At 44.9% G+C, this 537,639-nt stretch overlaps 12 protein-coding genes, 3 long non-coding RNA genes and 1 pseudogene across 33 annotated transcripts; 9 read left to right on the top strand and 7 right to left on the bottom strand.

The window, feature by feature from the left end:
• Positions 1–11,021: 11,021 nt before the first annotated feature.
• CCR10 (C-C motif chemokine receptor 10) lies at positions 11,022–17,123 on the top strand. Its single transcript, XM_080976952.1, has 2 exons — positions 11,022–11,088; positions 15,941–17,123. Exons 1-2 carry the CDS (start codon positions 11,059–11,061, stop codon positions 17,006–17,008), a joined length of 1,098 nt encoding a protein of 365 aa, XP_080833078.1. The 5' UTR covers positions 11,022–11,058; the 3' UTR covers positions 17,009–17,123.
• A 4,619-nt stretch (positions 17,124–21,742) lies between these two features.
• On the top strand, positions 21,743–23,380 carry LOC308460621. 2 transcript variants are annotated; one of them, XR_013978648.1, is made up of 3 exons: positions 21,743–22,083; positions 22,717–23,188; positions 23,292–23,380. It is a non-coding gene; the product is annotated as an uncharacterized lncRNA (long non-coding RNA). The 2 variants fall into 2 exon arrangements; XR_013978649.1 differs by lacking the exon at positions 21,743–22,083 and having other exon boundaries at positions 22,510–23,012; positions 23,112–23,188.
• Positions 23,381–27,980: 4,600 nt separating this feature from the next.
• On the top strand, positions 27,981–62,420 carry CCDC122 (coiled-coil domain containing 122; the record flags this gene model as incomplete). 9 transcript variants are annotated; one of them, XM_080977051.1, is made up of 5 exons in its annotated part: positions 27,981–27,999; positions 55,954–56,069; positions 58,311–58,691; positions 60,263–60,379; positions 61,966–62,420. In XM_080977051.1, the coding sequence occupies 5 exons, from the start codon at positions 27,981–27,983 to the stop codon at positions 62,113–62,115; spliced, it is 783 nt and encodes a 260-aa protein (XP_080833177.1). In that variant the 3' UTR covers positions 62,116–62,420. The 9 variants fall into 9 exon arrangements, with proteins under 9 accessions (XP_080833177.1, XP_080833180.1, XP_080833181.1 ...); XM_080977054.1 differs by lacking the exon at positions 27,981–27,999 and adding an exon at positions 49,683–50,350; XM_080977055.1 differs by lacking the exon at positions 27,981–27,999 and adding an exon at positions 53,552–53,827.
• Positions 39,687–50,545, bottom strand: LACC1 (laccase domain containing 1). 2 transcript variants are annotated; one of them, XM_080976903.1, is made up of 6 exons: positions 50,292–50,545; positions 47,709–48,309; positions 45,695–45,876; positions 42,688–42,853; positions 41,395–41,620; positions 39,687–40,186 (listed from the first exon to the last, which is right to left on the bottom strand). In XM_080976903.1, exons 2-6 carry the CDS (start codon positions 48,259–48,261, stop codon positions 40,012–40,014), a joined length of 1,302 nt encoding a protein of 433 aa, XP_080833029.1. In that variant the 5' UTR covers positions 48,262–48,309; positions 50,292–50,545; the 3' UTR covers positions 39,687–40,011. The 2 variants fall into 2 exon arrangements, with proteins under 2 accessions (XP_080833029.1, XP_080833030.1); XM_080976904.1 differs by lacking the exon at positions 50,292–50,545 and adding an exon at positions 48,856–48,963.
• LOC308460636 lies at positions 41,572–42,857 on the top strand. The gene is made up of 3 exons (XR_013978668.1): positions 41,572–41,707; positions 41,838–41,920; positions 42,721–42,857. It is a non-coding gene; the product is annotated as an uncharacterized lncRNA (long non-coding RNA).
• Positions 62,421–74,942: 12,522 nt separating the features above from the next.
• Positions 74,943–184,842, top strand: ANKRD17 (ankyrin repeat domain 17). 5 transcript variants are annotated; one of them, XM_080976433.1, is made up of 34 exons: positions 74,943–75,427; positions 114,643–114,796; positions 116,109–116,265; positions 118,862–119,009; positions 123,871–124,018; positions 128,259–128,492; positions 130,166–130,260; positions 133,148–133,385; positions 134,992–135,183; positions 135,436–135,545; positions 139,729–139,816; positions 140,449–140,576; positions 141,452–141,595; positions 146,181–146,283; positions 148,124–148,882; positions 151,611–151,759; positions 152,800–152,911; positions 153,811–153,956; positions 155,738–155,880; positions 157,757–157,970; positions 160,251–160,426; positions 161,080–161,242; positions 161,741–161,836; positions 163,093–163,209; positions 164,807–164,978; positions 166,946–167,042; positions 168,721–168,876; positions 169,961–170,110; positions 171,657–173,308; positions 175,203–175,400; positions 176,656–176,907; positions 177,991–178,169; positions 179,381–179,545; positions 182,036–184,842. In XM_080976433.1, exons 1-34 carry the CDS (start codon positions 75,011–75,013, stop codon positions 182,093–182,095), a joined length of 7,512 nt encoding a protein of 2,503 aa, XP_080832559.1. In that variant the 5' UTR covers positions 74,943–75,010; the 3' UTR covers positions 182,096–184,842. The 5 variants fall into 5 exon arrangements, with proteins under 5 accessions (XP_080832559.1, XP_080832558.1, XP_080832557.1 ...); XM_080976432.1 differs by having other exon boundaries at positions 74,944–75,427; positions 151,614–151,759; positions 166,595–167,042; XM_080976431.1 differs by having other exon boundaries at positions 74,944–75,427; positions 166,595–167,042.
• Positions 184,843–190,821: 5,979 nt separating this feature from the next.
• COX18 (cytochrome c oxidase assembly factor COX18) lies at positions 190,822–201,677 on the top strand. Its single transcript, XM_080976989.1, has 6 exons — positions 190,822–191,191; positions 193,447–193,547; positions 194,580–194,743; positions 197,088–197,209; positions 198,135–198,242; positions 201,361–201,677. Exons 1-6 carry the CDS (start codon positions 190,829–190,831, stop codon positions 201,529–201,531), a joined length of 1,029 nt encoding a protein of 342 aa, XP_080833115.1. The 5' UTR covers positions 190,822–190,828; the 3' UTR covers positions 201,532–201,677.
• LOC308460672 lies at positions 199,810–378,558 on the bottom strand. Its single transcript, XR_013978709.1, has 3 exons — positions 378,484–378,558; positions 325,196–325,321; positions 199,810–200,212 (listed from the first exon to the last, which is right to left on the bottom strand). It is a non-coding gene; the product is annotated as an uncharacterized lncRNA (long non-coding RNA).
• On the bottom strand, positions 243,631–265,122 carry RPIA (ribose 5-phosphate isomerase A). The gene is made up of 9 exons (XM_080977064.1): positions 264,887–265,122; positions 261,884–261,944; positions 258,052–258,107; positions 256,020–256,079; positions 252,070–252,134; positions 250,935–251,003; positions 249,141–249,282; positions 247,441–247,540; positions 243,631–244,760 (listed from the first exon to the last, which is right to left on the bottom strand). Exons 1-9 carry the CDS (start codon positions 265,064–265,066, stop codon positions 244,663–244,665), a joined length of 831 nt encoding a protein of 276 aa, XP_080833190.1. The 5' UTR covers positions 265,067–265,122; the 3' UTR covers positions 243,631–244,662.
• On the bottom strand, positions 260,966–261,477 carry LOC308460583 (small ribosomal subunit protein eS12 pseudogene; annotated as a pseudogene). Its single transcript has one exon. The product of its transcript is annotated as a small ribosomal subunit protein eS12 pseudogene (transcript).
• On the top strand, positions 269,915–309,646 carry EIF2AK3 (eukaryotic translation initiation factor 2 alpha kinase 3). Of its 2 annotated transcripts, none has more exons than XM_080976558.1 (17): positions 269,915–270,085; positions 277,538–277,667; positions 284,048–284,242; positions 286,247–286,377; positions 287,397–287,631; positions 287,848–288,010; positions 289,435–289,572; positions 290,855–290,977; positions 292,438–292,658; positions 293,529–293,638; positions 294,980–295,102; positions 295,751–295,900; positions 299,301–300,075; positions 303,050–303,217; positions 304,687–304,788; positions 306,789–306,851; positions 308,595–309,646. In XM_080976558.1, exons 3-17 carry the CDS (start codon positions 284,063–284,065, stop codon positions 308,757–308,759), a joined length of 2,847 nt encoding a protein of 948 aa, XP_080832684.1. In that variant the 5' UTR covers positions 269,915–270,085; positions 277,538–277,667; positions 284,048–284,062; the 3' UTR covers positions 308,760–309,646. The 2 variants fall into 2 exon arrangements, with proteins under 2 accessions (XP_080832684.1, XP_080832683.1); XM_080976557.1 differs by having other exon boundaries at positions 269,918–270,085; positions 293,526–293,638.
• LOC308460605 (histamine H2 receptor-like) lies at positions 310,105–319,278 on the bottom strand. The gene is made up of 5 exons (XM_080977191.1): positions 319,065–319,278; positions 316,932–317,254; positions 314,753–314,929; positions 310,861–311,836; positions 310,105–310,491 (listed from the first exon to the last, which is right to left on the bottom strand). Exons 2-4 carry the CDS (start codon positions 317,201–317,203, stop codon positions 311,173–311,175), a joined length of 1,113 nt encoding a protein of 370 aa, XP_080833317.1. The 5' UTR covers positions 317,204–317,254; positions 319,065–319,278; the 3' UTR covers positions 310,105–310,491; positions 310,861–311,172.
• On the bottom strand, positions 327,200–336,760 carry LOC308460517 (uncharacterized protein). Its single transcript, XM_080977036.1, has 8 exons — positions 336,650–336,760; positions 335,756–335,805; positions 333,686–333,784; positions 332,800–333,076; positions 331,483–331,629; positions 331,194–331,323; positions 329,824–330,016; positions 327,200–327,496 (listed from the first exon to the last, which is right to left on the bottom strand). The coding sequence occupies exons 1-7, from the start codon at positions 336,684–336,686 to the stop codon at positions 329,848–329,850; spliced, it is 909 nt and encodes a 302-aa protein (XP_080833162.1). The 5' UTR covers positions 336,687–336,760; the 3' UTR covers positions 327,200–327,496; positions 329,824–329,847.
• On the top strand, positions 363,787–383,324 carry FOXI3 (forkhead box I3; the record flags this gene model as incomplete). The annotated part of the gene is made up of 2 exons (XM_080976902.1): positions 363,787–364,525; positions 380,353–383,324. 2 exons carry the CDS (start codon positions 363,787–363,789, stop codon positions 380,922–380,924), a joined length of 1,311 nt encoding a protein of 436 aa, XP_080833028.1. The 3' UTR covers positions 380,925–383,324.
• A 107,783-nt stretch (positions 383,325–491,107) lies between these two features.
• Positions 491,108–510,294, bottom strand: THNSL2 (threonine synthase like 2). 3 transcript variants are annotated; one of them, XM_080976874.1, is made up of 9 exons: positions 510,185–510,294; positions 506,165–506,404; positions 502,420–502,614; positions 500,805–500,957; positions 498,158–498,388; positions 496,873–497,021; positions 494,644–494,769; positions 492,503–492,654; positions 491,108–491,430 (listed from the first exon to the last, which is right to left on the bottom strand). In XM_080976874.1, the coding sequence occupies exons 2-9, from the start codon at positions 506,385–506,387 to the stop codon at positions 491,220–491,222; spliced, it is 1,440 nt and encodes a 479-aa protein (XP_080833000.1). In that variant the 5' UTR covers positions 506,388–506,404; positions 510,185–510,294; the 3' UTR covers positions 491,108–491,219. The 3 variants fall into 3 exon arrangements, with proteins under 3 accessions (XP_080833000.1, XP_080833002.1, XP_080833001.1); XM_080976876.1 differs by having other exon boundaries at positions 510,156–510,273; XM_080976875.1 differs by having other exon boundaries at positions 510,063–510,201.
• Positions 510,295–530,927: 20,633 nt separating this feature from the next.
• FABP1 (fatty acid binding protein 1) lies at positions 530,928–537,371 on the top strand. The gene is made up of 4 exons (XM_080977168.1): positions 530,928–531,073; positions 532,091–532,263; positions 534,155–534,247; positions 537,256–537,371. The coding sequence occupies exons 1-4, from the start codon at positions 531,007–531,009 to the stop codon at positions 537,304–537,306; spliced, it is 384 nt and encodes a 127-aa protein (XP_080833294.1). The 5' UTR covers positions 530,928–531,006; the 3' UTR covers positions 537,307–537,371.
• The last annotated feature ends 268 nt before the right edge of the window (positions 537,372–537,639 follow it).

The following is a 537,639-nucleotide window of genomic DNA, read 5'->3' as shown; positions in this document are numbered from 1 at the left end:
TTTTTTTAACCACCCAGGGAATGGCCTAAATCCTATTTTTAGAGGTTTAGAGTCCCAAATGCATACTTCCAGAAGCAAACCTATAGAGAAAATGTTAGATTTCAACTTGTGTATCTTGACACGAGAGACGTCACCTTGCCAACTAAGGTCCTTATGGTTAAAGCTATGGTTTTCCCAGTAGTGATGTATGGAAGTGAGAGCTGGACCATAAAGAAGGCTGATTGCTGAAGAATTGATGCTTTTGAATTATGGTGCTGGAGGAGACTCTTGAGAGTCCCATGGACTGCAAGAAGATCAAACCGATCCATTCTGAAGGAAATCAGCCCTGAGTGCTCACTGGAAGGACAGATCCTGAAGCTGAGGCTCCAATATTTTGGCCACCTCATGAGAAGAGAAGACTCCCTGGAAAAGACCCTGATGTTGGGAAAGATGGAGGGCACAAGGAGAAGGGGACGACAGAGGATGAGATGGTTGGACAGTGTTCTTGAAGCTATGAACATGAGTTTGACCAAACTGCGGGAGGCAGTGGAAGACAGGAGTGCCTGGCGTGCTCTGGTCCAGGGGATCACGAAGAGATGGACACGACTAAACAACTAAACAACAACAACATCTTGACATGGTTTCTGTTACAGTAAAGGTAAAGGGACCCCTGACCGTTAGGTCCAGTCGTGGACGACTCTGGGGTTACGGCGTTCATCTCACTTTACTGGCCGAGGGAGCCAGCGTACAGCTTCCGGGTCATGTGGCCAGCATGACTAAGCCATTTCTGGCGAACCAGAGCAGCGCACGGAAACACCGTTTACCTTCCCGCTAGAGTGGTACCTATTTATCTACTTGCACTTAATGCTTTTGAACTGCTAGGTTGGCAGGAGCAGGGACCGAGCAATGGGAGCTCACCCCGTTGCGGGGATTCGAACCGCTGACCTTCTGATCGGCAAGCCCAAGAGGCTCTGTAGTTTAACCCACGGTACCACCCGCGTTCCATCTGTTACAGTATTCTGTTTTAATATCCAGTTGGAAAGAACATTCCTCACTGTTATTTTATGGAGGGTGGAGCTGAACTTTACAACCCACTACAACTAGAGGCCTGATGGAAAGTCTCCACCCCCATCATTCAGCCCGGACAATGAGGTACAGCGCCAAGGGTTTTCTGGCAAGTCCCTTCATTGCGAGAAGTGAGGTTACAGGGAATCAGGCAGAGGGCCTACTCGGGAGTGGCACCCTCCCTGTGGAACGCCCTCCCATCAGGAGATAATCATATGACTTTTTGCAGACATCTAAAGGCAGCTGTTTCAGAAAGCTTCTAATGTTGGATATTTGGGTGTGTTCCTTTTTATTATTATTTCATATTCTTTCTTGAAAAATAAAAAGTACTGGGGTAACCCAGTCAGATGGGCAGGGTACAAGAAATAAATTATTTTTATAACTCAGCTATTTGTTCTCTACAGTTTCCTAGAGTTTAATTCAGGGAGGGGAGGCGTATTTCTGAACCTCTAATAACCTATCTGTGGTATATCAGTGACCTGTGGATATATTAAGCCCTCTGTGCGAAACTCCCTGAAATGGTTAGTTGTATCCATTTATTTAATTTTGCAAAAAAATTATACGCTGCTTGATTGCAAAAACACCCACCCACACAACCACATAGTGACATATGAAAAGATAAAACAAGAAAATCAAGCAAAATTTGCAGCCGTACTTTAAAACATGCGAAAGTTACAATTCTAAAACAGATTAAAATTACTTCAGCTTTCTAAGTATCTGGGCAGACTTGTCAAAACAATAATGTTTTTAGCAGGTGCTGGAAAGAATACAGTGAAGACGCCTGCTTGATCTCAAGCGGCAGGGAGTTCCAACATTTCGGTGCTGCTACACTCAGCGACCGAGTTCTTACAAATGAGGAATGGGTATCTATATGGCAACTGTAGTTGTGCCAATTCCACCGACTGAAGCAGCCGAGTGGGCAAATAAGACAAAATCATAAGTACAGTGGTGCCTTGCAAGACGAAATTAATCCGTTCCGCGAGGATCTTCGTCTAGCGGTTTTTTCGTCTTGCAAAGCAACCCTGTTAGCGGCTTAGTGGATTAGTGCTATTAGCGGTTTAGCGGCTATTAAAGGCTTAGCGGCTTAGCGGCTTAGCTGCTAAAAGGCTATTAAAGGCTTAGCAGCTTAGAAAAAGGGGGGGGAGCGGAAAAAAATCTCAAGACTCGCAAGACATTTTCGTCTTGCGAAGCAAGCCCATAGGGAAATTCGTCCTGCGAAGCGCATTGAAAAACGGAAAACCCTTTCGTCTAGCGGGTTTTCCGTCTTGCGAGGCATTCGTCTTGCGGGGCACCACTGTAAACTGGTCCCATGTTGTTAAGGACTGTATATTCTAATATAAGAGGAGAAGCTATGGTGTTTGATAACTATCCCTGCTGCGGTTGGAAATTATATTGATTTACTGTTCACTCAAGTTTAATGGTATCTGTTATCCATTTGTGTCCTGGACGCCTGTTCCTCTTTACACAACTCTGCTCAGCCTTCAAGTCTGTGATGCTGTGGATATATAGATGGTTTTCAACCCCAAAGAAGCTAGCTCCAGTGTACAAAAATGAACCAAACAAGTGCTGAATGGGGTAACTGTGCCCCTGAAGGACCAGGTGCGCAGCCTGGGAGTCATTCTGGACTCACAGCTGTCTATGGAGGCACAGGTCAATTCTGTGTCCAGAGCAGCTGTCTACCAGCTCCATCTGGTACGCAGGCTGAGACCCTACCTGTCCGCAGACTGTCTGGCCAGAGTGGTGCATGCTCTAGTTATCTCCCATTTGGACTACTGCAGTGCGCTCTACGTGGGGCTACCTTTGAAGGTGAGCCGGAAACTACAACTAATCCAGAATGCGGCAGCTAGACTGGTGACTGGGGGCGGCCGCCGAGACCATATAACACCGGTCTTGAAAGACCTACACTGGCTCCCAGTACATTTCCGAGCACAATTCAAAGTGTTGGTTCTGACCTTTAAAGCCCTAAAGGGCCTCAGTCCAGTATACCTGAAGGAGTGCCTCCGTCTCCATCGTTCTGCCCGGAAACTGAGGTCCAGCGCTGAGGGCCTTCTGGTGGTTCCCTCGTTACGAGAAGGCAAGTTACAGGTAACCAGGCAGAGGGCCTTCTCGGTAGTGGCACCCACCCTGTGGAACGCCCTCCCACCAGATGTCAAAGAGAAAAATAACTACCAAACTTTTAGAAGACATCTGAAGGCATCCCTGTTTAGGGAAGCTTTTAATGTTTAATAGGTTATTGTATTTTAGTGTTCTGTTGGAAGCCGCCCAGATTGACTGGGGAAACCCAGCCAGATGGGCAGGGTATAAATAATATATTATTATTATTATTATTATTATTATTATTATTATTAGCAGGTGTGGAGGAAGTCAAAGGCCTTTGCAGAAGCAGAACTAGCCGGCGAGTGTCCCGGGGGGGCGGGGGCGATGTCACCCCCCCTCAGGGATGACACCTGGGGCAGACTGCACCCACCACACTCCCTTCCTCTACCAGTGGGCCTTTGGGAACATGATATATAATGAAATTAAGAACATTTTTAAACTGACTTTTCTCAAGAGGGCAGAATCTTCCCTGCTGGCGATATTAAACAGTGGAACCCCAAAGAAATCCTCAACGGTTTAGCTTTAGGACTACCATACATCTGCATTTTCCCAGACTTTACTGGGATTTCAAAGGCAGAAATGATGCTTTGTCAATCGAAATTTTTTTATAAAAAAAGCTCAAGAACCTTGGTTAAGGTCTTCCTTAAAATGTTCAATAATTTGGGGGGTTACCTAAAAGAGGTTCAACCATTCTGGGGTCTTCCTTAAAAAAACCAAACTCAATAACTTTTCGAAATATTTATGTAATTTATGCATGTGACTACAGGCAAGGAATCTCTGCACACAGAAATGGAAGTAGGAGAGAACACCCTCAAAGGAAGATGGGTTAATGAAAATCCTGGAATACGCAGAGATGGCTAAACTGATGGTGCTGACAAGAGACGCAAATTTAGAATCCTTTGAAGACGACTAGAAACCCTTTACTGTCTATTTAAAAAATGTATTTCCCATATGCGAAGACCACAGCGGGATTTGAAGTGTAAGAAAACAGCAGATTTTATTAAGAAACATGTTAAAGCTGGGAATGTGTGTTGCTTTGCTGCTTCAAAATGTGCCAAGCCAGCTGTTATGTACTGAGTTGAATAGGATCCAAAATGCAGCAGTCTGATTGGTCCTAGAACAATAGGATTCAGAATGCAGCAGTCTGATTGGTCCTAGAACAAAAGGATTCAGAATGCAGCAGTCTGATTGGTCCTAGAACAATAGGATTCAGAATGCAGCAGTCTGATTGGTCCTAGAACAAAAGGATTCAGAATGCAGCAGTCTGATTGGTCCTAGAACAATAGGATTCAGAATGCAGCAGTCTGATTGGTCCTAGAACAATAGGACTCAGAATGCAGCAGTCAGGAGCCACCCAATCCAGCTCCAGGTGGAAGTGAATCCGCAACCTGATTGGCCTACAGGAGAACCCCGGAATTAGCCAGTCACGTGGGGCCCATCGCGTAAATAATGTATATAAAGTGGACATTCTGGGGGAACTTCCATTTCCTCCTCACCACTATGAGCTGAATAAAGAGCACGAACTCCACTTTTCGACTCCGAGTATATTTCACCAGCCTTGTTGCGTTTGGGTGCCATCCTGCCCGTGATGCTGCAAAGGGTGGTTGTGGAGGTCTGTTCCAGAGTCCCACCTCCTCAAGCTGATACGTGCTAGACGTCAATAGTCGCTTCTTTTCTACCCGCCATTTCCACTGATGTTTCCTGTGCATTGATGGGGATGATGGGCCTTGAGGCTGAAAGCGAGAACAAAGAGTCCCAGGTGCTTGTGGTGTGTGATGGGGTGGAAGAACCAGCCGCTGTTCATGAAATAACAGCTGGTCCACAGTGACGGGCAGAAATACACTACAGCTCACCACTTAGTGAATTGCAGCCAGCCTTTTAAAACAACAACAACAACAACAACAACAACAACAATTTTACTTATACCCCACCCATCTGGCCAGGCCTTCCCAGCCACTCTGGGTGGCTTCCAACAGGATACAGTGGTACCTCGGGTTAAGTACTTAATTCGTTCCAGAGGTCCGTTCTTAACCTGAAACTTAACCTGAAGCACCACTTTAGCTAATGGGGCCTCCCGCTGCTGCCGCGCCGCCGGAGCACGATTTCTGTTCTCATCCTGAAGGTACTATTTCTGGGTTAGCGGAGTCTATAACCTGAAGCGTATGTAACCTGAAGCGTATGTAACCCGAGGTACCACTGTATTGCAAACACAATAAAAGATCAAACATTAAAAACTTCCCTAAACAGGTCTGCCTTCAGGTGTCTTCTAAAAGTAAGATAGTTGCTTATTTCCTTGACATCCAATGGGAGGGCACCACTACTGAGAAGGCCCTCTGCCTGGTTCCTGATAACCTTACAGTGAGGGAACCACCAGAAGGCCCTCAGTGCTGGACCTCAGTGTCCGGGCTGAACAATGGCGGTGGAGACGCTCCTTCAGGTATACTGGACCGAGACCATTTAGGGCTTTAAAGGTCAGCACCAACACTTTGAATTGTGCTCGGAAACGTACTGGGAGCCAATGTAGGTCTTTCAGGACCGGTGTTATATTGTCCCAGCGGCTGCTCCCAGTCACCAGTCTAGCTGCCTCATTCTGGATTAGTTGTAGTTTCCGGGTCACCTTCAAAGGTAGCCCCACATAGAGCGCACTGCAGTAGTCCAAGCAGGAGATAACCGGAGCATGCACCACTCTGGCGAGACAGTCTGCAGGCAGCTAGGGTCTCAGCCTGCGTACCAGATGCAGCTGGTACTGTCTTATTAAATAAGACAGTATTGTAGATGATAAAAATGTAAAAAAAAAATAAAAATTCTTACCTGCACTGATGATAGTCATTGTTTGGATGGGGGGGGGGGTATCCATTTCTGCAGTCACACAATCAATCAATCAATCATAAAACGAACAAGTCACAGACACAAAAATGAAAAAGCTACACTGTTATGTACTGAGTTGAATAGGATCCAAACTGCAGCAGTCCTAGAACAATAGGATCCAAATTGCAGCAGTCTGATTGGTCCTAGAACAATAGGATTCAGAATGCAGCAGTCTGATTGGTCCAAGAACAATGCAGCAGTATGATTGGTTGGCAGGAACCACCCAATCATGCTCCAGATATAAGTGAATCCACAACCTGATTGGCTTACAGTAGAATTCCAGAATTAACCAATCATGTGCAGCCCATTGTGTAAATAATGTATATAAAGCAGATACTTTGAGGGGACTTTCATTCATTCCTCCTCACCACTATGAGCTGAATAAAGAGCATGAAATCACTTTGCGACTCTGAGTATATTTCATACACCAACAAAAATGCAAAAAACAGCAAAAACAAAAGCACCAAATATCACCTCAGAACACTGCAAGCAGAAACGGAAGGCTTTAATTATGATGGGGGGTCTTAAATTTGCTGCTTAAGGGTAAAAACGGGGGGGAAGGAAACCTTATTACTATGCGAGGGGACTTAAATTTGCTGCACAACAGAAAAAACGGAAGCTCAGGAGCATGTTCGGCTTCCGATGCAAAGTTGGAAAACCGGAACACCTACTTCCGGGTTTGCAGTGTTTGAGTTCCGAGTTGTTCAGGAACTAAGCTGTTCGAAAACTGAGGTACCACTGTATATTTTCAGTTGTGAGCTTTACAACTTTTTTTGCAGATAGTTTTCAGAGCGTTTTTTATAGCTGCGTAGATCTAGCCCCAGAGTGGATGGGGCAACCCAGTCAGATGGTTGGGGCATAATAATAATAATAATAATAATAATAATAATAATAATAATAATGGAATAGGTAAAGGTAAAGGGACCCCTGACCGTTAGGTCCAGTTGCAGACGACTCTGGGGTTGCGGTGCTCATCTTGCTTTTTTAGCTGAGGTAGCCAGCGTACAGCTTCCGGGTCATGTGGCCAGCATGACTAACCCGCTTCTAGCGAACCAGAGCAGCGCACGGAAACGGCATTTACCTTCCCGCCGCAGCGGTACCTATTTCTCTACTTGCACTTTGACGTGCTTTCAAACTGCTAGGTGGGCAGGAGCAGGGACCGAGCAACGGGAACTCACCCCGTCGCGGGGATTCGAATTGCCGACCTTCTGATCAGCAAGTCCTAGGCAATAGGACGTCCCTATTCTCACTGAAGATATGTTGGGTGGTATGTAAAGCTCTCAAGCAGAGGAGGCATGCCAGAAATGTTGTTGCTTAGTCGTTTCGTCGTGTCCGACTCTTCGTGACCCCATGGACCAGAGCACGCCAGGCACTCCTGTCTTCCACTGCCACCCGCAGTTTGGTCAAACTCATGCTGGTAGCTTCGAGAACACTGTCCCACCATCTCGTCCTCTGCCGTCCCCTTCTCCTTGTGCCCTCCATCTTTCCCAACATCAGGGTCTTTTCCAGGGAGTCTTCTCTTCTCATGAGGTGGCCAAAGTATTGGAGCTTCAGCTTCAGGATCTGTCCTTCCAGTGAGCGTTCAGGGCTGATTTCCTTCAGAATGGTGAGGTTTGATCTTCTTGCAGTCCATGGGACTCTCAAGAGTCTCCTCCAGCACCATAATTCAAAAGCATCAATTCTTCGGCCATCAGCCTTCTTTATGGTCCAGCTCTCACTTCCATACATCACTACTGGGAAAATGCCAGAAATAAAAGGTGGCAAACCTGTTTTGTTGCTACTGGCAATCCGCACTCAGACAATTGTTGGTATTGTTTTCTCTTTCGGCAACAATGGGGGCCCCATATGTTGCTCTGTTGCCAAAGCAGGGAGCTAGCTGGTTCCTCCCCCTTCGTGAAGCTGTTCTTTTAAGAAGGGAGGGCAAGGGTGGCGAGAGTGGGGTGGGGTTCATGCCTCTTTGGGGGACAGATGTGGGGGGTCTAAGCCCTCCGCTTGTTAAAAAGATGGGGGAAGAAACGCCTCCTTTATTTATGAAGGCCAAGCAGGGATGAGCTCTTCGGGGCCTGGAGAATGGGGGAAAGCCCGGCAGGATTATAACTTCCCAAATCCAAAAGCCTATTAAAATTAAAACCAAATTGATTTTTCAGCTGACATCGAGAGAAAAGGAGGGCTCCTCCCCACTGCTGTTTAATCTGCTTGTTAACGACAATGGATTTTTGATGTCTGTGTGACTGTTTGCTGGGAAAACGTAATGATGCCCTCCCCCCCCCAAGCAAAACACAACCAATCTATAGTGAAATCTGAAATATAGGATTTACATCTGCCCCACATAGGGAAAATATGGGACACTTCCTCACCTCTGTGATCCTCTTTCTTTGTTTTGCTGTGGTGTCAGGGTTTAGCGGAGGAATAAGCACCCAGAATTAGGAGGTCAACATTAGACAAATGGGAACCAGAAGAAACAAATATTGCAGTCCCTGAATAAAAATACTGTGGTTCACAGCTCCAGACAGCTTGAAACGAAAGGTTTACAGTGCTGTTTGAAGCTCACTGAGAACATTGTTTGTTTGTTTGTTGGGAAAGGATATACAATGAACTGGGGGGAAAAGTTTGTTTGTTTATTTATTTATTTTTTAAAGAGTTTTATTGAACATAACGACAACAAATATTTTAACAATAAAAATATCTTCCAAAAAAAAAAATTCCCTAATTTTTTCCCTCCCCCCTTCCCCAAAAAGAACCCCCCCCTCCCCTCCCCTCCCGGACTTCCCTCAGCTCCTCTCTCTGGTTTTTCCGTACTTATAATTCTCTGCATATTGTAAAATTGTAAAGATCCTTAACTTATCTGTCTATGTATTATTCATAATAAATTTGTGGGTGTTTATTCAAAACCTGCCAAGGAGTCCAATTCATTTTGTTGTTTCCTTAAGTACTTCATGAAAGGTTCCCATTCTTCTTTAAAGTCACAGTTGTCCTTGTCACGCAGTTTGTGTGTCAATTCCGCCAATTCCGCATAGTCCATCAGTTTCTCTTGCCACAGTTCTTTAGTCGGGGTTTCTTCATTCTTCTATCCTTGTGCTATTAAGACTCTTGCCACAGTTGTCGCATACATAAAGATATTCTTAAATTTCCTTGGCAGGTCTTTCCCAACAATTCCTAACAAAAATGCTTCCAGTTTTTTTAACAAATGTTAATTGGAACATTTTCTTCAACTCATTATATATCATTTCCCAAAATTTTCTGATCTTACTGCAATCCCACCACATATTATAAAAAGTCCCTTCTTTTTCCTTACATCTCCAACACACGTTTGAGCCTGTTTTGTACATTCTTTGAAAAAAAATGTTTAAAATAACTTTTGTAAAAAAACAACACCAGAAGCCTTCTTATTAGGAATTGTAGGTACCGACATCCCAAAGGAACAGAAAAGGCTCTTCATGTATGCGACAACAGCAGCACGGATGCTATTAGCCCAGAGATGGAAAGAAGAAATAGTCCCTACCAGAGAGGAATGGCAAACTAAGCTGTTAGACTACGCCCAAATGGCAAAATTTACCGGAAAGCTCAGGGACCAAGACGACAAAAACTTCAAAAAAGAATGGGGAAAATTTATAATTTATTTAGGAGAACCACTGTAAGAGGATGAAAACATTAGCAGGATTTTAATCTCACCTGTAATGTAACAAATACTATGGACAACGTGGAGAGATATAAAATGTAGATTATGAAATGATATGCAGTTGGAAAAGTGGACAATAGGACCTATGGAGGGGATTGGGGGGGAGTCTGGAGATATAGAGGAATCTCTTTACAGTGGTACCTCTGGTTACAAACTTAATTCGTTCTGGAGGTCCGTTCTTAACCTGAAACTGTTCTTAACCTGAGGTACCACTTTAGCTAATGGGGCCTCCCACTGCTGCCACACAATTTCTGTTCTGATCCTGAAGCAAAGTTCTTAACCTGAGGTACTATTTCTGGGTTAGCGGAGTCTGTAACTTGAAGCGTCTGTAACCCGAGGTACCACTGTTTATGCATATGTATTTGGTTTTGTTATAAATTTATATTTGTAAAATCAAATAAAAATGACTTTTTAAAAAAGAGAACGTTTTTTGTTGGTGGTAGTTTTGTCTTTGTCACTGTTCTACATACAGTGGTACCTCTGGTTATGTACTTAATTTGTTCCGGAGGTCCGTTCTTTACCTGAAACTGTTCTTAACCTGAAGCACCACGTTAGCTAATGGGGCCTCCTGCTGCTGTCGCGCCGCCAGAGCACAATTTCTGTTCTCCTCCTGAAGCAAAGTTCTTAACCCGAGGTACCACCTCTGGGTTAGCGGAGTCTGTAACCTGAAGCGTATGTAACCCGAGGTACCGCTGTAGTTCTAAAGGGATCTGTTTCAGGGCTGGCTTGATTGCTCTATGGTGGATGAGAACAGAGAACATAAATGTTCAATCTGCACACATTCCTCTTACCTCTCATAGTGAGAAGCAGCAACTGTCAGAATGACAGGTGCTGAAAACTGCAGGAGAGGACAGTGCCCTTGCGCTCGGATCCTGCCTTTGGGCTTCTCACAGGTCAGCCACTGCGACAACAGAATGCCAGACTAAATGGACCATTGGCGTCATTTTTCACTGGAAAGAGACACGATGTGATGGGTTTGAAGTTGTGTCTTCTATACAACAACATTAATCGGCCCTGAGGAGAGGGAAATTCCGCCCCATCATTCTGCACCCACAAGCACTCAAAACAGATTTCATAACTTTGCTTACAAGCATGCCCCGAAGAGGTGGAAACCCCCCCCCAACTTTTAAACTATGTGGGATGCACAACACTTTTGCAAATTATCTCCATCGCACGCACCATGTTGTATCTGCAAAGTAAGCCCAGGCTTGCTAGGTTTAGATGCGGTTAATGCAACGCTTATTCTTAGCGTGTTTATCTCAGTATCAAGGAGGGGGCGAGCCCTTTCAGAATCAGCCACAAAATCGCTCAGCAGAGCAGCCGGCATATAAAAACAACGAGCCAGCCTTCAAGGATGTGACTGCAACACGATGGAGGCCAAAGAGAACGTTGAAGTTGAGGTAAGTGGGAGAGGACTTGCTCTCAAGAGCGACTGGGGTATACGCCTTTCGAGAAAAGACGAGCAGGAGGAGAAGTTCGTGAAATTACGAGATAGTGGGTAGAGAAATCTTTTCCTCCCTCTCTCGCAGCCCTGGAACCTGTGGATATCCAATGAAGCTGAACGCCGGAAGATTTAGGACGGATAAAAATAACTTATTTACACAGTCAAACTATGGGACTGGCTTGACCAGGACTGTCCCCGACTTCGATGGCTTTAAAAGAGGATTAGACAAACTGTCAATGGCTCCTAGCCGTGATGGTTATGCTCTGTCTCCATCGCTGGAGACATCAATGCTTTCGAATACCAGTTACCGGAAGCCACGGGAAGGGAGGGTGCTCTTGTGTTCAAATCCTGCTTGCTAGTTTCCCACAGGCATCTGGTTTTGCCACTGTGAGAACAGGATGCTAGACGAGATGGACCATTGCCTTGAACCAGCAGGCTATTATTATGTATTATTATGCAGCGGGTGGTGCTGTGGTCTAAGCCACTGAGCCTCTTGGGATTGCCGATCAGAAGGTCGGCGGATCGAATCCCAGCGACGGGGTGAGCTCCCGTTGCTCTGTTCCAGCTCCTGCCAACCTAGCAGTTCGAAAGCACGCCAGTGCAAGTAGATAAATAGGGACTGCTATGGCAGAAAGGTAAATGGCGTTTCCGTGCGCTCTGGTTTCCGCCATGGTGTCCCGTTGTGCCAGAAGCGGGTTGGTCATGCTGGCCACATGACCCGGAAAGCTGTCTGTGGACAAACGGCGGCTCCCTTGGCCTGAAAGCGAGAAGAGCAGAGGGCCTTCTTGGTAGTGGCGCCCTACCTGTGGAATGCCCCCCCACCAGATGTCAAAGAGAACAACAACTACCAGACTTTTAGAAGACATCTGAAGGCAGTCCTGTTTAGGGAAGCTTTTAGTGTTTGATGTATTACAGTACAGTGGTACCTCGGGTTCAGTCCTTAATTCGTTCCGGAGGTCCGTTCTTAACCTGAAACTGTTCTTAACCTGAAGCACCACTTTAGCTAATGGGGCCTCCTGCTACCAGTGTGCCGCCGGAGCACAATTTCTGTTCTCCTCCTGAAGCAAAGTTCTTAACCTGAAGCACTATTTATGGGTTAGCGGAGTCTGTAACCTGAAGCGTATGTAACCTGAAGGGTATGTAACCTGAGGTACCACTGTATTTTAATATTTTTTTGGAAGCTGCCCAGAGTGGCTGGGGAAGCCCAGCCACATGGGCGGGGTATAAATAATAAATTATTATTATTATTAACCCCATAGTCGCCTGACTGCACTTAACCGTCCAGGGCTCCTTTACCTTTACCTATTATGTTCCTATGGAATCCCAAGCGACAAGCACAGGGCTATTCTAGATTAACCCCACCAGTTTATTCCTTGAGATCCTTCCCACCATCATAATACTTGTGTGTGTAACTGTTTTGTTTGTAACTATAGTGTGCATTTTTGGGTTTTTATATTGTGAACTGCTGTGTGATCCTTGGATGAAAGGTGACGTATAAATTTATTAAATAGTGAAATAATAATCATCAGCACAAACATAGCGGAATTACTTTGAAAGAGGTTGTTATTGGTAGGCAGTGGGGAGCAGAGGGATAGCAGCTCCACCACCCAGTGACTTGCAAAAAGGGAAAAAGAAATCTACTAGCAGTTGAGATTAAGCATCCTGTTAGTCTGTACTTGTTATTACTTGCTGGTGCCTGTAAAGCAATGTACATGAAGAGGTATCTAAAATGATGCATACTGTGGAGAAAGTGAATGGAGAGGTGGTTTCGCTCTCTCTCTCTCTCATAATACTAGAAACTGGAATCATCCAGTGAAGTCGAATTGTAGAAATTCAGAACAGATTCATACATCACAGAGTTACACTATGCAATTTGCTACCCCAAGACAAGGTGGAGACCAGCAGCTTAGATAGCTTTAAAGGGGGGTGACACCAGGGATGGAGAACGTCCACTCCCAGGGTTAATCCTGGCCCACCAGGGCATCCAAAGTTAACCCTTTTATTGCAGGGAGGGGGATGGAGACAGAGCATTTTCTGGAAGCATTTGTTCGGTGTGCACATCTTCATCCGTTTTGCAAACATAAAGGTGCGCCCACGTCTAAGCCACGCTTCGCATGCATGTCACATGTCACTGCCCACTTTCGCCATGTCACCCACCCCATAAAGCAGAGTGCAGAACTGAGTGGCCAGGGCGCTCACTGGAGAAGGACGGTTTGTGCATATTACGCTGACCCTGCTCTGACTGTATTGGCTACCAATTAGTTTCCGGACCCAATTCAAAGTGCTGGTTTTGACCTCTAAAGCGTTAAATGGCTCTGGACCACAATACAGCGGTACCTCAGGTTACAGACTGTTAAGTTGTGGGTGAACATATCAGACGACACAGCGATTCTTCAAACAGCTCTTGTTTATTCACAGGCCAGAACAGAACTCAACTGAAGGGTTCAGCCAGCCTTATATAGAGCTCCACCACAACGCAACAGTAACCATTTTCTGTAACTATCCAATCACTGAACGTCACTTTCAATCCCTTATTTGCATATGTGGACCTGAGTGAAAACTATCTATAGTATCCCCCTGCTGACCCAGGGTGAGAACTTCAGTACATAACACAGATGCTTCAGGTTACAGACTCCACTAACCCAGAAATAGTACCTCGGGTTAAGAACTTTGTTTCAGGATGAGAACAGAAATTGTGCGGCAGCAGCAGGAGGCCCCATTAGCTAAAGTGGTACCTCAGGTTAAGAACAGTTTCAGGTTAAGTACGGACCTCCAGAATGAATTAAGTTCTTAACCTGAGGTACCACTGTACCTCAAGGATTGCCTATATTCATATGAATCTACCTGGACCCTGAGATCATCTTCTGAGGCCCTTCTTCATGTGCCTCCCCCTCGAGAGGTCCGGAGGGTGGCAACACGAGAACGGGGCCTTCTCTGCAGTGGCTTCCTGTCTGTGGAATGCTCTCCCATGGGAAGTTTGCCTGGCGCCTTCATTATATACCTTTAGGCGCCAGGCAAAAACGTTCCTTTTTAACCAGGCCCTTAAAAGGTAAAGGTCCAGTTAGGTCCAGTTGTAGACGACTCTGGAGTTGCCATGCTCATCTCGCTTTATTGGCCGAGGGAGCCGGCGTACAGCTTCCGGGTCATGTGGCCAGCATGACTAAGCCGCTTCTGGCGAATCAGAGCGGCACACAGAAATGCCATTTACCCTCCCGCCGGAGCAGTACCTATTTATCTACTTGTACTTTGTGCTTTTGAACTGCTAGGTTGGCAGGAGCAGGGACCAAGCAACGGGAGCTCACCCCATTGCGGGGATTCGAACTGCCAACATTCTGATCAGCAAGCCCTAGGTTCTGTGGTTTAGACCACAGTGCCACCCCACGTCCCAACCAGGCCCTTGGCTGACCTAATCAACATCCTATACCCTTTAAAATATGTTTTTTTGTGGGGAGTGGGCTGTTGGGTTGTTTTTGTTGTTATTATGTATTTTGTGGTTTTATATCTTGATATTATTTTGTGAACCGTCCTGAGATTCACAGGTATAAGGTGGAATAAAAATTCTATTATTATTATTATTATTATTGTTATTATTGTTATTATTGTTATTATTGTTATTATTGTTATTATTGTTATTATTGTTATTATTGTTATTACCATATTGGCCCAAATATAAGCTGCACCCGAAAATAAACCACACCTTTAAAATTAGAGGGGGGAAAGAAAAAAATACCCGAATACAGCCATACCTCAGGTTACAGACGCTTCAGGTTGCGCGTTTTCGGGTTACGTATGCGCCGAAACCCAGAAGTACCGGAAAGGGTTACTTCTGGGTTTCTGTGCTTGTGCATGTGCAGAAACGCTAAATCGTGCTTTGTGCATGCGCAGAAGTGCTGAATTGAGACCCGCGCATGCGCAGACGTGGCACTGCGGGTTGTGAATGCTGCGGGTTGTGAACGTGCCTCCCGCACGGATCACGTTCGCAACCCGAGCGTCCCCTGTGTAAGCTGCTCCGTTCCTGGCTGCATACTGGGGGCGGGGCTGCGTTGACAGCGGCCTTTTCCCTTCCTTGCCTCCCAGTCTTGGTGGAGAGGACGGGGGTGCCACATGTGGGGCGGCCACCGCTTTGCTGCGCTCCTGGCGCTATTTGCCGCATGCTCCTGGCTGCATACCGTAGGGTTGAGAATATAAGCCACACTTTTAACTTTTCATGGTCGGAATTTGGGAGAAAAGCAAAGCTCAGATTCAGGCCAATACAGTAATACAGTGGAACCTTGGGTTAAGTACAGTATTTTTCGCTCTATAAGACGCACCAGACCACAAGACGCACCTAGTTTTTGGAGGAGGAAAACAAGAAAAAAAATATTCTGAATCTCAGAAGCCAGAACAGCAAGAGGGATCACTGCGCAGCGAAAGCAGCAATCCCTCTTGCTGTTCTGGCTTCTGGGATAGCTGTGCAGCCTGCATTCGCTCCATAAGACACACACACATTTCCCCTTACTTTTTAGGAGGGAAAAAGTGAGTCTTATAGAGCAAAAAATACGGTACTTAATTCGTTCCAGAGGTCCGTTCTTAACCTGAAACTGTTCTTAACCTGAAGCACCACTTTACCTAATGGGGCCTCCTGCTGCTGCCGCACCGCCGGAGCACGATTTCTGTTCTCATCCTGAAGCAAAGTTCTTAACCTGAAGCACTATTTCTGGGTTAGCAGAGTGTGTAACCTGAAGCGTATGTAACCTGAAGCGTATGTAACCCGAGGTACCACTGTAATAATAAAGCATGATAATAAGCACTTCCCCTCTGCTTTGCAGGAGCCGATTGGTTGGATGAATGAGCCAGCAGTCACCACCGAGTGGTACCCGTGGGATTACAACGCATCGCCGCCAGACCTGCCTGAGTTGTGCGAAAAGGCAGCCCTCCGTGCTGTGGCTCACATCTACCTCCCCGTCATGGCTGTCCTCTTTTGTGTGCTGGGCGTCCTGGGCAACGGGATCCTGTTGCTGGTGCGCACCCGCTATCACACGGCCCAGTCCCTCGGGGACGTCCTGCTCTTGCACCTGGCCGTCTCTGACTTGCTGCTGCTCCTGACGCTGCCCGTGGGCGTGGCTGGGATGGTGGGCAGCTGGAGCCCGGGCACCGGCACGTGCCAGGCCTTGCAGGGCCTCCACGCCCTCAACTTCTACAGCGGCTTCCTGTCCCTCATGGGCCTCACCGTGGACCGCTACGTGGCCATCGTGGGGGCACCCGTCGCCCATCGCCTGCACTCCTCCGCCACCTGCTGGGGTCTGCTTTGCTCAGGGCTGGTGTGGCTGCTCTCCGCGGCTCTGGCGCTGCCCTACTTCTGGTATGCCCGTGTTGAGGACTACGGGGATGTGAGCCTCTGCAGGGTGGCAGACGTCACAGCGGCCATCAGCCTGGTGCAAGTGGCCTTGGGTTTTGTGCTCCCGTTCGCAGTCATGGCGGCCTGCTACACAGCGATCGCCCGCGCTCTCTTGGCCTCCCCGTGCGCCCAGTCTCTCAAAGCCCTGCGCTTGATTTTGGCCCTGGTCTTGGTCTTCCTGGCTTTGCAGCTGCCCTACGCGCTGCTCACCGCACTGGACACGGCCGATTTGATGGGACACCAGGCGTCGAGCTGCAAAGTCATCCTCCGCCGGGACTTGGCCCTCCTCATCACCAGTGCCTTGGCCTTTGCCCGCTGCTGTCTGAACCCTGTGCTCCACACCTTCCTGGGCATGCGGTTCCGTAAGGACCTGCAACGGCTGAGCCGGGATATGGGCTGCCTGAGGCAATGGGCATGCTGCGGTGAAAAGCCTGGCGGTTTCAGGCAGCAAGCGTCATTCACCACCCATCTGGAAGGAATCTCAGGAGTGGCACCGTGAAAGAGCAGCACCCAAGTGCCACCCACCCGGGAAGAGTCTTGGCATCTTGCAAAACCCACATGCAAACCCACACCCATTTCCTGCATTTTTTGGCAATAAAGCCTTTATTTTAGGATGATGCTTTGTCGTTCTTCATTTCACTGTAAGCTGTGAGAACCACACGGGCCCTGTATTGTGTGCAATGTGTTGGGTACGCACGTGATCTAGGAAAAACCTGGTCCTTTTCCCTTATGGGCCCATATAGAGTCCTTAAGTAGGTTCCCTATTGGTAGGAGAAAATGACAGAGGCCAACCAGAGAATATTGAGAAGCAAAGCAGCTAGTAAGCCTGATCTTTATTCAACAGGATCCCCACTCACCACATGCAGGAGGGAGGAGGAACCCAGAACAATGGTGCGCAAGCCCTTATATAGACTTTTGAAACTGCCCGCCCTGTACCTCAAGACACCCCCCCAAAAAAAAACATCATACATACATCCATCCATCACAGAAGGAGGCGGGTCTACAGCAGAAATACATCACAGGAGGCGGTCTACAGCAGAAATCCTGTTGGCCAGGATATCTGTTAATGGTCACTGATTGCTTTCCCAGGGCAGCCTGGCCATTCTCTTGTGATGCTAAATACTTTAATTCCTGAATCCAGGTCACAGGTTCACCCTATTCATACACAAATATGCCCTTAAGATAGGGTTTATAAGCAGAAAGACAAAGAGAAGGCTTTCCCATGTCTTCCCTCCGTACAGAGAAATATATTGAGGTCAATTTGGGAGAGTCAAAATGACTTCAGGATTGCTCTCCTGTACTATTTCAGACACGTGGTTTATATACTTATATAGGTGTTTGCCTTGTACATTTATGAACGTTCATTTTATATTTGGGACCTTAAAAGTCTTATAACACCATGCAAAGTCCTGCTTTCCAGAAGACAGTTCTCTGCTTGGAGGTCTGTCCAGTCCAAGTCTACCTTAAAGATAAAGAACTGGCAGAAAGCGGGGCAGGAGGGACCTTGAAGAAGAGAGAGAAAGAGCCTTGAAGTGTCCTGTCATCAGCCCTGGACAGCACACCCACCTGCCGCACAAATAAGGATGGGCAAATCTGCCAGGTTCATCAATTTCCCATTTTGCCAATATGAAGTTCAGTTCACCACAGTTCTGCATCAGTCTGCAATTATTTTTTAGTCCTCGTGAACACTTGTCAGCATTTTAGAGCAGATTTCTCCCGACATACCCATTTTTTGTATGGAATTTTGCCTAGCATACACATTGTTACAAGCAATCGGTGCTAGCACAATGCATTTGTGTGTGTGTGTGTGATCTTCACTAACATATGCATGTTTATGCGCACTTTATCTAGCATTTGGTAATATTTTTTATTTTATTATTTTTTAATTTCTATACTGCTTTATATTTTTACTCAAAATCTCAAAGCGGTTTACAGCATATTAAATCAATAAAACAATAGCCGGGCGATGTTCCTCCGGCCTCAGGGGGAGCCTCTTTCGTAGGGCTGGGTGGGTCTGGGCCTCACCCCCCCCAGGCCAGGTAGAAAGGGCCTTGCAGGGAGCGGCCCTCATGCCTCACAGCTGGGCGATGCTGGGTTTTAGTTTATAGCTTTAGAATTGACTTTCCTTTTCAAAATTATTATTATTATTATTATTATTATTATTATTATTATTATTATTATTATTGCTGCCTGTCGCTTCCTGAGTCCCTAGGACCATTACAGCAGAGCAAATCTCTCTCCTATTTATGTGTGTGTTTGTGTGTGGAATGCTCTACAGTGGTACCTTGGTTCTCAAACTTAATCCGTTCCAAAAGTCTGTTCCAAAACCAAAGCATTCCAAAACCAAGGCGTGCTTTCCTATACAAAGTAATGCAAAATGGATTAATCTGTTCCAGACTTTTAAAAACAACCCCTAAGACAGCAATTTAACAATTTTTACAACCTAACGAGACTATGGATCCATAAAATGAAAGCAATAATCAATGTGCTGTACTATAAAATAAATAAGACAGTATTGTAGATGATAAAAATTGATTTTTTTTTTCTTACCTTCACTGATAATAGTCATTATTTGGATGGTGGGCTTTTATCCATTTCTGCAGTCACACGATCAATCAATCAATCAATCAATCAGTAGCTGAACTGGGTTCCACACAGTCACAAAAAGAAATTAACTGAAAAAGCCTCAAAGACAAAAAGGCAAAATAAATAGCAAAAACAAAAACGCCAAACTTAATCCGTTCCGGAAGTCCGTTTGACTTCCAAAATGTTCAAAAACCAAGGCGCAGCTTCTGATTGGTGCAGGGGCCCTGGAAAAAAAAAGCCAACAGACACATCGGATGTTCGGCTTCCGAAAAACGTTTGAAAACCGAAACACTTATTTCTGGGTTTTTGGCATTTGAGAACCAAGGTACCACTGTATAAGCATTGCGGTTTTCCATAGTGCCCTGCAGGGGTCAGCAAAGGCAAGTATTTCACTTGCTATTTGTCCTTTTCTTCACATCTGAAACCAATGGTCCCACAGTGCTGGGTTTATTAAGGTCTTCTCAGTCCATCTGTATAAATTATTTTAATGTTTCCACAGGGGGAGAGCTCTACTTAATTCTTTTCCCCCCTCTGTTGATGTTACTTCAGGGCTATGTACTTGGCCCTCAATTTCCTTTCTACACACTGTCCTGGGGTGACTTTGTAATACAGTGGTACCTCAGGTTAAGTACTTAATTCGTTCCGGAGGTCTGTACTTAACCTGAAACTATTCTTAACCTGAAGCACCACTTTAGCTAATGGGGCCTCCCGCTGCTGCCACACGATTTCTGTTCTCATCCTGAAGCAAAGTTCTTAACCTGAGGTACTATTTCTGGGTTAGCGGAGTCTGTAACCTGAAGCGTATGTAACGCAAGGTACCACTGTATGCATGGATTTCTGCATCACCTGTATGTTTATGACATTCAACTCCACTTCTCTACCCCAAACCTTTCCCCACTCCAAGTCTTCATCTCCAACTGCTTCTCTGATATTTATCTTTGTTGTTGTTTAGTCGTTTAGTCATGTCCGACTCTTCGTGACCCCATGGACCAGAGCACGCCAGGCACTCCTGTCTTCCACTGCCTCCCGCAGTTTGGTCAAACTCATGCTGGTAGCTTCAAGAACACTGTCCAACCATCTCGTCCTCTGTCGTCCCCTTCTCCTTGTGCCCTCAATCTTTCCCAACATCAGGGTCTATTCCAGGGAGTCTTCTCTTCTCATGAGGTGGCCAAAGTCTTGGAGCCTCAGCTTCAGGATCTGTCCTTCCAGTGAGCACTCAGGGCTGACCCTTGACCAAAAGGTTCCTGCCCTGAGGGGGCTTACAATCTTTAATTGGACAGAGGGACGGAACAGAGAAAGGTTGAGGTCCAGGCTGGATCCTGAGTCCTCCTGCGAGACATAAGCCAAGGTCTCTGAGTTTAGACTTTGAGATTCCCAGACATTTCCCACCTGTAACCTCTTCCTCTGTTTGTGTTTTCCTTTCTATCTCCCAGGTCTAAGAGGCTCCTGCGCAGTCGGGCGCAGATGTCTAAACATGGCAACCTTGAAGTTGTGGTATGTTTATTCCATGGGGGAACTGATGGGTCCAAGAAGGCATGATGGAAGGAACAGCATTTGTTCTTTAAGTGTGTCTGCCACATTTATATGTGAGGAAGCCAGAATCTAGCAGCAATCCAACAGAATAAGAAAGCTAGCCACTACTGTCTGCATTGCTGACACACATCTAAAGAAGCAGGTAAGTGTTGGCACTTTTAAGTCACTGGTTTTTATTCACACAATGTTCCCAGTTGCGCCTCAGCTGTGTCAGATCTACGGGAAACTGCCAAGAATAGACCCACATCCTATGTCATTCTAGCCTCCTTCAGGAGAAAGAGTGCAATTTAATTCAACAAATAAAATAATTAAAAGTGAGTGTCCGGCTTGGGAACGTTCTTTGGAAACCGAACGTCCGACACAGCTTCCTTCTGAGTGCAGGAAGCTCCTGCAGCCAATCGGAAGCCGCCCCTTGCCCCCCCCCCTTCTAGAACCCGCCACTCTCAACCAACTCTCAACCGCCTCCCCCCCAACATTCAGACTTGCTTTCAGAACCTGACCCTGCTCTGCTGCTCCACTATGGCTGAGTTTCGGCAAAGGTGAGAGCCTGGAAGCTACAATGCCTAGGATCATTTTGGGGACATCATGTGCTTTAAATGCTCTTTAGATGCACTTTAAATCATAGGATTATAGAATTGTAGAGAAAAATGAATGCTGTGGAAGAAGATTGGAAGAAATTTAAAGACTACTTACAGAAATATTGTAAAATTAATGAATGATAGAATGATGTTGGATAGTAATTAAGCGGTTTCTAGCTGTAATGCTTTAAGAGAATATGAAAAAAAGGGTTATAAATGGGTTAAAATCTAATGGTAAGGATTTGCTGAACCAATAAATTGAAGTGGAATACAAAAAAGGGAGGTACGAGGAGGTCCGGGAAACAAGCTAAAGGAAAATAAGTAACTGAAAATATGTGTGTTTTTAACTGTTTTTATTTTGTATTTTTCTTTTTTCCTTTTCATTTTTACTGTAATATTTCAAAAAACCTTAATAAATATCTTATATATAAAAAAAAGAAAAATGAATGCTGGTGGTAGATGGCCCAGAGGAGATGAGTGGCATTATTATTATTATTGGCATCACCCATCACTGATGCATGTGGCTTGGCTCCCTGGCTTGGCTTGTCCACAGATGTTGATAGCATGGCAGGTCCTCAGCTGTGGACCCCAGATGATATTTTCTGCTGTGAATAACTGGTTGGTAACTTCCTCTGTTTTTATTTCCCTTTCTGTCTCACAGCTTCTCAAAAAGGAAGGTCACAGCCGCTGCTCTGGTGCCGTGGGGAAGCACTGCAAGTCGTGGTATGTTAATTCCATGGGGAATCCATTCCCCACATGTGCCATATAGTCTCTCCCAGGGCCATGGTTTGGGAGGAAAGCCGAAGGCTCCGGCCTGCCACCACCACCACCAGCACCAGCAGCCCAGCGGTGCAAGGGGGAAACTCCGAATGTGCAGGTATGCTGTGACACGTCTTTGATTCTACCAACCAGCAATATTAAGAATCCAATTTTATTATGCAAAACCAAGAATATCTATGGTGATCCGTTGTTGCAGGGGCCGAGGGCCGGTGCCTGCTCTGCCCATTGGGCAATCTGCCTCTGCTTGGAGATGCATCCCAGAATTCTCCCCACCCCATACGTCCTTCCTTCCTTCAGACAGAAGCGGACATGGTGTGTGGAACTGGACCAGGGGAAGAAGTGGCTCTCCCATTGCTGGGGGTGGGGATTGCCATTTCCTCATGCCAACAATGGGACAGCCAGCTGGAGGAGGAAGGCCTGATTTAGATAGTCCTGTAGTTTTGCGGGAAGAGTTTCTTTGTGGTCCACTTCTCTTCCGCCCGGCTATTGCCTTGGGCTATTGCTATTGCTATTGCTATTGGGCTATTGCCCCCCATCCCCCGGAACTGACTCCATGACTATGGCTTCAGAACTGCATGAATCTATACCTACTAGTCCATACCTAAATATTTTGGGAAATAGATAGTTCTCCATGTTTGGGCTTCAGTTTAGGCATACAGTTGGCAGAAATACATTGCATTTCAGGTTCTTTCTTTGCCTTCTTAGCCCATATTTCTCCTAATTTCTCCAGGGATGAGGCTTCAGATCCAGCTCCTGGGACGAAGAGCAAGATACCATCCCGGCGGTTCCCGGCTGAGGATCCTCGCGCCGGTTCCCCACTGCCCTGTCTCCGTGCGGGCATGGCTCCTCCCCGGCCCTGCCTGCCACAGAAGCAGCAGACAAGGTTTCCTCCAATTTGAAGAACATCTCGAGTTATTTTAGAGAGGGATTAAACCTTGGCTGCTGCTTCTGAGCAAGGCCGGCCGGGGCGGAGCCAAGATGCCCGTACGGAGGCAGAGGCCAGGTTTGGGGAACTCGTAAGATCAGGTAGGAGGAAATGCCCCTCTTCCCAGGTTCCCACCCTCCTGCCCCAGACTGGGGCTAGCGTGGCTGGGAGCGCCGGCTGATGTCTCCTTTGCTTTGCAGTGAGGGAACAACTCAGCCTGGGAGCTGCCGCATCCCGGGAGGGACTGGAGCCCAGGTGGAGGATACCTGCCTCGGAGGTAATGGGACAGCGGGAAGGAGGGGGAAGGAGATAATGGGACAGGGGGAAGCAGCCCTTAGCGTGAGTTCTCCCCTGCTTTAAAGATCCCTTCTTTCTTGCAGGATCTCCCCCCTGCACCGCTGTGGCTGCTGCCCAAGCCTCCTCCCAGAAGACCGTAGGATGTTCCAGCGGAACCATAATAAATTGATGCATTTAGCTGAAGTTGCTAATGTCTCTCATTTTTGTCTGCGTGAAACATATGATATGCACACTACCTTAGGAAATTGTCTGATCCCAGTTTGTACACAGCCTTTCCATATGGCACATGCCACACACATGGGAAAGTGGTTTTCTAAATGGATTCCTGAAGGTATCATTGGTTATACCAATCTCCATGATTGGGGACAGGTGAAACAAGGCCCTCTGTCTGGTTCCCTGTAACCTCACTCCTCGCAATGAAGGAACCGTCAGAAGGCCCTCGGCGCTGGACCTCAGTGCCCGGGCTGAACGATGAAGACCATTGTAGGAAAGAGGTACCTCTGGAACGCCCTCTAGTGACCTACCAGCAGCTCCCCAACCCACAGTGAGAGGGACCTGTTCCTTAGATTACCTGGGGCAGGGATGCCCTACTGTTCTTACTTCCTCAGGTCCTTTTTGGATTCCAGGTCACTGTACCCATCCCTATAGGCCAAGACATGCGCTGGCACCAAGGCCTGCAGAATCCCCTTCCAGACCATGACCCTGACTCCGCCTCTACAGGCTCATCAGGCTCGCCCTCTCCTCCATTAAGTCCTAATCCTCTTTTAAAGAGGGACACAGTACAAGTTCAGCGTCAACGGGGAATGGGAGAAGAACCTTCCTGCATGAGAGCAGAAAGGAGATGCTCTCGTCCGGAAGTGGGTGGGCCAAGCTTTCTTTGGGAGCAATGTCAGGGCAGGGGCATTGGGCATCCGTTCTCTACGTCTGCCAGGAGGATCCCAAGTCCTCCTTCCTCCACAGGGCCACGCTTCAAGAGATTGTTGTCCGTTGTTACTTTCCAAGCTGAAGGACAAGAGCGAAACTTCGTCATCCATGGCGTTCCAGTCCGGCCTTTCTCCTTCCAAGTCGCTAGAGGAATCCATGCTGCTCGGTGACTTGCATGTCTCCAGGGATGCCACGCATGATGTCTGAATGTGCCAGTCCCTGACGAGGAGAATGGCATCACTGGCATTCTTTCAATAAATAAATTGGAGGAAATTGTTGCTTTCGATATGCCGAGGATCAAATAATATTTATTAATAAATGTTGTTAAAATGAAAAAATAATGAGCAGTTTTTTTTCCTTCTCTGCCTTCTGCTGGGAGCTCTGCTTAAGAAGGCTGAAGCCAGCTGATTCTCAAAAGCTCCTTTGTGTCCTTGAAGCTGCAGGTGAAGTCTCTCCACCATCTCCCCCTTCAGGCTGCTGTTCAGCAGGTGAAGCTGATTCCTGACCCATGACACTATTCGCTGCCCCAAGGAGCCCCTACTCCTGCCAGTTGGGTGCCAACTTTCGGGGAGCAAGATGGTGGAAGTGTTGGACCAACCGGGGGGAGGGGAGGCATGGACATGCGAGGCATCTTCCCATGAGGATTTTCTATGAAGTCCATGTCCATGAAATTGGCCGTAGCCCACAATTTCTTTCTGTTATAGCCCAGGTCTGTAAGGCTGGTTTCTCTGGAAGTTTTACAGTGGGTGGTGGACACAACCAGGTCCTTGGAGAAGTTTGTGTGAGGCATCTGGAAATTAGCAATGCTAGCCAAGCCCTGGCTCCGTTGCCCACCAAAATCGAGGAAATTCTGTTTCTGGGCAGATTGCCAAAGGCCCAACATTCACTCTCCCTTTCCAAGTTTCTTGGGAAGACGGGAATCAGGCATAGCCTAGGTCTGTAAGCTGCTTCCCAGGCGCTTGGAAGGGGTGGTGCGAGGCATCTGGGCCTTAGCAGTACAAGCCAAGCCCTGGCTTTGTGGCTCACCTAGACTGAGGGAATTCTGTTTCTGGGTAGCTGGCAGAGCCCCTCTTCGCTTGGCTGGGGACTGCCACATGCCCCGGCCTCCACAGGAGACTCACAGTCCCTCTCTGCGTCTCTGTTCCTTTTGGGCCACCTTCAAATGAGGGCAATGGCGGCTGGACTTGTGATCCTAAGGTACATTTTTTCACCTTTGGTGGACGTGCCCAAAGATTAAGGCTTTCTGGGAGATGATATATAATGAACTAAAAAAGGTATTTAAATATACCTTCTTGAAGAAACCAGAGGCCTTTCTCCTGGGCATAGTCGGCCAATCGGTGTTAAAAAAGGACAGAACTTTCTTTATGTATGCTACAACAGCAGCAAGAATACTCACTGCAAAGCATTGGAAGACACAAGATTTACCCACACTGGAGGAATGGCAGATGAAAATGATGGAATACATGGAATTGGCGGAAATGACTGGCAGAATCCGTGACCAGGGAGAAGAGTCGGTGGAAGAAGGTTGGAAGAAATTCAAAGACTATTTACAGAAATATTGCAAAATCAATGAATGTTAGAATGATGTTGGATTGAAGTTAAGGGGTTTCTAGCTGTACAGGCTAGAAGAATATGGAAAAATTGGTTTTAATATGTAAAATCTAAAATTTAAAGCTATATTATATCAAGATTAAAGATTAGGATTAAAAAGGAGGGAAAGGAACTGTTGGACTAACATATTTAATTAGAATACAAAAGAGGGAGGTAAGAGGAGGTCCGAGAAACAAGTAAATGTAAAAGAAGTGAGGAAAAGATGAAATTGTTTTTAATTGTTTTTTCCTATTTTACTTTGTATTTTTTCTTTTTATTGTTAATTTTTTTTTCTTCATTGATGTGGCTTTTTTTTTCCTTGTGAAATTTTAATAAATATTATTAAAAAAAAAAACACAAATGAGGGCAATGGCGGCTGGACTTGTGATCCTAATCTGAAGAGCTGCCCAGCCCAGCTTCAGGTCCTTCACCAAGTGCCCCCTTCTAGAACCCACCGCTCTCAACCGACTCTCAACTGCCTCCCCCCTAACATTCATTCTCCCTTTCCAAGCCTCCTCCAATCTTCTCTCTCCACTAGAATTCCTCTCTCTCTCTTCCCCCTCCCTCCCTGCTTGACATTCCCTTGGCAATTCTAATAGCATCACCTTAATAGCATCACCTTAATTGCACACAGTATTGTTATAGATTATGGGGGGATCCCACCAAAAACTAGAAATTAATAGATGGTAGGATTTGGGATTATTTGGGCTATGAAGGGAGAAATACAAGCTACAGCGGAATTCCTGGGCTAGCCTATGCAAAAGGACCTGGCCAAGCAAAGGCCTTTAAGAAACAATTCAAGGCCTTGGAAAGCCTAACTGGAAATGCCAGAGAACTCTGTCTTGGTGTGAGGTGGCAGGAAAAGAGAGGTTTTGAGCAAGGGGTACTGGAAAGAAGAAGAACGAGGAGGAGGAGGAAGAAGAGAGTCTGGAATCTGACTTGGGAAGACTAGCTGCCCTGCTGTGGGGGTCAAATCCCTCTTGCAATGACTCTGCTGTAAGATCTGGATTCCCTCCATGCAGACTGAAGATGTAAACAGGTGAATAAACCGTATTTCTTAAAGCAAGGACAGTCTCCGCCATGTCTCAGTTCTCTAAAGGAGAGAGCCTGGAACCCCATGGGCTCTTGCCACCGCTTGGCAGAGAGAGGGGAGACACCTAACATTTGGAACAATATTTTATACACCCTGCTCCCTGAAACCACCCTGTTTGAAGTACTTGAGCTTTCCGTTCTTGGTTCCTAGGAAACCAGGGAAAGAAAGCTGCAGGTTCCTCATCCCTGTTCTAAAAAGCAGGTGTCTTCCCCCAAACGATCCTGGGAATTGTAGTTCGTCAGGGGTTCTGGGGATTGTAGGTCCGTGAGAGGGAAGCTGCAATGCCCCAGATCGTTTGTGGAACATCATGTGCTTTAAAGGCTCATTGGATGCCCTTTTCAACATGGAATTGTCCAGCTGGGAGGGACCCTGAGGGTCATCTAGACCAACCCCCTGTCTCAGCTAAATCATCCATGGCAGATGGCCACCCCACCTCTGCTGAAAAACCTCCAAGGAAGGAGAGTCTACCGCCTTCCGAGGGATTTCTTCCCACGGTCAAACAGCTCTTGCTGTCAGAAAGTTCTTCCTGAAGTTGAGTCGGAATCTCCTTTCTTGTAGCCTGAAACCACGGCTTCAGGTCCTGGGAGCTTCTGGAGCAGGAGAAAACAAGCTTTCTCCCTCCTCCCTGTGACGGCCCTTGAGATATTGTCAGGGCTGCATGGTGTGGCTCTCATATCCATGTCCTGAGGGACAGAGAGCAAAACATTTCTCTCTCCCCTTTCTCCAGCCCAGGCAGAATTGCAAGGGGTCAGTGCATCTGGCTGGTAAGAAGATGGTCGGAGATTGGAGACCAGCCAGGGCTGCTGTGGGCAGGATCCTGGCATTGCCGGGGGTTGGACTAGATGACCCTTGGCATCCCTTCCACCATGCTATGATTCTATTGAGCAGCTAAAGGAAGGGGCGGAGGAGCAAGATGCCCAACAAGGGGAGACACAACCACACACCCCAACAGCACCCTCTGGCCTGATCCATGGTGGAGGCCAAGCACATTGACCCCCCTGATTTTATTTTTCTTAATTCAGCTGCCTAACAACCCAGCAGCCTGGATTGCCAGCTGATGTCACAAAGTGCTGCTTTGCAAGCAAGCCTTATATTGCCCTGCAAGAGGGATGCCTGTCAGATGATGGTGAGACACATGGCAAACCAAATGTTCCCATCAGCAATTATGAGAGGGAACTCTGAAGGTAAGAGGAGCTCTGAGGCCCAGAGGAGAGGAGTGGCATAGAAATAACATCATCATTATTATTATTATTATTATTATTATTATTATTAGCATCACCTGTCCCTGGCTTGCCTTGTCCACAGTTGTTGATAGCATGGCAGGTCCTCAGCTGCGGTCCACAGATGATATTTTCTGTTGTGAATAACTGGTTGGTAACTTCCTCTGTGTTTCCAGTGGTACCTCAGGTTAAGTACTTAATTGGTTCCGGAAATCCCTTCTTAACCTGAAACGTTCTTAACCTGAAGCGGACTTTCCCATTGAAAGTAATGGAAAGTGGATTGATCCGTTCCAGACAATGAAAAGCACCCCCTAAAACAGCAATTTAACACGAATTTTACTGTCTAACAAGACCATTGATCCATAAAATGAAGGCAATAATCAATGTTACTGTACTATAAAATAAATAAGACAGTATTTTAGATGAAAAAAAATTAACTTTTTTTTCTTCTTACATGCACTGATGGGGGGGGGGGGCTTTTATCCATTTCTGCAGTCCCACAATCAACCAGTAGCTGAACTGGGTTCCACAGAGTCACAAAAACAAGTCACAAAAATGGTCACAAGCCACAGTCACAAAAGCCAAGTCACAAGTCAGTTCCATAAAATGAAGAACTAGTCACAGTCAAAAAACCAAAAAAGCCACACAAACCAAAAAGCAAAAAAATAGCAAAAACAAAACGCCACCCGCGTCCCCAATAAAACAGTAAAAAATGAAAATGTGTTTTTTTCCTTACCTGCGCTGATGTTTGGATGGGGGCTCAGGGTCCTCTTCCACAATCACAATCGGCTTGGCTCCCGGCATTCGCGGAGGCCTCAGAGAGCTCCGTAGGCCCTGCGGATTTTGGGGCTTGGCTCCAGGCCTCTGCAGGCCCCAGGGATGTTGGGGCTTGGCTCCAGGCCTCTGCAGGCCCCAGGGATGTTGGGGCTTGGCTCCAGGCCTCTGCAGGCCCCAGGGATGTTGGAGCTTGGCTCCAGGCCTCTGCAGGCCCCAGGGATGTTGGGGCTTGGCTCCAGGCCTCTGCAGGCCCCAGGGATGTCGGGGCTTGGCTCCAGGCCTCTGCAGGCCCCAGGGATGTTGGAGCTTGGCTCCAGGCCTCTGCAGGCCCCAGGGATGTCGGGGCTTGGCTCCAGGCCTCTGCAGGCCCCAGGGATGTTGGGGCTTGGCTCCAGGCCTCTGCAGGCCCCAGGGATGTTGGGGCTTGGCTCCAGGCCTCTGCAGGCCCCAGGGATGTTGGGGCTTGGCTCCAGGCCTCTGCAGGCCCCAGGGATGTCGGGGCTTGGCTCCAGGCCTCTGCAGGCCCCGCGGATGTTGGAGCTTGGCTCCAGGCCTCTGCGGGCCCCAGGGATGTTGGGGCTTGGCTCCAGGCCTTTGCGGGCCCCAGGGATGTTGGGGCTTGGCTCCAGGCCTCTGCAGGCCCCAGGGATGTTGTGGCTTGGCTCCAGGCCTCTGCAGGCCCCAGGGATGTTGGGGCTTGGCTCCAGGCCTCTGCAGGCCCCAGGGATGTTGTGGCTTGGCTCCAGGCCTCTGCAGGCCCCAGGGATGTTGGAGCTTGGCTCCAGGCCTCTGCAGGCCCCAGGGATGTTGGGGCTTGGCTCCAGGCCTCTGCAGGCCCCAGGGATGTTGTAGCTTGGCTCCAGGCCTCTGCAGGCCCCAGGGATGTTGTAGCTTGGCTCCAGGCCTCTGCAGGCCCCAGGGATGTTGGAGCTTGGCTCCAGGCCTCTGCAGGCCCCAGGGATGTTGGAGCTTGGCTCCAGGCCTCTGCAGGCCCCGCGGATGTGGGGGCTTGGCTCCAGGCAGCGGCGAGGCCTCCAAGAGCTCGGAAAACTTACTTCCTGGTTACAATCGTTCGTAACCCATAAAAACTTAACTTGAAGCGTTTGTAACCCAAGGTACCACTGTACTTATCTGTGTGTTTGCATTGTACATTTATGAACGTTTATTTTCTATTTGGGACCTTAGAATTCTTATAACACCACGCAAAGTGTGCCTTAAAGATGAAGAAGTGTCAGAAGGGGGTGCAGGAGGGACCGATAAGAGAGAAAGAGCCTTGAAGTGTCCCGTCAACAGCCCTGGACAGCACACCAATCTGACACACAAATAAGGATGGGCAAATCTGCCAGGTTCAGTTTCTCATTTTGCCAATATGAAGTTCAGTTCACCACAGTTCTGCATCAGTCTGCAATAATTTTTTAGTCCTCGTGAACATTTGTCAGCATTTTAGAGCAGATTTCTACCAACACACCCATTTTTTGTATGGAATTTTGCCTAGCATACAAATTGTTACAAGCAATTGGTGCTAGTACAATGCATTTGTGCGTTATCTTCACTAATATATGCATGTTTATACGCACTTTACCTAGTAGTTGGTAATATGTTAGGTAAGTGTTTTAGTATAGCTTTAGAATGGATTGTCCTTTTTAATTTTATTTTTTTATTGCTGCCTGTCACTCCCTGAGTCCCTAGGAGCATTACAGCAGAGCGAACTCTCTCATATTTGTGTGTGTGCTTGTGTATGGAATGCTTTACAGATCCATGATTTCATGATGCCAGGCAAATGTGATCAGAGAGCCAGTGACCTGGAGGATAGTTGTGTGAGGGTTTATTTTTGAAAAGATAGTTGGGATTTTAATGCTCTCTACATAAGAAGCCTGATATTGGGAAAGATGGAGGGCACAAGGAGAAGGGGACGACAGAGGACGAGATGGATGGACAGCAGCGTGGGTTGTCAGCACCCGGGGCAAGGCAAGTAATTTGCGCCCCCTAACCCGGGGCAAGGCAAGTAATTTGCGCCCCCTAACCCCTAACCTGCCGCCGCTGCCAGCTTCTTCTTGCTGCTGCCTGGGCTGGGCTGGTGTGGTTCTCTCCCGCGCTCAGCGCTGCGCTGGGTGGCCGCTGCACTGTCCCTCCCCCAGATAGTCCCTCGCTCTCTCTCCGCACCGCACGCCTGTCATCCACCCCCTCCACAGTGGGCAGCGACCCAGCGGCTCGGATCGGATTCGCACAGCCAGCACTGCAGTGAGAGAGAGTGAGTGAGCCAGGTAGGGGCAGAGAGCTGCGAATGTGAGTGCGCCCCCCCCCCCAGATGTTGCGCCCGGTGCGGCCGGCACCCCCTGCACCCCCCACGCTACGCCACTGATGGACAGTTTTCTCAAAATTACCAGCATGAGTTTGACCAAACTGCAGGAGGCAGTGGAAGACAGGAGTGCCTGGCGTGCTCTGGTCCATGGGGTCACGGAGAGTCGGACATGACTAAATGACTAAACAACAACAACATGAGAAGCAATATAGAAAGGAGAAATCTACTGGTGTGATTCTGATTGAGAGAGGCAAGCCAAGTTGAGAAAAGGATTCCACAGGTCCTGAAAGCATTTGGATAAGTGATGAGGAATGGGGACTGGAACCTCCCTATTACAAATATGACAGCCCCAAAGGGGCCTGCGGTTAAAACAAAAGTAAAGAGGGGCTGAAATGGCCAAACCTTCCCTGATCAGATTGGAAAACCAGAACCGTGGCTATAAAAAGCCAAGAAACAAACCTTGCCAGCAGGTAAGTCCCCACTGACGGGGGTGGGGGTGGGAAGGAGATTCAGCCTTGCACCATGACTTTGCATTTGCTGACATGTGTCTAATGGAGTTTCTGGAGAGACCTGTGAACTAAGTTGTAAGCTCAGAGATTTTTCATTTATTTTTTTTAAAGATATTTATTAAAGTTTCAGATAAAAAGAAACACATCAATAAAAACAAGAATTTAAAAGTAAAAAGAAAAATACCCAATACAAAATACAGAAAGAAAAGAAAAAAGAAACAACAGTTAAAAACAATTCTATCTTTTCATCACTACTTTTGAATTTACTTATTTTCTGGACCTCCTCATACCTCCCTCTTTTGTATTCCAATTCAGTTTGTTTGTCCAGCAATTCCTTTCCCTCCTTTTTAATCCCAATCCTTAATCTCAATATAATATAACATTAAATTTTTACCTATTAATAGCCAATTTTCCATTCTTTTAACCTTTTTAATCCTGATCCTTAATCTTGATCTGTATATAACTTTAAAGCCTGTACAGCTGGAAACCACTTAATTTCAATCCATCATCACTCTAACTTTCTTTAATTTTGCAATATTTCTGTAGTTAATCTTTAAATTTCTTCCAATCTTCTTCCACCGACTCTTCTCCCTGGTCACGGATTCTGCCAGTCATTTCTGCCAATTCCATATAGTCCATCAGTTTCATCTGCCATTCCTCCAGTGTGGGTAGCTCTTGTGTCTTCCAATACTTTGCAATGAGTATTCTTGCTGCTGTTGTTGCATACATAAAGAAAGTTCTATCCTTTTTTAACACCGATTGGCCGACTGTGCCCAGGAGAAAGGCCTCTGGTTTCTTCAAGAAGGTATATTTAAATACCTTTTTTAATTCATTGTATATCATTTCCCAGAAAGCCTTAATCTTTGGGCACGTCCACCAAAGGTGAAAAAATGTACCTTCAATTTCCTTACATTTCCAACTTTTATTATCAGGCAAATGGTAAATTTTTGCAAGCTTGACTGGGGTTATGTACCACCTGTATATCATTTTCATAATATTCTCTCTTAGGGCATTACATGCCGTAAATTTCATACCTGTGGTCCATAACTGTTCCCAGTCAGCGAACATAATGTTGTGTCCAACGTCTTGAGCCCATTTACTCATAGCCGATTTCACCGTTTCATCCTGAGTGTTCCATTTCAGCAGCAAGTTATACATTCTTGACAAATTCTTAGTTTTGGGTTCTAACAGTTCAGTTTCTAACTTTGATTTTTCCACCTGGAAGCCAATTTTCTTGTCCAATTTGAATGCCTCCATTATCTGAAAATAACGAAGCCAGTCTCGCACTTTGTTTTTTAATTTTTCAAAACTCTGCAATTTCAGTCTATCTCCATCTTGTTCCAAAATTTCCCAATATTTCGGCCATTTGACCTCCATATTGAGCTTTTTCAAGGCTTTCGCTTCCATTGGTGACAGCCACCTTGGAGTTTTGTTTTCCAATAAATCCTTGTATCTTATCCAAACATTAAACAGTGCTTTCCTGACAATGTGATTTTTAAATGCTTTATGTGCTTTTTCAAAGATGGAGATGGTAGTTTAAGTCCCCAGCAGCAAGGTTCCAAATTTTCCATTGGTCTTCTTGATATATGAACAATAACATATTTGCACTGTCCCAAAACCTGAGATTGAAAGTGTGGATCCTATTGTTTGGAAAGAATCAGGGGATGGCTTGAACTGTTACAGTCACCCCTATCAGAATTCAGTTGGATCTGGAGTGTTGGTAAGACTGCAGGAGCCCTGCATTCTGAAGCGCTGAGTTAAGAACAGAACCGGAACCTTTTAAATTGACAGTTATAGCCTGTGGATGGCTTCAAGAAAGATCCTTGTCCTTTAATTCTCCCAACTTAGAGATGTTGAAAGCAAGTAGAAAAAGAGAAGCTATAAAGTCTCGAGGGAGAAGGCTCCACTTTACCAGAAGCAAGAGGCATTTTAGGGCATATGTTGGAGGGTATTGTGTGGTTAGGCTATATAAGGGCCGTCCCTTATATTGGTGGGGGGTAGGAATTGGGGGGACTAAAAATTACTTTACCCGGTGCAGAAATGGCTTCCAAGCAATCCATTTGAATGATCAAATAGAAGCGATCTGTAAGTGCAAACATTCCCAAAAGAATATTGAAAGGAAATGATCCCCACTTGCTGAATTTCTGCCTGCCAGAAGGATGGTAAATTTAGAAACCAGTCCAAAATAGAAGGAAGGAAGGAAGGAAGGAAGGAAGGAAGGAAGGAAGGAAGGAAGGAAGAAGAGATAAGAAGAAATTCTGCTTCCTCGTGGAGCTTTGCCTCCAACATCCTAACGGGGTTTGCATAACCCCTCATCCCCCTGAGAGTTCCAATATGGGATGTTTATGGTGCTTTAATGCCCAGGGAATGGCAGGTGGAGGTGATGATTGATTAAATTTGTATGCCACCCTTCATGCCGGCCATTTCAGCAACAGAACCCTCCAGGTCCGAAGGCCTCCTTTGCACCCTCCATTCTAGAGGTGGAAAGGAGCCCAGAGACCCCTTAGACCCCCAGCAAGAGGCCGAGGGAGACAGAGCTTTGCAAGCGGAGGCTGCTGCTCCAGTAAAGGTCTGGCTGCTTCTGTGGGAGCCATTGGCAGCAGCTCCGCCCACCCCAGAAGATGATGAGCTCTATTGGCTAGCCTGGAGTGTCAATCAGCCAGCTAGGGAGGGAGGGCTCAACTTGCAAGATGCCTAGCCAGGTAGGCTGCACAAGACAAGTAGGTGAGGGTGAGGGGGAAAAGCTTTTACATTTTATTTTTTTTGCCTTCAAGAATGTGACCAAAGGCACCCCAAAGGGAGCGGGGGACTCTGTGCCCCCGAAAGGGAACCAATCCATCTTTGGAAGGTGTTATGTACAGTGGTACCTCGGGTTAAGTACTTAATTCGTTCCAGAGGTCCGTTCTTAACCTGAAACTGTTCTTAACCTGAAGCACCACTTTATCTAATGGGGCCACCCGCTGCCGCTGCGCCGCTGGAGCACGTCTTCCGTTCTCATCCTGAAACAAAGTTCTTAACCCAAGGTACTATTTCTGGGTTAGAGGAGTCTGTAACCTGAAGCGTATGTAACCTGAAGCATATGTAAGCCAAGGTACCACTGTACTGAGTTGAATAGGATCCAAAATGCAGCAGTCTGATTGGTCCTAGAACAATAGGATCCAGAATGCAGCAGTCTGATTGGTCCACGAGAGCCACCCAATCCAGCTCCAGGTGGAAGGGAATCTGCAACCTGATTCACCTACCGGAGAATTCCGGAATTAGCCAATCACGTGGGGCCCATTGTGTAAATTATGTATATAAAGCAGACATTCTGGGGGAACTTCCATTCCTCCTCACCACTATGAGCTGAATAAAGAGCATGAAATCCACTCTCGACTCCGAGTATATTTCATAGGCGACGAAGGTGGGATAACGCTGAGCTGACCGCCACACACAGCACCGCAACACCGCCACCTGCCGCACTGCTGCCTCGCACCGTGTATCCAGGCTTCAGCTTCGGGACCCAAGGAACTCAGAATGGTAACCGACAGCAGCTTCTCGCCGTTCAACCCAGCATCCGGAGACTGGGAAGCGTATGCCTCCCGTTTCACCTTCCTCCTAGAAGCCAAAGGGGTCACCAACAAAGACGCCAAGAAGAGGGCGATATTCTTCAGCGTCTGCGGAGAGGAGACGTTTGAAATCGCCCGGGCTCTCCTTGCGCCTGAAGACGTCGCTACTGTTCCTTACAATACAATAATGGAACGGCTGAAGGGGCACACCTTAGCAGCTCCCGATTCTCCAGGAGGACCTCTGGGCTCCCTGGCCCTTCTAGCCTTCTTCCAGGAGAGGCTGGTTCTCCATCCTCGGCCGCCTGGGCCTTGGGACCTCAGCTGGAGCCCCCCAGGAAGTGGCAGAGCCTCCCTCCGTCTCTGCACAGCTTCTTCCTGGGGCATAGACTCGCCAAGTGCCCCTCTTTTCCAGGGACTGTCCTGGATTTACAGAAACCGTCTCAGTTCCTGGTTTGACCCCAGAACACCCCACTTTTCCTTAAAGGTAAAGGTATAGGGACCCCTGACCATTAGGTCTAGTCACAGACGACTTTGGGGTTGCGGCGCTCATCTCGCTTTATTGGCCGAGGGAGCCGGCGTACAGCTTCCGGGTCATGTGGCCAGCATGACTAAGCTGCTGGTGGCGAAGCAGAGCAGCGCACGGAAACGCCGTTTACCTTCCCGCCAGAGCGGTACCTATTTATCTACTTGCACTTTTTGGTGTGCTTTTGAACTGCTAGGTTGGCAGGAGCAGGGACTGAGCAACGGGAGCTCACTCCGTCGCGGGGATTTGAACCACCGACCTTCTGATCAGCAAGTCCTAGGCTCTGTGGTTTAACCCACAGCACCACCCGTGTCCCTTCACTTTTCCTTAGGATGTCCCTATTTTCATCAGAAAAATGTTGGAGGGTATGGAGTTATGTGACCCCTGAACCACGGAGCAAAGTACAGGTAAATATACAGCCTTTACAAGATGTCTGAAGGCAGCCCTGTATAGGGAAGTTGTTTAATGTTTTATTATGTTTCTATATATGTTGAAAACATCCCACAAACCACTGCCCACCCAACAAGCATCATACATACATCACAGAAAGAGGCAGTCTTGTCTCCTGGCTTGTCTCTTGTCATGATACCTGACAATGCTTGCTGGTTGCCCTTTCCTGGCCAGTCTGAGCCGTTCCCTTGAAGTGGTAAATACCTCAGTTCTTGAATCGATTGTCATAGATCTACCCCTAGAGGAGAGGTTTATAGCTTTGGAAGGAGCTGTAAGTGAAAAGAACTATTGGGAAAGGTTTTTCCTTCAACTGCAGAGTATATATCTGGGGTCATTAAGAGGGTCAAGGTGGCTTCGGGTTTGCTCTGTGAACTCAAAGAAAGTGTCTCTTTTTTCAGGGAATATTTTATCCTTTTTGAATGGTGAAGGATTGGTTTTTCTCTAGGGTGCGTGTCTGCTATGTGTAACACCCATGTAACACCCACCTATTTGTGTAACACCCATGCCAACTTCTGTTGCCCAGTGCCTGCAAGTCCCCTACTGTGACATCATAGGATGCTTGCAGTGTTGTTGTTTTTCAAAACCCACCAGCGTCTGCTCAGCAGGAGCAGAACTGAGCAGCTTCTGTGAGTGACGTGAAGGGCTGTTTCTCAGAAGGGGAAACCCTGGGAGAGACTAGGGTTCAAGTACCTCCTTATTCAGCTGTGAAACTCACTGGGTGACCTGGGGCCAGGTTGTGGGGGTTAAACGAGAAGGTGAGAACTATGTATGTCATCTTGAGCTCCTTGGAGAAAAAGATGGGATATCAGTTCAGACGCCCTCAGAAGGTGGTGGACTCATCTTCTTTGGAGGTTTCTTATATACAGAGGTTTCTGCTGTAGACTGCCTCCTGTGATGTATGTATGATGATTTTGGGGTGGTCTTTGGCTAAGGGGCTGGGCAATGTCAAAAGTCTTTAAAGGTTCCTGCACACTTTGGTTCAGGATCTCTTGGTTCTTGGAAGAAGGGGAGGCTTTGCTTTCTGCCTTGGTTTCCACTGGATCCTGCTTCCATCCATTCTTCTCTGACTGATCATGGACTTAAGGGAATCAGAGTCCCATGGGAGGTTGGGGAGCAAAAGCCAAACCCTAATTTTTACATCATACTGAAGTGAGAAGGCTGACTAATATGCCCACAAGGTTTCGGTGGCAACAATAGTAGTTTGTTGTTGTTTTTGCAATAAGAAAAGAATAAAATTGTGTACCACACAACTACCGTATTTTTCGCTCTATAAGATGCACCCAACCATAAGACACATCTAGTTTTTATTTTTATTTTTTTAAATCATATTTATTAAAGTTTCCAAGATACAAAAGATAAAAATACCAAAAAAATAAATAAAAATAAAATACATTTGAAACCTTACTTTCATTACCAACTTTCTGGGACTCCCCCATCCCCCTCCCTACCGCATTCCCCTTTCATTAATTTGGTTCTACAAGCTCTCACGCCCAATTTAAAACTTAATTTGTTTAACCCACTATTCAAATTTAAATTATACAATCATTCCACCATCCCTCATCATTAACAGAAAGAAAAAAAGATTTTTTCCCCGAGGTCCGCCCCAGTTTCCTTCCACGAATTCCCTTTTTTTAATAAACACGTCCAGTCAAAATAAGATGATATACAAAAAGCTATATAAAGATAGAAAAAATAAAAAATATAAAAGGATTCAAAAAGTAGTTACACAGCCTTTGGATTCTAAATCTCCCCCCCCCCCCTTCCCCGGTTTGAATTCCCCATGTCCATCAGTCTGTCTGTTGTCAGCCTGGAAATCTTAGATCCATAATCAGATTTTCCCCAGTTCCACCTTGCCAGTTTTTTAATTTATTTATTTTTATGATATTTAACTTCAAGCATCCAATCTAAAAACGGCCCCAAAGGGCCTTTAGCTTCCTTGGTCTTTAAGGCTCCCCCCATTGTTCTTTCCATGTCGTAGTCAGTCCTTTGTTCTTTTTTTCTCACTTTCTCAGGTTTCTTGTCCTGTTCCGCTGCTAAAACGTTCTAATTCAGAAATTTGGTACCTCTACAGGGGTTATTGTTGTTCAGGAACAAAAACTTACGTCCAGTCCCTTCCTTTCTTCAATAGAAAATTCTATTGTCTCCTTTAATATAAACACCCCTGTAGACAAAATACTGTTTCAGTTTTGCAGCTTTCCCAGGAGATAACAAGTCCTGTACGATTCCAAGAGTATTTTTCCACTTACGACCGTTCTTGTAATGTCCCGAAACCCCTCTAGGGGGATTGTGATAATTTTGTTTCCTCTGATCCAAAAGTCCGATTGTTGTTCCTTATTTTCGACAGTTTATATCCAAATTGTAGCAAATTGTAACAAAATTAACTAGCAAAGTCCTCATGGCAAAGTCCTCTTTAAATTCTCCAACTTTGACAGCTACTTTGACAGCTGTCAAAGTCTCCGTCTCTCTTCACCAGGCTCTCTCGCAAATCGCCCCGGTTCCCAGGGGGGGTTACATTTTCCTTCTCACCCTCCACTCTTCTCCTCCAGCACAGTTCTTGTAATTTCCCATCGTGGAATTATTAATTTTTGTCAGAAATACGCTTCTCTCTCGACCTTGGTTACCCAGTCCTTGTTTTAGAATGTTTACGATGGGGGGGGGCTGACTTCCTTTTTGGATCCCCCCCGCTCGTGCCAAATCCGAAAAAAAAATTCTTTTTTTTCTCCTTTTAAACCCGGTTTCCGAATTACTCACGGGTTGTTGTTGATAGTCCAAATTTTCAATAGAAGAAGTCAGCGCTCTCCGTCGAATGGCATGCGGCTTCGCTCGGCAGGGAAAGCAGAGGACTCACAGCACCACGCTACTCCCCGGCACCCGATCCGTAGCCTTTAAAAAGGCTCCTTCACGAGTCGGGAGGGCGCTAACGGTGCCAGCCGAGTCACCCATGTCCACGGGCTCCGTGCCCGTGGTTTTTAAGGGTCCCCGCGTCGCCGGCGCGGTAGGACCCAGCCCCTGCCGAGCGATGGCGCCAACCCGGAAGTCCAGACGCACCTAGTTTTTAGAGGTGCTATGATGTTCATATACTGCTTGTGGGCTTTCCACAGGCATCAAGCTGGCCACTGTGTGGCCACAGTGCTGGCCACTGTCTCTGCGCAGCACCTCCTGTGAAGCGCCATTCGCTCCATAAGACGCACTCACATATCTCACATATTTACTTTTTAGGAGGAAAAAGCTGCGTCTTATGGAGTGAAAAATACGGTAGGTTGTTGTATTGCTTGCTGGCTGGTGGCTGCTTAAGCAGTTGGAAACGATAAATAATAATGATGTCAGAAAAAACATAACTGTGGACCTGACAGCCTATGATAATACAGTACTGGACTGTGTGCAGTGTATTCACAACACACACAAACACAACACAGTGCTAACACAGACAGACAAGGAATACTGAACACAGCTGTAAAAAACAACTTACAAACTTTACCTAAACACTAAAAGCCAAAGGAGTTTTCTGTATCATTTAGGCCACATATTTATTTATTTAAATATATTTAAAAGCATTTATAAACTTTTTTTTAAAAATCTCCAAGTAGTGTGCAACATAGAAACAAGTTCATTAAAGCAAAAATACAACACTATAAACACTTACGTATCCCTGATATTTGCAGTTTTTTGTACTAGTAGTGTAAGATTAAGCACACTTAGGTGGAATTAAGTCCGATCAAAATAAATAGGACTCCTTTTCTAAGTAACTATGTTATATAGACAGCTTGGAACTATAGCTGACCACAGGAAGAGCTCAGTATCAGTAAATATAATCCATTTGCCCCAACAGTTTCTACCAGATTATTGCATAAATATGATGATAAACCCTCAGTCTCTAATTGATATGAAGCCAATCTGTGTTCCAAAGTTCTCACCATCACGGACATGAGAATAGAATTTATCAGGGCAACATGATGTACAGACAGTTACATTTTGGTTCTGGTCTGTTACAGAGTCATCCTGGATGTTCTGAGGCAGAACCCCTCCAGTCTCCAGAAGAATACTAATAAAGAAGAAAAAGGGATGATGGATTATTAAATTGAGTTATTAAAGGGTAGTTATTATATATACACAAGATATTACTTCCAATATCTTAGGGTTAAAATCTTTTCATATGGCACTAAGCCCAAGACCTTCTTCCACCTACAGTGGTGCCTCGCAAGACGAAATTAATCCGTTCCGCGAGTCTCTTCGTCTTGCGGTTTTTTCGTCTTGCGAAGCACGGCTATTAACGGCTTAGCGGCTTAGCGGCTTTAAGAAAAAGGAAACAAACTCGCAAGAACTCGCAAGACGTTTCGTCTTGCGAAGCAAGCCCATAGGGAAATTCGTCTTGCAGAACGACTCAAAAAACGGAAAACTCTTTCGTCTAGCGAGTTTTTCGTCTTGCGAGGCATTCGTCTTGCGGGGCACCACTGTATAGTGTGTTTAAAATTGGGAAGTTCTGATTTATAACTGGGGATCATAAGATAACATGTAACCTTAAACATGTAATATGGGAGAGTATATAGTGGGGGCCTACAGCTTCTTCCAAAAACACCCCCAAATGTGGCAAAGGGGTGCAATGCTCCTCACTGCCAGAGAGGCCGAGATTAAATGCTGACCACCAATCATGGCTCAGCCAGGAGAGCCTGACTCTTAACTTCAGGGTCATGGGTTGAAGCCCCACTTTGGCTGACGTTTTCCTGCATTGCAGGGGCCTGGAGTGCCCTCCGAGCTCTACAATCCTGTGATGCTAAGGAAGAGTTAAGAGCCTAAGCTCTGCCACAAGCTCCATAGCGGCAGCAGCCCCCCTTCTGCTCTGCTTTCGTTGGGACTCCTAAGTGGTGGACATACTATCAAAGGCTCATTGGCATGGATAGCCAAGGCCATCGCTACCAACAACGCTCTTTGGAAAACAGGACAGTGGATGGGAAAGGCCTCCTTAGAGGACAGTGCAGTAAACTGGGTGCAGATAGTACAGATAGTCAGAATTGGCCCTTGGGTGTACAACTGATTAAAACTGTGGTGCCTGAGGAAAGCAGAAGGCTGCTTCTGCGGAGAGAGGGATTGGGAGGGAGACGAAGAGCCCCACCCTCTTCTTCTTCTTCTGTAATGGGATCCATTAACCAAAAGGGAGCAAAACACACAGAGTGAATTTTTCACAGCCCCACATTTGTGATGTGCCAAACACCAAGAACTCTCCCAATTAAGAATAAGCATAACCAAGCTCACCGTGTTGCTCTTCTGAGGTCAACGTACGGGGTTGACGATTCATAAAGTCTTACGCACTTGGGATCAATCCTAAGAAAACTTTTTGCCGATTCCCGAGGCAGTTTAAAGCAACAGGGCCCAACCGACGGCCCCAGGACCACAAGGATATCCTTCACGTCGCAACCGTATTCAGTTACCATCGCGTTAATGACAGCCATCGATACTCCTAACAACGTGCCTTGCCAACCTTAGAAGCAAGGAAAGAAAAGGAAATCTTGCAGCTTTCAAAATTGAAAAGCAAAAGAAAACCCAACATACAAAAGTTGCATTCAATGTAAGTGAACTTTTAAATAGGTGTAAGCATGCAAAATAGGACATGGAAGTGTGGGTTGATGGGTCCAATTAGGCATGATGGAAGCAACAGTATTTGTTCTTTAAGTGTGTCTGCCACATTTACATGTGAGGAAGCCAGAAACTAGCAGCAATCAATAGAATAAGAAAGCTAGCCACTATGGTCTGCATTGCTGACAAACATCTAAAGAAGCAGGTAAGTTTTGGCACTTTTAAGTCAGTGTTTTTTATTCACACAACTTTCCCAGTTGCGCCTCAGCTGTGTCATATCTACGGGAAACTGCCAAGAGTAGAGCCACATCCCATGTCATTCTGGCCTCCTTCGGGAGAAAGAGTGGAATATAAATTCAACAAATAAAATAACTGTATTTTGATTCTTCAGTTGAAAAGATATGACACAATCCAGCGGTAAACATTTTTTAAACCCCAGAAAAGTCAAAGGGTCTTATCTTTGGCTGCATCAGCCCATTAGAAAATACCATTACATTGGACGCTCGGGTTGCAAACGTGATCCGTGTGGGAAGCATGTCCGCAACCCGCAGCGCCGCGTCTGTGCACACATGGGTTGCAATTCGGCACTTCTGCGCATAGCGCGATTTAGCGCTTCTGCGCATGCACCAAAACCTGGAAGTAACCCATTCCAGTTCTTCCAGGTTCGGCGCAGTGTGCAATCCGAAATCGCACAACCCAAAGCATCTGTAACCCGAGGTATGACTGTATAAACGTTATGCTATAAATAGAGATTCAGGATTAAACAGTGAACTGAAAACAAAAAAGTACCGACTCAAGGATAGCCATACCTGTATTTATATGGAATGAAGGATGGGCATTGACGGGAAAATTCAGAGCAAGAAAGCACACCCAGGGCAGGGCCAGAGTAGAAACAGAGAAATGCATAAAAGGAATGACGGTTGTCCAGTGGGTTTCTTGACCTTTGCAAAGCAAAAAAAGGAGTCGTGTTACCTGAATGAGCAGCACCACATGCTTTCTTGACAGGATCAGCGAAAAGCACAGGGATGCAGTCTGCTCCAGGGGCAGCGAGTGTAACACCTTTCTGGTTAGTTACTATCCCATCGTAGTTATCCGGCTCGGCCTTTCCCATGACCCAAACATCACTGGCGTGGTTGACCTGTTAACACCAAGAGAAGGCAAGGCAATCTGAAAAACTGAAGTTAGGAGTGCTCTTTTGCTCCAGTATTTCCCGAGGCAACACTTCTGCTTAGCAATATTGAGCAAGTCAAAGTGACACAATTGAATTCCGCAGCCTCGAATGGTCTGCAGCCAGGATATTTCAAGGACTGCTTACTGCCTATTCTTCAGAAGTCCTTCTGTGTTGAACCAACACCATCTCAGGTATGGTGGGGTGCACAAGGGTGGGGGGAAGTGGTGTCAATACTTTGAAATTCCTTTCCTGACGTCTACTCATTAAATTTTCACAGGTCTGTCACATCCTTTTTCTTTATGTTTTTCTTTATGGAAGCGATGAAATACGGTAGACGTCTAAATAAGACTCTTGGACAAACGGAAAAACCCACACAGGACTACAAATTTGTTTCAACCCGCTTGTGGAAACTATCAGAGGTCACAAAGACAAAGAGAAAGGAAAAATATATGAAAACAATAAGAAGAGATGGAAAACAACAAGAAAGGATTGGATAGAATTGTGAACATTATTTGGACAGATTTGTGGACATTAAAGCAGCAGCAACAAGAGGATTGGATCCCCTTCGGAACTTGAAATATGGGTACTCCCAACAAAAATTTAAAATTCGGCTTTGTAATTTGCAATTTCTGTGATTTGATTGGTCTGTTAATAAAAATTATTTTAAAAAAAATTCCTTTCCTGAGAAAGCTTCTCCACTTTCGATTTTAATCAATAAATGAACCCTTTATGTGGCAGCCAGCCATTTATTTTCTAAACCCATTTAGTTCTGCTCAGTGGCATCCTAGGCAGAAGGACGTTTCAACTCAAGGACTGCTGTCACCGAGACAGGATGATGAGTTCTCAGATCTTTTAAAGGCTTTGTCGAAGAGGAGGCAGAAGGATATATCCTTACCAGGCAAGAAGCAGTCTGGGGCATTATCGTTTTTTTCCCGTTTCATGAGAAGTCTAAAGAACCATTCTGCTTTATCAATGTTATTACCATGAATACATTTGGGTTATTTTGGGTTAATTGCGTCAAATACCTGGGACAGCTCAGCTGGTAGAGCATGAGACGCTTAATCTCAGGGTTGTGGGTTCAAGCCCAAGGTTATACAAAGGATTCCTGCAATGCAGGGGGTTGGACTAGATGACCCTCCAGTGTCCCTTCCAACTCTGCAGTTCTTTGATTCTCATACAAATGCTGTGAATGGCCTGCATCTGAGGGGCTGCGATGACCCACTAAGTTGCATCTTGCAGGGATAAATGCCTCACCCTGAAGAGAGACTGCTTCCCATCACTCATTTAGAACTCGAAGGGTTTGACCACCAGGAGCAGGAAGAAAGTAAAGACAAATCTGTCCCAGGATCTGTTTCCTTCTTAGTGCTCTGCATGGGCACCAGGGCACTAGCAATCAGCAACAGGAGGGCATCTTCTGCACATATTTTTCCCAAATGCATTCTGACTTGGGGGTTTTTCCTCAAAGATGACCCCTGAATTTTTGAATTTTATTGATATTGATGCTGCATTTTATGTTGTATTCTATGCTGTTTTTAAGTCGCATTTTAATCAATGCTTTATATTTGCTGTTAGCCACCCTGAGCCCAGGTTTTAAACCGGGAAGGATGGGGTATAAATAAATTATTATTATTAATAATAATAATAATAATAATAATAATAGGTGGTTAGTTCTGCCCCACTGAAGCCAGGTTGTACCTTTTCCTATTATTGTGACTCACAATTGCTACCTTCACATACTAAAAGCATTTCTATTACCAAATGGGCAATCCTATAGCAAGATCCACTGGGATGAGCAGGTTAGGGTCCATTGGATTGCTAGCTGAGCCAGGAGGTTCCTGGAGCAGCCAGACTACACAGGCTGAACTCCCTTATCCTCGGCTCAGTGGGAGACAATCTGGAGCAGGCATAGGCAAACTCGGCCCTCCAGATGTTTTGGGACTACAACTCCCATCATCCCTAGCTAACAGGAACAGTGGTCAGGGATGATGGGAGTTGTAGTCTCAAAACATCTGGAGGGCCAAGTTTGCCTATGCCTGGAGTATCTTCCTCAGCCTGGCTTAGCCAGAACAGAGACAGCTGCGCTGAGCCTGACTGGTCTTAAACTGGCATAAGCCCTGAAACAGGGTGGCATTTCGGCTGAATCCTAGGACTATTCACATGACTCAACAACTCAGTGAAACTCAAACACAATAATATAATTTCTTGGCTGCTTTTCATTCGCATGAATCACAAAGCGGCTTACAAACAATAAGTAACAGTGACATACTAGAACATCACAAATGCAACATGAAGCAGACAACATAAATCTTGTGCACAGGATTAGTCTCCATGTGGATGAGCCTCAGTGCTGGGAGAACGGCGCAGTTTTGTTTCACTTCCAAAGCATCTCTGCTTCTCACTACATTCCAAGCAGAGATCTTTGTTCAAAAACAAGCTCTTAGTTGGTTTTGGAATAAATTGGCTTATAACCGCGACTCATGAAGCTGGTTCCTCCGCTGAGAATATATGAGAATATAAAGGTGGGGATAAAAGACAAGGTAGGACCGCAATCAGCAACTGGAATACCTGAAGATGCTGTTTTCAACAAGAAAAAAAAAAGGAGTAGAAGTGAAAACCAGACCTGAAGTCATATCCTCTGATCTGAAAACCCAGGTCCTTGGTTCCAGATGGTGGGAGTAGGTGGGCTCTTAAAAAGCCGTGTCATGGGTTGTTGTGACCCTGAATGGACTCCTGTGCCTTTAAGAAAAGCATAAACAGAAGAAGTCGCACTGAGAATTTCCCCCTTAGTTTCAGTTTTCTTTGCCTTACCTTTACCCTATGATATGCATCAGGGTTGAATCCAGCAGCAGCAGCTAGCCTGCAAAGGTTTTCCTTAACCACAATGGGTGGGTCACGTCTTTTGGAACTACTGAAGAGATTGAAAGAGCTCAACGTCGGTATATAGGAGATGCCGCCCATTCTTGTAGTGAATCCATGGAGGAAGATAGGATCTAGTGAAAAGAACAATAATAATAATAATAATAATAATAATAATAATAATAATAATATCTTTATTGTCATTGCCCCCTTCGGGGACAACGAAATTACTTGACTGCTCCATAAAAACACTAATTAATCCATACAGTATAATACAGCAAGGGAGATTAGATGACTTTCAAAGTCCGGGCTTCCCATTCAGGGCCGAGATCGCTCTGGAGAAGAAGCTGTTCTTAAGACGGCTCGTTCTTGTCTTCATCGTCCTGTATCTCCGTCCCGACGGCAAGAGCTCGAAGAGACAGTGACCAGGATGCGATGGATCTTTTACTATGTCCAGTGCCTTCCTATGGCACCTTGTGGCATAAATCTGCTCTAAGGTGGAGAGTGGGCAGCCAACAATGCTCTCTGCTGCCTTAACAACCGTGCCCAACCCCATCCTGTCCTGGGTAGTACAGCTTCCGTACCACACACATAAGCCATAAGTAAGCACGCTCTCAATGGCACAGTGATAGAAGGCAAGCAGCAGTTTCTGCGGAAGATGGTTTTTCCTTAGTATTCTCAAAAAGTACAGTCTCTGCTGCGCCTTCTTCACAAGCCCCCTTGTGTTGACACTCCAGGACAGATCCTCTTGTAATTCAATGCCCCTAAATCTGAACGTTGTTACCCTCTCCACACAGACCCCATCAATCAAAAGTGGCTGGACGTTGCTCTTCTGTCTCCTGAAGTCCACCACAAGCTCCTTTGTCTTCCTTGTATTTATGAGCAAGTTGTTAGCTCTGCACCACTCTGTCAGCCGCTCCACCTCATCTCTATACTCCGTTTCACCCTCCCTTTCAGAGATGAGCCCAATCACGGTTGTGTCATGGGGGGGGATCATGGTTATGCAGGCCTAATATCACCCAAAATATGCTTCAGGGGAGCAAGAATTTGGCATAAAGCTGGGATGGGGGAGATAGGCTGGCATAACTCTGGATGTGCTAAGGAGGAGGGAATTAAACAAGCATAGTCTGGCTGCACTGGGAACCTTCTGAGATTCACTGAACCCAAACTTGCAGCAGATCGTAAGTCTCCAAATCTATTCCCATCTCTCTAATACACAATCTGGTTTAAAACCAGTTACAGATACAGTGGTACCTCGGGTTAAGTACTTAATTCGTTCCGGAGGTCCATACTTAACCTGAAACTGTTCTTAACCTGAAGCACCACTTTAGCTAATGGGGCCTCCTGCTGCTGCCGTGCCGCCGGAGCACAATTTCTGTTCTCATCCTGAAGCAAAGTTCTTAACCTGAAGCAATATTTCTGGGTTAGCGGAGTCTGTAACCTGAAGTGTATGTAACCCGAGGTACCACTGTAACTTCAACCTGCCAGTAAAAATTCCAGCAAAAAATCCCTCCAGCTCAAAATTCACACATTACTCTCCGTTATTTTGTCTAGAAATATTTTACTCTATTGAAGTCTAAAGAAAAGGCAAGATTTTGAATCAGGCTTCTTCTCATGACCTTTGCCACCCGCTTTTTATACTCAGAACTTAGTGCCTCATGTTGCATTTTATCTCTATCCATAGCAGTTTTTGCCCAAACACAGAAAATTATGCAAAAATCCTAACTATTGCTAAGAATAGTAGGCAAAATGTACGATTACTGGGGCAATCTGACTTTTCTTGCTGAAGAAAATCCTGGTGGTTGAGCATAGATTGAAGTGCATGTACAGACATTCAGAACTCTGTTTCCCCCCCCTCAAGCACAACCAGGATCACACTAGGTATCGAGCAATAAAAAAGGACATTTGAAAAAAGAAAAGGACTGCAGTACTACCAATATGATTTTTACACATTTTTTTTTGTTACCTGGGATCAATGAAGATTTGAGAATGGTAAGTTCGCCTTTCAGACTAGGAAGGCTCTTCAAAAATATTGTTATCTCAGTTTGGATCTTTTCTCTGTCTTGGTCTGTAAGTGGCATTAATTCACCTTGCAGTTCTGCAGATTTTCTGAGGTTGTTTTCTTCACAGTTCATCTGAAAATCTTTAAACTCAAACTGGTAAACACTAGTAAAAAGTTGATTCACATACTCTCTCATTAACGGTTTTCTTTGCGCCGGTGCGATTACTTTAACAGTGTCGATGTCTTTTTCATCGAGTTTTTGTTTAATGGTGTATAAGACAGCAACTGTAGTTTTGGCACACACAACCTCAAGTTTCCCTGGACCATGAAAGCCTTGTATTGCTGTATGAAATACATCTCCACAATTCCCTTCACTTCCAAAGGTTTGGCAACACATAAGGTAAACAGGGTAGTTCTCCCCCAGAGTTTCTAATGTTCTGATCACCGATGCCTGGGTCCAGTTATTCCATGACCTGGGTCCGAAGATGCACAAATCAATCAAGACTGCCTTCGCCATATTCTATGGACAACACCTGATGATGGCAAACGTGGGGTGATCGGCTGGCTGGTGGAGGGAAAAGAGTAAGAGAATGCATTATCAAAGAGCATTATCCTTTATTCTGCAGATCAAGCAGATAAAATGAACAATCCAGAAAGGGATTCACAATCCGATGACACAGAAAACAGCAGCAGCCTATCACTGAGTGCAGAGCAAAGTTTTATCATATTTTGAGACCCACCAAGGACTTTACAAGGGAAAAGTCTGAATCAAAGTTTCAGCTCCTTGAACTACACTGAAGGACTCTCTTACGAAGCTTAATAAAAGGAACAAACATTGTTAATGCAGAGGTTTGTGATGAAATCTTTTTGTTTAGGCAACTTTATCCAGACATGCGGATGTTGAAGCATTTCATTCTATTTTTAGTTTATGGCAGATTTTGTCTTTAAAATGTTTTTAATTAATAGGTTTTAACTGGTTTTATTGGTAATTTTAAAATTTCCTGTAAACCTCTGAGAGGTTTTGTTACAGTCAACCAGTACATTATTTATTTTTTGTAAATAAAGAATAAATTGAAAAACTCACAGGCTAAATAGTATGCCTGCTGCTTACCTGGGAGTAAATCCCATTAATTTCAGCGGGGCTTACTTGCAGGGATACATGATATGATCAAGCTGTGTTGCATATTTGCTAGGATAAGACCCTTTTCTACTGCGGAAAGGAATAGAAAAATTCAAAAAGCTAAAGCAGACCTAACTTGAATGGAATCTAATTTTTAAGAAATTATGTTTAGGATCCGAACGTGAAGTCTACTAGGGCTGCCATCGTATGTGCATTATAATATCCTGCTCCCACCGGAAACAACCGTGGGGGGGGGGGGAGCATAGATAGGATGCATAGTTGCAGACTAGACCTGCCAAAAAAACCACCAAAGAATCTTGCTGGCTAAAAATTGGAAAACACACAAAGTGCCAACAGTGGAGGAATGGCAGATGAAGATGATGGACTTTTGGGAGCTAGCCGACCTGACCGGAAGAGTCCGTGACCATAAGGAGGAGGAGTATCAGGAGGAATGGAAGAAATGTAAAGACTATTTAGCTAAATATGCTAAGATAATCTAAATAGAAATACTTGCAAGTACCAGATAGGCCTAGGATTTAAATATGTGATGCTATATATGTCTAAAGTAAAAATGAAAAGAAAGATATTAATTGACTAAGTAAATTATATGTGAAAATAGTTTTGGAAAACTGTTACAATGATATACATTGAAGCTCTGCTTGGGGGAGTTGAGGTCATCCAACAATGTAAAGAATGTAAAGAAAAGTGGAATTACTACACTTAAGATTTATGTTTGTTTGTTTGTTTATAAATATGGAATAATAATAAATATGAAAAATCAATAAAAAAATTGGGGGGGAAAGAATCTACTGTATTTATGTACGCTACAACATCGGCAAGAGTCTTCTTAGCGCAAGGATGGAAGAATGAGGAAATCCCAACGAAAGAACAGTGGCAAGAAAAATTGATGAGCTATGCGTAATTGGCTAAGTTGACATAGAAACTGCGTAATAAGGACAACCGTGACTTCAAGGAAGGATGGGACCTTTTTACAAATGATCTAAAAAGACAACAACACGATCTGGACTCCTTGGCAGGTTTTGAAGAAACATCCACAAAGTTATCAGTTGAATATATGATAGATAAGGCAATGATACGTACAATTTTATAATATGCAGAGGATAATATGTGCAAAGAAATCAGGGAGGGGAGTTGAGGGAGGTCCTGGGGGGGAGAGGGAGGGAGGGAAAAAAAGGGGGGAATGTAAATGGTTATGTTGATTGATAACCTGTTTGTTAAAATCGTTCAATAAAAATATATTTTAAAAAATAGGATGCATGGCTGCAATCTTAAACACAACTAGGATCTCAGTATCACTGACACGTTCAAGGGAACTTAGAACTGAAATGAGTATATAAATAAAGCCATTAAACGCCCCCCCCCCCGCGAGATACAGCCCCCGATAGGAAACTGATGCATTCACTTACTGATCGGGAGAAAACAGTTTGCACCTCCCCGAAGCTGCGTCCTCTTCGCTTCGTATAACGTGAGAATGCAAAAGCCACTTCCTGAAAATGCCAGATTGCAAAGGCCCGGGGGAATTCCAAAGTTTGCGCAGGGAGGCGCTAAGCCGATTAATTTCCGCCAAGCGGCGGGACCAGAAGAGCAGGACTCCGCTTCCCAAAAGGGCGGCGAGCAGAGCGGGCCAGGATCCCCGCTTCTCCCCGGAGAGGAAGGCAGAGCTGCAAAAAGGAGGGCGCCTCGGGGATCTTCTGCAATTCGGGCAAAACACACACAGGAAAAAAAATACCCCAAACCCCTTTTCGTTTTTGAAGCCTGGAACAACTGCTCTGCAAATACTGGCGCCCCCGGGCGCTCAGTTGGAGAAGGAGGGCCGGCCCCTCTCCTTCCCAGCTGGGCGTCCCGGTCGGAGGGCGCCCCCAGCGGCTCCTCGAGGAGATGCGCCAATAATAATAATAATAATAATAATAATAATAATAATAATAATAATAATAATACCCCGCCCATCTGGCTGGGCTTCCCCAGCAAACGCGGAATTATTATTTTTTTAATGATATTTATTAAAATTTCAAAGAAAAGAAAGAAATTACATTAATAAGAAAACTAACAATAAAAAAGAAAAATTAACAATAAAAAGGAAAAATACAAAAAAAGAAAAAACAGTTAAAAACAATTCCATCTTTCATCACTTCTCTTACATTTACTTATTTCCCGGACCTCCTCATACCACCCTCTTTTGTATTCCAATTCAGTTTGTTAGTCCAGCAATTCCTTTCCCTCCTTTTTCATCCTGATCTTTAATCTTGATATATTATAACATTCAATTTTTACGTATTAAAAACCAATTTTTCCATATTCTTTTATACCATTACAGCTAGAAACCACTTAACTTCAATCCGACATCATGCTAACATTCATTAATTTTACAATATTTCTGTAAGTAGTTGCAAACGCGGAAATTAATTCAATAGGGCTTGTTGGTTTGTTGCTCCAGTGCCGGGTTTTACGTACAAGCTAAACAAGCTGTAGCTTAGGGCCCCACTCTTTTGGGGGCGCCCCAAAAAAATTAAAGGGGAAAAAACAACTGGATGTACAATGGCAGATGAAGCTGATGGACTACATGGAACTGGCGGAAATGACTGGCAGAATCCGAGACCAGGGAGGAGAGTCGGTGGAAGAAGATTGGAAGAAATTTAAAGTATATTTACAGAAATATTGCAAAATTAATGAATGTTGGAAGGATGCTGGAATGAAGCGATATGGCTCTTGCAGAAATGTTATAAAGAATTAAGTAAAAATAGATTGTTAATGGACCAAAGTGGAAAATTTAAGGTTAGAGGGTCTTAAGTTAAATTTTAGAACGAAAATTGAGAAAGATGGAAAGGACTTGCTGAAATAGCTAATTGCAGAAATGTTATAAAGAATTAAGTAAAAATAGATTGTTAATGGACCAAAGTGGAAAATTTAAGGTTAGAGTGTCTTAAGTTAAATTTCAGAACGAAAATTGAGAAAGATGGAAAGGACTTGCTGAAATAGCTAATTGAACTAGAAGACAAAAAAGGGAGGTGTGAGGAGGTCGATGAAACAAGTATATGAAAGGTAAAGACATGGAAAAGTTGGAAGGGTTTTTAAATGTTTTTGTTCTGTTTTTTCGTTATTTTATTGTATTGTTTTTTGTTTTTGTTTTTTTTTAATGTATTGTAAGGTATTGTTTTGTTTTGTTTAATTCTCTATTGTTCTCTTTCTTTTTCTGTAACTTGTAAACTCCTAATAAATATCTTTTTTAAAAAACAAACAAAAACAACTGGATAATAATAATAATAATAATAATAATAATAATTTATTATTTATACCCCGCCCATCTGGCTGGGCTTCCCCGGCCACTCTGGGTGGCTTCCAAAAGAATATTAAAATACTATAATACATCAAACATTAAAAGCTTCCCGAAACAGGGCTGCCTTCAGATGTCTTCTAAAAGCCTGGTAGTTGTTGTTCTCTTTTATATCTGGTGGGAGGGCGTTCCACAGGGCGGGTGCCACTACCAAGAAGGCCCTCTGCCTGGTTCCCTGTAACTTGGCTTCTCGCAGTGAGGGAACCGCCAGAAGGCCCTCGGCGCTGGACCTCAGTGTCCGGGCAGAACGATGGGGCTGGAGATGCTCCTTCAGATATACTGGAACGAGGCTGTTTAGGGCTTTAAAGGTCAGCACCAACACTTTGAATTGTGCTCGGAAACGTACTGGGAGCCAATGTAGGTCTTTCAAGACCGGTGTTATGTGGTCTCTGCGGCCGCTCCCAGTCACCAGTCTAGCTGCCACGTTCTGGATTAGTTGTAGTTTCTGTGTCACCTTCAAAGGTAGCCCCACGTAGAGCGCATTGCAGTAATCCAAGCGGGAGATAACTAGAGCATGCACCACTCTGGCGAGACAGTCCGCGGGCAGATAGGGTCTCAGCCTGCGTACCAGGTGGAGTTGGTAGACAGCTGCCCTGGATACAGAATTGACCTGCGCCTCCATGGACAGCTGTGAGTCCAAAATGACTCCCAGGCTGCGCACCTGGTCCTTCAGGGCCACAGTTACCCCATTCAGGACCAGGGAATCCTCCACACCTGCCCGCCTCCTGTCCCCCAAAAACAGTGCTTCTGTCTTGTCAGGGTTCAACCTCAATCCATTAGCCATCCATCCTCCAACCGCCTCCAGGCACTCACACAGGGCCTTCACTGCCTTCACTGGTTCTGATTTGAAAGAGAGGTAGAGCTGGGTATCATCCGCATACTGATGAACACCCTGCCCAAACCTCCTGATGATCTCTCCCAGCGGCTTCATATAGATGTTGAAAAGCATGGGGGAGAGGACAGAACCCTGAGGCACCCCACAAGTGAGGGCCCAGGGGTCTGAACACTCATCCCCCACCACCACTTTCTGGACATGGCCCAGGAGGAAGGAGCGAAACCACTGTATAACAGTGCCCCCAGCTCCCAGCCCCTCTAGACGGTCCAGAAGGATGTTATGGTCGATGGTATCAAACGCCGCTGAGAGATCCAGCAGAACTAGGAAACAGCTCTCACCTTTGTCCCTAGCCCGCCGGAGATCATCAACCAGTGCGACCAAGGCAGTTTCAGTCCCATGATGAGGCCTGAATCCCGATTGGAAGGGATCCAAATGGTCCGCTTCTTCCAGGCGTGTCTGGAGTTGTTCAGCAACATTTCCAAAATATAAGATAAAAAACGAAATAAAACCTACCTACAGCAACGGTGTTTTGTGTTGTGTAGGCTCCTGTGATCTAAGTCATGGACCCTGCCTGCTAGCCTGCTCCCTAAAACATTCTTGCGGGGAGTGGGGGGTTATTGGGTTGTTTTTTATTTTGATTACATATTTTGTGGTTTTATACTCTGATTTTGTTCTGTTGAAGCGCCCTGAGACCTCCTGGTACAGGGTGGTATATAAATACAGTAAAATAAATAAATAAATAAATAAATAAGCAAGCCACTAAGTCAAAGCCTGAGGTAAAATCACCATTTTAACTGATCACTGAAAAGGTTTTAATTTTATTTTTTTAAATTAATTTTAATTAATGTAATTTAATTAAATCAATTTAATTAATTTAATTTAATTAATTTAATTTATTTAATTAATTAATTAAATTTAATTAATTAATTTAATTTAATTTAATTTAATTAATTAATTAATTTAATTTAATTTTAATTAATTTTAATCTGTTGAAACGGACCCACCTGGGCCCATTTGAAGCGGCATCTTTTGAACAGCTGCGGATGACATATTACTGATTTTTTTGCTGAATTTGGGGTGGAAGAGGAACATGTTAAGATATTAACTGAGCCAAAATTTTGAAAAAAAGAAAAGATATTAACTGAGCCTATAGGCCCAAGAGAAAGGGGAGGAAAAGAGGCCACATTGGGAAAAATACGAGGTTTTGTGATTAAATTTAAACTGCCACAGGCCTCAATTGGCTGCTCTTTACATTTATCGACGGCTTCATTTTACGAGGATAAGAGTAAACATGTAGAACGTGGTCACCAAAAGACAGATAAAATTGTCAGGTTTTTTGACACCGCATTGGCTTTTGCCTCTGAAATAAATGGCATGCGATTTTATTTCTAAACCCATGTCATTAACTGAGTCAACTCTTTTCTGTGGTTTTGCCACCATTTTTTCCGTTTTTTCCTGTCCGGTCTCCTCAAGACCTGACTTGAGGAAGTCTTTGTTGAATAAATTCTTTTTTCCTCACCTCAGTCCGTCAGTTTTCGATGATAAGCTATTTTTCAGTTTACATAGAAGGTCTTGCCAACTACTATTCTGTTGTGAGGGAATCATATTCCCACACAGAAACTGAAGAAAACTCACTCACATAATACTATCTCAGCTAAGGTCTGGTTCAAATAGTCTCGGAAAGGCATTGAAAATCTATTTAATGTTGATAAGTAATTTCTATTTGCATTCATTATATTGAATCTCTCAGTGCCCTCATCATTGCATGTCCTTCTATCATTATATTTGCTATTATAGCTAGCTTGATAATATAAAATTATGAAATTAACATTTAAAAGACAAAACAATGGCAAAATAATAATGCAATTTATTTGATAGAGATGATCCTGGACAGTTTCAGAACAAAATGGAGGACGCGATAAGCAATCAAAGGAGCCTCTAAAAATGTGCACTTTATAGAAATGTGCACTTTGGGATCCAAGCCAATATTTTCAAGAAAAATAATGTGTTCCTAAGGTTTCTTCAAGGAAAAGGCAACTTGCCAAACCCATATTTGTGTGTATATGCTTTAAAGCTTGTTTGAAGCTCATTTCTCTGCCTCAAAGAATTCTGGGTACTGTAGTTAAACCCTCAAAGAGGTACAATTACCAGCAAACCTTAACAAACTACAGTGCCCAGAATTCTCTGAAGGGAAAATGTGCGCTGAATGTGCACAATGTCTAGTGTGTATACAGACCTGCTTTAGCATCTTCCCTCTGCAAAGGGATTTCTTCTGGAGAGGGTTTTCAGAGTGTAGGGCTACAGGTAGGCGGACAGGAAGAGAAAGATGGGCAAGTTGCTTTTTGGATACAGTAGAACATACTTTCCATATCATACTAAAATATGTGAATATTTAACATTTATTCACAGGACCCTACTTGTATGAACTCAACTTTCAAAGCAGCTCTTCAAATAGCAGGACTTATGTTACATGTAGGGACGCGGGTGGCGCTGTGGTGTAAACCACTGAGCCTAGGGCTTGCTGGTCGGAAGGTCAGCGGTTCGAATCCCTGCGACAGGGTGAGCTCCCAGTGCTCAGCACCAGCTCCTGCCAACCTAGCAGTTCGAAAGCACACCAGTGCAAGTAGAAAAATAAGTACTGCTCCGGCGGGAAGGTAAACAGTGTTTCCGTGCACTGCTCTGGTTTCGCTGGCTTAGTCATGCTGGCCACATGAGCCGGAAAAACTGTCTGCGGACAAACATCGGCTCCCTCGGCCAGTAAAGCGAGATGAGCGTCGCAACCCCAGAGTTGTTTGCGACTAGACTTAACTGTCAGGGGTCCTTTACCTTTACCTTTTTATGTTAGATGTAGTTTTCAAAGCTGCTTCTCTCCAACTCTTTCTGTCTTTTCTTCTTCTTTTAGGCATGGCTAATCCAAGTTCATCGTTGTTAGATGAAGCTGTGCAGCAAATAGCAGAACAACAACATGCCCAAGCCTCTGAAATAGAAAGCAACAAGGCTGTCCTTATTAGGTTGCAGGTAATATGACTTTTGGGACGTGGGTGGCACTGTGGGTTAAACCACAGAGCCTAGGACTTGCCGATCAGAAAGTCGGTGGTTCGAATCCCCGTGACGGGGTGAGCTCCCGTTGCTCGGTCCCTGCTCCTGCCAACCTAGCAGTTCGAAAGCCCGCCAGTGCAAGTAGATAAATAGGTACCGATCCGGAGGGAAGGTAAACGGCATTTCCGTGCGCTGCTCTGGTTCGCCAGAAGCGGCTTAGTCATGCTGGCCACATGACCCGGAAGCTGTACGCTGGCTCCCTTGGCCAATAAAGCAAGATGAGCGCCGCAACCCCAGAGTCGGTCATGACTGGACCTAATGGTCATGGGCCCCTTTACCTAATGCTGTATGACTTTTAGAAAATAACACTTGCACAAAAGGAAATGCCATCCTGAATCTCTGCTCAGTTTCAGTTCAAATATATGGCTTAGTCAAGAATTGTCCAAGAGGGCAGTTTTTAGGACTCATCCAATTGAAATTACAGAAATAGTACCTCGGGTTAAGAACTTTGCTTCAGGATGAGAACAGAAATCGTGCTCTGGCGGCGCGGCAGCAGCGGGAGGCCCCATTAGCTAAAGTGGTGCTTCAGGTTAAGAACGGACATCCGGAACGAATTAAGTACGTAACCAGAGGTACCACTGTAGTTCTGTATGACCAAACGCACTTTGATCTGGTTGAGTCAAACCCAACCATAAATATGGAATGAATGTAAGCTCGTAAGAAGAGCCTCTTGGATCAGGTCAGCATCCTGTTCTCAAAGTGGCCAAGCAGATGCCCTTAGGAAGCATGCATGCAAGGCCCAAGGCTCAGGGCCGTCTTTAGCAGATGCAACGCCGGAGTGCAGATATCCGCCCAGTACCCCCAAATTACCACGGATAGTGTTGGGGTGGCTGTGGCTGCACACTGCCAGCCATCGGGGGGGGGACTCTCCCCCATGCCGCTGTAGGAGAGCGATCCCCGCAGAGGCTTGGGAGTGAAGTTGCGCCCCTCCCAAGCCTCCACGGAAGGAGAGCGCAGCTTCCCTCCGAAGCCTCCCCAGGAGGAGAGCGATCCCCGCAGAGGCTTGGGAGGAAAGCTGCATGTCTGCCAGCCTTATGGTTGGTGGGGCGCAGCTGGCAGGCATGCAAGGAAAGGGGAGGCCACTGGCAAAGCCGCGTAGCTCCCCCACTTGCTGGGGCACCCCTGAGAGACCTGCGCCCTGGCGCGACGCACCACTAAGCCCTATGGGAAAGACGGCTCTGCCAAGGCTATATAGCACTACAGCATTTACCTCTTTTCAGTTGTCTGTACCGTATGGAGGAGGATTTTAGGGACAAGTTACATATTTTTTTCTTAGAAGAGCAGCAATTTCACATTCGAGTTCTTCAAGAATTACTGGGTGGATTGTTACTTGGACCCACCAACCTGTCAGTTTTATCTTGCCATTAAGGCCTGGAACCTCATCTCTTGTCAACACTATTTGCCCCAGTTCCTTGGACTCTCTCTCTTCCTGCGTACATTAGTTCAGGCACAAGCATATGTCCTATGTCTTCTGCCCTAAAGACAAGTGGGAAAAGTCGTATGATTTCCTGCAGTCTCCTTGCCCCAGCACTCTAGAAGAAGACTTGAAATACAGCAAATTGATGGAAAGTTTTTATTTATTAAAATAATAACAATTAGATGATCTGCAGTATAAAAGTCAATTCGAACAAGTGTGGGCAGGTGAAGATAGTTTTTTCTCCTATCGGCATGTGTGCACACACATTTTGTGGCTTCTGAGCCAAGGGCTGGAATAAATTACCTTCCTTGCTGTTCTAGAGTCATTTAGGCTACCTAGAAAAGAAGTCCGTCATGTGGTAGGGGAGGGGAGGCAGATGCTGTTTGAGGAAGACAATTCCAAGCTTCGCATGAATGTACAGAACTATTCATGTTGATCGGGTATTGTGACATCACAGATCATTTTAATCAGGAAAAGCCAACAGCAAAACAATAAAATTATTGTCTTCAATTTAATAAATTGGAAAGCCAAATTTCTAGATAAATCAGAGTCATATGTACTTTGTACAGTGCTATAAATTTTTATACTACTAATTATAATGCTTTCACAATTTTGTTTTCTTCTAAATAAATAAAAATAACTAGTTAACTAAACCTCAAGCAATTACACCATTGTATAAATAATTTAATGCTATCCACCAAAAGTGTTAACTTTTCACTGTATATTACTATATTTTCCCATAGACTCAGCTGCAGGATCTTGAGGCACAAATGAAACTTGTTATGGCAGACAGAAAGGCAACAGAAAGGCAAATGTATCATCAAGATGAAGCCATAATAAGTACAAAAGATCACTGTGAAAATCTGGAGGTTCAGATCACAGCCTTGTATGTTGAGAATCTAAAGCTTGCATTTGATACGGAAACACTGCAAGAAGAGTATAAACTGATGCTTCAAAGAAACAGTGCCTACTATGCAAAAATGGCTGCTCATAGAGACCACTTTGTGGAGGCAGAAAACAAATTGCCACTCATGACTGAGCTCACTAAGAAAAAAGCTGCGGTCAAAGAGATGATTACAAACAAGGAGGAATTAATGTCTGTTCTACAGAATCCAGAAGTACCGGTAAATACTACTAACCAGTCTCAGGTCCAATTAATTGGCAATTCTGCTTGACATCTGGGGGGAGGGCATTCCACAGGGTGGGCACCACCACTGAGAAGGCCCTCTGCCTCGTCCCCTGTAACTTTACACAGTGAGGGAGCCACCAGAAAGCCCTGGGAGCTGGACCTCAGGGTCCGGGATGGAGGTGGAGACATTCCTTCAGGCATACTGGGCCGAGGCCATTTAGGGTCTTAAAGGTCAGCACCAACACTTTGAATTGTGCTCAGAAACGTACTGGGAGCCAGCGTAGGTCTTTCAGGACTGGAATTATATGGTCCTGGCAACCACTGCCAGTCACCAGTCCAGCTGCCGCATTCTGGATTCGTTGTAGTTTCTGACTCACCTTCAAAGGTAGCCCCACGTAGAGCGCATTGCAGTAGTCCAAGAGTGTACCACTCTGGCGAGACAGTGCACAGGCAGGTAGGGTCTCAGCCGGCATAGCAGGTGGAGCTAGTAGACAGCTGCCCTGGACACTTCTCTGTGTATGTCAGTGTATGTGTTTGGGTGTTGTAGAAGTAGCCCAAAACCACAGCAAAAGTAAATAGCCAACTGGTGGCTGGCAACCTTTTGACTTAGCAATGTAGAATACACAGTAGGAACAAAGTATGAACTATACAGAGCATATCTAAAGCAAAAATTAAAACTGCTTAACTAATTTCAATATACATGTCCTACATGGGTATCACAGACATGTCCAAGTCCATGAAGAAATCAGGAATAGCAACAGTACCCAAGGCTTCAGCTGTGAGATGTAGTAATTGTACTTACCGTATTTTTCGCTCTATAAGACGCACCAGACCTTAAGATGCACCTAGTTTTTGGAGGAGGAAAACAGGGGAAAAAATATTCTGAATCTCAGAAGCCAGAACAACAAGAGGGATCGCTGCGCAGCCTGCATTCGCTCCATAAAACGCACACACATTTCCCCTTACTTTTTAGGAGGGAAAAAGTGAGTCTTATAGAGCAAAAAATACGGTACTTATAATGTCCTGTTGCTGCAATCTGACCTCAAGTGATGACACTTTCTGTAGTAGCAGCTTTGGGTGTCATTTCAATCAGGAAATGAATTAGGATTAAATGCCCCTCAGAGCTGCTTAGCTTATGAGATCAGGAGCATCCCATAACTGCTTTAAAACAAAGAGAAAATATTGGGCGGTCCAATTTGGGTCTAAGAATCAACATGCTTGGACATGGAAAACCACATTAGTTGCTAAGCACAGTATTGCATGCTTGAAAAGCCAAAGTTCTGTTTCTGATGAAATTTGGGTATTCAACAAATTTAGATATTACTTTTAAGAGTGAGCTGATCTTGGGAGATCATGTGAGTATCATGTATCCTACCCATTCTATGTTTATTTTGTTTTTCATTTCTCCTTTTGTTGTTGTTCATTTGCCAATTACTATTTAGATTCAATTTTGGCATTTACTTAAAACTTCTAGCACTGAATCTTGAAACAATCCCAATTGTCATTTAAATTCCAAAAAGATCTGTGAACATAAAAATATTTTCATATTCTTTTATCTATCTGTAGGATGAAATCGTATATTTGGAAGCTGAAATTAATGCGTTGAAAGAAGCGATCAATGGAAAGGAAAATGCACTTAGAGATGAAAGAAATGTGCATGCAAGGCTTCAAAAAGAAATTCAGGTGATTTTCAGTCAATAGATCATCATCAATCTTTATTACGGTCCAGAGACCCAACAAATCATTACAAAGCAATACACAATTCATACAGCCTACCTCCAGGTTAAACAAGCATTTTGTTCAGAATATAGGGATCATTTGTTCTTGCAACCACCGATAAAAACTTTGCCACTGCTAATGTTCTAGCATTTGTCCGGTCTTCCAATAGGAACCTGACATAGTGAGCCTCTGATTTTCCTGGGAAAGGTACCAGCAAGGGTAGTATCAGTTCAGCCCTGGCTTGCTCATATTTTGCACAATGCAACAAAATATGTTTTATGGAATCGATGTCTTGAGCACACGAGCAAAGTCAATAGAATAGAATATGTCACCAGCTGTGTTGTGGTTCATGTCTTCTAGAAAAAGAACTCTTAATTCTAAAACTTATACATTTTTGAAAAATCCCAGTAGTCTAGGAATATGAATAAAAACAAATCAGTATTGCTGGGGTTCTCTCCCACCTCCATTCCACAAACACAGAACAACAAAAGCTGGTATTTTACTTTATTGCAATGTGGAATAGTTATGATATTCTGTTTATTGTTATTTATTATTTATCACATGAACCACTTGCTTGACAATTTGTATCAGTAGCGCATGATGAGCTGGAAAAATATTGCTATGTTACAGAATCAAATGTTGGGTACCAGTATTGTGAATATTTGGGTCTTATTGACTCTCAACATAGACCCTGGTGGTTGTGTCGTCTGTTTCACTGTGTACTATAAACCAGCACATAGAGGAGCTAATTGATCTTTGCGCAAATGACTACAACATATTGATTCCTAAAATGGTACATTGGTGAGTCAAACAAACATTGTGTGTGGGTCCTCTCCACACTGGTTATACAGTGGTACCTCGGGTTACATACACTTCAGGTTACATATGCTTCAGGTTACAGACTCTGCTAACCCAGAAATAGTACCTCGGGTTAAGAACTTTGCTTCAGGATGAGAACAGAAATCGTGCTCCGGTGGCGCGGTGGCAGGAGGCCCCATTAGCTAAAGTGGTGCTTCAAGTTAAGAACAGTTTCGGGTTAAGAACGGACCTCCAGAACAAATTAAGTTCTTAACCTGAGGTACCACTGTATTGCTGTAACCTGCTCTGAGACCTTCTGGGGAAGGGCAGGAAATAATAATAATAGATAACATGAGCAATGCAAATGAGGGTTTAATAACTGCATGCAAAGAAATTTTAATGAAGCTCCAAAAAGTTGTGGTAGGTATCTCAAGATATCTCTGTGAAGTCCAACAGGAGTCTGCCTTGCCCACTTTGGTGTGAAGTTTTGGAGTAGTCTGCTAGCAATATGCTGACAATACCCACTCTCTCTCTCTTCTGGCCTCATGGTCTTTCTCTCTGCACAGTCAGAATGACCAATGGTCAGGGATGATGGAAGGGGCAGTATTTAATCCCATACATGTCAACTCAGAAATAAAACCCACTGTGGGAGAGAACTGCATCCTAAAAAACCTTTGTGACCTTATATCTGTTTGCTGTATGTCTGTTGTGCTCAAGCATTTCTCAGCCGGGTTTATTCTTATTGTTAACAGGTGCAGAATAAAAGATATGAAGCTATACTAAAGCGTTTGCATTGTCAAGTGAACAAATTTCAGTCCAGCAAAAGACAGCGGCGCTGTAACCTTCAGCAAATGGAAGAAAAAGTAGCAGAACTAAGGAATCTCCTTGAAGCAACTGATTGATAGACTATATGGTCATTTTAAGGATATGGTCCGCTCTCTTTATGTAACAAAGCGTTAAGTTTGTCTTATACTTACCGTTCATGGAGCTTTCCTATCTCCTCAACATTTTCTTTCTGATACTGTCTTTTCCCCAGTTACAAATGCACTTGTTACCTACACAGGAGTCACTGTGATGCAGAAAAGCATTGAAGTAGGGGGAAAACAGAAGTTCACGCCACCTGCTTACTCTCTGATTTGCTGTTCTTATAAAACTTGGTTGTGCTATTTGAATTTAAGCCCCACAAATATAAAGAAGCCACCAGATAGATCTGATTCTGGGGTAATTCTGTGACATGCAAAGCTATACCTAGTCTGAATCTGGGAAATCCATAAAGCAAAATATTTAATTCATCCGGATGGACAAAAAAGGTGAAGCGCATGGCTGCAATCCTAAGGATGTTTACCTTAAATCTCAGCAAAATCACTGAAATTGGTGGCCTAAATACAGGTTATACACAAATGCATGTAACTGAACCGTGAGGGTTATTATATGTTTAGAACACTATGGGACAAACTGGTGCATGGTAGTACTACCATATGGTACTCAAACTTGCCCCTTCTCTGAAGAAAAAGAGGACACAGGTGTTGTTACAGGCATTAGATAGGAGGATCTGCACTTAAATATTTGGGGTTCCAGTATCTCTGAACAATCTGTTACTTTCTGTTTCCCTTCTAAGGGACTGAATTGTTACTACAGTGGTGCCCCGCAAGACGAATGCCTCGCAAGACGGAAAACCCGCTAGACGAAAGGGTTTTCCGTTTTTGAGTTGCTTCGCAGGACGAATTTCCCTATGGGCTTGCTTCGCAAGACGAAAATGTCTTGCGAGTCTTGAGATTTTTTTTCCGCTTCCCCCCCCTTTTTCTAAGCCGCTAAGCTGCTAATAGCCTTTAATAGCCGCTAAACCGCTAATAGCGCTAATCCGCTAAGCCGCTAATAGGGTTGCTTCGCAAGACAAAAAAACCGCTAGACGAAGACACTCGCGGAACGGATTAATTTCGTCTTGCAAGGCACCACTGTACCTGTTTCTTTGCTATTCCAGTATTAAAAGAAGACTTAAGCAGAATGGAATATGAGGGGGTTCCCTGTTCCATTGCTGTGGCTGGGACACTCATGTGCCCTGTCTGTCTGTAAAATATTTTTCATGTGGTTCAGTCTAGCAAACATATTTTTCAGCTACGTAAGTTTTAGGCCCTGTATAGCAGAGGCTGTTTGAGAGATGCTGCCTGGACAGCGAAGTTTTGCACTACTCTCTATGTAAAAGGTAAAGGTACCCCTGCCCGTACGGGCCAGTCATGTCCGACTCTAGGGTTGTGCGCCCATCTCACTTAAGAGGCCGGGGGCCAGCGCTGTCCGGAGACACTTCCGGGTCACGTGGCCAGCGTGACGAAGCTGCTCTGGCGAGCCAGCACCAGCGCAGCACACGGAAACGCCGTTTACCTTCCCGCTATAAAGCGGTACCTATTTATCTACTTGCACTTAGGGGTGCTTTCGAACTGCTAGGTGGGCAGGAGCTGGGACCAAAAGATGGGAGCTCACCCCGCCGCGGGGATTCGAACCGCCGACCATGCGATCGGCAAGCCCTAGGCACTGAGGTTTTACCCACAGCGCCACCCGCGTCCCCCACTCTATGTAAGGGCTAACTAAATGCCAAAGAACCTTTAAAAAGTGGAATAAAATTTTTGAAAGGGTTTTTCTTCCAAACTTCGCAGCTTATCCTTTTATTTGGTGCAAGGCAGGACTGGCCCAAGACATTCTGCCACCTGAGGTGAACCAAAAAATGGTGCCCCCATCTGGTATTCAGAAGTAGAGTGCCCCTGAAGTTGGGGACTCTATTTCAGTTAGGGCCATCTAACAGCTCTTGCTAGGACCGCCCACCTCACCGCAACCCACCACCATGTAAAGTATTGCACTTGGGCAAAAAAAATGAGAGGCACAAATACAAGATGGGTGACACCTGGCTTGAGAGCAGTACATGTGAAAAGGATCTAGGAGTCTTCATTGACCACAAACTTGACATGAGCCAACAGTGTGACGCGGCAGCTAAAAAAGCCAATGCAATTCTGGGCCTCATCAATAGGAGTATAGCATCTAGATCAAGGGAAGTAATAGTGCCACTGTATTCTGCTCTGGTCAGACCTCACCTGGAGTACTGTGTCCAGTTCTGGGCACCACAGTTCAAGAAGGACACTGACAAACTGGAACGTGTCCAGAGGAGGGCAATCAAAATGGTCAAAGGCCTGGAAACGATGCCTTATGAGGAACGGCTAAGGGAGCTGGGCATGTTTAGCCTGGAGAAGAGGAGGTTAAGGGGTGATATGATAGCCATGTTCAAATATATAAAAGGATGTCACATAGAGGAGGGAGAAAGGTTGTTTTCTGCTGCTCCAGAGAAGCGGACACGGAGCAATGGATCCAAACTATAAGAAAGAAGATTCCACCTAAACATTAGGAAGAACTTCCTGACAGTAAGAGCTGTTCGACAGTGGAATTTGCTGCCAAGGAGTGTGGCGGAGTCTCCTTCTTTGGAGGTCTTTAAGCAGAGGCTTGACAACCATATGTCAGGAGTGCTCTGATGGTGTTTCCTGCTTGGCAGGGGGTTGGACTCGATGGCCCTTGTGGTCTCTTCCAACTCTATGATTCTATGATTCTATGTCTGCATGCCTCTTGCCTCTTTTTAAAGCCATCTGACCTAGCAGCAACTTCACTGCATCTTTAGACTATCAATCCTACTAGTTCAAAGCAGAAAGGATCTCCAAAGATTTCATGCCAAGGATCTCCACTGCATGCAATCTCTCCCGCATGGAAGAGGCAGGCAGTGAACCTGAGATATACTCGGAGTCGAGAGTGGACTTCATGCTCTTTACTCAGCTCATAGTGACGAGGAGGAATGGAGTTCCCCCAGAATGTCTGTCTTATATACATTATTTACACCATGGGCCCCACGTGATTGGCTAATTCCGGGATTCTCCTGTAGGCCAATCAGGTTGTGGATTCCCTTCCACCTGGAGCTGGATTGGGTGGCTCCTGCGGACCAATCACACTGCTGCATTCTGAATACTATTGTTCTAGGACCAATCAGACTGCTGCCTTTTAGATCCCATTCAACTCAGTACATAACACCACCGCTCTGACCATGACAAGGGACCGATGTCAATATTCCCCCACTTTCAGGTCACCCTCTTCCCATGCCCCAGTTCTCAGGATTTTATCGATTTATTCCCTGTTCTTCAAATGCATTGTCACGTTGGCTTCCAATAGAGTATTATAAAATGCCATAAAGATTACTAATGCATTAAAAGGCACTAAAAGCAGCAACTATATAAAAGTGGCATCCATTTTAACATAACTTCTAAACAAAAGTTTAAAGCCTATAGTTCCAGGCCAGGTGCGTGGGTGGGACAACCAAAAGATATAGAAATTATATTGTGAGGTTACTCTGCCTGCACGTCAATTGAGAATGCTTATGGGTTCTGGATTACTGCACTGATGCAATTGAAACCAGCTGGAAGCTCCAAGTGCTTATTTAGGGCAGCCTCCCACAAACTGGTGCCCTCTAGATGTTTTGGTCTTCATCAGCCCCAGGATCAGGGATGAGGAGAGTTATAATCTGCCAGGTAGGAAGAGCTGACCTAGAAGTGGTTCCTCTTGCAGTGAGGACTGAACCTTAGTAATAAGTCAGTCTGTGACTCCACCTTGTGGAAAAGAGTTATGCCTGCACAGAAGCGTTTTTGGACAACGCTGATTTTTTTTCTTGTGGGAGTTCTTGTTGAGAGAGTGGTGCACATCTGCACAGGATATGTGACTCACCAAGCTGAAAGCATTCTACCAGCCACATGTGGTGGCCTAACAGTGGTTTCACAACTCACCAATTTTGCTGCTAAGGGTTTTGAGCCAGCATGATCCTGACAAGCCACAATGCCTGAGTGAATCAAGCTTGGCTTGTTATAATTAGTGCAGTTCTAAGAACAACGACTTAGACTATCCAGTTAGTTCACAGCTGGAATGTGATTTGAAACTGGGCACTGCCTGGGCTCCAGATGTCAACATCAAATGGGTCGAGTGAAAGGGCCCTGGGACCTTATGGTGAAGGGTGGGTAAGAAATTGAGGAGAACAACAACAACAACAACAGCAACATGCATTGAATCCAACAGTACACCTCATAATCTCAAATACAGATCTATACCTCTTTCAGTGAAACAAAGTGGCACTTGATAGGCTGGATAAATTAAGGACAATGAACCTGTAACATTTGCAGAATGAGCAGCCCCAATGGTACCTGTACTGAGAGAATTCTCCTCAATTTGATTCAGTGTTGGACTCAGCAAACCACACAGCTTTTAAAAGTGGACTATCAATTTCACATTTCCAGCTTTGGAATCTGTTGCACTCCTGATGACATAATGAGGATTGCGACAGCATGTGAATGCCTAACCCAACCCCCCCCCCAAGCCCACCAACACGTGCATGTTTTCTTCACATTTACCTGGCAGCAGCTGGAGTAGTGGAATGTCAGGAATGGTAGTGCCCAAGGCCCAAGCATCCTTGGAAGTTTAATTTTCCCAGGGCATCTGAGTATTTAGTAAGCTTGGGGGAGGAGAGGGAGGTGCGCTGGTTCAAATCATTATGAAATCCAAAGTAGAACTCGCAGGACATACCGTGCTTGCTTTGTAATGTTCCTGAGAGCATTATGTGCTAGCCAAACTCATGTTCAAAGGCCTGCATCTATGAACTTCAGCAATATCGCTAATGGAAGCAAGATGGCTCTGTGTACAACAATGTTGTAATTTATGAAGTGCAGTGTTTGCTGTTCTTTCAAATCCTGTATTTGGGGAGAAGATCTAAGAAGGGGCAAACTCTCTTGTTTCACTTTTAGGGTGGAGGGCCCCCTTGCAGATTTTAGAGGGGCACTGACCAGAGTTCTGCAAGTTTTCTTGTTATGACAGTCACCATTTTAGATTTTGAAGAAAGCCCCATTCTGAAGGGATTTTGGTGGTGATGGGGAACAGTGCTCCTTTTATTACAGCAGTCAGTCCCCTCCCATGCGCTTCCAAACAGCTTCTGTTGCTGTTCTGTTGCCACTGTCAACAGAACAGAGCATTAAGCACTCTGGTGTGGGTTAAACCACAGAGCCTAGGACTTGCCGATCAGAAGGTCGGTGGTTCGCATCCCCGCAATGGGGTGAGCTCCCGTTGCGTGGTCCCTGCTCCTGCCAACCTAGCAGTTCGAAAGCACGTCAAAGTGCAAGTAGATAAATAGGTACCACTCCGGCGGGAAGGTAAATGGCGTTTCTGTGCACTGCTCTGGTTTGCCAGAAGCGGCTTAGTCATGCTGGCCACATGACCCAGAAGCTGTATGCCGGCTCCCTCGGCCAGTAAAGCGAGATGAGCGCCGCAACCCCAGAGTCGGCCACGAGTGGACCTAATGGTCAGGGGTCCCTTTACCTTTAAGGAGGCTGGGACTTTCAGTCTCAGCAACTGATCCATGGGGCAAGACCTACTGGGCATGAGCTGCTGAGCTCGTTAGGCCTGACATTCCGCCAATTCTGTACAAATCGTACTCTTGCTAATAAAGAGTTAACTCCAGCTTGCACAGTGTGATTTACTGCCAGTTCTTTCCTCAAAGGAGGTAATGCTACCAGTGACCAGGAAGCTGTATGCCGGCTCCCTCGGCCAATAAAGTGAGATGAGCGCCGCAACCCCAGAGTCGTCCGCGACTGGACCTAACAGTCAGGGGTCCCTTTACCTTTACCTTTAAATTTCAGCAGCCCCCTGAAATTTGCCCCCAGCTCCCCATTTACCCTTTCCATGTTTTATGAATAGGACTACGAACAGAGGGGAGGGCATTCTTGCTTGCCAGCAAATTTGGGGTGAAGAAAGTGTTGCAATTATCTATCCCAACATGTTTGGATTTTGATTCATCATTAGCTAGAGGCCAGCTACGCACATGAGTCACGCTTCTCAAAGCCTCATACTTGATTCCATGCAGTATCGTCCGCACACCAAGGGCTGTTTAATTTAAGTTAATTAACTGTAATTTTATCCTCCTTTCCAGACAAATAGTGTCTCCTACAGCGGCTCACATCAATGCAAAAAATGAGAGACAGGCCCTGCCTTCGGGTTAACAAGTGGAAAAAAAGGACAAGTTATATCCAGGTATTATCATGCAGCTGGGGCACGGCTGATCTTTGCTGGGATAAAGGTGCTGCAACTGACCCAGTGTTCAAAACACTGGTAGCATTACCTCCTTTCAGGAAAGAACTGGCAGTAAATCACACTGTGCAAGCCGGAGTTAACTCTTTATTAGCAAGAGTATGATTTGTACAGAATTGGTGGAATGTCAGGGCTAAGGAGCTCAGCAGCTCATGTCCAGTAGGTCTTGCCCCATGGATCGGTTGCTGAGACTGAAAGTCCCAGCCTCCTTAAAGGTAAAGGGGCCCCTGACCATTAGGTCCAGTTGTGGCCGACTCTGGGGTTGCGGCGCTCATCTCGCTTTACTGGCCGAGGGAGCCGGCATACAGCTTCCGGGTCATGTGGCCAGCATGACTAAGCCGCTTCTGGCGAACCAGAGCAGCGCACGGAAACGCCGTTTACCTTCCCGCCGGAGTGGTACCTATTTATCTACTTGTACTTGGACGTGCTTTCGAACTGCTAGGTTGGCAGGAGCAGCGACCGAGCAACGGGAGCTCACCCCCTTGCGGGGATTCGAACCGCCGACCTTCTGATTGGCAAGTCCTAGGCTCTGTGGTTTAACCCACAGTGCCACCTGCGTCCCTCCCAGCCTCCTTACAGCCGTCTTAAGTACCCTGCTCTCCAGGTTCCCCCCAAGCAATCAGAGACTATACCTGCGTGAAGCTAACTTCTTTGTCCTGTTCGCTCTGCAGTGTATTGTTTTGTTTGCGATTCCCCTTGTGTACTTGCAAGAATATGTCATTAATGTGCCTCAGTATTTCTTTGGGCCATGCTGTCCCTAGCACCCAAAATATTTTTATTCTTCTAATAAAAATATTTAGCAACAACCATTATAAAAACGGCTTAGACAACTCGCTGAGCCAGAATACCAACCATGCCCAAACATGCACTGGCAGCTTCAAAGCTCCTTAGCTTGTACGTCTATCCATGCAGCCTCTATAAAGATCCAGCATAGTAAGGGTGGGGCTTGCCACAGCACGCTCGTTTTGCCCAGTGGTAGCATCGTACATGTTCTACGGGAAGCCAGCACAACTAAAGATCTCGTGGGCTAGAAGCGAATGTACACTTGGGAGTGAGCATCCAAAGCACTTCAGTAAACACGGCTTCTTTCTCAATAATACAAAGAGACCCAGCTGAATGGAGTGTTCATGTGTAACCTTTAAAGCTCATTCAAAGCCCATTCTGGGCACTGTAGTTTACCCTCTCACAGAGTTACAGTTCCCAGCAAGCCTTAAGCCACTGTGCCCAGACCTCTCTGAGGGTGTACAAAGCCCAAGTTTTCTAAGAAAAGAAGAATTAACGAACAATTCCACTGCCAAATACTACTTCCAGTGAGCTAAGTCCTTTGTGCATGAGGTGTATAAAGGTTTTTTGTTAGATTGTCTCATATATACCATCCAACGTTTCTCAGATGAAAACAGGGATGTCCTATTCCCTTCTTCTTCTTCTTCTTCTTCTTCTTCTTCTTCTCCTTCACTCTTCTGACTGGGTTGCTCCAGCCACTCTGGGTGGCTTCCAACCTATGTAAAAACATAATAAAACATTAAACATTAACAAACTTCCCTATACAGGGCTGCCTTCAGATGTCCCAAACACATCATTGAGACTGGAGGCAAGTCTCCCTTCAGTAGAAGTACGGACTTGGCAAAGAACTCTTAACTTCTGGTGCCACCTAAACTCAAATCCCCCTGGTTTACTATCCCCATTACTTCAAGACTCCCATAACAGTGCCTGGCTTAAAACCGTCTATCAAAAACTTCACTCTTGTGGCCTATCCCTCTTGTGGCCTATCCCCACAACACCTACTCACTATGGTCCCTACTAAAGCAAATAGTCTAATTGGTCAACGTCTAAAAGATATTGAGCATCAGAACAACCTGGCCACTATAAGGAAATTCTGCCCTTGGTATGTTCATTTTCCACCTCTCTATTTTGATTCTCTGGCCCCATATCTGCACAAACTTATTATCCCAAAATACAGACGTGCTTTTACACTTGCAAGACTGGATGTTTTGCCATCTGCGGCACTTGAGGGTCGATTCCAAAAGATCCCACCTGAGAAATGTCTTTGCCCCTGTGGAGATGGTAGCACCGAAACACGTCCTCCTGTCATGTACTCTCTACAAAGACCTGAGGAACGAGATAGTCACCCCACTCGTACTAACCATCCCAGGGCGCTCAACCACTGCCACAATGTCCTTTCTTCTATCAGATCAAAATGAGCAGATAACAAGCAAAGGTTGCTAGGTTCATAGCAGGGGCAATCAGAATAAGGGCCACTAACTGACGGCTGATTCAGGACTTAAAATTGTGCTCTTATATCAAATTTCCTTTTTTGCATATACTGTAATGTTTTACTGCTGCTATGGCAATTGGCTAATGCGAATAAAGTTTTATCTTATTTTGTTGTTTAGTCGTTTAGTCGTGTCCGACTCTTCGTGACCCCATGGACCAGAGCACGCCAGGTACTCCTGTCTTCCACTACCTCGTGAGAGATTTTACTTTCTTGGGCTCCATGATCACTGCAGATGGTGACAGTAGCCGCGAAATTAAAAGATGCCTGCTTTTTGGGAGAAAAGCAATGCCAAACCTAGACAGCATCTTAAAAAGCAGAGACATCACCTTGCCAACAAAAGTCCGTATAGTTAAAGCTATGGTTTTCCCAGTAGTGATGTATGGAAGTGAGAGCTGGACCATAAAGAAGGCTGATCGCCGAAGAATTGATGCTTTTGAATTGTGGTGCTGGAGGAGACTCTTGAGAGTCCCATGGACTGCAAGAAGATCAAACCTATCCATTCTGGAGGAAATCAGCCCTGGGTGCTCACTGGAAGGACAGATCGTGAAGCTGAGGCTCCAATACTTTGGCCACCTCATGAGAAGAGAAGACTCCCCGGAAAAGACCCTGATGTTGGGAAAGATTGAGGGCGCAAGGAGAAGGGGATGACAGAGGACGAGATGGTTGGATCTTATTTTATCAGATGTCTAAAGATTGCCTAGTTACTTATGTCCTTGGCTCGGGGGTCGCATAACTGTACCCTCCAATAGGGATGTCCTACCATGCTCTCCAACATACCGTATTTTTCGCTCTATAACACGCACCCGACCATAACACGCACGTAGTTTTTAGAGGAGGAAAATCCGTAGGCATGCCACCCGTAGGCATTCCCTCCATAACACGCACAGACATTTCCCCTTACTTTTTAGGAGAAAAAAAAAATGAGTGTTATGGTGCAAAAAATACGGTACCTTCTGGGCTGAAATCAGGGCTGGTGCTGGTGCTACTTCCCCACTGCTGGCAGCCTCACCTAGGTGCTGCCTATCACAAAGCCACAGCCGTTCCCCTCTTGCCCCATTGGATGGGTGGTACTGCATGTTGCTACTACACTCGCCGCTGCTCCTGCCCATCCCAGAAAAGGAGGTGGGTCAAACATTGTACCCACCCATATCCACAAAATAGGAGAGTGGCATAGTACCCCATTCCAGATTAAGGCAGAAGACTGGGGCTGCATACACACCACAAATGTAAAGCACATTTAAAGTACATTCCCTAATGGGAACTGTAGTTTGTTATATCAATCAATCCTTTATTAGGCATAGCAAAGCACACATTATAAAACAAACACCGTATACAAATTGTGGAAAATATGAATTCAGCATAACAATTTGCATAAATAATACAGTATAACACTACGACATCACCGACCAATCAAGAACCACTAAATCTCTCTATAATGGCTCAGTCTTTCCACATGGACAGCACTCAAAAATTTAGCCACTATTAAAGTAATTTGTTAAGGGTGTTGGGAATTTTATTTATAGATTTTTAAAATTTAACTTAGATACCAGATCACGGGGCAGTTTACAGCATAAAAATACAAAATGGGAACACAAAATACATAACAACCCCCCCCCAAAAAAGTAACTCCCCTGTATAGCTCTGTGAGGGGTAAACTACCGTTCTCAAGATTCTTGTGTTTGCATGTGTGTACTCACACTTTAAATGAGACCAGAAACCACTATAGGCCTATTTGATATTGACATGTAAAATAACTTTGCAAGTCCGCAATAGTTACAAAGCTGTGTAAATGTTCAATAGTCCACCCGACCCTACACATATTCATGTTGTAGAACAGCAACAGCGGGCAGGGCGGGGTGGAGAAGGCAAAGCACTGCCCTAAACAATTTCTTCCCTCCTCCTCCTCCTCCTTCACGTGTTTCTCCCTCCTTTTCCTAGACTCCCAAGTGGAGCCAGCCTGGAGTAACAGGAGTGTTAGCCCCCCACACTGAGTTAAATGACAGTTCAGAAGGGTGGTGAGGAGAAAACCAATTTGTCCTCTTTACAAAGCATTCCCGGCTTTTGAGCATCTGGATCATAACACTGATCTCCAGCTGCTGTGTGCTTTCAAAGCAAAAACACACACAAACATATATAAGTAACAACCCAAAGTACCCAGCTAGGCATATTATTTATGCTCTTGTGCTCATGTTCTGCTTACTAGTTTCCCACAGGCATCTGGTTGGCCACTGTAGATGGGCCCTTGGCCCGATCCAGCAGGGCTCTTTGTACGTTCCTATATTCTTGTGTGTGTGTTAAGACTGGGATGTAGTCCTCAACATTCATTTTTTGAGCCACTACATGGATGTGCCGCAACAGGAATTTTATTCGCTTTGAAGATTGCAAACACTGGGTGGCTCATCTGCTGTTTTGCTGAGAACTTCCCCTTCTTTTAAAGAGGCTGTCTTCCTCCAAAACTCATAAGGACAGGTAATTAACTAGCTCAGCTGGAAGAAACCACCTTTGACCCTCAACTTTCTACTTGTCAATATATATCCTTTAAAGAATATATATGACCCTTTATAGAATCATATGGCAACGTACCTTGAAGATTACAAAGGTTCCAGGAGCTTACCCAGGGCTCGTGTTTCCTTTTGGAAATGAGGTGCTTTAGGATATATGGTTTATTTACACACATATAACCTGAGCCTATGATGGAGGGGTTCACAGTATTAACCCCCCAAGAGTCTTCTTTCCCCCATAGCCACAGCATTGGATTCAAGAACACATCAAACACCATACTCAGACTCTTTGCTTCTAGTTTACATCATACACACTCTTTCTATTCTGGCTTTTTCTGTTGAGGGCCCCCCACCCATTTGCCATCTTACACCAAGCTCCTTAATCCCCCCTAATGGCTTATCACCCAGGCTATCACCTCACAGGAAGCTAGATTGTAGCACATGCTGGATCCAGGGATTGAATAATAATCATAATAATCATAATAATTTTATTTATACCCCACCCATCTGGCTGGGTTTCCTCAGCCACCCTGGGCAGCTTACAGCACATAAAAAATAGTAAAACATTAGACATTAAAAATTTCCCGATACAGAGTTGCCTTCAGATGTCTTCTAAAAGTCAGATAGTTCTTTATTTCCTTAACATCTGATGTTCCAAAGGGTGGGCACCACTACCAAGAAGGCCCTCTGCCTGGTTCCCTGTAAGCTCACTTCTCGCAGTCAGGGAACTGTCAGAAGGCCCTCTGCACTGGACCTCAATGTCCAGGCTGAACAATGGGGGTGGAGACGCTCCTTCAGTTATACTGGACCGAGGTTGTTTAGGGCTTTAAAGGTCAGCACCAACACTTTGAATTGTGCTCGGAAACATACTGGGAGCCAATGTAGGTCTTTCAAGACCGGTGTTATGTGGCCTCGGTGGCCGTTCCCAGTCACCAGTCTGGCTGCCGCGTTCTGGATTAGTTGTAGTTTCCGGGTCACCTTCAAAGGTAGCCCCACACAGAGCGCATTCCAGTAGTCCAAGCGGGAGATAACTAGAGAATACACCACTCTGGCGAGACAGTCTGCGGACAGGTAGGGTCTCAGTCTGCGTACCAGATGGAGCTGGTAAACAGCTGCCCTGGACACGGCATATATATATATATATATATAGAGAGAGAGAGAGAGAGAGACTATATATATTATATATATATATAGACTATATATATAAATGGTCTCTAAGACGCTACTGGAAAAATATATACATATATACATATATATATACATACACACATATATACATACATATATACATATATAGGCAGAAAGGGAGAGAGAGAGAAGACATGAAACACAGGACAAAACTGTATCAATACAGGAAGAAATATTTTACATGGAAAAACAGGACCACCCTGTATTATACAGGACAGGCGGCAACCCTAGACTGACAACTCAGAGATTCCCCAGCGCAGCGCTTCTCGTGCGCAGACACCAACTCGCGCGGAAAGGGCGCACGGCGATGACGCACGAGCCGCTACCCGGAAACCCAAACCCCGGCGCAAGCGCAGAGGGTGAGCTAAAGCACAACAACCCGCCCCCCCCCGTCCCTGTGGTGTTCAGAGCTCGTTCCGGCCGCGGCCGAGGGCGTCTGCGCTTGCGCGGAAGCGGCGTCGGCGTCGGGGGCGGGTCCAGCCCTGACGGCAAGCCTGAGGGCGGGCGGCGCAGGAGCGAGCCGGGTCGGGCCGTGGCGCTGGCCTGCGGGTCTCGCGAGAGCTGCTCCTCCGCCTCCCTCCGCGCTCCCACCTCCGCCACTTCCACCGCGACGGCTCCAGAAGGTGACCGGCTGCGAGACGGCGCGGGCGGGCCGGCGGCAGAGCGGTGGCGCGGGCGACCATGGAGCCTCCGCCGCCTCCTCTGGCGGCTACCGCTGCCCAGGCGGAGGTGAAGGGCGGCGGGTGCGAGGGGGACCCCGAAGGGCTGGCCAGGGTGTGCGACCTGCTTCTCCTCAGCGGCGAGGCGCCACCGCCGCCGCCGCCTCCTCACGGGCAGCAGCCGCCTCAGCCGCCGCCGGCCAAGCGGAGCTGGACCCGGCGTCGTCGGAGGCAGCAGCAGCCGCCGCCGCCTCAGCAGCAGCCGCAACCGCCGGGCGGGGAAAGCGGCGTCGGCGGCCGCAGCAGCAGCAGCAGCGAGAGCAGCGAGGAAGAGGAGGACGACGACGACGAGGAGGAGGAGGAGGAAGATGAGGAGGAGGAAGAGGAAGACGACGAGGACGACGACGAGGAAGAGGAGGAGGAGGAGGAAGTGTCTGAGGTGGGTCGGGTGGGGGGGGATAGCCGGGGGGGGGGTCACCTCTGCCTCTTGCCCCCCCTCCTCCCTGAATGGGTCTCCGGGGCGGGGAGAGGGGAGCCTCTCCAAACCAACCAACCGCCCCCCCCCCCGCGCCTCTGATCTGGTTTCATAACCTTGTTGTTTTTTTTTTTGCCCGGGTGGAAAGAGAGCGCAGCCAGGCGGAGGCATCTGCCCCGTTGGGCTTCTTCAGCCCTGCTGGCTGCCTGCCTGCCTCCCTCCCTGAGGAGGATCGTGGAATTGTGAAGTTGGAAGGGGCTCCCCCAGGGTCATCTAGCCCAACCCCCTGCAATGCAGGAGTCTTTTTGCTCAGTGTAGGGACCGAAGCCACCAGTCTACTTGACAGTCAGGAAGTTCATGTTGCCTGTGGGGGGGGGGGGGAAGAGTGAGAGAGCATGAGTGGGGGTCCATCCGGACTTGGGGGGGGTGGGAAATGGGGCCCGGGCGGCCTGAATCCGCTCTGCACCCCAAAGCTGGCAGCAGGGCTTGGAGCTGACGCCGCCACTCTCCCCAAAACAAATGTCCCAGCTGTGCTGCTCTGTGGCAAGCTTCAAACCACAGCTGTCATCACCCCCGGTGGGAGTCTTTCAGGCTGCAATGATCTTGGAAGTGCTTCTTCAGGACAAGGCCCTGCTGGGATCTGTTGGGTTTTTGCTCCATGGGAATGGTCGCAGCCACTTGCACATGTCTCTTGCTTTCTCCTGGAGTGGGTCAGTAAATTGAGTGGCCTCTGCTATGGGCTGGGGGAAAGGAAAAGGGATCTTTGAGCTAGAAACATGTATAAGGCTCTTGGAGGCAATGTGAGAGAGGCCTGCTTGCTTGGTGTGTTAGATGTTTTCTCTATCAGTTTTTATTTCGAAAGCTAGTTTCTTATCTGCTGCCTCCTAAATTAAGGCAGTTTCTGCATGTGCTGTAGAGGGAAGCAAGGGGCAGATGGGGCTCTTCAACTCATCTAGGAGAAGGAAAATTCTGATCCTAAAGCTCTGCTGCCTGGAGGAATATCTCAGGAGAAGAAAAGGCTAAGGAGTAAACCCTACACAAATCCAGAGTGGAGACCCTAAGACACATGGATGGTGCCTTGTACGCTCCCTACCAGCAACTCCAGCAACCAAGCTGGTGCCAAACGTATTGCTCCGCTTTCCTTTGGACCACATCAATGAGGACGAGAGGGTGGGTCATCTGGCTAGCCCAGGACCTCTGCTCAGGCATGCACCCTGGGGGAGCTGCTAATGCAACATTTAACATCACCCCTGGTGGTGCACTCCATTGTCTCTTGAGACTGATGGGTGCCAACAAAGACATAGGCATCTCAGACTATTCTCAAGCGCTGTCTTTTGTATTTGTGTGGCATGCGCTTCCGTGTCAACTACAACTCCCATCATCCCTGACTGCTGTCTGTGATGCCTGGGGCTGATGTGAGTTGTAGCTCAACAACATCTGAAGAGTCACCGGTTCCTATCCCTGCCTTAGGTGCTGGTTGTTCAGCCCCTGTTGCCTTCTGTCTTAAGCTTGGCTGTTTGCTTTTTTATGAGATTAATTTCCTAGTATGAATCCATATAGTTCCAGCCTTACAGCATGATTCTAACCTGATTCTAATCATAAGTCCAGTTGGTTCAGATTGCAGATAATTCCAGGTAAGTGTGGTTGCAATGGCTCCATATTTTAAAACTCAAATGGAGGTAATTCTTATCTGTAGGCATTTCCTCTGTTTTGACCAATTGATGCATGCTTGATTGGTGTGCTACAAAACCCATAACTACTTAATATACTTAAAAGTTTGATGTCTCTGAAGTTGTGAGTCTCCCACCAATTTGATTTTTATATGTGCAATTGACTCTTGAGCCATATAAAGAAGTGCATAAAAACATACATATAATTTAAATATATGAAAGCAGCATGCTGGTGGGAATATATTGTGTTGAGCATCATTAGCTTTTTTAAAACCAAGGTGTGGCTATTTATATAATAGAAACAGGCCATGTATAATTTAGCATAGATTTGTTCATATGATTCATGCACAGTTAATACAATGAAGTTCTTCCCTCACTGCCTAGCTCATTCCGTGAAGAAGAAAGCCTTTAAAGCATATCCCACTTAAATCAGTGAGTGTGAAGAATATGCCATATTCTATATGTGGATGATACTTGGCTCCTTACCATAGAATAGCAAGGAAACCAGAGTTCCTGTGTATATTAATGGATGTGGGCTAAGAAGCTGAGGCTTAATTCAGACAAGACAGGTACAGCTGACTCGCATCTTGCACACATATAACTTGCGTGATCACAGCTTTACACGCTTGGCGGCCAGCTGGTTGTGACTGCACAAATTAAACGTCAAGAGCTTAAAAGCACTTTCCTGGCACTGAAAGCACCTTTAAGCTCTCTGCCTTTCTTACCAAGCTCTGGAAAGGTTCTGTGTGGACCCTGTGAGATTCCCAGAGCCCAGCGTGGGAACTCCAAAATGGTAGGGATGGTTGTGCAGGGGCACTTCTAGGATTGTTCTGGCTAAATGTAATTTTGACTTTACACACAATCCCTGGAACCTCACCCCCAACGCTGGTTATGAGATAAATATTGAGATTAGACTTAAAAAGGCAGGAAAGGGAACATAGGTTAAGATTTAAGATTGATTACAGGGGCAGTATTGTCAGCTTCCAAGGAAATCAATTTCCTAACCTACCAGAATCTTGCTGACATGGATTTGACAGAATTGTAGATTTTGGTGGATAGGACAGAGGTATGTGGGCCACCGTTTATTTTTTGTGTGAAGAGTGCAGTCAAGAAAGCTAATTCCCAATGGGAATTGTGGGAAGAAGACAGTATCTATGATAGGGAAAGCCCATGCTCCTTAGGGATATACTGTATAGTTCAGTACTAACCCGTTTCTGTCTGACATAAACAATAGTTGGCCAATCACTCACATCTGCGGAAGCATTCGTGGCCTAAAAGAAAAACAGACCAGCCTTAGCAGAGTTTCCCTGCTTGGTCACCTGGAAGCAATTCTTATTGTCCCCAATGGCTAGGTGAGAGGCTGCTACAAGGTTGGTAGTGATATTTTGTGCAACAATCCACCATGAAGTGGCTCTACAGTACATCATAGGAGGTAGGCTGCTTTGTTTTACATCATATGCAGTTTTAAAGAAGTTTTTGGGCAGCCACATTAATTCTTTTCATACATGTCCATCTCAGTTTTCCTCCAAGTAACTTGGAGCAGCATTTCAGCCTCTTGACAGGTTGTGAAGTAGGTTCGACTGAGAGAGTGCTCATGGTCAACTCAATGCCATTGGCAGAGAAGCTATAATGTATTCCCAAGTCAGTATACCTGTGTGATGAATGAGACGGCATGATGTCAACTGCATGTTTTTGTCCTCGACCCCATTGAAATTTGCACTTGGTGAATACTTCAGTATTCAGCTGCTGGGAGGGCCACAATATATCTGTGCTGTATTGCTTTGTTAGAATTTTAAGGTAGGAAGCATTTGGCATTAATGCATGGTTTTCTTAAATCTGTGCAACTGTAGCATTTGTATTGAAAAAAACATTTTGTATGTCCTTAAAACAGCTCTGTTTGTTTTAGCTAGGTCTCTTTTGCTCTTGATTACTTTTTAGAAACTTGAGAGGAGAAATATCCTACCCTGTAGGTGTTTGTTTTAAGCACAGGACACCTACTGCGGAATACAGAAAGGGTACTATTCATCTATTTTGTGAATAGGTTCTACAGGATAGATATGAGTTCTGTGGACTAAACTTAAAACCAGGTGCTATTAAATGTTCTGAAGCATTATTAAAACTGGTGGTAATTTATCTCTAGCATCTTCCAAAACCAAAGAGAAACAGTTTACATTTCTATCAAGCTATTGCTAGCAGTAGTTCCAAATGAAAACACAGTTAAAACTGTTTTGTTACACTGTGAGTATCAGTCTATACAGAGTGATCTAAATCTTCTGTCGTATTCATTTCACATGGATGGTATATTTATCATCTCCCAGTCAGGCTCCTGATTTTCATCTATGAGAATCTTAAGTGTGCAGGCGCTTCCTTCCTAGTGTGATGTCTTATATTAGATGCACAGCACTACTGATGTGGCCTTGGACGACTGCATCAACAAACCTATGATTTCTCTAGTGTTCATATACAATGGTGTCTCACAGAAGTCATTCAGGTTCCTCCTCCAACTTTTCTGCATTCATCCTGCATTCTTTTACAAGGTGCATCCAAATGCAAAGGAAAAATTGATGTTTATGGAATCACCATTATAATGCCTGTGGTCATGACGGCCCATATTTTGGTCACTGGTTGCAGTTGAGGTGTTGCTCCATGAGGCCACCATTGCTGCAATTCTGGAATTTTTTTGAGGGTGGCAATTGAAATGCCAAGAAATCTTCACTGCAGGTTGAGGGAAGAACCACTAAGATGTTTTGATTATTGTCTTTTTAGTTTCTTTTCTTTGCTTAGACTCTCTTACGTTTTCCACTGCCTGAACTGTACTTATAGCCAAACGTGGCAGTTTGGAACATGCATATATTATTCTTACAAAATTGCTTTAGACACTCTTCATCTTGGGATCTACTATCATTTTTTTTCTGTGGAGCCTAGAGACCAGAGGCCTAACTTGTTTACTCACATTTTCTATGGTCTGTAAACCTTACCAGCAGCACTGACTCTTATTGTTCCTGTGATCTAATTGTTCCTGATTCTTATGCTGCCTGTTTCTCCCTCCTGTTGCCAGTTAGCTGTCATACTCTGTTGGCTCCTGCCTGTGCACAGGAAATGCCATCAGGATGCAAGGGTCTTGGGACTTGTCGTTCTTGAGAGAGCATGTGACATAGGGTAGCATACTACTCTCTTTCTCACTTTCACAAATAACACGTTCTGAAGTGACAAGTTTTTGTCGCAATATCTGCTCTAGACCTATGTCAAAATATAGATTGATCATTCCGTTGTGTGAGGACTAGACTACCTAATTCCTTTTGACATTTTTTTTGGAGGAAGGTCAACCACAGTGTAGAAGTGACAGCTGCCTGGTGGAAACAATGGGAAAATCCAGCATATTTGTTTAACTGTAATTTTATTGCTTACCTAAAATTTCTTAGCTACTCTTCATTGGAAAGATTTCAGGGTGGCATATAAAAGTGTTAAAACAATACAGTGGTACCTCGGGTTACAGACGCTTCAGGTTACAGACTCCGCTAACCCAGAAATAGTACCTCGGGTTAAGAACTTTGCTTCAGGATGAGAACAGAAATCGTGCTGCGGCAGCGTGGCAGCAGCAGGAGGCCCCATTAGCTAAAGTGGTGCTTCAAGTTAAGAACAGTTTCAGGTTAAGAACGGACCTCCGGAACAAATTAAGTACTTAACCCGAGGTCCCACTGTATGTACAACAGAAATGCAGGATTGTGGAAAAACCAAATCAAAAGGCAACCTAGCAATCACTAGTACAAGTAAGAAAGTATTAATTTGGTGTCAGAAAGGTCAACACGCGATGTGTCTCCTTAGGGAGGGCAGTTTGGAGATGGGCACCACAGAGCAAGCTATTTCCTTTGTGACTATATAATGCACTTCTGTTAACAAAGATGCTAGGAGAATGGGGTGGGTGGGGAGGGCTTAGAGACATGCAGGGCAGATATATGTAGTGACTTTGATTACTAAAGCAGCTACTCCAGCTGTGTTGCTCCTCCCTCCAAGTGTATTTTCATGGAAAAATTATTTTCTGCTTCTTGGTAGTTTAAATATTCTAGGGGGCAAACCACCCATCCAGAACAGAGCTCAGATTGCAGCAAAGATGGGCCTTGTTTAACAGCCCTCTTTATCCCCCATCCCAAAATGAATCTGCTGTTCAGCTGCATGCGTCAGCTTTGCGCACCATGGTTTTGCAAGCACCCTTAGGAAGTGGTGCATCCAAGTCAACCAGGAAGCTGGACAGAGTACTGGACTTGCATCTTTTATAAATCTGTAGTTATACACTGCCATTTCTTTGGTTTAATAACTGCTTCTTGTTAGATTTTCTGGCACCAATCATATCTAGACATCTCTTTATAGATAAAGGAAAATACATTTGCGTGAACTTCCCTCAAGCCAATGTGGCTATTATTAACCACATTTTCCCTCCCTATGAAAATTATTCTATTATGTACTATCGAAATAATAATACAGTTGTACCTCTGCTTATGTATCCCTCTGGATATGTAAACTTCGGGATGCGAACTTGGCAAACCTGGAAGTATTTTTCCGGGTTTCACCGCATGCGCAGAAGTGCTCTACGTGCCATGCACAGAAGTGGTCCTTCAGTTGCAAATTCCTCGGGATGCGGCCAGACCTTTGGAACGGAACCCATTCACAACCGGAGGTACCACCGTACATCATGTCCAAGGCATCTTACAGCAATAAATATATAAATCAATAAATACTATACTTTATATACAGATAGTATCAGAAACAAAGCAGATAAAAGAAGCAATTGAACAACAAAGCAGCTAAAAAACCCTGAAAGATATAATCTATCACTCAGCATTGGAAGGCACATTAACTTAGGTGAACAGCTTATTTGAACAAAGAAGGCTTTACATGCTGACAGAATTACCTCAAAGAAGGGGTCAGATGGGCCTCTAAAGGAAGGAAGCAGTATTAGAAACTCAGATATATGAGCTAGATGCCAAATGGCACCTTAAACCTAGGTTATAGCCACCACAATGGAATATCTGTTCACCATGGGGTTGGACTAGATGAACCTCAGGGTCCCTTCCAACGCTACATTTCTACAATCCTATGATTCTATTACCTCAACTACATTGCTTGACTGTAGATTGCTTTTACAACAGTTCACTTGTCCCATTATGCAAGAAGGAGAAACACACACAGTGGAAATGGAAATGGTATTAACTGTTGACTAAGGCAGAGGTTTTTAAACTGTGGTCTGTGAATTCCATTTGGGTGGCTTGTGGAAAGGCTGCTGCACGGTCAAATGTATCTGTAGTCAGCCCTGCACTTACTTTCCTTGATATGATGTTGGAGGACTGAATTATCAAAAGGTTAACAAGGCCCTAGACCCCACGATTTTTATAATGCAGTGCTGGTTATGATGATGATGGGGAAAACATGTTTTATTTTTCAAATATTTGTACAAGATGGGATTTTCATCACTTGCTGCCCTCAAAAGCAAAACTGTGATGACTGCTGGACCCAATCCAAGGCTAAAGAGACAGCTTTTGCTGTGCCCAAGTCAGCTGACTCATCGGAGATGTCAGTCGCATTTGGACCTTCGGCAGTAGCAACACGCGCCGGTAGAATTTCAAACACTGGAAGGAAGTGTGTTATAGAGCTTGGGTGTATGTAGCTATCAATAAAGTCCCCCCTCCCCCCTATATCCCTGTGAGATATGTCCTACTAACTGGTTTGGATTAGCAGTTGATCAGTAGTGTTATGGACCAGCTGAAGTTTCCAAATGATTTTCAAGAGCAGTTCCATGTACAGTGGTGCCTCGCAAGACGAAATTAATTCGTTCCGCGAGTTTTTTCGTCTAGCGAATTTTTCGTCTTGCGAAGCACGAAATCCCATAGGAATGCATTGAAATTCAATTAATGTGTTCCTATGGTCAAAAAAAGTCCAAACAAAGCCAAATGTGGTACAACAAGAGTTTATTAAGTGCTCTTTAAAGTCACACATACTGTAAAGAGCATTTCAAAAATTGAAGGAACAATAAATTAAGTTTCTAAACATGACAGAAAAACATTTAAAAATCAACAAAGTGTACAGTACATTTTCTAAGACTCTGGGGGACAACTCGAAGAAGGTTCCTCTTCCACTCTTTGCTTCTTGCTGAAGAACCCCCTCCTCAACTGTTCCCCCAGCCACCCACCACACAGAAATTCAAATCCAGAAATTTTTTTAAAAAACAGCAGAGTAGCCCAATGGTCACAGAAAATCAGAAAAATGCAGAAAAAAACCACACAAGCTTCCAGATTCTTGCAAACCCCTCCTCAACTGTTCCCCCAGCCACCCAGCACACAGAAATTCAAATCCAGAATTTTTTTAAAAAACAGCAGAGTGGCCCAGTGGTCACAGAAAATCATAAAAATGCAGAAAAAAACACACAAGCTTCCAGATTCTTGCAAACCCCTCCCCAACACCAAGTCCTTGAGTTCCAAACACCCCAACCCACAATACAATGGGAATTTTACGCTATCTAGCACAGGTTGAATCCTACCCCCTGCTCTAAATTTTACTGCCCTGGAGTACCTCCGTCTTGTGGAACACAGAACTTTACTACTTCCTGCCATTATATTGCAGGAACAGCTGGATCTGACCTTTGAACCGCAAGTTGCAACTTGTCAATGATATACCTTCAGGTTTCAGACTAACTCTGTCCACCCATGTTGGCCATTGGATTATTGCTGGGCATCAAAGAGTATAAGAGGACTTCCTTTTTCAGTTGAGTCTTGCCAGAGCAGCAAGGTCTTCCTGAGTTTTAGTGTTTTCCTAGTTATTGGTCAGTCCTGATTTTATCCTTCTAGCCTTTTTTCTCGTTCTAACTTATAGGTCCTGATTGCTGTCTGATCCCGTGACCCCTGGTTATCGGCTCCTGGTCCCTGCAGATTGTTGCCTTTGGTTTAGCCTTGCTACAAAGATAGAATCATAGAATTATAGAGTTAGAGGGGACCCTGACGGGTCATCTAGTCCAACCCCCTGCAATGCAGGAATCTCAACTAAAGCATCCATGACAGATGGCTATCCAACCTCTGTTTAAAAATCTCCAAGGAAGGAGAGTTCATCACCTTCCAAGGGAGTCTGTTCTGCTATCAGAATGTTTTTCCTTCATCTCCTTATAACCTGAAACCATTGGTTTGGGTCCTAACCTCCAGAGCAGGAGAAAACAAGCCTGCGCCATCTTCCATGTGATAGCCCTTGAAGATGGTTATCATATCTCCTCTCAGTCTCCTCTTTTTCAGGCTAAACATGCCCAACTCCCTCAATCATTTGTCATCAGGCTTGGTTTCCAGATCCTTGATCATCTTGGTTGCCATCCTCTGCACATGTTCCAGCTTGTCAATATCCTTCTTAAATTGTGGTGTGTAGAACTGGACACAGGACTCCAGATTTGATTCCCTCCTCTCTTTCTTTTTTCTTTTCCTTCTCCTCCTGCGATGAGGCTACATTTAAATATTTTAATGTTTCAATATTTTAATGTTGTATTTTTAATTTTGTTTTTAAGTTGTAATCATTGAACTTGTTTTTATTATTGCTTGTAAGCCGCTCTGAGCCCGGCCTTGGCTGGGGAGGGCGGGGTATAAATAAAAATTATTATTATTATTACCTTACCGTGTGTAAGATGATGCTTTTTTATTTTAATAAAAATTGTGGGTTCTCTTATACATGGATATTGCAGAGGGTGGATGGGCGATTGGTTGCACCTGCGAGTAGGAGATTGTCAGGAGTGATTTGATGGGTGATTGGTGACTGCTGGCGATTGGCTGCTGTGGCAGTTGGGTGGGCGATTGGTTGCTGCGATAAGGCGGGTGAGCGGCAACCCCCCCCCCAAAGCTCGGTAATCTCTCTCCCATTTTTCCATGTTATACACGGAAAAATATGGTATATATTTTTTTAAAAACACTGCCTAATAGCATTAACTTTTGTGTTCTTTGTCACACAATTATTGATAATAATAGTAATAATAATAATAATAATAATAATTTTTATTTATACCCCACCCTCCCCAGCCAAGGCCGGGCTCAGAGCGGCTTACAAGCAATAATAAAAACAAGTTGAATGATTACAACTTAAAAACAAAATTAAAATACAACATTAAAATATTGAAACATTAAAATATTTAAATGTAGCCTCATCGCAGGAGGAGAAGGAAAGGAAAAAAGAGAGGGAGGGAATCAAATTGGCTCCAAGCCAAAGGCCAGGCGGAACAACTCTGTCTTACAGGCCCTGCGGAAAGAAATCAGATCCTGCAGGGCCCTGGTCTCATGAGGCAGAGTGTTCCACCAGGCCGGAGCCAGTGTTGAGAAGGCCCTGGCTCTGGTTGAGGCTAATCTGACTTCCTTAGGGCCCGGGACCTCTAGGGTGTTTCTATTTATGGACCTTAAGGTCCTCCGTGGGGCATACCAGGAGAGGCGGTCCCGTAGGTATGAGGGTCCTAGGCCGTGAAGGGCTTTAAAGGTCAAAAGCAGCACCTTAAATCTGACCCTGTACTCTACCGGGAACCAGTGCAGTTTGAAAAGCACTGGGTGAATATGCTCCCATGGCAGAGACCCCGTGAGGAGCCTCGCTGCAGCATTCTGCACCCGCTGGAGTTTCTGGGACAGCTTCAAGGGCAGCCCCGCGTAGAGCGAATTACAGTAGTCAAGCCTGGAGATGACCGTTGCCTGGATCACTGTGGCCAGGTCAGGGCGGGAAAGGTAAGGGACCAACTGCTTGATGCGGCGAAGGTGGAAAAATGTCGCCTTGGCTGTTGCTGTAACTTGCGCCTCCATGGAAAGGGAGGAGTCAAGGATTACATGGTAATCCTTAACGGTAGGCAATGGCACTAATTGGGTCCCCGCAAGAGAAGGGAGTTGGTCCCTCATCCCCATGCCATCCTGAGCTTTCAAGGGTACAGGCAACTGCCCTGGAGGAAGTAGGTTACTAATCCCATAAAGAAACAGCCAGGAGAATCCTGGTCCTTGCTGTTGATCTTGGGGTGGGTCAGTTCAAACAACACCCCATTGTTCAGTTGCAGCAAACAAGGTGGGGGAAACAAGACAGTCCCAGCAGTTAAATTTTGCAATGTGTCTTTTCCTCTTCCCTTGCTTACCTGTGTTGAGTGCCTTCTCCTGGTACTCTTAGTTGTGGGAATGGAGTTTGGTGTTGAGTGTGTGCCTGGGGTCCTGAGGCGGGTATCCAGTGGGGTTCTCAGCTCAGGAACATTAGCCATGTGGGCTCTGCAAACCTTCTGTTTTGTGCACAATGCCCTTTCCTCATAGTTTTACATCGCCAAAGTTCCCACTTGTAAACTCGAAGTGTGAACTACATGAGGCCAGGGAATTAAAACCCATTCCATAAACTCTTATCATCTGAGTTGTGGTCTTCATCTTTGAGGTTTATATAATGATGGTGATGTGTTTTGATTGGATGCTGAATTGCACTATATCCTATGCTCTGTTGTGGCAACTATTGATGCGAGCGGCTGTTTTAATTCTCCCCTTTCATTTACCGTATTTTGCGCCCCATGGGACGCACCGGCCCATAGGATGCACCTAGTTTTTTTGGGGGGAAATAAAGAAAAAAAAATTCCCCCCCAGGTGCGGGGCTGGAAGAACCAGGTCGGGGAACAGCGGGAAGGCGCACTCCGCCTCCCCGCTGTCCCCCAAGCTTGTGGGGCTGGCGATGGGGAGAAGTGCGCTGAGCCCGGGACTGCAGGCACCTCTGCACAGCCATCGGGAGCCGGGCGGGGCTTCGCGCCCGGCTCCCGATTTCCGCGCAGAGCTGCGCTGAGCCTGGAACTGCAGGCAGCTCTGCGCAGCCATTGGGAGCCGGGCGGGGCTTCGCGCCCGGCTACCGATGGCCGCGCAGAGGTGCGCTGAGTCCGGGACTGCAGGCAGCTCTGCGCAACCCTCGGAGCCGGTCTCCCGAGGGTTGCGCAGAGCTTCCTGAAGCCTGCATTCGCCCCATAGGACGCACACACATTTCCCCTTCATTTTTGGAGGGGAAAAAGTGCGTCCTATAGGGCGAAAAATGCGGTAAGTTGATGGGAGCAACTTATTGGTGCCAGGTTCTGGTGTAAAGTTGCACTGTTTACAGGAACATGGTGTGATTGAAGGGGCATAGGGAATGATGTAACTGTGTTTCTCCTCTGTGTTGCCCATAGGTGCCCTGTTTAAACTCTTCCGCTGGCATATCTTTGCTGAGGAATTGTTTTGCAGATGTAAGATGCTATATTTTTTGTGGCAGTGGCTTTTCTGGCTCTCTGAGTGTAAAGGAGGCGTTCAGCAAATCCTGATGCTTCTCAGCTGACATATATTCAGCATAAGATTGCACCTTTTTCTTCCATGTAATATTTCAGATAAGTTCCAAATAAAGACTTGCTGGTGGTCTTCTGGCAAAGCTACTTATTGACAAATGCTGTATATGAAGAAAAAGCAATATATGTCAATCATAATATCTTTGCTAACCAAATCAAACTCTAGATAAAGCAGCCAAATAAAATACCGAAGTGTTATCTTTTTTCTTAAATATGTTCTTGTAGAGGTCAGATTCTTATACTACTTGGGTTTTGTTGTTGTGATCTTAAAGCACTAAAAGTTCATTTTTATTTACTTAAAGACTGCTTATTCTTCACTTACTGTATGATGTCTAGAGTTGTGAAATTTCCAGAAATTTTGAAACCATGGGAACACCCATCCTCCCTTTTCTATGGGGAAAAATGGATTTTGGGGAAAATATTTTTTAAATGCTCGTATGTTTTTTAAAAAGGTATTTAAAATATCAAAAGCCACTTTTTTTACTTTAGGAGCATAAGATGTATTATGTTTACCATAGGTATAATGTCTGGCATATTAAAAGTACAGGTTATTCAGACAACAATTACAGGTTGCTGAACTTTAAGGAATCTAGCAACTATTTGCTTGTGGCTGTTAATAAGGAGCAGGCCAAAAAAATAAAATAAAACAGAAACCACTAATATTGTAAAACCATTTTTTTTTTATTCTGAAAATTATTATGTCTTCTCTAATCCCCCACAGTGTCAAGCAGACATAAAAGGAGATGAGAAAAAGAGGGGAAATAAGTTTCAGTGAACACAACATGAAATTTAATCAGTCTCTTTTTCTACACTATCATTATCTGTTTCTGTTTCTTTGTATTTGCCATCATGTTTATCATGGCCTTCTAAAGTCTGAAGGTTTGCCCAAACTGAAACAAGCTTCTACCACTTCATATGTCAGGTCCCCCCCCCCCCCCAAATTGGGTGTCTTTCCAAACATTGGCCATTTCTTTCACATGATGCAGAAGACCGGGGAATCTGAGTCAGAGGTGGAATCTGCACACACATAAAAAATGCTGTGAAAAATACATTGAATTTTGCATAGCTCGCTGTCGCCATCTAGTGTCATGTTTGTATTGTGCACTTTACAACATATTTAAAGCGTTTATTTGCAGCTGTGCCACTGAGTACAGAGGCTATGTTGTGCAGAGGTTTTGCCATCATTTTGCAGGAGGGATATTCTTGGCAGAATTCCAGACTGCATTCCTTGGCTGAATACCTGAAGATGTTCTTCTGTTCTCTGCAACGTATGAAAATACCTTCCGAACTCCAAACCCTAACTGTGCTTCTTGGTTTGTAATCCATTCAAATGCAGAAGCAGTGCTATGATCACTTACGTTTCTGCATTTGAAACTTGGATCCACCACCTTTGCAGCAGACAGATTGGATGGCAACAAAATTATATTGCTCTGTCCTTTTACCCCTCTTTCTATCAAAAGGACAGAAAGCTCTATCTGTAACTATTGAGGTTCAGCTTATTGGGCTGGATTCCAGTTCATAATCAGTCATGAAGCTCTTTTAGTTGCTCAATGCCATCTGCTGTCTTTAAGCCTTTCATACCTTTCACTGGACACGGGTGGCGTTGTGGTCTAAACCACTGTGCCTAGGGCTTGCCAATCGGAAGGTTGGCGGTTCGAATCCCCGTGACGGGGTGAGCTCCCGTTGCTCGTTCCCTGCTCCTGCCAACCTAGCAGTTCGAAAGCACGTCAAAGTTCAAGTAGATAAATAGGTACCGATCCGGCGGGAAGGTAAACAGCGTTTCCGTGCGCTGCTCTGGTTTCGCCAGAAGCGGCTCAGTCATGCTGGCCACATGACCCGGAAAAACTGTCTGCGGACAAACGTCGGCTCCCTCGGCCAGTAAAGCGAGATGAGCGCTGCAACCCCAGAGTCGTTCGCGACTGGACTCAACTGTCAGGGGTCCTTTACATTTATCTTTTTACCTTTCACTGGTATGGGAGGATAAAAGCAGGGAAGGGGGGTTTGTTGGGGAGAGCCTATGAATATCACTCAGAGCGTCTTGGAGGTAGGATGTTGTAAATAATGTTGTAAATAAATAGTTCCGTTTATCCGTCCGGCTTGTCAGCATTCTGTGCCCATTGAACATGAACATTTACTCTTTAAACACCCCCCGTACATTTGTCCTTGGCAGACCTCAGTTCCCACTGCTCCTCCCAAAGTATGCTGATATATTCCTCCAGTTACACAACCTTTCTCAGTCTTGGGTCCCCAGATGTTGTTGGACTACAATACCCATCATTTCCAACCATTGACCATGCTGGCTGGGGCTGATGGGAGTTGTAGTCCAACATAATCTGTGGACCCAAGATTTGGAAAGCTTGCTGTAGTACCATGGTGCTGGCATTTTGGCCATATAAGTAAAGGCATCTGAAGATGTGATATCATTTTTAGTATACATGCTGATGATGACATCATTGTATAGAGAAAATATTTAGGAAGTTCCCCCCCCAGCTTTTCTCCCTGACCCCACCCCTGTACTTTCTTTAAAGAGTCAATAAGAGAGAGCCAAGACTGCTTTGATTGGAGTAATAAATAGCATCTATTTATTTAGTGAATGAAGTCAATATATTCCATTGCTTTGGAGCTAGAGAAATAAAAATAGCAAATGTGATTCTTAGTTTGGTTCCATGCTGACCTTGTACCACAGGCATAGGCAAACTCGGCCCTCCAGATGTTTTGAGACCACAACTCCCATCATTCCTGACCACTGGTTTGTTAGCTAGGGATGATGGGAATTGTAGTCCCCAAACATCTGGAGGGGCGAGTTTGCCTATGCCTGTTGTACTAATAATTTCAGCACTAATAATTTCACAAGTGCTGTTGAACCCCAAATGATGCTCAAGCTTGACAAAATACAGTGGTACCTTGGGTTACGTTAGCTTCGGGTAACGTAATTTCGGGTTGCGAACACGGCAAACCCAGAAGTGTATACTTCCGGGTTTCGCCCCACGTGCATGTGCAGAAGTGCTCTTCGTGCATGCGCAGAAGCGTTCTATTGCGTGTGCGCAGAAGCGGCACCTCTGGATATGGACTTTTCGGGCTAAGTACGGACCCCCGGGTTGAATTAAGTTCATATCCGGAGGCTCCACTGTAAAGTAAAAGGAAAAAATGACACTTAAGTCTTGAGGGAAAAATAATGGTTCACCCGGCTTTGTTGGTCTTTTACAGAAGCACTGAAACCATGGATAAAATTGCTTTCTCTTCCGGAATGGTTACAACTTCAGGTTTTATTCTCAAAACAACATGTAAATAAAGCATTTAACTAAAATAGTGGAGGGAAGCTGACATCAGAAGTGACATGTTTCTGCCAATCCTTTGCCATGCTGTTCTCCCATTTTATTTTATTTTTAATTTAAAATTACACATTAAGATTTGGGGTGAATGCCTTAGTCCATTCAGTTCAACTCCCTGTCCTAAGATGGAAGCCTTTCCTTGTCCTACAGTGAAGGTTTCCTTGCCATTCTAGGCAGTTAGTACCTCTTGAATTCCTCCTGTAGTTAATAAATCAATGTGTTCTTCCTTTTAGTGGAGATTTATACGGAAAGGGAAAGAGGAAAGAGCACCCTGATCCTTAAAATATCTGAGTAGATAATGTATAGCGACCATAGTGCTGCCAAGGGGTGGGGCCAACGGCACAGCTGCGTGACTAGGGTAGTGTAATAGTAGCTGTAGTGAGAAGAATGCGGTGAGAACCAACTTTCATTGCCAAGCAATTTGTAATACTAAGATAGCTGACATCTTGGATGTGTAGCAAATAGTTGCTGGAAACTGCCGGAGGGGAGAAGGCCCTGGTGCTCATGTCCTGCTTGCAAGTTTCCCATCAGGATGGCCATTGTGAGAACAGAACGCTGGACTGGGCCATTTGCCTGATCCAGAATTCTTAAGGGATGAAGTCCCATGATGCATTTTGCTTTAAACATAATTGATGCGGGGTTGGGTATGGGGAGAGAGGGAGAGAGAGATGTGTGTAGTTGCTGGTTTTGGCATCCACACTGGCTTTAATGTAGTTGCCATTTTCTGGCTTTAATGTAGTTGCGACGGAAGGAACATAGTAAAAAAGCTTACAACTCATTCTTAATCATAATCATTGTATTTATTTTATTTAAAGTATTGTTATCCCACAATTCAGCCAAAACAAAGAGAAGTTTTCAAAGGTCATCTATAACAGCCGCTGCTCTCAGGTTTGCAGTCTAAAAAAAATGAATGGAATGGAATATTTTCAAGGAGAGGCAGAGGTGCCAACTTGCGCTCAAGACTGGGGGGCGGTGGCACATGTCACGCGTGTGTAACATTATGTATTCTGCATCATGTGCGTGCATAATGTCATGTGTGTGTAGCACACAGCATCATATAATCAGGAGGAGACTGAGTGCAGAGCCCAGCATACTGCAGCTTCAGTGGCCAGTGGCTCCTCTTTCGCGTTTATGTGGAGCCAGTCACTGAAGCTGTATCGCTCTACTAGGGATAACAGACGCAGGTATAGCAAGAGAAGATCAGAAAATATTCCTCTACGCTACAGGAGCGGCAAGGATCCTAATTGCTAAAAACTGGAAAAAAGAAATTGTTTCAACAAAAATGGAATGGCAAGACAAACTGTTAGAGTATATTGAACTGGCTAGATTAACAGAGGCAATTAGAGATCATACGAGACAAGAATTTCAAAATGCATGGGGAAAATGCAGAGAATACTTCACAAAACAGTGCCCTAAAATTCATACCTGGACTTGTTTCGATTAATGTCTGCAGGAGACTTTGTGGATATTTAAGTTATAATTAGAAAAATCTTAATAATTATTCATAAAGGAAACAGCTTATAAGAAGTAACTAAGGATGCCAGAAACAGGATAAAGGAAGTCTTTTATTTGGTTGTTTGTATTGTTGTAAATTATGCTTGTTGTTTGTTATGTTTGTGTCTGATGGGGGTGGATTTCTGTGTTGGGGGGTGGGGGGTTTGTGTTATGTTGTAAATAAAATTTCCAATTAAAAAATATTTTTTAAAAAAGAATTTTTCGTTCTGAGATGGAAAAGCCAGGCAGTCCATTCTGCTTTTTTCTTCTTCTCTTGCTTTGTTCTGGTGCTATGTGAGCTTCTTCTAGCACGAGAGCTTTGCACTCTTAGATGTACAGTGAGAATGTAGCAAGGGAAGGTAGGGCTCATTACTTAACGACTCCCTGTGTCTTTATGTCCATGCAGCCTCGTAACAGCTGGCTTGTTTGGTCTTGCAAGGTGGTGCCTGAGGCCCACTGGTTACATCACCCTATCTTGTTCTGCCTATTCCAGTCTGGTATGGTGTCTGTTGCATCCTTTTTGCATAAATTTATATAAGATTTGCTGGGTTTATATGTGCTACTTGGTCTCATCTTCTTAGGGCCATTTTGTACAATATGTAGCAGTAAACCCAGGTTTCTTTGCAGAATGTACACCTAAAATAGCAAAACCATGGTTTCAGGGCTGTGCCTCAGGTCTGCACTCTTCAGATGCTCTCCTTTCCTTTCCAGGTTGGGTAATTACAGTTCGCCATTTACATTTGTTTTCACAAACCACAGTTGGCCTGCAATGCAGAACTGGAAGCCATAGCTTTATGGTTTCTAGTTCAGTGTTAGAGGCCAACTATGGTTTGTTCAAACCAAGAGGGTGAGGGAGGGAATAAAGAATATGTAAGCCTGAGCCATGCTCCTGGTGACTAAACCATGGTTTTGCTGTTATTTGTGAAGTCAGAAAATTCTTTCTTGACTATTTCACACCATGTGAACTTGTTTAATATATCAGTCTTGGACTTAATGAGGAACATAGGAATCTCCCTAGTGCTGAGTCATACCATTCAGCCATTTGTTGTATATAGCAGCTTTCCAGAGTTTCAGATTAGGGTCTCTCCTAGCCATACCTGGAGATGTTTGTGATTGAACCTGTAATATTCAACGTGCAAATCAGTTGTCTACTGCTGAGCTATTTCTCTAGGCTCTCCTGTCCATTGCTGGTACTTCCCACAATCCTTGGGAAGTGACAAGGCGGATAGATTCCTGTGCTTATTGTCCATATATTTATATATATATAGAGAGAGAGTAGGAGACTGAACACAGGGGAAGATCTCTCTGCCCGTCAGCTGCCTTAAAAGGGCTAGTCAACATTAAAGCAGAAGGACACTGAGGTGTATGCACAAGCACGATTGCAGTGGGAAGTTGAAATACTCACGGCTCCACAAATTTAGTTTTCCAGCCAAAACTTGTGGATGCCAAAACCTTCCCTTCCCCTTCCCTTTGGCTTCACATTGCACCCGTGAACAGTGTCAAGGACACTGCCTCCCCATACTACCAAGTATGAAGCTGGAGAAGTAAGAAATGTGGATTGTTTCCATGTTTGTTCAACTGTGTGGATGATCCCTTTACTTCAGGTCCGAGCCTGAGTAAGTTGTTGCGGTGTGGAGTCAGGGGGAGTTGGAACACTGGCTGTCTACCATCCAGTCAGCTACCCCCAGATTCTTTCCATAGAGCCAAAGAGAGAGGTTAGAGTTTATTTTTGTGTTAAGCAGGTAGGCTATCTGAGCTCTCCAGTGCTTTGTGCTTGATGCCAAAGTGGGCAGTCCCAAGCTGGACCCTATATTGGCACTGGATGGGCGGGCATTCTGAGTGCCCCCACCACCAAAGCTGTCATTCTCAAGGGCAAGGATTTTCTTTGTAACTGACCTGTGCTCCTAGATTCAGTCCTGCAGGGGTGTTGCACTTCCCCTCCCTAGCCCTGAGCGAAAGTAGAAGGCTGGGACTCCTCATCACACTTACTTCAATGGATCGCTTGCCATGGTGAAAGTGACTGGGGGGGGCGCTTTTCTTGAACTTTTTTCCTGTCTCAAATTGCATACGCAGCAGCCTTAGTGCTGCCCTTTATTAAATACAAGGTGGTATATAGATCACCATCCAGTTATTCACTGTTCCTGGTTTATTTCTTTTCAAGGCAAGAGGAGAAGAGCTGTGTTGTTTGCCACTTGGTGTTCGCCTGATGCAATTGCTGCTTGCCCCAGGGGTGCAGGCAAGTTTCATATGGCAAGGCTGCATTAGGCTACTGATAAGTTGGCATGTAAAAACAAGTTGCAAGCAACTCACAAATAGAGCATGTGCCATGAGCATCTAAGGTCCAGGTTTTTTTTTTGGTAATCCTTAAAATTTCTGCTTTGGGAAGTGTGACGGAGAAGGCTTTTTACCTGAGACTCAGGTTGTCCTGCCAGCTAGGGGTTGACCATAAGGCAAAACATGGATAATCGTTCAGACCTGGTATAAATTAGGACCCTATCTCTGGAACTTTGAGACATCACTTGTTAGCGACCATGGACAGAATCTGGGGAGGGAAGGGTTCATGCTTTGGCTTGACATGAGGTACCTATCTCACTGTGTTGTTCCTCAATGCAATATCTCATATTCTCCTCCCTACTTTGGGGAATGAGTGGTCAAAATGTCCTATAAATAGAAATGATGGATTATATTCAACTTTTACTCAGAGCAGGCCCATTAGAAGTAATAGAGCCAAGTAAATCGTTAATTTCAATAGGTCTACTCTGAGAGGGACTAACATTGGCTACAAACCAATAATTCTCTGTGGAATCCAGTGAAATGTTTATTAGAACTGCATCTCTTTCACAGCAGCAAATATTTTCCCCTTCTTTTCCCGCAGAAATTGATCACGTCCTCCAATACATGTAAATATTGGACAGAAGAGTGTTTAAAATGATGTTGCAACTATCATGTCAATCCTAATTAGCAAGTGTTGGCAGCAAACCACGCTTTAAACTCTCATTGATGCAATTATTATTCTTGACAAATATGTGCCCTTTAAATCGCTTCCAGAAGATAAGGGTTGCAGAAGTTAATTAAATGTGTTTTTAGGCATGCAATCCTACTTCAAATCCAGAAAATGGCCATTCAGACAGTATGGAAATCATTATGAATTTGGTTATTCTGTTTCCTAATTCTGTTTTTCATAATCGTAGAATGCTGTTAATGGAGCCTTGTATATAAGGCTACGGATTACAGTTGCTCATCTCATCTCTTCTTCTCTCTGCCCCCTCCCCCCCCCCCCCCCCCCGGTAGTCTATCCTTTTCCAAGTTTCTTTTCTGCTCTTTCCTTCTGAATGGGTACACCTGAGACTGGAAATGCCCAGTTTCTGTCTGCTTCAGATTTTAAGCCTGGGATAACCCAAATAAACATGCATTGGATTTCAATCTAGGTCTAGAAGGAAGAGTTGCCTCACAGCTTTCAGAATGTAGCCTTGCCTTAGACAGGGCTGTGTTTCATAGTCAATGTGTTGTAACTGTTGCAATGCTAGAGGCTGTAGATCTAAGGTTAGGTAGCAGGAAGGAACTTTTCATACAGCCTTCAGAACGTAGCCTTGTTTGACACTTGTTTTGGCATTCTGGAGGTGAGCCTTGGGACTGTTTCGTTCCTCTTTTCAGGGACAGCCTCTTGACCTTTAAGTGCTTTTAGCTGTTAGGACAGCATGGAGAAGGCTCACTTTGGGATATTCTTGCATGGTACTGGCAATGAAGGGACGCAGGTGGCGCTGTGGGTTAAACCACAGAGCCTAGGACTTGTCGATCAGAAGGTCGGCGGTTCGAATCCCTGCTACGGGGTGAGCTCCCGTTGTTCGATCCCTGCTCCTGCCAACCTAGCAGTTCGAAAGCACCTCAAAGTGCAAGTAGATAAGGTAGGTAAGGGAAGGTAAACGGCGTTTCTGTGCGCTGCTCTGGTTCGCCAGAAGCGGCTTAGTCATGCTGGTCACATGACCCAGAAGCTGTGCTCCCTCGGCCAGTAAAGCGATATGAGTGCCACAACCCCAGAGTCGGCCACGACTGGACCTAATGGTCAGGGGTCCCTTTACCTTTACCTTACTGGCAATGAAATGTGTATTTATGCTAAGTCTGAGTTGGAAATCAAGGGTCCTTCAACACTACCGAGACTGACTTTGTCTAAATAATCACTCTTATCTCGTGTCTTCCCCCCTCTTTTCAGAACTTCTAAAAATGGATTTTTCCTGATTCAGAAATTATGTCGTACTTTATGGCATCAATCAGAAATACCTCAATACTGTACAAACTTTCCCAATAAAACAATAGTGAAATATTATAAAGAAAAGAAGAAGCTAGTTTTCACCTGTATGCCATATATAGATTACCTGTGGTACTAATATCTCATGTGCATTCTGGAATGGCAGTAGATTGACCAGATGCCTCTTAAATAGATCTCTCAGGAAATATATTTGCTTTTTTAGTCCCTTAGCGAAGTGCATATACTTTGTCTTCATAAACCCTTATTACTAGATGATGCAACTGAGTTTTGCTTTTTTGTGCTGTAGAATAATGCATTGCCTGGGCACAGAATTTTAAACTTTTCCACTGCAGAGTACATAAAGCTCTGAGATTAGTTAGGTTTGTTGGAGAGAGGCGGTGTTTGTATTATTCTGTAGGTCAGCTTGTGTTAGGTATGAAATAATCTTAGGAAGGGAGCTATCCCACGTAAACACGTGAATGTTCATGTTTTAGAAGACTCAGGCATTTTCTATCGTTTGCTGTAATGGATGAGCAGAGTATTGGAAATTTGTCACAGATATTTATTAAGCACAGATTCATTCAGTGTCTGGTATTCTGTGGTGTATCTGACAGAGCTAAGCAAAACAGCATGCAGGATTCCTGGGTGCAGGTGAATTGCAATTAAGTTTTAAAAAATGGTAATCCAGTTGGTTTGGTTTTTTAAAAAGAAGAAGAAGAGTTGGCTTTCTATTTCCAATTCAAACGCACGTCCAGAAAAGGATATTGCAAAATAAGAAAAATCTACTTGTGTTTGCTTTGTGTGCTTCCAGAAAAGAGCAGCTGTGTCTTTAAAAAAAGATATCCAGTGAGTCACCCCTGCTCTGTTGGTAGATCCCTGGTTTGCCAGCAGTAAAGCTGCTTGAAGGGTATAATAGAACATTCCATTTCCTGTTCCCTTGCTGACACAGAGGAGTGTTCCTACTGGCAGTGATCTAATCATAGTGCAGTAAGAATCATGGCAGTTTGATAAAACATGGTGGAGACAGCGGCTGAAATGGAAGCGTATGTTTTAGAAGACATTCTTGAGGTAGGGCTTGCTTTTTTGCATATTGCAGAGTGCATTTGAAAGCCGATAATTTTAAAAAGTCCCTTTCAGGCGACGCTGTGCTTTAAGGCAAGTCACAGAGTCCTTGTTACGTGTGTGATGTGCTAAGATTAACTTGCAGTGCAGCTAGATCAGTCGAGAATGGAACATTCAGTGTTTATAAATTGTGGATGTGGAATATGCAGTGGGGGGGGAGAGGGGGAGGGAGGGAGAAAGAGGAGTCCGGGATTTCACATTACGCCTGCCTGCTTGTGACCTTTAGATTAACTCGTTAGAAGGTGGGGCTGCACATCGGCAGATAATCATGTTAGATTCTGAGTCCGACATACTTAATTATTTGGAAGAAAACATATGTTTTATATTTCAGTTTTGAGGGAGCAGAATTGTTTTGAACGTTAGTGTTGACATCGATTCAACTGCAACAGAAAATTAATTACCAAGTAAAATACACGGCCACATCTTGACTGCCGTTTTAAAGGTGAAGTGCTGTTTAGCAGTGTCTTTCCTTAGTAGGTGATGGCCTATGCACTATGCAGTGACTGCAGACTTGCAAGTTATTACTTAAATATGACAGCTTGGCCGGGTGATCAGGCAGGGTTTTTTTTTAATATGTCTATAGCATGCCGACTAATAGACTTCTCAGTTACAATAATGCTGAGCTGGGAGGAGAAGAGGCAGTGCAGGAAATAAAGGCCTACTGCGCATTATAAAGTGCTGCATGATCAATGAACATTTTCTGGAGTCTGTGTGTGTGTGTGAGAGAGAGAGAGATGGGAATTGAGCGAGTGTGTGTTTTGTGGTTGGGGATGACACTGCAGCAGCAGTTTTATGCCTCTGTGATCTGGAGAATGAAAGCTGCTTCTGTAATACTTTTTTTTAACTAATCTGAATTTTTTACTCAATCTGAATCTGTAAAATAGTCCACCCCATACCACAGTCGTCAGACACCAATGGCTGAATGCCTCTCTGACTCAAGCAAGACTTTTTAGAAGTTCACTTCTAAAGGTGCTACGGAATCTTCAGCGTGCTACGGAATACTTTTTAGCAATGCATGTACTTGATGAAATCATGGAAAATGAAAGTAGGAAAGCATTTTTGTATGCAGTTTCCCCTTTACAATTAAATGCCCTGTGCATATCTAGCATTTCTCTTGTAGTTGTACATGCCGTCTACAGTTTCCAAAACAGCAGTTGATTTTTCCATGTTTTTAAAATGTTTGTAAGCATCATAGCTGTGCATCTACTGTTGTGGTAGATTGAAGCAACTACGTTATGAAACTGCTTCCCAGTTTACAATTCATTTAAAGATTTAGGTACCAAATACATTACCTCTTCAAAGTACTTGCTCTTGGATTATCACTACATCTTGGGTTGGCATTATAATTTTTATTTTCTGAAAATATTCCACAAGACTCTTGAAGCAGATTATGGTATTTAACCCACAGCAATGCAATGCAATGCAATGCAATGCAATAACTGTGTGAGAAGAAGAATCAGGCAGTAAAGTAAAACAATCAGAAAAATCCATGACCAGATAATCAGTAAAGGCAGTCTGAATCTCCCTCCATGGGGAGGGAGAAGTGTATACAGGTGAAAAACATCAGTGACTGTCAGATGCCTTGTGGGAAAAGCATGGGTGACAGAGCAATTATAGCAAGAATCCATCCCCTGTAGTTCTCTCCTAGCTTAGTAACTGTTGGTTGACTTGCATTTATGAAGATTTATATTTATATTTTTAGTCAGCTTGCGTTTTTAAGCTTGTCTTTTTTTGTAACGTTCCATGGGTTTAATTGTGTGTAACGAGTAGGAGGTACTTCCATTAATTGTGTTGCTCTGTTAATGTAAGTTAGATGAATGTAATTTTGGTCCTTCCTGGTTTAGGGTGCACACCAGAAGCAGGAAATCAGCCAGGGAGGAGGTTAAGAGTATTAGACAAAGAGGTGTAAGATGTGTTAAAAGAGAATAGGGTGATTGCAGAAATGCTGAATGAATTATTTGTGAATCTCTTCACTGAGGAATATGTAAGGCTGAAGAACTGAGTCAAACACAGTGGATGAGATGAAGTTTTGGGGCTTATCAACAAATTAAAAGTCAACAGCTCACTAGATGAAATTCAGCAGAGGGTTCAGAAAGAACTAGAGTTTAAAATTGATGGTCTTCTAACAAAAAGTGGATTCCCTGTCAGAGAATTTTTAAAATAGTCATCATTTTTAAAGGATCCAGGAAATTGCAGGTCAGGTTAACATTGAATATGGTTAAATTGGTGGAAAGCATTATTATTGTAAACTCCCCTGGAAGTTTTGAATTGAAAGGTAGAAAGGGGTCATCTTTTAAACCTAGTAACTGGTTAAGTAACAGGAAGTGGAAAATAGTGATAGATTGTGAGTTTTCACAATAGATGGGAGTAAGTATTAGGATCCTCCATGTATCTGTGCGGGGAGCTATGCTTTTGACTTGTTTGTAAATGATCTGGCATGATGGGCAAGCAGTGAGCCAGGATGACACCAAATCATGTCACAAGCACTCTGCAGAGAGCTCCAAAATGATCTCCCCAAATCGGATGAAGACTGGCAAAGGAGGATCAGTGTCAGTAAGTGTGAAGAAACGCACATTGGGGCAAAAAAATGCCAAACTTCACATATACAGTGGTGGGGTATGAATTGGCAGCGTTGAGCCAGGAAGGGCATGTTGGGGTCATGAGCTTATTGAAAACCATAACCCAGCATGCAGCAGCCATGGAAAAAGGCAAATTTCATGCTGCGGATTATCGTGAAAGAAGTTGAAAATAAAACTGCTTGTATTGTAATGCCCATATAGAAATCTGCAGTGCAGCCACACTTAGAATACTGTGTACAGTTCTGGTTGCTCACCACAAAAAAAGATACTGTCAGTGCTGAGAAGGACAACTGAAATGAGTTGCAACATCTTTACTATGAGTTAAGGTTAAAGCATTTGGGACTTAGTTTAGTGGGGGGAAAGGTAAGTTGGGCATGACAGAGGTTTCAGCACATGCTAGAAACGTGGGCAGTATCCTGCTGGCTATTTTAGATATAGGAAAAAGACTGCATTTTATATTGATTTTAGGTTATTTTATTTTCCATTGTTATCTTTTGTACATCAGCAATTTTTAAAATGTTGAGTGGTTTATACTTTTCTTAGAATAAATCGGATAATAAAACTACTATAAATGGTGTGGAGAAGGTTGACAGAGAAGGCTTTTTGTCTTAGTGGCATGGAGTGCCTTTCATCAGCTTTGACTGGTGGCCCAGCTGTGCCTCTGTCTGGACAGGGGTAGCCTATTTTCTGTTGCTTATGCTCTGGTAACCTCTAGGTTAGATGACTGCAATGTGTTATATGTGGGGCTCAGTGCTGGATTTACATATAAGCTAAACAAGCTATAGCTTAGGGCCCCACTCTCTTGTGGTCCCCCAAAATATTTAAAGGGAAAAAACCTGGATACTTCTTAATTGTCTTTCAGTTCAACAATTACTTTGATAAAATACATATTTTGTTATGTGCAAATGGCTTTAGATACCTATTAGGTCCATAAATTACCATATAGCATATATTCAACACAAAAAAGCGACCATTTGTTGTTGACAAAGGACAGCTGGACATATAAAGGGCCCCATTACCTTCAGTAGCTTAGGGCCTCATCAAACCTAAATCCGGCCCTGGTGGGGCTGCCTCTGAAGATTGTTTGGAAACTTCAGCTGGTGCAGAATTCAGCAACAAGGATGCTCACTGGGGTAAGACGGTTTGAGCATATTACATTGATCCTGGCCCAACTGCACTGGCTGCCAATTAGTTTCCAGGCCCAATTCAAAGGGCTGGTTTTGACCTCTATAAAGCCTTAAATAGCTCAGGATCGCAATACCTCATGGACCACCACTCCCCATATGAACCAACTTGGCTGAGGCCCTTCTTCATATGCCTCCTCCACGAGAGGTCCAGAGGGTGGCAACACGAGAATGGGCCTTTTCTGCAGTGGCTCCTCGATTGGGGAAAGCTCTCCTAGGGAGGCTCGCCTGGGGCCTTCAGTTTACATCTTTAGGTGCCAGACAAGATTGTTTCTTCAAATAGGCCTTTGGCTGATTGACATCCAATGCCCATTTAAATGTGTTTGTAGGAGGGAGAGTGTTACGTGTTTGTTCTGTTCTTGTTTTTATTAGGTATTTTGTGTTTCTATTTTGTATTTTTATGGGGTGAACTGCCCTGAGATCTTTGGATGAAAGGCGGTGTACAAGTTTTACTACTACTACTGCTACTACAACTACTACTTGAGTAATCCACTCAGTGCTTTGCCTAAGGTTGAAGACAGACCTGCTGCATGCCATCCTAAGACTGTGACTAGATGCAGATTCCGTGACTTCAAAGTTGGCCAAAAGCAGTTAATGATAGCCGCTGGATAGGATGACTGTAAAAGGGGAATGGTTTATTGATGTAAGGCAGGGGTCAGCAAACTTTTTCAGCAGGGGGCTGGTCCACTGCCCCTCAGACCTTGTGGGGGGGGCGGACTATATTTTTTTTGGGGGGGGAGAACGAATTCCTGTGCCCCACAAGTAACCTAGAGATGCATTTTAAATAAAAGCACACATTCTACTCATGTGAAAACACCAGGCAGGCCCCACAAATAGACCAGAGATGCATTTTAAATAAAAGGACACATTCTACTCATGTAAAAACACACTGGTTCCTGGACCATCCGCAGGCTGGATTTAGAAGGCGATTGGGCCGGATCCAGCCCCCGGGACTTAGTTTGTCTACCCCTGATGTAAGGTAAAGTTGATCAATAGCTAGTAGCTATGGCTGCTGTGGGACGCGGGTGGCGCTGTGGGTTAAACCACAGAGCTTAGGACTTGCCGATCAGAAGGTTGGCGGTTCGAATCCCCGCAATGGGGTGAGCTCCCGTTACTCGGTCCCTGCTCCTGCCAACCTAGCAGTTCGAAAGCACGTCAAAGTGCAAGTAGATAAATAGGTACCGCTCCTGCAGGAAGGTAAACGGTGTTTCCGCGTGCTGCTCTGGTTTGCCAGAAGCGGCTTAGTCATGCTGGCCGCATGACCCGGAAGCTGTACGCCGGCTCCCTCGGCCAATAAAGCGATATGAGTGCCGCAACCCCAGAGTTGTGGTCAGGGGTCCCTTTACCTTTATGGCTGCTGTAGGCAACCTACAGTTTCAGAAGAAGTATGTCTCTGGAGTGACAGTCGCTGGAGAGCAGCAGTGGGAGGAGGCTACTTGTGGACTTAGCAGAGGCATGTGGTTGGCCAAAGTATATGAAACAGGATACTGTTCTAGATGGACTTCTGGTCCGATCTGGCATGTTGCAGTGGTATTTTCTACCACCAGCTACATCTCCTTGTTTTGCAGTGGAGGTTGCTCCTGAGGGGTCTGTTTTGATTAAGACAAAACCTTTCTTGCTGCTTTGCCTTGCTGGAATGTGAAAGTTCTTTCTAGAGGGGAAGCACATAACTGAACACACTAAACCTTGTAGTCAAAACAAGCCGTTCTGCCCTAATGTTAGAAATGCAAGAAGGAAGTATGAGGGAGTTGGTCATTTTATTTGGGGATTATTTATGCCCACAGAAATTTGTCCTGATACACAAACAAAGCAGACAGTTGTACAGAGGGCCTTTCTGTAAGGCAAGTTGCATTTATAACACTTAATAAAAAATTATTATCTTGGGAGCATCCCCTTTGATAGGGAGTTTGGTAGAGGGTTTCTTTACGGATACTGGATTTTACAGCTGGCTTCTGAAGTACAGTCAAGTAAACAAGCATGTGAATGCTTAATTTTTCATTCATATTAATTGTATTTGAATTCTCATGAAATGTAATAACAAAAGCACCAATCTAGCCTTGCAAGTGTCTACAACATTTCGTAGGCCTACATCACCTTTTTACTAGACAAATTGCCTCATAATTTTATTTTATTTTATTTTATTTTTGATACACTATGTCTTTTAAGACAAACAACCAATTATTGCTTGCTATAAGTGAGTATTATAAGTTGGGTGTTTTTTTCTTAATGTACAGGCCATTGTGTTAGAGAGAACAATGCTCTTAGTGGGTTGACTTCTAGAGCTAAAATGTTAAGTATACAGTTCTTCATTGTCACATCTTTATATATTATAGAAGTGGTTTTGAGATAAGGGTTGTATCCAGAGCCAGTCCTCCTCAGGGTCGACCCATTGCAGTTGATGGCATGCTTAACTCAGTTTCATGAATTTCAGTGAATTAATTCAGTCTGATTGGATACAACCATAATATGTTATGAAAAATCGCTTCCTTGGGTGGGTGCATCAGCAGAAAAAGACATGTTTTAATGTTAGTTGTATGAGTCAGGTACACTCTTCAAATTAGTTAAAACAGTTTTTCTTGTACGAAACGAAAAACATTTTAGAGTTAGTCTACCTAATATTAAGTATACACATTTTGTACTACTGGACTAGGATACAATCAGTGTGGGCTAATATAAAATTATTCTAACCTTTGTCTATATGAATCTAAATGATATTTGAAATAAAACGACTGTACTTTATTCTGATGGTGCATTCTTGGACACTGAGCCCCTAGTGGGCATTGCCCTAGGCTCTTTTTGTGATGCTAAATCCACGCTGTGCAATCCATGCTGTGAATCTTATGCATATTTGTTCAGATGTAAAATCCAACACTGTTCAGTGGGACTTTCTGCCAGGTAAATGTGCATACTGCAGATAACTCAGTCTGATGAATTTTGTAAACTCAGACTTTATCTAAGTTGATAAATGTGATAAACACATGAAAAAGCTTATACACCGTATTTTTCGCTCTATAGGGTGCACCGGACCATAGGGCACACCTAGTTTTTTTGGGGGGGGGAATGAAGGGGGGGGGAATTATCCCCCCCCCAGCCCCAAAGAGCAAAGAAGCCAAGACAGCCAGCGGGATCCATCTCGCACCGACCCCTCTCGCTCTCCAGGCTTCAGCGAAAGCCTGCATTCGCTCCATAGGATGTACACACATTTCCCCTTCATTTTTGGAGGGGAAAAGGTGCGTCCTATAGAGCGAAAAATACGGTACTTTTATTCTTTGATTCATTTCACAGCTTTTGAGAGGTTTCTCCCACCCCCCATAATAAAGTATTTATTTTATATAAGCATGCATATTTAACACATAAATTGTTTTCAGGTTCAAAATCCAAACTGCTGTGCATGTGTGGGTTTTGATATTTAGATGCCTGTTTTAATTTCCTGACCACGAAATGTTATTTCTAAAATGACATAGTTGTCAGTTTCTCAGTGCAGAGTCCCTGAATGACTAACATTTTTTGTTGGACGAGATTTCGTAGACGAGAGTCTATTTATCATATGCAGTCTTTCCAAGATGGATTGTTGAAACTCTCTGACCATGTGGTTTGGAAAAGCTGTACTCTGGATTTTATAATGAAACTATTTTTAGCGTACGGGATTATTCATTTAGCGTGCTGATAATGGTGAAGATAGTTCATGATTGGATTTCTCCTTTGCCGGCTTGCATGACACATGATATGTATGGTACAGTCATGCTTTCACAAGCAGATTCCACTTTACTCTAAATGCCTGCTGAGAAAATCCATAATTTGGTAAGCTGTTGAGCAAGTTTTAGATGAATTATTGGCTGATAATATTGGCCTAAAAAAAGTTATTTTAAAGCAGTGAGTTGAAAGGATTTTAACTGTTTAAAAAGTGTTTAAAAGGATTTGTGGCAGGTATCCTGATTCATAGAACCCTTCTTAAATTCCAGCTGTTCCTGAGTAAAAGTTTGGACTTTTCACCATGTCATTCTAAAACTGCAATTCATATTTTATTCAGAAGTAAGCACTGTTAAGCTCACTAGTGCTTACTACCGAGTAAACATGGATAGGATCTGTAATATATGTTGAACATTTGGTTAACAATATCTTTTCTTTAGCCAGCTGAAATACAGTCTATACATTTATGTTTGAAAGCTAAACAATCTTGCAAATAAGTTATATTACTTCGAATGAATTTTCTTCAAAAATCTTAAATCACTAACCCAATCTAGGAGTCTCATCAAGGCAGAGGGAGAAGTATAGAGGCTGTATTTTATTTTTTATTTGATGGTATTTAGTACCTCACAGATCATACCAGGAATCTGAAGTGTTGGAATTGAAGATGTTTTTCTTAGTGATTTGCAGACCAAAAGAGAGAACTGTATTCTACTCCATCCCCCAGCACTAATATTTAAGCTGGAATCCCTGTTTCTTCCAGTTGATTAGTACAGATAAAATAAGTGAACAAATGTTCTCATGCACCTTGTGAATGTGAGCTAATCAGCACAAACAATAGTAAACTTTAAAGCCTGTCTGTACCTTATCCTTATCTCCTCATTTCACTCAAGTCAGAGAAGAAGGGAGGATCACTCTCATGAGCAGGGAGGAATGGTCACTGTTGTGATTGCGACCATGGCATTTGTGGAATCCTTACTGGAATGTAACTTTGGCTTAAATGGTATTGCTCAAGTAATGGCTGGTCCACTTGGTATTGCCTCGTATTGTTAATGCCAATTCTATTCTTAAAAACCACATTTATCTGACCATTAATCTAACTATAACAATACCTCTATAATGCACCCCCCCCTAATTTATAAAACAGTATTTTGGAAGTCTATGCCAAGTACCATATTTTTCGCTCTATAAGACGCACCAGACCACAAGACGCACCTAGTTTTTGGAGGAGGAAAACAAGAAAAAAAATATTCTGAATCTCAGAAGCCAGAACAGCAAGAAGGATTGCTGCGCAGTGAAAGCAGCAATCCCTCTTGCTGTTCTGGCTTCTGGGATACCTGCGCAGCCTGCATTCGCTCCATAAGACGCACACACATTTCCCCTTACTTTTTAGGAGGGGAAAAGTGAGTCTTATAGAGTAAAAAATACTGTAACTCACTCAATAAGAATGGTAAGGAAATCCTTGTGATCTAAGCCAATCATCTAAAGTTGTCTTAGGGCTGGGACCTTCCTCCAACCCCAGTCTTTTAAATGGGTTTCACTCTTCTTCTTCTTCTTCTTCTTCTTCTTCTTCTTCTTCTTCTTCTTCTTCTTCTCCTTTTCCTTTTAGGATGTAACTTTCTGATGACTGTGCCCTGGTGTGACTCACCTTACAAGGCCAGTGGTTTAGACCTATGGAAACAAATTACCTTTAGGCCCCAGAAGGATGCTGGGTACATGATACAAAATTAGAACATATTTGTCTGCACACCTTTTTAATTGTAAAATTTGCATTAGGTGTTACCAGGGAGTTGGGACAGTTAGGAAGACCCTTGCTAATCAGAAGGGGTCCTCCCTAAGTCCCTGCTGTCATCTTCTAGTGAGGAAATGTGGTGCCATCTAAATTGGACAAAACACTTCCCTCTATTATACAGTTCAGGGCTTACTGTTGTGTTAGTGAGAGCTATTATTCCAGCCACATTTATTTATACAATATATAAAGAACTCTTTGTTTTCTCAACTGTCATTTTGGATTTTGTCATGAGAATCAAATTTGTGTAGCATAATTTGGGGGAGTTATGGGGGTTTGTAAGTTGCATGCTGCATTCAACCACCCTACACTGGCTTTTTATAGCAGCCTATGGGTTTTAGTGCAAGGGATGTGGGTGGCGCTGTGGGTTAAACCACAGAGCCTAGGACTTGCCGATCAGAAGGTTGGTGGTTCGAATCCCCGCGACGGGGTGAGCTCTTGTTGCTTGGTCCCTGCTCCTGCCAACCTAGCAGTTCAAAAGCACGTCAAAGTGCAAGTAGATAAATAGGTACTGCTCCAGCGGGAAGATAAACGGCGTTTCTGTGCGCTGTTCTGGTTCGCCAGAAGTGGCTTAGTCATGCTGGCCACATGACCCGGAAGCTGTACGCCGGCTCCCTCGGCCAATAAAGCGAGATGAGCGCCGCAACCCCAGAGTCGGCCACGACTGGACCTAATGGTCAGGGGTTCCTTTACCTTTACCTATGGGTTTTAATTAACAATCCCAGTAAAACTGCTGCCCTCACAGTTGCAGAAATTTGAGTGCTGAGGCACAAATTTCTATGTAGATTTTAGTGCTAAAGCAGTTGTTAACAGTGCACACTTCTTCGTATTAAGATTTACTTGAATAATCTGTTTATGTGTAATCTGTCAGAATCTGACAACAATCAAAGGTTCCTGAGAATTCCAGCTAGCTATTATATTTTCAGCTTTAAATACATGTAAGAATGTTGGTGGCTTTTGAAAAAAGAATGGGAGCTTTTCTGCTTAGGGATAGTTTGTATGGCTAGGTGCTCCCGTCCCTAGTCACATTTTTTCACTTACAGTCATTTCATTGATCATTGCCAAAAGAAAAGTGAGGTGCATATTTTACAAAAGCAGCAGTAGTGAACAAAGCATGACATTTGTATGCATTCCGAGAAATAAATTGTTTTGTGTTAGTTAGTAACTGTTTAAAAATGTAGTATCAACTTGCAAAATCTTAAGACATATATATATATATATATATATATATATATATAACATGATAATTGCAGAATGTTGCTTAATGAACATATATTTGGGTTCAAAATGTGGTGTGTTTGGTGCAGAATTTGATTTGTGTTTACTTGGGTCACAAAATATCCTGTATTAAATGAAATAAACTTGTATGGATTAGGGATGATTTCACTATACTTTGCTCATTAAAATTGTTTCTTACCCATACTTCATCATAAGGTCCCGGTTACATCCGTATAATCCAGTAACAATGAAGTTCAACAAAACAATTTAAAACAAGTCAAAGAATGCACAAATAGAGGTAGTCCTACAGAAATCACATACATTTTACCTGTCAAAGGCCCAGAAAAATAAATTGTGCCCAAGAAGGACTTAATTTCACATGCAAAACTATTTATCTGAAACCACACTCAATTGTCTCACACCTCATGTCCTGTGTGGGGCACATTAAAAGGTAAAGCCTGCCTGCCAAGGAATGGTGTTCATTTGCATGCAACTTGAAATCACACCACCCCAGCAAAGAAAATGGGCTTTGCAATAGTAGGCAGCTGCTTCCTTTGCCTGCAAGGTTTGAAATCAAACTGGGGGCAAAGGAACATTTTGTTTGCAATTCAGGCTGGTCTGTAAAAGAAAACACTTGAACTGATGCCATGGTGATGTCAGGTCATGGAGATCTGCCACTCTCTCAGTGTGACTCATGGAAGTTTGGCGAGGTCAGGATCTGGTCCACTGGCTGCATCCAGTTCCCTACTCCTGTCCTAAACAGTTGATGCTGCACTATGTATTAGGAGGCAGGCTTTGTTCAGCAGGGATCACTCTGAGGGCTGAATACAAGGCTCTTCCATGTGACTGCCATTTTTTAAAAGCAACAAGGTCAGAAGCAATCCCATGCAATATGTTCAGAGTGCTCACTTAGAAGCACAGAAAGGGTGGATAAAACAGTCTTGGTCATCCCACGTAGCAACCAGGGCTACCTCCTAGAATCTGTACAAGAGGCTATTTCCTTTCTAGTCTTAATTGGGCGTTGCCCTAAAGGGTGGTGGTGGTAAGGGAAAGCTTTTAGGAAATGACACATGGAGCTGCAGACAAGATAGCTGCTATATATTGCTTTGCCGCATGTCCCACCGTTCTTAATTTAAAGCTGTATTTGTTTGCACAGCGGTCGCAGCATAAGACTAAGCGCCAACTTTTAGCCTTGGGGAGAGGGATAGCTGCCTCCAGGGGCATGAAAGAATGAAGAACAAGCCTCCTTGCAGCTTTTGAAGCACTAGCCGATCCCATGTTAAGAGGGCAGCACCGTTTACCTTCCCGCTGCTCGGTCCCTGCTTCTGCCAACCTAGCAGTTCAAAAGCACGTCAAAGTGCAAGTAGATAAATAGATACCGCTCTGGCGGGAAGGTAAATGGCGTTTCCGTGTGCTGCTCTGGTTTGCCAGAAGCGGCTTAGTCATGCTGGCCACATGACCTGGAAGCTGTACGCCGGCTCCCTCGGCCAATAAAGCAAGATGAGCGCCGCAACCCCAGAGTCGTTCGCAACTGAACCTAACGGTCAAGGGTCCCTTTACTGAGAGAGAAGGTACACATTCTTCCTTCTCCTAAGAGATAGCAGCCAGGCTACAAGAGAGGTTATAGCCCTGTCCAGTTTAAAACAGGTATGGTTATAAAGGCTTCACGTGAGACCTCATTGTTGCTGCTATTCCCGACTTTGGGTTAAGCGCACTACTGCTGTATGGGGATTGCCAAAGGAGAGTCCACAGAGCACAAGCTGGGCTGCTGCTCCATTCACAGTTGCTTGCAGCCTGATCTACCTTGTATTTCAACTTTTTTTATTTGCACTGTTAAGAGGAAGCTACCGTTAAGCACTTTATATCTCCTGTTGTGCAGTATGAAGTGATTTGGCCTGTTATGTGATTTCTCCACAGAGTGAGGAAACGGGTCCAACTAAGCTAGCACATACAGTGCCGTTGAAACGTGGTTTTTATTTATGTCCTTGTTTTGTAGCTGCACAGAGAAAAAACACTTGAGGCACCCCTGCCATCTCTTCTTTCTGGTCCTTCTTCTATGAAGATGAAAGCAGGGATCCTTTTTATTTTATTTTAAACAGCTTACCAAGAAAATGACCTTGATCTTTGAGGCTGTCATCCTTCCTGCAGAGGAAGCCTTTATTTGGCAATGAGATTCTGTTCTAAAGCACAAAGGCAACGAGAGTGACAGTACTTGCTGTGGTAACTGAGCATTCAGCTTGGAACAGACCTTGAAATCACCCAGGTGATGTTTTCTAAGCCTAGGTAACTAGGTCTCTAACAGGATCTGGACGTTAGACCTTATCTCACCATTACTTGCCACATCTGAAATACATTCCACTTGTACATGGAATAGGGAAGTTAAATCTGATAGTCTGGTTAATAGTGTCTGCTGTATCTATTTGTTTCGGGAACTTTTGGGTGGATTATGAGGCAAGCCTGCCAGGATTCTTCCCTCACCTCATGTCCCAAAACTGCAAAACACTACCTGCTATTCCAGTGCACCTTCAATGCTAGCGAATGTATTATGACATAAGCTTTTGTGTACAGGAGTATTTGTTGTTGTTTAGTCGTTTAGTCATGACCGACTCCTCGTGACCCCATGGACCAGAGCACGCCAGGCACTCCTGTCTTCCACTGCCTCCCGCAGTTTGGTCAAACTCATGCTGGTAGCTTCGAGAACACTATCCAACCATCTCATCACTGTTGTCCCCTTCTCCTTGTGCCCTCCATCTTTCCCAACATCAGGGTCTTTTCCAGGGAGTCTTCTTTTCTCATGAGGTGGCCAAAGTCTTGGAGCCTCAGCTTCAGGATTTGTCCTTGCCAGTGAGCACTCAGGGCTGATTTCCTTCAGAATGGATAGGTTTGGGACTCTCAAGAGTCTCCTCCAGCACCATAATTCAAAAGCATCAATTTACCTGCACCAAATACTACTTTCTATCGGCAGTAAGGGTGATGTGGAAGGAGCACTTAAACCCAAGACTTAGGACCCCTCTCTCTTTTTCCTGCAGTGGAGGAGGGGTTCCATGAATGAGTTGTTTCCTCCCAATTGCTGCCCTAGGAGGGAAGATGCAAATGAGCAGGGCTCACCTGAGGGGGACAGACAACCTCTCCCCAGTTCACTTTCTGCCCATCTCCACCCTAGGATGTGTTTGGTTTGACTGGCTGCCAGCTTCGGCCCTGTATACCTGAAGGAGCGCAGGGTCCTAAGCAGCGTAGGGTTTCAGGTGAGCAGCAGCACTTCAAAGCATGCTTGGAAATGGTCTAGAAACCTTTCAAAATTGGCTAGGTATGTTCCTGCCAACCAGACTCAGTATTTTGAACAAACTGCAGCTTATGAAGTCTTCAAAGGCTGCCCCCCACAGCACACATTGCAGCAGTAAATCCTAGATGTTGCCAGTGCCTACAGCCGTGGCCATTGTATCTTTGAAGGAGAGGCTACAGCTATCACACTTGCCATAAACTGCTGAAAGGCACTCCTTGCCAAGGTGACTACTTGGTCCTCTGGTGATGCAACTTGATCTCGGAGTACTGCCAGGCAGTGTTCTGGATTCTTTTATAAGGAGTGCAGTTTCATCTGGGTCAGGTTGATCACCATCTCCCTGGATGGGCAGATCAGCTACCCACAGAATCTCCATCTTCTCAACTTGTGAGTTTCAGTTTATTGGCCCTCATTCAGCCCATTACTGAGTCCAGGTAGTTACTCAGCATTTTGACTGCCTCACCTGACTCCTGAAAGAAAAGCTGAGTGTTTGGGGAAGCTTTTAATGTTTGATGGATTACTGTATTTTAGTGTTTTGTTGGAAGCTGCCCAGACTGGCTGGGGAAGCCCAGCCAGATGGGCAGGGTATAATTATTATTATTATTATTATTATTATTATTATTTGCACTTCACTCCAAATCCTTGAATAATCTCTCCCAGCAGTTTCATGGAGATGTTGATGTTGCATACTAGGGGTAATATCTGATGCCTTCCTTCATTTAGGATAATGATTTATGCTTCCACAACAGAACTTTGCCCCTCCTCTCCCCGTATGTACCCTATAGCCTCCCAAAATCTGCTCCGGAAAACCCCTAGGACAGATTTAGTGGGCGTGCAGGGGGAGTTCTGCCGCACAAGGGAAAATCCTAGCACTGGTGGAATGAGATGGAACTGGCGCTGATGGAACTTAGCTCTGTTTCTGAAAGAAGCATAATCGATGTTTATTAACCTATAAAATAAGTGATTTCTACTTGAATGGTAATACATCCATTTTATACAGAAGTGAATATTTTAAGTAGAGTATTCCCAGGCTGAGATTATTTTACTGATTTTATTCATTTCGGAACCACATCCCGTAAATAACTTTTGGATGTTTTAACAATGAAAAGCATAAATAAGAACAATTCAGGTCTAGTGCAGATTCAGACTACGATAAATGTCTCCACTTAAAAGGCTTTTTGGTAAGGGAAAGTCTGCAAAAGGCACCGAAAGGGTAGGAAAGATGGCTCCTGTATTGGAAGGGAGTACTGTAGGTGCCGCCATACTAAAGGCCTAGTTCCTACATCGTGCGGAAGGGACCTCCTGATGAAATGATTTACATGGCGATTCCCGCCTCCCCCCAGTTGGAATAAATAAAGACACCGGACACCATTGATTAAGGTTAATGGGCAAAAATTGGCCACAACTTTATTGGTTACAAGTAAGAGCGGTATTGGCTTTAGGCATTGGTCCTATCAGACTATCCGGCTTCAGCCTGTTAGCATGAAAACCGGAAAGGGTTAACACCAGCAGGGGGAGCCCTGGGATGCACATCACTAGGAACTCCCCCAGGGGTCACCGCTCGGGGGCGTGCTTTAGGCCCTGGCCTCCATAGGTTTTGGACGAGGCAACGCCCCCCGGAATCCTTTACCGGATTACCCTTAAATATTTGGGGGAGGTGATGGCGCTCCCCCCCCCAACACATCTACATAATAATACCCCCTACCAATGCCTAACCAGCATACTAAAGGCCTGGTCCCTACATTGTGCAGAAGGGATCTTCTGATGAAACGATATCTGTAAAATGAGCTTGAATTGTATCATATGAGAGAAGGGGAAAAACACGTTTCTATCTGCTTCCTCCACTCCACATATAATGTACAAGCTTCCATCATAGTTTGCATTGGTTGTCTTTCAAAAAGCCAGAAATGCTTTATCTTATTGTAAAGATGTTCCCAACTCATTTCAGATGCCCTTTCCAGCTCTACAGCATCTTCTTTGTGATGGGGCAGCCAGAACTCCACACAGTTGTGGTTATGCCAGAAATTTGTACAAGAGCTTTACAATATTAGCAGTTGGGTGTTCATTCCCAATCCCTGGCATGAAATTTGCCCTTTCCCATGGCTGCTGTACATGGGACAGTATGTACTGTACATGGGCTGCTGTACATGGGCTATCCACCATGACCATCATATCTTTTTCCTGCTTAGTAACTGCCAGTTCAGACCCCTTCAATGCATATGTGAAGTTAGGGTTTGTTAGCGTGTGTTGACTTCTGTATGTGTCCCTACTCTACATGGTAAACCCATTTGGACTTCATTGTGCCTTATTGTGTAAATAAGCTAGTAAACAATGCAGAAGATGAGATGAGCCCCGCAGTTATTCAGTTAGTCTTAATCTAAGACACTTTGATGAGATCATGGCTCACAATGACTAAGGTAAAGGTAAAGATAAAGGGACCCCTGACCATTAGGTCCAGTCGTGGCCGACTCTGGGGTTGCGGCGCTCATCTCGCTTTATTGACTGAGGGAGCCGGCATACAGCTTCCAGGTCATGTGGCCAGCATGACTAAGCCGCTTCTGGCGAACCAGAGCAGCACACGGAAACACCATCTACCTTCCCGCTGGAGCGGTACCTATTTATCTACTTGCAGTTTGAGGTGCTTTTGAACTGCTAGGTTGGCAGGAGCAGGGACCAAGCAACGGGAGCTCACCCCGTTGCGGGGATTCGAACCGCTGACCTTCTGATCGGCCACTCCTAGGCTCTGTGGTTTAACCCACAGTGCCACCCACGTCCCTCACAATGACTAAAGTCCCTTACTAATGGGAAGCTTTTGTTAGGCTAGAGATGGAGTGGCGTGTCAGCCGGGTGTTCAGAAGCAGCTGTGCATGGTGTTTCTAGGTAGGAGTGCAAAAGAAACCAATAAATTTAGAGACAAATAATAAGTATTGCGGTTAACTTTGTCGTTTTCATAAATATTGCTCAGTTGGTTGGAGCGTGGTTCTGATAACGCCATGCTTGTATGGTTGATCCCTGTAAGGGACAACTGCATATTCCTGCATTGCAGAGGGCTGGACCAGATGGTCCTGAGGGTCTCTATGAAATAAGGCCAGTGTTTTGGAAACAAGTCTGTATGAATGCCTTGTATTGCCATTTATTCTCACACTATAATATAGCCAATTGGATATTGAAGGACATCATCAGCGTCTTTTGATTTTGTCACAGCATTGCAAATGGAGTGTGCGTTAAAACGTTTTCCTTCCTTTTAGGTGGAGTCCTTTATTTTGGATCAGGATGACCTGGAAAATCCAATGCTGGAGACAGCTTCAAAATTGCTGCTGTCGAGTACTGCTGATGGTGCTGATCTAAGAACAGTAGATCCAGAAACCCAAGCTAGGTTAGAAGCTTTACTGGAAGCTGCCGGTAAATATTATTATTATTATTATTATTATTATTATTATTATAACTTTTATTCGAGTTCGGGATTTTTACTTACATTATATTATCTCCTTCCAGTTTTAAATTTCCCGTACAATTTTTTCCTTTCCCTCCCTCCCCCCCCCCCCATTGGAAGGGTTCAAACTATTATCCTCAGACACGGGCATAGCGTCTTTAGTTTCCACTGAATGTCTTTTGTTCCAGTAGTTTTTATCCATTGAAGATAGGGGTTCCATCTGTTCCTTATCGTGGTGGACTTGACCTTCCACGTTGTTTCCTCTGACATGACTGCGACAATGTCCGACTGAATAAGTTCAAACAAATAACTATTCCATCGTTTATTATTATTATTATTTATTATTATTATTGTACCACTCTTTATTGGTAGATCCCAGGGTGATTCGCAATGGAAAAAATACAAAATGAGAACGCAAAATACATAATAAAACAAACCAATAACCCCCTCCCACAAAGACACCTAAAAAGCCATAGAATGTTAATCAGCTGAATGCCTGGTTGAAGAGAAACGTTTTTTGTCTGGCGCCTAAAGATGTAATGAAGGCTGCAGGCAAGCCTCCCTGGGGAGAGAATTCCACAAATGGGGAACCACTAACAGAAAAGGCCTGCCAAAAACTATTGATCTTAATTTAGATACTTACTTACATTTGCCAGTGCCTTTTTGATTTTTTAGGTTTTTAGCAAAGCACAAACTTGTTTTTTACCCGCTTAGCATTTGCACAAACTGTTTTATGTTGTTTTATGAGCAGGTTCTATTCATTTTATTGCTAATGCTGGTTTTATTGTCTGCCTGTACCTTGGTTGACAGACTTTTTTGTTATATTTTAAATATTAAGTTTATTGATTTGATATTTGCTTTGGAAATGTGTTTTAAATTTAAAAACAGTGTACTATAAACTGAGAGATTGTACTAACACTATAAACACAACCTGTCAGTTTCTTTCTCATTAGGTCTATACATATTTGGTTGTGTGGAGATTCTGGTTTCTGATTCAAAAGTCAGAATCGAGGACTGGTAGCGATCAGTAGTAACCTGAAGTAAGAAACTATAAACTCATTGAAGCCAGGAAGAATGTACTAGTAACTTTTAATATCCTCAAAAGATTGATCTGCAGTGCATTTTCACACTACATTTCCACCGCTGAAAGTTTGTTGGCCTTTCCCGATATGATAAAACTAGTGTTTTGCTAGTATTTTGTATGGGCTCAAATGGGCTTTTTTCTTCTCTTTCCCGTGCAAAAACTGCTTATCCACTGGCTTGTTGATCCTGGAACAAAAGGAATAGGTAAATTATCCACAGCCGATGGAAAAGCCTTTGCAGATCCCGAGGTGCTTCGCAGATTGACGTCTTCGGTCAGCTGTGCGTTAGATGAGGCTGCTGCTGCACTCACCCGAATGAGAGCTGAAAGTACAGCAAATTCAGGGCAGATGGACAAGTGAGTGTTTGCTTCGCCAGAGCCTGTTCTAACAGTCTTGACAGCTGTTCCTTGTGTTTCTGCGATGGTTGAAACGAAAGTGTCTGCTAAATTACCCATATTATTAATACAAATATTATTTCCTACTTGATCCATTTGGCACTAGGGATCTCAAGGAAGAGAAAGCAGTGCACTTTGGAACAACCTTGGAACCCCCAGAGGAAGGGGTGCACAAATTTTGACATGTCTCCATAGTCAGACATTGTTTGGGGTCACCATCAAGGCCCACTCTTAAGTCCTCTGGCAAATATCTTTCATGGCTTCTGCATTCTGCGAAACCCAGCATGAAGAGAGAGAACAATCCTTTCTCTTCCCCAAGTTCTCTGCATGTGCCACAGGACTCGGCAGCAAAGGCAGAATTAATATTTCATACCAGGCATATGAAATACCTCTCTCTCTCTCTCTCTCTCTCTCTCTAAGTACTCTGCAAATTGCTGAGAATTGCGGGAGGAAGATGTTTGTACATTTGGGGCAGAGGTACCGTATATACTCGAGTATAAGTCGAAGCACCTAATTTTAGCACAAAAAATTGGCAAAACTTAGTGACTCGAGTATAAGCCGGTTCGCCACACCACAAACCTGGTGGTGGCGGCAGTGGAGGAGGAGGAAGGAGCAGCCCAAAAGGGCTCCTTTCAGGCCACTCATCCCTCTGCCGCCTCTGCCACTCGCAAGAGCAGGTATAGGAGCCACGGTTGGGAGAGGCGCAGCGCAGCGCCTCTCCCAACCGCGGCTCCTGTGCCTGCCCTTGCGAGAGGCGGGCGGCGGTGGCAGGACCAGTGGTGAGAAAGGGCTCCTTTCGGGCCGCTCATACCTCCACCGCCGCCGACGCCCGCCTCACTCAAGTATAAGACGAGGGGGGCTTTTTCAGCATAAAAAATGTGCTGAAAAAGTCGGCTTATACTCGAGTATATACGGTATGTGAAGATTGCTACTGCCAGCCCTATCCACATGCCTAAAACTGTTAACATGATAGTATTGCTCTCTCTCTCTGTGTGTGTGTGTACGTGTATATACATATATATCACTGCACATGCAGGATCTATTTTTGCTATTTAAAAATTTCTTTTGTTGACGATTCCAAGACTGTAGCCAATAGTATTGGTCTAGTTATTGTGAATATTTTTCAAGACGTTCATTCAAGCTTTTCCTTTGTCTTCCTGTGTACTAGACCTTTTTCTCCGAAAAGATAATGTAAGACTTTGTTTTGCTAAAGTGTGTTGTCTTGTCTTGAAAGATCCAGTGGATGAGTGCTGCATAAAAAACCCGACTTGGACTTCATTTTCCTGTCTTGTGTACAGTTTATGATTTGCCTCTTCAGTGCCTGCAAAATCTGCTTTGGACAAAAATATTTAAAGTTCAGATTGTGTTTTGAAACAATTCCTGCAGGAAGCCTTTAAGGAAAGGGTCTGAGCTAAGCTAGGTTTAAACAGTTAACAGTTGGAAGGGCCCTAGCTCCATGGTGGAGCAAGGTACCAGGTTTGGTTCAATCTCAGGCATCTTCAGGTAGAACCTGGAATGTCCTCTGCCTGAAGCCTTGGAGACAATACTGAGCTAGATGGAGCAAGGGTCTGTCTCAGTGTAAGAGAGCTTCCTGTGTTCCTTCCTAATGTGGCATATATTTGAATACGTATTACCTAAATTAGAAGAGGTAGGCCAACATACTTGCATAATAGTGTTTTTAGTAAGTAGCTTTTATATTCTAAGCCTCATGTATCCACCCCCCCCTTCACCATTAATAAGTTTGTGTGGATTGCTTAGTTCATCAGATTTAAGTAAAGGTAAAGGGACCCCTGACCTTTAGGTCCAATTGGGGTTGCGGCGCTCATCTCGCTTTACTGGCTGAGGGAGCCGGCGTACAGCTTCCAGGTCATGTGACCAGCATGACAAAGCCACTTCTGGCGAACCAGAGCAGCGCACGGAAACGCCGTTTACCTTCCCGCCGGAGCGGTACCTATTTAACTACTTGCACTTTGACGTGCTTTTGAACTGCTAGGTTGGCAGCAGCAGGGACCGAGCAACAGGAGCTCACCCCGTCACAGGAATTCGAACCGCCGACCTTCTGATCGGCAAGTCCTAGGCTCTGTGGTTTAACCCACAGCGCCACCCGCGTCCCTCATCAGATTTACCTTGGTGTAAATGACTATGTTGGATTATGAGAGGCAGTAAGAGATGATTGGAGTTCTAACTGTAAGCTACTGGAGGGCAGCAGATTGAGTAAAGTTGACCTACGACAATAGCCAGACAGTGTATTTTTTTAGCTCCATATTTTTCCCCACGAGGCCTAATTCATGACATGCAGCCATTCCTGATGTCCAGTTCCTTGAGCCCAAGGACAGTTCCTAGCACTCTAGTTATATTGCTAATTTTGGAGGAACCAGGGGCAAGTATTGTGATGACTACTATACATCCCATAGTAATCCTCACCTTCGCTTTTTAAGGCTTGCCTGTTGTATTTCAGTGTATCCAGGCGGCTTGCCAGGTCTGTATTTGATGGGGACCCAGTGCTGCCACTTCAAAGCACTGGTGTATAACCATAATTTCCTCTTTCTCTTTATAGCCGCAGCTTGGCAGAAGCTTGTTCAGAAGGTGATGTAAATGCTGTGCGAAAATTGCTAATTGAAGGGCGAAGTGTGAATGAGCACACTGAAGAAGGGGAAAGTCTTCTTTGTTTGGCTTGCTCAGCTGGATATTATGAACTTGCTCAGGTTTGTACCTTATGCTGTATTTTGGCAGAAAATACAGAGCACTGGCATTTGACTTTTCTGGATTCATAACCCATCTTGAATGGGGAGGGGGGCATTTTTAGTTTTTACACTTAAGATGCTTAAGCTCACTGGTGTTTAGAGCAGGGATAGCCAACTTCTGAATTGTTCTATTTGTTGCTATATTTGTTGTTGTTTAGTCGTTTAGTCGTGTCCGACTCTTCATGACCCCATGGACCAGAGCACACCAGGCACTTCTGTCTTCCACTGCCTCCCGCAGTTTGGTCAAACTCATGCCGGTAGCTTCGAGAACACTGTCCAACCATCTCACCTTCTGTCATTCCCTTCTCCTTGTGCCCTCAATCTTTCCCAACATCAGGGTCTTTTCCAGGGAGTCTTCTCTTCTCATGAGGTGGCCAAGGTACTGGAGCCTCAGCTTCAGGATCTGTCCTTCCAGTGAGCACTCAGAGCTGATTTCCTTCAGAATGGAGAGGTTTGATCTTCTTGCAGTCCATGGGACTCTCCAGAGTCTCCTGCAGCACCATAATTCAAAAGCATCAATTCTTTGGCGATCAGCCTTCTTTATGGTCCAGCTCTCACTTCCATACATCACTACTGAGAAAACCATAGCTTTAACTATACGGACCTTTGTTGGCAAGGTGATGTCTCTTGTTGCTATATACCCCCCTCCAATTATTGTTTTGAAGGCTGGAGCATTCCAATTTCTCTGCATATACTTATGAATAGGGATCTGCTAACAGGTCATCTGGACTTCGTGGGTATAGATTTTGTGCACTCAGATGCTGGGATGTCATCGATTGGGGGACAGGACAGGAAAACTCGTGTGCATTGTGGAATCTTTATATTGGCAGCGATTCTTTGCTGTTCCCAAATGCGTACAAGATGGCAATAAAATAACTTCTGGCAAATACATGCAGAATTTCATTTCTGATTTTCCTTTCAAATCAAACAGCAAAACTCTTTCCTCACACCCTAAATTAGATGTCGGAGAGCCTCCATAAAATAATAAAAGTTGCTTTGAGCACCAAATCCAGTCTACAGTTTACCAGTTGACCACCCTGTGTTCTTCAGCTGCCTGTTACAGAATACATAATCCAAAAGGGTCACCTACATTTAGAATAGGTTAGACCTGGAATTATATTGGATTTGTGGGCTGGATGTTTGTTATATTACGATTTCTGGCTTTTTTTGATTAACTGTGTTCGTTTTGCTTTCATTTTGTTAACTGATTTGAGCTGATTTTAAGATTAAAGGGGGCTAAAATTTAAGTGAGATGAGAATTAAGTGAGATGCCCTCAGTTAATTTGAACATGAGGAAAGTGTAGATTTCCCTGCACCCCAGAATTCAAACTCTTCCACCTTAATAATTAGTCTTTGCTAGATGTTTCAGACTTCAATAACATTTCACCCACCTGCCCTGCAACCTTGCAATCGGTCCTTGAGCTCCAGGGACAAACTGGAGGCCACTGCGATTGCTTACCACGAATCTGCAGCGTGGGAGGGAAGAGACCTTGTTTGTATCCTAGGGATGCTTAGTGCCGGTATTGGCAAAGACATAACAACGTGCTCAAGGTTACTTGTGTGATAGCACACTACGTGGCAGATTGAAGGAATCATTTTCTCACAATTATCTGTATTTTTCAAAATTCTTTCCTGTATTTATTTAAAGTCCTATTTAAAAAAAAATTACCCTCTGCCTCCATTTAGTTCCTTCTTCCATCCTAAGGAGGTAGACTTCATTTTTAACATTATCATTTCATTTTAATGTTGTTTTCTATTTTCTTTACAGTTACATTTTCAAATGGTTGTCATTCCTTTTTCAGTCCTTTTTGTAAAATTATTCTTCTTCTGATTAGTTCTGCCAGTTTCCAGTTAAGTTTCCTCCCCCTGCCCCAAAAATTCTCCAAAGAAAAGTTTTGTTGCTTAGCAGTTATAGCCCACACTCTTCACTACTTCATGCTGTCTGCTGTGAGCTGTCTGGCACCGGATGCCTTCATAAGGACTCAACAGTGATGGTTAATCTTCAGGTGAACGCTGACCTATTTATACTGATTGCAGCTCTATCTGCCACTTTGATGCCTTTGGCAGGAATTGGCAATCCTAGTTGATCTTCGGCTGCCGGTGGCATTATGGGCAGCTTCCTGTTTAGCACTATTAATAGCGGCAAAACACACTTACAAAGGACACGTTTTGGAGGTTTTTTTGAAACTGTGGTTCGGGAAAATAAAAATTGAGGGAGCCCAATGACGGTTGGTAGACAGTGAAATGTTTTAAGGGTGCGTGTAATTGTATGTGTGCGGAATTTTGCCACCAAATTGTCAAGGCTGCTACAAAATATATGTGAACTCTGGGCTTGCCATCGCTGCAGCAAGGCATGTGGAAAGTATTTTACAGTGTGCACAGTGCTGAAGAGACCTACAGTGGTACCTTGGTTTACAACCGTAATCCGTTCTGGAGGTCCAGTTGTAAACCAAAACAGGTTGTAACCCAAGGTGTGCTTTTGCCAATGGGGCCTCCAAAAGAAAATTGGTTATAATCCAAAAAAAGGGACATGCACTTCTGGGTTTGACATGGTTGTAATCCAAAACGGCTGTAATCCAAAACAGTTGCAAACCAAGGTACCACTGTATATTGTCCTTAAATACGTATCTGCTTCCTAGTCAAATGCAAAGTCTGTATGAAAATGCTTTGTTTTGATGATGACCTGTATCAGAAATGGAGATTTCATGACCTTGATCAACCTTGATCAACTTCAGAGGCCTACCTTCACATCCCCAGTTTGCAGAGTAGACTGCAGATTCCTTTGGTTTAACAACTGCAGTCTCTTCATCCTAGAGTCTTCTCTAAGATTCTGATGGCTCCAATTGCTGTAGGTTGGTTCCTAATCTACTCTTTTTCTGTGAAGAAACTTCTAAAGGACATTGCTTTGACCATCTTTGCTTGAGTAGAGTCACTGTTTCCTATCTCTGTCTCTTCTTCACCTCTACCAGAACGATGATCTTGTGTCAAGACTTTCCATTTCACGTGAAATGGAGTTTTGCACACACAGGCAAACATTACCCCTACGACTCCTAGGATTCCAGGTTCAGTCACAGTCCATTGAACTCAATCACTTGAAGGATCAATATGACACTTGAACCCAGGAATTCCAGTAGAGAAACCCTCAAATGAGGTGATCACAACAGATGTCAACCAAGTGAATGGAGTGCTCACTGCAAAAGCATTTGGGCTGTTAGATTCCCCCCCGCCCCATAAAAGAGAAGAATATTAACATTCTGGAGCGTTCATAATGTTACCTTTCCCTTTAGCCAGTTCATCTTCTGTAACCCAAGGGAAGTTCATTAGTTTTTGCTGATACTGTCCAAGGTTGCTTCAGTCTTTCCTACGTTTTTCACTAATTTGGTCTGCTCCTTAACCTTTTTTTTCTTTCTTTGAAACAGTGGGGTGCTTTGCCAACTATGACTGGGGTTTGAGGTGAGAGGCCCCATTTCCTCTGGATACAGAAAATGGGGGGCTGTTTTTATTGCCCTGATCGACAAGCTTATCCGAGGACTTGGTGCCATTTGCCTTGATAAGAACAGAATTTCACAGAAAAGTCCCAATAATTTCTGGGTTTTGTGAGCCTTTTTTGCAGTTGAAAAATCCACTTCAGTGTTGGGGTCATAGCTGCAAAACGCAATAGAAGTATTTTGCCTTGTCAGAAAGCATTATCCTGAATAGGATTAGTTTTCATATTAGATATATAGCACAGAATATAGGTATAGTCGCTGCTTCTTTGCCCTTGCAACGCCCAGTCATATGTATGCATATAAGGGCAAGGTTTGCAAAGCTTATAGGGGATCAAATTTGAATTTTTGTGTGGCAAAAATAAAAAAGGAACAAATTCAGTCATCGCTGAATTAGCCATAGAATGGGATGGGAAAGAAGTTGGAAATTGGAGAGGAAACCATGGATTGCTTGTCTAGATCTTCCTGGGGGTAGGGGCAACCACCACTGTACTTTAATAATGTTGTCATTCCTGCGATGCAAACACTGCAGCAGCTGCTCCTTCTGCCCTGGGAAACAGTTTGTGTAACGTAATGTAGCCAAAACACTGCATAATTGAAGCACAAACATGCTGATATACCTTCTTGTTTAGTCGTTTAGTCGTGTCCGACTCTTTGTGACCCCATGGACCAGAGCACTCCAGGCACTCCTGTCTTCCACTGCCTCCCGCAGTTTGGTCAAACTCATGCTGGTAGCTTCGAGAACACTGTCCAACCATCTCGTCCTCTGTCGTCCCCTTCTCCTTGTGCCCGCCATCTTTCCCAACATCAGGGTCTTTTCCAGGGAGTCTTCTCTTCTCATGAAGTGGCCAAAGTATTGGAGCCTCAGCTTCACGATCTGTCCTTCCAGTGAGCACTCAGGGCTGATTTCCTTCAGAATGGAGAGGTTTGATCTTCTTGCAGTCCATGGGACTCTCAAGAGTCTCCTCCAGCACCATAATTCAAAAGCAGCAATTCTTCAGCGATCAGCCATCTTTATGGTCCAGCTCTCACTTCCATACATCACTACTGGGAAAACCATAGCTTTTACTATACGGACCTTTGTCAGCAAGGTCTCTGCTTTTTAAGATGCTGTCTAGGTTTGTCATCGCTTTTCTCCCAAGAAGCAGGAGTCTTTTAATTTCATGACTGCTATCACCATCTGTAGTCATCATGGAACCCATATCTACCTACTGTACATTTTATGTTTGAAGGTTCCTGCACAGATTATTTTACAAGACACAGTAAGCACCCAAGAATGGCACCTAACTGAACCAGTCCCTTCTACCTCACCAGTTTTTTGTTCTCTCCGTCAACAGGTTCTCCTGGCAATGCATGCAAATGTTGAAGACAGAGGCATCAAAGGAGATGTAACACCTTTAATGGCTGCTGCTAATGGAGGACATGTCAAAATGGTCAAATTGCTGCTAGCTCATGGCGCTGACGTGAATGCACAGTCTTCAACAGGTAATGAACGTGTTACAATTAAATGTAAACGGAACGTGTCGCAACCTGGAAGCTGTACTGCATTTCTTAAATGAAGGAGTGCAGTATTTTGCTGGCTGTTCAATATTATACCAGTTGGGGGAATTTCCTCAGTGCTAAGTTATCTCCAATCTGAAGAATTTTGGCAGCGATTGGTTGGCACTAGAGTGCAGGCAACAGAGACGTTGCCACACTGGAGCAAGGAGGTGTTTCAAAAAGAAGTGAGTGCAGAGAAAGGGGAAGGGAATTTAATGCACTGTTCTCCCTCATCTGGGTCAAGAAGACATTATTTTTAAGTTTGGCAGAAAACAATGCAAAACAACTAGGTGAAGTTGGGATGTAAAGAATGTACAGGGATGCTATGCTAGCAGTTTCTCTGGAGAGCTGGCAACTTTGGTTCCAATGCTGGCAACTTTTCAATTTCAATACATTGCCCTCCCCTTTTTTGTTGTTGCAAAAACTGCACACACACAAAACAGACATTGTATGATCACATCAGGGTACACACTGGCCCCGTTTGCACTAGCTTAATCTGTGGCTCAATGTGAATGAGCAACAAGCTACGGTAAGGTTACCAGATTTTTTTCAAAGAATCCGGGGACACTTTTTTTTTTTTGGAAAAGAGGAAAAAAATTGTATTTTTAAAAAGGGGTTTTAAAAAATAAATAAATTAAGAAGTAATATCTTCTCTTCTGTGGTCTTCCCTGTCACGCGGCCTTCCTCTCTTGGAGCACTAGCTGCCATGGAGTAGTCTCAGGTCAGGCCTGGGCTCGGCCATGTGTCCTTGCCTTCCCGGTGCTCTCCTAACCTTCCTCCTCAGCTGCACAGCAAGGTCGGGGCTCCCTCTTTTTTCCTCCTTCCTCTTTCTCTCTCTCCCTTCTCCTCCTCCTCGCCTCTTCCTCTATGCCTTGGCTCTGGGGTTTTCCTGGCCTGGGAGCGCTGCTGGGCAGTCAGCCGGGTGGCTGGGTGCTCTTGCTCCTGGCTCAATTTGGGTCGCGGGGTGTGTGTGTGTGTGTGTGTGTGTGTGTGTGTGTCAGTGGTTCCCCTAGTTGATGCGCTAGATGTCCCCGGTTCCCCCTTGGCAGTGGCAGCGGAAGCTCTGGCTGGCTCTGGCTGGCTTCAGGAGCTGCTCGCTGCCGTGGCGCCCACCATTTTGCCTCTCCAGAAGTCCCCATATGATGTGTCTTGTGCCATTGAAGTAATCACGCAACATTCATTCCCTTCTAATAAATCTACAACACGTAAAATATAAATCTGGGGACATTAAATGAAATCCGGGGACATTCCAGGGATGGTTTTTGTCTGGGGACAGATTTGTAAATCTGGGGACTGTCCCCAGGAAACGGGGATGTCTGTTTTGAATAAACATCCACAAAGTTAATAGTTGAATATATGATAGATAAGGCAACAATATGTACAATTTTATAATATGCAGAGGATAATCTGTGCAAAGAAATCAGGGAGCGGAGCTGAGGGAAGTCCTTGTGGGGGGAGAGGGAGGGAGGAAAAAGGGGGGAAATAGTGTAATTGATTACCGTATTTTTCGCTCTATAAGACGCACCAGACCATAAGATGCACCTAGTTTTTGGAGGAGGAAAACAGGGGAAAAAATATTCTGACTCTCAGAAGCCAGAACAACAAGAGGGATCGCTGCGCAGCGAAAGCAGCGATCCCGCTTGCTGTTCTGGCTTCTGGAATAGCTGCGCAGCCTGCATTCGCTCCATAAGACGCACACACATTTCCCCTTACTTTTTAGGAGGGAAAAAGTGAGTCTTATAGAGCAAAACATACGGTATTTGGATTGATAATTTGTTCTGTTGAAATTGTTTGATAAAAAAATATTTTTTTAAAAAAGGAAACGGGGACGTCTGGTAACCATAAGCTAGGGGCTACTGCTCAAAAGTTCCTGAGTTGCTCATTGCCCATTCCTGCTGCCATGCCAGGGAGGAAACAAACCAATCTGTGGGAAATGAGCAGCCAAGCCTTTCAGATGCATATTCTTGCTAGTTAGCATGAGGAGGGGCTGTATTTCTGATAGGCAGATACTCAGGCCACGGAAACACAATTGTTAGGGAGGGCTCGGTGTCGTGTCATTTCCCCTCCTCTCCTGGAGAAGGAGGAGCAGAGAGTACTTTCTGTTCTTCTTTCTTCATCTGACCAGTGATGGATGCAGACATGCCTCTGCTTGCTCCAGCTCCAGGCACATGCCTGAAGCTGATTATACTGTAGACATAAATATGTTGCCTGCATAGCTTTCACTGCTACTGCTGCTGTGAACCGCTGCATGAATACAAAGTAAGTAAATCTTATTTTAAAATTTACTTTACCTGTCGTAGTCTGATTCTTTGTTAAGCGGGGAAGAAGGGGGAAGCCAGCTTTCTTCGTTAGGTGAACTTGCTGGAAAGGAGGCTTTGCAGCCCAATTCCTGTGCTTCTAATTTTTCTGCCAAGGATGGGATTTCGAAACGCTGTTTAACCCACACATGTGGGGGCATGGAGGAATAAATTGCAATGAATTTCCTCTCCTACCCATTAAAACTCATCCCACACAGTCATGGCTTTACGTCATTTGCAGACTAACCTTGAAAAGAAGCCAAAACCAAACTTTGAGCAAACCAGCTCAAACGGCTTCATATAGTTTACATACAGTGAGTTAACAGTGACCTCCAGATTCACATTCTTTATCTGAAAATTTACAGTGCTTCACATTATTTTTCTTAATAAGTGATGTGTGCATTCACTTCATTTCACACCAATTAGTTTCCTTCCTGCTGTCTTTCTGTCATATGAGAAATAGTGAAATGTCTCTAGTTATCTTTTTTTTCTAGCTTAACTTACAATTGAAACCACTTATTGGACTATTTGTTGTTACCCTTTGTTTCAACCAGTTGCGTTTCATGTTACGGTTCCCTTTAGTCTGTTTTTCTCAAGCTTTCTTGAGAGGGTGTCTTGTGGGACTAGGTTAAAGGCCTTCAACTTGCTTTCTTGCTTTCTTTTTCAAAGAAGAAAACTTGGTTGCATTGGTACAACTTACTCCATATTTTCCCAAAGATAGAAGCCATATTTTCCTTCTGTGTAGCCTTCTCCAGTTATCTGGAAGGTACTCTCTAATTCTTCTTAGTCCTCTATGAGTTTTCATTTCTGATAACTAGTTCTTTTTCCAGCAAACACTTCCGAAAATTTTGGGTTGAATAAAAAAACTGGGACTGAGGCAAGATGTGCTTGGCAAGATTTGGGACACTTTACCACCAGGCACGCCCAAACTCGGCCCTCCAGATGTTTTGGGACTACAACTCCCATCATCCATAGCTATCAGGCCCAGTGGTCAGGGATGATGGGAACTGTAGTCCCAAAACATCTGGAGGGCCGAGTTTGGGGATGCCTGCTACCACTTTACTCTTAAGAGAAATGACCGTGAAAACAAGCGTCGGTTTATTATCATTACTGGGACACATTTACTGCTCACTTCTCTGAGAGCTCAGGGTGGCTTAAAACAGAATTATCAATAATAAAATCCTTATAATACAGTAACAATAAAACTTCATCTCATTTATACATCAGTCAGACCTTCACAATAATATACAGTGTCCAACGCCTGCTTGAAAACAACAATTTTGCAGTATCTTACAAAAGGCTGTGCCACTATCAAGAAGATTTTGGGCTGCCAGCGTGGAATCTGAACCTGAACCTGTTGAGAATGACAGAAATTCAGGATTTTCCCTGTGGCAAGGGCTTCATTGCTTATAATTAGTACCCTGAAACTTACAGGAGAGCCAGTGCTGCCACCGATGAATTAGTGATCTATTGTTGCTTTTTTCAATCCGGAATTCTTGGGTCACGTAAAAGTTACCTCCGGATAACACACTTGTTGTATGGCGGTGTTTTTTGCAAAAAGGCCAATCAAACACTCAGCTTTTATATTGCAGTTTAAAGGGTTCAAAGTGCTTCACGTACCTCCCCTCTCTTGGCGGCAGTCTAATTATTATTTCCTTATCTCAGATGAGGTCTGAGGGAGAGTGGACTTTCTCTGGACCGCTAATGAGCGGAAAGATTGGAATTTAGGATTTCCAATCTCATAGCTCAGCTTCTTGGCTGCAAGACCACCTGTTTTCTCACGAAAGCTCCATGGAGTATAGGTGCAGGTGGCTAGCTCTAATACGAATTTGGGGGATAAGAGAGGATTATCCAAACTGACTTCAGTGTATTTTGTTTTCTGAAATTAGGGAACACAGCACTCACGTATGCCTGTGCTGGAGGCTATGTAGATGTGGTCAAGGCCCTGTTGGAGTCGGGTGCTAGTATTGAGGACCATAACGAAAATGGCCATACTCCTCTCATGGAAGCCGGGAGCGCTGGGCATGTGGAAGTTGCCAGAGTTCTGCTGGAAAACGGAGCTGGGATCAATACGCATTCCAATGAATTTAAGGAAAGTGCACTAACACTGGCTTGCTATAAAGGTACAGTATCTCAACTAAAGCCTTTCATTGATAAAAACTGACATCACTCTTCTGCGGGGCTTGCAAAGCCCCTCAGTCAACTTACGTTATTAGGATTGAATTTGGAGATCTTAATTCTCATTTGCTTCTGCACTTTTGGTTCAAACTAATAAAGAGAGAGAGAATGTAAATGGTTTTAATTTCTGACCTAAACCATCGGAATCCAGCCCTACCTTTGTTCAATGTTCAGCAGTTTTCATTACTCCCCAGCCCCCCTCCAAAAAAACCACACCTACTTAAATTACACATGTTCAGTACCGGAACATGCTGCAAAATAACAGGGGCTGTTGTATTGAACATTGTGTAGTGTTCAGTAGTCATGCTATACTTTTGTTCTTTTCTGCTAAGGAGAGAGGTGCAGGTCTTTCCAGAGCTGAAAACAGGTTGAAGCAGTGGAGGACTTCGAAATCAGATTATTAACATTAAAATTATTAATATTTCAATTTTAAGCTGTGAAATATAGTGCCCCATGGAAAGAAAACCGCTAAAGATTTGAGGCTATAAAAAAACCCCATTTTCTGCAAGATTCACAAAGGAAGAAACTTTGAAGCTTTGTGTTCCTTTGTCATTTTCTTAATTTTTTTCAATGAAGTCATCCTGTTAGTGCAAGGACTTACACCTGCGCAATGGAGTGCCCTCTCATCTCCCTGCGCACAGCCTAATCCAGGCATAGGCAAACTCCGGCCCTCCAGATGTTTGGGACTACAATTCCCATCATCCCTGACCACTGGTCCTGTTAGCTAGGGATGATGGGGATTGTAGTCCCAAACATCTGGAGGGCCGGAGTTTGCCTATGCCTGGCCTAATCTGTTCTGGTGGATCGCCCAACCCTTCAGGGCAGATTTTCTTTAGGAGAGGAAGAAGAAGTCCTGTTGCAGAAGCCCTAGCACTGATAGGACGACATTGTTGGATACAATCTTTTTCACTTTTCCAGGTTTTGTTCCTGGTTTCACTTTTGAGATTTGAAAGCTATTTTTATTGCAGCATTTCAGTGAGTGTCAATATGGACAAAGCCACTGTTTTGGGTATTGTTCATCCACTTTCCCTTGATTTTAGTAGTTTCAAGAGCAAATAGAAATTAACATTTTAGAAAGAGAGATTTTATTTGGATTTGTATTCTGCTGTTTCTCCACGGTTTATAGCAGGGGTGGCCAACTCCCAAGAGACTTGAGATCTACTTTCAGAATTAAAATCTGGCAGTTATCTGCCCCCGTTTTTTTAGGGGTCTGTTTTGGGGGCGGGAGGAAGGCAATGGAGTTTGGGGTTAAGTCACTCACAAAAACATCACTATGGATTAAAACAGCCACACAGAGGGGTCTCCGTCTTCCCTTCCTGAGTTCTAATAACAATGGAGGGCAGGACAAGAGTCAGATTTAACAGTGCAGAGGAAAGGGAGCCAGAGATCGACCGTGATCTACCAAAACATCGCAGGGTTCTACTAACACATCGCGATCGACCTGTTGGACACCCCTGGCTTATAGCAATATGAACACTTTCTCTCCCCCGCCCCCACGAAAAAAGAAAAGTGTTGCACCGTTAAAGAGAAAATAATATCTTTCTGAAATCATCAGTGGATACCAATAAATCTTTGCTGTGTTTTGTTTTATTAAAATGTGTGTTTGTCTGTGTTTCAGGTCATTTAGAAATGGTGAGATTTCTGCTGGAAGCAGGTGCAGACCAGGAGCATAAAACAGATGAAATGCACACTGCATTAATGGAGGCATGCATGGTAAGAAGTACAGTAGAAATCAGCCTGCTTTTGTGCCTCGATTTTTGATATAAAGCTGCTTCTCCCGAAATTGATAGGAGGGGAAGACTTGACCTCACGCTGTTCACCAGACAGACAAACGTGTATTTTATCTGATGACATACAACCTATGTTGATCTTGTCTGAAGGCAGAAATTTTGCTAGTGAGGCATTCCTCTTCCACAGCACGAGTCATTTGTGGGACTCAAACTCTTACTGGCTGGGTAGAGATGTGCTGCCTAGGTTCTGTTCCCAAGTAATTTTTGCACTTGTTAGACGAGGCAATATTACAATACGTGTACATCTGATCATGACTCGGGATGCGTAACACATAACACGTGAAAAAACAATCCCCAGAAAGAACTATGAATATGAAATATAACTACAACCACAGTGGGGGGGTCTAATCTTAAAATTCATGAGCTAAATTCTCACTGTGCATGAAAGTCAAAACTTAGCATGAGACCAGTCAGTTTTGCTTTAAAGTAATAAGAAATAAATGTTGATATGTATACCACGGGCTGCCACCCCTGCTGATTCCACTTACCAGCCCCACCAAACCCTCCACCCTTTTGCCACTTCCTTCCCCTCAACCTGACCAACTCCCTTCCCTTTATACTTTCCCCCCATCTCCCCTATCCCTTCACAGCTCAGAGAAACCTCCAACCCCTTTAAAAGGAGGGTGGGAAGCGTTTCAGAGAACGGTTTGGCAAACCACTCTCTGAAGCTCCTCCCACAGTCTCTGAAACACTGGTCCAGCAAAGTTTAACGGGGTGGGGGTCATTTTAGAAAGCAATTACGCAAACTGCTCTCTGAAGCTCCCCCCTCCTTTCTGCTTTTAAAATTGCTTGCTTTTTTGTTTAACTGCTTTTGTGATTCGCCTCCCCCTTTAAGAAGAGCTGCAGGAATTGAAAGACGCATTGGCTGGCTTCACAGTTTTTCCAGTATTGTGATTTTTGCATAGTGTGCATGCAGACACCCCCCCCCCCCAATGATTCGCAATATACTACCAGGTTAAAAATTATGAAACCGATATCACAATATGGGCTTCTAACTGGTTTTCAATTATATACCGTATTTTTTGCTCTATAAGACTCACTTTTTCCCTCCTAAAAAGTAAGGGGAAATGTGTGTGCGTCTTATGGAGCGAATGCAGGCTGCGCAGCTATCCCAGAAGCCAGAACAGCAAGAGGGATTTCTGCTTTCACTGCGCAGCGATCCCTCTTGCTGTTCTGGCTTCTGAGATTCAGAATATTTTTTTTCTTGTTTTCCTCCTCCAAAAACTAGGTGCGTCTTGTGGTCTGGTGCGTCTTATAGAGCAAAAAATACGGTAATGATGATGATGATGATGATGATAATAATAATAATAATAATAATAATAATAATAATAATATAATAATAATAATAATAATAATAATAATAATTTATTTATATCCCGCCCTCCCCAGCCAAAGCTGGGCTCAGAGCGGCTAACAACAGTAAAATAATACAGCATTCTAAAATCAATTCATTATAAAATCTGTTCAAATCAAATTAATGGCAACTATTGGGCTAGAGTTCTGTGAGGATTACCAAAGGAGGGGGTCAGACTGTGCCTTGGCCAAAGGCCTGGTGGAACAGCTCTGTCTTCCGGGCCCTGCAGAAAGATGTCAAGTCCTGCAGGGCCCTAGTCTCTTGTGACAGTGTTCCATCAGATCGGGGCCACGGCCGAAAAGGCCCTGGCTCTGGTTGAGGCCAGCCTAACCTCCCTGTGGCCCAGGACCTCCAAGATGTTTTTGTTTGAAGACCGTAAGGTCCTCCGTGGGACATACAAGGAGAGGCGGTCCCGTAGGTACAAGTGTCTTAGGCCGCATAGGGCTTTAAAGGTCAAAACCAGCACCTTAAATCTGATCCTGTACTCCACTGGGAGCCAGTGCAGCTGGTATAGCACCGGGTGAATGTGATCCCACGGTGAGGACCCTGTAAGGAATCTCGCCGCTGTATTCTGTACCTGCTGGAGTTTCTGGGTCAGTCTCGAGGGCTCTACTGCCCAGGCTTGCACCCCAGAGAGGTCACTTTCCTGCAGCTAACACGGCCATTTGACTTCACTCCTGGAGGTGCACTCTTTTGTGTCTTGAGACAGACGGATGCCAGCAACAGTTTTCGAAAACCTGAACCTAGAATCATAGAATCATAGAGTTGGAGGAGACCACAAGGGCCATCGAGTCCAACCCCCTGCCAAGCAGGAAACACCATCAGAGCACTCCTGACATATGGTTGTCAAGCCTCTGCTTAAAGACCTCCAAAGAAGGAGACTCCACCACACTCCTTGGCAGCAAATTCCACTGTCAAACAGCTCTTACTGTCAGGAAGTTCTTCCTAATGTTTAGGTGGAATCTTCTTTCTTGTACTTTGGATCCATTGCTCCGTGTCCGCTTCGCTGGAGCAGCAGAAAACAACCTTTCTCCCTCCTCTATGTGACATCCTTTTATATATTTGAACATGGCTATCATATCACCCCTTAACCTCCTCTTCTCCAGGCTAAACATGCCCAGCTCCCTTAGCCGTTCCTCATAAGGCATCGTTTCCAGGCCTTTGACCATTTTGGTTGCTCTCCTCTGGACACGTTCCAGTTTGTCAGTGTCCTCCTTGAACTGTGGTGCCCAGAACTGGACACAGTACTCCAGGTGAGGTCTGACCAGAGCAGAATACAGTGGCACTATTACTTCCCTTGATCTAGAACCTGCTGCTGTCTGCCAACTGTGCTTTGCAAAGCTTTGTATAACTGCCTCCCTTAGTGGTGTGAAATAAGTTAGTGGGAGTGAAGAAGTTCTTCATCCAGAGCTCGCGTAGTTAACCTTTTATTTATTTGTCTGTTTTTGCTTTCTAGGATGGGCATGTGGAAGTTGCAAGGCTGCTCCTTGATAGTGGTGCCCAAGTGAACATGCCTGCTGATTCCTTCGAGTCTCCATTAACTCTGGCAGCCTGTGGTGGACACGTAGAGCTGGCTGCTTTATTAATAGAGCGAGGGGCTAACCTGGAAGAGGTGAACGATGAAGGCTACACGCCATTGATGGAAGCAGCCCGAGAGGGTCACGAGGAGATGGTGGCATTACTCCTAGGTCAAGGTAACTGTAACAATATACAGTGGTACCTCTGGTTGCGAACAGGATCCGTTCCGGAGGCCCATTCGCAATCTGAAAAGAACGCAACCTGCGCATGCGCGGGTTGCGATTCACTGCTTATGCGTGTGACATCATTTTGTGCGTCTGCACATGCACGAGCTGTGAAACCTGGAAGTAACCATTTCCGGTACTTCCGGGTCGCCGCGGGACGCAACCTGAAAAAATGTACAGTGGTATCTCAGGTTACATACGCTTCAGGTTACATACGTTTCAGGTTACACACTCTGCTAACCCAGAAATAGTGTTTCAGGTTAAGAACTTTGCTTCGGGATAAGAACAAAAATCGGGCTCCGGCGGCGTGGCAGCAGCAGGAGGCCCCATTAGCTAAAGTGGTGCTTCAGGTTAAGAACAGTTTCAGGTTAAGAACAGACCTCCGGAATGAATTAAATACTTAACCTGAGGTACCACTGTATGGGGACCACTGTATGGGGACGCGGGTAGCGCTGTGGGTAAAACCTCAGCGCCTAGGACTTGCCGATCGTATGGTCAGCGGTTTGAATCCCCGCGGCGGGGTGAGCTCCCGTTGTTCGGTCCCAGCTCCTGCCCACCTAGCAATTCTAAAGCACCCTTAAGTGCAAGTAGATAAATAGGTACCGCTTTATAGCGGGAAGGTAAACGGCGTTTCCGTGCGCTGCGCTGGTGCAGGCTTGCCAGAGCAGCTTCGTCACGCTGGCCACGTGACCCGGAAGTGTCTTCGGACAGCGCTGGCCCCCGGCCTCTTAAGCGAGATGGGCGCGCAACCCCAGAGTCGGTCACAACTGGCCCGTACGGGCAGGGGTACCTTTACCTTTACCTTTACCACTGTATCATGAAGCAAATGTAACATGAGGTATGACTGTAACAAGTACGCTAATAGCCGCACTGAAAACTTCTGAATATCCTGAACTGTATATTTTAGGAAGCGACTTTTCAAGACTGAATTGTTTTGCCCATTTTTCCTATTTAACTTGTACTGCACATTATTATAAAAGCTCACTTTTCAAAATGTAACATGTTGACTCCAGGGAATGCCAACCTTCCTATGAGTTCTGTTAATACCTTACACGTCAATCACAGCAGAAAATACATTCCTTAGAAGGTCACCTTAGAAAGTCCATATTCTCTTAATAGGTGCACTTGGCACACTCATATACTGGAGTACAGTGGTACCTTGGGTTACAAACACCTCAGGTTACAAACACTTCGGATTACAGACTCTGCTCACCTGGAAGTAGTACCTCAGGTTAAGAACTTTACCTCAGAATGAGAACAGAAATCGCGCAGTGGGAGGCCCCATTAACTAAAGCGGTACCTCAGGTTAAGAACGGTTTCAGGTTAAGAACTTACCTCCAGAACGAATTAAGTACATAGCCAGAGGTACCACTGTAATTGTAAAGAAGGGGCCATCATGAGATCTTGAAAAACTACCAGCCAATAACCTGAGGAAGATTTATCTTAATTGATTTAGTAATTCATCTTGAAAAAGACTTGATATCCATGTACAAATATTGTCTTTCTTTCTGTGCTGTTTTCTAAGCTTAATTTCCATTGGTATGTTTCTTTCTGGAAGGAGCCAACATCAATGCCCAGACAGAAGAGACCCAAGAAACTGCCTTAACTTTAGCGTGCTGTGGAGGCTTTCTGGAAGTGGCTGATTTTCTTATCAAAGCGGGAGCTGATATAGAGCTTGGCTGCTCAACGCCTTTGATGGAAGCTGCTCAGGAGGGTCATTTGGAGCTAGTTAAATACTTATTAGCTGCAGGTATGGAATTGTTCCCTTTGCACACATTTCTTCATGTTTATAATTGAAAACCCATTCTTAAAGCAGTACTGTCACGGGGCTGTATTTCCCTGCTGCGTGTGTTTTAGTAGTCCATGCAAATATATGTAAAGTGGTTGCTTTGGAACATAGTAACCAAGCATCCTAATACTTGGCTATTTTGAAATGTGATGAAATGTCTTGCTGGAGGATGAGGCACTTGCATATTTTCTAAGCTTGTTGTACTTGTTTCAGGAGCCAATGTGCATGCAACAACAGCAACAGGAGACACAGCGCTGACCTACGCCTGTGAGAATGGCCATACCGATGTAGCAGATGTGTTGCTTCAAGCAGATGCTGATCTGGTAAGCTGCCAGTAGAAGCTTTGAGCTTTTTTTACATTGTGTAAGGACCCTATTGGACTTGGTTATATTGATCCATCCCAACTCTCACTTCTCACAAGCATTGGCAAATAACCAAGTATAATTACCATATTTTTCGCTCTATAGGACACACCGGATGATAAGACGCACCTAGTTTGGGGGGGGGGGAGGAAACAAGAAGAAAAAAATTCTGAACCCCAGAAGCCAGAACAGCAAGAGGGATCTGGCTTCTGGGATAGCGTCTTTCTGTTCTGGCTTTGGGGACAGCCTTTGAAGCCTCCGCAGAGCAGCGGGGTGAAGGCGGAGGGTTTGCGCAGCCATCCCCAAGCTAGAACAGCGAGACGGAGCGCTGCACAGCCTGCATTCGCTCCATAAGACGCACACACATTTTCCCTTACTTTTTAGAAGGGAAAAAGTGCGTCTTATAGAGCGAAAAATACGGTAAACGGATTAGAGGAAAGTTGCATATTCGATCAGACGAAATGAACAGCTGATCACCACTAACAAAATCTTTAAAAAATACAATGCTGGGGGCTACAGCTTCTAATGGGACATAAAAGGAAGGCTCAACAACAACAACAACAACAACAACAACAACAACAACAACAGGCAAGCATGCTTAATAAGATTTTTAAAGATTTAATCAAGCAGACATGCTTCCCTGGAGAAGAGAGTTCAAGCGTTGATGATATATCAGGTGTGGGGCAGGTAGGGACATGGCTAAGCTGAAAGTTGGTTTTTCGGCAACTGCCACTCAGCTGATTGGTGGCAACTGCAAAGCCCTGTGTACCTGACTTAACGGAGTCTGACAATCAGCTGGCCTATGGGGCTTTTGGAGGCCTGGGCACATTGCTCCAAAAGACTCCGACTGGTGGACTTGCAGAGCGCTATGAAAGGGGCTTGCAAAGCCCTGTGCGTGGGCTGTGCTTTTGCCTGTGTGGCTTTTATTTCTAGCCTTGCAAGCAAAGATGGATCCCCTGGTGCTGTTGTAACATCACAGCCCCGCTTGGTCTGCGGAAGGGGATAAACAACTCGGCCTTTCCCCACTTCTTCTCTAGACTTTCTTCCAGCCTCCCCCAGCAGATCTTAAGGCACTTTAAATTGAGCCTAGAAAAAGCTGATAACTCGTATGACCTCTAAAGGACAAGTGTCATAGGATCTGCTGCATTCTGAACCAGTTGTAGTTTTGGACCACACTTCAGAACCAGCTCTGCAGAGAATACGTGGTTATTAAAGTGTGATTTTATCACGCTATGTATAATAGTAGCCCTGGCAGTGTCATTCTTGCCCAGAAAGCAAAGACATTACTGGCATGCTTGGTGTCAACTGCCCCTTCAGTTACCGTATTTTTCGCTCCATAGGACACACCGGACCATAGGAGGGGGAGAACAGGGAAAATTTTTTTTTTCTTGTTCTCCCCCTCTAAAACAAGGTGCGTTCAAGGTACATTCACCAGAGCTTGTGGGGCTGACGGTGGGGGGAAGCGCTGCTTTCCCCCACCGCCAGCCTCAAAGATCCCTGAAGCCTTTGGAGCGCAGCGCCCCGCTGCCCTGCAGAGGTTTGCGCGCAGCCGTCCCCAAGCTAGAACAGCGAGACGGAGCCCTCCGTCTCGCTGTTCTGGCTTGGGAACAGCCTTGCTAGCTTCTGCAGGACAGCGGGGTGAAGGCACCCCGCTGCCCTGGAGAGGCTGTACGTGCAGCTGTCCCCAAGCTAGAACAGTGAGACGGAACCCTCCGTCTCGCTGTTCTGGCTTGGGAACAGCCTTGCTAGCCTCTGCAGGACAGCAGGGTGAAGGCACCCCGCTGCCCTGGAGAGGCTGTGCGCGCAGCCATCCCCAAGCTAGAACAGCGAGACGGAGCGCTCCGCAGTGCTCCGTCTTCCTGTTCTGGCTTTGGGCTTAGCGGCGCAGCCTGCATTCGCTCTATAGGACGCACACACATTTCCCCTTAATTTTTGGAGGGGAAAATGTGTGTCCTATAGAATGAAAAATACGGTATATTCCATCCGAGTCTGAACAGAAATCACAGCTCAGATATGTTTGTGGGAAAGCTCCCAAGGCTCCAGGGAATTGTGCAGTGTCTGAGTGAATATCACAGGACACAGATCAGGGAACCACCTCCTGGATTTTTGGAGCAAAATACCTAGGCAATCCTGAAACTTGTTAGATCAATCCTGTAGAGAGAACATATAAGAAGCTCCTGCTCACATACCAACAAAGGAAGAGTGGATTTGTAAATTAAGTGAGTATATAGAACTGGCAAAATTAACTTCAATTATAAGATATCAATCAAATCAAAAGTTAAGAATGGAGTGGAAATATTTCGAAGATTATATGTCAAAATACTGTTCTAAAAATGACATGTTAATAAGCTTAGAATAAAAAATGTAAGCAATAACAAAACAAATAAAGAAAGAAAAATCAGAATCTAACAAAAATAATTTATTATAGAATGCAAGGGGGGAAAGGTAGAAAGAAATATACAGAAGTTGAATTGCTGTGGAGGGAAGTAGAGGGTGGGTGATGGGTTTTATAATTAAGTGTATAATTATGCTACTGTTGTAATTTAGATATTATACTTTTATGTGAGGGAATCATTGGAAATTTTGGTTATTATGTATATATGTTAAGTTTCAATAAAGATCTTTGAAAATTAAAAAAGAAGAAGAAGAAGCTCCTGCCAAAGCGTATTTCATCGCATCTTTATATAAAATCACTACTATAGTATACCAAAGTCCTGGGCATGACTCTGGGGTGAAGTCTAGGGTTGCCTCCCTTCTAGTCGGTTTCATCACCAACTGTTCTAAAGCTGCAGTGATTTACAGGAGTCCATTCCTTTTGACTAGCTTTGGCAGACAATAAAAGAAGTCTTCTTCCTGCTGGTGTGGTGGCTGCATGGACGAGACACTGTGGGTACTTAGGCCAAGCAGCAGCTAAATAAGCTCTTAAGTCTGGTAATTCCATCTAGAAATTATGTTTCTGTTGCAATCTGCATTTCCCCCAATTGATGGCTTTGTAGTTGGCCACCTACTTATTTGTTGGGCTGCCTTCCTGAATCTTTTCAAGTTCAGCTCCAGCAGGTATATTGGAAGTACTGAGTTGCTCTTAGAACCTAATATCCTTCCATAGTGTGTTATTCCAATTATTCTTTGCATTTATTGAACTATATGCATTCTTTCAGACATTTTTCTTATGGAGTAAGTGTGATGAATCTAGAGTTGCCCTCAAAAGAGTTGTGCTCGTATTGATTGAAGTGTATGTTTATGTGTGACTGTCACTGATTCCTCCTTTCCAATTAGAGCCTCTTGTTCCCCTAGGAAAAGCTGCTCTGGAAGGGTGGGAGGAGGAATGAATGAAGATTGCCATCTACCGTATTTTTTGCTCCATAGGGTGCACCGGCCCATAGGGCGCACCTAGGTGGTTTTTTGGGGGGGGAATTAAGAAAAAAAATTATTTCCCCCTCCCAGGCGTGGGGCTGGGGCGGGGGAAGCCCGAGCTTCCCCCGACCCCAGCCCCCAAAACAGGCTGCTATCCGCAAGCCTTTGGAGCCCAGCGGGAACTCCCGCCACGCTCAGAAGGCTTGCGGATAGTTGCCCAAAGCCCGGAGAGCCCAACTCTGTGCTATCCGGGCTTCGGGAAGCAGGCTGCTATCCGCAAGCCTTCGGAGTGCAGCGGGCACTCCCGCTCTGAAGGCTTGCGGATAGCTTCCTGAAGCCCGGAGAGCGAGAGGGGTCGGTGCACACCGACCCCTCTCGCTGTCCAAGCTTCAGTGAAAGGCTGCATTCGCTCCATAGGATGCACACACATTTCCCCTTCATTTTTAGAGGGAGAAAAGTGTGTCCTGTAGAGTGAAAAATACGGTATTTCCTTCTATTTCCTTCCTTCGGTGGGGAGCCTCCACTGGTTCCCAGTTGCTTCCATGAATAGAAGGAGCCCTTCCATTTGTGAAGGGGCAAATCTTGATCTAACCCAGCAAATTTAGTTTTGAAAGCGTAGAAAGTTTCCGTTGCAGTTAACGGATTATTAAACACTGCACTTTGAAATTTGGGCATAACTATTAGGTAAAACAACTTTGAAAAATAGAGGTTGCATGAAAAACATTTTAAAAAAAACAACAACTAGGAATTTCTGATTTCCAAGTTGGATTCTATTTCTCTTTTCCCCCAGGAACATGAATCTGAAGGGGGAAGAACTCCTTTAATGAAAGCTGCAAGAGCCGGTCATGTCTGTACTGTTCAGTTCTTAATTAGCAAGGGTAAGTTTGAATAATGTTTCACCTTTTTAAGGATTTTCAGGTGTTTGTTTAATAGCCCAGCAGTTCACAGAATCACAATTGAGCAAAGTATAATTTCATAGATTTGAGTCTTCCAAAAATTAAGGGTGAAATTAATTTCTTTCACTTGCCTGTGATTCAGTTGAGGAAGAAAAATTGTCGTATATGCTCATGCTTTTTCTTCTATGTCAGACTTGCGTCTCCTTCAGTTACTTACATGGCCCAGTGTGGCCTTGAATAATGGAAAAGAGTTCAGATTCCACTTAGCCTTGAAGCTTAGTGGGTAGATAGATCACTATTCATAGGGTGGTTGTGAGAATAAAATGGGATAAGCTTCTTGGTTATGTGATTTGGGTGCAAGTGTGAAGTGTGGTGAATATATTGCAACACCGCGTGCAGTTCCAAAGAAATGTACAACTTTTAAGCAACCTCGGTAGTAAATAGTCATGGTATAGGAGCCGCCACAGACAGATATGGGTTTTTTCAGGGATAGGGATGAGATTGGAATCCAGCCCCTTATAGGAGGAGATCAATGGGAAGGTTCTAACCTTAGAAGTAAAGGTGTGGTTTAGAATACAAAGTACTCTTCATCTTCTTTCTATTCTTTATGTCAGGAGCAAATGTGAATAGGACCACAGCTAACAATGATCATACAGTATTGTCGCTTGCCTGCGCTGGAGGCCACCTATCGGTTGTGGAGTTGCTGTTAGCTCATGGAGCTGATCCTACGCACAGACTGAAGGTATGCAGTGTTTTACTTTCCATATTTTGAATTGTGTGTTTGTGTTTTAGGGCAATAAACCAGTGTAACAGTGTGTGGTGCTGTGGTCTAAACCCCAGAGCCTAGGACTTGCTGATCAGAACATTGGCGGTTCGAATCCCTGCGACAGGGTGAGCTCCCGTTGCTCGGTCCCTGCTCCTGCCAACCTAGCAGTTCAAAAGCATGTCAAAGTGCAAGTAGATAAATAGGTACCGCTCCTGCGGGGAGGTAAACGGTGTTTCCTTGCACTGCTCTGGTTCGCCAGAAGTGGCTTAGTCCTGCTGGCCACATGACCAGGAAGCTGTACGCCGGCTCCCTCGGCCAATAAAGTGAGATGAGCGCCGCAACCCCAGAGTCGGCCACGACTGGACCTAATGGTCAGGGGTCCCTTTACCTTTAACAGTGGGGAATATAGCAAAATGACTTGATTATACAGTTTGGGGATTTTTCATCCACAAATGGGTTTTGCATCAAGTTTCCCTCTAACTTTTTTATATTGGGGGGGGGGGCGGATCTGTAAGAAACATAGGAAAAAAATTGGTTGTTATGCTATTTTTATATTCATCTCTGAATATAACTTCCTAGTAAACTTTCTGTCCACTGCACCATTTACAGGCAGCCAGGGAATCTTGCTTAAGGAAGCCAAAAACTAAAGTGTGGGCGGGAGCCAAAATAAATTCATTAAATACTAGTTAAATTTACTCTTTTAAACATTGGGAGTAATTAAAAACAATTTAAATGTTTTGTAAAATGTTAGATATCATGTAACATACCGTTTTTTGGTTTTTTTTAAGAATTCAAAACCAAAATACATCTTTCAGTATGGCTCCTTATTTTAACCCATGATTTCTTTCCAGGATGGTTCAACCATGCTAATAGAAGCCGCTAAGGGTGGTCATACCAGTGTGGTTTGTTACCTGTTGGACTACCCTAACAATCTGCTTTCTGCTCCTCCGCCCGAGTCCACCCAGCTGACTCCTCCATCTCACGATTTAAATAGGGTAAGATTTAAAGTGGCAGCATGCTCGCCCCCTTTTAAAATGTTTTAGAGTCAATTTCTTAATGATGAATTTATTGCCTCTCTTCTGAAAAGTAGGTGTTGTAGTCATCAGATACTGTAGAAGTCCCGGTAATCTTCAGTGAGAAACTGCTAAAATTCAAAGGAAATACTGCCGTCTTTTGTTAGATGTAGTTTAATCCTTGCCTTCCAGATCTGCAAGAAAACTATTACAGAGGACTCTTTGCTTGGAAAGAATATTTTGCTTATCACTTGGTTGGGCTTACTTGTGCCTCTAGTGGACCAAGGCAGGAGCGTCTTTTACAGGAAATAGGCTGGCCCCTCTTCAGCTTTTGCTCCTTCAACAAAACAGTCACATTCTCCTTTGGCTCCTTTTAATCCTTCACCTTGGCTTGGCAATTTACTTCTTCTGTGATTCACTCTTTTTACGGTTCTTTTTCTGTATTTTCTAAAAATAAAAAAGATTAGAATCCTGCCTTTCCCTCCTCTCCATGGACTGGCTTCTGGGACAAGCAGCCCGTCTACAATTTTTTCCATGTTTGGGCGAAGCAGTGAATGATCTCCCCATCCCAAGGAGGATTGGATCGTCCTCCATAGGGTGGTGGCAGTATACTGAGACCTACTGCCCCATAGGCTTTAATTTTCAGCTGTTACGGAGGCAGCTTCAGCTGGGGTGGATTCCTGGAGACATGTCCAGGCAGCACTAGTCAAGATATGGGCCATTCCCTGCCCAGACTCCCAAGCCACAAAAGCATCCCACCAACGCCTCCCAAGCAGGCCAGATTACCGTATTTTTCGCCCTATAGGACGCACCGTCCCATAAGGCGCACCTAGTTTTTTGGGAGGGAAATAAAGGGAAAAAATTTATTTCCGCCCCCCCCCCAGGCGCGGGGCTGGGGCGGGGGAAGCCCGAGCTTCCCCCGACCCCAGCCCCCAAACAGGCAGCTCTCTGCAAGCCGTGGGAGCCCAGCGCTGGCTCCCGCTGCTTGCTGAGAGGTCCGCGAAGCCTGGACGCGCTGAGCTCAGCGCGGGCAGGCTTCAGCATGCAGGCAACTCTCCACAAGCAGCGGGAGCGCTCCCGCTGCTTGCGGAGAGGTCCGCGAAGCCTGGACGCGCTGAGCTCAGCGCGGGCAAGCTTCAGCATTCAGGCAACTCTCCGCAAGCGGCGGGAGCGCTCCCGCCGCTTGCGGAGAGGTCCGCGAAGCCTGGACGCGCTGAGCTCAGCGCGCGCAGGCTTCAGCATGCAGGCAACTCTCCGCAAGCGGCGGGAGCCCAGCGCTGGGCTCCCGCTGCTTGCGGATAGCTTCCTGGAGCCTGGAGAGCGAGAGGTGTCGGTGCGCACTGACCCCTCTCGCTCTCCAGGCTTCAGCGAAAGCCTGCATTCGCCCCATAGGACGCACACACATTTCCCCTTCATTTTTGGAGAGGAAAAAGTGCGTCCTATAGGGCGAAAAATACGGTAGGCCTTTTGGGGCACATGGCTTCCCCATAGCAGTTGCGTGTAGCATTCCTTTCACTACTGGAGCTCATATCCTCCCTTATATGGAGAGATGGCAGCCTTGGCCCAACAGAAAGCCCCAATGGATGATAATGGAGCCTAGCAGCTCAGTAAGGCCTCATGCAAAACATGCACTTTAAAGGACCTACTACTACCACAGTGGACAGTCAGGAAAAGAGGACAAGCAGGCTACAGACAGCAAGGCAGAATGAAGGAATACAGGCCAAAACAACAACAACCCTGGAACAAAACATGTTTTTCTCTGAAGGGACAGGTTCAGCACCTCCAGCCTTCACCAAGAACCCTCAAAACCACCAAAGATGCCATCAGCGATAAAGTTCGTGTGTGTGTGTGTGTGTGTGTCGCTTTCAAGTATTCATACATAGTTGGCACCACTCAACAACGGCTCAGTGGGTTCTGAATATCATCTACAGTTGCTGCAAAGAATTCATCAGATATCTCATCACTCACCCTGCCTCACCCTCCAAATGCCAGATTGGGGTGTGTTGTGTGTGTGCGTGTACTGCATCTCATCAACATGGCAGCAATAGAGCCAGTACCCCCAGAGGAACACTCATCAGGTGTCGCCTCAGTCTTCTTTGTAGTTCCCAAAAAAGACCACAAAGCCTGGAAGGCAGTACTTGATCAGAAGGATCTCAACTGTTGGGTGATCAGAATTTTCTGGATGAAATCCCTGGCCTCCATCAAGCAGTCCCTTCATCTCAGCAACTTCATGACATCCATAGACTTACAGGATGCATACCTGCATATCCTATTAATCCCAAGTACCACAAGTATCTCCAGTTCTTCATTGACCTGCACCATTACCAATTCATAGCCCTTCTGTTTGGATTGGCCTCATTTTCAAAAGTCTTCATGAAGATAATGGTTGCCCTGGTAGCTCACCTCCACCAACAGGGCAACCCCAACTACCAGTACTTCCTCCTCATCCATTCTCCTCCTCATCCATTCTCCAACCATGAGCCAGGTGGCCCGCCATCTTCAGGGCATTTTGAGGACCTTCCAAACTCACAGATTCATCATCAGCCAGGAAGAGCCATTTCCTCATACGTCTTCGTGCACTGATAAATGCCACCTGCCTCCTGAAAGGATCATCAAGATCAAGGCAGCAGCCACGTTCCTTATTTCTTCCAAAAGGATGGGCATCATGTTATTGGCACAGCTGATCCTGGTGGCTCCCTATTGGGATCTTAACCCTGGCAGTGAACAACCCCCCCCCCCCAACGGACACTTCTAACCAGACCAGACTTCATTTCACAGGGACCAGTCCTGCATCTGGACTCAGCCTTGCAATACCTAACTGCCTGGCATTTGAATGGCAGTGTCTGAAGAACTAGGAACTCTCACTGATTTCCACAATTGTGCACTCCCAACACCCCTTCACAACCCACATCTACCAGATGATGTGGAGGGCCTTTCTCCATCCCTGACTTATTGGTGTTCCTACAGGAAGGCCTTCAACAAGGGCTCAAAACTTATACTCCTAAACAACAAGTGGTGGCCAATTCTTCTATAATATTAATAATAATAATACCTGACTAAGTTGCCCCAGCCACCCTGGGCTGCTCCCAACAAAATATTAAAAGCATTCTATTCTGGCATGGCCATATATGCCTGCTCTGACCACTCACTAGTAAAACACTTGCTCCATGGAGCCGTTCTCCAAAGCCCTCCAGTTATTCACCGTTTTCCTTCCTGGAATCTTCACAAGGTGCTCTCAGCTCTCCAATGACCAGCTTTTGAGCCACTGAAACAAGTACCATTGAAGATCCTCTCTTTTCATGTCCTGTTCCTGGTTCCATCACCTCAGCCCACAGAGTCTTCAAGATCAATGCCCTTTTGGTAGCAAGGCGTCTTGGTGTCTTCCATAGTGACAGAGTGATTCTCCAGTTGGATACCACCTTCCTTCCCATGGGGCTGTTTCATTTTCCGTAAGAAGTAATCTTGCCCACCTTCTTCCCAAATCCATCACACAACTTGGAGAAGGCTTGGCGTTCCCTCTATGTCTGCCCAACACTGAAGGTATATATTGTCCATACAAAGGACATACAACAAACTTCTTCCCTCTTTGTCTCATTTCACCGCTTCTTCCTGGAGCACAGGGTGACACCAACTATGCTTCCCAGATGGATAAAAGCATCCATTTCACTGTCCTACAAAGCACAGAAACTGCCTGTTCCCAAACAACCGACCGCCCATTCCATGAGAGCAGTGGCAACTTCTGCTGCTTTTTCTACAAATGCCTCCTTGTTAGAAATAGGCAGAGCAGTGACGTGAGCATCCCCAAGCACGTTCACTAGGCACTTTTAAGTTGGATGCCTTTGCTTCCTCTGAAGTGGCATTTGTTGAGGGCCTTATAACAGGCTCTCCCATCGTAATAACTTGTTGCAATTGAAACCCACCCTAGCTGGGTGATCTTTTGTACGTCCCAACCCAGTGATGCTACGCTAGCAACCGAAATAGTACTATTGTACCTACCTGAAGGGTAGATCTGCTAGTCTAGTGTAACATCTCTGGGGCCATGCTTTTGCATAGCCCGCAACACCTCTTCCCACCTCTATTTGTGCAGTTAGCTTTCAGTTAATGGTTTGGTGTGAGAAATAGATTAATGATATTCCGAATTTCAGTTCTGGACTGTTGATGCTTGTTGAGTACGCAAAACTGAAGAGGGGCCAGTCTATTTTTTTGTAAAAGCTACTCCTGCCTTCGTCCGCTAGAGGCACAATAAGACCCAACCCAGTGATACTACATTGGACAAGCAGATCTACCTTTCAGGTAGGCACAGTGGTACTTTTTACCCAGTTAACTCTCTTGAGATGAGTATGTGGACAATTTTGTGACTTCGCACTTGTCTTAAAGCAATTTTCATTATGCTAGGATAGCTACTTCTGTTAGTACAAATCAACGCATAAGCCATCTGAAGCTGTAACTGTTGGTGCTGAGTCTATTGTATGAATTGTGAGATGTTTACACATGCCACTTCGTTGGAACAGTTTGTTTTGGTCATGTAGGACAACAAAGGATGTAACCTTAGTGTCCCCTGTTCTAGGCTCCTCGTGTACCAGTGCAGGCACTTCCCATGGTCGTCCCTCCCCAAGAGCCTGACAAACCCCCTGCCAACGTCGCCACAACCCTTCCCATCAGAAATAAAGGTCAGTTGTAGTTCTACAGATTATCAGTAAAATACGTTTTGTAGGTGTAATGTTAGGATTGCTTTCAATTCTTCAGCATCTCTCTAGTTTCTCTAGTGGGTATTTGTGGAAAACAAAATTATTAAGGGATGTTTTCCAGGAAATCCGTCTTTATGTATAAGTTAGCTACAGTAAATTGCTGGATTGGGTTTTCACATTAATAAGGAGACATTTTTCATGGTGGTTCAACTGAGAGATAATTGTGGTGTTACAATTGTTCTGGCAGAATTTCTGGCTAGCACTACACCGATAAATTTTGAAATGCGTGCAGTTTGAATGTTGTCATTAAAATATTGTCGTTAGGTATAATTTTTAACACATTTATCCTTTTTAAGATACACTTCTCTGTAAAGGATTGTTAATAACTCTCCTATATTTGGGAGAAAGGAGTCAACAATTTATTTAGAAACTGGGGTGCTTGCATTCAGATGAGGGGATGTTGCCTTCTATCTTACTGTGTTTTTGTTTGTGTATTAAAATAAAAGTGTAACTCTGTCCCTAGTGATGCACCTGCAGCTAAATCACTGTAATGTTGCTCAAAGTGGTTAAAAAACAACAACAACCCATGAAAAGACTTGTAATCTAGCAGTTGTTATTCTGCAGTGATGGGATTATTTGCTTTTCAGTTCAGGAAACTCAGATTGGTGGCATGTGCAAAGCCACTTCTTACATAGAACATGGAAGTGTACTCACTGCAGGCTTTTTAAATGATTTCCATTTTTGAAGATTGGGCACTGTGCACAAGCCCTCAAATGTTAAAAGGTAAAGGGACCCCTGACCATTAGGTCCAGTCGTGACCGACTCTGGGGTTGCCGCGCTCATCTCGCTTTATTGGCCGAGGGAGCCGGCATACAGCTTCCAGGTCATGTGGCCAGCATGACTAAGCCGCTTCTGGCAAACCAGAGCAATTCACGGAAACGCCGTTTACCTTCCCGCTGGAGTGGTACCTATTTATCTACTTGCACTTTTTGGTGTGCTTTTGAACTGCTAGGTTGGCAGGAGCAGGGACCGAGCAACGGGAGCTCACCCCATCGCAGGGATTTAAACCGCTGACCTTCTGATCGGCAAGCCCTAGGCTCTGTGGTTTAACCCACAGCGCCACCCGTGCTAACAAGCTAACATTTTTAGTAAGGTACCAATATAGTGTTTAAACTTCATAGAGGCATTCAAAGAATGTGTTTTTGCATTAAACGATGCACACACCAGCCACACTTCCAGCATCCCTTCCCGCTTGACCTCTGTCCTTCCCACATTGAGTATGGTGATCTGAATGGGAATTCTTCACACATTTGGTTTGAACATGCTTAGTATCTCACTGCTGCCGAGAACCTCGGTCCTGCAGGTTTCCAGATCGCGAGGAAGATTCTAAGCACTTTCAGTCAAATGTCCATAGCCTCTTCCTTCATCCCTCCCCAATCAATGCGGGAAGGTTGGGGGTGTAGTGTGGACATGGGAATGGGGTCATATGGACTGCACCCTAGGATTTAAGCGCATGTGTGTTCTTTGACTGGCAAATAGGTTGCAAAGCACCTGACTGCAGTTTTGTACCCTTTTTATATGAAGTGCACAGCTATTGTACAATATCTGTACCCTGAAGCAACCAAGCTCTTTTGGTTTACAATCTTAATTCCTCAATAAAATGCTCAGAAGAAAAATAGGTATGTCTCTTTTCCCCATAGAGACAGTTCACCTTTTGTGGATTCCACAATGTGTTTGTGCTTTCTTGATCAGTAAGTCTGTAATGAGAATGCTGTTCACATGCACTTCCATTTGGTTCTGAGGGGGTTTCTCTTTCACACAGCCACTTCCAAACAAAAGTCCAGCAACCATTTGCAGCCAGACAGCCCAGATGTACAAGGTTACATCGCCAATCAGTCTCCAGAGAGTATTGTTGAGGAGGCTCAGGGCAAGCTGACAGAGTTGGAGCAAAGGATAAAGGAGGCCATAGAGAAGAACGCCCAGCTGCAGTCTTTGGAATTGGCACATGCCGACCAGCTGACCAAGGAGAAGATTGAGGAGCTGAACAAAACGAGAGAGGAGCAGATTCAGAAGAAGCAAAAGATCTTGGAGGAGCTGCAGAAAGTAGAGCGGGAACTGCAGCTGAAAACCCAGCAGCAACTGAAAAAGCAATACCTGGAGGTGAAAGCGCAGAGAATTCAACTTCAGCAGCAGCAGCAGCAGCAGCAGCCGTGTCAGCACTTAGGACTTCTGACTCCCGTTGGCGTAGGAGAGCAGCTGACCGAGGGAGACTATGCACGGTTGCAACAGGTGGACCCGTACTTGCTCAAAGACGATCCCCAGCAAACGGCGGCCCAGATGGGCTTCGCTCCAATCCAGCCTCTTGCAATGCCTCAAGCTTTGCCTCTTTCTGCGGGTTCCTTACCTCCAGGGTCTATTGCAAATCTTACAGAACTGCAAGGTGTCATAGTTGGACAGCCAGTACTGGGCCAAGCACAACTTACAGGGCTGGGGCAAGGAATTCTGACAGACGCACAGCAGGGGTTAATGGTAGCCAGCCCTGCCCAGACCCTCAATGACACGCTGGATGACATCATGGCAGGTGTGTATAACTTGTTACGTACAAGTGCAATGTCGTATGCTTAAAAAAAAAAAAAAAAAGCAGTTGAGGCATGCCAACATTTTTATTTTCTTTCAGCTTTACAAAGCCTAGGTTGTTTTGGCCCCTTATTTTAGAATTACCTGAAGTAGAAGTGAAACCAACATTCACATTTAAGTTTGCTTTTGGCGAGTTACGTTGTCCCTTTTAGTCCCAAGCTCCGGAAGTCAGAGGTTTTTGCCTTGATAAAGGATGCTGTGTTCCTTGCCTGCTGCCATGAATTAATTTCTCTTTTGAATTACAGCCCATTCATGTTTCTGAAATACATGAAAAATACTTTGAATTGACTTGAATTAACACTTTGAATTATAGAAGAACATTACTTTGGGAAGGAGGACTTGGATAAGAAATTTAATTTTCTACTTTTTTTACTTCCACAGTAATGTTCTGAAGAGATCATAGCCAAGATCGATCTAGCCATATTAATGCGCTCCTTCCAGAGCTCTGTGGCTGCAACAGAGTTCTTCATTCCCTTCCATCCCCATTGCATAAACAGAGCTAAACAAGGAAGGCCTTTTCTGCATGGACCTCCATTTGTGCAAATTGACTCTGGGTTTAAACTGGCATTCCTTTGTTCACCTGAGTTCATGGTTGTTTTGGTTTAGCAGAATAGGTGTTGCCAGTTCAGATTCATCTGGCCATTCACAGCTAGACATCTTTTGGTCAACGCTTTGAACACACGAGAAGCAGAAAGATAGCAGTAGTGAAAATAGGGTTGTCACCATAACCTGGCTTTTTAAAGATGCTCTGTGCTGCCATCTGTAAATTTTACTAGTTTACAAGTATTGAAGCTTCGCTCTTCAGGCCAAAGAGTTTACTGTGCAAGTCAAGCTGCCCTTTCTCCTTGCATCTGCCACAGGCCCTTCATTTCTTTTCAGCAGCCTTAGCCGGCTTTATTACATGTCTCTAGAAGACCTTCATTTGGGTCATTTGGCAAATCCACCCAAAGAATTCTGACACACACCTGGCTCTTGGGTTATTTGCCCTTAAATATTCCAACTGGTCCGTGACTTGGCCAGAAATCTATTTTTTGGTTTTTTTTTTTTTAAAGTATAGGGGCAAGTTGGAATTTCATTTACACAAAGTTGTTTAGCACCCTTTCAGAAGCTTTGTGGTGATACTAATAGAATATTGGTAATTTTCATCTTCTGGTGTGTAGACAGCTTGTTTCTTAATACCAGTCATATTGAATCTGAGTTTGAGCAGTTAGTGGTGTTATTGCCCTGTGCTCTCATAGTTATAGCCATGTACTGATACATAAAGATGTTAACCTTAATTATAGGATAAAAGGTATGAGAGACCACAACATGGTAATTTACTTGCTCAAAAAATTCATAATCTGCTGGCAGTTAAGATTTGTTTCAGTGTGTATCAATGTTTTCTAAGACAATTAAAATAAAGATAATGTGAGCTCTGACTCTGAATTTGCTATTTCTTGTTCGACATCAAATTCTTAAGGTTTTGATTTCCCCCTGGATATTTTTTTTGGTGAGAGAAGCTTCTTAAAGATATTTAATACAATTGACTTAATTCAAGGACTGGTTCACATGTCATCCTAAACCTTGGCTTCTCTGGGAGCAGGGCTCGGGCAGGTTCTCCCCCCTGCTTTCCCTGAATCCCTTTACGTCGTTTGTACCCAGGAATCATGGTTTGTAACAAATTATCGCATTTACTTGAATGTAATGTGCACCTTTTTTGGCGAAATTTCATCGCGAAAATTAGGATGTGCATAAGATACGATGGCGCTTTAGATTCAATTGCAACCTTGAAAAACACCGCTGACATAGCAAATACTTTTTTGGTTTCAAGGTTGTGAAAATTGAGGTGTGCATTAGATTCGATGGCGCATTAGATTCGCATAAGTACAGTATAGTTAGCTTAAACTAGCTTCAGAAAGCATGATTTGAAGTCAGATTGTTCTGAAACTGATATGAGTTTAAACAAGAGGCTCTGGTCTGGATGCCACAACAATCAAAGTGTTAAGAAAGGTGAAAGTAAAGCAGTTATAGTCCTCCTGGCCATGCAGAAAGTGCAGGAGCCCAAGACTCACAAGAATTCCTACATATGGTTGTCTCACCAAAGCATGACTTTGTACGACATGCAAACTGGGCCAGAGCCTTCTATCCTAGGTCAAATATTTTGAGCATAGTTCCCTGAGTTAAGGAATCCCTATACAGTAGTTCTTCTCACTAAATACTCTGATCCATACATAATTGTAACTTTGTGGTTTTCGTTTTTCAGACTGTTGGGTAGAAGCAGATATATTTTAAGAGGGATTGGGTGGCTGTTGGGTTCTAGCAATCCAGTCCCAGATAGCCATTTTTTAAATGTCAAACCTCTGTTCTATCAAACCTTCCATTTCTCAGCAACTCTTATGTACATAGCAGTACATTCCAAACAAGAATTAATTTGGTACAGACTAAATTTTGGATTGCTCTCATTAGGGCCAAATGCTGTCATCTGCCCCCATACAGCTGACTCTTCTGGGCTACGTTTTTACCCCAATGAAAGAAAGGCAAGAGCGTGGCATGTTTTGAAGATTGATTCAGCCTAAGGAACACCACTTTTCACATCTTGCTTAACATGCAGCTTTTAATTAGACCATTTTGAGAAACTTTCAGAAGTTCTAGCTAATCATACTTCTAATAAGCACAATTGTTCTCTCCAATAGCAGTGAGCGGAAGAGCATCTGCGGTGTCAAACACCCCTACCCACAGCATCGCGACGTCTGTCTCCCAACCTCAGACACCAGCTCCAAGCCCTATCATTTCTCCCTCAGCCATGCTACCGGTCTACCCTGCCATAGATATCGATGCGCAGGTAAGCCAGAAATAAGCCATAGACTCGCATACTCACTCCTCTAGTTCTAAGAAGTTTAAAGCTGCTTCTGGTGGTTTTGAACAACGCACACTTCCCTGTTACATCTGAATATCATGAGCTATGATTTGAACCTAACCATGGCTAGAGAAAATAATCCTGGTTTGTTAGATAAACCTCTTAATACACATGAAGACGGGAGAACACGAGCCCAGTGTTTACCACAGGGTGTTCTTGTTGCATCAAATCCCAGCTTGTGATCCAGGAACTGGACTGCGCATGTACATTTACTCAGTTCTGAATTGTGCTTTTGTGTTTTGTTTTTGACATGGAGACAGCAGGAACATTTTTGGGAAGTATGACTCCCGGTTTTAATAATAATAATAATAATAATAATAATAATAATAATAATAATAATAAAAAATTTGTTGATTTATTATTTTTTGTATTTGTATTTATTATTTGTATCCTACCCATCTGGCTGGGTTTCCCCAGTCACTCTGGGTGGCTTCCAACAAAGACCAAAAATACCGTATTTTTTTCTCTATAAGACTCACTTTTTCCCTTCTGAAAAGTAAGGGGAAATGTGTGTGCGTCTTATGAAGCGAATGCAGGCTGCGCAGCTATCACAGAAGCCAGAACAGCAAGAGGGATTGCTGCTTTCGCTGCGCAGCGATCCCTCTTGCTGTTCTGGTTTCTGAGATTCAGAATATTTTTTTTTCTTGTTTTCCTCCTCCAAAAACTAGGTGTGTCTTGTGGTCTGGTGCATCTTATAGTGCGAAAAATACGGTACACTAAAATGTCACACATTAAAAACTTCCCTGAATTGGTGATTCTTTATCAGAGACTGAATTAGATGGATTTCCTAAATCTGCGTTTATTACAAAGCAGCTTTAGAAGCAGAGCGTCTCGTCCAAAGACTCTACAGGCAATAATATTTCACACTTAATGATGCTTGTTGTAGTAGTAGTTAAATGATGTACATTTCCTTCACAAAGTATAAGGAAAGCCATTAACGTTTTGAAATGGCCTTTGTCTTCCAGACTGAAAGCAACCACGACACTGCGTTGACCCTTGCATGTGCTGGTGGACATGAGGAGCTGGTGCAAACGCTCCTAGAGCGGGGAGCTAATATTGAACACAGGGACAAAAAAGGTACATGCCTGCTGATAAAGTAATGGTATAAACAGAGTTTTCTGTAGATGACAGATTTACATATGCTGGTTTTGACCTTTGAAGCCCTATGCGGCCTAGGACCCTTGTACTTACAGGACCGCCTCTCCTGGTATGTCGCGCAGAGGACCCTAAGGTCCATCAATAATAATAGCTTAAAGGTCCCGGGCCGTAAGGAAGCCAGACTATCCTCCACCAGGGCCAGGGCTTTTTCAGTGACGGCTCCGACCTGGTGGAATGCTCTGTCCCACGAGACTAGGGCCCTGCAGGACTTGATCTCCTTCCGCAGGGCCTGTAAGACAGAGCTATTCCACCTGGCCTTCAATTTGAATTAGCTGATCCTCTTTTCCCTTTCCTCTTCTATGAAGAAATCCTTTCTGGGACCCCACATTTAAATTCTTGTTCACACACCTCCTTGCTGGCCCTAGTAGGACCAACTTGGCCACTTAGCCCTGGTGATCATTCAATGTCTACTGACTGGGGTTTCTCCCCCAAAAAAATAACCCCTGAATTTTTGAATTTTATTGATATTGATGCTGCATTTTTGGTGTATTCTGTGCTGTTTTATGCTGTTTTTAAGTCTCATTTTAATCAATGTTTTGTATTTGCTGTTAGCTGCCCTGAGCCTGGTTTTTAAACTGGGAAGGGCGGGGTACAAATAAAAATTCATGATTATTTATTATTATATTCCCGTGGAAGGAGATCCTCCTCCAGCTAATGTGTGTTTCTGCTGTAGATAACATTTTCCACCTGCAAAATTAATTTTATTCCAGGTGTCCTGTATTAGGGTTGTTGTTTTGGTTTCCTGTTAAAATTTGTTGTTATTTTAGAAATGGGTGCAAGTCAAAAATCCTTAAGCGGTGCCTATTTTCCCCTTCCAGGCTTTACCCCCCTTATTTTGGCTGCTACAGCTGGTCATGTCGGTGTTGTTGAGATCTTGTTGGATAATGGTGCAGATATTGAAGCTCAGTCTGAGAGAACCAAGGACACACCATTATCTTTAGCTTGTTCTGGAGGAAGACAGGAGGTGAAGTAAACAGTACCTATTGTTGCGTACTAACTGAAAGCCTTTCACTGTGATTAATGCTTGTCATATAACTCTAATCCTTGATTCTGAACACACTCCACAAAAGCTTGTTCAGCTGTTTCCAGTTAGAATTTACAGAATTCTAATCAATTTAAAAATAGGTGTTTCTGATCATCTCATCACTGCTGTACCAGAGGGGAGCGGAGAGCACATGAACTCCAGGCTCGTGAAGGCTAATGTTAAACATGTGTCTCCCAAACTGTTACTTCCAAACTGAGGTGCAGTATTAAAATGCCAGCTCAGCCCTGGACACGTAATATTTAACAGTAGTAATTTTTTGCTAACCATATTTTATAACCAGTGTAACCTACTGTTTTATGTTGTTTATTTGATTGTGCAAATTACAATGGTTCTTGTTTTCAGCAACTTGGTATGTTGTTGTAAGTCACCTAAAGACCACCCTCTAGTAGATGTCTTCTTTTTCAATATTATTATTACTGCTATTAGCATCTTTTTAATACTGTAACTGTGATTTAAGATATCTAAGGTAGAACCGGGTTAGGAGTTTGTCAAGTCTTCTCTGTTTACTCAGATTTTCCTTGGTACCCCGAAGGGCCAGAAAACAAGGGTGTTTACTAGGTAAAGTGATGGTAGTTATCCAAAGAACTTTATGACTAGCTCCATGTACCGTATTTTTTGCTCTATAAGACTCACTTTTTCCCTCCTAAAAAGTAAGGGGAAATGTGTGTGCGTCTTATGGAGCGAATGCAGGCTGCGCATCTATCCCAGAAGCCAGAACAGCAAGAGGGATTGCTGCTTTCACTGCGCAGTGATCCCTTTTGCTGTTCTGGCTTCTGAGATTCAGAATATTTTTTTTCTTGTTTTCCTCCTCCAAAAACTAGGTGCGTCTTGTGGTCTGGTGCGTCTTACAGAGCGAAAAATACGGTATATAGAATCATAGAACTTCAGAGTTGGATGGGACCACGAGGGTCATCTAATCCAACAAGTGACACTACTTATTTCAAATAAGGGTTCTCTGCCCCCATTTACCTTATGGAACATGTATTTGGGAAGCTTCCCCTGTGTTTCTATGTTAAGTAGCAAAGCTGCTGTGACATGAATAAACGATATCTAAGTTAGGCACCAGTTGTATATGAAGTGCCATTACAGCCCCAAGTCAATGTATAATCATCTTGCATGGTTAAAGTTGATCTTATAAGTGTTTATACCATGGGTCGGCAACCCGCGGCTCCGGAGCCGCATGTGGCTCTTTTACACCTTTGCCGCGGCTCCGGGGTGGATACTAGCGAGGGGAGGAGGCGCATTGTGCGCCCCGACACTCCCCACTGTGGCAGGCGCTATACTGGCTGTGACGTCGCATGGGGGCGGTGCGTGCGTTAGTCACGCACCGTCCCAACGTCACCTTCCCGCCCGCTGTCAGATCGGAGGGCAGCGGCACACATGCTTTAAATGTCGCAATGGTTTTGCGGCTCCCAGTTGTTTTTTTCTTCGGAAACGGGTCCAAGTGGCTCCTTTTGTCTAAAGGTTGCAGACCCCTGGTTTATACCATGGCTTAGCATCACTAGTGTGGTACATAACCATACATTCTCTCTGAGCCACGTGAGCAGAATTGTGTGTTCTACCTGGGGTAACACAGAGGTGGCAATAAGCCTCCATTTCCACGCTGTTGCCTGAGGGGCCTCTGATTGCAGTTCTGTGTTCAGGAAGGGAGTGATAATCATTTCTCGAAGGTAACTATTTGTATTTTTACAACAATTCAGGTGGTGGAGCTTCTGTTAGCTAGAGGGGCAAATAAAGAGCACAGAAATGTTTCTGACTACACCCCTTTAAGCTTAGCTGCTTCTGGTGGTTATGTGAACATCATCAAAATACTGTTGAATGCCGGTGCAGAGATCAATTCAAGGCAAGTTCCCTTTTTAAGCTCCTGTTTATTTCATGCTGCTCTTGTTTCTTGTTATGTTCTTCCATTCTACCCTAGGTTCACAACAGGGTTCCAGGAGGACCCTTCTCATTCTGAGAGAAGCTTTAGACTGGGTTCTTGATCCAAAGAAAGAGAAACAGAGCAAATTACGGATGGCATCTATGCCCAGACCAGGTGCCTTGGTGGCCCTGTTGCTGCAATATAATTTAGTGGACTTCTAGTGTCTTTTGAATCCTATTGAAATAGATTTCTCTTTTTCTCTCCAGCAGCTATGTGTCCTGTAACAGAATCGATTCCTTGTTATGCTCCCTCCACCATATCTAGTCATGTCAAAGCATCTTCTATGAGTCTTACCTTGATTTCATATGACAGCCCACTATTTACCATTTTACAGCTCAATGATGAACTGTGAAAGGATCCTACTTGGAGATTGAATCCTCTCCTTCTACAGTGAAGAGAAATAGTTGATAGTCTGAAGCAATGGATAGGAGAGGTTTTTGTGCATAGCAATCCTATCCAGTTTCCTGAGCCTTTGCTTTGGGAAACTCTAAAAGCAGTCATCTGGGGAGAATTCATCAGTGGAAACTGTTACTTAAAGAAAGAAAGGAACAAAACATGCACCTTACTGATCAAAGACATAGCTGAACTGGAAACTTAAAATATAAATGTACAGAGAGCAATCTGCTGTATAACAAATCCAAAGAGGAACTGAATTAAAAGCTCTTGAAATGATTATGATACTGGCTTGTAAATCTGATTATTGGCTTGTAAATTTACAAAACGTGTTTAAACTAATAGGTGCTAACCATAACTAATTACACTTACAGGTACAGTGGACCCTCCGGATATTAACTTAATTCATTCTGGGGGTCCGTACATACCCCAAAAAGTCCTCATCTAGAGGCGCCGCTCCTGCGCACTCACGCGGCGCAGTAGAGTGCTTCTCTGCATGTGTGCGCGGCGAAACCTGGTTTGCCGCGTTTACAACCCAAAAGTTACGTTACCCGAAGATAACGTAACCCGAGTGTCCACTGTATATGGCCTCTGTAGCTCGCATTTAGAGGTCTACAGGAACCTATAGGTTCATATGTACGTGGACTTTTATATTACAGAAATAGGTAAATAATAATAATAATAATAATAATATCTTTATTGTCATTGCCCCCTTCGGGGACAACAAAATTACTTGACTGCTCCATAAAAACACTAATTAATCAATACAGTATAATACAGCAAGGGAGATTAGATGACTTTCAAAGTCCGGGCTTCCCATTCAGGGCCGAGATCGCTCTGGAGAAGAAGCTGTTCTTAAGACGGCTCGTTCTTGTCTTCATCGTCCTGTATCTCCGTCCCGACGGCAAGAGCTCGAAGAGACAGTGACCAGGATGCGATGGATCTTTTACTATGTCCAGTGCCTTCCTATGGCACCTTGTGGCATAAATCTGCTCTAAGGTGGAGAGTGGGCAGCCAACAATGCTCTCTGCTGCCTTAAGAACCGTGCCCAACCCCATCCTGTCCTGGGTAGTACAGCTTCCGTACCACACACATAAGCCATAAGTGAGCACGCTCTCAATGGCACAGTGATAGAAGGCAAGCAGCAGTTTCTGCGGAAGATGGTTTTTCCTTAGTATTCTCAAAAAGTACAGTCTCTGCTGCGCCTTCTTCACAAGCCCCCTTGTGTTGACACTCCAGGACAGATCCTCTTGTAATTCAATGCCCAAAAATCTGAACGTTGTTACCCTCTCCACACAGACCCCATCAATCAAAAGTGGCTGGACGTTGCTCTTTTAAATTTGTGAATTTAAAAGTCACCATGCTATATAAAGTTAAAATGTAACCTGTGTTCATTTGTTTCCAGAACTGGTAGCAAGCTGGGCATCTCTCCATTAATGTTGGCAGCCATGAATGGTCATACTGCTGCTGTGAAGCTGCTGCTGGACATGGGATCTGATATTAATGCACAGATAGAGACCAATAGGAATACTGCCCTGACACTGGCCTGTTTCCAAGGAAGAACCGAAGTGGTTAGTCTTCTCCTCGATAGAAAAGCTAATGTTGAGCACAGAGCCAAGGTAGGAAGATCTTGGTTTAAATGTCTTAAATTTGTTAGTACTTCTATTACTTTTCACACTTCAGATGTTTGTCTGCTCAGTCTTGAATGTACACAGCCGTTTTATGTCCACCATCTGGGTAAACAAATTTTATTTGCTTCATTGGAGTGTTGACTTTATATCGTTCCTCACTGCCTTGCAAGTAACTTTGCAAAAGGTGGGATATATGCTTATTAAATACAGCAAAAAAAAAATCATCATGCTTTTTTATTTATTACATTTATATACTGCCCTTCTGGCAAGGCACCCAAAGAGGTTTACAGTGGTACCTCGGGTTAAGTACTTAATTTGTTCCGGAGGTCCGTTCTTAACCGGAAACTGTTCTTAACCTGAGGTACCACTTTAGCTAATGGGGCCTCCCACTGCCACCGCACGATTTCTGTTCCCATCCTGAGGTAAAGTTCTTAACCCAAGGTACTATTTCTGGGTTAGCGGAGTCTGCAACCTGAAGCGTATGTAATCTGAAGTGTATGTAACCCGAGGTACCACTGTACTAGGCAAAATCCTAACATGGTTGTGCAGCCCCAAAAGTGCAGTAGAGCAGAAAGCACTGGACAATGCAAACATCACCAAGGTTTTGAAATCTACCCTTTAGAACCCTTCCAGTCCCTCTGGCCGTGGGAAGAAGTGGGCTGCGGATTATCTGTTTCTCTTAAAGGAAAGTGCCTGGAAAGCATTTAGGAAGGAAAGAGGTTGCTAACATCTCCAGTATACCGCTACAATCCAAAGTAGGAGAGAGACAGGTCTTGGCTCTTATACAGTGGTGCCTCGCAAGACGAAATTAATTCGTTCCGCGAGTTTTGTCGTCTTGCGATTTTTTTCGTCTTGCGAAGCACGGTGTCGGGAAAGTTTTGGAACAGCTTCAGAAATCACCAAAGTCTTTAAAAACCTCAAAAAAGGCTACCACACCGCGTTCTATGAGTTGCTCCTCGAAGTCAAGTCGCAACTGTATTAACGGTGTTAAGAAAAAGGAAACAAACTTGCGAGACGTTTCCGTCTTGCGAAGCAAGCCCATAGGGAAAATCGTCTTGCGAAGCAGCTCAAAAAACGAAAAACCCTTTCGTCTAGCGAGTTTTTCGTCTTGCGAGGCACCACTGTAACTCTACCTCCTCCACTCACAGTCATCCTGGCTCTTCAGAGTTCCCCTGCTAGCCGCAGTGCTCCAGGCACACCATAAATGAGGCCTGAGGCCTGCCCTGGATGCATCACACCAATAATAGCACCGCTGTTCAATGCCATTTCTGAAAGAGGGAGACTGTGAAGCCTATGTTGAAACTGGGGATAGGACAGAAGACCACAGAGAAAGCGACACTGTCACCTGCCATATGGGACAGAATATCTTCAGGCAAATTTCGGGAGTTGATGCTGGCTCTAGCTCCCTGGTCTGTGTTTCTTCTCTTAAGCCTTTCCTCAAGGCCCACAGACCTGCCTTAAGCAGCCCAAGGGAAGACGGGGTTGCCCCAATAGTTATCTCATACTGTTGATGGCCCTTTCTGGGGTTGGTATCCATCCATCCATCCATCCGAGGAGCACATGTGGTTTGTAGTCCTTTGCTTCTCTTTTAAATCATCACTATGGAGATGAAACAGGTTTGATGCGGATGAGGGGGTGAGTTTTAAAAACTAAGTAAAAGGAGGGAGTTCTTTATTCCCAACACATTCTATTTGGTGAGAAGTGGAATGGGTATAAAGTGATGAATCTGTTGGATCTCTCTTCATTCAGCTGTTAATAGTTGAATATTCCATACAGTAGAGTGCCTGATAATAAACATACCTGAAGGAGAAGTATATCTGAAGGAGCGTCTCCACCCCCATCGTTCTGCCCGGACACTGAGGTCCAGTGCCGAGAGCCTTCTGGCGGTTCCCTCGCTGCAAGAAGCCAAGTTACAGGGAACCAGGCAGAGGGCCTTCTCGGTAGTGGCACCTGCCCTGTGGAACACCCTCCCACCAGATGTCAAAAAGAAAAACAACTACCAGACTTTTAGAAGACATCGGAAGGCAGCCCTGTTTAGGGAAGCTTTTAATGTTTAATAGGTTATTGTATTTTAATATTTTGTTGGAAGCCTCCCAGAGTGGCTGGGGAAACTCAGCCGCATGGGTGGGGTATAAATAATAAATTATTATAATAATATTATTATTATTGTGAGTTAACAGTGGTCACTGATACTCTATAAGCCAGAAATGATTGTTGCCTTCTTGTAGCTATAGATTTTCACACATTTCTAATGTATTCTTAACCTAGACCGGCCTGACACCCTTAATGGAAGCTGCCTCTGGTGGATATGCGGAAGTAGGCAGAGTTCTTCTAGACAAAGGTGCAGATGTAAACGCTCCGCCAGTCCCTTCTTCAAGAGACACAGCTCTGACAATTGCAGCAGACAAAGGGCATTACAAGTTCTGTGAGCTGCTTATTAGCAGGTACCATATTTGATACGATTTGAAGGGGAGGATCAAGAGGCCTAGGTTACAAAGAATGTCACTGGCTCTAGGATCCTGATACGCTATCTATGGGTGTTTACTAATGAGTTTCGTTGAGCCCACACAGAAGTTGCACTTATAAGAGTAGAAGAGTTGGTCTGATGAGAAAGTTTTGATTGGTGAATTTTCAGGAAACAACTGTGTGTGCTTTAGATTGTGGGTCTTCATTGAAGTTCTGGCATAAATGTTCCATTCCTGAGCAGCAATTCCATAATTGCAATTCCAGAGGCACTACTATAGAGCAAAGCAGGAAATTCTAGTTCTGATGTGGCACTACAAGTCCTCCTATGTTAGCTGCACGATGACAGCATTACATTTTTATTATATAGGAAGAAAATAGCATCTGTTAAGATAGAAGGTGTGCAGATGCCAGGAGTTCATGTTTCAGAAATGAACTATTTCAGAGTTGTTTGGAAATGGTTTTATGAACATGGTGATGTTCTCTAGAAGTGCTGTCCCTCCAACTTCCACCACCTTTCTAAAGCCAGTAGCAATAACCAGTCCTTCAGTTCAATTTTTTTTTGTGTGTGTGTGTTTTAATTGGTAAAATATGCATTCAGTATTTTCATCAGGCTTTTTTATTTTTTTTGTAGGGGAGCTCACATCGATGTCCGGAACAAAAAAGGAAATACTCCATTATGGCTTGCTGCAAACGGTGGTCATTTAGATGTTGTCCAGTTGCTAGTGCAAGCTGGAGCAGATGTAGATGCTGCTGATAACAGAAAGATAACTCCGCTGATGGCAGCCTTTCGAAAGGTAGAGTGAAAGCTTTTGCCTTGCTTCTTTTTAACCCTCTTGATAAAAAAGAACTAATTTGTTGCAGTATGAATTCGGAAATATAACTGCATCACCCACACAGTGCATGGCAGAAATTTAATAAATGGACTTGTTATGCTTCCCATAGCGTGCGGTTTTCAGGGGGGAGACTTATATAACCATTGCAAAAAAACAACATATTGGCAGTGTGTGCAATATTGCAATTGAATAAGCTGCCCTCTCTGCTTTTCTGTATCTCAGAGTATTTTCAAATGCCTTGCTTTATTAAAGAGAACGGGAGTTTTTCCTTCCCTAGCTTCACAGATTGGCAATTTTTGTATGCTTCTGAAGCTCCTGCTGCTTTGGGGAATTGAGGTTGCTGCAGTTACTCTTTTCACTGAATTATCTTTTATAGTTTAGTTATTTCACTTAAATGCATTTAAATGTGCAGCCTGCCTTCATGTGAAAGGGACTAATGCTGGAAACCTTCATTCTTAGGGTCATGTGAAAGTTGTACGCTACCTGGTAAAAGAAGTCAACCAGTTCCCATCAGATTCAGAATGTATGAGATACATAGCAACAGTTACTGACAAGGTAAGAATAATGTGCTGCTTAAGTTACTCAGTAAAACTTTGGTAAAACCAGTGTTTCCCAGTAAGCTGATGAATACATCATAAGTGCTAATTAAAACCTTGCATATCTCGACCCTGAACAGCATTGGACAGACTACCGCATTTTTTGCTTTATAAGACTCACTTATTCCCTCCTAAAAGGTAAGGGGAAATGTGTGTGCGTCTTATGGAGTGAATGCAGGCTGCGCAGGTATCCCAGAAGCCAGAACAGCAAGAGGGATTGCTGCTTTCACTGCGCAGTGATCCCTCTTGCTGTTCTGGCTTCTGAGATTCAGAATATTTTTTTTCTTGTTTTTCTCCTCCAAAAACTAGGTGCGTCTTGTAGTCTATTGCGTCTTATAGAGCGAAAAATACGGTATTTTTCTCTGACTTTACACTCCCAATTCAGTTGTATGGCTTCATTCAAGAGCACACTATTTTTTGTTTTAGTGTGTTTAAATATTTAACCTGCCTAATCCCAAAGTATGTTACAGAATAAAATACCACAGGAGGGGGGGAAATAAAATGCAGACCAAAGTTACCATTATTAAATTTCTGTGCCACCCTTCATCCAAGGATTCTAGGCAAGTTTACAATATAAAAACACAAAAATACAAAACAATGACACCCCACACAGTTTAAAAGGTCATCAATAATCAAATTAGCCAAAGGTTGCAAAGCTCCTCTCCCTTCCCACTTTTTCTTAATATATTCATATCTGGTCTCTGCATAAGAAGTCCTTTCCTTGGTTCATCTTTTCCCCCAACCAAACTTTTTTTTCAAAACTAGAGCACTTCTGAATCCTGTTTTGCCATCTGGAATCTCTTGACTCCCACTCTGGAGAATTCTGTCCCTGCGGCATTTGCCATTCCACACAACCTTCCCAAAGCAATTACAACCCGTTAGCTTTTACTGGCAGAATAAAATCCCTCTCACAATGTGCTCTCTTGTTTGTCTCCTCTCCAGCCATCCTTCCATTCTTATACGAGGAGACACAGCATATCCACAGTCATTAGCAGTTCAGCCCCTTTGATGCCACAGGAGCCTTCCAATCCATTCCTTTCATTTCTGCACTCTTGCCTGTTTGTTAAGCAGCTTCCCTTCCTTTGCAGGCCACAATGAGCCCCTCATGCTCCCTGTCAGTTCCCTTCTTGCAGTGTTTAAGGCTGGTACATCCATTATTTGTTCAACTGCTTGTGCCAATTCAGAAATGATAATCTTTTTGCATTGTCATCGCAGGAAATGCTGAAGAAGTGCCACCTCTGTATAGAATCAATTGTTCAAGCCAAAGACAGGCAGGCTGCTGAAGCAAACAAGAATGCAAGCATTCTTTTAGAGGAGTTGGATTTGGAGAAGGTAAGTAACGCTGCAAGTTCAGATTTCCACTTTCGAACACTTTATAGGCTGGCTTTCTGTAGTTGCTCAAGGCAGGGCATGCAAGAATAGAAAAAAAATCAGCCATCAAAAAACACTCCTTGTGGTGGAGTTGAGGAATCCCCCTACTGTAGGGTTACCAGACGTCCCCGTTTCCTGGGGACAGTCCCCAGATTTGCAAATAAGTCCCCAGACAAATTCCATCCCTGGAATGTCCCCGGATTTCATCTAATGTCCCCAGGAAACGCAGCCGCGGCAGTTGGCTCTAGCTGGCTTCAGGAGCTGCTTGGAAGTCCCCATATGATGGTGGTGCAGGGGCTCTAAGATGCAGCTTCCGGGCTGCCTCCACCTTCCCTGACCCCAGCAGTTAAGCTGTGAAGGGAGGTTTCATGCTGCCTATCGGAGCAGCCACCTAACTCCTACTTGCGTGCAAGCAGGAGCGGGGCAGGGGTATCTCAGCTGTGAAGGGAAGCTTCACGCTGCCTATCAGAGCTTGTGTGCAAGCAGGAGGTGGCAGGGATCTCTCAATTAGGCAAGGGGAAGCCTCCCTTCCCAGCTGAGGGATCCCTGCCCCCTCCTGCTTGCACGCAAGTAGGAATGGGAATGGGGCTGCTCCGATGGGAAGGGAGGCATTGCGCTGCCCCAGCCTAGCCGCTGCCTGGGCTCTCTGCCCTCCTCCCCCGTCTTTCATGCCTGATCCACCGCACACCGCTTCCCCACCACCACCACCGAAGAACCAACAACTCGGGCTCATGGAGAAAGGAGATAGAAGCCTCGGAGGAAGGCGAAACCTGGCGGTTGAGGTCAAGGTGGCGGCCGTCCCTCTGCCACCACCATCACTTCAGCATCAACGTCCCGAACGTGTAGTATTTACTTATTTAATTAATAAAAGGGCCCCGGATTCATTGAAAACAATCTGATAACCTTACCCTGCTGTCTCCTTGAAAACGAAAAATTGCTAAAATGTTTAGTTCCTAGCTGAAATAATCGCCCTGAATACACTGTGGGGCCAGAGGTTAACCTCCTCCATGAGTGGAAAGCCTTTATGTTTTAACTTGAGAGTCTCTTCCAATAGAATCACTGGTAGAGTTGGAAGGGACCATGGGGGTCATCTAGTCCAACCCCCTGCAATGCAGGAATCTTTTTCCCAATGTGAGAGCCCACAACCTTCAGATTAAAAGTCTCACACTTTGCCATTCAAGCAATCCCAGCTTCTGTGGCTCAAAGTGGGCTCATTGATAGACAGCTTGCCCAAAAAGCTTGATTCAAGGCCATATAATTTTCCCTCTGCTGGCTTCCGCTTGGTCTGGATGCAGGATGATCAAATTAGCCACTTCACCTTGGGCCTTTGACAGTGGGCTTGGGCAAGTTTCTCTTCCCACTAGCTCAGCCTTCCAGTGTGGGGAACTAGTTTAGAACTCTTGGAAGGCAGGGGGGTATTCTTATAAGTAATCAGCTGAGACTGGTGAACAGCACCCAGTCTCTTCCTAATGCTAAGCTGTACAGCCTGATCTGCCCAAGGTTTCAGTTTCCTTTTGGCAGTTTCCTTTCATCGCTGTTGAATGAATTTGACTTGCAGCTACGGGAAGAAAGCAGAAGGCTGGCATTAGCTGCTAAAAGAGAGAAGAGAAAGGAGAAGAGAAGGAAGAAAAAGGAAGAGCAAAGGAGGAAGCTGGAAGAAATAGAGGCAAAAAACAAAGAGAATTTTGAACTGCAGGCTGCTCAAGAAAAGGAAAAACTAAAAGCTGAAGGTAGGTATTTGATTTGTACCCCATGGGCTCAGAGCAGGTGTCAGCAGTTGTCTAAAAAACACAAAAGATGGCTGTTCTTCCATTTTCAGCATCTCTCCTCTGAAACACAACTAAATGTTAAATCATTAAATCCTGTCAACTTGAATATATTCAATTGGAAATGATTACAAATTATTGAAGGAAAGAGGACATTGTCATAGATCAGTGCTAAAATCATGGGATAAAGATAAATGGCAGTCAATTACATAGTTTCTCTGCAACTGGTTTTTCCTTTCAACCGTCATAATAAGCATTTCACTAGGGGAGGGTTTTTTGTTTGTTGGTTTTGCAAAGGACTACCACTCTTGACACGTGCAGTGGGGGAAACATTGCCTTTCATGAGCTTTTGGATAAACCACCTGGGTTGGGATCCAATTAGCTGCTTAGGTTCACACAAAGATATTGAATTCCCATTGGGGCATTTGGCTACCTTGTGAGCAGCTGATCCTCCAAATCATCTGTCTAATTCTGATCGAACCTCTCTCTAAACAGCAGTTTGACGCAAGGCGCTCAAAGTTGTAGATTGAAGTAGAATAAGTGTGGAGACTCCACGGACTTGTGGAAGTTGTTACACGATTCTTTGGATCCTGGTATTGAAGAGGTTGCATACCAAGGCCAATAGGCAGAACATAACAGGCATTTCTTCACTGTTCAGTCCTAATTATAGTTGGTTCTCAACTTGCATATGAGTAAATAAGCATTCATTATAAAAACAAGAGACTTGTGGCATAATAAATACACATCTATTGTGTCACAGATTCATCAGAGGGACAAAATAATATCCTGAGTTGCCATAATAAATTTGTGCCATGAGACTCTTTGAGTTGGTGTTGTTTGCTGAAAGCAACTAACATGGCTACGCCTCTGGAAGGTATCCCTTAGGGCAGGCATAGGCAAACTCGGCCCTCCAGATGTTTTGGGACTACAACTCCCATCATCCCTGACCCCTGGTCCTGTTAGGTAAGGATGATGGGAGTTGTAGTCCAAAAACAGCTGGAGGGCCAAGTTTGGCCACCACTGCCTTAGAGCATATCAAAGTAGGAATCAGCCTTTCTCAATTGCAAATACTTAACTAAAATTGCTTATGTGACTACATTGTGGTTTATTCCAATATGTCATTATCCACCTATGCAAATAATCATTTGTGCCCATGTAAGCATGTTTCTAATCGAGAGTATTTGGAATCCCCTTATCCCAGGCCATTCAGATATGACTGTCCGCTTGTAAACCTTTTCCATAGGTTGTTCTGAGAGCTTAATCTTTCCAAACCCTCTTCATGTGGAAAGGCAATAAAGTTATCTTATCAATCAATCCCTAAACCCAGGTGTTCCAGTTCCTTGGATATTTGTAAATTACAATTGTAAATTAATTTAAACTGCTTTTAGAAATTTCGTGTGTGTGTGTGTGTGTGTGTGTTAGGCCATATGCACTAGGTAAATAGGTTTGAAATACGAAGGATGTTTGTGCTGTGTAAGTGATTTGCATTGATCTTCATGGGCCAGTAGCATAGTAAAAACCTGTTCAGGCAAGATGATTACTGTGGACTTTAGTCAATTCTTCTTCTCGTTCTCAATTAGATGAGCCAGGGATCCTAACAGAACCACCCAGTGCTACCACAACGACCACCATAGGTATATCTGCAACATGGACAACTTTGGCAGGTTCCCATGGCAAAAGAAACAATACTGTCACTACGAGCAGCTCTAAGAGGAAAAGCAGGAGAAACAAAATTGGCCAAGATACTGTTCAGATCATCTTTGATGATCAGCTCCCCATCTCCTATTCTCAACCAGAGAAAATAAATGGCGAATCCAAAAGCAGCAGTACCAGTGAAAGTGGTGATAGTGACAACATGAGGATTTCCAGCTGTAGTGATGAAAGCAGCAATAGTAACAGCAGCCACAAGAGTGACAGTCTTTCTTCCACAGCAGTCACTAATGCTCAGAGCAACAAGAAGCAGCCATCGGTGCTGGTCACTTTCCCAAAAGAAGAGCGAAAAGCAGTTTCTGGGAAATCTTCAGTCAAGTAAGCTACTTTAGCTTTTGCACACAAACAAGTTGTAATCTCATCTCTTGGGATGTACTCAATGCTTCCATCTTCTTCCCCCAGTGTTTCTTCATGGACCAGAACTGTGAAATTATTATTTACCGTATTTTTCGCTCTATAAGACGCACTTTTTCCCTCCTAAAAAGTAAGGGGAAATGTGTGTGCGTCTTATGGAGCGAATGCAGGCTACGCTGCTATCCCAGAAGCCAGAACAGCAAGAGGGATTGCTGCACAGCGATCCCTCTCACTGTTCTAGCTTCTGGCTTAGCCCCTCAGTCTCTTCCCCCACCTCCTGGAAAAGCCCCCAAGAGCCGTGCTCCCTTTAAAGAGCCGCGTGGAGCATGTGTGCAGCCCTTGGCGGCTTTTCCCCAAGGAGGGAGAAGGGCAGCCTGTCACGTGGCTCGTGAAAGGGAGCGCTGAGCAGAGCCTGGGATGCATACAGCCTCTGCTCAGCACTCCCTTTAAATAATATTTTTTTCTTGCATTCCCCCTCTAAAAACTAGGTGCGTCTTATGGCCAGGTGTGTCTTAATGGAGTGAAAAATATGGTACTTTTTATTTTGTTGAAAAGTCTCTGCTGCCTTTCTACCACTTTGGTACTCAAAGTGGTTTACCAGAATTATTAAGAACAAACCAGAATACCGTATTTTTCGCCCCATGGGACGCACCGGCCCATAGGACGCACCTAGTTTTTTGGGGGGGAAATAAAGGGGAAAAAATTTATTCCCCCCCCCCCCCCGGCGCGGGGCTGGGGCGGGGGATGCCCGAGCTTCCCCCGACCCCAGCCCCCAGAACAGGCTGCTATCCGCAAGCCAAGGGAGCCCGGCGGGAAGTTGCCCCGGTCTCCCCAGGCTTGCGGATATCTGTCCCCCGAGCTTGTGGGGCTGGCGGTAGGGAGAAAAAAAGAAAAAAAAAGAAAAAAAGGAAAACTTTTTTTTCTTATGTCTTGCTAGTGTAGATTGCTTTGGCACTGTTCTTCGTCTGCCTCATCCCCCCCCCCCCGGTGAATCTTGGGATACCAAGATTCATCCTCATTTGTCGTATTTTTCGCTCTATAAGACACACTTTTCCCCTCCTAAAAAGTAAGGGGAAATGTGTGTGCATCTTATGGAGCAAATGCAGGCTGCGCAGCTTTCGCTGAAGCCAGAAGAGCAAGAGGGATCGGTGCCCACTGATCCCTCTTGCTCTCCTGGCTTCACTTTGCTTCACTGGAGACCCGCTGCGCAGCTTTCCCTCTCTGCGCAGCGCCCCTTCAGAGAAGCAGGAGGAGAAACGGAGCCCCTTCCATTTCTCCTCCCGCTTTGCTGGAGAGGCACTGAGCAGAGAGGGAGAGAACATTTTTTTTCTTGTTCTCCTCCTCTAAAACTAGGTGCGTCTTATGGTCGGGTGCGTCTTATAGAGCAAAAAATACGGTATATCCAAATGTCTTTTATTCTAAACAGGCTTACAAACAAAACCAAGCAAACAAAAGCCAAGTGTACTTTGTCTATGATTGATCAGTTTACTTTTTGGCATAGTGTTAAATTTAATATTCTAATACTAAAGATGTTATTAAAGGGCTAAACAAGAGTCTCTGCATTTGTCTTTTACGTTTTTCTCATGAGAGTTACGTTAACAAGCACTCTTTTTCCTCCTCCCCTCCCCCTTTCCTCTGAAAGGTTGTCAGAAGTTATTAGCGAAGTAACAGGCAATTCCTTATCTACTTGCACAAAACCTTCTCCATCGCCACTGTCTTCTCCTAATGGAAAATTGACCTTAGCTAGCCCTAAACGTGGTCAGAAGCGAGAGGAAGGATGGAAGGAGGTTGTAAGAAGGTAAGTCCAATTCCGTGATGGTGGTAATTGCCAGTGATTCTCTACCTCATCCATCCACCCACCCCTAGTCCCTGCTTTGAATATTTTACTTTAAACCATGCTTTGCATTGCTGGCAAAATTAGTCATGGTATGGCCGTTTCATTCCTTGGTCGTCAAAGTCTGTAACTTCCAAGAGATAACATTAGAGCCTGTTTTCGGTGCCAGCACCTGAGAAGCAGGATATGAATACATTCCCCATGTTAGTGTCTTCCTGTTTTCTTTTTCTTTTTCTCTTTCTCCTTTCTCCTTTCTCTTCAGCTTTTTGTGTAGACTCGGGACACTTTCACAGCTACAACTATTAGCAGAGTGCTTCAGTGCTTTGTTTCAGTGCTTTGAAAGCCAAAGCTTTCTAACCGCAGTCTCCAAAGGCCACGTACAGTGGACCCTCCAGATACAAATTAAATTTGTTCCTGGGTTCCGTACTTAACCTGAAAAGTCCGTAGCTGGAGGCGCTGCTTCTGCGCACGCGCACAGTGTGATCGAGTGCTTCTGTGCGCACACGCACAGCGAAACCCAGAAGTATACACTTCCGGGTTTGCAACCCGAAAGTTACGTATCCAGAGCGGTATGTAACCCGAGGGTCCACTGTATTAGATTTTCTGTTTTTACATTTGAAAGATCGATGGACAGGAGAATGTCTCGTAAGAATGCCTTTTTTCTCCACTAAAAATCTATAGGGTGAATTGATGTCCATTGATGTCTTGCTTGCGCAATGGGACTTCCAGTTTCTCTCTTTTGCCCTCCAGCCCCCAGAGCAGATTTGGTGGGGTGCAGGGGACTAAAGGGGAGAGGAGAGAAAGAAGAAGCCCAGTTGCGGAAGCAGACACCTGCCTGTGCTACGTTGGATCGCATCCATAGCCAGCCTTTGGGCCTCTTTGATTTCAGGCATGGCATACATGTTACAAAGCTTACAAGCCGCTGGCGCATCTCATTGCAGCATACATACTTGCTTCCGACCATGCGCTACCAAACTTTTAAGTATGATGCAAGTATACTATACTAAATCTCTTCTACCCGATTCCCGTAATTTTCTCTGTCTCTTAGATCAAAGAAGGTTTCTGTTCCATCAACTGTCATTTCCAGAGTAATTGGAAGAGGTGGTTGCAACATCAACGCTATCCGAGAGTTTACTGGCGCGCATATAGACATTGATAAGCAGAAAGACAAAACGGGGGACAGAATCATAACAATAAGGTAAATTCCTGTCCAGGCACTGTTTACCTTAAGTTACTGAATTGTTTTGGAGGACACCGTATTTAATTTGCCATTCAGTTTCTATAGGAAACAGATTTCAAACTAATTTCTGTTAGATGGACATTTATTTATTTATTTTATACAATTTATGCACTGCTTCAATTTATATACTGCTTGATTACTTTAAAAAAAACAACAACAACCCAACAACTTCAAAGCGGTAAACATTCATGAGACTTGTATGAATCAGAATGTCTCAGTGATTCCTTACCCTCCAGCAGGGTTGGTCCTGTTCAGAACTATAATAATAATAATAATAATAATAATAATAATAATAATAATAAATTTTATTTATACCCCGCCCTTGCCAGCCAAGGCCGGGCTCAGGGCAGCTAACAACCAATAATAAAAACAAGTTGAATGAATACAACTTAAAAACAAGATTAAAATACAACATTAAAACAATTAAAATGCAGCCAGCCATTCATTTCCAAGATACTATAAGTCTGTCAGTTACCCAAGCAGGCTCATTTACTCTCCCCACCCACTTTGTCTGCCTTTTCCTATTCCACCTGTTTTGTAGCTTCTGGAGGCCACTGAGCATGCTCAGTCCTCCTCAAGCTTTTCAAATTTATTTATTTTTTTTACTCAGATATATGCTGACATCCCACTTTTGTTTCTCAGAGGCCCCGTTGCAGCTGAAACATTAACATTTTAAAAATGGAATCAGTCCTACCTGGACCAAACCACCTAACCTTGCTGTCTGAGGGAACGGTTGTGTATTCAAGCATTGCATCATAAAACCACTAAATTTCATTCATGCGAAGGTTTTTACACTTACATGCATTTTTCTAAAAATAATAATAATAATAATAAATATTTATTTATACCCCGCCCTCCTCAGCCAAGACCGGGCTCAGGGCGGCTAACAACCAATAATAAAAACAAGTTGATTAAAATACAATTTAAAAGATTAAGATACAACATTAAAACATTAGGATTCAGCCTCTTCACAGGAGGAGAAAGGAAGAAGAAAGAAGGGGAGAGAATCAAACTGATTCTAAGCCAAAGGCCAGGTGGAACAACTCTGTCTTACAGGCCCTGCGGAAAGAAATCAGATCCCGCAGGGCCCTGGTCTCATGAGGCAGAGCGTTCCACCAGGCCGGAGCCAGTGTTGAGAAGGCCCTGTCCCTGGTTGAGGCTAATCTAACTTCCTTAGGGCCCGGGACCTCTAGGGTGTTACTATATATGGACCTTAAGGTCCTCTGTGGGGCATACCAGGAGAGGCGGTCCCGTAGGTACGAGGGTCCTAGGCCGGAAAAGGGGAAATATTTCTTATTAAGCTTATCCACGAATGAAGAAATGGTCTTCATGCATTTATTCCCGAAGGATGCGTTTAGACCTGAAGGATAGCTCAAGTCAGTAGAGCATGACTCTTAATCCCAGGGTTTGACCCCCCTGTTGGCCAAGAGATTGCAGGGGTTGGGGTGGACTAGATGCCCCTTGGGGTCCCTTCCAACTCTTCAATTCTATGATTCTCTTACAGGGGAGGCACGGAATCAACAAGACAAGCAACACAGCTCATCAACGCTCTGATCAAGGATCCCGACAAAGAAATCGACGAACTCATTCCAAAGAACCGTTTGAGAAGCTCTGCGGCCTATCCCAAAACAGGGGCTCACGCCAGCCCCACAACTACCCACAATTCCGTCGCTGGGAGCAAGGTGACCACTGTCGCAATCTCCTCCTCGTCTCAGATGGCCACAGCGCTTTCCGTGCCTGTCCTCCCTTCAGCACCGACGCATAAAGCAGTCAAGAACCCGGTGAATAACGTGCGGCCTGGGTTTCCAGTTTCTCTGCCGCTGGCCTACCCTCCTCCCCAGTTTGCACACGCCTTGCTGGCTGCTCAGACTTTCCAGCAGATCCGTCCGCCGAGGTTACCCATGACCCACTTTGGAGGGACTTTCCCGCCGGCTCAGTCCACCTGGGGTCCTTTCCCCGTTCGGCCTCTCAGCCCCGCAAAAGCTACTAACTCACCTAAGCCTCACACGGTGCCTCGCCATAACAATCAGAACAGCAGCGGTTCTCAGGTGAATTCGGCGGGTTCGTCGGCTCCCAGCCCAACAGCCACCACAAGTCCTGCCGTGTCTGCTGTGCCTGTTCCTCCTGCAAATGGCAGCCCCAGCTCCCCTTCTGTCCGAAGGCAGCTCTTTGTCACCGTGGTCAAGACATCCAGCACCACCACCACCACCATTGCAACCACGGCCAGCAACAACAGCACAACGCCCACCAACGCCACCTACCCTTTTCCTACTGCCAAAGAGCACCACCCTGTGTCGTCCACTTCCTCCCCTTCACCGCCAGCCCAGCCAGCCCGGGTTTCCAGAAGCAGTCCTTCAGAATGTGTCGCGAGTTCTCCCAGCAAAGGGGTGCCCTCCTCGGACCAGGAAATCAGTAGCCCCCCAGCAGCGGAAGCAGCAAATCTGACCAGCAACAGGCAGGCGAATAGCAGCTCTGCTGGGATTCCATCGGAGCATCTTGCTCAGCCGCAGACACTCGGGTCTGTTTCCCAGGAAGCAAGGCCACCTCTGCAGCAGCCTCAGGTTCCGTCACAAGATCCGCGAATGGCCGTGCCTCCAAACTTAGCAACTGCGAGTTCCACTGCCCCGGTAGTTGCGCCTGCTAGTACGCCAGCGAACTATCTCTTGCCTCAGGCATCGGCGGGATCTGCTCAGCCGTCTCCGCCAGCTAAAATGGAAAGCCCCGCGATCAGGCTGCCATCCCATGGGGCAAACCCCGTGCACAAGAATTCCGCTCCCGTTCAGAGTTCTTCGGTTGCCGTCCTCAATATCAGCCACATCAAAAGACCCCACAGTGTTCCTTCTTCAGTGCAACTTCCTTCTACCTTAAGTACGCAAAGTGTCTCTCAAAATTCTGTCCACCCGGCAAACAAGCCCATGGCTCCAAATTTCAGCGCTGCTTTGCCGTTTGGGCCCTTCAGCACACTGTTTGAGAATGGCCCGGCCTCTGCTCACGCCTTCTGGGGTGGATCTGTCTTGTCGTCTCAGGCAGCGCCGGAATCCATTCTGTCTGGGAAGTCTTCATTTCTGCCAAACTCGGATCCATTGCACCAGTTAGATACTTCCAAAGCCCCAGGTTTTAGGCCCCCACTTCAGAGACCAGCTCCAAGTCCCTCAGGTGAATATTTCTTTATATTCTGCAAGGATAAAGTGATCTTCGGGTCTGATTGCTCCATCTGTGTGTGTGCAGTTGGGCGGGGTGGGGGGTGGGGGTTGCCCCAGCATGCAAATCTTTACACTTAACCCTTGAGCCTCGCCTGCTGTTTTGCTGTCCGTTCATTGTCTTGGTTTCATTGGTAAATTTGGTCGCATCGCTGCTGACTCTAGTCCAGTTATGAACAAGTTAAATAGCACCAGTCCCAATACTGATCCTTGGAAGATTTCCATGCTTCCTTTTTCTCTTTCCATTACCAGTTACTAATCCATAGGGAAACCACAATGTTCCAAATTTATTTAGGGGCCCTTGGTAAGGGATTTTGTCAAAAGCTTTTTGAAAATCCAGATATATAATGTTGACTGGATCACATCTATTCATATACTTGCTAACATTCTCAAAGTAAAAGATTGGCATGGTAGAACTTCCCTTTATACAAGGCATGCTGTGATTCTTCCCCAGAAAGGCTTGTTGTTCTGTAAGCTTCGTGATTCTATGATTTTTAAAATAATGATTTATTTCCCCAAATTTAACCAAAACAGTGGCTAGGTTAACCGACATAGAATTTTGGATGCCAACTGGAGCAGGTGACTTGTTTGCAATTTGTTAGTTTCCCCTAGAACTTGCCTAGTCACTTCTTTTTGATTCAGTTCTTCAGATGCTAGATTTTGATCCGGACATAGATAATCCCACTGAGGATCATCTGCAGTGAAAATAGATGGAGGAGTGAATTGGGAGATTGTACAAGCATTCTTTGCATCTTACAAGAATAGATTCAGGTTGTGCAGCCTCCTATCTATACTCCTCCATGGCCAGAATGCAGTTGCCACATTCCAGCATAGTCCCTTCTCTTGGTTGAAAGACGGGGTGAGCTCTGTAGACCAGAGTAGCCCAGTTTGGTGCGGAGGGAGAAGCCCTGGTCACCTGGAGACCCTTGAGGTTCCCATCTTCTTCTGACCTTTGATTTCCCCTGCACCCCCACTTTCCCCCAACCCTTTAAAATCATCCCTTCCCTCTCTACACACTTCCGAAGTCAAAGATGCATTTTTATTTTTGTAGGGAATATGGGATGGAATTCTCAGAGTCAGCTGCTCTGCACGTAGCTGGCAGGCTTGGCATAGAAAATTTATCTCCACTTCTTCTGACTAAGAGTGGACAGCAAGGGCACATCAGTCCAATGACTTGGCTGCTGAGTGGTTCTCTCTCCTGTAGCCCAGCTGGAAACAGGAGCACCCCTTGCTCTACTGCCCTTTCCCCCTAAGTTTGCCATGCAAACATTATGACAGATGCCTTGATTTTGGCTTGCATAACATATTTTCCCTAAAACACAGGCAGTTTTTATACTTTATAGAGCAACTCAATACTGGCAAAAGAGGCTTCAGTGCAGAATGAATGGGGAAAACAAACGGAAATGGATGTGAATTAAAAATGAGAACAAAATTATAACCCATTGGTGCTATGCTTCATGAGAGGATAAGGCAGATGTTTTATTTGTTTGAAAGTATGCTGGAGGTGTAATTTCCAAAGAGATGATTTTAAATGTGGGTTACTGAGCATCTTGTTTAATTTCAAATAGAATCACTGATCCATTGAGATATATTTGAATGGTCAAACTGTAAGAATACAGTATTATAAGGAAGCACATAGTCTCAGGAATCAGTGCCATAAAAACATCCTTTACAGAAAAGCAGTCTGGAACAAATTAGTTTTCCAGGCTCCATAGAAGAGAAGCCCTATTTTAGTCCGAACTGGAAGCAAACTGTACAAGATGCAAAAGTTAAGTTCCTTCCCTACACCTCCTGCTTTGAATGCTGCTATTTTCCCAGAAAGTACTGACGTTTTGCACATCATTCTATAGGTATTGTCAGTATGGATTCACCATATGGTTCTGTAACACCACCTTCTGCGCACTTGGGTACCTTTGCCTCGAACCTTTCAAGCAGTCAAGTATATGCACCAGGAACAGCCCTTGGGGGAGCACCGGCAGCTGCTAATTTTAACAGACAGCATTTTTCTCCACTGAACCTATTGCCTCCATGTTCCTCTGCATCAAATGGTAAGCTGTTAAAAAAAACAACAACCACAATATTTTGTTGCTGTAATATAACTCTGGGTGTTCCAACTTCTGAATTGGATGACGCAGGGAAGAGTGAGACGGTTGCCTTTTCGGGGAGATCTGCTCTGCTTTGTTCCAAGTACTTCTTTCTAATCCATTGGTATGAAGCGCTAATGATGTGTGCCTAATTATAGACCAAAGTCTGGTGCTCTGTAGCTCAGCTGGTGCTGCAGCAGAAAACCATTATTAATATTATTATTATTATTATTATTATTATTATTATTATTATTAAATTTTGTGTGTATCACACTTCATCCAAAAATCACAGGGCTGTTCACAACATAAAAATACAAAATGAGAACACAAAATGCATAATAAGCAAAAAGACACTAATAACCACCCCCCCAAACACATTTAAAAGGCCATAGAATTTTAATCAGCCAAAGTCCTGATTGTACAAAAATGTTTTTGCCTGGTGTCTAAATATATGTAATGAAGGTGCCAGACAAGCCTCCTTGGGGAAAGCATTCCACAAACGGGGAGCCACCACAGAAAAGGCCTGTTCTCATGTTGTCACCCTCCTGACCTCTTGTGAAGAAGGGCCTGAGATGTTCATTGCAGGGTCTGGGTCAGTTGTTAATAATGATAATAATAATAAAAACATTCCAGATCTGATGTGCAAACCCTGGCTCATGAATTTCTCTCCAAATAAACCTTGAGCATTAAGTTCTCGGCTTACTACTCCTGATTTGTTTGCAGGAAACAAACTAGAAACATCACAACCAGCCAGACTCTGCCTTGTTCTCAAGCAGCAGGAGTAGAGCAGAGAGAACGTTTCGTCAAGTATGTACAGCACACTGAGCATTCACATTAAGCCACAGTTCATTTTTAACTGTGGCTTAATATGACTTGCAAAAAGCACCATTATATCCTAAGTAATCACTTTTTACTATATTGAGTTCTGATAACTCTGGCAGTGATTTTTTGCAGCTGACAAAGATTCATTCCATTGCACGTTGATTATAGAAAGCCAGTTATAAAAGGTTTAAACTACTGGCTCAGTGTGGCATAATGTGGCAAACCTCTAGTAGGCTTTTTGTAGCTAATGCTGTTTTAACAAGTCATGAAATTTCCTGGGCTTGCATTGCTACTTCTGCTGAGACTGGTGTAGAGAGAGTATTTTTGAATGCCGTCATATTGCCTTTAAATACTAGGACGGATGTCTGTAACTCGTTTAATATTTGTTTTCCTCCAGAACCACCTGCTCAGCCAGTGTCTGCTGGAGTTAGAGCACCATCTCCTACCCCTTCGTCTGTTTCCCTGGGGTCAGAAAAACCCAGCAATGTCTCTCAGGACAGAAAGGTCCCTGTCCCAATTGGAACAGAGCGTTCTGCGCGTATCAGACAAACTGGAACGTCTACACCCTCTGTTATAGGGAGCAACTTGGCCACTCCAGTGGGGCACAGTGGTATATGGTCTTTTGAAGGGATAGGAGGAAACCAAGCTGGTATGTATTGCCCCTGAACAGCCATACATGTTTATCATCTTCTGATTTTCTATTAGAGGAGAACTAAGACAATTGATTGGGTAAAAGTAAAGGTACCCCCTGACCGTTAGGTCCAGTCGCGGACAACTCTGGGGTTGCGCGCTCATCTCGCTCTATATAGGCCGAGGGAGCTGGTGTTTGTCCACAGACAGCTTCCGGGTCATATGGCCAGCATGACTAAGCCACTTGTGGCGAACCAGAGCAGCGCACGGAAACGCCGTTTGCCTTCCCACCGGAGTGGTACCTATTTATCTACTTGCACTGGCGTGCTTTCGAACTGCTAGGTTGTCAGGAGCAGGGACTGAGCAACGGGAGCTCACCCCATCGCGGGGATTCGAACCGCCGACCTTCCGATCTGCAAGCCCTAGGCTCTGTGGTTTAGACCACAGTGCCACCCATGTCCTAATTGTCCTAAAAAGACAATTGATTAGGACAACTTAAAATGCAGAAATAACATTCCCACTACAAATGGTAGCCTTGACAAATCTGCATTGCATCATTGTTCATGAATTGACTAATTTAAAGTTCACAAATGATTTAATCCTGCTTTAAGAACATAATTTTTTTTTAGTCTCACCATGAAGTATTAGCTGCCGCTAAGTATACCTTACCTTTCCAATGACCAGTCTGGCTCTGTACTTCTTGTTTAGATGGTTCTGCCAAGTGTTCAGGACGCTAACTGCTACTACCTCAACGGAATACAGTGGTGCCCCGCAAGACGAATGCCTTGCAAGACGAAAAACTCGCTAGACGAAAGAGTTTTCCGTTTTTTGAGTCGTTCCGCAAGACGAATTTCCCTATGGGCTTGCTTCGCAAGACGAAACGTCTTGCGAGTTCTTGCGAGTTTGTTTCCTTTTTCTTAAAGCCGCTAAGCCGCTAATAGCCGCTAAGCCGCTAATAGACGCTAATAGCCGTGCTTCGCAAGACGAAAAAACCGCAAGACGAAGAGACTCGCGGAACGGATTAATTTCGTCTTGCGAGGCACCACTGTAATTTAGGTTAAAGCGTGCTACTAATGGGTCATCCCCACTTCTTTCTTGCCAGATAAAGTAGATTGGTGTCACAGTGGAATGGGGAACCATATGATCCACAGACCAATGTCTGATCCAGGTGTATTCTCGCAACATCAAACAATGGAGAGAGACAGCACAGGAATTGTAACTCCTTCCGGTACATTCCATCAGCATGTCCCTGCTGGATACATGGACTTCCCTAAAGTTGGGGTAACGATCCAAATGTTGTTGTGTTTTTTTTGCTAGAAACTCAGACATAGAAGTTTTCTAATATGCATACCCTGTTTAAAAGCTACACCAGATTTTGCTTTTTGTATCGGAGCCTACATCACCTTTGTCATTCCTTTTTAGTAGTTTTTGGTGGGCCTTGTATTATAAACCTCTTTATAGCCAGAGGGTGAGCAAATATCAATTTGCCTGACTGTTCCTAGTTACTTCCTTAAATTGACCAGGAGCAGCACTAGAGGTTCCTGGGAGCCACATTTGGGTCACCTTTACACACACAGAACTCTTAATTCAAAACGATTACCGTATTTTTTGCTCTATAAGACTCACTTTTTCCCTCCTAAAAAGTAAGGGGAAATGTGTGTGCGTCTTATGGAGCGAATGCAGGCTGCGCAGCTATCACAGAAGCCAGAAAAGCAAGAGGGATTGCTGCTTTCACTGCGCAGCGATCCCTCTTGCTGTTCTGGCTTCTGAGATTCAGAATATTTTTTTTCTTGTTTTCCTCCTCCCAAAACTAGGTGTGTCTTGTGGTCTGATGCGTCTTATAGAGCGAAAAATACGGTGCCGTATTTTCGCTCCATAAGACACACTTTTTCCCTCCTAAAAAGGGGAAATGTGTGTCCGTCTTATGGAGCGAATGCAGGGGGAGGCAGGCAGGAAAAGCCCCCAAGAGCCACACACAAGCTCCGCGTGGCTCTTGGGGGCTTTTCCCCAGGAGGGAGAAGGGACTGACGCAGCCAGTCAGTCCCTTCTCCCTCCTCGTAGAAAAGCCCGCACATTCCTTAAAGGGTGTGCGGCTCCTGTGGGCTTTTGCGGGAGGTGGGGGTATTGCCATAGCCGCGCGCAGCCCCTCCAGCTGGGAGAGGCTGCGTGTGGTTATTGCTTCTTTAGTCGAGCGTAGCCTCTCCCGGCTGGATCCATCACGCTCACTGTCTTGGCTTCTCCCGGCTGAAGAGGTTGCACGAGGTTTCTTGATTTCCCCCTCTAAAAACTAGGTGCGCCTTATGGTGCGAAAAATACGGTAATTCAAAATCATTTTGCAGAGAAGTTGTGAAACAAATTTATTTGGCAGATTATGTTGCTTTTATAATTGGGATGAAAACGCACACACTTTTCAAAATTTGAGAGATGAAATGATGTTTATTGTGACTGTAGAAATATAAAGCATGATAAACTAGCTCTTTTCCCCCTTACAGGGCATGCCTTTCTCAGTGTATGGGAACGCAATGATTCCTCCTGTCACACCCATTGCAGATGGTACTGGGGGGCCTATATTCAATGGACCTCATGCTGCTGACCCATCTTGGAACTCACTTATAAAGATGGTTTCAAATTCCACAGAGAATAATGGCCCTCAGACGGTAAGCTCAGGGGTCACGTAGTCACTTTCAAACTACAACATTACTATTCTAACTCCTTTTCCAAGTTAAAAGTGTTGATTGGCTGGGGGGGGAGAGAATTAGGTTTAACAGGAGAATTCCTGGATGCAGAGATCCAAGTTAGGGGCAAGTATTCTTTGGTGAAAGAACCCCAGCAGAGATTTAAAATGGCAAAATACGCAGCAAAGTAAAGCGGGGAAACGTAGGCTGTTAGACCTTTAAAATACACCCTTCTGAATTCCAAAACTTCCCTCTTTCCCCGGTGTAGGAAAAGACCTCACGTTTGGCAATTTAAAAATGGGTTTACTTACAAACTCTTCAATTGTCTGTTTCGTGTACTTTTCCATACATTAGTCAGAAAAAGATGCACAGGCAGTAAAACTTGGTCTAGTTCCAAAGTGAAGAAAGTTCCTAAATTATTGGTATAGGAACTCAAGAGGGGCTTGTTGGAGCCATGTGGCTGGAGGCTCAGAGCTCCTCAGAGTTCACATGTAGACAAAAGGGGAACAATAGGCTAGACTACCTTCCTCCCAAGGTGAGGAGAAGTGAGCCAGCTAAGCCTGGCAGAACAGCTTACTCTATGGTATTAACCCCTTCATGCATTAATTAAGCTTAAGCCTGTTGGTTGAATGAGACTGACTATTCCACATATGTCTGACCATGACCCTGCCACATATTTAGTTGGCCCAATACCCAACATGGCATTTTTAATTCCATAACAGATGTGTAACCCTAGTGCTGAGTTGTGGATGAGTTTTTGGAGCAGAGGCGGCATTTAAATTGCCACCTCTGCAGTCAGAGGCAATATGCTTAATACTGGTTGCTGGGAATCACAAGTCGGGAATGTGCTGTTGCCCTCAGGTCCTGCTTGCAGAGTTCCCTTTGGCATCTACGGGACCGCCTCTCCTTGTATGCCCCACGGAGGACCTTAAGGTCCATAAATAGCAACACCATAGAGGTCCTGGGCCCTAAGGAAGTTAGATTAGCCTCAACCAGGGACAGGGCCTTTTTGACGCTAGCTCTGGCCTGGTGGAACGCTCTGTCTCATGAGACCAGGGCCCTGAGGGATCTGATTTCTTTCCGCAGGGCCTGTAAGACAGAGTTGTTCCGCCTGGCCTTTGGCTTAGAATCAGTTTGATTCCCTCCCCCTCTTTCTTTTTCCTTTCTCCTCCCGTGAAGAGGCTGCATCCTAATGTTTTAATGTTGTATTTTAATCTTGTTTTTTAAATTGTATTTTAATCTACTTGTTTTTATTATTGGTTGTTAGCCGCCCTTAACCCTGTCTTGGCTGGGGAGGGCGGGGTATAAATAAAATTTATTATTATTATTATTATTATTATTATTATTATTATTAGTTTAACTAGTGTGAGAACAGGATGGTGGACTTAGATTGCCTGAGTTGGTGGCGCTCTTCATATGTTATCACTGCACTGACATCCTGATGGTGCATTAAAGCAACTCAGTTTTGTGCTGTTTACTAATCTGATCACGGTAACAGCCGAGTTCCTGTGGAATTTTGGCCTCTCTTTTTGCAGAAAATGATGTTGAAGAAGAAAAGAACGAAAGACAGAAACATGGAGTTTTGCAGGACAGCGAAGCCCCATCGTCTAAGTCCTAGCACTCCACACTCCTTTTGTTTTACAAGCTTTTAGCCAGCACGTTCCCTAAGATGTTACACATTTTACGTCCCCCTTTTGCTTTTGCAATGAAAGAAGTGATAAGTGCATGTGACATAGTGGTGGCAATGTTATTGTCAGATGGTGGTGTGGTTGCTCGAGAGCAAACAGGCAAGACTCCGAACTGTCTTTTCCAGGCTTTATTCTTAGTGCAAAACTATTTACAGTGAAGAGCGTCGCATGTTCATGTCTGGCTCAGTCGCTAGCAGAATCTGGGAGTGGTCGGTCTTTGTACCTCCCCCAGCATAACAGTCGCTTGACCCCCAACCTTCTCCTCCTCTCCCTGCGCCGGGTGGGCGCTGGCAAAGGGGTACTTCCCTCTTCTCCAGCTTGCTCAGGGTCGGTGTTGAGGCTCTCCCTAGCATCCCGTGGTCCCACCACCTCCTCCCCCCTGGAGGTGGGGCTTCCCTCCTCTCTGGAGGAGGAACTGCTTTGCAAGATTTTCGGAGGTTCCCTATAACACATCTGCCCTTCCACCTCTCGCCTCTGAGCTGATGGCAGTTCCCTGACAGCTATTATAATCGTCACGACTACTACTGCTGTTAGTACGGCTGCTGCTTTATATTCCACCTAATCCCGAAATGGGCTTCTGAGCAGTTTACAAGTGTAGTTGTACGCACGCTAAGATGATTTCACACATGATTAAAAATAAAAGTAAATTGAGATACGTACAGTAGTTTGTCCTTGAAATACAGAGTCAGGCAGTATAAAACCCTATTGCAATCCATTTTTATACCTATGTGAAACATCTGGTTCTGCATAGCTTAACCCCGCTGCTGCTCCTCTTCTTCTTCAGGTATGGACTGGAACGTGGACACCCCATATGAACAGTGTGCATATGAACCAGCTGGGCTGAGCGGGGGAGGTCTCTTCGGATCGCCCGGAGATTTCCTTTCGGCTTGGAGGAGAATGCAAATGACAGCACCATTTTCCTCGTCTCTCAGATCATTCTTCTGATAGGTTGGACTGATGTAGGCTTTTGCAGAGGAGCGTACTAACTGACCCTTTTCTGTGAACATTGTGACTGCCCATTCCCTGCCGTCATATGGTTCCACTTAGCCTCTCTTAGTTTCATTTTTCTTTCCCCTTTGATTATTATTAATTTTTGGGACATAACTTTCTGTTGAAGCTGTTCTTTGGCTGGTTGGTTTTTAGTACTGTAAGCTGCTTCTGGGCATACACAGAAATTTAGCAAAATTATGTAAACTTGATCCCGAAGTTTTAGAATGGCAAATAAATGTACAATTGTTTACATAACAGAAATGGCTACGCAGAAAGTAAATTTTTTCAGTATGTCAGGCTCTACTTAATGTGACAGATGTATCTACATATACAGCAGTCTGGATGTTTCCTTCATACATTAAACTATTAATAAGCATAACTTTTTTTTCTACTTGTGTAATTTTAAATACAGCATAAAATTGGGCATTATTTGTGGGGTGCCCCACAGTTTTATACTACGGAATTTGACATCGATTCAGTATTGTTTAATTTTGTAACAGAAATATGAGGAATTAGTTCCCCCGCTCCTTTACAGACATTGAGCCAACACAACACACGAACACAAATCTCTCATCTCAACTACTGTTAGGCTCTTTCTAAGCTATTTTTTTTCCTTCCTCAATAAGCTTCGCTGATCTTTTAAGTGATTTTGCAGCTCTGCAGAGATCTCCTCTAAATCTAAAGGTGGGTTTGTAAAGCCTGGTGAAGGATGCCCTAAGGTGGGTTTGAGCAAAGTCCTCCATTGCTTTCTCTTGTCATTCATCATTGTTGCCATATGTCCTTTTACAGATAGCTCACCCTGAAGGAGGAGGTGCATAGATTGGGTGTGCTCCTTGATCCCATTTCTGTCACTCGAGGCCCAAGTGGTCAGCTGCAACCTTTCTAGAACAGGTGTAGCCTGGCCACAGTGGTCCGTGCTTTGATAACACAGTCTGGATTACTGCATAATGTATTATGTGTGCGAATGGCCCTGCAAACTGTGCAGAAGTCACGTCAGTTGGGAAGGAACTATATAAGCCGCCTATGTGCTAGCAAGCCCAATTCAAGGTGCTGGTGCTTACCTATAGAGCCCTAAACCACTCGGATCCCAGATTTCAGAACAAGCGTCTCTTTGCATATCAACTTTCCTGTGTATTCAGATTGTCAGAGGAGAGGCCCTTCCCTGTGTTCCAGCTATAGGAGGACGACACTATGCATGCACAAAAGAGAGGGCCTTCTCGGTGGTGGCACCCTGACTTTGAAATTCTCCTGCAAGGGGTGGTAGCACCGACACAGTATTCTTTCTAGTTCAATCGATTCTATTTGCCCAGGCATTTAAAACGCTTGCTTTCAGCTGGCTGAATAGTTCTTTTCCTCTCAATTTTGTTGCTTTTTCCTTTAATTCATGTCTTAATATTGCGTTGTGGATTTTAAATTCTTATGCGTCCTGCCCCTAAAATCTATTTTCAAGTGAGTTTCATTAATTCTTTAAATAAATACAGTGAAGCGAGCAGCCGTGTATTCAACAACTTGCTGGGTAGCCATAAGCAACCAGGTATTCCATGCAGGTGAGTAAGGAGACTGGTGGACAAGGGACAGCTCTTTCTATTCCTCCCTCCACCTGTCTGCTTGGTTTCTGTGCTAGCCACAGAGGAAGGAAATCCCCTTCCTTCACCACAGCGTAGAGGTCAATCGAACTGGTGAAGGAGGGCTGGACACTTCTGACTTCTCCTGCATGTAAATACAAGCTCGGGGCAGATTGAGTGGACGAGACCCCAGGCTACTGTATTCTTAGCAGGCTAGTGAAACGTTTTGCAGGCTAGCAACTTTTGAAGACTGGATGAGCATCATCTGCTGATAGAACTTCACTATCGGGCGTGTCCCAAATACAAGCATTCTTCAGAAGAGCTTGGGCTACTAGGCCAAGAAAACGATCTATTCTGAAATGAAACGGCTTCGTTGCTCAGTTGTATTGATTTGCAAGATTCCAATCTAAGATGAATAACGTGGCCATCTTTAGTTACTTGCCTCACCTAGAAAGCTGGATGGCATGAAAGCATCAGCGTTCCAATTAAGAAAGAAGCTGTTTAGCTCTAGAGGAGATTTTAGAAGTGCCTGCGGCAGCTGGTGACGCCCAATTATCTTAACGGAAGACCCTACATATAACTGATATGTCTGTGAACGTGTGATGTGTATTTTAAAATTTATAAACTGATCTATTAACCATGTTTAGTATTGCATGTTAGGATACAAACAGTCCATTGTCTCTTTCCTTTGCTAGTTTGAAGAAAGTGAACTGAAAGTCTGTTTTAATGTTACACTGGCACTCAGATTAGCCCTTTCTCACAGAGAGGTAGTGGCTGTAACTCAAGATTTGGATGAATGGAAATCTCAGATTACCTAGACCAGCTCAATTTCTCAGCTACAAAACTCGAGCTCTAAAATGCTTGCTTCACCTGTAAAGCCAGCAAGAATAATTATTTTCCCAAAGAACCCTGCAGCCTTCTGGATGCAACTTAAAAGATGTTGAGAAGCTTGTGGATAAATACCAGTTCATCTGTGTACATGCCCTCTGTTGGTGCTCTTAAAATAAAATAAAAATAACCTTTCCATTGTCATGTACTATTCCTACTGATATGTCTGAAATTGGTTGAAGCAAAATGAATGCCTAACCTAACCAAACAGCCGCTGGTGGAAAGGAGAGGGAGAGAAACTAATTTTCAGCACTTTACTACGTAGGAGGGGGGAGTAACGCTATTCAAGTATTTTATATAACACCACTCCCCTTTAGTGTATGCAAAATGCCTCTCCACAACTAGCTAGGATTATTTTTGCTCACGTGAAATAATCCTTCAGTTTGGAGTAGATGCTCAGTATTTATACTATATTGTCAGAATCAGCTGAGCTTAATTTCTTAGGATGTGGTTTCTTATTAAAGCTATCTGTATTTTATTGACTTGAAAGCAAAACTGTTAATAGGAGAACAACGCCCCGTGTCTTGTTTCCTGGATGAGGCTTGTTGAACAAAATATTTGGGGTGGGGGTGTGATAGAAGTCTGTATTAGCAACATTTTTGGAACACTTTTTTATATTTCAAATGTAATGCGTACTTGACCAATAAAAACAAGGAACATCCTCTTCTGAGACCTTCTAGGTCTTCTCTATTTTTTAAAACATATTCCTTTATAACATACAAGAACCGTGTACAAGCAGAATCCCCCCCCCCCCGTGTGATTTAGGGCTTATGTGGTGTATTTTTAATTTGTTTTGCTTTGGTGTATGAAAGAGGAGCCCCACATTCACTCCTTAAAATCTCAGCACGCTAAATGTGGTTGAATTTGCTTTATAAACCCACCCAGGCACTTTAAAATCCTAATGTGCTGAAGTGCATTTCAGACCACATGTGGTATCTAACCTGCTGTTTTCTCTGTACCTAAGGGACTTCACTGGGTGAGTTTTTAGCTTTCTCCATTTTGAATGGCAGACGTAAACATACCACAAAATGCAGAGGCTGAGAGCCTGCTGTTCAAGAAACACAAGTCAAAACCTCCCCTGGGCTCTTGGAAGGAGTTGCACAGTTCTTTCGATCCAAGTCCACGACCGTGTTCTCACAGTTTCCACTTCTGCGTTTCCCATGTTAACCTGTTATTAACCGCTGCTCCACACAATTCATAGCAGGAGAGAACCACGTGAAGTAATACTATTTATACAGACTAAAGTGTTCCGATTGCCTACATTATATGAGAACAATCTCACGAAAGTTGTATAACACATACTGGCATTCCACATGCGGTCAATGGCATCCTTCCTGCACATCTCAGGATTGGTACTGGCAGCAGCTGAGGAGCAGGCGTATTGCGATTCCTGAGGTCCCATCATTTGCCTCCCCTGCCAAGCTGACTGGTGACAGGTACTTAAGATTTTTTCCCCAGCGCCAGTCAGCAGGACACTGGGAGTATTGCAATATCAACATGCCAGAATGAGAAGTTTTATAGTTTCCTCGTCTCTGCTTGCTGAGATGGGAGGAAAGGCTGTACAGTCGTATCTCGGGTTACAGACGCTTCAGGTTGCGTTTTTTTTGGGTTACAGACCTGCTGAAGGCCGGGCTCAGGGCGGCTAACAACCAATGATAAAAACAAGTTGATTGAAATAGAACTTAAAAACAAGGTTAACTACAACATTAGAATATTAAAATGCAGCCTCATCACAGGAGGAGAAAGGAAAAAGAAAGGGGGAGGGAATCAAATTGACTCCAAGCCAAAGGCCAGGCGGAACAACTCTTGTCTTACAGGCCCTGCGGAAAGAAATCAGATCCTGCCGGGCCCTGGTCTCATGAGGCAGAGCGTTCCACCAGGCCGGAGCCAGTGTTGAAAAGGCCCTGGCTCTGGTTGAGGCTAACTTCCTTAGGGCCTGGGACCACTAGGGTGTTGCTATTTATGGACCTTAAGGTCCTCCGTGGGCATACCGGGAGAGGCGGTCCCGTGGGTACGAGGGTCCTGGGTCATGAAGGCCTTTAAAGGTCAAAACCAGCACCGAAGAGCCGAATCGCAATCCATGTGTGCACAGACGCAGTGCTGCGGGTTGAGAACGTGCCTCCCGCACAGATCACATTTGCAACCCGAGCATCCACTGTATTTTGAGAGCTGGGTAGTTTGTCCACCTTTGCTCGCCACCCTGCACTCAGCTCCCGCCTGTGGTTCCTAGAAACTGTCCGTATGTGACAGCAGCCACACCCTGGGAACGGCTTCAGCTGGCCAGCTAAACCAGGTGAGGTTAGTTGATGGGTCTTAAACCCTTGATGTGTTAGGGACTTCCCCCACATGCAAAGACAGGCTCTGGTAGATTGAGAGAATGAGGCCAAACTTTGCTCTGGCGGTCAAGCAGGCAGTTTCATGCTGCAGAGGGAAGTGAGGGGCAGTTGGGGCTGGTCAACCTGGGGAGGTGGCCTGTCTAGGAAGAGGGGAAAAATGGTCCCAAACCTCTGCTGCTTTGCGGGATATCAAAAGCCTAAGGAGTAAACCCAACAGAAATCTGGAGTCCCTAAGATGGTTGGATGGCATCTTGCATCCTTCTGGCAACTTTAGCAGCCAAGCTGGTGTCAAACCTACTGCTCTGCTTTCCTTTGGACCACATCAGCGAGGCCGAGAGGGGGCTGGCCTTATCTGGGCAGCCCAGGATCTCCAGACACACTGCCCAGGCTTGTGACCCAGGTATATCACATCAGAGCTGCCAACACAACAGTTTGACTTCACCCCCGGAAATGCACCCCGTTGTCTCTCAAAACAGATGCCAGCAACAATTCCACCTTGGGCATACGGTGAGCTGAGGCTGAGAGAACAACACCCCCTATTGGATTTGTGATGATATTTGAAACAGCAGCTTCCCAGGTTCATTTCAGTTATACTGGTGCGAGAAGCAAGGAGGTGCAAACCAGCAACCAAGGGTGGTTCACTGGAAAAAGTACTGTATTTTTCGCTCTATAAGACGCACTTTTCCCCTCCTAAAAAGTAAGGGGAAATGTGTGTGCGTCTTATGGAGCGAATGCAGGCGGGAGGCTCTGCTCAGCGCTCCCTTTAAAGGGTGTGTGGAGTGTGTGGTGTGGCTCTTGGGGGCTTTTCCCCGAGGAGGGAGAAGGGACTGACGGGCTGCTCTTCTCCCTCCAGGGAGGCTCTGCTCAGCGCTCCCTTTAAAGAATATTTTCCCCCTTGCATTCCCCCTCTAAAAACTAGGTGCATCTTATGGTCAGGTGCGTCTTATGGAGCGAAAAATATGGTACGTTCTACTGAGTCATGGTCATAGTCACAGTGATGCTTTTGTTGTAGAGAATGTTTTAATCTTCCCATAAAGAAGACAAGATGGGAAGCTTAACCTGGATGCTTTCCTACAGCATCCTTATTGCTTGCAAAGCAGAAAAGTGAAAGAGAAACACAACTTGGGAAGGCCACTTTCTGTTCCCAGGCCTAGAGACATCAATGCTTTAGTTCAGTGGTTCCCAATTGCCATATTTTTTGCTCCATAAGACGCACTTTTTTTCTTCCTAAGAAGTAAGGGGAAATGTCTGTGCGTCTTATGGAGCAAATGTGTGGTCCCTGGAGCCGAATTGCCCAGGGGCGAAAAGATCATGCTTTTTTTTTTTTTTTTTTTTTTTGAAAGAGGGAAGTGGGTGTTGAAACAAAGCCACTGATGGGAAGCGATCGGGGAGAGAGATAAAGGACGCTAGCAATAAAGGAGGCTGCCTGGAAGGGGGGAGGTAAAGACAGAGAACTTGCAAGGAGAGGAGACAGGAAGACTAAAGCATTGAGGAGAGAAATTAGAAGAAAAGGAGGAGCAAAAAACTGCTCCAGCTAAGGAAAAGACACTAAGGCAAACAAGAGGGAAAGGACTGTTGAAAGGAAGCAGTTGATCAGTAAGCGATTGGGGAGAGAGATAAGGGAGGCTAGCAATAAAGGAGGCTGTCTGGGAAGGGGGAGGTAAAAGCCCATGGATCCTCAAGATTTTTGCATTGGGTCACCCCAAATTCACCATCAGATCACATAGCATGTCCATGGCTACAGCCTGCACCAAAAAAATCACGCACCCACTGTTTCATGGGGCCGCAATGGTGCAAAAACGTGGTTACAAAGCACGGATCCACATGGATTCTCAGGATTTTTGCATTGGGCTATCCCAAACTCACTGTCAAATCACATGTCTGTGGCCACAGCATGAACCACAAAGATCATACATCCACTGTTTTCGTTCAGAATATTTTTTTTTTCTTGTTTTCCTCCTCTAAAAACTAGGTGTGTCTTATGGAGCGAAAAATACGGTAGCTAAGTGCTGCAACCCCCCTGTGTTTCCAAAGCCAAGCCATGGAAACTGTACTTCTGAAAACGCTGATATCTCCGTGGTAGTTTTTGTTGTGTGAATGGTGCCACCGTACCCTCCAACATGCCCCAGTGCAAAACTAGGACGCATGTGCTCCTGCGCGAATCACATGACCTGTGTGAGAGCACCCCCCAAAAAAAAAAACACCTTTGGGGTGCTGTGCTCTCATATTGAGATGTGCATCCTGCTGCAACCCTGCACATTTTTGGGTGCGATGCTCTCGTGTGAGAGCACGCCCCCCCCCCAAAAAAATGGGATGTCCCGGGTAGTTGACAGGTATGTGCCACCAGCCATGTAGTGTGCACTCTCGGTGCCTGAGGCAGGCGCACACACACCCATGCCTCTTAGCAATGTTTTGCCATCATGTGGGTGCCATAAAGCACAGTATCTGTGACTTAAAACAACAACAGTGCCATGTGCAGACACAGATATGATCTGTGATTTGACAGTAGTTTGGTGGGATCCTATGTAAAAATTCCATTAGCTACAAGTAGAAATTGTAAAGAGATTTTGATAGGATTTTTCTGAGCATTTAGGGTCAAAAGAAAGCAATTTAAAACAACTGTCGTGGAGACAGTTCATTCTGAATCTGCTAGACAGAGGATGATGACAGGTGGGAGTCCTGTCCCCACTAACATAAATCCTGGCTACTCCCATGGGATGATCTACTTGAGATTCCCGCATTGCAGTGGTTTTCGACTGGTTTCCCAAACTTGGGTCTCTGGCTGTTGTTGGCACTACAATTCCCATTGTACTTAGCAGGACCAGTGGGATGATGGGAGTTGTAGTCCAAAAAACCACGTTTGGGAAACCCTGGACTAGATGAGGCTCCCTTCTGACTCTACACGTTCAGGATGCAATCAGGGCCGGATTTAGGTTTAATTGGGCCCTAAGCTCCTGAAGGCAATGGGGCCCTTTATATGTCCAGCTGTCCTTTGTCAACAACAAACGGTCGCTGTTTTTTGTGTTGAATATATGTTATACAGTGGTACCTCTAGATGCGAACAGGATCCGTTCCGGGGCCCTGTTCGCACCTAGAAGCAAACATAATCAGCAACGGCACATCTGCACACGTCGCTTTTCACCACTTCTGCGCATGCACGTGACGTCATTTTGAGCGTCTGCGCATGCGCAAGCGGCGAAACCCGGAAGTAACGCTCTCCGTTACTTCCGGGTTGCCGTGGAATGCAACTCGAACACGCTCATCCCGAAGCACATTCAACTCAAGGTATGACTGTATGGTAATTTATGGACCTAATAGGTACCTAAAGCCATTTGCACATAACAAAATATGTATTTTAGCAAAGTAATTGTTGAACTGAAATACAATTCAGAAGAAGTATATTAATAGTGAAATAATTATTAAGCTCTAACCTAAAATGATTTTTTATTCATAGCGAACTTAATGCAAACACAAAAGTTCCTTTGGAAACACAATTTACAAAGACTCATAATCTAGAAACTTGCTATAACCTGAAATTATAATTGTAGGTTTTATTTTATTTGTTCTTTATATTACATCTTGGAAATGTGCGTCCAGTTTTCCCCCCTTTAAATTTTTTGGCCCTAAGCTATAGCTTGTTTAGCTTCTACGTAAATCCGGCACTGCATGCGATTGGGAAGCAACTTCCGAGGGTTGCGCGCGGGCCGTTTGGGGCGCTCCAAGCGCCGTGCTTGGAGGAGGAGCGCGGGGAGGAGCGCCGCGGCGCGCCCTGGGCGCACGCGCTGCGCGGTGACCAAGATGGTGCCCTGCGCCTCCCCTGCGCTCCTGGCTGCCGCTTCGGCCGCGCGCAGCTTGCGCGCCCCTCTCCGCCCGGGCCCGCGGCTGCTGCTGCTTTCCCGCGGCTGCGGCGGCGCCTCGCGCGCCCTCTGCGCGCCCGGAGGTAGCGGCGCCGGCGGCGGCTCCGGAGAGCCCTCCGCGTCCTGGGCCTGGTACGAAGCTTTGTCGACCTCGGCGCCCGTGGCGTGGATGGAGTCGAGCCTGGTGGCGCTGCAGGCCGCGTCCGGGCTCCCCTGGTGGGCCGCCGTGGTCGCCGCCAGCGCCCTCCTGCGCACCGGCGTCACCCTCCCGCTCGCCGCCCTGCAGAGCCGCGTCCTCGCCAAGGTGGGCTCTGCGCAGGGGCGCACGGAGAGGGGGCTCCTGAGCATCGGCAGAGGGCTGCCAAGCGCGTCCCGAGCCAAGGGGCGCACGGAGAGGGTGGAACGCGTAAACTGGGAGGAAAAAATGGAATGCGTGGTGTGACTCTCCGTGGCGGGTTTCGGTGAGGTCCACGCGAAATTTAAATAAACAGCAGATGACCCAAATCCGGCAAAGTATTTCGAGTCCGGTAAAGCTTTTAAAATGATCAAGCCTGTCCATATGCACATGATACTTCAAAAGTTATTTTAATGCGTATTTGTGTAAGGACCAGATTAATATTTTTTTTGGTCCAATTTGGAAATGTTAGGTTAGGTTATAATTAGCTTAAAGGCTTTCTTAAAAGTGCATATATAAAAAAAGCTGCCGCCTTGCAAATGAGCCCGTATAATTTAATATGTTTTTGAGGGGGGAACAGTTTTATCTAGATGCAGGATGAAGTGTGGGAGATGCTTTTCTTTGGCAAATGAATCACTGCTCTTGGCTGCAGAGCTCCTTGCTCAGATTGTCTCATGGCCTGGAATTGGGGTTATTTTTTGGCTACTCCATGTGAAAAATAAAATAAAAAATCTAGTGTACACCTAGGAAAAGGTCATATATATCAGTCAGTATAGTACAAGGCTCTTAATCTCAGGGTTGTGAATCCAAGCCCCACATTGAGCAAACAATTCCTGCATTGCTGGGGGTTAGACTAGACGACCCTTTTGGTCCCTTCCAAGTTTGCAATTCTATGATTTAATATCTCATTATCCAGACAATTTAGCATAGCCCTTCAGCTCATCCAGATATTTCACTACCTATTAGTCTTTAAGCACTTATATGGCAACTTTCTAACTTGTACTTTTGCATGAGGATACTACCGTCTCTAGCAAAATACTGAGCTGTACTCAGTGGTAGTGTGCATGATTTATTTTTTTCCATGCACAAGGCCCCAGATTTAATCCCTGGTATGGCTGGGAAAGAGGGACGCGGGCGGCGCTGTGGGTTAAACCACAGAGCCTAAGGCTTGCCGATCAGAAGGTTGGCGGTTCTAATCCTCACCACGGGGTGAGCTCCCGTTGTTTGGTCCCAGCTCCTGCCAACCTAGTAGTTTGAAAGCACGTCAAAGTGCAAGTAGATAAATAGGTACTGCTCCGGCGGGAAGGTAAACGGTGTTTCCGTGCGCTGCTCTGGTTCGCCAGAAGCGGCTTAGTCATGCTGGCCACATGACCCGGAAGCTGTACGCCGGCTCCCTCGGCCAATAAAGCGAGATGAGCGCTGCAACCCCAGAGTTATCCGCAACTGGACCTAATGGTCAGGGGTCCCTTTACCTTTACCTATGGCTGGGAAAGAGCCCCACCTGAAACCCCAGAGAGCTCTTGCCGGGCAGCATAGACAATTGTCGTTTAGTTGTGTCCGACTCTTCGTGACCCCATGGACCAGAGCACGCCAGGCACTCCTGTCTTCCACCGCCTCCTGCAGTTTGGTCAAACTCATGCTGGTAGCTTCGAGAACACTGTCCCACCATCTCGTCCTCTGTCGTCCCCTTCTCCTTGTGCCCTCCATCTTTCCCAACATCAGGGTCTTTTCCAGGGAGTCTTCTCTTCTCATGAGGTGGCCGAAGTCTTGGAGCCTCAGCTTCACGATCTGTCCTTCCAGTGAGCACTCAGGGCTGATTTCCTTCAGAATGGAGAGGTCTGATCTTCTTGCAGTCCATGGGATAGACAGTACTCAGATAGATAGAGTCATGGTTTGACTTGTATTTATATTGCCTACTTATACTGCATTTCTATAGTGATGCTAGTGAACCTGGGTCTACATTTTGGCAGGTAAGCAAGAGTAAACCCTTAATGTATACCTGAAGGAACGTCTCCACCCCCATCGTTCTGCCCGGACGCTGAGGTCCAGCGCCGAGGGCCTTCTGGCGGTTCCCTCATTGCGAGAAGCAAAGCTACAGGGAACCAGGCAGAGGGCCTTCTTGGTGGTGGCACCCGTCCTGTGGAACACCTTCCCACCAGATGTCAAAGAGAAAAATAACTACCAGACTTTTAGAAGACATCTGAAGGCAGCCCTGTTTAGGGAAGCTTTTAATGTTCGATGTATTACAGTATTTTAATATTTTATTATTATTATTATTATTATTATTATTATGCTAAGGGAGAGCTCTTTAAGGGACAGTTTTTTGAGGGGGAAAGAACCACTTTACTGGTTTATAACTAAGTCGTCCGTGTCTTTTCAGCTAGCTGGAAAACCTGAAGCCTGAAATCCACAGCCTAGCCAAGCACCTTCGCTATGAAGTTTCCGTTTGTGCAAAACAACGGAGTTGGTCTGAAAAGGAAGCCAGGTAAGAGCATTTTGAGCAGTATCTCAGCTCATCCAGCTAGAATAATATTCTGTGTATGTGTTCTGAATAATACATTTCTCTTGCTCGTGGCCACTGCAAGCCACCTAGCAGTATACAGTGGCACGTTGGTTCTCAAACTTAATCCATTCCGGAAGTCCTTTCCAAAACCAAGGCATGCTTTCCCATAGAAAGTAATGCAAAACGGATTAATCCGTTCCAGACTTAAAAACAACCCCTAAAACAGCAATTCAACATGGACCATTGATCCATAAAATGAAAGCAATAATCAATGTACTGTACTATAAAATAAATAAGACAGTATTGTAGATAACAACAGGGCAACTGACTTTCAGGTTTGGTGGGTGTGCGTCAGTAAACGAGGGGAATTAAGACTAAGAGAGCTGAGTGGGGGGTGCTTGTGTAACCTCACTGTATACAAGTTGTACAAGTGACAATAAGGTAAAGGTAAAGGGACCCCTGACCATTAGGTCCAGTCGCGGACGACTCTGAGGTTGCGGCTCTCATCTCGCTTTATTGGCTGAGGGAGCCGGCGTACAGCTTCCGGGTCATGTGGCCAGCATGACTAAGCCACTTCTGGCGAACCAGAGCAGCGCACGGGAACGCTGTTTACCTTCCTGCCAGAGCGGTACCTATTTATCTACTTGCACTTTTATGTGCTTTCGAACTGCTAGGATGGCAGGAGCAGGGACCGAGCAACGGGAGCTCACCCTGTCGCGGGGATTTGAACCACCGACCTTCTGATCAGCAAGTCCTAGGTTCTGTGGTTTAACCCACAGCACCACCCGCGTCCCCTCCACAATAAAGTATTTCAATTCAATTTCAATTGTTCTGCGATTGACCTTTCAGCACTGCCCACAGACCTGTCTACGGGTTCTTCCACTCCTTCTCTGTTCCTTTATATTGCCCACTTACCGCATTTCTATAGTGATGCTAGTAAACCCCTTTATAAAGATCGCTGTAACCTCCTCCTTGTTGTTCTTCCCTCACTTCTGTTTCCCTCTGCCCAAGCAGGTTCCATTTCAAGAAGAATCTGAAAAGGATTGTTTCCGAGTTGTACGTGCGAGACAACTGCCACCCTTTGAAGGCCACCTTGCTCGTATGGATTCAGATTCCAATGTGGGTCTTCGTTTCCATGGCTTTGCGCAACTTCAGCATTGGTAGAGCAGCTGCTGACGGTAAGGCTTTTGAACTGGTGTCATGAAATGTTAGGAAGTCATTCTTCAAAGAAACGGAAAAAGGAGCTTGTAGGTTTAAAGAAGTTTTCTTTAAAGGTTAGGAGTGACACTCTAGGCTGATTGGTTACAGCTGGGGATGGGGGGAAAAAGGAGGACGTTGCAGGTTGCACTTCCCTGCATGAGGAAAGAGTACCCACACGGTGTGAGATAATAATAATAATAATAATAATAATAATAATAATAATAATAATAATAATAATTTTTTATTTATACCCCGCCCTTCCCGGTTTAAAAACCAGGCTCAGGGCAGCTAACAGCAAATATAAAACATTGATTAAAATGTGACTTAAAAACAGCATAGAATGCAACATGCAAAAACAGCATAGAATGCAACATGCAAACGCAGCATCAATATCAATAAAAATCCAGGGGTCATTTTTGTGTGTGTGTGTGGGGGGGGAACCAGTCAGTAGACATCAAATGATCACCAGGGCTAACTGGCCTAGTTAGTCCTACCAGGGCCAGTAAGGAGACCAAGGAAGAATTTAAATGTGGGGTCCCAGAAAGGGTTTCTTCATAGAAGAGGAAAGGGAAAAGGGAATTCAAATTGAAGGCCAGGCGGAATAGCTCTGTCTTACAGGCCCTGCGGAAGGAGATCCAGTCCTGTATATACCAGGCATAGGCAAACTGCGGCCCTCCAGATGTTTGGGATTACAATTCCCATCATCCCTGACCACTGGTCCTGTTAGCTAGGGATGATAGGAATTGTAGTCCCAAACATCTGGAGGGCCAGAGTTTGCCGATGCCTGGTTTACCCCGTGGTGGAAAGATGTATGTAAATAGTTTTGTATATAGTCGCGACTAAAATGCTTGTGAACCAGCCAAGAAATAAAGTAACTCTTGACTGAGTATTTTGTACAAGTCTCGTAGTCTCTTGCCGCAAGGAAGGAACTCTCCTATGGGCTGTTCAAAGCGGTTTTACAGAGGAGCCACCACACCAGCAACAAGTGTAGTAGAAGTGTGTGGGCAGCAACGTCCAATATAAAATGTACCGTAGAACCTCTACTTACATCCTGCTCTACTTAGGCCTGTTCCAAGTTGCAACCACGGCAAACCCAGAAGTAAACACCGGGTTTGCTGCGATTTACGCATGTGCAGAAGCGGCTGCCGCTAAATGTGCCTGCACACAATGATGCTTCTACCAGCAATCCATTTCGCCATAAGGATGGGCCTCTGGAATGGATTGTGGTCGTGAGTAGAGGTTCCACTGTACGCTGTTTCCCCAAACCCTATTTCTCATCCCTTGGCTTAATAATAATAATAATAATAATAAATTTTATTTATACCCCGCCCTCCCCAGCCAAGACCGGGCTCAGGGCAGCTAACAACCAATAATAAAAACAAGTTGATTGAAATACAACTTAAAAAACAAGATTAAAATACATTAAAATAATCAAAACATTAAAATGCAGCCTCATTACAGAAGGCCCTGGCTCTGGTTGAGGCTAATCTGACTTCCTTAGGGCCCGGGACCTCTAGGGTGTTGCTATTTATGGACCTTAAGGTCCTCTGTGGGGCATACCAGGAGAGGCGGTCCCGTAGGTACGAGGGTCCTAGGCTGTGAAGGACTTTAAAGGTCAAAAGCAGCACCTTAAATCTGACCCTGTACTCCACCGGGAGCCAGTGCTGCTGGAAAAGCACTGGGTGAATATGCTTCCATGGCGGAGACCCCGTGAGGAGCATTGCTGCAGCATTCTGCACCCTCTGGAGTTTCTGGGTCAGCTTCAAGGGCAGCCCCGCGTAGAGCGAATTACAGTAGTCAAGCCTGGAGATGACCGTTGCATGGATCACTGTGGCCAGGTCGGGGCGGGAAAGGTAAGGGACCAACTGCTCGATGCGGCGAAGGTGGAAAAATGTCGCCTTGGCTGTTGCTGTAACTTGCGCCTCCATGGAAAGGGAGGCATCAAGGATTATACCCAAACTCTTAACGGAAGGCAATGGCACTAATTGGGCCCCTGCAAGAGAAGGGAGTTGGTCCCTTAACTGAATGCATCTCCTTTTCCGCACTTGGTTAGCTGTTGAACAGCATAAACTGTTGAAAGGACTCCTTAGCTATGGCTTCCAGCTTGACTTTCCAGCTGCAGGGATGGATCTAGCGATTGCTAATCTGAATCACGGAGGAGGAGAAAGGTTACGTTCCAGAAGTTGTCGGTCGTTTATCCAAGATCTGCCAACAATGTTTTTTTGTCTGGATTCAGCCTTGTCCATCCTCAACCTAATCCGCTAAAGTGATGGATGTTTAAGGTAACAAAATGCGCCAACCGTGTGTGTGGTTTTTCAACAGGGTTCTTAATTCAGGAGCAGCTTTCCACAGGAGGTGTCCTCTGGTTTCCGGACCTCACTGTACCTGACTCAACTTGGATTCTGCCAATCACTCTTGGACTCCTCAATCTGCTGATAGTGGAGGTATGGAAGGCTGACTCTGGGACCACCATCAAATCACATCTACAGCTATTTGGCCGACTTGCAATTTACTATGCAGTGGTACCTTGGTTCTCAAATGTAATCCGTTCCAGAAGTCCATTCCAAAACCAAAGCGTTCCAAAACCAAGGCGCGCTTTCCCATAGCAAGTAATGCAAAATGGATTAATCTGTTCCAGACTTTTAAAAGCAACCCCTAAAACAGCAATTTAACATGGATTTTACTATCTAACGAGACCATTGATCCATAAAATGAAAGCAATAAACAATGTACTGCAGTCACACAATCAATCAGTCAGTAGCTGAATTGGGTTCCACACAGTCACAGAAACAAAACATAAAAGCCGCAAAAACAAAAACACAAAATAAATAGCAAAAACAGATAGGCCTCAGTGTAACACTCAAAACGGAAGCGTGGCACTCAAAACAGAGCATGTTTGGCTTCTGAAAAAAGTTCACAAACTGGAACACTTAACTTCTGGGTTTGCATTGTTTGAGGTCCAAGTTGTTTGAGTACCAAGGCGATTGAGAACAAAGGGATCACTGTATTGTAAATAAAATAGACCAGCAGTTTGTCAGCAGAGACAGATAAACAAACGCTGTAATGGCACTTAATTTCTGCTTTGGAATAGCAGGGCTATACTTCTTAAAAACAAAAACCGTTCCAGTTAACATTGTCTTTCGACCGTTAGATACAGTTTTTAAAGGAGGTGAGCAGCTTGATATATAAAGCAGATTGGCGGCCACATTGGGAGTTCTCACGCTTTAAACCTGGGAAGGACTTTAAAGCGTAGATAATAACTTGCGTTGACCTGTACGCACCAGTTCCTGAGTTGCATATTTGCCTCCTCGACGCTCCAGCTGACATTTTGTTCCCCAAATTTCTTACAAGTGAAATTTCTCTCTCCAGATTTTTGCTTTGCGGAAAACTGAACTTTCTCGGCTCCAGAGGTATGGCACTAACTTCTTCCGAGGTGTCTCGGTGCTTATGATTCCAATCGCTGCAACTGTACCATCAGTAAGTAACCTAGAACAACATTGTGTATGCCATCAAATGCCAACAGTGCCCTTCAGCTCTCTGTATTGGACAAACAGGATAAACCCTACGCCAAAGGATAAATGGACATAAGTCTGATATCAGGAATCACAAGACAGAGAAACCAGTAGGAGAACATTTCAATCTCCCAGGACATTCTATACAAGATCTCAAAGTAACTGTCTTATTGCAAAAGAATTTCATAGACTGGAAAGAGAAGTTGCTGAATTGCAACTTGTTACCAAACTTAAAACCATGGAGAGACCGGGTCTGAATAGAGACATTGGATTCTTAGCTCATTATACATGATAAAGCTATTTTGAGCCATCTCACCCCTTGCTTTTTTCTATGCAGTCGTTAGCAGTTGTCAACAGGTTTACTACACCTATCAGCCAATCACCCATTCCCACCACCCTTCTGAGTAATACCCTTCCCCACCCTCTCACTATATATAAGGGTCTGGTGACTTCTGTTTCAGTGTATCTGAAGAAGTGTGCATGCGCACGAAAGCTCACACCAATAACTAACTTAGTTGGTCTCTAAGGTGCTACTGGAATTTTTTTATTTTGTTTTGACTAGAACAACAGCGCTGAGTTGGGCCAATGCTTCTTCCAGGCTCTGAGGTGGTTTGGGAAACCCATTGCGAGTGAGCCCCTAATTCTCCAGTTTGGAGCCCGGAAATGGTTTTTGTGCCGTGGCTTCATTTCAATAAGTAATAATACACTCCAGCAGTGTGTACAGGCACCCTGCGCTGTTTTTCCTGTGTAAGAAATGTCCAGGTTTAGTCCTTGGCATAGTTTAAAACAGGCATGGCCAAACGTGGCCGTCCAGCTGTTTTGGGACTACAATTCCCATCATCCCTGACCACTGGTCCTGTTAGCTAGGGATGATGGGAGTTGTAGTGCAAAAACATCTGGTGGGCCGAGTTTGGCCATGCCTTGTTTAAAAGGACTAGATCGCAGATGATGTGAGGAACCTTTGCCTGAGACCCTGGAAATTTGCTGGCAATTGGGGTTGACATCAGTGAAGGACCAGTAGCCTGACTAATATCTCACCTTCCTACATCTATTTTTAAAAAGATTTTATTGGATTTTTACAGTTTTATATTCAATCAAACAACACAATATAACATTTGTCATATAAAAGAAAAAGGAGGGGGAAACCCCTCCCTGTGATTTCCCTCAACTTACCCTTCTGGTTCTTTAAATATTTACTACTTCTGCTTAATTATTATCTTATTTTTATAATCCTATACCTTAATATTCTTATTCTCTTATCAGTTTTATTCCAAATTTTCCTTCTTGATTACTTCTTACAGTCAATTTCATTCCACGTTGTCCTTAACTTAACCTTTGATCTTATTTTCTTTCTTGTAAATGTTTAATCAGATCCCGCTAGTGAGTCCATATCTTTACAGTATTTCTGTAAGTGCACCATAAAAGGTTCCCAGTCTTTTTTAAATTCTTCACTATCTCTGTCTCTGATTCGTTCCGTCAGTTTCACCATTTCTGCATATTCCATAAGCTTGACTTGCCATTTTTCTCTTGTTGGTACAACTTCCTACATCTAAACTCCAAATGCTCCCTTGCATCCAGTACTGAACATCTTGCTCAGAAAACCTCTTGCAGTAGAAAACCACGAGGATTTTCCCCGTTTTCAGAAACTGTCATATTTGTAATGGCATTAGTGTCCTTACTCATTCTTTGAAGAGCTGAATGATATAATAGCTGGATGTTGTATGACTGGTGCATGAACATCACAGCTTAAGCAGGAGTTTGAACCCATGTCTTTCATATCCAAATCCAACATCCAAACTGAAGCATCTTAGAAGAACATCTCTGCCATAGATAGGCAAACTAAGGCCCAGGGGCCGGATCCAGCCCAATCACCTTCTCAATCCGGCCCGCGGACGGTCCAGGAATCAGCGTGTTTTTACATGAGTAGAATGTGTGCTTTTATTTAAAATGCATCTCTGGGTTATTTGTGGGGCATAGCAATCCGTTCATTTCCCCCCCAAAAAATATAGTCCGGCCCCCCACAAGGTCTGAGGGACAGTGGACTGGCCCCCTGCTGAAAAAGTTTGCCGACCCCTGCTATGTTAACTCCTGCTGAAGCTGGGTAGAATATTGCTTCTAAGATGCTCCAGTTTTTAAGATGGCTTCATAAATTTGGAAGAGCCAGGTTTTGCGGCTGGAGTGAGGCCTGGGTTCAAATTCCCCTCAGCCTTGGTGATTGGACCATCTTTCACCCTAATGTAACTCAGAAGGTTGTTAGAAGGAGGAGAAAAGGGACTTGAGAGCACTTTGTATTGTCACCCTGAGCTTTTTGGAGGAAGGTGGGCCGAAATGTATCCCATCAAGTTTTCCACATATAGTGGTACCTTGGTTCTCAAACTTAATCCATTCCAGAAGTCCGTTCCAAAACCAAAGCGTTCCAAAACCAAGGCACGCTTTCCCATAGAAAGTAATGCAAAACGGATTAATCTGTTCCTCACTTTTAAAAACAACCCCTAAAACAGCAATTTAACATGGATTTTACTATCTAACGAGACCATCGCTCCATAAAATGAAAGCAGTAATCAATGTACTGTACTATAAAATAAATATGATAGTATTGTGGATGATGAAAATTAAAATTCTTTTTTCCCCTTAGCTGCACTGATGATAGTCATTATTTGGATGGGGGGCTTTTATCGATTTCCACAGTCACACTGTAGCTGAACTGCGTTCCACACAGTCACAAAAAGAAGGGAAATAAACCAAAAAAATCCTCAAAAACGCAAAATAAATAGCCAAAGCGCCAAACTTAATCCATTCCAGAAGTTTGTTTGACTTCCAAAATGTTCGAAAACCAAGCCGCAGCTTCTGATCGGTGCAGGTGCCCCAGAAACAATAGTTGACAGATGCATCGGACGTTCGGCTTATGAAAAACGTTCGAAAACTGGAACACACAAACACTTTTCGGCGTTTGGGAACCAAGGTACCGCTGTATTTGATATTCCTAAAAACGAAAGATAGCGTCCGTCCTCTTGGGTGGTTGCGATACTTTTTCAGCATCCTGGCTTTGTTGAAAGTAATGCTTCTTTCCTCTCTGGTTTCAGGCAATGGCTTTGTACTGGGTCTCCTCAAGCTTCATGGGCCTTTCGCACAACCTCCTGCTTCGTTCTCCTGCTTTCCGTCGACTCTGCCACATACCCCGGACCAAGTCTGATTCAGACACTCCTTACAGAGATATTGCTGCTGGAATCTATGCAAAGTATTTCCCAAAGTGAAACACTCTTTCAGAAGACCTGTGCTATGTTTAGATTTAGAATTGAGCTGTGCTCTGCTATAAAAGACTTATTTAATGTGGCTCCATTGGACTGTTGAGAATTGTGACACCGTATTTATTTTCCTAATAAAAGAGTACACGTCGTTACGTTGGGAGGCCTTGTGGCTAATATGTTCGCAGAGTGGGGAAATGTGTCGATCCTTCACCACTACCAGTAATAATTTCATCTGTACATTCTGTTCAGCTTCTAAAACAGGCACCCCCAACGTGCGGCCCTCTAGCTGTTTTTGGACTACAACTCCCATCATCCTTAGCTAACAGGACCAGTGGTCAGGGATGATGGGAATTGTATTCCAAAACATCTGGAGGGCTGAAGGTTGGGGGTGCCTGTTCTAAAACATTGTGGATGCTTTCAGTTTGTCTTGGATTTCTGAAATTCCCTCTCTTTGTATTAATCTGCATTTTAACAAACGCTATACTGAAATTCGTGATTAGATGCATACTTAAGTTTGTAGCTTATTTGCATACCTATTTAAATACCTATTTTATCACAGTGTATGCATCTCTGGTATCCCCAAAACACACATCTTTAACCTTTTTCAAATCACTTTTTGAGATGAGAGGTGTATTGCAGAATTTTGGGATGTACAAAATCTGAAGAACAATTATGTTGCAATCCATATATTAGATGGGGAGATGTGAATTAAGTCAGTTTGTTGAAAAAACCTGAACAGAACGACATGCACATCCATCCTTAGGCTCCTTATGGGGTCCTCGCCGCGGGATCACATTCATCCAGTGCTTTTCCAGCTGCACTGGCTCCCGGTGGAGTACAGGGTCAGGTTTGAGGTGCTGGTTTTGGCCTTTAAAGCCCTATGCGGCCTAGGACCCACATACCTACGGGACTGCCTCTCCTGGTATGCCCCGCGGAGGACCTTAAGGTCCACAAATGACAACATTTTGGAGGTCCCAGGTTTGGAGGTCCCAGGTTGCAAGATTGGTCGCAGCTAGGGCCAGGGCCTTTTCAGTACTGGCCCCGACTTGGTGGAACGCTCTGTCACAAGAGACTAGGGCCCTGTGGGACTTAACATATTTCCGCCTGGCCTGCAAGACAGAGCTGTTCCGCCTGGCCTTTGGTTTGTACTCTGTCTGACCCTTCTGTTGCCCTCCCCTTATGGTTTTGATCTATGGGTGAGGAAGCTGCATGGCCCATAGGCCAGTCCCAGGTCCCAGCTGAATTTCACCCAGGTGGCAGCATGCTAGCAGCAAAGTGGGCAAGCTGTTGCCCCAACTGCGGCTGGTGCTGGGCTCTTGACCATAGCTGTCAAGTGTCCCTTATTTGAAGGGACAGTCCCTTATTCCAGGGCCATGTCCCGCTGCTGTCCCTTATTGATGGATGTCCCTTAAATGATGTCCCTTAAATTTCAAAGGAAGCTGCTCCTCTCCCTGCCGGCCAGGGAGCAGGGAGGCTCCAACTGTGTTGCTTGGCTGTGTTGCTCACCCAATAAGAAGTCTAAGAAAGACGGGGGGTTGGAGCTTGCATGCCTTGTGTGTGGCTAGTTAATGCAAGCTGAGGGGTTTTTTGAATGCTGGACGCCATTTTGTTGCACGTGCTGCTGCAAACTTTGCAGTGCGAAGCCAGGCCGGGGAGCCATCTTAAGTTGAGGCTGCATAGGCCTTGTGGTGCATGTGATTCAGATTCTATTCAGTTGAACCCCTGGTTACAAAGTTGGTTGGGCAGTGTTCTCGAAGCTACCAGCATGAGTTTGACCAGACTGCAGGAGGACAGGAAGACTGGAGTGCCTGGAACAGGTGAGGCTGCTGGTCCCTTATTTTGGCTGCTGGTCCCTTATTTTCAAATCTGTAAGTTGACAGCTATGCTCTTGACAGTCACAGACGAATCAAGCAGCCAGCGCCAAGGGCACGGCAGTCTTGGCAGTTGGCTTGCAAAATTCGAGAAATGGTTGGTGATAAGTTGTGGGTGAACATATCAGACGACACAGCGATTCTTCAAACAGCTCTTCTTTATTCAGAGGCCAGAACAGAACTGAGCTGAAGGGTTCAGTCAGCCTGCTTATATAGAGCTCCAGTACAACGTTACTGTAGCAACTTTCTAAAACTATCCAATCACTGAACGTCACTTTCGATCCCTTATTTGTATAACTATCTACAGTATCCCCCTGCTGGCCCAGGGTGAGAACTTCAGTACGTAACAGTTGGGAGGGCATAAAGAGAATGGAAGGAGAGCCCTTTGGATCAGGCCAAAGCCCCCTTGAGTGACGCGCAGCGTAAATAATGCAGAGTTTTTAAGTGAAACAATAAGAGCTTTACTGAGTTAAAATAAACTTCTTCATAAACAAGATGGTTCCAAACAGTTTGACTGAGATTACACACTGAGTCTGCTCACAGCTGAGGCAGACGGACTCTGACTGAAATCTTACTGAGAACACACAGAGAAAATGGCGGCTCAGTCACATGTCAGAGTAACTCCACAGTTAGCAGTTAGGCCTGAATAACTTGAGTAGACCCAAATGATGTGCAGTCCCCGCACTTCCCAGCCTGCTTTGCTGCTTCTGCTCTCATGGGTCTTTGTCACATGACATTGAGCCCAGCATCTTGTTCTCACAGCAGCCAACCAAATGTCTAGGGGAAGCCTGCAAACTCTTGCCGCTTGCAATTCCTACCAATTGGTATTCAGAGGTGGGCAGAGGAGAGGATGGCCGTAGCAAGGATTTTGTTGGGGGGGGGGCAGGACACCCACCTGTCATTATGTTTCTGAGCACAATTCATTTTTTTTTATAAGATATTAAGATTTTCAATGTTTTACAAAACCCACAAAGATAAAGAAAAAAAAAATACAAAAAAAATAGTAAAAATATTTAAAAACAATTCTTCCATTACTTGACCTTCATTTGCTTATTTCCAGGACCTCCTCACACCTTCCTTTTTTGTATTCCAGTTCAATTATTTTGTTCAGCAAATCCCTCCTCTCTTTTAGTATCCTAATCATTAATCATGAAAATGTTGTAATTTTAGATTTTTACATATTACATAATAAACCCTTTTTTCATCTTCCCTTGTAACCTTTCAGCTAAAGACCACTTAGTTTCTATCCAACATCATTCTAACATTCATTAATTTTACAATATTTCTGTAAATAATCTTTAAACTTTTTCCAATCTTCCTCCATCGACTCTTCTCCCTGGTCTCGGATTCTGCCAGTCATTTCTGCCAGTTCCATATAGTCCATCACCTTCATCTGCCATTCTTCCAAGGTGGGTAGATCTTGTGTCTTCTTCTGAGCACAATTCAAAGTGTTGGTGCTGACCTTTAAAGCCCTAAACGGCCTCGGTCCAGTATACCTGAAGGAGCGTCTCCACCCCCATCGTTCTGCCCAGACACTGAGGTCCAGCGCCGAGGGTCTTCTGGCGGTTCCCTCACTGCGAGAAGCCAAGTTACAGGGAACCAAGCAGAGGGCCTTCTCGGTAGTGGCGCCTTCCCTGTGGAACACCCTCCCACCAGATGTCAAAGAGAACAACAACTACCAGACTTTTAGAAGACATCTGAAGGCAGCCCTGTTTAGGGAAGCTTTTAATGTTTAATAAGTTATTGTATTTTAGTGTTTTGTTGGAAGCCGGCCAGAGTGGCTGGGGAAACCCAGCCAGATGGGCGGGGTATAAATAATAAAATGTTGTTGTTGTTGTCGTCGTCGTCATCATCCTCTGTCTGGTTCTGCCCAGCAGATTCGGAATGAAACATCTCAGCCAGTGCTTGGTTTACATATAAGCTAAACAAGCTATAGCTTAGGACCCCACTCTCTTGGGGGCCCCCAAAAAATTTAAAGGGGAAAACTAGATGTACATTTCCAAAATAGAAGATAAAAAATAAATAAAATAAAACCTACCTACAGCAACAGTGTTTTGTGTTGTGTAGGCTCCTATGATGTAAGTAATGGGCCCCACCTGCTAGCCTGCTCCCGAAAATATCACTGGTTTGCTCATTTCTATATATAGGGTGCCTACATTCTGCATAGTTGCATATGGCTTTAGATACTTATTAGGTCCATAAATTACCATATAGCACATATTCAGCACAAAAAACAGCGGCAATTTGTTGTTGACAAAGGGCAGCTGGACATATAAAGGGACCCATTACCTACAGCAGCTTAAATCAAACCTCAATCCGGCCCTGGTTTCCGCAACAGTTGCACTCAGCAAAATCTTCAGTCACTTGAAAACTAGGAAGTGAAATACAAAATCATGTACAGTCGTACCTCGGAAGTTGAACGCCTTGCAAGACAAACGTTTTGGCTCCCAAGCACCATAAACCGGGAAGTGAGTGTTCCGGTTTGCAAACGTTCTTTGGAACCCGAACGTTCCGCTGCAGCTTCCGCGGCTTCTGGTTGGCTGTAGGAGCTTCCTGCAGCCAATCAGAAGCTGCGCCTTGGTTCCAAAACGTTTTGGAAGTCGAACGGACTTCCAGAATGGATTCCGTTCGACTTCCGAGGTACGACTGTACCTTTCATGCAGTTAACAAGTATAGTTTGCAAAATGACAAAGAGCACACCTTTTTGGGGGGTCTTTTTTAAAACTAAAGCAAGTTTACTTGGATTTGCTGAAAACTACCCCAGAAGGCACCAGATGTGTCCCCCACCAGAGGCACTACCCCTCCTCAAATACATTGCTATAAAATTCTGCAAAGACCTTTAGATGCAAAGCTGAAATTCCCCATGCATTTCTAGTTGTGGACACACAGTGGCAGTATTGCCTACCGTAACGTGTAGGCCTAGCAGTTTAGAGGAAGCTTTCTACTGTAAGCTAGCCTTGGACGAAGCAGATATATTTCAATTTCAGGGCTTCTAATAGTTTCCTCACAATGTTAAGTTTAGGCAGCATTTAGTAGTGTCTGGGCATGTGCAGGTTTCTTGTGAGGTAGTCAGTCTCCCTCAGGGACAGCAATACAGAGCCTTTTGAACTCGGAGCTCCTCGGTCCAAGGCAACCTTCCTGACCAACTTGGTGCCCTCCAGAGGTTTAGGACTACAATTCCCATCAGCCCAAGCTGGAAAGGCCCAGGGGTGATGGGTTTTGTAGTCCGCTGGACTTTGCAAACTGTATCTGTCATGATATCCCCTCATTCCTTGCACCTGGTTTACTATCTGCGCCTTAATTTCTGCTTATTTGAGGCCACACATCTGCTTCTGAGCCACATGACTCCCCTGTGCCCCCAAATCGAGACCAAACCCTGAAAGTTTTGGAGGTGCCATTTAAATGTTTTTTTGGGGGCTATTATTATGGTTTTATTTTATTATTATTATTATGCTATGCAAATTATGTTTTCTATTATTATTATTTTATTTATGATCTTCAGTTTCATACATTTCAATAATTTTACAACCATTTTAACATTTCAACAATTGACTTCCTTCCCCTCCTTTCTGCGGTTCCTTAAATTTGTCCCCCCCCCCCCGCATATTCCAAATTAACTTAATTGACTCATTTATTCATCTGCTTTAAATATATACTCTTATAAAACTGCAGGTTATTGCAATAATCCTGCCCATGTTCTTATCTGTTTACAATTCATTTGTAAATATTCAATAAACCATTTCCATTCTTTTGTAAAAGGTTTGTTATCTTGATTTCTTATTGTTCCAGTAAATCTTGCCATTTCTGCATATTCCATAGGTTTTTGTATCCATTCTTCTTTTGCTGGGAGTTCTTCTTTTCCATTTTTTGGAAAATGAAAGAAGAGGAAAATGGGTGTGTGTGCAAATTGCGTTTTTAATGTACACCGCCCTGGGATGTTCCAATGAAGGGCAGAATATAAATTTAACAATATGGGTATGTCTTTGAGTTAACATCTTACATCAAAAACCTGACAGTACCTAACTATCGAAGGCTTTTCACCAAAGCCAGACTAAATGTCTTCCCCTCTGCAGTGCTGGATGGTAGGTTGAGAGGAGTTCCCTACCAGGACAGACTTTGCTCGTGTGCTCAAGACATCGATTCCATAAATCATATTTTGTTGCATTGTGCGAAGTATGAGCAGGCCAGGGCTGAACTGATACTACCCTTGCTGGTGCCTTTCCCGGGAAAGTCAGAGGCTCACTATGTCAGGTTCCTACTGGAAGACCGGACAAAAGCTAGAACGCTGGCAGTGGCAAAGTTTTTATCGGTGGTTGCAAGAACAAATGAGCCCTATATTCTAAACAAAATGCTTGATTAACCTGAAGGTAGGCTGTATGAACTGTGTATTGATCAGTAATGTTTTGTTGGGTCTCTGGACCGTAATAAAGATTGTTGTTGTTGAAATTTAACAACAACAACAACAACAACAACAACTAGTGCATTTCTGCCCCTTGAACTTGTTTGTGGCTAAAATTGCGAAATGAGACAACAAATCCCTCGTGGTACAAGCTGATGGGGGGGGGGCAGAGAAACACCACCTCATACTTTTCCATTGTGAATTAGAGAAAGGAGCAAAGCATTCATCTTTAAACCCCCCCCCCCAAAATGGATGACCGGCTAATCCTGCACTGCTGGGGAGAAGATGTTTGTGTTTAGAGGGAGACCCACTGAGAGGTCACAGGTTGCCAATTTGCTTCACATTGAGAGAAGTGTGAGGGGAGATGTGAGCACATGAAATGCTCTGTGTAGGTCATCTGGCCATGTGGGTCACTTTTGGTGTGGTGTCAAGGGGGCAGGTGTGAGCAACTGCTTTGGTGCTGATTTAAAATTGGGGTTTGGTTTTTGCTGCCCAACTCCCCATGGGACTCCGAGTCCCCAAAGTCCATGATTGGTCAGAGAAGAATGGATGGAAGATCTACCGCAAGAGTGATAATCTATGTTGGAAATGTAAAGAAAAAGAAGGTACCTTTTACCATATGTGGTGGACTTGTCCCAAGGTGAAAGACTTCTGGGAAAAGATTTATAATGAATTGAAAAAAATGTTGAAATATACATTTATTAAGAAACCAGAAGCCTTCCTACTTGGAGTAACAGGTTTGGAATTGCCCAAGAAAGATGTTAGATTGTTTTTGTATGCCACAACTGCAGCTAGAATTTTGTTGGCCAAAAATTGGAAATTACAAGAAGTACCAACAGTGGAGGAATGGCAGATGAAGATGGTGGACTTTTGGGAGCTAGCCGACCTGACCGGAAGAGTCCACGACCAGAAGGAGGAGGGGTACCAAGAAGAATGGAAGAAATTTAAAGACTATTTAGCTAAATATGTTAAGATAACTTAAATAGAATTACTTGTGAGTATCAGATTGGCCTAGGATTTAATTAAGTGATGTTGTAGAATATTATGGTTAAAAAAAATAATGAAAAGAAAGATGTTAATCGACCAAGTAAATTTTATGTGAAAATAGTTTTGGAAAACTGCTACAATGATTTATATGGAAACTCAGCCAGGGGGATTCAAGGAAATCACCCAACAATGTTAACAAAAGTGGAATTATTACAGCTAGGATAAATGTTTGTTTGTTTGTTATTTGATGTTTTCTTTCTATTTGTTTGTCATAAAGTTGGAAAACTAATAAAAAAAATTTGAAAAAGAAAAAAAAAGAGAAGAATGGATGGAGGCAGGATCCAGTGGAAAGCAAGGCTGATCTTTATTTTCCTCCTTCCAAGGAGCGAGAGACCCTGAACCAAAGTGTGGGGGAACCTTGTAAGACTCGACATTGCCAGCCCCTTAGCCAAAGACCACCCCAAAATCATCATAGGAGATAGTCTACAGCAGAAATCCTGTCTGCCAGGATACCTGATAATGGTCACTGGTTGCATTACCTGGGCAGCCTGGCCATTCTTTGGTGATGGTTAATACTTTAGTTCACGGGTAGGCAAACTAAGGCCCAGGTGCCGGATCCGGCCCAATTGCCTTCTAAATCCGGCCCATGGATGGTTTGGGAATCAGCGTCTTTTTACATGAGTAGAATGTGTCCTTTTATTTAAAATGCATCTCTGGGTTATTTGTGGGGCCTGCCTGGTGTTTTTTCATGAGTAGAGGGTGTGCTTTTATTTAAAATACATCTCTGGGTTATTTGTGGGGCACAGGAATTCGTTCTTCTTTTTTTCAAAATATAGTCCGGCCCCCCACAAGGTCTGAGGGACAGTGGACCGGCCCCCTGCTGAAAAAGTTTGCTGACCCCTGCAAGTTTAGTTCCTGAATCCAGGTCACAGGCTCACCCTATTCATGCGCAAATAGGCCCTTAAGAGAGGATTTGTAAGCGAAAAGACATACCCCATTTGCCTCCCTTACCGCAGAGGAATATTTGAGGTCACTGGGTGAGTCCAAATGGCTTCAGGATTGCTCTCCTTTCAGACACATAGTTTATATATTTAGATATGTGAGCATTTATGAATATTTATTCTATATTTGAGACCTTAAAATTCTTATAACAGCGCTGGTCCTGCAAACTTTAGTGGCAATAGCTCCACGTTCACCTTTAGTTGATGGTGCAAGGAATTCGGCTGAGATGATGAGTATGGCACAGTGATACAGTTCAGCACAAAAACCTATCTGGCAGGCCTCGTAATGCCAGCCATCTGTATCGGAACCTATCAAGTCACAAAGAATTTATTTATGTACACTACAACAGCGGCAAGAGTCTTGATAGCACAAGGATGGAAGAAGGAGGAAATCCCAACAAAAGAACAGTGGCAAGGAAAATTGATGAGCTACGCAGAGTTGGCTAAATTGGCATACAAATTGCTGGACAAGGACAATTGTGACTTTAAGGAAGAATGAGAGCTTTTTACAATTTATTTAAAAAGACAACAAAATGCATTGGACTCCTTGGCAGGTTTTGAATAAACATAGGCAAATTTATTGGCTGATAACATGAAAGATAGATAAGGCAAGGATATGTATAATTTTATAACATGCAGAGAATAATATGTGCTGAGAAATCAGAGAGAGGAGCTGAGGGAAGTCTTTGAGGGGGGAGGGAGGGTTTGAAGGGGGTGGAAAAAAGGGGGAAAATAATGAATATGATGTGTTTTGATAATTTGTTATGTTGAAATTGTTAATAAAAACTTTTTAAAAAGAACCTATCAAATCATGCTTAAGAGGCAGTATCTTAATAATAATAATAATAATAATAATAATAATAATAATAAACACTCCCCTTTCTGAACCCCATACGCTCATTTATCAAGGTATGCACTCCCCTTTATCTTTATATCCTGAGAACAGTGTATTCTGCTGTGTTCTGAAAAGAAATTACCAATATTTACACTAGAAAAAAATGGTTTCATCACCGTGTGTGTTATGTACTGAGTTGAATAGGATCCAAACTGTAGCAGTCTGATTGGTCCTAGAACAATAGGATCCAAAAGGCAGCAGTCTGATTGGTCCTAGAACAATAGGATTCAGAATGCAGCAGTCTGATTGGTCCTAGAACAATGCAGCAGTATGATTGGTTGGCAGGAACCACCCAATCCTGCTCCAGATAGAAGTGAATCCACAACCTGATTGGCTTACAGTAGAATTCCAGAATTAGCCAATCATGTGCAGCCCATTGTGTAAATAATGTATATAAAGCAGATACTGTGAGGGGACATTTATTCATTCCTCCTCACCACTATGAGCTGAATAAAGAGCATGAAATCACTTTGCGACTCTGAGTATATTTCACTGGCGACGAAGGTGGGATCCCGCTGAGCTGACTGCCACACACAGCACCGCAGCACCGCCAACTGCCGCACCGCTGCCTCGCACCGTGTATCCAGGCTTCAGCTCCGGGGCACAAGGAACTCAGAATGGCAGCCAACAGCAGCTTCTCGCCATTCAACCCAGCATCTGGAGACTGGGAAGCGTACGCCTCCCGTTTCACCTTCCTCCTAGAAGCCAAAGGGGTCACCGACGAAGAAGACGCCAAGAAGAGGGCGATATTCTTCAGCGTCTGCGGAGAGGAGACGTTTGAAATCGCCCGGGCTCTCCTTGCGCCTGAAGACGTCGCTACTGTTCCATACAAAACAATAATGGAACAGCTGAAGGGGCACTTTTCGCCGCAGCCCTCAGTGGTGGCTCGTCGAAATGCCTTCTACGCAAAGTGGCAAGCCCCTGGGGAAGCCATAACTGGGTTTGTGACCTCTCTCCGCCAAGCCGCCCGGTTCTGCAACTTCTCAGAGCTGGAGAACATGCTTCGTGACCGCCTCGTCGGTGGCCTGAAGGATGAGAAGCTGCAACGGCGCCTCTACGCTAAGAAGGACCTAACGTTCCAGGTCGCTCTGGAGGAGGCCCTGGCAACAGAAGCTGCCGAGAGGTCGACCCAAGAGGCACGGCCGAGCCTGCCATCCCAACCGAGGGTCCACCATGAAGACCTCACCGACGACTCAGGATCCGACAGGGAGGAGGTGCACCGAGTACAGCAGCGCACTCAAGCAGCGCACAGACCACAGCTGCCTCGACGAGAAGGAGGGAACTGCGCAAGCTGCGGGGAGAGTCACGAGAGGAGGACCTGCCGTTTCCGCAACGCAGAGTGCAGGCAGTGCAGAAAATCGGGACACATCGCCCGGGTGTGTCGGGCTCGGCCCACCCGACACCAGGCATCAGATGACCAATCCAAGAGCCCCAGGTCCCGGGGCCCAACGCACCAAGGCAACTCGACGGAGCTCACGGACTTCCAGGTATACCAGTTGCCCCACCCCAACGTAGAGAAAATTTATGTAGAGGTACAGATAGAGGGGGCCCCATGCCGCATGGAGCTTGACACGGGTTCAACTCTATCCATAATCTCGGCAAGGACCTTAAGGAAACTGTGTCCCACTGGGGGTCCCAAACTCAGGCCGGCCCCATTCACCCTCCGGGACTTCCAGAAACGTAAGGTCCCCACAATGGGGGTGGGGACCTTCAGGGTGCAATACCGAGGGCGGACGCGGCAACTGGACTTGCTTGTGGTCAAGGGCCCCTACATTAGCTTACTGGGATTGGCATGGTTTGGACCACTGGGGCTAGCTGTCACCGGGGTGAACCACACTAGCTTACAAGTGGACGTGGACGCCATATGCAAGGAATTTCCAGGGGTTTTCGATGGGAAATTGGGACAGTATACGGGCCCCCCCATTGCGCTACAGCTTGACCCCGCAGTACGACCGGTCAGGTTCAAGGCCCGCCGGGTCCCGTTCGCCTTGAAACCCCGTATAGACGAGGAATTGGACCGACTCGTAGAGCAAGGAGTGCTGGAGCCGGTGCCTAATGCTCCCTGGGAAACCCCAATCGTCACACCTGTCAAGCCTAATGGTTCGGTCCGCATCTGCGCAGACTACAAATGTACCATAAACAAGGCCCTCACGGCCCACGCATACCCAGTGCCAGTGGTCAGCCATGTCCTTGCCACCCTGGCTGGGTCGAAAATTTTTGGCAAGCTGGACTTGGCCCAAGCATATCAACAGCTGCCAGTAGATGAGGCCACAGCAGAGGCACAGACGATTGTGACGCACAGAGGAGCGTTCAGGGTAAAGCGGCTGCAATTCGGTGTCAGCGTGGCACCAGGCATATTCCAGAATATAATGGACTCTCTCCTTAAAGGGATTCCTGGCGTCACCCCCTTCTTCGATGATGTGTTGATTGCCGGCCCCACACCAGAGGAGTTTGAGGACCGCCTCCGCACCGTTCTGCACCGTTTCCAGACGGCGGGTCTCAAGGTGAAGCGGGAAAAATGTCTACTAGGAGTGCCTCAGGTGGACTTTCTGGGATTTATGGTGGACGCAGAAGGGGTCCACCCGACTGGGGACAAGGTACGGGCCATTTGTGATGCCCCAGCGCCCAAGAGCAAGACTGAACTTCAGGCCTTCTTGGGACTATTGAACTTTTACCATTCCTTCCTTCCCCACAAGGCGGCGGTAGCGGAGCCCCTACACAGACTCCTGGACAAGCGGGCCCCTTGGGTGTGGGGCCAGCGCCAGGAGGCCGCATTCCAGGCAGTCAAGGACTTGCTTGTCTCAAACTCGGTCTTGGCACACTTCGACGAGAGGCTGCCGGTGGTGCTAGCATGCGACGCCTCACCCTATGGCATTGGAGCTGTCCTGGGGCACCAACTCCCGGATGGAAGAGAGGTACCGGTGGCGTACTTTTCCCAGACACTCAACACAACCGAGCGGAACTACTCGCAAATCGACAAGGAGGGTCTGGCAATCGTAAAGGGAGTAAAAAAATTCCATGATTTCTTGTACGGGCGGCCCTTCACCGTGGTGACTGACCACAAGCCGTTGCTTGGCTTGTTTGCCCCCGAAAAGCAGACCCCCCAAGTGCTGTCTCCTCGCGTCCTCAGGTGGTCAATTTTCCTTGCCAGCTACCAGTATGCACTGATTCACCGACCTGGGAAGGCGATGGGCCATGCGGACGCCCTCAGCAGGCTACCACTACCGGAAACAGGCCCTGACCCAGCACCTGCACAAGAGGTTATGAGCCTGGAGCTGCTTCCCGACCGCCCCATTCAGGCACAAGAAGTTGCACACCATTCCAAGAAAGATAGGGTCATCTCCCGGGTCCTGGACTGGGTGTGGAGGGGATGGCCCAGCAGCAGCCCCGGGCCAGAATTCGCCGGCTACACAACCCGCAAACATGAACTGTCGGCCCACAAGGGGTGCCTGTTATGGGGAAGCAGAGTCGTTGTTCCCCAGCCCCTCTGCAAAAGGGTCCTCACAGCCCTACACGAGACACATCCAGGGGTAGTAAGAATGAAGGCCCTTGCCAGGAGTTATGTGTGGTGGCCGGGGATCGATGGAGAGATAGAGGCCTGGGTCAAACACTGCCAGGCCTGCCAAGAATCCCGCCCAGATCCCCCAAGGGCCCCAGTCCAGTCCTGGGAGTCCGCCCGAGCACCATGGTCACGCCTGCATGTGGATTTCGCTGGCCCCTTTCAGGGGAGAACATTCTTCATAGTGGTGGACTCCTACACCAAATGGCTGGAAGTCGCACTGGTACTGTCCACTTCCACGTCCGCAGCCATCCGGGTACTACGCAGGCTGTTTGCAACCCACGGGCTCCCTGACACTCTCGTCTCAGACAACGGGACTGCATTTACGTCAGGAGAATTCCAAACCTTCACAGCGCAGAACGCCATCCGCCACATCCGTTCGGCGCCGTTCCACCCTGCCACCAATGGCCAAGCAGAACGCATGGTGCGGACCACCAAGGACACCCTTCGCCGCATGACGCAAGGGGACTGGGAGTACCGCCTTGCCACATTCCTTCTAGCACAGCACAGCACCCCCAGCTCAACGACTGGCCGGAGCCCCGCTGAACTACTAATGGGTCGGCGCCTTGCAATCAGATTGGACCGCCTTCACCCCGATAGAGCTCAGGATGAGGTAGTGGTGGGGGAAGGCAGGAACCCCCGGACCTTCGAGGCCCAGGACCCAGTGTACGCAAAGAATTTTGGGGCAGGCCCAGCATGGGTACCCGCCACAATCACCAGGGTCACTGGCCCCGTGTCGTACGAGGTGCTAACGGATGGGGGGCAATGCTGGCGCCGCCACTGCGACCAGATACGGCGACGATTCCCGGGAGAAAACCAGGAGGAGGACAGGTCAGAGGAGTCCCAAGGGAACAGCGGGGCAGTGAGGCCCATAGAGCAGGAGGGGCCAGCAGGAGAGGCAGAATCAGTAAATACAGAGAGGACCCGTGAGGCCGAAAGGACACCGGAACCAGAACCACGACTGAGCGAGCCGGTTGCACCAGACCAAACAGCCGCATCACAGCCAGCATCCTTGGAACACGAGCCAGAACCCGGAGCCCGGACCAGGGAACACCCCAGGCCACAACGCACACGTAGGCCGCCGGCATACCTTGAGGACTATGAATGCGACCTCCCGGGCAGGACTGGAACTTAGAGGGGAGGGGTGTTATGTACTGAGTTGAATAGGATCCAAACTGTAGCAGTCTGATTGGTCCTAGAACAATAGGATCCAAAAGGCAGCAGTCTGATTGGTCCTAGAACAATAGGATTCAGAATGCAGCAGTCTGATTGGTCCTAGAACAATGCAGCAGTATGATTGGTTGGCAGGAACCACCCAATCCTGCTCCAGATAGAAGTGAATCCACAACCTGATTGGCTTACAGTAGAATTCCAGAATTAGCCAATCATGTGCAGCCCATTGTGTAAATAATGTATATAAAGCAGATACTGTGAGGGGACATTTATTCATTCCTCCTCACCACTATGAGCTGAATAAAGAGCATGAAATCACTTTGCGACTCTGAGTATATTTCAGTGTGCGTGTATGCAAATTTCAGACCAGCTGGGTATTAAAGCCCAATCAAATAGCCAATGTTTCATGGAACAAAGAATGGCCAATTTTGGTTTCATGCTTTGTGGACCTGAAATGTGCACACATTTTCTCTCTTTGCCACTCAGACAGACACACAGACCAAAACTGTTGGTTTTTCTTTATCTTAAAGTGGTCAATAACGCTACTCAGGACCCAGGTTGGTTTCAGAGATGTATGTTTGCAGTTTGACCTGCTTAGCTGCACACATGTGGTCTCTCGACTTTTTGCCTAATTAAAAGGGGAGTTACTTTCTGCACCGGGTGAAGGAAGGAATGTGGTAGGATAATTGGTTAATTGAAACTGTACTTAATTTGATCAAAGGTCTTGTAAGCTGCTGGTGAGGAGAAGTGATGGCTTGCAACGTTTGGTTGTTACGTTTTCGAAAATAAAACTAAGAAAAGGTATTGTGGACAACTGTTTATTCCTACGCGCCATTCGCTGCGCACACTCTGTGTTGATGAGGAAGTTCAACCAAAACTAACCCCCTTCCTGTTTGTTTCCTTGAAAAACCTTCAAGAAACACATGAGGAATCATTTGGGTCACCCATTTGGCTTGCTAGGTCCCTTCAGCACCCCATAACTTCAGGCTTCTGTGGTGGGGCCCGGTGAAGTCCACAACCAATCAGTGGGGCTTGGACATGTTGCTCATGGTTGTGTTGTTAACCAAAGCGTGTTCTCCCTAACAGAGAGCACATGTTGCGGTTGGGGGAACAAGCCACCCTGCCGTTACTGGGCAGATTTGGTGAGGAACCCAAGCCTTTAAGTGGTTAAAATTGGGTTGCTGGGGGGTTTTGATTGTTGCCAATTTGGAGGAGGGGTCAGAGTCTTTAAATACAGGGGCCAGACGTTGGCCGTTTTGCACCGGATCACATGGAGCACTTGGACAATCTTCTCGTTGTCTGGTTACATTTCTTTATTTCTTTATTTCCCCTTTCTTTTTAATCCTCTCTAGTCCCTTAAATAATTTAATTTCCCCCCTTTTCCTGTTCGATTTCCCACCCCACCCCTTACCCTGCCCTGTGGGAAGATTCTCCCTGTATCTGTGGCTTGCCTTTCCCAATAGGGAGAGAGCCCCCGTTAGGGGCTTTCTTTCGCAAAAAGGTTCCCCCATTTCTCCTGTTGAAATTGTGGGGCTAGTCAAGGGCTGTTCCCAGCTTAGCTGGAATCACTTTCGTTTATAGTATCCCCGAAGGTTGGCTTTATTTTGAGTGTGTGCAGCGCTGTTGGCCAAATTTTAAGCTAGCCTTGGGTGGGAGCACTAATTTGAGTTCCTTTAATATTGCTATGAGACTAAGATGCACAAGAGCAGAAGCAGGGAGGCCTATTCGGCCTGCACATAACTTCCAAGCCTAAGTCTGCTACAGGTAGCAGTTAATTGTTAAGTCTCTGACACGTGACTCATTCTCGCTATAGGAATGTATCTGCTTGCAGGCCCAGTTGCTGCTAATGTATATCTGAGGCAGACAGAGGGCCCCAGAGGCTCCCTGTGCCTCCAAGGACTATGAGCACTCTGTATATGCTCTTGAACTATGCTGTTTCTGAACAAGTTTATTTTCTTTAAGCTTGTTTTGCCCTGATAGTGGCGACTGCCATTTTAGAGATGAGCCATTGTGGCTTAGTGGCTAGAGTACAGGACTAGGACCTGGGAGTCAGGGTTCATATCCCTCACTTAGCCATTGTAATAACAAAACAAACCAAACTGCTCCTTTTGGGCTATTCTGTTGCTGGGTAGTTCGGCCCATTTGTGAAAGAAGAACTTTGGGTTTCTTGAAGGGGTGCTTCCCTCTAAAAGGGCAAGCAGGGGTACCTGGACAAGCTGTGGGCTACCTCAACTCTGCTACAGTATTTCACTGGAAACATTTATGCCTGGCCTGGCAGGTGATCCTAGGGCTTTGCCCTAGAATTGATGGCCTGGAAGCGTTTCCGGCCTGAATAGTGTCCCCATGTGGTCCATGAAGCATTGGTTTCACTGGGTCAGCGCATAGTGCCGGTACTGCCTAGGTTGCAGGATTGGTCCCTGTATGGGACAGCTGCATGCTCCCCCATTGCTCTACCTGGACACTTAGGTCCTTTTGGTGGTTACCTCACTGCGAGGGATGTAACGGGCGCCACGTTTGCAATATGCAAGTGGGAGAAAGCACCTTTGCGTGCCCGCCTTGCAGTTTGCTCTGTGCGTTGCAGGGCACGGCACTGCATGGGCTGCAATTGCATTGCATTGCATTGCGTGAGAGATTTGCAGTTGCATTGCACGGAGGGTTGTGCATTGCATGGAGGGTGTGTGTGCATTGCACGGAGTGTGTAGTTGCATTGCACGGAGTGTGTTGTTGCATTGCACGGAGTGTGTAGTTGCATTGTACGGAAGGTGTGGTTGCATTGCACGGAGTGTGTGTGTGCATTGCACGGAGAGTGTAGTTGCATTGAACGGAGAGTGTAGTTGCATTGCACGGAGGGTTTGCATCTGCATTGCATGGAGTGTGTGTGCACTGCACGGAGTGTGTTTCTGCATTGCACAGAGTGTGTGTCTGAAAAGGAAGCTGGCTCGGCGGCAGCTTTGTTGGGACCTCTTTAGGGGTTCTGGCCAGCGTCGGCCCTGTAAATTTACATATCATGATGGCAGCACAAGATGCCCCCTGCCCAAGCGGGGGCTGGAAGCTGGCAAGCAATAGCTCAATACCTTTTGCCCATATTCCCATTTTATTTAGGGATCCAGTTGGATATCGTTGCTAAAACATACCACTTGCCTATGGAGAAGCTGCCTGCCTTGAAGGAAGTTGTTCTGTAATACTTCCTCTGTAGCAAGTGATGCTTCATCAGATCCGATCTTGCTGGGTCACTTAATTAATCTTCCCGCTAGGCCAGGCTGCCTGCGGCCTGAGGTCCCCTTTGTGTACGCCTACCAAGTGTGGTGAAGGCAGATATCAGGCGATGGTAGCAATTCCTGAATGTATGCAATAGTAGTTCGCCATGGCAGGATACCTTGAACCTGCACAGGGATTTTCAGGTTCATGCTGGTGCTGCTGGATCTTTGCCCTTTGGTTTTTTATTTCAGGGGCTGCTGGTGTGCAAAGCCATGGCCTCAAGCCCAGTGTGGTGAAGCAATCATGTGACATAATGTAGCACCCTGCTTGTGGTTAACGCTTAGCTGGAATGAAATATTCAACGCAGCAATAGAGAAATTAAAATAATAATTTATTTGTCAGACAAATAAATGAGAGGCACAGTGGTATATGGTTACCAAGCTCTGGCCTGCTCTCCTGCCATTATGGCCAGCACTTATATTTCCTCAGCCCAGCCCCCTTGCTCCTCCTTTGGCTGCCTCTGTCCAATCAGTCTGGTTGAATTTCCTATTGGCTGATTGCTAGAACCAATCATATAAGATACTCCCATTTCCTATTACCTTTTATGGGAGACAAAGAGCTATATTTCCTTCTATTTATAATTGGCAAACAAGTAGCCATTAACCTCTACAAGGCACCTTAATTACCAGATAACCTTTTGCCCTAGACAAGGCGCCTTAACTAACATTTCACCTTTTGCCCTATTGCCCTATTCACTCCAGAACAGATGGTGGCTAATGGTTCTATTTTTATCTGAACAGAGATCTTGGGTTCACCAGCTATGAAAGATCGCCTTCTTTGGAGCCATATGTCAGGAGTGCTCTGATGGTATTTCCTGCCTGGCAGGGGGCTGGGCTCAATGGCCCTTGTGGTCTATTCCAACTCTAGGATTCTATGATTCTATGAAATAAGAATCTAACATAAGAATCTAAATTTCTAAATCCTTTGCATAATTACATTTAAGCCAATATATTTAATACATAACATATATAGTTTTTTTATAAGCAAAGACGTTCACAGTAAGAAAAAACTTAAAAACACTTTCTTCAGAGAGAAGCCCCCCTTTCCCTAGCCAGCTGCTGTTTCCATTAGCTCTTGCCGTTTGTCCTATTTGTGGCACAATATTCTTACTATTTACCAGCTTACCATTGTGTTTTTGCAACTTGATTATTTGTAAGGTCAGTGACCTCGCTTCCCAGCCTTTTTATGACCGCAATAAACCAATAAACCAAAGGGGCCCTCTGCCTAAGAGGATGAACATCTGCCAAAATCTTAGCCAGCCTAGTTCCTGCCTGGCATGAAACATTTGTGAATTTAAGCCCATTTTTAGAATTATAGGAACCTGATCAAAATATAAGCCTTGATTATAATGCAGGCTCAGATGCCTCATTCCCCCCTTTCAAGCTCAAGGACCTTCATCCCAAGTGTCCTTGATAGCTTGACCTTCATCATATTCCTGAGGTAAAGCTCTATATAGGGCCATGATATGAGGTAGAGTTTCATTCGAAATCATCTTGCTAATTGTACTTCTAAAACATGAAATGATACATGGCACCATACATAAAACCATTATTACTACCGTCAAGAAAAACAAGCAAGACAATAGTATCCCTTTGAGTCCCGCAACATTAGGTAACCAATTGGTGAGCCATCCCATATCCCATCCTTCCCATGTTTGTACTGGGACATGTGCTATACTCTCCATCTTTGTGGCCAACACACGGATTGCCTCACCATTATCCGAAATGTTAAAGCAACAGGCATTCCCTGTCAAGTTCAAGACTCCACATAGGCCTCCCTGCCTGGCAAGTACATAATCCATTCCCATTTTCAGCTGCAAAATGGCGGCTCTACTTTCATCCAACTGTTGTGCAATAAGTCTCAAACTCTGGGCCGTTGCATTGGTTACAAGTTCCACTACTGCTTGCAATCGAATTATTCTCTTTAGATTATAAATAGGATCCCGTGCCCCTTGTATGAGCTCACCAGGATTCCAGGAGGCAGGCTCATAATAGGCTATAATGCGCTCTGGTGGCCAATCATCAGTATCGCTCCAACTTTGGGTACTTCCTCCTGCTATATGAGAAATATCAGCGTTTCTTCGTGTACGCTTGGCCGAATTAGTGGGCATAATCCACATTGGTGGTAATACCCATCCCAGGAAACAAGTCCCACTCCATTTGGAAGGGAGTTGCTTGTATGCCCATTCTCCACATATCCACCACAACCATCGGGTCTGAGGTTTTTGGTACGTGGAGTGCAGAAGGCGAAATATCAAAAGGGGTACAGAGTTCACAGTGCAGTATGTTAGATTGCCTTTTTCTGTCACAGTTATGTTCCATACCACTTTCCATGCATCAATAAAAGGAGGTGCACAGGGCAAGGTATTCCGAGTTCGATAGGTAGTACCGTTTACCCAGGTTTGACTATTCTTAATATAATCCCAAGTATAGTGACAATGAGAAGAGCCTACCATGGTAGGATCAGCTGCCTCTGATGATTTATGTACACAGAATTCCCCTTGTACAGGTATAACTCGTATTGGTTTAGTTGAGTTCCATCCGGGGAAATTCTGTACTTCTGTTTGGTATGGCATTTCGCTTACCATACCAATGGCATTTAATGGTATCGGTAATAAGGGCATACCTCCCTCTGAATCATCTGGCCCAAGAGAGCAAACAAGGCAATTGGTCCTATTTGCAACATTGGCTACCATCTCAGCTAAGCCTACCCACATATTGTGGTCATGGCGGAATCCATATTTAGTAAATTTGGTCAGATTCAAGGACCCTTCCCCTTCCCAAGGGATCAGGATTAATAATAAAATCATGTTGATGTGTAGTATATGCATTCCTTCCACAAAAGATTACCTTATTGTGATAGCATAAAAATATTAGCCCCAATATAATTCCCCCAGTGACAGAAATGGGGAACCACCAAGACCAAAACATATATCCCAAGGATCCCCAATGAGTAATATCCTTGATAATTGTTCCACAAGGGGGGGCAGTCAATTAATTGTATTAGAGAATCTTCCCGTTCACAATCGCTGGTTTAGACGCTCCTCAAGCTTCAGGCGTGCGCAGGTCAGCCAGCTTCCAGGTTGTGGCTGCAGCAGGCCGGTCGTCTAATGTTGCCCGTGACCTAGCCCGTTCCCCGTAGGGCTAGATACAGGGGTTTTTGGAGAGAGTCAGTTTTAAAGGATTAGAGGGGTCACCTTTGCATGTCCAACTGCCTTCAGACTTCTTCAAACGGGAGTGATGAATCCAGGGGGTCACCTCAGCTACCTTCACCGCTGTTGGAGTAGAGAGCAAGACGGTGTAAGGTCCACGCCACTTAGGTGCAAGTGGATCACGTTTCCACTCTTTCACCCATACGCTATCGCCAGCCTGGAACTGATGAATCGGCTCGGCAATGCTGCACGGCGTGCGCTCGAGGGCCCACCTGTTAAGAGAAACAAAAACACGGGAGAGAGATTGCACTTGTTCCTGTGTCACATGGTCTCCTATTTGTTTGAGGTCAGCTGGAATATCCTGAACAAAGGAGGGCGGCCTCCCATACAGGAGCTCAAAAGGTGACAACTTAAGTCTTTTTGTGGGTGCACACCGAACACGAAACAGTGTTATGGGTAACACATCCACCCATCCTAATCCCGTTTCCTGGGTTAATTTTGCCAATTGGGTTTTCAGAGTCCGATTCATTCTTTCAGTTTTCCCTGAACTCTGAGGCCTATATGCTGCATGCAGTCTCCATTTCACTTGTAGGACTCGACATACTTCTTGTACTACTTGATCAATGAACGCTGGCCCATTATCACTTCCAATGCATCTAGGTAATCCAAACCTCGGGATCAATTCAGTGAGGAGTCTCTTAGTTACCTCTCGTGCCTTTTCAGTTCGGGTGGGAAAAGCTTCAACCCATCCGGTAAGAGTATCTACAAACACAAGGAGATACTTGAATCCCTTAGAAGGGACCAGCTCTGTGAAGTCCACAATTAGGCTTTCCATGGGGACATATCCCACATGTTGGATTCCAGGAGGTTGTACCCGTCCCTGCCTGGGATTGTTTTTAACACAAAGAACACATTTCTGTGAAATGCAAGTTGCTAATTGTGATAGGTTAATAATATACAACTTCCGACTGAGACTCTCTCTGGTTGCAGTACCGCCAAGGTGAGTAGATTCATGATAATTTCTTACAATTGTGCCTGCTAGGTGATGAGGTACATAAATCCTATTGTCCGGCAGGATCATCCAACCGTCCTTCACAACCGCTCCTTCCTGTTCAGCCCACTTCCTCTCTTCTGGGGTATAGTGAGGTTTAACTTCTCCTGGAACTACCTCTGGTATGAGGGCTGCTATAAATCCTCCCACAGGCTTTTGGGCTGCCTCTCGGGCTGCTTTGTCAGCAGCATGATTTCCTCTGGTTATTGGATCCCTTCCTCGTCCATGACCTTTGCAGTGCATTACAGCAATCTGTTCTGGAGCCCATACTGCTTCCAACAGGATTTCTACTTCAGGTCCATATTTCAAGGCCTTCCCGTGGGCTCCGATTAGACCTCTTTCTTTCCATAGAGCACCATGTGCATGCAGGGTTAAGAAGGCATATTTAGAATCAGTATAGATGTTTGCCTTACATCCGGCTGCCAATTGCAGAGCTCTAGTTAAACCTATAAGTTCAGCTTTTTGTGCTGAGGTGCCAGCAGGCAAAGCTTCAGCTTCCACAACTTCCTCATTGGTGACCACAGCATATCCTGCTCGTCTGGCACCTTCATGCAGGTAACTGCTACCATCAGTATAATATACAACATCTGGATTTTTCAATGGTTCATCTTTCAGATCGGGTCTACTGGAATAAACTTCATCCATTATTTGGAGACAATCATGTGATTCTTCATCATCTACCTCTGGTAGGGGCAGCAAAGTTGCTGGATTGAGCATATTCACTACTCGTAGATGAATCCTGGGATTTTCACACAATAGGCCTTGGTATCTAGCCATCCTTGGGTTCGTTAGCCAATAACTACCCTTATATTCCATGAGCGTCAGAACAGCATGAGGTACATTCACATACATCGTCTGGCCGAAGGTAAATTTATCAGCTTCTTTGACAAGGCTTGCAGTGGCCGCTACTGCCCTTAGGCATGGAGGCCATCCTTTTGCTACTGAGTCCAATTGTTTTGACAAATAAGCTACTGGACGATTCCAACTTCCTAATCTCTGGGTCAGGACTGCCGCTGCAATCCCATTCTGTTCATGTACATACAGCTGAAAGGGTTTTTCCGAATTAGGCAGTCCAAGGGCTGGGGCCTCCATAAGTCGTTGTTTGATAACTAAAAAGGCTTCTTGCTGCTCAGGTCCCCATACGAATGGGTCCTTTTCTGCACCTCGAGTGCTTTCATGTAAGGGCTTGGCCAGACTGCTGAAATCAGGTATCCATAGTCTACAAAACCCTGCTGTTCCCAGGAATCCTCTGAGTTGTTTCCTTGTGGTAGGTTCCTTGATAAGGCAAATAGCTTCTTTCCTCTCTGGTCTCAATGCTCGTTGTTGGTGTGAGATGTCAAAGCCCAAATATTTGACCTTTTCTAAACATAACTGTGCCTTTTTCTGGGAAACTCGGTAGCCAGCTTCCCAGAGCAAGTGGAGCAGTTCCTCTGTCCCTTCTTTACAGGTATCAAAATCCTTTGCTGCTAATATAAGGTCATCTACATATTGCAGAACCACCTTTTCTCCAGGTATTGAGGGGTAACTTGTTAGATCCTTCGCCAAGGCAGTGCCAAATAAAGTTGGGGAATTTTTGAATCCCTGGGGCAATCTCGTCCAGGTTAGCTGGCCTTTTGTTCCTGTTAAAGGGTCTTCCCACTGGAAGGCAAATATAGGTTGGCTCTGTGGTGCCAGCCGGCAACAAAAGAATGCATCTTTCAAGTCCAATACAGTAAAAAATGTTGCTTCTGGTGGGATCAAACTCAGCAGGGTATATGGGTTTGGTACATTTGGGTGCAAGGTCTCGATAGCCTGGTTTACGAGCCTCAAGTCCTGTACTGGCCTGTATTCATCTGTCCCAGGTTTCCGAACAGGCAAAAGGGGTGTGTTCCATTCTGATTGGCAGGGCTTAAGCAGACCATATTTTAATAGGCGGTCCAAATGTTTCTGGATGCCCTCTGCTGCTCGCCGGGGTAAAGGATATTGCTTTACAGATACAGGGGTAGCCATAGGTTTTAAGGTTACTACAATTGGAGCTATATTCTTAGCCATTCCTGGTGGGCTATTTTCGGCCCATACTCCTGGTGGCACCTGTAGGGTTCGGAGGAGCTTGTTTAACTCTGTATCCAATGTGGGTTGGACTTGCAGGGCTGACATTAGGCGCCATGATTGTTCCTTAGGTACTGAGAGGGAAATTATTCCTGCTGCCTTTGATGGCAGTTTCATTTCTGGACCTCGAGGAGTGAAGGTGATTTGGGCCTGCAATTTGGACAGCATATCTCTACCCAAGAGAGGTATTGGACACTCAGGTATATACAAAAACTGATGGGTTAAACGATGTCCCCCAATCTGGCATTCCAAAGGTTGGAGGAAAGACCTCTTAGCTGACTGACCAGTGGCACTTTTAATGACTACACTTTTGGATGCCTTTTTCTGTCATAGTTCTGGGAGTACTGAGTATTCAGCCCCAGTATCAATCATAAAGTCTATTAAATGGCTCCCTAATTGAATCGTGACCGTGGGCTCCTGGAAGCCTAACTTTATGGAGTCCGGTCGTTCCTAGTCTTGGGTAAAATCCTCCTCTGCCAGTCCAATGAAATTGTCCCTACTCCGTCCTTGTCCAGGTCTCTGATATCTTCCATCTCGGATCATTCCCCGTCCCCGTCCCTGGTTTCTTGGGCCGGAGCCTGGGCCTGGGCCTGGGCCTGGGCCTGGGCGTACTTCTTCCAACCTCAGGGGTTCAGGACACTCCCGCTTCCAATGACCCTCCTTCTTGCAATTCGCACATTGATTCCTTCCCAGTGGTGGATTCCTTCCCCGCCCTCTCCCTCCATTTAAGGGGCGGTAGTCTTGCTTCACTGCTGTGGCTAACATCACCATCTTTTCCTTCTGCCACTTCTTCTTCTCTTGCTTCTCAGCCTCATCCCTATTCCGATAAACTCGGCGTGCAATGGCCATAATTTGGCTCATCAGCATCCCTTCCCATCCTTCTGATTTCTGAATTTTCTTACGAATGTCAGAAGCGCACTGGGCCACAAAAGTAGCAGTAATCATTCTGCTGTTTTCAGGGGCTTCAGGATCAAAAGGAGTCCATATACGATAGGCTTCCTGCAGCCTCTCTAAAAAGTCTCCTGGACTCTCATTTGGTTTCTGTTCTACTTCTGAGACTTTAGACATATTAGTGGGCTTCTGGCATGCCCTGCGGATACCTTGCACAAGCGTCTGGCGGTAGGTGGTAAGCCTGGCCAGATGAATTGCATTGTTTGGATCCCAATTAGGATCTTCCAAGGGAAAGTTGTCCCGGAGATGACGGTCAACATTTAAAATATTTCCCACTCTGGCCTGCTCACGCAAATATATCTGTGCCTTTTCAATTATGTCTCTCCTTTCCTCAGTGGTGAACAGAGTATTCAGGAGCTGGCGGCAATCTGTCCAAGTAGGACTATGAGTATTTATTATTGAAGTCACCAAGTCCATCAGAGCCTGAGGTTTTTCTGCGAAAGATGGGGTGTGTGTTTTCCAATTCATCAGATCCGTAGTTGTGAATGGAATGTACTGGAGGGTCGAAGTTCGAGGTGGCCGTGGTCCGAGTTGCCCGTTAACCAGCACAGGCTCCTCAAGTGCATCAAATACTCTTCTGAGAGGGGCTACTACGTGATCTTTCTCTTCGCTTTGCTCTAGGGGCCTCAAATCGTAGGGGATAGTATCTGTCCCAAGGCGTTCTTTTAGCAGCTTTATACGCCTGGCTGTATTGCTTGCTGACCGATCAAGGTCTCCCTGTAACTTCTGTAATAATTCTCTAGGACTTGGATGTACAGGGGTTTGGGGTGGGCAATCAGTTGTTCCACTAAAAGAGACTGTAGATGGAGTTCTACTGGGACTCACAGGTGGAATAACCACTTCTGCTTGGGCTTTATTATAGGCCTCCAATGCCTCCTGAAGATATTTATCATAATCTATCAAGGAATCAAGTTCTGTGACTCCAGCCCCATTATTCATTCCACTTTCTTGCCTTGGGGTTACAACTGGTGGAGTGTTTGGATTAGGCTCCCTTCGATGTGGAGCATAGGGTGGAGGTGGAAGCACCTCTTCCTCTGGTCCCTCAAAAATGGGTTTGAGTTTATTTGGCAATATTCCTTTCCTAGCTTCGGCTTTTACAGCCAATAATTTGCATCGTTTGACTTTGCATTCCCTTATCCATGGAGGATTTTTATTTAATGTGCTCAGCCAAGAATCTATATATGAAAATTGTTCTGGGCACCCTCCAGTTTCTTTGGCGATATTAGACCAAAGTTTGCTTACTAAATTTATATCAAAGGTTCCCTGAGATGGCCATTCAGTATTTTGTTTCGGCCACTCTAATTCACATAACGTTCTCAAGCGCTCTGGCGTCATTTTGACTCCATATGCCCCTGAGAAGGCTTTCTTAAAATTATTTAACATACATTCAAGAGGTGTATTTTCCCCTTTTGAACCCCCAACTCCCATTGTATGGCCCTGTGAAGTATCCACTCAGTCACTCACACACACGCTTCGTGAGATTCCTTGCCCGGGTGAAGTCGCCTTACCGGGAACCGAAGTACTACCCACTCCACACTCAGGTCAGCTACAAATTGTACTTTCTCACACATACAATGCGCTGGATACTTCACCATACTCTACCTCCCAACCTTTCCTTTCCCTACACCAAATCACCATCTGATGTACCCAACCACCTAGCGTACTCAGTTCCCCTTTACTGAGACGCAGAAGTTTGATCAAGACTTCTCTTCCTCCCAATTAATTGGAGGGCCAAAAACCCCTTAGTGCACTTACCCTTAGTTGGTTGCCTGTTTATTTCTCTGGTTCCCCCCGGTCCGTCGCCGTCGGTGGGCAGGGTATCAGACAGACGAGACTTCTGCGTTCCCCTGGAAAAAAAAACTTCCCAGTGCGCGCTGGGTAAGCAGTGAGTGGTCCTCTCTCTTGTACCCTGCCCAGTAAGGCGAAGGGGCTGTGTTCCAGCAGACCACTTATCCGAGTCGCAGGCACCATAAAATGTAGCACCCTGCTTGTGGTTAACGCTTAGCTGGAATGAAATATTCAACGCAGCAATAGAGAAATTAAAATAATAATTTATTTGTCAGACAAATAAATGAGAGGCACAGTGGTATATGGTTACCAAGCTCTGGCCTGCTCTCCTGCCATTATGGCCAGCACTTATATTCCCTCAGCCCAGCCCCCTTGCTCCTCCTTTGGCTGCCTCTGTCCAATCAGCCTGGTTGAATTTCCTATTGGCTGATTGCTAGAACCAATCATATAAGATACTCCCATTTCCTATTACCTTTTATGGGAGACAAAGAGCTATATTTCCTTCTATTTATAATTGGCAAACAAGTAGCCATTAACCTCTACAAGGCACCTTAATTACCAGATAACCTTTTGCCCTAGACAAGGCGCCTTAACTAACATTTCACCTTTTGCCCTATTGCCCTATTCACTCCAGAACAGATGGTGGCTAATGGTTCTATTTTTATCTGAACAGAGATCTTGGGTTCACCAGCTATGAAAGATCGCCTTCTTTGGAGCCATATGTCAGGAGTGCTCTGATGGTATTTCCTGCCTGGCAGGGGGCTGGGCTCAATGGCCCTTGTGGTCTATTCCAACTCTAGGATTCTATGATTCTATGAAATAAGAATCTAACATAAGAATCTAAATTTCTAAATCCTTTGCATAATTACATTTAAGCCAATATATTTAATACATAACATATATAGTTTTTTTATAAGCAAAGACGTTCACAGTAAGAAAAAACTTAAAAACACTTTCTTCAGAGAGAAGCCCCCCTTTCCCTAGCCAGCTGCTGTTTCCATTAGCTCTTGCCGTTTGTCCTATTTGTGGCACAATATTCTTACTATTTACCACCTTACCATTGTGTTTTTGCAACTTGATTATTTGTAAGGTCAGTGACCTCGCTTCCCAGCCTTTTTATGACCGCAATAAACCAATAAACCAAAGGGGCCCTCTGCCTAAGAGGATGAACATCTGCCAAAATCTTAGCCAGCCTAGTTCCTGCCTGGCATGAAACATTTGTGAATTTAAGCCCATTTTTAGAATTATAGGAACCTGATCAAAATATAAGCCTTGATTATAATGCAGGCTCAGATGCCTCACTTGCACTCATATGTAGGATCGATCATGCCAAAAACCCTCTTAGTCTCTGTTGCCTCTCTTCATTCTTTCATGTTTCCCCATTTTGCCGACCATTAAGTGCATGCATTGTAAATATGCACAACTTTGTTCTATGTGCATGCCAAGAGATTAGCTTTCTCATAAAGTGCTCTGCAAATATGAACCATTGTGAAGTCTAGAACAGGCCTGGGGAACCAGAAAGGTGAGGGAACACAGACCCTCCAAGGATCCCTTGCTTTCCAGGGACAGTCCTGGATTTCCAGAAACCGTCCCAGTTTCTGATTTGATGCTGGCATATCCCGCTTTTCCTTAGGATGTCCCTGTTTCCATCAGAGGAATTTTGGCAGTTATGTGATCCCCAGAGTCAAGGACATAAGTAACTATATAAGCTTTAGAAGACACCTGAAGGCAGCCCCGTACAGTGGTACCTCGGGTTACATACGCTTCAGGTTACACACTCCACTAACCCAGAAATAGTGTTTCAGGTTAAGAACTTTGCTTCAGGATGAGAACAGAAATCGTGCTCTGGCAGTGCGGCGGCAGCAGGAAGCCCCATTTGCTAAAGTGGTGCTTCAGGTTAAGAACAGTTTCAGGTTAAGTACGGACTTCCGGAATGAATTAAGTACTTAACCTGAGGTACCACTGTATAGGAAAGGTTTTAAATTTTTAATGTCTTATTATGTTTTTATACACAGTGGAACCTCGGTTGTCGAACATAATCCGTTCCAGAAGACAGTTCGACTTCCAAAACGTTCAACAACTGACGCTCAATGGGCGGTCGGAGAATTCAATTGAAAAAATAGAGAAATGTGCCTCGGAAGCTGTTTGACTTCTGAGGCGTGTTTGAAAACAGAAGCATTCACTTCCGGGTTTTCAGCATTCAGCTTCCAAGACGTTCAGCAGCCAAGACGTTCGAAAACCGAGGTTCCACTGTTGGAAGTCACCCAGGGTGGCTGTGGCAACACAGACAGATGGCGGGGATATAAATATTCCAACAACGACAACGACTACTACTATGGAATAGGATGTCCCTATTTTGATCGGAGAAATGTTGGAAGGTATAGCAGGCATTGTCATGGCCAAAAAGCCCATAGGAACCCTCAGCCAAGGCAATAAGGAAGCATGCTGAGAATACAAATTTTGAAATAAGGTTCTGTCAAAGACCCTTTGGTGGCATAATAGGTGAGAGAACATCACTGCTCTTTTCTGCGTAATAACTGTCCTAGGTTGCATTGCTCAGACAGCTTCCCAGTGTTGGTGTTTGGTGTACTGAGAATGCATCTGTAGTAAGTAGGTCTTCGCCCACAACATATTCAGAGTCCAGTGTTTCAGTTGACACTTTGGCTGATTGGCAGAGCAGCTGTCAGTTCCTGAACTGATGTCCGGAGAGACAGTGCACTGTAGCAGTTACAATATCAGCCTCGGAGCTGGGGGACTGGACTTCAAATCCCACTCAGCTAAAGAGTTCACTGGTTGAGCCTGGGCCAGTCTCACCCTCTCACCCTGGCTGACCTCACAGGGTTGTTGGTGAAGATACAACGGGGAGAGTGAGAATTATGTGTGCTAGCCTGAACTCTTTGGAGGAAAGGTGGAGAGTGTTGAAATGGAAGAAAGCCATCTTGTCAAGACATGGCAACATGCAGCCGTGATGATGTGCGACGAGGACTGGATATCAGTTCAGAAACTGACAGCTGCTTTGTCACCTGCCAAAGTGGCAACGAAAACGCTGCGATCTGAGCAGGTGGCCACAGGGGATTTCTATGAGACATGGTTGAGCCGTCAGCTGGCAATCTCTAAAGTCCTGCCAATGCAGGTTTCAAGTACATTGGTAGGCAGCATGAGGAGAAAACACATGAAAAATCATTTTTTGAATATGGAGTAATAATACTTGCAGCTATATGCCTAGAACCTAAATATCCTGGTTATGTGACATGGACAGAATTAAAGCCAAGTGTCATCCCATGTTGCCACGCAAGAGGATGGAAATTATTCTTCATGCCAATGACATGAGTATAAGATAGTCACCCCTGGACTCTCCTTTGCAAAGTCCATGAACAGAAAAGCGACAAGGATGAGATGTAAATATTTGAAATACTGGGGGAGTTCAGGAAATAATCTGGATGTGAGAGTGCCTCAAGTATGTCCTGAATGTATATTTACAATTTAGAATCATGGCATCATGCATATTGTGATCTAAAAGCTCGACATGAAGGAAAAGGTCTGAGGTAAGACTGAACAGAAATTACAGGAAGCTCCAATACTGAGTACAAAACAACAATGCATACTGGGAATATGATAGGCCAATATCAACTCAGGTATACTTGTTTATGGTTGATAATCCTTTGTTTCCTCAGTTTTCATAAATTAGTTGGAAAACAATATAATCTGTCCTGGGTCAGTCTTGTCACGCAGTGCTTTTTTCTGGGGGGACACAGGGAGACGCATACCCCTAAACATTTTGTGAATGAAGATTGAAGGGCAGTATTTCAATATGAGAAGGAAAATGAGAGTACCCCTAAACATTATTTTAGAAAAAAAAGCACTGGTCTTGTGGTGATTTACCAAGTTCTTCCCCCCCCCCTCCTCTTTAAAATGTCTTTGCTTGCTTCTTTTCCCCTTCCGAAATAATTTCATGACAAAATCAGAATAAAAAAACATGGGCCATCTTCTTGTGGCTCAGACATGGTCTGACATATAAAAATTATATGTCATATAGATGTCATATGGACATATATAAATTCAGTTAATAATAATAATAATAACAATAATAATAGGAGGAGGAGGAGACTGAGGAAAAGGTGTGATCACCTGGAACAGTCAGGCCCAGGCTGTCTTCCTATTGGTTGATCTGCAGAGCCATTGATCCTCACCCCCTTTGTCATACTCCATTCCAGCCCCCTCTTATTCAGCAAGCTGCAAGGAGGGTGCTACTGCAAGACACCCACTGCCATTCCTTCCTGCTGTCTTAGGCCACTGAGCTGGTTTTTGTACTGAAGTGTATCACTGTGTAGAGGAAAGTTGTAGCTTTGGCCACAGTAATAAACCCCTTCGTCCTCGGCATGGACACCGTTGATAGTGAAGGAGAAGTCGTTGCCGCTTTGGCTGCCACTGAAGCGATCAGGGGTCCCTTCAAAACGGGTTGAACCCTCATAAATCAGTAGCTTGGGGTTCTGACCTGATTTAAACTGATATAAGGCCATATAACGGCTGACAGATGAGGCAGCTTTGCACTGGATTGTCACTCTGTCCCCAGGACTTGCCTGTAAAGAAGCCGGTGTCTGAGTGATGATCTGCCCACTGGATTCTGGAAGGAGAGGCATAAAACAAGTTAGTGGATCCGCAACATTTGCCTTAAAAATTCAGAGAGAAGAACGCAGCTCTTCAAAGTTACCCGCAAAGAAACTGGAGGCCAGCCAAATCAAACAAATCCGTAACATGTTGCTGCTGCTGTGGATGACACTCTTTCTTGGCTCCCAGATATTATCACCACCAGGCAGCCCAGCTTCAGAATGATGGGGATAAAATTGGGGGAGTTATTAAGTGTCAGAGATGGAAATCTATGCAAATGACTTGAAGGGGTTCAAGGGATGAGAGTCCCCTCCTGTGGGGATTGTGCTTTAAGACAGAAGGAACCCAAGGAAGATACAGACAGCAATCAATGAGAAACATGAATGTGAAGATCTGAGCTCCTGAATTACAAAATAGTTTTGCCTATCTGTAAAGAAAACGTTCCGCAGAGATCATTTTCTGATCCAGTTTCCTGCATAATAGATATTCCACCTTATATCTCACTCCATTAGAAGTAAAGGACACAATCCCAAATTCACTTACATGAATGCAAAGGAACACCAGAATAGAGAAAATTTGCACCTAGTATATAAAAGGCAGCATATTTATATGGAAATACTACAGGAGGAAAATATGGGTTGGTAGTATTACTTGAGGCAGAGCATGGTTTTTGTCTCACCAGAAGGAAGACAGGTGTAGTTTAAGGTTTGAACTAGGCATTTTGCTTAACAATACAGTGGTGCCTCGGGTTAAGTACTTAATTCGTTCCGGAGGTCCGTTCTTAACCTGAAACTGTTCTTAACCTGAAGCACCACTTTAGCTAATGGGGCCTCCTGCTGCTGCCAACCACCAGAGCACGATTTCTGTTCTCATCCTGAAGCAAAGTTCTTAACCTGAAGCACTATTTCTGGGTTAGCAGAGTCTGTAACCTGAAGCGTATGTACTCCAAGGTACCACTGTATCAGCCATCAGTTGTTATAGCAGAAGCAAGGAGATAAAGGGGAGGAGAAACTAAATTCACAGTTCAGGAACGCTGCCCTATAGTGGAGAGTACATTAACCCCTGAATGGCTTTCTCCTCTCAGTTCAGTGGATCTTGATTAAAGGTTGTTGCTTGTTCAAACATGATGAACTATAAAGGTAAAGGGTAAAGAGACCCCTGACCATTAGGTCCAGTCGTGACCGACTCTGGGGTTGCGGCGCTCATCCCGCTTTATTGGCTGAGGTAGCCGGCGTATGGCATGTGGCCAGCATGACTAAGCCCCTTCTGGCGAACCAGAGAAGCGCACGGAAACCCCGTTTGCCTCCCCGCCGGAGCGGTACCTATTTATCTACTTGCACTTTGACGTGCTTTCGAACTTCTAGGTTGGCAGGAGCTGGGACTGAGCAGCAGGAGCTCACCCCGTCGCGGGGATTCGAACCGCCGACCTTCTGATCGGGAAGTCCTAGGCTCTGTGGTTTAACCCACAGCGCCACCCGCATCCCTATGATAAACTGTAATCCACTGTAATCCCCTCTGGTGCCCTTGAGAGAAGCAGTGAGCTGTCTTGGCAACCCAAGCATCTCACAAAGTTACCCCTCTCCTGTCTTTTCAGGTCCTTAGTTCTCAGCTTAGGTCTTTCATTAATTGATAATTTTTTTGTCCAGTTCTTGTTGAAATCTCAAATAATGTGTGGATTTCTCCATTAGAGCTGTATCTCCTCTCTTGAATTGACACTCAGAGAGCCTGGGCACTGTAGCAGTTGGAACGGCACAACCCAACCACGGTCCAAATACCACTCAGTCAAGAAGTTCTCAGGATGAGTTTGAACTAACCACACCCTCTCATACCCTAACATACCTCACAGGGTTGCTGTAACAATACAGTGGGAAAGGGAGAATTATGTAAGCCAGCCTGAGCTCCTTGGAGCAAAGGTGGCATTGATTGATAGACGGATCTATTGATCCATCAGTTGATCTAATTCCCACACACACTGCAGAGTTCAGCCAGCTTCTGAATATACTCTTGATGGTGGAGCAAGGTTCGGATCCCACTCAGTAGGGGGTTCAATGGGTCAACTTGGGCATTGGGAGAGTTGGGTGTGTGTGTGTCTGTCTGTGTGTGTGTCTGTGTGTGTGTGTGTGTGTGTGAGAGAGAGAGAGAGAGAGAGAGAGAGAATGGTAGAATCACAACTTGAATTGCCCTCCAAGATGGCGCTGAAGCTGTGACATGTTGGAGAGACTGTTGGAACGATGGGAGCTGTGTCAAGACATAGCAGTTTGGGGCCACGGGAACCTGTGAGAAGGACTGAGTATCAGTTCAGAAACTTGACAGTTGCACCAGCACCTGCCAAGTGGCAACAATAATTCTGCCATCTGAGCGGGTGGCCACAGGGGATTTCAGTGGGGCATGGCCGAGGTGCCAGCTGGCAATTGCTAAAGTGCAGTCAATACAGTTTTCTAGCACATTGGTAGGCAACATGAGGAAAAATATATATGAAAAGCAGCAGTTTGAATATGAAGTGATACTTGCAGCTACATACCTAGAACCTAAATATTATGCTGTTTGACATGGACAGAATTAAAGTGTCATCACATGTTGTCTTGGAGGAGGAAGGGAGTTGTTCTTCATGCCAATGACATGGATATAGAATCATCATCCCAGAACTCCACTCTTCATATTCCATGTACAGAACAGGAACAAGGGTGAGCTGGAATCATTCCTGAAGTCAAGAGGTAACTTGAAGTAGCATGACCTTCTGAAACTCTTTTTAAGATGAGCTATTGTTGAATAGAGGGATGTGGGTGGCGCTATGGTTTAAACCACTGCGTTGCTTGGACTTGCCGATTGGAAGGTCGGCGGTTCGAATCCCCGCGACAAGGTGAGCTTTCATTGTTCGGTCCCAGCTTCTGCCAACCTAGCAGTTCGAAAGCACATCAAAAGTGCAAGTAGATAAATAGGTACCGCTCCGGCAGGAAGGTAAACGGCGTTTCTGTGCAGCGGCTTAGTCATGCTGGCCACATGACCCGGAAAAACTGTCTGTGGAAGCAGGAAAACGCCGGCTCCCTCAGCCACTAAAGCGAAATGAGCGCCACAACCCCAGAATTGTTCGTGACTGGAGTTAACTGTCAGGGGTACGTTTACCTTTACCTATTGTTGAATAGAGATGTAAGAATTTTTTGTATGGTGTGGGACTCATGAGCTGTTGGCTCAAGTAACTTTGTCAGTGTTATGAACTCAAATAAGCACTGAATGGGCATTTCCAATTTAAAATGCACATTGTCTTCAAAAAGCCCAATATGAAGAAGGTAACATTGGAGAATATGTTGTTAGTAAGGCTGAGTGGGAATTACGGAAAGCTCTAACATGGAATATATATATCTTCTATACAAGATCTCAAAGTAGCTGTTTTACTACAAAGGAATTTCAGAAATAGACTGGAAAGAGAAGCTGCTGAATTACAACTCATTACCAAACTTAAAACAATGGAGAAACCTGGTCTGAACAGAGACATCGGATTCTTATCTCATTATACATGACTAAGCCATTTCTCACCTTCTCACCCCTTTCCTTTTCCTGTAAGACCTATTACAGTCGTTAAGAGTCGTCAACAGGCTCATCTCAGCTATCTGCCAATCTCCGATTCCCACCACCCTTCTAAGTAATACCCCTCCCCACCTTCTCAATATATAGAAGGATCTGGTAACTTCTGTTTCAGTGTATCTGAAGAAGTGTGCATGCACACGAAAGCTTATACCAAGAACTAACTTAGTTGGTCTTTAAGGTGCTACAGGAAGGAATTTTTTCATATGGAATATAAAACAACTGTGCATGTTGGAGTATGATAGGCCAATGTCAACTCAGGGCCCTTCGTTTACGGTTAATTGTTGGAAAACGATACAATTTTGAATTTAACCAATCAGAGTGACAGTTCTGTGGTGATTTACGATGTCATGTCTTTCTCTATAAATTTGATTTGGTTGCTTCTTTCTTCCCAAATGATTTTATTGTGAAATCAGAGTGCAAAACACAGCCCAAATCCATGGGTACTCCATTGTACTTGTTTCATGCATCCTACACAGCACTTGCAGACACTTAGTCGCAACAGTTATCCATGTATTGACTTCCTCCACCCCACTCCAGAAATGTGATCCTTACAAATCATATTCCTTATTTGGAAATGATTTCATGCAAACCAGAAGTGAACTGGTCAGTTACGTGTACTGACATGGTTACAGAACCTTTATTGGCCGCAAGCACAACGAAACGGAATAATGTCAGTTGCAGCTGAACCCAGTGCTCTTTTCTGCCGAAAAAAATGTTTAGGGGTACTCTCATTTTCCTAAAGTAAAGGTAAAGGGACCCCTGACCATTAGGTCCAGTCGTGACCGACTCTGGGCTCATCTCGCTCTATAGGCCGAGGGAGCCGGCGTACAGCTTCCGGGTCATGTGGCCAGCATGACTAAGCCACTTCTGGTGAACCAGAGCAGCGCACGGAAACGCCGTTTACCTTCCCGCCAGAGCGGTACCTATTGGTCTACTTGCACTTTGACGTGCTTTCGAACTGCTATGTTGGCAGGAGCTGGGACAGAGCACCAGGAGCTCACCCCGTCACGGGGATTCGAACAGCCGACCTTCTGATCGGCAAGTCCTAGGCTCTGTGGTTTAACCCACAGTGCCACTCACGACTCTTCTCATTTTCCTACTCATGTTGATATATTGCCCCTCAATGAGGCCAAACCTAGAATCACAAAATGTTTAGGGGTATGCATACCCCTGCGTCCCCCCAGAAAAAAAGCACTGGTTATGCATTGACTTCTTATTCCAAAAGTAGAGGTCCCTCAATAGCCCGGGCTGGTTGGCTTCATCTCAGTGCTTCATTCCCAAGATCTGTCTCAATGAGCTTTCAGACCCTTGTTTCTGAATGCTCTTGTTTGATGCCTACGCTTGTAGCACCTTCACTAGGCAGAGAGGGCCACCTCTTGGCCTAACGTCATTCCAGTGGACTCTGTAGTAGAAAGATAGAGAAGATGCTTTTGACCAAGTTGAACCATTGGTGTATCTAGCTAAGAAGTGTCAACACTATGGCAGATGAAGGTGATCGACTACATGGAACTGGCGGAAATGACTGGCAGAATCCGAGACCAGAGAGAAGAGTCGGTGAAAGAAGACTGGAAGAAATTTAAAGACTATTTACAGAAATATTGTAAAATTAAGGAATCTTAGAAGGATGCTGGATAGAAACTAAGAGGTTTTTAGCTGTAATGCCTTAAGAGACATGAAAAAAGGTTTTGCAACTGAGTAAAACCTTAATGGTAAGGATTTGCTGAACTAACAAATTGAACTGGAATACAAAAAAGGGAGGTATGAGGAGGTCCGGGGAAATAAGTATAGGGAAGATAGGTTATGGAAAATTAATGTCTTTTTAACTGTTTTATTTGGTATGCTTTTATTTTTATTTTTATTATTTACTTTTATGGCTATATTTTAAAAACTTTATTTTCTTTTCTTTCTGTACTTTGTATTTTTTGAAACTTTAATAAATATATTTTTTAAAAAAAATAAGTGTCAACACTGATCATCAACAGGTCTCCAGGTTTCAGACAGGGTTCTCTTCCCCAGCCATACCTAAAAATTCCAAGGATTGAACCTGGAACCTTATGCATGCAAAGCTGAGGTTCTACCCCTTCGTACTCTCCACCATGCAGAGACCAAGACCATCACTGCCAGCTCCACTCATTTCACCAGATGCTCACGTAGGCAAGGAGAGTTGTTGTCACGGGATGGTCCATGAGGTCCAGGCCCCAGGACTTTTGCACTGGGCCACAGATCTCATCCTGCCCTCCCCCCACTCTTTTTAACCATTTTAAAACCCAAAAAAGCTTTTTCTTACAGGCTGGATATGCTGGACTGCAATGGGCCAGCCACATGAAATCTTAGTTCTCAGAACAGCACCTTTGTGCCATGGGTCTCTGTCCCAAGTCCTGGAAGAAGTGGGAGATGGCCTTCTGGCCTGGTACACATCAAGCCCTCATGCAGTTCCACTCCTTGCCAATTTGCCTTCTGTCACTTGGAAGGGCCCACATGATCTGCATTGCATACAAAAGGTCCCAGGTTCCTGACCTCTCCAAGTATGGTGGGAAAAACTCAAGACTGAGATCCTGGACAACCACTGCCAGTCAGTGTAGAAAATACAGAGTTCTGGACGCCATGTCTGACTCAGTATATGGCAGTTCATGTGCCTTAAACAGAGAAGAAAGTGTGGTCTTCTTTAACAGCCATGTCCAAGCAGCCGTCCTCCTGGTTGAACTTCAGAGGCCATTGGTCCTCACCCCCTTTCCTATTCTCTCTTCCAGTCTTCTCCCATTCTGCAAGCTGAAATGAGGGTGCTGATGCAAGACACCTGCTGCCATTTCATCCTTCTGCCTTAGGCTACTGAGCTGGTTTTTGTACTGAAGTGTATCACTGTGGAGAGGAGGAGTACTGCTCCGGCGGGAAGGTAAACGGCGTTTCTGTGCGCTGCTCTGGTTCGCCAGAAGCGGCTTAGTCATGCTGGCCACATGACCCGGAAGCTGTACGCCGGCTCCCTCGGCCAATAAAGCGAGATGAGCGCCGCAACCCCAGAGTTTACCTTCCTGCCGCAGCGGTACCTATTTATCTACTTTCGAACAGCTAGGTTGTCAGGAGCTGGGACCGAGCAAAGGGAGCTCATCCCATCACAGGGATTCGAACCGCCGACCTTCCGATCGGCAAGCCCTAGGCTCAGTGGTTTAGACCACAGCGCCACCCGTGTCCTTATGTTGCTTAGTGGCTAATCCAGCCCTGGGCTGGGTGGACCAATAGTTTGACTCAGTGCAAGGCAGCTTCTGATGTACCTGTGCCTTGGACTGAGGCTGAGGTGAAGCTGCCGCCTCTTTAACATTGTACACAGCTTCCCTGGAAGCAAAGTTCTTAGAGAATCCAAAATCCTGGCTTTCTTTTGGTTGATCTGCATGGGCTTTCAGTTGTTCTCTCACCCTCCATTCCAGCAAGCTAGAAGGGTGGTGCTGCTGCTGCTGCTGCTGCAAAACACCAGTTCCATTTCTCTCCCCTGCCTTAATGCACTGAGGTGGTTTTTGTACTGAAGTGTATCACTGTGGAGAGGAAAGCTGTTGTCTTGGCCACAGAAATAGCTTCCTTCGTCCTCGGCACGGACATCGCTGATGGTGAAGGAGAAGTCAGTGTTACTGTAGGTACCACTGAAGCGATCTGGGGTCCCTTCAAAACGGCTCGTAGCATCATGAATAAGAAGCTTGGGTTTCTGTCCTGGTTTAAACTGATATAAGGCCATATCATCACCCATGGAAGAGGAAGCTTTGCACTGGATGGTGACTCTGTCCCCAGGATTCGCCTGTAAAGATGCTGGGGTCTGGGTGACGACAATCTGCCCTCTGGCTTCTGGGAGGAGAGGAGAAAAAAACAACAATAGGTTACTGAATCCGTAACGCCTGCCGGAGAAATTTGCAAGGAATGACATCTCTGTGAAAAGTTACCCTCAAAGAAACTCGAGATGAGCCAAATCAAACAAATCTGTAGCATGATGTTGCCGTTGGTGGAACGCTTGCCTCCCAGGTATTATCACCACCAAGCAGCCCAGCTTCTGAGTGATGGGGATAAAATTGGGGGAGTTATTAAGTGCCAGGGATGGAAATCTATGCAAATGATCTAGACGGCAGACTTACTCAGAAGATCTCATGTCATGAATTACAAGATACGTTTGGGGGTTTTTTCAACAAGTAATTATTACCTAGGGATCTTTTCAGTCCCGGCTTTTCACATTACAAATTTCTTTTTGTTGTTGTTGTTAGAGCATTTATTAATTTTCCAATAAAAAACATCCAATTAACATATCAAATCATAATCCAATAAAAAAAAAAAATCAAATTGTCTTCCGAATTGTAATTTTGGTTTTACGACTTCCCACAGTCTGAACCTCAAAGCGTATCCATATCTCAGTCCTGCCTCTCACAATATTTTCATATTTCCATATCCGATTTTATCTCTCCAGACCTCTTTGCCTCTGGCTCTGCGATCCTCAATCATGTCCAAAAAACAGACAACCGCCCCATCACAGATTTCTTGTCTTCTAACTGTCTCAATTAGAAACCAAGGCACAATGCCAAATTCAATGGCACAAATGTAAAATATTTGCCAGGCATCAGAACACAGAAAATCTGCACATAGCAAAATAAGGTACATATCTCTCCTTTTTTGGAGAAAATACAGCTTACAGATAAAATTCATTAGGTGAACCACTCATTGTGATCTCCTGCAACCTCTTCCTTTGGAACTTCTTCTGTGTCACTCAAAAGGTTTCAAAACACCAAAAAGGTATTAAGAAACACACAATATGGTTTTCCCCAATGTAAAGTGACAAGCACACTTTGTTCAAGAGCAGTTAATTTGTTAACAGCACAACCATGAGCAACATGTCCAGGCCCCACTGATTGGTTGTGGACTTCACCAGGCCCCACCACAGAAGCCTGAAGTTATGGGGTGCTGGAGGGACCTAGCAAGCCAAATGGGTGACCCAAATGATTCCTCGTGTGTTTTTTGACTGGTTTTTCAAGGAAACAAACAGAAAGCAAGGTAGGTTTTGTTGAACTTCATCAACACAGAGTGTGCTCAGCGAATGGCACGTAGGAATAAACAGTTGTCCACAATACTTTCTTAGTTTTATTTTCGAAAACATAACAACCAAACGTTGCAAGCCATCACTCCTCCTCACCAGCAGCTAAGCAGGTCAAACTGCAAACATACACCTCTGAAACCAACCTGGTTCCTGAGTAGCATTATTGACCACTTTAAGATAAAGAAACAACCAACAGTTTTGGTCTGTGTGTCTGTCTGAGTGGCAAAGAGAGAAAATGTGTGCACATTTCAGGTCCACAAAGCATGAAACCAAAATTGGCCATTCTTTGTTCCGTGAAACATTGGCTATTTGATTGGGCACGTTAATACCCAGCTGGTCTGAAATTTGCGTACACGCACACGGTGCTAAAACAAATTTTTTCTAGTGCAAATATTGGTACAGTGGTACCTCAGGTTAAGTACTTAATTTGTACCGGAGGTCTGTTCTTAACCTGAAACTGTTCTTAACCTAAGCACCACTTTAGCTAATGGGGCCGCCTGCTGCCGCCACGCCACCTGAGCATGATTTCTGTTCTTAACCTGAAGCACTATTCTTAACCTGAAGCACTATTTCTGGGTTAGCGGACTCTGTAACCTGAAGCGTATGTAACCTGAAGCGTATGTAGCCTGAGGTACCACTGTAATTTCTTTTCAGAACCAAATGCATACCTTGATAAATAAGTGTATGGGGTTTAGAAAGGGGAGTGTTTTTATTATTATTATTATTATTATTATTATTATTATTATTATACTTCCTATTAAGCATGACTTGATAGGTTTTGATACAGCTGGCTGGCATTACGAGGCCTGCCAGATAGGTTTTTGTGCTGAACTGTATCACTGTGCCTCAGCCAAATTTCAACCAAAGGTGAACATGGAGCCATTGCCGCTAAAGTTTGCAGGACCAGCGCTGTCATAAGAATTCTAAGGTCTCAAATACAGAATATTCATAAATGCTCGCATATCTAAATATATAAACTATGTGTCTGAAAGGAGAGCAATCCTGAAGCCATTTGGACTCACCCAATGACCTCAAATATTCCTCTGCGGTAAGGGAGGCAAATGGGGTATGTCTTTTCGCTTACAAATCCTGTCTTAAGGGCCTATTTGCGCATGAATAGGGTGAGCCTGTGACCTGGATTCAGGAACTAAACTAGCAGGGGTCAGCAAACTTTTTCAGCAGGGGGCCGGTCCACTGTCCCTCAGACCTGAAATATTTTGAATATATTTTGAAAAAAATATATGAATGAATTCCTATGCTCCATAAATAACCCAATCACCAAGGCTGAGGGGAATCTGAACCCAGGCCTCGCTCCAGCCGCAAAACCTGGCTCTTCCAAATTTACGACACAGTCTTAAAAAACGGAGCATCTCAGAAGCAATATTCTACCCAGCTTCAGCAGGGGTTAATATAGCAGGGGTCAGCAAACGTTTTCAGCAGGGGGCCGGTCCACTGTCCCTCAGACCTTGTGGGGGGCCGGACTATATTTGGGGGGGGGTGAACAAATTCCTATGCCCCACAAATAACCCAGATGCATTTTAAATAAAAGCACACATTCTACTCATGTAAAAACACGCTGATTCCTGGACTGTCTGTGGGCCGGATTGAGAAGGCGATTGGGCCGGATCTGGCCCCTGGGCCTTAGTTTGCCTACCCGTGAACTAAAGTATTAACTGTTATGTACTGAAGTTCTCACCCTGGGCCAGCAGGGAGATACTGCAGATAGTTTTCACTCAGGTCCACATATGCAAATACGGGATTGAAAGTGATGTTCAGTGATTGGATAGTTACAGAAAGTTGTTACTGTTGCGTTGTAGTGGAGCTCTATATAAGCAGGCTGGCTGAACCCTTCAATTCAGTTCTGTTCTGGCCTGTGAATAAACAAGAGCTGTTTGAAGAATCGCTGTGTTGTCTGATATGTTCACCCACAATTTAACATTAACCATCACCAAAGAATGGCCAGGCTGCCCAGGTAATGCAACCAGTGACCATTATCAGGTATCCTGGCAGACTGGATTTCTGCTGTAGACTACCTCCTATGATGATTTTGGGGTGGTCTTTGGTAAATACGTACCAGTATGATATGGTGGTTTCTGCAGAAACAACTGATGAAGCCCAGGAGTGCGAAACAAGGCACTATTCTGGAAATCCTTGTCAAGATTCTGTGGAACTGTAGTAAGCTCCCATTTGGATTTTATGAACATACAAAGACATACGTGGAACAGAAACTAGCAAATATTTGGACTCTCTGAATGAACTGATCTATTGGGACTTCTATTTACTTTGTTGTACTTTATGTGTTGATTACGAGCAAGAGAAATATTTGATACTGTGATAAATACAGAAGAGCATTGTTTATGTGAATGCACAGCCGGTTATGTTTCGTGGGTTTGTTGAATGTATTTTACGTAACGCTAGGTTTGATGTTGTTTCCCTAAAGCAACTGGGCACAGGATTGGATCCTGTTAAGCGTCAGGATCCAATCTTGCATGATGCCGGTTCACCACTACTGACTGCGTTTCTAAAACAGGATTTTGAAAAACCCATAGCCCTGTCCCCGAATTGTTTCAGGCACCAATTTGGGGCAGATGAGGCACGGGGCACTTTGGCCCAATCCGGGGACCAAAGGACAGATCAGAAAGGCATTTAAGAACAAACACGAACACACAAATGGCTGGCGTTACAGCTCTTTAATTTCAGTGCCTAAAACAAAAACGACGAGTCGTACATTTCTGACACGGTTATCATGCAAAGCACTTAAGAGATGAGCGACAACAGGTTTTTTGTTTTTAAAAAAGTGCCTTGCTACATTAATACAATCCTTCCAGTAAGGCTCGTTCTTTGGACGTGTTTTGAAGCAGCATTCTGTGAAAATGTGGTCATGCAAAGGGAGGGCCAGGAACTCTTTGAAACTCCAACTGGGCCCAAAATTGTTAAACTGGGCATTAACCCAGTGCATCTTCACCTGTACGGATGGCTAGGCAGCCTCGAATTTCAGCCATCCATTATTGGGGAAGTTGGGGGGGGGGCCTGAAACATTTCCAAAGTATATTATTTTATTATTTCATATATTATTTTAAAGGTATGAATTTCTTGCGTGGAATGGGCGTCGTGGCTGATCCCATGCCGTACAAATTCCATGGAGGCCAACAGCACAAATTATCAGCAAATTATCTATACTGAGACTAAACATTCCCTGTTAAAAACAGTTATGGTAAAAATCATTCAAAGGCATAAATCAGAGAACCGAAAAAGATTCTAATAAGGCATCTGCGAGTACCAACTGGGCACAAACCCTTCTGCGTCAATGCATTTTGGGGGGGTGTTAATGCAAATACCACAAAATGCAACTTCTATTTTCTCCCCCCGTTAGACACACTCCAAGCAACCCGATGGTTCAAGTACTGTATAAAATATCCTTTTTGGTAAAATGTTTTGTATAAAAACCAAAGTGAAAAAAAAGTTTAAAATGCTCAAAATGATTGATCACATTTTGCTTTTTTTAAAAAAACGATTTACATGAAAAAATAGTAAAAAATATAATTTAAAACAACATTCATTTCCAGTATTAGTGAGATCTGCTGGACCTTTGGTTACATTCACCACGATCGGGACAGGATTTAAGGCAAGATGTCAAATTGGCACCAAAGTGATAAAACTGTATGCAATGGGCTGAAGGCAGAGTAGATTTGGGGGCTGGGTGGCGGTCAGTGGACTGGTTTCTCCCGGACGCTGACAGAACCATCTTCCATGCCAAAGTAAACCCGTTCCGCCATGTCGATAAACAGGCCTGTTTCCACCACCCCTAGAACAGAAAAGCAAAATCATGTCTGAATGCAATAGAAGTATTTTTTTAAAAAAATAAATTTTATTAGTATTTTCCACACAACAGCACGAAAGATATCTAAAAATAACAATACACAACACACAAAAATCAACATTCGAAAACTAAAGAAAGCAACAACAACAAAAACAAAAATAAAATAAAAATCCGTATCTTACAAGTTAATATTATAAACACTAAAACAACAAGAAGATATTGACTTCCACCAATCCCACAGCACCTCCTTTATGTCTCATTGTGTCTTCTTCTTTTCTTTATCATCTCTATCCTAGCATCTAGATATAAATCCCTCTTCCTTATCCTTTCACTTCACAAGGTTATTCCACTCAGCCAGATTTCTGTCCTCAAACCTTGACTTTTGAGGTGTTCATTTAGGCACTTCCATTCCTTTTTTACTTCACTTTTTGGTTTTTGTCTTATTATGTCTGTCAATTTGGCTAATTCTAAGTATTCTGAAACCTTACATAGCCACTCTCCCCTAGTGGGTAACTGATTCCCTTTCCAGTACTTAGCCAACAGGATTCTTGCTGCAGACATTGCGTATAAGAAAAATTTAGTTTTGTCTTTTGGAATATCGTCATTTAAAATTCCTAAAAGGAATGCCTCTGGCCTTTTACTATATGATATTCTTAATATTTTCTTTATTTCTTCGTGGATCATGCTCCAAAATTTCCCAATTTTGGGGCATGTCCACCAAATACGGTAGAAGGTTCCTTTTTGTATCTTGCATCTCCAGCACTTATTATTATATGTTTTATTCATTTTTGCAAGCCTTTCTGGTGCCAGGTACCACCTGTGATGCATTTTCATATAGTTCTCTCTTATTAGGTAACATGCTGTAAAATTTATATTTTTTTGTCCATAGTCTTTCCCATTCATTATATTCAACTGGGTGGCCCAGAAGTATTAATAACCACTGAAAATACTGGACTTGTAAGATACAAGTCATAGGTTTGTAATTTCATCCCACTGGGGGCAGAATGAATTTCTGAACTGTGCTATCTTTGGGCCTGTTTATATTTAATTTTTTTAAAAATAAAATTAGAGAGAGACCAGAAATGCACGTTTTGCTAAATGCTGGTTTATCATACTGATCCTTTATATTGGTGGTTCTCAAAGGGTGTGGGATGAGAGGGTGGCAAGCGTGGCAGGAAGATTCAAGAACAACCAAAGGAACATTTAACCAATTCAACCAATTCAATAAGTTTGATTTGCCAATCTATTATTGTGGGTGTTTTGTTGAATTGGCCAAAATGACGGCAGATATCAGAGGTCAAACAAATCAAAATTTAATAAAAGAATGGAGTTGCATGAATGAATATATGAAAAAACACTGCTCCGGTACAGAAATATTGCTATGTAAAGAACAAAGTTTGTAAGGGGGAAAGGTTACAAATGCTAGTAAAATCAGAATATTTGTCAAATGCAATAGAACAACACAACTGTAAAGATAAGTTATAGAATCAAGGTCAAGCAACGATGGAAACAAGTCAGATTTTAACTCACATTTTGAGTTATGTCGAACCAATGGGGGTGGGGTTTGTGTGAGTTGGTGGGATGCTTTGTGTTACTAACATGTACATATGTGTAAACATTTCTTTCTGTTATTTTGTAGAGATAAAAACTTCAATAAAAATTAATAATAAAAAACAGGAACATTTAAAACATTTCAGTGCAGTATATTGTAGCACAGCGTCGAAATATTTTTTATTATTTGCAGAATATAGATAGATATCTTTTCAAAATGAGGGAATGAGCATCAGGCGATACTGCGAGCTCACAACTTTTGTTGAGTTTGCATACACACTTAAGGTGCATATACATACTTATATATATGTAAGAGGCTCATTCATAATTATATTTTGGGAATGATTTATGTTTTACACTTTCTGGATGACTCGTCTTCATATTATAAAGCAGTCACATTCTATGTTATGAAGCAAGCACTGCTAGGAGCTGCTTCTTTCTGTTTTCCAATGTATTTCCTATCAATAATAATAATAATAATAATAATAATAATAATAATAATAAAAAATGGTGTGGCAGGAGCAAATTTTTTTCCTGGAAGTGTGGTCCAGAGAAATAAGTTTGAGAACCACTAATTTATATCATGGTAGAACAATGTTATCAACATGTGCCACTGTCCTACAGCTCAAGTTTGTTTTTCCTGTTACTGTATTTACAAAATATTCGTTTTGAAACTCTTAATAAAGTCACAAAAAAGTAAAATAAAATAAATGATGCTACAATATATCTTAACACAGGAGATCTGAGATAACCACATATAGAGCAATCTACACCAATGGCGCCACCTGCTGTCTAACAGTTGCAAATACAGCATTAAGGCCTCCACTAGGCTTTCAGTAAAAGAAATATTTCTAAGAATTCATATTTATCACTGTACTAAGACGATGTACAGTCAGGGGCAAAAATAAGTTCCAAAGCACTTAATTCTGTTCTAGTGTTATTCAGGCACTAGGCATATATTTTTCCTCATTTATAAAGAAGAGGACTGGACTCTCTAATTAATAACTTTTTAGAATTTTTAGTTCCACAGTTGTACAGCTGTTAATACGCCAGCTACAAGGGAATTTTTTTTAAAAAACCTCATGAAATATGCTTCTGTTGCAAGACTACCTACCTGGTATCATCTTGATTGCCACATTCGCTTCACGCCAATTATGGACTTTATCAAATTTCCAGTCCAATAAGAAGTTCCCATTGTCAGTCACGACAGGGCCCTAGCAGAGAAGAGAATAGGTAGAGACTCGTTTTTTAAGAAACAAAAATCAAAACGGGTGAAACAGAAACAAAACAAACCCCAACTTCCAAGTGAAAACTTAAGCACTCTAGAACAGAATCATCACATATGGAATTATGGACTGCTGGACTGAAAGAGGAAAAGTCACCATATTCACATGTGATAACGACTCCCTAATTTAATGCAAATCAAAGCACAAATGGGGGCGAATGTGTGTTATACTGTATACCCCTGGATGAATACTGCAGAACAGATTCAACAGTGTGATGATACCTAGAATTGGACGATGTCATAACATAACGTTTGAGGATTGGGAAAGATTGTGGAAGAGAGGGGTCAAGTTCACTGCATGTACAATGTTAAAGGAAAATACAATGAAAATGATATATAGATGGTATTTGACTCCTGTTAAATTAGCAAAGATTTATCATAACTGTGATAATCTATGTTGGAACTGTAAAGAAAAAGAAGGAACTTTTTATCACATGTATGTGGTGGACCCGCCCCAAGGGAAAAGATTTATAATGAATTGAAAAAGATGTTGAAATATACATTTATAAAGAAACCAGAGGTTTGGAATTGCCCAAGAAAGATGTTAAATTATTTTTGTATGCCACAACTGCTGCACGAATTTTACTAGCTAAGAAGTGAAAAACACAAGAAGTACCAACTGTGGAAGAATGGCAGATGAAGATGATGGACTTTTTGGAGCTAGCTGACCTGACCAGAAGAGTCTGCGACCAGAACGAGGAGGAGTACCAGGAAGAATGGACGAAATTTAATATTTAGTTAAATACATTAAGTTAAATTCATTGGAAAAAGCTTGCAATTACCAGTTAGGCTTAGGATTTAAATAAGTAATGTGATGAATTATTATGTTTAATGCTGAATTGGGAAAAAAGAGTGATGTTAAGTGATTAAGTTAAGATTATCTTAAGAACTTTGATTTGGGAAACCGTTAAAATGATATGCATTGAAATTCAACTAGAGGGATACGAGGAAGTCACTTAACAATGTTAAGATTAGTTTTAATAAGGTTATGATTTATGTTTGTCTGTTTATTTGTTAGTGTGTTTTTAATTTTGTGAAAATCAGTAAAAATTTTGAGTGGAAAAAATAGAATTGGACGATGAAAGATACAGTGGTGCCTCGCAAGACGAATGCCTCGCAAGGCGAAAAACGCGCAAGACGAAAGAGTTTTCTGTTTTTTGAGTCGTTCCGCAAGACGAATTTCCCTATGGGCTTGCTTCGCAAGACGAAATGTCTTGCGAGTTCTTGCGAGTTTGTTTCCTTTTTCTTAAAGCCGCTAAGCCGCTAATAGCCGCTAAGCCGCTAATAGCCGTGCTTCGCAAGACGAAAAAACCGCAAGATGAAGAGACTCGCGGAACGGATTAATTTCGTCTTGCGAGGCACCACTGTACTCAGTAAAGCATATTGCAAGCACAGTATTACCTATAGGGCGATACTGTCTCAAGCAACAATCCTACAAGTTGATCAAAGAGAAAAACCATACAGGCACAGGCTGAAATAAATTCTATACCTTCTAGAAGGCGCGTTTTTGCCCAGAAATCAAAACTTACCGCCTTATTCACAGCCATCCTCAGCTCAGCAACACCCCCAAACCTCTTGGCCAGAGCTCTGGAAATTGGAACATAGGCCATTGGGATGACTTCAATAGGAATACCTTTCTTCCACTGCTCTCCGAGGTTTTCAGACTTTTTCCTACAGGGACATTGTTTAAAAGCAAAACCGGAATTAACACATTGTACAAATGCACACTTCTTTTGCAGCTGGTTGCACAAGAAAGAGTTTCCTGAGAAGAGGGACTGGTTGATGAACCACTCTGGAAATTGTAGCTCTGCGAAGGGAATAGGGCTCTCTCTACAACTCTCAGTGCCCTTCTATGCAGAACTGGCAAAAATGACAGAAAGACCAAGAGAAAAAGGCAACAGAGACTTTGAAAAAGATTGGGAACCATTCATATTATATTTGCAGAAACAAAGAAAGGCAATAGACTTGATGGCAGGATTTAAATAAACATTCACATTATTACTATCAGGAAACATTTAGAAGATAGTGAAATAAGAGGATGTAGTTAATTTTATTTCTATGTTCATAGGTTTGATGTTATGTTATTAATAACCTTTTCTGTTGAGAGATAGCAAAGCGGATGAAAATAGAAACAAACCAGAAACGCAAGTTGGGGGAAGTCTTGGAGGGGAAGAATATATAGTAAACGTTAAGAAGTTGAGATGTATGTAATGAATGAAAATGAATAAAATTTAAAAAACAACAACTCTCAGTGACCTTAAACTACAGTTCAAGGGTTCGTTTTTTTTACGGTGTGGGCGAGCCATGACTTCTTAAATTGGTATGACACTGCTTTAAAAGTACAGAAGGGACAGGAGACAGTGCCCCTACAATATTTAATGGGGTTGTATACAAAAGGGTACAAAAGGGGCGTGGGTGGCGCTGTGGGTTAAACCACAGCGCCTAGGGCTTCCTGATCAGAAGGTCAGCGGTTCGAATCCCTGCAACGGGGTTAGCTCCCGTTGCTCTGTCCTTGCTCCTGCCAACCTAGCAGTTTGAAAGCACGTCAAAGTGCAAGTAGATAAATAGGTACCGCTCCGGCGGGAAGGTAAATGGCGTTTTCGTGCGCTGCTCTGGTTCGCCAGAAGTGGCTTAGTCATGCTGGCCACATGACCCGGAAGCTGTACACTGGCTCCCTCGGCCAAGAAAGCGAGATGAGCGCTGCAACCCCAGAGTCGGCCACGACGGGACCTAATGGTCAGGGGCCCCTTTACCTTTTATACAAAAGGGTACAAAAAGGACGCAGGTGGTGCTGTGGGTTAAACCACTGAGCCTCTTGGACTTGCCGATCAGGTTGGCAGTTCAAATCCTTGTGACGGGGTGAGCTGTTGCTCTGTCCCAGTTCCTGCCAACCTAGCCGTTCGAAAGCAAGTCAAAGTGCAAATAGATAAATAGGTACCGCTCTGGCGGGAAGGTAAACAGCGTTTCCGTGCGCTGCTCTGGTTCGCCAGAAGCGGCTTAGTCATGCTGGCCACATGACCTGGAGGCTGTACGCCGGCTCCCTCGGCCAATAAAGCAAGATGAGCGCCGCAACCCCAGAGTCGTCTGCGACTGGACCTAATGGTCAGGGGTCCCTTTACCTTGACCTATACAAAAGGGTGGGCGTCACAACACTAACATCCCCAATTCCAATATGTTACCGAATGGGCCTTATTGACAAACTTCCGGGAGGTCTTCTCCTGCAATATGCAATGGTCGATTGAGTGAGATAGTCTTTCAGGTATGTTAGGACTGAATACAGCTCCCTCTCTCTTCTGGAAAAAGCACCAAACAGCGTATTTTACCTATAATCAGCAATGACAATGAAGCTTTTTGCATAGCCAGCGACAATCTTCTCCTGCGTCAGGCAGCCTCTGGAGGAGGAAAGAGAGCAGAACACAAACCCTGTTACCCAGACCGATCAGAAGTCAACTAAGGATTTAGCAACTGACGGCTTAGGAAGGAAATCTATCTATAGAATCTTGGAGTCCTGGATATCAACACAGCTATTTATTCCAGGCTGGTCAGCTTAGGACAGGGGTCAGCAACTTTTTCAGCAGGGGGCCGGTCCACTGTACCTCAGACCTTGTGGGGGGCCGGTCTATATTTTGGAGGGGAAATTGAACGAATTCCTATGCCCCACAAATAACCCAGAGATGCATTTTAAATCAAAGGACACATTCTACTCATGTAAAAACACGCTGATTCCTGGACCGTCCGCGGGCTGGATTGAGAAGGCGATTGGGCCGGGTCCATGGCTGTCTACCCATGGCTTAGGACAACTGGGGCACTGCCCCATCGCAAAATCCCCCCAAACATAACCCCACCCTGCCAAGAAAACCATACTATTTCCTGCTCTCCCTGAGCACTCCCTAGCCTTCCATTATAACTGCTGTAGCCATTTCTGTCTAGCAGCTCTTTCCACTGCTCAGCCAACCCCGAGCCAAAACTATTGCTGTGGCCTGAAGGTCTCTCTAGCTCACCTCCAGGCAGAAAAACACATTCCCATAGCAAACCCCAGGGATTTTTGCTGTTTGTTTGTTCATTTTTAAAATCTTCACCTGCATCTGTATAGGCAATCCGGCCAATCTGGGCATAGAAATTAGTAGGCATCCGATATAAACACTCCCAAAATGTCTGGACTCCAAGGCCTTGGCAATTTGGCAAGCTGATTAGAATTATTTTTCTGTTTTGAGAATGCCCAGCCCTGCTTCTGTGCAAATCAGCCTCCTGCAGTTTTCCAGCAACTGGTATTCTAGTGTTTCCGTTTTCTGAAAAGCAGGCCTAGAAAAATAAAAGCTGGAGGGGAATGATTGCTTTCCATAGCCTTGCCTGGTCACCAGCCTACCAGCTACAGGGTCCAGCAGCTTCCAATTAGCTTTCCACCCTTGTTCAGAGTACTTTCATCTGCAAGTAAAATAATTAGGCATTATTTCTTACCCTCCTCCTTTGATAAGATTGAGGTCCAAGTCGACTTCATCGGCACCATCAATGGCAACATTCAACTTCAGGAAAGAAAAGAGATTTTTTAAAAATATGATTTTTGTTAATTTTTCTGTTTTGCAATTTCAGATAAACATTTTACATCCTTCCGATATTGATGACTTCCCTTCTTCTCTTTCCATGGTTCATTTTGCATATCTTATATCTCTGCATGTTTTACAAAAACTATACCAATCCGTTTTCCATTATTAGATCCATCAAAAATTATTTACACTGTTGAATTTATCTTAACGCTGCCAGCGTTTTCAGGTGCACACAACTCCCCCCCCCCATATATTAAATAAGCGTTTTCCAATCTTCTTTAAACGTATATTCTTCTTATCCTTGTTGTGCATATTCTGTCAACTTAAGTTGCCAATTTTCTTTGGTTGGGACCTCGCTCATTTCCCATTTTGGGGCTAACGAAACACGGGCCGCAGTTGCTGCATACATAAATAACCTTTAGAAAAGAGATTTAGAGTGTTTATCGCCTGCATTTTGGACACCATGTTCTTTGAGGGTGGCACTTACAAACCTACAAATAACAATTCAGCAAAAAAACAACCACAAAGAACAGAAATAACTACGTTACGATGGGGCAACAATATCCAAAAACACAAGTCAGGTGATATTGAAAAAATGGCTGTAGAAGAGCCATCAATTAATACATTAATGCAGGGGTTCCCAATTAGCTACGTACTGCAGACCCCCTGTTTTTCTAAAGCCAAACCATGGACCCCCTACTTTTGAAAAAATTGTTATCTCTATGGTAGTTTTTGTTATGTGAATGGTGCTGTGGACCCCCTCGGTGGGGTGTGCTGACCCCCTGAGGTCTGGGGACCCCCAACTGGGAAATGCTGCTTTAATGTGTCAGTAGATAGAAAAAAAGCCCCTTCAAGTCTCTGAGGTCTAAGCCCTAATTTATATTTATTTATACCCCACCTTTTCCCCTGACGGGACTCATGGCTTCTTACTGATAAAAGCAAGAACTACTAGAAAAATCAGTAATTAAAAACAATTAAACATCGGCAAAATTAAAATGATGTGCACAGGTGAAACTCGAAAAATTAGAATATTGTGGGAAAGTTCATTTATTTCAATAATTCAACTTAAAAGGTGAAACTAGTATATGAGATAGACTCATAACATGCAAAGCGAGCTATGTCAAGCCTTTATTTGTTATAATTGTGATGATTATGGCGTACAGCTGATGAAAACCCCAAATTAACTATAAACCAAATCCCAGCGACTCAAAAGCACCACCTGCTGAACAGAATCCCACCTAGGCTGGACTCACAAGTCAGCCAACAAGCCCCCTCCATAATCTTTCCACGTGTAAATCTTTGGCACCTCAAAACTAATCCCATTTACAAGGAAAGGGCAGTCTGGGTCAACATCCCAAGGAGAAGCCCCTGGAGCCACAAAGGCACCCGTGCAACTCTGAGGCTGGATCACAGCGCAAGGGCAAGGGGTCAGCAACTCTGGAGCCAGAGAAAGTTGGATGCAGCTTGACGTAACCACAAGGTCGAGCAATTAATCTCAGGCTCCTACATAAATACTCAGGGTTGTAAATAGGGGGATGCCTGCAAGGCTGGTTACCATGATACATTTATACACTGCTTTTTAGTCAAGGTGGGCGCCCAAAGCAGCTTAAAAATTACAAACCCACAAGAAGTTCCAATATATTAGGGATATGTAGAATTACTTATGGGCATCTTCTGGGACCTAGCAATTGATGGCAAGTGACACAAATCATAGAGAGGGGCAGCTGTCTTGGCTTCTTCTCTCCTCCGAACACTCAACTAGGGCCAGGACCTTTTCAGTACTGGCCCCGACTTGGTGGAACGCTCTGTCACAAGAGACTAGGGCCCTGCGGGACTTGACATCTTTCCGCAGGGCCTGCAGGACAGAACTGTTCTGCCTGGCCTTTGTTTTGGACTCAGTCTGACCCTTATGTTTCCCTCCCCTTATGGTCTACTTTTAAAATGAGGCTGCATTTTAAATTGCATTTTAACCTGTATTTTAAATTATGTTTTTACTGTAATTTTACTGGTGTTAGCTGCCCTGAGCCCGGCTCTGACCGGGCAGGGTGGGGTATAAATAAAATATTATTATTAATTATTATTATTATTGTTATTATGTTCTTGGCCCTCTTGCTTTCGGGACCTTCATTCATTCATTCATACGTACATACCCTGCACATCTGGCTGGGTTCCCCCAGCCACTCTGGGCAACTTCAAACATATATAAAAACATAATAAAATATTAAACATTAAGCTTCCCTATACAGGGCTGCCTTCAGATGTCTTCTAAAGGTTATATAGTTACTAATCTCCTTGACATCTGATGGGAGGGTGTTCCACAGAGTGGGTGCCACTACTGAGAAGGCCCTCATCCTTTGATCCTTTTCCTTACTATGTGGAACGCTGGTCGCTAGGCAAGTAAACAGGTTAGAGATCCTGGAAAGGACTGGCGTAAAAACTATGCCAGTAGTAAAAACTACTACAGTGGTGCCTTGCAAGACGAAATTAATCCGTTCCGCGAGTCTCTTCGTCTTGCGGTTTTTTCGTCTTGCGAAGCACGGCTATTAACGGCTTAGCGGCTATTAACGGCTTAGCGGCTTTAAGAAAAAGGAAACAAACTCGCAAGAATTCGCAAGACGTTTCGTCTTGCGAAGCAAGCCCATAGGGAAATTCGTCTTGCGGAACGACTCAAAAAACGGGAAACCCTTTCGTCTAGCGAGTTTTTCGTCTTGCGGGGCACCACTGTACAAGCGCAGGTGTATCTCTAAAGCAGGAGAGAGGAGGGGAATTCCTCAATACAGTTCCTTCTCATGGGAGGACAGAGTTTTGAGACGCTCTCTGTCAGACTTTGCTAACAGCCTATCACTTTCCCAGAGGTACCTCTGTTTCCCAAATCAAGAAAACGGTTCAAGAGAAAGAAAGACAGGAACACTTGGACGTTACAACCCTCCCTTCCTCAAAGAAAGGGACCCTTGCTTCATACAACAAGTATTCTCTCTTGTGTCCCTGATGTGCTATTTGAGGCTTGAGGATCAGGTGGACTCCGTGGTGTGGACTGCCTTTCATCAGCTACATCCCTATCTGGAGGGGGATAGCCTAACTTCTGCTGTCTATGCTCTGGTAACCTCCAGGTTAGATTACCGTAATATGTTATACGTGGGGCTGCCTCTCAAGACAGTTCAGAAACTTTAGCCGGGGCAGAATTCAGTGGCCAGGGAAACGGCGTTTCCGTGCGCTGCTCTGGTTCACCAGAAGCGGCTTAGTCATGCTGGCCACATGACCCGGAAGCTGTACGCCGGCTCCCTTGGCCAGTAAAGTGAGATGAGCGCCGCAACCCCAGAGTTGGCCACGACTGGACCTAATGGTCAGGGGTCCCTTTACCTTTACATGGCCTTTTAACTCGGAGAGGGGGTGTTGTTATTGTTTGTTACTATGGTATGTATTTTTGTGTTTTTATATTGCAAACTGCCCTACAATCGTACTGCAAGATAATAGCATTCCTACAGTGACTAGCCATGCCAGTATATATATATTTTTTATGTTGGTTATTAGAACCATTAGAATCATTCATACAGTGGAACCTTGGTTCTCAAACGGCTTAGTTGACGAACAAATCGGCTCCCAAATGCTGATTTATTCTGGTTTTCAAACTTTTTTGGAAGCCGAACGTCCAACGCAGCTTCCGTTTGAGTGCAGGAAGCTCTTCAGCCAATTGGAAGCCACACCTTGGTTTTTGTATGGTTTCTTACGGGAGTCAAACGGAGTTCCGAAATGGATTATGTTTGAGAACCAAGGTTCCGCTGTACTGAGAAAACTAAGACAGAGCAGTGTTGCATGGGAACTGAACAGTTGCAGAAGAGCACAAGAAAAACCCAAATCTTTTACCTCAGGGTGTCGATCCAAGTCACTTAAGGTTAAGCCGTTCTGCAGAATCAACTGACGTGCCTAAATGGAAAGGAAAAGCCAAAATTGTTTCCCAGACTTTATAGGGGAGAAATCAGAGTCATTTCAACATGTTTATTAGCAGTGGTAATACAAATTAGTGGTTAAGAAACTGCACTATAATGGAGTGAATGTTAATCTTTCAGGAGCATGCTATTTTGATCCAACGAAAGCAGGTGTTCAACCAAGAAAAGACTCATTTCTCCCACAATGAAGGAGTGTTAAAGCCTTTGCATCCTTAAGTTCTCATCTTTATTAACAAGCCAGGCAGATATAAAATCCATCGTCTTCTGTAAGAGGTTGGAATGGCCCTCTCAGAATCAACATGGAATCTCTGGTGTCAAAACAGCACAAACTTAATATCAGAGCACATGCGTTACATGCAAAAGGTCCCAAATTTAATCTGCTGTAACTTTGCCTGAAACCCTGGAGGGATGCTGCCGAACCAGTGCAGGCAATACTGATCTAGACAGACTAATGGTATGACTTGGAACACCCATTTAGTATTTCAACAGACTATGAAAGATACTCGCATTAAAAACGTTGCACAAGGTTCACACCAATACAACTGAACGACGGCTGCAATCCTAAGCCTGTGTACTTATTAGGTGTGGCCTGACGCCCTCTGCAAGCAAGATCATATTCCACGAGGATTAGAAAAGGCTGGGATTTCTTAAAATGATTTGCTGGACTCTGATATTAACGCGCTGTGGCACGCATACCTGAAACGCTGCATACCAGCAGTACATTTTGAGTGATATAAGCAACAGTTGATGCTCCTATGAGCACATCTTTTTTGACAGCTATGCTATATTTAACAAAAGCAATCTGGGCACCACCTAATCCAGGCATGGCCAAACTTGGCCCTCCAGATGTTTTGGGACTCCAACTCCCATCATCCCTAGCTAACAGGACCAGTGGTCAGGGATGATGGGCATTGTAGTCCCAAAACATCTGGAGGGTGGAGGCTGCCACCTGTTGCTTCTAGTAACTCCAGCCCCAGGAAACACTCTTGTAAAATCAAGGCCGAATGCAGTTGAAAGGTATTTTTACAGGCCACCTTTCCCAGTAAGAAATTGCTTAATATTGTTGGAGAACCAAATATTGTCAGTTGATTCTTACAACTACAGCCATAAAGCCCACAAACCAAGAAAGCCACATTTCAAAACTGACGTTTCCAGTGTTTAGCCACCTTGCAGGTCTCACCCGTCAGATTACCTGTTTCAACAGGATAACGAAGCATGTAAATGCATGCTAGATCTTCTGAATGAATAGAACTTGGATATTTACTCAAACCACACCTTCCAGTCCCAAAAGGAACACCTAAGGTGGCCATTCAAACTTCCTACGCACACATGAAAATGAACATTATTATGGGAATGAACATTAAAGAACATTGTTATGTTGCCCAGCTGAATGTAGCCTTACTGCACCAACGGTCTAATGATTTGGAAATTCAGACTCCAGGCACGAAGGCAATTCGGTGTTAGTTGCTAGGAAACAAAGAGTTGCTAGGCTGTGACCTCAGGTGAGTTCAGCACACAGTTCAAAAATGGACAGGGTTGCAAGTAGCACTGCTGTCGTCTTCAGAGCTCTAATCTCGGGAGGAGCATTAAGAAAACAATGAATGGAAAAAAGAAACAAGGCAAATTAGCAATGCCTTTCCAGTGTGCTGCCTTGACGACTGACAAGTACAACTCACTGTTGGAAGAGAGTTTCCCCATGGTCGAGACACCACAAGGGGTATTATTAACACCTCTGTGGTGGCATATAGATTTTCATAAGGAAGTCAGAAGTGGAGTCCTAATGGGACAGGGGTCCACACGAGATCAGTTCAGAAAGCTATCCTACAAATAACCTTAATTTAGCTGCTTACATACTGGAAAACAGCCTCGTAGCTGTTGAGTGGCTGATCAAGATGTAAACAGAAGATCTGGCTCTTTAAAAAATGGAGATGTCAAGGGGAAGATTTTACCTGGAAAGATGAAGGTATACAGACTATGTTGAGATCCTCTTGCTTCACTCTCTCAGCTGTGGGGGGAAATTGCTTTGTTAAATACATACTCAGACCAGAAAGAGTCATGCACCCATATTAAAATATTCCTGCTTAAACTAGTGCATTCATTTATTTATTTTTCAGTTACAATCATATCTTGGTTTTCGAACAGCTTAGATCTCGAACGGTTTGGTTCCTGAATGCCGCAAACCCAGAAGTGACTATTCCGGTTTGTGAGCTATTTTTGGAACGTTTTGGAAGTCGAACGTACTTCCGGAACGGATTCCGTTCAACTTCCAAGGTATGACTATATTGTGCTTCATTTCACTTGCTAAAGGAAACAGGAAGGAAATGCCCGTTGCTGGTGCAGTTTACGGTTTCTGCCGAATGGAGAAAAATTACCACTTTCAATCTCTGTCATTTCTGTGCAGCAAATGAAGCAAAAGGTATGTCCAGTTAGCAGCACATTAGCAGTTAGCTAATTATCCGTATCATTTCTGCGCAGCAAATGAAGCAAAAGCTAATGCCGCAAAATTTACTGAACATACCAGCTTTTACAGCTCCTACCTCGAAAAAACTGCAAGCTGCTACCTTACAAGTTCAGAAAAGACTCTTCAAACTACTTGCTACAGATTGAGGAAACCATCTTGAAGGTGATACAACTGATGGAGGATAGCCGTTATCAAATAAGAAATTTATGTCCATTCTGGTTAGCAGCTATCATGGAATAGCTATCATTGCTGTCCTTCTGAAGATGGCCCTTTTCTCATCCATGAACTTTGTCATTTGGTGTTAACATTCATCACTACTCAGCTAAAGCAATGGTTGGGACTCTTCCAACCAGGGCTACTGGGGAACAGCACTCCCAAGGACAAAACAAAACAAAAGAGCACCCAAATTTCAAGGTCACATACTCTTCCCTGTCCCACATACATGTTATATTTCCATTTGAACTCGAGAGAAGCTATGGAAATATTTCTGCCAATCAGCTCTCTGTCCTGCTCAGTCAATCCCAATCCAGAGGTATTGCTTTATTTCAAGGAACTGAGGAACTGGACCTGCCAGAGGAGGCTTCTCTCATGCATAAAGGTAAAGGGACCCCTGACCGTTAGGTCCAGTCGTGGCCGACTCTGGGGCTGCGGCACTCATCTCGCTTTACTGGCCGCGGGAGCCGGCGTACAGCTTCCGGGTCACGTGGCCAGCATGACTAAGCTGCTTCTAGCAAACCAGAGCAGCGCACGGAAACGCCGTTTACCTTCCCGCCAGAGTGGTACCTATTTATCTACTTGCACTGGTGTGCTTTCAAACTGCTAGGTTGGCAGGAGCGGGGACCGAGCAACGGGAGCTCATCCCGTTAAGGGGATTTGAACCGCCGACCTTCTGAGCGGCAAGTCCTAGGCTCTGTGGTTTAACCCACAGTGCCACCCGTGTCCCTGTGCACCATGCATGCTAGGGCAGAAAAGCCATGTACCACTTTAATTAGGACTGCTGGCTATTTAGCCCCAATTGTGCAGGTTCCTGCTCCCTTCCGGTTGTCATGAGGGCAATACAAGGGCACTGCATTCATTGGTGGGGATGCGACTGCAGAATTTTGAGCCCTCCAGCCTCTCAGAATCATACATCTGTTCCAAGCATGCCTTGCAGGCTACATATCTCTAGCTCTTAGCATGTTCCAGTAACCAGAGAAACATGAGGAAGCGTACCATATCACAAGATTAAACTGGCTTCTCTCCAGGAGCACAACATAGAGGCCTCAGCAGACCACACAGAGATTTGATTCAAGTCACAACCATGCAACTTGCAGCTTGGCGACTGCTTCACATGAAAACGCTACAATAACCGTGCTAAAGAGGGGAGTGGGCTGTTATCACGTGAAACTGTAGCTCGAGGCACCTTTGAAATTAGATTCTGAATAACTTTTCAAGATGGTGGTCAGAGAAAACTTCAGAAAGTTTAACATAATCATCCTGGAATCTTATCCGTAGTTGAGACCTTAATCCTTTGCACTTATTGGTCCTTAAGTGGACCAATTCCCTAGACCGGATCGAGTGTTAAAAACAATACAGAATTAAATATTAAAAACTTCCCTAAACAGGGCTGCCTTCAGATGTCTTTTAAAAATAGAATAGCTGCTTATTTCCTTGGCATCTGATGGGAGGGCGTTCCACAGGGCGGGCACCACTACCGAGAAGGCCCTCTGTCTGATTCCCTGTAACCTCACTTCTCGGAATGAGGGAACTGCCAGAAGGCCCTCAGCGCTGAATCTCAGTGTCCGACTGAATGGTGTGGGTGGAGACGCTCCTTCAGGTATACTGGACCGAGGCCATTTAGGGCTTTAAAGGTCAGCACCAACACTTTGAATTGTGCTCAGTACTGGGAGCCAATGCAGATCTCTCAGGACCAGTATTATATGGTCTCGGTGGCCGCTCCCAGTCACCAGTCTAGCTGCCACGTTCTGGATTAGTTGTAGTTTCCGGGTCACCTTCAAAGGTAACCCCACGTAGAGTGCATTGCAGTAGTCCAAGCAGGAGCTAACTAGAGCATGCACCACTCTGGCGAGACAGTCCACGGGCAGGTAGGGTCTCAGCCTGCGTACCAAATGGAGCTGGTAGACAGCCGCCCTGGACACAGAATTAACCTGCGCCTCCATTGACAGCTGTGAGTCCAAAATGACTCCCAGCCTGTGCACCGGGTCCTTCAGGGGCACAGTTACCCCATTCAGGACCAGGGAGTTCCCCAAACCTGCCCGTCCCCTGTCCCCCAAAACAGTACTTTTGTCTTGTCAGGATTCAATCTAAATCTGTTAGCTGCCATCCATCCTCCAACCGCCTCCAGGCACTCACACAGGACCTTCACTGGTTCTGATTTAAAAGAGAGGTAGAGCTGGGTGTCCTTTTTTTTGCCCCAGGCGCAAATATATTTTATTGGTTCATTTCTTGCACTTGAAGTACTCTTCGATGACATCTTTGGCCTGAGATTCCTTGCCATAGTCTTTGACAACGACACAACTGCAGCCCACAACTTTACGGGGTTTTCCTTCTCTGTCGGTCTTGCAGAGACCTACCCATTCACCCAGCTTCTTGTTGTCATCAACCTTTATCAGGTTGATTTGATGTTCAGAACAAAGTGCTTCAACCAATTTGACATACATGGGCTCGTCACAATTGGATGCAAGAACACAAAGGTGGGCTTGGCGTTTGCCTAAGGCTTTGGCAGCTTCACTAATTCCACGGGATAAGCCATCGTGGATAAGTGCGGTCTTCAGCACTTCTTGAAGGGCGGTGTTGACATCCATTACACCTCCAGCAGCAATGCCTTCCTCAGCCATGGTTGGTGGTGACTCTCCCGCCCGGGTGGTGGCTCTCAGCTTCCGTGAACCGATGGTGAAAAGCAGCTAGGTGTCCTTTTAAGTGTGTTTGTGGTAGTGGAGTTATTGGTTTATTTTATTATGTATTTTGTGCTCTTATTTTGTGTTTTTGTGTTGTGATCTTCAGAGGAAGGGCGGTATACAAATTTAATAAATAACTCAAGCCTCTGGAGATCAGCAGACTGAAGAAAACTGTGCTACACACATGAAAACCACAAAGTAACTGTATGTTTTGGGCCCACATGTGTTGGATTTAATCCATGGAGTCACTGTACAAAGATTACGTCCAAGATAGAGATATCTCGGTCCTTGGCCTGACACAGACGCCACACACTGGGCTGGCTGTTTGGCAAGTAGAACCAGGTACACTTGCTTAGAACAGACTCTAGATGTTTAAATAAGTGAAACATGATTTCTGACAAAAATAATAGCGGAAATGCATACCCAATTTCTGCACAGCGTGAACAATTGTAGACCCACTTCCAATTCCGAGGACTTGATTATTCTAAAGAAAAAAGACAGAAATATTTTGTTCTCATTTAGTCTACTTAGAAACCACATGGCTTGAGTTTACTGGAGAGTATTTAGCATATGCAAAAAGTGGCAACTTCTAGAATACTTGATAATCTATGGCACAGGTGTGGACCCTGTACCCTTCCAGGTACAGTTGGACTCACAACTCCCATCAAACTGAGTAGCAGGGCCATGTACAGAGTTCCAGAGGTTCCCAATCCTTGAACCACGGTATTAGTTTTAAGGAGGCAGAAAGACATCCCATGTAAGATAAGGTAAAGGGACCCCTGACCATTAGGTCCAGTCGTGACCGACTCTGGGGTTGCGGCGCTCATCTCGCTTTATTGGCCGAGGGAGCATGTGGCCAGCATGACTAAGCCGCTTCTGGCAAACCAGAGCAGCGCACGGAAACGCCGTTTACCTTCCTGCCGGAGCGGTACCTATTTATCTACTTGCACTTTTGGGTGTGCTTTCGAACTGCTAGGTTGGCAGGAGCAGGGACCGAGCAACGGGAGCTCACCCCGTCGCGGGGATTCGAACCGCCGACCTTCTGATCAGCAAGCCCTAGGCTCTGTGGTTTAACCCACAGCGCCACCTGCGTCCCTTCCCATGTAAGATAGGGCCCAGTAAAATAAGACATGCTTTGATTTAAAAGCTAAAAAGCACGCTTCCGTGTTAAAAACTAAGCAGATGGAAAAAAGTATGAGGTCACATTTATTAATTTCCTTACATTAAAAACTAACATGTACAGTTAAATGCTGTACTTCACCATTGTATTTAATACAGAATTCTGCTACTTGTCTGATGACTGTCTGTATGGTATAGATTTTGAATTTCCTGTTTCAAGTGTGTATTTAACAACATTATGAAATACCTGAAAGAGTAACCCATGAAGTTCGGCGGGACTTAGCAAACATGCATTGCAAAAGTTCCTAGCTGTGAACAAACAATTCTTATGAGTGCTTTACTACTTTAGGTCCAAGCCAAACATACAATTCCTGGGATATTAACAAGACTGAGATCAAGCAAATGCCCTCAGTCACTGGATTCTTTTAAAAGCACCTTCTAAAACACTTGTTTACACAGATGCTTAGAAAGCCGAGGTGCGTTTTAATCCTTTTCAGCATTTTAACTTTTGTACTCTTTAAAGCGTGGTTGCGGATTTTTCTCAGTTTTCTTGCTGCATCTTTTCATAAACCACTTGGAGGGTTTTGTTTGCTTGATTCATTTGTTCCAATAACAGAATCAGAGAATTGTAGAGTTGGAAGGGACCCCCCACGGTCATCTAGCCCAACCCGTTGCAATGCAGGAATCTTTTTGCCCAACGTGGGGCAAAGAGGAGAATTATTAGTTAAGATAACTACAGTGGTACCTCAGGTTAAGTACTTAATTCGTTCCGGAGGTCTGTACTTAACCTGAAACTGTTCTTAACCTGAAGCACCACTTTACCTAATGGGGCCTCCTGCTGCTGCCATGCCGCCGGAGCATGATTTCCGTTCTCATCCTGAAACAAAGTTCTTAACCTGAGGTACTATTTGTGGGTTAGCGGAGTTTGTAACCTGAAGCGTATGTAACCCAAGATACCACTGTGTGTGTGTGTGTGTGTGTGTGTGTGTGTGTGTGTATACACAGTACAGTGTGTGTGTGTGTGTGTGTGTGTGTGTGTGTGTATATATATAAACAATTCTATAAGATGTATATACAGTACAGTATATATATATAAAAACAATTCTATAAGATATATATACAGTACAGTATATATATAAAAACAATTCTATAGGATGAATATATACACACAGTACAGTATATATATAAAAACAATTCTATAGGATGAAATTCTATGAATTCTTGGGGGAAACTTTTGAACGTGCGTATCTCTCTCTCTCTATATATGTGTGTGTATATATAACTATATATACATACATGTGCGTGTGTGTGTATATATATATTTATACACACACACTCTCTTCGCAGTAGTCCTACAAACCGCTGTCCTCCAAAACCCCAGCCGAGGAAATGTGCACAAAATCCACACCCCCAACATTTGAGACGGGATCCTGCATTCCTGGCGGAAGCAGACGCGCCCGGCTCCCGCAGCCTGCTGTTAACTTTGCAAAAAGCCGAAGCCCAAAGGAGGTTCCCCACCTGCACGTGGTTGTTCACCGCAGCCCAGGCGGCCAGCTGAGAACTCTATGAATTCTTGGGTGAAACTTTTGAGCGTGAGTCTCTCTGTCTCTCTATATGTGTGTGTATTTAACTATATATACATACGTGTGTGTGTGTGTGTGTGTGTGTGTATATATATATATTACAGTGGGACCTCGGGTTAAGTACTAAATTCGTTCCGGAGGTCCGTTCTTAACCTGAAACTGTTCGTAACCTGAAGCACCACTTTAGAGAATGGGGCCTGCCGCTGCACAATTTCTGCTCTCATCCTGAAGCAAAGTTCTTAACCCGAGGTACTATTTCTGGGTTAGCGTCAGAGTCTGTAACCTGAAGCGTGTGTAACCCGAGGTACCACTGTGTGTGTGTTTGTGTGTGTGTATATATATATATATATACAGTACAGTATATATCTAAAAACAATTCTATAGGATGAAATTCTATGAATTCTTGGGTGAAACTTTTGAACGTGCGTATCTCTCTCTCTATGTGTGTGTGTATATAACTATATATACATACATGTGCGTTTGTGTGTGTGTATATATATATATATTTATACACACACACACACACACACACACACACTCTCTCTCTTTGCAGTAGTCCTACAAACCGCTGTCCTCCAAAACCCCAGCCGAGGAAATGTGCACAAAATCCACACCCCCAACATTTGAGACGGGATCCTGCATTCCTGGTGGCAGCAGACGCGCCCGGCTCCCGCAGCCTGCTGTTAACTTTGCAAAAAGCCGAAGCCCAAAGGAGGTTCCCCACCTGCACGTGGTTGTTCACCGCAGCCCAGGCGGCCAGCTTCTTCGCCTCCTCGGTCATCGCGCTGCTTTCGCCGCTAACGCTTTGGCTGCTGCAACGCGGGGCGCGCCGGTGCACGTGCCTCGTCCCCTCCGCCACGAGCCTCCGGCAGAGAAGGGCGGCGCGCTGCCCCCGGCTCCGCATTGCCTGCCCTCCTCCGCCCCCTTTCAGCTCCGCCCGCCGCCGGCCCCACCATGGAAGCCACCTCGGGGCTGGCTGCTCCGCGGCTGAGGGAAGCCGGCCTCTCGCTCCTCACCTGAGCCGCCTCGCCACCCCGCGGCCGCATGGGGCTTGTAGTGCCGCCGCCACGCGGAGAGCCTGCGCCAGGCGGCCGGGGAACTACAGCACCCACAATGCACCCCGGCGCGCCAGGGCCTCATGGGAAGGACGGGAGAACAGCCTGCTGCCTCAGGTCGAAGGCCCGTCTAGTCCAGTTGCCTGTCCTTGCAGTGGCTGAACAGTTGTTATGTTATGTTATGTTATGTTATGTTATGTTATGTTATGTTATGTTATGTTATGTTATGTTATGTTATGTTATGTTATGTTATGTTATGTTATGTTATGTTATGTTATGTTATGTCATGTCTTAATTTAATTTAATTTAATTTAAAGTTCTATAATGCCTTTCATTCCCCCCCATAATGTTTATTAAGTTTCTTACAAATAATAATAATAATAATAATAATAATAATTGTTGTTCCCTTCGGGGACAACGAAATTACTTGACTGCTCCATTAAAACTCTAATTAATCAATACAGTATAATACAGCAAGGGAGATTAGATGACTTTCAAAGTCCGGGCTTCCCATTCAGGGCCGAGATCGCTCTGGAGAAGAAGCTGTTCTTAAGACGGCTCGTTCTTGTCTTCATCGTCCTGTATCTCCGTCCCGACGGCAAGAGCTCGAAGAGACAGTGACCAGGATGCGATGGATCTTTTACTATGTCCAGTGCCTTCCTATGGCACCTTGTGGCATAAATCTGCTCTAAGGTGGAGAGTGGGCAGCCAACAATGTTATGTTATGTTATGTTATGTTATGTTATGTTATGTTATGTTATGTTATGTTATGTTATGTTACTCTTTCAGGTATTTCATAATGTTGTTAAATGCACACTTGAAACAGGAAATTCAAAATCTATACCATACAGACAGTCATCAGACAAGTAGCAGAATTCTGTATTAAATACAATGGTGAAGTACAGCATTTAACTGTACATGTTAGTTTTTAATGTAAGGAAATTAATAAATGTGACCTCATACTTTTTTCCATCTGCTTAGTTTTTAACACGGAAGCGTGCTTTTTAGCTTTTAAATCAAAGCATGTCTTATTTTACTGGGCCCTATCTTACATGGGAAGGGACGCAGGTGGCGCTGTGGGTTAAACCACAGAGCCTAGGACTTGCTGATCAGAAGGTCGCGGGGATTATGTTATGTTATGTTGTGTTATGTGTTATGTGTTATGTTATGGTTATGTTAGTTATGTCATGTCTTAATTTAATTTAATTTAAAGTTCTATAATGCCTTTCATTGGCCCCCCATAATGTTTATTAAGTTTCTTACAAATATAACCCAAACTAAAAAAAACCCAACAAAGAAAAAATAGAAAGAGAAATAAAACAAATAACAACAAAAGATATAACAACAAATACACAAATACAATACAAACTAATAAGTAATTAAACTTCCAACCTTATAAACATATTACTTGACTTCCTCCAGTCCCTCCCATCTGAATTTCCTTGTAACTAAATGTAGCAGTTTTCCAATATCATTTTTCAAAAACAATATTCCAATTATATATACCGCCTTTCCTTACACTGACAACTTTGCACCTCCTGGCAATAGCAAAATAGCAGCACGGTGGGGTGGGGTGGGGCTTGACAGTTTAGCCTTGATCCTAATGTTAAAAATACCCCTCCCATGACAACGCCCGCATGATTCAGACTTGCTAGATGGAAGTTTTGTGCTGGTTATTCAGGGTGTTTTTTTTTAAAAAAAATTGTTTTACTTTATTTGTTATTTATTATGTTACATCTCGGGGCAGTTTTCTAACGGAATTTCCTTATACAAAGGCTGTTCCTACATAATGTCCAGTAGCACCTTAGAAACCAACTAAGTTTGTTCTTGGTATGAGCTTTCATGTGCATGCACACTTCTGAATTGCTGGCAGCTAAGCAACTTTAGGGACGTGGGTGGCGCTGTGGGTTAAACCACAGAGCCTAGGACTTGCTGATCAGAAGGTCGGCAGTTCGAATCCCCGCAACGGCTCCCGTTGCTCGGTCCCTGCTCCTGCCAACCTAGCAGTTCGAAAGCACGTCAAAGTGCAAGTAGATAAATAGGTACCGCTCCGGTGGGAAGGTAAACGGCGTTTCCGTGCGCTGCTCTGGTTCGCCAGAAGCGGCTTAGTCATGCTGGCCACATGACCTGGAAGCTGTATGCTGGCTCCCTCAGCCAGTAAAGCAAGATGAGTCGCCCCCCCCCCCGTGTCGGCCGCGAATGGACCTAATGGTCAGGGGTCCCTTTACCTTTAAGCAGAAGAGAGCCGAACAAAGCGACCTGTGGAAACTTAGGAGTGCAGGACTGATTTTATACATTCGACTGCAGCGGAATACTAAGGCGGTATAGAGCCGACTGTGCAACTTGAGGCAGCAGTTGATGGGTTTTCAGTTTTATTTTTTGATTGCCCCGCCCCCGCAACATACATAACACTTTTTTCTTTCTTGTCAAATGCAATGGAGAGAAAGGTTCTTGCTCTACCCCATTCTCTGCAATCCCCCCCAATTCCAGGAAATGTTCCAGTGTCTATCAAAAATGTGAATGCAGCTCCTGAAGTGGTAGTCATTGCCATTTATTTATTTAATAAAATTCCTTAGTTGTAATATCGATCTTTATATATATCTCAAAACGATTTACAAAAAAATCCCCAACAAAAATCGGGGGGGGGGGGGGGAATCAGCAGTACTTTAAAACATACACAAGTTAAAATACTAAAACGGATTAAAGTTACCTAAGTATCTGGTTGTGCGTGTCTAAACAGGATTGTTTTCAGCAAAATGCCTGCTTGATCTCAATAGGCAATGAAATATACTCAGCGTCCAGTGTGGCTTTCATGGTCTTTATTCAGCTCATAGTAGTGAGGAATGCAAGTTCCCCCAAAGTGTCTGCTTACACAATGGGCCCCACGTGATTGGTTAATTCCAGGATTCTCCTGTAGGCCAATCAGGTTGAAGATTCACTTCCACCTGGAGCTGGATTGGGTGGCTCCTGCGAACCAATCAGACTGCTGCATTCTGGATCCTATTGTTCTAGGACCAATCAGACTGCTGCATTCTGGATCCTATTGTTCTAGGACCAATCAGACTGCTGTGTTCTGAATCCTATTGTTCTAGGACCAATCAGACTGCTGCATTCTGGATCCTATTGTTCTAGGACCAATCAGACTGCTGCGTTCTGAATCCTATTGTTCTAGGACCAATCAGACTGCTGCATTCTTGATCCTATTGTTCTAGGACCAATCAGACTGCTGCATTCTGGATCCTATTGTTCTAGGACCAATCAGACTGCTGCATGCTGAATCCTATTGTTCTAGGACCAATCAGACTGCTGCATTCTTGATCCTATTGTTCTAGGACCAATCAGACTGCTGCATTCTGGATCCTATTGTTCTAGGACCAATCAGACTGCTGCGTTCTGAATCCTATTGTTCTAGGACCAATCAGACTGCTGCATTCTTGATCCTATTGTTCTAGGACCAATCAGACTGCTGCATTCTTGATCTTATTGTTCTAGGACCAATCAGACTGCTGCATCCTTGATCCTATTGTTCTAGGACCAATCAGACTGCTGCATCCTTGATCCTATTCAACTCAGTACGTAACAGGCAGGGAGTTCCAGAGTGTAGACCACCACCACACTGTGCATTCAGGAGTCCCCAAAGTCTCATTCTACCTGGCCTAATTATAAAACAGGGCACTGAATTTTTAATTTTTGCTGCTGGGATTAATGTTCATGTAATGTAGCACATTATCATTGTTATTATTTATTATATATTCTCAGCTGCTGCCTTGGGAGCGTGCGAAAGAAGCCTTCAGATTCCACACGGCACATTCGCGATGCTTTTACCCTTTGCAAAAACCAGCATTGCAAAGCGCTCTAGTGCTGCGTCCCCTTTAAGACGCGAACTCCCTTGACGCCCTGGGGCACTGGGGAGCGTGGTCCACATTCAGAATCGGCCACGTAGGAAGCATTGGCGTTGCCCAATCAGGAAGGGGCGGGAAAAAAGCAGCAGCCAGTCGCTGAGCTCCACCAACCGCCACCGCCCTCCAATCAGAGAGCGCAAAGCCAATAGCAGAGGGGGCGGGGCTGTCATGTTACTTAAACCAACCATAGGGAAACATGGAGAAGTGAGCTCTTTTAATTGGCGGGAGAGATTTGTGGCGTCGTCCCTGCCATTGGCTCGGATCGAACCGTGTTGACAAAACATCGCGCGTCGCTTCTCCTTTTCCGGTGTGGGGGCGGGAAGGAAAGGCGTCCGCACCTTCGATTGGACGGCCGCGCAAAAACGACAGCTTTCCTCACTAATGAAACCGAAGGCTGAAAAAAGAAGCGAGCTCGGTTTCTGTGAAACAAAGCGCGCTGGTAACGTGGCCAAGGAAGAGGCGGGGATTGGTTAAAGGCGGGCTGGCGGGTAGTGTGTGTAGGCAAGTTGCGTTGCGTCGCTGGAGCTCGCGCGTGCGCAGTGGCGAGCTCCGGCTTCTGAGGTAAAACCGACCGAGCCCTTTTCGGCGGCGGCTCTGGCTTCCTATGCCCGGAGCGTAACGGTGTTGCTGAGGCGACCGCAGCGGGGAGGGCCGCTCCATGCCAGGGCCGCGAGGCCCGAGCGCTCGGCCTCTTCTTCCCGCCGCCGCCCTGGTGCTCCTGTGGCTGCTGCCGCTCTGCGTCCCCGTGAGGGGGGCGGCAGCGGCAGCGGCGGCGGCGTTCCTGGATGAGGACAGCCGGCCCGGGCTAGGGCTCGGCGGGGCCGCCGCCGCCGCGCTTCCCTTGGCAGCCGACGTGACGGTGGAGGACGATGAGGCCGGCGGCGAAGTGGCCCAAGCGGCGGCCTTCACCTCCGGGGAGCAGGAGGAGGAAGGCGCGGAAACGCCCGCGCGGGGCGGCAGCTGCAGGTGAGGCACCGGAGCGCGGCGGGGATCTCGGCAGAGGCCTGGATCCGGTTGCCTTGCTTCCGCGATCCCTGCTCTCTCATCCATCGCTAGCCACGGGCCAGGCTCCTGTTGTTGTTGTTGTTGTTGTTCTGTGTGTGTATATATATATATAATTTTTTTATTAATTTTAACATATTGATTATCATACATACAACAAAACTTCACTTCTTATACAATCTTTTTGGACTTCCATCAGCACCTCTGATGATCCACCATTCTTACCACTTTTTCTGCATTTCTTAAATTCGTATTGCCTTTAATTATCTTAACTAATAATTCTCCTCTTTGCCATTTTTGCAATAATTCAAATAATTCACCTTACAAAACCTACAAGCGTAATCTGATCGTCACAATTACTTTTCGAATGGTCTGTAAATTTACGCCAGTCTTCTGTGATGAATCTCTGGTCCCGCAGGTTTCGAATTCTTCCTGTTAATTTGTCTAATTCTGCATAGTCCATCAGTTTCATCCTCCATTCTTCTTTTGTTGGTATTTCTTCTTGCTTCTTCTTCTTCTTCTTGTTGTTGTTGTTGGTATTTCTTCTTGCTTGTTGTTGTTGTTGACAATCATCTCGCTCTTGTCCCAAGCGCCCTTCATGATGCAGGAATCCGACTAGAAGAGGGGCTTTATAATGTCTTGGTTTTTTCTTATTTGCTTCTCCCTCTCCCAAGAATAATAATAATAATAATAATAATTTATTAAATTTGTACGCAGCCCTTCATCCGCAGACCTCAGGGCGGTTCACAGCATAACAATGCAGTATAAAAAAACAAAATGCATTATTATTATTATTATTATTATTATTATTTATTTATTTATTTATATCCCGCCCTCCCCAGCTGAAGCCGGGCTCAGAGCGGCTAACAACAGTAAAATGTTACAACATTTTAAAATAATTTCATTATAAAATCAGTTCAAATCAGATTAATAACAAGAACAAAAGGAAGCAAGACACCCCCCCCCCCGCCCACCCACCTCGTTTTTGTGTTCCTGCAGTTAACACACCATTGAGTTGGGCTAAGTGTGGAATGGACTGGCCCAAGGTATTCCTCTCAGTAACCCTTCCCTGGTTTGAAACGCTCACCAGCAATACCCTGAGTATAAGAACAACCTGCTGCTGGTCCACCATCCTTTATTATTATTTATTTGTTTCAAGTTTAAACACAACACATCAAAACTCCACCATCCTGTTCTCACTGCGCTGCAACTTGATAGGGTTTGGGGTCTTCATTGCTCCACTTCTGTTGGTGGCCATTTCTGTGCGAGTTGGCGGGAGAGCCTTGTGTTTGTGTGCAAACCAGACTGCTGGAAAAGCCACAGGTGGGTGTTTGTTTGGCCCTTGAGCAGTTGGATAGGTGCTGGGGATTGCATGCCCAGTGGGTGTGGCCTGAGGTGATGGTGAGCGTGGCTTGGACAGGTACACAATTGCGCATATACACACACAAACATGGTTTTTTCTTGCTGGGGTGGAGACTAGCAGGCCTGTGGCCTCTCCAGCAGGAAAAGAAGTGCCCTTTGAATGCACTTTCCTTATTGCAGTCACACAAAATTTTGGCAGTTGGGGCAGCTTGGGTCCCTGCATGGGCTGTTACTTGCCCACATGTTCAGCGATAGATATACTTTTCTCTAAGTATTCTAATCTCGAAGGGTGGCATTTTTCATCTTTCATATTACCTACCTACCTCTGTGTGTGTTAGGAGACAATTCTGCCTTCTTATGTGGACCTATTTGCAAAGATGCAAAAATCTGTGTGATGCTTACAGCATTCAGTGCACTGTCTTCCTGTTTCTGAGAACTTGTATAGTTTAGTGAGATTGTTCCTTCATACCCTGTATTGGTACATTCCTTATGTTCAATGTTATATTTGGCAAACTATACTTTTGATCACACCAGTAATGAAAGTGTTAAGTGAATAGTTTCCCAGTAGATCCATTGAGAGTGATGGCAAATGAGTACTGTACTGTATGTTGAAGTTGAAGATAATGTTACTTTAGTCATCACTTAGCCCAAAGGTAGATTTTGGAAAGTCCATGCTTGTGCTGAAACCTCCAGAGGCATTAAAATGTTTAATCCATGATCACAGTCCTTTGTGACTGTAATATTTGCATGCCTCTGGTAGTGGTATGATTTGAAGAATCTTGTGTATGCAAGCCACTGCACAGCCACAAAAAAGTCCTTATAGCTCATTCCTATGCAGAATTACTTTTGAAGCGACTACCATTAAATAGTCATCCATCTGCTTTCAGTACAGCCTATATGCTGTCCACCTCTCTGTCTCAGAATATTATTCGTACTGTACAATCTGGCACTTGCATCTGCTTCCTTTGATCTGCTTGGATTCTTCTTTGTCTTAAGTTCAGTACTGTATGTCCAAGAATCAAATTTACCCTTTTCCCATCCCAAAGCTCTCATTTCCTTATATCTGTACAACATCACCATCCACACCATTGAACACCCACAAAGCACTCTTTTTCTTTTCACACCTTTGAAAGTGAATTCAGTGTCCAAAAGACAGGACAGTGGGACAGCCCCAAAAGCGGATGTGGTGAAAGCAATAGGGTGATTGAGAGAGGTTTAAGGGGACAAGGGGAAATGAGTGTTTTGGAGGCCTAACACACACCCCCTGCCCCCGGTTCTATAATTGATTTTAAGGTACTTGAGATGTCTCAACCCAAGTGCCTCAGTTTCCTATGCATTAGCTTCTGTGCCCCCATCATGAACTCTGGGTCAGCGGCATCCCCTGGGCTTCAGTAGTAGCCTGGTGACTCTGCTGGCTCCACAAGCCAGCTAAGGCTAGAGATATGACATTTTTATAAAATATGAAGCTGCAGAAAAAGTGGTTTGTGAAAAATCAAAGTACTGTACAAACTACTTGCTGGTTAGACTTAATCTTATTTTATGGCTTTAACAGCATTAAAATTATTTATAGCTTAACAAATAAAACTGTACCATATTGCATATTCATGAATCTTATAAAACAATCCTATTGGCAAAACCCCTGGCACTGCCCACCACCTCCTGCTCCTTGCTGCTGCTTGGCACCTGGCACTCATCACTGCCAGGCACTCACTGTTGCTGGTGCTTGCTGTCTCCTGCTCCTCAGCCCTGTCTGCAGTGGCACACTCCTTTACTCACGCCTGGGCTGCCCTGAAGAGGGCAAGGAGGAGGAAGATGACCTAGGGGGGTGAGTAGGGGAGTGAACCACCACCCATAAGTGCTCTGCTGCAGCTGCTGGGATTGAGGAGCAGGAGGCAGCAAGTGTCCGGCAGTGGTGAGCAGTAAGCCCCTGGCAGTGGGGACGGCTGGGTGCTGAGCAGGAAGTGGCTGCGGGGGCACCAGCTCCACCTGTGTGGGGGGGTGCATGATGGTGTGGTGAGTGGTGGCTGCTGTTGGGGGTCAGGCAGCAGGAGATGCAGCCCCCAACCAACCTCGCTTGTATTGCCGCTAGCTTCTCCTTTCAGAGTGACGCCTCACATCAGCTTGCTTCATGGAATCCTGTGCATGTTTACTCATAATTATTATATCCTTTGTTTAGTGGGGCTTACTCTTGGGTAAGTAAGCATAGGATTGCAGCCTCAACCATATGAAAGGCTTAGGCTGCAACCTCATACACATACAGTAAGCCTTTTTGAAGGCAATGGGACTTACTTCTGAGTAGATATGTATATAATGCTGTTTTGCAGCAGGATTTTTGTGCTGTAGTCATCTGAGGTGAAAGGGAGGGGCAGGTCAGTATCTCTTAATTTCATGAGAGGTCATAGAAAGAGGGCAGGCTGGGGTTCATAATAAATGAAGGCCCTGTCTAGTCCACTCATGAAGATGGCAGTACCCTCTAGGTGCAGAAATGCACATTGGATATGTGTAATATATTTAAATATTTATAAATGGCACTTACATAAGAAATACAAGGTGGTGTACAAATAGTAAAAAATATAATAGTACAGTGATAATATTAGAAAAAAATGTCTGAAAACTGGTTGGTAACAAATATCAACTGCCTTATAAAGTCCTGACATCCAAGTAGGCAAATATCTGCAAGTATTTGGAATCAGTAAATAAGATTATATATTGTCAAATCAGAAATACTACACTCACCCTAAGTGTTTGTTAACATCTGAGATGTGTACAGTCGTGTCTTGGTTCTCGAACCCCTTGTTACTCGGAACATTTTGGCTCCCGAATGCCACAAACCTGGAAGTGAGTGTTTTGGTTTGTGAACGTTCTTTGGAAGCTGAACATCTGACACGGCTTCCGATTGAGTGCAGGAAATTTCTGCAGCCAATTGGAAGCCGCACCTTGGTTTCTGAACATTTTCGGAAGTCGAACGGCCTTCTGGAATGGATTCCATTCGAGAACCAAGGTGCGACTGTACACAATACACAATTTAGTAATTTTTTCGTATTATGGGGTCGTGGTGTAGAATCACTATAATACAGCTATTAATGTGTTCCAGCTTCCTATATCTGTTTGACATTCTTAATATGAAACCAGAGTACATAGCAGTAATTAACTCCTGCTTGAGGTAGTTATTTCTGTTCTAAATAAACATGGCATCAGCCTTGAACATGATAAGGCTGGACTTGTCTTGTGACTATAATTGTTCAAACAAAAGCACTACCTTTTGGCTCTGGAAAGAATTGTTTGTCTAAAGGTATGGCTTATGAAAGAAATTACACTATTACAGTGGTACCTTGGGTTAAGTACTTATTTTGTTCCGGAGGTCTGTTTTTAACCTGAAACTGTTCTTAACCTGAAGCACCACTTTAGCTAATAGGGCCTCCTGCTGCTGCCGCGCCGCCGGAGCACAATTTCTGTTCTCATCCTGAAGCAAAGTTCTTAACCCGAGGTACTATTTCTGAGTTAGCGGAGTCTGTAACCTGAAGCGTATGTAACCCGAGGTACCACTGTATTAGACTACTGAGGGTTTTCCAAAGAGATGCTCAAGAGGACTCTGAACATACTGGAGTTCAGGGATATAATTAAGAGTTATCTTTAAAAATAAGAAACTTTGTCTAAAACTATAAAATTTAGCTGAGACAAAACTCTGCTTGTGAGTATGGCTCATTTGTTGAAGGGATGTCATTCAGCAGTGAGATTCAGGGCGTGCTTTGCCTAAGGTACAGTGCAACTGCTTAAGAAATGTGAGGATCTGAATCTACTGCAGTTCCACTCGCATTGTACTGTGAAAGTACAGTATATCCTACTTTGGTTGCAGCCCTGCTACTAATCTTGCTGTGCCTTTGCTCTTGTCCCCGCTCCCCAGGGGTTGAAAAGACAAGAGATTATCCAGTGCCAATACAAATATGTGGCAAATGGGGAAGGAAATGTTTATTTATTATGACTTGATTTAAGAATTGCTTCCTATGAAATGTCCTAAGGCAATTTAGCAAGAAAAACAATTTCTAATCCAGTGCTTGTGCAGGCTAGGCTAAAAATCTCAACTTAAAAATCTTGTTAGAAAAAGGTTTGCAATAGCTGCTGAAAAGTCAGTAGAGACAGCAGCTGCCTGATAAGCAACAGAAGAGAGTTCCAAAGGGTAGGTGCTGCCACATTAAACATTCCAAGTTCTGCATGGTACATAGAATAAACCTCCTGATGTAAGAGTATCTGTAGGAGGTCTGGTAGCTAATTGGCAGCCAGCGGAGTTCTTTCAGCAGCAGCATAACGTGATGGCAATATCTTCCCCAGTGAACAGTTGAACTGTTGCTTCCAGGCAAGCTTTGGAGGGAGCACCACATGAAGCATATTGCAGTGTCCAGGCTATTACAGTCCAGAAATGACCCGGCCAAAGCTGAAAAGGGCATTCCAAGGTGCTCTCATCACCTGGGACTGTAGTGATAGAAATGAAACCATGGGAACCCCCAGACTACCAACCTGCTCCTTCAGTGGGAATACGGCCCCAGCTGAAGCAGGGACTTGACCAATTATCGAGAATAGATTAAGAAACTGCTCACCCACAGCTCCTATGTCTTGCCAGGATTCAAACTGCATTGGCCTTCATCTAGTCATCAGACTTCAGAAACTGACCCAGGTCTTGCACAGCTTCTCTCCTTGTTACAGAAAAATGGAAATCTAATGATTCCTAATAATAATAATAATAATAATTTATTTATACCCTGCCCATCTGGCTGGGTTTCCCCAGCCACTGGGCGGCTTCCAACAGAATATTAAAATACAATAGTCTATTAAACATTAAAAGCTTCCCTAAACAGGGCTGCCTTCAGATGTCTTCTAAAAGTCTGGTAGTTGTTTTTCTCTTTGACAGTGGTTTTATTTAGGTACTAAATTGGCACCCCACAGCACAACTGTTAGGGGGCTGAATACCTGGTGATATTCTATTACAACAACCCTGAAGATAGGGTTGAAATCATGGTAAAACTGTGCCCTCGGTGCCCATCACAGAGCTGCTTCATCAAGATACCATGGGCAGTGGTATCAAAAGTGGCTGAGCTATCATCATAATAATTTTATTTGTATTCTCCCTTTCCATGGTTAAAACCATGCTTACAACATGACAATAGTTACCTAACTGCAAACATAAGAAAAGCCACAGGCAATAGATAAAACACATTAAAAACTAGTCAACCAAATTGAAACATTTTCCACATAAATCGTAAGAAGATGTAAAGATACAAAAATTAATATCAACAACAACACTCAACATCCCCTCAGCAAAACACTCTAAAACAGCCCAAGAGTGTCCAGCTGCTTTTGTAGCTGGAGTCAGTCAGGGCTCCACCCTCCCAGGTTAGGTGGAGAAAGTCTAGCAAGACAGGGAGCAGATCTTCAAGGACTTGCAGCCAAGATGACATAATAGAGTCACATTCCTTCTGTCGTCCTGATAAAGGACATCTCTCAGAGAGACCAAATCTGATACAGTTCCATAACCAGACTTCAACTCAGACTTAAATTGGTCTGGGTAATCTGTTTTATCCAAGAGTGTTTGTAACTTTCCTGCCATGACCCTCTTCATTATCTTCCCCTCAAATTGAGTGTTTATGACTGGGCAATAGTTGCCACAAAGCAACAGCTCCAAGGTCGGTTTTTTCAGTAGTAGTCATATTGCTGCCTGTTCAAGATACCCGGGACCAGTCCCTCGCACAAGAATACATTGATCCCACATAGGACCCAACTAGCCATTACCAGCATGTTTTAATAAGCCAAGAGGGGAAGGGTCAAGGGAACGCATGGATGGGCACATCACCAGGCTGCATGAAGTGAAAATGATCCCACATGTGTTATGCCTCTATTAAGAGTGGGTCAAACTATTTTGGGTTCTTTTTTGTTGTTGTTGGGGTTGATGCTGGTTTCCTGTCACAAGTTGGCATTAAGTAGGTCCTGGGTCTTAAAAACATGAACCCTTGAATAGTGTGATTTCTAGTTCTGACTTCTGGATGTGTCTTCCATTTACAGATCATTAATAATCATAAGCACTTTGGATGGACGGATTGCTGCTCTAGACCCAGAGAACAGAGGTAGAAAGCAGTGGGATCTAGATGTGGGATCAGGTTCTCTTGTCTCCTCTAGCCTCAGTAAACCAGAGGTAAGATAAATACATTGTTGCATGGTTCTGAAATACTCGTTTGTTTATTACTAGTTTAATATCTTTTTCTGTTTTCATTTAAGTTAAGATTTGCAAAAAGCTCTCTTGACTCTTGCATCTGTTGTAAGGACCAGAAAAAAACGTTATCAACTTCACTACTATTTACTTGGATATCAGTGTTCTGATTTTTAAAACTACTCTTTACCACACAAATGTGTCCATATAAACTTGTATGTTAAATACTTGCATTGTTTTTCTGGTACCAAACACAAAATGTAGGGATATTATGGATTTGATCCTGTCCTAATCTGACTCTTATTTTCTAGCCAATAAATTTATTACAAAAATACATGGAAGTAAGCACCAATGAATTTTGTTGGACTTACTTCTGAGTAAGACTGTGAGGAACGCTAGGGGAGAGAGCCTGTTCCATCAGTTCCTAAAGTTGACATGGGGGGGGGGGGATATTATTTGTTGACTCTGATACTTTAAATTGTAAATCTATTGGGTTTCTTGGCCAAAAGGCAGTGTATAAATGAATAAAGAATACTTTTTTTCCTTACAATAGAATGCCATTGTAGCAGTTCCTTCAGTTGCTTTTGCAAATCTTCCCTTTTCTGACCATTAATAGAACAAATAGGGCCATTAATGGCAGCATTAAAAAGGTCAAAGTCCTTTTCCCCGTGCCTCTCTAGGGACCTGAACATTAAGAGCCTGTCAGAACTGAAAGTCACACTGGTTGACAATCCTCCAATAAGCTAGTTAGTATCTTAATTTTGAATAGCATTAACCCTATGGAAGAAAATATCTTTAGGCTGCATTCCTATATCCATTTGGCAGCAAAGAAACAATCGAAATATGTACTTCTAAAACACTTCATGTCTTTGAATTTTGACTATAAAATATTCTTGCATGACCTTATATATTTACATGGGAGTTGTATTGAAATCAGTGGTATTTCCCTCAGAGTAAAAATCTATTTTCCATCTTGTAGAACACACTGAGCATTTTCTTAAAGGTTGTTCAGTCAGCTGAAATGCAACTTGAGTTTAACTTTTAATTAGAAATGCAGTAATATGAAGTTGTACTATATCAAAATAATTACCCAAAGTTATAACAGCTGGTCTGAACTTGGAGAGAGAGAGAGAGAGAGAGAGAGAGAGAGAGAGAAAGAAGAGAGAGAAGTATTTATCCTTTGCTTAATTCTTATTCCCACACCTTAAAAATTATTAATAATTCTTCTACTTAATCTTAATTACTTAATTCTTAATCTTTCACTTAAGATTAGTTGATACTGAGGTAAAAGACCTTTAATTAGTGATTACAACATTTTGCAGATCAAAGTAGGGAACTGAGTTGCATTCTCACCTTCCAAACCTTGTTTTTAATTCTGAATCCTTGCTTGCTCAGACTAGTTATCATAGATACTATAGCTACAGACTATTTCATCTTCCTGTATTGCCACACCTCTTTCTGTTCATTGTTTTATTTACTCCAGCTGGAGTAAAGGTGAAAGATGGTTGCAAGTGCTTGAAATATATTTCTAATAAAGAGTTACTGTAGACCCTGGTTCACTGGGATTGTGTTACTTGTTTTCTATATATACCTGGCGCCTTCCTTACATATCTTTAGGCACCAGATGAAAACATTCCTCTTCTCCCAGGCCTTTGGCTAATTAAACAATCCATGGCCTTTTAAAATGGGGAGTGGGATATTATTCTTGCGGAGAAACTGGTAAAATGTGGACTGGATGAGATAACTCGTAGGTGGATCTGTAGCTGGTTGACTGACCAAACCCAAAGAATGCTCAGTAATGGTTCCTCATCAGCCTGGGGAATATGTGTTACATGGGATCCTGCAGGGACCCATGACGGGACTCAAGGCAGCTTAAGAAGAATCCCTAAAGATTTTCGCAAGAACAGCAGAGTTCATTGTCATACCATGCAGCTTTTGAAAGGTGAATGACCAGCCTGCCTTTTCCCTAAAGGAAGGAATCACTCTTCTCTCACTTCCTTCCCTGCAAACATAAGCATAGCGCTGCAAAAAACAAGCCCAAGTGAATTCACAGGCTGACATGTAGACAGTGGACAGGAAGAGCGAACCCTAATTACAGTTAAATTTGTAGATTATAAATAAACGCAAATAACTATACAGAAAAGTGACCAAATTCACCAGAGTACTCTGTGGGGAAGACAGGGTAAAGTTTTCAAAATCTAAGGTAGCAGGAGTTAGGGTTGTTCTGACCTCTTATCTTCCGTACCTTTGCAAACTAGGTAATCAGGTGATCTACTTATTTGGTATTTTTGGCCACAAACCAATGAATTAGCAGGTGTACATTAACCAACTAAATCAACATTCCAGCACTAGACAAAGTTTATCCCTAAGGGAAAAAAACAAGATCTTCTAAAGAAGCAGTGTAGGAGAACTGGAATTCTGTAGATGAAACCAAGAAAGAAGAAGTGAAGAAGTTTCAGTTGGGATATGCTCATCTTGCACTATTTATAGGGTTTATGCCTAAAAGCAGTCAAGGACACACAGAATATACATATTCCATGTTAGGCTGCCTATGCATAGCCTGCACATAAAGACAGCAGTCTGCTTATAGTTACCACTGCAGATCATGTTCAAAGCTTCCTGTAGCACTCAGTAAGAGGAAGTGCACCTGTGTGGTATTCTGGGATGGCCAATACAAAACAGCTGAACAGATAATACAGCTAAGATTATATAAATAGAAATTAGTGACAAATCACATTATGCATGAGAACAAAGAACCAACAATTTTTGAGAATATAGAAATAAAAAACTGGTTACAGTGGTACCTCGGGTTACATACGCTTCAGGTTACAGACTCCGCTAACCCAGAAATAGTGCTTCAGGTTAAGAACTTTGCTTCAGGATAAGAACAGAAATTGTGCCCTGGCGGCACGGCAGCAGCAGGAGGCCCCATTAGCTAAAGTGGTGCTTCAGGTTAAGAACAGTTTCAGGTTAAGAACGGACCTCCGGAACGAATTAAGTACTTAACCTGAGGTACCACTGTATACTGCTTTAGAACATTCTAAATAGGGATATTCCTGCCATGTATAATTTAAAAAGTTCACCTGGAATCTCCCAGGTGAAAACCCAGACTATAAATTGGAGGGCTCAAAGGTCTTCAGGAAGGATTGTAATAGCAGAAATCAATGCCAGTGGAGACAATTCAGAGTTCAGGAAGTAAAGTGAAGTTAAAACCAGACTCTTCTGGTTGATGTATGCATAAGTCAAGTGATGAGATCACCACATGCTCCAGAAAGATTGGGAGCATGGGCTCCCAGTGGAATTAGGAAGAGGTTCAAATAATGTGTACTATCATGCGGAAGTAGAAAGGGATTTCATGGGAGGCAGTAAGAATCAGCAAAGGCATGTAAGTTAGGTAAAGAAATGACATCACCCCCTTCTTCCTTTTTGCTTAAAGCATTATCTCATCTAATGCAAGAATGAGTCATCCAGGCAGTCATGTCCAATTATCTTGATACAAAGGATGTAGGGTATCACAAGGTACTTACACATGCCTTGTGAACTGTCAATTTAAGTCATCATTTGTTCAACTTCACTGAACAGAAATCATTACAATTCTGTCTTATATTTAATTCATATAGCCAAGTGCCTTTCTGTTTTCATATGAAATGAGGCTGCCCCAAAATAAGAAGGCTGTTCTACATACTCAGGGAATTCTTTATGCATGCGCAATGATAAATATTCGTTTCTGTTTTTTAAAATCTGATCATCCAAGAACATAGATGGCAGTTTAAGCAGAGATTTTAAAAAGGAAGTCACTCACACCACTATCTAAGACAGATGGAACTTCCCAGTTCCTTTAGACTGGGGTAGCCAACTCCCATCAGTCCCAAGCAGCATGGCCAGTTTAGAGGGATGATGGAAGCTATAGTCCAGCAACTTTAGGAGGGCTACACCTTGGCTACCCCTGCTTTAGACACTGTTAACAACTCTCTCTCCTAGGGAACAATCGCTGGAAGAGGCCAAGATCAGCATCAGAAACTGACATATAAGCTAATCGGCAAACGGTGCCTTAAACCTAGGTTACAGTCGCTACAATGGAATGTCCAGGTGCCTTTACTGCAGCAAACTTTATTATTAAATCTCAAAGCGGTTTACAACACATTAAAACATCAAATAAAACAATACAGAACAAATATTTCAGATGCTTCTCTAAGTGAGATTTTGCTTTCACCATATTTATTTACCTACTAAATTTATATAGCTGCCCATAGCAGGAGGACTCCAGGAAGGCAGTGTGGTGTAGTGGTTAGTGTGTCAGACTAGAACCTGGCAGATCAGCATTCAAATCCCCACTCACTTATGAAGATCATAGGGTGACGTTGGGCCAGTCACAGCCCCCTAACCTAGCTAGCCTCCAGAGCAGGAGAAAATAAGTATGTTCCATCCTCCATGTGACAGCCCTTTAGATATTTGATGACTATCTTATCTCTGCTCAGTCTCCTCTTTTCCCTCAACCGTGCCTCATAAGGCTTGATTTCCAGACCCTTGATCATCTTGGCTGCTCTCCTTTGCACACATTCTAGCTTGTCAATACCCTTCTTAAATAGTGCTGCCCAGAACGGGACACAGCACTCCAGGTGTGGTCTGACCATGGCAGAATAGAGCGGGACTATTACTTCCCTTGTTCAATACACTATACTTCTGTTGATGCAGCCTAGAATAGCATTAGTTTTGTTTTGTTGGGTTCTTGTTTGCTGCTGCATCACACTGTTAACTTGTTTTAAGCTTGTTGTCTACTAAGACCCCCTAGATCCTTTTTACATGAACTACTGACAAGCCAGGTGTCCTCCATGTTAATTTTGTGCAGCGGGTTCTTCTTCCCTATGTGTAGAACCTTATATTTGTCCCTATTTGAATTTGTTTTGTTAGTTTGAGAGCAGTTCTCCAATCTGTTATGGTCATATTGAATCCTGATTCTGTCTTCAGTGGCATTGACTACCCCTCCCAGTTTGGTGCCATCTGCAAATTTGACGAGCATCCTCTCAATACATTCATCAGTGTCATTTGTAAAGATGTTGAACAACATGGGGAGAGGTGAAATATGAATAAATATTCCCTCCTTCTCTGGGTGCCTCTGCAAAATGAATGGTGTCAGAGAGGCTCACCTAGCAGCTATTTTGCGTGGCAAGTCCCCCTCCCCCCTTGGAAATAAAGACACAGGACATGGTGTTTAAGGTTAATGGGCGGAAAAGGCCACATCTTTATTGATTGCAGGAATTTTGCGGTATTGGCTTAGGCATTGGTCCTATCGGCTAACCGGCTTCAGCCCAATTGCATGAAGGCCGGTAAGGGTTAACCACCAATGGGGGGAGTCCTGCTGATGCACATCAACTAGGAGCTCCCCCGGGGTCACTGCTCGGGGGCGTGCCTTAGGCCCACACCTCCTTAGGCTTTGGACAGGGCAACGCCCCCCCCCCCCCCCGGGAATCCTTTACTGGACTACCCTTTGCTTTGGGGGAAGGTGATGGCGCTTCCTTCCCCCCTCATTTGCATAACAATACCCCTACCAGTGCCTAACCGCCAATGCCGAGAAGTTGTGACGATTTGCTATGAGGTAGGCGAAAAACCAAATGGCTGGTGCCAATTTGCCAAGTGGAAAAAATTCCTACCAGGCCCCTTGACGGCAACCAACTGAAGTCCATAGCAAGGTCAGAGCAGAAACTAAGGGCGGGCGGGGTGGGAAACCGAGTCAGCTGGAACAGGAAAGAGAGGGCATTCCTCAGGCCCGCAGGCCATAAATAGCCTAGGCCACACACCTCCCCGGCCAGTTGATTGGCTGAACAGGGAGATGATGCGCCCGAGGATTCCCTCATTCTCGTGGGGGCTGGGAATCTCCAGCTCAGAAGTGGCTTTGTCTTGTGGGTGGGCTTTTCAGTCCTAAAAGATGTTTAGGGCATTGTGATTCTGCACTATTATTTTTTCTATTTCTAGTTTTACTTTGGTTTTATTCTGCTGCTTTTTTATATATTCTGCTTTAAATTCTATGTTTGCTTTATTTGTTTGCTAAATAGTGTTAACTGTTACTGTAAACTGCCTAAAGAACACTTGTTGAGTGGTATGTAAATAAATATTGAGAATGTCTATGCATATAAAAGCTATTGGAGATTCCAATACACAACACACAAACTGGCATTTCCATCTATCCCAAGCTAAAGGTGGAGGAAGTAGCTAAAAATGAATATTCACAATTTACAGTAGACATGTAAAAGACAAACTATGAAGATTAAGCTACAAATTATTATTGCATTGTGCTCCACATTTGATACAAAATATGTTTGTGTCATGGTTGCCATTATATGTATTTCTGTTCTAATGCTTTGTAGGTATTTGGGAATAAGATGATAATTCCTTCCTTGGATGGGGACCTTTTTCAATGGGATCGTGACAGAGAAAGCATGGAAGCTGTCCCTTTCACTGTGGAATCTCTTCTTGAATCATCATACAAATTTGGAGATGATGTTGTCCTGGTTGGAGGGAAGTCCTTGACAACATATGGGCTGAGCTCATATTCAGGAAAGGTAAAAAGTTCTTAATGATGATAGACTTTTTCTTACATATTTGCATGAGAGCACATCAAAATACATCATGCGCTCAGCACCAGATAGCACTGGCCCATTTTACTTCTGGCTATCAGCTGCATGCTCTTAATAGAAGCTGTACATATATGGAAATTTACCAATTTCCCAGAAAGAAACTCTCACTTAGCCCAGATGGAGCAAGGTAAGCTTCACTGAAATTGAGGAGGCTACTTATGCACTTACTTAGTTACTGCTTAAAGATTATTTATTATATAATTTCTTATGGAATAACCTGTATGGAACCAGGGTTATTGTAGTAGCATTTCTTGCCCTTGTGCTTCCCTAATATCATACCAGGCAGGGCTCCCACCAGAATCCTCTGAGCAGGGCTGAGTGGCTGGATCTTACTCAGGGATCTTGCACAAGGAAGTGGAGCTGAGCAGTTTCCCTGTACCACAGCTCACTCCACTCAGCAGAAGTTGAGGGAGAAGGGATGAGGAGGTGGGTAAGCCAGCTCCTTTTGCTGGCAGATGTCTGGATCCAACTCCATATTTCACATAAGGCCTCAGTTTTAATCTCACATACAAGGTGGATTTAGGCAAGCCATTCTCTCTCTGAATTTCAGTGCTATGTGTAATACAGTGGTACCTCAGGTTAAGTACTTAATTCGTTTTGGAGGTCCGTTTTTAACCTGAAACTGTTCTTATCCTGAAGCACCACTTTAGCTAATGGGGCCTCCTGCTGCTGCCGCGCCACCGGAGCACGATTTCTGTTCTCGTCCTGAAGCAAAGTTCTTAACCCGAGGTACTATTTTTGGGTTAGCGGAGTCTGTAACCTGAAGCGTATATAACCCGAGGTACCACTGTATAGAGTAACAACGTTGGCCCACCTTGGAAGTTTTCTAGGTCTTACAGAGGTTGGCTTATTTTTACAAATTTCTATTCTGCTTCCAAGCTGTATTGCTTCTATTTCTATTTCTAGCCACCAGGGGGCAGGGTGGTTGTTTAAATTTATTACTTGCCTTTCATCCTTGGGCCTCAGGACAGGTTACAACAATTTAAAATACATTAAAAGCAGCTTAAAGTGACCTACAGCCAGAAAAATAGAGTGACTCCTTAAAATTGACATCACTGGTTTCAAAGGCAAGGGAAAAGAGGTATGTCTTCAGCATTCACCGAAAACTGTACAGTGAAGTTGCCAGACACACAACTGTCGAGAGGGTGCTCCACAAACTTGGGGCTGCCACAGAGAATGCAGTCTCCCAGACTACAACCACCCACTGCTAATCTTAACTGCCAAGAGCCGTGATGGCCAAACGTGGCCCTCCAGCTGTTTTGGGACTACAATTCCCATCATCCCTGACCACTGGTCCTGTTAGATAGGGATGATGGGAGTTGTAGTCCCAAAACAGGTGGAGGGCCAAGTTTGGCCATCACTGGCCAAGAGGGTCTGTAGCAAAGAAGGCAGTTTTTCAAATATTTGGGACCTAAATTATTTAGGGCTTTAAAAAGGTAGCTTGAGCGCCTTGAATTATGCTGGCAACCAATGCAGCTGTTTTAAAACAGGATCATGTGCAATCTAAAGGAACCCCAGCCAGTAATGGGCTGTAGCAATTTGGACCAATTGAAATTTCTGAGTTGCCTTCAAGGGCAGCCCCATGTAGAGCACATTGCACATCCAGTACAATAGAAACCCAATGATAGCATTAAAATAGTAGCTCTCTCCAACTTCTGTGCCTTAAAAACATAGCAACAATAATTGCCTATGTGATGGGCATAGCATGTTTTAATACTAAGTATCATTTTAATGAATTTTTATATTAGTTTGCAACTTTTCCTCAGTATTGTTTTGCGTATGGAATCCATTTTTACATCTCTGGGTACAAATATGATGGGACGGTGAGAGCAAAATGGAATAGAGTCACACTTTTTGTATGATTAGTAAATAGAAGGATATACTGAAAAAACTATGTCTGATCCTTTAAGACTTCTCTTTCTTGTTCAGGTGAAGTATATCTGCTCTGCCATGGGCTGCCGTCGCTGGGATGAAGACGAGATGGAACAGGAAGATATTCTTCTTTTACATCGAACTCAGAAAACTGTTCGTGCTGTTGGGCCCCGCAGCGGCAATGAGAAGTACGGACACGCATAGTATATGAGATTTGTAAATAATTTCTGCAGCAGAAGGTGCATTGTCAGATTGTTGCCCTTTGAAGAGTTCATGTTCTTTCTTACTCCAACAATTTAGTAGGAATCTGACACGTCTAGTTTTTATGAAGATGCTTGAATCTGCTCTCTCTTTCCTTTACCCAGAAGACATTGAATTCTGATAGATTTTACAATTTTCACAACAACTAGGAAAAGGTTTGCCCAGTGCCCTGATGTTTTTTGCAGATACCAGGCTGGGAGGAACTGGAGGGATATTCTGCCTACATTGATGCGCTAAGACAGGGGTGGGGAACCAAATATTGATGATGATGTCAGGTGAATGACATTTTACAAATTTCAAAGGAGGTTGCTGTAACTGTATTCACATTATAGCAACCTCCTTTGAAGACGCAGAGAAGCTGTTTGTTTTCAAACGTGCTTTGGCCTTGGGCTTGCCGATTGGAAGGTCGGTGGTTCGAATCCCCATAACGGGGTGAGCTCCCATTGCTTGGTCCCAGCTCCTGCCAACCTAGCAGTTCGAAAGCACGTCAAAGTGCAAGTAGATAAATAGGTACCGCTCCGGCGGGAAGGGAAACGGCGTTTCCGTGTGCTTCTCTGGTTTCTCCAGTAGTGGCTTAGTCCTGCTGGCCACATGACCCGGAAAAACTGTCTGCGGACAAACGCCGGCTCCCTCGGCCAGTAAAGCGAGATGAGCACTGCAATCCCACAGTCGCTTGCAACTGGACTTAACTGTCAGGGGTCCTTTACCTTTACCTTTGGTGCAAAAGTACTGCTTTCCCCTTCCTTTATCAACCACCCATTCTGTGGATAAGATTTGTGTGAAGTCAAAAGCTTGTGTACTATGTTAGAAGATAACATGCTTTATTACTACAGTGCAAAATAGGCTTACATTACTTTAGAAATACCATGTTGTCTCCTTTTACATATTATAAAAACTGGATTGATTTGCAGTCACGGTCGTCATCTTCTCTTTTTTTAACTTAAAGGTGGAATTTTAGTGTTGGTCACTTTGAACTGCGCTATGTTCCAGACACTGAAAAAAGAATGGGATTTCTTGAAGGCAATTTAAAACCAAATCTAAACAAAGAAGATTCTAAAATAATTTCAGATGTGGAAGAGCAGGAGGCTGTAATGAAGGATACAGTGATAAAGGTCTCAGTAGCCGACTGGAAGGTGATGGCATTTAATAAGCAGGGAGGACATCTGGAATGGGAATACCAGGTACTAAAGATGGTAACATTTTGACGCTTTCTAGAAATATTACAGCATTGCCAAAAATACCTTGCATCTTTCTGGAATTTGAGGCTTGTTTTTTAATGTTTTGCTTTTGTAATATGTTCACTTTTTGAGTTCATGAAAAGCTGTGCTCTTAAAAGATTTGGTATTACAGAGAAAATGCATTGAACTGATTTTCAAATATTCATACTTTATCTGCAGTTTTGCACACCTGTTGCTTCTGCCTGGCTGGTTAAGGATGGCAAGGTAATTCCAATTAGCCTCTTTGATGACACAAGCTACACCTCCAATAGTGATGTCTTAGAAGATGAAGAAGACATAGTGGAAGCTGCAAGAGGAGCTACAGAGTCCAGTGTCTATTTAGGTACAGCACCAACTTTCAACACAAGACATAATCTTCGCGTTGTCCAAACCCTTAGTAGACAGATTCTTGATTTTTCTTTTCGTTTTAGGTGGGTATAATTAATTTAAGCGTTTCAGCAAAAGCCAAAGAACAACATGGTAGAAATCCCAAAGTATTGTTTGTTTTGCTTTGGCAGTGGAATATTTGTTGCATCAGTGCATTGTTCTTGACACAAAAGCCATGCATCAATATGAACTGTGCATTTTCATCCTGATCCTGTGCATGTTTACTCAGAAGTAAATTCTGTTTAATTCAGTGGGATCTCATTTCTAGTAAGTGTTGGGGGTTAAGTACAACCTTAGCTTATTATTGCAGCTGGAGTTACTAAGCAATGTAAAGTACTGTCCCATTATATGCACAAATAGTATGATTTTAACTAAACCCACAAATAGAGAGTAGTTCGATTAGAGTAGGCCTTTTCTCTGTTGTCGGTGAATTGCTGATAAGACTTAATGTTTGCCATAGACATGACGTCTTATAAAGTATCTGTCCTTCACTCGCTCTTATTTTCCAGAGTTTCCCCTACTCCTACAGTGGGTGGCTTTCATTCTTTCTAGAGAATTGAAATTCAGAAATATTTGTCTGTGCTTCCAACCTTCCACTACTATGTGCACATTCCTGAAAATTAATAAATGAGACTGCTAGATTTTGTTGTAACTAACTTCTTGACCATCTCTCAAAATTCATTTGGCCTTGGGCTGAAGCATGCAATATTACAGTAGTGTTTACTTGTATTTTAAAGTTTTTATCTCTGGCTTTTCTTATAAATAATGAACCAATCCTCAGAGCTCATGAGTCATGAAGTTGTGAGCTCACCGATTGTCCTTCTTTGGAAGAGGATGACATCCTGGATAGGGTGGTTCCTTCCACTTGGATTTTTGGGGGATTTAAAAACTAAGGCAAGTGGAGTCTCCAGTGGTTGCTTCAGTTTTATACTTCTGCAGATTTTCTTGCTTAAAAGCTGCATAGAGCAAGAATGTTAAATAGCTGCTAGGTTATGAAAATGATTCCATTTCTTAATTCGTTTCTTGTACATGTTTCGTATTCTTAGGTGCCGTATTTTTCCGTGCATAAGACTAGGTCCCCCCCCCCCCCCGAAAAATAATGTCAATAATTAGGGGGCGTCTTATACTCTGGACCATCTCCCCCTCTTTTCTTAAATTTGAGTCCCACAAAATAGGGGGTATCTTATACCTGGGGGTGTCTTATAGACGGAAAAATATGGTAGGTAGATGTAATAATATCATCATACAATGTAGGCAGTGCATCTTTTGCATTGCTCTAGAATTCACGCATTTGTATTCTCTTCCCCTCTGTTCTTAAAGGTGCACACAAGTAAAATGATAATCCCTGAGATAAATAATGATCTGTGGTTTATTATGCAGGAATGTACAAAGGCCAGCTGTACCTTCAGTCATCAGTCAGAATTTCTGATAAGTTCCCAACCAACCCTAAAGCTTTGGAGTCCAGAAATGATAATGCTGTTATCCCTTTGCCTGTAATCAAGTGGAAACCATTGATTCGTAAGTGATGTTCCTTAGCTTTTTTTCAGATCGAAAGTTGATAGGCCATAAATTTGATAGAGAGTTTTATTACTGTTTTCGAAAGTATATCTTGAACATAGTTGACACGAGATGTCTGATTACTGATGGTGGGGTGTCACGAAACTGCACTCCGAGTGGATTCAAGTGTTTCGTTGAAACTAATTCAAAGCTTTACATCAAGTGTGGGAACCTTTGGCCCTCCAGACATTGCTCTACTACAACAATTCCCATCAGCCCCAGCAAGCTTGGCCAATGGCCAAGAATGATGGGAGTTGTAGTCCAGTAACATCTAGAGGTTCACATGCTCCCCACACTTGCTTTACATAGAAGCTACATTTGCCAGAATACTTGTAAATATTGTAAAACATGACACAGCATGGCATATTATTTTCTAACCTTGTTTACATTTTGAGTGGTGGGAGGGAATGAAAGCACTGAAAAAGTGCTGGGAATTTTAACATGCCTGCAAAGCTGTGCTTTGCATTTATTTATTTGTTAATTCATTCTAAGGATAGCAATCTGAAAAAAGTTAATTGCAACTTTAATTTCTTATATTAGACTGTATACTGATCATTCCACAGAGCCAACTTAGCTGGCATTACATTTATTTATTAGGTTACTAATTTTAATACATAAGGCATTTCTAAAAATGGAAGATTTTCCACGGAAAAACTATCACTGCTTATTGAGTTTTCTAGCTGAGGCGTTTTAACAATTGTCAGGTGTACATTTTTTCCAGCAATAGAAAAGCTTGAAATTATAGAACAGGGGTAAGGAACCTCCAGCCTGCAGGCCAATATTTGTCTGCCAGGTGATCCAGATTTGGCCTGCAAGGCAATTCCCTCCCCGCCCAAAGCCCCCAACTACACCCACCTGTCAATCAGTCAGCTGACTGGTGAGGTTCAGTCCTGCTTGGTGCTGCTTTACTAGTAATTTCCCAGCGGGGAATGTGCTAGCAAAGCTGACTGTCTCTCTCCACCGTCAGGTCAACTTTCTAGGGTGGGCAGTTGTCAGTTACCTGTCCCACTTGTCAGTTACCTGTCATCATGATGGTACCTGTCTAAGTTGGTCCTCATTGTGGAGGAAGATGAAGATCTGGCCCACCAGGCCAAAAAGGTTCCTCACCCCCCTGCTCTGGATGATGGTAGCCATTTCTAGAAGCACTATTTAGGATTTCTGAAAGGTTTTATGCATGCAGGAATGCTCATTCAAATGTAATGTGTGAAACAGACTCACTCTGAAAATCATGTGTTGTTTCTAGATTCTCCTTCTAGAACTCCTGTGCTGGTGGGATCAGATGAGTTTGACAAATGTCTCAGCAATGACAAGTTTTCTCATGAAGAATACAGTAATGGTGCCCTTTCCGTCCTGCAGTATCCCTATGGTGTGTGTGAGCTATGCTTTGTTTTCATCTATGGTTTTGATAGGTGAAACCCCTAGCTCCTTTTTATACTTACAGTAACAAAACCTAGTTGAAATAAATCATAGTATCTGTGGAACCCTAATTGTTAGCCTCTAAATAAATTGAGATGGCTGTCTTCTGAATATAGTGGTACCTCGGGTTACATACGCTTCAGGTTACAGATGCTTCAGGTTACAGACTCCACTACCTCAGAAATAGTACCTTGGGTTAAGAACTTTGCTTCAGGATGAGAACAGAAATTGCACAGCAGCGGTGCAGCAGCAGCGGGAGGCCCCATTAGCTAAAGTGGTGCTTCAGGTTAAAAACAGTTTCAGGTTAAGAATGGACCTCCAGAACAAATTAAGTTCTTAATCCGAGATACCACTGTACTGGAAGAGTTTGTCAGCCCTATAGAGGACCTCAGCCCAAGGAGGCTTTCTGAAGAGCAGCCTCCATGCTGCATTGCAAAACCCATCTCAAAAGGAAGGAGAGCCATGAGGAAAATCCATAGGTTCAATCCCTGGTATCTCCAGTTAGGGCCGGGAGAGACCTGAAATCCTGGAAAGCCGCTGCTATTTAGCATAGACCAAGTGTGGGGAACCGTTAGCCCTCCAGATGTTTCAGAACTACAATTCCCATCATGCTAGCTGGTTGTAGCTCAGAAACGTACAGAGGGCCAAAGATTCCCCACACTTGCTGTAGACTGTACTGAACCAAAAGGACCAATGGTTTGACTTGGTAGCTTTCTATGAGATTTCAAAAATCTTCTAGTATGGTATAGAGCAGGGGTGGCCAACTCTCAAGAGACTGCAATCTACTTTCAGAATTAAAAACTGGCAGTGATCTACCCCCTTTTTTGGGGGGGGGGTTCAGCTCAAAGTTGTGGAGCTTTTTTTAGGGAGGAGGAAAGACCCATTTTTAAAAGGGGTTTAAAAAGCTTTTTTGCGGGGGGAGTTCTCTTTTAGGGGGGGGTTAAAGGCAAGGGGCAAAGTCACTCACAAAAACATCATTATGGATCAGAACAGCAGCACTGAGAAAGCTATTCTCTTCCCTTACAGAGATCATACAACAATGGAGGGCAGGGCAAGGGGGCGTGACAGGAGTCGGTTTTAGCAACGCTAAGGAAAGGGAGCCAGAGATCGACCGCGATCTACCAAAACCCCACGGGGATCTACCAGTAGATCGCGATCGACTTCTTGAACATCCCTGGTATAGAGAGTCACTGTTCAAAGGACAAAATATCAAAATTCTCACTGGATTTGCCTAAAGTTGGACATAATCTTTAGATTCTAGCCAGTGTCTTTGGCCACTACATGGGGTTTTCACTGGTCAACAACATTTGAAAGGGGAAATTTTATTTATTGAAAGATTAGTACTACCTGGTGGTTTGTAGATTTACGAAAACATTCTTATACCCTTTGTTCACTTTTTTTAAAATATAGATAATGGTTATTTTTTGCCCTACTACACTCGAGAGAGGCACAGACGAAGCACCCAGATCACTGTGAGATTTGCTGACATGAACTATCCACAAAACATCCGCAAAAAAGATCCAGTTCTACTTCTGCACTGGTGGAAAGAAATCATTAGCACCATCATATTATGCATTGTGGCCACAACTTTTATTGTGCGTAGACTTTTCCACCCGCATGTTCGCAATCGAGTAAGTAGAGTGAATCGATTCTTGAAGTGTAACTGCATGTTTTCCCTTTTGAGGCTTTTCATGTTTTAGATTGCATTTATTCAAGTAATGAAATGCAGCGCTTATGAGCTTAATACGAGCTTGCTTTGGTTTCACATAAATCAGTAGGTTGTCATAAGAACTGACTGCTAGATTGTCTCAGGCACTTGTCCTGATCATTACTTTTAATAGAAATTTATACAACCAAGGTAGTTACATCCAGAGCAAGAACTTCCCTTTGAAGCTGTGCTTTGAAGCTTCCACATTGCAGTTGCAATGGTCATGTTTTCGCAGTTCTAGATGTAGTGAACTCTTTACCTTCCTCTTTTCTAATTATCTGACAAACGGTTGTACAGCATCTAGAGATTGAGGCAGTTTATAAATGATATAATGTTATTCCAGGTGTCAAGCACGTGGCAATTGCCATGTGCAGTTACAATTTACCCGAGATTGTGAATGATGACACCACTCCCTCGGTGCCTATCCCATCTTGGAGCTTAGTTACTTTTAATTATTTAAAGGTTTTCAAGGCTTCAACAAGCCTCTGCTGTGTCACTGCAGAGTGGAAAAGCTCATCTACTATTAGAAGGGTGTGGAAAAATGTTGTTAGCAAACTATTGCTTTGTCCTCAAAGCAACTCCCTGCCATGTCATGCAGGAAGTTACTGTTACCTAAAACAACCTCCAAATGTTAGCTTATGAAAATCATGTCCCTTCTCTCTCCCCTCCCCCAATTTTTGTGTGTGGTGACCAGGATGTAGCACTACCTTTTTAAATTTTGTTCTTCCATCCTTGTCAATAAAGTTAGTATTGAGCTGCCTCAGTTACAAACAATCTGTTCCTATCTCAGCAGCGGAAGGAGTCTGAAACTCAGTGTCAGACGGACAGTAAATATGAACCTGCAGTTGGACAGGCTAAAGATAACAGCTGGGGAGACTTTCAGAACTCGGGATATGTGTCAAGGTAAAAGCAATTACTTTTCTCTCCCTCTCTTCTGTGCACCATTTGGAATGTAATGGACTTGCATTCTTTCTGAGTCCCTCTTTCCAAAAGCAATTCTCCTTCTCTGTAAAACTCAACCAGCCATCCCTCAAACTCGGGGGAGCTTTAAAAGCAGCCTCCTACATAGCACAAGGTACAGTTTTTAAGAGGAAATAAATAGAAAGTGTATGTTGTGGCGCTGTGGGTTAAACCACAGAGCCTAGGACTTGCTAATCAGAAGGTCGGCGGTTCGAATCCCTGCGACAGGGTGAGCTCCCGTTGCTCGGTCCCTGCTCCTGCCAACCTAGCAGTTTGAAAGCACGTCAAAGTGCAAGTAGATAAATAGGTACCGCTCCAGTGGGAAGGTAAATGGTGTTTCTGTGCACTGCTCTGGTTCGCCAGAAGTGGCTTGGTCATGCTGGCCACATGACTCGGAAGCTGTCTGCGGACAAACGCCGGCTCCCTCGGCCAGTAAAGCGAGATGAGCACTGCAACCCCAGAGTCGGTCACAACTGGACCTAATGGTCAGGGGTCCTTTTACCTTATGTTGTATGCCTCTTGTTGTTGTGGCTCTGAAACACGGGGTGGGTGCTGTTGGAGGCTTACTTACTTAAAAGATGCCCTTTGCGTGGAAAGGATTTCCTTAAATAAATAAATAAAATGCTCTAGTTACCAGAAGATGTTACATTAGAGTACAGTGTGGTAGGTTTTAGCTCAGTGATAAGAGCATCGGTGTGCAGAAGGCCCCAGATTCAATCCCTGGTATCTCCAGTTAGGGCTGGGGAGGACTCCTGTATGAAACCCTGGAGAGGTGCTCCGAGTCATTGTCAACAGGTAAAGGACCCCTGGATGGTTAAGTCCTGTCAAATGTGACTATGGGGTGCGGCGCTCATCTCGCTTCAACAATACCCGGCTGGACATAGTAATGGCCTGATCCGGTGTAAGGAATCTTCCTATGTTTTAAGAGGAATATTTGGCTGAATGTACTTAAACCACTTTTGTGTCAAAAGTAAACCAAAATACGTCTCTAGTACAGTGGTACCTCTACTTACGGACGCGATCCGTTCCGGGGTGCCGTTTGCACCCCAAAAAGTCTATGAGTAGAGCGGCGCTTATGCACGTGACATGATAGAGCGCTCCTGCGCATGCACGAAGTGGCAAACCCATAAGTAAACACTTCTGGGTTTGCCGCGTTCATAACCTGAAAAAACGCAACGTGAAGCAAACACAACTCGATATATGACTATATTTTAGATGAACTGCTAATCATCATCATCATAATCAGACCTTAATCACAAGCATTTCCCTTTCTTTCTTTTGCAGATATCTAACAGACTTTGAGCCAATTCAGTGTCTAGGTCGTGGAGGATTTGGAGTAGTGTTTGAAGCCAGAAATAAAGTGGATGACTGCAACTACGCTATTAAAAGGATTCGTCTTCCAAATAGGTGAGTAAATGTCTTTTATTTTCTGGCTTCCTTTACGTGATGCATCTCTAGGTGGCACTGTGGTCCACATATCAGTCCTACTTGGTATCATCCTAGAACATGTCTGGCACACCAAAAGAGTTCCTGGGGCATTGTTGAACATTTCTTAGGTACTTTTTCTCATCCCAACAAAGCAGAAAAAAAACTGTGTTAGTAATAAGTTGCTGCACTGTTGTTTACAAAGTGTACCTGTGGTGTGGTGTCTACACACCAGAGCATGAGACTCGAAGCAGAAGTTTGTCTTTTATAAATTAAAATAACCACAACAGTTAAAAGTTGTCCCAGTTCATCCCCCACATAGAACTGACTTCTTTATTTTACATCATGGGTAGGCAAACTAAGTCCCAGGGGCTGGATCTGGCCCAATCGCCTTCTAAATCCGGCCCGCGGACGGTCCAGGAATCAGCGTGTTTTTACATGAGTAGAATGTGTGCTTTTATTTAAAATGCATCTCTGGGTTATTTGTGGGGCATAGGAATTTGTTCATTCCCCCCCCCCCTCAAAAAATATATATTCCAGCCCCCCACAAGGTCTGAGGGACAGTGGACCGGCCCCCTGCTGAAAAAGTTTGCTGACCCCTGTTTTACATTATGACTCTTTCAATTTTAGGGAATTGGCTCGTGAGAAGGTGATGCGTGAAGTAAAAGCATTAGCAAAACTTGAACATCCTTGTATTGTTCGCTATTTCAATGCATGGCTGGAAGCGCCGCCTGAAAGCTGGCAGGAAAGAATGGACAAACTGTGGCTAAAAGACGAAAGGTATCACTTTCATTTCCTGGAAAGTCTTGGGAAAGTATTATACTTCCCTGGAAAGTATTGTAGTCCAACTGCAAGAAATGAGAAAGCTCTATATTTCTGCACTGTAACTTCTAGTTTGTATAAAAATCGTCTATTCTATGAGTCCTTGTTTAGCTGTTCCTATCTTCTACCGGATTTGTTTCGCACTAGCTTTTAAAATATAACATGCATGTACTTGGACAGCCTCTCGGCTGGCTCATCTTACTGCTTTGTTTCAAAACTTTTTCTTTATGGGCTTTATGCAGGTACACATACAGGACCTGCATCTGCACAGGAAACAGGACATGGTCTCAGGCAAATGATGCAGCCACCCTATAGAAGCTAAGCAGGCTTGGGCCTGGCTAGTGTCTGGGTGGGAGATTTACCTGAGAACCTCCACTTTGAAATCCATGATGGAAGAAAAGTGAGATGTTAATACAATAACCAGAGACTTATAGAGCTTTAAAAGGTGGGAGAAAGCACACTCCCTCCCTTTAAGAGAAGTTTCAGAGGAGCATCATGGAGAATTTACTCTTGAGCTTTTGTGGGCTTTCCCCCCTGTAGTTATTTCTTAGGCCTTCAGTAGCCATGAGAACTGCCTGGCCTTGCATGTACTATGACCCCTTTTAAAACTCTCATTGGAACAACAAGCCTTTCTTCTTGGGAGAGGAGCAGAGGGTGGTATTGTGCATTTTCTGCCTCAGGTTTACTAAGCAGGCTTGATTAAATAGTTCTCTGCACTTTGTTGCTTTGTGGGAATGGGCTTTAAAAACCTGTAATGTACTGTTTGCCAACAGTCTGCTGGCTTTTGGACAGGGATTGTCTCCTGACCCTGATGCTGGCATTTCTGCTTTCTGAGGTTTGAGGCCTTCGAGTTCTGAGACTTCTTTAGTACAACCTTCAGCGCAGCCTGGATTCTCAAATGGGATTCTATCGGCATCATTGACCCTTGTAAGCTCCGTGCATTGCTTGGGCTTGAAGGAATATTGTAAAAACTATGTAGTCAAAGCCTAGGGGCTTAGCTGTGACCTAGACAACTGACAGTGGCTTGGACACTGACTCAGAGGGAGAGGGGCAAGCTGAGTCAGTTGCACAACCCACTTACGCACTATCTGAGCCTGAGTGCAGATGGAATGACAAGAAGAACATTGAATGAATGTCAAGTGAAGTGATGATTAATAAAGAGAAAACAGGAAAAATATTTAAGACATGCCTGCAATGGGCACCATGCCTCTGAATGTGGGAGAATACACCTCTTCATGCACGATGAGCATTTTTGGCTTCTGTGGTTACTGGGACATGGGGTCCAAGTATCTCAAAGTGCCCCAAAGCTACCGAATGGCATCATCTGCACATAACAAGTAGTATAAAAACAATGCTAGTATCTTTGGCCCACCAAAACATTGCATGTCAACTCATGGTGCTCATTTGCACCTGGGCTGCTACTTCTTTGTGCAGTAGAAGCTTTCAGCCCCTATTTAACCTTGGGGTATGGTACTTTTGAAGGGATGCGGCTGATGCTGTGGGTTAAACCTCAGAGCCTGGGGCTTGCTGATCAGAAGGGCGGCAGTTCGAATCCCTGCGACGGGGTGAGCTCCCGTTGCTCGGTCCCTGCTCCTGCCAACCTAGCAGTTTGAAAGCATGCAGTGCAAGTAGATAAATAGGTACCGCTCTGGCGGGAAGGTAAACGGCGTTTCCGTGTGCTGCTCTGGTTTGCCAGAAGCAGCTTAGTCGTGCTGGCCACATGACCTGGAAGCTGTACGCCGGCTCCCTCGGCCAATAAAGCGAGATGAGCGCCATAACCCCATAGTTGTCTGCGACTGGACCTAACAGTCAGGGGTTCCTTTACATCTATGGTACTTTTGAACTTGTGGAAGCTAGGTACTCAGAAACCATATATGGCTGCACAGGATGCATTGCCTTTAGTTGTCCCCGTTGATTTTGTAACATGCCCTGGATCTGGCTAGCTCCTCCCTGCCTCTTCACTTTTCTGCTTATCAGCCTATTGTTGTTCAGTTGATTACTACTCAGTGTGGTCTCATCCCTTATAAGTCTCTTCTGAAATTATTTTGTAACTCCCATTAGCCTGCCTATGTGTCCATCCCTTTAGGGAGCTTGGACTTAACTTACAGCTGCCTGTTTTAGCCTCTGGTTACCTGTGAACTGCAGTTATGTCTTACAAAACTGCTTTTTTTGGTTGTTATCATTTTGGCAAAATGTTGCAGGCTCTTTGCTCAAGTGCAACTAGTCATCACTTTTTGAATCGGTCCTTCTCTGACTCTAAGAATGATGTGGAGTGGAAATTCCACATTTTGGACATTCAAACATTTGGCAAGACAGCACCCTTTTGGTCCATTCTATAGGCATGTGTTTGGAATGGTCGTCCCTGTAGTGTTTTCAGCTGATTAGTATTCACTCACTACCAGTAAGCCAGCCAGCTACTCTGCCATATGTGTGCCTGTAAGAAACTTCAAACAAGGCAAGGCAGGTTGCTTACTTGTAAGGAAGATTCTTTGACTGCCTTCTGTTCAGTTACTCCTTCCCCCTGCAGGCTCTCTTTTAAGTTGGTCTTCACACTCCAGAAGTGGGTACTCAGGAATGGGAAGGCTCTCACTTGCCCATCAAGGCACAGGCGTAATGTAGTGAACTTCTTTCTCCAGGGAAGGGGTAACAGTCTCCCACCATTTTTAGCTTTAGAAGTTTCCGAGACGCTGCTCTGTGGAGCTGCAATTTCTGTATGTGTACCTTTGCAGAAGGCCTCTTGAAGAATGTGCGTTACAGGTAAGTAACCTGCACTTATTTCCAATAGAAGGTGACTACGGCACACTGTAGACTTAGAAATGGCTTATAAGGAATTGACTTACAGGGGAACCTAGAACAGATTGAAGGTTAGGGATAAGCAAACATGGGCTAGCTCAAATTTGGTTTTGCATAAAGTAAGTTAAATTTTTGATTATATTGCTTTTTAAAGAATTACCTGCCCTAGATTCTTTAATAGGGGGAGATTAGAAAAGGGGTGAGGATGTAACCTGATGCTGTGTCCTGTCCAATCAGTGATGTGGTTTTCTGGAACATTTGGTGGTAGGAGTGCCACCTCACAGGGAAGTATCAAAAGGGTTCAGGGGGACATTCCTTGTTATACTGTCCATAGGTTAAAAAAAAGGTAAAACACTGATGGTTGAAAAAATAATGGTGAAAAAATATTTGATGGTGGTTCCCAGTAGCTGGTGACAGTTTTCTTTATGTTAGTTTAACTTGTTTATACTTCTACAGTATTTTGAGAAAGAAAATCCAAAGCTATGCTGATACTGTTCTTTAGGTAATGCATTTTTAAATGACCAAAAGTTTTGTAATGTTCTGTTCTTTTTTTTTTTTAATTAAGTACTGATTGGCCACTCAGTTCTCCCAGCCCAATGGAAGTGCCATCATTTAAAATTAGAACTGAGCCATTCTCTGCAAAGGAACACATTGAAGTTATTGCTACATCTGTAGAAAGGAAGACCTTGCTTTCTGTTGGGATACCTTGTGGCCAATCGGATTCATCAGAGAGCCAGTTCTCCCCTTTGGAATTCTCTGCCATTGATAACGGAGACTTGAGCCAGTTGGCAGATCCTGTGTCAAACATGCAAGACAGCTTCCTTGCCGACTGTGATATGGAGGGTAGTACTGTTGATGAAAATGATCCTGGAAACTCCTTTGAACTTTGTCTTCCAGCCATGCCAGCAGTGAGAGTGAGGGAGAGGACCTCTTCGTCTATTGTCTTTGAAGACTCTGGTTGTGATAATACTTCTAGTAAAGAAAGTAACACGGACGGCTCACTTGACAATAGCCACTGTGAGGATAAAGCAACAAGCACAAAAGGATCCAGTAACAGGAAGTCCTCTTCAACAAGTCCTTTGTCTGTTTCTCCGCCAAGACCAACGACCTTAAGTCTAGACTTCTCTAAGAACTCTGCACAAAAAGCCATGCCTACCACTCCAAAAGTGTACCTTTACATTCAGATGCAGCTCTGTAGGAAAGAAAACCTCAAAGACTGGATGAACAAAAGATGTACGATAGAGGAGAGAGACAGGACAGATTGCCTGCTGATCTTTCTACAGATAGCAGAAGCTGTTCAGTTTCTGCATGGGAAAGGGTTAATGCATCGGGACCTCAAGGTTTGTACAGGAAAACAACACCGTTGACTATAAACTTTCAGTTCCTTAGCACAAGCTGGTTAGGAGTCTGCATGTGCCTTGCTTGGGAACCCCATGAATTGTGTTCATTGCTCTTTGCCCTTTAAAGGTAAAGGTACCCCTGCCGGTATGGGCCAGTCTTGACAGACTCTAGGGTTGTGCGCTCACCTCACTCTAGAGGCCGGGAGCCAGCGCTGTCCGAATACACTTCCGGGTCACGTGGCCAGCGTGATGAAGCTGCTCTGGCGAGCCAGCGCAGCACACAGAAACGCCGTTTACCTTCCCGCTAGTAAGCGGTCCCTATTTATCTACTTGCACCCGAGGGTGCTTCCGAACTGCTAGGTTGGCAGGCGCTGGGACCGAGCAACGGTAGCGCATCCCGCCGCGGGGATTCGAACCGCCGACCATGCGATCGGCAAGTCCTAGTCGCTGAGGTTTTACCCACAGCGCCACCCTTTGCCCTTTAGCAGAGTATCAAATGAGGGATTAGTGTGGCTGACCCAGAGTCCAAACTGGGAACTGTAGCACAATGCTCCCACAGTAGTTGCTACATCTTCCATGTGCAACTTCACTCTGTTTGATTTAAGATACAGTGGTACCTCGGGTTACATACACTTCAGGTTACAGACATTTCAGGTTACAGACTCTGCTAACCCAGAAATAGTGCTTCAGGTTAAGAACTTTGCTTCAGGATGAGAACAGAAATTGTGCTCCAGCAGTGCGCCAGCAGCGGGAGACCCCATTAGCTAAAGTGGTGCTTCAGGGTAAGAACAGTTTCAGGTTAAGAATGGACCTCCGGAACGAATTAAGTACTTAACCCGAGGTACCACTATACAGCTTTTCAAGGAACTGCTGTTCTGACCTGACCTTAAGAAACCATTGTTCTCTTTGAAATGTACTTGATAGGATCTGAAGCAGTTGGTTACATCAATTCGGATTTCTTTCTCCATATGATTATTTCTTCTTGTGCATTCTACCTGTGTCAGAGCATCCTTCCTGTTCATTAGTTGTAGATGTGTGTTACACGTGCAGCTTAAGCTTTCACTTGTTCCCCTTTGTATATCTTCGCATGTCCCTTCATCCTCTAGCATGTCTATAAACTGAAAAGAATCTGAGGAGTATTTTCGAGGCAGTCTGATTTAAGAGGGAGCTTAGTCAAATTCAGAGTCGACCCATTCAATGCATGCCTTACTTGGTGGGCCTTCACTGAGTAGAACTAAGTTGACTACAATCCCAAAACTTGTAATACCAGGTTCCCCATTTTATTGGGCACTAGAGTATTTGTTTCTGGCTTATGCACTTAAGTAAAGGACCCCTGACCATTAGGTCCAGATGTGGCCGACTCTGTGGTTGCGACCCTCATCTCGCTTTATTGGCCGAGGGAGCCGGCGTACAGCTTCCGGGTCATGTGGCCAGCATGACTAAGCCGCTTCTGGTGAACCAGAGCAGCGCACGGAAACGCTGTTTACCTTCCCGCCAGAGCGGTACCTATTTATCTACTTGCACTTTGACGTGCTTTGGAACTGCTAGGTTGGCAGGAGCAGGGACCGAGCAACGGGAGCTCACCCCATCGCGGGGATTTGAACCGCCGACCTTCTGATCGGCAAGTCCTAGGCTCTGTGGTTTAACCCACAGCGTTAAGGCCTTAATCTAGTACTTGGGAAAAATATTAAGAATGTGTAAGGGTGATGATGAATACACCACGTCCTTGGTTTCTGTCCATTGGTCATGTACCACTTTCAGTGCAGTAGAGGCCATTCAGGCGTCAGAAGGTCCCTTGTGGCCAAGAAGCAAACCAAGGCAAAACACTTCTACCAAAAACACTGCAGCTTAAGTGGGAGCAGCGGCAATCATCTTCAGTTGAGAGCACTGTTGATTCCTTTGGTTTCTGCAGCCTTTCCAGTTGCCTTCAAGGATCATTGCCCTCCACTGAAGAGAAGGCTATGCAGTCTCAAAGGGATCAGCAATGGCTTTGGCAACTCGGATAACTTTTCCCCTGATCTCCCCCATGCTGCCCCCAGCTGCAGTGGCAGCTTCTTAATGTGAACCACCTTGGAGGTTGACATAAGGCAGAAAGGTGGCGGATGTGCTCTCAAAAGAGGGGGAAGTTCCTTCAAGGACTTGGTTGCACTTCTGTGAGCTTTAGAGCAGGTACAATCTGGCCTTTGAAACCAAGGAGTTTCAGTCACAGAGCAAACGGCAAGCAGGAGGAAGAGGAAGAAAGGTGTGTGCTTCTCACCTCACTTCCCCATCAAAACACTATCCTTGTTTGGCATAATTCTGCCACTGTGGGACACTCTGCTTCTGCTTTACACCTGTAAAGTGTGCCACCACCGCTTCTATTTTATTTTGAAGCTATTGTCCTGCAGCAAAGTCAACAGAATCTTCAGGATGGCTTTCAGATCAGCACATGTGTGTTTTACGTTTTGGATAAACAAAGGCTATCTTTCACAAATGTTGTAGGTAAAGGTAAAGGGACCCCTGACCATTAGGTCCAGTCGTGACCGACTCTGGGGTTGCAGTGCTCATCTTGCTTTACTGGCCGAGGGAGCTGGCGTACAGCTTCCGGGTCATGTGGCCAGCATGACTAAGCCGCTTCTGGCGAACCAGAGCAGCGCACGGAAACGCCGTTTACCTTCCCGCCGGAGTGGTACCTAATTATCTACTTGCACTTTGACATGCTTTCGAACTGCTAGGTTGGCAGGAACGGGGACCAAGCAACAGCAGCTCACCCCATCGCAGGGTTTCAAACCGCCAACCTTCTGATCGGCAAGTCCTAGGCTCTGTGGTTTAACCCACAGTCCCACCCGCGTCCCAAATGTTGTAGGGCTCAGCAAATTAGGAAAATGCATTGACACAGTTGAACAGGACCTGCTAGATGTGGACAGCAAGCTAGGTCTTACTTAATATATTGACTTGGTCCTCCACGTGCTCACTCGATCTGTTTTTCTTCTAGCCCTCCAACATATTTTTCACAATGGATGACATAGTAAAAGTTGGGGATTTCGGACTCGTGACTGAAATGGACCAAGACGAAGAAGACAACTCTGTTCTAACACCAATGCCAGCTTATGACAGGCACACGGGGCAAGTTGGGACCAAGCTCTACATGAGCCCAGAACAGGTGCGCCCTATGCCTTGGTTTTAATCAGCAGAGCTAAATGCCACTTTAATTTTTAAAACCTAGATGCTAAGAGCAGCTTATTGACTGTAAATATGAACTGTGAACCAAGAAGCTGTTGGTTTTTTTAAATCTTGTCTCGGGTACAAGCTGACTAAGTGACATTGGACAAACAACTCTTTTTCCCAGTCTCAGCACTCCTCTACAATATGGGAATAGGGACCTCCAGGTATAAGGCGGTATATAAAATCAGATAATAATAATAATAATAATAATAATAATAATAATAATAATATTTCTGTTCCATTCTACAAGGTTGTAGTGAGGATTGCTGAGAGTGTATGTAGCCTTTTCAGGCTTTAAATATTATATTGGCTTTCATTACATTCATTGGTGGCTGGTTTTTAAAAATTCTGTACACTGGAGAATCATATAACTTCAACTTTTTGTAAATGTAGAATAATGTTTTAAAATATTTCTGGGTGTCATTACGTGTTTTCAGACAGTTGTTGTTGTTTAGTCGCGTCCGACTCTTCGTGACCCCATGGACCAGAGCACGCCAGGCACTCCCGTCTTCCACTGCCTCCCGCAGTTTGGTCAAGCTAATGTTAGCAGCTTCGAGGACACTGTCCAACCATCTCATCCTCTGTCATCCCCTTCTCCTTGTGCCCTCAATCTTTCCCAACATCAGGGTCTTTACCAGGGAGTCTTCTCTTCTCATGAGGTGGCCAAAGTATTGGAGCCTCGGCTTCAGGATCTGTCCTTCCAGTGAGCACTGTATAGGGTGTCAAGGAACAGATATTTGCAAGTGTGGCCTGCAATAAAACATTGCAGTGGGAAGTGCCCCTGTTTCCTGTCCAGCCAGCCACGCCCTCTTGCATGATAGTCCATCCTGTCCCTGCTATCCGTTCACCCTTCAAGGGACTCTTAATGGATGCGCTGTCCTCATTGGTCTGTTTTGAGCTGGAGTCCCTTAGGGTTCTTTCTAAAGATGCTTATCTCTGCAGCCTCATGGGACCCCTGAACATCCCAATCTCTTCTCAGTTGGTGCCACTTGGTTACAGTTTATTAGAGGGAGGGGTTACTGTTGTGAATAACATTTTATTCGAAAATACACACCATTCATGGGTTGGTGTATATGTGTGAAGGGGTTTCCCACATTCCTCAGTATTGTTGCATGTATTAGTTGGCTGCTGTTATGAAGTAGATTTTTGAGTTACAGGCATAGTAAGTCTGTACCATTTTCATGCTCTTCAACTAATTGTGGTGTCTTACAATGAAATTATTATCCATTAATGTTTATTAAAACCAGCTAAAGATGATTAGATATCAGCTGATACACAGTTCGCTCCAGTTCTGTATATTTTGTTGGGTTTAGTCAGAGACAGGTGTAGGAAGGAATAATTGTGGCCTGTATGAGTTCAAAAGATCCAATTGTTTGACCACCACTTTTTTTGTCTTGAATTCTCTAGGTCTATGGAAACGCTTATTCACACAAAGTGGATATCTTTTCTTTGGGGCTGATCTTGTTTGAGCTCCTTTACCCTTTCAGCACTCAAATGGAGAGAGTCAGGGTAGGTACCTCCTGCTAGAAGATATCCTTATCTCTTCCCAGTGAGAAAGTAGATTTTAGCTTAGTAATAAGATAAAAGTTGGGTGTGCAAAATACTACTGGCATGGAGTTGTGGGTTTATAATATCGCTGGAGAAGCAAACTAAATACACCTTGGGTGTTCTGGAGACACTGTAGGCAAGGACACCCGTAAAAGTATGTTGCCATGTAGATTGTAAGGTAAAGGTAAAGGGACCCCTGACCATTAGGTCCAGTCATGGCCGACTCTGGGGTTACAGCGCTCATCTCGCTTTATTGGCCGAGGGAGCCAGCGTACAGCTTCCGGGTCATGTGGCCAGCATGACTAAGCCCCTTCTGGCAAACCAGAGCAGCGCACGGAAACACCGTTTACCTTTCCGCTGGAGCGGTACCTATTCATCTACTTGCACTGGTGTGCTTTCGAAGTCCTAGGCTCTGTGGTTTAACCCACAGCGCCACCCTGAATCCAAGTTGGGGCTGGTTTTCATATCGGTTTTTTGTATTGTACACTTTTGAAAGCTTGTACAATATAAAGGGAATGATGGTTGCAATACCTATTTTGGGAAGCTTTCTTGCATCAGAAGCAAGATGTGATCTCTCCACCATCACCACCCCAAAATAAGCAGCATAACAGTGGGCCTTTGCTCTGGTAATTGATGGGCTTGATTTTGTAAATTATTCTTTTTAAAATATGTTCGTCCACTAAAGGGAAACCCCCAAATGTTACATATAAAAGGGATACGAGCTTCCATGGAACCTGAAATGTGTATCAAGCCCAAAAGCATTCAATGGGGGGGGGGGGGGGAGACTGGATCCAGCACACTGCCTGCTCCCCCCCTTCATTAAACAGCTCTCCTGGGCTGGCCATCCATAAAATTGTAGAGTTGGGGGCACCCCAGGGGTCATCTGGTCCAACCCCTTATAATGCAAGAATCTGAACTACAGCATCCATGGCAGTTACTGTGACCACCTATTGGCGGTCAAATGAACTGCAAAGTGTGATGACACCTTACATTTTTATGTATCCAGGACACAGGGGTCAGCAACCTTTTTCAGCCGTGGGCTGGTCCACCGTCCCTCAGACCATGTGGGGGGTCGGACTATATTTTGGAAGGGAAAAAAACTGAATTCCTGTGCCCCACAAGTAACCCAGAGATGCATTTTAAATAAAAGCACACATTCTACTCATGTAAAAACATGCTGACTCCCGGACTGTCCGTGGGCCGGATTGAGAAGGCGATTGGGCCACATCTGGCCCACGGGCCTTAGGTTGCCTATCCCTGATCTAGGAAGACCTAAAATAACTGGAGTATTTTAATACAACTGTGCAGATAGAAACGTTCATGATTTCTATAATTTCTCCATACCGTGAAATATTTGCTATTTCAGTAGCAGGGCAGACCCTTTGGCACACAGAATTACAAAATTCCAGCTGACAGGCCCTACTCTGATGGTTTTCAATCTAAAACTCAATGTGTGATGGGATAAATAACAGAGGTAGTGCTATAACAACAATAATAAATTTATTACTTATACCCTGCCTACCTGGCTGGGCCTCCCCAGCCACTCTGGGCAGCTCCCAACAGAATATTAAAAACATAATAAAACATCAAACATTAAAAACTTCCCTAAACAGGGCTGCCTTCAGGTGTCTTCTAAAAGTCAGATAGTTCTTTATTTTCTTGACATCTGATGGGAGGGCGTTCCACAGGGCGGGTGTCACTACCGAGAAGGCCCTCTGCCTGGTTCCCTGTAACCTCACTTCTCGCAGGGAGGGAACCGCCAGAAGACCCTCGGCGCTGCTAGAAATGCAGGGCAGCTTACATAGTTTAGGATCTGCATGAGTCTGTGGACTGTGAAAATGTGATTTCTGCTTTTGTTATCTAAAGAAGTACAGTTCAGGGTTTCAAGCTAAAGCAAGTGTATGGCTTGTAAAGAACAATGTTTCAAATGACAATACAAAGGCTTTTTTTTCTTGTTACAGACATTGAGCGAAGTAAGGAATTTGACTTTCCCTCCACTCTTCATTCAGAAATATCCACAGGAGGTAAGTTTTAATATAACTTTGGTCTGGTTGTGTGGTTTATTTTCAAACTTTGCTTGGATTATAATTTTAAGCTGTGGAATTTTTTTTTATCTTGGGGGATAACATTTTAACAAGCCGAAATAAATAATGGTGGTGCATCACTTCATTAGAAAATTCACATGTCTTATTGTGATTTCAAAAGGGAATGATTTTTATTATGACGTCAATTGATGTTAATGAAAGAAGTCCATAAGATAATTAAAGTTGAAAGGAATTCCATTGCATCTTATTTGGGCTTCATTTCTGGTTTATGCTTGCTCTCCTAACATTAGTACTGTGTGTCGTTAAATCATTTATTTAAGACCGGCACCACATTAAAAGGAATGTATTTTTCCCACCCTTTTATTTGCTATGCACAAGCAATCCAGTCCTTTTAATTACCGATTAAGTATTCCCAGTCACATGCTTATGTAGTCAAAACTGCACCAGCCACACACAAGAGAGGAATTATCAGTAGACTCAGGTTGACCCTAAGGTACAAAACCTCTGCAGGAAAAAGTAAGTGGGACATATAATAAAATATTTTTAAATGCTGCCTATAGAAATAAGTGGAGAAATCAACGATATTAATTTAACAGGGGCTAGGCACCACTGTGGGACGTGGGTGGCGCTGTGGGTTAAACCACAGAGCCTAGGACTTGCTGATCAGAAGGTCGGCGGTTGGAATCCCTGTGACGGGGTGAGCTCCCGTTGCTCGGTTCCTGCTCCTGCCAACCTAGCAGTTCGAAAGCATGTCAAGTACAAGTAGATAAATAGGAACTACTCCAGCGGGAAGGTAAACGGCGTTTCCGTGTGCTGCTGTGGTTTGCCAGAAGCAGCTTAGTCCTGCTGGCCACATGACCCGGAAGCTGTACACCGGCTCCCTCAGCCAGTAAAGCGAGATGAGCACCGCAACCCCAGAGTCGGTCATGACTGGACCTAATGGTCAGGGGTCCCTTTACCTTTAGGCACCACTGTGTCCACACAACACCCAAATAACCCAGAAGTTAGAAGCACCAGCTCTCTTTAATATTAATTAAATCAGTTTGTGTGGGTTCCACAAGCAGTTTTCTATCACGTTTTCTATCTTAGCTTCAGAGATAGAAATATCAGATACCTCCCTACCATTCTGTTGGGCAAAAACGTAAGTTAATTATAATTCGTTTCATTGAGAAAATTCTTCATTTAAAAAAAAAAATCCCTTAAGAGTTTTGCAAAGGAAAAAAGGAGTCTTAAGACCTCCAAGAGAAGTAAGTAATAAATAAAATATGTACCGTATTTCTCACTCCATAAGACGCACCCGACCATAAGACGCACCTAGTTTTTAGAGGAGTTAAACAAGAAAAAAAATCTCTCCATCTCTGCGCAGCCCCTCTCCAGCAAAGTGGTAGGGGGAACGGAGCCCCTTCCATTTCTCCTCCCGCTTCGCTGAAGAGGCCCTGCGCAGCTCTCCCTCTCTGCGCAGTGCCATTTGCTCCATAAGACGCACACACATTTCCCCTTGCTTTTTAGGAGGAAAAAAGTGTGTCTTATGGAGCGAAAAATACAGTATTTAATCACTGGAATTTAAAAATAAAAGATTGAGAAGCCCAAATTGCTTCTCAAATGCAGTGCAAAGAGAGTCTTTGCATTTCTTTTGTAGTCGGGAAGGAGACTAGAGCTGAGGATAACTGTAAACATCTCCACTGTCTGAAATCTCACAGATTTCCCCTATTTTCCATTTAGTATGCAATGGTAAAGCACATGCTGTCTCCAAGCCCAACGGAAAGACCAGAGGCTGTAGAGATCATCGAAAACCCTTTATTTGAAGACGTCGAGTTTCCAGCAACGCCTGTGCTCAGGCAAAGGTCACGGACAATGAGTACATCCGGAATGAAGCATTCAAGATAGCTGAGTAAACAAGATGGCACAATTATTATGAGCACACTGGACAGATCTCGGAGCGGTCACCCAGCAGGATAATCCAGCAATCAAGCAATGTCACTGGAATATTCCTGCTCAGAGCTTTATTTTCTCATTTCAGTTTTATGCACAAAATTATCATGGGACGAAGCTAATCGTTTCTGTTTAACGCTTTTCAGATGACTTTCACACCATAACTTGGCCTACCTTAGCTGCGATACACCCTTTGGTGTTTGGATTGTGTTAATATTTTCTAGGGAATTTGGAAAGGATGCCTGTTATGTAAATAGAATTAAATTCTGTATTTTTATAGAACCAAGTGGTCTCTCTAACTCTGACATCTAGGTCCTGATTACATTCATTTAAGACATGAAGACCTTTAAAACAAGCTTAAAATATATTTAAAAACCCTCTATATTTTGTCCCTGGAGGATAAAGTAAGAATAGTTTTACTATTGGTAGCCAGTTCTAGAGCAAATGGTGATTTGTTTCTACACAGTAGAAGTTATTGAAAAGTGTTTAGATGAAGATGGAAGAAGATTTAGTAATAAAAAATCTGGTTGAACCTGGTTTCGAATTACAACAATAACAAATTAAGCATTAATTCATTATTATTTTTTTTGTATTTCCTGGATGTAGCATCCACTGTAATCTTGCAGGCTTGTAGTAATCATTCTGACACATTTCTTTACCAGGATGCTATTGCTTAATAACACCCTTTTCTCACTGTAAATATGTTAATTTTATTTATAAAATGGCAAGATCAATCCATTTGGGTTGGCGGTGTACAGTATGCACTTGGAACATTTGTTAGGTGCATTTAATTACTGTGACTTTTTTCAAGTCTGATTTAATAAAGTCTTTTTTTATTTAGATGCAGTTGTTTCCCCGTCCCCTAAATAATAACCAGTGTAACTCCTTTTGCCGTTTTCCATTGGCTGCAATCCAAAGAGACATACATCTTTGCCAAATATTTCTCTGTCTCACAGATGGATCGCATCCCTCACATTGTACCTAACTCTGGAGGGTTACTCAAGCCATACTAATCTCTTTTTTTGCAGGCTGCAGTAGGAAGAAGAACTGAAAACATCCCGTAGCACACATGACCTTTTGGATCCTAGATAGTATATTCTGATTTCTGCTGCCATTTACGAAGTATAATGCAATTTACTGTATTTTTTGCTCTATAAGACTCATTTTTTCCCTCCTAAAAAGTAAGGGGAAATGTGTGTGCGTCTTATGGAGCGAATGCAGGCTGCACAGCTATCCCAGAAGCCAGAACAACAAGAGGGATTGCTGCTTTCACTGCGCAGCGATCCCTCTTGCTGTTCTGGCTTCTGAGATTCAGATTTTTTTTTTCTTGTTTTCCTCCTCCAAAAACTAGGTGTGTCTTGTGGTCTGGTGCGTCTTATAGAGCGAAAAATACGGTATATAGTCTCTGCTGAACACCAACATGCCTACTAAGACCAGGGGGTTGACCAGAAAGGTCTTGATTTTGTGGTTAATCCTAGACCATCGATTCTCAAAGTTTACTGCAGTTGTCCCTTCAGAGGTTTAAGAAGGACACTAGCGAGGAACAAAAACAGACCAAAAGAATACCAACCCTACCTAGCCGTTGATTCAAGTGGTGATTTAAGCTGGAGACAGCATCGGAAATAGCGGTGGAGAAACTGAGCCAAAGGGAATAACAGTAGTCGTGGCAAAGGCTGTTGCAGACAACCTGTCAGAATAGGTAAAGGTAAAGGGACCCCTGACCATTAGGTCCAGTCATGGCTGACTCTGGAGTTGCGGCGCTCATCTCGCTTTACTGGCCGAGGGAGCCGGTGTACAGCTTCTGGGTCATGTGGCCAGCATGACTAAGCCGCTTCTGGCGAACCAGAGCAGTGCACAGAAACGCCGTTTACCTTCCCGCCAGAGTGGTACCTATTTATCTACTTGCACTTTGATGTGCTTTCGAACTGCTAGGTTGGCAGAAGCAGGGACTGAGCAACGGGAGCTCACCCCGTCACGGGGATTCGAACCGCCGACCTTCTGATCAGCAAGTCCTAGGCTCTGTGGTTTAACCCACAGCGCCACCCGCGTCCCTAACCTGTCATAATGGCTGTGTCTTATAGAAAGCTAAAACCCAGGTCTGTAGCTTAATGGATCTAACTTGTACTCTGCTACATTTGGCACTGAAAGGGCTCGAATCCAGCCCTGGCTAGAATAATCAATGGCTTCTTTTGTCGGCATATTCTAGCTATTTCCCCCTGTAGCTATTCACCTGCTGGACAAGAAAAAACTTCACCATGCTTATGTTTTGCAATACAAGTTCAGCCCAAAATCCATTTTATATCTAGGGTTCCCATACTGGATGGTGAAGGATTCCAGTGACTCTCCTCCTGCCCACATGTGTGAAGACTTATTCAGAGTTGCAGAACATAGATCTTCTTTCCCCTTGCGCTCTGGGGTCTTGAGCCGTCTTTGTGAACGTCACTATCGAAATGATATCCTCGCCCATGTCCACTTGAGACCCGCGCCTGCAGGTCAGCAGTTTCTTCAGAGCTCGCTGAAAGTCCCGGTTGAGGAAAGCATAGAGCATTGGGTTGATTGTGGAATTGCAATAGCCTAGCCAGGTGATGATCTTGAAAGTGCCAACAAGAACTTTGCTGGTGGAATTGGCCCCGTTGGTGGCCAACCATACGTTGAAGACAAAATACGGCAGCCAGCACAGTATGAAGACTGAGATGAGGATGCTGATGGTGCGAGTGGCCTTGTTTTCCAGCTGCAGGCTGTTCTGGCGTTTACTCTGTGGGTGGTAGTGAAGGTCGAGGGTCTGAGAGACGATGCGTGAGGCCTTGAGTCTGGAAGCGCGATAGATGAAGAAGTACATACTGCACATGACGGCGAAGGGGATGAAGAAGGCCAGGGCTGAAGCTACAATGGCGAAAACCCAGTTGGTGACAAAGACGCACTCTTTGCTCGCGTCAAAATCCACGCCGGGTATCTCATTCCAGCCTTTCATGACGGGCAAAAAGGAAATCAGGGAAGAATAGATCCAGACAGTGCAAGTCATTATGATGCACCTGTGAATGAAAAGAAAAGAATTATTGGGATACCTGTTGCTACATCCCACTTGCTGTAACTGGTGCACAGGTGCTGAAGATGAGCCAATGCTTTTGGCCAGGCTGCGGATGGAAAATGAGGAAAGATCAGGATTTTCGGTGCATGCTTCCGCTCCAGGGTTGCCAAAAAGAAAACGTTGCTTTATTGTCATTAGAATATTTGTCATGTACAGATTGATTTAGAATGTTCAAGGATGTTAATAATAATAATAATAATAATTTATTATTTATACCCTGCCCATCTGGCTGAGTTTCCCCAGCCACTCTGGGCGGCTCCCAATCAAGTATTAAAAACAATACAGCGTTAAATATTAAAAACTTCCCTGAACAGGGCTGCCTTCAGATGTCTTTTAAAGATAAGATAGCTACTTATTTCCTTCACATCTGAAGGGAGGGTGTTCCACAGGGCGGGTGCCACTACTGAGAAGGCCCTCTGTCTGCTTCCCTGTAACCTCACTTCTCGCAATGAGGGAATGGCCAGAAGGCCCTCGGCGCTGGACCTCAGTGTCCAGGCTGAACAATGGGGGTGGAGACGCTCCTTCAGGTATCCAGGACTGAGGCCGTTTAGGGCTTTAAAGGTCAGCACCAAAACTTTGAATTGTTCATGTTATCTTAGTAAAGTTGTCGCTGCCTTTGCTTATCCTATACAGTCATACCTCAGGATGAATACGCTGCAGCTTAAATATTTTTGGGTTGCGCTCCGTGGCAACCCGGAAGTAACAGAGCGTGTTACTTCTGGGTTTCGCTGCATGCGTAGTCTCTCAAAATGACGTCATGCGCGGCACACACAGTCGCATCTTACGTTCACTTCAGGATGCGAACGGGGCTCCAGAACGGATCCCGTTCTCATCCAGAGGTACCGCTGTACAGGCGTTCTCTCCACTTAAGCGGGGGTCGCATTCTGGGCCCCTGCGCACATAAGTGGAAATCTCGAGTGGGGTAAAAGGTAAAGGGACCCCTGACCATTAGTCCAGTCGTGACCGACTCTGGGGTTGCGGCACTCATCTCGCTTTACTGGCCGAGGGAGCCTGCGTACAGCTTCCGGGTCATGTGGCCAGCAGGACTAAGCCGCTTCTGGCGAACCAGAGCAGCGCACGGAAACACCGTTTACCTTCCCGCCGGAGTGGTACCTATTTATCTACTTGCACTTTGACGTGCTTTTGAACTGCTAGGTTGGCAGGAGCAGGGACCGAGCAACGGGAGCTCACCCCGTGGCGGGGATTCGAACCGCCGACCTTCTGATTGGCAAGTCCTAGGCTCTCTAGTTTAATCCACAGCGCCACCCGCGTCCCTCTCGAGTGGGGAGCACCCTCTAAAAAGCCTCTAAACTCGCATTCTCCCCCTGCTTTCCCACTCTCCACATAACACTTTTCAACTAGTCTGGAGGCCATGCAGAAAAGTGACTGCTGCTGTTGTGTCACCCCGCACATCACTTGCTAGGCAGAGAGGCTCAGCAGCATAAACTAAAGCCCTGCTGCGTCTCCCATCTCTCTGGGGCTTCCTCCACCCTCACTGAAGTCCTCTTCCGGCTCCGGGGGAGGAGTCGTCGTCTCCTTGCAAGCCACAAAGACTCTGCACCTTTCCCACCACTTCCTGGTTTGCATCTATGTATTTCCTGCTGCTGCACATATACACGGTTGCACATGAGTCAATTTTGCATAAGTACAGCAGAAAGGGAGACTGAGGCTTAGTAGTTTTCTGAAGCCACCTGTTAGTTTCTTGGGAGAGAAAAGATTTGAAGCACCAACTTCTTGGGTTGCAGATCGCTCACTGGCTTTAGGATTCAATTTTTGTAGAAGATCCTAATGTTTTTGAACCAGTTAAGTGATACGCAGCCTCCTTTTCTCAACCACAGAACCCTTTTAAGATCCCATGGCTGGCGATACAAGTTCCAGCTGGCGATGAAGGTAAAATATATGCAATTCACCTTCAGACATAAGACTGCACATTATTATTATTATTATTATTATTATTATTATTATTCCCATGAGGAATCCTGAAGCTATTTACAATTTCATACATAAAACAGTTAGGTAAAGGTAAAGGGACCCCTGACCGTTAGGTCCAGTCGTGGCCAACTCTGGGGTTGCGGCGCTCATCTCGCTTTATTGGCCGAGGGAGCCGGTGTACAGCTTCCGGGTCATGTGGCCAGCATGACTAAGCCGCTTCTGGTGAACCAGAGCAGCGCACGGAAATGCCGTTTACCTTCCCGCTGGAATGGTACCTATCTATCTACTGTATTTTTTGCTCTATAAGACTCACTTTTTCCCTCCTAAAAAGTAAGGGGAAATGTGTGTGCGTCTTATGGAGCGAATGCAGGATGCACAGCTATCCCAGGAGCCAGAACAGCAAGAGGGATTGCTGCTTTCACTACACAGTGATCCCTCTTGCTGTTCTGGCTTCTGAGATTCAGAATATTTTTTTTCTTGTTTTCCTCCTCCAAAAACTAGGTGCGTCTTGTGGTCTGGTGCGTCTTATAGAGCGAAAAATACGGTATTTGCACTTTGACGTGCTTTCGAACTGGTAGGTTGGCAGGAGCTGGGACTGAGCAACGGGAGCTCACCCCGTCGCGGGGATTCGAACCGCCAACCTTCTGATCGGCAAGTCCTAGGCTCTGTGGTTTAACCCACAGCGCCACCCGCGTCCCTCCATAAAACAGTTACATATATGTATATTTGATGACAGCTTATATTTTGAGGCCAAAAGGTATTAATGAAATGGCTCCTATGTTTTCATTTCCTCCTGAGTTGCAAGAGCAACAATGGCATTTTCTCAATCCTTAAAACCTGCAAATCAGGTTTTGCAACGGAAGCTTTGTCCGTGTTCCAAAGAGGCTTCGGCAGCTCTTAACCAACAAAGGGGACAAAACATACTTGCCTTTGCCGCGACATCCTCTTTGAATAACGATAGGGTGTTACGACAGAACAGTATCTGTCCAGGCTGATGAAACACAAGGTGACGATGGAAGCCGTGCAGAACATGACGTCAAATGAGATCCAGACTTTGCAGAACTCTCTCCCGAACATCCACATGCCAGTCACTTCATAAACGATGCTGAAAGGAGAGACCAAGAGATGAAGCTTAAGTTGATGGCTGGGGCCACTTCGCTGTTTTCCTCCCAGCCTTCACATCACAACTATGCGGGGAGAATACCGAACATAGGTCCAATAATAATAATAATTAATAATAATTTATTATTCATACTCCACCCTTCTGGTTGGGTTTCCTCAGCCACTCTGGGCGGCTCCCAACAGAATATTAAAAACACGATAAAATATCAAACATTAAAAACTTCCCTAAACAGGGCTGCCTTCAGATGTCTTCTAAAAGTCTGGTAGTTGTTTACAGTTGTACCTTGGATCTCGAATGCCTTAGCTCCCAAACAATCAAAACCCAGAAGTGAGTCTTCCGGTTTCCGAATGACTTTTGGAAGCTGAACATCCAACAGGGCTTCCGTGGCTTCCGATTGGCTGCAGAAACTTCCTACAGCCAATCAGAAGCCACGCTTTGGTTTCTCAACGTTTTGAAAGTCGAACGGAGTTCCTTTAGACTTCCAAGGTACGACTGTATTTCCTTGACATCTGGTGGGAGGGCGTTCCACAGGGCGGGCACCACTACCGAGAAGGCCCTCTGCCTGGTTCCCTGTAACTTCACTTCTTGCAGTGAGGGAACCGCCAGAAGGCCTCAGCGCTGGATCTCAGTGTCCAGGCTGAACGATGGGGGTGGAGACGCTCCTTCAGTTATACTAGCATCAAGGCTTTCTAATGGCATTCCTTTTGAGCCAGTTCACTCAGCACGCTCTACAATCACTTAAATATTGAGTTGGGTTTTTTCCAAGACTGATTTTCAAGCTTTGCATCTCGAGGGAAAACATCCCACCTTTGTTTGTCTGCATAGAAATGGCTTGCATGCCAGCTGTGGATTCTGGAACATGGTCAATGGCACACAGGGACGTGGCCAGATTTATTCTTGACCTTGTGTGAACTGGAGGCATTCTAGAAGATGCCCAGCTCTTTCCTGAAACTTCCTGTTGGTAAAATATTTCCAGCTTATTTCTAACCCTCTATTCTATGCTTTCAGTATCAGTGGCTCAGGGAATAGCAACGTGCAACTAGATTAAACCCCAATCTACTACGATAATACTTAACACCCCCCCCCCAGAAGAACCGTTTACATTATTTACAGCAAGTGAGATGGGAAAATATAAACTGTGTGGAAATAATAATACTATATAACTAAAGCTTTTGTTTTTCGAAACGTTTGGAAGAAGATAAAAGACTCTCCAAATATTGATATGAGAAAGAAGCAGGATCTCGTTAGCCGCTGGAGAGACACCAAAAAACTTTGGACAGATTCTAAGAAGGGTGATGTGACGCATTCTTTAATTGGGATCCGCCATTATGGGAAGAACGAGTTGCAGAGATAAATAGTCTGGGGGGAGGTGAGCTCTTAATTGGTTATTATATCTGTACTTCAAGTCCGATTTGGCAAATCTCCCCTAGAAAGACTAATGTTTGATGCAACCTGTCTGAGAAAACTGATGAGCAAACGCCCAGATTTTATTTCATCGGAACTGAGTGAAGATGGCGTCTGCCACCAGAGAAGGACTTTTGGATTGATTCGGCATAAACACCAGCGTGTGAGGACATTCTGCAAACAACAGACTTACCAGCTGCAAAAAAAGAGGAGAGTCATACAAATTTCACACAGAAGCACATTATTTATTTCAACTCGCCTGTCAAACAACTCAGAGGCTACGAAAGAAGGAAGGATAACAACAGGAAGTTTTAAAGAAGGAACTATTGGAAACTCAAGGCAGTAGAAACATAAGATGATTAGAACCCCACTGAACTTGAAGCATGGGAGGCCCCAACAAAAATTTATAATTTGGCAGAATATTTGGACTATATGATATGTATTCGTAATAATTTGGAATACTTAATGTGATTTGATTGGATTGTTAAAATGGAAAATGTAATAAAAATTATTATTATTATTTTTAAAAAGATTAAACCCCAAACCCCAGGAAGCAGCTTACCTTTGTCAGATTTCTTACCTAAATGGCATCACCAGGCAAGCCACAAGAAAATCTGCCATTGCTAAGGACATGATAAACATATAGGTGACTGTCCGGAGCCTCTTCTCCATCAAGGGGCAGATAAACACCACTGTGTTTCCCAAAAGAGTTGCCAAATCTATAAAAGCGAGTATCAGTCCGATTGCCACCTGCCGGAATCCAATGCCCGCTTCTGTCTGATTGGCACCTGCTTTCACCAAGGACAAGGTGGCTGAACAGATATTGGATAGTAAAGAGATATTTATATCCATCTCTTCTCGTTGGGCTTAAAGACGAAGAAACCAAGGACATCGAAGCCAAGTCTGTGAAAAGAGGGTGGGGGAGACTGTTATATTCACTAACAGAGGTGATTCAATATATTGAGTAACTTGCCATTATCTATTCATAGAAAGGGGACGTGGGTGGCGCTGTGGTCTAAACCACTGAGCCTCTTGGGCTTGCCGGTCAGAAGGTCGGCAGTTCGAATCCCCACGACGGGGTGAGCTCCCGTTGCTCTGTCCCAGCTCCTTGTCCCAGCTCCTGCCAACCTAGCAGTTCGTAAGCACGCCAGTGCAAGTAGATAAATAGGTACCACTCCAGCGGGAAGGTAAACGGTGTTTCTGTGTGCTGCTTTGGTTCGGCAGAAGCAGCTCAGTCATGCTGGCCACATGACCCGGGAAAACTGTCTGCGGACAAACGCCAACTCCCTGGGCCTGTAAAGCGAGATGAGCGCCGCAACCCCAGAGTCGTCTGTGTCTGGACTTAACTGTCAGAGGTCCTTTACCTTTACAGTGGTACCTCGGGTTACAGATGCTTCAGGTTACAGCCTCTGCTAACCCAGAAATATTACCTTGGGTTAAGAACTTTGCTTCAGGATGAGAACAGAAATCGTGCTCTGGCGGCACGGCAGCAGCAGGAGGCCCCATTAGCTAAAGTGGCGCTTCAGGTTAAGAACAGTTTCAGGTTAAGAACAGACCTCCAGAATGAATTAAGTTCTTAACCCGAGGTACCACTGTACCTTTTTATTCATAGAAATCTATTCATTTGACCAAACTGTGGGAGGCAGTGGAAGACAGGAGTGCCTGGTGTCCTCTGGTCCATGGGGTCACGAAGAGTCGGACACGACTAAACAACAACAACATTCATAGTGTGCACAGGATAACGGATGAAAGACTTTTGTGGTGAATGAGCCACTTCATCCATTAGTCAAAAGTGCAAGCTAGCGTTTAAAGGTGTCAGCAAGGAAGGCCAAATAAAAGAAGCTCCAAATTACAGCAATCAGTCAACTGTATGTGGCACACCTCCTCAGCAGGAACCGGCCACGATGAGCAAGAAAACCCCTGTTTTCCCATTTTGTTGCTATTGTAGTGGGTAAGGAGATGGTGCTTTAATACCGCTGACTCTGATGCCTTCGGCACCATGAATGTTCCTCTTTGAGGACAGCATCATCAGAGTAGGGAGAGCAGGCACAACACTGAATAATACTTGAAAATAATAACAGAACCAAATCCCCCCCAAATCAAAATTTGGCTATCAAAATGGGTGTTTCTAGGCTGTAGATGGTTGATTTTATCCTCCAGATCAGGAGAGCGTGGAGGATTGGCTCCAAGATTTGGATGGAAAAGAAAGACACGATTCTGTCCTTTGAATGAAATACCGCTGGCAATATTAGTGACAGAGAGCAATGCGAAGAACAAAATAACCAACCACCAAACTTGCTGGACCTTTGAGAGTATGTATGCTTCTAAGCTTTGCTCTTTTTTGTTCTTCTTTTCTGACTCGTTTGACAGCCTTTGAAGTTGCATGTTTGCAGAACTTCCATATGCTTTAGAAGCAGTCAAAATGCCCAATATTTTTGGATATTTGATTTAAAAATGCACAGCTCTGCTCATCTTCTGTTTTTCAGTACATAACATCGAAACAACATCTACACAAATTCCTGTAATGTACAATGTTCATGTTACAAACTGGCCTCCTCCTTTGCCATTAAGCTGTATGGTAAAAATCAGACAGAATTTGAAAGAAGGAAAATACACATCCACAATACACTTCCAGATAAAATCAGCACTGGATAGGAAACTAAATGCAGAAATTCAATGACAATGAAGGAAGTCTGATGCTAAGGGGACTCACCTTTCTCTTGTCTCTCTTTGGTAATGATGGTATTACATTTTTAAAAATCTGATATCAGCACTAGGCTGTTCTCTGGCTTGCCGAAAAAAGCAGAGTCTCTTTCAGCGAGTGTGCATGATTAATCCACCTCCTCTGCAACAGAGTTGGTTGTAATCTGATATTTCTCCCAGCGCTCATTTGAAAAAAGGATGGGGAAAATAGTTCCACTGCCTACACTTCCTATGCCGGCAGCTGAATTGAAGAGATGAAGAGTTGGGCGGTTGGGAGGTATAAGTACAAGCATCTTTTTCAAGTGACTCACACCAGATCATCACAAGAGAGCCTGTTTCCCTCAAAGGTACAACCTCTTGCCACAAAAGGTTTCCCTGAATTCACATGCACAAACACCGTCTTTCTGTCAACATCAGAAGTTTTGTTGTTGTTTAGTGGTTTAGTCGTGTCCGACTCTTCGTGACCCCATGGACCAGAGCAACGCCAGGCACTCCTGTCTTCCACTGCCTCCCGTAGTTTGGTCAGATTCATGTTTGTAGCTTCGAGAACACTGTCCCACCATCTCGTCCTCTGTCGTCCCCTTCTCCTTGTGCCCTCCATCTTTCCCAACATCAGGGTCTTTTCCAGGGAGTCTTCTCTTCTCATGAGGTGCCAAAGTATTGGTGCCTCAGCTTCAGGATCTGTCCTTCCAATGAGCACTCAGGGCTGATTTCCTTCAGAATGGATAGGTTTGATCTTCTTGCAGTCCATGGGACTCTCAAGAGTCTCCTCCAGCACCATAATTCAAAAGCATCAATTTTTCGGCGATCAGCCTTCTTGATGGTCCAGCTCTCACTTCCATACATCGGAAGTTTAGTTTAAAACAGTGGCTCATACTTTTAACAGTAAAAGGTAAAGGGACCCCTGACCATTAGATCCAGTTGTGACTGACTTTGGGGTTGCGGCGCTCATCTCGCTTTATTGGCCGAGGGAGCCGGCATAAAGCTTCCTGGTCATGTGGCCAGCATGACTAAGCCGCTTCTGGCGAACCAGAGCAGCACACGGAAACGCCGTTTACCTTCCCGCCGGAGCGGTACCTATTTATCTACTTGCATTTTGACATGCTTTCGAACTGCTAGGTTGGCAGGAGCAGGGACCGAGCAATGGGAACTCACCCCATTGCAGGGATTTGAACCACTGACCTTCTGATCGGCAAGTCCTAGGCTCTGTGGTTTAACCCACAGCACCACCCGCATCCCACTTTTAACAGACTATATATCTAAAAAGAATGGGGAGAGAAGAGAATTATGAAATTTGTGTGCTGACTTTCTGTTACTGAGTCTGGAGATCTCTCCTGAAGGCCATATCCTGTCCACTCCAATAGATACTGGAGTCAGACCTGGAGCAAGCAAGAACAGGGTCTCCTCCCCATCACTTGTAGCCTGGGGTGTCTGGACATTTCGGAGAGGAGCTGTTGATGGGAAGGAATAAATCCCATTTCTCTGTTGCACCTTCCCAAATGCCCCTGTTCCTCTAGAATTTCAAGGAAATTGGGAGGCAAACACAGCACTGTTAGTATATAGCATGTAGTTTGGCCCTTGAATATAGACCACTTCCATAAGGGGGACACAGGTGGTGCTGTGGGTTAAACCACTGAGCCTAGGGCTTGCCGATCAGAAGGTCGGCGGTTTGAATCCCCGCGACGGGGTGAGTCCCATTGCTCAGTCCCTGCTCCTGCCAACTTAGCAGTTCGAAAGTGCCTCAAAAGTGCAAGTAGATAAATAGGTACCGCTCCGGCGGGAAGGTAAACGCCGTTTCCGTGTGCTGCTCTGGTTCGCCAGAAGCGGCTTAGTCCTGCTGGCCACATGACCCGGAAGCTGTACGCCGGCTCCCTCAGCCAATAAAGCGAGATGAGCGCCGCAACCCCAGAGTCGGCCACGACTGGACCTAATGCTCCCTTTACCTTTACCTTTACTTCCATAAGGAGGGGGCATGATTCTGGGTTTTTTTTGGGGGGGGTGTGTGTGAAAAATATAATGGAAAAATGTGCCCACTTACTGAGACACTCCTTGCAAATTGGGAAAATATGAGAAGAATGCCATCTTCATATTTGCTGCCTTTAATGTCTGTTTCTTATAACAAATTTAAACTAAACCCACTACTAGGAAATAAGCTGGTGATGCTCCAGTCCTTTGCAGTTATCTGGAAGAAAGACCCACTGAACACAATCGATAATTTAGAATCCTAAAGCTACCTACTTTCATCCTGTTACTGGAAACCCTACTAGTATAAAATCAAGCAAACCATTTCTTTTTATCATTTACATAACTGTTCTCTTCCCTGTTTAACAGACTGTTCTCCATCTGGCTTCTCCTCATACTCATTTGTTCTGGCAATGGGTTTGCTGTCCTCTTCAATTTTTTTGGAAAAAAGATCAAGTTTGTGGCCATTTCCCAACTGAATTGCAATGCCATCCTTTGTTGTGGCACCTGGGCAGTCGAATGGTCCGTGAGGCGGTTTGTAAACTGAGTGCACAGGGATCTTTTACTTTAAAATATGGTCGTCATGGTTCATTCAGGGATAGACTGCAACTACATATGTAAAGATCATCACAGAGAAAGAAATCAAGGTCTGCAAAGCTGTCAGAAATGATAGAATGCAGAAATTTTCATTGGGAAATTCAAACAGAATGCTTTTAGCTTCACTTGTATGCCCCCCTGGGATGAGGTCCCATGGATCAGAGGATCTATCAGATCACACCTCATAGAAACACCTGATGCTGAGGAGTTGAAAAAAATGCTTAAAATCTCATTAATGAGAAAAACCAGAGGCTTACCTACTGGGCCTTTTAGGAAAAGAAATACCAAAATCGAAAAAAGTATTTTCTGAAATGAGGTCACCGCAGCTAGGATAGTAATAGCATCTTGCAGTCCATGGGACTCTCAAGAGTCTCCTCCAGCACCATAATTCAAAAGCATCAATTCTTTGGCAATCAACCTTCTTAATATAGCCAATATAATACATTTTAAAAAAAGAAATTGAATTAGCTGTTGTTGGCAATGGGTGAATGGAGCAGGGGAAGCCAGCATGATATACTCCAGATATTGCAGACTTCAGCTCCCATCAGTCCTAACCAAGGATGATGGGAATTGTAGTCCAACAAAGCTCGGAAGATGGCATGTTGGCGACCTTTGCATTATAGGAAAGCAGGGCTTATAAACGAGCATGACAGAAATAAATCCCACATAAATCTCCGTGGAGATAATATTGGAGACTTGGGTTTGTTTGTTGAACTGCGTGAACTCTATGTAGAACAGGGGTATTGTTGGACTACAACTCCCATCATAGCTGGCCACGCTCCGGGAATGATGGGAAATGGGGAGCCAACATTACTTGGAAATTTGCAAGTTAGCTACCCCTGGTGTGGAAGGAAGAACTAAAGGAAGAAAGCTGTTAGCTTGGCTCAGAGCTTTGAAGTGGCAGGAACAGAAATAGGGGCATCGTGGAGGAGAAAAACCTTCACAGAACCAAGAATAGCACAAATGCCAGCATGTCTGAGGAATAATAGCATAAGCTCGAAAGCGATGCAACAGGAAATTGAAATAAAGCAGGCAAGACAGGATGTTTGGAGCAGAAGAAATCTAATAGAACGGCTTCCAAACCTGATTTCTCTCAAGGTTCATAATTTTAAAAGATGAAAGCTGAGAGCATCTGGCAGTGCAGAATGAACCAGAAACCATGATGGGATTTTAAAAGGCAAAATATTTCCCCCCTCTTTCATAGCTGCATTGCAAGGAGTTGGACTAGATGATTCTTGGGTTCCTGAAATATACTTGGAGTCCTATAGTGATTTCATGCTCTTTATTGCCGCTTGTAAAATGGTGGTTGAATTGCCCCCCAAACTTTTATATACATTATTTACACAGTGAGTCCCGTCTGATTCTGATTCCCTCCTGGAGCCTGATTGGTCTTTTCCTGCAGGCCAATCAGTTGTTGCATTCTAGGATCCTACTTGCCTATTGTTCTAGGATCCAAGCTTAGTACATAACAGATCCCTTCCAACTCTGCAATTCTATGATTTCTGAAGGGTGGTCTCTTCCTAAACACGCTTGACATAGGTCCATCCTAAGCACATTTCTGCAAGAAGTAGCAACAGAAAACATAGTGGGACTCCCATCCTGATAACCGTGGTAAGATGGGGGCGGTCGTGTTGCTGCAATTTAGTTGTCGGCAAAATTAAATCACGACGTTCTTTTGTGATATCAGAGCTGATTACAGGTGAAATTTGGAAAATTAGAATATCATGGAAAAGTTCATTTATTTCAGTAATTCAACTTAAAAGGTGAAACTAATATATGAGATAGACTCATGACATGCAAAGCGAGATATGTCAAGCCTTTATTTGTTATAATTGTGATAATCATGGCGTACAGCTGATGAAAACCCCAAATTAACAGTCTCAGAAAATTAGAATATTAAACGAAATCAGCAGAACAAGGATTGCAAATAGAGCAATATTGGACTTCTGAGAATTAGAAGCAGGCATATGTACTCAGTACTTGGTTTGGGCCCCTTTTGCATCAATTACTGCCTCAATGCGGCGTGGCATGGATACTATCAGCCTGTGGCACTGCTGAGGTCTTATGGAAGACCAGGAAGCTTCAATAGCAGCCTTCAGCTCTTCTGCGCTGCTCGGTCTCATGTCTCACATCTTTCTCTTGGCAAGGTCAGGCGAATTTGCTGGCCAATCAAGCACAGTAATCCCATGGACATTGAACCAGGTTTTGGTACTTTGGGCAGTGTGGACAGGTGCCAAAGTCCTGCTGGAAAATGAAGTCAGCATCCCCATAAAGCTCGTCTGCGGAAGGAAGCATGAAGTGCTCCAAAATCTCCTGGTAGACGGCTGTGTTGACCCTGGACTTAATGAAGCACAGTGGACCAACACCAGCTGATGACATGGCTCCCCAAATCAACACAGACTGTGGAAACTTCACACTGGACTTCAAGCATCTGGCATTGTGTGCCTCCCCATTCTTCCTCCAGACTCAGGTCCTTGGTTTCCAAATGAGATGCAAAAGCTGCTCTCATCAGAAAATAGATTTGTCAAGAGACAGATGAGAGACATGAGACCGAGCAATGCAGAAGAGCTTTTCCACGATATTCTGATTTGCCGAGTTTCACCTGTATGGTCAAATGCTGACATCTGAAAATAGTCCCATGTTTAAAAGGTGATAAAACAAATGGCCTGAACGTTCTCCCCTGCTGAGATAGCGGCAATACTGAAAACAGACCTGGCCTTCCTAGTGTAGTTGCGGCTTCCTTGTTGTTTAGCTTAGTCCTTCCCTTTCCTTGCCAAACAAAATGATTTCTCCCTCTCCCCCTGCATGAGAGCTTTGAACCTTTGTCACACCACAGAGCTCCCTTCACAAATTTGAGACGGAGTGATGGTTGGCCATAGTGGTCAGTTCCAAAGATGTTTTTTTAAGAAGCGGTTGGATAATCGCCTCTTGAAGAGGGCCTGGGAAGACTCCCTCACAGAGGAAAGCGTTCACCACCCTGCAGAGCCCATTACCCAGCCCTTCCTGGCTTGCTTTTATGACCCAGGATGGGCAAGGAGACAGGTTTCGCTCATCCAAGCAGCCTGTCCACATCCTCGGAGGTAACTGTATGAATCTTTGCTCTTCACAAAAAACACCTCAAGGCCAAAGGACCAAACCATGTGAGATACCACAAATCCATGGCTGTCTCTTCCACAAATAAAAAATTACACTGGGCTGCATTGCGACTGCGGGGGGGCAGTTTAACCCTTTCACCCCATTGCATTTTTCCAGTGAAGGTTGCTGCCCAAACAGCTACTATTTGCCTTGTTAAGGACTGTGCATTCAGAATGGTACGTAAACACTTTCTCTAAAAATAGCAGTGGGGGGGGGGGGGGCAGAAAGAAAATTGTGTGGCAGCAAGCTCTTCCCCCAATGTTCTGTTCCTGATCCAAATCGCTCCTGCTCTGCACTTGCTAAATCTGAAAGAGATGGGAATTTCAGTCTGTGCCCGGTGAGCCTCTGTTAATTCCCTGTCTTAGCATCTCTTGCAGAAGTGGCTGCTTATTACATGGAAAATGCCTTAATAACTGTTGGAAAAGCAGCTTTGTGATTCCTTTAAACAAGGTACAGTGGTACCTTGGGTTAAGTACTTAATTCGTTCCGGAGGTCCGTTCTTAACCTGAAACTGTTCTTAATCTGAAGCACCACTTTAGCTAATGGGGCCTCCCGCTGCTGCTGCTGCTGCTGCTGCTGCTGCTGCGCCACTGGAGCACGATTTCTGTTCTTATCCTGAAGCAAAGTTCTTAACCTGAAACACTATTTCTGGGTTAGCGGAGTCTGTAACCTGAAGCGTATGTAACCTGAGGTGTACGTAACCCGAGGTACCACTGTATTTGTCTTTTTCCTCCCATTTAAGACCACGGAGGAGACAGATTGGTGTATGGGATGCAGCCAAGGCTTCTGCAATATGGATTATTTATACAGTGGTACCTCTAGTTATGGTGCTGGAGGAGACTCTTGAGAGTCCCATGGACTGCAAGAAGATCAAACCTCTCCATTCTGAAGGAAATCAGCCCTGAGTGCTCCCTGGAAGGACAGATCCTGAAGCTGAGGCTCCAAGACTTTGGCCACCGCATGAGAAGAGAAGACTCCCTGGAAAAGACCCTGATGTTGGGAAAGATGGAGGGCACAAGGAGAAGGGGACGACAGGGGACGAGATGGTTGGACAGTGTTCTCGAAGCTACCAGCATGAGTTTGACTAAACTGCGGGAGGCACTAGAAGACAAAAGTGCCTGGCGTGCTCTGGTCCACGGGGTCACAAAGAGTCGGACACGACTAAATGACTAAACAACAACCACCTCTGGTTACGAACTTAATTCGTTCCGGAGGTTTGTTCTTAAGCTGAAACCATTCTTATCCTGAGGCGCGCTTTCACTAATGGGGCCTCCCGCTGCGCATGCGCCTGTGGTGCGCAATTTCTGTTCGCATCTTGGGGCAAAGTTTGCAACCAGGAGCAGCTACTTCCGGGTTAGCAGAGTTCATAACCTGAAGCGTTTGTAACCAGAGCGTTCGTAAACAGAGGTACCACTGTATTGAAATTATCCTCTCTGAACACTTTTAGTATTGGTTATATAAAGATCAGCATGGAAACAGCACCACCTGCAGGAAGGAAGGCAGCAGGTTTGGCTCCTCTGTGACTCAGTTTGTTGCTAGACAAGGGCAGCAATTAAGGCTGGGATTTTGGAAGGCTGAGAGGGAGCATTTGGAATAGGGCCCAGTCTTTCTGTTGAAATCTAAGATGAATGTAAAAGCCTGATCCCTCCACCCCACCCTAGCTAAGAATTCTCAAAACTTATACAAAAATTGTCCAGTAGCACCTTAGAGAGGAAGGACGCGGGTGGCGCTGTGGGTTAAACCACAGAGCCTAGGACTTGCTGATCGGAAGGTCGGCGGTTCAAATCCCCGCAATGGGGTGAGCTCCCGTTGCTCGGTCCCTGCTCCTGCCAACCTAGCAGTTCGAAAGCACACAAAAAAGTGCAAGTAGATAAATAGGTACCGCTCCGGCGGGAAGGTAAACGGCGTTCCATGTGCTGCTCTGGTTCGCCAGAAGCGGCTTAGTCATGCTGGCCACATGCTCCCTCGGCCAATAAAGCGAGATGAGCGCCGCAACCCCAGAGTCATCTGCGACTGGACTTAATGGTCAGGGGTCCCTTTACCTTTACCTTTAGCACCTTAGAGACCAACTAAGTTTGTTCTTGGTATAAGTTTTCATGTGCATGCACTTATACCAAGAACAAACTCTAAGATGCTACTGGACAATTTTCTTATATATTTCAACTGCGTCAGACCAACACAGCTACCTACCTGAATCAATTCTCAAAACTGCTCAAGATGCTTATTCCAAATGGATTTTGAGAGTCCAACATGCAAGATTCAGAGAACTCCTAGAAGCATGCTAAATGGGGGGGGGGCTATTATTATTATTATTATTACCCCACCTTTTCCCCTGACCAGGACTCAAGGTGACTTACAGCTAAAAATAAGGACAGAACAATTTCATTTTAAAAAACCCCAAGCCAGCCACGAAGAATCGTTCAGGTGGCCAAACGCAGCAAGCCACCCCAGTTTGTTTTGTCCATTTGTTGTTTATTTAAAAGGCACAGTGACCTGAACAATTCTATCTTTGATTATTGATTCTAAGATACATGCATTGCACAGTGGTGCTGTCCATTTCAATACACCGTTCAAATTAGGGCTCTGGTTTTACTTTGGTAAGCAGGTATATCATATCCCTGCTATGATATACACAAAAGTAAAAATAAACTAAATATAAACAACTGTCTCTGGTATCTAACAGGTCTTCAGGCCTCCAAGGTCCTGTGTCCAAATGTCCATAGCTGGTATCCTGTGTTGCTTGCAGAACTAGAACCAGAAAGAAAGAAAAAATAAAATAAATATATCTAGGGTGCATTTCAGGGATGGATACTTCCAGAAGCTAAAACAATAACTTTCATAATGGGAATAAATGCAGAGCCCTATGCAGGAAAGAGAGGGAGTTCTTCTTCACCTATTACATAATTAACTTACGGAACCCACTGCCACAAGATGTGACATCACTGGCATAGAGGGCTTCAATACAATATTCAACAAATTCGTGCTAGCTAAATAGAGCCAGGGATTGATGAATCCATCTCCTTCTGTGTCACTTTAGCATGTGGAATAGACCACCAAGGCATGTGGAATAGCATGTGGAATGAACCAGCAAGGTAAATAGAGGTAAAGGTAAATAAAGGGACCCCTGACCATTAGGTCCAGTCGTGGCCGACTCTGGGGTTGCGGAGCTCATCTCGCTTTACTGGCTGAGGGAGCCGGCGTACAGCTCATGTGGCCAGCATGACTAAGCTGCTTCTGGCAAACCAGAGCAGCGCACGGAAACGCCGTTTACCTTCCCGGCGGAGCGGTACCTATTTATCTACTTGCACTTTGATGTGCTTTCGAACTGCTACGTTGGCAGGAGGAGGGACCGAGCAGCGGGAGCTCACCCTGTCGCAGGGATTAGAACCGCCGACCTTCCAATCGGCAAGTCCTAAGCTCTGTGGTTTAACCCACAGCGCCACCCGCGTCCCATAAGGCATACATGCTTAAATATAAAAGAATCTGCTTGCTGTATCTCCTCACAATCAAACCCAAAGACTGAAGTGTCAAGAACTGCTGACATTTCTTTTGACCCAGCAATAGTTTAAATGATTTTAGTACAGCTGGATCATTTCCAGATGAGAAATCCTCATACCTTCTGTGAACGTTTCACTACAAAATGCTCCTATGCAAGTTTCACTTGGGAGCAGAGATGGATAGATTTGTCCACCCCTGTTTCTTTCTGTTTCTAATTTTTCCAGCCTTAAGTGCCATATTTTGCATGTTACTTTCACTGATATGTTCATTTTTAGATGCAGTTTCACAGATTTTTTCCCCCACATGTTATTGTTTGGAGAACTGCATTGCAAAATTTGGAGACGTGCGGATTTCAAAGGCTAGCTGCATTTCAGTTCGTATCGGGTGAACTGGGCTGTGTGTGGTGATTTGAAGCTCTGACTTCGGGACTTCAAAGCACCCAGTCACATTATTGTGGTGCCAGATGACTGACAGGTGGATAGCCTTGCCCAACCTGCAGAGCCAAAAAACGGTTTCCCACCCATGATCTACAATATCACAACTGTTTTACCACTTCTAGAATTCTTTATATAATTTAGGATTGGCACAGAGAGAAAGCAGGGATATTGTGTCTTTAAACAGGCAGAAATTTGACACATTAGCCTTTTTCTCATATGGAAATAATTCTAGAAAAAGCTTCACCAGGTAGCACACTGTCTGTCTGATGTTTTATTACTTGGATGTGGCCACTGATTAGTTGGGGGTGGGGCAGGGCCGGATTTAGGTTTGATGAGGCCCTAGGTTTGCTGATCAGAAGGTCAGTGGTTCGAATCCTTCAACGGGATGAGCTCCTGTTGCTTGGTCCCAGCTCCTGCCCACCTAGCAGTTTGAAAGCACCTCAAAGTGCAAGTGGATAAATAGGTACCGCTCCAGCGGGAAGGTAAATGGAATTTCTGTGTGCTGCTCTGGTTCACCAGAAGTGGCTTAGTCATGCTGGCCACATGACCTGGAAGCTGTCTGCGGACAAACGCCAGCTCCCTCGGCCTATAGAGCGAGATAAGTGCGCAACCCCAGAGTCGTCCGCGACTGGACCTAACGGTCAGGGGACCCTTTACATTTACCTTTAATCTACTGATGGTAATGGGGCCCTTTATATGTCCAGCTGTCCTTTGTCAACAACAAATTGCTGCTGTTTTTTGTGTTGAATATATGCTATATGGTAATTTATGGACCTAATAGGTATCTAAAGCCATTTTACTTGTTTTTTTATCTTATATTTTGAAAATATACATCCAGTTTTTTTCCCTTAAAATTTTTTTTGGGGACCCCCCAAGAGAGTGGGGCCCTAAGCTATAGCTTGTTTAGCTTATACAGTACGTAAATTCGGGACTGGGTGGGCAGGTAGTCCTTCCCCCTACTTGCAAAAGAGGACACAAATTTGCACAAGACACAAAGAACATGAGAATTTCATGCAAGTGTGTGCCCTCTTTTGTAAGTAGAGCCGACAGCCAAATCCACACACCATGGACTGGACCCCCACCTTCAATTACTGTTGCCAATGGCACCCCTGATACCACAGGGTCCAATTTAGAACATACCATAATAACTATTGCTGTACACTTTCAAGGCGCTGTGTTGACTGCTATTGGTGTTTGAGAGGGCATCCGGTGACAGAAATTGGTTACAGGCTTGACTGCTGAGCAGAAAGATGACACAGGGTTCCGATTCTTCCAGTTCAGCTTCTTCAAGAAAATATTGTAGTTGTCCATGTATTCAGATACCCAGGGGTTCCTGTATTGGGGGGAGGGAGGAGAGAGAAAGAGCGAGGGAGAGTCATGGCAGGATAAAATGGAGAATCCGGGATGGGTGGGTGTACCCTCTTAACTTTAGAAGCCATGTGGCTAAGTCAGATAACTTTGTAGCCTTCTGCTCAGTTGCACTGTTGCTCATGGGAATCCCATTGCATGAAGAAAATGGCTCCAGCACCAGTAACTTCTGGAAGTGGGCTATTTAATTTCTGCAGCGCAGCCTTTTGGTGGAGTTTTAAGGCTAAATTGATGGACTAGTTCAGACGGATTCTGGCAACACGGTGCTGAGAACGCCTCTTTCAGAAATACGGAGTAAGCCATGGGTAGGCAACATAGATGTCAATCTTTCCCTTTTTTAAAGGGAAATTCCCTTAAATTCCTCACAAGAAAAGGGAAAGGTTGAGAGCTATGGTAGGCAAACTAAGGCCCGGGGGCCGGATCCGGCCCAATCGCCTTCTAAATATGGCTCACGGACAGTCCAGGAATCAGCATGATTTTACATGAGTAGAATGTGTCCTTTTATTTAAAATGCATCTCTGGGTTATTTGTGGGGCATAGGAATCCGTTCATTTTTTCTTTTTTCAAAATATAATCCAACCCCCCACAAGGTCTGAGGGACAGTGGACCGGCCCCCTGCTGATAAAGTTTGCTGACCCCTGGTGTAAGCCCTTGTGGGTGCAATGATTTGAGCTTGGAAGGACAAACACCCACCATTCATTACGGTTTGAAGAATTTACTGCATTGTAAAGGACAGTGGTACCTTGGTTCTCAAACGTAATCCATTCCGGAAGGCCGTTTGACTTCCGAAACGTTCGAAAACCGAGGCCCAAAGGGCTGGCTGCAAGTTCCATTGAGAAAACTGATAAACATCCAGCAGAATCCGTTCAACTTCTGAGGCGCGTTTGAAAACGGAAGCATTTACTTCCAGGTTTTCGGCAAAACATTTGGCTTCCGAGACGCTCGAAAACTGAGGTACCACTGTACATCTTATAATTGTCCATCTCCTTTGGATATCCTTTTGGACACGCAAAACGCCAACAAAAGATACCTTGCATTGAACGGATCCTGAGACCCGTAATGTAATGTATGTGTGTAAATGTTACTGTTCTGTTGCTTCCCTTAGTCCCCCCCCCCAATAAAGTATTTGCAAAGACTCTTACTCAGTGTAGTAGCCATCGTCAAAGACAAGATTGGAGAAATTCCTATTTGCGCTACAAAATCCACTTCGGAGTCTGGGCCAGGGTACGTAATCTCTTTGGTAAGTACTTGGTTCGGTCCTGGGATAAACTTCTATGAAAAGAGAGAATATTCAGCCACCAAGTGGAGTTGGCACCGTTTGTATGTCTTCTGCTGTCATTGAGAGTACTATACATCATCTTGTATTTCTTTGGGAATATTTACCAAAATATCCTCAGGCGGGTTGTGTGTTTTTAATTTAACTCAACTGACCTGGCTGAAACACAGTAGATCCCACATGTGATTTCTTAATTTCACGAAGTTGCATTTGAGTAGCTCGCTGCGTTTCCAAGAGAAACTGTTGATAGTCGCTCCAATTCTGGCCCTGTTCTGGGCAGACGCAAGGAGACGGTACTTGATCTGGGGAAGGGGCAAGTCCACATTTGTAAGACGGGCACTGCAAAATTAGTTGTTCTTCACTCATGCCCTACTTCACTCATTCGCTACTACAGCAATGACCTGTGCTAAGAGGCTATTGTAGGTTTTGCTGGGTGATGGGGAAAAAACCACAGCTTTCTCTTTAAAAAAAATAAATGCTAGAAAAGAAAGGTTTGCTAACAGTGTTGGGTCCATTAGTTGCAAAAGCTGAGTTGGTAAAGAATGGAAAGAATATCTGCCCTTTGGGTTGGATAATCAAAACACAGTGGTACCTCGGGTTATGTACTAATTCGTTCCGGAGGTCCGTTCTTAACCTGAAACCGTTCTTAACCTGAAGCACCACTTTAGCTAATGGGGCCTCCCACTGCCTCTGCGCCACCGGTGCCCGATTTGTGTTCTCATCCTGAGGCAAAGTTCTTAGCCCGAGGAACTACTTCCAGGTTAGCGGAGTCTGTAACCCGAAGTGTTTGTAACCCGAGGTGTTTGTAACCCAAGGTACCACTGTATAAGATGTAGTCATGACTACCAACTTGGACAGGTTGAAAACAGTATTTTTCGCTCTATAATACGCACTTTTTCCCTCCTAAAAAGTAAGGGGAAATGGTGTGCGTCTTATGGAGCGAATGCAGGCTGCACAGCTATTGCTGAAGCCAGAACAGCAAGAGGGATTGCTGCGCAGCAATCCCTCTTGCTGTTCTGGCTTCAGGGATAGCCGGGCAAAGCCTCTTCAACAACATTTGATTCAGAATATTTTTTTTCTTGTTTTCCTCCTCTGAAAACTAGGTGCGTCTTATGGTCAGGTGCGTCTTATAGAGCAATAAATACGGTAGACAAATTTATGGAGGCTAGAAATGGCGAAATAAATTGTGTTGATTTCCCCCCCCCACACACACTTAACAATTAAAATTAATTTTTTTATTTAAAAAGGTTTTCCTTAAAAATATGAAGTTTTATAGAAATGAAATGAATAGTATAATACATAATGATATAGCCTCCAGTATTACAGGCAGTCGCTGGAGATCATGAATGTGAGAATGCATGCTACAGTGCTCAGGTCATGCTTGCTGGTCTAGATGTGACTTTGGCTGGATCTCGCAGTGATCTCCTTACGTTTTTAAGACTCACGCGGCAAAGAACTGCAGGACTCTTTACCTGGCGGAATACATGCGTCTGCCTGCTGAGCTAGTCTCTCCGCTTCCATCTTCTGTACTGCGCTTTGCTTTGGAAGAAGGTGGCAGACCTGTGGATCTTCTTGGACCTGCTGGAATGGTGGTGGAGCCGCTTGGCTTGTGGTCAGCCTCCGGCCCAGGTCCATAGGATAAGGTGGTCGAACTTCTTGGCAGCCAGCTGCTTCAACGTACTTCACAGGTTCAGGCTCAACAGGTGTATGGAACTCCTTGGCCTTCAGCTGGGCTTCCAGTTTCAGCATCTGCACAAACAATTCACACAAGCTGTGGATCTGGCTGGGAAGATTCATTAGAAACTTCCTGCAAACACAACGCTCAGTGTCCACCATTTCTCTGAAGGAAATAGGCATGCCCTATCTGACTGGGTTGCTCCAGCCATTCTGGGTGGCTTCCAACATAACAAAACATTTAAAAGCTTCCCTGTGGTACCTCGGTTTTGGAACTTAATCCATTCCTGAAGTCCGTTCTTAAACCAAATCCGTTCTTAAACCAAGGCATGCTGTCCCTAATGAGGCCTCCCACGGTTGGTGCCCTTCCACTGTTCAGCTTCCATTCATAGACCGAGGTAAAGTTCGCAAACCGGGACACTACTTCTGTTTTGTGGAGTTCGTAAACCAAATAGTTCGTAAACAGGACTGTTCGTAAACCAAGGTACCACTGGACAGGGCTGCCTTCAGATGTCTTCCAAAGGTTGTGTAGTTACATATCTCCTTAGCCCAGGGGTCACATAACTCCATACCCTCCAACATTTCTCTGATGAAAATAGGGACGTCCTAAGGAGAAGCGGGACATTCTGGGATCAAGTCAGAAAAGACCTTCTCGTGAAAACGGTTGAGAAGAATGTTGCCTACCTGTGAGGCATCCATTGTCGGCACCTGGTAGTGATAGTCATCATAGTGTATGTAGTCCTTTGTGTACAAGGTGTTGTACATATCCTTGTTCACAGGTGGCTGAGCATTGGGGGAGAAGGGGAGGGGGAGAAAGGGATCATTAAAATTCTTATGGTTTCCATCGTCAGGTTGCTCACTAAAGCAGCAGCAGAATGGAGAGAGGTTCTAAGTTCTTCTGTGACGCACAAACTTTCCCCCCTGAACAGTTTGCAAAGAGAGAGAATAGAATTTACTTCTGGGGTCAGTCTGAAAAGGTGTGTGTGTGTGTGTGTGTGTGTGTGTGTGTGTGTGTGTGATGGGCTGTGGGGCATGAAGGCTGCTCCCTACAAGGCCCTTTCCACCTGGCCTAGGGGGCAGGGCCCAGACTCATCAGCCCTACTATGTTAAATACAGTGGTGCCCCGCAAGACGAATGCCTTGCAAGACGGAAAACCCGCTAGAGGAAGACACTCGCGGAACGTTTTTTAATGCGCTTCGCAGGACGAATTTCCCTAAGGGGCTTGCTTCGCAAGACGAAAATGTCTTGCGAGTCTTGAGATTTTTTTTTGCTCCCCCCGCCCTTTTCTAAGCCGCTAAGCCGCTAATAGCCTTTTAGCCGCTAAGCCGCTAAGCCTTTAATAGCCGCTAAACTGCTAATAGCGCTAATCCGCTAAGCCGCTAATAGGGTTGCTTCGCAAGACGAAAAAACTGCTAGACGAAGACACTCGCGGAACGGATTAATTTCGTCTTGCGAGGCACCACTGTATGTATTCTGTAGTTGACCTCCTTTGTAATGTTTTATTTTGAAATCTTTAAGATAATATTTTCGTTTTCTGTTATGTTGCTTTGACTATCTTCAAATTTCCTCAGATTGTTTTATTTATCTTTTATTGATTTAATATGCTGTAAACCACTCTGAGATTTTCCTTAAAAATATAAAGCGGTATAGAAATTTTAAAAATTTAAATTAAATTAAATTATGCTGCACTTTCAGACAGTCAGTGCAATGTGGATACATCTGGAATAGGCATGGCATCAAAACAATTAATTCACAACCATTCTATTCTGAATATACTCTACTGATTGGAAGTTGCAATTTAGGTATATCCATTTTGCTGCAGATTTTTAATTGCAAAAGCATTTCTTAAGAGCCTGCAGGATCAGGCCAATGGCCCATCTAGTCCAGCGTCCTGTTCTCACAGTGGCCAAGCAGATGCCTGCGTTAAATCCACAAGCAGGATCCGAGCACATGAGCACTCCCTAAAGTAGGTTTTAAAAATTTGGCCTGTTTTAGCATCATAGAATCATAGAGTCAGAAAAACGCCACTACCTTCCCAAGACACCGTCTCTCTGGTGGTCACCCTCTGGCTGTAAACCTTCCTCAGTCCAGAGAGACCGGTGATGTTAAGTTGTGGGCGAACATATCAGACGACACAGCGATTCTTCAAACAGCTCTTCTTTATTCTGAGGCCAGAACTGAGCTGAGCTGAAGGGTTCAGCCGGCCTGCTTATATAGAGCTCCAGTACAACGTAACTGTAACAACTTTCTAAAACTATCCAATCACTGAACGTCACTTTCGATCCTTCATTTGCATAACTATCTACAGTATCCCCCTGCTGGCCCAGGGTGAGAACTTCAGTACATAACAGGTGATAAGCGACTGCTCCCTCCTGAGAGGAGCACGCTTGTCTTCTGGCATCTCATTGCAGAAGAAAAAGTCAATCAGTAGCTCTAAAACTACTTTATTTACAGTCTATATAGAGAGACTCCATCAGCATGTCTTCTCTCAGCAGCAGTACAGAACAACCATCACACACAAAAGTGAAAGTAACTTCTCACAGTACTCCATCAGTAATGAGACTTCCTGTCTCATGCTCTCAGACACTGACATGATATAAACAACCATAGTGCTGCTTGCTGAGCAGCTGGTGAGATAAAAATCCTAACAGGGACCCTGAGAATCACACCCTGCAAGGCAGCAATATGCGCCTGTCCCACAAGGAGACCTTCAACCTTGGCCCCACAGTCTAAAAACACCAATTTATGTCTTACCTTGGAAAGGGCAATTCTTTGCATTATGTCCGTCATGTTGCACTGGTTCTCTGGAACAAAGAAAAATGGCAATGGAGACATTAATGGATTTCCACCCCCTGTTGTATGACTTACTACAGTTCAAAATGTGCCTGGTGATGGTTTGCAGAACTTTGCAGGGCTGGTGTTGGAATGTGTGCTTTCTTTAGCCGCTGTTGGATTAGATGAGAGCTCTTGGCAGGGACGTCTTACCCATTGAAGCTAGTGGCGCGGGACGCCAGGGCGCCAAGTTCTGGAGGGCGCCAGGGAAGAGTCAGAGGCTGGACACGGTGCCTCCCGGCATCAGCTCACTGCCCTTGCCCGCCTCTGCCATGCCGCACCAAAGCAGCGCCACGCCCGGAGCCTCCATCTGCTGTGGCCACCGTGGCACAAAGTGGCCAACTGAGCCGGGAGGCATCACGTCCAGTCTCCGCCTATTCCCAGCCAGAGGAGCCACCCTCCAGCAGCTGCCCGCCTCCTCCAGCCCTGCTGGCAGCTCCGTCCTCCCTAAAAAACTCTGGGAAATGGGGGAGGGGGGTACCGGAGGGAGCTTTGCACCACGGCGCCAGATATGCTTAAGACGGCCCTGGCTCTTGGTCAAGTATAAGCTCTCATTTCTATAGAGCGGTGGGGAAAACTTCCCCCTTGCTGCTGAATTTCCCCTGATTAACAGAGAGAAGCCTGCTAAATGGGAAAACGTAATGGAAGAGGGAAGCCTTGCTCCAAGTTAAAACACACAGAGAAACAACCGTAGCGTCCCCATTGGGTTCCTGGAAAATTTGCTCCTGAGGGCTGGGGGACCCTTGGGAATGGTGTATAATATGGTGCAGGCGGAAATGGCCCCTGATTGCCACAAGGAAGCAAAAGAGCCATTACCTCTGAGCTGGGGTCTTGACTGCTGCTGTTCTGGCATTGTGGTGGTATTGCTTGACCGGGCTTTGCTAGGCCAAGAGTTTAAGGCTGGACTCTTCCTGAAGAGGCAGAAGAATGTTCACCCTTTATGAGGTATTGGAGCTCTTGGCACGTTCCAGAGCAATCTGATGCCATGGAAACAAAATGGTCCTGCCTCTTTCCTCCTCCATGGTTCCTCAGGCCAGAAGAGACACCACCCAATGACAAAAGTCAAAAATTCTCCTCCTGATAGTATTTGAAGGAATAGGCGAGATTTAGTTTTGAGACAGTTCGGATTTAAACATGTGTTTGGTATGTTACAAATGGCATGCTACAAAATACAGGTGAAACTCGGAAAATTAGAATATCGTAGAAAAGTTCATTTATTTCAGTAATTCAACTTAAAAGGTAAAACTAATATATGAGATAGACTCATGACATACAAAGCGAGATATGTCAAGCCTACACCAAATTAACAATCTCAGAAAATTAGAATATTAAATGAAATCAGCAAAACAAGGATTGCAAATAGAGCAATATTCGACCTCTGAGAAGTAGAAGCAGGCATATGTACTCAGTACTTGATTTGGGCCCCTTTTGCATCAATTACTGCCTCAATGCGGCGTGGCATGGATGTGATCAGCCTGTGGCACTGCTGAGGTGTTATGGAAGACCAGGATGCTTCAATAGCAGCCTTCAGCTCTTCTGCATTGCTCGGTCTCATGTCTCTCATCTTTCTCTTGGCTTGGCAATGCCCCATAGATTCTCTATGGGGTTCAGGTCAGGCGAGTTTGCTGGCCAATCAAGCACAGTAATCCCATGGGCATTGAACCACGTTTTGGTACTTTTGGCAGTGGGGGCAGGTGCCAAAGTCCTGCTGGAAAATGAAGTCAGCATCCCCATAAAGCTCGTCTGCGGAAGGAAGCAGGAAGTGCTCCAAAATCTCCTGGTAGACGGCTGCGATGACCCTGGACTTAATGAAGCACAGTGGACCAATACCAGCTGATGACCTGGCTCCCCAAATCAACACAGACTGTGGAAACTTCACACTGGACTTCAAGCATCTGGCATTGTGTGCCTCCCCATTCTTCCTCCAGACTCTGGGTCCTTGGTTTCCAAATGAGATGCAAAAGCTGCTCTCATCAGAAAAGAGATTTGGGGAGCCATGTCATCAGCTGGTGTTGGTCCACTGTGCTTCATTAAGTCCAGGGTCTATGAACTTTTCCACGATATTCTAATTTTCCGAGTTTCACCTGTACTTTTGGCATAGCTGAGGGCAGGGCCGGCCCAAGACGTTTTGGCACCTGAGGCAAACCACAAAATGGCGCCCCACCCTCCACCTGGGAAGAAGGGGTGAGTGAAGATCTCTGAGGGCAAAAGGAGACCAGCAGTGCTTCCTATTCCCCAAGAGGTCACTGTAGAGGCAGCACTGGGGATGCCTGCCATGCATTCTTTGGAGGTCAGATCTGCTGCCCCTGTGGATCCTACCACCTGAGGTGATTGCTTCACCTTGCCTCATGGGTGGGCCGGCCCTGGTTGAGGGCTTGCTATGCCTAATAAAAATTTGGGCTTTCCCCCTTGGATATATATATATATATATTTACTGTTAGGAACCCCCAAACAGTTCGAGCTTGTAAAAGAAATAATCCCTTTACAGCTTTATCAGAAGCTCACGTTGGGTGGCATTCAGCTAAGTTTTACTCAGAGTAAACCCATTAAAATTATGAACCAGGTGCATTAATTTCAATGGGTCTCCTCTGAGTAACATTTTTTCTGACTAATGCCTGGAGTGTATTAACTTTATCCTATACAATATATCCCATACAGTGGTACCTCGGGTTACATACGCTTCAGGTTACATACGCTTCAGGTTACACACTCCGCTAACCCAGAAATAGTGCTTCAGGTTAAGAACTTTGCTTCAGGATAAGAACAGAAATCGGGCTCCAACGGCGCGGCGGCAGCAGTAGGCCTCATTAGCTAAAGTGGTGCTTCAGGTTAAGAACAGTTTTAGGTTAAGAACGGACCTCCGGAACGAATTAAGTACTTAACCCAAGGTACCACTGTACTTTCAATCTTTAATTTGTGGAAACTCCATGGTGTTTACTGGGAAGTAAATTTCACTGGTGCCGGCAGAACTTCCTCCCAAGTGAAAATTTAGCACTGCAGAACTTCGATGAATGACACTTTGCAGTGTTATTTACTTAATATTACAGTTCCAGCAACAAAGTAGTATTTTTCTGAAACCTGGGATCCTGCCGGCTGCCTAGGATTGCCCAAAACAACAGGAGAAAGATCTCAGCTCGCATTAAAGGGATTACAATCTACTTCCTTCCTAATCTGGCTAAGGCCCCTGATGGGAAACCCCCCAGGCCTGGGATTTAAGCGTTCGCTCAATTAATTAGGAACCAACCCCTGCCGTAAACCAAAAACACCCTATAAGGAAGCAGGTTCTCTTCCTCTTGACCCCAAGAGTACTACTTAAATTCCCACGTCAACAAAACGAAATTTTCCTCCTTTCTTTGCAGAATTCCTTGAATACCAGTTGTTAAAATGGAAGATGTGATAGGTGTTAGGGCCTCCAACTCATCCAGGCAACCACAGCTAGTTGTTTGGTAGAGTAGCTGCAGGAAGAAGGCCATGTAAGGTGCCATCCAACCAGATTTGTGTAGGATTTATTCCTCAGCCTTTTCTTCTGCTGAAGATGTTCCACAAGGCAGCAGAGGTTGGGGATAAGCATTTTCCTTCTCCTAGATGACTTACCTTCTCAGATTGACAAGTCCCATCTGCCCCTCACTTCCCTCTACAGCACATGCAGAAACCAATACATACAAACATACACATTTCAGATAACATAACAATTTATCAAAAACATATCATCCTCATCCCCCCCTATTTTTCCCTCCCCCCTCCCCAAACCGGAGAGCTCCTCTCTCTGGTTTATCAGCACATGTTAATCTCTCCATTTTATAAAATTGTAAAGATCCTTAATTTATCTATCTATACGTTACCAATGATAAGTTTGTGTATGTTTATTCAAAACCTGCCAAGGAGTCCAATTCAGTTTGTTGTTTCTTCAAGTATATTGTAGAAGGTTCCCATTCTTCTTTAAAGTCACAGTTGTCCTTATCACGCAGTTTGTGTGTCAATTCCGCCAATTCTGCATAGTCCATTAGATTCTCTTGCCACAGTTCTATGGTCGGGATTTCTTCGTTCTTCCATCCTTGTGCAATTAAGACTCTTGCTGCCATTGTCGCATCCATGAAAATGTTCTTCAATTTCCTTGGCAGGTCTCATTCAAATTGGCTTAAGTTACCCATTTCTGTGTAGAGCTGAACATCAAACAAAGTTGGGGGCATACAGCCCATTAGGTACAACAAATACATAAATGCACAAAAGCTGTTGTTGTTTTGTCATCGTTATTATTTTAATAAGCATGACCCGCCCTTCGTGTTAAGGTCCTAGTGTGGGTTGCAACCATCTAAAATACATCAATAAAACAGTTTCCAAAGCTTATAATAGAAGGGAAAACGCAACCACAGAAGTAGGGTTGGTCCACAAAAATGTTCATCGCAGTTGTCATTGGCAAGGGTGAAGAGGTATATCATCATCTGCTAAAAACTGTACAGTGGTACACCTCGGCTTACAGATGCTTCAGGTTACAGACGCTTCAGGTTACAGACTCCACTAACCCAGAAATAGTACCTCGGGTTAAGAACTTTGCTTCAGGATGAGAACAGAAATCGTGTGGCGGCAGCGCAGCAGCAGCGGGAGGCCCCATTAGCTAAAGTGGTACCTCAGGTTAAGAACAGTTTCAGGTTAAGAACGGACCTCCAGAACGAATTAAGTTCTTAACCCGAGGTGCCATTGTATAATGAAGATGAACCTCCTTGGAGAGGGACTTCCACAGCTTAGGAACTGCCTTCTCCTGGGCCACTGCCACGCAGAGCTTCTGAGGATGGCAGAATTCGCAAGAGGGTCCCTTTTGCCCATCTTAGCACCTGATAGGGACTGTTGGCAGGAGGCAGTCTTTCAGACTGCTGCCTTCAGACGGCCCATATCTGCTGATGAAGAGCAAAGGCAATAGCTCAATGTTGAATTAGAAGTACCAAAGCCTGTTTGTTTTTCACCCTTTGCATTTATGGAGTATCAGAACAGTGGAAAGCACAGACAAGTTTGCTGAGCAAACTGGGTAGAATCCTGCCTGCTTATTTCCCCTTATCTTTGTGAGCAAAAGGGCTGGAGGTTGAGTAATAATTATATATTACTCATCTCTCTCAAAATTGTTCCAGGTCCTTCAGTTTTTGACTTATTTTCCCCCCACCCTGTAGATTTGTAAACATCACACACACATACAAACATCTGGAGGTTGAAATAAAGAAGCCCAAACTGAAAATCTGGGAAAGGACCTGGGATATTTTTTGAAGAGCCTTCATCTGTTCCCCACCCTGTGGCTACGGCTCAAGTAACTTTGCCCAGGCATCTCTCTTGTCCTTCCATACTTTTTTAAAAACTGCTTTTACTGCTGCTTCAGTTGCTGTAAAAATGAGGACAAATATATTTGCTTTTTGAGACTGAAGACAACTCGAAGACATTAGAGGTGTTAAAAACCCTTTCCACCACCTTTTTGTAAACAAATTTCCATCCAGAGGATATAATGGCTTGTTATCCTAATGGCTTTTTAAAAATGCTGAAAGCTAAAAAAGAGAGCAAGCAATACGCCGATTCTGAGCAATAAGACCATACAACACACGTAATCTGTGGAGTGATCTCTACTTGTGTTAACAGGGCACCCGGGGAGAAGAATCTGAGAAGAGAAAATCTGTTTAAGTGTTGACAGATTATTTGGGCAGTACGAGGTCAAACCCCGATTACCGTTTAATAACAGAAACTCTTAGGGATGCGCTCAATGTGATGGCTTGTGTCCTTTCCCCCCCCCCCCCACTGGCAAATGTATATGTTGTATTTATGTCTTAGTTTCAAGGGGTTAGCATGAGCATTGCTGAGCTCAGCTGATGGATTCTGTGCACGCTTAACGTTTACTTAGTTAAAGCCTTGCTGGCTTGAGGGCCTTTTCACACCTTTGCCCAGTTTGCAACATAAACCATGGCTGGCCATGAACAAGCAATATGTTGGTGCTAACAAGTAAGAATGCTGAACCACTCCTGTTTTCCTCCTCGCTTTGTCAGGCCGGAAGCAGCAAACCATGGGTTGTGGTCTACCATGTTTAATTGTCTTTTACAACCCCTGGGTGGTGACCCCACTGGGTGCAGTAATCCAGTCAGGGGGAAAGGCAGGCAGACTATGTTTAGGGCACCTTTTCTAGCCCTCCCCCTTTTTGGGGTGAGCAGGTAAAGGTAAAGGGACCCCTGACCATTAGGTCCAGTCGTGGCCGACTCGGGTTGCGGCGCTCATCTCGCTTTATTGGCCGAGGGAGCCGGCGTACAGCTTCCAGGTCATGTGGCTAGCATGACTAAGCCCCTTCTGGCGAACCAGAGCAGCGCACGGAAAACGCCGTTTACCTTCCCGCCGGAGTGGTACCTATTTATCTACTTGCACTTTGACGTGCTTTCGAACTGCTAGGTCGGCAGGAGCAGGGACCGAGCAACGGGAGCTCACCCCGTCATGGGGATTTGAACCGCCCACCTTCTGATCAGCAAGCCCTAGGCTCTGTGGTTTAACCCACAGTGGGGTGAGCAGAGTGGATCCTAAAAAGGGCTGCTCAGTCATGGATACAGCTGCCGAGCTGCTCAACTGCCTCGTTCCTTGAGTCAGAACGACTGAATCTGTATCCACCGCCCATGTGCCGGCTCATGACTAGGGGCTTCCAGATTTCACGACCCTGATCCCATTACCATTTGCTGATCGCCATGGGACTTTGGGGGTTTGGGTTTGGGATGGGTTTTTGGAAGACGCCTGTGCGTGAATTTGTTTTATGTGTGTAGATCAGTGCACACTGACCAGCGCACAGTCTTTGCAGTAAGGCTCTGTTCCGATGGCATGAGTAGTGACGACGACTGGTAGATTCTTATCTGCTGCAGCCTTCATCCGCCTTCACAGACGTTGTAACATACCGCTTGTTATCATCCGCCTGTTCTGCCATTGAGGACTTCTTGGATCATTCTTTGTCTAGCTCCTTCCCTTGGACCTTACCTCCTTGGGTGACCCTGCTGGGAGTGCAAGAGTCCCAATGGCTTGGATCACAAGGGTCATAGGAATGTGCAAGCCCACTCACCACGACAAGGTGATGATCCAGCGAGTCAGCGGTCTACCATGACATAGTAATCAGCACTCATGGTTTGTTGCTCTTCTATTAAACAATGGCGTTAAGCCAAGGTTTGTTCTTTATGGTTTATGGCTTGCTGTGTTGCACTAACAGGGCCGTTACACGATAGCAAGCTCCAGTTTGCCAGTGAAATTACATTCAGCTGGGTGCCACTATCAATCCCAATGAATGTATGTACATGAGACATGTGCCTGCAATGTACACTAAACATATTAGGCCTTGTACTCAGTCACAATACATTTACAGGTGGTATGAACATAACCTCACATTGCATTTTGTTTGTGGGCATATTTTCATACAGGGACGCGGGTGGCGCTGTGGGTTAAACCACAGAGCCTAGGACTTGCCGATCAGAAGGTCGGCAGTTCGAATCCCCATGATGGGGTGAGCTCCCGTTGCTCGGTCCCTGCTCCTGCCAACCTAGCAGTTTGAAAGCACGTCAAAGTGCAAGTAGATAAATAGGTACCACTCTGGCGGGAAGGTAAATGGCGTTTCTGTGCGCTGTTCTGGTTCGCCAGAAGCGGCTTAGTCATGCTGGCCACATGACCCGGAAGCTGTACGTCGGCTCCCTCGGCCAATACAGCGAGATGAGCACCGCAACCCCAGAGTCGGCCACGACTGGACCTAATGGTCAGGGGTCCCTTGACCTTTACCTTTATATTATCATACGCTGCAGTTTTGTGGCCACACGGCTAGAGGATTTTTTAAATCCCCTTTTCATTGTATGTTTTGTCTCCATGCATGATGTTTTACAGTATTTATCATACAAATATACCGGTATGTGTCTGCATGGTCACATATGCAGGATGGCTATTCTTCCACTCAGGTTGTTGTAGTATGTGGTCCCATCCTGTCATTCTGCAGTCTTCTTGGTGGTTTCCGAACAGGTCTTTTAGCAATCATTTATACTGTTTTTATGGTGTTCTTTCCCCCCTGTATATATTTTTGTGAACCGTGTTGTATTGTATGAACTGACAGTATATAACTACTTTTATAAATAAAATAAAAATAACATGCAGTTACCATGTGATTATAAATGTGAGTATGGGAACGGACAAACTAAGGCAGTGTTTCCCAACCTTGGGCCTCCAGCTGTTTTTGAACTACAATTCCCATCATCCCTGACCACTGGTCTTGCTAACTAGGGATGATGGGAGTTGTAGTCCAAAAACAGCTGGAGGCCCAAGGTTGGGAAACACTGAACTAAGGAATATGCTTAAAAAACATAAAAGAGTCCTTGAACAATGGTTGGTTGTGTTCATAGCTCTTCCTTTTATTCATTAAATTTATACCCCATGCTTCCTCCAAAAAGAGCCTATTTCATGTTACTACTGGAACCATTTGCTTTCCTGTGTAGAAAGATCATTCATTCATATAGAGGAGCCACTCTATCATGAAGGCCTGGAAGGGATAGCCAAATAACACACAAGCCACCAACTTGCACACAGCAAACAGAATAATAATATTTCATCAAATTTCAGCAGCAAACACGCTACCAGATAGGCATTAGTTTCAAATGGAGGAACGCACTGCCTCATTTCAAGCAAAGTCATATATTTACTTGCTTATGCTTAATATTAATATCAAAGGTGTCGTTTAAGAGTGATTGTAAAGCAAACATAAACGTTTATTTAGAAAAGCTACGTGAAAAGTTAAAAATATTTAAATTGGGGGGGGATTTTCACACCTGCTGTTAATGGCCTCTTCCCCCCCTCATTAACTAGGAGAGGAAACATATTCTCTTGAAAACGTTTTCAGTCACTCAGTCTAAGGTAAACATACCTGTGGCCCAGTGCTTCTTTGTATCAAATATCCAAGGCTTTGTTAAGAGTCTAAAGACTTGAGGTATCCATTCCGTCGTGGTTAACTTCTGAGGTGATGAAGGCTCAGAGATGTGATCTCACGTCATCTCTCAGAAGACACTAGAAAGGATCTGAAATGCACAAAAAAGCATGCACACGAAATTCATGCTCTTTTATAGCACCCACACGTCTCGTTCGTCCACCATTCTCCTTTCCTTTCGCTCTTTCTCCCTGATCATCTTGGGAAACCTAATCGTGATTTTGTCCCTGCTTCGAGTGCTTGTTTTCCAAGCAGAAATGTTCAGAGGATGATGATAATGGAACAAACTTCACAAAGTAGACCTAATAGGATGCAACTGCAGCCACTTCCGGAATGGCTTATGATTGAATAGACACGGCACAAAAGGAGGAAAGTGGATATTGGAAGGAAGAAGAAATGGGTATCTGTGTAATATGGCTGGAGGCTGAAGTGCCTTGGTCAAGTGGACCACAGCAAACAGAACAAATCAGACAAGCTATCTCTGCAGTCATAATGGAAGATCAGTCTGCAGGGACTCAGAGAAGAAGAAGAAGAGTTTGGATTTGATATCCCGCCTTTCACTCCCTTTAAGGAGTCTCAAAGCGGCTAACATTCTCCTTTCCCTTCCTCCCCCACAACAAACTCTGTGAGGTGTGTGGGGCTGAGAGACTTCAAAGAAGTGTGACTGGCCCAAGGTCACCCAGCAGCTGCATGTGGAGGAGCGGAGACGCGAACCCGGTTCCCCAGATTACGAGACTACCGCTCTTAACCACTACACTACACTGGCTCTCATTTATTTTATTTTATTTTATTTACCAGAGCCCTTCAAGAGCAGAAACACAGAATCTACATAATTTTTCTCACTCTATAATTATAAAGTGGCATTACAGTTATTAGGATTGTGACATCAAACAGAACTGGAACAGAGGTGTGTTAGACAGCATACAGGCGTCTAGCAAATGGAGATTTATTCGACAGCTAGCTATCCTAAGGCAGCATACCAAATCATGATGATTGACCGCTTTTTACAGGAGAACTGAGGCATACATGTATCCGGGGCTATTTGCCCTACTCTGGTCATATAGCGTAAACCACGGAGAAAGATGGCAGAGTTGCTTAGTTGTTGCAGCACCATGGAGAGCTCCGGGTGAGAAACAAGGTTGGCAGTGAACTGAGACCCTTTCAGCTTCTGACTGGAGACCATCTCCCCTAAGGTCCACCCCCTTTTAGAAATCCAGGGGTCAGCAAACTTTTTCAGCAGGGGGCCGGTCCACTGTCCCTCAGACCTTGTGGGGGGGCAGACTATATTTTGGGGGGGCTATGAACAAATTCCTATGCCCCAGAAATAACCCAGAGATGCACTTTAAATAAAAGGACACATTCTGCTCATGTAAAAACACAGTGATTCCCGGACCATCCACAGGTCAGATTTAGAAGGCGACTGGGCCGGATTAGGGCCCCATTAGCTAAAGTGGTGCTTCAGGTTAAGAACAGTTTCAGGTTAAGAACGGACCTCCAGAACAAATTAAGTTCTTAACCCGAGGTACCACTGTATTATTCTAATGCTACTACAGGACTAAGATGACACCCCCATCATCAGTTTTTTAGGTAGGATATGAACAAGGCAGTTTATTTGCCAAGTCCAGGGCTGATACTGGTTTGAAATGGACCAGATATTGGTCTCATCCAAGAGCGTGTAATTCAGGGGGCGGCAACCTAAGGCCCATGGGCCACAAGCAACCCATGGGGGTCGTTTGACCAGCCCACAAGCCGCCCCCACACCGAGCCGCCCACTTGGCGAGTCCCTGCGCACGGCACTAAACCAGTGCAATGCGGCATGGGGACTCGCTTCTGCGGCGTCGGAAATCATGTCTGTGCAGACGCAGACTCCAGAAATTGCCCTACGGCCCATGGAGGGATCTCTGCTGGAGTGAGCCGGCCCAGGCGAGGTAAACCTTGCTGACCCCTGGTCTAATGTTTTGTGCAAGCACCTGCTCCAGCGCCTTGTCCAATAATTGTATACAGTTGTACCTCAGGTTAAGTACTTAATTCGTTCCGGAGGTCCGTTCTTAACCTGAAACTGTTCTTAACCTGAAGCACCACTTTAGCTAATGGGGCCTCCTGCTGCTGCCGCACCGCCGGAGCACGATTTCTGTTCTCATCCTGAAGCAAAGTTCTTAACTTGAAGCACTATTTCTGGGTTAGCGGAGTCTGTAACCTGAAGCGTATGTAACCTGAAGCATATGTAACCTGAGGTACCACTGTATTTGCAACCAGCTAATATTTCTTGTAACCCTTGGGGTTGAAGAAAGTTTATCATCCTTGTAGTTTAATGAGGAAGTCTCAAACTGCTCCTTCGTGCCGTGAGGCACTTATTAACTTCTGGGACAGAAGTCTGCTTCTGTTGGATGTTATAAAGGGGGACAGAGAAAGACCGCATCTCTCCACATCCTCAAGCAGCAGTCGCTGAACTTCATCTCATAAAAATAAGACTAGATAGTGTTCTGAACCCATCCCTTGACTGAACTGCAAAACTAGAGGTGTCCGAGTTGAGAGGAATACAGCTCAGGTACTTTCAATAACTCTGTTGTCTCATAACGTCTATTATTGCGTTTGCCTGTCATACTGTTAATCCCTAGAAATGGGTTGGTTTGTTTGCGTTAGTGAAGCATTTAAAAAAGGTAAAGGGACCCCTGACAATTAGGTCCGGTCGCGGAGGACTCTGGGGTTGCGGCGCTCATCTCGCTTTATTGGCCGAGGGAGCCGGCGTACAGCTTCCGGGTTATGTGGCCAGCATGACTAAGCCGCTTCTGGCGAACCAGAGCAGCGCACGGAAATGCCGTTTACCTTCCCGCTGGAGCGGTACCTATTTATCTACTTGCACTTTTGACATGCTTTCGAACTGCTAGGTTGGCAGGAGCAGGGACCGAGCAACGGGAGCTCACCCTGTTGCGGGGATTAGAACCGCCAGCCTTCTGATTGGCAAGTCCTAGGCTCTGTGGTTTAACCCACAGCGCCACCCGTGTCCCAGTGACGCATTTAGTGAACCACTAACATTGAATAGGCCAGACATAATATTACTTCAACTCGGCATATTTTCGCCGTCCTCTATTGAAACCACTTGACTAGTTGCATGCCATACTGCCAGCTTCTAACCAAACCTCTTCAGATATTTGGTTCGAATAAATTCTCAAGAATTTTGAGGAAGTAGACTCCATGTGATTGCTGCTGCTGCTCTGCGCTTTGTTTGTTGTGTGAACAAAAAATGACACCGTGGGGAAGGAAGAAATCCTTCTCAGGTTACCCTGCAAACTGAAGGAGGCTTCTGAGAGGATTATAGGCCAAGAGGCGTCCAAAGTACTGAGATGCTGTTACAGTGATATCAAAGGTAACCTGGCAAGTAACTGTCAACAGGTGAAGGAAGGAACAGGGCAAAGAAGAGCTATGCATCAGGATTAAATTCAGACTTATTTCAGCTGGAGGGATCAAGGGGGAGGGAACGCCAACTCGCTCTTTTATTTACAGTTTTGGTGAGGGAGCTGCTGAAATGTTTAGAGGAAGACGGATGGGTCAAACTGGCCCAGAGTCATATAGAGAAGTGTTTTACAACCTTTTTCTGATTGTGGCCCCCTTCCAACCTGGTTTCCCTCATGTGCCCCCCCATGGGTGTAGGCAGGGGGCAGCTGACCCCCCATAGGTAAAAATCAATACAGTTCTGCCCCCTAACAAAAGCCTGCCCCCCCCCCAAAATCCTGGTTATGCCTATGCCCCCACCCCGTTCTACCGGTAGAAAAGTAGCTATTTAAATGTTTTGTTTGTAAATAGAACATGTATAATTAATATTTTTTATAATTATTCAAAATACAATTACGTAAAATGATAGGAACATAATGAAATATTGTTGAAGCAGTAAAACATAGAAGCGTGCAGCTGGAAGGGACACCCCCCCCCAAGGTCATCTTTCTAGTGCAACCCCCTACAATGCGGGAAACTCCGCTAAAGCTGAGGATATCTGAAGGAGCGTCTCCACCCCCATCATTCTGCTCGGACGCTGAGGTCCAGTGCCGAGGGCCTTCTGGCGGTTCCCTCATTGCGAGAAGCAAAGCTACAGGGAACCAGACAGAGGGCCTTCTCGGTGGTGGCACCCGCCCTGTGGAACGCCCCCCCACCAGATGTCAAAGAGAACAACAACTACCAGACTTTTAGAAGACATCTGAAGGCAGCCCTGTTTAGGGAAGCTTTTAATGTTTGATGCATTATGGTATTTTAATATTTTGTTGGAAGCCGCACAGGGTGGCTGGGGAAGCCCAGCCAGATGGACGGGGTATAAATAATAATATATTATTATTATTATTATTATTATTATTATTATTAAGCATCCATGACAGATCGACATCCAACCTCTGCTTAAAAGTCTCCAAGGAAGGAGAAACTATAACCTCCCGAGAGACATCCACCATCCATGTATGATGAATGCTCTGGAACCCAAATATACAGAACTCCTTGTTTGCCTTTTGGCCTGTATCTGTAGGTTTCTCCCTCTGTGTCAAATAACTGGGTCAAAGAAATGTTGTTCATCATACATGGGGGCATCTTATAGACGGAAAAATATGGTACTTGCCATGATGGCTGTGCTCTGCCTTCACAGCGGGAGTCATTGATGCTTCTGACTACCAGTTAATGGAAGGGAGTGTGCTCTTATGTTCGAATCCCGCTCACGGGTTTCCCACAGGCATGTGGGTGGCCTCTGTGAGAAGTGCGTGCTGGACCAGACGGGCCATCAGCCTGAACCAGCGGGCTATTTTTTTTTTATGTTCTTATGCTAGAATACCTTAATTTAAAAAGAGGAGTCAGTCCCTGCCAGCCTAGATCAAAGAGCATTACTCACTTATGATTCAGGTGTGTGAACGGGAGTTTTAAGGCGGGCAGAAAATCACCTATAATTCCTGTCTGAACATTCTAAGCATCGGGTTTGGATGCCCATAGCAAAGAACAATCTCAGCCGCGTCCAGGTGGCTCCTTGCGTTGCGTTCAGCTTTCCCCATTGATCCCCTCGTTGCCTTCAAGTGTTTTGTGAAAAGTTGTCCATGCAGCACTCTGTGCAGCTGTCGTCTTGCTTTTTTTAAAAAAATTTTTATTCAAAATTGAAACAAAACATATTATCCAGAAACATATCATCCTTATTTCCCCCCCTTTTTCCTCCTTCCCCCCCACAGAACCCACCCACCCCCACCTCCCGACATCACTCAGTTCCAGTCTTTGATTTCTCTAAAAATGCTGTTTTCTGCATGTTACACAGTTGTATAAATCCTCAAACTATTTAAGTAATAATTATCAATAAAAAGTTTGTGAGTGTTTATTCAAAACCAGCCAAGGAGTCCAGTTCGCTTTGTTGCTTCTTCAGATACTTTGTAAAGGGTTCCCATTCATCTTTAAAGTCACAGTTATCCCTGTCCCGTAGCTTATATGTCAGTTTTGCCATGATTCTTTAGTTGGGGTTTCTTCAGTCTTCCATCCTTGTGCTATTAAAACTCTCGCGGCCGTTGTCGCATACATGAAGATGTTTTTCAGCTTTTTTGGCAGATCTTTCCCAACAATCCCTAATAAAAATGCTTCAGGTTTTTAAACAAATGTTAAATGGAACATTTTCTTCAATTCGTTATATATCATTTCCCAATTAGCTTACAATCCCATCACATATGATAAATTGTCCCCTCCTGTCGTCTTGCTTAAACTGGGTTCCGATTCAAGGGTGGTGCATTCACGAGCCACGGATCCCTGACCGTCTGATGCAGACAAGGCAAGCTGGTTTAAACGAGACACCGACCATGTGGAACACAACAAAGGTTCAGGGGTTCCTTTCATCCGTCCCCCCCACGCCCAACATCACTTTTACATCAGCACCTCAGTTACACTCATAGGATATGTATCAGCTGCCAGGGAGCTTGATTTATACGCCGTCTTTTATCCATTGAGACCACCAGTTGAAGGAGGAGACTACAAGCATTTCGCACTAGGCAACAGCACTATTGAATGTCAAAGTTGTGGGCTCCTTCTGATTCATATGAGTGAGGAGGCCCAATTGGATTCCATTTCCCAATACAGTGGTACCTCGGGTTACATACACTTCAGGTTACATACGCTTCAGGTTACATACTCCGTGGGTTATACCACAGAGCCTAGGACTTGCCGATCAGAAGGTCAGTGGTTCAAATCCCCACGATGGGGTGAGCTCCCGTTGCTCGGTCCCTGCTCCTGCCAACCTAGCAGTTCGACAGCACATCAAAGTGCAAGTAGATCATAGAATCATAGAGTTGGAAGAGACCACAAGGGCCATCGAGTCCAACCCCCTGCCAAGCAGGAAACACCATCAGAGCACTCCTGACATATGGTTGTCAAGCCTCTGCTTAAAGACCTCCAAAGAAGGAGACTCCACCACACTCCTTGGCAGCAAATTCCACTGTCGAACAGCTCTTGCTGTCAGGAAGTTCTTCCTAATGTTTAGGTGGAATCTTCTTTCTTGTAGTTTGGATCCATTGCTCCGTGTCCGCTTCTCTGGAGCAGCAGAAAACAACCTTTCTCCCTCCTCTATGTGACATCCTTTTATATATTTGAACATGGCTATCATATCACCCCTTCTCCTCTTCTCCAGGCTAAACATGCCCAGCTCCCTTAGCCGTTCCTCATAAGGCATCGTTTCCAGGCCTTTGACCATTTTGGTTGCCCTCCTCTGGACACGTTCCAGTTTGTCAGTGTCCTTCTTGAACTGTGGTGCCCAGTACTGGACACAGTACTCCAGGTGAGGTCTGACCAGAGCAGAATACAGTGGCACTATTACTTCCCTTGATCTAGATGCTATACTCCTATTGATGCAGCCCAGAATTGCATTGGCTTCTTTAGCTGCCCGCGTCACACTGTTGGCTCATGTCAAGTTTGTGGTCAACCAAGACTCCTAGATCCTTTTCACATGTACTGCTCTCAAGCCAGGTGTCCCCCATCTTGTATTTGTGCCTCTCATTTTTTTTTGCCCAAGTGCAATACTTTACATTTCTCCCTGTTAAAATTCATCTTGTTTGTTTTGGCCCAGTTCTCTAATCTGTCAAGGTTGTTTTGAAGTGTGATCCTGTCCTCTGGGGTGTTAGCCACCCCTCCCAGTTTGGTGTCATCTGCAAATTTGATCAGGATGCCCTTGAGTCTATCATCCAAGTTGTTGATAAAGATGTTGAATAAGACCGGGCCCAAGACAGAACCCTGTGGCACCCCACTAGTCACTCTTCTCCAGGATGAAGAGGAACCATTGATGAGCACCCTTTGGGTTCGGTCAGTCAGCCAGTTACAAATCCACTGAGTGGTAGCATAGTCAAGACCGCATTTTACCAGCTCCATACAAGAATATCATGGGGCACCTTGTCAAATGCCTTGCTGAGATCAAGGTAGGCTACATCCACTGCGTTCCCTTCATCTACCAGGCTTGTAATTCTGTCAAAAAACGAGATCAGGTTAGTCTGACATGACTTATTTTTCAGAAATCCATGCTGACTATTGGTGATCACAGCATTCCTTTCTAGGTGCTCACAGACTGTTTGCTTAATGATCTGCTCCAGAATCTTCCCTGGTATTGATGTCAGACTGACTGGGCGGTAATTATTTGGGTCCTCTCTTTTCCCCTTTTTGAAAATAGGGACAACATTTGCCCTCCTCCAGTCTGCCGGAACTTCGCCTGTTCTCCAGGAATTCTCAAAGATGACTGCCAGTGGTTCTGAGATCACATCTGCCAGTTCTTTTAATACTCTTGGATGCAGTTCATCTGGCCCTGGAGACTTGAATACATCTAAACTAGCCAAGTATTCTTGTACTATCTCCTTAGTTATTCTGGGCTGTGTTTCCTCTGCTGAATCATTTGCTCCAAATTCTTCAGGTCGGGCATTGTTTTCTTTATCGGAGAAGACTGAGGCAAAGAAGGCATTGAGGAGTTCAGCCCTTTCTGTGTCCCCTGTTTGCATTTCACCATCTTCTCCTCTGAGTGACCCCACTGTTTCTTTGTTCTTCCTTTTGCTACGAACATACCCATAAAAGCCTTTTTTGTTGCTTTTAACCTCTCTAGCAAGCCTGAGTTCATTCTGTGCTTTAGCTTTTTTTTAGATAAATAGGTACCGCTCCAGCGGGAAGGTAAACGGCGTTTCCATGCGCTGCTCTGGTTCGCCAGAAGCGGCTTAGTCATGCTGGCCACATGACCTGGAAGCTGTAGGCCGGCTCCTTCGGCCAATAAAGCGAGATCAGTAAAGCAACCCCAGAGTCGGCCACGACTGGACCTAATGGTCAGGGGTCCCTTTACCTTTTAACCCAGAAATAGTACCTTGGGTTAAGGACATTGCTTCAGGATGAGAACAGAAATCGTGCAGCGGTGGCGCGGCAGCAGCAGGAGGCCCCATTAGCTAAAGTGGTGCTTCAGGTTAAGAACAGTTTCAGGTTAAGAACAGACCTCCGGAACGAATTAAGTACTTAACCCAAGGTACCACTATACAGTCGTACCTTGGTTCTCGGACAGAAACTGTTCCGGAAGTGTGTTCGACTTCTGAAAACGTTCAAAAACTAAGGCGTGGCTTCCAGTTGGCTGCAGGAGCTTCCTGCACTCAATCAGAAGCTGTGTCAGATGTTCCGGTTCCAAAGAACGTTCACAAACCGGAACATTCACTTCCGGGTTTGCGGCATTCGGGAAGAAGAAGAAGAGTTTGGATTTGATATCCCGCTTTATCACTACCCTAAGGAGTCTCAAAGTGGCTAACAATCTCCTTTCCCTTCCTTCCCCACAAGAAACACTCTGTGAGGTGAGTGAGGCTGAGAGACTTCAGAGAAGTGTGACTAGCCCAAGGTCACCCAGCAGCTGCAGGTGGAGGAGCAGGGAAGGGAACCCGGTTCACCAGATTATGAGTCCACTGCTCTTAACTACTACACCACACTGGTTTTGGGAGCCAAAATGTTCAAGTCGCAAGGCCTGAGAGATCCAAGGTACTACTGCATACAGCAACAATAATGGCTAGCAAACAGCAATAACATCTGTCATAGCTGCTTACTTTAAATCAGACTTCACAGGCATCAGAAGTGCCACAGGGATCATGGGTACCATGCAGTGTGCAAGGCCCTGGCACTGAAATTCGTGGGTGCCTGGCCCCTTTGTGGGGAATTTTGTGGGTGCTCAGGCACCCAGGGCCCCAGGGATTTGGAACCTATGACAGGGATGTTTCTATGTGGTGAGATATTTGTCTGGAGCAACCGGCCATATTAATGAAGACAATCTCCTGTGTCACTGAGGCACAACAGGTGCAAACTGGTACAGAAATAAGTGAATTTAACTTTGGAAAAATTAGAAACTGATCAAAAGCCAAAAGTGAAAGGTCTGCCCAACTGTAGACTGAGCTAACTCAGAACGTGGCAGCTGTTCTTCATATGGTAGCTGAATTGGGCCTCTGTAAAACAAGGTTAGGTATTCCAGTTACCCATCCTTGCCCTAACTTGGCGGTTGTAGAATTAAAACATATTCATTGTTCCACAAACTGCCCGTAAACACATCTTGTTCCACTCTGCACTACTGTCCTCTCCATCTCGCACCAAGAGGCAGAATCGTGCTTTGTAACCACGTTTTTGTGCCATTGCGGCCCCAGGCGACAGTGGGTGCGTGGTTTTTTTTGTGCAGGCTGTAGCCATGGACATGCTATGTGATCTGATGGTGAATTTGGGGTGACCCAATGCAAAAATCCTGAGGATCCATGTGCTTTTACCTCCGCCCTCCCAGGCAGTCTCCTTTATCGCTAGCGTCCTTTATCTCTCCTCCTGACTGGGAACTGCGACCCTCAAAATACTTGTTTGACTACAAGTCCCATCATCCCTGACCTTTGGGCAAGCTAACTAGGGCTGATGAGAGTTGTGATCCAGCGTATATTGCTGGACAACTTCCCCACCCCTTGACTACATAATTCACATGTGGCCACCATGAATGGTGCAGTCTAATGTTGCCTGCAACGCTTGCATGAACTTGTAAACCACTCTACACATATTTCTATGGCTCATGAGGGAACTTGGAAAACATGGAGATTTCTCCAATGAAGTCCTGGCACTGGGCAGGTCAAGGCTGTGAGATTCACTGTGATTCCTGCATTGCTGGCGGTCGGTCTAGATGGTGCTTTGGGTCCCTTCCAACTCTTCTGTTTCAGTGATTCACCCGCTAACTAATAGGTTCAAATAGGTATGCCAAAGGGCAGGTGCTGAGGATAATCTGAGACCTCATGAAAGTCAGGCGATTTCAGCAGAGAATTTACATTTATGATTTCACAAGCCGAAGGTTTGAAGTCATTCTCGGAATATAAAAGGCTGAAAGGTGAGAGAGGAGCAGCTGGTTTGATCTATGGTATAAAGGGGAAGAATAAGTAAAGCAATTAAACAGCATCAAAGGGGAGCAATCAACGTGAATTTCCCCAGAAGTGAAGTTGATGCCTCGGTTGCTTTTTTTCCTCTCCCCGCTGTGTGGTTATATATATATTTTAATTAGACACTGTGATATACCTCTTCTATCTGTTAAGAACTGGACCACCACCCAGATTTCATAGGTGGGGCAAAATAGAAGCAAATCCTTTAATCTGCTAAAATGGATAATTTCTAGAAGATCAAACAATGGGCTCTCCCGCAACTGAGCTACTGAACCAGAGTTTAGACCTTTCTATAATTGAAAACCTCGCAATGGTCTCTTCACCTCAAGTACTCATGGCAAATAGTCCATATCAGCTGATCATGATCTCTGATATCCTAATTGGCTTAAAAAAAACACAAAAAAACCATGCCTGGAGGGTGAACATCCCTAAAGATTTAATCTGGAGAGATTGTCTTGACAAATACTGGCGTTCCCGAAGAATGGTCTTTCTTCAGTTTCAACCAAGAGCTTGTTATCTTTTAATAAATTCAATAGTTTGCAAACTTTTCTGTTTGCCCGCTTTGGATAAAAAGTTCATAGCCAAGATGTGTATGTGTGTACATGGTCTAATACTTATCTGTCAAGATTCAGGTAGGTAGCCGTGTTGGTCTGACGCAGTCGGAATAAATTAAAAAATTAAAAAATTGTCCAGTAACACCTTAGAGACCAACTAAGTTTGTTCTGAGTATAAGCTTTCGTGTGCATGCACACTTCTTCAGATACACGTAGTTGGTCTCTAAGGTGCTACTGGACACTTTTTTAATTTTTTATCTGTCAGGGATTGCCTCTACTGTTAGCTGTTTTTTGTATCCCTGCCTTTAGTACATCTGATATGCATAGCTTAAGCAGGTGGAATTCCACCCCCTCCTGCTCATCTTCAAGCCAAGAAGAAGCTGCATCTGAATACCAGGCCACTGTAAAAGGTAGAGGGGTGGGGGTCTGTTAAAAATAACGATCAGACACCCTAATTTTACCTGCAGGCACAATTCTCAGCCACTCCATTCGTATATAATCTACTATCAGAGACTGTCAGCAATCAGAGTCTCTCAAGCCAAATCCACCCCAAGGATATCTGTTTCTCTGCTACCACTTAAGATGCAAAAGAGGGCGGAAGATTTGCAGAGGGGCAGCTGCAGAAACAGGACTTTCCTGCAGGGATTTTGCAGGGGGAGGGCAGTCATGGGATTCACCATCCCCCTTTCTCCCCAAAGTGCCCCAGAGCAAAAAGTTAGCTGCTGACCTGTTTTATTTATTTATTTATTTGAGATATATTTGTTAAAAATATTTTTTTAATTATTTTTTTGCAAAAACAAATTCAAAATAACAAAGGGGAAAAAACTTTTAACATATGCATATATGAGATTCTCTGAATCTCGTGACTTCCCTCCGGTCTCCTGCGTGTGTCCTTAAAATAATTTTTCTAAAACTACATATCATTATGTAGTTTTTCACCTCTCTAAATTATCCATACCTTTCGTTTCTTTACAAGTTATTTTTAAAGTCCAGCTAACGTTTTTATTTGTTTACAATCGTCTCCTAAGCAAGTTATGAATTTCCCCCGTTCTTTTTTAAAGTCCTTATATTCTTGATTCCTGAGTCTCCCAGTCAGTTTTGCCGTTTCAGCATAGTTCAGCAGTTTGGCTTGCCATTCTTCCCTAGTTGGAACTGTTGGTTCTTTCCATCTTTGGTCTAGTAGCATCCTTGCAGCTGTTGTCGCATACATAAACAGACTTTTCTGGTCTTTTGAGATGTTGGAACCTATTTATTTGAGATATCCCCCCTCCCTCGCTTGCAAATTGAAGTTCTCAAGGCAGCTAACAATATTTCTACAACACTTTCAACATTTTAGAATCCCTTACTGGGCAAGGCTACATCCATCCATTCATCATTTTATTTGTATGGTACCTTCCCATGCCTGAGGCGGATACAACATGGAAAAAAATTACGTAATTACAAACATAGCGAAAGTCATCACGTACAATAAATAAAACCTAAGAAAGCACACAACCAAACTGAACAATTTCTGGGGGATTTCCACATAAAACATAGTAAGATAATAATAATAATAATAATAATAATAATAATAATAATAATTTATTTATACCCCGCCCATCTGGCTGGGCTTCTAGACACTCTGGGCGGCTTCCAAAAAAATATTAAAATACTGTAATTATTATGTACTGAAGTTCTCACCCTGGGCCGGCAGGGGGATACTGTAGATAGTTTTCACTCAGGTCCACATATGCAAATAAGGCATTGAAAGCGACATTCAGTGATTGGATAGTTACAGAAAGTTGCTACTGTTGTGTTGTAGTGGAGCTCTATATAAGCAGGCTGGCTGAACCCTTCAGTTCAGTTCTGTTCTGTTCTGGCCTGTGAATAAACAAGAGCTGTTTGAAGAATCGCTGTGTCGTCTGATATGTTCACCCACAACTTAACAGTAATACATCAAACATTAAAAGCTTCCCTAAACAGGGCTGCCTTCAGATGTCTTCTAAAAGTCTGGTAGTTGTTCTTCTCTTTGACATCTGGTGGGAGGATGTTCCACAGGGAGGGCACCACTACCGAGAAGGCCCTCTGCCTGGTTCCCTGTAACTTGGCTTCTTGCAGCGAGGGAACCACCAGAAGGCCCTCGGTGCTGGACCTCAGTGTCCAGGCAGAACGATGGGGGTGGAGATGCTAAAAGATCTAAAAGAGAGGTACACAAAACTATAAATAACAGCTAGAGCACTCTGTCCCCGAACAAAAGCCCCTAAACGACACCCCAGCCCTTCATCACCCAGGATGCCTGGGATGTTTCATCTTGCTTCCCAATGACTGACACACAAGTGCACAGAAGCCTCTTTCTTCTCCCCTGCCCCTGGACTCAGATTTATTTATATTAAGCTTTCTTCTGAGGAGCTCAAGGTGGTGAGTATGGTTCTCTCCCCTATTTCATCCTCACAACCATCTTGCAAGGTAGGCAAGGCTGAGAGAAATGATGACCGGACTTGAACGTGGGCATCTCCCAGTCCTTCCCAGTCCACCGCTCTAAGCATTATATCATTCTGGCTCCAACTGAAGGATCACTCTGCTTCTGAATTTCTGGGCCATGGCAGGTCTCAGGGTAAATACCGTATTTTTTGCTCCATAAGACGCACTTTTTTCCTCCAAAAAGTAAGGGGAAATGTCTGTGCGTCTTATGAAGCGAATGTGTGGTCCCTGGAGCCAAATTGCCCAGGGGCAAAAAGCAGATCATGCTTTTTTTTTTTTTTAAGAAATAGGGAAGGGGGGGGGGGTTGAAATGAAGCCACTGTATTTAAAAAGTTAGAAATTGGGAGTCATCCTATACATGGATAATGCAGAAGGGGGACGGGCAATTGGTGGCAGCCATGAGCAGGTGATTGGGCGGGTGATTGGCTGCTGCTGTGGGAATTGGGCGGGCGATGGGCGGCTGCTGCCAGTGAGTGGGCAGACGATTGGTGGCTTTGGCGAAGCGTATGATTAGCAGTGGCGGTCAGGTGGGTGAGTGATTGTCGGCACCCCCCCAAAAAAAGTTCAACAACTCTGGGCAATTCCCCCCCCCAAAAAAGCTTAACAACTCTGGGCAATCCCCCCCCCATTTCCTTAATTTGGGTTCCCCCCAAAATAGGGGTCGTCTTATACAAGGGGGCATGTTATACACGAAAAAATACAGTAGTTCCTGTCACTGTCTCTCAGTGCCCAATCTGCAAATGGGTATAATACTGATTCACCTTACAGGATTGTTGCAAGGATTCCTCAAGTAAGGCGCATTTGACCACTTTAGACACAGTATGATATAAATGCCAGACACTATTTTTATTATTATTATCATAATCATCGAGTGCCTGCCTATACTGTTTTTTACCTGATGCTGTCTTTCTGTTTCTTTTAACAAGCCTAAAGACCTGGCTCCAGGTGTTTAAAGAGAACATAAAGTGGAAGAATATTTAATGAAATTGGTATTATAAACTGCCTGAGATTGCAATCTCAGTATTAAAAAAGCAAAGCCAAAACACTGCTGATATGTAATTTTTTGAGGAAGCAAGCTGATAGATTCAGAGATTTAAATCAGCCAGCACCTTGCTTGCACTCAGCTTACAAGCATTATGGTCTTGCTCAGGCATAGGCAAACTTGGCCCTCCAGATGTTTTGGGACTACAGTTCCCTTCATCCCTGACCACTGGTCCTGTTAACTAGGAATTATGGGAGTTGTAGTCCCTCAACATCTGGAGGGCCGAATTTGCCTATGCCTGGTCTTGCTTAAGTGAACACCTAAGGAGTTCTAAAAGGGATGCGGGGGGCGCTGTGGGTTAAACCACAGAGCCTAGGACTTGCCGATCAGAAGGTCGGCTGTTTGAATCCCCGCGACGGGGTGAGCTCCCATTGCTCGGTCCCACCTCCTGCCAACCTAGCAGTTCGAAAGCACGTCAAAGTGCAAGTAGATAAATAGGTAGAAAGGTAAACAGCGTTTCCATGAGCTGCTCTGGTTCACCAGAAGCGGCTTAGTCATGCTGGTCACATGACCCGGAAGCTGTACGCCGGCTCCCTCGGCCAATAAAGCGAGATGAGCGCCGCAACCCCAGAGTCGGCCACGACTGGACCTAATGGTCAGGGGTCCCTTTACCTTTACCTTTAAGGAGTTCTAAGGATACACTCTTGAGAGTCCCATGGACTGCAAGAAGATCAAACCTCTCCATTCTGAAGGAAATCAGCCCTGAGTGCTCACTGGAAGGACAGATCGTGAAGCTGAGGCTCCAAGACTTTGGCCACCTCATGAGAAGAGAAGACTCCCTGGAAAAGACCCTGATGATGGGAAAGATGGAGGGCACAAGGAGAAGGGGACGACAGAGGACGAGATGGTTGGACAGTGTTCTCGAAGCTACCAGCATGAGTCTGACCAAACTGCGGGAGGCAGTGGAAGACAGGAGTGCCTGGTGTGCTCTGGTCCAGGGGGTCACGAAGAGTCTGACACGACTAAACAACTTAACAACAACAACAAGGATACACTTGGAAATCGTAAATCTTAGAGAAATCAGTGGGGGAGGGAATGCAAACTTGAGTTTGCAATAGTTAAGGACTGGTTTAATAATCCCCTTTGTTTTCGTGGATCTCCTACCACGGACCAACTTTCACATCACCTGATGTCACCGCAGAGGCAAAGCTGAGCAAGGCATCTGCCCACACATTCAAGCTTCCACTCACCGAGAACTGTGCCAAATCACGTGTGAACCAGCCCGTGTTCACCACGAAGTGATGCGCGCTGGACTCTGCCCGTGCGTAATAGTTGAAAAGGCCCGGCGTTTATCCTCCTTTTTGGAACAGAAAAGGCGCACCGGTTTCCAGCGAGCCTCTTCTCCCAATCCAAACTAAGATGCACAGAGACGCCCGTCTAGTTTCACCCCGTTTACACTGGGCCTCTGGCCAAGTTGTAACGCGCGTCGGATACCTGTAGGGGGCTCGTGGTTTATGGGAACGCACCCCGAAGCCAACTTCTCCGAATTAAAGCTCTGAAATGGGACCAGCCCGTCTCCCTTCCGCGCACCCCGCTCCTCCACCGCGATCGCCAGGGCTTATGAATAAACAGGAACACACACTAGTGCTTCCTTAGCATCAAATGTGTCGACCAAAAGTTAGAGCACTATCCCTTTGGAGTACGTGAGAAAAATGTCCGTTGCATTAAAAAGAGTTGTCTCTAGCATATTTATTCGTTCTCGTGCTTCCTTACACGATATTTCACTTTGGGAATTTTTAATTTTATTTTTTACAAGAGATGCTTCGTCTTACTAAAAATTTGCCTAGCTAGCATAAAAGGCCACGCCACGAAGGGAAAAAAACCCAAAAAACATTGTCCTGATAAATCCGAAGGGCATTTGTTGTATACGTTGGGGGGCGGAGAAGGGACTGCCGTAAAATAAACTATCTTGGCTTTCAATACGAGAAAAGCGCGCCGCAGTTTTACGCGCGCTCTTTTTCTCGGCTTCAAGGCAGCGAATGGGCCTTTTTGCTACCAGGGTTTATTTAATTCTGGCTGGATCAGAGCCTCAGATTTTCCTCCCGCTCCACTGCCCTGAATTTTTTCACACACACACACACACACACACACACACACACACACACACACATATATAAAGGAGGGAGATTTGGATACAAGCCTCGGTGATTTAAATAGAAATTGCTTTTCGAGCCACCGTTGTCCTCAGAATGAGGCTTTCAAGTGCCTACGAATAAACTTTAAAGTAGGCTGCAACGAAGGCGCGTCCTCAGGAGAATATTTTAATTTTATTTTATTTTATAGCATCCGCCCCTGAACGGCAGGGATGAAATATTATTATTTTCTCTCTCTCTTTCTCTTTGCAACCGATTTATTTTCCTCCCTGCAGAAAAGGTGGCTCCAAAATCGTTGATCGGATCATTTGCATGGTAGTTGTTTTTTTTAAAAAAGAACACTTAGAAAATTATGCTTTTCGCGACAATAGCGCCATAAATAAAAAGGGGGAATTTTAAACTGAGTGGTGTGGGTAGAAAGCCATTTATCTTCGAAAGTTTGCCATTGCCTTACCGTTCTCTGCCCAATAGCCCTGCGAGTCCGGTGTGGCGAGGCTCTAAAGGATGCAAATTTTGAGTGGCAGAAAAGCTTCAGAACTGCCTTTTACGCACCAATAAAATGGGAGAGGAAAATAGTGGTCAACTGCATCATAAATAGTTCGGACGGGATTGTGTATTCAAGGCAATCTCAGATCAGGGATCAGGAATTAACACGCAGTTCTGCTCATGGTTTCTTGGAAGGGTGTCCCATGAATTTCACTGGGATTTACTCTCATGTAAGTGCCTCGTGATGTATAGGATCTCACCCTGAGAAACGGCCTCTTCTGATCTCAGGGTGGAACCAAAATATCGCAAATGCACAGATATCTCTTCTGAATGGTTCAGGGAAATCGAAACGATTACTTATAAATGTATATATATTTTAAAAAACTGTTCAGGGCACCAGTGCGTCGTCGTCCGCGTACGATGCAATTTCATCAAGTAATTTCTTTTTTAAAAAAATCAGGTAATTTTCTTTATGCACACCTGTTGACTCACAATTGAAAGCAGGTTTTCAAAAACCACGTGTTTCTTGGATATCCAGCCAAGGGAGTGCTGTTTAATTCATTGTTAATGATGATTAATGAGGCATCTGTACCTAGTGGATGAATTCTGATCAAAACGGTACTCTTCGGGTGCTTTCTGCTTTGCAAGATTTCGTAATATATTCTCCCTCGCCGATTCTAATTTTTATTTCGTTCGTTAATTAAAAGATAGACACCTGGGAGAGCTGTGGAGCTAAACATCTGAAGGCGACTGCTACATGCGGCGGGAGATAAAAGGCGGTGGATTCCCCAAAATTAGAAATGTCACGAGTAAAACAACTGAATTGTTTCTCACGAACTAGGACAGTTGGGGACGCAGAACCCAGTCTCCAAAACTGCATATAATGAACGCCAAAAATTCGAGAATCGGGGGCGTGATATTATTATTATTATTATTATTATTATTACTACTACTACTATTATTATTATTAGAAACCGAGCTGATCAGATATTGGAAATAGAAAACTGAGTCTGAAATAAAATGAAGATGAGCGTGCTAGAGGGGGTGGTGGCGAGTGCGAGCTGGTTTTGTTTCATCTTTGGGCCAAGTTATTATTTACACGGTGTAATATAATTTGCACCCATCCTGTCTGGCCAGGTGGAGTGATGGAATGGGCTTCCGGGGCGCTGCAACGCGAACACGCGTAGACGCAGGTTGCATGAAGTATTCTCCCTGGAGTCGATCCTGAAACGCCTTTCGAATCGCTTTCCTTGGGACCCGAAGCCCCACTGACACAAACCCCTCCAAGTAGTCTGGCTCCAGACTCCCGGAAAGACCAAGTTTCGCTTGTCGTCGAAAAGTTCTCTGCGTTCGTTCTTCCCTCGCCTCCCAGGGCAGTTGCAAGGGCGCAGCAACTTCGGAGAGGCGAGGGTCCCCGCAGACACGAAGCGGGGAGCCTGAGCTGGGGCGAAAAGGGCCGTCCTGTTACTCGGAAGTAAGCCCCGTCGAAAGCGCGCGGGCAGCATCTCTGGCGAAAAGATGCGCCGGGACTGAGATCCCCCTCATTCTACCAACACATTCAACTCATTGGTGTCCCCCCCACCAACCTGTCCCACGTTCACTTTAATTCCACCCTCCCCCCGACGGGCAGAAGCAAGCCTCGTCGATCCACAAGCGCTTCGCCGAGAGAGGAGGAGCGGAGGAGGGGACCCCCGGGGCGACCGAGGCCAAGGGACCAGATCCCCCTCCCTGGCAGTGGCGGCGCCTCCGCCCGCCCCGTCGACGGGCTGCAGCCGCGCCACAGCCCCTCCTTCTGGGATCAGCCAGCCCCGGGCCCCGGGCCGGGAGGCTGGGCAAAGCGCACGGGGGCTATAAGGCTCGTCGACGGCGGCAGAGAGGCAGCCCCCTCCAGGCTGGCCCAGACGGCTCTGGGCGGGGACTGGTCCGCCTTCGCCGCGCCTCCCTGCCGCCTGGGCCATGAGCGCCCGCGAGTTGCCTCGCCAGCCCGCGCCCCGCGCTCCTCGCTCGCCCCCGACGGCGCCCGGCAGCCCCTTGGCGCCTTGGTCTCGGAGCAGCAGCAGCGCCCGGGACGCTCCCGCCATGGCCGTCTACTGCAGCGAGGCTTTCAGCGTGTATCCCCAAGCAGCAGCAGCCGCGGCGGCTGCGGGCACGTCGGGGCAGAGGCAGCCGGGCGCCGCGTACGCGCTGGGCGACTACGGGCCACCGCCGGGCGCGGGGGGCTACTTGTGGGGGGTGAGCGGAGGGGGCCCCTACGTGCCCAGCGGAGGGGGCGTCGGGGGTACCGCAGGAGGAGCAGCAGTAGGAGGAGGAGGAGGTGGCGGCCCCGGGGGCTCGGGAGCCCCTTTCCTGCCCTACGGCTGCCCGCCGAGGGGCGTCGGGGCGCCGGCGCTCTTGGGCTCGGCTGCGGGGCCGGCGGGCGGCTCCGGGGCGCCGTCGGAGCTGGGCTGGCTGAGCCTGGCCAGCCAGGAGGAGCTGCTGCGCCTGGTGCGCCCACCCTACTCGTACTCTGCGCTCATCGCCATGGCCATCCAGAGCGCGCCCGAGCGCAAGCTGACGCTCAGCCACATCTACCAGTACGTGGCTGAGAATTTCCCCTTCTACAAGCGCAGCAAGGCCGGCTGGCAGAACTCCATCCGACACAACCTCAGCCTCAACGACTGCTTCCGAAAGGTGCCCCGCGACGAGGACGACCCCGGTGGGTGCATCGCCGCGCGTGGGGATGGCGGGGAAGCGGGGGAAAGAGTGCCTCTGAGCATGGGTGGAGAGGTCCACGAAGGCAGGTGTCCCCCGCCACTCCAGGCTAGCACATCCCCCCCAAAACACGGAATTTTAGGGTTGTGAGAGAGACCCCATCTGCATTTGCAGGAATCTCAAAGCATCCTTAGCTGAGATTTTTAAAGTCAAATTTAAAACTTCTTTCCCCCCAAAAAATGTTTATTGGTTTTCACAATATTATAAACAAATAAACACATAAGACAAACAAGCATAAATCATAGCCTTACTGAAAATGACACTTATTAACTTTGTTAAGTGACTTCCCCGCTTCCCCTTGGTTGAATTTCATTGCATATCCTTTTAACGGTTTCCCAAATCACAATTCTTATAAAATTTAACTTGAACATCCTTAAATCTTCACTTTATGAAATTAAACATATGAATTCATCACTTAACATAAATAAAATCCTCAGCCAATTAAATATCTGCAAGCTGTTTTCAGTTAATTTAACTTAACATATTTAACTAAATAATCATTAAATTTGATCCACTCTTCTTAACCTTACCTAATGGAGGCTGCTCAGTCTTTTATATGTCGTGTGCATTTATTATGTCTGGACATTTTTTGTTGTTGCCTAAAAATTATGCCCATAAAAGCTGAATGAATGAATGAACTAAAGTGTCAGATCCCGATGCCAATCTTTCTTCTCTTGTTCCTGATCTAGATCTTCTCTGATCCCTCCTTCCCTGGTCGGGAGGGGAGGCACAATTTTGGGGTCTTCCTCAGGTGCCAAAATCCCAATGGCCCCTCACATTGCCTGGGTACTGGGGTGTAGGTCAATACCCTTCTTTTCTTTTAAAGAGTAACTTCCGGCGGGACTTGGGAGGAGAACTAGAGTGGTTCCCAAGTCCTAAACGGATCAACTTGGAAGGCCGGTGTCAGTGATCCAAGGCAGTTGTGGAGAAGTGAATTCAGTTAACTTGCAATGGACTTTGCCACACCATGCCTGGAGCGGTTTAATCAGAAGTAAGTCCCCGGCACAATGGGCCTAACTCCTAACTAAATACGCACCAGAGCATCTGTGCAATGCAGGCCTCTTCGTGCTTATAGGATTGCACTGCTAGCGTCCTTAGGATCAGGTGGTAAGCTGTACAGGTGACCTCCCACTAAACATCACTTCATTCAAAAGAGAGACCCCTTAATGCTTTCTATTTGCCAAGCATGTTTGCACATGCAGTTGGAAAATGCACGCACTCCCTCCCGCCATTCCTTAAGGGAAGTTAGGATTTTGGACCTCAATAGTGAGCTGGAAATATTTCAGGATTAATTACGGTAGAGTGAAAGGGATGTGATCTGTGTGTGGTATGTGTTCAGCTCTCCAATTCGACATGCCTTAGAGCGATGTGCTTCCCTGCTGAAAGAAGCAGAGATTTCTTCGGCCGTGAAAAGGAACTTCCTTTTCCGATCAAATAAGGTGCCTTATCACACCCAATTCGTAGTAACGGTCTTCCTTTGCACATGGGAGAATTAGAAATTCTCGCTCATATACATGCTGGCACGTAGATTTGTTCTGGGAATAAGCAACCTATCTTAAGTGATCTCAGTGCAAGCCCTGTGAAACTTGATTCTTGAATACATGCTCTTAGTCCCAATCTTGCGCATTTTGTTTTCTAGTTACAAAATGGCTTCTGTCAGCATCCTATGGGAGAGAGCAATAGCTTAGTCATAGTGCGTCTGCTTTGAACGCAGAAGCTCCCATGTTTTGGGATCTTTGGATAAAGAACGGTATATAAACTGAACACATAAATAAATGTCCAAACCCCAGGATCTCCTGAGAAGTCTGAAACCCTGGATAACCTCTGTCGGTCAGTGTAAACGGTAATGTGCTGATGGACTGAGCGTAAGAGAGCTTCCTATGTCTAGATGCCCATGGAAATCATAAGACGCCATTTGCTTCATAGAAGGATTTCTATCCCCTTTCTGTCTTTTTAAAAAACAAACAAACCCCAAATGGTATGCAATGCGTATTTAAGAACTGAATTGCTCCCAGTTAGCTCATAGATGAAAAATGAAGATCTTTTTCCTCCCTCCATCTGCAATAGGAGGACAATAATTCTGATCTAATTGTTAAGGATTCCTGAGGTAAAGTTTGTGATGCGCCTTGAATACTCAGAAGTTCCCTATAAACTCTGCTGATCGTCCCCTAATTGGGAGTTTTGGTGCATGAATTTGCCATTGGTCATTAAGTTAGCAACTTTGTTGACAACCTCGATGATTTCTGCGTACCCATACAGAGTAGAAGAGTGCTACAAAGGGCAGCTTCTCCTCAGCTCTTTCTAGGCATACTAATCTGTTCACAGGGCCACCAAAATAAAATACTAGGTGCTGCCCATTTCCATCCATACAAATGCAGTAAAAGGCTGAGATGTTTGGGGAGCTGGTCACCTCCTTTTCTCTGAGCCTATATCTTCACGCTCTTCGCAGTGTTAGATAACTGCTGGATGTCTGGCCTGCAGATTGAAATCACAGTTAAGTAGCAACACTCTTTGCATGTTTCTGCATAGATTGCTATTCTTCGTTTTCTTTTTAAAGAAATTAAATAGCAGTTGGAGTGTGTGGGGAGGTTTAACTTCCATCGTGGCCCCGATCTGGATTTCCACACAAACACACCTGCAGCTGTTATTTGCGTCGAAAATACACAGTAATGCAGGTGTTGAGATATGCGTGACTAATGTCTCAGTTCATTTGGCCCTTGGTCCCAGAGAAACGCACCTGTGGCAACAGACCACAGAAAGCTAAAGGCTCTGCTTCCTTCTCTTGTTGACCTAACATCATGCACCCTTTTATATGTGGATGGGCAGACATATGGCCGCCTCTGTCGCATCTAATATGAGCCTCGGCTCACAGCTTTGTTTTGTTTCCGCTTGTATTTCTAGTGTATGCAGTTTGTAAAAATCATTTTATATGGACATGCAGGATAAAAATAATATGGCAGCATAGCATTTGTATGAACTAAATGAATAATAATAATAATAATAATAATAATAATAATAATAATAATAATATTTATACCCTGCCCATCTGGCTGGGCTTCCCCAGCCACTCTGGGCGGCTTTGGGACTAACTTTTTGGCCCTGTATGCATTTTTGTAAGAATTATTACTTATTTTGCAAAAATTATATACCACTTAACTAAAAGGAAGTTGTTTTCATAAAACAGAATTAAAAAAATTCATTTTAACAAGTCCGTAAAAGACCGTAAAAACAGTAAGCATAATGAAATTATCAGAGTATAGGTACAATAGACAGTGTTTTAAAAATCTAATGCTCATGATAAAATTAGTTTCCTAGGTAGATATATTGTTTTTAAAAATTAACAATAAAAAAGCTGGAACACAATACGCGGCAACTTTAATATAGCTTGTCATAAAATCGCAGCAAAGTGAAACCGCAGAACAGCACCAGCAAAAGCATTCTCATGATTTACAACACTGCATCCCTCCCCCCAAAGGCTTGGACAAAGATGTTCATCATCACCTGGCGATGAAAAGGAAACAGCGCTGTGGCGAGACACACCCCAGAGCGGGGGCTTTTCCGTAGGCACAAAGCTGCCGCGGAAAAAGCCCTTACTGGTCTGCAGTGCCCATCATCCCTGACTGTTGGCCTTACTGCCCGGGGCTGGCGTGCGTATGAGCCTGACAACAGCCTGCTGTTGCATCAGACGCAACTTGGGCCAGCCCAAGCTCAAGACATTTTGCCACCCGAGGCAAAGAGCAAGATGGAGTCCCTCTCAGTTCCACAGACAGAAGCCGACTGGACTGGAAGCTGGACCAGAATTTCAGGCTTACTGTACCTCAGGCTAGTTTAGGGGTCCCCGGACATATCCAGGTCTGTACCCCAACAGAGGGAAATGGCCAGGAGGAACTGTTGTGGGTGGTTGCTGTCACTGCCCCCAGCATCTGATGCCTAAAGCGACTGTCTCCCTTTGCCAAACGGAAGTGCCGTTCCCAAACTCTGTGTTCCTTGGCAGTCAGTTTGAGATGCCCTAAGATGAATCCTGTGCCGCAGACGATGACTTTTTTAGTAAAAGAAAAACCAACGGCTCAAGCAAGCACTAGGGAGGAATGGGTTAGAGTTTCTGTTCGGAGAAGCATTGCTCTTGCACATTGAGCGAGGCAAGGAAGCTGTCCTGGACAAAGAGGCAAGAAGGAGTAGCTTGCTGAGGTGCCTGGCTAAAAGTTGTGCTCCCTTCCCAGAGAAAATTACCTCAGCGGTGAGGAAACCTCGCTGTACACAGCCGTACACAAACATAGATTGTGTACGTAGATGTACACAGTCACACTTTCTCACTTGCCGCAAAATATTTTCCGGGGATAAATTGGTAACTGAGAAGCTCTGGCTGCAGCTTAAATGAAAATTGGGGATCCCTCTTTCTGTGAACATCCATGAGGAGGAAAAGAAAAGGCAGTTATTTCCTTCAGATGAACCACAATCTACAGATCCCCAGCTTTCATTTTTCTTTTTTCAAAGAAAGAGAGCGTTTCTAGCGTTCGTAGAACCTGAGATATGAGGCAAAATGTACAATTCTCCATTTTTTCGGTGAGAAAAAAAGGTTCCTCGGTGTGTTCTCCTCCCAAATTTGGATACCCATGCCCCGGGCGATGTGGGGCTTGTTATGCCAGACCTGTTATGTCAGTCGTTCTTTGAGGGGCATTTGTGGGTGCTATTGACGATGGCAAGAGAGAAACTGGGGACATCACAAGTGTATGTGTCAGGGGTGGGAGAAGATGCCACCTTATCCATGGAGGTGTTCAAGTCTCTGTTCAAATGGTCGTACAAGGAATGTGGCTAATACAATTTCTCCAAATGGCTTGAACAAGTGTTACAAGTGCGGATCTTGAACAGGGAAAAAATAAATCTGCAGCTTAGAAAGACTTAATTTCAGATGAATGAGGCAGGGATTTAAGGGTGACGGGCATCCTGAACGCTTGTCGACTTCAGGTTTTAACAGCTGTTATAATTGGCTAGAAATCCTCCTCTTTCATAACAAGAAACCAGCTTCTGACCGTCATGGTTCATTGCAAGAGCTGGGAAAGTATGCTTAAAAACAGATTTATCTTTTAAAGCACTGGTGTGTGCTTTTGAAACCAACTCGTGAACACATGATCTTTGCAGATGGGAGATTCTGGAAGAGGAGGTTGGGAAGAGAAGAGGCTCTCTGTCATGCCGTAGATGGTATTAAGTTTGGGCGTGGGGAAGCCAGACTCAAACCCTTGCTCAACCAAGAATGCTACTTCCATCACAGGGCCAGCCAATGGGGTGCTCTCCAGATGTTGAACTACAACTCCCATCATCCCTGACCATTGGTCATGTGGACTGGGACTGATGGGAGTCATAGTCCAACAACATCTGTCCTGCTGTTATTCCAATTACTGCCTAATCTACCTTCCCGGGTGGTGGTGGTTGATAAATGAGACAGGAGTTCTGGGCTATGCATGTCTTGTACGCACCTGGCTAGGAGGCAAACCCACAATACCCATTGACAAAATCAGCATCCAGTTATTGACCAAAAATTGGTGAAGAGATATCATGTGATTTCTGTATGTGAGGCTTAGTTCACCTTTTGAGCCTCCCTAGAAACCTCTTCTTATCATTGTTACAGCAGAAGAGAATACTTGTACAGTGGTACCTCTGGTTACGTACTTAATTCGTTCTGGAGGTCCATTCTTAACCTGAAACTGTTCTTAACCTGAAGTACCACTTTAGCTAATGTGGCCTCCTGCTGCTGCTGCGCCGCTGCTGCACCATTTATGTTCTCATCCTGAAGCAAAGTTCTTAACCCGAGGTACTATTTCCGGGTTAGCAGAGTCTGTAACCTGAAGCGTATGTAACCTGAAGCATATTTAACCTGAGGTACCACTGTAATACAAATGAAGCACCTTGACCCATGTAGGATTTTTCTGTTGTTTTTTTTAAAAAATATTTATTAGGGTTTAGAATAGAAATAGATATAATAAACAATATAACATATGTCTTAACATAATTTCACATTTTCTTTGGACTTCCTCACATCTCCCGCTCCCACTTTCATCGTTGTGACTTTTTGCCAGCAATTTATCATCTTATTTGCATTCTTATGTCCCATCTGTATATTTATAATCTTGTAATTCTCAAAAAAGTTTATTTTTTCTCAATCTGACTTATTATCTTAAATCATCTAATTTAGTGGTGCTCAATTGTTTATGATCTAGCATCCTGCTTAACATTCACTCAAATTACAGTATTTTTGTAAATAAATCTTGAATTTCTTCCAGTCCTCCTCCATCTTCTCCTCTCCCAGGTCACGGATTCTGCCGGTCATCTCGGCCAGTTCCATATAGTCTATCAGTTGCATCTGCCATTCTTCCAGTGCGGGTAGATCTTGAGCTTTCCAGTGCTTTGCAGGAAGTATCCTTGCTGCTGTTGTTGCATACATAAAAAATGTCCAGTCCTTCTTTACCACCCCTTGGCCGACAATACCCAAAAGAAAGGTCTCTGGTTTCTTTGTGAAGGTATACTTAAATACCTTTTTCAGTTCATTATAAATCATTTCCCAGAACGCCTTCACTTTGGGGCAGGTCCACCAGAGGTGGAAGAATGTTCCTTCACTCTCTTTACATTTCCAACACTTATTATCAGACAGGTGGTATATTTTTGCAAGTTTGACTGGGGTCATATACCATCTATATATCATTTTCATTACATTTTCTTTCAAAGCATTGCATGCAGTAAAATTCAACCCAGTACTCCACAACCTTTCCCAGTCCTCAAACATGATATTATACCCAATGTCCTGCGCCCACCTTATCATAGCCGATTTAACCATTTCATCTTGTGTATTCCATTTTAACAGCAAGTTATACATCCTTGAAAGTACCTTAGACTTTGGTTCTAACAGTTCTGTTTCTAGTTTCGATTTCTCCACCTGGAACCCTAGTTTCTTGTCATTTTTAAAAACTTCTTTAATCTGAGCGTAATGTAACCAGTCTCGCACTTTATCCTTCATTTTCTCCAAACTCTGCAATTTCCAGTTGTCTCCGTCTTTTTCTAGTATTTCCCAATATTTTGGCCATTTAGCCTCCATATTGGGTCTTTTTCGGGCCTTAGCTTCCAAAGGTGAGAGCCACCTTGGAGTTTTATTTTCCAACAAGTCTTTATATTTTGTCCAGACATTAAACAGTGATTTTCTGACAATATGGTTCTTGAAGGCCTTATTGACTTTAACCTTGTCGTACCATAAGTATGCATGCCATCCAAAAGTATTGTTAAACCCTTCCAAATCCAACACGTCAGTGTCTTCAAGAAGTAGCCAGTCTTTTAGCCAGCAGAACGCTGCGGCCTCATAGTACAACTTTAGATCTGGCAGGGCAAAGCCCCCTCTTTCTTTCGCATCAGTTAATATCTTAAACTTAATTCTGGGCTTTTTGCCCTGCCAGACAAACTTAGAAATATCTCTCTGCCACTTCTGAAAGCACTCCGTCTTATCCAAAACCTGAAGTGTTTGAAACAAAAACAACATCTTTGGCAATACATTCATCTTGATAGCAGCAATTCGGCCTAACAAAGAAAGTTTCAATTTTGTCCAACTGTCTAAATCTCTCTTAATTTCTGCCCAACACTTTTCATAGTTATCCTTAAATAGGCTTAGATTTTTTGCTGTTATGTTTACCCCTAGGTACTTTACTTTTTTAACCACATTTAGTTCTGTCTCTTTCTGAAACCGTTCTGACTCTGTGTCTGTCAAATTTTTCCCCAAAACCTTAGTTTTCTGTTTATTTAATTTGAATCCCGCCACCCGACCAAAGTCATGAATCAGTTGTAATACTCTTTTCGTACATGTAGGATTTTTCTGGGGGGTACGCAGAGGTACACATACCCCTAAACATTTTTGTGAATCTATGTTTGGCCTCATTGAGGGACAGTATTTCAATATGAGTAGGAAAATGAGAGGGACATGGGTGACACTGTGGGTTAAACCACTGAGCCTCTTGGGCTTGCCGATCGAAAGGTCAGCGGTTCGAGTCCCTGTGACGGGGTGAGCTCCCGTTGTTTGGTCCCAGCTCCTGCCAACCTAGCAGTTCGAAAGCACGCCAGCGCAAGTAGATAAATCGGTACCGCTCTGGCGGGAAGGTAAACGGCGTTTCTGTGCGCTGCTCTGGTTTCGCCAGAAGCGGCCTAGTCATGCTGGCCATATGACCAGGAAAAACTGTCTGTGGACAAATGCCGGCTCCCTCGGCCAGTAAAGCGAGATGAGCACTGCAACCCCAGAATCGTTCATGACTGGACTTGTCAGGGTTCCCTTTATGTTTAGGAAAATGAGGGTACCCCTAAATATTTTTTTTAGAAGAAAAAAAGCACTGTGTGTAAGCCTGAGGTGGGAAGACAGTGGATTGGGATCTGCCAGTAGATCTCTGGACGATCTGACTCCTGAATTGTTTAGCGACAAAAAGAACTCTCCCCACCTCTGAAATTAAGCTGCCAAAATGAAGAAAGCTAACCAGGAGTGGACTTTGGTGTGAAAGGAGTCAAGTTCAGTTCTAGTGCTGAAAACAAATTCCTAAGCGCAGCACACAGAATTCTAGAGTTGGAAGGGACCCCAGGGGTCATCCATTCCAGCCCCCTACAATACAGGAATCCTACCCACAGCCAACCCTGGGTGGCCCCGAACCACCAACCTTCTGGTTAACAGCCAGACACACGGACTCATTGCAACACAGAGGTGCTCATAGGCACTCCGTAATGGAGCGCTAGGGGCTAAAAACCTCCAAAAAAGATTCAACAAATCTGAAGTCCGCTCGCTCTGATATACAGTTCGACTCACAGGCTGATTGAAGCAAAAGCCATTTTACACTTCATATATTAAACTGCAGTGTAGAATGTCAACTGCAGCAGTTTTCTTGGCAAGAAGCATTGAACAAGTCTGCTTTTCCGCAAATGTTCACTGCTTCCAGCTTTGTTTACCGTTAAAAACAAAAAAAAGACAAACAGTGATGGAGAACCTGTAGCCATCGAGATTTTGTTGGATCCTGGTTCCCATCAGCTGTGTGAATCATTTGTTAGAAGTTACTTGGTTTCAGAGGCCCAAAGGGAACAACACACTGATTGAGGAAATTATTTATTTCAGTTGTAATAAAATATTTGGCCTCTGATGCCCTGCCCTTTGCAGAACAAAGGATACCCAGTTTAATGAGCAGCAAGCATATGGGAGAAGTAAGATACTAAGTAATGCCGACAGGACTGTGGATCAGGAGGTGCATTGTACGTGGGATTTAAATAAAGGCTTCTGTAACTTTTCAGCCTGAAGGTTGGGGGACGTTCTGAAGTGGTCTTGTGCGAGCACTGGAATTGAAAGCGAAAATTGGGAAGTTTGTGTTTATATATGTGCACATGTTGTATGTATGCACCTAGCTCTTTGGATCCTGGCCAGAACTAGGGAGTTATGAACAGGGCTGGATTTAGGTTTGATGAGGCCCATAGCTCCTGAAGGTAATGGGGCCCTTTATATGTCCAGCCGTCCTTTGTCAACAACAAATTGCTGCTGTTTTTTGTGTTGAATATATGCTGCATGGTAATTTATGGACCTAATAGGTATCTAAAGCCGTTTGCACATACAGTGGTACCTCCAGTGCCTTTATTTGACACGCTGCAGCATTTGTTATTTAATTGGTTGATATTTCACAGCTGACATAGAATGGGATTTCGTATCTGGTAGTACAGTGGTACCTCGGGTTAAGTAATTAATTTGTTCCGGAGCTCCGTTCTTAACCTGAAACTGTTCTTAACCTGAAGCACCACTTTAGCTAATGGGGCCTCCAGCTGCTGCCATGCCGCCAGAGCACGATTTCTGTTCTCATCGTGAAGCAAAGTTCTTAACCTGAAGCACTATTTCTGGGTTAGCGGAGTCTGTAACCTGAAGCGTATGTAACCCCGTAACAAAATATGTATTTTACCAAAGTGATTGATATAAAAATGAGCAAATCAGTGATATTTTAGGGAGCAGGCTAGCAGGCGGGGCCCATTACTTACATCATAGGCGCCTACACAACACAAAACACTGTTGCTGCATATAGGTATTATTTTATTTGTTTTTTTTATCTTATATTTTGGAAATGTACATCCAGTTGTTTTTTCCCTTTAAATTTTTTTGGGGCCCCCAAGAGAGTGGGGCCCTAAGCTATAGCTTGTTTAGCTTATACGCAAATCCGGCACTGGTTATGAATGTGTTATATTTGCTAGTGGAGATTTCTCAGTTTTATTATACAGCAGAGCAAACTTAACCTGGTAAAAGAAGAGGTTCTAACTCATGAAGTCAAAGTGAGCTGCGATGAATTCTAGAAACAAAGAGCTCAAGTCTGAACGTCCCGATTTAATTTTATAAACTCGAACCACACTTTTCTCACACATAAAAGCACATCATGCAAAAAAGGGGGGGGGGGAAGGACTATGCAAAATTTCACAAAAAGCCAAACAATCTCAAATAAAACATCAGCCTTCAGTTGGTTACTGGGCTCTGCAAACCTGAACATTCACTTGGTGACCTGAGTTGCATGCGTTGCTCTCTGGTTAAAATCCTGGGATATGTTTAGATGATCGTGCCCTCATTTGTAGGACTGAGTGTGCTCATTTTGGGTCCAGGCTTGAAGCTTCGAGTACAAACATGGGTAAAGATGGTCATTTGCCCGTTTTCTTAAATGGAAACCTTTATCAGAAGCCAAGTCTTAGAAACCTGTCTTTCAAACTTGGTTCGGTGGTATCTGGCGAAAAATACAATAACTGCTCCTAAGTTTCCTACTACAGTGGTACCACGGGTTAAGTACTTAATTCGTTCCGGAGGTCCGTTCTTAACCTGAAGCTGTTCTTAACCTGAAGCACCACTTTAGCTAAGGGGGCCTCCTGCTGCCGCTGCGCTGCCAGAGCCCGATTTCTGTTCTTATCCTGAAGCAAAGTTCTTAACCTGAAGCACTATTTCTGGGTTAGCGGAGTCTGTAACCTGAAGCGTATGTAACCTGAAGTGTATGTAAACCGAGGTACCACTGTAATAAAAAACATCGTCTTATACAGTGAGAAATAAGGTACTTCAGGGATTGGGAGCTGCGACCCTCAAAATAATATCCCTGGTACAGTGGTACCTTGCGTTAAGTACTTAATTCGTTCCGGAGGTCTGTTCTTAACCTGAAACTGTTCTTAACCTGAAGCACCACTTTAGCTAATGGGGCCTCCTGCTGCCGCTGCACCACCGGAGCCCGATTTCTGTTCTTATCCTGAAGCAGAGTTCTTAACCTGAAGCACTATTTCTGGGTTAGCGGAGTCTGTAACCTGAAGCGTATGTAACCCGAGGTACCACTGTATTGACTAAATGCTAGGGTCATGACCCAGCAGCTGCTGTGTGAGATTGATGGGGATCCCATATTCTGCTTCACGCCCCCTCCCCAATTGCAATATGCCCAACTATTTTGTGCTGTGGGAGCTTCATGCGTTCTTCCCATACGTGGATAAGAACACAGTGAACAGCCAGATGCCTTTGGGAAGACAGGACCCGGGTGCAACAACACTTTCTCTGCTTATGATTCCCGGCAACTGAAACTTGGGGCATCCTGCCTTCCGTCAGTGGAGGTAGAAAAATGGGACCAGTAGCTCCCTTTCTTCCCATAGTCGTTCCTGAAGAGAATGGAAAGTCCAAGTCATTTATAGCTGAAAACGCTTCAGTACTTGGGAGAGGCAAAGCACAGAGCAGTCGGGCCCACCACTGTTTATTTCCTTGGGGAAATACAGTGGTACCTCGGGTTACGTACTTAATTCGTTCCGGAGGTCCGTTCTTAACCTGAAACTGTTCTTAACCTGAAGCACCACTTTAGCTAATGGGGCCTCCCGCTACTGCCGCACTGCCGGAGCCCGATTTCTGTTCTCATCCTGAAGCAAAGTTCTTAACCTGAGGTACTATTTCTGGGTTAGCGGAGTCTGTAACCTGAAGCGTATGTAACCTGAAGCGTATGTAACCCGAGTACCACTGTAAACGTCAGAGCTTGGCATCGAGTTCTTGCATAAGAGAAACTTGTTTTGGAGCTGTTCTTTCTCGGTTGAACTGCATATGTACCTCATTTTTCAAATTTTAACGGTGGCTTTCATTTTTTGTATGTGGCATGTTAGGGACTGCAGACCATCCTCAGCGACTGATTGATTTGGAAGCAGTTTTAAATAAAACACAGGTTTACTTGTTTGAAGCTTTTTTGGTTGGTGTTAAGTACAATAGGGAATGAATGAGTGAGTGAGTATCTACAGTGGTACCTCGGGTTACATACGCTTCAAGTTACATACACTTCAGGTTACAGACTCCGCTAACCCAGAAATAGTGCTTCAGGTTAAGAACTTTGCTTCAGGATAAGAATAGAAATTGTGCTCCGGCAGCGCGGCGGCAGCAGGAGGCCCCATTAGCTAAAGTGGTGCTTCAGGTTAAGAACAGTTTCAGGTTAAGAACAGACCTCTGGAACGAATTAAGTACTTAACCCGAGGTACCACTCGGGTGGTCTATACACACATGCCTTTCAGCAAAGATGGATAAATATTTGTTAATTGCATAGTAATTTCTTATACTTCCCAGGGAACTCCCCTTCCTCACCAAAAGCTTCTACATTATAAGTTTGCTAATATGGATTTCCCCCCCCCATTGACTCATAGAGTTGGAAGGGACCCCCGGGGTCATCTAGTCCATCCACCTGCAATGCAGGAATCTCTACTAAAGCATCCATGACCGTTGGCCATTCATTCTCTGCTTAAAAACCTCCATTGAAAGAGAGGGTGCACCACCTCCCGAGGGAGTCTGTTCCACTGTCAAACAGCTCTTACAGTCAGAAAGTTCTTCCTTTTTTTATAATAATAATTTTTATTAATTTACAACAAAACAAAACATACATACTAATTTCACATCCAATTTTTCACAAATTGTTTCTTTTCTGGACTTCCTTCAGCTTTTCCGTGAATCATCCATAGTCATTAATTTAATTACGCATTCCCTAGTTTGTATTGTCATTGTTTATACCCTTCATTTCTTTTCCCTTTGGACAATACTTCTCAGTTTTTCACAGTGCTTTTTTAAACCCCTCTAGCGTTATCTGTCCCTCACTTATGCTTTCCAGATATTCCACAAATTTCCCCCAGTCCTCGATGAACTTTTCGTCTCTTAAATATCTAATCTTCCCAGTCAATTTGTCCAACTCAGCATAGTCTCACAACTTCATTCTCCATTCTTCCACCCTCGGTATTTCCTGTTGTTTCCATTTCTGAGCCAGTAGCACTCTTGCTGCTGTCACTGCATATTGGAAAAATTTACAATCCTTTCTCTTTATCTCATTTCTTCCTGATCTTTAGTTCTTCCTGATCTTTAGTCAGAATCTACTTTCTTGTCCCTTGAAGCCATTGGTTCGGGTCCCACGCTGCAGAGCAGCTGAAAACTAGCTTGCACCACCTTCCGTGTGATAGGCCTTTAGATATCGGAAGATGGCTATTATATCTTGTCTTGGTCTCCTCTTTCCTGGACTAAACATACCCAACTCCCTCAACCGTTCCTCACAAGGCTTGGTTAATGATCTGTTAAGCGATTCAAAGAATTGGTTAGAAAGCCTTCGGTTTCGATCCTATACATCCATGTACCTCGACATCTGCCCCATTGAACTCTGTGGGACTTGCTTTTGAGTGGACATCCATAGGATTACAACGTAATAATTCTTAGTTGACTGAAAGGAGAGATTTTATAGCTTGTTAAGTTTTATCCCTGGTACAGTGGTACCTCGGGTTAAGAACTTAATTCGTTCTGGAGGTCTGTTCTTAACCTGAAACTGTTCTTAACTTGAGGTACCACTTTAGCTAATGGGGCCTCCCGCTGCTGCCGCGCCGCAGGAGCACAATTTCTGTTCTTATCCTGAAGCAAAGTTCTTAACCCGAGGTACTGTTTCTGGGTTAGCGGAGTCTGTAACCTGAAACGTATGTAACCCGAGGTACCACTGTAATAAAAAACATTGTCTTATACAGTGAGAAATAAGGTACTTCAGGAATTGGGAGCTGCGACCCTCAAAATAATATCCCTGGTACAGTGATACCTCAGGTTAAGAACTTAATTCGTTCTGGAGGTCTGTTCTTAACCTGAAACTGTTCTTAACCTGAGGTACCACTTTAGCTAATGGGGCCTCCTGCTGCCACCGCTGCGTCATTTCTGTTCTCATCCTGAAGCAAAGTTCTTAACCCGAGGTACTATTTCTGGGTTAGCGGAGTCTGTAACCTGAAGCATCTGTAACCCGAGGTACTACTGTATGCTTATTCTTTTCTAGTCCTAGGTATGGGAGCACCTAGAAAAATAGGTGCTGGTACTCACCATGAAGTAGTTACAGTAAGTGCCACACCTTTTATCAACAAAGAAAAGAGGTACTGGTACTGCGTACCCTTGAGCACCCCCTGGGAAAAAACAACAACTGGGATTGTTAGCCTTTGCCCCCTGGAAATGCTGCTGAACTACAGCTCCCATAATTCCTAACTGCAGCCCATGCTGGTGAGGCTGATGGGAGATGGATTGCAGCAACATCTGCGTTCCACAGGTTGCTTTGGTGTAATGATCTCAGGCAGGCAAGCAAGCCCCGATAAGAATTCATGAGTCTCTGACAGTTTTATGGTACGTTTATTTACAGTTAAGGACCTGGTCTGTGACCGTAATAATAAATTCATTCAATATTTACAATTAACATCCAGAGTGGAGCTCCGAGCCTTCCGCTCTTAGCTATGAGTCGGTCACACTGAGTCTCCGCCCCTTTTGCAGAATGAAGGGCGCCAAAGTCCAGTCCTTCGTCTCTTGTACTTCTCTTGTGTTGTAACCCTTTCAGCTCTTCTGGTTCGGGGAGAAGGTGGGTGAACTCCCCCCCCCCCCCGCTATCAAACAAAGATCCCTCTAAACACTGCCTGCCTCCTGGTTGCATAGCAACCCCCTCAAAGCCGTCTATCTCCTCCCCTTCCTCTGCTTGCGAGCTTTCTGAGTCTGCTGCTCTATCTGAGTCTGGGAACTCTTGATGAAGGGGTGTGTGTGTGTGTGAACTAACCCACTCCTGCTCTGTCTGTGGCTGCAATCCCTCATCTCTAGAGTCTGATTCTGGCTCCCTCTGTACTGACATTCCTTCATCTCCAGAGTCAGACTCTTCCCAGGGGTTCGATTCAGCCATGTCCCTGACGCTAGGCCTGTAGGACCTTTGTCTCTCTTTGGCGTTATCTTAATTACAGTGGTACCTCTAGTTGCGAACGGGATACGTTCTGGAGCCCCGTTCGCAACATGAGCAGAACACAACCTATGTCTGAACATGCCGGGTCACGATTCGTCGCTTCTGCGCATGTGCGTGACATCATTTTGAGCGAGTGCGCAAGTGGCAAAACCCGGAAGTAACCCATTCCGTTACTTCTGGGTCGCCGCGGGACGTATCCTGAAAGAACCTAACCTGAACCGAACGTAACAAGAGGTATGACTGTACTTATAAAGGCATCTATATACTGCTGATATCATAAAAATATACCACAGAGGTTTACTACAATAGAAAAACAATGAAACCAAACGACAGCATCTTAAAATGTTTAAAAACAAGTTAACATAAATTACGCATCAATTGTGGACTACGCAACTCCACAAATGTTCGGAACGGGTGGGACGGGACTAAGATGCTATTCGGGGAGTGTATGGTTCTGCAGTCTAAAGGAAAGGCTTCCCTTTTAACCCCCTGCTCTCTTGTCGTCCTCCAGGAAAGGGAAACTACTGGACCTTGGACCCGAACTGTGAGAAAATGTTTGACAACGGGAACTTCCGGCGCAAGCGCAAGCGCCGCTCTGACCCCAGCAGCTCTGCCGCGCCAGCCACGGCTTCCACGCTGGGAACTCTGAAGTCGGAGGAAGGCCACGCCATCCCTTTAGTCCCGGGGAAGCCGTGTGGGGAAAGCCCCTCCTCCGATCTGGAGCCGATGGCGTCCATGAGGGACCATTCCAAGAGCGCCTCCCCGCCTGTGATCGTCTCGCCCGCAGCCGGATGCCTCAGCAGCTTTTTCAGCAGCATGAACTCGCTGAGCAACGGCGGGCGCCTGGCTGGGAGCCTTGGCGGTGACCTACACCACAGGAACCTCTCTGCGGGACACCCGGGCGGCTGCAGCTTCGCCCAGGAAGTCGCCCCCGCGGAGCAGCTCCAGCGAGTTTCGGCGCCCGCTGCCGCCTACTACAGCCCCTTCCACCCCGGCAGCGGGGGCCAGTCAGGCCAGTACAACCACTTATACAACTTCACAGTCAATAGTCTCATCTATGCCCGGGAGGGCACTGAGGTGTAGGGCCTTAAGGGGTCGTAGGAAAAGGCCAAGTTTACGTTTCTGCACCCAGGAAGAACGTGCCTTTCTTGTCGTTTCTGAAAACAGACTTCACGCAGGGACACCTGTAATGCCCAGGAGCGAAAGTGTTTGAAAGATACGGATCTCTCTTTTTCATATATATTGGAATGGGGGAATTGTGCAGCCCAGACTAGACAACTATCTTTCTCCCTGTTGCATTTTGCAAGCAGGCCACCGAGTTCTGCAAACGAGGGTCGTTTGGACTGAAATGAAATGAAATGAAATCGAAATTAGGGCCAAATATAGAAGAAGAGTAGCCGCCGAAGTACTGCTTGTTGCTTGGGTTTGTTGCTTGTTTCTTGAGTCTCTGTTTACAAGTGCTGTGGTGTAAGAGAGACAGATGAAGAGATTTTATGAAGTGCCTTGAAAAATGTAATAATAATAATAATAATTCTAGTTGCCTTTGCCAGTAATGGCTTATTTGAAGCTTCTCTTAGCTCCTAAAGCTGACCTGACAGGTGCTTATATCTATCCAGCCCCAGCCCCATTTCTGCCGTCTACAGACAGGCACCGAACTTAGGTTTATTGAGCCCCTGGTGGGCTGGCGATATCGCAAGTGCAGGCCTGCCCTTCTCTATGTATGCCACATATGCTATGTATAGTTCTCTGCTGCAGTTTGTTCTCTATTATTTGTCCCACTGTCTGCTGTGGCGAAAATACACAATTTACATCATTAATTACACAAATTCAGTTGCCGTTAGGGTTGCCATGTTTTGACGAGCAAAACAGAGGACACATTTGCCGACTTCTCCTTTTAACTATGGATCTCTACGACAACTCTCATTTCACATACCGTATTTTTCGCTCTATAAGACACACTTTTTCCCTCCTAAAAAGTAAGGGGAAATGTGTGTGCATCTTATGGAGTGAATGCAGGCTGCGCAACTATCGCTGAAGCCAGAAGAGCAAGAGGGATCTGTGCACACCAATCCATCTTGCTCTCCTGGATTCTGGTATAGCCACACAAAGCCTCTTGAGCACAGCCGGAGCGCTCCTCCCTCTTCGCTCAGGAAGCTTTGCGTTGCTTTCTTGTTTCTTGTTTTCCTCCTCTAAAAACTAGGTGTGTCTAATGGTTGGGTGCGTCTTATAGAGCGAAATATACTATACCTATGAAAAGGAGGACATGTCCTGGGAAAAGAGGACATGTGGCAAACCTAGCAGGTGTTGAGTTATTCCACCCCATTCATTTCATTGCAGAGAAACCACAGCGCAAAGGGGGAGATTGGGGGGTAAACAGTGGCAGAGCAAGCCAGTCGGGCACCTGGGGCGGCGCACGTGCCCTGCCCATGGGGGCACCGTGGGGCCTCCAAAGAGTCTGCCTGCCTCCTCCCACTCAGCCACCCCACAGCTGAGGGGGAGACAGCGGGCGGACCATTTGGGGCTGCGGGGAGCTTGCAGGGCGCTCAAGCCACCGCATCACTCCCAGGAGAGATGTGTGACTCGGACGCGCTGCAGGCCCCACGGTGAGTGCCGCCCACCATTTTGTCACCCCCTCCCTCTGTGGGGACATCCGGGGCAGACCGCACCTACCGCACCCCCCTTGCTACAGCCCTGGGTGTAAAAAATGGCATAATGTTTACAGCAGGGGTCAGCAAACTTTTTCAGCAGGGGGCCGGTCCACTGTCCCTCAGACCTTGTGAGGAGCCAGACCATATTTTGAAGAAAAAAATGAATGAATTCCTATGCCCCACAAATAACCCAGAGATACATTTTAAATAAAAGGACACATTCTACTCATGTAAAAACACCAGGCAGGCCTCACAAATAACCCAGAGATGCCTTTTAAATAAAAGCACACATTCTACTCATGTAAAAACACGCTGATTCCCGGACTGTCTGCGGGCCAGATTTAGAAGGCGATTGGGCCGCATCCGGCCCCCGGGCCTTAGTTTGCCTACCCATGGTTTACAGGCTAAGACCAACAGTAGCAGCAAATACTGATTGTATTCGCTGGATTGAATTGTGTTCCAGACATGGGACGGATAAAGGGCTGTGCGATTTGACTGCTGTAATCATAGAGGCTGAGCCCTTGCTTCCACGTGAGACATTCAGACCTTGGTGTCAGGATCAGGGATTCATTTGTTTTCTTCTGGCGCAATCGCTTTGATGTAAGCTTCGTACCAAAGACATAAAGTTGTTAGCCTTCCAGTTTGACCAGAACAAAGGCCTTGGGTATATAGGTTTAGTTAATAAAGAATAAAACAAACTTTTTTATACCTACTGTTTTGTAAATTATGACCTTGACATTGTACTTATTTATAATGCTTTGGGAAAGTTTACTGTTTTGCTTTGGTAGTTTACTAAGGAAATTTAGGCACAATGGGAATAAAATGTTTAAAGTTGTTCCATTTTTTTAAAAAGAAAAGACAAATTCTTCGCCTTCCATTCTCGTGTTTTTGCATTTAGTCCACAAGCTGTTGACATGTGAGCTTGGGAAAATGGCGTTGTTTTATGAACATGACTTCATTTTTGAGCTTTCAGTTGTGTTGGAATCCGTGTCTCATCACCCCTGACTATTAGCCATGCTAACAGCAGCTCATGGAAATTGGAGCCTAACTTCTGGAAGACCAACATGTCACCCGTCCCAGTTTTAGGGTGCAACCTGCTCAGAATGTCTCTTCACTTTGTTGACATCCGTCTGTCTTGAGAGACAATGGAGTATGCCTCTGGAGGTGAAATGACCTCCCTGGGGCGCAAGCCTAGACAGGCCCCATTCAAATGAATGGAATTTGCTCTTAACACTGTTCCCATTCATTTCAGTAGGCCTGGTGCTTTAGAACTTCCTGGTGAACTGTGCGACCAACGCTTCCAATGTAGTAATCTGCTCTAGGCACAAAAGCTTTGGTAGCCATTCAGAGATTCATTGCTGCTACAACTTCCCTATTCATTCCAACTGAGGAGGTAGAGTCCAGGGGTCAGCAGACTTTTTCAGGAGGGGGCCAGTCCACTGTCCCTCAGACCTTGTGGGGGGGCAAGACTATACGGTGGTACCTTGGGTTACAGACGCTTCAGGTTACATACGCTTCAGGTTACAGACTCCGCTAACCCAGAAATAGTACCTCGGGTTAAGAACTTTGCTTCAGGATGAGAACAGAAATTGTGCTCCGGCGGTGCGGCGGCAGCAGGAGGCCCCATTAGCTAAAGTGGTGCTTCAGGTTAAGAACAGTTTCAGGTTAAGAACGGACCTCCGGAACGAATTAAGTACTTAACCCGAGGTACCACTGTATTTTGAAGAAAATATATGAATGAATTCCTATGCCCCACAAATAACCCAGAGATGCATTTTAAATAAAAGGACACATTCTACTCATGTAAAAACATGCTGATTCCTGGACCGTCCGCGGGCTGGATTTAGAATGTGATTGGGCTGGATCTGGCCCCTGGGCCTTAGTTTGCCTACCCACGAGGTAGACCCATGGACACTCTCCCTTGCCTACAGCTGTCTTTTCCTCCCTCTGGTGTGATGGAAGTACCATACTTTTCCGTGTATAACATGTCCCCTTGTATAAGACGCCCACTATTTTGGGGGACTCCATATTAAGAAAATGGCCCATTGCAGGAACCTGAAGTTGTTGAGCTTTTTGTGGGGAGGCTTGAACAGAGCTGACCTTATTTTAGAATAAAAAAACCTCATCTAATACACGAAAAAGTAAGGTAGCCTTGTGCTAACAAGAGATACAGGAACACACTGATACCTGGATCAGGTCACATGCAGCTTATTTGAAATAAGGTCAAAGTTCAGTTGGGTACAAACTCGGGGACATCTCACTCTTTTTAGACAAAGGGCCAAATTACACGCTTTAATAAGCTACTTTTAATTTAAAAGTGGCGGTGGAGCGGGGAATCTGTATTTATTTATTTATTTATTTATTTATTTTGCCTAAAAACCTTTCTGGCTGCTACTTGCCTCGGAAACTGCTGCTTGCAGCCCAGAATGTGGATCTCGACCCTATGATTGATTTTCCTTCAAAAAAAGAGTAGCATCTGGTGAAACCAGAGCAGTGCACAGAAACGCCATTTACCTTCCCGCCAGAGCGGTACCTATTTATCTACTTGCGCTTTGATGTGCTTTCGAACTGCTAGGTTGGCAGGAGCAGGGACCGAGCAACAGGAGCTCACCCCGTCGCAGGGATTTGAACCACCGACCTTTCGATCCACAAGCCCAAGCAGCAGAGTGGTTTAACCCACAGCACCACCCGCGTCCCTGTCATTTGGGACTCATATTGAAATACTGCCCCTCAATGAGGCCGAACTTATCTGACGACGAGAAAACAATTGCAAGGTGGTCAAAATATAAAATAAAAAGGGCCTTGGCTCTGCAAATTCTGCCCAAAATAGAGAGGCTGAATTCTCTCTATTCCTGGGCCAATGCACACTTATCTTGAGGGCAGTTGAATTATAGAACTCCCTCATACAAGGAAATGGATGTGGCAAAGAATTTAATTGCAGAGAAGCATTAGATATTAACATAAAATAATACCAGCAATTGCCAACTGATGTTACCTCCTCTACTGCCATAACTCTAAGAAATGCTTGATGTAACAAGAACATTTTCTGCAGACAGCAAAACATGGAAATTGCAGTCGCCTGCCTAATTTTCATTTGAAATTGTTCCAAAATACTAGTGTCACTACACTAAAAACTGTGGGTCAATTTGGGTCAAACTCAATGAAAGCGAGGCAATAGGATTGCAGGGGTTTGGCTGGTTTATAAGGACAAGTCCTTATAAACTTGGTCCTGGTCCATTTAGGGTTTTGTACTTTAGCAGTGAGGGATGTGGGTGGCGTTGTGGGTTAAACCACAGAGCCTACGACTTGCCGATCAGAAGGTCGGCGGTTTGAATCCCTGCAACGGGGTGAGCTCCTGTTGCTCAGTCCCTGCTCCTGCCAACCTAGCAGTTCGAAAGCACGTCAAGTGCAAGTAGATAAATAGGTACCGCTCCAGCGCGAAGGTGAACGGCGTTTCCGTGCGCTGCTCTGGTTTGCCAGAAGCGGCTTAGTCATGCTGGCCACATGACCTGGAAGGTTTATGCCGGCTCCCTCGGCCAATAAAGCGAGATGAGCGCCGCAACCCCAGAGTCGGCCACGACTGGACCTAATGGTCAGGGGTCCCTTTACCTTTTACTTTAGCAGTGACTGACTGTAACTCACCTCAGCAATATACTGGCAGCTAGCACAGAGATTTCAGCAGCAGTGTAATATGTTACTACAGAGCTGATCCGGCCCAAAGCCTTGCTGCAGCTTTTTCCACTACCTGCCATTTCTGAACCAGCCTCAAAGGTTTGCTCCATGCAGAACATATTGCAGTAGTCCAGTCCACCAAGACCTGCTCCATTGCGGTCAGGTTTCCACCATCCAGGAACCCCATAGCTGGTGTGCTAGCAGAAGAAAATGCTCCTAGCCATGGAGGACATCTGCGCCTCCAGTGACAATGATGGCTCGAGCAGTACTCCTGAGCTCTGTACCTGCTCCTTCAGGGGAGCGGATGGCGCTGTGGTCTAAACCACTGAGCCTCTTGGGCTTGCTGATCAGAAGGTCAGTGGTTCGAGTCCCTGCGGCGGGGTGAGCTCCCATTGCTCTGTCCCAGCTCCTGCCAACCTAGCAGTTCGAAAGCACGCAGTGCAAGTTGATAAATAAGTACCGCTCTGACGGGAAGGTAAATGGCGTTTCCGTGCACTCTGGTTTCTGACACGGTGTCCCGTTACACCAGAAGCGGTTTAGTCATGCTGGCCACATGACCCAGAAAGCTGTCTGCGGACAAACGCCAGCTCCCTCAGCCTAAAAGCAAGATGAGCGCTGGAATCCCATAGTCGCCTTTGACTGGACTTAGCCATCCAGGGGTCCTTTACCTTTTTTTTTTTTAACCTTCAGGGAGAGTGGCCAGTTTATCACAAACAGGTAACTGTCCAGCTTCCTGGTCTTGGGAATTGTTCTATGACCTAAAGCAGGGGTCAGCAACCTTTTTCAGCTATGGGCCAGTCCACCGTCCCTCAGCCATGTGGTGGGCCGGATGATATATATTTTTGGGGGGTGGGGTGATGAATGAATTCCTATGCCCCACAAATAACCCAGAGATGCATTTTAAATAAAAGGACACATTCTACTCATGTAAAAACACGCTGATTCCCGGACCGTCCGTGGGCTGGTTTGAGAAGGTGATTGGGCCACATCCGGCCCCTGGGCCTTAGGTTGCCTACCCCGACCTAAAGCATGTTTCCAACAAAGTTCACTTTGACCGTTCCATGGTTTCCATTTTTCTCTTTCCATCACATATAGCAGATATCTGGCACCTGTGGACCTCTGGATCTGTTGGATTCCAGCTTGGCCAATGGCCGGGGAATATGGGCAACGAGTTCAGCAGCATATGGAGGGACATAGGTATATAGTTCAAGGTAGAAGCTGAGGCTCCAGTACTTTGGCCACCTCATGAGAAGAGAAGACTCCCTGGAAAAGACCCTGATGTTGGGAAACATGGAGGGCACAAGGAGAAGGGGATGACAGAGGACGAGACGGTTGGACAGTGTTCTCGAGGTTACCAGCATGAGTTTGACCAAACTGCGGGAGGCAGTGGAAGACAGGAGTGCCTGGCGTGCTCTGGTCCATGGGGTCACAAAGAGTCGGACACGACTAAACGACTAAACAACAACAAATATATGCAAAACAAATATCTCGCCAGGGAACTTACCTATGATGGCAATTAAGCAATGGTAAATCAGGGCAAGGCTTGTGGGTACGTTGCTTTTGCCAACCCTTCAAACTCCAGAAACATTAAGTATCTAATGAAAATGATGGGTCCAGACTCCCTTATTCCAAATTGTGACGCACAGAGAGAAATTTGCCCAATTAGCCTGTGAGTTGTTCCACTGTTAATGTGTCTCCTGTGAGCAATTCCAAGAGCAAGTAGCACATCAAATGAAGGACTGGGGCTGAATCTCTCCTGGCGGTGATGGAATGGCTCAGGATTTCTACCCATCTTTGTGAACCCAGCACAGCACCCTTAGGGATGGGGAGAAATGTGAGCTTACCAAAACTATACTTTCTGAAACAATGTGAAAACCAAAACAGAGCCAACCTTTAAAAAGTCACACTTTTTTCGGATGTTGCAATGCAGTCTCCAGCCATACAATAAGTACAAAAATGTATGTAAATGCATTATTTATTGTTATTATTCATTTCACTTCTATACCACCCTATACAGGTGGCAACCATTTTGTGCAGGGGTTCTGTTCGTGGTCTCGGTTGAGTAAAAATAAGCCCATCCTGTCCTGTCCCCCTGTTCCATCCCCTGTTCCACTCCCATCCTGCCCTCTTCCGGGTCCAAAATGACTAGCACGTCAGCTGTCACACATCAATTGGACGCATGCAAAATGTTTGCCGCTTGCATGCATATAACTGCATATATTTGTGGGCGTCATATATAGGGAAATTGCTTGCAAAACGTGTATATTTGTCAAAACTGTATCCCAAAATAGGAGACATTCATACAAAAATGCTGAAGGTTTTAAAAAAATAAATAAATAATGAATTGCCTCAGAAATGTTAACTGAATTTAAGATTGGAAAGACAGGAAACAGAAGAAGAGTTTGGATTTGATATCCCGCTTTATCACTTCCCTAAGGAGTCTCAAAGCGGCTAACATTCTCCTTTCCCTTCTTCCCCCACAACAAACACTCTGTGAGGTGAGTGAGGCTGAGAGACTTCAGAGAAGTGTGACTAGCCCAAGGTCACCCAGCGGCTGCATGTGGAGGAGTGGGGAATCGAACCCAGTTCACCAGATCACGAGATTACCACTCTCAACCACTACACCATACTGGCTCTCAGAGAGAACAGAGAATCACCATATTCATCCATCCTTACTCTTCTTCTTCTTCTTCTTCTTCTTCTTCTTCTTCTTCTTCTTCTTCTTTTCGGACTACAACTCCCATCAGCCCCTGGCTGGCACTGATGGGAGTTGTAAACCCAAATATCTGGATGGCGCTAAATTGGCAAAGGCTAATTTACCTACACCCAATTCTTTCTGATTAAGAGAACCCCAGGCAGGTTGAAATCCCAAGTTACTTTCACACTCATCTCCTCACAATCCTCAGAAAAGGCTTCTCTATGTTCATCTGAACCATTTTAGGTAGCTTTCTCCATTCACGAGACCGGCCCTCGCAGCTGTCTTGGTGCCAGTCTGTGGCACAGAGCCTCTTTGAGAGGGATCTCAGATAATGGCAGCTGACAGACAGCAGTGGGGGCTCCTTTCTGGATGATTTGTGGCCCCCCTAAGTAGCGGAGGTTAGACACTGGGCAGCAGTTCAGCAGGTCATTGCAGCTGAGCGATGGTTGTCTCTGGGCTGCATTTTTAAACCTCGAGGCAGTCAGTCCATTTATTTGTTAGGTTTTCCCCCCTGCCCAAATGACACAAACAACATTTAAAAAATCCTGCGGTCTGTCGTTTCCTCCTCAAAAGAGGTGCTGAAAATGTCTCTTCATCACAGACTCTTGAGGCTGTCTTTCCTCTTTTTCACCTTTCAGGAAGGGCAAGAGGACCAAGGGGCAGGAGCAGATCAGGGACTTATATCACTAGCAATGGCCGTGCATCTCTTTTTTTATAATATTTTTTATTAATTTTGACATATAAATTATAAAATGTATCACAAAGCTTATCACTTATACAATCTTTTTGGACTTCCATCAGCACCTCTGATGATCCACCGTTTTAACCACTTCTGCATTTCTTAACTTTATATTGCCTTTACATCTCTTAACAAATCATCCTTCCCCTTATCCACTTCCAATAAAACTCCTCACAAAACTTCTTGCAAACCTACAAACGTCGTCTGTTCGTCACAATTACTTTTCAAATAGTCCGTAAATTTACTCCAGTCTTCTGTGAATTTCTGGTCTCGCCGGTTTCGAATCCTTCCTGCTAGTTTATCTAATTCTGCATAGTCTATTAACTTCATCCTCCATTCTTCAATCGACGGTAACTCTTCTTGCTTCCATTTTTGGGCCAATAATATTCTTGCTGCTGTTATTGCATATAAAAAGAGCTTACATTCCTTTCTATTTATATCACTCCCCACAATGCCCAATAGAAATGCTTCTGGTTTCTTTATAAATGTATATTTCAACATTTTTTTCAACTCATTATATGGCTGTGCATCTCTTTTTAAAATAATAATAATAATAATAATAATAATAATAATAATATAATATTTTCTTTTCTCATAACAAATATTCAATACCATCACTTAGCATTCATTTTCTAATTTCCCCCCTCCCAGTTGACTTCCCCCAACTTCCATTTCTGGTTTGTGACACCAAATGTTACATTCTGCTGTTTATACAAAAAGTTCTGATATCACCTGTTATATTTCTTGTTCTCTGTAAATAAAGTTGTAGATGTTTATTTAAATCCTGCTAACAAGTCCATTTTGTTGTTTCTGCAAGTAGGTTGTTAAAGGTTCCCATTCCTTTTCAAAGTCACCGTTGTCCTTTTCACGAAGTTTGGCCGTTAACTTTGCTAACTCTGCAGAGTTCATCAGTTTTTCTTGCCATTGTTCTTTTGATGGTATATCTCCAGTCTTCCAATTTTGTGCCATTAGTATTCTTGCGGCTGTAGTAGCGTACATAAATAATGTCCGGTTTTTCTTTGGCAATTCTTGTCCTAAATTACCTAACAAAAAAGCTTCTGGTTTCTTAACAAAAGTTATTTTAAACATTCCCCCCCCCCCCCAGTTCATTATATATCATTTCCCATTTTTATAAATAATCTTGCAATCCCACCACATATGATAAAAAGTACCTTCCCCTTCTTTACATCTCCAACAGTTCTTTTGTTCTGTTTTATACATTTTGGCCAGTTTTAATGGTGTAATGTACAACCTATACATCATTTTCATGTAATTCTCTTTCAACAATATACAATATCATGGCCGTGCATCTCCAGCTTGCCACCGTGATTGAGCAGGCCAATGATACAATGAGAGGCGATTTTGAGTTGGCCAGGACCCCTCCCTGGAAATTTTGGGGGCCCTGCTCCTGGCCCCCGATGGCCCCCGATGGCTTCCCTGACTCCATCTCAGTCTAACCTACCTTACAGGGCTGTTGTAAGGGTGCAGTTAGGGAGGGTGGCCATACACTTCCTTGAGCTTTTCGGTGCAGGCATAGCATAATGATGATGATGATGATGATGATGATGATGATGTGATGATGCTGGAAGATGAGCCCCTCAGGTCGGAAGGCGTCCAACATGCTACTGAGGAAGAGCAGAGGACAAGTACAAGTAGATTCAGAGCTGATGAAGCGGCTGGGCCAAAGCCGAAAGGTCGCTCAGTTGCAGATATGCCTGGAAGCGAAAGGAAAGCCCAATGCTATAAAGAAAAATATTGCATAGGAACCTGGAATGTAAGAACCATGAACCTTGGTAAGTTGGATGTGGTCAAAAATGAGATGGCAAGAATAAATATTGACATCCTGGGCATCAGTGAACTAAAATGGAATTATGGTGCTGGAGGAGACTCTTGAGAGTCCCAGGGACTGCAAGAAGATCAAACCTCTCCATTCTGAAGGAAATCAGCCCTGAGTGCTCACTGGAAGGACAGATCCGGAAGCTGAGGCTCCAATACTTTGGCCACCTCATGAGAAGAGAAGACTCCCTGGAAAAGACCCTGATGTTGGGAAAGATGGAGGGCACAAGGAGAAGGGGACGACAGAGGATGAGATGGTTGGATAGTGTTCTTGAAGCTACCAGCATGAGTTTGACCAAACTGTGGGAGGCAGTGGAAGACAGGAGTGCCTGGCGTGCTCTGCTCCATGGGGTCGCGAAGAGTTGGACACAACTAAACAACACAACAACAACAATAATTTATTATTTATACCCCGCCCATCTGGCGGGTTTCCCCAGCCACTCTGGGCGGCTTCCAGCCGAATATTAAAAACAATACAGCATCAGACATTAAAAACTTCCCTAAACAGGTCCGCCTTCAGTTTTCTTTTAAAAGTAAAATAGTTGTTTATTGCCTTGACATCTGGTGGGAGGGCGTTCCACAGGGCGGGTGCCACCACCGAGAAGGCCCTCTGCCTGGTTCCCTGTAACCTCACTTATCGCAGCAAGGGAACCGCCAGGAGGCCCTCGGAGCTGGACCTCAGTGTCCGGGTAGAACAATGGGGGTGGAGACACTCCTTCAGGTATACAAGACCGAGAAGTTGTGGATGGTTTGATTTCTGCTTTGTTTAAAGGGAAAGAGCAGATCTCTGGACTGCAGCATGAGAACAACATATGAGCCTAGAAATGTACTTTTTTGAAGAAGCAAAGCATGTTTTCAGGAGCCAGGACCTCGCTTGCTTATTTATTTCTTAAAAAACCCCGCTCAAAATGTATAATCCAGTACAATACTAAGAACTGGCAGTGCCAGGTGTCGTCAGAAGATGTTCTAGCCGTGTTTCCAGCACCTGGGCAGTTTGCAAAGACTAATTTCCGAGCCCACCATGGAGTTGAACAAATGGTGGTTGGTTTTACTGACGTTGGGGGACTCAAATCCCTTTTAGGTTTATGGGAATTTTCATGAAGCTTAACTGCATTTTGAACTATCCTGCCACCTGTGCTACAATGTATAATATGTGTTAATCTGAAATCCCCTGCTGCTTTTAGAAACATCTCAAGCATTTCTGCACTGAAGCAGTAAATCCAATTAGGCGCATGATAAGTGGAGTCTCCCCCCCCCCCCGCTTTTTTTGGCAACTGCAATGCAGTTTTCTTATTTTGACATACCAAATCGATTGCCAAAGTTTGCCTCCTCTCTGTAGTTTCTTACTCCCCCATTCTCTAAATAGTGAGTATACCAGCGCAGCAAACCAGTTTCCTAGTGGGGAGAAAATATTGAAAATTTATGGGTTGTTGTTTTTTAATAGTCATATCTCATGTTACGTCCGCTTCATGTTACGTTCTTTCAGGTTATGTCCTGTGGCGACCCGGAAGTACCGGAAAGGGTTACTTCTGGGTTTCGCTGCTCGCGCATGCGCAGAAGCGCAAAATGACATCACACGCATGCGCAGAAGCGCAAAATGACATCACATGCATGCGCAGAAGCGCAAAATGACGTCACGCGCATGCACAGAAGCGGCAAATCACAACCTGTGCAGATGCGCCGCTGCGGGTTGGGTTCTTTTCATGTTGCAAACGGGCCTCTGGAACGGATCCCCTTCGCAACCAGAGGTACCACTGTAATGTATGTATGTACAAACTCTTCACATATTCTTCAGCGCTGCGCATGAAACCAGGGACCCTGCTTTAAATTCATTAGCTGTCATTTTGCTAGCAGTTTTTGTGGATCGTGGGCCAAGGAACCCCCAAGACAAAGAGCATAAATTACCAAAGGATGGAAAGATCACGAGGCTCCAAAAATAACAGATTGGCAAATTAAATTACAGGAATTGGTGGAGATGGCTCCATTGACTAGCAAACTCAGAGGAAACTCAAAGCAAAAATTTGCAGGAAAATGGGATGGTTATAGAAGATACGTTCAAAAATACAATAGTAGTTTTGACTCCATGCTAGCATTTGAGTGATAGAGGAACTAAAAGGAGGTGGACAACAATTAAGGATTTATTATGTTTTCAGAATGTGTTGGAAAATTTATATAGAAAGGTTTATTGTTTTGTGTCCATTCGCTTGTAAGATAAAATATATGCAAAGGGACTTGACAGGAAGTCAAAGTTGATGAAAATATTTTGTAAGATAAAAGGGGGGAAATATTTACTTTCATTATTATCTTTTTGTGTGTGGGTGTGGGTCTGCACATATGTGTGTTTTTGTACGGAATGTTTGGAAATAAGACGATAAATAACACATAACAAACTAAATATTGATGTATGTAATTTTTATTTCTTAATTATATTTAGTGGTAGTATGGTTGTATTGTTTTTTGTAACATAAAATCATTCAATAAAAATTATTAAAAAAAGAAAAGACAAAGACAAAGAGCATAAATTCACCCAGGGCAGCTTTTCCTCTCTCTTCTCCCCCGTTCATCTCAATGGAGTGTGCGCAAGAGAACTTCCCGTAGATTAGATCTGTCCGTCTGCCACCCCACTGTTCCTCATGGCATCAAGCAGGCAGGGGCAGGGCAAGGTGGGTGCCCCGGGTGTCACCCCTGAGGAGGGTGACAAAATGCTGTGTGGGGCACTTAACTGTGTGAGAGACACTGTGGCTTTGGTGCACACAGGCTTCCCACTGCCAAAACGGTCTGCCCACCGGCTCCCCCTCAGCTGTAGGGCGGCAGGTGGACTCCTCGTCGCAAGGCACACAATCTCCGCAAAAAAAAGCTCCCCCCAAAAAGCTCCCCAATTCTGGCTCCCTCTCAAAATATGAAATAAAGTCAAACCATTTTGCAGGCAAAAAATAAAATAAAAATTAATAATTTCTGCTAAAATAAATTAAATAGAAATACTGTACTTGCAAAATAATAGTTAGGCGAAGGATTTGAATATGTGAAATTATAAAACAATGTGTTTAAAGTTAAGATGAAAAGAGATAAAGATGTTAAGAGGATTAAGTCAATTTTATGAGATATTATTTTGGAAAACCGTTACAGTGATACATAATGAAATTCAGTCAAGGGAATTTGAGGAAGCCATTCAACTATGATATTAATATTGGATCCAATTCAGTTATGATTTGTGTTTGTTTGCTTGTCTAAAAATGTGGAAAACTAATAAAAGTTTTGAATATTTTTTTAAAAAATAATTTCAATGTGTGTGGGGGGGTGACAAGAAATTTTCCACACCGGGTGCCACCTGACCTTGCTATGCCACTGCAAACAGGACCGGCCCTACCACAAGGCAAAGTGAGGCAGCTGCCTCAGGTGGCAAATATCAAGGGGCAGTGAGTGGAGAGAGTTTTCTCTTTGTGTGTGCTGTGGAGCCTCACCTGCACCCACTAAAGTAGGCCATTGTCCCCGGCGCAAAATGGAGGCTTTCGTACATGGAGCGAGACCGGGAGGAGGCAACTTCTTGCCCTTTGCTTCGGGCAGCAAAATCCCTTGGGCCGGCACTGGCAGCAAAAAACTACCACTTGAAGAAACGGCCTCATCTATCCTAATGATAAGGGCGTCATTTTCCCGGTATCTGTTCACATGTGCACACAGACCTTTCTGCAACCTAAAGCCTTCCTCTTTCTGGATATGAACTTGCTTTGAGGCCGAGGGAGCCCAATCCCCATCAAATCCCTGGTTTCTTGTAATACATAGCGGCAGAATTGATACATGCTGTCTCCCTCTGTCACTCAATTAAACGGTTCGTTTATGCAACAGGCTGCCTTTTTGAATCCAAGCTAGGTCACTCTTAGGCTGAGGTAACATTAATTATTTTTCCGCTTGTCGGATCCCATGGAAAGGATGTGAAAATGGCCTGTTTATGAAAGAGAGTGGGCAAAGGCTGTGAGCTGATTATGTCAAACATATTCAAAGCTTCCTCTGCAAAGGAGATTGTGATCAACAAAGCATAGCTGAGCTGGTTGGGTTATGAAGCTACTGGAGGAAGAGAGCAAGAAGGAGCTCACATTAACCCTTTCGGGGAAGGAGGTTCTTTTGCTCCTTGGGGAAACGAGCCCATTTAGCTGAATGCTTCCTTTACACTCCCCAATGCTTCGGAGAGGAACGTGATGACACATGTGTGTTTGTAATACCTACTATTATGAAATGGCAGGTTAAAATGATGAATTATGCAGAACTGGCCAGATTATCAGGAAAAATACGAGATCAGGATGAACAGAAGTTTCATGAAAGCTGGAGTAAATATTTGGTGTATATAAAAGACAATTGTAAAACCCTAAAGACACTGGCAGGGTTAGAATAACTCTAACAGCACATGGTAAAAACGGTTAAACAAACAGAATACGCGATGTTAGAAAATATATCATATTTACCGAAGGGGTGGAGGCAGAGCCAAAGATATATGTGGGATTTATTTGTATAATGAATGTATGTTTAATGAAAATTAATAAAAATTTATGTGTGGGGGGGGGGGATATATTTATTCTCATTTCAGGAATCATATGCATACACACCAAACTTACACTTGACGGATCTACGAGATGTATCTTTAAGACCTTTCTCAACCTTGGGTCCAGTGCCAGATTTACATATAAGCTAAACAAGCTATAGCTTAAGAAGAAGAGTTTGGATTTGATATCCTGCTTTATCACTACCCGAAGGAGTCTCAAAGCGGCTAACATTCTCCTTTTCCTTCCTCCCTGACAACAAACACTCTGTGAGGTGAGTGGGGCTGAGAGACTTCAGAGAAGTGTGACTAGCCCAAGGTCACCCAGCAGCTGCATGTGGAGGAGCGGGGAAGCAAACCCAGTTCGCCAGATTACGAGTCTACTGCTCTTAACCACTACACCACACTGGCTCTCACTCTCCTGCCCCCCCCCAATATTTCACTATTAATAAACTTCTTCTTAATTGTATTTCAGTTCAACAATTACTTTGATAAAATACACATTTTGTTTTGTGCAAATGACTTCAGATACCTATTAGGTCCATAAATTACCATGTAGCATATATCCCACACACAAAACAGTGACAATTTGTTGTTGACAAAGGACAGCTGGACATATAAAGGGCCCCATTACCTTCAGTAGCTTAGGGTCTCATCAAACCTAAATCCGGCCTTGCTTGGGTCCCCAGATGTTGCTGGACTATCCTCCCTGACCACTGGTTTTGCTTGCTGGGGGTGATGAGAGTTGTAGTCGAGGAACACCTGGGGACTCCAGGTTGAGAAAACCTGTTCTGGGGCATTAGGATTGGCAGAGGGAGGCCCTCAGAAGTTCATAGGAGAGGGCAGCCCCCAAGCTTTGGAATTCCCTCCCCACCTGCCACCTTGTATAAATTTTGCCCTACATACTTCTTTGATTTGGCCTTTGCCACCTGAGATTTAGGACCCACCCTATTCTTGGAATTGTAAATTGTTTTAACAGATGTTCATATTGTATCATTGCACTGTTGTAACCTGCCCTGGGAAAGTACTGTGAACGGCAGGTAAGAAATCTAATACTGTGTGGAAGTGAGAGCTGGACCTTAAAGAAGGTTGATTTATGCTTTTGAATTATGGTGCTGGAGGAGACTCTTGAGAGTCCCATGGACTGCAAGAAGATCAAACCTGTCCATTCTGAAGGAAATCAGCCCTGAATGCTCACTTGAAGGACTGATCCTGAAGCTGAGGCTCCAGTACTTTGGCTACCTCATGAGAAGAGAAGACTCCCTGGAAAAGACCCTGATGCTGGGAAAGATGGAGGGCACAAGGAGAAGGGGACGACAGAGGACGAGATGGTTGGACAGTGTTTTCGAAGCTACCAGCGTGAGTTTGACCAAACTGCGGGAGGCAGTGGAAGACAGGAGTGCCTGGCGTGCTCTGGTCCATGGGGTTACAAAGAGTCGGAACGACTAAACAACAACAAAATAATATTTATTTTCTTTACATTTTTAAATTTCTCATAGAACTAGAGAAAAACCTTCACAAACCTGGGTCAACTGGAGTGTGTGCTATCACCCTGGCAGCCTTAAGTGGTTTGAGACCAGTATACTTAAAGAAATGGCTTGGTTCAGGACTGGTCCATGATGAGATAGGGAAGATAGAGTTTTTTGCTACCTTGGTTGTTTAGGTGTGAGACAGGATGTCATCCCATTTTCATAACTAAAGTAAGAATCAACAGTCACTCCTGTTGGATTCTGAAAGTAGAAGAAGCATTTTGGAAAGATCTTCCTATTTTGCCCAGACATTTTAGAATGTGGATGGTTTTTGGAATCATATTCTATTCTGTTTTCAACATTTTGGGGCTTTGCCTCGTCTATATTTTGTTATGCTTATTTGTCTATTCATATGTTGTATGATTTTTTTTCCTATTCACACTTTTGTACACAGTTTTGAGGGGTGGCTAATAAATATTTTAAATACTGTACACAAATAATGAAATTGGAATGCCGTACTGCCTCAGACAGCAAAATGGCTTGGACTAGTCCTACCTTGGGCTAAGCCCAGTTGCCCTCCCACAGACATTGAGGTAATAACTGGGATCCTTTATTCATCTGTTCCCTGAATATATTTGTCTGGTATCAGGTTTGATAAGTTTTAGCAGCCAGGTAAAGTGATCCTCATTATATATGCTTTTTAAAAATTATAAATGCGCTTTTGCTTCTTTTATATTACTTCTCTTACGCTCGCTTGTTGCTGATATTTTAATATTGAGTTTTGTTTTGTCCCAGGGAATTTTGAATTTTTTAAATGCCCGTATTTTTCGCTCTATAAGACACACCAGACCACAAGACGCACCTAGTTTTTGGAGGAGGAAAACAAGAAAAAAAATATTCTGAATCTCAGAAGCCAGAACAGCAAGAGGGATCGCTGCGCAGTGAAAGCAGCAATTCCTCTTGCTGTTCTGGCTTCTGTGATAGCTGCGCAGCCTGCATTCGCTCCCTAAGACGCACACACATTTCCCTTTACTTTTTAGGAGGTAAAAAGTGAGTCTTATAGAGCAAAAAATACAGTACTGCTTTGTGTTGTATTTTAAATTGGAATCTTCAAAGCTGAAATATGGGGTAAAATACATTAATTAAATAAAATTAAGAAATTATAAATCAGTGAGAATTATTGGCTTAGCAGTGTGTGGAACACATGGCCTCAGGTGAAATCGCTGAGGGGGGAAATGGTAGGCAGGCTGAAATCCACAGGAGTTTTGTGATTGTGCAGGTAAGATTTTATTGGGAAATCATTTTCATTCAACATTCACGTGTTTGTGCCATTTAAACAAGTGCATTTTTATTGAATGGCTTAATTTTTATGTACTTAAACTGAAACAAATAACAAAAGACCTGGCTAGGCTTATTCAGGTCTATTGGAGTTCTCTTTTTTTTACTCTTTTTTACTTGAAGAATTTGCTGCAATCTCAGGCCGCACCCCAGACAGCTTTTGAAATATGCCTCAGTTTCAAAAGCAGTTTCCCACACCACATATCTGTGGTGTTCAGTTTGTATAAAAAATGTTACTGAAAGGTCTTAGAGTAGGGTTTCCAGACGTCCCCGGTTCCCGGGGACAGTCCCCGGATTTGCAAATCTGTTCCCAGGAAACGTGGCAGCAGCAGCCTCAGCAGCCTGGAGCCAGCCTGTTAGAGCAGTTGACTCTGGCCGGCTTCAGGAGCTGCTCGCTGATGTGGCGTCTGCCATTTTTCCTGCGCCATGGCAGTGAGCAGCTCCTGAAGCCAGCCAGAGCCAGCTGCACTATCAGGCTGGCCCCTCCTGGGCAACGACCGCCCTCCCATGGCTCCCAGCCTCCCCTGATCTGTCAAAACAACGGGGAAAGGGGGAAGGAGATTGGGGAAGGCTCAGGAGTCACAGAAGTGTGGCGCGCCATTGCCCAGTTTTTTAAAAAACTCTGCGCACTTATGTTTCACAGGGTGCGAAAGAAGGGCTTTGCACCTTTATACAATACACATGTGTGCTTGGGTCCAGGGTCTTTTGCCTCACTATCCCCACTACTGACTCCCTGTTGCTACTCAGCTTCCAAAAAAAAAGTGTCCTCGGATTCATTGAAAAAAATCTGGTAACCATATCTTAGAGACATGTATGTGTGTAGCTGGTCCTACCATTTGGCAGAAGGAGGCAATTGCCTCAGGTGGAAGGTGCTGAAGTTAAGGCTGCTGCTCTCGAGTGCAAGGGAGGTTGCTGTTTTGTCACCAGTCTCGAAGAAAGATCCAGCAATGAATCCAGTTACTTTCAATACGTGAAATGGAGGCGCCATCTTGTCCTCCATCTCTGGAGGCAAAATATTTTAGGCCAGCCTTAGACACGCAGAGCGAGAGAGATGCACACTTAAACTGGAGTTCAGCACACCTCAAAGGCACATCCACACAAAGAACTCATTTACATAAGTTCATTCAACAGAAAGCACCATCATAATTTACTCTCGTTTTCTGTGTGGTTTCACCGCCAAGTTAACTGGGGATAATATGTAGTCATTTGCTTGGCAGCCGGCCATGAGAACTGTTTCTTTGGTTACTGTATATATACTAACTTGGTTTCAGATCTCATGCCAGAGAGTCTACATAGTGGATAGGTACAAACATCGTGTTCTCTGTTGAATGCTACCTCCGCAGAAACATGCCATAGATTTCAGAATTGTATCAGAAGTCATACATATATGCTCCATCTATGTCCCAATGTTCATATACAGTGGTACCTCGGGTTACATACGCTTCAGGTTACATACGCTTCAGGTTACAGACTCCGCTAACCCAGAAATAGCACCTTGGGTTAAGAACTTTGCTTCAGGATGAGAACAGAAATCGTGCTCCGGCCCCGCGGCAGCAGCAGGAGGCCCCATTAGCTAAAGTGGTGCTTCAGGTTAAGAACAGTTTCAGGTTAAGAACGGACCTCCGGAATGAATTAAGTACGTAACCAGAGGTACCACTGTACACAGCTCCTGGATAAGCCCTTTAGCCCTTTAATTTATGGATGGCTCATTTTTCATTGCCCCGCTTCTCTGACCTGTAGGATTTCTCTGCTCTGGGGTGTAAAGAAAGTGGGCAGAGAGCCAGTGTGGTGTAGTGGTTAAGAGCAGTGGACTCGTAATCTGGGGAACCGGGTTCGTGTCTCCGCTCCTCCACATGCAGCTGCTGGGTGACCTTGGGCCAGTCACACTTCTCTGAAGTCTCTCAGCCCCACTCACCTCACAGAGTGTTTGTTGTGGGGGAGGAAGGGAAAGGAGAATGTTAGCCGCTTTGAGACTCCTTCGGGTAGTGATCCAAATCCAAATCTGAACTCTTCTTCTAAAAAAAAGGGGGGGGGAGAAAGTGGGCAGAGACATTTTTCTCACATACTCTCTCTCTCATAACCAGTGCTATTTTTCTAGAAAAAGAGGTGCCAGAACTCACCATGAACACCTCCTTGTTCTCTTTTAATGGCAATGGCACCCACTTGTGAGGTGCCGGAACTGAGTTCCGGATGGGGGCGGGGAAGGCCTGCTCATGCAGTGTGGCTGAATGGGAAGAGATTCAGGACAGACAAAAGGAAGTACCGTATTTTTCGCTCTATAAGACGCACCAGACCACAAGAGGCACCTAGTTTTTGGAGGAGGAAAACAAGAAAAAAAATATTCTGAATTTCAGAAGCCAGAACAGCAAGAGGGATCGCTGCACAGTGAAAGCAGCAATCCCTCTTGCTGTTCTGGCTTCTGGGATAGCTGCGCAGCCTGCATTCGCTCCATAAGACGCACACACATTTCCTCTTACTTCTTAGGACGGGAAAAGTGAGTCTTATAGAGCAAAAAATACGGTATTTCTTCACACAGAACATAGTTCAAACTATGGAAGCACAAGAGCTGGTGGTGGCCACCAATGGCTTTAGTCAAATTCAGGAAGGATATAGCACTAAGTCAAGCTCACTATAGGCTATCTCCCTATTGGTAGGGAACAAGAGCAGGAGAATGCTTTTGTCTTCCTGTTCAGCTTGTAGGTTCCCCATAGGTTGTCCACTGTGGGTAAGAAGATGCTACACTAGATAGGGCCTTTGGTAGGACCCAGTAGAACTCTTCATATGCTCTTGTGTTCTGATCTAGCCATTTTCCTATAATATGAGTAGCCAGTATTGTGTGTTCCTGATGTTTCTGAACTACAACTCCCAATACTCCTGGGCCATTGGCCCTGCTGGCTGGGGCTGATGGGAGTTGAAGTCCAACAACTTCTGCAGAATCCCACATTGACTGCTCTGTCCTATAATAAAATCCAAATAGTCCTCTATTGGGAAACGGAGGTGATATATATATATATATATATATATATATATATATATATATATATAGTGGGCGCGGACGTGGGTTAAACCACAGAGCCTAGGACTTGCTGATCAGAAGGTCGGCGGTTCAATCCCCACAACGGGGTGAGCTCCTGCTGCTCGGTCCCTGCTCCTGCCAACCTAGCAGTTCGAAAGCACGTCAAAGTGCAAGTAGATAAATAGGTACTGCTCTGGCGGGAAGGTAAACCGCGTTTCCGTGCGCTGCTCTGGTTCGCCAGAAGCGGCTTAATTATGTTGGCCACATGACCCGGAAGCTGTACCCCGGCTCCCTCGGCCAATAAAGCGAGATGAGCGCCACAACCCCAGAGTCGGTCACGACTGGACCTAATGGTCAGGGGTCCCTTTACCTTTTTTATAATATAGTGGCCAATGTCTTATAGCTAATAGTCAACAGCGAAATCATCCCATATGGTTTGACATTAATTTGATCCTTATCCGCTTTCAGTGTAAGAACTATTTCTGCCTCATTTGATGAATCTGGAATAACATTATGAGTAATCATATAATTTAAAAGATTAGATAGAACAGGTGCAATAACATTTTTAACTTTGCCATAGGACTTTTCAGCCTAAGACAAAGATAGAGTGGTACCTCAGGTTACATACGCTTCAGGTCACATATGCTTCAGGTTACAGACTCCACTAACCCAGAAATAGTACCTCGGGTTAAGAACTTTGCTTCAGGATGAGAACAGAAATCGTGCTCTGGCGGCGCGGCAGCAGTGGGAGGCCCCATTAGCTAAAGTGGTGCTTCAGGTTAAGAACAGTTTCAGGTTAAGAACAGACCCCCGGAATGAATTAAATACTTAAACCGAGGTACCACTGTACATAATTCAGACCTTTTTGCCTCTACAAAAGTGTTTTGCAAAGTCTGGTGTTAATACTCCAAAATAATTTTTCCAACATTTTCTCCAATGACCTCACTTTAAAAAAATAATTTTGTAGGCAACCAATTTTGACCATTTATAAAGATTTCAGCCGAAACATGTGTTGTTGGAGGTGAAACAGAATTAAGGCAGATTTCATACATATCTTTTGGAGTTGTAAAAAAAAATGCATTCTGGACAGATGTACTGGACATTATACAAACAAGTACAGGTTATGATCTCCCAAGAAACCCTAAAACAATTCTCATTTTGATATTTCACCCCAAAGTCATTAACACTGATTTACAGCTGGTTACTATACTGCTAACAACATTCCAAGCCTTCTCTTCTTTCTTCTTTGGCGATCCATTGTAGCCAAGTAAGATTGTCTTCCATGAACGCGGTCTTAACATGGTTTTAACAACGAGTCCGTAAATGACTGTGGAGGTCAATTCTAGATCCATACATCCTTCCACAGTGGGGACATAGGTTTCCAGGCAGAAGTTGATCATGGTGAGGGTTTGCCAAGCGTGCCTTCCTCTCAGCACATTTCTCTCTATTGTCTTGAGTTTGAGCGTCTTCAAAGTCCATGACACCTTTGATAAAGGCTGTTCTTCAATTGGAGCACTCACAGGCCAGTGTTTCCCAGTTGTCGGTGTTTACACTACATTTTTTTTAAGATTTAGAGAGTCTTTAAACCTCTTTTGTTGACCACCAGCATTATGCTTTCCATTTTTAGGTTTGGAATAGAGTTGTTGCTTTGGAAGACGATAATCAGGTATCCGAACAACATGACCATTCCAACGAAGTTGACGTTGAAGAATCATTGCATGAGATGACATGTAGTAATGTTTTCATATTTGACAGCATTTAATAGTTGAAAGGTCTGTATAGATCCTGAAGCTGAGGCTCCAATACTTTGGCCACCTCATGAGAAGAGAAGACTCCCTGGAAAAGACACTGATGTTGGGAAAGATGGAGGGCACAAGGAGAAGGGGATGACAGAGGACGAGATGGTTGGACAGTGTTCTCGAAGCTACCAACATGAGTTTGACCAAACTGCGGGAGGCAGTGGAAGACAGGAGTGCCTGGCGTGCTCTTGTCCATGCGGTCATGAAGAGTCGGACACAACTAAATGACTAAACAACAACAATACAGTGGTACCTCGGGTTACATACGCTTCAGGTTACACTCCGCTAACCCAGAAATATTACCTCGGGTTAAGAACTTTGCTTCAGGATGAGAACAGAAATCGTGCACCAGCGGCGCGGCGGCAGTGGGAGGCCCCATTAGCTAAAGTAGTGCTTCAGGTTAAGAACAGTTTCAGGTTGAGAACAGACCTCCAGAACAAATTAAGTACCTCAGGTTGAGGTACCACTGTAGTTGAAAGCTTACATAAGATCTCATGTTTGATGCCTGCTGGAGCAAGAGATACAAATGAGCCTGGAGAATTCAGATTTTTTGAATTCTGAGGCAAAATTTCACCAGAGTCATCAAAACTTTGAATATTTGCAAATACTGATTTCAGGTCCAATTCCAAGCAGAAAAGCTCAGAGAAGAGATTTGTTTTATCCTGGTCCAAGTTGCATTACGTATAAAAAGGGGAACAATAACTCATCCTCGAGAGCAAAGCAATGGTGTAGCAAAGAGGACTTTGTCTGCAATTGAAGTCGCCCTCACAGATATTACTTCATGCACAAATTGGCAGAGAGCTTCAAAGGGCAATTCTGTCCATGGTGATCCCCTCAATTCTTCTTAATGAGGGCAATACATGTGTGAGACAATGAATGTAAACAATGAATATAGAAGAGGGTTGCAATGCAGGTAACAATTAAGCGGGATAAAATGCCCATTATCATGGAGGCCTAATGACTAGTGGCGATTGCTATCTATCCAGGAACTGGTTGTTTCCCCCTCCAATTAGCTTGCTCGAGAGATTCTCTTGCTTTCTTCAGCTTTTACAAATAACAGAGTAGAAAATCTCCTCTCTAAGGGGTGGCATCTGAGAGAACGGCAAAGGTTTCTTTCCTGTCTTTACCCCCCATCTGCCAGTGGGGTGTTTTAATTACACGCCAGAGTTCAAACAGACCAGGGTGGGCACATCCATTTCCGGAGCCGTCGCGGGAGGAACATTTTCGTAGCTCCTCCCAATATTGCAGAGATAGGGACTCCAGAGAGGTGCTTATTGGAAAATCAGTCAAGCAACACCAGCTCTGTGTATGCCTTCAAGCACTTGCATGCTTGTTTATCGCAATTTTATCCTACCTTTCTTCCAAGAAGCTCAAAGTGGTTTGCCTTGGGGCTGTTCCATTTTATTCTGAAAACAGCTCCTGAAGAGAGAAGCTGGAAACTTGGGTGGGGGTGGGCTGGGGGACTTCCCAGAGCCGCTGGGGGCTAACTCACCATGGGGATAACTATGGAATTCATGACCACAAGATCTGGTGATGAGGCCGCTAATATTGATAATTTTAAAAGGGGATTAGAAAATGGAATATATTTGTTTATTTATTTGATTTCTTACTTGCCTTTCACCCTAAGGCACTGGGGTGCATGTTGCAACAGTCTAATATATACTTAGAAAAAGCATCATTTGGTGGAATTTCAGTTCTCACGTGTCACATTCAGATATGCCAAACTCTCTTCGCCCATCAAATTGTGAAATTTGGCTTTCATTATTGGTTTTGCTGCTTTTCTTTTCCTAAATTATTTGCTCTCTACTTATTTGGAAAATGCAACTGCTCCCGTGATTTGTAACTTTGAATCCAGTCACAGTTGGATTCAATGTTGAATTTGTTGGAAGGCTTAGTTATTTCAACGGAACGCCATTAGGCAACTGCTTAACTTTATCAGAAACAAAAGTGCTGAATGTTCGCCAGAACGTAAACCCTTTTAAGATACTTTTTATCATATCATTCACTTTCTGTTAGATTTTGAATTTCTACAGCTGATATAGAAATAGAAAACAAATGAGGAAAAATGACTGAATATTCATTTAAGCCTACCAAGAATAAAGTTGTCACTCGCCTTCCAGGCAATTTTTCTAGCGGAGTTTGGGTGGTCACCTGTCAAGTGTGGCAATGTTCAGGGAGGCAGGAGAGGATATATTATTTAACAGTGGTGTCCAAACTTTTCTCAAAGAGGGCCAGATTTGATGAAGCGAAGGGCTGTGAGGGCCGACCAAAGTTGTTGACCTTTTTTTTGTTAGGATTGAAGTTGTTGAGGGTTTTTACCCCAGGAAATAAACTGCCACAGGGGCCTGATTAAACCGACTAGTGGGCCCCTGAAACAGACTTTGGACCTGCCTGGTTTAATGATATTCTTCCTAACTTGCGTTAGCAAGTTCTATGTCTTAAACATTCCCCTTTAAACACACAGCAGTTTGCTTGTTGCAGGTTTGTCTGAACCTCTCTCTATGAGATTCCTGGTAAGATCCCTTCTTGTCCCTCCTAGAAAGAATAGGCACGGCAATCTTATTAAAGTGAATATAAAAGTAGTTTACTCACATTCATTCAGTTCACAGTTAGATCCCTGAAGGCAGACTTAGGTTTACAGAAGTCTATATACATGTGGAACTATCCCATAAGGGAGTTAGTCCCAAGTGACTGCAGAAAAACAAAATGGAGACGAGAGGAGCAAAAGAAGATGGTGTGCTCCTCTTCCCCAAAAGTTTGTCCCAGCTCAGGAGGAAACAGGAAGTTTTCTCCTGGCTGGTACAAAGCATCTCCTACCATGTCCATTCTAGGAATGTACTTGACTGCTATGTGTTTCACATCCCACATCAAGTATGATATTGTTGGTACTCTTGCATCGCAGGGGTTTGGACTAGATAACTCTTAGCAACCCTTCCAACTTTACTGCAATTCTGTTATTCTAAGAAATTGTGAAGGCATGAAGAGGAAGCAAGTTGAGGCTCAGTTCTTAGGTACTGCATAAAAAGGGGCGGGAAAGGATACCTCTAGCTTCTCAAGAACTGCATCAACTACCTTTAAGCTGGTAATGCAACTTAGAAAATAAAACAGCATTAATTTTGGGGGGAGGGGGTGGATACAAAATGCATTACTGTCTCCCAAAGGAGATGTTATTGTCCCAAAAGAATCTACCTTTATCATGGTAAAGGTTTAAGATTTTAAGAACTGTTACAGTAGCTTCTTGGGGAACCTAGTTTTGCATTACAGGTATGCATTCCAGCAACTGAACACTAGATCACCTGTTGAGTTTTGTCCCTCTCCTCCTGCATTAGGTGGGCATTCCGCTTTCAAAAATATTTTAAACAACACATGCACATTTATTCATTTATTTGTCTGTCACCTTACCAGAAAGAATCCCCACAGATATTTAAAAATCGGTTGCTCAAGTGATTGGAGAAGGGTAACCGAAGGGGTAATATACCACTTATACATCATTTTCATCCCATTTTCTTTCAAGGCATTGCATGCAGTAAATTTTAATCCTTCCTTCCACAGTTTTTCCCAATCTTTTAACTGTATATTATACCCAAAATCTTTGGCCCAATGTATCATTACCGACTTTACCTCTTCATCTTTCCGATGCCATTGAAGCAGCAATTTATACATTTCTGACAAAATTTTATATTTGTTATTCAATATTTCATTTTCAAATTTTGATTTATTATCATCAAATCCTTTCCCCTCAAATCCTGTTTAAACATTTCATTGACTTGGCGATGGTGCAGCCAATCATTTACAGGCCCTCCAGATGTTTTGGGATCATGGGAACTCCCACGATCCATAGCTAACAGGACCAGTGGTCAGGGATGATGGGAACTGTAGTCGCAAGACATCTGGAGGGCCAAGTTGGCCTATGCCTGGTTTAAAGGATCCATCCATCCATCAGGAGTGAAAGGCTGAGAGGATAAAGTTCATCTGGGGTCACCCTGCTGCGAACGAGGAATCCATACATCAGATGGAAACTGAGCAAGCAAGATTAAACTAAATTAGCATCCCAAGACGTCATGGAAACTGGTTTGTGGTTGTTACCTCTTTATAGCAGAGGATGTGCTAACAACGAGAAAATCGGAAGCCATGAGTCGTGCTGATGTTAGTTTGCAAGTGAACACAATGAAGTCCCAATCTAAGCAGGGAGATTTAAGCCAGAGACAAAATATAATATGAGCAGTGTGAATGCTACTCTTTTACTAATGCGCTCTGTGCAGTTCTTTCCAAAAACGCACTGAATTATCCGTAAGAACAAAACATATTAGGGCCCTTGTGAGTGTCTCTCAGTTTGTGGTAGGACTAATTCATTAATGTGGCTCCACCAGGAATGTGGGTGACGTTTGTCCTAATTGGACATGACTGTTTAAGAATGTCTTCGGCCTCCGTCCAGATTACACTGTCACTTATGCTGTATAATAAGCTTACTACTACTGGCCCATGAATCAGTTTTTAAACAATCTGCGATAATGAACTTGGACATGCCATTGTTATTGACAAAAAATGCACAGTCCTGCTATTGTCAAAGGCTCAATTATGAGTTTATTCTGATAAAACAGATTGGAGGGGGGTCTATGGGTGGGGAGGGTGTTTTGCGGACAGTAGTGACAGACTCAAAGAATGTTTCATCTTTCTTTCTTTTTTTACGGGGGGGCGGGGGAAACCATGACAAACCAAAAGGTCAGTTACAGTGAGCTTTAACTTGAAACGTCCGGGGTAGCTAAGGGCTAAGGCCAAGCATCTGGCATCATTAGGAAATACAAACTTTGACTTGCCCCCATTGGAAACCTTTATTATATGACTTTAATAGATCTGACAAACTTTGTCCGGTGGGAGAAGGGATATAGCAGCAGGAGAGGAGGGTCGTGACTGCCATATCTTTAGCACGGTGCTGTCTGCTAACAGGGCCTGCTTAAGCCTGTTTTGCTTCCTGCTGGTTGAACCAGCATCAATATTGCAGAACGAGACAAAAGTTGTTCAATGGATGCTCCTTACCTGAAAAACTTCATCTGTCTCCAAAGCATAGCTGTCAACTTACAGATTTGAAAATAAGGGACCAGCAGCCTCAAAAATAAGGGATCAGCAGCCAAAATAAGGGATCAACAATTACTTTGATAAAATACATATTTTGTTGCGTGCAAATGGCTTTAGATACCTATTAGGTCCATAAATTACCATATAGCATATATTCAACACACAAAAACAGCAACAATTTGTTGTTGACAAAGGACAGCTGGACATAGAAAGGGCCCCATTACCTTCAGTAGCTTATTTAAGAGACATCATCAATAAGGGACAGCAGCGGGACAGGGCGCTTGGATAAGGGACTGTCCCGCCAAATAAGGGACGCTTCACAGCTATGCTCCAAAGGAGAGAAAAAAAGGACACACACAAATCCAAATAAGGAAACCCCAGCTGTTCTTTAATGATAAAAGCATTATGTATACAGCGGTTATTGTTGTTTAGTCGTTTAGTTTTGTCCGACTCTTCGTGACCCCATGGACCAGAGCACGCCAGGCACTCCTGTCTTCCACTGCCTCCCACAGTTTGGTCAAACTCATGCTGGTAGCTTCAAGAACAATGTCCAACCATCTCATCCTCTGTTGTCCCCTTCTCCGTGTGCCCTCAATCTTTCCCAACATCAGGGTCTTTTCCAGGGAGTCTTCTCTTCTCATGAGGTGGCCAAAGTATTGGAGCCTCAGCTTCACAAGCTGTCCTTCCAGTGAGTGTATACAGTGGTACCTTGGGTTAAGTACTTAATTCATTCCAGAGGTCTGTTCTTAACCTGAAACTGTTCTTAACCTGAAGCACCACTTTAGCTTATGGGGCCTCCCGCTGCTGCCGCACCGCCAAAGCACAATTTCTGTTCTCATCCTGAAGCAAAGTTCTTAACCCGAGCTACTATTTCTGGGTTAGCGGTGTCTGTAACCTGAAGCGTATGTAACCCAAGGTACCACTGTATTTAAATACATACACACATAAACATATGTGAATATTCATTTCAGTGCTGCTATAGAGGATAGGCTTCATCTATGGTTAGCAGAGAGACTCAAAGATACACAACATGTTGGCAATTTGAATAAATATTTTATGCTGGTCTATGACCGTAATAAAGTGTTGTTGTTGTTGAATAAATATTGTCAGGGATATAAATAATATTACAATTGTAATATTATTTACACCCCAGACATTTCTATCGATTGAATGTGAACAAGGTCTCAAATCCACATTGACCGAGAAGGTCTCACCATTCCATTCTATTAGTCTTTCTCCCACATCTGTGTATGTTTCATTGCCTTGTCCAACCGCACAGAAAAAATGTGGGATGATGCGCTGTTCAAGAGCCAGCTTTTTGAAAACCACAGCTTTCAGTTTGTAAAGGATCAGGTTTCTAGCTTCTACAAAAATACACTTGGATATGCGCGAGCAATTACTCCTGAAACCTAAGAAGCTAGAAGCGGAATAAGATTTATAGGGTTTGGGGCAGTGTTTCCAACCCCTCTCTCCAAAAAGCCACACAAAGGGCCTTCTTCTGGGCTGCCACCCCCTGAACTTTTGAGGGTGCTGGGAACTACTCTTAGTTCCAACCTTAACACCCCAAAAGGGTCTGTAGGGAATATACTTGGCATGGCAGTACAATCTCTTTGATAAGACCACAGATTTGGATGTGCCCCAAAGTAAAAGACTTCTGGGAAAGGATTTATAATGAATTGAAAAAAGTGTTGGAAAACACATTTATTTAAAAACCAGAAACCTTTTTACTTGGTATAGTGGGGGGTGAAATCCCCAAAAGGGATGTTACTTTTTTTCTGTATGCCACAACAGCTGCAAGAATATTGTTAGCGAAGAATGGGAAGAAACAAGATTTACCAACTATCGAAGAATGGCAGATGAAGATGATGGACTATATGGAACTTGCCGAACTGACCGGGAGATTCCAAGACCAGAGAGAAGAGACGGTGGAAGAAGACTGGAAGAAGTTTAAGGAATATTTGAAAAAATATGTTCATATTTAAACCTTAGAATAGCTTTGGAAGTGGATGTAGGCTGTAGGGTTAGAAGTAGAAGATAGGGTATTTTAAAATAGTATTATTTGTAAGTGATAAAATGTGAAGTTATTTTAAGTGTGATTTTTTTTAAAAAAAGATGGTTAAAAATTATGATATATGTAAACTGCTAAAGAGGAAGTAAAATGAAAATCAGATAGGTGGGACTTGGGGAAGCCCATTTCACAATGTCTAGAAAAATAAGGATATGACAAGAATTTGTTCGCATTGTTTGTCTTTTCTGTTTGTGTTTTTTATTTGTGTTATAAAATGAATTAAAATAATTTTTTGGGGGGGAAAGACCACAGATGGAGCCACGTTACTCTTTTCCCTTACAAGTGAAAATGTCTTTAGAAAACTTTGGGTTACTGCACCTTGATTGAGACCATAGCTGTCAAGCGTCCCTTATTTGGTGGGACAGTCCCTTATCCCAGTGCCATGTCCCGCTGCTGTCCCTTATTGATGATGTCCCTTAAATAAGCTACTGAAGGTAATGGGGCCCTTTCTATGTCCAGCTGTGCTTTGTCAACAACAAATTGTTGCTGTTTTTTGTGTTGAATATATGTTATATGGTAATTTATGGACCTAATAGGTATCTAAAGTCATTTGCACACAACAAAATATGTATTTTATCAAAGTAATTGTTGATCCCTTATTTTGGCTGCTGATCCCTTATTTTCGAGGCTGCTGGTCCCTTATTTTCAAATCTGTAAGTTGACAGCTATGATTGAGACCAGTCAGGGGATGCTGAGGTCCAGATGGAGCTGCTTAGAGAATTCACATCCAGGCAGCCAGCTAGCCGTTCCTGGTCTAGACTAGGTTCGCCTTGGAATAATGACAAAACATATCTCTATTGTTTGGCCACCCCACGCAACACGAAAACGAGTATGATCCAGGCATGTTGGGGCCTCCGCAGCAGCTACAAGCCCTGATTATAGAGCGTGCGGTTAGCACAGTCTGCAACATCAAACGGCTTGTTTACAATAGATATAATCCCTAATGATATAACAGGTGTATAACAGTCAATACCAGTATTGTAGTGATCAAGTAACTTTGTAGCACATTCACATTGATCCAGTATTAATCCAGCCACCTGAGGCTTCTCAGGCTATGATTTATGTGGCTCACTGGGAGGTTGAGGCTCCTTTTGGCTTAAGACCAAACTGTAGGCAAAGATCAGTGTATAATTTATCTCTGCAGTAAGAGCTTTTTAAAATCCAGGCTCAGATTGTCAGTGCTACTTTTCAAAAGGGAGGCCTGTTGCAGCACGTAGAGAGGGGGGTTTAATTCATCATTTCAGCTGCTGTAAGTCTCCTCATTTTAGGTGCTTAAGAAATGATGAATTACACTTACGATGTGTGTGTGTGTGTGTGTGTGTGTGTGTGTGTGTGTGTGTGTTTCGTGTGTGGGGGGGGGCGGTTATTTATTTATATGTCGCAGTCCTCAGTCTAAAATCGACCAGGTTTGTCACTAACATTGTCTGAAGTATTCCCCGTGACCGAGTACAGTGGTACCTCGGGTTAAAAACTTAATTTGTTCCGGAGGTCCGTTCTTAACCTGAAACTGTTCTTAACCTGAAGCACCACTTTAGCTAATGGGGCCTCCTGCTGCTGCTGCGCCGCCGCTGAACGATTTCTATTCTCATCCTGAAGCAAAGTTCTTAACCTGAAGCACTATTTCTGGGTTTGCGGAGTCTGTAAACTGAAGCGTATGTAACCTGAAGCGTCTGTAACCTGAGGTACCACTGTATTTCTGGAAGCCAGGTCAGTTTACAAGATCGCGTGGCAACACTTTTTCTGGACTGTACCGTTTCATGTGATGAGTGTCGGAATGCTCTTCCGTGATAAATCGTGTCCTCCCTAAAAGAGGGCACATGTTGCGGTGAGACCTGGAGACAGACATCCTGTGTTGTGGGTGGGTAAGATTGGACAGCCACAACACCCGATTGGTCGGTCCCTCAATGTTGGGTTCAATCTGGCCAATGGGGTGCAGTCCAAACAGATCGAGGGACCTATATATACCCATGCACATGACCCAGAGCTTCCTCTTTCGGCGCATGCATTCGGAACACCCGCCCACCTCTTCCTACTTTTAGGACTTGTGCTTGACCTTGCTATGTCGTCGTGTGTCGTCTGTCGTTGGGACAGGGGCACGGCAGGAATTTTCCCCACTTGGCTGATTGGCTGTTGCCATTTGGGTTTCGCCTGCCACGTAGCAAATCATCACAACTTGTAAGGTTGTGGAGAGGCTCTGGTTCAGGTGATAGGGATGGAGAACGCTCTCGCCATCCCTATGTGAAGGGTATTCTGTTAAAGGAATCCAGGGACTCGACGGTTTGGTCAACCCCTGAGAGGGGGTTGTGCCCATGCCTGAGTCCAGGGGGGCTTCTGGGTGGCGAACATAGTCTGTTCCTGGCTTTTTGCCTACCCAGGTGTTCACCCTTGGCTGACCTATGCTGGTGCCCTGGGTTAGCGCTGCCTGCAAGAGTGCAGGGAGCTAGTTGAACCAGAGCCTATGCAACCACACATTTTCTGTAATCAATAAAGTTGTGGCCTAAATTCTGCCAAAAACCAAAACTAAAATTTGAGTCAAGTGTGTCTTTATTTCGGGGGGAGGTCTCTGGGTCTGAACACGCAAAAAGAATACATCTCCTTGCATACAGAAAGCAAGCAAATCCAGCAGAAAGCCAAGCTGAATCCTTTTGTTTGACATGATGGCTTTAAAGCTGCAGTTGCAGCTCATCGGGTAACATTCAAACAGGCAATCTCACAGCTGCAGCCTGATGCACTGCCATCGTCCAGGAAAAGCTCTAACACTTGATTTTATTATTTGTATAAATGAGCACCATCTCATCTGCACGAAGACCTCTTTGCTGCCCCTTTCCACCAGTAGAGGGTTTTCCAAACTTGGACCTCCAGCTGTTTTGGGACTACAATTCCTCTCATCCCTGAACACTGGTCCTGCTAGCTAGGGATGATGGGAGTTGTAGTCCAAAAACATCTGGAGGCCCAAGTTTGGGAAACCCTGCACCAGTGTCTCCCAGGTTTCAGCTTTTGAGAAAAGTGCACAGCGAGCTTGCACAGGTGTACAGCAGTTCCATATAAAACATGTTATTGTTGTTTAGCCGTTTAGTCATGTCCGACTCTTCGTGACCCCGTGGACCAGAGCACGCCAGGCACTCCTGTCTTCCACTGTCTCCCGTAGTTTGGTCAAACTCATGCTGGTAGCCTCAAGAACACTGTCCAACCATCTCGTCCTCTGTCGTCCCCTTCTCCTTGTGCCCTCCACCTTTCCCAACATCAGGGTCTTTTCCAGGGAGTCTTCTCTTCTCATGAGGTGGCCAAAGTATTGGAGCCTCAGCTTCACGATCTGTCCTTCCAGTGAGCACTCAGGGCTGATTTTCTTCAGAATGGATCAGTTTGATCTTCTTACAGTCCATGGGACTCTCAAGAGTCTCCTCCAGCACCATAATTCAAAAGCATCAATTCTTTGGCGATCAGCCTTCTTTATGGTCCAGCTCTCACTTCCATACATCACTACTGGATATAAAACATAGTCCTTTATTAAAACGTATGGAACTTAAAACTACTTTCCAGTTGACAAGAACTGGATTCAGCTCTTTTGAAAATTGTGCAGCTTATCATGTTGGGCTGCATAAACACAACATGTTAGTTTAGAATCAATGGAGACTTTGTGCTTGCTTTTTACTATCTAGTCCACACACAACCTAGTTCGACTGCGTGTTGTTTTGCCCCTAAAAAGCACGTCTGAAGAAACTGGTTTCATTCCAAGGATAAAAGCTCATTACAAATTAAGAGTGCACTGCCCCACTGTAAGTCCATTTGAAAATCTCATGTGATCTCATGGATTGCACAAGATCAGGGATCAGCAAACTTTTTCAGCAGGGGGCCAGTCCACTGTCCCTCAGACCTTGGGGGGGGGCTGTACTATATTTGGGGGGGGGGGATGAATGAATTCCTATGCCCCACAAATAACCCAGTGGTGCATTTTAAATAAAAGCGCACATTCTACTCATGTAAAAACACGCTGATTCCTGGACCGTCCGGGTTTAGAAGGCAATTGGGCCGGATCTGGCCCCGGGCCTTAGTTTGCCTACCCATGCACAAGATCTTGCAAGATTTTGGCAAGATCTCACCCGGAAACCAGTGCCACTGCTGCCACCATTGCTCCAGCAAAGGGAGAAATAGTAGAGCCGGTGTGAACCCCATGGAGACACCACCTCTTGGCATTTTGCTGCCTGAAGCAGCTACCTCAGCCCATCTCATGGCTGAGAGCTACAGTACTCGCAGCTTCCCGCGAAGAGAAATTGATTTTTAAACCACTCTGCAAGGGGAACAGTGATCTTCTAACAACGCTCAGCACGCTTAACAAATTACGTCTCCCAGAATTCCTTGGGGGAAGCCATGATGACTGTTGAAAATAATAACATAGTGATTTAAATGCGTAGGTACAGTTGTGTCATGTTGTCCTCTACGTCAACAGCGATTAAATGACACATATGCTACAAAAGGGACACGGGTGGCACTGTGGGTTAAACCACAGAGCCTAGTACTTGCTGATCAGAAGGTCAGCGGTTCGAATCCCTGTGACGGGTGGAGCTCCCGCTGCTCAGTCCCTGCTCCTGCCCACCTAGCAGTTTGAAAGCACGTCAAAGTGCAAGTAGATAAATAGGTACCACTCTGGCGGGAAGGTAAACGGCGTTTCCGTGTGCTGCTCTGGTTCGCCAGAAGCGGCTTAGTCATGCTGGCCACATGACCTGGACGCTGTACGCCGGCTCCCTCGGCCAGTAAAGTGAGATGAGCGCCGCAACCCCAGAGTCGGCCGCGAGTGGACCTAATGGTCAGGGGTCCCTTTACCTTCACCTTTATGCTGCAAAAAGGGCTACACCTTAATTTTCTTTTTTTTCTTTGCTTTTTTTTAATAAGATATTTATTGAAATTTTCAAGATATTACAAAACACACAAAAAAAGAAAATACAAAATAAAAATATTTAAAAACAATTCCTTCCTTACATTACTTAACCTTCATTTGCTTAGTTCCAGGACCTCCTCACACCTCCCTTTTTTGTATTCCAGTTCAATTATTTCATTCAGCAAATCCCTCCCCTCTTTATGTATCCTAATCATTAATCATAAAGTATTATATTTTTGGATTTTTTTCATATTAATAATCCATTTTATCATATTCCTTGTAACCTTTCAGCTAAAGTTCGCTTAGTTTCTATCCAACATCATTCTAACATTCATTAATTTTACAATATTTCTGTAGATAGTCTTTAAACTTTTTCCAATCTTCCTCCATCGACTCTTCTCCCTGGTCTCGGATTCTGCCAGTCATTTCCGCCAGTTCCATATAGTCCTACACCTTAATTTTCTGTGTTGTGTGAAACACGGAAAGTTTATGGGGGGGGGGAGAGTGTGGATGCAGCAACACACACACACACACACACACACACACACACACACGCTGTAAACCTGCAAATAGTTTCTTGAGGAGCCAGTCTGTATATTCCAAAGCCATGAATGCAGCAAAGTGCCCCAGCGCCATTGTTGGTGGGAGATATCAGATCTCTAGTGGTTTTGCATTTTTGATCATATAATCCTAGTTTAAAGGGGAAATGTTCAACATGTGGAATTTCCCTGACTTCTCCTCCAAATTCTATCCAGATTAACTTAATTAATTGACAGAGGGGAGGAGGGGGAGATGCCCCCGTCTGCCTTCACACTCTTTTTGCACTCTGCGTTACAGAACTCTAAGTTGCCTCCAGGCAGACAGGAAAAAGAGATGAAGGTAAATTAATTCCCAGCTTTGAATGTAGACACGGGTGGCAGGATCCAGTGTCAGCGCCGAACCACCATTGCCCTCAGAAAGTAATAAGAATGCAGATGGTGATGTCAGTTTAAGATAGCAAAGTCTGGCTTCAAATAATATCTGAATGCTGCGAGTTATATCTTTGAACTGAATATTTTACAATTAACTTCCACATCAGTACTTTCCTACCATCAATATAATGTTAAGGGGAAGTGGGGAGCGGGACTGACCTCAGACCACTTTGAGCAAGCTTGCATAATAAATATAATAAATACGTCACACAGAATCAGCCTATGGGTCATTTCGTATCAAGCGATCCAATTTTTTTTATCTCAGGTCATCGAATTTTCTTAATATTCTATACACTTGTTGAATGATCAAAACTAAGCCTAAATCTGAACTTTTTAAAAATTTCATCCCTTTTGTGAGTTATGAGGGTTTGAAATTTCAAAACATTGATAATTTTGGCCTTGCCGGACTACACAAAAACCTTAAAAGCTCAGCCCAGAATTCAGATACGTCAAAACTAAAAACACCAATCTCTTCAGAACTTCATGGGTGTTAATATGACATGTCACATGATGGACTTACTTTAAATTTTAAATTTAAGTTACAAAATTGAAAATTTAAAAAAGTGATTAAAAATAATAATATGATTTAGAATTTCCCCAAAAGTACTGTTTATTTAGTATCTCTAAGAGCTATCTGCAAATTTTCATATTGGGATCTCAATGGGATGATATTTACAAAAAATAATAATAATTTTAAATACATGTCTGCCTTATTGGGTTCTGTTTAGGATAAATGGGTATTCTTGGAGTAAAATATAGCAGAATAGACAAGTCTTCAAACTGTAACATCAGTTACTTCAGGCATTTCTTTAGAAAGTTATTCACCTTGATATGGAACGACCCCTATACAAGTTATCATCATGACAAAAATAATAATTTTTAGTTAAAAACACACACAATACTTAGGAATTACGCAGCGCTTTGCAATTGTTCAAAGTACATAGGCCCAGTTTGCACATCACAATAAGCCACAGTTTGGCAGAAACCATGGTTAATTGTGAACGTGTCATGCCAGCAGAATGCAGACCATGGTTTGTTAGTTTCAAACAAAACCACAAGTGGTAAACCAAGGTTTGTTCTTGGTTTATCTCTTACTTGTTCCTCCAGGTTCAGACAATGCAATGAACATTCACAATTAAACCATGGTTTAAGACAAACTGAGGCTTAGTGTGGCAGACCAGGCCACTACCTCTGTAACTCTTACAACCCTGGAAACTGTAGATGAGGAGAGACCAGACCCTCCAAGTGTCCCTATTTTTCAGGGACATCCCTGATTTAGAGAAGCTGCCCCGGTTTCTGATTTGGAATGCCCCACCTTTCCTTAGGATGTCCCTATTTTCATTCGAGAAATGTTGGAGGATATGGCATTATCTGACCTCCGAGCTGTCTGAAGGCAATCCTGTATAGGGAAGCTATTTAAAAAATGTTTAATGTTTCATTGTGTTCTCATATACCGTATTTTTTGCTCTATAAGACTCACTTTTTCTCTCCTAAAAAGTAAGGGGAAATATGTGTGCGTCTTATGGAGCAAATGCAGGCTGCACAGCTATCCCAGAAGCCAGAACAGCAAGAGGAATTGCTGCTTTCACTGCGCAGCGATCCCTATTGCTGTTCTGGCTTCTGAGATTCAGAATATTTTTTTTCTTGTTTTCCTCCTCCAAAAACTAGGTGCGTCTTGTGGTCTGGTGCGTCTTATAGAGCGAAAAATACGGTATGTTGGAAGCTGCCCAGAGTGGCTGGGGAAATCCAATAAGAAGTGTGGGGTATAAATAGTAAAATTATCCTTATGGAATGGGACGTCCCTATTTTCATCGGAGAAATGTTGGAGAGTATGGGAGACTGTCAATATTTGGAGCAGGCTCTGAGGTCTTCTTTGCCTCCCTCTTTCAGTCCTTCTTCCCCTTTTGCCATTGTTCTTATTGTTTTAACTTCTTCTGTGAGTCAAGGAAAGAGACCATTTCGAAGCCAAATTGACACTGCTTCTTAATCCAGACTTGTGACACATCTTGGCACTAGGCCACTGCAAATCCAGGCTTTGGGCATAGCTTCACAGGAAAGTATTTGTGGAAACGTTTGCCGTTCTTACTGTTTAGTAACGTTAGGGTTGCCATATTTCAAAAAAAGTAAAAACAAGGACACTCCTAAAGCCGCTGAAATTTTTTTTTAGGAAGACCCCAAAATTCGCACCATCGTACCCTTCAACATTACTCAGATGAAATTAGGGACATTTCTCACTCTCCTCAGCTGAACAGCCATTTTTGTCCCCTGCCCCATCTGTTCTCAGGGCTTTTTGTGACTGTAACTCACTGGTGCAGAGTAGAATAGCAGAATTGCCGAGTTGGAAGTCATCTAGTCCAACCCACGCCAATGCCAACACCCTTTTTTGCTGCCCATGGCAGCCATTTTGTGCTGGCACCCACAGCACTTTTATTAAAAATACGAGGACTTGGCATTGCATTTCTGACCCCAAAATCACAGTGTATCAGGCATGTCCAACTCCCAAGAGACTGCGATCAACTATAAAAAAAACCTGGTAGTGATCTATCCATTGGATTGACCAAAGTAGTTGACCTTTCTGGGGGAAGGAAGACCCAAAGTTGTTGAGCTCAGGATCATGCGACCAACCAGGATCAACCAGGGGCGCCCCGCGATCAACCGGTAGATCGCAATCGACCTGTTGGACAGCCCTGCTATGAATCATCATATGCAAATGCTGTACAAGTTTCCCCTGCTTTTGTGTATGACGCATTTCTTCTTTTCGGGTGACGTGTTAGCGGCCGCCTTAAATCTAGCCCTTGTGCAGAATGGAGTCCTAAAACCTGGAATAGATACGGAGAACAAATCTGCGAGGGCATGGTCCATAGGTCTTGTTAGATAGGCAGTTCCTCTGAGCCTCAGCAGACTGGCAAACCAGCCACAAAAGTTCAGTGCATGAGTGCTTGGCTTGTTTGGCTTGTGTTTCTGCTCAGATTCCTTGTTTGTTTGTTTGCTTGTTGTGCGCAGATTGCCCGCTGAGCTTTTTGACGGTGCGCCGTGGAGCTGTGTTCTGGTGTCCAAACAGCTTCATGGAGACAATTTATCTTGATTGCTACTCTATTGTGATCTAGAATTGCAAAGCGCCATCGAGGTTCCTTAAAAAAGAAAAAGTCACATGAGACTGAAACTTATTTGGAGTTACATCATCTCAACAACCAGAACGATTAAAAAGATTTGATGATACAGCGCTATCATTAATTTCGCAAGCCCACTTTCTTACTTTACCTCACACCAGCATCATTTTTAAGGTCCCCTAAAAACTTATAAGGACGTGGGTGGCGCTGTAGGTTAAACCACAGAGCCTAGGACTTGCTGATCAGAAGGTCGGCGGTTCAAATCCCCACGACGGGGTGAGCGCCCGTTGCTCGGTCCCTGCTCCTGCCAACCTAGCAGTTCGAAAGCACGTCAAAGTACAAGTAGATAAATAGGTAGCACTCCGGCGGGAAGGTAAACGGCGTTTCCGTGTGCTGCTCTGGTTCGCCAGAAGCGGCTTAGTCATGCTGGCCACATGACCTGGAAGCTGTACGCCGGCTCCCTCGGCCTATAGAGCGAGATGAGCGCTGCAAGCCCAGAGTCTGCCACGACTGGACCTAATGGTCAGGGGTCCCTTTAACTTTTAAAAAACTTATAAAATGCACGCTCACGCACATTGCGATGCTTTCTCTAAGTTGTGGAATTCCTTCCCCACAAAGGTGTGCTTGGCTCCCTCACTCTACAGCTTTTGGGAAATGCTAAGCACAAACCTCTTTGACACCTGAGATGTGTGTTTTCAACACAAACAGAGCAGCGGTACTCTGTTTTTAACTTTGTTGAAATTCTGAATTGTAATTAGGAATAATTGTGCCCTGGATTAACCTCATTGGCTATGATACTGCCACTGTGCAAAGCTTTTTAATTCTGAATTTTAAATTGCCGTAGCCCATCCTGAGACCTGCTGCTGAAGTGGGCGGGAAAATAAATTTAAGAACAATAGGTAAAGGTAAAGGGACCCCTGACCATTAGGTCCCGTCGTGGCTGACTCTGGGGCTCATCTCGCTTTATTGGCTGAGGGAGGCGGCGTACAGCTTCCGGGTCATGTGACCAGCATGACTAAGCCACTTCTGGCGAACCAGAGCAGCGCACGGAAACGCCGTTTACCTTCCCGCCAGAGAGGTACCTATTTATCTACTTGCACTTTGATGTGCTTTCGAACTGCTAGGTTGGCAGGAGCAGGGACCGAGCAATGGGAGCTCACCCCGTCGCGGGGATTCGAACCGCCGACCTTCTGATCGGCAAGTCCTAGGCTCTGTGGTTTAACCCACAGCCCCACCCGCGTCCCTTAAGAACAATAAACAGCAATAATTATTGGGTTGTAAACTGGGCCTTGGTTATAAATGGTTGAGCACTGTAAGAGTTTGAGGAGCGAAGGATTTCACTTATCCAGATTAGGGGTGAAGGGGAAATCTGGACAATTATTTTCTTCTCCCAGGTTATTTTCACACACCCCCTTTGAATTATTGTTATTTTTAGAATGCCAAGTGGCTCTACAGTATTATGCGCGATCAGGGATTCCCTTTAATAGTGTTTTGATAAAGTTGACAAAAAAAGAACCCCAGGCCAGCTGGCCTGTGATATCTGGAATTACCGTATTTTTTACCCTATAAGACTCACTTTTTCCCTCCTAAAAAGTAAGGGGAAATGTGTGTGCGTCTTATGGAGCGAATGCAGGCTACGCAGCTATCCCAGAAGCCAGAACAGCAAGAGGGATTGCTGCTTTCACTGCGCAGCGATCCCTCTTGCTGTTCTGGCTTCTGAGATTCAGAATATTTTTTTTCTTGTTTTCCTCTTCCAAAAACTAGGTGCGTCTTGTGGTCTGGTGCGTCTTATAGAGCGAAAAATATGGTAAATAAGGCTCCCCTCCAACCATGAAGCATTAGAAGAGCGTTCGGAGTGGGCTCCCCCTCCCCATGTTTAACATTCCTGCCTCCATTCACAAAAGTGCAGCAAGCTATATTTACCAATAAACACAGCTACATTGCCTGCTGGGGATCTATGTCAATTAATTTCAGCTGAAAGAGGGAGAAACCAAGTGGGTATTAGAAATCAGTGTCAACATACCAGCATCATGACAGCCACGGAAGGCAGGGGTCATGTTTACTGCAAGCAAAGGCGCACTGTACAGCCACATTTGCAAGTATGTGTAGTAGGGAGATTATATTTCTCTTTCGCTCTCGCCTCCTTTTCGGATAATGAGGCTGAAGCTGCCTTTCCCCGCCTTGAATCATGGGCACGATCCACTGGCAAGCTGCACAAGTCCTCGGCTGCAAGTCCATTTAAGCTGCATTTCCACGCACTCCTAATTCCCTCAGTAATCCGACAGTGAATCTGTCACGGAGGGGAACTCACCTCGAGATCATCTCTCACGCATCCCACATATATAAAAATGATGCTGAATGCCCTGCTATAGGTCCTTCTCGAAGAGGGAGAGAGGCACATTCTCCTGGTACAGTGGTACCTCGGGTTAAGAACTTAATTCGTTCCGGAGGTCCGTTCTTAACCTGAAACTGTTCTTAACCTGAGGTACCACTTTAGCTAATGGGGCCTCCCGCTGCTGCCGTGCCGCCGGAGCACGATTTCTGTTCTCATCCTGAAGCAAAGTTCTTAACGTGAGGTACTATTTCTGGGTTAGCAACGTTTGTAACCTGAAGCGTCTGTAACCTGAGGTACCACTGTACAGAAATATGGCAACGAGTGTTTGATGTCTGGACGCAGAATGAAACCAGCCATCAGCAGCCAATGAAGTGTGCCTCAAAAAAACATTCCCCTTTCTCCTCACATTGTCCATCTACTTGGGGGTTCCACATGTCCACACTCTTCACCGCAGCGTTCAAGACCAAATAATTCTAACTCCAGGAAATCAGAATTGGATTGGTGAAAACTCATCTTCAGTTTGAAAGTGACTGGATATGCCTTTCCTAGGTTCTCGTATGAAAATAGGGACACCCAGTTCAACAACAACAACAACAACAACAAAATAATAATAATAATAATAATAATAATAATAATAATAATAATAATAAATGTTTTATTTATACCTTGCCATTCTGACTGTGTTGCCCCAGTCACTCTGGGCAGCTTCCAACATACCGTACTTTTCTGTGTATAACACGCCCCCATGTATAAGACGCCCCCTAGTTTGAGGACTCAAAATTAGGAAAATGGGGGAGATTGCCCTGAATTGTTAAGCTTTTATGGGGGGGGAATCGCTCACCCGCCTGGCCAACACTGCCAAAAACACACGTAGCAAAAGCCAAAAATTGCCAATCGCCCGCACAATTGCCGCAACAACAGCCAATCGACAGCAGCCCTCACCGCAGCCACCAATCACCCGAAAAACCGTGACTGAGAATCTTCTACTTGCGGCAGCAACCAATCACCCGTCCACACTCTGAACTACCCATTTATAAGACAACCCCAATTTTTTTCAACATTCTTTTAACAGAAAATAACCTCGTCTTATACACGAAAAAGTATGGTATATGAAAACATAGCAAAACATTAAATGTTTTAAAAAATTCCTTATACAGGGCTGCCTTCAGATGTCTTCTAAAGGTTGTCTAGTTACTTATCTCCTTGGCTCGGGGGTCGCATAACTCCATAGCCTCCAACAGTTATCTGATGAAAACAGGGACGTCCTAAGGAAAAGCGGGACGTTCTGGGCTCAAATCAGAAACCAGGATGGCTTTTGTAAATCTGAGACTGTCCCTAGAAAACAGGGACATTTGGACGGTCTGGAGTTGGTGTCAGAATGTTGGGATATAGTGGTACCTTGGGTTACATATGCTTCAGGTTACAGACACTTCAGGTTACAGACTCCGCGAACCCAGAAATAGTACCTCGGGTTAAGAACTTTGCTTCAGGATGAGAACAGAAATTGTGCTCTGACAGCGTGGCGGCAGTGGGAGGCCCCATTAGCTAAAGTGGTGCTTCAGGTTAAGAGCAGTTTCAGGTTAAGAACGGACCTCTGGAACGAATTAAGTTCTTAACCCGAGGTACCACTAAGGAACATCTTTTATGGAGCAGTTTCAATGTGTGTGCATTTAGGACATGTTCACAGATACAGGTTTAGCTCTCAGGAATGTAGGCTATGACTATAAATTACCAGTTCATGAACAAGCTAAATGTGGCAGCAAAGATCCATGACCAGAACACTCTTCACTTTAATTTTGTGGCACTGGGAGTGAGGAGAAAGCTTTTATTCCTTCATCTGTATGTTTCTCCTTATATAAATTGCCCCTAGGAGTTCTTTTCCATTCTTATTATTGGCAACTGACAGCTAGGTCATGCATCCACAGCAGTGACCAGGAGAGGAATCACTGCTGGGAGGAGTGCAGAGAGAATAAACCCCATGGTGCATCTGCCCCAGCTGCAACAAAACATGTCTCTCCCATATCAGTCTCTACAGCCACAGCAGGCGCTGTAAATCTCCTCCATTGTCTCTTGAGACTGACAGATGCCAACCAATTATTATTAACTTCCTACCACTAATAGTCAAGATGGCAGACATCACCCCTCACCTTGCCAAAAAACCCAGCACATTCAAGACATCTCGTCTGTTTTGGCCTTCAGAGGCTTTGAGAATTTTTCCCCTTTGGGTTTTTAAATCTCACCGTGCCAGTATGAACTCTCTCTAGGTAAAGGTAAAGGGACCCCTGACCATTAGGTCCAGTCGTGACCGATTCTGGGGTTGCAGCACTCATATCGCTTTATTGGCTGAGGGAGCCGGCTTACAGCTTCCGGGTCATGTGGCCAGCATGACGAAGCCACTTCTGGCGAACCAGAGCAGCGCATGGAAACACCGTTTACCTTCCCACCGGAGCGGTACCCATTTATCTACTTGCACTTTGATGTGCTTTCGAACTGCTAGGTTGGCAGGAGCAGGGACCAAGCAATGGGAGCTCACCTCGTCGCGGGGATTTGAACTGCCGACCTTCTGACTGGCAAGTCCTAGGCTCTGTGGTTTAACCCACAGCGCCACCCGTGTCCCTTCTACATCTCTCTACATCTATGTCAATCAGGTCTCTCTCTACATCTATGTCAATCAGGTCTATTCCATTGCTGTTTCGTTTTGTGGCAAGCTTTCCCTCGAAAAATGAGTTGGGTGGGCTCTCAAAGTATACATTTTTCGGTGCATCCTTCAGAGTCATTTTGGCAAGATTATCCGGTGAAACCTTATTCTGATTTCTGTTGATGTTGGCAAGGCATCAGAGAAAGCTCAGGCTGGCACATGCTTAGGTCACACACAGAATCGTTTACAGGGCTGGGATAACACACGTCGAGGACCTAAGGTTTGGGGTGTGTTTTTCTTCTTTAAAGGAGGCCAACAAAAGAACAAGAAAAACCCATGTGAAAGTCCTTTAACAGGAGCAGAATTAAACGATTTCCTCTTATGCTCTGCAACTTCCCATGCTCCCATTTTGCATCGCAGTGCGAATGAGCAGATCTGCCAGCTTCGATTTCTGCTCAATAAAATTAATTTGATGTCGGGAAGGAACATTCCACGCTATAGGAGGAGTCTGCACTCTCTCTCTCTCTCTCTCTCTCTCTCTCTCTCTCTATGTGTGTGTGTGTGTGTGTGTGTGTGTGCGCGTTTCTTTCTTTTTAAAAGAATAGTTCTCAATGAAACAGTTCTATAGTGTTTGGAACAATCCGCAGATTGATGTTGGCACTTCTCAGGGCTCAGCTGGCAAGAAGATCTTAACCAGGACAGATTCCCTGCTGGGATGATGTTGAGGGAATTTAAATGGAATAATGAAGTCTTTCCAGCTTGGGTGATATTGGGTCAGGGCTTGAGATTTTGAGCTTGGTGGGGAGAGAGAGAAAATGTTCTCTGCCCTTTTTAAAGCCAGTCCAGTGCTAACTCAGCTCATTGTGTGTGTGTGTGTGTGTGTGTGTGTGTGTGTAGTCTTCAAAAGTATGTGTATTTGAAATAATAATAATAATAATAATAATAATAATAATAATAATAATTTATTTCTACCCTGCCCATCCGGATGGGTTTCCCCAGCCACTCTGGGCTGCTCCCAACAGATTAAAAACTGAATAAAACATCAAACATTAAAAACTTCCCCAACAGAGCTGCCTTCAGATGTCTTCTAAAAGTCAGATACAGTGGTACCTCGCTTTAAGAACAGCCCTGTTTATGAATCATTTGGTTTACAAACTCCGCAAAACCGGAAATAGTGTCCCGCTTTGCAAACTTTACCTTGGTCTAAGAACAGAAGCCGAACAGTGGAAGGGTACTGGCGGCGGGAGGCCTCATTAGGGAAAGCGCACCTCGGTTTAAGAATGGTTTCAGTTTAAGAATGGACTTCCGAAACGGATTAAGTTCATAATCCAAAGTACCACTGTAGTTGTTTATTTCCTTGACATCTGATGGGAGGGCGTTCCACAGGGCAGGTGGCACTACCAAGAAGCCTTCTGTCTGGTTCCCTGTAACCTCACTTCTCGCAGGGAGGGAACCATCAGAAGGCCCTCGGAGCTGGACCTCAGTGTCCTGGCTGAACAATGGGGGTGGAGACGCTCCTTCAGATATACTGGACCGAGGCCGTTTAGGGCTTTAAAGGTCAGCACCAACACTTTGAATTGTGCTCAGAAACGTACTGGGAGCCAATGTAGGTCTTTCAGGACCAGTGTTATATGGTCTCGGCGGCCACTCCCAGTTACCAGTGTAGCTGTCGCATTCTGGATTAGCTGTAGTTCCCGGGTCACCTTCAAAGGTAGCCCCACTTAGAGCACATTGCAGTAGTCCAAGCGGGAGATAACTAGAGCATGCACCACTCTGGCGAGACAGTCCACGGGCAGGTAGGGTCTCAGCCTGTGTACCAGATGGAGCTGGTAGACAGCTGTCCTGGACACAGAATTGACCTGCGCCTCCATGGACAGCTGTGAGTCCAGAATGACTCCCAGGCCTCGCACCTGGTCCTTCAGGGGCACAGTTACCTCATTCAGGACCAGGGAGTCCCCCACACCCACCCGCCTCCTGTCCCCCCAAAACAGTACTTCTGTCTTGTCAGGATTCAAGCTCAATCCGTTAGCCGCCATCCATCCTCCAACTGCCCCCAGGCAGGACCTTCGCCGCCTTCGCTGTTTTTTGCTTCCTTTCCCTCTCTTCAGTTTCTAACTTTTCTTCTCGGTGATGGAAGTGCTGATAACAATCACGTGTAATCAGAGATTCTGCTTCAAGCTTGAGCCTGCCTCCATGGGACTGGAAAGGTTCCCCCCACACTTCCATTGTGCAGTGTTGAAATATTAGAAGCAATGCTTCATTTTTGTAGCCTCTTGTGGAACCCACAAAATGAGCGGTGCATGCTTCTAGATTTATTTATCGCCGGCAAAAGAAAAAAAGAAGAATAAAAAAACCCTTGCTCTGATGAGGTGGAAGAGAAAAGGGCTTGTAGAGCAGGACTACAGCCAGATAATGGTGCAGGGACAAAGGGTGTCCTCAGTCCGTCAGTGAATAAAAGCAAAAGCCCAAGGGGTCTAACATGCTACTCCAGGAAATGCAGGCTCCAAAGCCTATATTTGTTGAGATAATCGAAATGCATAGGGCAGGAGGAAGAGCGGTTAACCACCACTCCCAATACCCACAAAGTAATTATCCATCACTTACCCATATTTTGCTCTGGCCCATTTTACTTCCAGCTTTGTTACAGGAAAAATGGGTAGAAACAGCCTACTGGGTGCATTTGCTATAAAGAACCAGCAAACAAGGAAGAATTCAGACAAGGGGAGGCCTTGTGTCAGAAAGTTGTAGTGCAAGGGTTGGCAAACTAAGGCCCACGGGCTGGATCAGGCCCAATTGCCTTCAGGATCCGGCCCATAGACTGTTCGTGGATTGGCGTGGGGGTTCTGTTCGTTCGGGCTGCGCCATTTTTTTTCTGTGCCATTCCATCCCCCCCCCCACACCGCGGCTGTGCCTCCTCCCTCCCTCCTTCTGGCTTCTCCCTGCCCTGCCTAGAGGAGGAAGGGGGCTGGGCTGAGCTGGCTGAGTGCCATTTTAAGCAGCCCGTCTCAGGAGCCAGCCCTTTCGCGCCGCTCATCTTCCCTCTGCCATCGCCGCCCTGGTGCTCCAGTGGGCCAGAGAGTGGAGCGGACGAGCTCACTCTGCCTACCTACAGGAAGCAGCAGCGGTGATGGTGGCTGTGGTGGCAGTCCCTGGGAAGATAAGCGCATACTCCATACCCTCCAACATTTCTCCAATTAAAATAGGAACGTCCTAAGGAAAAGCAGGACACTCCGGGATCAAATCAGAATCAGTGCTGATAACACCAGGAACCTAATCATCAGCCCTCACTATTAGAGAGAGCAGTTGCTTAAAGGTAAAGGTAAAGGGACCCCTGACCATTAGGTCCAGTCGTGACCGACTCCGCGGTTGCGGCGCTCATCTCGCTTTATTGGCCGAGGGAGCCGGCGTACAGCTTCCAGGTCATGTGGCCAGCATGACCAAGCCACTTCTGGCGAAGCAGAGCAGCACATGGAAACGCCATTTAACTTCCCGCCAGAGCGCTACCTATTTATCTACTTGCACTTTGACGTGCTTTCGAACTGCTAGGTTGACAGGAGCAGGGACCGAGTAACGGGAGCTCACCCCGTTGCGGGGATTCGAACCTCCGACCTTCTGATCGGCAAGTCCTAGGCTCTGTGGTTTAACCCACAGCGCCACCCACGTCCCAGCAGTTGCTTAGAAACAGCTAAAGATGCTCCCATGGTCCCATCTTCCAGGTAAAGGTAAAGGGACCCCTGACCATGCGTCCCTTGAGGAAGGAACATAGTAGCACACTAAATACCTGAAGGACTGTGACAGCGAAGGTAGCAAGGACTTATTCTCTTCTGTACTAGATCTGATAGCCTTAGGTTGCAGGTGGATGAAATTCGTTGAGTGTTAGGAGAAACTTATTGGTGGAAGAAAGCTATCCAGTAAAGGCTGGGAAGATTGTAGCCCTGGATTTCCTGGAGCAAGCAGGAGATTTGACTCTGGATGGCCTTAAAAAAAACACCTCTCCAACACTATGAAAATTGGGTCTGCTTCTAAAATGAATGCTAATTGATATTTAATTTTGGGGGGGGGGGGTAAAGAACGGAACAAGGGACACGGGTGGCGCTGTGGTCTAAACCACTGAGCCTAGGACTTGCCAATCAGAAGGCTGGCGGTTCGAATCCCCGCAACGGGGTGAGCTCCCGTTGCTCAGTCCCTGCTCCCGCCCACCTAGCAGTTCGAAAGCACGAAGTGCAAGTAAATAAATAGGTACCGCTCCGGCGGGAAGGTAAATGGCGTTTCCGTGCGCTGCTCTGGTTCGCCAGAAGTGGCTTAGCCATACTGGTCACAAGACCCAGAAGCTGTACGTTGGCTCCCTCGGCCAGTAAAGCGAGATGAGCGCCGCAACCCCAGAGTCAGTCACAACTGGACCTAATGGTCAGGGGTCCCTTTACCTTTACCTTTAAAGAATGGAACATTGTTTAGCCTGCTGGGAATGTGCATTGCCACACTAGTCAGTGAAGAGACAGAGAAGCTTAAGACACAATGGAATGGCAGGATGGGGGGGGGGGACCCATTGCTAGATTCTCCTTCCCATCTCGGTTAAGAACTTAATTCGTTCTGTAGGTCCGTTCTTAACCTGAAACTGTTCTTAACCTGATGCACCACTTTAGCTAATGTGGCCTCCTGCTGCTGCCACACGATTTCTGTTCTCATCCTGAAGCAAAGTTCTGTAACCTGAAGCGTCTGTAACCTGAAGCGTCTGTAACCCGAGGTACCACTGTACTGGCGGTTAGGGGGTTGAGAGAGCAAATTCTGCGAAATCAGCTTCAGACTGGCAGGTTTTGTGCTCTGAGACAGACATCAAAGGCCAGTCTGGAATGTGTGTGGTTCTCCCAAGCTGGGAGAGAGGTGTAGCTAATGATCATTAAAAAGATATTGTGATTGTTATCAAGGCATGAAAACCAGAGGAAGGAGAGCATTGCGCCTGCCAACAATACCTGTTATTGTTCTCCCTCTAAAAAGCATTTCATTAAGACTGTAATCATTTTAATATTCACGCTCCTTCGCAGCCATATATATTTTTTTTCTCTCCTCCCCCCCCCCTTTGGCTTTCCATCGTGTTCCATTTTGGAACACGCTTTCCTTGGCTTCTCTTCCGGCAACTCAGTCTCCCTCAGGGCAACAGGTGCCTGGGTCCACACAGCGCAGAAATAACACAAAAGAGCCGACCCCACTGCCGCCAAGAGAAAAGGGGATTTTTAATGAAAAGTGGGGGGGGGGGTTAAAACCTAATTAATGCTGCTACATTAAAACAATTACTTTAGCTCAGTATATCAGTCTTTAAAAAAGAAAAAAGCTGAGCGTTCTTTGCCACCCAACGATTTCACTTAGCTGTTCAATGTTTGTTCTTCACTTAAATCTGTGTTTACTATTGACGAAGGGGAAGCCCCCTTTCCAGCCTCAAGAAGAGAAGACCAGGCTCCCATGTCCAAATTAGTTCCTGGGAAACTAGAAACTGATAGTTTTGCCAGTTAACTCAAGCATTTGTTTTTGCCGAGCGGACACAAGCGCATAGCTGTCAACTTACAGATTTGAAAATAAGGGACCAGCAGCCTCAAAAATAAGGGATCAGCAGCCAAAATAAGGGCTCAACCATTACTTTGATAAAATACATATTTTGTTGCGTGCAAATGGCTTTAGATACCTATTAGGTCCATAAATTACCATATAGCATATATTCAACACACAAAAACAGCAACAATTTGTTGTTGACAAAGGACAGCTGGACATAGAAAGGGCCCCTTTACCTTCAGTAGCTTATTTAAGGGACATCATCAATAAGGGACAGCAGCGGGACATGGCGCTGGGATAAGGGACTGTCCCACCAAATAAGGGACGCTTGACAGCTATGCAAGCGGTGAAATGAAGAAGCAGATCTCAACTTTTCTCCCCATAGCTGAGATGAAGCGGTTAGAGCTGTGTGGGGTTACTGTGCGGAAATTGGTTGACCATCTGTCTTGGATGCTTTAGCTGAGATTCCTGCATTGAAGAGGGTTGGACTAGATGACCCCCAGGGTTCCCTTCCAGCTCTAGGATTCTAGGATTCTATTAAGCAGATGAAGCGAATGTTTGGGGAAGGGTCCATCATTCCACCAGTTGCTTTGCACGTCGTCCTCAGATATTCATTCCCTGGAATCTTTAAGTCTTTTTTTTTTTTTTTTAGTTTCTTTATTCAAAATTAAAACAAAACATATTATCCAGAAACACATCATCCTAATTACCCCCCCCCCCCATTTTTCCTCCCTCCCCCCCACCCTCCCACACAAACCCCACCCCCACCCCAGCTTCCCTCAGTTCCAGTCTTTGGTTTCTCTGAGACTGCTGTTTTCTGCATGTTACAACGTTGTATAGATCCTCACACTATTTAGCTGATTTTCATCAATAAAAAAGTTTGTGAATGTTTATTCAAAGCCAGCCAAGGAGTCCAGTTCGCTTTGTTGCATCTTCAAATACTTTGTAAAGGGTTCCCATTCATCTTTAAAGTCACAGTTATCCTTGTCCCGTAGTTTATATGTCAGTTTTGCCAGTTCTGCATAGTCCATCAATTTTTCTTGCCATGATTCTTTAGTTGGGGTTTCTTCAGTCTTCCATCCTTGTGCTATTAAAACTCTTGCGGCTGTTGTCGCATACATGAAGATGTTTTTCAGCTTTTTTGGCAGATCTTTCCCTACAATCCCTAACAAAAATGCTTCAGGTTTTTTAACAAATGTTAAATGGAACATTTTCTTCAATTCGTTGTATATCATTTCCCATAATTTTTTAATTACATTACAATCCCACCACATATGATCTTATTTTACCTTTATCTTATTTTACCTTGGCATCTTTAAGTCTTGGTCTGTTTGTTTTTTATGATATCAGGACCACCCATGACACTCATTTGTGTTTAGTCTCCCCTCCCCCTTTCTTTTTCCGCCCAAGAAGTTTTTCAAAACTAAATGCAGCTGTGAGAGGGGACATGTCTTCCATGACTACCTGTTTTTTTACCTTGCAGGTGCAATGAGGCATTCTACGCAACGGCTAAAGGTGCAGAAACCAGTTCTCTCCTCATCTCTTTCACCTGGTTGCCCTTTAGTCAGGTAAGCATAACATTTTGGGATGGTCCTAATGAAGCATAATCAACAGATCCACTTTCCTTAAAGAGACTGAATAACATACCCTCCAACATTTCTCCGACGTAAATAGGGATGTCCCATTCCATAAAGATGATTTTGCTACTTATACCCTACACATGATCACTGCAGATGGTGACAGCAGTCACGAAATTAAAAGATGCCTGCTTCTTGGGAGAAAAGCAATGACATAAAGAAGGCTGATCTCCGAAGAATTGATGCTTTTGAATTATGGTGCTGGAGGAGACTCTTGAGAGTCCCATGGACTGCAAGAAGATCAAACCTCTCCATTCTGAAGGAAATCAGCCCTGAGTACTCACGGGAAGGACAGATCGTGAAGCTGAGGCTCCAATACTTTGGCCACCTTGTGAGAAGAGACGACTCCCTGGAAAAGACCTTGATGCTGGGAAAGATGGAGGGCACAAAGAGAAGGGGACGACAGAGGACGAGATGGTTGGACAGTGTTCTCAAAGCTACCAGCATGAGTTTGACCAAACTGCGGGAGGCAGTGGAAGTCAGGAGTGCCTGGCGTGCTCTGGTCCATGGGGTCACGAAGAGTCGGACACGACTAAACAACTTAACAACAACAACACCCTACACATCTTACTGGGTTGCCCCAGTCACTCTAAGAAGCTTCCAACATATATAAAAACACAATATAACACTGAACTTTTTTTTAAAAAAAACAACAACACTTCCCTGTACAGGATTGCCTTCAGACAGCTCAGATAACTCCATATCCTCCAACATTTCTTGAATGAAAATAGGGACATCCTAAGGAAAAGTGGGACATTCCAAAGAATCCGAGACCAGGGGGAAGAGTCGGTGGAAGAAGACTGGAAGAAATTTAAAGACTATTTGCAGAAATACTGTAAAATTAATGAATGTTAGAATGATGTTGGATTGAAGTTAAGTGGTTTCTAGCGGTATAGGTACAAAAGAATATGGAAAAATTGGTTTTTAATATGTAAAAATTTAATGTTATAATATATCAAGATTAAAGATTAGGATTAAAAAGGAGGGCAAGGAATTGTTGGATTAACAAATTGAATTGGAATACAAAAGAGGGAGGTATGAGGAGGTCCGGGAAACAAGTAAACGTAAAAGAAGTGAAGAAAAGATGGAATCGTTTTTAACTGTTTTTTCTTTTTTTTACTTTGTATTTTTCCTTTTTATTGTTAATTTTTTTTTATTAATGTGATTTTTCTTCTTTTGAAACTTTAATAAATATTATTTTTTTTAAAAAAAGAAAAAGAAAAGTGGGACATTCCAGGATCAAATCAGAAACCGAGACGGCTTCTCTAAATCAGGGATGTCCCTGGAAAATAGGGAAACTTAGCAGGTCTGGAATAAACAGCTAATTGGTGAAATCCAGAGTTCCAATGATATGCAGGATACATCCCATTGCAATCTGTTGGGTTTTTAGTCCTGAATCCAGGTAACGTTGGGGCTATACCACAAACCCGCATATTTTCTCATAACAGCTTAATTCTTATAGCTCCTAAGTGCCTTTGACGGATTAGCTGCTGTTGTTAGCTACAAACCTCACAGCCAGATGAGAAGCAAATTCAATACAGTTCACATTTAAAGGAGCACGTACCTGGTTCACACTTTCTGAATCAATACGCAGACTGTGTATAGCTATGAATACAAACCATGCTGGAAAAATCAGTTTTATGAAATCACTGTTCTTCATCTGCACAGATATAGGCATTTTTGGCTTGGGATTGGGTTGATAACGCAAAAGAAAACTATCAAATGTTACTAATCCATCAGGGATAAAATTGTCACTTCTAAGGGAGAGAAAACTTAACATTTGGGCAGACTCCTAGTGAAAGCCTCTTCATTAATGTGTATTGTGAATTCAGTTCATACCGATTTTTAGAATTAAAGCACAGCTATTTTTAAAACTGATATATATATATATATATATATATATATATATATATATATGCAGACTGAAACATTCCTTAATTTCGCAGTGCTGTTTCCCAGCCAAGTATAAAGGTAAAGGTAAAGGGACCCCTGACCATTAGGTCCAGTCGTGGCTGACTCTGGGGTTGCGGCGCTCATCTCGCTCTATTGGCCAAGGGAGCCGGCGTACAGCTTCCGGGTCATGTGGCCAGCATGACTAAGCCGCTTCTGGTGAACCAGAGCAGCGCACGGAAACGCCATTTACCTTCCCGCTGGAGCGGTACCTATTTATCTACTTGCACTTTGACGTGCTTTCGAACTGCTAGGTTGGCAGGAGCAGGGACTGAGCAGCGGGAGCTCACCCCGTGGCGGGGATTTGAACCGCCGACCTTCTGATCAGCAAGCCCTAGGCTCTGTGGTTTAACCCACAGCGCCACCCGCGTCCCTCATGTGCAAGTATAAAATGCCCTTAAAAGTGCATAGGTTATTAAAAAGAAGTTGCAAAAATGCCTCATCTTAGTGAAAAATGCTTTGCAAATATTAGGCAGAACTGCATACAAAGATGTGTGCATTGGGGCAACTTTGTATTGATATGCTGGTGGGTTTTAAACAGGATGTTAAAAAAATATTGCACACTGTTGTGGAAATGTGGACAACTGAAATTAAGATTTGGGAAAGGAGAAACTGAAACTGACAGATTCTTCCATCCCTACAGCCAGATGGCATCATGACACAGCAAGTGTTTGCTGGATCTTTCAAATGGCAATCTCAACAGCCAAGATACTGTATTTTTTGCTCTATAAGACTCACTTTTCCCCTCCTAAAAAGTAAGGGGAAATGTGTGTGCGTCTTATGGAGCAAATGCAGGCTGCGCAGCTATCCCAGAAGCCAGAACAGCAAGAGGGATCACTGCTTTCACTGCGCAGCGATCCCTCTTGCTGTTCTAGCTTCTAAGATTCAGAATTTTTTTTTCTTGTTTTCCTCCTCCAAAAACTAGGTGCGTCTCGTGGTCTGGTGCGTCTTATAGAGCAAAAAATACGGTACACCAAGTACATTAGAAGCTAGGATTGCCTTTGAAATTTGAGAACTTGGCACAAAATAACAAAACGAATATAAGATGGAGGACTACCTAGCTTGCCAGTAGTACATGTGACAAGGATCTGGGGGTCTTAGTAGACCACAAGCTGAACATGAGTCAACAGTGTGATGCAGCAGCAAAAAAAGGCCAATGGTATTCACAGAGCTCCAGTGTCCAGCTCAAAGGAAGTAATAGTACCACTCTGTTCTGCCTTGGGACTCAGCTATACAGCTGGGGGGGGGGGGGGACATTTCAAGTGTGTTTTAAGTGTAATATGCAATCTGACACTAGATGGTGATGGTGAGCCTTATGGAAAATTCAATGTATTTTAAAAAACGCTGTAAAAAAGACATTTTTCAGAATGTTTCTTATACGTGTGTAGATTCCACCTTCGTCAGACCACACCTGGAGTCCTGTGTCCAGTTCTGGGCACCACAATTTAAGAAGGATATTGAAAATCTGGAACATGTGCAGGGGAGGACGACCAAGATGATGATGATGATGATAATTTATTTTTATTTATACCCCGCCCTTCCCAATTCAAAAACCGGGCTCAGGGCGGCTAACAAAAAATTTAAAACACTTAATTGTAAAAGCAGCATAAAATACAGTATAAAAACATGAATAACAATAAAATTCAAAGTTCAGAAATCAATTTAGGGGAAATCCATCTAATAAATATTAGATAATCACCAGGACTAGCTGGCTGAATTGGTCCTACTTGGGCCAGGGGGGAGGCCAGGGGAGAATTAGCTGTGAGGTCTCAGAGTGGGTAATCTTCATAAAAGGGGAGGGGGAGGGAAGAGAAGGGAAATAAAAGATCAGGCTGAATTCAAATGATGATAAAGGGTCTGAAAACCAAGCCTTATGAGGAGTGGTTGAGAGAGTTGGGTATGTTTAGCCTGGAAAAGAGGAGACTGAGAGGCCATCTTCAGATATCTGAAGCGCTGTCCCATGGAGGATGGAGCAAGCTTGTTTTCTCCTGCTCTGGAGGGCAGGATTCGAACCAAGCGCTTCAAGCTACAAGAAAAGAGATTCCAACTAAACACCAGGAAGAACTTTCTGGCAGTAAGAACAGTGAGACAGTGGAACTGTCTCCCTCAGGGGGTTGTCTACTCTTCTTCCTTGGAGGTTTTTCATCAGAGGCTGGATGGCCATCTGTCATGGATGCTTTAGTTGAGAATTCTGCATTGTAGAGGGTTGGACTAGATGACCCTGGGAACGCTTCCAAATCTATGCTCCTATGAAATCTGCTTGTCGTTCATGATTCTGCTTCTAAAGATGAGGACTTACACATGCTGTCTCACAATGTTGCACTAAAACATCTTACGATACGATATGATAATCTTTATTGTCATTGTCCCATAGAGAACAACGAAATTGGAAAATCTACATAAAACATTCAAAATCCAACAAGCCCACTATCCCAGCTATCCCAACCTGGTTAGCCCCCTAAAAACTCTGATACCCCATTTTAAAATACAATATACTCCCATGGAGACTCCTTTGTAAAAGTAAAGGGACCCCTGACCAGAAGGTCCAGTCGTGACCGACTCTGGGCTTGCGGCGCTCATCTCGCTTTATTTGCCGAGGGAGCCGGCGTACAGCTTCCGGGTCATGTGGCCAGCATGACTAAGCCGCTTCTGGCGAACCAGAGCAGCGCACGGAAACGCCGTTTACCTTCCTGCCGGAGTGGTACCTATTTATCTACTTGCACTGTGTCAGGGAACTGACATCAGAGCTAGAGGCGGAGGGAAGGCTCTCAAATGATGCTGGAGAAGGGCCCAGCAGGGAGAGAGGCAGCTCCGCAGATGGGGAAGCAAATCAGCGCTACACCAGGGATAAGGAGGGGCTGATGGGGGAATCGGCGAGAGGGCTCCAGGACTCTTCATGGGACACCAGCGGGGAGAGCACTGGTCCCCCGCTACCCACGCCCACCCTGCGCAGAAGACTTCCGCGCAGAGAGAGTAGGAGGAGACTGGGTGTCAAACAACTTTTATGTTGGAAAAGATTTAAGAAACGCCCACTGACGGATTCTGCTAGCAACTGAGGCAGCCACGAAGTGAAGGGCTGCCCAGACTGAAAGGTTTACCAAGGCAACAAAGCCTGGAGAGGCGGCAACTTACGCACAAGCAACCCATACTCATTATACACTGAATGCTTTCGAACTGCTAGGTTGGCAGGAGCAGGGACCGAGCAACGGGAGCTCACCCTGTCGCGGGGATTCGAACCGCCAACCTTCTGATCAGCAAGTCCTAGGCTCTGTGGTTTAACCCACAGTGCCACCTGCGTCCCAGAGACTCCTTACACTGCGTTTAAAACCAAAATCGCATTTGGATAAAAACTGTTTCTCAGGTGGCTAGTCCTAGTCTTCATAACCCCGTACCTTCTTCCAGAAGGCAGAAGCTGAAAGAGATAATTTCCGGGGTACACACTATCCTGCGCTATCTCTGCAGCTTTCTTATGGCACCTGGAAGCATAGATTTGATCCAAGGTGGGAAGTGTGCAGCCAATTATTCTCCAGTTTCCCAAAAGTTCTCTTCCCGTAGAGGGAAAAAACCACTTCCATTTTTCATTCTCATTCTCAGTGGGCGCAGAGTTTTGAGCTTACCTTCCTGTTGCAAGTTGACAAAAGCTGGTGTGTGTGCTTTGATTCCTGGGAAACATTTCTAACAGCGTTCTGCTGCTTCCCTGGCTGCTTACATATGCTTCCTGATCTGGAAAAGCACCATGGAAGGAGTTGCTTAATTCTGTCTTTCTCTGGGAATTGCAGATATCTGAGTAGGCTGGAGAGTTCAGACCACTGGGCCATGGACTTGTATGTAGACCTCCATTTGTCGCTGGACTCCAAGCCCCATTATCCTCTGTCAGCATGGCCAATGACAAGGAATGATGGGATTTGTAGTCCAAGTAAATCTGGAAGGTTACAGATCAACCAAGGGCAGGTTTTGTTTTTATTGGTATATTATTCTTAGTTTGTTGTGGGTCTTTTGGGAACGAAAAAGCTTACAGTTAATGAAGGCATCCTATACACCTACAACAGGATTAATCATTTGTCTGCTTGGGTATTCACCTCAACTTTAATCACTCGGTATGACTAGCCGTAAAATAATGTAATTTTGATGGCTTTAAAAATCAAATTAAATGCAAAACAGTAATTCAAAGGAGCAAAGGAGACCCAGTCTAACTCCTTTTCAAGAAATGCATCGTAAAACTAAAGCTGGTTGCTTACAAACAATTGTTTTAAGGAACAATTATCTACCACGGGAAACTTTTCCAAATGGAGATTTACATTTATCCTGGTTTCTCATTTTCAGACTGAACCATTGCACTTTGGGTTCTACCCAGTGTTTTGTTTTTTTCCTCTTCTAAAAAAATGTTTAGGGTTACTCTCATTTTCCTGCTCATATTAAAATACTGCCCCTCAATGAGGCCAAACTTAGATTCACAAAATGTTTAGGAGTATGCATACCTTTGCTCCCCCCCCCCCCAGAAAAAAAGCAGTGGTTCTACCCATGCTCACAGCTAGGATCATTAAAAAATATATAATTATTTACGTCCCAGATTAATTATTTTAAACAGTTGGATCCAATCCTTCTGGAGAACTGGAATGTGGTGCTAAATCGCTCCAAAGAGCAGCCTGCCTAGAGAGTTGGCCTCACAACAGAACCCTTGTAGTTCTGCTGGAGACTTAAATCACCCATCCGCCAAAGTCTCTGCATATTTGCCCTCATCTCAGAAGAGCTTCTATATTCCACCATCTTTTATGGATATAATCATTGACCCTTAAGAAAAGTGGGGGTGGGGGTAATCTCAGGAGGAAGCAGGGAATGGCAGAAATTGCCTCTCAGTCTCTTAAGCTTAAGCCAAGAAGAAGAAGAAGAAGAAGAAGAAGAAGAAGAAGAAGAGGAGGAGGAGGAGTTTGGATTTGATATCCCGCCTTTCACTCCCCTTCAGGAGTCTCAAAGCGGCTAACATTCTCCTTTCCCTTCCTCCCCCACAACAAACACTCTGTGAGGTGAGTGGGGCTGAGAGACTTCAAAGAAGTGTGACTGGCCCAAGGTCACCCAGCAGCTGCATGTGGAGGAGCGGAGACGCGAACCCGGTTCCCCAGATTAGGAGACTACCGCTCTTAACCACTACACCACACTGGTAAAGTAGTACACTTTACCTTTACCTTTACCTTAGTAAAGGTAAAGGTAAAGGGACCCCTGACCATTAGGTCCAGTCATGACGACTCTGGGGTTGCGGCGCTCATCTCACTTTATTGGCCGAGGGAGCTGGTGTACAGCTTCTGGGTCATGTGGCCAGCATGACTAAGGTGCTTCTGGCGCAACCAGAGCAGCGCACGGAAATGCCGTTTACCTTCCCGCCAGAGTGGTACCTATTTATCTACTTGTACTTTGACGTGCTTTCGAACTGCTAGGTTGGCAGGAGCAGGGACCGAGCAACGGGAGCTCACCCCGTCACGGGGATTTGAACTGCCGACCTTCTGATCGGCAAGTCCTAGGCTCTGTGGTTTAACCCACAGTGCCACCCGCGTCCCTCATAGTACTCTCTATGAAATTGAATATCAATATACGTATCAAGGCTTTGAGATTAGACTACTGAAGAAGCCCGGAAAACTACCTTGGGAGTGTGCTACCTGCAAGCCCCAGTAAAAGGGTCCCATCGGGGGCAAACAGCGACCTCTTGATTACTTGGACTGCCCAGGTGAAACAGGTTCAAAATGGCGGCACCCTGTCTACAACTTCGTTAATATCCATCTACAACTTCACTAGCATCTCTCGGTATTGTGTACAACACCGAACTTACCTTTTGTTGGTATCTTCATGAACTTACCTAAAAAGATAAAGAAAACAAAAGACTGAATAAGCATTTGAAAAATCCATTGGAACCAGACATTATAAGCCCATCTTAGGTTGGGTAGTTCACAAGTCTCTGTGGCTTTGCATAAGGTTTTGTATTTTTCTCAGAAGATTGATAAAGAATGTTATAATTATTTTGGTAATTATTGTGTGTATATTAGTCGCCAACGTGTTGCATGAGTCATAATACTTCTATCAACAGCACAGGTAGCATTTTTCTAGCTCTTCTGTGTGAATGGCAACTACTCGGCTGAAATGCCACCAATGGAAGTAGCCCTTCCACTGACAGAATCTGGATCTAAGGAAGAGTATTTTAAGATTTTCTTGTCCATTCCATTTTGCTGCAACACAGCGGAACCAAACAGCCTCCAAAAATCAAAGTGTGCACTTTAAACCCCAAGGCTTAAAATCTGTCCTTGCAGCTGGGAGGTCAACTTGGTGGTACACAAATTATTCATCAGTTATAAAATTATTAAACTGGATTACAGTATTAAACAAAAATAATAAATTGACAGCCCCAGTGGAAGGCTACAGTGGGTCTCATGTTTTAGCTGATGTTGGATGGTTGATTAAACTGTTTATTGAACCAGCTAAACCTTGCGCCCTAGTTTGGACTGGTGCTGAAATTTTCTGGATGCAAATTTATAGTTTTCATAGTGCAGCAAGTTGGGTCAGATTTGTTTCCAACCAAAATTTCATTCATTTGCCTAGTTTTTTGTTTTTTTTAAAAAAACTACAACAAACAGTAACCCCCAAAAGATAACCTCCTTTGTAATGTCTTATTTTGAAATCTTTGAGATTATAATTCCTGTTCATCACATTGCTTTGAATGTATACTTTCTATTTGACTTCCTTCTGTAATGTTTTATTCTGGATTATTTTTATCTGATGTTTCGGTGTGGGTTGTAAACAGCTTTGAGATTTTGCTCTTCAAAATATAGAGCAGTATAGAAATGAAATGAACAGCAGCAACAACAACATCAACAACCAAACCTAGAGATTCCGATAGCTTCCATAGTATAACCCTTTTGTATAACACATTGTTTTTCTGAAATTACTTGGAAGTCCAATTAAAAAGTGAGCTTTCCAAATAGCACAGGCAGAGCAATCCTAACCCTCAATCTGTGCTACTGTCAGGGGTTAGGATTTGGCAGAAGTTTCCTGCTGCTGAACTCTGCAGCTGGACCTTTGCTAAAGGGGCAAGCTATTGCAGCACCTGTCTCTTCTAGTTTCTGCAAACCAGAAGCTTAATTTTAATTGTAAAGCCTCAATAGTGGCCTGTCTCTCTGCACAAGATAGGTTGGTGCTGAAATTGTGTTTTACTGCTTTGGGCAGGGGGTGAATCCCCAGACCATAAGACAGACATCTCCAGCCAGATGCCCTCCAGATGTTTGGGACTACAACTTCCATCCGACTCCGCCAGCGTGGCCAATGCCCAGGTGTGATGGAAGGCTTCATCCAAAACATTCAAAGGTCACCTGGTTGGGAAAGCTGATGTAGAAGAGCAATAGGAAATACTGGACCGCAGTGACGTTGTGTGGAGCTACTACCATCAAGCGTGAGTGATCTGTTGTTGTTGTTGTTGTTTACTCATTTAGTCGTGTCCAACTCTTCGTGACCCCATGGACCAGAGCACGCTAGGCACTCCTGTCTTCCACTGCCTCCCGCAGTTTGGTCAAACTCATGCTGGTAGCTTCAAGAACACTGTCCAACCATCTCAGCCTCTGTCGTCCCCTTCTCCTTGTGCCCTCCATCTTTCCCAACATCAGGGTCTTCTCCAGGGAGTCTTCTCTTCTCATGAGGTGGCCAAAGTCTTGGAGCCTCAGCTTCAGGATGTGTCCTTCCAGTGAGCACTCAGGGCTGATTTCCTTCAGAATGGATCGGTTTGATCTTCTTGCAGTCCTCAAGAGTCTCCTCCAGCACCGTAATTCAAAAGCATAAATTCTTCGGCGATCAGCCTTCTTTATGGTCCAACTCTCACTTCCATACATCACTACTGGGAAAACCATAGCTTTTACTATATGGACCTTATGAGTGATCTAGAGACCACAATTCCAGAGAAAAGGGCAAGGGTGGGAGAGGCTCTGTTTGAGAAAGAACACAGGAAAAGCGAATGGGAGGCGGCAGCGTTCTAGGGGAATTTGATGGCAAGACGCAGCCTCACTTATCCAGCCCTGTCTTTGTGCCTGACAGCTTTAACAAAGAAAGTGTAACACAAAGTGGATTAAAGGGGGAGGATGTTTATTTTGGGATTCGAGTATTAAGAAACGACTGCGCTGTGGAGATTAATTTTTCGCCATTTTATCTCCTCTGAGCTACACGGAGTTTTCTCAGGAATAAAGAATTTCAGGAATAAGGTTTCTGCTAGCTGGATCTCAGCAAACTGTAACTGACAGTTTCAAAATAGTGGAGAATTTAATGACTCCGTGGTTCTTTTTTCCCTTTTCCTTTCCCCTGGCCAGTTTAAAAAGCCCTTTCTCCTATCTAGAAACTTTTTTAAAATGTTGTTTTGAAGAAACTAGGCATAATTGCCTTGGATCTTCCCACATGGAAACCCACGGGCAATAAATGGGAGTAATATAAATACACAAAAATTCAAAGGTGCCTTTAAAAAAATGCTTTGATAAAGTTGAAATCTTTCTCAACACTCAACTGTGTCTTTTATTTAGCTACAGGATACATCTTTAGGGCAGTAATTTCGGCAAAATTTAAACACATTTATGTAGAGATAAGCTGGACAACATCCATATTCCGGTAGGCCGCCATTTTTGGAACCCCCATTGTCATCCATATGAGAGCTCTGGGTTCATTTGACTGAACTGAGTCCTCATTAGCTACGGGCTGAGGTTTTAGGAAAGATTTATGAATTTAGTCTGCTAAACCAACCAATAAAGGTAAAGGTAAAGGGACCCCTGACCATTAGGTCCAGTCGTGGCCGACTCTGGGGTTGCAGCGCTCCTCTCTTTATTGGCCGAGGGAGCCGGCGTACAGCTTCCGGGTCATGTGGCCAGCATGACTAAGCCGCTTCTGGCGAACCAGAGCAGCGCACGGAAACGCCGTTTACCTTCCCACCGGAGCGGTACCTATTTATCTACTTGCACTTTGTTTTTTTTTTTATAAATGTTTATTAGGTTTTAATATACAGAATACATATAATAAACAATGTAGCATATGTCTTAACATAGTTTCACATCTTCTTTGGACTCCCTCACATCTCCCGCTCCCACTTTCATCGTTATAACTTTTTGCCAGCAATTTATCATCTTGTTTTCATTCTTATGTCCCATCTATTTATTTATAATCTTGTAATTCTCGAAAAAATTTATATTTTCTCAATCTCACTTATCATCTTGAATCATCTAATTTAGTGGTGCTCAATTATTTATGATCTAGCATCCTGCTTAACATTCACTCAAATTACAGTATTTTTGTAGATAAATCTTGAATTTCTTCCAGTCCTCCTCCATCCTCTCCTCTCCCAGGTCACGGATTCTGCCGGTCATCTCGGCCAGTTCCATATAGTCTATCAGTTGCATCTGCCATTCTTCCAGTGTGGGTAGATCTTGAGCTTTCCTATCTACTTGCACTTTGATGTGCTTTCGAACTGCTAGGTTGGCAGGAGCAGGGACCGAGCAACGGGAGCTCACCCCGTCGCAGGGATTCGAACCACCGACCTTCTGATCGGCAAGTCCTAGGCTTTGTGGTTTAACCTACAGTGCCACCCGTGTCCCTAAACCAACCAATGCATCCCTATTAATAAACCATAAAGTTTGCCCCATAATTGTCCAGAGGAACAAAGCTGGGTCTACAACCTGGACGTTTTCATTTAGATACAGGTAGGTAGCCATGTTGGTCTGCCGCAGTCGAAACAAAATAAAGAAATTCCTTCCAGTAGCACCTTAGAGACCAACTAAGTTTGTTATTGGTGTGAGCTTTCATGTGCATGGTATCTGAAGAAGTGTGCATGCACACGAAAGCTCATACCAATAACAGACTTAGTTGGTCTCTAAGGTGCTACTGGAAGGAATTTCTTTATTTTGTTTTCATTTAGAGTTCTCCATCACAACTGGAATAAGTTGGCAACACTTGGTCGCAGTGGCGGATCCTTCCCATGCTGTTTAGTAAGGAGGACACTTATGCAGGGGGAGGGAGGGAAATGCATAATCAAAAAAGCGTACAGATGGGGCTTATTTGCATGAAATTTGCATATGGAGAGGGAGATGGAAATGGTGGATTTTTTCTACAATTTACTATACATCTCAACCTGATGAGAAAGGTTGTGAGCATGTGTTTTGGGTTCAGGCTAGGCCTGCAGTCTAGGGCTTTTGATGGGCAACATAAAAAAATGATGCTTTGATAAAGTTGAATTCCTTCTCAACAGCCACTAGTATCTCTGTTTAGCTACAGGATGCATCTTTTTGTTGTTGTTGTTGTTGTTTAGTCGTGTCCGACTCTTCGTGACCCCATGGACCAGAGCACGCCAGGTCCTTCTGTCTTCCACTGCCTCCCACAGTTTGGTCAAATTCATGTTGGTAGCTTCAAGAACACTGTCCAACCATCTCAGCCTCTGTCGTCCCCTTCTCCTTGTGCCCTCCATCTTTCCCAACATCAGGGTCTTTTCCAGAGAGTCTTCTCTTCTCATGAGGTGGCCAGAGTTTTGGAGCCTCAGCTTCAGGATCTGTCCTTCCAGTGAGCCCTCAGGGCTGATTTCCTTAAGAATGGAGAGGTTTGATCTTCTTGCAGTCTATGGGACTCTCAAGAGTCTCCTCCAGCACCAGAATTCAAAAGCATCAATTCTTCGGCGATCAGCCTTCTTTATGGTCCAGCTCTCACTTCCATACATCACTACTGGGAAAACCATAGCTTTTACTATACGGACCTTTGTCGGCAAGGTGGTGTCTCTGCTTTTTAAGATGCTGTCTAGGTTTGTCATTGCTTTTCTCCCAAGAAGCAGGCGTCTTTTAATTTCGTGGCTGCTGTCACCATCTGCCGTGATCATGGAGCCCAAGAAAGTAAAATCTCTCACTCTCTCACAGAGCAGCAGTGAGGTTGGAAATGTGGGGGCATACCATCAGGAGTGGTGGAATTTCCATCTGACGAGGCTGCCATGACCAGTCTGGGCAGCTTTTGTAGAATATCTGAAGGAGCGTCTCCACCCCCATTGTTCTGCCCGGACACTGAGGTCCAGTGCCAAGGGCCTTCTGATGGTTTCCTCACTGTGAGAAGCCATGTTACAGGGAACCAGGCAGAGGGCCTTCTCAGTAGTGGCACCTGCCCTGTGAAACGCCCTCCCACCAGATGGCAAAGAGAACAACAACTACCAGACTTTTAGAAGACATCTGAAGGCAGCCCTGTTTAGGGAAGCTTTTAATGTCTGATGCATTACTGTATTTTACTATTTTGTTGGAAGCCGCCCAGAGTGGCTAGGGAAGCCCAGCCAGATGGGCAGGGTATAAATAAATTATTATTATTATTATTATTATTATTATTATTATTATTATATACAGGACATACAATACTCTGGACATTACAGCTCTGGACATTACAGCTCTGTCCGACGCAGTCACCCCCACTGCCCCATGAAGCAGCAGAGCCACACCAACACACTGGCCACATTTGCGTCCTACCGAATTCAGGGAACGCGGGTGGCACCATGGTCTAAACCACTGAGCCTCTTGGGCTTGCTGATTGGAAGACTGGCGGTTCGAGTCCCCGCAACGGAGTGAGCTCCCGTCGCTCTGTTCCAGCTCCTGCCAACCTAGCAGTTTGAAAGCACAATAGTGCAGGGAGATAAATAGGTACCGCTCCGGCGGGAAGGTAAACAGTGTTTCCGTGCGCTCTGGCTTCCGTCACAGTGTCCCGTTGCGCCAGAAGTGGTTTAGTCCTGCTGGCCACATGACCTGGAAAGCTGTCTGTGGACAAACACTGACTCCCTCGGCCTGAAAGCGAGATGAGCGCCGCAACCCCGTAGTCGCCTTTGACTGGACTTAACCGTCCAGGGTTCCTTTACTTTTACCTTTACCTATTAAGTTCACTGCCCAATGATTTTCTCTAGAAATGGAAAGAGGTGATGCTTTGCATCTTATACCGGGAGTCCACTCGGTCAATTCACTTTTGCCAGAGCGTCTGTGCATAGATCTCATCCTTGCCATAAGCCCACCCCCCTGCAATATGTTATCAATCCACATAATTTATATTTGAAGGAAAACCACAATACCAAGAACGGTATGTTCTGTCAAGAAGAGTGTTACTCGGAGCTGTTAACTAGCTTGAAAGGCAAAGATCAAAAGATAGAAGTAATACGTTCTTGTATTAAGCTTGTAGGTTTATAATAAGGGAGACTTGGAGACCACACAGATATCCACTTCCAGGCAAAGAAATGTCCCAAGCCCACCTCCAGCCCTGGAATTAAAAGAAATAAACGCATGTGTGGTCTTGAACAGTTTTCCATGGGAAGTCTTTGTAAGTCTAAGTAAAGTTTAATTATCCCTTTCTACAGCAGAAAATGAAAACCCCCAAATTTTCCGACTTAGGGGGCTGCACCACGTATGATGCTGAGTCATGTGGTTCTTCCTCTGACTAAAGGGAAATGCCACTAACTGTGGCAGGATCCAGGGACTCGCCAGCATGCGAAGAAGCTGCGCCGTTGCCAAATGTGTACAATATTTTGAAAGTTGCACTCCCAGCACTTTGTGTCTGTTCTTTTTGGCAGCTTCTTAATTCACATCTGCTTTACAACGTATATGCTACCTGCATTTCTTACCATGCGCTGTTGGAAACGTGTGTTTTTGCTTGTGTGTGATAACCTTTTGTTTTGTCGTGTCTGACTCTTCGTGACCCCCTGGACCAGAGCACGCCAGGCACCTCTGTCTTCCACTGCCTCCCGCAGTTTGGTCAAACTCATGTTAGTAGCTTCAAGAACACTGTCCAGCCATCTCATCCTCTGTCGTCCCCTTCTCCTTGTGCCCTCCATCTTTCCCAACATCAGGGTCTTCTCCAGGGAGTCTTCTCTTCTCATGAGGTGGCCAAAGTATTGGAGCCTCAGCTTCAGGATCTGTCCTTCCAGTGAGCACTCAGGGCTGATTTCCTTAAGAATGGAGAGGTTGGATCTTCTTGCAGTCCATGGGACTCTCAAGAGTCTCCTCCAGCACCATAATTCAAAAGCATCAATTCTTTGGCGATTAGCCTTCTCTATGGTCCAGCTCTCACTTCCATACATCACTACTGGGAAAACCATAGCTTTAACTATACGAAGCTTTGTTGGCAAGGTGATGTCTCTGCTTTTTAAGATGCTGTCTAAGTTTGTCATTGCTTTTCTCCCAAGAAGCAGGCGTCTTTTAATTTCGTGACTGCTGTCACCATCTGCAGTGATCATGGAGCCCAAGAAAGTAAAAGCGCTCACTGCCTCCATTTCTTCCCCTTCTATTTGCCAGGAGGTGATGGGACCAGTGGCCATGATCTTAGTTTTTTTTAATGTTGAGCTTCAGATAACCTTTTACTAACATATTAATACAATACAGTGGTGCCCCACAAGACGAATGCCTCGCAAGACGGAAAACCCGCTAGACGAAAGGGTTTTCCGTTTTTGAGCTGCTTCGCAAGACGAATTTCCCTATGGGCTTGCTTTGCAAGACAAAAACGTCTTGCGAGTGTTCCGATTTTTTTTCGCTCCCCCCCCCCTTTTCTAAGCCGCTAATAGCCTTTTAGCCGCTAAGCCGCTAAGCCTTTAATAGCCACTAATCCGCTAAACCGCTAATAGCGCTAATCCGCTAAGCCGCTGATAGGGTTGCTTCGCAAGACGAAAAAACCGCTAGACGAAGAGACTCGCGGAACGGATTATTTTCATCTTGCGAGGCACCACTGTATTCAATTTGGAGCACTGTTCCTAGCGATGATCAGGGTCAGGGGTGGTGTTTAGGACAGGGGTCAGCAAACTTTTTCAGCAGGGGGCTGGTCCACTGTCCCTTAGACCTTGTGGGGGGCTGGACTATATTTTGAAAAAAATAATATTGAACGAATTCCTATGCCCCACAAATAACCCAGAGATGCATTTTAAGTAAAAGGACACATTCTACTCATGTAAAAACATGCCGATTCCTGGACCGTCTGCAGGCTGGATTTAGAAGGCAATTGGGCTGTATCTGGCCCTCGGGCCTTAGTTTGCCTACCCATGGTTTAGGGGGTTCTGTTAGGGCCAAGATTTGGTATGGGAGAGGCATGATTTCAGCTGATTTGTGATTTATGTTTTAATATTCTGCTGTTATTGTGCGGGTGTGTTTAACCTTATTGAATATTTATCAATAAGATGCTTTGATGAACTTGCTATTTACATTTTGTTGTGTAACACGTTTTCATTTCACTTCACTTTTAATTAGGGATTTATGTAATTTTTTTCATGTCGTGAGCTGCCTTCAGCGTCGTTTATTATGGAAAGGCGGCAATACAAATAAATGGAATTAAAAATAGTGGGTTTGAGAAAAGAAGGAAAGTCAGGATACCCAACTGAGATTTAATTTCTAGGAGATCTGGGCGAGTCAGGTGAATGCTAACAACTTTTCAAAAAAGCACGCCATAATATCGACAAAAGGTGTAAATACAATTGAAAATAAGAAAACAGCCAGTTGGAAGTTAAAATGTCATGGAATATGGTGGTCTGGAGTTCTCTCCTGGGCTTGCCAAACAAACAATTGCTCTGAAGAAAGGGGTAAATTAAGAGCATTCTGTATGGAATTAGGACACTGGGAGACTGCATGAGAGCTTTTTCCACTTGGTGTGAAAGGCATCCAATTTAAAGGCCCAGGTGGCTTTGAAATCTGATCTTCCAACCTTTCCTTTGGTGTGGTGAACCTTACCTTCACTGAAGTCTCCTTACAAACGTTATCGATGAGTTGATCATTGTGGTAACTTTCCAAGACCTGACTTTGCAGAACTGTTCTCCTTCGTGGTAAGCTTTGCAAAACTACAGCAACTTTCTTGCGCTGCTATATAGCTCAGATCTAAGTTTCCTTAGGTTCTTAATTAACTTCTAATTACCTGATTACCTTCTTTCTCTCTCTCTCTCATTTTTCTTTTTGCCATCAAGCAAGGCAGGAGAAACAATATTTTCCCAACCTAGAAGCATTTAGAAACTATTTACCATATTTTTCGCTCTATAGGATGCACTTTTCCCCCCTCCAAAAATGAAAGGGAAATGTGTGTGCGTCCTATGGAGCGAATGCAGGCTCCTTGGCTTCAGCGATAGCAATGCGAAGCCTCCGAAGCGCAGAGGGAGATCTCCCCCCACGCTCTGGAGACTTCGCGTTGCTTTCGCTGAAGCCGCCTGAAGCCCCCGGAGTGCAGGGAACTCCCGCTGCACTCTGGGGGCTTCAGGCAGCTATCCGCAAGCCTTCGGAGCACAGCAGGAGTTCCCGACGCGCTCCGAAGGCTTGCGGATGGCTGCCTGAAGTCTGAAGCCTCCGGAGCGCAGCGCAAATGCCCGCTGCACTCCGGGGGCTTCAGGCAGCTATCCGCAAGCCTTTGGAGCACAGCAGGAGAGAGGGAGAGCTGTGCAGCGCCCCTTCAGTGAAGCGAGAGGAGAAATGGAAGGGGCTCCGTTTCTCCTGCCGCTTCGCTGAAGGGGCGCTGAGCAGAGAGGGGGAGATTTTTTTCCCTGTTCTCCCCCTCCTATGGTCCGGTGCGTCCTACAGAGTGAAAAATACGGTAGGTTACATCCAAGACAGCACCTTGTTGTGTTTTCCCAATGCTTCCTTGCCTGATAATTTCCTTTCACACAATGCAAAAGCCGCTTTTTGAAATCTAGTGGAATCTAGCAGAAATTTAGTGCCCATTTCTGTGTTAATGGCTTCCAGTTGTGGTGGTGGTGGGGGGAATGTTTGCAACCCCATCAAACTGGAGAATCACAGGAATTTTGCAGTGCCCTTTTCCTGCTCTTTTCATGGCTCATGCCATCATAGGATGGAACTGGGGGTGGTATTCTGGCATACAGTTCTTTCCTGCCATTTTCATGGGTGAATCAGGTGTGGCGGTGGCGGGGTGTTGGTGGCAGAAGTGTATAAATGTTGGCAATGTGTTCAATGACACCGTTTGTTGTGTTGCACTATGCCCACTGATGGGGACGAATTTAGCGCCGCATGGCAGCACATTGGTCAAAAAGCCACAGTTCCAAATCACAATAGGTAGTGAAATGTAAAATAAATGCTAGCATTATAACCAGGAAAACTAATGCAAGAGCTTCCGCTTCTGAACGCACCTTAAGTTCAGATGAGCCACTGTGATGGTATGGAGGCTAACCAGCAAGGATCTTATTTGTCTAAGCAAGCCTTCCCCCAACATGGCAGCCTCCAGATGTTTTTGGACTCCAGTTTATTTATGGACTTTTTTATGTATTTAATGAATTTTTTAAAATCAAAGACATATAATTTAATGAAAAACCTAGACAGCATCTTAAAAAGCAGAGACATCACCTTGTCAACAAAGGTCAGTATAGTCAAAGCTATGGTTTTCCCAGTAGTGATGTATGGAAGTGAGAGCTGGACCATAAAGAAGGCTGATCGCCGAAGAATTGATGCTTTTGAATTCTGGTGCTGGAGGAGACTCTTGAGAGTCCCATGGACTGCAAGAAGATCAAACCTATCCATTCTGAAGGAAATCAGTCCTGAGTGCTCACTGGAAGGACAGATCCTGAAGCTGAGGCTCCAATACTTTGGCCACCGCATGAGAAGAGAAGACTCCCTGGAAAAGACCCTGATGTTGGGAAAGATGGAGGGCACAAGGAGAAGGGGACGACAGAGGACGAGATGGTTGGACCGTGTTCTCGAAGCTACCAGCATGAGTTTGACCAAACTGCGGGAGGCAGTGGAAGACAGGAGGGCCTGGCGTGCTCTGGTCCGTGGGGTCACAAAGAGTCGGACACGACTAAACGACTAAACAACAAAGAAGCAAGGAAATAAAGGAAGAAAATTAGAACTGAAGAAAAATAATAATATTAAACATACTTCCCACCCTCCAAAAGAGAAGTACTGTACAGTCATACCTTGGTTCTCGAACGGAATCCGTTCTGGAACTCTGTTCAACTCCCAAAACAGTTCAAAAACCAAGGCACGGCTTCTGATTGGCTGCAGGAGCTTCCTGCAGACAATCGGAATCCGTGTCAGACGTTTGGCTTCCAAAGAACGTTCGCAAACTGGAACACTCACTTCCAGGTTTGCGGCGTTCGGAAGCCAAAATGTTCGAGTTACAAGGTGTCTGAAATCCAAGGCACAACTACAAAATTGGGTTGCTGCGTTCTCAGTTGGTATTGGAGGGCAATAGCATGCACTTTGCTTAGTGAGGGGTGATGGGAGTTGTAGTCCATCATCTCAACCTGCAATCTCTCTCTCTCTCTCTTTCTCTGTTTATGTGTGTGTGTCCGTGTACTAGGAGCTGCAATCCTGCTCCCATTGCTCAAGAACTCCATCTACCTGCAACACTTTATAGGTGAAAACCAGCACTTTGAGTTAAGCCTGTAAACTGATTTGCAGCCAGTGCAATCAGGCGAGGTACAGTGGTACCTTAGGTTACAGAAGCTTCAGGTTACAGACTCCGCTAACCCATAAATAGTACCTCGGGTTAAGAACTTTGCTTCAGGATGAAAACTGAAATCGCATGACGACAGCGCCCCATTAGCTAAAGTGGAACCTCAGCTTAAGAACACTTTCAGGTTAAGAACGGACCTTCAGAATGAATTAAGTTCTTAACCTGAGGTACCACTGTATCCTTTTGAAAGAAACCCTGAGCAACACCAGCTACAAGTTTGTGTGTGTGTGTGTGTGTATCAGGGTGGTCGAACTTTTCATACCAAGTGGGCCACAAGAGTAAAACGTAAAGGTAAAGGGACCCCTGACCATTAGGTCCAGTCGCGGCCGACTCTGGGGTTGCGGCACTCATCTCGCTTTACTGGCCGAGGGAGCCGGCGTACAGCTTCCGGGTCATATGGCCAGCATGACTAAGCCGCTTCTGGCGAACCAGAGCAGCACACGGAAACGCTGTTTACCTTCCCGCCAGAGCGGTACCTATTTATCTACTTGTACTTTGACGTGCCTTCGAACAGCTAGGTTGGCAGGAGCTGGGACTGAGCAATGGGAGCTCATCCCGTCGTGGGGATTCGAACCGCCGACCTTCTGATCGGCAAGTCCTAGGCTCTGTGGTTTAACCCACAGCGCCACCCGCATCCACAAGAGTGGACCACTCCCTGAATTCTTGTGCCAGGGTTGAGGAGAGCAAGGCCAAAATCTGATGCTCTCCCAGCCCTTGCGCTTGCTCCCCAAAGCCGGCTAAGCAAGGTGCTGAGTCTTGGGAAGGAGACGCAAGGCTCTGGCAAGCTCCTAGAGCGCTCCCACCTCCTTCCCAAAGCTGGGAAAATGCTAACTTGGCTTTGGGAAGGAGTAGGCAGGAAACTGGGACGCGGGTGGCGCTGTGGGTTAAACCACAGAGCCTAGGACTTGCCGATCAGAAGGTTGGCGGTTCGAATCCCCGTGACGGGGTGAGCTCCCGTTGCTCGGTCCCTTCTCCTGCCAACCTAGCAGTTCGAAAGCACGTCAAAGTCCAAGTAGATAAATAGGTACTGCTCCGGCGGGAAGGTACACGGCGTTTCCGTGCACTGCTCTGGTTCACCAGAAGTGGCTTAGTCATGCTGGCCACATGACCCGGAAGCTGTACTCGGCCAATAAAGCAAGATGAGCGCAGCAACCCCAGGGTCGGTCACGACTGGACCTAATGGTCAGGGGTCCCTTTACCTTTACCTTTTAGGCAGGACACTAGGAATTTGCCACCACCCTCATGTCTCCTTCCCAAAGCCCAGCACCTCACTTTCCCAGCCTTGGGAAGGCAGTGTGTGGGCTGGGGCAGGGCATCAAATGTTGCTGAGGGCCACCCAAAAAGGCCACGAGGGCCAAATGAGGCCCTTGGGCCATGCGTTGGACCACTCTGATCTATACAGTCCCTTGCACCCATATCTGACAGAGGTGATGCAAATTGCCTTGAGAGAGACAGGTGCCATTCCTTTTTTCAAGCATGCAACATTTACAGACCTCAGCCAAACCATCTCAGTCTTATTATTTGCAAGGATTAACTTTCTATTAATCACGAAATTGTCTGGTGCCATTTTTGGCAAGACTTACCTTCTGCTTTAATCCAAAGAAGGGAAATAGGTGCAGCTCTTTGAAACAGATGGGAAACGAGTCCAGTAATAAAGGCTCGCTGATTTGTATTTTTATGAGTCCCTCAAAAACAGTATCCTTTTGAAAGAAAAGGATGGAATGGCTAATGTGAGTTTGGGATTTGGGAGAAGCTGGGAGATTATGAAGAGTTTTATTATTTTGTTTTGGCCTGGGAAATTAAAGGTGGCATTCACACATGGATTATGGAGGAACGGTAAATAATGGGCAGGATCACAGCCAGGAACTCAGTGATTTACAGCCGATACACTTGACAAAAGGCAGCTAAGCAAAGCATCAAACATCACAGAAGCCATGAAGGCATCCATCAGGGCTGATCTTGGCAGATGGAGTGGGCTCAGCTCCCTTTGAAAAAAAGATAAACCCTAAATTCCTCCCTCATATTCCTTCTGCTTTGGAGATTAGGTTAAAATGTGGAGTACAATGGATCAGGATCACGACCAACAAGCGCAGAGGATGTGTCAATACAGGACCGGCTGCTTGGTTTAAAAATTCAAGATGGCACCCTGTGACCTAACGGCAGCTGCAACATTACGCTAAGATCCACTCGTTCAGGAGGAGAAGAGGAAATTGCCTTATACTGAATAAGACCGCAGACCCATCTAGCTGAATATCGTCTACACCAGGGAAGGCAGACCTTCCGGATGTCGTTGGACTACAACTCCCATCATCCCTGACCTTGCTGGATGGGGCTGATCGGAAATGTAGTGCTGCAACATCTGTTGGCTATCCTTGGAGTCTACCCTAACTGACAGTGACTCTCCAGGCTCCAGGCAGGAGTGTTTTCCAACATTTCTGGACTAGCTTGCATTTTTTTTTAAGGGAAAAAAAATTCCTTGCTAATCATTTTATGAGCCCCTGTCCCCTTATGAAACGCATTTGTGCATGTTATTCTCATCAATATATGCACTATTTCCCAGGCAGAGGGCCTTCTCAGTAGTGGCGCCCGCCCTGTGGAACGCCCTCCCATCAGATGTCAAAGAGATAAACAACTACCTGACATTCAGAAGACATCTTAAGGCAGCCCTGTTCAGGGAAGTTTTTAATGTATGACATACTAGTGTATTTTTGGTCTTTTTGGAAGCTGCCCAGAGTGGCTGGGGAAACCCAGCCAGATGGGTGGGGTACAAATAAATTATTATTATTATTATTATTATTATTATTATTATTATTATTACTAATGTGCACAGTTTTTGGTTGGGAAAAAGCTGCATCGCAAAATTAGGAGAAGTGCAGGTTTTGGAGAATAGACAGTTGACCCAGCCCAGGCTAGTCCTCTTATCTGTCTTTAAGGGGGAATCTGCAGGTCCTCAGCTGTCTGGTGGCAGAGCAGCTTGGAAAATGGAAAGGGGCTGGACATTTTTCCTTGAAGAACTGGTATCAAAGATTGTGGCGAATGCATTATCAATTAAATATCCATCACAGGGACCCTTTAAGAGAAACAGCTATGACCCAGGAGGCCAACTCCTGGAATAGCTAGGACTTGCCGATCAGAAGGTCGGCGGTTCGAATCCCCGCGATGAGGTGAGCTCCCGTTGCTCGGTCCCTGCTCCTGCCCACCTAGCAGTTCAAAAGCACGTCAAAGTGCAAGTAGATAAATAGGTACCATTCCGGCGGGAAGGTAAACGGCGTTTCCGTGCTCTGCTCTGGTTCGCCAGAAACAGCTTAGTCATTCTGGCCGCATGACCTGGAAGCTGTCTGCGGACAAACGCCGGCTCCCTTGGCCTACAGAGCGAGATGAGCGCACAACCCCAGAGTCGGTCACAACTGGACCTAATGGTCAGGGGTCCCTTTACCTTTACCTTTACCTTTTAATTTATTTTGCTACTGAGGGTAACCAGAATCTGAGACCACCTGTATCCTCTGCCTCTGGAGGGATGTTTCTCCCAATGACTCTTGAACTCTAATATGAAACATATTATGACTTTTGTTGCTGTATTCTGAAAGTGACGGACCTGCTTATTTTCGTTACTTGTTCATGTGAAAATTTCAATCAAAATAATTTTTGAGGAGTGGGAGCAGTAGAACAGCTGCATTTTGCACGTTATTTCGGGAAGTACAAATTAGACGGATTCACATTAAAATGCAAACCAAACTGAATTTCCTCACGTATGACCCATTCCTCTCCCCCACATGTTTCACCCATCGTTAAACTACTAGCCCAGGCATCCCCAAACTCGGCCTTCCAGCTGTTTTGGGACTACAACTCCCATCATCCCTAGCTAACAGGCCCAGTGGTCAGGGATGATGGGAGTTGTAGTCCCAAAACAGCTGGAGGGCCAAGTTTGGGGGTGCCTGTACTAACTGTTCCAGAGAACAAGGAGCCCAAATTCAGCCAGCGAATTTCGTGGGTTAGCAGGCAAGGGAGCCTGTTTCTCTCTGCTCCAAATCCAGCACTCCCAAATCATAACAACCTCAGTGACAGAATTGCAATCCGACAGTAAGCGGCTCTTGTCTGGTTACGGAAAGGCAAGTTGTGGACTTAAGGATCCAGGCAGGCTTCAGTATCTGCTTTAGTTACTTTCCTTTCTTACTCCCTTCCACTTCTTGGATGGAGAACAAAGCAAGGGAGATTTAGCAGAGTGTCAGGAAGTAGCTTGAGGCTAATCCTTTTGCTGACACTCCCCAGCACCAGAGGGAAGTAACAGAGATCAGCCAATCTGGCATATCAAAAGCCTTCTAATTATGTCACTGGAGACAGTTGAGCCAATTCCAAACATTTGTATTCATGGAGTTTCCAGCACAAGGAAATGTATTTCTTCGAAGAAGAAGAAGAAGAAGAAGTTGGTTTTTAGGAAAGACAGAAATAAAATATTTCCAGGCTGCCCTGGAATTCAGTTGAACCTAAAATACAAAGTTCCATTCAGCCTTTTCCATGTTTTCTGGGAAGGGAGTCAGTCATAGGATTAACTCCCAGGTAACCTTGCAGTGCCGGAGGAGACTCTTGAGAGTCCCATGGACTGCAAGAAGATCCAACCTATCCATTCTGAAGGAAATCAGCCCTGAGTGCTCACTGGAAGGACAGATCCTGAAGCTGAGACTCCAATACTTTGGCCACCTTATGAGAAGAGAAGACTCCCTGGAAAAGACCCTGATGTTGGGAAAGATGGAGGGCACAAGGAGAAGGGGGCGACAGAGGACGAGATAGTTGGACAGTGTTCTCAAAGCTACCAGCATGAGTTTGACCAAACTGCAGGAGGCAGTGGAAGACAGGAGTGCCTGGCGTGCTCTGGTCCATGGGGTCACGAAGAGTCGGACACGACTAAACGACTAAATAACAACAACAACCTTGCAGAGGGCTGCAGCCTTAGGGTATTTAAGGGCCTAGGTTTACGCTATAAAAATTCATTTGAAGCCATTACGATAGATTAGGTTCCTATTTTTGCCTGTAAAAGAGTCGTCTGTCACTCAGAGATCTGCCACTCTTGCAAATATGCCCAGATATCCCAATTGTTTTGGAAATTGGTGAGGAATCTTTCTTAGATGAAGGACCATGTTATCTCATGGGCAAGCTTATGTGGCCTACATGCCAGCAGTCAGCAGGGCCAGAGGCAACAAGGGATGGAACAAGGAATGGATGTGATGCTAACCTTGTTCAATAGGCTACATTTCAGCCATTCTTGCAGACACAGCAGTCATACAGATCAATGGCACAAGAGTGGGGCAAGGTCAGCCTTAACTGAAGATGCAGCTATGAGCACATCACAGCTGTGATACCTGTTATGATGTCTGTTACAATATTCTTTTGCTGCCAGCTCATGACATGTTGGACACAATCCATCATGAACTTCTTGGGCAGCTCCTGTTCATTCGGTTCCTTTGCTTTTTAAGAACTTCCTCATGGATTGTGGCCATCACTTTCATAGAATAATAGAACTGTAGAGTTGGAAGGGATGCCAAGGGCAATACAGGAATCCCAGCTAAATCATTCCTGACGTGACTTTGTTTCCTGTGGAAACGGTTCCTCTTCCAAGCCCAGCAACTACCAAGACCAAATGGGAGAGATTAGAGAGCCAGTGTGGTGTAGTGGTTAAGAACGGTAGACTCGTAATCTGGTGAACCGGGTTCGCATCTCCGCTCCTCCATATGCAGCTGCTGGGTGACCTTGGGCTAGTCACACGTCTTTGAAGTCTCTCAGCCCCACTCAATTCACAGAGTGTTTGTTGTGGGGGAGGAAGGGAAAGGAGAATGTTAGCCGCTTTGAGACTCCTTTGGGTATTGATAAAGCGGGATATCAAATCCAAACTCCTCCTCCTCTTCTTCTTCTTCTTCTTCTTCTTCTTCTTCTTCTTCTTCTTCTTCGTGACCCCATGGACCAGAGCATGCCAGGCACTCCTGTCTTCCACTGCCTCCTGCAGTTTGGTCAAGCTCATGTTGGTAGCTTCGAGAACACTGTCCAACCATCTCGTCCTCTGTCGTCCCCTTCTCCTTGTGCCCTCAGAAACACAATACCCTGTGCCATTAAAGGGAGGGGTGTGACCTTACATGGTCTAAATCAGGGGTCAGTAGTGGGCCGGTCCACCGTCCCTCAGACCATGTGGTGGGCCGAACTATATTTTTTGGAGGGGAAATGAACGAATTCCTATGCCCCACAAATAACCCAGAAATGCATTTTAAATAAAAGCACACCTTCTACTCATGTAAAAACACCCTGATTCCCAGACCATCCGCGGGCCGGATTGAGAAGGCGATTTGGGCCGCATCCGGCCCCCAGGCCTTAGGTTGCCTAAAAGGGTAAAGGTAAAGGGACCCCTGACCATTAGGTCCAGTCGTGGCCGACTCTGGGGTTGCGGCGCTCCTCTCGCTTTATTGGCCGAGGGAGCCGACGTTTGTCCACACACAGTTTTTCCGGGTCATGTGGCCAGCATGACTAAGCCACTTCTGGTGAACCAGAGCAGTGCATGGAAACACCGTTTACCTTCCCGCTGGAGCGGTACCTATTTATCTACTTGCACTTTGCCGTGCTTTCGAAGTGCTAGGTTGGCAGGAGCAGGGACTGAGCAACGGGAGCTCACCCCGTCGCGGGGATTCGAACCGCCGACCTTCTGATCGGCAAGTCCTAGGCTCTGTGGTTTAACCCACAGTGCCACCCGCGTCATTAGGTTGCCTACCCCTGGTCTAAATCCTTCCTGTGCGGGGTAACACCTAGTTTCCCCTCCCAGCATATTCCTGTCTCTCCTTTGATGTCAAAGAGTGCAACAGATCTGAAGCAGCCACTGATCTTGATTAGGCCTAATCAGTTTGTGATGCATGTCTTAAACCCTCATTTAAGAGAGGAGCCCTTCAGTGCTGCCTGATGTACAGGAAACATAGCCTCAAAAGAACATTCGGGGAGGCCAGGATCGAAAAGAGAAACTTACTACTGGCAATTCAATGCCATATGTCGCACTCAATACCCCGAGCACAGAACTGGTTGCAACTGTTAAGAGTTGCAGCTTCCACACACAAGAACAAATCTCACCCATGTGGCTACACTCATTTGTGAGAAATGTTTTGGGAGTAAACTGTGAGGAACAATCCATATCCACTGCCTTGTGGGACATCTTCGGGGGGGGGAGGCTAAGGAGTACAGTGGTACCTTGGGTTACAGACTCTTCAGGTTACAGACTCCGCTAACCCGGAAATAGTACCTCGGGTTAAGAACTTTGCTTCAGGATGAGAACAGAAATCGTGCTGTGGCGGCGCGGCAGCAGCAGGAGGCCCCATTAGCTAAAGTGGTGCTTCAGGTTAAGAACAGTTTCAGGTTAAGAACGGACCTCAAGAACGAATTAAGTTCTTAACCCAAGGTACCACTGTAAACCCTACACAAATCTGGAGTGGAGTCTCTCAGACGGTTGGTTGCATTCAAGTGCCGCGTTTATGTATAAGCTAAACAAGCTATAGCTTAGGGCCCCACTCTCTTAGGGGCCCCCCAAAAAATTAAAGGGGAAAAAACTGGATACTTCTTAATTGTATTTCAGTTCAACAATTACAGTGGTGCCTCACAAGACGAAAAGAATCCGTTCCACGAGTCTCTTCGTCTTGCGGGTTTTTTCGTCTTGCGAAGCAAGCCCATTAGCGGTTTAGCGGATTAGCACTACAGTATTAGCGGCTTAGCGGGCTTAGCGGATCAGCTGATAAGCGGCTTAACGATCAGCTGATAAGCGGCTTAACGATCAGCTGATAAGCGGCTTAGCGATCAGCTGTTAAGCGGCTTAGCCAATCAGCTGATAAGCGGTTTAGCGGCTTGGGAAAAAGGTGGGGGGGAAGGAAAAAAACCCCGCAGGAACTCGCAAGACATTTTCGTCTTGCGAAGCAAGCACATAGGAAATTCGTTTTGCGAAGCACCTCCAAAACGGAAAACCCTTTCGTCTAGCGGGTTTTCCGTCTTGCGAGGCATTCGTCTTGCGGGGCACCATTGTACTTTGTTAAAATACATATTTTGTTACGTGCAAATAGCTTTGGATACCTATTAGGTCCACAAATTACCATATAGCATAAATTCAACACAAAACAGCGACCATTTGTTGTTGACAAAGGACAGCTGGACATATAAAGGGCCCCATTACCTTCAGGAGCTGAGGGCCTCATCAAACCTAAATCCGGACCCGGTTGGATGGCGTCTTGTATGTCTCCTTCTGGCAAGTCCTGTAGCCAAGCTGGTGCCAAACATCTTGCCCTGCTTCCCTTTGGACCACATCAGCAAGGCTGAGAGGGGGTTCTTATCGTCTGGGCAGCCCAGGACCTCCAGGAACACTGCCCAGGCTTGCGCCCCAAGGAGGTCACTTTGGTTTTGCAAACACAGCAAAAGTAACATGGGAGTCAGCAGTTACAATATTGAAAATCACTTTGAGGTGCTCAGTAGGAAGCAATCAATAAATTAAATAAGTTGTTGTTGTTACATAGAAGCTTACGTGCTATTTTGTGGCATTATAAAGTATTGCTTTTTTCTAATAGGCCACTGCGACTCCCCCACACCCCACAGGTGGTATAGGTTCTTTCCCTCAATGAAATCCTGTAGGAAGCCCACAGCACACACTGGTCTCTATCAGCCACGGTTCTGCCTGCTAGAATGCAAAGAAGATACAGTGGTACCTTGGTTCCAAAACCAAAGCGTTCCAAAACCAAGGCGCACTTTCCCATAGAAAGTAATGCAAAATTGATTAATCCGTTCCAGACTTTTAAAAACAACCCCTAAAACAGCAATTTAACATGAATTTTGTTATCTAACAAGACCATTGATCCATAAAATGCAAGCAATAATCAATGTAAGGTAAAGGTAAAGGGACCCCTGAGCATTAGATCCAGTTGTGGCCGACTCTGGGGTTGCGGCGCCCATCTCGCTTTATTGGCCTTGGGAGCCGGCGTACAGCTTCCGGGTCATGTGGCCAGCATGACTAAGCCACTTCTGGCGAACCAGAGCAGCACACGGAAATGGCGTTTACCTTCCTGCCGGAGCGGTACCTATTTATCTACTTGCAGTTTGACGTGCTTTTGAACTGCTAGGTTGGCAGGAGCAGGGACCGAGCAACGGGAACACAGGCCATCGCGGGGATTTGAACCGCTGACCTTCTGATCGGCAAGCCCTAGGCTCTGTGGTTTAACTCACAGTGCCGCCCACGTCCCAAAAGTCATATTACCTGCAACCTAATAAGGACAGCCTTGTTGCTTTCTATTTCAGAGGCTTGGGCATGTTGTTGTTCTGCTATTTGCTGCACAGCTTCATCTAACAACGATGAACTTGGATTAGCCATGCCTAAAAGAAGAAGAAGAAAAGACAGAAAGAGTTGGAGAGAAGTAGCTTTGAAAACTACATCTAACATAAAAAGGTAAAGGACCCCTGACAGTTAAGTCGAGTCGCGAATGACTCTGGGGTTGCGGCGCTCATCTTGCTTTACTGGCCGAGGGAGCCGATGTTTGTCCGCAGTTTTTCCGGGTCATGTGGCCAGCATGACTAAGCCAGCGAAACCAGAGCAGTGCACGGAAACGCTGTTTACATTCCCGTCAGACCAATACCTATTTATCTACTTGCACTGGTGGGCTTTCGAATTGCTAGGTTGGCAGGAGCTGGGACCGAGCAACGGGAGCTCACCCCGTCGCGGGGATTCGAACTGCCGACCTTCTGATTGGCAAGTCCTAGGCTCTGTGGTTTAACCCACAGCGTCAATGTACTGTACTATAAAATAAATAAGACAGTATTGTCTTATTTAAAAATTCAATTTTTTTTAAAAAAAATTCTTACCTGCGCTGATGATAGTCATTGTTTGGATAGGGGGCTTTTATCCATTTCCGCGGTCCCACAATCAGGCAATCAGTAGCTGAACTGGGTTCCACACAGTCACAAAAACAAATTAACCGAGAAAGCTTCCATAACAAAACCCCCATATAAATAGCAAAAACAAAAGCGCCAAACCTTATCCGTTCCGGAAGTCCATTTGACTTCCGAAATGTTCAAAAACCAAGGTACAGCTTCTGATTGGTGCAGGCACCCCAGAAACAATACCCGACAGCCGCATCGGACATTCAGCTTCAGGAAAACATTCAAAAACCAGAACACTTACTTCCAGGTTTTTGGCGTTTGGGAAGCAAGGCGTTTGGGAAGCAAGGCGTTTGAGTACCAAGGCGTTTGAGAACCAAGGTGCCACTGTATTGAAGCAATATCATCTGTTTGTTAGAAACGCCACCTGTTCTCTTGGCTTCAACATAGTACAATCCAGTATTTTCTGTGTTGTCACTTACTTCATGACAATCTTTAACATTAAAATGCAAAAGCTACAGCAGCCTGAAAAATGCAGACTGGCAACACACTGTCAAGACTTTTCAGGGCTACTGTACCTTTGTTTAGAAGTTTCCTCCTTGTCGCTACTGCTTCTGATTGCTTCCCATTCAGTGTTATTTAAAATTTAAATAATAAAGGGATTTTTAAATGGGGGGGGGGGAGGATAAAGAAGAAGAAAAAGGAATTAAAAAGAAGATGCAGCAAAGTTTGGACTCTGTTGAAGGGGGGTGATTAGCAAGCACATAGGTCCAACTCACAGGGTACATTTTACCAGACGTTCTAGTCCCTGTGAAATAAACATGCAAGAGCACAATGCGTTTTAAGAAACTGTAGATGCAGCATAACTTTCAGCCTTTGTAGTTCAGCAATCAGTTACTTAGCCACAGAAAGAAACAGCACCATCTAATGGCTGGTTTAGCCCATGCCTTGAAAATCTGGCAACTCTGGGCTTTGGGTGTTTTAACCAAAATCAAACTTTTATTCATATCAATTTGATGACAAATAGAGAAGAGGCTGGGCTTGTAAATGCCAAAAGCAGGGAAGTCCCTTCCCCACAAAAAAGTATTACATCACATGTGTGATGGGGCACAACTCACCATGAAGTTCCCATGCACAATAACTATTCAAGACTATGGTTTTCCCAGTAGTGGTGTATGGAAGTGAGAGCTGAACCATAAAGAAGGCTGATCGCCGAAGAATTGATGCTTTTGAATTCTGGTGCTGGAGGAGACTCTTGAGAGTCCCATGGACCGCAAGAAGATCAAACCTCTCCATTCTGAAGGAAATCAGCCCTGAGGGCTCACGGGAAGGACAGATCCTGAAGCTGAGCCTCCAAGACTTTGGCTACCTCATGAGAAGAGAAGACTCCCTGGAAAAGACCCTGATGTTGGGAAAGATGGAGGGCACAAGGAGAAGGGGACAGCAGAGGACGAGATGGTTGGACAGTGTTCTCAAAGCTACCAGCATGGGTTTGACCAAACTGCGGGAGGCAGTGGAAGACAGGAGTGCCTGGCGTGCTCTGGTCCGTGGGGTCACAAAGAGTCGGACACGACTAAACGACTAAACAACAACAACACTGTGCCTTCATGTTTCGTTCCCATTCATTCATTTTTAAAAATATTTTTATTAAGGATTTCTTGGTTTACAAAAGTATTTGCAACGTCTCTTTTTTCAAGTTACATTTTCTATGGATCACTTTCATTTGCTGAGACATTAGTGTTACATTAAGAAGAAAAGGGGGCAAGAGGTGGAGGTGGGCCTTGTGAATTGGGTCAGGGTCGGGTGGCAATGCTTCTATTCTCCCCAGTGTATGTGTGGGGTTTTGTGTCAGCGTCGCTTGTGCAGGTTCTCTTTGCTATTTGCTTGTATTCCTTTGGTGGCGAGTGAAGTTGGGGTTGGCCTAGGGCAGGCATGGGCAAACTCGGCTCTCCAGATGTTTTGGGACTACAACTCCCATCATCCCTAGCTAGCAGGACCAATGGTCAGGGATGATGGGAGTTGTAGTCCAAAAACAGCTGGAGGGCCGAGTTTGCGTATGCCTGGCCTCTGGTGTGGTTGGTTAATAATAATAATAATAATAAATTTTATTTATACCCCACCCTCCCCAGCCAAAGCCAGGCTCAGAGAGGCTAAAACCAGTAAAATTAGAGTAAAAACATAATGGGGGAGCAATTTAAAATACAGATTAAAATGCAATTTAAAATGCAGCCTCATTTTAAAAGTAGCCCATAGATCAAAACCATAAGGGGAGGGAAACATAAGGGTCAGACTGAGTCCAAACCAAAGGCCAGGTAGAATAGCTCTGTCTTGCAGGTCCTGCGGAAAGATGTCAAGTCCCACAGGGCCCTAGTCTCTTGTGACAGAGCATTCCACCAAGTTGGGGCCAGTACTGAAAAGGCCCTGGCCCTAGTTGAGACCAATCTAACCCCCTTGCGACCTGGGACTTCCAAAAGTTTGTCATTTGTGGACCTTAAGGTCCTCTGCGGGGCATACCAGGAGAGGTGGTCCCGAAGGTACGTGGGACCCAGGTTGTCTTTGATTGGCTCTGGTGAACTTTGTTTTCGTGTGTGTGTGTGTGTGTTTGTGTGTGTTTGGATCAGGTTAGCCAGATTGATTCAAATGCTGTTGGCAGGTTCTTGTTGTTGTCTTGTTGGGTTGTGCATGTGATAAAGGGTAACCACTCACAACACAAAGAACTCATAACCCACCTACTATTAGCAGCCAGAAGCATCATAGCCAGACACTGTCAGGAGCAAGCATAGACCAAGGGTATCAAATAGTATGGGAAACAGCCTTACTAGAAAAACTAACCAACAAACTGAAACTGACAAGAGGACAAATAGAAGAAGATGCCTTCACCCGGTTCCCATTCATTTAGATAGAGCCTGCCCAGGACAAAGTCCCAGAGGAATTTACCCCATGTTAAATTGGTGCCATTTGGATTTTTCACTTCAGGCACCAAAATGTCTCAAGTTCATTTGATCAGGACATTTCTCAAGCTTGCTGGTTTTTCTATTTCTCAATACTGGCTACCTTTCAGAACATGGCAATCTAGGGGTTGTTGTTTTTTTGTTATAAAATTTATTTGCACATTTAGCAAGAAAGGGGGAAGAGAAAAAGAACAAAATAAAATTGAAGAAGAAAGAGAGAGAACAGTAAAGAAAAATTAATATATACAAATAATATTAATAATAACAGTAGACCACTATACTGTGGATACAGTGATCATCAGTACACCAATCTTAAATGAAACATATAAGTTAATATAAGTCCTCCAGATGTCCAAACATGTATCCACACAAAACTGATGTCTATATGAAATACCTTTGAGGTGAGGTTCTCAAGTACATTGTGTAATAGAGACTGCCTTCAGGATTAAGAAGCATATAAAATATTTTCATAGAGGCATATTATAATTTTTCATACAATATATATACTGTATTTTTCCGTGTATAAGACTATATTTTCCCCATTTTTTTAAAGTTTAAAACAAAATGTTAAAAGTATTTATTTCTTAATTTGGGGCTCAAAAAATAGGGTCTGTCTTATACATGGGGGCTTCTTATACAGTGGTACCTCAGGTTACATACGCTTCAGGTTACATATGCTTCAGGTTACAGACTCCGCTAACCCAGAAATAGCACCTCGGGTTAAGAACTTTGCTTCAGGATAAGAACAGAAATCGTGCTCCAGCAACGTGGCGGCAGCAGGAGGCCCCATTAGCTAAAGTGGTGCTTTAGGTTAAGAACAATTTCAGGTTAAGAACAGACCTCCGGAACAAATTAAGTACTTAACCTGAGGTATGACAGTATTTCTTTTTGCCATTATGCCTTTAGAAGACACCTGAAGGCAGTACTTGTACTTCTAGGTTTCGGTGGTCTGTAACCTGAAAAAACGCAACCTGAAGCGTCTGTAACCTGAGGTATTGACTGTACAGTGGTACCTTGGGGTACATACGCTTCAGGTTACAGACTCCGCCTAATCCAGAAATAGTACCTCAGGTTAAGAACTTTGCTTCAGGATGAGTACAGAAATCGTGCTCCGGCGGCGCGGCAGCAGCAGGAGGCCCCATTAGCTAAAGTGGTGCTTCAGGTTAAGAACAGTTTCAGGTTAAGAACGGACCTCCGTAACAAATTAAGTACTTAACCCGAGGTACCACTGAACATGGATAAATACGGTATATAGTGAATCCGGTTTCAAAGATGGAAGGCATTTTTCAAGCACATTTTCACCGTACATTAAGATGTAGTTCAGCTGCTTCCTTGGGGTGTCTAGACATGCAGGCTGCAATCTTTACATGGCAGTAATCCTCAGTGAATTCAGCAGGCCTTACCTCAGGTTTGGTTTGTGCTGTAAGTCTTTGAGTGCCTCTTAAATTCAGTACACATTTGAGTTATTGCTGTGACATGAATGCTAAGGACATCTCTCTCTGTGTCTAACATATTTGTATCCTGTTCCCCCACCATTTAGGTCTTAGGGCAGCTTGCAAAAATGTAAACATTTCTAGAATATATTGAAACGCTGCAAATATCACCTTCAGATCCTCCAAGTGTCTCTATTTTCCAGGGACAGTCCTGGATTTACAGAAGCCATCCCGGTTTCTGATCTGATTTTGGAATGTCTCGTTTTCCCCTATTTTCATCAGAAAAATGAAGGAGGGTTTGGGATGATGCCACCTCCCGAGCCAAGGAGATAAGTATAAAACCTTTAGAAGACATCTGAAGGCAGCCCTGTATAGGGAAGTTTTATAATGTTTCATGCTTTGTTAAGTTTTTATATGTGTTGAGAACTTTGCAGAGCGGCTGGGGCAACCAAGTCAGATGGTGGGGAATAATGATGATGATGATGATGAACTAAAGGTAAAGGGACCCCTGACATTAGGTCCAGTCGTGACCAACTCTGGGGTTGCGGCGCTCATCTCGCTTTATTGGTTGAGGGAGCCGGCGTACAGCTTCCAGGTCATGTGTCCAGCATGACTAAGCCACTTCTGGCGAACCAGAGCAGCGCACAGAAAAGCCGTTTACCTTCCCGCCAGAGCGGTACCTATTTATCTACTTGCACTTTGACGTGCTTTCGAACTGCTAGGTTGGCAGGAGAAGGACCGAGCAACAGGAGCTCACCCCGTCGCGGGGATTCGAACCGCCGACCTTCTGATCAGCAAATCCTAGGCTCTGTGGTTTAACCCACAGCGCCACCCATGTCCCTGATGATGAAATAGGGCATCCCTATTTTCATCAGAGATGAAACCTTTGCTTTTAAAACAGTGCAGATTTTGCAAATATTATACAAAATATAGCAGGAGAGAGAGAGAGAGAGAGAGAGAGAGAGAGAGATGAGTTGGCAACAAGACTCTGGCACTCATAGTTCTGGTGTGAACACGAGTGTCCTATTTTTATATTTCGTGTGTTGGGAAGTTTGGCTTGTTTTCTTGGAAGAGAAAAAGAGAGACTATAATTCCATAAATAGAAACTTGTTTTGGGGCATGAAGCACACGCCTTTTCTGAAAGTGAAAATGACGGCCAAGTGCAAACCGTAACACAATAGACATTGTGGTTACTCTATGCCAATAATATAACCCGTTCCAATACGCAGAGACACCCAAGAAGCAATTTATTTTGCTTATCTTAATAGCAACTTCCCTGTTAAGGCTCTGGGGCTCCTGAGCAACTGTCTTGGGATCATGCGCACGCAAGCATGCATTCCCAGCAGTTATGTATGTACAAATACACATGTCATCAGTGCCGAATTTACTTATAAGCTAAACAAGCTATAGCTTAGGGCCCCACACTCTTAGGGGGGCCCAAACTGGATGTACATTTCCAAAATATAAGATAAAAAACAAATAAAATAAAACCTACATGCAGCGACAGTGTTTTGTGTTGTGTAGGCTCCTATGATGTAAGTAATGGGCCCCGCCTGCTAGCCTGCTCCCTAAAATATTACTGGTTTGCTCATTTCTATATACAGTGATACCTTGGCTCTCAAACTTTGTAAATAGTGTTTCTAAAGGAACTTTTGTTATTGCTAAATGCCAAAGTGTTTGCATTATTAAGTTTGTTATGAATAAAAATCATTTTAAGTTGGAGCTTAATAATTATTTCAATATTAATATACTTCTTAATTGTATTTCACTATTACAGTGGTACCTCGGGTTAAGTAATTAATTCGTTCCGGAGGTCCGTACTTAACCTGAAACTGTTCTTAACCTGAAGCACCACTTTAGCTAATGGGGCCTCCTGCTGCTGCCACGCCGCCAGAGCACAATTTCTGTTCTCATCCTGAAGCAAAGTTCTTAACCTGAAGCACTATTTCTGGGTTAGTGGAGTCTGTAACCTGAAGCGTATGTAACCTAAAGCGTATGTAACCCGAGGTACCACTGTAATATACTTCTTCTTAATTGTATTTCAGTTCAGCAATTACTTTGATAAAATACATATTTTGTTATGTGCAAATGGCTTTAGATACCTATTAGGTCCATAAATTACCATATAGCATATATTCAACAACAAAAAACAGTGACAATTTGTTGTTGACAAAGGACAGCTGGACATATAAAGGACCCCGTTACCTTCAGGAGCTTAGGGCCTCAACAAACCCAAATCCGGCCCTGCATGTCATGTAGTTGCAGTTTTACAGGAATGACTGGAAAACTTCGTTATTAAGAGGGAAGGACGATGATTACTGTATTTAATGAGAGTTTTAAGCAGTTTAGGGTTCCCAAGCTAAGGAAATCAGCCCTGAGTGCTCACTGGAAGGACAGATCCTGAAGCTGAGGCTCCAATACTTTGGCCACCTCATGAGAAGAGAAGGCTCCCTGGAAAAGACTCTGATGTTGGGAAAGATGGAGGGCACAAGGAGAAGGGGATGACAGAGGACGAGATGGCTGGACAGTGTTGTCGAAGCTACTAACATGAGTTTGACCAAACTGCGGGAGGCAGTGGAAGACAGGAGTGCCTGGCGTGCTCTGGTCCATGGGGTCACAAAGTGTCGGACACGACTAAACGACTAAACAACAACAACAACAACAACAATAACAAAGCTAAGAGAAAAAAGAGACGCTGCCAGTGCACCAGAGCTATTAAAGAGGGATTCTATTTTATCCCAGGAAAAAGGGACTCATCCTATCCACATTTCTGTTTGCCCCATATTGTCTTTTGTACGTCCCGTGATTCCTGAGCATGGGTCTGAGAGGTTTTCCTTTTGCCCTACCGCTTTCCCCAGGAAAACCCACTGTTTACCACTGAATATGAACAAATGTGAATCTTCAGAAAACACGTTTGACATTTGCTCACATTCAATGGGTTTTCCCAGGGAAAGTGATGGTGGGGAAATGAAAATAGGGAAAAAAAGAAAAACCTGTGTATAGAAATCAGAAGAGTGGATGAGGGCAAAGTCAGATTTCCTAACAAGGACATTGTCTTAGATTTGCTCCCACGAAACCGCATCCTGGGGAGACTCAAGCAAAAATTTGGATCTGGATAAGTGAATTGCCAGAGGGACATGGGTGGCGCTGTGGGTCAAACCACAGAGCCTAGGACCTGCCAATCAGAAGGTTGGCGGTTCGAATCCCTGCAACGGGGTGAGCTCCTGTTGCTTGGTCCCTGCTCCTGCCAGACTAGCAGTTTCAAAGCACGAAGTGCAAGTAGATAAATAGGTATCGCTCCAGCGGGAAGGTAAACAGCGTATCCGTGCGCTGCTCTGGTTCGCCAGAAGCGGCTTAGTCATGCTGGCCACATGACCCGGAAGCTGTACGCCGGCTCCCTCGGCCAGTAAAGCGAGATGAGCACCGCAACCCCAGAGTTGGTCACGACTGGACCTAATGGTCAGGGGTCCCTTAAGTGAATTGCCAGAAATCAGCATTCAGGGGCAACAGGACTCACACAGTATGGAACATTCCTTGTCCACAAGTAGATTTTCCAAAGCCAAAAGCAATGTACTTGTAATGTAATAATTTAAAGCATATATATATATATATATATATATATATATATCTCCTATCTTTCTAGAAACAAATTTAATGCAGCTTACATAAATTAAGAACAGGGGAATAATTATAAATCCAGCAACAATAAATAGAACACCATAACTAAAATCTTAAAACTGTAGAAAAGAGCGGTGTAAGAACCGAAAAGATCATTCCCAATCTGATGTGCCCACAGCTGTTGCCGCCCTGCCCCGCCCTGTTTTTTCACAAGTGCTAATTAGCCAGCTGCAAGTCAATTACTTGCTCACTTATTAGCAGGTATCTCGTTTCTAAAACCACCAAGGAATATTGCAGCCTCTGTTTTGGGGAATCTGCAGCCATCGGGTACACAGCTTACAATAGCATGCATTCCCCACCCCCCCATGGCCGGCCCACTCATGAGGTAAGGTGACGTGACCACTTCAGGTGGCAGGATCCACAGGAGCAGCAGATCTGACCTCCAAGGAACGCATCGTCGCTGTTGCCAGCGCCGTGGTAACCGCGACAACTGCGGCAAACTCCTTGGGGGCCAGATCTGCCATCTTCCTGGCAGTCGCTGCCACCTCTGAGTCTACAGTGGCCTCTCAGTTAATAGGAGGCACTGCTGAGCTCCTCCTACTGTAGCCTTCTTAGACTTTACCGATTGGTAGGGTGAGCGTTGCTCCCAGAGAGGGAGGAAGGAGTCAAAAGACACCAAGGTTGATTCAGAGAAAGAGTTCTTTATTTCTGCTCTCCGGAGTAGCAGAAAGGCACTTGCATGGTCAGTTCACAGCAAATCCGAAGAAAGAGAAATTTCACACAGTAGATATATCCTCCAGGCACCCTCTCCCCCCTTCCCCAGGAATCCAGCCTCGTACGTTCATACACGTAAGTTGACATCCATGACCATAAACAGATGTTCCTGTTCCTGTGCTCTTATCTTGGGGTTAAGAGGGTCACTCAGCTATAGGAGTTTCCCTTGACGCCATCTCTATCTCCAGCCGTGGGGGCTGACAGACCCTGTCTTGCAGAGTCTGTGCATCAGTGTGTCAGGATATTTACAACTTACAAGATAAGATAAGCCCCAGCTCTGCCGTCCCGTCTCCTTCGGAACTGACAAGGCCATCCATTAAGCTTCACGGACTGATAAAGGAGAGGGCTTTGTTTATACAGCTGGGCTCCTGTTATACATTGGCTCAAGTGCTCAAGTTAATGCTTTTTAGCTAATGGACCCTTGGAGAAGGAAAAATGGGGATTTTGGGGGCCCGTTTAAGACTGACTGCACAGTCAGGCTTTAGATTTGGGAAACCCATTCCTTCACTACCAGTGGTAGCATGGGTTGCCAGTGCCCGGGGCAAGTCACAAAAGAGTGGTGGCATCACCGTTGAGAAGAGGGCTAGCACGTCACTGTGGGTCCACCTCCTAGATGCCTGCTCTCCCCGGAGGTGCTGAATGTGGCCTACAACTGCCCAACTGGAGCCCCTCCAGAGGGCAGCCCCTCACCCTGCACCTGCCAGTTTCGCCGCACCTTTGGGACCACTGTGGCCCAGTGGTGTAGCATGGGTTGCGCCCTTAATAAATCTGCACCTGAGGTAACCCCCCACCCCCGTGGCCCCCGTACACCACTTCATCCTGTGTCTAGGGAAGAAATGGCAGGGGTTGCCCTCTGGGGCTCTCCTGGGCTCTGTGCCCACCTGACTTGCTTCAGAGCGACCCCCCCTACCCCATGACAACTGATTCCCCCTTCACCTGTTGAGTAAGGTTGATTTGACACTCCCCACCTTGTTCTTGCTTCTTGGGAGAAAAGCAATGACAAACCTAGACAGCATCTTAAAAAGCAGAGGTATCACCTTGCCAACAAAGGTCCGTATAGTTAAAGCTATGGTTTTCCCAGTAGTGATGTATGGAAGTGGGAGCTGGACCATAAAGAAGGCTGATCGCCGAAGAATTGATGCTTTTGAATTATGGTGCTGGAGGAGACTCTTGAGAGTCCCATGGACTGCAAGAAGATCAAACTGATCCATTCTGAAGGAAATCAGTCCTGAGTGCTCACTGGAAGGACAGATCCTGAAGCTGAGGTTCCAATACTTTGGCCACCTCATGAGAAGAGAAGACTCCCTGGAAAAGACCCTGATGTTGGGAAAGATGGAGGGCACAAGGAGAAGGGGACGACAGAGGACGAGATGGTTGGATAGTGTTCTCGAAGCTACCAGCATGAGTTTGACCAAACTGCGGGAGGCAGTGGAAGACAGGAATGCCTGGTGTGCTCTGGTAAATGGGGTCACGAGGAGTCGGACACGACTAAACGACTAAACAACAACAACCTTGTTCCCAATGTAGGTCTTCGCTCACCCCTTTTTCCTTGGGAGATGCCATTTTGTGATTTGCCTCAGGTGCCAAAATGTCTTGGGCTGGCCCTGTCCACCCCAATAAGGCGTCATCCTCTCTTTCACATCTTATGAATTAGGTGAATGTTATTCATGCAGGATAGGGAGCAAAAGGGAGCCGTGAGAAGGGTCCCAGCAGATTATCTAGTCCAGGAACTGAAGGCCTGTGCCACCTCCTGCCAGATGTTGAGGGACTACAACTCCCATCAGCCCCAGCAAGGATAGCCAATGGCTAAGGATAATGGGAGATGTAGTTACCAGCACCCAGAAGATCAGAGGTTCCCTGCTTCTGTTGTTCCATCAAGTAGAAATTAGAAGTATCAGTGAAAATAACATTTCACTTTATTTATCTATTCCAGGCATAGGCAAACTCGGCCCTCCAGATGTTTTGGGACTACAACTCCCATCATCCCTGACCACTGGTCCTGTTAGCTAGGGATGATGGGAGTTGTAGTCCCAAAAACATCTGGAGGGCCAAGCTTGCCTATGCCTGATCTATTCTGTTCTCTATAAACCACTCAGAGATTATTGTTGTTAAGCATTATATAAATTTAAATTAAAAATCGTTTATTAAACGATACATAATATTTTATTTCAGAAATATTATTTCTAAATCTCAAAGAAGTGCAGCCTACCAAAAAAACAACAACAAACCAATATCAAAACAAAAATACAACCTAAAACTAAGGGAAAAAAACAAAACAAAACAAATAAAACCATTGAAAATACTTGTGTAATATATGTCTGGGGGGACAATTTAACTTCCTTTGCAGCTGAGTTAGTAATGAGCTATCAAAATTATATATGTGTTTGTAATTTATTGATGCCAGTGTTTCCCAAACTTGGGTCTCAAACCGTTGTTGGACTACAACTTCCATCATCCCTAGCTAGCAGGACCAGTGGTCAGGGGTGTTGGGGATTGTAGTCCAAAAACAGCTGGAGACCCAAGTTAGGGAAACACTGTTTTAAACTTTTAAACGTCAATTTCTTATTTATATTTGTTTTGGTTTTTTGCTCTTGCTTTAACCAATACGCGGAGAGCCTTGCAACTGAGAAACGGCCTTGGGAACTGATATAACTCCATTTATTATTGTAAGTCAAAACTGAAGACTGGTTTAAAGAAACTTATGTGGCCCATTGATTTATTGATGCTATTATTTCTCGCCATAATGATGTTTCGTAACCCAGACGCCTTCATTATTCCTCTACCCTTTCGGACCGTCAAAGGGTTTTTAAAACATAAATCTTAACACCTGCGTATTATCTCTACATTAGTTGTTTTTTGGGCGAGGGGCCTCACTTGGGTGTTAGTAAGAGTATATATATAGCATCCAATGTCTTCAAAGAGTTCTGGGAACAATTAATTAAGAGCTGGCAATTAAAAGGGCATTAAAATGTGCCCTTACAAGCATGGGAACGCAAGGATTCATTTGAAGTTTTACAAGATGTACCCGGGCAGGGATATGTCTTTATCTAGTATGAAATCTTTTTTTTCCCCTTTCACATCTTTTAGAAGTGGTTACCTGCTACCTGGTCAGCAGCAGTCCTGCTGCCTTCCTGACATGTATTCGGATGCTGTGTGTCCAGAGCTCAGGAAATAAAGTTTGAAGCTCACAGCCAGGAGCAGAGGTGAAAGCTGGAGGTTTAATGAAGCTGGGATGGTGTGTCTGGGGAAGCTCAGCCAAGCAGCAAATGCAAACACATTATCACCTGGAAACTTGCTCCAATTTCACACCAATTAACTAGGAATGAGAGGGGAGGGTCACCCCTGCTGCCCACTGAAGAGTGGCCCAATAGTGTAGGAATGACTCACAGGACAGATCTCCTCCTAAGACTGACAGGTGACTTTTGGATAGGTCCCAAGAGAGGTTGTTGTTGCTTTACTTAAGCAACTGAGCATAAGTATCTGAAGCTAGTGGTGGATCTGCATTTTGGGGGGCCCTGAAGCTTGAACTGTTACATACCCCCCAACGTGTCTCTGACGGAAGCAGGGAAATAAAGTCCTATTCCATAATAATAATACAGTCATACCTCATGTTATGTCCGCTTCATGTTACATTCTTTCAGGTTACGTCCCGTGGAGACCCGGAAGTACCGGAAAGGGTTACTTCTGGGTATTGCCGCTTGCGCATGAGCAGACACGCAAAATGATGTCCCGCGTATGTGCTGAAGCGGTGAATCGCAACCCGTGCGTGCGCAGAATGCGGGTTGCGTTCTTTTCATGTTGCGAAAGGGCCTCCAGAATGGATCCTGTTCGCAACCAGAGGTACCACTGTCATTTTACTATTTATACCCCACCCCAGCCACTCTGGACTACTTTCAATGTACAGTCGTACCTTGGAAGTTGATTGGAATCCATTCCAGAGGTCTGTTCGACTTCCAAAACGTTAGGAAGCCAAAGTGCTGCTTCTGATTGGCTTCAGGAAGCTCCTAACCACCTTGCGACTTGGTACAGTACCTCCAAAATATTGTCATTTGGGGACCTTAAGGTTCTCTACTGGGCATACCAGGAGATCAACGGTCAGAGATGATGGCAGCTGGGAGGCCAACAACATCCAGAAGGAGACATAGCTCAGTTCACCCCTGAAATACATGATGCTGAAAGACTTTAAATGCAAGTTATAAGGGGATGCATCATCTGAGACTGGGGGACATCTTTATTGTGAGGGCTTAATTTACAATTTCCAGGACCTTTGGTGCATGAATGAATTTGTAGATGCGTGCCTAGTTCTTCTCTGAAACCAAAGAGATTTTGATCCTAGATTTTACTTGGTGGCAGTGGCGTAGAAAGAGGGGGGGGTGCGGACCACCCCGGGTGTCATCACTGAGGAGGTGTGTGTGACAAAATGGCAAAAATATTTGTGTGTGTGTGTGTGTTTTAATTGGGCTCACGACACTTTATTTTTAAAAAATGACTCCCACACCCACCACACCCCCTTGCTACACCACTGGTAGCTAGGTGAGGTGGGGGGGCACTGGGCGCCACACCGCCGGAGTCATGCGCCTCTCCTAAGCAGTGTGGGGCTTGTGTCTGCCCACCACCTCAGCTGCCCTACAGCTGCGCAGAGGCTCCATGCAGTGTGCCCTGCCTTGCCTTGCCCTGCCCCTGGCTGCAGGGCACACACGCGGCCCCGGGCACCACAGCGCCTAGCTATGGCGCTGCTTGGTGTTGGTTGTTTTGCAATGTGTGAAATGTTGCACGAATTTTGTTTGTTCGTTTTGTTTGTTTGCGTGTACCTCCCATCTTGGACAGTGTTCTCGAAGCTACAAACATGAGTCTGACCAAACTGCGGGAGGCAGTGGAAGACAGGAGTGCCTGGCGTGCTCTGGTCCGTGGGGTCACGAAGAGTCGGACACGACTAAACGACTAAACAACAACAACAACAACAACCTCCCATCTATATTCCAAGGTGGCAAAAATGGGCCTCTCCCCACTCACAACAAGCCTTTGAGGTAGGTTAGGCCGAGAGGCAGGGCCAGAGTGCGCATATCTGATGCAGTCGCAGATGAGGTGATCGATCTCCCGAGCAGTGGAGTGAGCAGTCTGTTTCCTGACCCTTTTGTGGATCAGGAAAAGCACAAATGCACAGCTGCCGTTATCAAAACACAGGGGGCCAGGGGCTTGTTTCTGAGGGAGGCCATGCAAAAATGCTTCTGGGCATTGGATATGTCCTGCAGATTAGCCTCCCCTGCATTAGAAGGATTATTGTGCCAGTTGCAGATTAAGGCACCCCTGTGTTTGTTTTATTATTTCGGAATCCCAAGAGATAGGTGGAAGGGAAAAGTTAGCTGCTTTAGCTGAAATATACAACACAGCTTACATAAGAGCTGTTGGCCAGAAGATCTGTCTGATAAGCAGTCTAAAGCTGCAAGTCTAAGGCCATTTACCTGGGAGTAAGTATCATGGAACCCGAAGGGCCTTACTTCTGAGTAGGGATGAACCCCCCAAATTCAGTTTCTCATTTCCCCTCCCCCAGTCTAAAATTCACATTACATACACATTTTTGCAAGCAGTCCCCTCCCATACAATGCATTTTTATATGTTCCCTTCGCTTATGTGTGCTTCTTTTTCCTTTTTGCACGCTTTCCCCTAACGTCAACATTTTGTTTTCTATTTTTTGGGATGCATCATTTGGCTTGAGAACTGCATCCCCAAACCCAGGGATTTGTGGATTCCAAGCAATGGCTGTGTTTCGGTTTGCATATTTTGTGGGAAATGGGTAGACTCTCGTTACAATCCGGACTGAGCCAAATTCCTCCTCCGTCCCTGCTCCTGAGTAAGCATGTTGAGAACTGTGCTGCGAGTGTCTGTGTGGCACAGTTTCTCACCCAGCGTTTATAACCTTACCTGGCCACTTCTTGCATAGGAGGGGATTAAAGGTGAAAGGCCAGTTTTTTTTGGGGGGGGGGGGCAGAATAAAAAGGAAGGACTGGATTATTCTAGTCTAGTGAATCGAATTAAAGCGGGACTTCCACAAAGTGTTCAGAGCTGGGAGCGAAGGAGGCCATAATTAAAGCTACTGGCCCTCCGAGTAGCCAGACAAGCTATGTGGAAGGAAATTGTACCATGACCTTGCCGAAATAATGACCGGGAGAATTCAAGCACAGCCGACAGCGGGAGGAACCTTCTGACCAAGGGAAGATTGTCACAGGGGGATATGTCACCTCAGCTAATACAATGCCTTTCAGAGGGTCAAAGGAACCGCTTCGGATTTCCTGATGCGGGCCAAGGACTTGAGACAAAAGCTACTGCTTACATCTGTGGAAGATGGTTCCACACTAAAACATTATCCTCTCCCCACTCGCCCGGTCTCCAGTACAGAGGATTTTTCTTCGTTCAGTTTCCAGGGGCCCAGAGCAGTGGCACCCACATTTTGAAGTTGCCTTCCTTGCAAGATCACGCACGGCTCACAAAACGGGCAGGAGAGAGAACCTTGTCATCTTAGAGAACTTACTGAATACGTTGACACGGAGTGCACATTGATTTAGCATAGGGGCGCACTTTCTGGTGGTGTTTCAGTGGCAGCAGGGCAGCTTAAAGGTCCGAGGGTTGCAGGAAGGCAAAATGGTTTGCATTTGGGAAAACTGCTGCTGGACTTGTTGCTTAGTCGTTTAGTCGTGTCCGACTCTTCATGACCCCATGGACCAGAGCACGCCAGGCACTCCTGTCTTCCACTGCCTCCCGCAGTTGGGTCAAACTCATGCTGGTAGCTTCGATAACACTGTCCAACCATCTCGTCCTCTGTCGTCCCCTTCTCCTTGTGCCCAACATCAGGGTCTTTTCCAAGGAGTCTTCTCTTCTCATGAGGTGGCCAAAGTATTGGAGCCTCAGCTTCAGGATCCGTCCTTCCAGTGAGCACTCAGGGCTGATTTCCTTCAGAACGGAGAGGTTTGATCGTCTTGCAGTCCATGGGATTCTCAAGAGTCTCCTCCAGCACCATAATTCAAAAGCATCAATTCTTCGGCGATCAGCCTTCTTTATGGTCCAGCTCTCACTTCCATACATCACTACTGGGAAAACCACAGCTTTAACTATACAGACCTATAACTATTGCTGGACTATTACAAGGCTAAAAACTACAAACCGTTTAGAGATTTCATTTCTATTACGTATTGTCTCTTACGGTTTACACTAGCCTACCCTGACGTGGGGTAGATCTACACAAAGGGGTGGAAATGTATAAATAATTCAGAAATTAAATCGTTATAGCAAACGGGTGGGGAGGACCCTATAGAAAAAGGCTATAGACAGGTTTTGTGCTCCCTGGTGCCATCTGGTGTTGAATGTTTATAACTATTCAAATATCTGGTTGTTTTTACCAATGTAGCTGAGTCCCTGGTTCCTGGTGTGTTGGTTTTTTTTTTCTAAGGTAAGATCACATTCAAACCATACATTTCAAGCACTATGATAAACAATTAGGGATGCCCCCATAGAATTCTGGGTGCTGGGGTTTGTTAAGGGTGCTGTGAGTCTTTAAGGGACCTCTATTCCCCTCCCAGGACGCGGGTGGCGCTGTGGATTAAACCACAGAGCCTAGGGCTGGCCAATCAGAAGGTTGGCGGTTCAAATCCCCACGACGGGGAAGCTTCCGTTGTTCGGTCCCTGCTCCTGCCAACCTAGCAGTTCAAAAGCATAAAGTACAAGTAGATAAATAGGTACCGCTCCGGCGGGAAGGTAAACGGCATTTCTGTGCGCTACTCTGGTTCGCCTGAAGCGGCTTAGTCATGCTGGACACATGACGCGGAAGCTGTACGCCGGCTCCCTCGGCCAATAAAGCGAGATGAGCGCTGCAACCCCAGAGTCAGTCACGACTGGACCTAATGGTCAGGGGTCCCTTTACCTTTATTCCCCTCCTAGAGCGGTTTAACAATCAATCCGTCTTCAAAGGGAACTGGGCATTCATCCTCCGAAGGGATAGGAAACCCACAAGATAGTCTGACTGCATTCTCGTTCTTCACATTGGTTTCCTGGAAGTTCTTTTGCAACTAGCCAGACAAAACTCTACCGAGGTGTTGCTCTAGTCTAAACCACTGAGCGTCTTGGGCTTGCTCATCGGAAGGTCAGTGGTTCGAATCCCCATGATGGGATGAGCTTCCGTTACTCTGTCCCAGCTCCTGCCAATCTAGCAGTTTGAAAGCACACCAGTGCAAGTAGATAAACAGGTACCACTTCGTCGGGAAGGTAAATGGTGTATCCATGCACTCTGGTACTCGTCATAGTCCTCCGTGCGCCAGTAGCAGTTTAGTCATGCTGGCCACATGACCCGGAAAACTGTCTGTGGACAAACGCCGGCTCCCTCAGCCTGAAAGCGAGATGAGCGCCGCAATCCCATAGTCGCCTTTGACTGTACTTAACTGTCCAGGGGTCCTTTACCTTTTGCCGTTACATTTTCAAAACGGAGCACGTTTGGCTTCCAAGAAAAAGTTCACATATCGGAGCACTTACTTCCGGCTTTGCAGTGTTTGGGTTCCAAGGTGTTTGAGTACCAAGGCATTTGAGAATGAAGTTACCACTGTATAAGGAAGCCTGGTATTGTTATCTCTGCGTTACCTATTCGGAAAGAGGGTTGTGAATAAGAGAAAAATGGTTTGCCTAAACCTACTCAGTTCATGATGGAGGTAAGCAAAATCTGAATGTGAGGCCTTTGTGGTTGTTTCACAGCCTGCAGAAGTCCATCTGGGGATGACCTACAGAAGGGAACTGTTAAGTTGTGGGTGAACATATCAGATGACACAGTGATTCTTCAAACAGCTCTTGTTTATTCAGAGACCAGAACAGAACTGAGCTGAAGGGTTCAGTCAGCCTGCTTATATAGAGCTCCAGTACAACGTTACTGTAGCAACTTTCTAAAACTATCCAATCACTGAACGTCACTTTCAATCCTTCATTTGCATAACTATCTACAGTATCCCCCTGCTGGCCCAGGGTGAGAACTTCAATACATAACAGGAACCTTATCTGTTGAGGCACCGCTAATGGAATGACCTCCCCTCTGACGTGGGGAAGGCACCCAACACTGCTATGCTTCTGTAGGGTTGCCATATTTCAAGAAGTGAAAATCCAGATACAAACAATTCCCAAAGGTTGTTGAGCTTTTTTTGAAAACAAAAAAATTGCCGTTTTTCAGAAACACACGCCCCAGACTTGAAATGCAGAAAATGGCAAGCCTACCTTCTGGCACCTGTTGAAAACTTAATTATTCAAATAGAAGCAAAGAATTGCAGAGTTGGAAGGGAACCCGAGGAGTCATCTATTCCATGGGTAGGCAAACTAAGGCCCGGGGGCCGGATCCAGCCCAATTGCCTTCTAAAACCGGCCCGCTGACAGTCCGGGAATCAGCGTGTTTTTACATGAGTAGAATGTGTCCTTTTATTTAAAATGCATCTCTGGGTTATTTGTGGGGCATAGGAATTCGTTCATCCCCCACCCCCCAAAAAAAATATAGTCCGGCCCACAAAAGGTCTGAGGGACAGTGGACAGGCCCCTTGCTGAAAAAGTTTGCTGACCCCTGATCTAGTCCAATCCCCTGCTAGCAGGAATCTTGTTGCCCAACATGGGGCTTGAACTCACACCCCTGTTTTTAAGAGCCTCATGGTGCTGTGGGTTAAACCACAGAGCCTGGGGCTTGCCGATCAGAAGGTCGGCGGTTCGAATCCCTGCGACGGGGTGAGCTCCCGTTGCTCGGTCGCTGCTCCTGCCAACCTAGCAGTTCGAAAGCACGTCAAAGTGCAAGTAGATAAATAGGTATCGCTCCGGCGGGAAGGTAAACGGCGTTTCCGTGCGCTGCTCTGATTCACCAGAAGCGGCTTAGTCATGCTGGCCACATGACCCGGAAGCTGTACGCCGGCTCCCTCGGCCAATAAAGCGAGATGAGTGCCCGAACCCCAGAATTGGCCACGACTGGACTTAATGGTCAGGGGTCCCTTTACCTTTTACTCCCCCAACTCAGCTATCATGTCTTATTTATTTCTGTATCATTTATTTATTTTACCCTTTCAGCATATGATTTTATTTGTGTTCTGAATGGCTGCAAAGCAGCTTAGCGTTCTTTGAATGTCAGTTATGCTAATCAATAAATGAAATAAATATCTGAAAGCGTTTCTTAACAAATGTGATGTTGTGGTGATGGTATCTGTAAACCCAGCTGACAATGGCTGCAGGTGCAGTATATATTTAAAGCACATAGCGTTACTGGAAACTGTAGTTTGTTAAGGGTTGTAGTAGGAATTGCAGCTCTGTGAGGGGTGAACCACAGTTTTTAGGATTCTTTGGGGAATGACATGTGCTTTAAATCTATGGCTCAGGATGAATGACCCCATGGTGAACCAGGGGAGAAATACGGCTTGTTTGGCATCTCAATTATTTGTACCTTGGGGGGGGGGGTAAACCCCACTGAATTCTTTTACCTGAAGGTAACTGTACAAAATGAGAGCTGGACCATAAAGAAGGCTGATCGCCGAAGACTTGATGCTTTTGAATTCTGGTGCTGGAGGAGACTCTTGAGAGTCCCATGGACTGCAAGAAGATCAAACCTATCCATTCTGAAGGAAATCAGCCCTGAGGGCTCACTGGAAGGACAGATCCTGAAGCTGAGGCTCCAATACTTTGGCCACCGCATGAGAAGAGAAGACTCCCTGGAAAAGACCCTGATGTTGGGAAAGATGGAGGGCACAAGGAGAAGGGGACGACAGAGGACAAGATGGTTGGACAGTGTTCTTGAAGCTACCAACATGAGTTTGACCAAACTGTGGGAGGCAGTGGAAGACAGGAGTGCCTGGTGTGCTCTGGTCCAGGGGGTCACGAAGAGTCGGACACGACTAAACAACAACAACTGTACACATAGTAGCAGCCATATTTGGAGAGTACAGTGCTCTTTTCGGGCAAAGAGATAGAGGCAATCTTGTTACATTTAATAAGCCAACTATTTAAATTTGTGCTTCTAAGCCAACAGAACAAAGAGATCGCATATATGGAGCCCACAGGGTAGGCAGTTCAAGGTAAAAGTATTGAAACAAGTGGGTAATAAGCGAAAGAAAATAAGTTCTGAGAAATTCTTAGTTAGTGGTTTACATGGATGTTACAGTGATTCAACGGTGGAGTGATCCAATACAGTTAGAATTCACTTTGCTAAATTGAGTACAAAAGATTACTTAGATGACTTTAAAAAAAAAAAAAATTATTCATCCCAAATTGGGAGTGGGGGGGTGGCGAGAGAATAAATCAAATGGCCAGGCTTTGTTCTTGCAATTTGCTGCAAGGCATTCCTAAATGTGTTAATGATAATGAAGCACCTTTCTGTTGTCTTTTAAATGGAGCTCTTTCAGGCTGTAATTAAATACAGACACCAAGCCCTACCTGTCTGAGGAAGGCAGTAGCAGGCAGGCTTTGGAGGGATTTTACAAAGTGTTGGGGGGACACCCACCCCACAAAGGGCTCATGGACATAAAGAGAAGTTGTAAGGCTAGACCCTGAGGAACAATCCAGACCCTCTGCCTTGCAGGACACCTTTGGGAGAAGAAAAGGCTAAGGAGGAAACTCTACACAAATCCTTAAGACGTTTAGATGGCGCCTTTTACGCCTCCTTCTGTCAACTCCTGCAGCTAAGCTAGTGCCAAACGTCTTTCTCTGCATTCCTGCAGGAGGGAATGTGGGGACCACCAGTCCTCACAACTGCTTTGTGGGCGCAGGACCTCCTCAAAAGACTTGCTGAGACCACCAGGCCAGAGCTGTGCTTTGTTTCCTTGAAGACTTAACTACACTGGTCTCAAGTGGTGTAGAGCAGGCATCCCCAAACTCGGCCCTCCAGATGTTTCGGGACTACAACTCCCATCATCCCTAGCTAACAGGACCAGAGGTCAGGGATGCTGGGAACTGTAGTCCCAAAATATCTGGAGGGCCGAGTTTGGGGGTGCCTGTTGTAGAGTTTTATTGCTTAAAGGTAAAGGTAAAGGGACCCCTGACCGTTAGGTCCAGTCGTGGCCGACTCTGGGGTTGCGGTGCTCATCTCGCTTTATTGGCCGAGGGAGCCGGCGTACAGCTTCCGGGTCATGTGGCCAGCATGACTAAGCCGCTTCTGGCGAACCAGAGCAGCGCATGGAAACGCCGTTTACCTTCCCGCCGGAGCGGTACCTATTTATCTACTTGCACTTTGACGTGCTTTCGAACTGCTACGTTGGCAGGAGCTGGGACAGAGCACCAGGAGCTCACCCCGTCGCGGGGATTCGAACCGTCAACCTTCTGATCGGCAAGTCCTAGGCTCTGTGGTTTAACCCACAGCGCTACCTGCGTCCCTATGCCTGAATCCAACACCGACAGATGGAGGGCCAAGTAGGGGCCGAACCCCACTGCAAAAAGAACTGCCAGGGCTGCCGGCTGACTGAGGAGGGGGCTCCATATAATTCCTTTGCCAAGGTGCTGAGAGCGGCGCAATTTTTGTGTTCCCCTCCCCTTGACTGTGCCGTTGGCAGGGGCCAATTCTGGGCACCACAGTTCAAGAAGGACACTGACAAACTGGAACGTGTCCAGAGGAGGGCAACCAAAATGGTCAAAGGCCTGGAAACGATGCCTTATGAGGAACGGCTAAGGGAGCTGGGCATGTTTAGCCTGGAGAAGAGGAGGTTAAGGGGTGATATGATAGCCATGTTCAAATATATAAAAGGATGTCACATAGAGGAGGGAGAAAGGTTGTTTTCTGCTGCTCCAGAGAAGCGGACACGGAGCAATGGATCCAAACTACAAGAAAGAAGATTCCACCTAAACATTAGGAAGAGCTTCCTGACAGTAAGAGCTGTTCGACAGTGGAATTTGCTGCCAAGGAGTGTGGTGGAGTCTCCTTCTTTGGAGGTCTTTAAGCAGAGGCTTGACAACCATATGTCAGGAGTGCTCTGATGGTGTTTCCTGCTTGGCAGGGGGTTGGACTCGATGGCCCTTGTGGTCTCTTCCAACTCTATGATTCTATGATTCTATGATTCTATGAACCCCTGGGTATTCCCCTATTATGGAACAACTCTCATAATCCCTGACCATTAGTCATGCTGGCTGGGAGTGATGATGGGAGTTGTAGTCCAACACAGCTGGAGGGCACCATGTCAGCTACCCTTCATACGAAGCATGGGAAATCGTAATAAGCAACTGGTTACTTTACTTCATTTTTGGGGAGGGGGAAAGAATTGTTTGTTGTTCATTTGAGGAAAAGCCCAGGAAACACAGCGAGGATTAAGTAGCGCAAAGGAAGCAGATGGTGGCGACCAAGCGTTTGGATCTGTTTCAAGAGAGGTGCCTTCCCACATTCCTCAGGATCAGGGCCTTCCAGAATAGGGAGGAAGAGGGGAATTCCTGTCCTCTGCCCCACCTACCAGAGGAACTGTGAAAAAAGGCCACAGAGCACATACAAAAAAGGGGCGCTTCAGCCCAAGCGAGCCCCTTTATTCTTCTCTATCCTATAAAATCCCAAGTTATGCACTTCATAGCACTGGCTTCTAACCTGCCGAATTCTACTAGAGCCTGCAATTAATCCTGTGATTACAGAATGCTTTTGATGTGAAAGGGGATTACAGATCTGTATCTATATTTCTTACATTTCTGCATAAGCGTGCGTGTCTGCATAAAGCATGCTTTTTCTACAGATCTATAACTCACAGAGGCAGCAGGTATATTGACAATTTGTCTTAATATGCAGTGGGATATAGGCAAGGATTACTAAAAGCTGACAGTGTTGTCCTTAGGCGGGGAAAATTCCCATTCTTTCACTGGGAGTTTCCCTCCCAATGGACTAATGCAGGATTCGATCCAAAGCTCTCGTTTTGGTTGCTTACCAGGGGTTCAGGCCTGCCCACAGCGACAGATCTCGGCCCTCCAGATGTTTCGGGACTACAACTCCCATCATCCCTGGCTAACAGGACCAGTGGTCAGGGATGATGGGAGTTGTAGTCCCAAAACATCTGGAGGGCCGAGTTTGCCTATGCTTGTCCTAGAGGGGCTACCTTCCCAGGTGGATGAGTCCCTTCTGCTGCTCACTTCCCTCTACTGCATGTGCAGAAACTGTCTTCTTGACCGTTGGGTCCAAAAGCAAAGTGGTAGGTAAAAGGTAAAGGGACTCCTGACTGTTAGGTCCAGTCGTGACCAACTCTGGGGTTGTGGCGCTCATCTCACTTTACTGGCCAAGGGAACCAGCATACAGCTTCTGGGTCATGTGGCCAGCATGACTAAGCCACTTATGGCGAACCAGAGCAGCGCACGGAAACGCCATTTACCTTCCCGTCGGAGCGGTACCTATTTATCTACTTGCACTGGTGTGCTTTCGAACTGCTAGGTTGGCAGGAGCAGGGACCGAGCAACGGGAGCTCACCCCGTCATAGGGATTCAAACCGCCAACCTTCTGATCGGCAAGTCCTAGGCTCTGTGGTTTAGACCACAGCGCCACCCGTGTCCCAAAGTGGTAGGACTGGGGCTCATCACCTCGAAAGAAAAGCTCAAGAGTTCTGGGTTTTCCACTTCAGAGGGGGAAATTTGACAAAGCAGGTATGATAAGGATATGTACAATCATGCCTGATGAAGAGAATGTGGTTTCAGAGAAGTTTTCATAATATTCTCTTCATAATACTAGTATAGTGGTATCTTGGGTTAAGAACTTAATTCGTTCTGGAGGTCCATTCTTAACCTGAAACTGTTCTTAACCTGAGGTACCACTTTAGCTAATGGGGTCTCCCGCTGCTGCCACACGATTTCTGTTCTTACCCTGAATCAAAGTTCTTAACCCAAGGTACTATTTCTGGGTTAGCGGAGTCTGTAACCTGAAGCATCTGTAACCTGAAGCGTCTGTAACCCGAGGTACCGCTGTACTCTGGCTATAGATTTTGGGACAGCAGAGAGAGAGAGAGAGAGAGAGAGAGAGAGAGAGAGAGAGAGAGAATACTTCCTCATGGACAATCCCTTCTTCCAGTAAACAAATACAGTGGTACCTCGGGTTAGGAACGTAATTTGTTCCAGAGGTTCGTTCTTAACCTGAAACTGTTCTTAACCTGAGGTACCACTTTAGCTAATGGAGTCTCTCGCAGCTGCCACACCGCCACCGTGCGATTTCTGTTCTCATCCTGAAGCAAAGTTCTTAACCCGAAGTACTATTTCTGGGTTAGCAGAGTCTGTAACCTGAAGCGTCTGTAACCCGAGGTACCACTGTAAAGAATACAAGAAATAAACATTGGCTTGGGAATAATTGGAATAGTGACAAAGTTTCCCCTGCCATTCTCTGCACCTCTTTCAAAAGGTCAGTCTTTGTCCTTTGTGACAGTTCACACTTCCTCTTTTCTTTTTTCTCCCCAAGTAAGATTCAAAGAAGGAAAGATAAACATTACACCACCCAAAATTCAAAAGCAAAGCCAACTCCAATTCAACTATTGAGTCATTGCCTTGGACAAAAATCAGATGAAAGGCCATGAATGGGACTCATCACACTTATAGAACCTTAGGGACAGCTGTCATCAAAAAACACAAATGTAATAGCTCAGTTCAAACACAATGGCCGATCAGTTGATGAATGTATCAGGAAGTGTCGCCTGAATGTTGAAGGAGCCATCATTGATCAATCACTACAGGACTTTTCTATCATCTCAAGCTATAGGGGAGCGAGATGGATGGGCCTGCAAGGTCTCTGCTCTGCTGAAAGACCAGCAACATTCTGGCTTCTCCTCTCCTTGAAATCTTCCCACCAGGCCATTAGAAGAATTCCATAACTAAGAAATAGTGTCCAAGTCTGCATTTTTTCTTCCTCCCTCCCAATTCCTCTTCCTTTCGTGTCGGGTCTTTGAGATGGTAAACTGTAGGGCAGGAACTGACTTCTTATCAACACTTGCAAGCTGCACTGGGAGCTTTCGTTTAAGGCATTTATATATTTATTCATTTAAATAAATTATTCGCATTTCTAAGTGGTGTGCCTAAAACAATCCAGCTGTTGCCTGAAGAGCATTAAAAAAAAACCTTTTACGTAATTATATAATAAGGCACTATCTAAAGAATTAATGCTAAATGCAATACTTAGTGGAACCAATTTGCACATACTATGCAGTGTCTAATACGTGCCATTCTCCTTAAACAAAGAGACCCTTCATATTTCAAGAGGGATGACAATAATCTATGGGGTGTTCATAAACCCGCAAGACTGCAACAGTCTTGGCGGGCACCTCTCATGCCGTGCAATTTGGCTGGCCACTGAGGGTGACCCAAGTTCCATTTATTGTTGCTGCGGAAAGCTCTCCTGCTTCCACAACTCCTTTGCCATTGGTGTTCTGACACCAGTAGAGGCCTGAATGGGGCATGCTGGGAGTGGATCAGAGGAGATATTGCATCTGCAGGATTCCTCCAGTACACACCCAAACTATGCCTGCTCTGGAGCGCCCATATTTAATCTCCACCACAATCGCATTGGCAGGGTCAATGGGAGGAAGATGGGAAACACTCATCCAAGATGGCGGGGTGGCAGAACAAGATGCCTCACCACCCCATCTCTGCCAGGCAATGTCCCCAACCTCTATAGCAGGGATGATCGATCGCGATCTACTGGCAGATCCCTGGGAGGTTTGGGTAGATCGCGGTTGATCTGCTGGGTCCCTTTCCTTAGCGTTGGTAAAATAGAATCCAGTCCTGCCCTGTCGCTCTGACCTCCATTGTTGTAGAATCTGCAGAACCGAAGATGGGAGTGAGGCTGCTTCCCCAGCGATCTATTGGTGAGCAGCTGCTCCCCTTTCTCCCATGTTAGGCTTGAATCCTCAAAAATCAGGGCTTTCCTCCTCCTCCCTAAAAAAAGCTCAACAACCTGAACCCCCCCAAAAGGGGGTTCCAGTTTTTAATTCTGTGAGTAGATCGCAGTCTCTAGGGAGTTGGCCACCCCTGCTCTATATTTCCCCCCCAATTTTTTTTATTGATTTTCAACATTTATCACAAAAATGACATAACAGAACACACAACAAAGAAAAACACATTACACTACAATATACTAAACACACACACACAAAATTGTTTCTTCAAATACCTAGTTCTCATTACATTGATAACGTACTTCCTCGAATCCCCTCTAACTGAATTTCATTATGTCACCTGTAATAACAGTTCTCCAAATTCATATTTCTAATATTAACTCCTTTCGTTTACTAACCTCCACCCCTGCTCTATAGCATTGCTCTCATCTGCCCAAAGCTCACTCCCTCCACAAGGAAAGCATATTTATTATTTTTGAGTTATTTTGTCTTTCTGCAGGAGCACAAGCACACTACAGTGGTACCTCGGGTTAAGTACTTAATTCGTTCCGGAGGTCCGTTCTTAACCTGAAACTGTTCTTAACCTGAAGCACCACTTTAGCTAATGGGGCCTCCTGCTGCTGCCACGTTGCCACCGCACGATTTCTGTTCTCATCCTGAAGCAAAGTTCTTAACCTGAGGTACTATTTCTGGGTTAGCGGAGTCTGTAACCTGGAGCGTATGTAACCCGAGGTACCACTGTATTTCACTTGATGTGGCTGGCAGATTGGTGACTAGGAGTGGCCTCCGAGACCATATGCTGTAACACTAGTCCTGAAAGACCTACATTGGCTCCCAGTATGTTTCCCAACACAATTCAAAGTGTTGGTGCTGACCTTTAAAGCCCTAAACGGCCTCAGCCCTGTAGACCTGAAGGAGTGTCTCCACCCCCATCGTCCAGCTCAGACACTGAGGTCCAGCTCCGAGGACCTTCTGGCGGTTTCCTCAGTGCGAGAAGCGAAGCTACAGGGAACCAGGCAGAGGGCCTTCTCTGTGGTGGCACCCGCCCTGTGGAACGCCCTCGTATCAGATGTCAAGGAAATAAAACAGCTATCTGACTTTTAGAAGACATTGTTGCAAGCCACCCAGAGTGGCTGGCGTAACCCAGTCAGATGAGTGGCATATATAATAATAATAATAATAATAATAATAATGTCAGTTCACCATATTTCAGCATCCGTTTGTGATTACTGTATTATATTTTTACATCCTCGCAAAAATTGCCAGCATCCAATGTGCATTTCTCTTGATAAGACACATTTTTGTATGCAAATTTGCTAATATACATATTTCGCAAGCAATTTTCACCAACCCAATGCATTACAGTGGTACCTCGGGATGCGAACGGGATCTGTTCCGGAGCCCCGTTCGCATCCTGAACAGAATGTAAGACGTGACAGCGTGTCTGCGCGTGTGCGGGTCGCGTTTCGCCGCTTCCGCGCATGCGCGTGACGTCATTTTGACCGCCTGTGCATACGCGAGTGGCAAAACCCGGAAGTAACACGCTCCGTTACTTCCGGGTCGCCGCGGAGCGAAACCCGAAAATACTTATCCTGAAGCATATTTATCCCGAGGTATGGCTGTATTTTGGTACGTTGCTTTTTCTAATATGTGTATTTTAATGCACCCTTCCATTCAATACAGTGGTACCTCGGGTTACATATGCTTCAGGTTGCATACGCTTCAGGTTACAGACTCCGCTAACCCAGAAATAGTGCTTCAGGTTAAGAACTTTGCTTCAGGATGAGAACAGAAATTGCGCAGCAGCGGCGCAGCCGCAGCGGGAGGCCCCATTAGCTAAAGTGGTGCTTCAGGTTAAGAACAGTTTCAGGTTAAGAACGGACCTCCGGAACGAATTAAGTACGTAACCAGAGGTACCACTGTACATTCATTTTTGTGTTTTATTTTAGTGGAACTGTGCCACAAAATCTGCAGAAGTGCAAACATCAAAGGAGGGCAGCATTTCAATCCATATATCGTTTTGCAAACTGCATATTAGGTTGGCTAGTATTAAAATGTGAACGGAACCAAATTCCTTGCCAACCACGCAAGAAGCAGAAGGTATTGCAGAGACTTGGCTCCGTGTTTTTACTTATAATTCAGACCAAGGAAGTGAGTGTTCTTGAATCATTTCAGTTAGGATCAGAAGAGCCTTTAAACAAGTCAAAGCTTAGGTGGCTCTGCCCCCTTGTGGCAAGATGCCACCCTTACATTTATGCTTTGTTGTTGTTGTTTAGTCATTTAGTCGTGTCCGACTCTTGGTGACCCCATGGGCCAGAGCACGCCAGGCACTCCTGTCTTCCACTGCCTCCTGCAGTTTGGACAAACTCATGCTGGTAGCTTCGAGAACACTGTCCAACCATCTTGTCCTCTGTCGTCCCCTTCTCCTTGTGCCCTCCATCTTTCCCAACATCAGGGTCTTTTCCAGGGAGTCTTCTCTTCTCATGAGGTGGCCAAAGTGTTGGAGCCTCAGCTTCAGGATCTGTCCTTCCAGTGAGCACTCAGGGCTGATTTCCTTAAGAATGGATAGGTTTGGTCTTCTTGCAGTCCATGGGACTCTCAAGAGTCTCCTCCAGCACCATAATTCAAAAGCATCAATTCTTCGGCGATCAGCCTTCTTTATGGTCCAGCTCTCACTTCTGTACATCACTACTGGGAAAACCATAGCTTTAACTATACGGACCTTTGTCGGCAAGGTGATGTCTCTGCTTTTTAAGATGCTGACATCTATGGTACCCTTATGCTTTTAAGGTTTTGCTGGTGGTTCTGAAACTGTACCAGGATGTGCAGAAGAGAAACCATCACAGTTTATCCCAATGACTGACACAAAGCTCACTATGTGATCTTGGGCTGGTCACTCTCTCTCAGTCTAATCCACCTCAGGAGTGGAGTCCCTATGGTGGTTGGATGGCGCCTTTTACGCCTCCTTCCGTCAACTCCTGCAGCCAAGCTGGTGCCAAACGTTTTGCTCTGCTTTCCTTTGGACCCCATCAGTGAGGCCAAGAGAGGGGTCTTGTCATCTGGGCAGCCCGGGACCTCCAGACACACTGCCCAGGCATGCACCCTGGGGACATCACTTCTGTTCAGCTAATGTAGCAGAAACAATGTTGTTGTTTAGTCGTGTCCGACTCTTCGTGACCCCATGGACCAGAGCACGCCAGGCACTCCTGTCTTCCACTGCCTCCCGCAGTTTGGTCGAACCCATGCTGGTAGCTTTGAGAACACTGTCCAACCATCTCGTCCTCTGCTGTCCCCTTCTCATTCTTCTCATGAGGTGGCCAAAGTCTTGGAGCCTCAGCTTCACGATCTGTGCTTCCAGTGAGCACTGAAGTCCATGGGACTCTCAAGAGTCTCCTCCAGCACCATCATTCAAAAGCATCAATTCTTTGGCGATCAGCCTTCTTTATGGTCCAGCTCTCACTTCCATAGCAGAAACAGTAGTTACAAGCTACTGGTCTCCGCAATCACAGCAGGCACTGTGATTCTCCAGCATTTTGATTTCACCCCCAGAAGTGCACTCCATTGTCTCTCGAGGCAGACGGATGCCAACAACAATTGCTCATCGCTTTTAGGTGGTAACAGGCCCAGTATACCCGAAGGAGCATCTCCACCCCCATCGTTCAGCCCCCCAGACACTGAGGTCCAGCGCCGAGGGCCTTCTGGTGGTTCCCTCACTGTGAGAAGTGAGGTTACAGGGAACCAGGCAGAGGGCCTTCTCGGTGGTGGCGCCCGCCCTGTGGAACACCCTCCTGTCAGATGTCAAGGAAATAAACAACTATTTGACTTTTAGAAGACATCTGAAGGCAGCCCTGTTTAGAGAAGTTTTTAATGTTTGGTGTTTTTAATATTCTGTTCAGAGCCACCCAGAGTGACTGAGGATACCCAGCCAGATGGGTGGGGTATAAATAATAAATTATTGTTATTACTATGAATTGAAATGGAAAATGGAAATGCTATGAAATGTAGAATGTATAATGATTTGGTTTTTTAATATTCCCTTGGGAGCTGTCCAGAGTGGCTGGGGAAACCCAGCCAGATGGGTGGGATATAAATTTATTATTACAGTGGTACCTCTGGTTGCAAATGGGATCCGTTCCAGAGCTCTGTTCGCAACCTGAGCGGAACGCAACCTGTACCTGCGCGTGTTACGATTCGCCGGTTCTGCGCATGCGTGTGACGTCATTTTGAGCATCTGTGCATGCGCGAGTGGCGAAACCCGGAAGTAACCCTTTGCGGTTCTTCCGGGTCGCCGCGGGACACAACCTGAAAACACTCAACCTGAAGCAAGCGCAACACGAGGTATGACTGTACTATTGTTGTTGTTGATGATGATGATGATTCTCCAAGAACTGTGACACAACTATGCTTTATTCATTAGCCAAAGCAGCACCAGCTTTCTTATCATATGCCTTGCACAGGAGGCTTCGATGGAGCAATCAACTAGGGGACTCGTTGCAAATGTTCAGCTTGGCGTAGGATTTCTCTGTTTCGCAACTGCTTCTATTTGCTGCCGCAGTAGTTTGGCCCAGTCATCGCCTCTCTTCAGGGCACAAGATCTGGTCTCCATGTCTTTCAGCTTCCGTATCTCAGGCGAGATGTCGAGGGTGAGATCGGCTTTAAGAACGGCATTTTCAAACTTCACAGGGGAGGCAGGAGCCAAGCAACACCTGGAACTGGAGCGGAAGAAAAGAGGAAATGAGCACATCTCAAACCTCAAAATGTCTCTGAAATTTGGACAGGACTGAATGGGTTCCGTCTCAAAGAATGCTCTTGCCACAGTAAATTTGTTGATCTTCAAATCCTTGTGGGTCCCTTCACATATTGCGCCCTAAACAGCTTTGGCCCTGTATACCTGAAGGAGCGTCTCCACCACCATCGTTCAGCCCGGACACTGAGGTTCAGCTCTGAGGGATGGGAAACTACAGGGAACCAGGCAGAGGGCCTTCTTGGTAGTGGCGCCCGCCCTGTGGAACGCCCTCCCATCAGATGTCAAGGAGATAAATAACTACAAGCTAAATTTATAGTATTATCTCCCATGCTGCAGGTGGGGGAGTGGAATAATAATAATAATAATAATAATAATAATAATAATAATAATAATTTATTATTTATACCCCACCCATCTGGCTGAGTTTCCCCAGCCACACTGGGCGGCTTCGAACCGAATATTAAAAACAATACAGCATCAGACATTAAAAACTTCCCTAAACAGGACCGCCTTCTGTTGTCTTTTAAAAGTAAAATAGTTGTTTGTTGCCTTGACATCTGCTGGGAGGGCGTTCCACAGGGCGGGTGCCACCACTGGGAAGGCCCTCTGCCTGGTTCCCTGTAACTTCACTTCTCGCAGCGAGGGAACCGCCAGAAAGCGCTCAGTGCTGGACCTCAGTGTCCGGGATGGATGATGGGGGTGGAGACGCTCCTTCAGGTATGCAGGACTGAGGCCTTTTAAGGCTTTAAAGGTTAGCACCTTTTTATCAACATCATTTTATGTTCTCAGGATGGGTATTATACTGGTAAGAAACAAAAAGCACAGGTTGTTGTTGTTGTTAATACTATGATTTTATTAATCTTATTATAGCTGCAATATAATTTATTTATGCAATTAATAAATAATAAATATATTTTTTAAATTGCTATATTCATTTGCATGCTTTAGTATATTATAATAATACTAACAATATTCTATAATATATATAATTCTGTAATAAGAAAGCTACTAAAGCGTGCAGACAAATTCATGCTTACATGCTTGGATGGCAACTGGAGCGCTTATAATGGTAGCAAACAGCAGTGGCGGAATGGGGACAGAGGAGATAGCGGTTGTCCTCCCAGCAGCGTCTCATGGTTTGGACAATTTCTTCATCAGAGACTGAGCAAGACTTCAGACCTTCAGAAAGCTGCAACGAGACAGAGGACTCAGAAAGCTGTAACCAGACTCAGAGGATACAGCTGCAAATACAGTGGTACCTCAGGTTATATACGCTTCAGGTTACAGACTCCGCTAACCCAGAAATAGTACCCCAGGTTAAGAACTTTGCTTCAGGATGAGAACAGAAATTGTGCTCCGGCGGTGCGGCAGCAGCAGGAGGCCCCATTAGCTAAAGTGGTGCTTCAGGTTAAGAACAGTTTCAGGTTAATAACGGACCTCCAGAACGAATTAAGTTTTTAACCCGAGGTACCACTGTATTACGCTTTATGTACTTTTTTTCCACAGTGTTTTTAAATATATGTGTAGATTCCACCAGAAGGACGCGGGTGGCGCTGTAGGTTAAACCACAGAGCCTAGGGCTTGCCGATCAGAAGGTCGGCGGTTCGAATCCCCGTGACGGGGTGAGCTCCCGTTGCTCAGTCCCTGCTCCTGCCAACCTAGCAGTTCGAAATCACGTCAAAGTGCAAGTAGATAAATACCGTATTTTTTGCACCACAACACTCACTTTTTTCCTCCTAGAATGTAAGGGGAAATGTCTGTGCGTGTTATGGAGCGAATGCCTACGGGTGGCGGGGGGGGGGGATCTGCTGCAGCCGTGAGCAGAGGATCCATGGTTCCCCTTCCTTCCCTCCTCCGTGGCTCGCTATGAAACAGCAAAGTGGGAGAATAGCCGCTGAGCGGGGAGGAGAGAGGGACAGAGAGCCTGCTTCTTTAAAGGAGCAAAGCGGGAGAGGAGAGGAGCCGCTTACACAAGTGTAAGCGGCTCCTGTCCGGTTGGTTCCTTTAAAGCAAGCAGGCTCTCTGTCCCTCTCTCCTCCCCACTCAGCTCGCTACATAGCAGCAAAGTTTTTCAGCTCGCTAAGCCGGGGATGAGCGGGGAGGAGGAAGAAAAGCAGAGCCTGCTTGCTTTAAAGGAGCAAAGTGGGAGAGGAGAGGAGCCTTCTCCCCTTATACCCCTCTTCTGCATTATTAGCAGCATCCTTCTCCACCCACCCCACGCGTGCTCCTTCTCCCCTTAAACCCCTCTTCTGCATTATTAGCAGCATCCTTCTCCACCCACCCCACGCGTGTTCCTTCTCCCCTTAAACCCCTCTTCTGCATTATTAGCAGCATCCTTCTCCACCCACCCCACACGTGTTCCTTCTCCCCTTAAACCCCTCTTCTGCATTATTAGCAGCATCCTTCTCCACCCACCCCACGCGTGTTCCTTCTCCCCTTAAACCCCTCTTCTGCATTATTAGCAGCATCCTTCTCCACCCACCCCACGCGTGCTCCTTGTCCCTTGAGTGCTTTTTCTTCCCTCCCCACTTAAAACGTGGTTACAAAGCACGGATCCACATGGATCCTCAGGATTTTTGCATTGGGCTACTCCAAACTCACTGTCAGATCACATGTCTGTGGCCACAGCATGAACCACAAAAATCATACACCCACTGTGTTAAGAATATTTTTTTTCTTGTTTTCCTCCTCTAAAAACTAGGTGCGTGTTATGGTCGGGTGCATGTTATAGAGCGAAAAATACGGTAGGTACCGCTCCGGTGGGAAGGTCAACAGCACTTCCGTGCGCTGCTCTGGTTCTCCAGAAAGCGGCTTAGTCATGCTGGCCACATGACCCAGAAGCTGTGCGCCGGCTCCCTTGGCCAATAAAGCGAGATGAGCGCCACAACCCCAGAGTTGGTCACGACTGGATCTAATGTTCAGGGGTCCCTTTACCTTTACCTAGATTCCACCAGAGAAACTGTAGACATCACCTGCACAGTGAACATCGCAACTGGTTGATCGGCACAGCTGCATCCTGGCATCCCTAAGCACTGCATTGATCTCCCCACCAATACCTCTCCTCTCCCTTCCAGGAAGCGATGCTTCTGACGTGAGGCCCGTTGCACGGCAGCCGCTCCTGAAAGAGAGCCTTCAAACTAAAAGCAAGCTGAAGAATCATAGGCAAATCATAGCTAACCTTCTTTTGCAACTGGGACGGGAGCTGGACTTTTTTAGCAGAGTAAAATTCTTCCATCACACTTCGGACCAAGTTGCTGTCTGAGCCGGAGAACAGCCAAAAGATCCTTTCCATGTTGTAAGGTTCCTAGCAAAGGAAAAGATGGCACAAGCCGTTTTCTAGAAGGAGGTTTATGGTCAGAAGCAAGCAAGCATTTAGATATGGCAAAGATTATGCTGGAGCCAAAGGAAATGGATTACAGGAAAAAGGCACCCATCAACAAATCTATTTAAAAAAAAATAAAAAAATTATTAAGTACAAATTAGAAAACGTACATATTCACAACAAAAGAAAATACAAAAGAAAAAGAAAATACATCTAACCAAGGAAAAAGAATTAGAGAATATTTTGTCTCTTTTCATATTTATAGTTATTTATACCTCTATAAAATGCTATTCACAATAAAGCAGTGAAATGAAAGATAAGATATCAGAAAAAAGAAAAAAAGAACAAAGAATAAAGAAGTAAAAGAAAAAGATCATAAGTGGAAAATTTTTAAAAGTAGATAAGTACTCACAATACATAGCCGTTTCCCATCTATATTTATATTCAATTGTATAATTTCATCTTGTCCTTATCTACCTTAAATAAATTGTTTCACATTCCAGAAAGCCCAAAGGGCTATGGTATGGCTCTAAATCAGGGAGAGAGATCAGATTTTTCAGGACTACAGCTCCCATAATCCCTGACCTCTGGATATGGCTGATGGGAGTTGGAGTCCAACACCACCCGGAGAGCCACGGTTTCTCCATCCCTTCTCTATATAGTTCAAGGGAACGGTCTTAGGATCTTGAGGCAGCTGAGTCACTCTGCAAGGAGTTCCTTCACAAACCAGGGCTTCATCCAGGAAGAACATCCCATCAGACTTCCCCAAACTGACTCTCTGTGGTTCCCTCTCTACCTTTTCCCTTGAGAAAGGGAGGAAATTGGCTGTCAAACTGGCAGGCAAACACAGGCACCAGTTCTTGCCCAGAAGTTCCTGCAAAAAGCCAGCTGGAATGGAAGGCATATGTAGCTGGTTCCTAAGCAGAGCCACAGCTCATTTCTCCCTCTGCGTCAGCCTGATGGAATAGCTGATGATGACTGACAACTGGGGGAGCGAGGAAGCCGATGGAGCTGATCTCCCAGCAAGGCTGATGGAATGGCCCATCAATGGAGTGAGCATGACTGGGGGAGGCTCAGGGAGCTATAATAATAATAATAATAATAATAATAATAATAATAATAATTTATTATTTATACCTCGCCCATCTGGCTGGGCTTCCCCAGCCACTCTGGGCGGCTTCCAACAAAATATTAAAATACAGTAATGCATCAAACATTAAAAGCTTCCCTAAACAGGGCTGCCTTCAGATGTCTTCTAAAAGTCTGGTAGTTGTTGTTCTCTTTGACATCTGGTGGGAGGGCGTTCCACAGGGCGTGTGCCACTACTGAGAAGGCCCTCTGCCTGGTTCTCTGTAACTTGGCTTCTCGCAGGGAGAGAACCACCAGAAGGCCCTCGGCGTTGGACCTCAGTGTCCGGGTAGAATGATGGGGGTGGAGACGCTCCTTCAGGTATACTGGACTGAGGCCGTTTAGGGCTTTAAAGGTCAGCACCAACACTTTGAATTGTGCTCGGAAACGTACTGGGAGCCAATTGTAGGTCTTTCAAGACCGGTGTTATGTGGTCTCAGCAGCCGCTCCCAGTCACCAGTCTAGCTGCCGCATTCTGGATTAATTGCAGTTTCCGGGTCACCTTCATAGGTAGCCCCACATAAAGCGCATTGCAGTTGTCCAAGCGGGAGATGACTAGAGCATGCACCACTCTGGCGAGACAGTCCGTGGGCAGATAGGGTCTCAGCCTGCGTACCAGATGGAGCTGGTAAACAGCTGCCCTGGACACAGAATTGACCTGCGCCTCCATGTATAGCTGAGAGTCCAAAATGACTCCCAGACTGCGCACCTGGTCCTTCAGGGGCACAGTTACCCCATTCAGGACCAGGGAGTCCTCCACACCCGCCCACCTCCTGTCCCCCCAAAACAGTACTTCTGTCTTGTCAGGATTCAACCAATCTGTTAGCCGCCATCCATCCTCCAACCGCCTCCAGACACTCACACAGGACCTTCACTGGTTTTGATTTGAAAGAAAGGTAGAGCTGGTCCTCACATTTCTACCATACTAAACAGCACGTTCCTCTCCAGGTAAATTACCTGAATATCCATTGCTGAAGCCAGTGTTGACTTCACAGACCTGGACAATGAGAAATCACCCTGTTGGATAGCTCTGTGTACCACATCGTTGTCATTTACCACTGCCACAAGATCAATGGGGAGCCCCATCTTCTGTGCAAGACATCCAGCTGGACCAAAGAAACAAACCATCAGTAATTTGTACCACAGATCTCCTTACATAAAGCAGCTGCACAATATGGTTCCGAAATCATTTCAACTATTCTATTTGATCTGATTGTCAATACTGAATACAGTTGTGATTGGTGATATTGGAAGTTGCTGGCATTTTACTGTTAATTTAATTGCTATGTTTTATGGTTATATGTTTTGCATGGTTCCTTGTCTGTCCCCCATGAGTGATGAAAGCCGGCCAAATTATGCAAAAGAGCAAAACTTCAGAAATATGTAAAGCCTGCACTCCGCTCTGCTTATGTAATTTATGCAGGTTGCAGAATTTAGTTGTTCTGGTTACATAAACTGGCTGTATTCCAGGTGCCCAATCCCAGGGTCTATAATAATAATAATTTTTATTTATACCCCGCCCTCCCCAGCCAAGGCCGGGCTCAGGGCAGCTAACAAGCAATAATAAAAACAAGATGAATGAATACAACTTAAAAACAAGATTAAAATACAACATTAAAATATTGAAACATTAAAATATTAAAATGCAGCTTCATCACAGGAGGAGAAAGGAAAAAGAAAAAAGAAAGAGGGGGAGGGAATCAAACTGGCTCTAAGCCAAAGGCCAGGTGGAACAACTCTGTCTTACAGGCCCTGTGGAAAGAAATCAGATCCTGCCGGGCCCTGGTCTCATGAGGCAGAGCGTTCCACCAGGCCGGAGCCAGTGTTGAAAAGGCCCTGGCTCTGGTTGAGGCTAATCTAATGTCCTTAGGGCCTGGGACCTCTAGGGTGTTGCTATTTATGGACCTTGAGGCTCTCCGTGGGGCATACCAGGAGAGGCGGTCCCGTAGGTACGAGGGTCCTAGGCCGTGAAGGGCAATGGCAATTAAACATAGGGGCTGAGACAATGCTTGCGGCTCAGCGAGCCTCGATGAACTAGGAGAAATATTCAGCAAACCTCAGAAATATGGCCAGATTGTTTAGGAGTACTAGGTTTGCACTGAAACAGCAAAATAAAAAGCTGTCTTTGACGTGCTGCTCGTTTTACAGCTCCTCCCACCTCCAGCGATGCAACTTTCAGACAGGTCTAGCACAATTCATTACAACTCAAGGAAGCATTTTGGTGTTCTTGGATTTTGCCAACCTGTGAGATTTCCTCCTCCCCCAGTTGGAACAACCACCTCCACAACTGGCAGCGGAGCAGCATCCATAGATGGAGCACACCGGAAGTAGGCGTAGAAAAAATGAGCGATCTGCACCAGAATTCTGGACCAGTTGATCGAATTCAGACTCATCAGGTTGTGTCTCCTTGAAAAATCCTCATCCGCAAAGAGTTCTTTGATGGGCTCATCAATTTCATCACTGTTGCCTTCAGCTGGAGGGAGAAGCAGGGATGGAAGAGGCAGGCATGAAGGGTGCTACTTCAGTCGTGTCGCAGAAGAGTGCCTCGCTCCACTGCGCCATTGCCAGCCCAGAGGTGAAGGGGATTGTGAAGGAAGCAGGGCACCAAAGATTGTAAAAGGACCTGCCAGCTGATGGTGAGCGGTTGAGGATGAAATCCGTAAACTAAAATTTAAACCTCCCGTCCCATGTGTGTATGTGAGAGAAATGCAGTCATACCTCATGTTATGTCCGTTTCATGTTACGTTCTTTCAGGTTACGTCCCGTGGCGACCCAGAAGTACCGGAAAGGGTTACTTCCGGGTTTCGCCGCTCGCGCATGCGCAGAAATGCAAAATGATGTCACACACATGCGCAGAAGCGGCAAATCGCAACCCGCGCGTGCGCAGATGCGCTGCTGCGGGTTGCGCTCTTTTCATGTTGCGAACGGATCCCATTCCCAACCAGAGGTACCACAGTACGAGAGTAATCAGGCTGTGAAGCACTTTTAGCAGAGTAAAAACACTTCGTGCTTTTTACTGGACTCTGAGCAGAGGCCAGGCATGTATGTCTGCTCACATTGCTGGCTTGAAAAGAAGAAACAGATAGAGGCGAGGAGGAAGGAGAAAAGATTAAGATCCTTTGCCCTATTTCCCAGCACAGGATGTAGGGAATACAGTCGTACCTTGGTTGTCAAACGCCCTGGAACTCAGACATTTTAGCTCCCGAACGATGCAAACCTTAAAATGAGTGTTCCTGTTTGCGAACATTCTTTTGGAACCCGAACGTCCGATGGGGCTTTCAATGTTTCTGACTGGCTGCAGGAGCTTCCTGCAGCCAATCAGAAGCCGTGTTTTGTTTTCTGAATGTTTTGAAAGTCAAACGGACTTCCGGAACGGATTCCGTTCGATTTCCAAGGTATGACTGTATAACATCACACAGATCTGTCTTCTCTAGGAATACAAGAACTCTGTGAGTCTTAACCCCCTCATATACTTATGTAGCAAACATAATTGTGATTTTGACTGCAGATTTCCCAACACTGGCAGTGGGCCATTGAGTTCAGTACTGTCTACACCGAGGGCAGCCAACATGGTGCCATCCAGATGTTGTGGGCTTTGTTGGATGGTTTTAGATGACTAGGAGAGGATATTTTATTTGTTAATTATCCTTCCTCTTTCCACTTGTGTGAGAATGCAAATAGCTATTTCAGCAGAGAGAGAAATCACTATCCTTATGCAGTTTATCTCCAGAAGCTATTTGGTACAATGTTGCATAACCAGTCCTATTTTTTAGGGAAAGAGGTGCCGGAACTCACCATGAACGCCTCCCTTGTTCGCTTAGAATGGCAATGGCGCCTACCTGAGAGGTGCTGGAACTGAGTTCTGGTGTGTTCTGGCTGAAAAGAAAGCTCTGTGCATAGCTATCTAGAATAATTATGATATCCAAGGTGCTTAGGTAGACTGTGGTTGTTTCTCCCTTTTTTATTTTTCCCTCTTAACAATGAAATCACTCTCAGACTGTTTAAGTAAACAAGAAAAATACAAGGTTTGCTCACTTGGCAAAGTCTTGCCAGGATTCAATAAATACAGTGATAAAAATCAGGCAGGTAATAATTCTTAAAAGTTACAAAAGTCCATAGTCCAAAATGGAGTGAGCTCCCTGTTGGAGAACTCACAGACATCCTACCCCATTGCAGGTAAAGAGAAGAGTGTGCAGTGACTGAAAGTAGAAAACATTAAGTTTCGGTTGTTCACCTTCTGACCACACAAGTTTAGAGGATGTGATAGTTTGGGATTATCTACCAATCGTGCATTTGTAACTTGGCTGCATATCCTCACACAGACTTTAATACTTATCACCAGTGCTTTTTTTCTATAAAAAAAAAAAGTTTAGGGGTACTCTCATTTTCCTACTCATATTGAAACAGGTAAAGGGAAAGGTACCCCTGACCGTTAGGTCCAGTCGCGGACGACTCTGGTTTTGCGCGCTCATCTCGCGCTATAGGCGGAGGGAGCCGGCGTTTGTCCGCAGACAGTTTTTCCGGGTCATGTGGCCAGCCTTCCCGCCGGAGTGGTACCTATTTATCTACTTGCACTTTGACGTGCTTTCGAACTGCTAGGTTGGCAGGAGCTGGGACCAAGAAACGGGAGCTCACCCCGTCACGGGGATTCAAACCACTGACCTTCTGATTGGCAAGCCCAAGAGGCTCAGTGGTTTAGACCACAGCGCCACCTGGATCCTCCATATTGAAATACTGCCCCTCAATGAGGCCAAACTTAGATTCACAAAATGTTTAGGGGCATGCGTACCCCCAGAAAAAAGCACTGCTGACCACTCCTGACCACTAGGCAACAAATCCACAATGACCGAACCCAGAAGCACTCTGAAGTTAAAAATGGAGTCGCTCACTGATAAACACGTGGACGTTGTCTTCAATCACTGTCGTCATCTGCCGCTCTTGCACCTGACTGCAGAGGCCGCGTGGAAGCAGAACAAATATGTCCACGTTCTTTTCACCCCGGACACTTTCGATGGCTGAACTCCCAGTATCCCCTGAAGTCCCTGTTTAAAAAAAATAACCAAGACTGTTAAAGACTTGCTGGGAGTCTGCAAGGTCAGAGGGAAAGAAGGCGCACTCCAGGCCAACCTTTTGAGTCCCAGGAAACCCATCAATAACGCTGATCCACTTTTAGGTTCCCACTCCCATGGTATGACAATTTCCCACCTACCCATTTCGACTCTCTGGCACCCTATCTGCATAACCAAGCAATTCTAAAATATAGACGCGTTTTTACTCTCACCAGATTGAATGTATTGCCCTCGGCTGTACTTGAGGGACGATTCCAACAGATTCCACACGAAAAACATTTATGTCCCTGTGGATATGGCAGTACTCTTTATAAAGGCTTGAGGAATGAGGTTATCACCCCTCTTTTATTGTCCATTCTGCATCGCCCAGACACTGCCACAGTGTCCTTTCTCTTGGCAGATCAAGATGAGCAGGTGACAGCAAACAGCTCTTGTTTATTCACAGGCCAGAACAGAACTGAACTGAAGGGTTCAGCCAGCCTGCTTATATAGAACTCCACTACAACGCAACAGTAGCAACTTTCTGTAACTAGCCAATCACTGAACGTCACTTTCAATCCCCTATTTGCATATGTGGACCTGAGTGAAAACTATCTACAGTATCCCCCTGCTGGCCCAGGGTGAGAACTTCAGTACATAACAGGCTGCAAGGTTTTTAGCTGGGGCAATCAGAATAAGATTGGCTATTGATTCAAAACCCTAAAATGTATTTTATATAATTGACATTTTTATTTCTATTCTTTGTATATTGTATTGTTGTTTTATTGCTATGGCCGACGGCTGATGCAATTAAAAATTCATTCATTCATTCCCACTACCCTGAGCATAAGAAGATTCCATCCAGTCCAGTATCCTGTTCTCACAATGGCCTATGGAAAGGCTGCCAGCAGGAACCCGAGAGTAACAGCAATCTCTCCACTTGTGATTCCAACCAACTGGGATCCAAAGCTCTGACAGTGGAGCTTTGTGGCTAGTAGCCAAGGACTGCCCTATCCTCCATGAACTTATTTAATCGTCTTTTAAAGCCAGCCAAATTTATGGCCATGGCCGATAAAGTCCCAACCACAGAAGAAAGGCAGAGCAAGTTGATGGATTATGCCAAAATGGCAAAAATGACAGGAAGAATCAGAAATCAGGAAGACAGAAATTTTAAGGAGGAGTGGGGGAAAATCTGATTTAAATAAGAAATTCAGATTTTATTTTATTTTTTAAAAATCATTGATTTTTATCTTCCCTGTTTTTTACTCTCTACTCTGCCAAGGTGCCCAAAATATGCAGCCCGTGGCAGTGAGTTATAGAACACACGAGAAGCGGCCTAAAAGCAAATGCAAATACGTTGAGGCTAGGGGAAAAGAAGCAATAAATGGATTTTGAGCAAAGGCAGCACATTATTAAAAAACGAGCAGAAATCCATTAGTCCTAGCTGCAAACATACCCACTAGAATTGTGACATGCTTCTTCTTCTTCTTCAGGAAATATTGCAGGAACTGCCCCGTGCAGGACAACGACAAGTCCTTGAAAGCGTATGTTACGCCGTGCCACAACTCCAGAACGTTCAAGCCCTTCTCCAGTCTTGACAGGTGAACAATATCTTTGTGCCTGAACCTGCTGAATGCTCTGTCAATCAGGTCTAGCGGAAGACGACAAGTCAAAAGACATTGTTAGCTTGGAACCATGAAAGAAAATATGGCGAAACGATACCAACGATAATTGAATGGCAGACGCTCATGATAGAATATTTCCAACTAGCAAAAAGTCAGAGGAGCTTGAAATCAGAATATATATGGAATATATATTTAAGGAATATATAAGATTATATTGTACAAATAATACCATCTCAGCAGAACTGGAATGATACCTGTAAGCAAAAATGAATGAAACGAATACTTTAGTGGGATACATGAAAAAGGATATAATGTAAAGCTGTGTGATAAAATTATGATTATATAAACAGTATAATGAGAACGATTGGAAGTTTTATGCATAAATTGATGGTTATGATTTGGCATAAATTTTGGGTTCTTTTTCTTTTCTTTTCTATCTTTTTATCTTCTTTTTTCTTGTTCTTATGTCTTCATGTGTGTTTTTTTGTATTCAATTCTCTTATACTTACCTTCATGATCATTTGTGTCTGTATTTTAAACCAATAAAGATTTACCATGGGGGGAAATTTTAAAAAATGGCACTTTTAAAAATATTGGCCCTTCAGATATATTAACATGACAGTCAAGTCAAGTTTTACCTCAGTAATGCTGCACTCCAGAATAAAGGCAACAATATTTAATTAGGGGAAATACAATGCCAGTGGTCCACAAATTTGGGCTAATCTTTGTGGTCAGACAAAAGAGGCGTAGTGAGCAGAACCCGGGCTCATCCCGTCTAGAGGAGTTGGGGGTTGTAATGGGTATGAGTTACTCGTGCGTAAACTGGTGCCTCTCTAGGCTAATTTGCCTTGTTAAACCTTTCTGACTGCACAGCCCTTTCTCATCGTGGCTGCCTCAGTCGCTGGCAGAATCCGTCAGTGGGCGTTTCTTGAACCTCTTCCAACATAAAAGTTGTTTGACACCCAGTCTCCTCCTCCTCTCACTGCGCGGGAGTCTTCTGCGCAGCGAGGGCGTGGGTAGCGGAGGACCTGTGCCCTCCTCACTGAGGTCCAGTGAAGAGTCCTGGAGCCCTCTCTCCGATTCCCCCATCTGCCCCCCTTTATCCCTGGTGTTGCGCTTAAATGCTTCCCCCTCTACTGAGCTGTTTCTCCCCCTGCTGCTGGGTCCTTCGCCAGCATCATCTAGGAGCCTCCCCTTCACCTCTCGCTCCGATGTCAGTTCCCTGACAGGGGCACTGTTATACGGTGGTTCCGCTCCTTCCTCCTGGGCCGTGTCCAGAAAGTGGTGGTGGGGGATGAGTGTTCAGACCCCTGGGCTCTCACTTGTGGGGTGCCTCCATCCTCTCCCCCATGCTTTTTAATATCTATATGAAGCTGCTGGGAGAGATCATCAGGAGGTTTGGGCTGGGTGTTCATCAGTATGCAGATGACACCCAGCTCTACCTCTAAATCAGAACCAGTGAAGGCAGGGAAGGTCCTGTGTGAGTGTCTGGAGGCGGTTGGAGGATGGATGGCGGCTAATGGATTGAGGTTGAACCCTGACAAGACAGAAGTACTGTTTTGGGGGGAAGGGGGCGGGCGGGTGTGGAGGACTCCCTGGTCCTGAATGAGGTAACTGTGCCCCTGAAGGACCAGGTGCACAGCCTGGGAGTCATTTTGGACTTCCAGCTGTCCATGGAGGCGCAGGTCAATTCTGTGTCCAGGGCAGCTGTCTACCAGCTCCACCTGCTCACAGGCTGAGACACTACCTGCCCACGGACTGTCTCACCAGAGTGGTGAATGCTCTAGTTATCTCCCGCTTGGACTACTGCAATGCGCTCTACGTGGGGCTACCTTTGAAGGTCACCTGGTAACTGCAATTAATCCAGAATGCGGCAGCTAGACTGGTGACCGGGAGTGGCCACCAGGACCACATAACACCGGTCCTGAGAGATCTGCATTGGCTCCCAGTATGTTTCCAAGCACAATTCAAAGTGTTGGTGCTGACCTTTAAAGCCCTAAACGGCCTCAGTTCTGTATACCTGAAGGAGCGTCTCCACCCCCATCGTTCAGCCCGGACACTGAGGTCCGGCGCCGAGGGCCTTCTGGTGGTTCCCTCATTGCGAGAAGTGAGGTTACAAGGAACCAGGCAGAGGGCCTTCTTGGTGGTGGCACCTGCCCTGTGGAACACCCTTCCTTCAGATGTGAAGGAAATAAGCAGCTATCTTATCTTTAAAAGACACCTGAAGGCAGCCTTGTTTAGCAAAGCTTTTACTATTTAATGCTGTATTGTTTTTAACACTTGATTGGGAGCCGCCCAATATGGTCTGAAGCTCAACTGGGGTCTTGCATCCCAATCCCCAATACTATTTGGCTGGTCAGAGATATTCTTTCCTGCTGGTGCCAATAGAACAGGCATAGGCAAACTCGGCCCTCCAGATGTTTTGGGACTACAACTCACATCATCCCAGCCAACAGGACCAGTGGTCAGGGATGATGGGAGTTGTAGTCCCCAAACATGTGGGGGGCCGAGTTTGCCTATGCCTGCGATAGAGGTTTTGTTGGGAACGCAGCACAGAAGGAAAGGGTTAACTCCGCCCCCTGGCTGCTGCTTATTGCAGTCTTGATCTTGATCCTCACCCACGACTGCTACAGTCAAACCTCGGTTGTCAAACTTAATCCGTTCCGGAAGCCCATCCGGCTTCCGAAATGTTCGACAACCGAGGCGTGGCTTCCGACTGGCTGCAGGAGCTTCCTGCACTCAAACGGAAGCCGCATTGGACGTTCGGCTTCCGAAAAACGTTCGAAAACTGGAACCCTTACTTCCGGGTTTTTGTAGTTCGGGAGCCAGAACGTACGGTAACGGAGGCATTGGGGAGTCAAGGTTTGACTGTATTTCCAGTTTAAACGAACTTTAGCACCCTCTCGCTGAAATTTCAAACTGCCCAGGATTTTGTTGCACAATGCACACTGATAAAGTTGAATAAAACACAAGTATATGGAACTTGCCGAACTGATCGGGAGAGAAGAGACGGTGGAAGAAGACTGGAAGAAGTTTAAGGAATATTTGGAAAAATAGGTTAATACTTAAATCTTAGAAAATTTTGGAAGTGGATATAGGTTGTAGGGTTAGAAGTAGAAGATAGGGTATTTTAAAATAGTATTATTTGTAAGTGATAAAATGTGAAGTTATTTTAAGTGTGATTTAAAAAAAAAAAGATGGTTAGAAATTATGATATATGTAAACTGCTAAAGATGAAGTAAAATGGAAATCAGGTAGGTGGGACTTGGGGAATCCCACTTAACAATGTTTAGAAAAATAAGGATATGACAAGAATTTGTTTGTATTGTTTGTCTTTTCTGTTTGTGTTTTTTATTTGTGTTATAAAATGAATAAAAAAATTGGGGGGGGGGGGAGATAAAGTTGAATAAAACACAATAAGAATAATCAATACTACCAGCACATCTACCGCTGCTGTCGAGTCACCCGAAATTAATTACATTATACGAAAGGGAGCAAATAACATTTTCCCATGAAATAAATCTAACATAGTTTTGAAGGCTATCAAATCTCAATAGCTGATCTGGATTCATTTACCATTTAGTTCCGCTTCCGGAATAAGCTCAGGCGAAATGAAGAGAGAGCACAATTGCTTCACCAGTTCTGGGTAAGAGAAGCTGCTCCATTTTCGAAGTGTGGCAGAGTCTAAAGCTGGGATTTTTTGAGGCATGAAAAGACCACCATCACTTGCATAGCCTGATAAAAGAGCACCTTCAAAATCCACACTTCCGGCTCCTCCTCGCGTGCTGACATACCTCATGTTTCTGTTCTTGGCCCCTGCAACACACAAAGCAATTACAGCAAATTATCTTCAGACCTGAGGATCTTCAGACTATGGATACATCTCATAACTTTTGCCTTCCTGTGACCGGTATCTCTAGCAACCAGAAAGAAACCAGATTTGGCAATCCTGAACCAAAAACAATCAATCAATCAAATACCTTTATTGGCACCACAGTATAAAACATTTCAATTAACTGGAATGATTAAAAAGACAAGGGTGAAGCTATCAAGGGTTAAAAGGTCACACTATGGTTGTGTGCATTTGCATATCCAGGCACAGGAAAACTCAGCCCTCCAGATGTTTTGGGACTACAACTCCCATCATCCCTAGCTAACAGGACCAGTGGTGAGGGATGATGGGAGTTGTAGTCCCAAAACATCTGGAGGGCCGAGTTTGCCTATGCCTGTGCTATACCCTGTCTATTTCCCAAAAGGATAGTTCATTGGGAACCATATCAGGTAAGACTGTGGCTAAAAAGGAAGCTACTAAAGCAGTAATATCTTCGTCCTGATCTGCCAGGAGAAACCTTCTTTGGCTTCTTCTCAGAGCTGTGGGCCGGAGGTCCAACATTTTGCTCAGCATCAGTTGGCGAGGTCTGCTGTGCAAAGGGCAATCTAAGAGAATGTGGTCCATTGAATCTTGTACTTCTCGATTGCAGGCACACAAACAGGCTTGAATGGAATGTGTGAGAATCTGCCAGGGCCAGATTTAGGTTTGATGAGGCCCTAAGCTACTGAAGGTAACAGGGCCCTTATATGTCCAGCTGTCCTTTGTCGTCAACAAATGGTCACTGTTTTTTGTGTTGAACACCGTATTTTTTGTTCCATAAGATGCAACCAACCATAAGACGCACCTAGATTTTAGAGGAGGAAAACAAGAAAAAAAATATTCTGAACGAAACATTGGATGTATGATTTTTGTGGTTGATGCTGTGGCCACAGACATGATATGTGATTTGACGGTGAGTTTGGGATAGCCCGATGCAAAAATCCTGAGGATCCATGTGGATCTGTGCTTTGTAACCATGTTTTTTGTGCCATTGCAGCCCCACGAAACAGTGGATGCGTGATTTTTTTGGTGCAGGCTGTAGCCATGGACATGCTATGTGATCTGATGGATAATTTGGGGTGACCCAATGCAAAAATCCTGCGGATCCAAGTGCTTTTACCTCCCCCCTACCAGGTAACCTCCTTTATCGCTGGAGTCCCTTATGTCCCCTCCCGATCGCTTGCTGATCAGCTGATCAGCGGCTTTGTTTCAACACTCCCTTCCCTCTTTCTAAAAAAAATTAAGCACGATCTGCTTTTTGCCCCTGGACAATTCGGCTCCAGGGACCACGCATTCGCTCCATAAGACACACTGACATTTCCCCTTACTTTTTAGGAGGAAAAAAGTGCATCTTATGGAGCGAAAAATACAGTATATGCTATTTGCTCATTTATGGACCTAATTGGTATCTAAAGCCATTTGGACACAACACAATATCTATTTTATCAAAGTAATTGTTGAACTGAAATACAATTAAGAAGTAGAAATGAGCAAACCAGTGATATTTTAGGGATCAGCTAGCAGGCAGGGCCCATAGCTTACATCAGTTTTGTTTCCCTTTAAATTTTTGGGGGCCCCCCAAGAGAGTGGGGCCCTAAGCTATAGCTTGTTTAGCTTACAGTGGTACCTCAGGTTAAGTACTTAATTCGTTCCGGAACTCCGTTCTTAACCTGAAACTGTTCTTAACCTGAAGCACCACTTTAGCTAATGGGGCCTTCTGCTGCTGCCGCGCCGCCGGAGCACGATTTCTGTTCTCATCCTGAAGCAAAGTTCTTAACCTGAGGTACTATTTCTGGGTTAGCGGAGTCTGTAACCTGAAGCGTATGTAAACCCGAGGTACCACTGTATATGTAAATCCAGCACTGGACTCTGCCTTTGGTCACTGCAGAGACAAAAGCATTTAGTCTCGCAAGCATAAAAGCTCTTTGATGGGAAGGGAGTAGGAGATCCTTTAAATATTTGGCACAGGCTGAACCAAAATTATTCATGGGGTGCATCGGCAAAAGTCCCCATTTATAGCAAACTGGAGGTGGTGGAAGGAAATTTTTCAAATTTGGAGAAAGAGGGTCCAGGACATTTACTGAAAATTGCCAGCTACAGTAATCCAACACTCATGCCTTGTATTTAAATGGCTCACTTGTTTTGCCTGAAATGCCAGAACTTTGATTTTTGCTGGTTTCCAGCAAAGCGCCAACAGCGTCCAATTAGCCCAGCTTGAGTTGCAAACTGCAGCTGATCTCAAGAATGAGGTTCAAAGTTCAGCAGCACTGAACGACTGGCCTCATCGGGGCGGCATGATGAGTACCGGATAAAAGCCTGCCCTTTGGCCTTGCCTGAAATCACTGTTGTTGTTTTTTTCAGGGCTGCATGTCGTTCTTTGCAGAAACTGGCAGAAAATGTACAACTGCCAACGAAGCAGAAGACATTTGCCAAGAGTCTTAGGGGATGGACATGGTTACAGAGTTATCTGTGCTGCATAGGCTACATTTATGTGCTGTCTTTTTGTCAGCCCTGGTCTCTCGGCTCCTAGTCCAGCTCTCCAGCCACTACACCACACTGGTTGTGTGTGTGTTTATAAATGGATTACAGGCATGACACAACTGGGAAATGAGCATCTTCGGGTACCAGACCTTTTGTACTGCTGCATTATGGGTAGGAGAGAGAGTCGCTGCAAGGAGATAGGCCTGGGAAGGGAGAAGCCAAAGGGCTTCAGCTGAGTTAATGGAGTGGGCTTCACTTATGTCAATTTTCCCTCTGATGTTACCTGGTGTGGTTAATTTTGAGGCTCCCATCAAAGGCTTTGCAATTGGAAAAAGGAGGGGGGGAGTCAAATATCAACTTTATTTTCCATCTTACTGCAGGTTTCATTTCATATCCCAAAATAAAATTTCATTTTACAGTTTATTATTGTTTATATTCTGAATTTGATATACAGCATACGACCCATGGGCGTTGCCAGGAGTTTTGTTAGGGGAGGGCAGGCCTTTTGTTGGGGGAGAACAGAATCTCAGTAATAATAATAATAATAATTTATACCCCGCCCATCTGGCTGGGTCTCCCCAGCCACTCTGGGCGGCTTACAACAAAACACTAAAATACAATAGCTATGTACAGTGGCACCTCGGGTTAAGTAAAGGTACTTAATTCGTTCCGGAGGTCCGTTCTGAACCTGAAACTGTTCTTAACCTGAAGCACCACTTTAGCTAATGGGGCCTCCCGCTGCTGCTGCTGCCGCACCGCCGGAGCACGATTTCTGTTCTCACCCTGAAGCAAAGTTCTTAACCCGAGGTACTATTTCTGGGTTAGCAGAGTCTGTAACCTGAAGCGTATGTAACCCGAGGTACCACTGTATTTGTACTGATTTGGGGGGGGGACAGCTGCGCCTCCCTTCTCCCACCTTGGCTACACCCATTATATGGGCGCACCCAAATATTTTAAGGCCTCCAAAGGTCTCAGTCCGGCCCTGAACGCTCTGCACCTGCTCAGGGGCACTCTCGCCCTGTGATCATAACGGGATGGAGAGCAAGATGCCGGAGCCGAGTCCCCACGGGGAGCCACAAGTTGAATTCCCAAGACACGCGTGTTGCGCTGCTACAAACCCGCCCGGTTTCCGACGCGGGCGCGCGACGGGCCACTCCGCACCAAGCGCGCAAAAGCGCGCAGAACTTTGAGGCTCCCTCTCGCGTGGGAACGCACTCTGGGGTCAAGGCAACTCCGTTTCCTACCGGCTGCCCGGAGCCCTCGCTGGCGCAGATCCTTCCCTTTCCTCCGGGGAGGCAAAAGCAACCGACGGGCCGGAGATCCGGAGATCTGCTGGGCAGATCGCAAAGGAAGAAACCCCTAGAGGTAAGGGAGCGCAGAGACTTTCCCACGCCTGAACACTTCCGGTTCTCGATTAAAATCCTCCCTACGATGAAGCTCATCTGGATCATAGCTGTCAAGTTACAGATTTGAAAATAAGGGACCAGCAGCCTCGAAAATAAGGGATCACCAGGCAAAATAAGGGATTTTGCTTAACTTATACATAAATCCGGCACTGATGGAGCCATGCTGCTTTGGCTGCGACTGACTGTGTTTTGCAGGGGGTTGGATTAGATGATCCTAAGGATCTACAACTCCGACCAAAGAAGAGTGGCAGACAAAACTGCGGAACGACGTCGAGATGGCAAAGCTTACAGGCAGAATTAGAAACCAGGAAGAGGACCTCTTTAATAAAGAATGGGGAAAGTTTATAATTTAGTTGAAAAGCTATTCTAAAGAGTTACAGACATTGGTAGGATTGACAGAAAACTTGTAGTAAAAATTTGAACTATGGGTGGAGATGCAGAGGGGGAAATCACTACATTAAGATGCTGCACTGGTTGGAGGCTATGCTAAGCAGCAGTTGGGGCTGCCGTCCTCCTGGCGCGAGGAGTTCCATCGGCCCTTCCCCGCCCGAGAGAGAGAGAGAGAGAGGGAGGGAAGAAGAGAGACTCTCACCCACGCTGCCCACGAGCCCGGCATGAGGCGGTTGCGGTGCCGTCGCGGCCGCTGAAGCACTGCCCTTCTGCGTCCCTCCCCATCCCCTCCTCTTCCTCCCTCAGGCCACCTCCTCAGCCGCCACCGCCGCAGCCGCCACCGCCGCTGCCGCCTCCGGCTTCCCCTGGCAGTGCAGCAGAAGTCTTGCAAGAGAGGCGCTGCCTGCCCACCCCCCGCCACCCTCACGACGTGCCCCTGAGGGGGGAAAGGGAGAGACGGAGACGCGGTAGCTTGTGCACTCTCTCTCTCTCTCTTGAGGTGGAGGACCCCGAGCCACTGCTTCCCTCCTGAGCCAGGCATGCATGAAACCCGGGAAATTTAAGGGACATCATCAATCCGGGACAGCAGCGGGACACGGCGCTGGGATATGGTACTGTCCCGCCAAATAAGGGACGCTTGACAGCTATGATCTGGATAGAAGGAACAAAATTTTAAAAATTCCTTCCAGTAGCACCTTTGTTGTTGTTTAGTCGTGTCCGACTTTCAATCTATATCTTATCTGAATTAACTTCCCTCCACCCCTCTTCTGGCTTCTCTACATTGCTCTTACTTAAGCGTGATTACTATATATACATTCTATAAATGTCTATAATTATTTAATAATTTTTTGTATTATACTTTAGACATTTGTTGTTTAGTCGTTTAGTCGTGTCCGACTCTTCGTCACCCCATGGACCAGAGCATGCCAGGCACTCCTGTCTTCCACTGCCTCCCGCAGTTTGGACAAACTCATGCTGGTAGCTTCGAGAACACTGTCCAACCATCTCGTCCTCTGTCGTCCCCTTCTCCTTGTGCCCTCCATCTTTCCCAACATCAGGGTCTTTTCCAGGGAGTCTTCTCTTCTCATGAGGTGGCCAAAGTCTTGGAGCCTCAGCTTCAGGATCTGTCCTTCCAGTGAGCGCTCAGGGCTGATTTCCTGCAGAATGGCTAGGTTTGATCTTTTTGCAGTCCATGGGACTCTCAAGAGTCTCCTCCAGCACCATAATTCAAAAGCATCAATTCTTCGGCGATCAGTCTTCATTATGGTCCAGCTTTCACTTCCATACATCGCTGCTGGGAAAACCATAGCTTTAACTATACGGACCTTTGTTGGCAAGGTGATATCTCTGCTTTTTAAGATGCTGTCTAGGTTTGTCATTGCTTTTCTCCCAAGAAGCAGGCGTCTTTTAATTTTGTGACTGCTGTCACCATCTGCAGTGATCATGGAACCCAAGAAAGTAAAATCTCTCACTGCCTCCATTTCTTCCCCTTCTATTTGCCAGGAGGTGATGGGACCAGTGGCCACGATCTTCGTTTTTTTGATGTTGAGTTTCAGACCATATTTTGCGCTCTCCTCTTTCACCCTCATTAAAAGGGTCTTTAATTCCTCCTCACTTTCTGTCGTCAAGGTTGTGTCATCTGCATATCTGAGGTTGTTGATATTTCTTCCGGCAATCTTAATTCTGGCTTGGGATTCATCCAGCCCAGCCTTTCACACCTTAGAGTAGCACCTTAGAGACCAACTAAGTTTGTTATTGGCATGAGCTTTCGTGTGCATGCACACTTCTTCAGATACAGATTCTTCAGGATAGAAGGAGAAGGTCTTAAAAATAAATATTCCAAACAAAAATAAAAGCGTGAAGATACACAGAATGAAAGGGTTTAACGTCAGTGAGAAAGAGGAGGATTGGTTTGAGAAGATATTGAATTATTTGGGTAGGTTTGAACAATTTGGGGCAATTAAAATGTTAAAAGTTAAATAAACCTAGTGGATGGAGGAGTGTTCACGTATATAAAATTGTACATATGGTTGATTTGAATATGTTATTATTGATTATGTATAACCAATGTTAAGGGCGCTGTGGTGCTGTGGGTTAAACCACAGAGCCTACGACTTGCCGATCAGAAGGTCAGAGGTTCGAATCCCCGCAATGGGGTGAGCTCCCATTGCTCGGTCCCTGCTCCTGCCAACCTAGCAGTTTCAAAGCACGTCAAAGTGCAAGTAGATAAATAGGTACCGCTCTGGCGGGAAGGTATACGGTGTTTCCGTGCGCTGCTCTGGTTTGCCAGAAGCGGCTTAGTCATGCTGGCCACATGACCTGGAAGCTGTACGCCGGCTTCCTCGGCCAGTAAAGCGAGATGAGCACCATAACCCCAGAGTCGGTCACGACTGGACCTAATGGTCAGGGGTCCCTTTATAACCAATGTATCAGCCGCCTGGGGGGGGTTTCACTTTTTGTGTTTTGGTTGTTGGTAAAAATAAATAAATAAATAAATAAATAAATAAATAAATAAAAGCGTGTTTCTTTATGCAGTAACAGCAACCAGGATCTTAATGTCAAAATATTGGGGGGGGAATGAGCTAACACCAACAAGAGAAGAATGGCAGTCAAAGTTGTGCGAGTTCATTGAACTCGCCAAAATGTCAGAGTTATTAAGAGATAAGGTTAGAAAAAGAATGGGACTGCTTCAAAAATTACCAGATTAAATATGGTTCCAGCAACAACACTTGGCTGTGCCTAGACTAATTTCACAGAAAGGGAATTTGTTCTCCTATTGTATTGATAAATAATTGAAAACAGATTATTTAAATGTAATAGATGAGTTGAACCGCAAAGACAGGCCTAGGCAAACTCGGCCCTCCAGATGTTTTGGGACTACAACTCCCATCATCCCTAGCTAACAGGGCCAATGGTCAGGGATGATGGGAATTATAGTCTCAAAACATCTGGAGGGCTGAGTTTGCCTATGCCTGCGCAAAGAGATAGAGGACAGGCAACAAATTTATAAGGGACTCAAACCACTAAAGTGGAAAAGAAAGGAAGCTGCTATAAGGAAATGGAAAAAAGGAAGAATTATTAAGGCACCTTCCTTCTGGGAAATTTGTGTATAGACTATTCAAGTTATGGTTTGTAGTCCTTAAAAAAATGTCTTACTGTCTGAAAGTTTTTCCTGACGTTTTGTCAGACTCTCCTTTCTTGTAACTTGAAGCCATTGGTTCGTGTTCTACCCTCAGAGCAGGAGAAAACAAAACTCTCTCTCACACACACTCCTCTGAGAGGAGAGATATCTCCTCTCAGTCTCCTCTTTTCCAAGCTAAACATACCCAACTCCATCAACCGTTCCTCATCAGGCTTGGTTTCCAGACCCTTCATCATTTGAGCTACCCTCCTCTGCACACATTCCAGCTTGTCCATATCCTTAAACTGTGGCACATAGTTGTCAACGCTTCCCTTTTCAAAGGGAAATTCCCTTATTCCGAATAGGATTCCTCGCAAGAAAAGGGAAAAGTTGACAGCTATGCTGTGGCATCCAGAACTGGGCGCAGTATTCCAGGTGTGGTCTGACCAAGGTGAAATAGAGTGGAACTATTACTTCCCTTGATCTGGACAAAATACTTCTGTTGATACAGCTTAGATTAGCATTAGCCTTTTGTACTGCTGCATCACACAGTTGACTCATGTTCAGCTTGTGGTCTACTAAGTCCCAAAGATCCTTTTCGCATGAACTACAGTGGTACCTCGGGTTACATATGCTTCAGGTTACAGACTCCGCTAACCCAGAAATAGTGCTTCAGGTTAAGAACTTTGCTTCAGGATGAGAACAGAAATCGTGCTCCGGCGGCACAGCAGCAGCAGGAGGCCCCATTAGCTAAAGTGGTGCTTCAGGTTAAGAACAGTTTCAGGTTAAGAACAGACCTCCAGAACTAATTAAGTACTTAACCCGAGGTACCACTGTACTGGCAAGCCTGGTGACCTCCCATCTTATATTTGTGCAGCTGGTTCTTCCGGCCTAAGTTTAATTAAGTTTGTAATTATGTGGTTTTTTTCCAAGTTATAAGCCACCTCGAGTACGGTTTTAACTATGGGAAGGTGGTCTACAATCAAAATGATGTATGTATGTATATTTTAATTGTTGATTTGCCACCTCCAAATTTCATATCCCTCTGAATGAAAACCAGATCTCTACCAATTCCTGCGAAAAAGAGGCCTGCAGGCAGGTAGAGTGGGTAGACTTAAGATTTGCCAGATCTACTTTGTTTCTGAACTAGAACCCCAATCACATCTACCTCCTTTGTAATGTTGAAATCTTTAAGGTAATGTTTTCATTTCATGTAAATTATGTTGCTTCAGATGTACACTTCATATCTGAGTCTCTTCAGTCATGTTTGATTCAGAATTGTTTCATTCGAGCATGAGACCCTAAATCTCAGAGTCATGAGTTCGAGACGCACCTTGCGTAAAAAGTTTCCTGCATCGCAGGAGGTTGGACTAGATGACCCTCGTGGTCCCTACAGTTCTATGATTCTTTTATTTGATGTGTTGTAAACTGCTTTTGAGATTTATTTTTAAAAATATATTTGGTTTTTCAGATTACAGTCATATATCGAACATAGATAATAAAAACAAGATTTTCCAAGGAATCTCCTGGACTTCCATCCTCCCCTTTGTGGGTCCTATTATTAATCATTTCCTGCATCTTTTATGATGATCCAAATCTTTTACATCTCCTTTTTATCCAAAATTCACCATTAAACTACAGGTGATATTCCAATCCTACTAACAATTTTAACTGTTTACAATGGTCTTTAAGATAAGTTATGAATTTTCCCCATTCTTTATTAAAATTTTGGTCTTCCTGATTTCTGACTCTTCCGATCATTTTAGCCATTTCAGCATAGTCCATCAACTTGATCTGCCATTCTTCTCTGGCAGGGACTTTATCTTTTGTCCATTTTGGGGCCAGTAACGTCCACACAGCTGTGGTCGCATGCATAAAAAGTCTTCTCTGCTCCCTTGGGATTTCGGCACCTAGAATTCCTAAAAGGAAGGCTTCAGGGTTTTTAGCAAAGGTTATTTTAAACATTTTTCTTTTCTTTTCTTTTTATAATATTATTGTTATTATTATTATTTGATTTTACATTGCTACAATGATACAATCAAAGTTGCACCATCCTTTGACATTTTAACATTATTATCTTTTTACATGGGACGCAGGTGGCACTGTGGTCTAAACCACAAAGCCTAGGGCTTGCCTATCAGAAGGTCGGTGGTTTGAATTCCTGCGACGGGGTGAGCTCCCGTTGCTCGGTTCCTGCTCCTGCCAACCTAGCAGTTCAAAAGCACATCAAAGTGCAAGTAGATAAACAGGTACTCCAGCGGGAAGGTAAACGGTGGGCTGCTCTGGTTCGCCAGAAGCGGTTTACTCATGCTGTTCACATGACCCAGGAAAACTGTCTGCAGACAAACGTTGGCTCCCTCGGCCAGTAAATTGAGATGAACACTGCAACCCCAGAGTCATACACGACTGAACCTAATGGTTAGGGGTCCCTTTACCTTTACTATCTGTATACGTGTATCCCAATATCATTCTTCATTTTTACCCTCTTAATCCCCATTTTTTTCAACTGATTATATATCATTTCCCAAAATTCTTTTACTACCTTACATTTTCACCACATATGATAAAAGGTGCCTTCTTTTTCCTTACATTTCCTGCATACATTTGAGCCTGTTTTGTACACTTTTTGCTAATTTGCTAGGAGTTAAATACCATTGATGCACCATTCTCATATAATTTTCTTTCAGCGTATAACATGCCATGAACTGCTTTTGATATGTTTCTTTCCTTTAAAATATAAAGCAGTATAGAAAGTGTTAAGTTGTGGATGAACATATCAGACAACACAGCAATTCTTCAGCTCTTGTTTATTCACAGGCCAGAACAGAACTGAACTGAAGGGTTCAGCCAGCGTGCTTATATAGAGCTCCACTACAACGCAACTGTAACCACTTTCTGTAACTATCCAAACACTGAACGTCACTTTCAATTTCCTATTTGCATATGTGGACCTGAGTGAAAACTATCTACAGTATCCCCCTGCTGGCCCAGGGTGAGAACTTCAGTACATAACAGAAAGGAAGTGAAGAAGAAGAAGAATCTGTTCAGGAGAAAGGGTGTGGCTCAGCGATAGAGCACATACTTTGAAAAATAATCCGGGTTCAATCGCCTTCATTTCCAGGGAGAGCTCAGAGAGATTGCCTGCCTCACTTCTTGGCTCTCTGCTCCCCATCAATAGAGGCAGTGCAGAGCTAAATAAACTCATAACCTGACTTGGTATAAGGCAGATTTCTGTGTTCCTGCATGAGGTTCCTTAACACAAGGTAATGCTTGAATGTTGTTAACGGAAAAATCCGAGGGCTCCCTTGGACAAAAACAAAGACACCAACCAGGATAACTTGGAGCAAAACAGCAGCCTGTAGGCTTGGCCTTTATTGGATACTGTCGCGACAGGACTCCCACCCACAACAAGATGAAGCAAAATGGAAGCCCAGGACAAAAGAAGACCCCAACTTTTATTAGTTACTAATCCCCCAAACTACACCCCTAAGACTACATCACAACTACATCACAGAAAGGAGGGGTTGAGGGAGGAGTTGTGGTGGTAACCTGAGTGTCTTGTCACCTGGCTGGTTCCCCCTTTCCCCCCTCCCCATGAGTACTTTCCAGGTGACAAAGGGGAGTTTGCAGTTTCCTGCCCCCAGAGGGAAGAGCTGATCATTGTCCTTTGTTCCAGTCCGTCCTGAATCCACTCCTATATGCAAGTTCTTTGTGACCTTGATGGTCTTCTGTCTAGGACCATCAGGGTTGGCATAGCAACTGGGCAGGGCTCCTGTGTATGTGCTGGTATGCTCAAGGGATTATGGCTGCCCTGTATCAAACCTTCCCCATTTTGTGGTCCTTCCTTCATGGAGTAAAATAAAAGTAGAACGGTGCAGATCCGATGTATGGTTGATTTTCTATGAATTTATAACAGAAGCGTAGCATAGCATATGTAGTGTGTGAGTGTGAGTGAGTGTGTGTGTGTGAAGTTTGTACAAACTGAATGATTTGGGGGGGAGTTTCCTGCGACAATGTGAATTAAGACTTCTAGGCACCTCCCGATGTCATCATAATCCATTTTGCGAGCTAATAAAGTCAAGGTGCCTTGTAGGACGGAAGCCGTTGGACGAGTTGAGAAAGGATACAGCCGAGACCTTTGTACCGCTGCCTTAACTGGCAGCTTTTCACAAGAGGCTGTAAACCGAGACACCTCAGCAGCACTGTTTGTTCCGAGACCAAAGGACAAGAGCCAAGACGAGGCCAATTTGCAGAGCCAAAGGTCAGTCCCGAAATGGCTCCGCAGCGCTGCTCGTGCAAGTCTGTTTGGGGGCCCAGGAAGTTGCAGGGACTGGGTGCCAGTGGGGTGCAGGTTGGTGGCTATTGGCTGGAGAGAGCCTTGGGGGCTGTGGGATTTTTACAGCACTTGCTTTATTGACAAATATACAAGTGGAGAGTGAAGTCATTATTGACATTTGCTAAGGATTGGAAATTTATTGTGGACTTTTTGCGTGAAAATGATCTTGTAATACAGTGGTACCTCGGGTTAAGAACTTAATTTGTTCTGGAGGTCCGTTCCTAACCTGAAATTGTTCTTAACCTGAAGCACCACTTTAGCTAATGGGGCCTCCCACTGCCACTGCGCTGCCGGAGCACGATTTCTGTTTTCATCCTGAAGCGTATGTAACCCCGAGATACAGTAGTACCTCGGGTAACATATGCTTCAGGTTACATATGCTTCAGGTTACAGACTCCGCTAACCCAGAAATAGTATCTCAGGTTAAGAACTTTGCTTCAGGATGAGAACAGAAATTGTGTTCCAGCAGCACGGCGGTGGCAGGAGGCCCCATTAGTTAAAGTGGTGCTTCAGGTTAAGAACAGTTTCAGGTTAAGAACAGAATTTGGAACGAATTAAGTACTTAACCCGAGGTACCACTGTATCTGGATTTGAAGACTGAAAAGACAGAATGGTTCTATCTTAAGGAATGAATATCATATGTAGCTGCAGGACAGAGAACTGGAAGACCTTTTATTTTTTATTTTCTTTCTTTCTTTCTTTCTTTCTTTCTTTCTTTCTTTCTTTCTTCCTTCCTTCCTTCCTTCCTTCCTTCCTTCCTTCCTTTCTTCCTTCTTTTCTTTTTTTCTTGTGTTCTCTTTTTTTAGGTTTCTCCTTTCCTTGTATTTTCTTCCTTCTGACTTTGTTCTCTTATAGACTAAGTAGCTGTTTCATCTAAGTATATTATAAAAAGATAATTTGTAATGGGTATGTATTTTTGTACACAGTGGTACCTCGGGTTACAGACACTTCAGGTTACAGACTTCAGGTTCTGGCTTCTGGGATTCAGAATTTTTTCCCCCTTGTTTTCCTTCTCCAAAAACTAGGTTCATCTTATGGTCTGGTGCGTCTTATAGAGCGAAAAATACAGTACTTTATTAATGCAGCGGTACATATACAGTCTGCAGTCACAAAGGGACTGTCTGTGATCAGTTGCAAGACCTATCATAAACTGCCATTGACTGCAGTAATCTAATCTAATCTGCACAACCTGGCGCCACCGGATTTCTTTATAGTTATTACTACATGGCTTAGCAGTCCATTGATTAAAGAAAACCATTATCCTGAATTATCATCATAACTTCGTAACATTGTAGCTGCAATGAAAATGATGGCCAAGTTACAACTCTGCACACTGGTCAAGGGCAGAAAATGCCACCTGGAGGAGTTTTGCGGGCGCCATCCTTTACAACCAGTCTTGTCCACAGAGCAACATGAGAGAGCTGAATCAACAGAGAGAGAAGAAGGCAGCAGGGCCCACACTCTTGGTTCACATCAGGCTTGTTCACACGTTATACCGAACACAGGTGCAAACTGCCTTTGCACATGTACAAGTGTTTGTGTGGAAGGCTGCACATCTGCGGTTTTGTGAAGCTCAATCATTTGTGCACACAATAGGTACACAGATCATAATGGAACATGTGAACACACACACACACACACACACACACACACACTGTGGAACGCCAGCTTTTTTCCAGGCCACTGTGGTTAAGACAGTTATTTAGCCCACTCACAGGACTGAAATAAAACTCATAACGTTTATTGTAAACATTTGGTTAGACCACAAGATGTAATGCTGTAATAACAAAGGTCCGTTAAAGTTAAAGCTATGGTTTTCCCAGTAGTGATGTACGGAAGTGAGAGCTGGACCATAAAGAAGGCCAATCGCCGAAGAATTGATGCTTTTGAATTATGGTGCTGGAGGAGACTCTTGAGAGTCCCATGGATTGCAAGAAGATCCAACCTCTCCATTCTGAAGGAAATCAGCCCTGAGTGCTCACTGGAAGTACAGATCCTGAAGCTGAGGCTCCAGTACTTTGGCTACCTCACGAGAAGCAAAGACTCCCTGGAAAAGACCCTGATGTTGGGAAAGATGGAGGGCACAAGGAGAAGGGGACGACAGAGGATGAGATGGTTGGATAGTGTTGTTGAAGCTACCAGCATGAGTTTGACCAAACTGCGGGAGGCAGTGGAAGACAGGAGTGCCTGGTGTGCTCTGGTCCAGGGGATCACGAAGAGTTGGACACGACTAAACAACAAATGTCTAAAGTATAATACAAAAATTTATTAAGGAATTATAGACATTTATAGAATGTATATATAATAATCACGCTTAAGTAAGAGCAATGTAGAGAAGCCAGAAGAGGGGTGGAGGGAAGGTAATTTGGATAAGATATATGTAGATTGAAAGGAGAATAACCTTGTTAAGCTGCATTGTGTTTAAGACATTTGGAAAAAATTCATAAAAATTATTGGAAGGGGGGAAAAGGCAGTTATTTAGCCCAGCTCCAAGAAACGAGGAGAAAGCAAACATCTACTTTGCTTCTAAGCCTTATTGGGGAGAGGACATTTGCTTGCTTATGTCAGGACACATAACTACATATTGCACTCTGAAGATGTGGACCGCAATGATCCCAAAATGCTGAGACCAGGCTCCCAATCCCTGCCATTAGAAGGTGCCCCAGGGGGATTTTGGTTGACTCGACCATCTCCTTGGTCCTACCAGCGCAACAATGGAAACCGTAGAAGTGAGTCAGCAAAAGGACAGAGCAGGAATAACGTACCAAACTGGTTTTGCGGTGGTTTTGTTTTGCTTCAAGCAACCCATCAGGAACAGCTTGGGGAAATAGGGCAGACCTTTTGATCTCCAACACTCACTACAATGATTTATTTAAGAGAATGGTGAGTCTAAGTAATAATAATAATATGGATAATAAATGGTCATAAATGTACCAACCAAGCACGTACATAGATCAGCACAGGAAGACCGACCTGAAACCATTTTGACTCCCAAACTGACCAAATGTTTTCTCTGCAAGGAGGGAGGGGGTCAGGGAACCTTCCCATTGCCTCAGGAATTGGGAAATCACCATCTCAAAGGGTGACAGGTTACCAGGAAAGGCAATCAGATAAGGCATTATCAGATAACCTGTGAAATATACTTGGAGTCAAGAGTGCATTTCATGCTCTTTATTCAGCTCATAGTGATGAGGAGGAATGGAAGTTCCCCCAGAATGTCTGCCTTATATACATTATTTACACAATGGGCCCCACATGATTGGCTAATTCTGGGATTCACCTGTAGGCCAATCAGGTTGCAGATTCACTTCCACCTGGAGCTGGATTGGGTGGCTCCTGTGGACCAATCAGACTGCTGCATTCTGGATCCTATTGTTTTAGGACCAATCAGACTGCTGCATTCTGAATCCTATTCTTCTAGGACCAATCAGACTTCTGCATTTTGGATCCTATTCAACTCAGGACGTAACAACCTGGCAGACAGGAAAAACAACACCACCTTTTCTGTGACGTAGGTATGATGTTTGTGGGGGGGTGGTCTTGAGCTCCAGGGTAGGGAATTTAAAAAGTCTATATAAGGCCTTCCACGCCATTGTTCAAGGTCCTCCTCCTTTCCTCCGTGTGAGGGGAGCACCCTGTTGCAACAGTTCAATAAAGATCAAGCTTACTAGCTGCTTTGCTTCTCAATATTCTCTGGTTGGCCTCTGTTATTTTCTCCGACCGATGGAGAACCTACAAAGGACTCTACAAGGGCTCTTGTGTTCCCCGTAAGGGAACAAGGGCAGATTTTTGTTTATTACATCTATTTAACCATGCATGTGGGAAAGAAGGGTTTTACTGTTTCCCAACAGGGTAGGCGAGTTTTGCAAGAATATCCACTAGAGTTTAGGTTTCCTTTAATCTTTAGTGGAAGTGAAACTGCAAAGCAAATGTTTATGAGGCAGAGAGAGCACTCAGCTTATCTGACACCAGATGCCAAGGTAGCTTAATAATAATAATATTATTTTTAAATAAAAAAACCCCGCCCATCTGGCTGAGTTGCCCCAGCTACTCTGGGTGGCTTCCAACACACATAAACATAATAAAGCATCAAACATTAATAGTAACAATCAGATCCTACATTTTAAAAAATCACAAGAACTTCAAAATAAACAACTTATATAGAATAAAGCAATATTCAATGATCCATTAGAATCCAATAGTAAACAGTACAATTAAGCACCAGCAAATAATAATTTAACAATTTACACTTATCAATTGCAATAAATAATTACTAATCTGTAATCAATAAAATAACAGCAAATCACAGTGCATAAAATACCAGAAAGCGTACAAAACCATGTAAAAGGCTCAAACTGAGAAACAAGGACACACAACTTATAAAATTATTTTTAAAAACTGTCCCTGAACTCCTCTCTTTCCAACTGCTTCCACTGTTCTCAAAGTCATGGGCTGGGAAAGGCTCTCAGGAGCTGGAGGGTGGGGCAAGGTAGGTGGGAAAGCCATTGCCTGCAGAAAGACTGCCTTGCTTTTCTCTGTCAAATCCCACTGTCAAACATATGTTGCATGAAACCTAATAATAATAATAATAATAATAATAATAATTTATTTATACCCCGCCCATCTGGCTGAGTTTCCCCAGCCACTCTGGGCGGCTCCCAATCAAGTGTTAAAAACAATACAGTATTAAATATTAAAAACGTCCCTAAACAGGGCTGCCTTCAGATGTCTTTTAAAAATAAGATAGCTACTTATTTCCTTCACATCTGAAGGCCACTACCGAGAAGGCCCTCTGCCTGGTTCCCTGTAACCCCTCGGAGCTGGACCTCAGGGTAGAATGATGGGGATGGTGGAGACGCTCCTTCAGGTATAGAGGACCGAGGCCGTTTAGGGCTTTAAAGGTCAGCACCAACACTTTGAATTGTGCTCGGAAACATACTGGGAGCCAATGCAGATCTCTCAGGACTGGTGTTATGTGGTCCCGGCGGCCACTCCTAGTCACCAGTCTAGCTGCCGTCTAGAGCATGGGTAGGCAAACTAAGGCCCAGGGGCCGGATCCGGCCTAATCGCCTTCTAAATCTGGCCCGCAGACGGTCCAGGAATCAGCGTGTTTTTACATGAGTAGAATGTGTCCTTTTATTTAAAATGCATCTCTGGGTTATTTGTGGGGCATAGGGATTCGTTCATTTTATTTATTTTTTCAAAATATAGTCCGGCCTCCCACATAGCCTGAAGGGCAGTGGACCGGCCCCCTGCTGGAAAAGTTTGCTGACCCCTGGTCTAGAGTCTAGACCGGTGGTTCTTATACTCCACCCCACCCCTCTACGGACCATGTTGTTGCTGGCATCTGTCTGTCTCAGGAGACAATGGCGGCGTGTTCCTTGGGAGTGAATTTCAACTGCTGGAAGGTTGCAGCACTTGCTGCGACTGTAGAGACCGATGCAGGAGAGACATGTTTTGTTGCAGCTGGGGCAGAGGAAGGTGTCCGGTTGTGCTGCTGAACATGCACCGGGGCATTTCATCTCTCTGTGCTCCTCCCAGCGGTCATTTCTTCTCTGGTCACTGCTGCGGAAACATGACTTGATTGTCTGTCTCCAGGCTCGATCTCTGCAAGAGAGATTGATGTTGCCAGCCTTCATGTCATGTTTCCAGACATCTTTGTACAGTGGTACCTTGGTTTAGGGAATGCGGGTGGCGCTGTGGGTTAAACCACAGAGCCTAGGGCTTGCCGATCAGAAGGTTGGCGGTTCAAATCCCCGCTACGGGGTGAGCTCCCGTTGCTTTGTCCCAACTCCTGCCAACCTAGCAGTTCAAAAGCACGTCAAAGTGCAAGTAGATAAATAGGTACCGCTCCGGCAGGAAGGTAAATGGCGTTTCCATGCGCTGCTCTGGTTCGCCAGAAGCGGCTTAGTCATGCTGGCCACATGACCCGGAAGCTGTACGCCGGCTCCCTCGGCCAATAAAGCGAGATGAGTGCTGCAACCCCAGAGTCAGTCATGACTGGACCTAATGGTCAGGGGTCCCTTTACCTTTACCTTACCTTGGTTTAAGAACAGCTTAGTTTATGAACAACTTGGATTAAGAACGCTGGAAACCTGGAAGTAGGTGTTTTGGTTTGTGAACTTTGCCTTGGAAGCAGAATGCGTGTTCCATTTGTATATTGAGTCCCCCGCTGCTATGGGAAAGCACGCCTTGGTTTAAGAACGGCTTTGGTTTAAGAACAGACTTCTGGAAAGGGATTAAGTGCGTAAACCAAGGTACCACTGTAATGGTGAATTGGGCCTGGTGCCTGAAACCAGCTCCCCGTAGAGCACGTCCTTGGGGATCCTGCCATCTTCTGTTCTGTGGACATGACCACATTCTGTGGGCATCTACAGTGTAGACGTCGCTGAGACAGGACTGTGAAGTTGCTGGGAATGTGGACTTGGAAGAGCAGTGAGTCCTGTTAGTGCAACGGGACTTTCCTCTTCTCTCCCCCCCCCCCGTGTGCCCTCCCGTGCCCTCCCCAAATCTGCTCCAAAGGGTCATGAGAATCCCTGGAAGAGCATGGAGTGGAGGGGACAGGTGATATTGTTCCACTTCGCAAGCAGCAATCCTGGGGTTGATGGACCGGTTACCTTTGCATGGCATTGAATTCCACCCATGTATTTATGTAAAATCATTCATATCCTGTTCCTCCTCTCTAAAAAGATCAGAATGGCATACAATAAAAGGAGCAAACAGCAGTTAAATGAAACAGACTACCTATATATACACAGTATATTTACATATAAGGCTGCTGGCAGAAGGGCTCAGCAACTTGATTAAAAGGGAAGGAAAAAACCAAACTGCCTTCCTCAATGTGAACAGAGAGAAATCCATAAAAATCATGGGGCGGGTGTCTCTGCAGCAATGTAAAGGTAAAGGGACCCCTGACCATTAGGTCCAGTCGTGACCGACTCTGGGGTTGCGGCGCTCATCTCATTTTACTGGCCGAGGGAGCCGGCGTACAGCTTCCGGGTCATGTGGCCAGCATGACTAAGCAGCTTCTGGCCAACCAGAGCAGTGCACGGAAACGCCATTTACCTTCCCACCGGAGTGGTACCTATTTATCTACTTGCACTTTGACGTGCTTTCGAACTGCTAGGTTGGCAGGAGCAGGGACCGAGCAACGGGAGCTCACCCTGTCACGGGGATTCAAACCACCGACCTTCTGATCGGCAAGCCCTAGGCTCTGTAGTTTAGACCACAGCGCCAGCTGCATCCCTCTGCAGCAATGTACATTGCATCAATTGCATGAGCACCATTAGCAGGCTCAGTTATAAACAGCAGCCACAGGGCCCCATCCAGGACAAGATTGTGGTGCATGGAGACAAGGCTCTTTAGCTCTTTTCTCCTGTGTGCTCTAATTAAATTGATTATGTTAGTCACAGAAGCTTCTCTTGCAAGCCCAGGTGTCATCTTCCCCAGTCCCCAGCCCAGATAAATAAAAGACCACTAAGACTGGTTTGGATCAAAACAGACCACCATTTTATTGAATACAGATGAAAGAGGTTTGGCTTGGGCATGGGGCATTTGTAATACAGTGGTACCTCAGGTTTCATATGCTTCAGGTTACATATGCTTCAGATTACAGACTCCGCTAACCCAGAAATAGTACCTCAGGTTCAGAACTTTGCTTCAGGATGAGAACAGAAATCGTGTCATGGCGGCACGGCAGCAGCAGGAGGCCCCATTAGCTAAAGTGGTGCTTCAGGTTAAGAACAGTTTCAGGTTAAGAACGGACCTCCGGAACGAATTAAGTACGTAACCAGAGGTACAGGAAGTGATGCACAGGTCAATCCAAGTGGGGGTTTCTAAGACTTACATCAAATAGGGTGACCCCCGCAGGGACCGCAGTCTGGGTGTGCTGGGCCCGGGGATTAACCCGAGCAACGCTGTCCAGGTCCGGTCCTGAATCCAAGGATTCAGCGAGGAGTCAGTACGATAGGGCCAAAGCATGACACAAGGCAGGAAACCAGGCAGGTTCTAGCAAACAGCAATGTTGCTCCCGCAACCTGGGGTGGGGTCCAACAGACTTTTCTCTTTGTCGGGGCAACGGCCGGTCCTGATCCCCCAGTGACTCACCTCCCTGTTTTGCCTGAAGGCGAGCACTCCTCCTGCAAGTACTCAGGTCTCTCCTCTCAGACCTTAGTCTCTGCAGCTCAGGAGATTTCAGTGGGTTACTAGACCCAGAGGCCACCTCAGCCTCTCCTGACCCAACTGGTAGTGGAGAAGCTGCAAATGATTGCCCAGCTGAAGGCAACGAGGTAATTCTTGCATCTGGAGCCAGGGCAGGCTCAGGCCCCTGACTTGGCCCAGCTGATGCTTGTTGCAGGGAAACCTGTGCAGAGTGGGGCTCTTCAGAATCAGGCCCCAGACTTGGTTCATATGCTGCCTGAGACAAAGGATCCGGTGCAGACTGAGACTCCTCTGGTTCCAAGTCCGAGCCCGAGTCCCAGGCCATCACACTGGGGCAGGGCCTTCAGCCCTAGCCCCACCTGGGCACGTGGACATGACCACTCTTCCCAGATAACTTTAATGGGATACCCCAGGATTTGGAGGGGCAGGCGGAAACTACTACCTCCCCTCCGTCCAAGACAAAGGATTGCCCCAATGCCCAACCCAATGCCCCAATGCCCAACCCAATGCCCCAATGCCCAACCCAATGCCCAATCCAATGCCCCAATGCCCAACCCAATGCCCAATCCAATGCCCCAATGCCCAACCCAATGCCAAATCCAATGCCCCAATGCCCAACCCAATGCCCCAGTGCCCAACCCAATGCCCAATGCCCAACCCAATGCCCAATCCAATGCCCCAATGCCCAACCCAATGCCCAACCCAATGCCCCAATGCCCATCCCAATGCCCCAGTGCCCAACCCAATGCCCCAATGCCCAACCCAATGCCCCAGTGCCCAACCCAATGCCCAACCCAATGCCCCAATGCCCAGCCCAGTTGCGGCAATTGCTATGAGGTAGGCAAAACCAGCGGGATGGAGCCAATTTGCCCAGTGGACAAATTCTTACCCGGCCCCATAAAACAGCGACTGCCGTAGCCACAGCAAAGCCCTTGACTATCACCTTGAACCAAGGTTGGGTGGGTGGAGAACCCGACAATGGAAAAGCAGGTAGGGCCCCAGGTGAGGGCTGTTTAAATGGCCAGCGAGTGGACCCAAGAGAAGCCTTCCCTGCTCCATCGACTCCACCCCCTGGCACAGCCCGTGTCCAAGCTTGCATCCTCATTCGCCAATCCAGGATGCAGGCCAGGTTCTGGCTCCTAATAGGCGGCGGGGGCTTACACCCCCCCCCCACCTATCAAGAAGGGGCACTTAGGCTGCGATTACCTCGTCGGGCCCCAGTGGAGTCTCTGCTGTCGTGCAATGCCACCACACTGAAAGGGTTAACGGGCTTGCTCCCTGGCTAACTCCCAGAAATAGGTAGAGCTTTGTATCTTCCATGCACGGGACTTTTCCATGAAGTTTGTCCCCAAGTTTATTTCACCTTCTCTTTGCTGAGAAGCCACCTTAGATCATTAGGAATTAGTTAGTTTATCCCATGCAGCACTGATGAGTTTCCAGAAGCAGGTCTTCAAGGTTTTGAGTGGCAGCTGGAATAACTTCTCATCAGATTAAAAAAAACAAACAACAACTCCCCCACCCCCAACCCCCGAAGGTGTGATTTAAAAGTTTGAACGTTTAGCCAATGCAAATAGATTGAGAGGGGATGAACTGTATATTCAGCCAGTGATTCCATCTATTAAACAGCTTTATACTGTTGGATTTGTGGAATAGAACAATGACGGTTATTTGTAAAGCCTCCAGGGGGATCACGTTAGAGTGACATTTGCAGTAAATGACAAGAGGCAAATAGCTTCTTTGATGCCTGGGGAAATTACCAGTTTCTGGCTGGAATTCCCCCCCAAGCCTAAACTAGTCTCCAAATGGATTCAGCTAAGTCTTCTTAAATGCCTAAGAAGTTTAGTAATGCTTCCACTGATTTAGCTTTTGTAAGATGCAAAATATTTTTTTAAAAAAAACAGGCCTATGAGGGGAAACCAGACGGTAGATTTGGCAGGAGACAATTGAGTGGGTGGGCGTGTGGGAAAATCCCCGCATTTCCTAATGGTATAACAGGTCTATTCTCTTTCTCTCTGCTTTTAATTTTCAGTGCTGGGAGGGTGGACTATTTATTATATGTCTCCAGGCAAAACTCTGAAGGCACAAAGTACTTTCTGTCTACTTCAGGCTGTTTACATTTAGATGGGAAATAGATGGTCCACCAAATGACAGGGCTCATGGGTCACAGAGCAACGGGAGCTCACTCCGTTGTGGGGATTCGAACCGCCAACCTTCTGATTGGCAAGCCCAAGAGGCTCAGTGGTTCAGATCACAGCGCCACCTGCGTCCCTTGACAAATCCCCGCAGCAGGGTGAGCTCCCGTTGCTCTGTCCTAGCTCCTGCCAACCTAGCAGTTTGAAAGCACCTCAAAGGGCAAGTAGATAAATAGGTACCACTCTGGCGGGAAGGTAAACGGCATTTCTGTGCGCTGCTCTGGTTCGCCAGAAGTGGCTTAGTCATGCTGGCCACATGACCTGGAAGCTGTACGCCGGCTCCCTCGGCCAATAAAGCGAGATGAGCACCGCAACCCCAGAGTCGCCCACGACTGGACCTAATGGTCAGGGGTCCCTTTACCTTTACAGCGGGAAGGTAAATGGCATTTCCGTGCGCTGTGGTTTCCGTCACGGTGTTCCGTTGTGCCAGAAGCGGTTTAATCATGCCAGCCACATGACCCAAAAAGCTGTCTGTGGACAAACGCCGGCTCCCTCGGCCTGAAAGCGAGATGAGCACCGCAACCCCATAATCGCCTTTGACTGGACTTAACTGTCCAGGGGTCCTTTCCCTTTACTGTACAGTACAGAAGTGGCTTCAGATGAAATATGGCTGGAAGGGACGGAACTCTGTTGCAATGTATCAGAGGTGATCTGGCCATTCCTGCACTGCTTTTCTGAAAGACGCCTGACCTCTTCTTCCCCATACATAACCTGTTCTACTTGTCTATCTTTACCTTTTAATGAGTTGCAGCAAGCAGAGCTTCAGGGAATATTAAGAAGGAGAAAGAGGAAATGGTTCTAGGAGGGTAGAAACTAGAAGCTGGGTTTCCTTAGGTCCGTGGCAGTGACTAGAGAAAATTATTTTTAAAGTATGTGACTGTTTGTTCTGGTGATACACGTTGCTCTGTTGCAACCACATTGTGCAACAGATCGAAGAAGACGGACAATTTTGCTTCTTTGCCTCAGAGGATTCTTAGAGCAGATGTACACCACATACGTACAGTGATTTGACAATTATTTATTCTCAACAAATTTAGGAATTTACAATTCTGTAAGTGGGGAGCAGACCTGTAACAGATCATTCCTAGCACCCCTACCAAATCACAAATTCCAGGATTCAAATAGTATGAATTGCAATGAAACAAATAGTATTAAATAAAATGAAAGCCATGCAGCTAAACTACTATAAAAATGGCAGACATACTCACAGCATAGCAAATGATTGTTTGACTTTACCTTCATACCAGTATAGCTCAGTTTAAGGCAGCAGACCAATTAAAAGCCTGCTCTAGAGAAAAATTTCAACATCAGTGTTAATACTGATGAATTAATTCGAAATTTAATGTGTATTATGTGTTTTCATTTTGCATTTTCATGTTGCGAACCATCCTGTGTTCTTCGGATGAAGGGCAATATATAATAGTAGTAGTAGTAGTAGTAACAACGACCCAGTGGAAAAACACTATGGGTGATAACCAATTAAGCTGTACTCAGGGCAGACCCAGAAAAATCAATGGAAAGTTCATTGACCTCTCTAAGTTTAAAATACAATGGGGCGCATGTAGATGTGCACATAGAGTTTAGATCGTTTTTAGTTGCCACTGCCCTTATGGTTAGTTTAAAAATACTTTTCTGTGAATATAAGGGGAGTTCTTTAATCTCAGTCACTGAGAGGTCATATTTGCCCATCAGTTGGGCAGCATGATGTACCCAGTTTTTAAGGTACATAAATTTAAGGTACATCTATTTGAGAGCTCAAATGGTAGCCTAGTGTTGTCCATCTGTTGAACTCTAAACCAGTAACAGAGAATTCTTTTATCTATTTGGTTGTCTATGCTCAACATGTGAGTTTCCAACCTGACCATGGCAGATTGCATGTCTTTGGGTAAACCTAAAAGAACTCTTAAAAAATAATTCTGTGGGGGTTCCAGACCGGAGACCTTTGAGGTACCCCAAACCTCTGCACCATATAAAATCTGGGCCATTGTTTTTGCTTTATACACAGATACAGCTGGGTTGACCAGATTTCCACCTTTACAGACCAGGGAGTTTGAGTTTACTTGTAATGATTATTGCAGCAATTTCCTCCTTAAACTTTCAATCTTTCGCAAGCATTTCCAACATTTGTAGTACTGCTACAGAATGCAGATGGATCTTCAACGTCACTTGCATATTTTTGCCCTAACTTTTTACAGATGTTTCTTATTATATGTATTCCACCTGCAGAAAACAGAGGCTTTCTGACACGGCAAGTGCAACTTCTCAATTACACTTAGCTCAGGTGATTTAGTGATATTGCCTATCACTTCGGTACAAAGTTGATGCTTCAGCAAAAGGGGGAAGGAGTGAAATCACTTAACCTCTGACCAAGTTTCAAGGCAAGGGAGGGTTATAAAAGGAAGAGCCGGCCTCCGAAGGAGCTGCCTTCTCTTCTCATCTCTCCGAAGAACGCATCGCCATTATGAGCTTCAACGGAAAGTTCGAACTCCAAACCCATGAGAATTTTGAGCCCTTCATGAAAGCCATTGGTAAGCTGGTCAAATGAGGTGGTTAAATTGTGCTCCCTGCCTTGCCATGGTCTTCATTTTTGTCTTTTAAAAAGGGATTTGAAATCCAACAGTAAGCAGTAAAGAATTAAAAAATAATTATGGCGCTTTTGTCTCAAATGTAATTTGTGTAGATGGGATTTTTATGATCACATGTTGTCCTTTTTATGTTCCTTACTTTCCTGCTGGTATTAAAATGAACGAATATGTCTTTTGGTCTCATACAAAGCATAGTGACAATAACCTGCCTTAAAATTTGTGGCAATCTTCATGTCACAAGAGCAGAATTAACCTGATGTACTATCCAATTCTAAGCCGTGAAGAGGTTGTGTCTGATAGAGTGTAGTAGCTAAGCGTATTTTCAAAAAGGAGGGTTGTAACAGGTCTCACCTCAGTCAGATTTCTAATGTGAATATAAAATCTACATTCTCCCAGACTGTTCACTTTGCATTACAATAGCTTTTTCTTTCATTTAAACAACTACCTGAAAGACTCTCAAACAGTGTAATCCTATCTGTGTGACTTAGAAGTGAGTGGTATTGTGATTCAAAGTACCTAAGTGGGCATAGGATTGCAACCTTCATGTGGAAATGTTCTGAGAGTTTGAGAGCTGTGAAGTCCCCATCCCCATTTCTATTATTATTATTATTTATTATTATTAATTTATTATTATTATTATTTATTTTATATACTGTCTTTATCAAAAGATCTCGGGGCCGTAGGGTTATTTAATGATCTACAGTGGTACCTCGGGTTAAGTACTTAATTAGTTCTGGAGGTCTGTTCTTAACCTGAAACTGTTCTTAACCTGAAGCACCACTTTAGCTAATGGGGCCTCCCACTGCTGCTGCCGCACAATTTCTGTTCTCATCCTGAAGCAAAGTTCTTAACCTGAAGCACTATTTCTGGGTTAGCGGAGTCTGTAACCTGAAGCGTCTGTAACCTGAGGTACCCCTGTATTACGTCATTGCATATGACTGTTGATTTCCTTCTGCCCAGGCCTTTCCGATGAGATGATTGAAAAGGGCAAGGACCTCAAGAGCATCTCTGAAATTGTTCAGAATGGCAAGAAGTTCAAGGTCACCGTGACAACCGGAAGCAAGGTGTTGACTAACGAGTTTACAATCGGAGAGGAGGCTGAGCTTCAGACGCCAACAGGAGAGAGGGTCAAGGTAGAGTCTTCTCCATTTATATATGGCAGGGAACCTATGGCCCTCCAGATCTTGCTGAATGACAGGTCCCATTGGCCAGGCTTGCAGTGGCTGATGGGAGTTGTAGTTCATCAGTGTCTGGGGGATCAAAGGTTCCCCACACCTGATACAGGGCTGCCTTCTTTGAACAGGAAGCTAGTTTCCAATGAGAACAATCAGATCCCGCCTACAAACGTACGCAAACTCTATCTTCCCCATATACTATGGCTACCAGATTTTTTTCAGTGAATCCGGGGACACATTGATTTTTTTTTTTTGAAGCTGAGTAGCAACAGGGAGTCAGTACAGTGGTACCTCAGGTTAAGTACTTAATTCGTTCTGGAGGTCCGTTCTTAACCTGAAACTGTTCTTAACCTGAAGCACCACTTTAGCTAATGGGGCCTCCTGCTGTTGCCGCACCGCTGGAGCACGATTTCTGTTCTCATCCTGAAGCAAAGTTCTTAGCCCGAGGTACTATTTCTGGGTTAGCGGAGTCTGTAACCTGAAGCGTATGTAACCTGAAGCGTATGTAACCCGAGGTACCACTGTAGTGGTGATAGTGAGGCAAAAGACCCTGGGCCCAAGCACACATGCATATTGTATAAAGGTGCAAAGCCCTTCTTTCGCACCCTGTGAAACATAAATGTACAGAGTTTTTAAGAAACTGGGCAACGGCTGGCCGCCCGCCACTCCCGAGCCTCCCCCGATCAGTCAAAACAAAGGGGGAAGGGGGCAGGAGATCGCACAAGACACATCATATGCACACAAGACACATCAGATGGGGACTTCCGGTGAGGACAAATGGTGGGCGCCACGGCAGCGAGCAGCTCCTGAAGCCAGCCAGAGCCAACTGCACTACCAGGCTGGCTCCGGGCTGCTGAGGCTGCTGTTGCCACATTTCCCGGGGACAGATTTGCAAATCTGGGGACATTCCGGGGACGGAATTTGTTCGGGGACAGATTTGCAAATCCGGGGACTGTCCCCAGGAACTGGGGACGTCTGGTAACCATATCATATACAGCAGCCTCAAAAGAAATATTATGAAGCAGGAAAAAGCATTTTTTTTCCAGGGAATGTATGTGGGAAGACCACATTCTTTGATCATATACATGCGTATTTCTCACTTAATGAAAACAGAGAGGTGTAACATATTTCACAGAGCCATACTGACACATTGCCATAGATCAGTGTTTCCCAAACTTGGGTCTCCAGCTGTTTCCCCCCCCCCCCCAATTTTTTTTATTAAATTTTTCACAATTATAACAAATACAACATAACAAAAAAGAAAAACAGAAACAGAAAAACATATCAAAGAGAAAACAATACAATACAATACTAAAAAAAGAACCAAAACCACAACAATAAAAAAGTAATCTTAATCCCATATCCCTTGAAAACCCAATTTTGTTTACACTGTTAATTGACTTCCTCAAATCCCTCCCTTCTGAATTTCCTTGTATCTGCATGTAGCAGCTTTCCAATATCATTCTTAAACAAAAATATTTCCAACTATTATCTATCTTATTCACTTTTCTTACTGTTCTAAATCCCATTTATTTAATTAAATCCTAATTTCATCCTAGGCCTGTTTGGTACTTTCAAGTGACTCCTAATTATTTATATTTCCAGCTGTTTTTGGACTGCAACTCCCATCATCCCTGGCTGGTCAGGGATAATGGGAATCATAATCCAAAAACAGCTGGAGACCCAAGTTTGAGGGAAACTGCCATAGATCATAATAAAAAGGCAAGCTCACTGGGCACCTCTCAAATGTGTGGAGGAAAACTTGGGCTTATGAACATGATGACAAGGTACATGAAAAAGTCAGTGCTTGAACTGGAACCCAATCGTGGCTGCTTTTCTTCTCCCACAGGCCGTTGTTGAAATGGAAGGAGACAACAAGATGGTTGTGAACCTGAAGAGCATCAAGTCTGTCACTGAAATAAACGGGGACACCATCACTAATGTAAGTCCACCTAGAATGGGGATGTCAAACTTGAGGCCTCCATTGCAGCCTGGACCACCACTGCAATATTTTAGCCTAACTGCTCCATTTTCAGAGGGCCTTGGAAGTTAAGGCGTCTAGAACAGGAGGAGACAATTTAGGGTCCTCCAAATGTTGTTGAACAACTCCCATCAGTCCCAGCTGTCATGGACTGGGAGAGGAACCAGCTGGAGAACCACCAAAAGAAGAAGACTCAAAGCCCAGGGAGTGGTGGTGGGACAATGATGAGTAGTCAGAGGGAGAAGACTGGAAGAGGAGGTGGCAGAAGCTGAAAAGGTTACAGGGCTTAGAAAGGTGGAAGAGACAGTGGCTGTGCTGGGCCCGGGGGTTAACCCGAGCAACGCGGTCCAGGTCCGGTCCCAAATCCAAGGGTTCCGTGAGGAGTCAGTCTGACAGGGCCAAGGCAGGAAACCAGGCAAGGTCAGGCACAGGGTCTCAGGCAGGTGCTGGCAAACAGCAAAGTTGCTCCCACAACCTGGGGTCCGACAGACTTTTCTCTTTGTTGGGGTAACCTTGGTCCTGATCCCCTGGTGACTCACCTCCCTGTCTTGCCCAAAGATGAGCACTCCTCCTGCAAGTACTCAGGTCTCTCCTTCTCTCAGACCTTACTCTCTGCAGCTCGGGAGACGTTGGTGGGTTACTAGACCCAGAGGCTGCCTCAGCCTTTCCTGACCCAACTGGTAGTGGAGCAGCTGTAAGTGATGGCCCAGCTGAAGGCAATGAGGTAATCCTCACATCTGGAGCCAGGGCAGGCTCAGGCCCCTGACTCGGCCCAGCTGGTGCTAGTTGCAGGGGAACCTGTGCAGACTGGGGCTCTTCAGAATCAGGCCCCAGACTAGGTTCAGATGCCACCTGAGGCAAAGGATCCGGTGCGGACTGAGACTTCTCTGGCTCCAAGTCCGAGCCCAAGTCCCAGGCCATCACAGTGGCACAGATAAGTCCAGAACCAGAGGCAGAAACCGAAGAAGGCAAGGAGAGAGGAAGGAGGCCAAGATGCAGAGATGAGTTAGGCCAGTGAAGAGTCACGGGTGTCTCCCCCTCCTGCTGTGACAAGCTCCCCTCCCCCTTGTCTCCCAGAACCAGAAGAGGCATGAAAAGGGCGGAGAAGTGGTTAGCTGAACGCAGATGCAGTCTCTGATAGCTTGGGGAAAACCCTGGAGAGGAGGGGACTTAAGACAGCTGTGGGAAAATGGGGACTTTCAGTCTCAACAACTGCTTCATGAGGGCAAGACCTGCCAGAGAAGATTTACTGTGCTCTTTGGGCCTGATCCTCAGCCAAGTTTGCAGTGCAGAAATTGTGTTTTTGCTAATAACTCCAACACTGAATGTTGTGATTACTGAAGGCTCACTCTTTGACGCCAGCCAACATAGCTAATGGTCAAGGCTGGTGGGAGTTGTAGTTCCACAATATCTGGGGTTCACCACATAGGCTACCCTGCACCACAGTATCTAGCATGTTCCTCATATCCATACTTTTTTCAGTTTCAATGCATTGGGTGGTTTGGTTTCAAATTCAGGTAGAATGTCAATATTTTAATGTATGGCAGGGGGCCACAGCCTTTGGGTCATCTGCTAAGTGGAGAATTATAATAATTTATTATTTATATCCTGCCCATCTGGCTGGGTTTCCCCAGCCACTCTGGGCAGCTTCCAAAAAGAATATTAAAATACAATAGTCTATTAAACATTAAAAGCTTCCCTAAACAGGGCTGCCTTCAGATGTCTTCTAAAAGTCTGGTAGTTGTTTTTCTCTTTGACATCTAGTGGGAGGGCGTTCCACAGGGCAGGTGCCACTACCGAGAAGGACCTCTGCCTGGTTCCCTGTAACTTGGCTTCTTGCAGTGAGGGAACTGCCAGAAGGCCCTCAGCGCTGGACCTCAGTGTCCGGGTAGAACGATGGGGGTGGAGACGCTCCTTCAGGTAGACTGGACCAAGATCATTTAGGGCTTTAAAGGTCATCCTATTTCAAGTTGTACACTCCTGGTGCAGATGTTTAAGAGAACAGCATCCCATCCCATGAACAAATCAAGTATTAGTCATTCTTGGGAAGGCTAACTTGAAGTTTGAGGTCATCCTGAAAAACATTTCTCATGGTATTAATGTATATACTTTGAGTAGGAGGCAAAATCCCCTTATTGGTTTTTTATGCCTATATTGATTACATTTTTATTTATTAGGGGATTTTCAAAAAAGCACTGTCAATGATTCTAGAGTGGTTTACAAAATCTGGGTCAGATAACAGGGTGTCAGGCATTGGTTGCAGACAATATATCAGTGATTGTTACCTTATTATAATTATTGGTGATACCGAATAGAAATGGGAGTAATATTTTGGGGGACCCATATATACCAAATGTGCAGTAGGCTCAAGACTCTGGGGTCAAGGTTTGCTTGCATCATGTATGCTGGGCACAGGATCAGTAGCTATTGGGGAACCAGGGTGCAAGGAAATTCAATTCAGTTTGCATGTCTAGGCAAAACGACCTACCGTATTTTTTGCTCAATAAGACGCAACAGACCACAAGACGTGCCTAGTTTTTGGAGGAGGAAAACAAGAAAAAAAAAATTCTGAATCTCAGAAGCCAGAACAGCAAGAGGGATCACTGTGCAGTGAAAGCAGCAATCCCTCTTGCTGTTCTGGCTTCTGGGATAGCTGCGCAGCCTGCATTTGCACAGACATTTCCCCTTACTTTTTAGGAGGGAAAAAGTGAGTCTTATAGAGCAAAAAATACGGTAATTCAAGCCTTCCATAAACAATCCATGTACCAGAACACAGTCATCCTTTGAAATTCACGCTCCTCTAAGTTTAGCAATGCAGATTTGCAGCCAGGTAATAACTGCAAACATAGATATGCTGCCCTGATCTCTTTTGGGAGAAAGTATCAATGAAAAAAAATATTTTTTTAAAAAAGAAATTAAATATAAAGTGTGGATGATTAAAGCTCTTGGTTTTTTTCTTCCCTTTCTAGACGCTGAGCATGGGTGACATTCAATACAAGAGGATCAGCAAAAGAATCTAGATAACTCAGGCATTTCGGTGCTTTTACTGTGTAAAAGTAGTACAATAAAGTGAAATGTATGCAAACGCCTCTTCATTGCCATCATTATTGGTCTATGGAAGACAGCTATCAAAGACAAGAGCGCCCAGAGCAGCAGTGAGGGTCAGGTTGGGTCTCTCTCCCAACTTAACAGGATTTATTATACGGTTGCCATACGTCTGGAATTTTCTGGACATATAGGAATACTGCAGCCGCAAGCAGTGTCCTTTCAGAAATCGGCTAATGTCCGGAAAACTCCAGACATATGGCAGCCCATGTCTGCAGTGTCGTTTTTGCCGATTTCAAAAACGCCCA

This window comes from Podarcis pityusensis, assembly GCF_964106645.2.
Source record: "Podarcis pityusensis genome assembly, chromosome: 13".
Taxonomy (NCBI): Eukaryota; Metazoa; Chordata; class Lepidosauria; order Squamata; family Lacertidae; genus Podarcis; species Podarcis pityusensis.
Note: the sequence above shows the minus strand (reverse complement) of the source record. Positions and strands in the feature narration are given on the sequence as shown.

Excerpts from the sequence above, each read along its gene's own strand:
- CCR10 (XM_080976952.1), top strand. The coding sequence starts at position 11,059 with ATGGAGGCCAAAGAGAACGTTGAAGTTGAG. Across the intron at positions 11,089-15,940 it reads AAGAGAACGTTGAAGTTGAG|GAGCCGATTGGTTGGATGAA; the intron begins GTAAGTGGGAGA and ends TCTGCTTTGCAG.
- LACC1 (XM_080976903.1), bottom strand. The coding sequence starts at position 48,261 with ATGGCGAAGGCAGTCTTGATTGATTTGTGCATCTTCGGACCCAGGTCA. Across the intron at positions 45,877-47,708 it reads CAAATCTTCATTGATCCCAG|ATCCTATCTTCCTCCATGGA; the intron begins GTAACAAAAAAA and ends TCTTTTCACTAG. Across the intron at positions 40,187-41,394 it reads GACCTCAGAAGAGCAACACG|TATTCTTCTGGAGACTGGAG; the intron begins GTGAGCTTGGTT and ends CTTCTTTATTAG.
- ANKRD17 (XM_080976431.1), top strand. The coding sequence starts at position 75,011 with ATGGAGCCTCCGCCGCCTCCTCTGGCGGCTACCGCTGCCCAGGCGGAG. Across the intron at positions 148,883-151,610 it reads GCTGGATGACATCATGGCAG|CAGTGAGCGGAAGAGCATCT; the intron begins GTGTGTATAACT and ends TCTCTCCAATAG. Across the intron at positions 168,877-169,960 it reads TGGAAGGAGGTTGTAAGAAG|ATCAAAGAAGGTTTCTGTTC; the intron begins GTAAGTCCAATT and ends TCTGTCTCTTAG.
- COX18 (XM_080976989.1), top strand. The coding sequence starts at position 190,829 with ATGGTGCCCTGCGCCTCCCCTGCGCTCCTGGCTGCCGCTTCGGCCGCG. Across the intron at positions 191,192-193,446 it reads AGAGCCGCGTCCTCGCCAAG|CTGGAAAACCTGAAGCCTGA; the intron begins GTGGGCTCTGCG and ends CTTTTCAGCTAG. Across the intron at positions 197,210-198,134 it reads TCAATCTGCTGATAGTGGAG|ATTTTTGCTTTGCGGAAAAC; the intron begins GTATGGAAGGCT and ends TTCTCTCTCCAG.
- RPIA (XM_080977064.1), bottom strand. The coding sequence starts at position 265,066 with ATGCGGAGCCGGGGGCAGCGCGCCGCCCTTCTCTGCCGGAGGCTCGTG. Across the intron at positions 256,080-258,051 it reads GTATACCTTCATCTTTCCAG|GCACGTCAGTTGATTCTGCA; the intron begins GTAAAATCTTCC and ends CTTTCCATTTAG. Across the intron at positions 249,283-250,934 it reads ATTGTCATTGCTGATTATAG|GAAAAAGTCTGAAAACCTCG; the intron begins GTAAAATACGCT and ends ATGTCCCTGTAG.
- EIF2AK3 (XM_080976557.1), top strand. The coding sequence starts at position 284,063 with ATGATAATTCCTTCCTTGGATGGGGACCTTTTTCAATGGGATCGTGAC. Across the intron at positions 293,639-294,979 it reads AACTCGGGATATGTGTCAAG|ATATCTAACAGACTTTGAGC; the intron begins GTAAAAGCAATT and ends TTTCTTTTGCAG. Across the intron at positions 295,103-295,750 it reads AGGATTCGTCTTCCAAATAG|GGAATTGGCTCGTGAGAAGG; the intron begins GTGAGTAAATGT and ends TTTCAATTTTAG.
- LOC308460605 (XM_080977191.1), bottom strand. The coding sequence starts at position 317,203 with ATGGATATAAATATCTCTTTACTATCCAATATCTGTTCAGCCACCTTG. Across the intron at positions 314,930-316,931 it reads TGCCTGGTGATGCCATTTAG|CATCGTTTATGAAGTGACTG; the intron begins GTAAGAAATCTG and ends CTCTCCTTTCAG. Across the intron at positions 311,837-314,752 it reads AAGAGGATGTCGCGGCAAAG|GTGCATCATAATGACTTGCA; the intron begins GCAAGTATGTTT and ends TTTCATTCACAG.
- LOC308460517 (XM_080977036.1), bottom strand. The coding sequence starts at position 336,686 with ATGCCAGAACAGCAGCAGTCAAGACCCCAGCTCAGAG. Across the intron at positions 333,077-333,685 it reads CGACAATGGATGCCTCACAG|ATGCTGAAACTGGAAGCCCA; the intron begins GTAGGCAACATT and ends TTGTTTGTGCAG. Across the intron at positions 331,630-332,799 it reads AGACGCATGTATTCCGCCAG|ATCAAGTACCGTCTCCTTGC; the intron begins GTAAAGAGTCCT and ends CCCCTTCCCCAG.
- THNSL2 (XM_080976874.1), bottom strand. The coding sequence starts at position 506,387 with ATGAGGTATGTCAGCACGCGAGGAGGAGCCGGAAGTGTGGATTTTGAA. Across the intron at positions 502,615-506,164 it reads TCCGGAAGCGGAACTAAATG|ACCTGATTGACAGAGCATTC; the intron begins GTAAATGAATCC and ends GTCTTCCGCTAG. Across the intron at positions 500,958-502,419 it reads GCATGTCACAATTCTAGTGG|GGACTTCAGGGGATACTGGG; the intron begins GTATGTTTGCAG and ends TTTTTTAAACAG.
- FABP1 (XM_080977168.1), top strand. The coding sequence starts at position 531,007 with ATGAGCTTCAACGGAAAGTTCGAACTCCAAACCCATGAGAATTTTGAG. Across the intron at positions 531,074-532,090 it reads GCCCTTCATGAAAGCCATTG|GCCTTTCCGATGAGATGATT; the intron begins GTAAGCTGGTCA and ends CCTTCTGCCCAG. Across the intron at positions 532,264-534,154 it reads CAACAGGAGAGAGGGTCAAG|GCCGTTGTTGAAATGGAAGG; the intron begins GTAGAGTCTTCT and ends CTTCTCCCACAG.